Here is a 576,716-nt window from a genome sequence, read left to right as displayed (position 1 = left end):
TGGAAGAGATACCTAGCTCCGATGAAGATGAAGTCATACCTGAACCAGATGATGAATCAAGTTCTTACTTTGAAGATGATACAAGACCAAAACTGTTTTCTTGGGAGGAGATGAATGATTTGGTAAGAGACTTGAATCTTCCCAAAGATGCCGCTGAGTTACTCGGATCAAGGCTGAAAAGCATGAATTTATTGTTGCCAGGAGTGTCATCTTAACATAGTAACATAGTAGATGACGGCAGATAAAGACCCGAATGGTCCATCCAGTCTGCCCAACCTGATTCAATTTAAATTTTTTTTTTTTCCTTCTTCTTAGCTATTTCTGGGCGAGAATCCAAAGCTTTACCCGGTACTGTGCTTGGGTTCCAACTGCCGAAATCTCTGTTAAGACTTACTCCAGCCCATCTACACCCTCCCAGCCATTGAAGCCCTCCCCTGCCCATCCTCCTCCAAACGGCCATGCACAGACACAGACCGTACAAGTCTGCCCAGTAACTGGCCTAGTTCAATCTTTAATATTATTTTCTGATTCTAAATCTTCTGTGTTCATCCCACGCACAAGTTGGTTTATTGCATCGATGTCAAAGGTTTGCTGGGTCAATTTAAAAAGAAGTCTCAAAGCAGTTTTACAACACAACGGTGGTTTTTACACTTCCATACCTATAGGTTATTCTGTACACTTGAAGGAAACCTACGAGAACTTGGAATTGGTTCTTCGTAAACTTAAATATGAAGACCATGGTTGGCAAGTGTGTGGGGACTTGAAGGTCTTGTGCATGCTGCTTGGTCAACAAGCTGGGTATACCAAAAACCCTTGTTTTCTGTGTCTATGGGACAGTCGAGACCGACAAAATCAGTGGACCAAGAAGAGTTGGCAGCAGAGGGTGCTAACAGTCGGTGAAAAAAATGTCCTCCGAGAAATTTTGGTACCTTCCCATAAAGTTCTTCTACCACCTCTCCACATAAAATTGGGATTGATGAAGCAATTTGTAAAATCACTTCCAAGAGATGGAGAATGCTTCAAATACTCGGTCACCAAGTTTCCAGGCCTAGGTCGGAGGCAAAATTGAAAGAAGGTGTGTTCGTCGGACCAGACATTAGAAGGCTTATAGTTGATCAAGAATATGTCAATACCATGACGGATCCTCAAAAAGAAGGGTGGATTGCATTTAAAGAAGTCGTACAGAAATTTTTAGGCAATAACAAAGATCCAAACTACAAAAAGATCGTTGGACGAATGCTGAAAGCATTTCAAGCTTTAGGTTGCCTGATGAGTTTGAAAGTGCATTTCCTCCAGTCCCACTTTGACTACTTTCCTGAACATTTGGGAACTGTGAGTAAGGAACAAAGTGAACGATTCCATCAAGACATTAAAGAGATGGAAAGGAGATACCAGGGAAAATGGAGCATTACAATGATGGCAGACTACTGTTGGATGCTTCAGAGAGACATTCCAGATGCTACTTGCAAGCGTAAATGCACCAAGAGGAGGCTCACAGGGAAGAAGAATCGAGTTTAGTGTATGTAAGTTAGCTCATTTCAGTTCAAAAAAGGATTTTCATGAAAAAAATTGTAATAAACTTTAATTTTAGAAGTCTATTTCCATTTATTTTGAGGTATTGTCTTATTTAACATAGTTACCTAAATTGTCAGGAAACATGATGTCCTATGACAAAATACAGTAAAACCTTGGTTTGCGAGCATAATTCGTTCCAGAAGCATGCTTGTAATCCAAAGCGCTCGTATATCAAAGCAAATTTCCCCATAAGAAATAATGGAAACTCAGACGATTTGTTCCACAACCCCAAAACTTTAATACAAAATACTACATGCACTCATATTGCCTTGCTCATTTAGAGCAGTCCCTACACTCCCGTAGTGTCAGAGAGAGAACCATTGGCTCAGTTGTGATGTGACGCATGTATAGTGTATGTATTTGTATTGCAAGACCTCGCTCGTTTAGAACAGTCACTACACTCCCGCAGCGTCAGAGAGAGAAGAATCATCGGCTCAGTTGTGATGATGTGACGTGTGTATACTGTATGTATTCGTATTGCAAGACTTTGCTCATTTAGGACAGTCATAACACTCCCGCAGCGTCAAAGAGAAGAAGCATTGGCTCAGTTGTGATAATGTGATGCGTGTATACTCTAAGTACTTGTATTGCAAGACATTGCTTGTATATCAAGTTAAAATTTAATCAAATGTTTTGCTTGTCTTGCAAAACACTTGCAAACCAAGTTACTTGCAATCCAAGGTTTTACTGTAGGTCATTTTTGGATTCAGCGCACCAAAAAACATAAAGATTACATGGAATAACCAAAACAACTTTTTAAAAAAAGTTTTTTTGCAGACCTGTGTTATAGAAGGAAGGTCATTCCAAATTTTTACAAATAAAAAAGAAAATGATCGACAAATATTGGCCACAGTTTTTATTCCTTTAACAGTCTATTTATTCCTTTACTGTCTATTATTCAAAGCACTAAACGGAACAGCACCTCTCTACCTAAACAGCCGCCTAAACTGAAACCTCTCATCCAGAGTAAGGAGAACCCAGATCCCATTCACCTACCCCCCACTCAAAGGCACAAGATGCAAAAAACTATATGACAACCTACTTGCTACACAGGTCGCGAAAATTGACCCCACCATATCCAAGTTGCTGATCACAACTACTGACTATAAAGCGTTTCGAAAAGATATCAAAACCATTCTATTCAAAAAACACATCCCAACAATATAATCTACCATCAACCTCTCACCCTTCGCAACCTCCTGCAATTCCTCTCCACAGGCAACATCTAATCTAGTCGCAATGGACGATAAGTCAATTCTTATCTGGAAACACAGTTTCCTCCAAATATCTCAAAACGTCAGATATAACAACTTAAAAACAGATTCGTGCTTTTCTGTAATATAAAGTTATGCTATGTAAAATAATGTAATGTAAGTTATGCAAGTACTGGAAAGATAATGTAAAGTAATGCAAAGTAATTCCACGTAAGTTTTGTAAAGTTATGTATGATAAGTTATGTAAAGTTAATGCAAGTTATGCAAGTACCGTAAAGATAATGTAAAGTAATGCAAAGTAATTCCACGTAAAGTTTTGTAAAGTTATATACGAAAAGTTATGTAAAGTTAGCTATGCAAAGTTTGTAAAGTAATGTAAAGAATTGTATTGTCATCGCCTGGAAATGACCAGCCATCTTCTAATGTAATCCGCTTAGAACCCCAAGGCACAAGCGGAATAGAAATCACTAATGTAATGTAACAGTGGGAAAGCCAAGTTTATATCTCTGAGAGCTCCTAGAATTCGAGATTTGTTGTGAATTAAATGAAACAGGAACCAAAGGAGAAAAAATACCATATAGGATTTTGAAAATTACAGTTGCACATTTAAATTAGATCCTCCAGTAGCCAGAAAGCCAGTGAAGGGATCTCAGTAAAGGTGAGACATGATCATTTTTATGTTTACCATATATCAGTTTAGCCGCCGTATTCTGGATAAGCTGTAGCCTCCTCAAATTACATTTACTTAAACAAGCATAAAGCAAGTTGCCATAGCCCAACTGAGATATAATGGCCTGAACCAAAACAGCAAAATGTTGCTGAAAAAAAAAGATGACGTACTCTTCTAAACATCTTTAAACTGAAAAAGCATTTTTTGGTAACATGATTAATTTGATTAGATAATGAGAGTGAAGAATCCAGAATAAAACCCAGAATTTTAGATGAAAAATCAATTTTAGTGAGTCACCAGGGGCTAACAAAATTGAGCTAGGAGCTAAGAAGCCCATTTTATTCCTATGGGCTTCTTAGCAGTTAGTGCATGCTAAATCCATTAGTGTGCTTTAGTAAAAGGAGCCCTAAGATATTGGGCATCCAATTGCAGATAAATTTAATCCGGACAAGTCCATAGTAATGCTCATAGGAAAGAATAAAAAGAAATTAGGTTCGTAGAAACACAGAAACATGATGGCAAAGGCCAAATGGCCCATCTAGTCTGCCCATCCGCAATAACCATTATCTCTTTCTTTCTCTGAGAGATCCCATGTGCCTATCCCAGGCCCTTTTGAATTCAGACACAGTCTCTGTCTTTACCACTTCTTCTGGAAGACTGTTCCATACATCTACCACCCTTTCTGCAAAAAAGTATTTCCTTTCATTCCAGAGCTTCCTTTCAATTGAAAGAAACTTGACTCATGCACAATTATGCTACGTAGGTATTCAAACATCTCTATCATATCTCCTTTCTCCCGCCTTTCCTCTAAAGTGTACATATTGAGATCTTTAAGTCTGTCCCTATACACCTTATGATGAAGACCATGCATCATTTTAGTGGTCTTCCTCTGGATCGAGTCTATCCTTTTTATATCTTTTTGAAGATGCGGTCTCCAGAATTGGACATAATACTCTAAATGAGGTCTCACCAGAGTCTTATATAGGGGCATTAATACCTCCATTTTCCTATTGGCCATACCTCTCCCTATGCAACCTAGCATCCTTCCAGCTTTTGCTGTCACCTTTTCAACCTGTTTGGCCACCTTAAGTTCACCACATACAATCACACCCAAGTCCCGCTCTTCTGTCATGCACAAAAGTTCTTTATTCCCTAAACTGTACCATTCCTTTGTTTTTTTGCAGCCCAAATGCATGACCTTGCATTTCTTAGCATTAAATTTTAGCTGCCAAATTTCAGACCATTCTTCAAGCTTTGCTAGGTCTTTCTTCATGTCATTCACACCTTCCAGGGTGTCTACTCTATTGCAGATTTTGGCATCATCCACAAAGATGCAAATCTTACCTGACAGCCCTTCAGCAAGATCACTTATACAAATGTTAAAAAGAACAGGCCCAAGATCAGAACCTTGAAGCACACCACTGGTAACATCCCTGTCTTCTTCTTTATGCCTCTTTATGCGATCTTTTGTAGTTTATGAAAGCTAACCTTTTATTCCTTGCCTTCTCAGCTACTACTTTTGAGAACCAAAGCGGTCTTCTTTTCCTCTTACTTTTACTTACTTGCCTCACAAAAAGATCTGTCGCCTTTTTTATTTTATTTTTTTTTTATTTAATTCAGTTTTATATCCTGTCCTACCAGGAGCTTAGAACGGGTCACAGTAGTATAGTCACAGTGTTTGGGGTACAGGGGTAGCGGTACATTCTATATTGTAGGGTAGAAATACAATACAATCAACATTTTAGAGGTACATGGCTAATCATGCACATACAGTATACTGTTGGGAGGGGAGAGGACAGAGCGCATTTACAGTAGAGATAATGGTTACTGTGGATGGGCAGACTAGATGGGCCATTTGGCCTTTATCTGTCGTCATGTTTCTATAAGGGAAAAGCATCGGGTATATACATCAAATGTTGCGGCGGAGGGTTAGAATGAGCACACACTCTTGGCTGGGGGCATTAGGTTTGAAGCAAAGATACTCGGTCAGTAGCAGTGGTAGCCATGGTATTTAATCCTGATTGGATTTATGTCATGTCATGTACTCGGTTGATAGTATCGAGGCTAGGTCCATGAGTTTAGATCAATGGCTATAGAGCAGGGGTGTCAAACTCAATCACATAAGGAGCCGAAATCTAAAACACAGGCTAGGTTGCAGGCTGAATTTTTTATTAAGATACTTAGTCTTAGTAGAAGTATAGATCCTTCCTCACCCTCAGACACCTGTGGCGCAGTCAGGCACTTGTGTGGCATGCCCTACTCCAACCTAGCTTTTACACTGGGACTGGGACCTTCTGCCTGCGAATGGGTACTGAAGCAGCATGGTGAGAAGCTTGGAACGTCGCTGGGAGGGTGGCAGCACGTCCAAGCGCTTGGAACGCTACTGGGACTGGAGCTGCATGGTCAGGCACTTAGATGCGGCACAGTCACTGTGGGCCACAAAAAACAGCCAGGTGGGCTGGACTTGGCCCCCGGGCCTTATGTTTGACATGTGTGCTATAGAGGGAATGTCCATAATTGGACTGACGTGAGGAGGATAGAAGGTAGTGTGCAGTTAGGTTGGAGTGCCGTTAGGGTTTATTCCCTAAGGTTTCAGTGCAGGAGGAAAGGTAGTAGGTCTTCTATAGCTCGGAGCTGGTTCCATAGTTTTGCCATGGTGTAGGAAAAGGAACGTTTCTGGGCAGTTTCCAAGATTTGTCGCCCTTACAATAACTCCTTTCAGTTTTGCTCACTGCATTTCTACTCCTTCCAGATGTTCCCATCCAGACAATTCCTTGATGTAATCCCTCATCCGAACAAAGTTAGTTTTTTAAAAGTCTAGAACCTTTACTTTTGAATAAGCCCTCTCTATATACGTCTTAATATTAAACCGTACCCTGCAATGATCACTGTATGCCAGATGATCACCAATGGTAACATCAGAAACACTTTCCCCGTTTGTAAGCACTAAGTCCAGTATGACCTCATCCCGCATGGGTTCCACTACCAACTCCTGGAACAGTTCTCCTTATAGAGAGGAGAACTGGAACCCAATAGATAGGAATGGTATGCTGAACCTTAGGGTACTCTGTCCATTCTCAAGAGCATATTGCAGAGAGATGTCAATCACAGTATTTGAAACCTCCTCCTTCTCCCAGGAGTCTGCTGCCCCCTTCAGTTCGTTCGAAAGCATGCAAGAGCTCTAAAGACAGGAGGAGGGACACGGGGAACTGCCCAAAATGAAGGCTCTGATCTGCTCATATAACGTTATAAGTCAGTAATGAAACTGTAATATATACATGAATGAACATTACCACTGAATAGTAAAACACATCAAATAAAAGCAATAGCTTGAATATTAGTGGAGCTCAATTATTTCTTTAGATTCTATATACAAACTGATTTTGAACCCATAGTTTGACTGGCAAAGAAGTCTTAGCTATGGAGAGGACCGTGAAACATACAGTACATTAGAAATTATCAGGCAGGAGGTTCAGCATATCATTCCTATCTACTGGAAAAGATATTATTAAAGTAAGAACCCAATCTCTTTTTCCAATGCAATAGGAGTAGTATGCTGAACCTTAGGGACATACCTAAACAGTCCCCAAAGTCCTGCGTGGAAGAGATAAGCCTGCTTTCAGAACTGAGGATCCAAACGTGGAATTCTCTTGTGCTGCCACATCTGCCCTATAAAATTTAGTGAAAGCGTGCAGGAGACACCATGTCGCAGATCTACTTATCTCTTCCGGAGGTATTGCCCTCGATTCCGCTTAGGAGGCGGCTACTTCTCTGGTCAAATATGCTTTCAATTACACCGGCGGTTGTTTGCTGTAAACAATGTAGGTGGAGGAGATCACTGTCTGAATCCACTGGGAAATGGTGGCCTTGGGAGGCTGGTCTGCCTCGGGTTGACTGTTTGGTTAGGATAAAGAGATGGTCTGATAGACAAAATTCATTAGTCAGTTCCAGGTAATGCAAGACAACTCTATGGATGTCCAGCAGCTTTAAAGCCTTGTTTTCCTTCATAAAACCTGTAGGTTTAAAGGCTGGTAGATGTGAAATGGTGAAACAATCTTTGACAAAACTGAAGGTACTGTACACAAGGTCACTCAGGTTTCCATGATCCTCAAATACAGTTCCTTGCATGACAAAGCTTGCAATTCTGAGACACTTCTGACCAAGATAAATGCAACTAGGAACACTGCTTCAATCATAAGATCCATAAGAGAAGCTTCCTCCAAAGGCTTATAAGGAGCCCTCCGAAGACCCTCTAACATGATGTTGAGATTCCAGGAAGGGAAAGGATCTCGGATTGGTAGCCTGAGTCTCAGGGCTCTTCTGAAAAATCTAATGATGATTGGGTAAGCAGCCAAGGAGACTTGCTTTTCTTGGTTTCTAAATCAAGCCAGGCCTACCACCTGCATCTTAAGGTATGCAACTTAATGACATCCCACCTTATATACCCACAAAGTCTGCATGCAAACACGTGCATTCATTCATTGGCTGTGCTCCCTTACATCAGAAGTAGGCAGTGGTCATAATAATGTGACTTGACTGTGTATTTGGGGACAGTTGTGCTGGGAGAATACCATCTGCGCTTTAGAGTTCTTGCACTATTGTCAGTGATATCCATGTATTCCACAGAGGACATATGTGCTGAAGCTTCTGCACAGAGTTAGAGTTCAGCAAAGGCATTTGGAAAGAGGAGAGAGAGTGCTGATATGCTTCCATTTTTAAAGCTTTTTAGAAGAGATTGCAGATCATGTCTTTCTTTCAGGCCTCTGCTATGCTGTGACCTGGAAACCTCCAAGGAAATATGTGCCAGTTCCAGTATTACCTGCAGTCTTCTTGGATAACTGAACCTAAGATGTCAATGTGGTAGAGGGCGATTCTATAGACTATTTTTCAACTTGTACACATAGAACTGTACAGAGGAGACCTTCTTTTGATCTTTCTGTACATGATCTTTCTGTCCAGGCCCTCTTGAAGAAAGGCCAGTACTGCTGAAGCTATAAGCAGTGCTCAGAGTCCTGACATCCAGCTCTCCCACAGAGCTTTTTTTTCAAAATTCCTGCACAGACCTTTTTTTTTCTGTTACAATCTGCATCTGATATATTTCTGCACCTATTGCCTGCTAATACAAACACGAATTGCCTCTATGCCATCCACCGCATGTACAACCTGCTACTACATGTTACCTGTATAGCTGCATTTTACTACTTGCTACTACTTATTTTTAACCTACCACCGCATGTTATTTGTTACCACAACCTGTCACCACTTGTTATAAGTATAACCGCATGTAAAACCAGCTACTGCATATTTTAGTCTGACACTGCATATATAGCCTGTGCTACTCCTCTACTATTATCGCATGTCATCGCATGTCTAGTTCTACCACCACTTTCTTAGCCTGCCCTGCCCATCACTACTACCTCTTATACAGCCTACCCCCCCCCCCCCATCAGCCTGCATCTTACTAGCAGCACTAATCTCTCCTACCTCCTGCCTGACAAGCTCTGCCCAAACCCTCTCTATCTCTCCTTGCTCCCACCATGAAGCCACCCTCCTGGCTCCTCCTTCTACAGTGGTGCCTCACACAACGAACTTAATTCGTTCCAGGAGCAAGTTTGTTATGCGAAAAGTTCGTTATGTGAAACGCGTTTTCCCATAACAATACATGTTAAAAAAAATAATTCGTTCTGTAGCATAAAATATGCTAAGATGACATAAAAAAAGATAAATTTTTGGTTATTATTTTTATTTAGATACATCTAAAAACATAATTGTTTTTTAAAACAACACACTTTTTTAAATTTAAAGACAGACTAAGTAGAGTCTAATTTTACAGTGAGAGAGGGCAGAGTCTCAGCGGCAAAAACTGGGACTTAACTGTTCATTTTTTTTTTTTTCTACCGTGTTTCCCCGATGATAAGGCAGGGCCATCAAATAAGACAGCCCCCCCTTTTTAGAAAAAAATGTAAAATAAGGCACCCCCCCGCAAATAAGCCACCCACCGATACCTGCGCTTACCCGAATCGGGTGGTACGGTGGGTGACTCCGTGTGGTCCCTGGCACCCCCGACACGATCGGGGCAAGAGGGAGCTCAAGCCCTCTTGCCCCCCCGACTCCCCGACACGATCGGGGCAAAAGGGAGCCCAAGCCCTCTTGCCCCGCCGATTCCCCAACTCCCCGACAATATCGGGCCAGGAGGGAGCCCAAGTCCTCCTGGCCACGGCGACCCCCTAACCCCACCCTGCACTACATTACGGGCAGGAGGGATTCCAGGCCCTCCTGCCCTCGACGCAAACCCCCCCTCCCCCCAACGACCGCCCCCCCCAAGAACCTCCGACCGCCCCCCCAGCCGACCCGCGACCCCCCTGGCCGACCCCCACGACACCCCCAACCCCCTTCCCCGTACCTTTCTGTAGTTGGCCGGACAGACGGGAGCCAAACCCGCCTGTCCGGCAGGCAGCCAACGACGGAATGAGGCCGGATTGGCCCATCCGTCCCAAAGCTCCGCCTACTGGTGGGGCCTAAGGCGCCTGGGCCAATCAGAATAGGCCCGGGAGCCTTAGGTCCCTCCTGGGGGCAGGGCCTGAGGCACATGGTCGGGTTGGGCCCATGTGCCTCAGGCCCCGCCCCCAGGAGGGACCTAAGGCTCCCGGGCCTATTCTGATTGGCCCAGGCGCCTTAGGCCCCACCAGTAGGCGGAGCTTTGGGACGGATGGGCCAATCCGGCCTCATTCCGTCGTTGGCTGCCTGCCGGACAGGCGGGTTTGGCTCCCGTCTGTCCGGCCAACTACAGAAAGGTACGGGGAAGGGGGTTGGGGGTGTCGTGGGGGTCGGCCAGGGGGGTCGCGGGTCGGCTGGGGGGGCGGTCGGAGGTTCTTGGGGGGGGCGGTCGTTCGGGGGAGGGGGGGTTTGCGTCGAGGGCAGGAGGGCCTGGGATCCCTCCTGCCCGTAATGTAGTGCAGGGTGGGGTTAGGGGGTCGCCGTGGCCAGGAGGACTTGGGCTCCCTCCTGGCCCGATATTGTCGGGGAGTTGGGGAATCGGCGGGGCAAGAGGGCTTGGGCTCCTTTTTGCCCCGATCGTGTCGGGGAGTCGGGGGGGCAAGAGGGAGCCAGGCGGAGAGAGGGCAGTTAAGCGCAGTGCCTGCGCGGAAGGATGCAGCTCAGGCGACTTTGTTGTGTGAAACGAAGTTCGTTGTACGAATCAAGACATAAAGTTCGTTGTGCGCAGCGTGCGCTGTGCGAGGCGTCCGTTGTGTGAGGCACCACTGTACTTCTCTGCTCTTTCACCAATACTTCCCACTGCCAAAAATCCCTCCCCCCAACCTCCCCAACTCCACAATCTCAAACAACACCTGCCCAGGCCTCAGAATCCCCACACTAGTACACACTAGAACTCATTACTACAAAAACACTCCTCCTTAAAGCCTGTCCCTCCAGCCAACCTACCCAACCTCACCTCTGCCTCTCTCACCCCTGTCCCCACACTCTACTGTAACGCCAGATCAGTCTGCAACAAGACCCAAATAATAAAAGACCTACTCGATGACTCCGATCCGGGTTTCGTGTGCATCACAGAATCATGGATCGGAAAAGATGATACTTTCACACAAAACGAACTCTGCCCCCCCTGGCTACCATGGCCTCTTCTCACCCAGAATCAACCGGAAAGGAGGAGGCCTGGCTCTGCTTTACAAATCATTCTTCAATGTTCAGCTCCTCGAAAAGGGCAGCCATACCTCTCTAGAATTCTTACTAGCTTCAGTTAACGACGAACTCCACCCCCACCCACTAGGCATCTTGCTTCTTTACCGCCCTCCTATCCCCTGGAATAAATCCTCAGAACTTGTCCTAGAGACTACAACAAGAGCCTTCCTAAAATTCCAGAGACTACTGATCATAGGAGATATTAACCTCCACCTTGACGATAACACCAGTAAGGACACAACTGAATTCATAGACTTCCTTACCTCCCTAGGCTTCACCACTCCTTCACCCACACCTACCCATGATAAAGGACATACACTAGACATCATTAGCTTCCTCGACCTGACTGAGCAAAAAACTTCTGCCGAAGAGGCCCGCTGGGACCTTGTCCCATGGTCTGACCACCTTCTAGGCTCTTTCTGCCTCCCTTTCTTCATGTCTCATCTAGGTACTCCACCCCGGCCCACAAAATCTATCACCTACCGCAAAAAAATCACGAGCGAATTATTCTGGACCCAATTTCTTAACCAACTTCCCCCTTCTTCTAAACACGCAGACCCAGAGTCCAACTGGCATAATTGGGTTACCCTTTCCGGGACTACCTACCTCGCTCTGGCCCCTTTATCTACAAAATCTATCTCCCACTCCCACAAAGCCCCCTGGTACCTTCCATACCACAGGAAACTAAAACGGAAATGTCGAGCCCTGGAACGGAAATGGAAAAAATCGAAATCCCCCTCAGACAAACAATCCTGGCGAGACAACATCAAGTACTATAACACAATACTAAAAAAAGCAAGAAAGAACTTCTATGGAGAAAAAATCACCAGATCAAAAAATCAAAATAGTACTCTGTTCCACATCTGGCGAAACTTAACCTCAAAAAACGACTCCACCTCTCCCCTCTCCCCTCCATCCGCAAACGACTTAGCCAAATTTTTCAATGAAAAGATTTCCACCATAAGGAGCTCTTTCCCCTCAGCAGTCTCTTACAATTCTCTTCCTCCAAATGACTCAAACCCTATCCCAGCGGATAGATCCTGGACGACATTTGAACCCAGATCTGAACCCCAGATCTCTAAACTCTGTCTCAGACTGAAATCCTGCAAATGCATCTTAGATCCCTTCCCATCCCACCTCTATGAAAACATTCCTGCACAGGCCATCTCCTCCCTTACGAGACTTATTAACTCTGCTCTACTATCAGGCTTGTTCTCCACAAAAATGGGCCACATTGCCTTGTCACCTATTCTGAAAAAAGCCGATCTCGACCCCTCCTTACCATCAAACTACCGTCCCATAGCAAATATCCCTCTACTTACCAAACTTCTAAAAACCATAGTTGCTACCCAGCTCTCTTCCTATCTCGAGAGATTCTCCATTCTTCACCCCTACCAACATGGCTTCAGACCCAGCTTTAGCACTGAATCCCTCCTAGTTTCCCTAATTTCAAAGGTACAACAACTACACTCACATAACAAATTTGCTGTCCTATTACAATTCGATCTTTCTGCTGCTTTTGATGTCGTCCACCACGACATACTACTTTACCAACTTTCCGAGATTGGAATCGACTCCACCGTCCTAATGTGGTTCTCAAACTTCTTACGCTCCCGCTCCTATACCGTCAACACAAATGGCACCATGTCCACTCCTTGGACTCCATCTTGCGGTGTCCCTCAAGGATCACCCCTTTCCCCTATTCTCTTTAACATCTACATGTCTTCCCTGAAACTCTTTCAACTATCCCCCCTGGAAACAATCTACACTTACGCAGATGACATCCTTGTCCTCCTTGAGACTGACCAGAACCTCACAAACCTCCACGAAAACATTACAGCTTGCATAATGAGACTCCGTGCCTGGTCCCTCTCGGTACAGATGAAACTAAACGAATCAAAAACAAAACTACTTTGGCTCGGCCCAAAATTCGAACACTTGCCCACCCTTTTCGCACTACCCACAGGCGATACACTCCAGCTCGAATTCTCATGCAAGGCCCTTGGTATCATTATCGATTCCTCCCTCTCCCTCAATGACCACCTCAACTCCTTGGCAAAATCATGCTTTTTCAGCCTCCACATGCTGAGGAAAGCTAGATCCTACTTCAGCCAACAACACTTTGCCATCCTTGTCCAATCCATCATCCTCTCCAAACTAGATTACTGCAACGCCATCTACTTAAATCTATCAAAAAAAAGTCTTCTAAGACTCCAGCTAATCCAGAATACTGCAGCCAAACTGATCTTCTCAAAACGCAAATCTGACCATGCCTCCCCACTCCTTGCCAACCTTCACTGGCTCCCAATAATCCCCAGAATCCATTTCAAATGTTCCTGCCTGGCTTTTAAGATCATTCATGGCATCATCCCTCCTCTTATCCCACTGTCTTTCAACTCCTCCAGTCCCGACTCCTCCAGAACTGCCCAAAGGTATAAACTAGCCTTCCCCTCCCTACGCAGCATCTACTATGCAGGCAAACTGGGAAAATCCCTTCTCTTCAAAATCACAGGTCTTTGGAACGACCTCACCTCCCCGTTGCGGAACCTGAGCTCCCTTCAGTTATTCCACAAACAACTGAAAACCTGGCTTTTCAGCAAATTGTAACTCTATCCTTCACCCCCTTTCCCCCCCCCCCTTCTTCATATAAATTCATGTAATCCTTTTTTTTCTTCCTCTCTACCTACTATTTTAAGTTCTTGTAAACCGTGTCGAGCTCCATACTCATGGAGATGATGCGGTATATAAACTTAAGGTTTAGATTAGATTAGATTAGATTTAAAACAAACCGGAGAAAATACTTCTTCACACAACGTGTAATTAAACTCTGGGATTTATTATTGGAGAATGTGGTGAAATCAATTAACTTAGCGGGGTTTAATAAAGGTTTGGATAATTTCCTAAAAGAGAAGTCCATAGGCCATTATTGAGATGGCTTGGGGAAATCCATTGCTTATTCCTAGGATAAGCATCATGGAATCTGTTTTGCTACTTGGGATCTAGCTAGGTACTTGGGACCTGGGTTGGCCACTTTTAGAAACAGTATACTAGGCTTGATGGACCTTCGGTCTGTCCCAGTAAGGCAATTCTTATGTTACCCTTGAGGGTCGGTAACATGAAATCAAACTACTTTTGGTGATTCTGCCAGAATGATACTTGTGACCTAAATTGGTCACATTAAAAACAGAATGTAAGATTTGATAGACCTTTAGTTTGACCCAGTGTGGCAATTCTTAGGTTCTTATGATTTTGTTAAGCTCATTTCTAATGGCAAGTGCTCTGGCTTATAATGTACATTATTAAATGGTAAGAATGAAATATTCTACATGTGCATTGCTTGCCTGATATTGATAATACATACCTTTAGGATTGTGCCTCCAAAAAACCAATTTGTATGCTTCTAAAAGAAAATGTTTACTGTAGAGGAAATTCTGCATAATTATCTTTCCTGTGCAGAATTTTGAACAGAAAACATAGTCAGTAGTAACTGCAACTGTTGCCCTCTCTCCTCAGCACTCACATCCTCAACTCCATCTTCAGTGCTTCAACTCAAGTGAAGGAGGAGAGCAACTGAATTCAGGCCATATTCCTTTCGTCTGCTATGCTGGCTCTGACCTGAATTTTAACTGCACAGAACATCCTAGAGCCCTGTGGTTCAAATTCAGCATTCAGAGTCAGTAGGGCAGGGGTTGAAGAGGGTGCAGCACAGGACATACCCCAGCATGCAGCTGGTTTACTTCTCCTCCACATGTGCTGAAGAATGTGCAAGGAGAGGCAGTGCTGTGGATGAGGGTTGTGTGCACCAGAGGTACTGCATGGAGGGGCTTTGAGGAACGAAGATCAGCAAGCTGGGAGTACCAAAAGTGAAGGGTATGTGCACACGCCAGAGTACCACGAGGAGGGGTGGGGGAGGGAAGAGAGGTAAGTATGTGTGCCAGGAAGGAAAAGGAGAGAGACAGAATTTGGGAAGTATTTTGAGAGGAGTCACCAAAAGCTATGGGGTGAGTACATACAGAGAGGATTATGGTGCTGTGACTGCTGGGGAGGTTTGAGAGAGCTGGGGTACTCAATGGCCTTCATCTCAAATACACTATTTCACTAGTAAACAGGATAATTCACCCCATCATTAGTTTTGTGAAGTGGGTGAAAATATATGTATTTTTACATAAATTATTTTTGCAAGGATTAAGTTTGAATAAAAAAATGGATTTGGTAAAAAAAAAAAAAAAAAAAAAAAGTCATTTTATATCAGATTAAACATCCCACATCATTTCAGACAAACTGAATCAAGCACTAAAAACTTTTTTCAATTTTTAAACTAGATTTGGATTCATTATGCCAGTGAAAATAACTTGCCTTGATGTACTTTCTTTCCTTCACAATCACATTCTAGCAGATCATGTGTAATGCAGTTTGAATCTTCGTGCAACATAAAGAGATTTTTTAGTTCCTCCATTGAGAATTGAATGTGCTTTGATGTCTTTGCCAAGCCTACAACTGCATCAGAGAGACCCTGCTTACTGATCTGTCGCTGATAGATCTTCTCTTCAATGGAACCTGCATTAGTAACAAGACAGATCAAATCAGCTTAAAATATCGTCTATATCCTTTGTACTGCCGTCATAACACCTGCTGGCCATGTTTTCAGGGAGCAGGAGAAGATTCACTTTCTTGAATTTCAACAGCTTTATAATAAGCAAATAAATTATTATAGATAATTGAAATAAAGAGTGTTGTACTAATTGTGGGTGAGTACAAATGTGATGAGACTTTCTGTAGATATTTCAATGTAATATAGAGTGAAAAGAGAATGTTGCAAGAAGAATTGCAGAGAGAACCTTAGGATTCTGAGTCTAAAATGGAGATCTTTTTCTCAGGTCAGGGGGAACGACAGGTTACCAACAATGACTAGGAGGTCTCTAAAGATGACCAATAGAACATTCTGATCTAGGGCACAAGAGTAGGGAGACTTCATAGGGCCTAGAAGCAATGGGCCACATACAATATTCAGCTTACAAGAGCAAAGGTTACATATCCTTTGCAGATAACTGAGTTGTTCTAGGTAACCAGGTCACAAGCTGACAGCATAACACAGACATGTAAGCATAAGCTGCGCAGAAAGAACATCCCTCTTGTATATTTACTGCTTGGTTTAGGTCAGTGGTAGGCAAACTCATTAGTCAAAAGAGCCAAAGATCAGCAGTACAATGATTAAGATTTCTTTTGAGAGCCAAATTTCTTTTCAAGATAATATCTTATTTATTGACAAAAATATTTTTACATTAAAATAAAAATATGACAAAATACACATTTAATGACACCCCGCTCGCCCGCACATAGTTGAAATTGATTCATGGCAGAGCCTAGAGAATGACACGGGGAAAAAATTTGTCCCTGTCCCGTCTCCGTGAGCTTGGTCCCCGTCCCCACAAACCATCTGATCCCATCCACACAAGCCTCAAATAGCTTTATACTGAACTTAATAAATTATAAAAGGAAACAATATTCTGTACAATTGTCAATTTATAAATCAGCATCTTCTCCCCACTCTCTTCCTCATTTCCCTTCAGCATCTTCACCCCACTCTCCACTTCTCTTGCCCATTTCCCTTCAGCGCCTTCTCCCCATTCTCCACTTCTCTTCCACATTTCCCTTCAGTGTCCTCAGTCCACTCTCGCTCCACTTCCATTCAGCACACACGCATAAAATCAAGCAAACAATTTTATATCATTTTCATTCTATTCATTCATAGAAATTAAAGTCTAAATAATGGCAGTCACATAACAAAACATGATTTTACAAAAATAATTCCTTGCAGTCAAGCCTACAAGGATTACTAGATGTCTTTCAGCAGCTCTCCTCCCTCCCCCTTACCTTCGTGGCAATTTTCTTTTTTTTTTTTTTTTGTCTTCTAGCTGCCCGAGCCGGCTTTCATCAAGTCGCGTGTGGCTTCCAAAACTTCTCCTCTGATGCAACTTCCTGTTTCCGGTTGCTTCAGAGGAGAAGTTTCAGCAGCCACACGCGACTTGATGAAAGCCGGCTCGGGTAGCTGGAAGACAAAAATAAAGAAAATTGCCACGAAGATAAGGGGGAGGGAGGAAGATGCCCAATCAGTGACGTGTCATTCTCTAGCTCAGGGGTGCCCACATTTTTTGGGCTTGCGAGCTACTTTTAAAATGACCAGGTCAAAATGATCTACCAACAATAAAATTTTTAAAAACACAAAGCACACTGTATGCAGAGAAAATGTTAATTATCATTTATATTCCACGGGTTTTCAAAGAGGTCAAGGCATATGACTTTATGCAATGTCACCTCTGTAACAACTATATAAAAATAGACAAATATACCCATCCCTTTTTACAAAACCACAATAGCAGTTTTTAGCGCAAGAAGCTGTGAAGAATGTCCTGCGCTGCTCTTGATGCTCATAGGCTCCCTGTGCTAAAAACTGCTATTGTGGTTTAGTAAAAGGGGGCCATAGTGCAAAACATAGGCAGCAGATATAAATTCTCAAAATGGACACATTTTGATCACTAAATTGAAAATAAAATCATTTTTCCTACCTTTGTTGTCTGGTAAATTTCATGAGTCTCTAGTTGCACTTTATTCTTCTGACTGTGCATCCAATATTTCTTCCCTTCTTTCAACCTCCTATATGCTTCCTCTCCTCCAGATCTCATTCCCTCCCCTAATTTTTTTTTCTTTCTCCCTGCCCCCTTCTTTCTTTCTCCATGTCCCCATTCTTTCTGTATGTCTCTTTCTCTCTCTCGCCATGCCCCCTTTCTTTCTTTCTCTCTCCATGCCCCCTGTCTGTCTCCCTATCTTTCTTTTTCCATGCCCCCTTTCTGTCTGTCTCCCTGTCTTTCTGTCTCCCATCTCCCTTCTTTATTTCTGTCTCCCTGCCCCCCTTTCTTTCTTTCTCCCTGCCCTCCCCCAAGCAACTGCCATCGGGGAACAGGCTGCCACTGCTATCAGGGAACAGGCCACCACCAAGTTCTGAGCTCTCCCTGATTCCCTTCCCCGTAAAGAGGATGCTGAAGCGCCAGGCCGATCAACCTTCCTCACCCGACGTCAATTCTACCGTCGGAGAGGAAGTTCCGGGCCAGCCAGGCAGTGATTGGCTGGCCTGGAACTTCCTCTCCGACGTCAGAATTGAAGTCGGGTGGGGAAGATTGGTCGGCCCGGCGCTTCAGCGTCCTCTTTACAGGGAAGGGAAGCAGGTTGGGCACCTCTACTCTAGCTAGCAGAGCCCGACCTGCACTCAAGTGGCTAAAGAGCCGCATGTGGCTCGCGAGCCACGGTTTGCCGGCCACTGGTTTAGGTAAAAAAACAAAAGTATTTATGATGTGATCTTATTGTTTACTCCCTTTATTACAAACAACAAATTTATTACAAACAACAAATTAAATTTATTACAAACAACAAATTTATTACAAACAACAAATATTTATTTATTTCATTTTCTAAGTACAAGTTTTTTCCAGTACAAATATGTATGTATATAGGCATATTTTCAATTACTGAATTTATGTATATAGGCATATTTTCAATTACTGAATATAGGAATAAGTACAAACGCATTTCTTCAGGCTGTTTGTAAAGAACTTTCTAACCTGTGGTTAGGAGTCTGTAGATATGCACCATATGTTTCTGTCCATCCCTCCACACTCTAGCCATAGCCTAAAGTGAAACAAATATTATCAAAACACCTTAGTTGGCTCATAAAAATAAATCTTACTTAACTGAGGAAATGACTTAAAACATTTATCTGTTTCAGGCTCTTCTGACCTAGTATGTTTGTATTTTAAGTTCTGGACTGAACTTTAGTGATTATGTACTGAAATAGTGATTTAAAAAAAAAAAGAAGGAATCAGAGTGGATGGAAGTGGCTTATAGAACCCACAGAGAAGCAATGCTTTTTAAAAACTTCTTGCTAATCAGAAGAGGGGAATTTAATCAAATATGCTCTACATAGTTTGAAATGAACACTACTTTCTACTATAGACCTTGTTCTTTTTAGTTACTATGGGCTGAATTTAAAAGTATTTATCTAGATTTTGCATTCTAGTTCTTAATTGTTTTAATTGTAAAGTGCTTAGATCATTTGTTGGTACAGGTAGTATATCAAATCAATAAATAATAATAATAGTCATAATAGCAGCACTTGTTATCCAGATATATGCTGCTGACCTGGGTCAGTCTCAAATTTTCAGTAGCATTATTTATTTAATTTTAAAATTTATATACCGCCTAACACATAGCGGGTTTCCAATGAAACATACATAAAATAATAAAAACAAACAGTACATAATGCATATATATTAACACATATTATTATAGACTACTACACCATGGTATCCAGGGCATTTCAGGGACAGAACCCAAGTGGATTTGGTAAATATTTGGATAGTGGTGATCAATGTTCCCTCTAAGGATTGATGAGGTGTGTGCAAAAAAAAAATATGCATGAGCGACAAGTTACATATTCCACAAATTTATGAGCAGGCACGGAGGACGCATTTGTAAACAAATGTAGTTTATCCTTGTACTCCTTATGTATTTTTAATCATCTATGGATATGTTTGTATGTTTATTGTTCAAATGGTTTTATTTATTTCCCAAAATTTATTTTTGTTATACACATTGAAAATATTTGATATTGCGTTTAAATCAAAATCTCAATAAACTTGAAACTTGAAATGAGTGCCCATGAGATTGTGGGAGGGTTAAATACTCAAAACTTAGAAGAATAACAATTTACTTAAAGTTTTTGCTTCTCCAGCTTTCTGGTATCTTTACATAATGCAGTGGTGTACCTAGCATATGTAACACCCGGGGCCCATCATTTTTTGGCACCCCCCCCCCATCTGTACGAAAAACATGATTTTTAGTAACAAGCCACACGTCACACGTCACCTAGGAAAAGGCAGCATCTTACATATTGCAGTGAACAGTACATCAATACACCCATTGTAAAACTAAACAAGCCAGACCAACACAGATCAATCCTACACCGTCAATCCTAACAGAAAACTATGTCTTTCGAACACACAGAACACACCTTCGCCTAGTATGGAATATGTAATCACAAACTAACCCCTCCCATAGACAAAGGTTAAATTGAACCAGCAAGAAGCTGGACTCTGCATACAATGCTTCACAGAAACAGTGACACATGTCTCCTAAAGCAATAAATAAATAGAAATTTTTTTCTACCTTTGTCTTCTGTGGTTTCTGCTTTCCTCATCTTCTTGTAACTCTCTTCCTTCCATCCACTGTCTGCCGTCTCTTTTCCCCTATATGGCATCTTCTCTCCTTCTATGCCCCTTCCAGAAACTGTATGCCTCCCCCTTCCATCTCTCCTTTCACCCCCATTGGTCTGGCATCTCTCTCCTCTCCTTCCCTCTCCCACACCTCTCCTCTGCAATCCCTTTCCCTTTTTTCCCTCATTTCCCTTTTCAATTTATTTTCTGCATCTGTCTAGATTATGTTCTTACTACTCTCTCATCAATGTTCTTTTTTACTGTCTACCTAAAGCTTGCCACCTCTTTCCCTCACCCCTCCAGTGTTTCCCTAACTCAATCCTTTTCTCCCCATCATGTGTCCTCCTTTTATTTATCCCCTCCTTCCATCATATACCCTCTTTCTCCAACCCTTCCATCTAGTACCTTCTCCTCTCTCTGTCCACTTATCATCCAGCATCTGCTCCCCTCTTTCTCTCCTCTCATTTCCTTCTGGCATTTGCTCCCTTATCTCTCCCATCTGCACTTCCATCCAGCATAGGTTCCCCACTACCATCCAATGTCTGCCCTTTCTCCCTCCATCCACCCCTCTTCAATCAGCATCTTCCCCCTTTCTTTCCCTCCAATATCCTTCCCCCTTATGTCTCTCTCCTTTCTCTGTACATCAATTCCATCAGCACCACCCTTCCATACCACCCTGCCCCCTTTCTTTCCCTCCACCACTCTTCCATTCCAGCAGTCCTGCTCCTTTCTCTCCCTTCATGCAGCAAGGTCCCGCGATGATTGTAGCTGCCTGCTGCCAATCCACCCCACTCTGACGTACTTGCTCTAGAGCGGACTCAGCAGCTGCATGCTGGAAGGGCCCACGATGACTCGTCTGCTGGCTCTGCTCTGGAAGAAGTAAGTTACGTTGGAGGGGGTGGGCCCGGCAGACACAGGGAGTTGCGGCAAAGTCCCGCAATGATTGTGTCTGCCGGGTCCACCCCCTCCGACGTAACTTACTTCTTCCAGAGCAGAGCCAGCAGACGAGTCATCGCGGGACTTCCCCACACCTGCTCCCCCAAAATTGCCATGCTTCGGTTCCTCTTTTTTCTTCCTCCCTCCCCCCGTGGGACCCTGCAGCACCATCAACTCTTACTCCCTCTAACGCCGGCCCTGCAGCTCCGGACTTCCCCGCACCTTCCCCCCCCCCCCCCCCCCGATCGCTATTATTTTAAATGTTATAGCGGCGGCGCTGTATCCATCAGTGGAGACGTCTAACCTCGGCCTGCCCCGGAACTCTTACTGCAGCAGCTGCCCGTCTAGGCAGGAACAGGAAGTCACTGTTGCAGTAAGAGTTCCGGGGCAGGCCGAGGTTAGATGTCTCCACCGCCAGGGTCGGAAACCAAACCCCCACCCCGACGTCCGATTCCTCCCCCAGCCTCCCCTTACCTTTGCGACGCGTGTGTGCGCTGTGACGAGAAACTTGTGCGCTGCGATGTAATATTTTGTGCGCCAGCGCACGCCAGCGCAGCTTAGCGGGAACACTGGTTGGTGATATGCATGCTAATATCCAGATACTACCTGGGTACATTAGGACAGCTTTTTTGCTGTGCTAATTTACTCAGGTAGTTTTTGGAGACTGACGCTGAATATTGCCATTATCTGGATAACAGTGGTGATCATTTATATTCAGTACTAATATATGGGTTTATGCTTAAACCCTGCAGTCAGCATTTAAAAGAAATAATAAACAAATTTAAATATTGATTCATATACTGTTGAAGAATTTTGCCCCCTCCTCCACTCAGAAAAAAAATTTGCAGAATCCAATTACAAGACTTCAAACCTATTTACTGCAAATTACTATAGGTATATATATTTGACCAACTTAACCAATTATTTTTTCTTCCCTGGACAATTGCTCCAAAGTCTGTTTGTTATCATTAATACTACATTCACTGTAAGGCACACATATATAACACAGCTGTTTTATGACTTCCTTGGTGGCTTTCAAGGTATTCTGAAATCTTCTAAGGTCTAACAGTGTTATGCCGATGATATACAATTATTGCACCCCTTAAATAACAATAACATAAGTGAAATTTTGGTCATTAACGGAAAACTTGATCAAGTTCATCATTGGCTAGATAAAAACAGACTGGCCCTCAATATCAAAAAAACTAATGTTATGCTATTTCCTTGGAAGGATAGTTTTCCTCTTGTTTCTCCAATTTCAATTCATAACACTCCCCTACAATTAGTTAAAAATGCAAAAATTTTAGGAGTAATCTTTGATAATAAACTCAATTATCATGATCATATTAGTAACATTGTGAAAACTACCTTTTATAGGTTGCGTAAAATTCGTTCCATCTCTAAATTTCTCTTTCCCAAGGCACTTACTATATTGATTCACTCTTTGGTGATGTCTAAAATTGATTACTGCAATTCTTTATTCAAAGGAATTGCGCTATATGAAATCAAACGACTACAAATTATACAAAATACAGCCTTAAAATTAATAACTAAGTCTAAAAAATTTGATCATGTAACACCTCTCCTCAAAAAGGCGCATTGGCTCCCTGTTATTCATAGAATCACTTATAAGTTATGCATAATTATTTTTAAAACTCTAAACAATAAGACCCCTGCATTTTTATTTAGGTTACTTATTCCATATTCTACAAAGAGAATTCTAAGATCTAGCGAACAAAATCTGCTATCTATTCCTTCATTAAAAATTATTAATACGAGGAGACAATTTATTTTTTCATGTACAGCACCACAGACTTGGAACGCCCTCCCTATTTTTTTACGGGAGGAGAAAGAGTTTGGGAAATTTAAAACCGAATTAAAAACCTTCCTTTTTAAAGATGCATTTTCAACATAATTTTATTATTGGAGTATTATATTTTACTTTTGTTATACCTGTGTTACCTATTTCCCTTTTGTATTTTCCCTCAATGTTCCTTCTTTACTTTATGAATTGTATTTCATCCCTCCTTACCTTATGTTTAGTAATGTTAAAATTAGGAGCAATTTATCGCTATTTAAGTATTTGTATGTATTGTATTGTTTTCTAATAATTGTAAATTTTATAGTGTACATCGCTTAGAATGTTTGATTAAGCGATTAATCAAGTCACCTAATAAACTTGAAACTTCAAACTTGATAAGAAACAAAGTGTGTGCATGATATTCAGATCGCATTGGACTGCTAAACTGTATTTCAGACAGACCTGGAAATAAGCTTACCATAATTAAATTAAATTTTATAAATTATTATTTTAAAAATCAATAACCTCTTTCTAATAATCTTTGTCATCCGATTATCATGACAAAAACTAATATATTTTTATAAAACCATAGCATTATTGTGATTTTGAATGTACACCCTTTTTTACTTACCTGAATGTCATTGGCAGGATTCCAGTCAATGTCATACAAAATTAAATGAGATGCTCCAACCAAATTCAGTCCCACACCTCCAGCCTTGGAACTCAACAAAAAGATGAAATCTTTGGAGTACTTGCTATTAAAGACATCAACAATCTGTTGCCTCTGAGAAATAGGTGTTTGTCCATCTAATCTTGAGCATGAGTACCCATAACGTTGACACATTTCTTGCAACAGATTTAGAGTCTGAGTATAATTAGAGACCAGTACAACCCTGCAAATATAAAAATATTTCTGGATTTTGTAAAGTCACATTATATAAAACATACTTGTTGATTTAAGATACTATTAGTTATAAACAGAAAAAAATAAAATCATTTTTAGATCATTAACCCTGGATTTAATTAAAACTGCTTAAAAGGGGAAAAAAATCCAAGACCTATAAATTCAGTGGATCTCTTTCCAAAGATTAGTACATAACTTTTAAGAAGTGTTTATTGATGTGTAGAAGAAATTCAAGTATCCATTAAGTCTGGTTATTAAAAAAATTAAAATCACAAACAGCAACAGTTGTAATAAGCCAAATATTGAAAGAAAACTCTATTTAGGAAGCAAACCTGCTAAAACTGCCAGACAATTTCTGGAAGCTTTGGAGGCATACCATGCCACATGTTCCTGCCTATTATTGTCACATGGGATCTCCTCAATCCTTAGTGTTTTGCAGAACCAAATGGACATGTTTTGTGTCCTGCTCAGTATGCCTTGTGTGAAAAAAATTTCTGTTGCATATTTCTAAGGACTGAGGAAAACCCATGTGACAACAGCAGGTGGCAACAGGTATTCACATGTGATGTCTGCCCATAAACTTCTCCAAAAAGTCGTTGGAGTACCGTATTTTCACGCATATAACGCGCGCGTTATACGCGTTTTTACCTACCGCGCATACCCCTCGCGCGTTATATGCGTGAGCGCGGTATACCAAAGTTTTAAAACATAGTCCCCACCCCGCCCGACGCCCGATTCACCCCCCCAGCAGGACCGCTCGCACCCCCACCCCGAACGACCGCTCGCACGCGCTCCCACCCGCACCCGCATCCACGATCGGAGCAAGAGGGAGCCCAAGCCCTCTTGCCCGGCCGACTCCCCGACGTCCGATACATCCCCCCCCCCCGGCAGGACCACTCGCACCCCCACCCCGAACGACCGCTCGCACGCGCTCCCACCCACACCCGCATCCACGATCGGAGCAAGAGGGAGCCCAAGCCCTCTTGCCCGGCCGACTCCCCGACGTCCGATACATCCCCCCCCCCGGCAGGACCACTCGCACCCCCACCCCGAACGACCGCCGACTTCCCGACAATATCGGGCCAGAAGGGAGCCCAAACCCTCCTGGCCACGGCGACCCCCTAACCCCACCCCGCACTACATTACGGGCAGGAGGGATCCCAGGCCCTCCTGCCCTCGACGCAAACCCCCCTCCCCCCCAAGAACCTCCGACCGCCCCCCAGCCGACCCGCGATCCCCCTGGTGACCCCCACGACCCCCCCACCCCCCTTCCCCGTACCTTTAGTAGTTGGCCGGACAGACGGGAGCCAAACCCGCCTGTCCGGCAGGCAGCCAACGAAGGAATGAGGCCGGATTGGCCCATCCATCCTAAAGCTCCGCCTACTGGTGGGGCCTAAGGCGCGTGGGCCAATCAGAATAGGCCCTGGAGCCTTAGGTCCCACCTGGGGGCGCGGCCTGAGGCACATGGGCCCAACCCGACCATGTGCCTCAGGCCGCGCCCCCAGGTGGGACCTAAGGCTCCAGGGCCTATTCTGATTGGCCCACGCGCCTTAGGCCCCACCAGTAGGCGGAGCTTTAGGATGGATGGGCCAATCCGGCCTCATTCCTTCGTTGGCTGCCTGCCGGACAGGCGGGTTTGGCTCCCGTCTGTCCGGCCAACTACTAAAGGTACGGGGAAGGGGGGTGGGGGGGTCGTGGGGGTCGCCAGGGGGATCGCGGGTCGGCTGGGGGGCGGTCGGAGGTTCTTGGGGGGGAGGGGGGTTTGCGTCGAGGGCAGGAGGGCCTGGGATCCCTCCTGCCCGTAATGTAGTGCGGGGTGGGGTTAGGGGGTCGCCGTGGCCAGGAGGGTTTGGGCTCCCTTCTGGCCCAACTACCAAAGGTACGGGGAAGGGGGGTGGGGGGGTCGTGGGGGTCGCCAGGGGGATCGCGGGTCGGCTGGGGGGCGGTCGGAGGTTCTTGGGGGGGAGGGGGGTTTGCGTCGAGGGCAGGAGGGCCTGGGATCCCTCCTGCCCGTAATGTAGTGCGGGGTGGGGTTAGGGGGTCGCCGTGGCCAGGAGGATTTGGGCTCCCTCCTGGCCCGATATTGTTGGGGAGTCGGCGGTCCTTCGGGGGGGGGGGAGGGATGTATCGGACGTCGGGGGGGGGCATCAGGCTTTCAGGATGGGGACAGACCTTCAAGGGGGGACAGTGCACGGAAGTCAGGGGGGGTGAACGGAGAGTCGGGACAGCGCACGGAAAGTCAGGGCGGGCGAAAGGAGCGTCGGGCAGCATGCGCGGTATACCCGTGAGCGCGGTATATCAAAGTTTTTGTGCAAATCATCGTGATTTCTGCGCGCTATATTCGTGTGCGCGTTTTATACGGGTGCGTGTTATTTGCGTGAAAATACGGTAGTAATTCCTATGCTAGTCTCTGTAGGTGACATCACCTGTCAGTGAGGATTTATGTCCTGTCATTCTTGCAGAATTCCTGCTACAGGAAAGTAACTTTGTTGTCTGGACTGCAGTTCATGCAGGTCTTATATTCTGTCCCTTAAGTAGTTTTCTTGTGATAGCTGGCTCATTTCTGATGTTGCTTTTGTATTTTTTTTCAATCAGACTCTGCAGATTGATTTTTTAGGTCTGATCAAATCCAAGACAATACAAAGCTTGTCTTAGTACTTTTCTTTGTTACAAATCCATTTTTGACATCTGGGAACATAGAAAACATTGAAAGGCATCATAGTCAGATCCTAGGGACTGCAAGCACCAATTAAGGGTATGCAATAGATATGATCCTATTGGACCAGGAACACCTCTTGAGACTCGTGGGAACCATCTTAGACATGTTGTGTGGAAAAACAGGCACAATGAAATCCAAGTAGGAGTTGAAATGTTACCTGGCTGGCAACTTGAGGCCAGAAAACTGCCTGCACCAAACTATCACTGAAAAAATAAAGAAAGCTTGAACGACTTTGGAAAATCCTTGAGGCATCTAATGTGGGGGAAAAAAGAAGAGTGCAAGGTAGTGGCAGGACTTACACAATGAAAACCTTGATGGCACGCAGAGGTGTACAAGATGCAAAACACATCCATTTAGTCCCACAGAGTGAAACCTCACCAAGTCAGACAATTTGTTTTGAATACATTTTACTTTTGGAAATTATTGGATCACTTTGGGCTGCTTCCTTTTTTGTCACATGTGTCATGTGCCTGCTCAAAAACTTCTAGAAAAAGTTGTTGGAGAAGTGCTTCCACACTAGGATCTGCCTGCTTGTCCTTGAACAATTTCATTTCAGATGAAGTAGTTGTGCCCAATATGGCAGTGTGCTGAATGTGACACCATAAGAAGCATATGCATCAGCAAATGAGATAATTGGTTTGATCAAAATAATATATTTTGCTCTATTCTTGAACCTAAACTTACTTGTTATTTTGATATGTTGACTACAAGTGTGCGCAAAATTTCATATTCAGATAGAGTAGCCCAAGAGCTTGTCTTGACGGGCGTATGGTAACACGGGGCTGGGAGGCCCCTGTGTTGCCCGCGAGGCATGCTGGGGGGTGGATCGGTAGTAGGGGAGAGTTTAGAGGTAATAGGGAGGAATGGTTCGTGCCAAAAGGCGAGTATAGGATAGGGCTAATTGATGATTGACGGCGCGGGGGAGTTGTTAAAACCGGGACCTTGGAGGACTTGGTTGTTTATGGTCCTCCAGGGAGGTTTTTCCAGGTGTTCCTTACCCTTAGTGCTGTCGGTGTCCGTTGAGGTGCACGATTCAGGGTCTGTGGCAGTAGACAGTGTTCGCAGATGGCTTCCAGCAGTCGGGCTCCAGTCGGAGAGGTGGAGGAGGAGGCAGAAATTTATTTGCTTGCCGGTGATTCTTTTGCGGAGGAGCCGGTTGAACAGGTGGGTGTTGGGCGACCTGAGGAACGTGTGCTGCCTGATCAAAAGTAGCAGCGCAGTCTGCCTTAGTCATTGAGGGTTCCTATGGGCATTGGGAGAGTAGGTCAGAATCAGGGGCAGCTTCGGGGAAGGCCAAGCGTAAGTCTGCCATGTCGGGCAGCTGTAGTGGAGCTGGCCCGGCCGGTCGTAGCTCGTCGGCTGTGTGCGGGGGCTTCTTCAACAGCTGTTTCTGTTGATCAGAGCCGGGAAGCTTCTTTGAGCAGGGAGCGGTCTGGTACCACAAGTGTTTTCGAGTCTCTCCTACCGGGGGTTACAGTAGGGGCTGGGACTGGAGGGGTGAGTGTTTCTTCCTTTGAGCCGCTGGCTGACTGCAGTGGAGAGCCTTGCGGGTCTCCAGGTGTTTTTGGATTGGACCGTGGATTGAGTGGCCCCAGTTTTGTGTCTGCCCCTGCAGGGGGGTCTTTGGGGCCATTGCCTGGTATGTTTCCGGGTAGTTGGGGACCGGGATGGGGTGCATCTTCTTGGGGGACCGGGTCTTCGGTCAGTGGTCTGTGGTCTTCTGTCTCTCAATGGGGCGGGTGCGTTCCTGGAGGTTTGGCCATGGGGTTTGTTCCTGGAGGTGGCTATTGGTCGGGTCGCGGTGTCCCTGTTGGGATGCCTGGAGTTGTTTTTCCTGGTCCTGCCTCTGTTTCTTCTTGGTTTCATCCATCCGTCCAGGAGGTCGTGAGGCGGTGTCCGCTGGTTCGGGAGTCGATGGCAGTGTTGGGGTCTCGGAGAGGCCTGGGTGTTACAGATCGGAGCGCGGTTCGGCGCTGGATGCTACTGTGGTTGCTGGAGGTGGTGCCATTGGTCCTGCACAAAGTTCGTCTGCGAAGCCTGAGATTGCTGTTTGTGGCGGCTCAGCTTTGGATTCCGGTTATTCTTCAGCTGTGGGGACTGCTGCTGGTGGTGTCTCAGGAGCAACTGTTGGAATTCCAGGTTCTTCTACTCTGGGTAATAAGGCGCCTTTGCAGGTTGCTGGGGAGGGGAAGGCGTGATGTAGGAGATGTTACCGTCGGCGTCGGTGTGGCGAGTCGTTTTCCTCGTCGTCCGGGTCTTCCTTGTCGTCTTCGTCTTCTTCGTTCTCTTCATCTGGGGGGCATGCAGGAGGTGTGGGGTCCTCCACAGGGGGAGGGGGAGAGCTTCCTACCGGAAGCGTGCGGGGTGCGCCTGCATTGGTGGCTCTGGGAGAAGGTTCCGCGGGAGTTACAGTGGAAGATTCAGAGGCGGTCGTGTTTGGATATTTTCCGGCTCCTGAAGAGTAGGGCTCATAGGCGGAGTCGCAAAAAATCCAAGCATGATACAAAGGAGTCTAAACCTTTCCCGGTACCACGTTCGATCATTAATTGGATGCGGGCATTTATGCGGCTTGTGTCTGGGATCGTTCGAATCTGCAGGATTAAGGCTTATTGTTGGCGTATGCAGATTCGATATTGGATGCTTATCAGCGTTTTGGTGGCTGGGCTTGGTTAAATTACGATGAAGCGTTTTGGGATAAAATGGAAGAAAATAGATTTATGTCCTGGGGTACGCAGGATGTCAATTTATGGCTAACGCACATGGCTTCCAAGTTGGTGTCTGGTTCGCTGGCCCGTGCGTCGTTGGCGGTCGCCGGGGGTGGACGGCCCTTTCGTGGGGGGCAGTCCAGCAGTTTCCGATGTATATTGGAAATTCAATAAATCCAACTGCCCCTTCAGCGACTGTAAGCTTCGACACGCCTGCTCCATCTGTGGCCAGACGCATTCGGCTGTTAAGTATCCTAAGCAGAGTGGCGTAGCCGTTGTGGGTTCCGGAAAATGAGTTTTTGGTATCGGTGCCTACTCCAATTAGGGTGGGGGCTTTACGGCCTTGTCTGTGTTGTTATGGGCGGCATCTCTTTTAAAAGCGGGTTTTACGGTGGGTTTTGAAATTCCTTTTCAAGGCGATATGATCGGGGTGTGGGTGCAAAATGCTTCTTCCGTGTCGCTGTTGCGCAGCATTGTTCGGAGTAAATTGGCAGAAGAGATTCATTTGGGACGCATAGCGGGGCTATTTCAGGTGCACCCGTTTCCGAAGATGATGATTTCGCCTTTGGCGGTTATCCCGAAGAAGGCGCCCGGTAAGTTCCACCTGATTCATAACCTGTCGCGGCCCATGGGTCACTCGGTTAACGATGGTATTCCGCGGGACCTTTGTTCGGTGCGCTATGCGTCATTGGACAGCACGTTGCGGATTATTGTTAGTGAGGAGCGTGGTGCACTTTTGGCAAAGGTGGATGTGGAATTGGCTTTCCGCTTGTTACCGATTCATCCGCAGTCTTATCCATTGTTGGATTTTCGTTTTGAGGGTTTTTTTTTATGACCACTGTTTGCCGATGGGCTGTTCCATTTCCTGTGCGTATTTTGAAATGTTCAGTTCTTTTTTGCATTGGGTCCTAATTCAGAAGCTGGGTGTGGCCTCCGTTGTGCACTATTTGGATGATTTCTTGTTCATAGGAGCGTGTGGCAGTGGGGTTTGCACGTGGTTGAAAGCGGCTTTCGAGGAGCTAGCTGGGGAATTTGGCATCCCTTTAGCCCGTGACAAGTCGGAGGGTCCGGTTACATCCTTGGTGTTTTTGGAGATAGGGCTGGACTCTGTGGCCATGGTGACGCGTCTGCCTGATTTGAAGGTTCGGCAGTTATTAGGGCTCATCGAGCAGGTGCTTTCTGCATACGATTCAGTCCTTGTTGGGCTTTATCCTAGGACAAGCAGGCAGCATATTCTCAAATGATAATCTGCTTTCATTTCAAGCAGCATTTCATGTCAAAGACTTTTGTTCACTGTTACTTCTCACTCTTATGAACACTGTAGGAAACAATCGAAGTCTTATCTTTTCCTTAAGTACTTGTCTGAGTAGTTATCTATGGCCCTTTCTTATAGATTATATAATTTTTGTAAACTGCATTGAACTTATGGTTATGCAGTATAGTAATACGATGCTATATTATATGGGACTCCCTAGCTTACTGCAATGGGATAGAGGGAGAGTTGGCCATTAAGAGAATAAATTTTATAATACTGCTTGGATGAAGTGACCATCCAGTCTGGAATAGGATTCTATACAGTAATGAGAGGTGAATGTGAGAACTGAGGACCACGTAAGCTGCTTTGTAGATTCCATCAATAGGAGTGGAACACAATAATGCAATTGAAGTTGCCATAGCTTGGACCTTATGTGCTGTTATGCGAACCCCGAGCTGCAGCTCAGCCTGAGCATAGTGAAATGAAATACAGGCTGCCAGCTATGTGGAAATATTTCTTTTGGATACAGGGCGGCCCATTCTGTTAGGATCAAAGGAGATGAACAGTTGAGATGTTCTGTGAGACTGAGTCCTTTCTAAGTAATAAGTCGAGGCTCGTTTGCAGACCAAGGTATAAAGAGCTGTTGCACCAGGATGAGAATGAGGTTTTAGAAAAAAAACTGGAAGCACAATCTATTAATTGAAATTCTGTGAACACTTTTGGTAATAATTTAGGATGGGTGTGTAGGACTACCGCATCATGGTGGAATACTGTAAAGGGTGGATCCTACACCAACATTTGAAGCTCACTCACGCGACGTGCAGAGGTGATAGAAATTAAAAAATACAACTGTCGAAGTAAGATATTTAAGATGAGCAGAAAACATTGGTTCAAATGGAGGCTTCAACAATCCAGAGAGAACAACAGTAAGCAGCTGGAAAAGTGGGCTGAAAAGTGGCAGATGAGCTTCAACGTGGGGAAATGCAAGGTCATGCATGTGGGGAAAAAGAACCCGATGTTCACATACAAAATGGGGGGGGAACACCACTAGGGGTTAGTAACCTGGAGAGAGACCTGGGAGTGATGGTAGACGCAACACTGAAGGCATCGGCGCAATGCGCCACAGCCTCTAGGAAAGCAAACAGAATGCTGGGTATCATTAAGAAGGGTATTACGACCAGGACAAAGGAAGTCATCATGCCGCTGTATCGTGCAATGGTACGGCCGCATCTGGAGTACTGTGTCCAGTACTGGTCGCCGTACCTCAAGAAAGACATGGCGGTACTTGAGGGAGTACAAAGAAGAGCAACCAAACTGATAAAGGGAATGGAAAATCTCCCATATACCGACAGATTGAAGCAGTTGGGACTTTTCTCCCTGGAAAAGCGAAGACTTAGAGGAGACATGATAGAAACCTTCAAGATCCTGAAGGGCATAGAAAAAGTAGACAGGGATAGATTTTTCAAATTAAGGGGCACCACAAGCACAAGGGGGCATTGGGAGAAATTGAAAGGGGACAGGTTTAGAACAAACGCTAGGAAGTTCTTTTTCACTCAGAGGGTGGTGGACACATGGAACGCGCTTCCAGAGGCTGTTGTAGACAAGAAAACATTAAATGGTTTCAAAGAAGGTTTGGATAGATTCCTAGAAGAAAAAGGGATTGGGGGGTATAGATAGGTATAGACCATTGCTCAGGCAATGGGCCTGATGGGCCGCCGCGGGAGCGGACCGCTGAGCAGGATGGACCTATGGTCTGCCTCAGCGGAGGCAACTTCTTATGTTCTTATCTCTAAACACCAGAGGCGGTTTAAAAGGTGGTTTGATATTGAAAAGGCCTTTCAGAAACCTGGAAAAAAGAAGATGTGCAGCCAGAGATTTGTTGTTAACCTGAATATGGAAGCTGACTGAAGTGGTGTTAAGACCTGAGTTGGAGAAGTGAAGAAGATATTTCAACACTGAAGATATGGGGAAGGATGAAGCATTAAGATGCTGGAGATCACACCATGCTGAAAACCATGTCCACTTCTGTTGGTAGCACTGCCGCATGGAAGATTTTCTGGATGCAGCTAAAATAACTCTAACAGGATCATAGAGATCAGCATCTGTTGAGGTCAAGCTGAAAATTAGCAAGCTGTGAGGTGTAACAACTGTAGATTGGGATGCAAAAAAGACCCTTGACTCTGAGAAGAGATAGAAAGATCTGCAAAGTTACTGGATCTTTGACTGTGAGCTGAAGTAGAAAGGAGAACTACAGTTGTCTGGGCCACCGAGGAGGTACGAGGATCATGGTGGCCGACTCTTGAGTGAGCATGATCAGCGTTTTGAGTATGAGTGGAACTTGTCCACCCCATTCAGAAGAAAAGCATCTGCCTCCAGACAATTATGGAACAGAAATGAGGCAGTTTGTGATCACTGGGGGATGTAAATAGGTCTATCTGAGGAGTCCCCTCTGAGAAAATATTCTGAAATAAGACCTTGGAGTAGAGTAGCCACTCATGGAGCCGAAGATATCTGCTGGGCTTATCATTAAGTGTATTTTGTGCTCCTTGAACAATTCCAAATCGCCTCAGCTTTTTGACAGAGTCAGAGTGCAACTTGATTGTCGGTGCGAACAAGGGGGAAAGGATTGGATATACTGTTGAAAAGTCTTTAGAGCATTCTGAAGCACTCTGAGTTCCAAGTTGGTTATGTGGAGCTTCTGTTCTTGAGCAGACCAGAGACCCTGTGTTCTGAGACCATTCAGGAGAGCTCCCCAAGCACATATGGATGAGTCTATGCTCAAAACTTTCTGATGTGGAGGCATTTGAAAGAGCACCACTGAAGAGATTGAGGAAGCAATGATGTGATTGCAATCTTCTGAGTGAATGGATCAAGAGCTTGAGACCATCAAGACGCCAGGGACCACTGAGATGAACACGAAAGGGGTAATGTGCACTGTAGACGCCATGTGACCTAATAGGATCCTCACTGGACTGACTGTTTTGGATTGCAAAGGGGAACTTTGCTGAGTATAGTGGTTGAGAGGAATTTTGAAAAGCTAACTTCAAAACCGTAACTGTTGACTGTAGTGTTGTGAGCTGTTAAAGCTGCTGCCACTACTACCCGGCAATTAATAAATTCTCTTGGGAAAGAAGCCAAGCTGAAAGGAAAAAAACTCTATTGAAAATGTTGAAGGTGTGTCTCCAACTGCAGTTGTCTCAGAGGTCAGGTGGACGTAGATCGTTCATCTAGAATTCCTGATCATTTTGAGAAGGGAAAACTACCCCTATGGCATATAATTGAAGTAGAGCTAGCATTTGTCAAAGGAGAAGGGCATCTGCCGAGGGTTGACAAGGCCTCATTTTGAAATGAGATATAGTAAGCGTCATTGATAACTATAAGAACCCATCGGCATCATCAGACATCAACATTGTAGATGACCTCAGATTGATTGATGAAACGTCAGAGAAAGAGCATTGCTCTTCAGGGGCATATGAAGAATAGCTGAGCATGTTCAGAAGGAGCTGCCGTATGAGATTGCTAAGTTAGTTTTGCTGCTTTTGCGGCAGCAGCCGAGATGTAAAATTATATCGACGCTGATATGAATAGGAAGTAGATTTGAGGAAATGAGTCAAGTGGATTGTGCATTAGAGATCAGAATTTACTGGATTGGTGCACAGAAGGGGTTCAATGGGAAAAGACTACTGCCTAAGTAATGTACTGTAGAGATGACGTCGTAAGCACTTCAAATGGAGACTTCAACATGTGAAGTTTATCTGTGGTTCTGAAACAATGGGAGGAGGTTGGATTGGAGGCTTTGACATCATGAGGACCTTTATGAAGTGAGAAAGCAATGGACATATAGCCAGATAGTTGGTGCCCAACGGTAAGACTTATATAGCACTGAAGTCTTGAAATATAGTGCTGAAAGGCACTTGCAGGACACTGATAGAGGTGAGATAAGCAAGTACTGAAGTGTTTCGATTGTTGTCTCTTCATATTTTTTTTGGGGGGGGGGTTTGTTTTGTTTACTGAGACAGAAAAGGTAATGCAGCACTGACGACAATTGAAATGATGGAAGAGGAATGGGCTTCCTGACATTGAATTGAAGAAATAAAGGTAATGAGGGTTGCTTTGGTTACTGTAGAGCTACGAGATTCATGGTGGTTGGATCCTGATGAAATGTGAATAAGGATTTCCATATCATAGAGATGGGAGGGAACATATGTAAGAACTGGGTTATCCAGGCTGGAAGAAATTCAGTAGAATCCAAACAATGAGGAGAGTGCAAACTGGAACAGAAGTGCTAAAAGTTGCAATTGTTGGCAGAGAGAAGATACTTAATTGTGGAAATTCCTAAATTAAGTAGATTTAACAGAATGGAGATGAAGGAAGACACCACTTGTGAGGCTGAAGAAATCTGATGAAAATGAGTGTTAAGAGTATTCCGTTGCTCTGCTAGTTTTGAAGAAGGGACTTGTATCACTTCTTGACAAGAGAAGAAGGATCTGCACACCCTTGGCTGATTATGTAGCAGATAACTAGTAGAAGTAAGAGGAGTAGGTGCTGATGCTAGGGCACAGGGTAGCACCCTGTACTGAAGATATGTTTCTGTCTGAAAATAGAGATACTTCCTGAGAAAGGGGATATGCATAAAGTGAGATCCATAGATCAAAGACAGTTGTTCTTCTCTAATAAGAAATAGAGAGTGCCTGGGACAGGCATCCATATTTTCACACCTAACTTTTAGTGTACTTTCTTGAATCTATCCCCTGTATGTATTAGGTAAGACTAAACTATACTTTGTAATTATTTCTCACACTTGATAAAAAGTAAAGCTGCAAAAAAGAAAAAAGTAGATGTATATTTCACATATAAAAACATACCTTTCAGATGGATTGAACATTTGGATACCAGCTAACAGCTTTACCAATACTTGCAACTTTCCTGAATCAGTTTCCTTGAATGGGATAGAGTTATAATCTGGAGGAAAACTATCCATCAAACCTTCATAGAGACTGCTATTTGCAAACTCATCAAAGATAGCAGTATCTTTGTTTTCCTATTAACACAAAACAGGTTCAGGGACTTACTCTTCAACATCCAAATTTTAACAACTATATTCTCCATAAAAATACTTTTTTTTGCATATCTAATTGCAATGCATTAGTATTCATGCAAGGGAACCCAGTGTCTTCTGCAACCAATACAGTTACTAAAATTCTTTAATACAGAAAGCTATGCATCTACATTATTTCACCACTTATTGAGATAGGCTTGTGTAGCTGAATATGGGATTTTTAGCTAGTAAAATGCATTTGAACTTTATTAAATTCAGCAGGAATCCCTATAGAATATCTGTAGTTTAACTTACCAACCTTGATAAATGGGCTAATGTTTACCCTGGCATCCTTCTAACTTTCACCGTCACCATTTCAACCTGTTTAGCCACCCGATCATCACATACAATCACACCCAAGCCCCACTCTTCTGTTGTGCACTAAAGTTCTTCACTCCCTAAACTGTACCGTTCCTTTGGGTTTTTGCAGCCCAAATGCATGACCTTGCTTTTCTTAGCATTAAATTTTAGCTGCCAAATTTCAGACCATTCCATTCAGATCATCCAACAAATACAGAAAGCTAAATAATTATTTAGTCCACAACCTTTAGGGGCCAAAGAAAGAAAACTAATGAATAGAAACTACATCTTCAAAAGGGATGGCATTGGAGGTGTTTAACTGGCAGCCAGTTTGCATTAATCTATGGGAGGAGTTACAGATCTTATTACTACTCCACCCCCTTTCTTTAGCCACAGTGAGGTCCAACAATTGCTTTGGTTCAAAGAAAGAAATTTTTTTCTACCAAATGATACACAACATTTTGCAGGAAATTTTTAAATAAAAGCACGGAAACACTACTTGTAACACTACTAGACACAGCTCGACAGCAAATTAGCAAAGGCAAAAAGATGATGCTAATCCAACTTGACCTCTCCGCAGCATTTGACCTGGTCGACCATTCCATACTGCTACAGATACTTGACGCCATTAGGATCTCAGGCAAGGTAAATCTATTGGTTTCACTATTTTCGCCTATGCAGATGACATTCAACTTCTCCACCCAATCAACACCTCTAATACCTCAGACGTAACAGACATAAATCATAAACTTGACACTATACATGACTGGCTATATACTAACAAATTGTCTCTCAATATCGAAAAATCTTCAGCTCTACTTCTACCAATTAAAAACAGTGAATCTTTGCCAGATAAAATTGCTATTAAATCCACTCCTATACAAATGGAAACAAAAATAAAACTATTGGGATTCATAATCGATAAGGATCTCACCTTTCACGACCAAATCAGTTCAGTTGTAAGAATTTGTTTTTTCAAACTCCGTCTTATCCGTTCATTAACCTCGATCTTAGGAACAGAAGCAATTACAATTCTAGTACATTCCCTTGTCATCTCTCATTTAGACTATTGTAACTCACTTTATACTGGTCTCCCACAAAAAGAAACCCGCCGTTTACAATTAATACAAAATACTGCAATAAAACTCATTTATAAAATAGGCAAATATGATCATGTTACTCCACTTTTGAAAGATGCACACTGGCTACCAATCGCGCACCGCATAACCTATAAAGTCATCCTGCTTACTTTCAAAATAAATCTCACAAACCAGCCTCTATTTCTTCATAAACTACTTATCCCCCATAGCTCTCCACGAATTCTGAGGTCTACTGACCAAAAACTATTACGAATCCCTTCTATCAAAGAATTCTATAATACTCGAAAAATAAATTTTACAGTTGTTGCCCCTACATTATGGAATGCTTTACCTCAACAACTTAGAGAAGAACAACATCTAGATAAATTCAAGATCAATTTGAAGACATTTCTATTTCAAGATGCATTTTCCTTTTCTTAGTTTTTTTTTTTTTTTTCTCTCCCCTTTTCTTCCCATTTTCTTTATTCATAAACTCTTCCGATTCCAATTCATGCAACCAACCGCTTTAAAAAAGCAATCCTACCCAATATGTTTTTTTCCCATCCCCACTTCTCCCTTTCTTCTCTAAAATATGTAACTTTCCCCCTCCCTTTCCCTCCTATCCGCACGTTCATGTTAGTCAAATTATGTTTTAATGTTCACTCACTACATTTTATATTTAAAATTTTTATAAATCTTATTGTAAACCGGCCAGATACTTTGTGATGGTCGGTATATTAAAAAGTCAATAAACTTGAAACTTGAATTGGTTCCAAGATTCCTCAAATCAAGAACCTACAGGGTAAAGTCCAATAATATCAAATCAAAACCATGGTCCAACCCATGCGGAGTTCCACAAGGATCACCTCTATCACCTACGCTCTTCAACCTCTTTATTTCCTCCCTTGCAGCCACTTTAGATAACTTAAATGTTACATCCTTCAGCTACGCAGACAACATCACCATACTCCTCCCCTTCGACCCATCAGAGCCCACCACTACAGCAAAACTGGAAATAACCCTAGATGCAGTGGAAAAATGGATGGTAGACCACAAACTGAAACTAAACTCAGATAAAACAAAATTCCTTCTGCTCGAAAAGGCCAAAACTTCCACCATTACAGAACTGAAAATTAAAAACACCAAATACCCAATACAGCCCGAACTCAAACTTCTAGGAGTAACGATAGACAGATGCTGCACAATGCAGTCCCAAATCAATAAAACATCCCAGAAAGCTTTTTTAATTATGAGAAATCTACGTAAAATAAGAAAATTCTTCGACCCAGCACAATTCAGGCTTAATTGTCCAATCCCTAGTCTTAGGTCTACTGGAGTATTGCAATTCCCTCTATCTACCTTGTCCTGCCAACATGATAAAACAACTTCAGACTATACAAAACACTGCCCTCAGAATGATCTACTCCCTGAGAAAATATGATCATATTACAACAGCCTTCCTAGACTCTCACTGGCTACCTATGCAAGCACGAATTCAATTCAAATTCTACTGTCTATTATTCAAAGCATTAAACAGCTCCGCCCCCCCCTATCTAAACAACCGCCTAAACCAGATCCTCACCTCAAGACAAAGAAGAACTCCGAACCCTTTTGCCTTCCCTCCACTCAAGGGCACTCAGCGCAAAAAGATGTTTGATAACCTTCTGGCGACGCAAGCAGCAAAACTTAACCACTCCATCTCCAACCTGTTGACGGCAACGGGCGACTTCAAAACTTTTCGAAAAGAAATCAAAACTCTACTTTTCAAAAAATTTATCCAGATATCTTAACCCAACCCTTCCCACTCCTCCTAGATAAATTCTCCCCCAAAACCTCCACTTAAATAATCTCTTCCTCCCCAAAACACCAACCAAGTATTCAGATCCCTGAAATGTAATCAAGTTTCAAGTTTTCTTATTAATGTAATCTTATTTGTACTCTAACTGTAATCTATTTGTTATATCACACAGTAACGTACAGTCAATTTAATATCCAATTTGCAAGTTCTTCCGGAATTAATCCAGCTACCTCTCCTCCCTTGTAACCCAAAAAAAAACCAACAACCCAATACTGTTGTAACTTCACTGGAAATGTCCAGTTAGCTCTTTTGCAATCCGCCTTGAACTGCAAGGTATAGGCGGAATAGAAGTCCCTAATGTAATGTAATGTAAGTAGCACCCAGAGCAAGAACTCTAGGCTGATAAGCCAAGAAATCCTTCCTTCTTCTTTGTGACACTTGAGATATATCAGGAAATAGACAAATTGCTGAACCAAGAAATTGCTCATTTATATGTCTGAACTAAGTCTGAAGAACTAAGGGCTCCTTTTACTAAGGTGCCCTAGCCTTGAAAGGGCGGGACCGCCGGCAGAGGAAGCAGCAGGGCTCACTGGCATCGGAAACCAACGGTAGGCAGCTTCTCCGTGCGGGGGGGGGGGGGTGCTGGGGGATGAATCGGACGTTGGGGGGGTGCGAGCGGTCCTTCGGTGTGGGGGTGCGAACGGTCCTTTGGGGTGGTGGGGCCAGCGGTCCTTTGGGGTGGGGCATCAGGCTTTCAGGGTGGGGACAGGACTTCAATGGGGGACAGGACTTCAAAGGGGGACAGGACTTCAAGGGGTGGGGGGGGGCCAGTGTGGTTAGAAAACTGAGTGGCAAGCATGCTCAGACCATCTTCTTTGTCTGTAGATGGTCTGCGCATGCTTACAGAGCTGGGAGCAGGTCAGGGCGGCGAAAGGAGAGTCGGGATGAGAGGAGACTCGGGGCAGGGCGGCGAAAGGAGAGTCGGAACGAGAGGAGACTCGGGGCAGAAGGCAGGGCGGCGAGAGGAGAGTCGGAACGGCAGAAGGAGATTTAAATTCATGGAGCAGCATGCGCGGTATACGCGTGTGCGCGGTATATAATAATTTCTTTACATAAATTTAGGTTTCCCGCACGCTATACCCGTGTGCGCGTTTTACACGGGTGCGCGGTATATGCGTGAAAATACGGTAAGTCCATAACTTCAATAGCCTTCCACAGAGCATCCATATCAATTATAGCAGGCTTCACCATTTCTCCAAACTGCAAAGTCTCATTCCCAGATGTAATTCCATTTTTAGCTTCCATATATGGTGTCGATGTTAGGCCTCAGCTGGGTAATGCTTCATAAAGAGTCCTCTTGCTGTTCCTCCAGGGTAGGCACTACTAATCCCTCTTGGGAAAGCAAACCTGTTGCCGTTCCTGCTGGGCTCACACCTCTAGGCTGGAGAGGGGCTTAGATCCGAGCTCAATGAAGCCCGATCACTGTGAGGTCTGCCATTTGATCCAGTATCACTCCAGAAGCCAGTTGTGCCTCCTTCACAGTATGCAGAACTTCCCCCGGAATGGTAGTCTGAACAAGGTGCTTCGATACTGAGGACGCTAGAGGAATAGTCCATGGGGTCCCCTTTAGCATCGAGTTAGCTCCAGTCATGGAGCGAGTCCTGCCTATGTGTCTGTCCCCAGTGCCATCTTGGCCCCCACTCATATCCATATTATATGAATGTTCTAATACTTATGCTGACAAAGTATCAAATCTAAAACCCAAATGCAAAATAAAACCATGTTATTCTTTCAGCAGAACATGCATGTTTATCATACCACAACCTTAAACTGCAATATCAATTTATTTTTTACTCAATTATTTAGAACAGAAATAATACCTTAATGGCTTTGTATAAAAGGGAGGGATGGTTGCAGAGTTTTTTCAAAGCTCCTATGCAAACTAAGTGTGAGCTGTTTTCTATTATTCCTTGTAGACATGACTTCACAGCCCGAGAATTAAGAAGCTTCTGATAAAGCTCAAGCTGCAATGCTGTAGGTCGACAGAAGACAACATTCTCTATCTTAGAGGGCAGAAATTTGTTAATGACTTCTTGTGTTCTCCTAAGAATAAATAGCCCAGTCAAACGAGCCAGTTCAGCTGCCCTTTCTTCGCCCAGCTCTTTTTCTTCCTAATAAAAGAAATACTGTACAGGATTAAGTGCAATCAGGATTTTTTTGTTTAATACACTTTAGAAAAAAATAAAATCAAACATTTAACATATACTGCTGGAATTTTTTACTGATATATCCTAAGTATTTAGTCCCCATTATCTTTTCATTTGTAGCACAATGTACTATATAAAGTATTAGAAGTATATCCATCTTATTGAGTTCAGTTCTGGAGGCCACACATTTGTTAAAATGAAACATTAAAAAGGAAGTAGTTCAGAAATGGGCTATTAAAATGATTCAGTGTCTGCATAATAAATCTAAAAAAGAAAGAAGACTGTTACAATGTACTCACTGGAGGAAGAAAAGACAGAATGGGAGAGCTGATACCCTGGCGCCATTAAAAGAAGTGTTTCCTCGGCGTAAAAATGTGGCGCTATGGTACACAGACAATTAAAGGCGTTTGAAACAAGTACTGTATTACGACAAAAGGAACAGCAATGGTGGAAACATCCTGGACTTGAGTCTGTGTCACCTTAAAGGAGTACAGTAGTACCACTATGGACACTAAGAAGAAATATTTTGACCAGAAAATTAGTCAAGCTGTAAGTTCCTCTAAGGAACCATTTAAAGTAGTAACAAAGCTTACTAGTGTCATTGCAAAATAATGTTGGTAATTTTACAAGCAATATCTTTTTTTAATGTATTTTATAGGCAAGATCCAGAATATTTTTGCAAATTTTTGTACGGATCTACCATTGATGGTTCCAGAGATACAAGACGTAAAATGGTCAGAATTTGAAAGCGTTACAGAAACACAAGTGAACATGGTAATTCAGAGCTTAAATAAAGTCTACTTGCTCACTTGATCCATGCCCTGTAAAGCACAGTTACTTACTGTAACGGGGTGTTATCCAGGGACAGCAAGCAGATATTCTCACATGTGGGTAACATCATCCATGGAGCTCCAGTTTGGACAGTATTAAAAGTGTATTGCCACTTTTAGAAACTTCATGACTGCCTGCACTGCGCATGCACAAGTGCCTTCCTGCCCGACGTAGGCTCGCGGTTCCTCAGTTCCATAAGCAAGCTAAGAAGCCAACCAGGAGAGGAGAGTGGGTTGTGAGAATATTTGCCTGCTGTCCCTGGATAACACTTGTTATGGTAAGTAACTGTGCTTTATCCCAGGACAAGCAGGCAGCATATTCTCACATGTAGGACTTCGTAGCTTACCACAATGGGATGGAGGAGGTGTTGGTCATTAACAGATTAAATTTTGTAATACTGCTTGCCGAAGTGATCATCCCATCTGGAATAAAATTCCAGACAGTAGTGAGATGTGAATGTGTGAACTGAGGACCAAGTAGCGGCTTTACAGATCCCATCAATGGAAGTGGAATGTAAGAAAGCAACTGAAACTGCCATAGCTCGGATCTTCTGTGCTGTTACACAACCCCCGAGTTGTAGCCCAGCCTGAGCATAGCAGAAGGCAATACAAGCCACCAACCATGTGGAAATAGTTCTCTTGGTTACAGGCCAGTCCAACCTATTAGGATCAAAGGAGATGAACAGTTGAGGAGATGTTCTATGTGGCTTAGTCCGCTGTAAGTAATAAGCCAAAGCTCGTTTGCAGTCTAAAGTATGAAGAGTTGTTTCTCCAGGGTGAGAATGAGGCTTGGGAAAGAACACTAGAAGCACAATTGATTGATTCAAATGAAATTCCATGACTACTTTCGGTAGGAATTTAGGATGGGTACGGAGAACTACTTTATCATGGTGGAAAACTGTAATGGGTGGACCCGCCACCAACGCTTGAAGCTTGCTCACTCGACAAGCAGAAGTGATGAAGATTAGAAATACCACTTTCAAAGTGAGATATTTAAGATGAGCAGAAGACATTGGTTCAAATGGAGGCTTCATCAGTCTAGTGCAGTGGTTCCCAACCCTGTCCTGGAAGACCACCAGGCCAATCGGATTTTCAAGATAGTCCTAATGAATATGCATAGAGCAGATTTGCATGCCTGTCACTTTCATTATATGCAAATCTCTCTCATGCATATTCATTAGGGCTAGCCTGAAAACCCGATTGGTCTGGTGGTCCTCCAGGACAGGTTTGGGAGCCACTGGTCTAGTGAGAACAACACTGAGATCCCAACCCACTGGAGACAGTTTGAGAGGTGGTTTGATATTGAAAAGTCCTTTCATGAATCTGGAAACAAGGGGATGAGCAGTCAGAGATTTATCATTGACTGGCCCATGAAAAGCACTGATAGCGCTAAGATGAACTCTGACTGAAGTGGTTTTAAGACCTGAGTTGTATAAGTAGAGAAGGTAATCAAATACTGAAGAGGATGAAGCATTCTGCTGTGTAGATGGTTTTCTGGAAGCATGTAAGACAAGTTTGACAGGATCAGAAAGATCAGTGTCAGTTGAGGTTATCCCAAGAGGTACCAAACTGCCAGGTGCAATGACTGAAGGTTGGGATATAAGAGAGACCCTTGATTCTGCGTGAGAAGAGATGGAAAAATCTGCAGAGGGAATGGATCTTTGACATTGAGCTGAATTAGAAGGGAAAACCATGGTTGTCTGGGCCACTGAGGAGCTATGAGGATCATGGTGGCCAACTGCTGCTTGAGCTTGACCAATGTCTTGAATATAAGAGGAATCGGTAGAAACATACAGAAACTTGTGCATCCAATCCAGGAGAAAGGCATCTGCCTCTAGGCGATGAGGGGAATATTGTCTCGAACAGAATTGAGGTAGCTTGTGATTGAGAAGTGACGCAAACAAGTCTATCTGAGGAGTCCCCCAAAGAGAGATTATTTGACACAGTATTGAGGAGTGAAGTGACCACTCATGTGGTTGAAGAAACCTGCTGAGTTTGTTGGCCAGAGTATTCTTCACTCCTTGGGCATAGACTGCTTTGAGAATATGTTGTGTGAGCAATAGCCCAGTTTCAAATATTCTCGGCCTCTTGACAAAGAATGAAAGAACCTGTTCTTCCTTGGCTGTTGATGTAATACATTGCAACTTGATTATCTGTGCATATTAGTAGGACTTGATTGGATATACAATGGTACCTCGGTTTACGAGTGCACCAGTTTGCGAGTGTTTTGCAAGACGAGCAAAACATTTGCAAAATCGGTGCCTTGGAAACCGAGCATGGCTCGATTTATGAGCACCCCCCCGCAATCCGGCACCCCCCCTGCGATCCGGCACCCCCCTGCCTCAAACCAGCACCCCCCCGCCATGATCTGACCCCTCCCCGCCACGATTGGGCACCCCCCCACCACGATCTGATCCCTCCCCCGACACAATTGGGCACCCCCTCCGCCACTTCTTACCCTCATCTGGGCACTCTTGAAGATCGGCCTACTCGTCTGCTGGGCCTTGAGCATCTGAGCATGCTCAAGGCCTGCGAGTTCACGTTCAGAACGTGAACTCACAGGCCTTGAGCATGCTCAGATGTTCAAGGCCCAGCAGACGAGTAGGCCGATCTTCAAGAGTGCCCAGATGACGGTGCCCAATTGTGTCGGGGGGATGTCGGATCGTTTCGGGAAGGGGTGCCGGTTCGAGGCAGGAGGGGTGCCTGATCGCAGGGGGGGCCTTCGAGGGGAGCAATGCCAGTTCTCGGGGGAGGAGGGGAACGCATCAAAGCGAGTTTCCATTATTTCCTATGGGGAAACTTGCTTTGATAAACAAGCATTTTGGATTACGAGCATGCTCCTGGAACGGATTATGCTCGTAATCCAAGGTATCACTGTAATGTGTTGAAGTCTTGAGAGCATTGTTGCTCTTGGATGGACCAGTGACCTTGTGTGTGAAGACCGTCCAGATGAGCTCCCCAAGCATATTTGGATGAATCTGTGGTCAGAACCTTTTGATGTGGAGGGATTTGAAACAAAAGCCTTTTGGAAAGATTGGAGGAATTCATCCACCACTGCAGAGATTGACAAATTGATATGTGACTAATCTCTTGTGAGAGTGGGTGGAGAGCTTGAGACCATTGAGATGCCAAGGACCACTGAGGTGTTCTGAGATGGAGCCTCGCAAAGGGGGTAACATGGACTGTGGACACCATGTGACCTAATAGGATCATCATTTGTCTGGCTGAGATGGACGGAAGATGATAAACTTGATTGCAAAGTTGAATCAAATTGTCTTGTCTTTGCTGAGGTAGAAATGCCCTGAGTTGAATCATGTCTAGCAGGGTTCCTATGAATTGAAGAATCTGAGAGGGTTGAAGACGAGAATTGGGAAAGTTGACTTCAGACCCCAACTTCTGAAGAAACAGAATCGTTGACTGTGTTGCAGAGACCACCCTTTGAGTAGAGGTATCTTTTTTGAGCAAATCGTCAAGATAAGGAAAAACTTGGAGTCCTTGAGCCCTTAAAGCTGCTGCCACTACTACTAGGCACTTGGTGAATACTCTGGGCGAGGATGCCAAGCTGAAGGGCAGAACTTTGTACTGAAAGTGTTGATGGGATACCTGAAACCTTAGAAATTTTCTGTGGGCAGAATGAATTGGTATGTGGGTATAAGCTTCTTTTAGATCCAGAGAGCATAGCCAATTGTTTTGATCTAAGAGGGGATATAGAGTCGTTAAAAACTACATGCAAAACTTTTCTTTTACTAAGAATTTGTTCAAGTCTCTGAGGTCTAGAATTGGACAGAGGCCTCATCTTCTTTGGGATGAGAAAATACTGGGAGTAGAAGCCCTGATTCTTTTGATTCTTTATGGCATTCAGATGGAGTAGAGATTCTATTTCCTGAAGAAGAAGGGACATCTGCTGAGGGTTGAAAAAGGACTCTCTTGGAAGATGATTTGGAGGTGTAGCGATGAAATGAAGAGAGTAGCCCACTTGAATGAATTTGAGAACCCACAAATCGGTTATCATCAGCATCCAACATCGGTGGTATAATTGGAGAGAGAGGGACAGTGGCTATGCTCTCCATGAGCATGTAAAAAGCAGGTTTTTGAGGAGTTGTTGGCTGAGATTTTTGAGGCTGCTGTGGCTTTTGCTTCTTCTGCTGAGGTGGATGAGAGGCAGGTTTAGATGACTGTGATATGAGGAGACAGATTTAGATGATTGTGAAGCCGAGGGAGGCTTAGTCTTGGATCTGACCAAAGAATTCCAGTTATTTTCATGTTGAGTCAACTTTTGCATGGCTACCTCAATAGAATCCCTCAAAAGTTCTTCTCCCAAATATGGAATGTTTGCCAATCTGTCTTGGAGGTTGATATCCATATCTGAGACTCTCAACAATGGTAGGCGTTAGAGAATGACACGGTGGCGGTTTACCCGCGGCCACCGCATTTTAGCTGCGGGTCACCGCCGAAAATGGGGAAGAAAACTAGCAGTCGCTGCGGCGACGGGGACAAGGCCATTCACCGCCCGCGGGGCGGTGAACGGGTCTTGTCCCCGCAGTGAGGCATGAAGGATCGCGCGGTCCCCACAGCTCACACCCGCCTGCCCAATCGATTCTAGTGTTTAGCCAGCTCTCTCCCTTCTCCTCACCTTAGTTTGTAGATTTTCTTTTTCGGCGACCCGCACGCTATCAAAGAGCCGCTGCTGCTCAGTTTCGATCTTCTGCTCTGACGCAACCGGAAACAGGAAGTTGCAGCAGAGCAGAAGATTGAACACTGAGCAGCCGCGCGTGTGCGGCTCTTTGGGAAAGCGTGCAGGTCGCTGAAAAAGAAAGCCTGCAAATTAAGGTGAGGAGAAGGGAGAGAGCTGGCTAAACACTAGGATCGATTGGGCAGGCGGGTGGGGGCTGCGAGGACCGTGCGATCACCCGTGTTCCCGGCTCAGACACAGCAGGAAAGAAAGGGAAGGACAGGCAGGTGAGCCAGATGCTAGAAGCAGGGGGGGGGGAAGAAAGAGGGAAAAAAGCTAGATGGGGTTGAAAAGAAGAGACACACTGGTATGGAAGAGGAAGATAGGGGAAATCTGGACACAGGAAGGTAACAGAAAGAGGGGAAATTATGTGCATGGGGCATAGGGACAGAGACAAAAAGGGGACATGCCATGGGGATGGTATATGGACACAGGGGGGGGGCAATGGCAGATACATAGGGGAGATATTAGAAATGGGGAAAAGTATATAAAATCGTACCCGTTTGAGGCTTTTATGTATGCAGCGGTGACGGTGACGGGGCGGTGAATGGGGTTGCAGTGGCGGTGATGGGGCGGTGAATGGGGTGGCAGTGGCGGTGACGGGGCGGTGAAGGGAATGACGGTGACGGGGCGGTGCAGAGGATGGTGAGACGGGGACGGGGCGGTGACGGGGAACAATTTTTTCACCGTGTCATTCTCTAGTAGGCGTCTCATAACCACTGACATAGCAGATGCTCTAGATGACAATGTGAAGGCATCATAAGCTGACCTTGCTAAGTACTTTCTAGTTTGGGAAAGAGTGCAAAAGATGCTGTGTAATTCCTTAAGATGTTGTGCAGGAATATATTTGTCAAAGGTAGGTAATTTTTGTACCAGATGCTTAAGATAACAGGACATGTAGAAATTTTAATTAAGGACCCTGTTCGCCAACATAGAATTTTGGTAAATGTGACATCCAAATTTGTCCATAGTACAGCCTTCTCGCCCTGGTGGCGTTGAGGCATAGACCCTTGAAGCAAAAGACTTTTTCAAGGTTGATTCCACAAGTAATGACTGATGCTGAAGCTGTGATATATCAAATCCCAGAGAAATTATTCTGTAAATGGAATCAAATTTTCTTGGAGCTACTGTAACAGTCAGAGGCGTTTCCCAATTCTTGAGGAGAGTCTCCTTAAGAATGCCATGCAGTGGTAATTTGAGCTCTTTGGGAAGCTCATCAGAGTCCAAAGCTTCCAGGTATTCAGCACTGAAGCCACAGTCTGCTTCCAGCTTGACAGGTAAGTATTTGCCTGTCTAATATATTTGGTAAAAGACAATCTTTTCTGTAGGAGATCTTGTTTTCGGAGGAATTTTCTGTGGAGATGGTTCTGAAGGGGTGTCATAAGCCTCAGTTGTAGAACCAGTGAGGTCACCTTCTGATTCAGAATATAAATCAGAAACATATAGAAGCTTTGGAGAAGCTATGCATTGAGGAGATCGATGCTTATGTCGTATTCGGTACTGATCTGAGGAAGAAGATGAGGAGGATCAGTGAACAGCTCCTTTTGTGCTTTGAAGTAAGCGATGAAGTGCGATGTTTCCTTGACCTCGAGTGTTGAGTAGAAGAGGAACACCAATGTCTCAATGGAGAGCTGGACTTTTGATGCGATGATTGATATTGGGGAGTAGAACGTCGAGCCGAGGATTGACGATGTCTCAGTGAAGATCCATGTTGACGTTCTGAGGGAGAGCTGACAGTGGTACTGTGGGGCCTCGAGGCATTATGCTCAGACTGGGCCGGTACCGAAAGAGTCGATGTAAGCACTGGCGCTTTGTGCAGTTTGAATAGATCACTGAGTTCCCTCTGAAAGAACTCATCGAGCTTCTCCCTAAATGAAAACACTGGAACTGTTGGCTTATCTGCTGGTACCACTGGTGCAGCACTTGCCTCGGAGAGGGTGACCTTGACGAGAATGCACACCTTGAAGGATTGACAAGCCGCAATAGTGGTAAACGTTGGTGCCCCTGTTTGGTCAGGCATCAAGGGACTTGATGCTGTTGCGACCTGCAAAGCTGGTTGGAAAGTGGATGGCTTCTTAGCTGGCTTCCCCGATGGTGCAAGATCTCCCGATACTGATGTCGATGCAGGAGTCTTCGATGTCGATGGCTGCGAAGTCTTGTCAATGTTCAAGGCTGCGCCGAACAACTTCTCCTGCTGAAGATGGGATTTGATAGAGCACTTCTGTAAGGTGGAACACCAGGCGCAAGTCTCCACCTGGTGCTCAGGGCCTATAGACTGCAAACACCAACTATGAGGGTCAGTGACAGCACTTTTTAAAGGCTGTTAACGGTTTCAACATGGATGGAAAAATGGCTTCTGTGAAATTTAACTTAATTTTTGCCTGAGAGAAAATCCCGAAGGACGAAGCCAACGAGAAAAGATTAAAAATTTAGTTTTCTTTTCTACAGATTTTTTTTATTTTTAAGATAAAAGATAAGATATAAGACAAAGAAAAAAGATATACTAGAAAAACTAGTCAGTAAAAAACACAAAGTGGGAAGGACACAGATTGATGGAGTTCAGTCTAAAAAGTATTTCTTCACTCTGCGGAAAACGATGAACTGAGGAACTGAGGAAGGCACTCACGCATGCATAGTGCAGGCAGTCACAAAGTTTCTAAAAACTTACAGTGGCGATACACTTTTAATACTGTCCGTACCAGTGCTCTGTGGATGACGTCACCCACATGTGAGAATTTTCTGCCTGCTTGACCTGGGATAAGTATATTTTCTAATATTAGGGAGACAATAACACCATCTGTTCAGAAGATACATTACATTACATCAGGGATTTCTATTCCGCCTTTACCTTGCGGTTCAAGGCGGCTTACAAAAGATTTACAAAACGGGGTTACAGTGTAGGAATCGAAGATACATTAGAGTGGTAGTTAGGTAAATTCGAGGTAAGGATAATTACAGTTTACAGTAAAATTGTGTACATGGAGGTAAAATTAGGTGATGTTAGGGCTGATTTAGGAGTTTCTTAAAAAGTATTGTTTTTATTTCTTTTCTGAATGTCTTGTAGTCTGATGTGGTCATCAGTAGGTTGGAGATTCGGGTATCCATTTTTGCGGCTTGAGTGGCCAGGAGGCCATCATGAAGCTTTGATCTTTTTACTTCATTGATTGAAGGGTTGTATCCCTTTAGGATTTAAGAAAATGATTGTGCGATCATTGTAAAAAGTTAAGCAGAGTGCAAAGGAATTAGATTACCGCAGTTGGTATATTCGTCCACTCTCCCTGTCGAGGGTAAAGACCAAGGCAGAGAAGCTTGCATTCTGGAGATGAATGCGTGGCTATGTGGATGGTGTCGTTGAGAGCGTTTTGGCTTCCTGGACCATGGGATGATTTTCCAAGGGCTGCTGAGCAGGGATGGTGTACATCCACCAAAAAAGGGAAGAAGTGTCTTTGCCGGCAGGCTGGCTAATTTACTGAAGAAGACTTTAAACTAGAAGTGATGGGGCAGGGTGATCAAAGCTCTCGGGTGAATATAAGCCCTCAGATAAGTAAATCACTGAATACCTCTACACGGAGGGGAACAGGGAGCAATGTCTGGAAAGCAGTATATACTAATGCTCGAAGTATGGGATCCAAAAGCTGTGATGAAAGAACAGGGGTTGGATATAGTGGCAATCAGGGAGACGTTAAATAACATATTAAAGCCACACAATTGCAGGATCTACAGGGTAAGGAAGAGGCACTGTGGAACAATCTGGAAAGAGGGAATGGTGAATATATTTACATTGGTGTGATATACAGGCCTCCTTCACACACGGAAGAAGTAGATAGAGATTTAATAGTAGACATTCAGAATATATCTAAAAAAGGGGAAGTCTTGCTAATAGGTGATTTTAACATGCCGGATGTTGATTGGGGTATCCATATTGCAGGGTCTTCTAGAAGTAGGGAGATTATGGATTCTCTAGAAGGAGAACTGTTCTAGCAGTTGGTAATGGAATCCATGCGGGATGGGGGTCATACTGGACTTAGTGATTACAAACAGGGAAAGTGTTTCTGATGTTACTTACAGTGGGTGATCATCTGGCATCCAGTGATCACTGCATGATACGGCTTAATATTAAGATGTGTTAGAGAGGGCTCATTCAAAAGCAAAGGTACTAGATTAAAAAAAAAAACTAACTTTGTTTGGATTGGGGTTTAGGTCAAGGAATTGTTGTGCGGGTGGGACGTCTGGAAGGAGTGGAAATGCGCTGGGCAAAACTGAAAGGAGCGATTGTAAGGACGACAAACCTTTTTGTGAGGCAAGTAAGTAAAAATAAGAGGAAAAAAAGTCGGCTTTCGTTCTCAAAAGTAGTAGCTGAGAAAGTAAGGAATAAGAGGTTAGCTTTCATAAACTACAAAAGATCGCAGAAAGAGGAAGACAGGCAAAAATATCTTGAAAAGTTAAGAGACACTGGTCGTGTAATCAGGAAAGCAAAGATGCAAATGGAAAATAGCTGATATGGTAAAACAGGGAGACAAGACATTTTTTTAGATATATTAGTGATAGGAAGAAGTGCAAATGTGGCATTGTGAAACTCAAAGGTGAAGGGGAGGAATATGTAGAAGCTGATAAAGAAAAGGGCGAACTGCTTAACAAATATTTCTGTTCTGTGTTCATGGCTGAAGTGCTGGGAGCACCAGGAGCGGGACCGCAGAAGACAAACGTGAATAGGGATGGAGGAGTAATAGACCCTGATCGATTTTCAGAGGGTTGTGTTCATGAGTAGCTAGCTAAAAGAAAAGGTAGATAAAGCGATGGGGCCGGATGGTGTACATCCGAGGGTGCTGAAGGAATTTAGGGAAGTTCTGATAGCTCCGCTGACTAACCTTTCAAATGCGTCTCTGGAGTTGGGAGTGGTACCGGAGGACTGAAAAAGGGTGGATGTGGTCCCTCTGCACAAAAGTGGAACTAAGGAAGAAGTAGGGAATTACAGGCCAGTAAGTCCGACTTCTGTGGTAAGCAAATTAATGGAAATGCTTTTAAAACAGAGAATGGTCAAGTTTCTGAAATCCTGTGGATTACAGGACTGGAGGCAACATGGATTCACTAGAGGTAGGTCTTGTCAGATAAATCTGATCAATTTCTTTGACTGGGTGACCAGAGAATTGGATAGAGGATGTGAGCTAGTTGTGGTGTATTTAGATTTTAGCAAAGCCTTTGAGTGTGTTCCACACAGACGTCTAATAAATAAACCGAGTGCCATTGGGATGGGTCCCAAAGTGACGGGCTGGGTCAGAAACTGGTTGAGTGGAAGGCGACAGAGGGTAGTGATCAATGGAGATCACTCTGAGGAAAGGGATGTTACCAGTGGTGTGCCTCAAGGTTCTGTTCTTGGGCCTGTTCTTTTTAATATTTTTATAAATGATATTGCTGAAGGGTTGTCGGGTAAGATTTGCCTCTTTGCGGATGATACCAAAATTTGCAATAGAGCAGACACGTTGAATGGTCTGAAATTTGGCAGCTAAAATTTAATGCTAAAAAATGCAAGGTCATGCATTTGGGCTGAAAAAAACAGAGGGAACAATACAGTATAGGGGGTGAAGAATTTATGTGCATGATGGAAGAACGGGACTTAGGTGTGATTGTATGTGATGATGTTATGGTGGCCAAACAGGTTGAAAAGGTGACAACGAAAGCTAGAAGGATGCTAGGTTGCATAGGGAAAGGTATGGCCAGTAGGAAAAAAAGAGGTACCAATGCCTCTGTATAAGATTCTGGTGAGACCTCATTTAGAATACTGTGTACAATTCTGGAGGCCCCACCTTCAAAAAGATATAAAAAGGATGGAGTCAGTCCAGAGGAAGGCTACTAAAATGGTGTAAGGTCTTCGTGATAAGGCGTATGGGGACAGACTTAAATATCTCAATCTGTATACATTGGAGGAAAGGCAGGAGAGGGGAGATACCTACGTAATATAAATGTGCATGAGTCGAGTCTCTTTTCTTTGAAAGGAAACTCTGCAATGAGAGGTCTTAGGATGAAGTTAAGAGGTGATAGGCTCCAGAGTAATCTGAGGAAATACTTTTTTTTACGGAGAGGGTGGTAGATGCATGGAACATTCTCCCAGAAGAGGTGGTGGATACAGAGACTGTGTCTGAATTCAAGAGGGCCTTACCCGTGCTCGATACTACACTGAGCCCGGAGGAGAGACTTCCGCCCATGGTTCCAGGCAGTGATCATGAGATCTATACTCCTGGTGACATTTGTTTTTGAGTCTGATAAAGACTGGGTGATCAGGCTGTATTTTCGAAAAATTGTTTTGGGAAGGAAAAGTGTGGATATTTTCCGATGTTTGTGTAGATACACAGGAAAAAAGAAAACATTTTTGTTGTTATGCCCTCAGATGTTATCCCTGGGAGCTCATTTCTTCTTATGTTTCCACTGTAAATGTTTAATTTTATATGAATCAAATAGGTATCTTTTCTTTGATCCTAAACAATTAAAGGATTTTCTTTAAAATAAGCGCAAGATACAGGCCAGGTTAGGGATCCACGGGAAGAAATAGAAGACTAGCCTAAAGAGGAAGGATGTTTAATTTAATTTTAGTCCTATCTGAGATGCCATCAATTGCTTAGTATTATTTCTGAATTTTGTTGTGCCTCTTTTTCCTACTAATTTTCTCCCCCTCTACTTGAGGACTTATGACTATTTTTGACACGTTTTTCATGATTTTATGTTTGTATTATAATTTGTATGTAATAACTATTTTCTGTTTCCTGAGGCATGTAATGTGTTATAATTCAATTAAAATTGAATAAATAAAGAATTTTTTTAAAAAAAAAGAAGCGTGGGACTTGGGTGTAATAATATGTGATGATCTTAAGGTGGCCAAACAGGTTGAAAAGGCAATGACGAAAGCTAGAAGGATGCTTGTGTGCATAGAGACAGGAATGGACAGTAGGAAAAAAATAGTTATTGATGCCCCTGTATAAGACTCTGGTGAGACCTCATTTAGAATATTGTGTACAATTTTGGAGACTGCTCCTTCAAAAAGATATAAATAGGATGGAATCAATCCAGAGGAAAGCTACTAAAATGGTCGGTGTTCTTTGTCATAAGACAGATCTCAATATATATACTTTGGAGGAGAGGCAGGACAGGGGAGAGATTTTAAATACCTACATGGAATAAATGTGCATGAGGTGAGTCTCTTTCAATTGAAAGAAAACTTTAGAATGAGAGGTCATAGGATGAAGTTAAGAGGTGATAGGCTCAGAAGTAATTTGAAATACTTTTTTACAGAAAAAGTAGTAGATGTGTGGAATAGACTCCTGGTAGAGGAGGTGGAGACAAAGACTGGGTCTGAATTCCAAAAGTGTGGGACAGGCACATGGGATCTCTTAGGGAGAGGGAAGATAGTGGTTGCTGCAGATGGGCAGACTGGATTGGCCATTTAGCCTTTATCTGCCGTCATGTTTCTAATGTTTCTAATAAAGCAAATTTTGATTAAAATAAGCATCATAAGGAAACATTCACTGCTGTGCTTGTGAAAATAAAGAACCCAGGACACTAGTACAGGAACCCCTGCATATGCTCAAATCCTCACACCAGAACGTTCTATAGCTTATAAACATTGTTCTTGTCTTGACCTCCTTTGGATGATATTAGCCAGTTGTAAAGAAATGTATCCTACTCAGAGAAGGCATGTATTTTTTTCAGAGAAGGCAAGTTTGAAACTGATACCTTTGTTGCTGAAGGTTCTCGAGACCTAACTATGGGTTCCTCATATATTTTTTTGTATGTACTCAAAGATCCAAGAATTCCAGGGTTTACGAATTCAATTAATGAATAAAATTCTTGAAGGTCATTTTGAACTGGAGTGCCTAAATGAAAGAGAAAGATAAAAATAATTATACTTTGAGAATAAACAATTTTAAGTTTCATAAATAACTTTTTTAAAAATTAAAGTGAATAGAATTTGTAGGTATTCAGAAGGATATTGCTGTATAAGAAATTAGCCCTCAAAACTGTTAAGTTACCAACAGTGTAGGTTTAATTTTGTCTTATCCTTTGATAATAATAAACCTAAAAAGATTGGAACCTTATCTTATATCTCCCTCTGCTTCTCTAACCTGCAACTCTATTATGGTATCAAAAATGACAAAAAAGTTGGTGGCACCTTATAGACCAGGGGTAGGCAATTCCGGTCCTCAAGAACCATAGGCAGGTCAGGTTTTCAGGATATCCACAATGAATATGTATGAAATGGATTTGCATGCACTGCTTCCTTGAGAAGTAAATCTATCTCTTGCATATTTATTGTGTTTATCTTGAAAACCTGATCTTCCTGTGGCTCTCGTGGACAGGAATTGCCTACCCTGTTATAGATTAATTTATCAAGGCAAGAGCTGTCATAGTAACATAGTAAATGACAGCTGATAAAGTCCAGATGACCCATCCAGTCAGCCCAAAAAGGCTGCTAAAGTTGTATATGTGACTCCTTATATGTCCTCCCACCTTTGATTTTAGGGTTCTAATAGACACGCTGTTTATCCACCCACACTTTGCCTCTTTCCTTTTTTTTTTAATTCCCTAGAATGCATAAGTTAAAGTTTACTGTGAGTGAAAATGTTCAATATTTTCTTTTTATCGTCATGCTATATAGGGAACCTCTGCGTTTATTTCACGTCTGTTGGAATTCCAAACAGTTTTTCAACCTCACCATTTTTTGTGGAAAAGCATCTACCACTCTCTCCATGAAAAAAATATTTCCTGATGTTATTTTTCATTTTCCCTCCCTACAATTTCATTTCATGCTCCCTTGTACTATTCCCTCTCTGTTTCTGAAAAAGATTGTTTTGTTCCTTACTATCTTTCAAGAATTCAAATGTCATATCTCTCCTGTCCCCCGCAGGACCACCAGGTATGAAGATACTTGAAGGGCTGAAGTTAGGACTCAAAGTGGTGAACTGGGTCAGAAACTGGCTGTCGGACAGACGCCAGAGGGTGGTGGTTAATGGAAGTCGCTCGAAGGAAGGAAAGGTGACTAGTGGAGTCCCTCAGGGTTCGGTGCTGGGGCCAATTCTGTTCAATATGTATGTAAGTGACATTGCTGAAGGGTTAGAAGGAAAAGTGTGCCTTTTTGCAGATGATACCAAGATTTGTAACAGAGTAGACACCGAAGAGGGAGTGGAAAATATGAAAAAGGATCTGCAAAAGTTAGAGGAATGGTCTAATGCCTGGCAACTAAAATTCAATGCAAAGAAATGCAGAGTAATGCATTTGGGGATTAATAATAGGAAGGAACCGTATATGCTGGGAGGAGAGAAGCTGATATGCACGGACGGGGAGAGGGACCTTGGGGTGATAGTGTCCGAAGATCTAAAGGCGAAAAAACAGTGTGACAAGGCAGTGGCTGCTGCCAGAAGGATTCTGGGCTGTATAAAGAGAGGCGTAATCAGTAGAAGGAAGAAGGTGTTGATGCCCCTGTACAGGTCATTGGTGAGGCCCCACTTGGAGTATTGTGTTCAGTTTTGGAGACCGTATCTGGCGAAAGACGTAAGAAGACTTGAGGCGGTCCAGAGGAGGGCGACGAAAATGATAGGAGGCTTGCGCCAGAAGACGTATGAGGAGAGACTGGAAGCCCTGAATATGTATACCCTAGAGGAAAGGAGAGACAGGGGAGATATGATTCAGACGTTCAAATACTTAAAGGGTATTAACGTAGAACAAAATCTTTTCCAGAGAAAGGAAAATGGTAAAAACAGAGGACATAATTTGAGGTTGAGGGGTGGTAGATTCAGGGGCAATGTTAGGAAATTCTACTTTACGGAGAGGGTGGTGGATGCCTGGAATGCGCTCCCGAGAGAGGTGGTGGAGAGTAAAACTGTGACTGAGTTCAAAGAAGCGTGGGATGAACACAGAAGATTTAGAATCAGAAAATAATATTAAAGATTGAACTAGGCCAGTTACTGGGCAGACTTGTACGGTCTGTGTCTGTGCATGGCCGTTTGGAGGAGGATGGGCAGGGGAGGGCTTCAATGGCTGGGAGGGTGTAGATAGGCTGGAGTAAGTCTTAACAGAGATTTCGGCAGTTGGAACCCAAGCACAGTACCGGGTAAAGCTTTGGATTCTCACCCAGAAATAGCTAAGAAGAAAAAAAAAAAAAAAATTAAATTGAATCAGGTTGGGCAGAATGGATGGACCATTCGGGTCTTTATCTGCCGTCATCTACTATGTTACTATGATAGGTCCAGGGGGCCTACCTACACTTTGGGTGGGTTTGGGGTGCCTTCGGGGGGGGGGGGGAATGTTGTTGTCATTGGCGGAGTGGAGGGAAAGGGGAGTAGGGTTTTTTAATTTTAAAAAAATGTGTTATGCGAGTGCCCGCACCTGCATAGCGAAACTGCAATTTAGGATAGCTTTTGAGCTGACCTAAATCTGGCCACTTTGCTATGAAAGTGTTGGCATTGAATATGCTGGAACCCACATAACTTGGGGCTCCTCTCTTGTGCCGCCCCTGACCTGTCCACTTTTTAGTTGGCCAGTCAGAGAGGATATTCAGCAGCACTATCGAGTTAAATGCTGCTGAACATCCCCTCTTAGACATCCAGAAGTGATTTAAGTGGGCAGGAGCGCTTCTCTAAATGTTGGCCCCAATATGTCTTTCTTTATGTTTTACAGTTAATTAAATTTTTGGAAGGGAAGACTTAATACCTGTTGCCATATTTCCTTACTTTTGTTTATCAGTGTGGTGTAATAATTCATTACAGATATTGGCTGCTTTGTCACCTAATTGATTTCCTTGTTCTCATTTTTTTTTTTTTTCATTTTTAATCCCTGTAATAAGGGCTAATGTAGTTATTATTTATTTAATTCATTTTCTATCCTGTTTTCCTCAGGGAGCCCAGAATGGGCTACAGGTTAAACATACATAAAATATAGTTAACAGGTTGACAGTTATAGAACAATTTTACGGTACAAGGTTGTGTCCTAATTCTATACACTAGGTACACTAGATAGAGTTTGAGCCCACCGGGACAGATAGGGAAATATGAAAAAGTACCTGAATGTAAACCACTTAGGATATAAGTGGTATATAAATAAATAAATTGCATACATACATACTAGGGGTCTAATACCAATAAACATAAAATAGAGTTCAGAGGTTAAAGTTTGCCGTAGTTATCCTCAACAGTGGTTTTCAATACAAGTTTTTATCCTAACTAGACACACATTAGGGATCTAATACCAATATACATAATGTACAGTTACATTATGTACAAATTTGCCATAGTTACAGTAGAAGATGTTTCAATACCAGTTTTTTTCCTAACGTGATACATACTGGGATCTAGTACCAATATAAGTTTCTTTGTAATTCATTGGTCATGGGGGCAGGGGAGTTAGATGAAGAGGTATGTTTTTATTGCTTTCCTAAAGCTGAGGAGTCCTTCAAGGGATCTGATCTGCGGGGACAGTTGGTTCCAGTGGTTCGGGTAGTAGGAATGTCGTTTGACGGTTTGAAGTTGAAGGGCACAACCAGGAGATGTTTTGAGGCATATTTCATCCTGGGAGTGGAGGGATCTGTTCGACACGTATGGAGGAAGCTTTGCCATCATGTAGTCTGGCGCTATGTCGTGCAAAGATTTGAATGCTAGCATCAAGCCCTTGAAGACACAACGTTTGGCCATGGGCAGCCAGTAAGCCAACAATAGAGCCTGGGAGGCATGGTTAGGTTTTTTAGAAGTCTGATTGCCGCATTTTGTACACACTGGAGACATTGTATGTTATTTGCTGTTGAGTCCCTGGATAGTGAAGGACGGGCACGGTTGCAGTGTTCTATGCAGATCCAATGGAGTTCTGTTTTGGAGGCGTTTAATTACAATTTGTTGGCAGTCATCCAGTTTTTGATTTCCCAGAGGCATTCCCAGAGGAGTTTTACAATCTGGGCGTCACGGTTTTCTCCTAGTGGTAGGTATAGTTGGATATCATCTGCAAAGGAGTGAATCTGTATTTGATATTTGTGGGATATGTCTAGGACTAGCCTAATGAAGAGATTGAATAATAGGTTCAGGTAGGTTGGGCTGTCTCCGTTTAAGGTTTTAAATAACATACAGTAGAATTTAAATAGTATTCTTTCTTGGATTGGTAGCCAATGTGAGTTGATGTATGCTTCTGTAATATGGTCATGTTTTCTCAATAAGTAGATGAGTCTCAGAGCTGTATTTTGGATTGTTTGTAGTTGTTTAGTCATTGTAGCAGGGCAGGGGAGGTAGAGAATGTTGCAGTAATCTAATAGACTTAGGATTAGGGATTGTACTATAAGCTTGAATTGTGTTTTTTTTTGAAGAATTTTCTGACTTGTCTTAGGTTTCTCATAACTGCAAAGGATTAGTGTATTGTTTTATTTATTTGCGGTTGCATGGTGCAGCATCGGTCTATAGTCATTCCTAGTAGTTTTATGGTAGTTTGAATGGGATAGTTGATTGTGTTAAATTCTATATTGGTTATGGTTGGGACTCTGTCGTTTTCGAGGAGGGTGAATTTAGTTTTGTCTGTGTTGAGTTTCAGTTTGTGATCTTTCATCCAGGTTGCTACTGTTTCTAGTGTTCGGTGTAGTGTGTTTGTCATGGCGGTCTTTGGTTGATTAAATGGTAATGTCATCTGCATAACTGTAGGTGGTGATGCCTAGATTATCTAGGTATGTTCCGAGAGATGCAGTATTTAGGTTAAAGAGTAGGGGATAGTGGGGATCCTTGTGGTACGCCGCAGGGGTTGGACCAAGGTTCAGATTTTACTTTATCTGATTTTACTCTGTATGTTCTGGATTTTAGGAAGCCTTCAAACCAAGAGTATGGAATCCGGAGTAGATATAACAGAAGGTGGCTTTAGCAATCGTGCAATTACTGATATCTTTAGAGATGACATACACATTGCCACCATAATTCAATACAGATTTTGAAAAAGGTCATAGATAACCACTACTGAAGTGTGTATACATTTTTTGAGCCCTTCTGTATAACCACAAAAAGATGGTATACAAGTCCCATTCCCTTTCCAATTCCCCCACTAAAGTCAGAATTCACTCTTTTCTTTTCCCTTCCCCTTTTCAAACAGAATGCAATTTCATTATGCATTGTAATACTGTACACTGAAAAAAATATCAATATAGCTGCAAATATTCTTCCCATTTTAGACTGACAAAAACTATAATATGGTGGCTATGGAGCTGATGTCATATTGCATAGGCTGTACAGCTGCTTTAGCCCATGCTAAGATCCTGTTGTACTGAATAGTTATACTCACTGACCTGTGAGTATTATCCTTTTTTCACAAGGGAGACTAATTAGAGCTGAAGTTGTCTTAATGGAGCTATTCTTTAAACGATGCCCCTCATCACAAATCATAAGGCTGAATTCCACAGCCTGAATGTGATCCAATGAACGTAGCAACATTTCATAACTGATGATGAGAACTGAATAGAGGGGTGAATTACTGTAGTCTTCTACTCTGTGATCCTGATATAAACAGCAGAAAAATAAAAACAAGATACATATCAAGAACCAAACATCAGAACAATACATAGAAAATGGTAATTTTATAAAAGGTTGTATATTCTGTTCGGACACAGGTTAGTTGAAATATGTCAATTAATGGAGTTTAATCATTTTTGTTCTTTTTATATTTGGGCAATTATGATAATCAAGGAAATAGTGAAAATTTAATCTTCTAAAAAAGGATCATATATTTGATATACTATCTTTATGTAGTACAATCAAAACAATTTGCATATATTATATGCAGATGCTTTTTCTGTCATTAGTGGGCTCACAATCTGAGATTTGTAAATGTGTGAATTACTCAGGGCCAAAAGGAGCTTTGTTGGGAATTGAACCCAGTTCACCTGGTTCTTAGCTCACTCCACCCCAGCCAGATCAGATCTTTGGATCAGCACCTGGCAATTACTGTAGTATTTCACCAAATCTTCACAGCCAGTTAAAAAAAATACCTACGTTCTTCCTGGAACTCACCTAACTTAACTTCAGAAAATGCTCACTCAAGTTATTCAAGCTAGTTTTGCTAACAATATATTCCATAACAGCTATGCAGAATGGGTTCAGTCCTGGATTAAATATTATTCAATTTGCTTTTCTGTCTTCTGAATGATGAACTAAAGCATATATTATGTGAATGCTACCCAGCCAAGAGGAATTCTTAGCACCTTGGTGGGCTACCCTGGCAGTTGTCAAAACTAGATGTGAGCAATGAACTAGGTGTAGGCCATACCAGCATTTCTTTTCTCTTTGTGATACCCAAGGAGACTGGGTCCCCTCTCTCCAAGACAGATCCTCTGTTGTCCTCCTTCTCTCTGCTGCCTAGATCCTAGCCAAAATTTATTTTATTGTGTTGTTTTTTTTTCTTTTTTAAACTTTATTTAAAAAGATGAAAAAAAGAAAAGAGAAAGCAAGCAGCTGGTGATTCAGGCCAGGGCAGATGTTAGGGGTGATGTGCAAAGTCATTGCAGCCTGTGGGCTAGGAGCCTGCCAGCAAGGCTATAGGAAGTGATGCTAGCAGCAGTAACAACTAGCAGTAAGAGTCAGTGGCAGCAGTGTCTGTGCCATGAGTGACATTTGAGGAGGTCAATCCATAGATCAGAGTTTTCACCTTCCTGGACCATCTAGGGTGACAATGGGAAGTGGAGCCAGAGCCTGCAAAGTTTTATCATGTGGCTCAAGGAATTGCTATGGGTGGTTGGCTCAGAGATAGGAGTTTCTGATGTTGAGTGGAAGGTAGGTCTTAGCCATCATCTGTGGGAGACAGAGAACACTGAAGAGTCTCTTGCAGCACAGTACTCTGTTTTAGGGAGTCTTCATAGGCTTCTCATCTGTCTCCATCTCCACACATCTAGACTAGTATAATGGGATGGAAAGGAATGCCTTATTTTAGATTCCTAAGCCCTGTCTAAACTTTTCATATTTTATCCTTGAATGGATGATCCCTTGTTCTTTTCATAGTTTTAGGTACAACATGGTCTCTAGCCAGCTTGAGCAAAGCTTTGCTATATTTGCAGTATGCTTAATTTGCATCCTCCATCTCCTTACTCTGACCCAAGGAAAAGCAGTCCATTACTTTACAAAGTAAAATCTATGTGAGCAATTTTCATCCATGGCAAATATGTATATATTTATTTGTATATTCTTGTGCAGGCTGTAGTATAGGAGTGGCCTAATGGTTAAGGCAGCAGGCTAAGAACCAGGAAAGCTTAATTCAAATCCCACTGGAGATCCTTGTGATCTTAGAGAGTTATCTCTCCATTGCCTGAGATACAAACTTAAGGGTTATTTTACTAAGATGTGCTAATGATTAGCGCATGCTAAATGCCGAACAGCCTATTGTACGAGGTGCTACCCAAAAGTTCAGGGAATTCAATTGTAAAAAAATTGCTTTCCGAAACTCCTAGTTTCCACCGTCTCCTTCGAAGTAGTCCCTTTTAGAATGTAACCAGTGATCCCAGCGTTTTTACCATGAGTCCATGCATTTATGGAAGTCATCTTGGGTGAGTGCCTTGAGGACCTCCTGTGATTCTGCCTGGATCTCTTCAATTGTGTTAAAACGGCACCCTTTCAGTCATAATTTCATTTTGGAGAATAGGAAAGAATTCACAGGGTGCAAGGTCAGGTGAATAGGGAGGGTGCGTAATCACTGTTATGTTTCTGGAAGTCAGGAATTATCGAACAACGGGTGATGTGTGAGTGGGCGCGTTGTCATGGTGGAACAACCAATTTTTGTTTTTCCACTTGTCTGGGCGTTTGCCCAAATGCTCTCGCTCAACCGCTTCAAAACCTCACAGTATGACTGTCCTACTATCTCACAAACATCGTGGATAGTTTGCCTACGATCTGCAAGAATAGTCTCACAAATTTTTTCTATGGTTTCCGGTGTTGTGCTTGTTGACGGTCATCTGGACAGATGTTTGTCAGTTCTTGAAGCATTTGCACCAAAGAAAGGTTTTGCTTTGGCACATGGCATTATCTCCAAAGGCTTCCTGGAGCATACAATGGATTTCTGCAGCAGTTTTTTAAACAAAATTTGATGCAGATTCTTTGCTCAGTAAAATCCGTCATATTGAAATCCGCTGAGTTACTAAAACACAACCTTACAAAATCGCACAGAAAAAAACAACGCAACCACTCAGCTGCATGCCCGTTGGCACACTGATTCACAAAGCATTCTTCTAGACACCTCTAGCAACAGAAGGGCATACTATATCCAGTTTGTGAATGCTGTTCACATTCTCTGAACTTTTGGGTAGCACCTCATATACCTATGGCATTTAACACACACTAATTCATTGGCATGTGCTAAAGCCATTAGCACACTTTAGTAAAATAATCCTTTAGATGGTAAGCCCTCCAGAGATAGGAAATGACCTACTGTAGCTGAATGCAACTCACCTTGTTTTACAAATGTAGACAGGAACTAAATCGAAAATTCTTTCCCTTAAAGAGATATATAGATATCTTTATACTCACTATTCAGGTGACAAAGATGTGGATAGCTTTGTCCACATATTCCCTCATTCTATAACTTGGCATCTAGATTTACATGCCATGTGTGTGCATAAGTTAGAGGATACTAACACTTAAAGGGGCATTTTCAAAACACTAAAACTCCAAAAAAAACAGCATAAATTGGCACTTGGAAGTTTTTCTTGCCAAAATGTCCAAGTGCTGATTTTTGAAGCTGACTTTCTAGACATCTTGCTAGGCTTCTTAGCCCTGTGTGTCCAAAGTTCAAGAGGGCATGTTAGAGGCGTGTTATTGGTGGACTTTGGGTGTGCTTAGCACTTGGACGTTTTGTGATGATAATCAAACATTTTCCAAGACATCCAGGACATAACTTAGACGTCTGGAGCTAAACCTGTTTTAAAAACATCTAAGTGCTGAAAAGGAATCCAAACTGACCAGATTACCACTGGAGGGATTAAAGTAATGACACTCCAACACTTCCTCAGTGGTCACTGATCCCCCCTCCCACCCCCAAAGATCTGAACAGTACAAACCTGTCTCTAGAATAGCAGCACCTGATATGGGAAAGCCTAGTAGAGCAGCACACATGTGTCTGGAGTAACTTAGTGGGCGGTGTAGTGCAGTGTTTCTCAACTTCTTCAAGCCAAGTACCCCCTAAGTCTAACAAATATCAACCAAATACCCCTGCCCAGGCTCTACCCCAGACCTACCGCCATAATAATTATACTAATTGTAATGCAATTTCTTCCATCCATTTTTCATATACACACAATATAATCTTAATACATAATGGTAACCACAAAATTAAAAAAAACACAAAGCACATTGTACACAGAAAATGTTAATTATCATTTATATTCTTTTATTTTCAAAGAGGTCAAGGCATATGACTCTATGCAATGTCACCTCAGTAACAACCATACAAAAATAGACAAATTTAGTACAAAATATAGACAGCAGATATAAATTCTCAAAACTGACACATTTTGATCACTAAATTGAAAATAAAATCATTTTTTTTACCTTTGTTGCCTGGTGATTTCATGAGACTCTGGTTGCACTTCCTTTTGACTGCATCCAATATTTCTTTCTTTCTGCCTCCTGCAAGCTTCCTCTCCTCCGGACCTCATTCCCTTCCCCAACCAACATCTCTCTCTGTTCCTCCATGAATCCAACTTTTCTTCCTCTCTCCTCCACCCCTATTGACATGTCTCCCTCTCTCTCTTTCACTGCCCATCTGTCTTGAGAGATTCAGGCATCTCTCCTACCCCCTCTACTGCTACGTCCAACATTTCTCCCTCTCTCATCTCATCTCTCAACATTTTTCACCACTGCCCACCAGCGCCATGCCCATTTCTGCTTCTATCATCTCTCTTCAGCACAATGCCACATCTCTCCCTCCATCACTATGTCAAACATTCCTCCCCCTTGTATCCCCTTCAATCTGTCCCTCTGTTCCCTTTCCACCACCATATCCAACATTTCTCCCTCTCATCCTTCTATTCCCCCATGCATCTCTACCTCACTCTTCTCTCTCTCTATGCCCAATTTTCCTTTTTCTTCTTTTCCCCATGTGCACCATCTCTTTCCCTCTCACTCACACACCCATTCCCAACAATTTCTCCCTTTATATTCCCTCCCTCCTATGTCCCGTTAGTGTCCCCTTCCTTCCTTCCTCCCTTCTGTGTCCCATGTTCATACCCCCTCCCTTCCTTCTGTATCCCAAGTTCATGCCCCCTCTTCACTGCCTTCCAGCCTTGTCCCAAAATAATGTTCCTCCCATGTTCCAACGTGCTCCTTCCCCCTTCCCCTCCTTTCTTCCTTTGTCCCAGATCATGTCCCCTCTCTCCTTTACTCGCTCCTTCTGCCTTCAGCGGCACTTGTTGCAGGGATGCACAGGCAGCAATTCACACGCTGCATGTGGCCAACCCATAAGCCTTCCCTCTGACACTGGAGAGAAGGTTTCTGGGTCAGTTACCTGCAGCGTGTGAACCACTGCCTGCACGTCCCTGCAATGAGAGACGCTGAAGGAAGGAGGAGGTAACTAGGACTCCCCCCTCTCCGCTTACCTGGAAGGCTTTCCTCAGATGTCAGCTCTGACATTGGAGAGAAGCCCTCTGGGTTGGTTTCGGTGGGTTGGGGGGAAGGAGGGATTCCCTGCAGCAGCTTGACAGGAGGGTGGAGGGCAGGAAGGAGGGATCCCTAGCAGTGGCTTTGGCGGGCGGCCTCAGCAGCGGTCAGTGCCGTGTACTCCCAACAAGTGGCTTGCGTACCATGTGTTGAGAAACACTGGTGTAGCGAACCATAGAGAGGGAGACCCAGGCCCATATATCACTTACTGCTACATTTATAGTGGAAAATGTGAAGCCATCTAACCCCACCAAAATCCTACTATTCTGCCATGCTACCTGCAGCATAAGGGCTATTGGGGAGAAAGATGGGTATAGTAGGTTTTGGGAGAGTTTGGGAGGGCTCAACATAAATTAAAAAGGGGTTGTAGTGAGATGTACATCTGGCACCCTTTATGTGAAGTTCACAGCAGTACCCTCTAAGATGCTCCACTGCTCTGTTTGCATATTTGTATGACCAGTCTATTACAATGCTAGCCCCTCCAATATCCAAATGGTCTAGATCTGGATGTTTTGAACTTGGATATTTTTGTGGTTAAACAAAGTTAGGCATCCTAAGATTGGACATCCTGGCGCCCAAGACATCCAAATAGGTCATTTTCAAAAAGAAATTTGGATAACTAGCAATTTCAAAAATGGATGTTTCCCCACCTCAACTTTTGGATGTCCTGAGGGAAACATCTAAAGTTGGACTTAGACGTTTATCAAAAATGCCCCTCCATAGCATGTAACAGCAACATTTAGTTGGGCTCTAAATTGCATTCTGTAACTTTAAAACACAACCTGCTTAGCATATAAATTCAAGAGGACATGCACAGGGGAAGGTGCATGGGAAGGGCAGGGCAGAAGCATGTCCATGTCCAACATTTAAGCCCATAGCTTACAAAATGTTTGTATAAAGTAGTGTTCAACATGTATAAATCTGGTGCTTAATTTCTAGTGGCTCAGAGTGGCTGAATATTGACACAATATGGATAAAGTTAGGAACATCTATGACCTCTTATCTTTACAAACTCTAGAATTTTGAATTCAGCTTATGTGGTCAGCACCTGCTGCTGACATCATACAGTGTTTTGAAAATTGATCCCTATGTTTTTAATATTTAGTAGTTTTTGTGTAATGCATTTAATTGTATGTTTTCTTATTTGTTATTCCATTATGTATGTTATGTTGTTACTTGCTTAGAATTGGTGGATATGCGGGCTACAAATATTTTAAATAAATAAATAAAAATAATAAAGGTTACAGTATACTAATTCAGTTATTAACATAAGAATAGTCATACTGGGTCAGCCCAATGGTCCATCTATCCCTGTATCATGTTTCCACTGTGGCCACTCCAGGCTACAAGAACCTGGAAGAATATTAAATTACAGGAGAATGCTGTGTCCGATCGTTCAGTTGATTTGTAAATAAGCCTTACCTGATCTACTGCAAAAACTTTGATCCTCTCTGTCCCTAACCATTTCTCAAATTCTTTTCTCCAATTCTTCACCAGACTCCCAGGAGTGACAATGAGCACCCGTTTTATTATGGGCTTGTTTCCATATGGTCCCTGGTGCAGAAGAGTCCAAATCAGTGAAATGCACTGCAGTGTTTTCCCCAAACTCATTTCATCTGCCAGGATAGCTCCAAATCTGCCATTCATTCTACAAAAAGAGAAAATTGAATATTTTAATGTGTTTGGTTTTTTTTGCTTTCATAAACTAATATCTACAACCCTTTATCAGAAAACAACATAAAAATGATAATAGTATGATACTAATAAAACAATTCCCTAAACCTAAAGATCCTGGGCTCAATGCATAGAACTCTGGCAACCCTGTAGAAAATACCAGGTTGGGAGTGATTTTCACTTGCCAGGCAATGCTCAACACAAACAGTAAGCAAATTATAGGCATAGTGCTGAGTACTGTGGTGAGAGGGGGAGGAACTGTGCCTGGCACCTGCACATAAAAGTTGAACAGTAGACACAGCTCTTGTAGGTAGGCCCAGTAGATTGCAGGACTGTGATCGCTGGAGCTCCGAAAAGGTAAGCAGCAGCAAGGGCAAAAAAAAGAAAGAAAAAAAATTTCCAAGCAGCTGAAGCAAGTTTGGAAGTCTATTTTTTTTGTTCCACAATGATTTTAGACACAGCACACACATGCACATTCAAGAAAGTGTGGGACAAACATGTGGGCTCTCTTAAGGAGAGGATATAGTGGATGCTGCGGATGGGCAAATTGGATGGACCATTTGACCTTTACCTGCCACCATGTTTCTATCAGAATGTAAAATTCAAGCAAATTGCTCAAATTCAGAGAAGCCACCGACAGCTCCAGACCAGCTGGAAGTTTGCACGGTAAAAGGTGGGTGTTCCTTTCTATGCATTACATGGCATGTTCATTTTAATACTAATGAGCTCCTCATAATGCATTTGCAAAGGATTTTTGGTGGCTACTACCATGGTAGGTAAAAGCCACCGAGATCCTTTTTGTGCATTAGAGGCAAGCTAAACCAGTCTTACTTGCACAGTAAGCTTTTGAACATCTGCCCCTCTGACTCCAATCTCTCCTCTACCATTTAATGAGAAACCCTCAAACTATTCTATGGGAAGGTACCTATATAAGAAGTTTCAAGTTTTATTTAGAATTTGATTAATCGCTTAATCATACTTCAAAGCGATGAACATTATAAAAACTACAATTTTCAGGGGGAACAAACACATAAACAGTATTCAACGAACATGACATACATTACAAAAAGGGAAAAAAGGTAAGAAATACAATATTTAATAGAAAAGAAACAAGGGGTTAAGCATCAGGAGGGGATAAATAAAAACAACGGAGTATAAAATTCAAAAGGGCAGACTAAATTAAAAAAATAAAACTAATCAGTCAAAGGCATCTTTAAAAAGAAAGCACTAACTTGCTTTAAAATCTGTTTATAAGACATTCTTCTCTTAGATAAATGGGCAAGGAATTCCAGGTTTGTGATGCTGTAACCAATTGTCAGTCTAGCCCAATATCCTATTTCTAACAGTGGCCAATCCAGGTCAGAGGTACCTGGCAGAAACCCAAACAGTAGCAACACTCTGTAAGGTTTAGCCCCCCAAAATGTAAGGTTTGGGAGGGGTAACGTTGACGCGGCCTTACAATCCGCCAGGTCTCGGGTTCAATACCCTCGGAGAAGATTCAGTAGGAAGTAAAATCAAATGGCAAGCACAGCCAGAAGTGATTACAAAGAGAATATAATGTAGAAATAAGCTTAATATTACAGAAAAGCAAGATTCATAAAAATACATCAAGCATTACAATTAATGAGAGAAAAGACAGCTTTCCTGCCTTACAGAGTTCAGAGGAAAGAAAAAAGAGAGGGGAGGGGTGATGTTCCAGAAGGCAAGAGAAGGAGGATGATGTTTCAGGGAGAGAGGGGGTGATGTAGAGAGGGGGCTTTTATAGGTTAGAGTCTTATTCTAAAAATAGAATCTATTGAAGTTAAGTACCCTTATCTTTTTAAACTGTTTGAAACAATGTTGAATAAAGTGAGTGGGGTGCGAGAGACTGGAGAAGGAGTCAAATGTAATTTCCAGTTTCACTCTGAATGGTTTCTTGTTAACCTTAGCTACTGTGTTAGACCATGTACCTGGACTTATTGTCCATCTTAAGCTGTCTATCTTAAGCACCAGACATTAACACATCTTAGCACATCTTAGCTGTCTTTAGCACCTCTTCGCTGTACCAAGGTCCTTGTTACCTTTATTTAGGCTGTCTAAGGCTGTTTGCAATGGCATGCCCTAAGATCATTATTATTATGACGTCATAGGACATTAAAAGATTACAGAAGTAACAGCAGGATTGAAAATTTGAAATCATAACTACAGTTTGAATGTAAGGAATTGCAAGCGGGTTCTCTGAGGAAGCCTGTGTGGCGAAACGCGTCAGGACCCAGCTATTTCACCGCATTCTTTATGTTTCAGCTAAGTGATTTATTTTGGAAGTACTTTATATACACAGTTTAAAATTTGAATTATCAGTGCTTTCACTTTTTGGACTTTTGAGCATTACAAATCATTACTGATTAAGGACTTTGAAACATCTTTTACAATTAGGTGCAATGATTGATACCATATAAAGTTTCTCACGGGCTGTATGCCCCCATTGAGTACTTTAAACCTCCATCTTGGAATCTGAGCACCATTGAAAGTTAAAAGACGTTTGAAGTGTTTTTTGTTCCTTTATGTGTTAATAGTTATAACCCTTCAGGAACATTTGTTTTGAAACATACCCAGTTGTTTATATTGGGATGCCCTAAGATCAGACATGAATGATATGATCTCCCATAGGCCTTTGCTGACATTGGTTAAGCCAACCGAAAATGCTGAGGCTGACACACTCCACACTACTGATCCCAGGGCAAGCAGTTTCCCCCCATGTCTGAAACAGCTCTATTTTGAATGAAACTTGAAAGTGTATTACTGAATCATTGGGAACTGGAGTGAGAGTGGAATTTTTTCCCTCAAAACCCATGAAACTCAACTGAGGTTTTTTCTCCACTCCATTGATCCTTTGCATCACTTTTACATTTAGGTATCTTGGCATCTGCTAGGAGCACTGTTTGCATATTTTTTGATGCAGGCTTGTTTCTTTTGCTATAGTAGTTGAAATCACTGTTACCCAGTTTGTTAGCCTCCCTAATTTCTGATAACATTTCAGCATCTGTCCATTCATCCTGGTCACTCCTATCACTCTTCTTTTTCCCCCTTACACATGGAATTTCTACCCATAGGGATTCCAAGGTGTGTTTCTGCTCCTATACAATTTTGAGTCTATTTGATTGAAGACCCTCTAACATATAACGCAACGCCTCCACCAATTCGATCCACCTTCTCACTACGATATAACTTGTACCCCGGTATGACAATGTCCAATTAGTTATCTTCCTTCCACCTGGTTTCAGAGATGCCTATTATATTTATTTTTTCATTTAGTGCAATATGTTCTAACTCTCATCTTGTTTCTTAGGCTTCTAGCATTTGCATATAAACATTTCAAACATTGTTTGTCATATCTAGTTACAATTTGCTCAGCAGTAGGCATAGATAATTTGCAATCTTTAAAATTAGCCTGCAATATATATTTAAGGAAACCTGGTCTACTGTGGTCTGTATTGCAATGCTTTGTATTCCCTTTTATGATGATATCTTTTAAAGATACCTTTTCTCAAACCATGTTCTTTTGAGCGACTGTCGGCCTTCCCCCATCTTCTACTTTAAAAGCTGCTCTATCTCCTTTTTAAATGTTGATGCCTGCAGCCTGGTTCCACTCTGGCTAAGATGCAGCCCATCTTTGCAGAATAGGTTCTCCTTCCACAGTATGTTGCCCAGTTCCTAATAAATCTAAAACCTTCCTCCCTGCACAATCCGAATAGAAAACAGGGTAGGGTTAAATGGTCATTTTTTCTCAATGGAGGAGAGTAAACAGTGGAGTGCCGCAGGGATCTGTACTGGGACCAGTACTATATAACTTATTTATAAACGATCTGGAAATTGAAACGACGAGTGATGTGATTAAATTTGCAGACGACACTAAACTGTTCAAAATTGTTAAAACTCATGTGGATTGTGAAACATTGCAGGCAGACTAAATTTAATGTGGACAAATGCAAAGTTATGCATACTGGGAAGAATAACCCAAATCACAGTCACCAGATGCTAGGGTCCACCTTGGGGGTTAGCTCCCAAGAAATGGATCTGGGTGTCATTGTAGGCAATACGATGAAACCTTCCGCCCAATGTGCGGCAGCGGCCAAAAAAGCTAACAATATGCTAGGAATTATTTAAAAAGGGATGGTTAACAAGACTAAAGATATTATAATGCCTCTGTATCACTCCATGGTGCGACCTCACCTGGTGTATTATGTTCAATTCTGGTCTCCTTATCTCAAGAAATATATAGCGGCACTAGAAAATGTTCAAAGAAGAGTGAACAAGATGATAAAGGGGATGGAACTCCTCTCGTATGAGCAAAGACTAAAAAGGTTAGGGCTCTTCAGCTTGGAAAAGAGATGGCTGAGGGGAGATATGATTGAACTCTACAAAATCCTGAGTGGAGTAGAACGGGCACAAGTGGATCGATTTTTCACTCTGTCAAAAATTACAAAGACTAGGGTATACTCGATGAAACTGCAGGGAAGTACTTTTAAAACCAATAGGAGGAAATATTTTTTCACTCAGAAAATAGTTAAGATCTGGAACACGTTGCCAGAGGTTGTGGTAAAAGCAGATAGCGTAGCTGACTTTAAGAACGGTTTGGACAAATTATTGGAGGAAAAGTCCATAGTCTGTTATTAAGGTGGGATACCTCTGTTTACCCTGGATCGGTAGCATGGAATATTGCTACTCCTTGGGTTTTGGTCAGATACTAGTGACCTGGATTGGCCACCGTGAGAACGGGCTACTGGGTTTGATGGACCATTGGTCTGACTCAGTAAGGCAGTTCTTATGATTCTGGAGCTCTGCCTGTCTTTTGGGACCTGTGTGTGGAAAAAGGAGCATTTCTGAAAATGCTACCCTGAAGGTTCTGGATTTTAATTTCCTACCTAACAGCCTAAATTTGGTTTCCAGAACCTCCCTACTGCATTTCCCTATGTCATTGGTATCTACATGTCCCAAGACAGCAGGCTTCTCCCTAGCACTGTCTAAAATCTTATCTAGGTGACATGTGAGGTCTGCCAACTCTGCACCAGGCAGGCCAGTGACCAAGCGATTCTCTCGTCCACCAGCCATCTGGTTATCTATGAAATCTCCCACTATAACGGCTATCCTATAATGGTTGTCCCTCTTGGGCAGAAGACCCTGGAGCTCTTTGCACTGAGCACACACATAAGAACTCTCACCAAATGTGAGATAATCAAACATGCGACAGTTAGTGCAAAAGACTAGATAGCCCCCATCTTGCTGCTGGACTGCTGCCTGCATCTTAATATTGGCGATTTCTTTCTTAAATTGCTACGGGAGTTGGAATATGTACTCTAAGTTCCCCTAAGATTGCTAGTTATATGTTAGGTTTTGGTAAGGTTTAATTTTTATTATTAATTTGTAATGTTGTAACTGGTAGGATACCCTCCAAGGATTTCTCAGACTATTTCTTAAGATTTATGCTATTTATGTCAGACTATTTCTTAAGATTTAGCTATTTATGTTAGTAGCCTTCTAATTGGCTCAAGGAACTATAAATCAGAGATCAGGCCAGGGGTGGGTGGGTGGCGGGAGTTGGGAGTTAAACACTAAACAAGACTTTCCTCAACGGCTATCTGTGTCCTAATCTGATCTTATGCTCTGAAATGCAACCTAAAATACTAATCTAGACTAAAACACTTTTTATATAAAAACCTTAAGAGAGACTCTAAAGGCTACACTATTGCTTAAACTGACTATTGTAAAAGCAGAGTACTGAACTAAAAAAAAAAAGAGAAGGACAATGAAATAACCTACAGAAGCCCAAGTTTTATCTTTCCCAAGTTAAAATATTCCAATGGAGTTATTCTTCCCCTTAGCAGATGGTCTCTTAGCACCTCTTCATGACAAGGGCAGTTGAGGCCTGGGTTACCTATTTGTTAGTTGTGCTTCTAAAGTGAAAGTGATGTCAGCAACACCTCCTGGATGAGTCGCCCTTTAATCAGGCACTATCGTTAACTGTATTGTAGTGTAGAAACTTATATAAATTTCAATTTAAAAAAGCAGATCTTGAAAATACAGATGGACAGACAATTTCTTTTTAAATTAAAATCCTCATTATTAAAATATATTTGCGCCTGATTATCTTTGCAATGAATTTTACTTACTCATTGCTAACATACATTTAAAATACTTAGGAATCCTTTGGGACCTGCGTGTGGAACAGGGAGCACTTCTGCGGGTTTTCTCAGACCAGTAAAATGGCCGATTCCCCATTTTCCCAATTAATGGCCATGTGATAATATTGCTATTAGCAGATAGTCATTAAAAAATTAGTGCATGAACACTTACTAGTATGTGAAAATGTATTTGTGCTGTTTAACGTAAGCTAATGTATCTGTACTAACTGTTTAGCGTAGAAACATCCACTCTCCACCCCCAGACGACCCCTCTACAATAAAATTAATTTTTTGCACATGGTTTGCATGCGCAGATCACAAAATTCCTGCAAGATACTAAGTGTGTCCCAGGGTAAGCCATTTTAAGCTGTTGTAAGCATGTGCAAGCACTTATCACAGTTTAGTACAAGGACCCCTGAATGTGCAACATGTTTATAGTAAACTATTTAAGACAAATTAGCAGAATTACTTTCTTTGTCTTACCTCATTCCTATCACACATTCGTAAAGGAAAAGAATTCCTTCCCTCTGATGAGGTCGAAGATGAGTTGTGAGGTAAGGATCAACAACCACATCCACCACAGGTAGCCCAGCTTTGTTGAACATCCACTGATGATACTGATCTGGATGTGGCATAACTAGGGAATCTCAAAAAAATTCAGACAAAACCATTTTCTCTTTAAAAACATGATCACATTTTACATTCTCAACATTAATATTTCCATAAGTGACGAGAGAAGTTTTTATATATTTGATAAAAACAAAAATTGTAGCCTAGTCTAGAACAAACCTTTACTTACAAGTTTCTCAATATACAATAGGATGATGTTTGAGGTGCCACATCATGTACAAACTCAACAGATACTCCCTCATCTTATTCTTCCCAGACTGACTGCCTTAGTATCTTGGTGCCTCTTGCTGGTGAGGATTAGATTAGAAATTTCTTAGAGTGTGTTCTATCAATAGCAGGCCACAACATATGTATATCAGACGCAATAGTCATTCTAACCTATTTGCTCTTAAGCAAACAACTCTGTAACACATCTACCCCACACACTGCTGAAAGCCTAACACATAATGCTATAGGGCCAGCTACTAACTGAACATCGCAACTGTTATATATAAAAACTTTTTCCTCATTTTGCACCAACTGGAAAATCTTTTGCTAAATCAGGCTCAGTTTCAGAAATATAGTATAAAGCCTTACTTCAATAAACTTTATTGTAAGACCCAGGCGCTATTGGCTGTACCTATCAAGCTTGTTCAGCTCCCTGGCTCTCTTCTCCCAATATACAGTATACTCGTCGCCCAAGTTTCCTAAAGGTTTGCTGCTGGTGTCACTTTTTTTTTCCAACAGTACACAGCTCTCAGTGAGCCTGAAGTCCAGAGTGCTTGAATTTTCATTAGAATACAGGAGTTCAGGCCCTGTCTGGCTCAGACATCAAGTATGGCTGAAGAACCATGTGGTGCTAGAAGAAAATAGACTAGCTGATCTGGAGGAGATGCCAACATTAAACAACCAGCTAAAGGTGAAGGTAGAGACATGGAGGAGAGATCAACAAACTGAATGAAGAGCCTACTTGGAAAAAATGGAGATAGAAAGGTAATGGATAACTGATAGAAGAGGCAGGTGGAGACTGAGACAAGCTGGGATGGAACAGGTGCAAGGGTAAATGAGGAAGAAGAAAGGCTATGGGAGAAAAATATGTGTGTAGTGAAAATGGCTACTTGTGTGCGAGAAAGTAGACTTTGTTTTAGTCACACAAATAGCAAGCCAAATGTGTATGAATGGAGGGGGCCCCCAGACCTGTTGTATCATATAAGGAGGACAACCCCTCCCTCCTTGCCCTGTGGCTCTCACATTGAGTTTTTTGAACCGGATAGTTCCCTTTTGAAAAATAGTGATGATTGCTCCCTTACTTGGTGCACTTGGATCATGACGGGGTTTGGAATTCAGAGAATCCTTGAACAGGTTTTCTTCAGTGCTGGGCCTGCAGACATTCTTGAAAGGATTAGAGAACTGTTTCCTAATTTTCTGCAAATCAGCAGAAAAGATGGTGGTGGTAGCCTCTGCACCAGAATGGAAACATCTCCCACTGCTGAAGTCTTCTGGAGAAATTATTCCCATCACTTCAATCTCCTTTCCTCCAATTACTAGTGTTTGACCTTCCTCAAGGCTTTCCAGATCTTTGGATTTATATCCTGTACCTAAAAATAACGGTTCTTTTAATTTTACTTTAATAACTACCACTTATTTCTATAGCACAACTAGATGTATGACATGTTTAAATTATTGTTTCTTGTCCATTTTGTGATTATGAATGTTTTTACTGTAAGCCGCTTAGATTATTAAGCAGATAAATAAACTAATGAACATCACTAAAAACTGAAGTAAAAAATGTTTTGCTAGTTTAGTTCTTGATGTTTAAAAAAGCAAAGACCCTTATTTTAGAAGCCTTATTCATGATAAGGATGACTATAAACTGGCTGGGGATATCTAGATTTTAGAAAAGTGTACGTTCTTGGCAGTTTTCCAAAGGAGGGATTTCAAGATGTTGCTCCCTTAATCCTCCAGTGGATTTTATATCCCCCAAAATTGATTGTGCTGAACATTTGCCGGCCTTTTCCTTAACTGGCAACATATAGATGTATATATTTTCAAAATGGCATATATATATCTGTGTCAGCACATAAATGTCTAGATTCTGAAATACCTACAGTACATATATGTGGTGACACAGATGTGTATGTAGTAATGCTTCTTCCCTTTGATATTATCAATGTTCATCTTTGTAAAATGGATGCTCCCACTGCAACCATTGCATATATGTCCACTCATGCATATATTTTAGAAAAATGCTCTATGTTAAGCAGATCCTGCTCTAAAATACTATTGGAATTGTAAACATACAGATCTGAACATCTCAATTCTAATTTGTATGTTCTTTCTAAAATCTATCTTCATGTCTGCTACAGATATTTTCACAGCTGTACATGAATCTGAAAAAAATTAAGGGAAGTAATATTTTGACATTATATACTTGCAACAAGAAGAAACTGTGGGATACATACAAGTGCCCCAAAACAATTCTTGGTATTTCTGTCATATAACGAAGGCTGACAGTCTACTAAAATTAGATACCACAAAGATTAAAATAAACTGGGAATGGGTTGTAGCCTACATCAGCATAAAAATGCATTTGATAATATAAGTAAACCATTTCAGATAATTAGCACAATAGCTTATTATTAGTCAGTTGCATTAGAGACTTACTAGCAAACAAGATGTCCTTAGTAGATCAGAACATTACATAGTCATATTTGGAATTCTGCATTACCTCTCCCTATGTCTTTGCCTTCCAAATCCTTTAGTATAACCGATCTTCCTTTTACAATAAGAATAGCATCACCTTCCCATTTCTTGTGTTTTTTCTTTGAAGCCTTACACCATACAACACTGAAGTATTTTGTAAGGAGCTCAGATTCTTCCTGCTTTTCCTTATCCCCTGTTACAGGTCCATTCACTGCAACCAAAACAAAACAAAAACTTGTAATGATGCAGCAGATTGCCAAATGTCATTACTAAAATAAAATATTCTGTATAGCTTACACATAATACGGATTACAAAAGCCAGATGTTTCTGGGATATTTATGAAAAAATAACCCAAACCAAACCTGTCATTTTTTGCAGAGCCAAATTATTTTTAATTCATATATATTTTTTTCTAATATTTGAGAAATTTGCCTTCTATTTTGATAACTTTGGCAGTAATTCTATATAATATAGGCATTGATGAGTGTAAATGTTTAGGATGCTGGCATTTACATGCATATTTAACAACTTAACCCCCCCCCCTTTTACCAAACTGTGATAGCGGTTATTAGCACAGGGAGCCGCGCTGAATGCTCCATGCTGCTTCCGATGCCTATAGGAATTCTATGAGTGTCAGGAGCAGTGCAGAGCATTCAGTGTGGCTCCCTGTGCTAATAACCACTATTGCGGTTTAGTAAAAGGGGGGGGGGTTAAATTACACCTAACCACTATTCTGTAAATAAACACTCAATTTACAAGTCTGAGTGCATAAAAGATTAAGATATTTCTTAAACATTTAAGTTCATCCTATCTTAAAATCCTGAATAAATTCAGTAACAATTTAAACTGCTATCTATATATAACCATGTTTCCACTTTAGCAGGGACAAGGTAACTAGGAGTCAGAAAAAGCACTAGACTGTGAAAAAGACAGACTGACTCTATAAATTAACACAACCCAGGAGAAGGACCCGCTGTCAATTGTTGTAACTGTATAAGTCTCTTAATATGCTGCTGTGTGCTTTCAAAACTATCAAAACAGATAAACTTCTTGCATTCAGGTTAGCACTGGACACTTTACATTCATTTGGTTGATAATCAAAGGTACTTATCAGGGTCCCGGCCCCGTTTCAGTGTCTGCTTCAGGAGACCCCGTCTGATTAATTGACTACTGCTGAAGAGTAACAACCATAAGAATTTCAAAAAAAGTCGTTCAAGAAATGAAAAATCTCCGTGTTGCACAGAGATTTTTCATTTCTTGAACGACTTTTTTTTGAAATTCTTATGGTTGTTACTCTTCAGCAGTAGTCAATTAATCAGACGGGGTCTCCTGATGCAGACACTGAAACGGGGCCGCGTCGGGACCCTGATAAGTACCTTTGATTATCAACCAAATGAATGTAAAGTGTCCAGTGCTAACATGAATGCAAGAAGTTTATCTGTTTTGATAGTTTTGAAAGCACACAGCAGCATATTAAGAGACTTATACAGTTACAACAATTTACACCCTTGAGTTGGACTTGCTTTTAACATTTATGAAGCAATGATTGGAAGATAAACTCTTTCCCCAAGAGGGGGTTACCTCTCCCTCTTCAGAGTTTTATTTCTCTGAGCTAAATTTTTGTACAGCGGGTCCTTCTCCTGGGTTGTGTTAATTTATAGAGTCAGTCTGTCTTTTTCACAATCTATATATAACCGGCAATCAGTGAAGTTGTTAAAGAATAGGTGTAACGGACTAGATTCTTATCTGTTTAGATTGTAGGGACTGTCTCCTTCATGACTCTGTACAGCACTGTGTATGTCTGATAGCATTATAGAAATAATTAGTAGTAGTAGATTCAGTAAATGGGACCCAAATTTGGGTGCCAAAAAAAATCTCTCTCTCTTGTAAACATTCAGTATCCTAAATAAATCTTAGTCCTTTGTTCATTTTTTCAAGGGTTTCAGATATGCAATTGTTAGCCAAGTGTTTTCTATGGCTACAAACATGCCTGTGGCCATGGCTTCCTCACTAGCTCCATTATTTTCATTTTTCACTTAAACTTTAAAGTGCTCTGTGCTCTACTTATAAAAGCTAATGACTTTAAACATTAAAACTTATCTTTTTATCTTAGTATCTAAGACCTCTGTGGCAGCCTGCAGAGTCTGAATATCATCCCGTCAGGGTTCGGCACTTTGTGCTTCTAGCGCTGCAGTCCTGCACTCCTTAGGTCGTGGGCAGTGTGGATGAAATAAACACGCTGCCTTTGGCAGCCCCAGAAGCTTTCCCTCTGCTACAGCTTCTGGGACTGCTGAAGGCAGTGTGTTTACTTCATTTATGCTGCCTGCAGCCTGAAGAGGGCAGAGGGAGGGAGGAGATGGTGCACATGGATGGAGAGGCGGGGAAGACAAGAAATAATACACAGATTGAGAAGGAAGCAGAAAAATGGAAGAAAGTTGAATGTTAAAAATTAATGTCAAAGATGGACATAGAGCAGAAAGTGGAGAGAAAAACAGCAAATGGATAAGAAAGTCCTGGAAACAATTAAGAGCATAGACAGAAGGAAGTGCAGCCAGAGCCTGGGAAAAGATGACTAGAAAAATAAAATCATCAGACAACAAAGGTAGGAAAAATGATTTTATTCCGTGACTGAAATATGTCAGTTTTGAGAATTTATATCTGCTGTCTATATTTTGCACTGTTCAGGAAGAAATACATTGCTCTTCATTTCTCTGGTGGTGTACTGCATGCAGAGTTTGGCATCATGGATTTCAGTTGTGTATATTAGGACTTTTAGTTTGTGGTCCTGTATTTGCATTGGGTTCATTGTGTGATCAAAGCCAGTGCTCTTGTAGGAATGAATGTCGAAAAGCACGATTGGCATCATGATCCCAAGTAGGAAGATATTTGTCGGCTCTCCTTCAGACTTTTTGGACCCAAATCTGCCACTGCTTAAAAATTAACAAAGACCACTGCTCTAAGATTTAGGCAGTAAATATTTATGAGAAGTGCAGAGTGATGAACTTGGGTTGCCGAAATCCACACAAGATATACAAGAATGGAGAAACCCCCTTGGGTAGAGAGGGGGGAGGGGGGAATTGTGTCCAAAGATTGTAATGCAGCAAAACAATTTGACAAGGAGGTGACTGTAGCCAGAAGGATGCTAGGCTGATAAGAGAGAGCTATAACCAGCAGAAGAAAAGAAGTGTTGCTGCCCCTGTACGAATTGTTGGTATCCATTTGATACTGTGCTCAGTTTTGGACACATAAAAAGACGAAGTGGTTTAGAGAAATAGCAACAAAAATAATATGGGGCTTGTGCCAAAAGACTTACGAGAAGAGACTTGAGGACCTGAATATATATACCCTAGAAGAAAGGAGGGATAGGAGTGAGATGATATAGACATATTAATATGCAAACAAACCTTTTCCAGTGAAGAGTAAGCAACTTGAACTCAGGCTGTCCAACCCTCCAGCAAACTGCCTCCACCTGGAAACAGCCTGGAAGCGATCATACTCATACAGCATGCCTAAACTATGGAACCAACTCCCTCCTGCAATCAGGGAAATTGACAACTTACTGTCCGTCCGGAGGGCAGTAAAGACACCACTGTTCACGAACCAACATGCTTCTGGTCTCAAACTTTAACTGGTCAGGAACTGGCGCACCGTAACTCAGGACACCTGAATCTGCCAGCCAACACTATGCTCTCATCTATCCAGCCATGCAGATACCATTCAGAGACTCTATATAGTTTATATTCTCTTAGTCTAATTAAAGCATAGGGGTTCTCACCCTATATAGCATGTATGCCATAATGAAAATAAAAAAATAATCTCAATTCTCTAACACATGTGTACAGTTCCTATAGCTCATTATTGTTCCTGTAGCATGTAGATTCACTACAGCTTGTGTGTTATTAGTTTCTCCCTAGCATGTACAGTATAAACTCAAATATAAGATGAGAATTTTAGGCCAAACAAAAGGCCCAAAAATGGGTATCTCATCTTATATTCGGGTCAGCGCCCACCCACCCACTCCTGGACTTGTTGCAGGCCTCCCACCAGCCTGCCATATGAGGGATCCCTCCTGTCTCCTGTCCCAGCCAACTCTGACAATTTTTTTACCTCCCTCCCGCACTTTTTTGAATCCCTAGTGATCCAGTGGTGTACCGGGCAGGAGCAAGCTTTACGCGCTCCTGCCCCATGTTGAACCCCTCCCTGAATGGCAGCCTTGAGCTTTTTGCACTCCTGCCCAGCCCTGAACCGCTCCCTAAATGGCTTCTACCAGTTCTCACGAGTCTGCCAGTACATACCTGGCTCTAGAACAGCAGCACTTGATATGAAAAAGCCTAGTAGAGCATCTCACAAGTGTTTTAAGTAGTCAGGGCTAGTGAACCATAGAGACGAGAAGCCAGGTCCATAAGCCACTCTAACCACATTTATGTGGAAAGTGTGAGCCCACTAAAACCCTACAATATTGCCATATACAGTAGGTGCCACCTGTAGCCATAAAGGCTATTGGGGTGGTGAACAAGTGGGTATAATAGGTTTGGGGGGAGTTTTGGAGGCTTCACCATAAATTATAAGGGGGTTTTGGTGAGATGTACTTCTGACACTGTTTATGTGACATTCACAGCAGTGCCTTCTAATGTTCTGTTGGCATGTCTATGTAGCCAGTCCATTAGAAAGCTGGCCCCTCCCATGCCCAAATGGGCTTCATTTGGATGTTTTTAACTTGTATGGTATTGTGGTCGAAAATGGGGAATAAAGTTAGATATTTTGAGGTTGGACGTCCTCTGCCTAGGCGTGCGAGCTTGCTCCACCCTCCTTACCTCGTTGCTAGACACTGCAGACTTAAAGAGCAGAGCGGGAAGCTCTTCTCTTCTTCCATCAGCTGACAGCCTCTGCCTGGGCATACGAGTTTGCTCCGCCCTCTCTAACTTGTTGCCAGACGCTGCCAACTTAAAGAAAAGAGCCTAACAGCGCACTGTCTAAGGCACATGTCAAAGGCACGCACTTTAGGGTGGTGACCAACGTTTCCTTCGGACTCACTGCCTTTTTGGTAAGATTTTTCTACCAATATTCTCATTTCGAAATTGAAAAATTGTTTTCACTCTACTTCTACCGCCTCATTTGTTCTACTAAACTGGTTGGGCTTGAGTCTTGGCTGTTCCTTTTATTATCTAACACTCTGAAGTCCGGATGATTTGTCAGCTTTGGGCCTGCTTCAAAGTACAGCAAAGAGACCTATCATCACCTTAGTGGCCTCCCCAAGGTTTTCTGTCAGTGACTTTGACTCCTGATTATATTTTATTCTGGTAGGATTGTTCTTTCTAAGAATTGAGCTTATGACTTTCCCAGCCTGATATGAACTGAGTTTATGACTTTTCTAGCCAAATAAGTTTTTTTTACTGTTGATATCATCTGTTGGCATATTTATCCTATTCTGCCAATCTTAATTCTTGAGCTTTTTAATCTGATTAGCTTTATATTTTGTCAGCTTTTAATCTGATTAGTTTTATGATATTTTGTCAGTTTTATTGCTCAATGCTCTCTAAGTTGATTCTTTTTACTTGATATTATTGTTTTTTACTTATCTGTTGTAATATGGATTTTATATTTTGGTTTGTTGCATTCCTATTCTATTGGAATGCTGGTAACATACACTCAGTAGGTTTATCACCTTTCGATTCCATTGAATCAATCTTAGCAGATTGCTCCTGTTTGGGTCAGAAAATTCCTGTTATCTCGGGCAACAGAAAACAGTTTTCAAGTTTCAAGTTTCAAGTTTATTTAATCTTTTGATGAATCGCCTATTACAATTACTAGGCGATGTACATAATCTAAATAAAGTAAAGAAAGAAACTTAACATAGTAATAATAAATATCAATTAATACTAACATGAGGGGTAAGGATTGGCATTAAAGTTACAATGTTTGGGTATGGTAAGAAAAAAGGAAAAAACAAAAGGAAAGGGTACACAATACCAAAGCACAATCAGTTTAGAATAATTAAAACAAGTAAAAAATTTCAAGAGTTATAGGCATCTTTAAATAAATAAGTTTTTAAAAGTTTTTTAAATGTTATAATATCATGTTCTGTTCGAATGTACTGAGGAAGGGTATTCCACCATTGTAGTCCTGCAACAGTGAACATGTCTGATCTTCTGGTCCCTATGATTTTTAAGGAAGGTACAGAGAGTAAATTTTGATCTGATGAGCGCAAAGAGCGTTGAGTTTTATATGGGATCAGTGATCTAGAGATGAATTGCGGTTCATGGGTTGCTAAGGTCTTAAAAATGAGAAGCATTATTTTAAACAGAATTCTATGACCGATTGGTAACCAATGAGCATCTATTAGTAGAGGAGATACATGGTCAAATTTTTTTGCATTATAAATTAATTTTATGGCCGTATTCTGAATTATCTAGCCAATAATCTCCTTTTTTCTTTTTGTGTGATATTTATAAATAGGGCATTACAATAATCAATTTTTGATATTATAAAGGAATGGATTAATATCTTTAATGAACAAGGATTGAGAAATTTAGAAATTGACCTAATCTGACGTAATTTGAAGAAACAATTACTAACAGTGAGAGAGATATGTTCATGATAGGAAAGTTTATCGTCTATAAGTACACCAAGAATTTTAACTGAAGATACCAAATTGATCGAAATGTTATTGAGATAAAATGGTTTTGAGAGTGATATATCTTTCTTCCAGTTGAATAGGATGGATTTAGTCTTATTAATGTTTAAAGCTAATTTATTTGTGTCAAGCCAGTTTTGTATTTGTTCTAGTTTTTGGTTTATAGAGGAAATTTCTGTGTCATTTTCCGGATCCAAGGGATGTATAAGTTGGATATCATCTGCGTATGAAAATGGAGTAAAGCCTATAGCCTGACAGATCTCTAATAATGGAGAAAGGAAGATGTTAAATAATAAAGGAGACAAGATGGATCCTTGTGGGATTCCGAACGTTGAAGTATAGGAAATGGAATCTTCGTTATTAAATCTAACAGAGGAAGTTTGATTTGTAAGATATGAGTTAAACCACTCTAAGACTCTCTCGTTTATTCCTTTTTCCTCGAGTCTGTTTAAAAGCAAATCGTGGTCTATGGTATCAAAGGCAGCCGAAATATCTAACGAAAAAAGAATAACAGATTTGTGGGGATCTAGATAGTATTGGATATTCGAGGTTAAGCCTATTAAAGAATATTCAGTGTTTTATAAGAAATTGACTTCCCTTAGAAATTTAATAACTCTGAAATCTACTCTGCCAGATAAAAATGATTCAAAAGTTTTTCTAGACTCTCTTACTCCGGTTCCAGCCCTTTATTGTAATGCCAGGTCTGTTTGTAACAAATGGCAGATCATCAAAGACTGTTAACTGACTTAGACCCAGGTTTAATGTGTATCTCTGAATCCTGGATTTCTCAGGACGACACATTTACCCAAAATATTTGGTCCCAGGGCTTCAGAGGTCTACTATCTTTTAGAAATAATAAAAGGGGTGGTGGACTTGCTCTAATTTTTAAATCTTTTTTTTTTATATCTTTATTCATTTTAAAGCCAAAAATAAGTGCAACATATTCTACAGACATTTTACACTTTAACATCACTTAAATTCTATCAAATAATATTTATGACAAATATATATATCATCCCCCTTTGTACATATCCAACAATTGCACTCTAATTAAAAGTATCTCCCCACCCACCCAACCTGGGTGGGATGGCCATACAACAGGGACATTATAAAAAATTTATGGATGTTTGGGAGCCATTGACAGAATTCTGTAAGGAGTGATTGTTGATTTTGCCCTTTGATCATACACGTCCAGGGTTTAAATCATTTTTTAATGTTCAACTATTTGAAAATCATTAAAAAAAATTTTATTTACTAAACATTTTGAAAATTAATCTCCTTGCAATTTTAGCATTGTTTTTAATTATTGTTAACTGAGTCGAGCTTCCTCTGGTTGATGACCTAGTATATAAAGCTAAGTTTTAGTTTAGTTTAGTTGGACGTTCTGGTAACCAAGATGTCCAACTGGACAATTTTCAACAACAAAAAAAATTGGACAACCAGCATTTTCAAAAATGAGCCTTCTGGAAGTCCAATTTTGGACGTTTTGTAGGAAATGTCCAAGGTCAGAGATAGACGTCCTATCAAAAATATCCCTCTATATTTACAACTTCATATTAAAGTTGTGAAACCAAGTATCGCACTGAAGTACTGAATTTCAGATAAGAAAGGTATATCATAATTGCTGGAGTATGTGGTAAAAGCTGTTAGCATAGCTTGGCTTAAGAAAGGGTTGGGCAGGTTTCTGGAGGAAAAGAGCATAAACTGTTAAGGTAGCCTTAGAAAATCACTGCTTATTTCTGGAGATAGTAACAAGGAATGCAACTACATTTTTGCAATCCTGCCACCTACTTGTGAGCTAGATTGGCCACTGGGCTTGATTGATTTTTGCTCTGACCCAGAATGGCAATTCTTACATTCTTATAATTTGGAAAGTCACCATGGCTAGATGAACAAGCTACAATACTTAAAAGCATGGAACAAATAGTTTGCTTCTCTCTTTAATTGCCTTCTGCCTCATTAGGTTGCCTGATGTAAGCAAATAGTTTTCTGCATTGGTTTTCTTATACACCTTTAAAAATCTGCAGATAGAGGTTAGCTAAAGTGTATTCTTTTCATATGCTAACCTAAAAAATAAGTTTATTTTTACATTTGAAAATGGAAGTAAATCTATAAAGAGAAAATGCCATGAAATGTCATAATATTTGTTAATTTGCATAAGACAGAGTAACGTGTATTTTATGAATTATTCAGAACTACTGAATCCAGGAGTTTATGTATATGGTATACTTTCATTTTAGGAAATTATCTTTAAATGAAATTTTGGAAAAAAAATAAATCTTGTCAAATATAGATAAGCGTAACTTTCCCAAAACTAGATATTTACATCAGGGCTCAACATGTTACTCCCCTCCTTTATAAAGCTCATTGGTTGCCGGTGGAACATAGAATCACATACAAAATTATTTTACTAACCTTTAAACTAGACAAAATAGTCAACCTGAATTTATTATCTTATTCCCTATAGTCCCTCTAAGACTTTAAGATCTTCTTCTAAAAATCTTGTATCTGTCCCGTCTCTGAAGTTTATCAACATAATGAGGTCTACTATTTTCTCTGTCAGCGCTCCATCTCTTTGGAATAATATTCCAGTCCACTTACGGGAAGAATCAACTCTTCACTATTTTAAGACAAAATTAAAAACATTTCTTTTTCTTGATGATTTTGAGACCTAAATGCCTACTTTTAGACACCCTCCCTTTTGTTTATTCCCTATATGTTCTCTCTTTTTACTTGATAAATTGTAGTTCTACCCTTTCCCCCTTTTTTGTTTCTGTTTGTTTTGTTTCTAAATGTTTTTAATAATGATTATAGTTTTAAATGATGTATTGTTATTTCATATATGTTTTAAAGACAATGTTCACAGCCTAGAAGGCCGATTGGTTGGTATATAAAATTTTTAAATAAACTTGAAACCATGGGCAGCTGAAATTGCATCCTGGCACCCAGATTTCATGGTATTGCTGTCAAAAGAAAGTGTATACATTTCCACCCTCACAGCTCTAATTAGCTTAAAGCAGTGAGGTGCAGGAATAACCAGTGTAACTCTTGCTAGATTTAAGACATGAAACTTGTACTGGAGTTTCTGCACTGCGCAGCTTAATGCTAACTAGAGATGTAATAGATGCAAAGTACAGTACATGAAGACTTCTTTTTCTCTCTTTTTACATCTGTTGTATAAATTCCTGGGAGGAGAGGTTTGCAGTGACTGGTTGAGGGAGTCCCTGCAGGGTGGATCAAGTTCCGAGTAACTTGCTGAGTGACTGTCAGTGAGCAGGGGGTGAGGAATAACTGGCAGACTGAATACCTAGGAAACAGAGAGGTGGTAGTACAGGGAGGTAGGCAAGGGGTGAGGAATGACTGGCAGAGGAAATGTCAGGGAGATGGAGACTAGAAGTTAAAAGCTAAGGAAAGTAAGAAGTGGTTAACTTTTTAGGGGTAAGGGGTAGCTGTTGGGAGTTGGGAGAAAGACCGAGATTGGACGAGTACACGGGAGGGAGAGACTGGGAGTTGGATAAATACCATATATACTCGAATATAAACTGAGATTTGGGGGCCAAAAAAATGGCCCAAAAATGGGGATCTCAGTTTATATTTGAGTCTACACTTGAGCACTTCTCTAACTAAAAAAAAATAAAAATCAAATTTTAAACCTACCAGGGGTCTAGCTATGGGGAACTGAGTTGTGGGTCTGGGGCAGGTTTTTGTGCACAAAAGAGGAGTGGGACTTGGGTGTGTTAATATGTGATGATTTTAAGGTGGCCAAACAGGTTGAAAAGGCAACGGTGAAAGCTTTGGGGATATGACTGTCTAACATTTTCTTGATCAATCATTATAAAAGTAATGACATTTTCTTTTTACACTAGTCTCCTTACAAAAACAGAATGCTTACTATTTCGTTTATCTTTTGGTTTCCAGTAAGCACCTTTGGGCTCTGGTTCACTGTCTAAGAAGCTTTCACTATGTGATCTTTTTCCTGTTAGACTTTTCTGTCGGGTTCACGGTATCTGCTTGCGACTTTCTAACATTTTCCCGATCTACAATTTATAACATAGCATAACCGTTAATACACATTTTCTTCGGGGTTCTGACTGTGCTTAACATTTTCTTGATCAACCATTATAAAAGTATAGAAATTTTTCTTTTAACACTAGTCTCCTTACAAAACTAGGATATCTACTATTTCATTTATCTTTTGGCTTCCGGTAAGGAATCGATTGTTGGTTAGAACTTATTGATGTAGAAGGTGTCGGTTCTCCAGCCGTTTCTTGGTCTAATCATAATGTAAAAAGAAATGTTTTGTAGATGCTGGGTTGTTGTTTTTTTTTTTAAACCAAACAAACATATGTGCCAGATAAATCAACTGTTACTTACTTTTTAACAATCTCTTTTGTCTTTTTTCTGGTAAGAAATAGTTTATTTCTACCATCAGATTCCCACTCCTGTTTTTAAATGCAATGATAGATACAGAGAAAGAAGAAAAAAAAAATGATATCCCCTTTTCTAATCATGTTAGCGGCTGATATATCTGGGGTCCGGTGTAACATCCACAAAAACCAGAATGCTTGCTGGTCTTGTCACAGTGTATTTTTATACACTTACAACTCTCTACAGAAGTTATCCATTCACAAAGGTTTTATTGTATGTCTATGGCCTCTGCTACAGATACATATCGTTTGCCATGTTTAGTCATTTTAGATATCAAAATGACTCCGACATGCCTAGAACCTAGTTCCGTATAACCTGTCACATCTTCTATTGTTTTTTGGTTGTTTTTTTTTGTAGTTTTGCTTTAATCTTTTATTGATTTTTCAATTTAAATTTCAAGTATTACACTTGTACAGAAAGCAATAATAGAATAGGTATCAAATACAATGCACATATAACTCATAACTTAAACAAATTTACTATTTATGCTCAAGTCCTCAACTTAGGATACAAGAATCAAATAAAAATGGGGAAATAATAAAGAAAAATAATGATAATACATAAGAAACCGAGAGCTATAGCAGTGAAATGAGGTCATCAATAATCAAGTTATAGGGCTCAAAGATTATTTACATTCAGACAAGACATTGCCACAAAGTTTGTCAATTGGGATGGGTCAAAAAATACATATTTAAGAGTACGGTAACACACAATGCATTTACACGGATGTCTCAAATAAAAAGTCGCCCCCAAAGATAAAACCCCAGGTTTCAGAAGAAGAAATTCACGGCGTCACCTTTGCGTCTCCCATGCCAAGTCTGGAAACATTTGTATTTTGTGACCAAGAAAACTTTTTTGTCTATTTTTAAAGTAAAGTTTTAACAACCATGTTTTATCAATTGGCAAGGCTAAGGTAATAATCATAGTGGCTGATAATGCTAAGTCCTTCTCAGATGTCTCTAAAATTTGTGAGATATTTAAGGGTTCTTGGTCTGAAGATTTTACTTTTTGTTGTTGATTTTGTTCTTTATCAGGCAAATAATAAACCCGTGAGAAAGGTGGTAATGATTCTTCAGGTATCTCCAAAATTTCCACTAGATATCTCTTAAGCATGTCTCTAGGTGTTACCAAATCAAGTCTTGGAAAATTAATTAACCTCAAATTGTTACTACGTGAATTGTTCTCAAGCATTTCAATCTTCTTCCTTAAGTTAATATTGTCTTTAACTAAAGTCTCTTGTAATTGTTTTGATGTTATAATTTCCTTTTCATCACATCTTCTATTGTTTTAGTTTGGGTTGTTAATTCACATGGCTAACCATTCCTAAAACACACCACACATTTGTAATTTTTTTAAAAAAATCTTTATTTTACATCAATAAATGTTTTAAACTTTTATACAAACAAAACAAGCAGTTACATACTATATTTCCATCAATCCCAAGAAAAACATGTTTTAAAAAGCATTTCTTTTGAAGAATGATTTATAATCGGTGGCACAGATTAAATCACTTACAATCTCTACATATTCACCATCTCTCATGAAATTGACTAATCTATTGAATAGTCGTGGCCCATTTATAGAGATCTTAATATCTCTGATTAAATCAATGAGTATATTAATGCTTTAATTACAAAGCATCAGTATTTTCATTTTATAGCCTACAAAAGTGACTACATTTACCACACATTCCAGGCACAGCATGTCACAAGTTTTCCTGAGTTTCTGTTGTATATCCTTTTGCATCCACATCAAGCAATCGTGATGTTTTTGCCTCCCAGCTCATATTAAGCAGGCTCCACAATCTTCTTCCTTCACACCTTGCAGACATTTATTTATAATGCAGTATACAGCTACCTTTATAACTGATTTATGTTCTGGTGGTGTTTTGGAAAGTCGTATGCTAGTCCACCAACCATAATCACAAGTATCTTCAGGTCTTAATTTTAGTTTATGTTCAATCACCGCTGGTTCTCTTTGAAATGAGCAGAATAAACACAAACAGGATAGATTTATCATCGGCATGTACACCTTGTCCGCAGGTTTCTGTGATTGTGAAGAGCTGCCACTTCCCTACAAAAAAAAAAACCCAGAAATAAATTTTCCTTTTTAAAACACACATTCAGCTTCATAAACCACTCAACACCCACCCCTGTCAATGAAAAGTGTGTGTGTCTCTCTCACTTTCTCTCTCTCTCTCTTACCGTGGAAGATCCAGGCTTTTCCAACATGTCTGTCGCTTCGACGTCTGCTGCGGCTTCATAAAGGTCTATATCCGAAGTATTATACTCTGGTAGTTCATAACCTGCATCTTCATTTTCTGTTTCTGAATCATATAGCTTTTGGGCGTCTGGAAACTCTTATATTTCAGAACCTATTAATTCATGTGTATGCTCCCCGGTATCTGCCATCGTGTCAATCGGTTTTTCAGCCGGTGGGTAACCCTCTTTCTCTGCATTACAGTCTTTAAGAAAGTTACAAGACTTCTTTGTAGGCCTTTTTTCAGTTACCTGTGTGTTAAAGGGGTCCATGTTTTCTTTGTCTGATTCGTACAGTTTTTCTGTCATCGGGAAATCCTCTTTTTCTACATCACGATCTTTAAGAAAGTAACTCAATCTACGTGCCTTCATGGCAGTCATTTTGTTTGACGGTTTATGAACTTTTATTTCTGATGTTAACAGCTATTTGTTAAAGAGCTAAGGCATACTTCACTATGACAACACCAGGGGGCAGGACATGTTCAGACAGATTGTTGTTTTTTTCATGTTTAAACATCCCTGGCTTTATCAGGCCACCCCTTCGATTTCACGAGACAAATTTTGTTCTTATCCTCTCCTTTTACCTTTAGAACCTTTTTGATATGGTATATTCTGTCCTGTAGCGGCTTGACTTTTAGTAATTCTTCAGGATAAAAATAACCTTGTAAAGCATCGCTATTGTAATCCTGTATCTTGTATGTTGTTCTCTGACCCCTGTTTAAAACATCTTTTATATAAATAGCTCATCCGTCCATGTTTGCTCGTAACCTTTCTCAAATTTTCCTTTAACTTTTGATAGCCTCACATGGTCTCCTTTGTTTAAGAGATCCTTGATGTTACTGCTGTAGATTGTTTTCCAAATCTGCAGAGTTTGAGGGTGTCACATCTACAGGCCTCGCCTGTATCGTTCTGTGAAAACTATAATTATAGCTATGCACTATAACCTGCAGCATGTCTTGATAAGTAAAGGGATTGTGAGATGTCAAATAGTGCCACATTTTGGATTTTAAAGTCCTGTTAAATCTTTCCACCACAGAGCTGCTTTAATATCATTATGGGTCATAATATGGCGAACATCTTTTTGTTTTAATAAAATCTTCAGAGACTTAATTAAAATTTCTTTACACTTGTCTGTTTTGAAGTTTTTCAGGTGTAGGCCCTAAATTAAATATTGTTTCAAAGGCTTTGGTAACTTCAGACCAGTTTTTTTTTTGTTTTTAAACTCACGGCCCATGCATATTTTGACAGGATATCTATTACCGTTAAGATGTATTTGTAACCGTTGTTATAACGAGCAAAGGCCGACATGTCGACTAAATCACTTTGCCACTGGCTGTCAATTTCTCACACCATTGTTTTATTTCTTTTAAAATGGATTCTAGCAGGTCTGTGTAAAATGTATGCGTTTTGACTTTGGACTGTAATATCGCTCTTTTTAGCCTCTTGAAGAAGAGGGTTAATGCCTTCATAGCTGCTTGCTGCATTTGGATAATAAATATGCTTCAATAAAGATTCCTTCATCTATATGTACCCTGTTCCATTCTGCTCTGTTAACCTAGCTCTAAATTTAAAAAAAAAAAAAAAAAAGGTCTTAAAACTCTGCCTTTTTAACAGAGGACAATAGGAACAGTTTTTTTCAGATTGTCAAAGATCTAAGGCATTCATCACAGTGACAACACCAGGGGGCTGGGCCATGTTCAGACAGGTTTAAACACACCTCCCCCCCTCCCCTTGGTTTTATCAGGGGCGGCAAGGGATTATCAGCCGTCACTATGACAACCTGGGTGTTGCCCATCCCCATAGCCATTAACTCAGGTTTGGTACTGTCTGTTAAAAACTCGGAAAGAGAAAAAGCAGCTGTATGTCTTTTTTCTCTTCTGAGTTGGTTGTACAGTGCTGTAACCATGAGCTCTTAAAACCTGTCTTTTAACTAAAAAACTGTTAAAAATAAAGACACTCTTTTGTAGCAGTCATTTATTTGACGGTTTGAGAACCTTTATTTCTGTTGCTAACAGATAAGAACTTTTTAAATTCTGTTTGTTAAAAGAGCCAGGGCATAGTCACTATGACAACACCAGGGGGCTGGGACATGTTCACTTTAAACACACCTCCACCCTCTCCCCTTGGTTTTATTAGGGGCTGCAAGGGACTTATCAGCCATCACTATGACAACCTGGGTGTTGCCCATCCCCACAACCATTAACACAGAATTCCTACTGATAAGTGTTTGTTAAAAACTAGGAAAGAAAAAAAATACAGCCTTTTCTAAGCTGTTTCTGCACTGCTCTTAAAACCTGGCGTCTGTTTTTAAAAAAACAGGAAAGAATTTGTAAAATGTCTTTTCTTTTGTGATCTGCCTGTGCATTGCTCTAACTATGAGATCTTAAAACCAGTCTTTTAACTAAAAACTGTTAAAATACAGACACTCTTTTTTCTGGCCACATCATTTCCTGGGGCTTCGATTAAATCTATTTCCTCTAACATCATCAGAAAATGCATTTCCATCTCATCAGAAAAGCACATTTCCAGCGCTTCATTTACTCTATTTCTGCCTATGTCATCAGAATGTGCACTTCCGGTAGGGCAGGCACTCCCATTTCCGGTGATGTCATCAGAAAGCGTATTTCTGGGGTCAAACACGCCTCCATTTCCGGTGACATCATCAGAAAGTGCATTTCCGGTGACGTGGCATGGGGACGGGGGAATGGGCAGGGCTGCCAACATGCATTCCTATGGGGGTGGGGCATGGGCGGGGCTACCACCATTCATTCCTATGGGAAGGGCGGGGCTTGGGCAGAGAGTGAATGGGGCATGGGTGGGAGGGATGTGGTGTGGGTGGGGCCTGGGCGGGGCTAAGGGAAAAGTAGGTGTGGTGTGGGCAGGGTTTGGGTGAGAGTCAGCGGGGTTTTGCGGAGAGTGGACGGGGCTTAACCTGGAAGTGAACACTGATTGGTCGATCCTTATCTTTGACAGCTGTCAATCATTTTGACATGAGGTGTACCCATTATACTACTCATGTATTACTACTGAACTACACACATTAAACTATATATATTTCAACTAAGATTAAAAAAAAAAAAAAATGGTATGCACATTTTATATTATACAGTTTCACCTGTTCCTTTGTGGGTTTATAAAAGTACATAGGGAGATGCTGCAGGTCTGTCAAAGAATAATCAAGAAAAGAAATGAAAGGAAAGGAGTTGGGTTAAAAAAAAGCACTTTTTACTTATAATCTATTAGGCCATGCTCTGAAAACATTCCTAGCCAACATGAACAACTCATTTAAATTCATCTCTTCCATTCCATTTTAGAACAGCAAAATATACTCCAGGGCAGGATATATATGAGCATTACTATACTTGTTAAGAAGATTAAAACCACAAGGCTAGTATCATTAGAAATGTCTACTAACTCCAAATCAGTACACGGACATATGCATTAGAATGTACATGTAACATAACTGACAACTGCAAGCATTCAATTCCTTCTGTTCATTTAAGGCTAAATCTTCACAAAGTCTCCTTAAAATAATCACCACCAAACTATATGTGAATTCAAAACAAGGTTTTTAAAATGCATCTTAGCCTGTTTATTTTTTAGATGTGTGAAATCATCTTATAAAGAATTACTACAAAAAATTATGAATGCACAGAACATTATATTTTGGAATAGCTGAGTTCTAGTTCTAAATAGGCAAATGAAAAGCCCTGAGGGATTTTCCCTTGTGCAATCAGATCATCTGTTTCCATTTTACTCAGGTTAGGTGTAAGGGAAACAAAATGTAAACTATGAAACTTGAATTAAGCCAATCTATCATAACCTTTCAGTTTGCGCAATTTGTATTAAAAAGAAAAATGTCTTAAGCAAAATATTTTGGATGGCAACAGAATTTATAGCACTTAGGATCAGATTTAAGATGGCTTTTGAAGCCTGGTAAATTTAGGAGCAACAGGTGCATATGGTTTCATATTCACACAAACCCTGAAAGAGCCAATGGGACTAGCCAAGTTGAGGCCTACTTAAACAGAACATATTCCGTGAAGCATCTTTAGAGGCTACTGTATCCTGGCAAATCACGCCGTAGCTTCATTGCCTTCAACCTTTCCACTTTTATTTTTGCTTTCAGCAGTTCCTCTTCCAGCTGTTGTCTCCTTTTCAAACCATCCCTCTTTTCTTGAATATAAAGTCCAATTTTTCTTTGATTTTTTATCATCATCTGATGTTCTTCTTTCAACATTTGCAAAGTCTGTGGAACACCCCCACACATCTGTCGTAAGTGTTCTCCTGTCTGGTGAATACAAAATCCATCTCTTATTGGGATAGGAGACGGAGACAATGTCATTCTCATGTCAAGTGAAGAAAGTGAAGACCTCTGCAAAGTGTGGATAGATTCTTGATCCTCTCTGTCCTCTAAAACGTCTGTAGGGTGTTCAGCAATGGCCAATGGCAGGGTAGGTTTAACATCCTCATATTGTTCCAGTTCCACTGTAACAGCAGCAGTTTTTTGATCCATGGCTGCTTGATATGAACTAGTTCCAGCATCTGGTTCTGTATCATTTTCAGCACTAAAACAGACAAACAATTATATGTTAAGGTTTAAATGTTAAACAGACAATATATACAATATTCAGGAAATGACATGTGCAACTCCTGGTGGTAAACAGGGGACTAGATGGTGCTGAGATTTCACCAATACTGAAAAGCAGCAACAAAGAATATGACTGCAGATGAAGATCCATTACATCTGACCATTTTCTCTTTCTTCTGCAGTATTGCTATTAAGGATTTAAAAAGATTTGAACAAGTCCCTAAAAAGGATTTTAAAAGATGTGGACAAGTCCCTATTCCCTAATGGAAAAGTCCATAGTCTGCTATTAAGACAGACATGGAGGAAGCCACTACTTGCCCTGGGACTGGTAGCATAGAATATTGATATTATTTGGGTTTCTGCCAGGTATTTATTACCTGGATTGGCCACTGTTGGAAGAAGGATACTGGGCTAGACAGACCATTGGTCTGATCTAATATGGCTTTTCTTATGTTTTCTTGATCTACTGTATTTATACCCTACTTCATACAACTTTGGAGGAATGACTTCCAGAATTGATAGCAGTATTCTAAATGAAATATCACCAATGATATGAACAAAGACAATATCATATGCTTATTTTTCTACTGATAGCTCTTCCTATGTACACTAGCAATCATCTGGCTGTAAACCTCTATTTTGTTGCATCGTTTTGCAACCTGAAAAAATCAATCACCCTGAAAGCTCTTCCCCATTTGGTTCATATATGTACCTAAGCCCCTCCTCATCTGGTGCCTTTTTGGACCTTTGCACCCCAAATTCAATGACTCTACACTATTGCATTAAAACTTAGCAGCCAAACCCTTGACCACTCCTCATCTTTTGTACTCCATATACCATGTTCCAGATTTTGTCATCAGGAAAAAGACTGATACAGTGATGTACTGGAAAGATTACCAAGTCTCATAGAAACTATTTGATCAAGATTTGGGGTGTTTTACCGAGTAGAAAGAAGCTAGAAAGAGACCTTTGAAAAGAAACTAGAAGCACTTACTATGGAACTGATGTATAGAAGCTGAAGTTATGCATTTGAATAAGTGAACTTAAAAAGTCTGTTTTCTAACATATATTCATAGGGGATTAAAGCAGCAAAATTGAACAACTGAGCACTTCCATAAGGCGCCCCAAGGACACATGTAGAAATCTATTTCTTTTGCAGCCCCTTGGCACTGTTATACAATACTAGCACACTCTCCCCTCCATATTTGCAAGTTCAGCACTCGCGACAAGCAGCCATTTTTGATCATGGCTCTGCACGGGGCAGAAGCATAGGAAGATCACTCCTGCCCTGCTTCACCACTAGACCACCAGGATTGAAAAGTAAGGTGTGGAGAGGTCCAGGAGGTGTGGGTGGTTCATAGTCATCCCTAAAAATTACTTGTGAGATCCAAAATGACGCTATAGTGGAAGGACATGCTGAACAGTCGTACTGTAGAGTCACATTGAAAGGCTGCACGAGCAGGGCTCAGCGTATTGAAGAGTTTTGTCTGCCATATTTTACTTCTCTTTCATTTTTTGATGGGATAAAGGAGAGGAAAAGTGTGCGGGAATGAGACAGCCAACTCTTGATTTCTTCTGAGCTCCAGTGGGACCGGTGACCTCTTCTCCCTCAGTCACGCCTAGAGTTTTTGCATCAGGCAGTAGTTTGAACAGGGTGTCTTTAAGCCCTGTAGAATGAACGGCTCCGCTGTGCCCGGGTGAAAATTCATTAGAAGTTCAGCATTTGGCAGGAGAACCCGAGCAGGATGATATCCCCTGTGAGCAAGGAGGGCTGCCTTCTGAGGATTTGGAGTTCGCTCCAAAGGGAGAAGAACAACTGATGTAACCTGCTACCAAAACCTTGGGTCAGGAAACAGTGAGTAATCTAATGAAAGCTAAGAACCGGGTGACTGGTTTCAGAGGAACAGGAAAAGTTAAGACCAGCCATTGTGACACTTTAATCACTGTGGGATGCCTTTAATTGCATAGTCTTCTCTCCTAAAATAAGTTAGACAAAATACTGTAGATTTAAAGAATATTTCTGAAGCAGTCTTGGTTCAAGCACAGGCTGCTAATCAACATGGACAAGAAATGGATTCTTTAAGGGCTAGGCTCTAGGCAGTGGAGATATGTGAATCCTCTGTAGTAAAAGATATAAATTATATTGCAAAATGCTTAGAGTACCTTGAAAATCAATCGAGACAATTTACCTTACAATTTTTAAATTTTCCTAAGTCTCCACTGGTGCCAGCTGTGGATATGTTTAAGAAATTTCTGATGGAAGTTTTGAGGATGCCGTCAGAGGCACTTCCTCCTATTACACGTGCTCAATACATTCAGGGTTGGAAAAGATCTGTTAACCTGAAGGCAACAGCTGAAAAGGAAGAACCCCTGGGACTTACTGCCCTTTTGGAATTCTCTCTGGAAGTGATTACACTTGGGAATACATTGCAGGTTACCTTTGCGTTTGAACTGGACCATAACAATGTTTTGAAGCTTTCCTTTAGACATTTGGATTCCCAGTTTCTAGGATCTAAAATAAGGTGAAAAGCCTTCTTAGCCCTTTGGGCTAGGGTTCAGGCTTTATCTGCTAACTTTGTGTTAGGATTTCCTTGTAATTGTTATATTGTTTATGAAGGCAAACAATTTCAATTCTGTGACCCTATGCAGCTTGAGGAATTTTTAAGTGCTAGAGAAGAAATTAATGTCACAGTGTAAATTCCATACATTCGTTGTACACTGGCTGGGGGCAGGATCTCGGAGCGCCCTTTCAATGCTTTTGTATTCCTTTATTACTTATTGATATGTACTTTTTCCTAATTTTTGATCACAATTACCTAAATGTTGTGGGCGAAAGGTGTTAAATATTTCTTAACGTATTTTCAGCTTTATTATATTTTATTTCAAGAATTTCTATTTGTCTCCAAGTATTGGTGATGTAAAAGTGAATATGAAAGAATATTTAAAATAAAAATTATTTGTGATTTTTTTTTTCTTATTTGCGAGGGGGTTGTGAACCTACCCCCGTGAATATGGAGGGGGGCATGTACAACCCGGTACAGACATGCCTAAAATTTACACACTCACAGTTACGCCAGCCATAGTCTCAAGTGGGGGTATCTAAATGCAATATTCTCAATTTACAGATGTGACTGAGAACCCTGCCCACATTCCAATCCTTTGCATTTTCACATTTGTAAATTAGGTATACCATTAAGTACTATTAAGTACCATTACTATTAGGTATACCACTAAGTACTATTAAGAACCATTAAGTAAGCTTAAGTGCTAGTATTCTAGACATTTTTACATTCAAGAGGTGCATAAATGCAGGTACCTAGATCATAGAATTACACTTCACATGCAAACAGGAAAAGCTACAGGTGACAATTTTTATAATATGGTTCTGTTGTTTAAACATACTATTAAAATATAATGGAGAGCAAGAGAATGACTGATAGATCGTCTAGTTATCTTGTCTTGATCAGCAACTGTGTGATTTTCAAGTGACTAAGGAGTCCTTTTATAAGCTGCAGTAAAAAAATGGTTCCTACGCATTAAGGCCATTTTTACTGTAGCCCTAAAATGGCTGATTTTCCAGTTTTTTTGTATTAATGGCCATGTGCTAATGTCATTTGTGTGTGGCCATTTTTAAAAATTACTAAGTAAACACCGCCACCCATTTTGTAGGTAATAAGGACTCATGCAGTACTGTTGTGCTTTAGCACACAGTAATGTAGATGCGCTGTTAGGAAAAGATTGGAATACTAAAAGGTTTCGACAAAATAGAGCAAGAAACCTCGTTATTCACATTGTCAAAAGTGACTCGAACAAGAGGTCATGGACTGAAACTGAGGGGTGGCAGACTCAGGACTAATGTCAGGAAGTTCTGCTTCACACAGTGAGTGGTGGACGCTTGGAATGTTCTACCGGAGGAGGTTGTGACAGAGACCACCATTCTGGGATTCAAGGGCAAGTTGGATGCAAACCTTCTTGCAAATCACATTGAGGGATACGGGTGAACAAGGTGTCCATTAGGAAACACCTAGCTTAGCCTCCGCGTGTGCGGGTCGCCGGACAAGATGGACCTAAGGTCTGATCCGGTGAAGACATTTCTTATGTTCTTATGTTAACTCTCTGCCCCCTGACAGGCCCACCTTCAAAACAATATTTTTAGCACACATTTAGCACATGCACATTTGGTAGCTACCTTATGATGCCTGAGCATGTCCCACAGTATATTATTTTAAGCTATGTTAGGCACACATTAACACAGCTTAGTAAAAGGGCCCCTAAGTTAATTATATTTTTTTCCTATTACTCAATGATTTTAACTGTTTTGCTAAATTAAATTTATAGCAGAGGAAGTCACTGGAAGTGCTAACTAAATAAGCAGATGGCTGGCTCCTGACTAGACAATCTCAGTAGCTTCATAATCTGCTCTCATAGTGATTGGAGTTTTTAGTTATAGTTTTTACAAAGTAAAGGTAAATATTTTCAGTTTGCACGTTGAAGACGATGCCACACAACTGTGACAAATTTTGCCAGCATTAATGGTCTTAGATCTAGTACAGTTAATTGCTTTTCCAATTAATACAGTTGGCTACACTTTGGATATTTTATGGGGCGTTCAATTTATCTGAGTATGAAAGAAAGTAGCAAGCGTGTTGAAACAAGTCTGTGCATGTTGTGACATGTCTCAAGGGTACTCATGTACAGATGCGGCTCAGCACGAGTCTAACATTCCGAGAGACAGGATGTTAAGAGTCCTCGTGTGAATCTTACCCTTCTTTCCATTGGCACAGTAAGTCCTATATGTCTTTTGTACGTTTGACATATTGTATCCCCTGAATGTTGTAAAACTTTTAGCTATGTTCATCGCTTAGAAGTATGATTAAGCGATTTATCAAATTTTAAATAAAGCTTGAAAACTTGAATCAAGTAAGAAACTGCTACATTTGAAGCATTGTTCAGAGATAAAATTTCTCACAAAAGTAGGGAAAAAGCCAAAAGAGATCCATGAATACATGACTGCAGTTTATGATGAGTCTGCCCCATTATCATACAAAGTAAAATTTTGGAGCAAGCAGTTTAAGTAGGGTAGAGATTCCATTGAAGATGACCCTCAGACTGGATGGCCTGTGGAAGCAACTTCCCAAGAAATGTGCAAGAAAGTTGAGGATTTAATTTTGTAAAACAGACAAATTACGGTTTCTCGAATAGCTGAAGAAATGGACATTTCACCAGGTACAGTTTGGACAATAATTCATGAAAAGTTGGGCATGCCCAAGGTTAGTGCAAGACGGGTTCCAAGAATGCTGACGCCATGTCAGAAGGCCATGAGACTCCTGTGCTGTCAGGAGAACTTGGAGATGCTCTCTGAAGACCAAGTGAATTTTTTTAATTGTTTGGTGACTGGAGATGAGACTTGGGTCTATCACAAAGATCCTGAGTCCAAAATGGAGTCAATGCAGTAGAAACACAAGTCATCCCCCACCCCCAAAAAGTTCAAGACAGAAAAATCTGCAGGCAAAGTCAAGGCAACTGTCTTCTGGGATGATGAAGGACTTTTGTTTCTGGAGTTCATGCCATATAAGACAACCAGGGAGAGTTATGCCAACACAATGACTGCTTTGCAGGTGTCAGTTAAGGAGAAAAGATGAGGAAAACTTGCAGTAGGTGTGCTGCTTCTTCACAACGATGCACCGGTGTACATGTCACAACAGTCACAGGCTGCCATCCGAGAATGTGGCTTTCAGCAGCTGAACCACCCACCCTACAGTCCTGACCCGACTCTCTTGGTTATTTCTTGCTCCAAGTTTTGAAGGTCAAACAGAATTCTTTTCAAAGAGGTTAACATCATTGCAGGAAAAGTAGATGAAGTGTATGGATCTATCAGAGGATTATATTGAAAAATAAAACCCCTCATACTAATACCCAAGAATTGTCTTCCGGTTATTTGGGTAAAACAATTTCTCTTGAGGCTCATAGCTGGAAGAGAAGCCTACATTAGGTTAGACTGCCAATAAGAAGGACAATTTTTGAAAGCCATCAAGCCCTTCAGAATTTCTGAAAAGCCATCAGGCCTAAATTTCTGAACACCAATCAAGCCCTCCAGAAGAGAGTTAATTTGAGACCTTGGTGACTGCCTGGAACAGCTCTTTGACAAATGCTCTAAATCAGTAGCATCATTGTTTTGTTTTTTTGGGGGGTTTTTTGGGGGGGGGTTGTTGGGGGGAGAACAGCAGCAGCAAAATACAGTCACAATATAGTTAAGCTACACATTTCATTTAGGCCAAACATGTATATTCAGTGGCCATTCAAGGCAATTTGTTTCTATATTCTGGAGGCTGCACCTTCAAAGAGATATAAATAGGATGGAATCAGTCCAGAGGAGGCTACTAAAATGGTCAGTGGTCATTGTCATAAGGCGTATGGGGACAGATTTAAAGATCTCAATATGCATAATATGGAGGAAAGGTAGGAGAGGGGAGATATGATACGTTTGAAGCTGGTGTTTAACGTTTTGGCTGTGAAACCTGTTTGGTGAACTTCTAAAGGAGAATACTGTGGCTGTTGGAAGCTTTTTGAGAATCCCTGAAGAAACCAAATGTGTTGGTGAAACAAGTGCTTGTTCAGCAATGTTATATTTAGAACTTTATATTTCATATATTTATTCATAAAATGTCTAAAAAGTACAAAAAGTTTAAAAAATTTATACTGTGCACAGTAGTGGGGTTTTCCCTTTCAGATCTTTTTACATTGTGCTGCGGGTGTGAGTTTTTTGCCTATGATAAGAAAAGAATGCTAGCTGTGAAAAATCAATGATTGCTGCATATTTAAGACGTTTTTGAGGCTTTTTCTCCACCTGTTTTTGAATTTCAATGTTGGATCTTAGAGAGGTAGCCCACTGCTGGTGAGTGACATTTTTTGGAATTGTTTGGGTTTTACTCTCACTACTCTTTTTGATCTTGAGAGACATTTAAATACCTATGTGGCATAAATAGGCATGAGGCCAGTCTCTTTCAGTTGAAAGGAAGCTTCAGAGTAATAGGGCATGGGATGAAGTTAAGAGGTGATAGGCTCAGGAATAATCTAAGGAAATACTTTTTTACAGAGGGAGTGGCAGATGCGTGCAATATTTCCTGATAGAGATGGTGGAAACAAAACTATATGAATTTAAGAAAGTGTGGGACAGGCCCATGGGATCTCTTAGGGAGAGGAGGAGATAGTAGATGCTCTGGATGGGCAGATTGGATGAACCATTTGGCCTTTATTTGCCATCATGTTTCTATAACCCTCTGAGGTGTTGCTGCCACAATATTATTTTAGACCTTCTTGGATCGTTCAGGTCTGCTCTTTTTGTTGCCAATCTGGTGCTTGCAGATCAGCTGCCTGTTTATTTTCTTGGACTATTCCGTGTCACTGACAGCTCAAACAGCAGTGCAGGAATTAATTTAAATAATGCAGTTAATATTTCAATTAAATACCAACCATTTCCACTGAAATTTTTCTCTCCTTGAGTCAAGGAATGTAGATTTGTGCCCTGCTTCAAAGTGACAATCCCACAACTCCAATTACTTGACAACTTCTTTTCAATCTCATTTCCACAATCTCAGGACCATGCAGTGATGACAAGAGAAGACGCCAGATTATTTTATATACGTATGTCTCTCTGAACAAGAAGTTATGCCAAGTTAGATGTTTTTTAAAGGAACATTTTTAGAGGGGTTGTATTGGGGTGATCAATATTAGAGTTTAATTATCAAACTTTTGGATGAGATGAACCCTAGGGACCTGAAAGTCACCTGAGTAGAATGCAAGGCTGATGGTTCATCTAGGGCAGTGCTTCTTAACTCGGTCCTGGAGTACTCCCCCTTGCCATTCAGGTTTTCAGGATATCTATAATGAATATGCATAAACTTGATTTACATACACTGCCTCCATTATATGCAAATTTCTTTCATGCATATTCATTGTGGATATCCTGAAAACCTGACTGGCAAGGGGGTACTCCAGAACCGAGTTGAGAATCATTGATCTAGGGTGCCTAAGACCTTTCACCAGCACTGGTCAGAATTCAATGTTGAGGGCTCCTATACTACTAATCTGGGATTTGGGCCAGTTCTGTGCTCCACTTGCATCCTGCGAGCAACCATGAGCAAGGCCTCTTGGCTACCCAGAGTTGAGCAAAAATAGATACACTACCTCCCAAAGATATATCTACCACACTCTTGATTTCCAGTTGCTAAGTTGGCTAACTGAAAGGGTTAACACCAGCCTCAGATAAGACCTCCATATCTTTCCTTCTCTAAGTAAAAGATGGACAATTGATTTATCATACTGCTTGTTTGTGCCTGCTTATAGGAATTACAGTTGCAGACAGACCTCAACTCAATTTAGCTGCTATCACCTATACTAGAGCTTACCATAAGCTAGAGAACAGGGTGAGAAATACCTGCCATCCCCTCCCAGCCTGCCTGAGGATTCCCTTGCCACCACACCTATTTATGCAGGCAGCTCAGCCATTGCATGCCTAGTTTGGGCCTCGTACCTCTGCTGCTGTCACTATTTTTCTGACTTCCTTCACTATGGATGTCAACTTGCTTAGATCCACAGATGCCTTTCTCAACCCAATGTGAATTCACAGCATTCAGAGTACTGAACACTTCAGCCCTCTTTCCTCTTTTGAAGCTGGCAGGAAGAAGAGATTTTCATCTGTATGAGAAGGGAATTATGTTTCCAAGTTTATTAAAAATATTGTTATACTGCCAAATCAAGCGGTGTACATCCCCCCCCCCAAAAAAAAAGGGGTAAAATAGCATACAATTGTAAATACAGAACCTTAAATTTCAATTGACAAACAAAGGACTAACAGGACAAAATGAACTAACTAAACATTACATTAGTGATTTCTATTCCGCCATTACCTTGCCGAGGTTACAAGAATTGTAACTTTACATAAGAATTGTCAAAAGAATTGCATAGGAATTACATATGAATTTACAGGAACTTGATGTGATACATGTTGGGTAATTAGAAACATTTTAGATTTGAAAGTGGTAGAGAGTGTGGTAGGTGGAGACTGGGAAGGAACTGGTCGTATTAAATCGGTTTTATGTATTTTTTTGAAGAGTAGGGTTTTAGTTTCTTTTTTGAAAGTTTTGTAGTCTGTGGTCGAGGACAGCAGATTGGTGATTTGTCTGTCTAGTTTTGCTGCTTTGATGGCCATTAGATTGTCATATAGTTTTCTACGTTTGACATTTTTGGTTGGTGTGTGTGTGAATAGTGAGTGGGTTCTTCTGTGCCTGGTTGAGGTGGATTGAGTTAGTTGGTTATTCCAGTAGGATGGGCTTTCTCCATTAATAGCTTTGAAAAGTAGGCAGTAGAATTTGAAGTGTATTCTTGCTTGTATCGGGAGTCAATGTGAACATGAGGGAAGTGGTAGAACTACATTATTTTTAGTAAAGCACAAAAAAGGGGAGCCAATGTGAACATGAGGGAAGTGGTAGAACTACATTATTTTAGTAAAGCACAAAAAGGGTAAGAAAACATAAGGTTAGGGATCAAATGCCAGGTAAAATAGATAAGTAGTGGTTTCTTCAATGCACCTATGCATTACTAAATCTTTATCCCCACCAACCTCTGGCAAAATCCTCTTCTCATCCTATATATAGAGTCTATGAGAATACTACTTGGTGTCTGGAAAAAAGGGACCCTCAACATTTTTCCAAATAACCCAAGAAAGTCCTGCTGCAGCAGACACCTCTGCCTGAAATTCAAGACATTTCTGAGTACTGTACTTTATTTCTTAACAAAATGGAGCTCTAGCACGTCAGGTTGGCAAAACAGTTGAGATCTTAATTAATGAAATCCCAGAATGCACTGAGTCAATAGCTCAGTGACATTTAGGACAAGGTTAAAGGAAGACACTTTGAATACAAATTATGAATTAACTAAGAAAAAAATCCATTAAACTAATGTATTTTCAAAGGTCATACTAGATGTTTAAACAATTGTAAATTATTTTGAAACTATGTAAGGGGCCCCATTTTTGCCATTCTGTGTAGAAGGCCATCCCTCATCTCTCTTAACACATTACTAATTCTCCAGTGCTGAAAGCACCACCAGCTTCAAGTTGTGACTGATTCACTGGGCAGCCTAAGGACTGTTTCTGATTGTTGAGGCTGTTTTTTATGCAATAACTATATATTCTCTTTGCTGGTAATTTTTAGCTTGAATTATACATATGTTTATATCCCTGTTGCTGGTTTTTAGTCATTTGTTTAAGCTGCATAATAGAATAGAAGTTTTAAATGATTTCAATCTCCTGGGCTCTTTTGTAAACAAAGATGCAACTAGCAGGAAAGAAATACTCCACAGAATAGCACTGGGTCGTTCGTCAATGAAGGCTTTCAACAAAGTATTCAAAGGCAAGGAAATAACACTCTAAATGAAGATCAGACCCGTCCATGCACTCATTTTCTCAGTGGTCAATTACAGATGCGAAAGCTGGACACTATGGAAACAAGATAGAAAGAAGATTGACTCATTTGAGTTTTGGTATTGGAGAAGGATTTTATGCATGCCGTGGACTGCCAGAAGAACTAACAAATCGATTCTGGAAGAGATCAAATTGGCTATGTCACTAGAAGCCCAAATGGTGAAATTACAACTGGTCATACTGTCAGAAGAGTATTTTAGTCATACTGTCAGAAGAGAAAGATCATTGGAGAAGGACATCATGTTTCGGAAGATTGAAGGAACCAGGCGAAGAAGGTGACCTGCAATCAGATGACTGGACATGTTGAAAACAACCATGGGGATGATGCTAGAGGCCTTACCGGACTAGCATAAAACCATTTTTTTAAGATCTGTAACCCATCAAGTTGCTAGGACTCGAACATGAGTCGATGACACCTAAAGAAGAGTACCCCTACCACCCTGCAAAGTAGATTGTGCTTGAATCTGGAGCCATATCACATCCCTGGCAAAGGGATTCTACTTCAGACTAAGACTACTAAAATCAATCAGATTAGCTCTGACCCAGGATGGTGGAACAAGCTATCTTACTGCCCTACCTGGACTACTGCAACTCCCTCTACTACGGCATTTTGGAGAAAGAACAGAGGCGCCTGCATCTGCTCCAAAATGCAGCGGTGAGGTTGATTTTTCAGCCCAACCACTTTAAGAGGGTTAGTCCCTTACTGCTAAAACTGCATTGGTTACCTATCAAAAAATGTATTCACTTCAAATCAGCTTGTGTTATCCACAAGGCCGTCTATGGAGAAAGCTCCAGTGGACTAGTGACCTGTATTCCAGTCTCTCCCACTTTCCTCAATTCAAGACTAACACAACGATTTAAAACACCTTTCCCATCTTCTCAGTGAATATGCTTGAAAAAAAACATTTAACTCCACTTTAGAATTCCTTGGACCATACATCTGGAACAGTCTACCAGCTCACCTGCGGCTGATTCCCATACACTGTCCCTTCGGGAAAAGACTAAAAACATACCTCTTCCCTTGTAGTTATGAATGCTATCCGCGATCTAGCGCTCCCATTTATCACTCCCCTATACTCTGAACTATTTTCCCTAATTCTGCTCACTTTAATCTGGAATCACAAATTTCTTTCTTGCTGTGAGCCGCAATGATTCACTACATATAAGAAGCTGTATTATTATTATTAATGTAAGCACCAATAAGTTTAGATTGTTTGCTCTGCTTTGCAATGTGGAAAAGTTGGCGCTAAAACTCTAAACAGGTTTTTACACCTTTTTGAAACAACATTCAGTTGTTTATATGTTGCTTCAAACTGTGACTTTGATTCACTGGGCAGCTTAAGAACATAAGCATAGCCTTACTGGGTCAGACCTAACCAGGTCACTAGTACCTGGCCAAAACCCAAGGAGTAGCAATATTCCATGATATCGATCCAGGGCAAGCAGTGGCTTTCCCCATGTCTTTCTCAATAACCGACTATGGACTTAAGCTTAAGGATTGTTGAGGCTGTCTTGTTCTGCAGGAACTATATATCTTTTCTGCTTGTATATATAATTAAATTCTTGTTGCTGGCTTCCAGTCATTGTCCTTGTGAAACATCATCTTTATTTCATACACTTTTTTGAGTTTTATATAGCCACACGCAGGCATAATCAATTTTTTATTTTCACTTTCCTGCTGAAGTAACACAGAACTTTGAGACTGCTTTCTGTGTTCCCGGTTAGCCTTATTTACCCTGTAAGATTACTCATTCATTGGATTTTGAAGACCACTTTGTGCCCTAATTACTATCATAGTTTAAGATGTGTAACCCCCGTCACCCTGCAAGGTAGACGGTTTAATCTATGTTTTATAATGTGAAAATGTTTGAGCTGAACCTCTCAATTGGGTTTTACACTTTCTTGAAACATGTTTCAAGCTGTGATTTTGAGGACTGTGATTTAAAGGATTGTTTCTGTGAGCTGAGGGTGCTTCCTTTAGTAACTATGTATTTTTAGCTTGAGCCAAATATGGGGAATATATATATTTGGCTGGTAATGTTTAGGTTGAACTATCTATATGCTGCTTATGGTTATTAATATAATTGGCAGTTTTAGGACTGATTCAGATCCCCAATGTTTGGTAATTGTATTTTACTCATTGGTTGGTAAGATTCTGACAACTGATTTGGATCATCTCTCACATTCACTTCATTTCTCACTGACATTCAGGTGTCACATCTTTCATTTCTCAAATAATTTATCAACGCTTGTTGCATTAAGTAGAGAATGACATGGGGAAAAAATTTGTCCCTGTCTCAGCCCCGTTCCCATGAGCTCGGTTCATGTCCCTGCCACATCCCCGCAAGCTCGGTGCCCATCCTTGCCACATCCCTGCAAGTTCAGTCCCTGTCCTCGTAAACCATCTGATCCCATCCACACAAGCCTTGAATAGTTATTTTATATTGAACTTATTTTATTAAAGTATAAAAAGAAACAATATTCTGTACAATTGTCATTTTATAAACACAAATAATACAGAGCAAGGATCAACAAAACTCCTGTCTCTCCTCCCCATCACAAATATCCCCTCCACTATCAAGAAAACTGAATAAGCCAAATTATTACAGAATGCTACACAGAAAAATCATGCTAACAGAATACCGCAGTCACTTATGACAGGAAGTATTAGGGGAGTGCAATTAGGGCAGCTGCTTCCTAAAGGAGAGAGCCCTAAGCCAGTTGGAAGCAAAAGAAGCACTGCCTGGGCTTTGCGGTCCCCAGTTACATCTAACACCAGCTCTAGCAGGATTCATATTTCAAATCTGATATATTCTAATCACAAAATAGAAAATAAAATTATTTTTTTTTACCTTTTGTTGTCTCATCATTTTATTCTTCAAATCATGTTGGTCTCAGGTGCTGGTTTCTATTTTCTTTTGTCTTCTCTTAACTCACTTCCCAGGGTCAAATCACCATTTGACATTTCTTCTTTCTCCATGCTCACTATCCATCTTCTATCTCTGTGTATGTATTTTTCCCCATGTTCAGCATTTCCCTTCACTATGTCTCCTATACGTCCCTTTCTAGTATTGCCCCTGTGCCCATCTCCCTGCCTTCATCATCTCACCATTCTATGATCCCCTCCCCCCCTAAGTACAGGGAATGGGGAAAGTGAGAGAGATCCAGGGTGCATCTCTCCCACTCCCTCTACTGCCACATCCAACATTTCTCCCTCTTCATCCCTCGGATCATATGGAGCATTTTGCACCACTGCCCACCAGTTCCATACCCATGCCACACCTCTCCTTCCATCACTATGTCCAACATTCCTCCCCCTTGCATCCCCTTCAATCTGTCCCTCTGTTCCTTCTCCACCACCATATCCAACATTTCTCCCTCTCATCCTTCTCTTCCTCACATATCTCTACCTCACTTCTCTCTTTCTATGCCCAACAATTTTCCTCTTTCTGCCTTTCCCCATGTGCACCATCTTTTCCCTCTCACTCACAAACTCAGGCCCAACAATTCTCCCTTTCTATTCCTCCCATGTCCCAAGTTAGTGCCCCTTTCCTTCCTCCCTTGTGTTCCAAGTTCATGCCCCCTCCCTTCCTTGTGTCCTGAGTTTGTGCCTTCCCCTCCCTGCCTTCCAGCCTTTACTCTAAATGTGTGCCCCTCTCATGTCCCAACGCACTCCTTCCCCCTTCTCCTTTCTCCCTTTATCCCACATTGATATCCCCTCTCTCCCTGACTTTCTCACTCCAGGGCCCACTCGATCCCTTCAGGGCTATCCAGCTGGGCTTTTGCTTCCTGCCTTCAGCCGCACTCGTTTGCAGGGACTCGGGCAGTGGCTCTTGCACACTGCACATAATCAAGAAGCATGTGAAGAAGAGGTGACTGGCTCATGCACCAAAGGAAGGGAGACATTAAAAAATAATACACTGCCATGCAAGATGATCATCTCCACCTCTTCTTCCCTCACAAAATCCCCTGAGATTACTCCCAATCATTTGAACGCCACCCAACACCCTGATCCCTCCCAACTACCAACCCAAGAAATAACCCTAACATCTAATGGACTCCTCACTCCAATACTGCCAAGAAAAGAAATAGCCATGAACCCTACAAGCCATCCAAGACTTCAAATCCCCCATCCCACCCTGATCCTCTGATCATCTATCCAAAATTGCTTATGCTTCTCCAGTGGACCCTCCCACAAAAAGTCCTATAGGGGAGTTGCCATACTTGGACAGATCAAAGGTCCATCGAGTCCAGTATTCTGTTTCCAACAGTAGCCAAAACAGATCACAAGTAGCTGGTAAGATCCCAAAATAGATTTTATGCTGCATATCCTAGAAATAAGCAGTAGATTTCTCCATCTTAATAATAGTTTATGGACTTTTCTTTCAGAAAATTATCCAAATCATTTTTTTTACTCTTGCTAACTGCTTTCACCACATTCTCTGGTAACATATTCCAGGTTTATTTACAATTTGATTATATTGCTTATAATACTTCTAAGTGATGTACACTTTAAAACGGGGTACATTATTATAAAATAAGAATACATATCAAACCATACAAGGACCAACATAATACAACAGGGAAAGGGGTTGAACTACAATAGTTATAGCAAAGAAAGCAGTCTAGGAAAGCACATAAAGGATTGACTGGGGGAATCTCTGATGTCTCCTGAGATGTATACTTCTTTAAAAAGAAGTACCATACATTTGATACTTAAGTGTGAAAAGCATCTTTAAATAAAAAAGCTGCTCTTAAAGTGTTCGAGCTTTTGTTCTTCTCTAAAATGAGAGGGTAGAGTGTTCCATAGCTGCGGAGTATGAATTGTGAATATTTCGTTTCTTTGAGTATTAATGACTTTTAGGGAGGGAATTACAAATAAATTGTGGTCTGCAGATCATAAAGTTCTCAATGGTGTATATGGTATTAAGAGTTTATCTAGGAATGCTGGTAAGTTTGATTGTCGTATTTTAAAACAGAGCAAAATTATTTTGTAAGTAATCCGATGGGATATTGGCAACAAGTGGGCATTCTGTAGAAGGGGTGTCACATGATCAAATTTTTGGGAATTAATGATGAGCTTTATAGATGCGCTCTGGATTAACTGTAAGCATCTTAGTTGGATCTGGGTGACGTTTTTATATAGTGAGTTACAGTAGTCCAGTCTGGAGATGACAAGGGAATGGACTAGGATGTTTAATGTGGCTGGTTCTAGAACTTTTGCGATTGATCTTATCATTCACATCTTATAAAAACAGCTTCTTACCACCGAACTTATTTGATCACAGTATGATAATTTTGGATCTAGGATGATGCCGAGAATTTTGATGTTATGCACCATTTCCAGGAGTATATTATTAATCTGAATTTGTGCTGGCAAGGATATTCCTTCCTTCCAGGTAAATAACATAGTTTTGGATTTTTCTATGTTTAATTACAGGTTGAGTGAAGAAATACTTTCTTCAGTCTGTTTTAAATGTATTACTTGTACCTTCATCGCATGCTTCCTAGCCTTAGTATACCATTTGATCCAGGCCATTTGCTACTCTTCAGTTTGTTAAATTACCCCATTACAACTTCCAGGTTTACAAGGATTTGTTTCAGTTTCTCTGATTCATCAGCATTAACATCTTCCTCCGTGAAGACCGAACCAAAGAATTCATTTAATTTCTCCACTATGACCTTGCCTTCTCTGAGTGTCCCTTTTCCCCTTGGATATCTAGTAGTCCAACAGATTCTTTTACTGGCTTCTTGCTTCTAGTATACCTAAAATGCTTCAATGCTATTTATTCAAAATCTCTTTTTGTCTTCCTTACCAGTACTTTGCATTTTACTTGTCATTCCTTATGCTATTTCCTATTCATTTTCAGTCAGATCCTTCTTTCTTTTCCTGAATGATTTTCTTTTAGCTCTAACATCTTAAGAGCATAAGAACAGCTATAATGGGTCAAACCAATGGTTCATCTAACCCAGTATCCTGTTTCCACAGTGGCCAATCCAGGTAACAAGTACACAGCAGAAACCTAAACAGTAGCAACATTCTAAGCTACCGATCCCAAGGCAAACAGTGGGTTCCCCCAGGTTTCTCTCAATAGCAGACTATGTTTTCCTCCAGGAACCTGTCTAAACCTTTTTTTCTAATCCATCTATGTTAACTGTTGTTACCACATCTTCTGGCAACAAGTTCCAGAGCTTTATTTTTTGAGTGAAGAAATATGTCTTCCTATTAATTTTAAAAATATTCCCCTGTAACTTCATTGAGTGTCCCCTAGTCTTTGCAATTTTTGATGAAATAAAAAATTGATTCACTTGTACCTCTTCTACACCACTCAGGACTTTCTAGACTTCAGTCATCTCTTCTCTAAGCTGAAGAGCTCTAACCTCTTTAGTCTTTCCTCATATGAAAGGAGTTCCATTCCCTTTATCATCTCAGTCGCTCTTCTTTGAACCTTTTCTAATTCTGCTATATCTCTTTTGAGATATGGTGACCACAATTGAACGCAATAGTTGAGGTGAAGTTGCTTTTTTTGGCTGCCGCCGTACATTGGGTGGAAAGTTTCAGAATATTATCTATAATGACATCTTGATCTTTTTCTTGGGTGCGATCCCTAAAGTGGACCCTAACATCTGGTAACTATGATTTAGATTAATCTTTGCTCCAGTCCGCTGCTTTGGCTTTTCCTATTGAAGACAAATTTGTGGGGATTCTCGCTCCCTATTTGGAGGATAGGTTTACGGTGTCTGGCCTCTATAAAGACTTTCACCGTCTCACGGTGCAGGTGGGTCAAGGTGCCTTACAGGAACATTGGTGCCAAGATCTAGGGATATCGCGTGATGCTGTGGACCTCCTCTCGTTGATCCGGAGGATACCTGGAGTCTCCGTTAATGCGAATTTATGTGAATGTTAATTTCGGGTGCTTCATTGAGGATACTTTACACGCAGCCAGTTACATATCTCGAGTATACGGACACACCTCTGTGCCTCAAATGCTCCCAGAAGCCCCATTCACTTTTCCATGCCTTTTGGTCCTATATGAAAATTAAACATTTTTGGAGGTGGGTTTTGTCCTATGTGCAAGGTATTCTGGATTGCCCTCTTCCTCTATCTGCGGCTGGCCTTTTACTTGATAAATATGAGGCTTTTTGTTTGCCTTGCAGTGGTCAGCGCCAGTTTATGAGGAGGGTGGGAGTCTTGGGGATGAAAGTGATTCTTTCTGTTTGGATCAGTGATACTTTACCTTCCTTTTGGGCCTGGAGAAATCATTTGCATGATCTGTTGCTGATGAAAAGGAGGGTAGCCAGTCATAGTCTTCGACAAAAAAGGCAGTTTCTTCAGATTTGGGACCCCTATATTCAATCTTTGTCCCCATGAGTCTGGACTGACATTTTGAACTCCTTTTAACCTTGCTCCATACTGCTGCTTTGGTGAATGGTGTGCTTGGGGGAGCCTGGGGTGCGCGAGAGGAATTTTTTTTTTTCCTGTTCTGTTCTATGGTTCAGGGGATGTGTGGGGGTGGAGGTTTCCTTACCTGGCAGTGGGCTATCAGAGTCCAGGCCTACTGCATTGTAGTGTCTGCTATGCCTATGGATCTGGGGAGGTGGGGGATGGGGAGTTGGATATGTTTTGTTTATAGCCTGGTTCTATTTTGTTGTCAGTCCTTGGTTGACTGTATTTTGTAAGATGAAGTTCTTTTAGAAAATAAAATTTGATTGTGCAATAGATTAATCTTCCCAATGTGCATCATTTTGCATTTCACATTAAATTTCATTTGCCATTTAGATGCCCAGTCTTCTAATTTCATAAGGTCTTCCTGCAATTTTCACAGTCCACATGAATTTTAACAACTTAAACTGTTTAGTGTCATCTGCAAATTTAATCACCTCACCTGTCGTTTCAATTTTCAGATCATTTATTAATATGTTCCCAGTACGGATACCTGCAACACTCCAGTATTCACCCTCCTGTCCATACAGCCATTTAATCCTACCCTCTGTTTTCTGTCTAATACCCAATTCCTAATCTACAAAAGAATATTGTCTCCTATACTATGACTCTTTAATTTTCTCAGGAGTCTCTCATGAGGAACTTTGTCTAAAGCTTTCGGAAAGTCTAGATCAGGGTGTCGAACTCAATCACATAAGGGGCCGAAATCCAAAACACAGGCTAATAATAATAATAATAATAACTTTATTCTTCTATACCGCCATAATCGTGCGACTTCTAGGCAGTTTACATCGAAGAGAGCTGGACAATCAGCGAGTTACAATATGTAGATAGTCAGTGGAATTACAATATGCAGAATCTTAAAAAGTAGCAAATTACAATATACAGTTTGTTTAGAATTTCAGAGGGGCCCTTTTAGAAAGAAGTAGCGAATTACAAAATACAGTTTGTTAAGAATTTCAGAGGGGGCATATTAGGAGAAATCAGCAAGTTACAATATGCAGATAGTCAGTGGAATTACAGTATGCAGAATCTTAAAAAGTAACGAATTACAATTTACAGTTTGTTTAGGATTTCAGAGGGGCCCTTTTAGAAAGTCGCGGGCCGAATTTTTAAATAAAAATTATTTAGTATTAATAAAAGATACTTAGTACTAGTAGAAGTATAGATCCTTCCTCATCCTCAGACACCCGCGGTCAGGCACTTGTGTGGAGCGCCCTGATCCAATCTAGCTGTTACATTGGGACTGGGGCTTGCAAATTGATACTGAGGCAGCGTAGTGAGGAGCTTGGAGCGCCACTGAGACTGGGGCTGCACAGTCAGGCGCTTAGATATGGCACAGTCACCGAGGGCCACATAAAATGGTCAGGCGGGCCAGATTCGGCCCCCGGGCCTTGTGTTTGACATGTGTGGTCTAGATACACAACATCAACCAACTCTCCTTAAGAACATAACAATATCCTTACTGGATCAGACCAACAGTCCATCTAGCCCAGTATCCTGTCTTCAAGGAGGCCAATCCAAGTCACAATACCTGGCAAAAATCCAAATAGCAGCAGTATTCCATGTCACTGATCCAGGGGCAAGTATTAGCTTCCCCCATGTCTTATTTACTATACCTTTCCCAGATCATTTACAATTTCCAGATCATTTATAAATAAGTTAAATAGCACCGGTCCCAGTACAGATCCCTGTAGCACACCACTATTTACCCTCCTCCATTAAGAAAAATAGCCATTTAACCCTACCCTTTGTTTTCTGTCCGATAATCAATTCTTAATTCACAACTGAACCCTGCCTCCTATCCCATGACCCTTTAATTTTCTCAGCAGACTCTTATGAGAAACTTTATCAAACGCTTTCTGGAAATCTAGATATACTACATCAACCGGCTTGCCTTTATCCACATGTTTATTCACACCTTTAAAGAAGTCAAGCAAATTGGTGAGGCAAGACCTCCATAGGCTAAACCCATGCTGACTCTGTCTCATTAAATCATGTTTGTCTACATGTTCCACAATTTTATTTTTTATAATTGTTTCCACTATTTTGCCCAGCACCGAAGTCAGGCTTACTGGTCTGTAATTTCCTGGAACACCCCTGGAACCCTTTTTAAAAATCGGCATAAGATTGGCCACCCTCCAATCTTCAGGTTTTAGTGATAGGTTACAGATCACTAAAATCAGATCAGTAATTTCATGTTTGAGTTCTTTCAGTATCCTGTGAAATATCCTATCTGGTCCAAGTGATTTGTCACTCTTTTAACTTGTCGATTTAGCTCAGTACATCTTCCAGATTCACTGAGATTTCTTTCAGTTATTCCACATTGTTACTTTTGAAAACCATTTCTGGTTCAGGTAGGTCTCTTATATCTTCTTCTGAAAAGACTGAAGCAAAGCATTCAGTCTCTCCTTCCTGAATACCCCTTTTGCTCTTTGATGATCAAATAGTCCCACGAATTCCCTCACAGGCTTTTTGCTTCTGATGTACCTGAAAAAGTTGTTACTATGAGTTTTTGCCTCTTTGGCAAGTTTCTCTTCATATTCTTCGTAAAATTGCGAGCTACGGAATCAAGGGTGAAATACTTACATGGATTAAAAACTGGTTGGCAGATAGGAAACAGAGAGTGGGGGTAAATGGACAATACTTGGACTGGAAGAGCGTCACTAGTGGGGGTGTCGCAGGGCTCGGTGCTTGGACCCGTGCTCAACATATTTATAAACGATCTGGACATTGGTACGATGAGCAAGGTGATTAAATTTGCAGATGATACAAAGTTATTCAGAGTAGTGAAGACGCAGGGGGACTGCAAAGATCTGCAACGTGACATAACCATGCTCGAGAAATGGGCAGCGACATGGCACATGAGGTTCAACCCAATTTGCCCAATGCAGGTCGGTAACAAAAATCTCATACACGAATACAGGATGTCTGGGGTGTTACTTGGAGAGACCTCAAGGAAGGAGACCTGGGAGTGTTGGTCAACAGGTCGATGAAGCCATCCGCACAATGTGTAGTGGCAGCGGCGAAAAAGGAGAACAAAATGCTAGGAATGATTAAGAAGGGGATCCCACGAACAGATCAGAGAAGGTTATCATGCTGCTGTACAGGGCCATGGTGCGCCCTCACCTGGAGTATTGTGTCCAGCACTGGTCACCGTACATGAAGAAGGATATGGTACTATTCAAAAGGGTCCAAAGAAGAGCGACTAAAATGGTTAAGGGACTGGAGGAGTTGCCGTAGAGTGAGAGTTTAGAGAAACTGGGCCTCTTCTCCCTTGAAAAGAGGAGGCTGAGAGGGGACATGATCGAAACATTTAAGATACTGAAGGGAATAGACTTAGTAGATAAAGACAGGTTGTTCACCCTCTCCATGGTAGGGAGAACGAAAGGGCACTCTCTAAAGTTAAAAGGGGATAGATTCCGTACAAACATAAGGAAGTTCTTCTTCACCCAGAGTGGTAGAGAACTGGAATGTTCTTCCAGTGTCTGTTATAGGGGAGAACACCTTCCAGGGATCCAAGACAAAGTTGGACAGATTCCTGCTGAACTGGAACGTACACAGGTAGGGCTGGTCTCGGTTAGAGCACTGGTCTTTGACCTAGGGGACGCCGCATGAGTGGACTGCTGGGCACGATGGACCACTAGTCTGACCCAGCAATTCTTATATTCTTTTTTAGCCTTCTTTATTAATGATTTGCATCTAATTTACCCGTTCTCATGTTGCTTCTTATTTTCTTCAATAGGATCCTTTCTCCATTCTTTATAGGGTGTTCTTTTGGCTCCAACAGCCTCTTTCAACATCACCTTTAACCATGCCAGCTCTCATTTTCTCTTCTTTCCATCTTTGTTAATGTGTGGAATACATCTGGTCTGGGCTTTCATAATAGTATTTTTAACTAACATCCATGCCTGTTTTAAAGTCCTATCCTATTGTCGATCTTTTTAGCTTCTTTTTAACCATTTTCCTCATTTTATCATAGCTGCCCTTTTGAAAATTAAATGCTACTACAGTAGATTTATTTAATGTTGTCGCACTAGATATCAGCTCAAATTTGATCATGTTATGATCATTGTTTTCCAACAGATCCAACACAATTACCTCTCGTACTATTCTCTGCATTCCACTAAGGATTAAATGTAAAATAGCTTACTCTCGTCAGTTCCTGGACTAGTTGCTCCAAGAAGTAGTCATTTATTACGTCTAGGAATTTTACCTTGCTAGCACTCCCTGATGTAACATTTATGCAGTCAATATTGGGCTAATTGAAATGACCCATATTATACTGTTGCCCAATTTGCCAGCTTCCTTCACCTCACTTGGTAAGCATGCTGGCTGTGGTTTGGCCTTCCCTCCTCATTTTTTAATACATGGAATATATCTGGCCTGGGCTTGATGGTATTTTTGAATAACATCCATATCTGATGTAAATTTTTGACCTTGGCAGCTACTTCTCTAAATTTGTGTTTGTTTATGTATGTGTGTGTGTGTAGGGGGTGTTGGCTGAGGGGGATGTCTTTTTGCCATTTTACTATTCTCCTCATTTTATCATAGCTTCCTTTTTAATTTAAGTTAAATGCCAACATATTGGATTTCCTGTGTATACTTTACTCCAGAAATTAAATCTGATCATATTATGATCACTGTTATCAAGTGGCCCCAGGACCATTACCTCTAGCACCAAATCATGCACTCTACTAATCCACCAGAAGGCCAAGCAAACACTTTTTGTACCTCTTCAGACCCTGACAGTAAGTTTCTCACATTTTGTTAACCATAAAATCTTCTGAGTACTCTGCATCTGTCCACATTAAATTTCACTTGCCATTTGAATGTCCAGTCTTCCTGCAATTTTTCAGTCCACATGCAATGGGATGGCAAATCTAATAGCCTCATTACCATTCATTTTAAACGGCTGTGCACTATCATCTACAATGCAAGTTAACTGCTGCAGTAGACCCCTTTCTGTGTACATTTCACTTGTTAACTGCACACTTCTGTCTGAGGTAGCTTTCTGCACTGGCCCATGACTGACCAAGCAGAGTGAAAAGCCACATCCTCCTAGAGACATGCCTAGTACTGCAGTACACAACTGATGAAGACAAGCAAGCTCAAAAATAAGTCCTGTTACTGGTTAGCAATCTAAAACTAGGCTTATCCAGCAGAAGACAATTTGGCATGCAGAAAATTATGGAGCAACAATGATTAACCATTTCACCCAGTTATGGACATTGCTAGATGTTATAGTTCTAGGGCAGAAGCATCCAGGATTTTCATCTGCAGGCCATATGATCAGAAATATATGCATTTGGGGGGTCATGTGATGCAGCTTACCTGATCAGTTGCAGGTGAAGAAAGCTTCACTCCCGCCCCGGTAAAATCGGCTGTTTATTCTTGCAATTTCATCATTTTTGACCACTCTGTCCTCCCCTGAGAGCTGCGGCAGGCTGCCCGATCTTTTCGGCAAAGTTTGGAGAGTGACGAAGCACTGGGCATGCCCATCCATGCTGCAAAACCGGCCAGAGAAAAGCTCCAGTCACCCTTACCTAAGATGGCAGCGGAACCCGTGTCTTTTACTATCCCTGCGGGTGACTGGATCCAGGAGATCACCAGCTCTGTATCTGCTGCTCTGGCAGATTGCCTTAACAATTTACAATCGACGGTGGAGGAGGTCAATCAGAAAATCGACTCCCAGGGTCGGAGGATCACAGAGGTGGAGCAGCAAGTTTCCACCTCGGAGGACACGTGCATGGCCTTGGAGGCACAGGTGGAGGAACTGCGCAAGCAGAGTTTGAAGATGCAGGACTGGCTGGAAGAGTATGAGAACAGGAGCAGGCGCAACAATCTGCGGCTTGTGGGCCTCCCTGAAAGTGTTAAGGACTCAGAGCTGTACGACATCTTTGGTTCCTGCTACCGGAATAGCTTGGCTTGGCTGGCTCTGGTCTGCATTTTGAATGTGAATGGGCCCATCGGATTGGTGGCAGGGCTGTGGATGGGAAAAGGGCGGGCACGGCTATAGCTCGCTTCAGCTGCTGGAGAGATAGAGGCACTCCTCAAAGCATTTAGGCGCTCTGGGGCGCTGGAAAAAGAAGGGTCCCGGGTGCTCCTCTTCAATGACTACTTGGACTGGGTGGCGGCCCAGCGAAAATTGATGTCGCCCTTTTATACTGAGCTACACAATCGAGGATTGCAGTTTGCCCTGGCTTTTCTGGCATGTCTCCGGTCTGGCAGAATGGCAAGACAGAGCCTGAGCACCGTGGAGGGGGCACAAGCTTACCTAGTTAGGCTGCCAGCTTGACCCCTCTCCTCTGTTCCATGGCTAGCTGTTGTTCCCACTCCTTAGTTGTTTGGCAGTGGGGGCTGGATTTGTGCCTGGAGTGAATTCGGGACCTGCAGGTCTGGGGATCTGGCCTATGAGCTGCTGCTGCGGGGCTTTTGAGTGGACTTTGCACCTGCTGCCCGGCCCTGCTTTGGGATATTTGGACCGGTGTTTGCCCTGGCAGGCCCTCTTTCATCATGCTCCTACTGGACCTGTTTATATCTGTGCAGCCTGTTTATATCTGTGCAGCCTGTTTATATCTGTGCAGCCTTACATGTTCTTGCTATGGTTGAGTTTAGTTGTGTTTAGGTTCTCTTTTCATGATACATGTGCTCCCCTTTCTGTGGGAACCTGTGCATGGAGGGTCCAGTTGTTAATTTTTTCTCTTTTCTTCTTGCTCTGCTCTTTGGGGAACAGAGGTGGTTAGGGTGGGAGAGAGGCTGTTCTCTGGGCTTGCTGCAGGGTTGTTTTTTTGGGATGTGTGCGGGGTACATAGGGGTGGTTTGGAGAGTTGGCTGGAGTTGAGGGGAGGGGGGTAGGTTTCTCTGGGGGTATGACTGGTGGTATGTTTGTGGTAGGGATGTTGTTTGGAGTGCAGGTGGGGGTATTCTATGTTCCTGTCCTAACTGCCCATTACTTTTGCTCCAGGGTCCAGCTGGGAGACCCAGGAGTGGCTGATGTCAGTGTTTGACTGCATGATTGCTCTCTATCTAGGGGGGAGTATGGCTGATTTGAAAGTGACTACGCTTAATGTGGACGGAATCAAGTCCCCGGTCAAGAGGTCTAGAGTTTTGTCCACCTTTCGCAAACTGGGCACTGATATTGCCTACTTACAGGAAACCCATCTCTCTCAGCTGGAACATGCCAAACTTAAGCGTGGTTGAGTTGGGGAGGTGTACTCCTCAGCCTTTCGTGGCCATCAGAGAGGGGTTGCCATTCTTTTGCACAAGAGCTTACCTTTCCATTTTCATAAGCAAATTCAGGATAAAGAGGGCCGTTCTGTGATGGTGCTGGGCGAGCTGTGGGGCCTTAAGTTATTGCTGTGCAACTTGTATGCTCCAAATGTTTATTGTCACAAATTTTTCTCCTCTGTTTTTGCTCACCTTTCACAACACACTGAGTATCACTTGATCTTGGGTGGGGATCTTAATATAACTGCAAACCCAGGGGAGGATTATAAACTGCCCAGGGCACGTACCAGGGACCACGACAACTGGAGGGTGGGCTTTCTGACTCAACACCTGGACCTGGTGGATGTCTGGCGCACCCTCCACCCGTATGACAATGACTTTACCTTTTACTCCCATGCCCACAAGGTGTAAGCTAGGTTAGATTATATTCTCCTGTTCTCTATGACAGCACCATTTCTGACCACGCGCTGGTGGGACTCCGGTTGAGCATAGCTCTTACATGTAGGACTTCCTCCTGGAAATTGACTCCTCACTTATATCATGACCCAGAATTCCGTACCTTCTTGAGGGCCTGCTGGGTAGATTATACGCTTACGAATGATATGCCTGATGTGGGCCCCATCGCTTTCTGGTATGCTTCTAAGGCAGTCCTTCATGGGCATATTATCACGTACCTTGCCAGTCAACGAAAAAAGCGGGAGGGGGAGTTTCTGCGGCTGTCTGGAAAACTCCACGACCTTAGATGGTCCCACATTAACATGTTGTCAGAGGCGGATCGCCTGGAACTCCGGGAGGTTCGGGATCAGCTTAAGAAGCTACTTAATAAACGCACAGAACGTTCTTTGTACTATCAGCGATATCAGCTTTATCATTGTGGGGGGAGGGGGGGGCAAAACCGGGAAATTGCTGGCCCATCTGATTCGTCCGCATAAAAAACGACAGGTCATTCATTACCACTATTAAAGATGCTGGGAGCATACACCATGTGAGGGAGCGCCATACTGCGGCAGTTTGTCCACTACTATAAATCTCTGTATGGGCGCTAGCCTTTGGATCCAGGAACTTTGGCCACATTTTTTAATGACCTGGACTTGCCCCAGTTGACAGAAGATCAGGTGACGGTCTTGAATGCACCCATCACGGAGGAAGAGATGTCCACCACGATTGGCTCCCTAACTCTCGCCAAGGCCCCGGGCCTGGATGGTTTTGGCCAAGAATATTATAGGATGCTGCGGGACCTGGTGGCCTGCCCACTTAGCCATATGTGTAACGTTGTGGCCAAAGCTGCAGGACGACTCCCTGAGAACTTGGCGCATATTGTGCTGTTGCCAAAGCTGGGGAAGGATCCCAAATTGGTGGTCTCCTTCAGACCCATCTCCCTCTTGGACCAAGATCTTAAGTTACTAGCTATGATGATGGCATGGCGTCTAAACGGTTTCCTACCAGCTCTGATCCATTCAGATCAGGTGGGTTTCGTGCCTGGCCGTTATGCATCGATGAACCTGATGAAAGTCTTGGAGACCATCCATGAACATAGGGGTAAGGGGGGAGGGGGGCAGTCTGCGGTAGCGTGATTAGATATGGAGAAAGCTTTTGATAGTGTCTCTTGGGAGTACCTTTTTTGGGTTTTGGACGGTTTTGGTATTAAGGGGCTCTTTCTTGATTGGATCAAAGTGCTGTACACCAACCCTCGGGCTCGCATGCATATCAATGGCAGTTTGACAGACGAGTTTGGGCTGCAGTGGGGGACCAGGTAGGGTTGCCCCCTTTCACTGCTGCTGTTCCTTTTGGCTATTGAGCCCTTGGCCATTAAGATACGGCAGGCCTCAAATGTTCAGGGAATCTGGGTGGGGGGCCAGGAATGCAAAATCAGCCTGTTTGCAGATGACATCTTACTGTATTTAGATCAGGCGCCCACCCACTTGACCAAGGCGTTGGTGATTGTGAAGGATCCGGGGGCATTGTTGGGTCTACAGGTTAATTGTAGCAAGTCTGAGCTCTTGTTGCTGGCTGGGGGCCCCGTGGAGCAATGGCATGCGTTGCTTCCTATCCCGCCCTCAGCCACTCCAGTCAGGTATCTGGGTATATATTTGAATATAATCCTGTCACATTTTACTCTATGAATGTTCTTCGCCACCTTGACACTATTAGGAAACTGTGCCAGGCATGGCAGGATCTTCCACTGGGTTTGTTAAGGCGGTTGGCTTTGGTAAAAATGGTCCTGCTCCCAAAATTACTTTATCCCCTACAGACTGTACCAATCTGGCTCTGGCGCCAGGATTAAATGCGCTTTAAATCTTTAATTTCTCGGTTTATTTGGAGGTCTAAGGCTCCTCGGGTGGCTATGGCCAAGCTGACGTTGGCTAGGGGAGCAGGTGGGCTGAATGTTCCGGATATACAACTATATAATGTGGCCGCCCTTATGCGATGGATCCATGAGGACTATTCGGGGGTCTGATCATTATTTCCAGGGTGGGTTGTGGGTTGGAGCCAACCCTTTCATTTTTTCAATCTACTGCATTCTCAGCCAGATCATGCTGCTCGCTCTGGGGGCAGCTCTTGTTTTTTGTTACCGTTTCCAGGCAATGGTAGGTGGTGCCGCCAGGGTTTACCATCTGCAGTTACTCCTTATTTGTTGTTTGAGGGTAATCCGGGGTTTCTACTGGGTTGGGAGCAGTAGGTGTTTCGGGACTGGGCACAGCAGGGTTGCCGGACTATGATACAGCTGCTGGATCTCTCAGAATCTTCCTTTCCCTCCTTTCAACAGGTCCAATTAAAGTGGGCGCTACCCCATACGTTCCCGTTTTCCTTCATTCAACTTTGTCATTACTGGGCCACAACTTGCCAGGAGTACGGGGGCGGGTGGGACTTGGGCTCTTTAGATCAGATCTTTGCGGCTACTCCACCTGTGCTCAACCAGTTGTCCCACTGGTATGGTGTGTTATGGCTTTCTTCCTGGGTCCCTAGGATGAGCAAATTGTGGGAGCGCTGGGAGGAGGATTTGGGCCAGGGCATCACCGACCCACAGTTCCTGGATTGTTTCAGGACCCTTTACTTTTTCTCTAAATCCACAAACTATCAGGAAATGCAGTATAAGATCTTACACCACACCTACATCACCCGGCACAGGGGGAAGCAGCTTGGTTTGTGCGACAGTGCTCTATGTGCGAAGTGTAAATGTAAGTCTGGTGCCTATATCCATTCCTTCCTTGAGTGCTCTGAACTCGCCCTTTGGTGGGGCCTCCTGGGCCTCCTTGAATCTGTTCTTCACAGGCCAACAGAGTGGGACTATAGAATCCTTCTGTTGGGGTTCCAGGGCTCCATGTGGGGACAGGGTTTCTCCCCTCCCCAATGTAGATTTATGTACAATACCATCTTAGTAGCCAAAAAATTGATTTTGACCTACTGGGTTTCTGAGGACTCCCCTCCCACCGCTCAATGGCAGGCCAAGCTGAGAGAGATGGCTCAATTTGAGATTCGCTTCTATGAGCAGACTGGATATGAGGCATTATTGTGGATCTCTTTCCTACTTAAGAGCTCTCTGACATTATATTATATTTTCTGGAATGCCCGCATGGGGCTCCTATGGTTCCTCCTCTGTACTCCAACTAGGGGGGTGGGTTTGGTGAGACATTTAGAGGGGATTGCTTAGGTCGTGTGTATGTAATTGCTGTTGTATGTCTGTTGCGAGATCTGGGGTGTATGGGTTGTTGCTGGTTTGTCTGAGAGTTGTGGGGTTACATAATAAAACAGACTATGGCTTTTGGTCTAGCATGGAGTTGATCTAGTCATGAGTGGGATGGGCTTGGCTGGAATTGCTGTTTGTATTTTGCTGGACCTCAACTTCCAGCCCTACTGGATTTTCTATTTGAGGAGATTTGCCTTTGTTAGCTTTTCCATTGTTTCTCATGGATTGTTCTGTTGTTCTTTTGTTGATTGTGTTTCCGTGTCTGGGCCACTGCCCATTCTCAATAAACATATATTAAAAAAAATAGAAATCCATGCATTTGTGAGTCACATGAATATTTTATATTCGCAACACATTTAAAAATCCACATGTATACAGGCTGTATGGACAATGGAGGGGAAAGGGACAAGATTTAAACATCACCTGTGAATGAACCGATTCATATTGATGCCATTGGAGAGTTGGGGATCAGCTAAGATAAACTTTTTATTTTGAGGGCTTGAAATATTAGGTTCAGCTGCTTGAACATGAAGAATACTTTTCCTTTGAGGACCAGTGGTATTTTTCCTTTTGATGGTGGATTGTTCAGCTGTTAAGAGGACAGCAGGGAGCGATTAAGATAAAGGACTATACCTGTAGGAAAGCTTAGGGAAGGCCTGATTTTTTCCCTTTGGCTTCCTCTACTTTGTGTGACTTGTGTTTGAAGACAGTGTGGGTAGAAAACAACAGCCAAGTGGAAACTGTTTGGCAATTGTTATACACTGGTCTTGTTGAACCTTCTAAGAGGCCTGAGGGGTAATATTCTATCTATCTGTTTTGTGCCTGAGAGGGAGGAAAAAAGGCAGCTGGACTTCCTGGATGCAAAAGTCTACATCACATCTCTTACTCAGGAGAGCTTTGTCTAGTGATCACAATATACAGTACACCAAGTAGCTTTGCAATACAGTGGTACCTTGGTTTACGAGCATAATTTGTTCCAGAAGCATGCTTGCAATCCAAAGCACTCGTATATCAAAGCAACTTTCCCCACAGAAGATAATGGAAACTCAGACTATTCGTTCCACAACCCAAAAACGCAAAGTAACCCCTTTTGTTCCTCACTCTTGCTTTAAAGGCACATCCTAGGTTTGCCTAAATTCACCCCCCAGCCCATGGGAGCAGCGCAGATCGCCTCATGTGCTTTCTTTATTAGCCATTCTCTCATGCGCCGTCTCAGGCCTGCGTTCCCTCTTCTTCAGCGCAGGATCCATCCGCCACCAGCGACTGGGGAATGACAAGCTGGCCCCAGTTGGTCTTCTTCCTGGCTTGAAGGTAGGTTGGACCGGTGTCCCCTTCCCGGATCCCTGAGCTGATTTCTCCTTTTTTCTCCTGCTTAACTTTGAGTGCCACTTTCAACCTGCACCACCATCCAGTACACCTCGACTGCGCATGCACCCGCAGAGCCAACATCTGGGGCCGGATGCCAGATCTCGCTCTCCACCAATCAGAGGCCGCTGAAAAGAAGCGCGCGCAGCACCCCAATAGGGCATAAGAATTTGGAGATGGACTTCGAAGGGAGGGTGACGGGAATGCGCCCGTGCGACTTTTCTTTTGCAGATAAATTATCTTTCAGGGTTTCCTTGGTTATGAGTTGACCCACTTGGAGTATTGTGTTCAGTTTTGGAGACCGTATCTGGCGAAAGACGTAAGAAGACTTGAGGCGGTCCAGAGGAGGGCGACGAAAATGATAGGAGGCTTGCGCCAGAAGATGTATGAGGAGAGACTGGAAGCCCTGAATATGTATACCCTAGAGGAAAGGAGAGACAGGGGAGATATGATTCAGACGTTCAAATACTTAAAGGGTATTAATGTAGAACAAAATCTTTTCCAGAGAAAGGAAAATGGTAAAACCAGAGGACATAATTTGAGGTTGAGGGGTGGTAGATTCAGGGGCAATGTTAGGAAATTCTACTTTACGGAGAGGGTGGTGGATGCCTGGAATGCGCTCCCGAGAGAGGTGGTGGAGAGTAAAACTGTGACTGAGTTCAAAGAAGCGTGGGATGAACACAGAAGATTTAGAATCAGAAAATAATATTAAATATTGAACTAGGCCAGTTACTGGGCAGACTTGTACTGTCTGTGTCTGTGTATGGCCGTTTGGTGGAGGATGGGCAGGGGAGGGCTTCAATGGCTGAGAGGGTGTAGATGGGCTGGAGTAAGTCTTAACAGAGATTTCGGCAGTTGGAACCCAAGCATAGTACCGGGTAAAGCTTTGGATTCTAACCCAGAAGAAAAAAACCAGAAGAAAAAAAATAAAAAAAAATTTAAATTGAATCAGGTTGGGCAGACTGGATGGACCATTCGGGTCTTTATCTGCCGTCATCTACTATGTTACATTGGGAAATTCGGCGCATGCATCTTTTAACTCTTCTTTCAGAGAAGCTGTTCTGGTAGCACTTGTGATGGTGGTTTGGAGGACTTGTTTGGAGGACTTGCGCGTCAAAGTTTGCTGGAGTGTTTTTGCTCGTCTTGCAAAACATTTGCAAACAGTGTTACTCGCAAACCGAGGTTTGACTGTACTTCAAAATCATGTGTTGCAGCTAATTAGGGAAAGCATGTTCTTTGTTAAAAATCTCAAATGGGGTGCATATCAAGGTCAGATAGAACAAACAGAGTTACCATATGGCTCCAGAAAAAATGGAGAATCATTGACAGTCGGTAGTAGAAATTTGTCTTGATGCTTTAACAGTGGCCCTGAAGCAGCGGATAAAAAATAAATCCCGCGAAACGCTGGCCACGTCAGCATTTTTCAGAACAAACATTGACTAAGATAAATAACTAGCTGTCAATATTTTTCTAATCAACGGAGAAGTGCATTTCTGGTAACTTTTAAAAAGTGTTGAACGATATTTTAAGATATATATAAAATTAAAAATATTAAATTAAATCTGAAATTAAGAAAAAATAGTTAAGCAAAAATAATAAATAAAGAACTCAGGTTTTTGGCCGATGACTGGAGCATGGAGCATTGAAAACTACGCTATTTCAGTCTATGATAAGACTGTGCTTAGGCTCCAATTCTGAGGCCTTTTTCCCTGAGTAGAAAAGAGATGACACAGTAATGTAGAAATGGTATATGCACTTTCCTGATTGAGTGGATTACAGTATATTGTGTTATATTGAACATTTATGCCACTCGGGTTGGTAAAACTTTAAGCTGTCCAGAAAAAGGAGGACAGATTGAGACATTCAGATTTTACTTCCACTGAAAGCAATGGAAGTAAGGAGGACAGATTGAGACATCTGGGTTTTACTTCCATTGAAGCAATGGAAGTAATATTGGAATGTCTCAATCCATCCTCCTTTTTCTGGAGCCATATGGTAACCAGTGTTCCCGCTAAGCTGCGTTGGCCTGCGCTCGCGCACAAAATATTACATCGCAGCGAAAAGTTTCTCTTCACAGCGCACACACGCGTCGGTAAGGTAAGGGGACGCATTGGGGGGATTGCACTTCCCCACAATTGCCATGCTTCGGTTCCTCTTCTTCCTTCCTTCCTCCCCCCCCCCCCGCGGGACCCTGCGGCACCATCAACTCTTACTCCCTCTAATGTCGGCCCTGCAGCTCCAGACTTCCTCGCACCTTCTCCCCTCCCCCTTTGGATCGCTATTATTTTAAATGTTATAGCCGCGGAGCTGTATCCATCAGTGGAGATGTCTAACCTCGGCCTGCCCCGGAACTCTTACTGCAACAGTGACTTCCTGTTCCTGCCTAGACGGGCGTCTGCTGCAGTAAGAGTTCCGGGGCAGGCCGAGGTTAGACATCTCCACTGATGGATACAGCTCCGCGGCTATAACATTTAAAATAATAGCGATCCAAAGGGGGAGGGGAGAAGGTGCGAGGAAGTCTGGAGCTGCAGGGCCGACATTAGAGGGAGTAAGAGTTGATGGTGCCGCAGGGTCCCGCGGGGGGGGGGGAGGAAGGAAGGAAGAAGGGGAACCGAAGCATGGCAATTGTGGGGAAGTGCAGAGCTGCAGGGAAGAGTGTTGCGGTACCCAGCTGGAGGGAGAAGGAAGATGAGGGAGGGAATTAAAGGAGATGCCAGGGCTTGGAGCGTAGGAGGAAGGTATGCCAGTCTAAGGGAAAAGGAAGGGGGAGATGTGAGAGCATGGAGGGGGAGCGAAAGATGGAAGAAAAGGAAAGGAGAGAGATGCCAGAGAATCAGGGAAGGGGAGATACCAGACTATGAGGAGAGGTGTGGGAGAGGGAAGGCGAGGAGAGAGATGCCAGACCAATGGGGTGAAAGGAGAGATGGAAGGGGGAGGCATACAGTTTCTGGAAGGGGCATAGAAGGAGAGAAGATGCCATATAGGGGAAGAGAGACGGCAGACAGTGGATGGAAGGAAGAGAGTTACAAGAAGATGAGGAAAGGAGAAACCACAGAAGACAAAGGTAGAAAAAAATTTCTATTTATTTATTGCTTTAGGAGACATGTGTCACTGTTTCTGTGAAGCATTGTATGCAGAGTCCAGCTTCTTGCTGGTTCAATTTAACCTTTGTCTATGTATTTTTATTTTATCCCCCCTTTTACAAAACTGTGAAGCGTTTTTAGCACCAGCCTTGGTGGTAGCAGCTCTGATGCTCAGAATTTTATGAGCATCAGAGCTGTTACCTCCGTAGCTAAAATCCACACTACAGTTTTGTAAAAGAGGGAGGGGTTAGTTTGTGATTACATATTCCTTACTAGGCGAAGGTGTTTTCTGTGTTCTGTGTGTTCGAAAGACATGGTTTTCTGTTAGGATTGACGGTGTAGGATTGATCTGTGCTGGTCTGGCTTGTTTAGTTTTACAATGGGTGTATTGATGTACTGCTCACTGCAATATGTAAGATGCTGCCTTTTCCTAGGTACTCATGTGTGACGTGTGGTTTGTTACTAAAAATCATGTTTTTCTTACAGATGGGGGGGGTGCCAAAAAATGATGGGCCCCGGATGTTACATATGCTAGGTACGCCACTGTATGTAAAGATACCAGAAAGCTGGCGTAGCAAAAACTTCTAAGTTTTGAGTATTTAACCCTCCCACAATCTCACGGGCACTCGTTTCAAGTTTATTGAGATTTTGATTTAAACGCAATATCAAATATTTTCAATGCGTATAACAAAAATAAATTTGGGGAAATAAATAAAACCATTTGAACCAGTGTTCCCGCTAAGCTGCGCTGGCGTGCGCTGGCGCACAAAATATTACATCGCAGCGCACACGTTTCTCGTCACAGCGCACGATCGGAAGAGGCGTACGGCAGATGGCAGGGCGGCGAGAGGAGAATCGGGCGAGTTGGCTCATAACTTGCTGGCGCCCGATATTTTTGGCTCACGGTGAAAAAAGTTTGCTCACAACACCCGCCCGCTTAGAGGGAACACTGATGGTAACCCTAAACAAACACTTTGGAGACCTTTGTTGTAGGGCCTTTTTCATTTATTAACATCTGAATATGAACTATTTAATATGCAACAGAAAAAAAATATAGAAATACAGGTAACAAATAAAGTTGAACAAAAAGAGAGAGCTGGTGCGCCATAGCTGCCAATCTTGATATCAAAGATGGGACTTGATAACAAAAAATAAGTTGCTAATTAAAACTAGAAGAAATCTACTATACCTGGACTAATAAAAGGCAGAATACTGTTTTAATGTAGGGGTAGGAGAGATAGGGAGGTGAAGGGACCAGGAGCAGGTTCAGTCTTAATAAAGCTATGGAAACCATCATTTCTTCTTTCTTTTATTCCTAAAAACAATGGCTAGATTGTCAAAGAGTTGATATCAGAAGCCATGGTCCTTTATTACAGGCATGGCTATAATCCCCAGCAGACATAGTGATGTCCCACATGTCTGTGTTGCTGTGCAGCCAGCATCTGTCAGGCTGCAATTCAAAAACTCACCATTATTTAGTTCTACCAGCAGGTCTCCCAGTGGAGCTCCTGTGCATATCAGCTATCTCCAGTCACTATGCTGATCTTGTGCTAAGCTAACCAGAAATGCTAAAAGGTACACTTCCATTAAAATAATTGTTATAAAAGATGCAGAAAATTAACAGCATTTAAGGAAAGCAAGTGCAGAGTTCTATTTTTGAATGGTCTGTCGGTTCACCAACGTGATCAGTAATAAGGGGATAAGGGATAGGAACTTGTATACTGCCTTTTTGTAGTTACACAACCACATTCACCTGGGGCAGTTGAGAATTAAGTGACTGGCCCAGGGTCACAAGAAGCACTGCGGGGTTTGAACTCACATCTTCAGGGTGCTGTGGCTGTAAGCTCTAACCCCTGCACCACATTCTCACAATAATATCTTACTGGATGTGAGAATGATATGAAGTTCTCTTTGGTTTCTGTCTACAACTGAGGAAGCTATTAAAGAAAAGCAAAGGAAGCAGTGCATTAAAACACTCACCAAGGCTAAGAGTCATACAGTATTTTTATACTAGCTTTTCATTAAACCACCTGGAATCAAGCCTGACAGTGTTACCAATAAAATGAGTCTGGTTTTCTGAATAACTAGCCTACCTTACAAAACTGAAACTGCAGCACAATTGGCTGCGAATGCATAGGAGGGGCTCAAAACTGGAAAAGCAGGTTTGAAAGGCATCGCATCCTTAGAAATCTGAGAACCAAATATAGCACCTCCATATATTCTACTAGCTGTGGCCTCTTCTAAAAATCTCTAAGGCTCAGGAGCACTGAAATGTACTTAGCGAAGACAACAAAGAATGAGAGTCTCTTAGTATCATTTATGTATACTGATCTTTACGCTAATTCTGCAATTAGCTCTGCTAAACTTCCAAGGTATCTGAACTGGTGAAGGGGAAGTCTGAAATTCAATATCCTTATGGGACTACATTGCATTTTTGCATTTGGGTAATCATTGGCTAAACACCTCATTTCTGGTTAAAGTGTGACTAGTATTTGCACATTAAGAAAATTCTTGGTAAGGACAGCAGGCTGTTTGTAATACACAATACAATTCTTTATTGAACAGCAAAGAAAAAAAAGCACTGCAAACATTAAAGAGCAGCTGCTTTCATATAAACTGACATCTTCCTGAATCTGATCTCTTTGATGAGCTTCCACAAGCTTTGCTTAAAATGAAGAGCTTTTTGTCCTACTAGTGTCTAAATAATCTCCCACTTACTTAACAGAAACTGGAGGAGGTAAAGGTTAGATCTGTATTTTTCAAGCTATTTACACCCCTTGGCCATAAGATCAAATAAATGGGAATATCACTCTTAGCCTCTTTTTGGCTAAGTTTCAAGTGCAAGCTCAGAGCCCTTCTTGGCTTTTGGCCTGAGATTAAGAATCTGTACAATACTGGGAGGGGGTGGGATGGAAGGAGTTTAACATCTTGCCACTTGATTCTATTCCAGACCCAATAATGTAAAACCACTATCAACACAAACAAAGGCAGCAGAAATAGAACTGAACATAAAATTCAGAACTAGTCCTCACTGTAAAGCCCTTGCTGTATCATCAGGCTCTCTTTGGCATAAATTTAACAAACAATTCTGGTTTCCATCCATATATTTCCTATACTGATCTTACTTTTCAGGAACAAATACATAGAAATTATGTATTTTATGCAAAGAAAACCTTACAAATAGAAAGTTTCTTACCTTTACATATAATAAGATGTTATGATTTCTCTTACCTTGGTAAACTGTTCCCATCTCTCAAGAAGCACATGGTGGTGATCTGTGGAATCATCTCTAACACCTTCTTGGTTGGTTCAGAGACTGTGCTGTGATAATCTAACTGGGTACTCTTAAACTGCAAGAACTCCTGCTTGGCATATTCCTTGAGCCTCTTGTACAGTGTACGCAGGCCCTGCGCTGTTCGAGGAGGGCGGTCTGCACCTATTGCATTGTATTTATCTGCGATTATATCCCAGCATTTGTTTTTTTCCACTATCACCGAGTGCTTATTAGTGTGCTGTTCCAGAACATTAACATACGGCTTCACAAGCTTCAGCAGATCAAGCTTTTCAGATACTGTAAAATTAGAAGACCGAGCCTTTCCAACCATTTTTAACTCTGAATTCAGCTGGCAGTTCCTGAGCCTTCCAGCACGCCTCAGTTCTTTTCACAGACAAAAAAAAAGATCAGGCTTAACTAGGCTAGTCTCATTTAGGCCCACGCCTACAAGGGAGGGTTTATTAAAATTCCTTTAGCTTAATCTGACGCAGGCTGAGGAAAGCTGTTTAAGCCAAGCCTGACCTACATAAGGCTTCAGATTGAAGAACACTGAAAGAAACAAGAAAAATACACTTTTGTGTGAAGGCATGAACTAAACACAGCACTTAGAACACATAGGTCAAAGGATTAGTTCATTAAACAGCTAAATATTACCTAGAGCTATGAATCTGCTTTTGTGTACTATGTCTGTAGCTGAGACATTTAAACAAAGATGATTTTTTTTTATACTGTGATAAAGACAACTACTGTGTGACTCAGCAACTGAGAAACTGAAAATATAAGACCAGGAAGACAAAAAACCACCACAGAGAAAAGCGTGGCGTGTGTAGAAGGATCCCTGACCGAGCCCCGATCACTGTTGCCGAGGTACTTTCTCTTACAATATTTGCATAATGTTAGTCCTGCTGTCAATCAGGAACTGCATATCCTCTAGCTAGTTAGGTTACACCCAGACTCCAGCTTCACAGTAAAGCTAAGCTTCTCTTGCATGTCACAGCTGGCTTCAGCTGCTCATGTAGATACAGAAAATTTAGAACAGGAATGTTTAGTTTCACATTTTGTAGGGAGCAGAAGAGAGGGAGAGCATGCAAATATGAAAAACTATCTTCTGTGTTAACATTTATCTACATCAGGATTATGCCACAGGCAGCCTGTTTTATTTATAATATTACTTTTGAATGCACAGGAACTGAAGACTAGCAGGATTAAACTTGGTGAAATGCAATAAGGATTAGATTCAAGCAGGAGATAGTTGTAAGGCCATATCATGTTAAAGACTGGGATTTTTTTTAAAACAGATTTCCTGAATTCTGAAGGCAATATATAGAAATAAAGAAAAGGAAATAAGGTAATACTGTAGACCCTCAGTTAACCAGCACTCTCAATCAACCAGAAAAAATTATTGGCAAAAAGAAATTGTCCCCTGCACTCCTCAGACAATGTCCAAAGTCATGCTCCTGACCCAGAACCCCCTCCTCCCTCCCTCCAGCCCCAGAAGCATCAGCAGCAGAGAAAAGGCCCTGACGGGGCTGGCCAGAAGTTGCCTGTTTACTGATGCTTCCTCTGCTCGCAGGCTGCCACTACTGCTTCAGATAAGTGAGGGAGGGGGGGGGGGAAGTTGTCAAGACCAGCTCTGCTACTTCAGGAATGAGGGAAGGGGTTGTAAGGACTGGCTCTGAAGGAGTCTGGGACTGGTTTTCCTAAGTGTTGAACTAAGTTTTCTCTTTAATAAAATGCTGAATTATGTTTAGCTGCAGACCTAACTTATCTCATGTTCTAGCCTGCCTGCACTGGGTGTTTTAGCTTGGGCATTCTAGCTTCTTATGGCTATCTCAGCATAAACAACGTGTAACAGAAAGACTGCAGGGCTTAGATAAGTGACCTGCTAGTGTGAGCTTAGGAACAATGATTGTTAAGAAAAGTAACACGTGAAAAGTTTTTTCTAGAATTCAGTTGTATAGCCAGAAGAATGTATAAATATTTCTGTTAACTTCCTGGTTTCTGGACTTCTGAAGCCAGCTTGGGGCTCAGGGGTCTACATATGCTGAATAAACATCTGTGCTTTCTTCAAGTCTCTAAGTTTTGTGGCTGCCCAAAGTGATCTTTCAGCTCTACTGCTTCGGGAACAGAGTTGTCAGGATCGGTTCTGCTGTTTCAGGAATGGAGGGCTCCATGAATAATGTCACCCATATATGAGAATATTCTGCCTACTTGTCCTAGGATAAATCTTTCTACTTGGGGCCACGGCACCAATCAAAGTTTCTGGACTTCCATCCCCACCAGAATACTTGGCCTCAGTCACACATGCAGAAAACAGAACAAAGCCTTTTCAAATACAAACCCACAAACAAAAGTACTATTGTACACAAACGAAACCCTAATATGCCAGACTCTGTACACAGTACACCACAAAATAAATAAAAAGAAATGCATTTCCTCCTGAACAGTTCAAAATATAAAAACAACAGATGTAAATTTTCAAAATTGACACATTTCAATCACTAAATTGAAAATAAAAACATTTCCTACCTTTGTTACCTGGCAATCTTGTTCCCTATGTGCTCTTAATTCTGTTTCCAAGGCCTCCTTATGCATTTGCTGTTTCTTTACTCGCCTTCTTCATCTTCTGAACTACATCCATCTTTGGCACTGATTTTCATATTCAGGTTTTCTTCCATTTTTCTGCCTCCATCTCAAATCTAATTTTCTATCTCTGCCCCTCCATTTATATGCATCATCTCCATTCCCTCTCTTTTTTTCCTTCCTTTCCATCCATGTGCACCATCTCTTCCCTCCTCTTCCACTTCCCTCCATCAATGTGCACCATCTTCCAACATCTCTTCCCTCCTCTTTGACTTTCCTCCATCCATTTGCACCATCTCCTTTCCCTCTCTCTATGTGCCACTATCTCCTTCCCCTCCCTTCTATTCATGTGTCATCCCCCTCCCCATTCCTCTCCTTTCTGCCCCTCCCATTCAGCATCTCTCCCTTCTTCCTCCCTCCCTTTCCACCCCTGTGTTCCACCAAATAACCTCCCCACCCGGTTCCTAAGCCCCTCTCACCTTGAAAACCACAATGAGTTTCAAGTTTATTTAAAAATTTTATATACTGCCCAATCGGCCTTCTAGGTGGTGAACATTATTTTTAAAACATATATGGAATAACTTTAAAACAATAATCATTATTAAAAACATTTTTAAAAAAATACAAAAACAAACAGAAACAAAAAAGGGAAAAAGGGTAGAACCACAATTTATCAAGTAAGAAAGAGAACATATAGGGAAAAAACAAAAGGGATAGTGTCTAAAAGTAGAATAAAACTATGTAGCCCTAAAAAGGGCATTTAGGTCTTGAAAGCATCAAGATCGCCGATGTGAGAGTGATTCTCTTGCGTGACCCGCGGCATCCTCTGCACAGTTCCTTTGCCATGTCCCACTCAACCAGAAACAGGAAGTTGCTTCACAGTGGGGATGGACCGCAGCAGAAAAACAGTACAGAGAAGGACCCCAGCAGTGCTGGAGAACTGGTGCCACGCCAACACCCTCCTTACAGTTTTTGAAGTGAGGGAGGTCTTGGAACCTAGCAGGGAGATGTGAGCTGCACAAAAGGTCCTACTGCCAATTTTTTTTGGGGGGAGGCCATGGCCCCTGTGCCCTCCCCCAATTCCGACGCCTGTGGTGCCAGCTACTAATTACAATTTATACGCAACAGAAAGAAAATTTAGCAAAACACAAAAAGTTACCCATCTTACTTTAACATTTCACTGCTTTCCAAATGATCAGAGGATAATTTTTAAAATTGTGGTTTTCATCCAAGCTTACTTGTAAAACAAAGGGTTTTGGTAATAGATCCAGAAAGGAAGAGATTTTGCTGAGATTTTAAAGAAATGACACAATTTAGCTATGTTGTGAACACATATAAAGGAGACAGGAATTTAATACAAAATACGTTTTGAATATACCACCTAGGTTCATTGCTAGCTCCTACAGTAAAACAGTTTCATTTAGCATGACTTTGGGCATAAGCTTTTCACTGCAAAGACCCAGTAATTTGAAACTCTCTACTCCTAAAGGACTGAGATAGATTCACTAAACCTTCTGATCCTGTACCGATGATCACAAAACCAGTTTTACTGGTTTTGCGATCGTTCCCCGACCCAATTCATTAAACTGCTGCCCAATCAATCTCCTCTCTGATCTAATCCACCCATGCAAATTAGTAAAACCCCATGCAAAATAGCAAAGCAATTGATTCACTAACAATTGCTTGGCTATTTTGCATCAGGTTTTACTATTGTAAAACCCAACTGCTGCAGATCTGTCAGTAACTGTGTTACATTTGTGTAATCACCCGAGGAAGATCCATTTGTTGGGACTGAAACATCCAATATAAATAATAATAATAACAGCTTATATGCTGCAATACCGTGAAGTTCTATAAAGGGCGTCGGGAGTTGACATTATAGATCAACGTTGATTGTGGGATAGTCCCACTCAGATAAGAGTTGCTTTTTTATGATACTGATACAGGATGTGGACTTGAAATGGTATAGATCATATGAGGTCCTAAGATCTGATATTCATATTATGATATGCCCATCACCTTTAGTGATGAAACACTTTAGAAAGAAATAAGAAAATATCAGCAATTTTTGTAGAGGAAAATTTGAGCCATACTGTGGAAATAAGAGCCAGTGTTTAAATAGGTTATAATGACATTGAATATATGATATACTGATGATAGAATTTTTATCAATCATCTAAATGAGTTTATGTATAGGTTGGATTAGTTAATGAGGCTTGGTATTTCTAATATTTTAGTGGTAACTTGGTTACCGACAGGTCTGCCTGTTTTTTTAACATTTTCTTTTAATGGTACTGATATTTTACGTGTACTACACGCAAAAAAAAAAATAATAAAAAGCCCACCCGACAAATGCCCCTCCCCCCGAAGAAAAAGGCAGGAGCCCACTCCCTCTTGCAATCAGCCTGGCTCCCTTATAATAAAAACCCCAAAACAGCAGGAGGGATGTAAACTCCCTCCTGCTGGCAAATATCTCCCCCCTACCCCCAAAAGGAGGGATGCCCACTCCCTCCTGCTGCCGACCCCGGACTACCGCTCCCTGACCCCCTCCCCATCCCTCAAAAAGTTGGGAGCAGGACGGATGCTCAATCCCTCCTGCTCTGTAGGCCTCCTGCACCCGACTGGGCCTTAGGCCCCACCCCAGTGCATCATGTGATGCACAGGGAGGAGCTTAAGGCTCTGAATGGCTCAGGTACCTCGGGCTCCACCCTTGGGAGGTGCCTAAGGCGCCTGAGCCAATCAGGGACTTCCTTAGGGTTGCACCTAATGAAGTCCCTAATTGGCTCAGTTGCCTCAGGCCCATTCCAAGGGAGGAGCCCGAGGCGTCTGACCAATCAGGGCCTTAGGCCCCTCCCTGTACATTACATGATGCTCCGGGGTGGGGCCTAAGGCCATTGCGTCAAGGAGGCCTACAGAGCAGGAGGGACAGAGCATCTCTCCTGCTCCCAACCTTTTGAGGTACGGGGAGGGGGATCGGTGGCAGGAGGGACTGACCATCCCTCCTGGATTTTTCTTTGGGGGGGGCCGTGGGGCCCACTTAAAAAAAAAAAACAAGAAAAAAAAACGCTGATAGCAGTGACGAGGCCGCTTCTCCTGTCACTACTGTCAGGGCTGCCCCGACTCAATTGCTCACTGAGTAACTGAGTTGGGGGGTGACGGGTCAATCGCGCACAAGACAAAGACATGCCGACAATGCCACCCAGACAATCGCGCGCAGGATGTCAGCGTGCTGGATTTAAACAGGATTTTAAAGCACTCTGATAGGGGTTGGGGGAACCCCCCCCATTTTACTATTGGCGCGCCTGTAATTTTTCCCTAAAAAAAGAGGGAAAAAGGCTGTTTCCTCTATAATGGCGTATTCCTCTCCAACAACCTCCCCCAATGAGAGCGCCAACAGTTCTAAGTAAAGTGGGGGATTCCCCCCACACCCCTCAGAATGCTTTAAAATACTTTTAAATCCAGCACGCAGACGTCCTGCATGCAATTGTCTGGGCGGCATTGTCAGCACGTCTTTGTCTCGCACACTTTCGTCTATGTACCGAGTTGGGGAGTTTGCATGGAAAAAAGATAGTGAATCAATCGCTGCTTCAAAACTGGTCAGTAATCAGCCAACAGTTATTGAATTGGTACCTTTAGTGAATCTGGGCCTATTTATGCAAGAACTATTTGGTATTTCTTCTATTCATCTATATTTAAATGAATTGTGGTGGCAATTTTATTCTGTTTATCATCATAAACAGAATAAAATTGATTAATTTCCATTTTGTGTGCCTTTTAAATGTTGTCTCCCACTAAAATGATAGAGAAATAGCTTAATGATTAGCACAGTTAGCTCAGAGCAAGGGGAACTAAGCTCAGTTCTCACTGTGGCTCCTTGTGACCCTGCCAAGTCACTTAACTCTACATTGTCTCAGGTCCAAAAACGTAGATTGTGAGCCCACTAGGGACAGAGAATATATATATATATATATATATATATATATATATATATATATATATATATATATATATATATATATATATATATAAAATTATAATAAGCAAACCACTTTGCTTGTACGACAGAAAGATGCTTGTAAAAGTTAACCAACTAGAGAAAAGATGCAACAGTGCTATATATTAGATTATCTTACCTGTGTTAGGTTTAAGCCTTTGTGTTCCAGTACCCTTAAAATTTTCCCTGCAGTTTAATTCATTACTGTATTCCCCAATCTGAGAAGAATGCACACGGTCACAAGTTTGGACAAAGGCTTGTAGAGGCACAAGATAATTTTGCTGTTTCTTGTTCTGCAAGATGAGTTAAATGAAGAAAACTAAGGTTTACATTGAAGTCCTCATAATACAACTGAATTTTAAAAAATATAGGAAAGGGTGTTACTGGGGAGGGTAGTAGTTATTAAAGTGCATTAGAGCCCCTAACATGCATTATTTTCCCCCTTAATGCTAGTTAAAAAGAAATCTCACACACAGATTACCATAATGCACTTTAATATAAGGTACTGAGAGATTCATGTAAATGAACATAACAGCTTATTACTGTGTAAACTGAAAAACATAGGGTTCCTTTTACTAAGGTGTGCTAGCATTTTTAGTGCGCACTACATTGCCGTGCGCTCACCCCACACTACGCGCCAAAAACTAACGCCAGCTCAATGGTGGCGTTAGCATCTAGTGTGTGCTAAAACCGCTAGCGCAGTTTAGTAAAAGGAGCCCATAGCTTGTTGTGAACCCTGCAAGCCATGAAAAATACTGCCAACAAAAAGCTGGTGGTACTTTTCAGTCTTGGAAGCATAGACCCACAAAGCCGCTCCTGGGCACTTCTTAAAGGGGCTGGCTTACAGTACTCAGAACAAAATTCCCCCTTCCCTAGCCTCAATGGCCCCAATAGTTTCAGAGAAAGTACCTGCATATAATAAATGTAAACCACTTTGTACCTCAGAAAGGCAGTACAGTATATCCTTTACACTTTACCCTCTGATTGCCCACCCAAGCAAGACATCTTTATCAAAGACATACTTGTCCTTAAAATTCCCTGGTTCCTAGTGGAGTCAGAGCAAGATAAATTCCTAGTTGCTTCTGCCCCTTGCTAACACTGGGTTCAAAATGGTGCCAGCAGCTCCTAGCAGTAGTCTCATGAAAGTACCACTAAAGATTAAGGGCTCCTTTTATCAAGCCGCACTAGCGGTTTAATGCGCGTAATAGCGTGCATTAAACCGCCGGCCACGCTAGCCTCTACCGCCTCCTCTTGAGCAGGCAGTAGTTTTTAGGCCAGCGCAGGGGTTAGCGCGTGATGAAAAGTCATGCGCGTTAACCCCCCACTAGCGCGGCTTGATAAAAGGAGCCCTAAGCTACTGTATAAAGGCAAAAGGCTCCTTAATTTTTTGTTATGGAAGTCAGTTCTTTCACCACAATGGGAGCTAAAACAGCCCCATTGGTTGTATGTCTTTATGTCAGGAAATCTAAAGAACATATTTATACATCATCTTATTGGCCTCAGATTAAATTATTGGTCCAGTCCATCAATGATTATTTTCTTCCTTGGGAATGCACCCCGGAGTTCTTTAGATTTGTTTCCATATTGGATTAGTATATTAAATGGCCATTTATATTTCATCCCTCAAATCGGGGATGTTCTTTACATTATTTTAACGTAAACCACTGTGATCTATTTTTAGCTTCTTACAATATTATAGCAAATTTATTAAACCTTTTTTTGATATCTCGTTAAAAAAAGGAAAGGGATCAAAATGTGCTTTTCTCTTCGGGAGAAGGACTGTATAATCTGATTCTAAACAATTGTGGAATAATATTCCTGTGAATTAGTTTTCCTGACTTTTGTCAGTTATGTACTATATAGCAAATTATTTTTTTAACTTTATTTTCTTTTTAGATTTTAGTATTTTATGTAATTTGGTATATATGATTTCATTGTTGTGTCTGGTTCTGTCCTATATAAATAGAGCGTTCTTTCTATTCTATTTTTTAGGCTGTATATCACTTTGTCCTTCCCTGTAAAGATGGTATAGAAAGTCTTTTAATAAACAAGAAACGAAGAAGCAAAGTTAATGTGCTTTGTTTTCAAGAGAAAATTTATCTTGAACCTATAACTCATACCTATCAACAGGCAAAATACTGTATATGAATCGTAAAACTTTATTAAAGGACTCAAGCATATACTACCTTTTTCTTATGAAATGCTTGCCATAAAGAAGATAATTAAAAGATAATTGGCATATTTTAGGAGTTCATTCAATTTTTAGGTATCTTCAACATTTTTTGTCTCAAAACATAGAGTGATTTCTTGGTGCACTTAATAGAATGAATCTCGATGACAACTATAAGTAATAAAACCTGAGGCTATTTCAGATGTGAAAAATAGGAAAACTAGGTTCTTACCTCAATAATCTTCTTTCTAGCAGAAAGACATGCAAGTCTTGAACCAGTGGTTATTCACCTCTAATCGTGAGATGTGTAGAAGGCATCATGTAAATTTTTGTGGCTCCGCCTCCTGTATCTCTGGGCTGTGCTGCAGCTCCTCAGCTTCTATCGAAGCACTAAGAGGAGAAATAAAAAATGAGGGGCACAGGGAATTCCCCGACAAAACTGATGATCCAACCCAGGTTCTGCAGCAGTTGGACAACTTGAATTACTGCTTTCTCAGCAATGACCTTGGATGGGGCTCGGATCAACCAATTATCTAAGTATGGATGCACTTGGATCTCTGCCTTGTGCAAGTACACTGCTGCTGCAATGACCATCACCTTGGTAAAGATGTGAAGCACCATTGCCAGACCTAACAGGAGAGCTGTGAACTGGAAATATCTCTCCAGGACATGGAACCTCAGGAATGTCTTGTGAGCCAGAAATATGGGAATATGCAAATAAGCCTCTGTCAAATTCAGCAAGGCCCAAAAATTCCACTGGCACCACTGAGGCTGTGACTGAAACACCGCCTCCTCCGGAACTGGCACACTTTCAGTGCTGCATTAACTGACATCAGATCAGGGATCAGCCTCCAATCATCTGAGTCTATCTTAGGTACACTAAAGTATATAGAGTATATGCCCAAGCCTGATTCTTTGGGCAGTACGGGTTCTATGGTTAGAATATCTAAGAGCCGATTTACAGTTCACCGCCTGAAGAATCCACAAATAGGTTCTATAGAGGATGAAAGAATTCGAGCTTGTAGCCCTCTCAAATGATGTCTGTTAGTTCACTGCAAACTCAAGCGGTTGCAACAGACGAACTGTCGAGTTAATGGCATGCTGAGCTTGTTGCAATGAGGCCTTGATCAACCAATCGCCTTGATATGGAACCACGTGAAAACCCTATGAGCATAGGGTTGGAGCTACTACTACTACCAGGCATTTAATGAACACTCTCAGTGCTGAAGTTAGGCTGAAGGGCAGGACTCTGTACTGAAAGTGGTGAGAACCCACTCAAAATCGGAGATATTTTCTGTTGAGACTTAGAGAGGAAAGCCAATCATTTTTCTCCAATAGGCGCAACAGGTTTTCTAGAGACACCATGCGAAACATTTCCTTCACCAAGTATTTCTTGAGAGTATGGAAGTCTAGCATTGTTCAGAGACCTCCGATCTTTTTCGGAATCAGGAAATACTTTGATTAGAACTTTTGGCTCCTCTCCTGCAGAGGTATTTTTTTCAATTGCATTGAGCTGGAGGAGGGCTGAGAGCTCTTAGTGAAGGAGAGTCTTCTGAAGGGAGCTGAAAAGGAGACTCTCTTGGAGGTTGGTTTGGAGGTTTTCGTATGAGTTGCAAGGCATTTGCATGCATTCGGCCAATCCTTAGAGGGAGCATTGACACTGACTAGTAACTTTTCTGTTTGGTAGTTGCAGTTCTTGCTCACATAATTGAAGAAAGGATTAATGGAATTTTGCACTCTAAATTCAGACTTTTATGCTTTGCATTGAAAAAGCGTTTCCAAACCCTTCATTAATTTTTTTCAAGTAACCTTTCATTCTTGTACACCAATCTGCATCTCTGCTTGGTTAGAATTTTATATACTGTTTGCAAACAGGCATATTTTCCTCCAAATCTTGAAAAGTACCAGAACTAGCAAAGAGACCAGAGGCACATCACCTTCCTTAGAGTAGGCTCTGCTGACCATCATTCTCTTATGTTTTTACTAACCTATTAGTTCATGCTTGAGTTAATATTGTAAGAAGCTTCTAGATACCTGTACTATTTTTATAGTACTGAGAAGTACAAGGACACAGTGTATTGGACAGTATGAAAACAGACAGAAAATTGTCATGGCATCTTTATTAATAATAATAATTTATTTTTATATATCACAATACTCGAAAATTCTAGGCGGTTCACAACAATCAAGCACAGTACATACAATGCAATATATACAATGCAAATGCATACATCAGTTTAAAATCTTCTGAAGATTCAGCAAAATAAAATGCTAACTATATTACGACTTTGAATAAAGATCCCAGTGGAAACATCTCATTAACCCATCTTTATCCTATAAAGAGCAGAGGGGTTTTTTTTTTTTTGGGGGGGGGCTAACAGTTCCCTCTTGCTCCTTTAGGCTATCAGCTTAATCAGAACCATAAGCCTTCACTTACCTTTTATTTTTTTATATTTCCTATTTAAATCAACCCACCCACCACAGCTACTGCTTGAGCTCAGCTAAAGGAGACTCTGAGCCTGGCAACTAAGACTTGTGTCCTTGCAGTTGGAGCAATGGCCAAGACTCCCTTCCCTCAGAAGCTGCAAACTGCCCCTCCCCCCAGGGAGCAGAATCCTAAGCAGGAAATTTAACTCTTATTCTGTACATACCAGTATTCAACACTTCCCACTGAGCCACTTGGATGACTATGGAAACAAAGCTAAAAATAAAATCATTTCCCCCATTATGTTTTTTCCATAGACATCATAATCAAGGCCTATCTTGGAACAGACATCCTGAGCTAATATGTCATACTCCCTCTCTGGCTTAAACTTACATCCAGTTTTTAAAACTTGCATTTTTGAGGCTTCTTTCAAATCTGAAACTTGTTTATCATTATAATTAGAGACTTTTTGGTTTTAATCACTTTGTTAATAACAATTTCCCAAAGTCTCCTTTGGTTTTTATGTTTGTTCTGACCTGATCAGTGGTTCTCAAACAGTGACAGGAGGACACCCTGGTGGGTCACCAAAATCTGGCACAGACAGCAAGCCTGTGATTCCATTAACAATCATCTGTGGCTGCAAGCTACAGAGAGCAGAGATCCAGAGAGATATGTACTTGAAATCCCCAAACCAGTCCCTCTATCTGCTTCCCCACTACCCCCAATGATAACTGCTTCCACCAGCTGGAATGTTGCAGATCTGTCACATTGTTCAGCTATGAACACACACAAACACAAACATACACAAATATTGTCAGTAAGGTAAGAGAAGAAAGGTTAAGAACCACTGGACTAGAATGAGTTCTACAACACAGGCACCATCTCTTCTGTGTATTTGTATCACACTGCATCTTAGTAACACTGATGATAAGCAGAAGCTGTTTTCAAAGATATTAAGTCTAAAGCAAGGTTTCAAGCAAATATCTTTGAAAACCAGGCCTTTATGCCCAAAATATATTATTAAGCCTAAAGCAAGGTTTTAAACAGATGTTAATTTATTGTGTGCTAGATCAGTGTTTCCCAACTTCTTCAAGTTCTCCCTAATCCAGTGCTCTCAAACTCAAACCCTTTGCAGGGCCACATTTTGGATCTGTAGGTATTTGGAGGGCCGCAGAAAAAAATGGTTAATATCTTATTAAAGAAATGACAAGTTTGCACGAGATAAAACTCATTATAGTTTTTCACTTTCTGCATGTTGCACTGCTTTCAGCTGTGTATAGCTGAAATTATCAGAAGCAATTAAGGAAAGATTTATAAACTATAAAAAGTTTTACCTCTTGCAAAATTGTGATTTAGATTGTAAAGTATCAACTGCAAGAGACAAGATTTTGGTGTAATCCTCTAGGCTTTTTTGTAGCAGGGATAATCATTTTTCGATTTGTGCCAGGAAAACTTGTGCCTTAAGTGTCCAGTGGTCACATCTGCAACCGCCTTCAGCTTTCACCTCCTCCAGCACTGGACACAACCGCCATCTTACATCAAGCAGTTACTGCCAGGAGAGGTGCTGAATTTCGCGAGAGTTCACGAGATTGCGTACACACACACAAGCTGCACTGCCTGCAATGGTTACCTTATGTTCTGGAACGTTGCCCGCCTCACTGCTATATCCTCACGCAAATGCTTTCCTGCGTCTATACGCAATTGTCCTCTTCACTCCACCTCACAATCGAGTACAGATGCAGGAAAGCGCTTGCATGAGGTTACAGGAGTGAAGCAGACAACGTTCCAGAACAATGGTAACATACTGAGGGCCTCATAATAGTACCTAGCAGGCCGCATGTGGACCCAGGGCCGCAAGTTTGCGACCATTGCCCTAATCCAAACAAATTTCAACAAGGTACTCCTGAGCTTCAATCAGCTCCAGCAAATGTATATTTCAAAAACTGTCACATTTTAATCACAAAATAAAAATAAGATTACTTTTTCTACCTTTGTAGTCTGGTCATTTTATTTTTTGAATCATGTCGATCCCAGTATCTGGTCTGTACTTTCATTTGCTTTCTCTTAACTCTTTTGCCAGAGTCTCCTGACCATTTGACATCTCACTCTCCATATCTATTAGCTATCTCCCTTTTCTGAATCCCTATCATTGCCCATGTTCAACATTTCCTCTCTGTAGGTGTCTCTATCCCCACCCCGACTACACAGCATCTCCTCTCCATCTCTCCCCCAGCCATACAGCAATTCTTCTCCTGTCTCCCCTTACTGTAGCACCTCCTCTCCCCTGCCATACAACATCAGTCCTCTATCACTCTCTCTACTCGCCTTTGTCAGGCAACGTCAGCCCTGAATGTCCAGGATCTTACCTCTGTCTCCCTCGCTCCCTACCATATAGCATTGCTCCATTTTTCTCCCCATCCCCACTACCATTGTTCCCTTTCTCCTCTCCCCACATCCAGCACCCATCTCTTTTCCTCTTGTCCCCTACAATCCAGCATTACAAAAGGAAGAGATTCTGGTCATTTCTAGAAGATTACAGGGAAGCTATTGGTTGTAACATTTGGACATTGATGCTGTGTATGTTACACATGCACAATATCTGCCCCATTAAAAAAAGAAAGAAAGAAAAAAGCAACCCCCCCGCCCATTGCCAATGCCAGACCTCCTTAACGTCCCTCCTGACGAACCGGCACCGGTAACCGACTGCCCCCCCTCCCCGCAGCAGCAAAAACAGCAGGAGGGATGGCCACTCCCTCCTGCCATGCAGACCCTATCCCTCATGTGAGAAAAAATGGCAGGAGAGATGCTCACTCCCCTCCTGCCAAGGGAAGCCCCTGCCTGATGCATCCCCTTCCCCCACACACACATAAAAAAAGGCAGGAGGAATGCTCACTCCCTCCTGCAATGGATACTCCTCCCAAACCCCTTCCCCCAGTACGTTTTTCCAAAGATGGAGGCAGGAGGGAAGCACGGTCCCTCCACCTAGAAGGCCCGCCGATACAAAATGGTGGGCCTTCCCTCCTCGGTGCCATCATGTGATGCACTGTGAGGGGCCCAAGGCCCCAATTGGCTGACATGTCCCTTGGGAGAGGCCTTAGGCATCTGAGCCAATTAGGGCATTAGGCTCCTCCCTCTGTAGATGCCTCTACAGAGGGAGGCACCTAAGGCCCTAATTGGCTCAGACACCTAAGGTCCCTCCCTTAGGCCCTTGGGAGGGGCCTTAGGCATCTCAGCCAATCAGAGCCTTGGGCCCCTCCCCGTGCATCACATAATGCACCGAGGAGGGAAGGCCCGCCATTTTAGATTGACGGGCCTTCAAGGTGGAGGGGCAGTGCTTCTTGCCTGCTTCCATCTTCATAAAAAGTCACAGGGGGAGGTTCAGGGGACCATCTGGTGGCAGCAGGGAGTGGGTATCCCTCCTGCCATTTTTTGGGAGGGGGGAAGGGGATGGTTTTGGGGGGGCCTTCGTTGGCAGGAGGGAATGGGCAACCCCCTGCCAATTTTCTTTCGTCTGGGGGGGGGGGGTCAGCATAGCAGAAAGGAGTGGGGATCCCTTCTGCAGTTTTGCTGCCGTGGGAGTGGGGGGGGTCAGCATGGCAGGAAGGAGTGGGTATCCCTCCTGCCATTTTTTCTCATGCTGGGGGTGGTGTGGGAGGAGGATTGCATGACAGGAGGGAAAGGGCATCCCTCCTGCTAATTTTCGCTAGCGCGGGGATGAGGGAATTCCTAGTGCCATGTTTATCGGGGATTGTCAGGGGTGGGGGCTTTTTTTCTTTAATAGGGCAGATATTGTGTGTGTGTGACATGCAAAGAATCTGTGCCCATTAAAAAAAAAGTTTTCCTGACCTGAACAGCTGAGTGGCAGAAGGCTGCTTTCGGGGCTTTCCCTGCTGGCTCTGCAAATGTGTGAGAGTCGCTCTCACAGCGATCAATGGGATGGTTGAGACAGGAATTACGATGAACCTCTGTGTGAATCATTTGCATGCAAATCTTTTAGTGCAGCCCTGCACAACATACAGCCTGCGGGCCGCATGCGGCACAAAACGGCTCTCACTGCAGAAGAAAGACAGAGAGAGTGAGAGGCCTGGACCAAAGGGGAAAGACAGGAGGTAGATACTGGACTATGGGAAGTGCAGACAGAAGGGGAGAGACCCTGAGGAAGAACATAGAGATGCAAGATCATAACAAAGGATGGGGAGAGAGGGAGACCTGGAACAAAGGTGGTGGTAGGTACAAAGGAGAACTGACACTGGATCTGGGGGAGGGTAAGCAGAGGGAAAGGAAATAGAGACCTGGACCTAAAGGGGATAGGGCTGGATTGTGAAAGAAATGTTGGATGCACAGTCAGAAAGAAGTCCAACCAGAAACTAATTAAATCACCAGACAACAAAGGTAGGAAAAATGATTTTATTTTCAGTTTAGTGATTGAAATGTGTCAGTTTTGATAATTTATATGTGCTGTGTGTATTGTGTGCATATGAAAAATGAAAGGAAAAAAATTGCAACACAATTAGTAAAGGGGGCAGGATCTGGGGCAGAGCTTGGGAAGTCTGGTTGGAGGTACTTAGCTTGAAGTAGTTGAAAAACACTGCTGTAGGCAATCAGCTGCCACCAGTGCCTCTCCTTCTCTCTCGCCCTCTTCCCTGCTGGCACCCCCTACTGGCGTCTCAGGGTCCGTCTGGAAGGCCTCTGCACATGCGTGGATATCAACGTGATGATGTCACGCATGCGAATGATGTAATCATGGCAACGTCTGAACACTCCCAGGTGCCTCAAGCCGTGGCCACTACCTGCGGCCCTCGCTACATTTTACGATTTCGTTTCGGCCCCGGATTATTTTTGAGTTGTGTAGGCCTGTTTTAATGCATCAATAGCTCTTTTTGAATCGGCCAAAAATTGGATCAGAGCAGAGCCACACAGTCTTACTGATCCTCTTTAGAGCATCTAGCCCAGAGAGAGGAAAAGTCTTTTATGTTTATAGAAACATGATGGCAGATAAAGGCCAAATAGCCCTTCTAGTCTGCCCATCCGCAGAAACCATTATCTCTTTCTCTCTCCGAGAGATCCCACGTGCCTATCCCAGGCCCTTTTGAATTCAGACACAGTCTCTGTCTCCAACACCTCTTCTGGGAGACTGTTCCATGCATCTACCACCCTTTCTGTAAAAAAGTATTTCCTTAGATTACTCCGGAGCCTATCACCTCTTAACTTCATCCTATGCCCTCTCATTGCAGTTTTCTTTTAAATTAAAGAAACTCGACTCATGCACATTTACATTACGTAGGTATTTAAATGTCTCTATCTCCCCTCTCCCACCTTTCCTCCAAAGTGTACAGATTGAGATCTTTAAGTCTGTCTCCATAGGCCTTATGATGAAGACCACATACCATTTATAGAAACATGATGGCAGATAAAGGTCAAATGACCCATCTAATCTGCCCATCCGCAGTAAAGCACAGTTACTTACCGTAACAGTTGTTATCCAGGGACAGCAGGCAGATATTCCCACACATGGGTGACGTCACCGACGGAGCCCCGCAGCGGACAGCCTCGAAAGCAAACTTGCTTGAAGATCTCGAGCTTTCGAGTGCTGCATCGCGCATGCCTTCCCGCCCGAACTAGGGGGCGCATCTCCTGTGAGGATCCTCAGTTCAGATACCAAGCCAAGAAGCCAACCAGGGGAGGTGGGAGGGTTGTGGGAATATCTGCCTGCTGTCCCTGGATAACAACTGTTACGGTAAGTAACTGTGCTTTATCCCAGGACAAGCAGGCAGCATATTCCCACACATGGGTGACCTCCAAGCTAAGTAAAAAGGGATGGAGGGAGTTGGCAATTTACGAAAAAAGATTTTGCAAAACAGACTGGCCAAAATGGCCATCCCTCCTGGATAAAGTATCCAGACAGTAATGAGAGGTGAAAGTATGAACCGAGGACCAAGTGGCAGCCTTGCAAATTTCCTCAATAGGTGTTGATCTGAGGAAAGCGACAGATGCCGCCATAGCTCTAACTTTGTGGCCCATCACTCGACCCTGCAGAGAAAGACCAGCCTGAGCATAGCAGAAAGAAATGTAAGCAGCCATCCAGTTGGAGATGGTACGCTTCGAGACAGGACGTCCCAACCTATTTGGATCAAAAGAGATGAAAAGTTGAGGAGATGTTCTGTGAGGTTGAGTACGTTGAAGGTAAAACGTCAAAACACGTTTACAGTCCAAAGTATGCAGTGATGCCTCACCAGGGTGAGAATGCGGCTTAGGAAAAAACACCGGTAGAACAATAGATTGATTGATATGAAAATCTGACACTACTTTAGGTAAGAATTTTGGATGTGTACGAAGAACCACCTTGTCATGGTGAAAAACCGTGAAAGGTGGGTCCGAGACCAAAGCTTGCAATTCACTGACTTTACGAGCAGAAGTGAGGGCAATCAAGAATACAGCTTTCCAAGTAAGATATTTAAAATGAGCCAAGTCAATAGGTTCAAATTGAGGTTTCATCAGTTGAGCCAGAACAACATTAAGATCCCATACAACAGGAGGCGGTTTGACAGGTGGATGGAGATTAAAAAGGCCCTTCATAAAGCGAGCAACCAGAGGATGTGCAGAGAGAGGTTTCCCATCCAGAGGTTGATGAAAAGCAGCAATCGCACTAAGATGAACTCTAATAGATGTGGATTGGAGGCCTGATTGGGATAAATGAAGCAAATAGTCCAGAACGGAAGCTAAAGAGGAAGACATCGGCTGAAGACGACGACTGGAACACCAAGTCGAGAATCTAGTCCACTTCTGGCCATAACATTGACGAGTGGACGGTTTCCTGGAAGCCAGAAAGATATCGTGAACAGACTGAGAGAATTGGGAAGGATCTGTTATGTAGAAAGGAACCAAGCCGTCAAGTGGAGAGGCTGCAGATTGGGATGAAGTAATGACCCCTGACTCTGAGTGAGCAGAGAAGGAAAAACTGGCAGAAGAAGAGGTTCCCTGATGCTGAGTTGAAGAAGAAGGGAGAACCAAGGTTGTCGGGGCCACCGAGGCGCTATGAGAATCATCGTGGCATGGTCCGACTTCAGCTTGACAAGAGTTTTGAGAATAAGAGGGAATGGAGGGAAGGCATAAAGAAACTGACTCCCCCAGTCCAGAAGAAACGCATCCACCTTGAGTCGATGAGGCGAGAAAATGCGGGAACAAAACATAGGTAGTTTGAAGTTGCTGGGCGACGCAAAGAGGTCTACCCGAGGAGTCCCCCACCGAGCAAACACTTGACGAAGTGTGGGGGAATTGAGCATCCATTCGTGAGGTTGAAGCAGACAACTCAATTTGTCTGCAAGGCAGTTCTGTTGACCTTGAATATAGACGGAAGGAAGGAAGATGTTGTGAGAAATCGCCCAATGCCACAACCTCAGAGCTTCCTGACAAAGGGAGTGAGATCCCGTGCCGCCCTGTTTGTTGACATAGTACATAGCTACTTGATTGTCTGTCCGAACTAGGACTACTTGGTCGTGAAGGAGGTGAAGAAAGGCTTTGAGAGCAAGAAAAATCGCTCTGAGTTCCAACAGATTGATGTAACACCGACGATCTGCGGATGTCCACAACCCTTGCGTACGGAGACCATCTAGGTGGGCTTCCCACGCGTAGGTGGACGAATCGGTCGTGAGCACCTTTTGATGAGGAGGATGGTGAAACTTCAAACCTCTGGAAAGAGTGGAAGAGAGCATCCACCAGCGGAGAGACTTCTTCAAGAAAGGAGTCACCTGTAGATGCCGAGAAGGCGGGTCTAGAGCCTGTTGCCACTGAGACGCCAGGGTCCACTGAGGAATGCGAAGGTGTAGTCTTGCAAGGGGAGTGACATGAACCGTAGACGCCATGTGCCCGAGCAGGACCATCATTTGACGAGCAGAGAGAGTCGACCGAGAAGCCACTTGCTGGCAAAGTCAAATTAGGGTTTCTTGACGATTGAGAGGGAGAAAAGCTCTCATTTGAACGGAATCCAAAATGGCTCAAATAAATTGGATCGACTGAGTTGGAACCAACTGAGATTTGGGAAAGTTGATATGGAACCCCAGACCTTGAAGAAACGAAATAGTCTGAAGGGTCACTTGCATAACCCCTGGAAGAGAAGGAGCTTTGATAAGCCAATCGTCGAGGTAAGGAAAAACCTGAAGGCCTCGAGCACGGAGGGCTGCAGCCACCACGACCAGACACTTGGTGAAGACCCTGGGGGAAGCCAAGCCGAAAGGAAGAACCCTGTATTGAAGATGAAGGTTCCCCACCTTGAACCTGAGATATTTGCGAAAATTCAGATGAACAGGAATATGAGTATAAGCCTCTTTGAGGTCCAGTGAGCACATCCAATCTCCCTGATCCATGAGGGAGTACATGATCGGAAGGGAGAGCATGCGAAACTTCTCTTTGACTAGAAATTTGTTGAGGGCTCGAAGATCCAGAATGGGTCGCAAATCCCCCGTCTTCTTGGGAACTAGGAAGTATCTGGAGTAAAACCACAGGTTGCGCTCGGAAGGAGGAATCTCCTCCACTGCTCGAAGGCGAAGAAGTGCCTGAGCCTCCTGAAGAAGAAGGGGGAGTTGCGAGAGACTGGAAAGACACTCTCTTGGAGGGTGATCTGGAGGCACCTGAAGCAGGCGTAGAGAGTATCCCTCGCGGATGATGGTGAGAACCCAGAGGTCCGATGTAATGGTTTCCCAGACAGATGTAAAAAGGGAAAGGCGACCTCCTATGGGCAGGGAGGAGTTCGGATGCAAGAAGGTTGGAATGCTCACCACTGGACCGTCAAAAAGACGGTGCGGGTTTGGTTGGAGCAGGCGCCTGAGACTTCTGAGGACGTTGTTGTTGAGGACGCCTAGGAGGAGGTCTAGAGAAAGCCGGAGTGGATTTCATTGGGTAGCGTCGAGCAGGAGGCTTATAAGCTCTAGTCACAGAAGGTTTCGGCTTGGGCCGAAGAAGAGAGGCAAAGGAGTGCTCATGTTCAGAAAGTCTCTTCGTAGCTGCCGCGATAGAATCGTCAAAGAGTTCAGTACCCTGGCAAGGTAAGTTTGCTAAACGGTCCTGCAGGTTGGGGTCCATATCAACGATTCTGAGCCGGGCGAGACGGCGCATAGCCACCGCAAACGCCGAGACCCTAGAAGAGAGCTCAAACGCATCATAAGATGCCTGCAACATGAAAAGTCGTAATTGAGACAGAGATTGAAGAATCTGTTTAAATTCCATAAGGCGCGTTTTGGGCAAGTCTGGGCAAAAAGATGGCAACTGTTTCAAAAAATAATTGAAATAGGATGTAAAAACATAATTGTAATTCAAAATTCGGTTAGCCATCATTGAATTTTGATACAGTCTACGCCCAAACTTGTCCATAGTGCGACCTTCACGCCCCGGAGGGACTGTTGCAGACACTTTAGAAGGGTGAGCTTTCTTAAGAGATGACTCAACCACCAAGGACTGGTGGGAAAGTTGAGATTTTTCGAAGCCCTTGCATGGGACAGTACGATGCCTGGACTCCAGCTTCGATGGAATAGCTGTGACAGAGTAAGGAGTTTCCATATTTTGTAGGAAAGTCTGCTTCAGCACAGGAGTCATGGGTAGGCGTAAAGTTTCTTTAGGAGGATGTGAAAGCTCCATATCCGCCAAGTATTCAGGCGTGTACTTAGAATCAGAATGTAAGTCTAATTTAAGAGCCTGCCCCATGTCGAAGACGAATTTAGCAAACGAAGAAGACTTCGAAGTCGAGGCTTCGTCAGGCGAAGCAGAATGAGAACGAGGAGCCACGGAAAACGAGGGAGAAGCCTCGCGGGAGTATTGAGAAACCGGCTCCGATTCCAGACGCAATGTGATTGATGAAGCTCCACTCCCTGTCAGAGGCGGAGTGACCGAATGCTTCCTTTTGAGACTTCGAGACGGGGAGGTTCTCGGAGTGCGAGGCTTAGAAAGTGGGGATAAATCCCGAGGTAAAAGCCTCGAGGGAGTTCTCGACCTCGAATGCCTCGACGATAATGAGGAGGCAACTGTACTATGAGAGCGAGGCATATTCTTCGAAGAAAGATCCGAAGGCCTTGAGCTCTTCGACGGAGGAAGCTTCGATGATCTCGACCGATGCTTCGGCCGAGGCAAAGACAGTCTAGAAGCATGTTCAGGAGAGGATTCCGAAGAGGAAATCCTAGTGCGAGACCTGCCCCTAGGAGAGCACCTACGAGGCTCAGGCTGGACTGTCGAAGACAGAGTCGAGGACGGGACCAACTGAGCTACAATAGAGGATATTTGAGTTGTTAAAATCGACTTAAGCATATCCTCAAACATGGATACAGAGACCAAGGGACTCGGAGTCGGAGGTACCCTTGTGCGCTCCAAGGAGGGTGACCTCGAATGTGAGTATTCCCTAGACTTGGAGGCACGTTTAGTAGATGGTCCAGAAGACAGAGTCAAACCCGGAGCCCCGGGTTGTGTGGAAAGAGACTCCGTCGGCTTCTTGGGAATGGCACCTGAAAAGGAAGGAGACTTACCCCCAGTCATAGGTTTCGAGGACACCGCCGAGGCCTTCGAGGCCGAGGACCCAGAGGTCTTCGAGGCCAAGGCCAGTGGAGGAGGCGAAGTCGAGGGCTTAGTACTCGAGGACTGTCCCGAAGTGGAAGGCTTGGACGACGCCTCGACCGAGGTCAAAGGTTTGTCAGGCTCCATTCGTGGAAAAAGTTCGAAGAACCTGTCACAACGGCGCTTAAAAGCCCGAGGTTGAAGAGTGAGGCAGCGAAGACAATCTTCTGGGCGATGAGTAGTCCCCAAGCAGATCATACACCGACTATGAGGGTCGGTAATCGAGATTGTTCGGCCACACTGATAACACCTCTTAAACCCGGTTACAGGCCAGGACATAGAGAGAAGAAAGTCCGTGGCGCGAAGAAGGGAGAGAGGCCTAAGCCTCAAATCCCCAAAACTCGCACTACGAAACAAAAAGAAAAAAATAAAAGATTCTTTTTTTTTTTTTAATGTATAGAAAACAAAAGAAAACTGCACAAGCACAGCGACCGTGAAAAAAAGTTCTCAGCTGCGGTGAAGAGAAGGCACAACGCTGCGGAGCGAGATGAACAAGTCTTCTCGGATCCGCGGAAAACGTTGAACTGAGGATCCTCACAGGAGATGCGCCCCCTAGTTTGGGCGGGAAGGCACGCGCGCATGCGCGATGCAGCACTCGAAAGCTCGAGATCTTCAAGCAAGTTTGCTTTCGAGGCTGTCCGCTGCGGGGCTCCGTCGGTGACGTCACCCATGTGTGGGAATATGCTGCCTGCTTGTTCTGGGATAACCATTATCTTTCTCTCTCCATTTATTTTGTTTAGACCATAGCACCGGCGAGGGGTTGAAGAGGGAAAAGGGGGGTGGGGTGCGTCAAAGGCTACAAAATAAACCTGCCAGGACGTTAAAACAAACAAAAAAAGCACAATTGGGCGGAAAAATCGATTCAATAGGCTGAATTGAATTGAAAATTTTTTTCCCCTGAATCAGGCAGCACTAGGCAGGACAAGTAAGAAACACCAGTTGCATGCACAAGGCTATGGCCCTGTACCTGGTTTTGGTTTACTTACAGCCACAGAATCCATGAGACAGTGGGTGAGGTACCAGATAGGCAGAAGGGAAGGGAAAAGACACGGTTTCTAATTTCTGTTTCTGCAGCAGATCTAGGAAGGCAGAGACTTGGCAGGTGAGCAAGTGGCAGCAGGGATAGAAAGATATTGGTTGGGTACCAGTTGTCATGTATCTCCTCTGCGTACTGTGTTGGTAATCTATGTGCTACATATCTAGTGGCCAATCATGACAGATTTTGTAGCAATATCTGTGTTATAACAAGTTAAATTAACATCTAAAGACTTATAGATATTACCTTGTGTATAATGTATTTTTTTAAAATTTTATATTTTACAGCCTGTCTGCAGCAATTAAACACCAGACTTTGAAACTGGTCATTTAAGAGGTCTGGCCTTGAACTCTATAGAGCCAGGCATGACATTTTTGACCATATCAGTCCTTCTACTGTTAATACATCTTATCACCAAAGGTTGTCACAACAATAGACCATACAAGCATCAAACAGGAAAAGCTGTGCCAAAAATAAGATACAAGTATGCCTCTTTACCTCTTTTGTACTACAAGGATTCATTTGTGAACTTTCTTTATCTACATGGGATGTATAAATTTGAGCTGGAGGCATAAACTTTGGCTTTTTTGTCACATTCCCCAGCAGCTGACTTGGAGCAGTAGATCTTCTCATACTTTCATACTTTCTCTAGTGCTCTAAAAACAAGACAAAAGAAAAAAAGAGACAAGATTTTGTTGTAGGTTTTTCCGTTTTTGATGTAGTAAACTCAAGCCATAAAATAAAATTACATTCCCATAAAAGTGTCTACTAATTACAGAATGTTCCCCAATATGTTCCCAATGTTGACTACATATTTACCTAAGCAGGGATATAATTTGTCATTTGCCTATATGTGTGGTATAATAGAAAAAAGAGGAGATATTTTTTTAGTTGGCCATTCCAGCTGAGATTTGATTTTTTTTCTTTCTTCCTTTTTAAAAAGGTACTGGCGACCATGATAATGTGGACTAAGACACGGTTGATAATTGCCTATGTTTTCATGTTCTCCTTATTGAGTTTGCTATGGTCATTCATGAATATTTGTTATCAATGTATTGTAACAAATAATTAAATGAAGAATTTAAAAAAAAAGAACTGTTGAGTTCATAGGGATTATAAGTAGAAAGATTATAAATAGAAATATTTTTGAAGGGCAGCTTATGTTTGCTCCTTTCTGTCAGTCTAGCAAGAAGAAGCACAGAGTTTCTCAGCCATTGGGGGTCTGAGTACTGAATAAGATCTTGGACAGAGGAAAAAGTAGAAGGTTTTTCATCTTTTCACCTGCAGAAGGGTTGAGGGTTGGGGGCGTGGCTTGGACACGCATGAAGAAAGTCGTGTAATTGAAGAGCTCCGTTAAAAAGACCTTGAAAGATTAAATAAATTGAATGAAAACGGAAGATATATTAAAATTTCACTGGTCCTATGAATAATAAAGAAGAAAAAAGGATGGCAACTGGTAAACAGAATAAAAACGACTTCGCTGTATCAGGAAGTAGCAAAAGGGCAAAACCGGAGCAGGAGAGCAGTTTAAAACTGACAGACACAGAAGTTATGAAAGAGTTAAAAGAAATTAAAGAAATGCTTTCTATTATTACTAAAAAAGTTACCGATTTAACAGAAGAGGTTTCAAATATAAATAAGAAGATGGATGTGCTTGAATTGAAATCTAACAACTTAGAAGAAAGAATGCTGACAGTTGAAGAGGAAATCTGTTATAGCCAAGCAGACAGGAAAAAAATTGAAATACTTATTAAAGACCTGGAAGATTTTTCGAATCGTGAACGAAGAAGTAACATCCGTCTGATTGGCTTGCCGGAAGGAGCAGAAATAGGAAATCCTGTCACCTTCATTGAAAAATTACTTCCCAAGCTACTTCCTTTGCAAACGAAATTTCCCATAGAAATAGAAAGAGCACATAGAGTGCCGTTAAAAAGAGCAGTAAACCAGCAAGGACCAAGACCTTTTATTTTTAAACTATTGCGACACCAACAGGCCATAGAAATATTACAACTGGCCAAGAAAAATAAAGGTTTGAAGTATCAGGATGCTTTTATACATCTAGTGCCGGATTTCGCAAAAAATACAGCTGTAAAAAGAAAGAAGTTATTGGATTTAAGACCAAAGCTGAGAGAATTAGGAGCGAAGTTTGGATTGGTATACCCTGCTACTATGAAAGTGACAATTGGAAACAAAACTTTATCTTTCAATGATCCAGAGAAATTAGAAAAATTTATTCAAAACCAGGAAGTACCAATGTCTTCTTAAATTGTTTATCATATTTTAGTTCCTATATATAGATAACTGAATATAGTTAAATAACTAATTTGATAAAAAGGTATTATAAATTGATTTGGAAAAACTATATAGAATGTAATATATTCAAATCAATTCAAATATTCTACACTAACGATATTCAAAAATGGAATTCAAATGAAATCAAAATTCCAAAAAAAAAAAAAACTTCTATTAAGGGAATAAGTGAATGTTTTAAACATGAACTAAGTTTATTAAAGGAAGATATGAATGTATTAAAGGAAAATATAATATAATATTAAAGAATGAATTTATAAGGAAAGATGTTCAGGAACATTCAATATTAATTAATAATTTTCAGATAAATGATTTTCATTTTTAGAAAAATAGAAAATATTTGAAAGACTACTTTATAATTTTAATTAATTTAATACAATATAAAGTAAAGATCTTCCTCCATGGGGGGATGCGCAGTGGGGGTGCATCTCGAACATATATAACACTAGATACAGAGGAGAGAATAAAGACTCAGATTCCCAGATGTCAAAGCGAGGGAACTACATGTGATGGACAGAGCAGACACCGGAACTATAAAGAAAGACTTTTGTATAACCGTTGAACTTATGGACAGATCTTGTTGTTGCATCGTATTGATCATATAAAGAGAAGAACTACATACATTGGGAAAAGAAGAAAAGAAGAGAAAATGAAAATTCAAAACGGAATAGAAAACTACAATCAAGAATAAAGGTGGACTGAGATATACTTGAAGGAAATGAGTTTGTATTGAAATTATTCTCTCTTCTGGATTCAACTAACATAAAAGTAAAAGAAATATATATGTGAAATCGAGATGTGCTTTTACGGTGGGTTCCTCCATAGGAGGGGGATTTTTTGATCATAAAATACTTAATTATATATCATTGAATTCCCATATTATTTAAAATAAAACAAATAAGGGATTATTTATTGATATATATTTATTACAAAAATAACAATTTAGATAAATTAACAATATAATATGCTTTGAATATTATATATATATATATATATATATGTGTGTAACATGGCTAAATTATATTATATTTCATTTAAATAACAAATGTTTTAATTTATAGAATACAATAAGAACAGGTCTTATGGAGTGCTTTATTATCGACTTAAGATGCGTGCTACCAAGTATACACAATTTTTAATTAAAAGGGAGGGTGGGGTGGGGGATGGGAATAGGAAGAGGGGAAAATTAATAATTAAATCTAGAATAATTAAAGAAAAGTGCAGATATCTGATCAAAATTTTATATTAAGAAGATATTTAATTTTACTCAAATTATTAAATGACAATTAAAATTTTTTCCATTAACGTCAATGGTCTGAATCACCCAGTAAAAAGAAAAAAAATGTTAGGTTTCCTTCACAAGCAAAATGCGGATATTTATTTCATGCAAGAGACACATCTTACAGGGAATGAATCTAATAAACTAATTGGGGGATGGGTATCTAAATGTTTTTTTGCTCCTGCCTTAGGGAAAAAGGCAGGAGTAGCCATACTTATTAATAAGAAATGTACTGCTGATTTTAAACTTATAAAAATTGATCCATTAGGAAGATGGGTACATATCAAAATGATAATGGGAAATACAACCCTGGACTTATTTAATTTATATGCTCCTAATTCAAATCAAATGGAGTTTTTTAAAAAAATTCAACAGATATTACTACCATTGGCTACTTCAAATTTGATAGTAGCTGGAGATTTCAATGCTGTTATGGATCCTATTTTGGATAAGAAACCTAGTAAAATTATAAAATCATTAGGGCTAGAAAATTTGATACAATCTTGTGATTTGGTAGATATATGGCGTATTCTTCATTTTAATGATCAGGAATATTCTTTTTGTTCTCAGGTCCATAAATCATTTTCAAGAATTGATTATATATTTGTTTCTAGTAATTTAGCACAAAAAGTTATGAAAGCAGTTATTGATCCTATTATAATTTCTGATCATGCTGGTGTGTGGATTGATCTAAAAAATGATATAAAAACAAATTTTACATCAATTTGGAAATTTGATAATGCCTTACTTGCTGATGAAAATTTTGTAACAGACCTAAAAGTAAAGATGAAAGAGTTTTTTCAAATTAATAGCACAGACAATATGAATATTGAAATTATATGGGATGCTTGTAAAGCGACAATGAGAGGTAACATTATATCATATTCGGCTTTTATGAAAAAACAGCTTATAAAACAATTTATGGAATTAGAGGAAGAAATTAAATCATTAGAAAAAAAATTAATTATTAAATGGGAAAATGTAGTATTACAAAAACTATTAAAAGTTAAAACTAAATATAATGAACTCTCTTCACAATTTGTTAGAAAAGAAATGTTCTGTCAGCAATTTAGATATTATGGAAACTCAAATAAAGCTGGAAAAATGTTAGCAAATTTTCTTAAAGCAAAAAAAAGAAAAACTAAAATTATTGCAATAAAAGATACAAAAGGTAATACACACACCAGCACTAAAGATATTGTAAAACAATTTCTTGATTTTTATAAGAGTCTATATACTTCAGATTCTTGTGAAAATAAAGAACAAGATGGCTTAGAGTTTTTAAATTCAATTATTGGACCAAATATTCCAGAACATATAAAAGGAAGTTTAGAAGAACATATATCATTAAAAGAAATAGAACTAGCATTGAAATCTCTTAGAGTTGGATCCGCTCCAGGTGGAGATGGATATACTGTTGAATTTTATAAAACATTTCAAAATATTATATTGCCTTATTTATTAAATTTATATCAATATCAGATACATAATGAAAATATATCAGGTACTATGGCAGATTCTGTAATTATTGTCTTACCAAAACCAAACAGGGATCCTACATTGGTTTCAAACTACAGGCCCATATCATTGTTGAATGTAGATGAAAAATTGCTTGCTAAAGTATTAGCATTAAGATTGGCAAAAGCTCTTCCTTTTATTATAGATGTACACCAAACAGGATTCGTTGCTAAAAGACATTCCTCACATAATACCAGACTGGCACTTCATTCTTTAAACTTAGCGAAAACTATGAATGAACCAGCTTTCTTAATATCGTTAGATGCAGAGAAAGCATTTGATAGAGTGGAGTGGAAATTTATGTATCAAGCTTTAAAATGGTTTGGAATATGTCCCTTTTTTATTAAAATGATTCAAACATTGTATAGCTCTCCTGGAGCAAGATTAAATATAAATAATAACATTTCAGAAAGATTTAACTTGTTACGGGGGGTTAGACAAGGTTGTCCTTTATCTCCCTTACTTTTTGATATTGTTCTTGAACCCTTATTAATTGCAATAAATCAAACTAAGGGAATAAAGGGGATCACATTTTCAAATTGGGAATATAAATTATCTGCATATGCAGATGATATTCTTTTATATTTGAGGAAACCGGAAGATACCATTCCATGTTTATTAAATTTATTAGATAAATTTGGTAAATTTTCTGGATACAAAATAAATTGGGAAAAATCTGAAGTTCTTCCAATTAATGTCCATTGTACCAAAGGATTATTTGATTCATATTCATTCCAATGGAAAGAGGAAGGAATAAAATATTTAGGAATTGTTATTAAAAATACAATTGATGATACAGTAACAGAAAATGAAAAAATTTTATTAAAAAAAATAACAGAAATGTGCGAGCAATGGAATCCTTTACATCTTTCATGGTGGGGAAGAGTTCAAACAATAAAAATGATGATCTTACCTGTGGTTTGTTATCAAATGAGTATGATTCCGATATTTTTTCAGGGGTCATTTTATAAAAAATTAAATAGAATACTTACAAAATTTGTTTGGTTTGGGAAAAGGCCAAGAATCGCTTTAGCAACATTACAAAAAACAATTAGAGAGGGAGGGGTAAATTTTCCAAATTTTTATAGGTATCATCAAGCCTATATTTTAAGACAGGGTATGTATTGGATCCTCCCAGACCTCATGGAGAATGTACCAGACTGGTTATATTTAGAATGGAGACTCCTGTTTCCATTATATCCGGAACATCTTATAAGTATAACAATGCCCAAGAGATATAAAGATCACAGAATTTTATTAGATACATGGAAAACATTAAGATTTATTAGTAATATTACAACAGATCCAATAACTAAATCGTTAAATCAATCCATTTGGGTAAACTCCAGGATCAAAATTGGTGGATTCAAAATAATATGGAAGCAATGGATAATTGCAGGTATACGGTCTTTAAATGATGTTATAGTAAATGGATCCATGCTTAGTTTTTCACAATTGCAACAGAAATTTGGATTGAACATAACACAATATTTTAAATGGATGCAATTGAAGCAAGCCATCCAGGAAGGGTTCCCTGAATGGAAAAATCTTAATACTCAATATAGTTTGCAAATCCTTTGCTTTCAGGCAGATTTTTTGGGACACCAAGCCGCAAAATGGTATAAATTATTATATGGATTTTTAAATAAAAAAAAAAGAACAGGACTTAGGGACATTTGGAGTATTGAGATAGGACAGACAATTTCTGCAACTCAATGGCAAAAATTTTGGTCCTGGAGAATACATACTACAATGTCAGCATCTATGAGTCAAACATGGTTATTTTTATTACATAGAGTTTTATGGACCCCTACTCGGTTACAAAAAATAGATAGTTCTAAATCTAATAGATGCTGGCATTGTAAGGTAGAAATTGGGACATTAGATCATTTAATCTATTTTTGTCCCTGTATAAATGCCTTTTGGAAAACAATTTGGCCCCAAATTAATATATTATTAGAAAATCATGTTGGACTTACATATGACACAATTTTATTTGGAACAGCAATGAGAACACAGAGTCCAATATCAGCAAACAATAATAAACTTTTATTGATATTAACAGGGGTCGCCATACAACAAATTACTCAAAACTGGAAAGATCATACAAAATTAAATTTCACTTTTTGGTGGAATTCTATTTGCCATATATATAAGATGGAAAAAGCAATAGCGTTACAACATGGTTATATTAAAAAATTTAATAAAATCTGGGGACCATTGGCTCTTTTTTCTAAAGATCAGATATCATAGCACAAGGATAGATCATATAATAGGGGTTAGGGTGGGTACAATATTATAATAACAGATGATTTATAATTTATTGCAAAAGGGGTCTTTATATATGTTTGTATTAAAATATATATTGATGGATATTCAAGTGTATATTGAAAATTATATGTATTATATATTTATCACTTGATGTAAGAAATTTAAAATGAATAAAGAACTTAAAAAAAAAAAAAAGAAGGGTTGAGGGTTTATTTCTTATGCTTATAACCAGTGGAGGATTACATTGGGGGGAGAGGGTGGTATGGAGCACTGACAAGTCTACAGTGACATGCTGAAGTCCTATGACCAGTGTGGCATGCACTAAAGGACATAAACTTCCAATATATAAGGATATAAACCAAATACTGTATATATACACCTCCTTCACTTCCAAGTTTACAATCAACCGATCCTCAGCGAGGTCACCTCCCCACTTAATATACTCTCATGGTGGGCGGCTTTACACCTCAACTCGTCATTGGATCTTTTTTATAATTTTATTTTTTGACTTTTTGACTGTGACTTTTATTTCATCTTAAATAACCACTAAGGATAATTCACTTAGTTTTTACTTAGCTTTTTTAGCTAGACTTCTGGTCACTATTCATAGAACGGGGGATAACCGACATGTTTCACCCATGTGATTTACAACGGTTTCCTCAAGGCTATCACTTCCAGTAATTCACACTCCATTCCAAACAGACCAGTTAGCTGGAGAGCTCAGGTTTTTCCAAAACCCAAACTGCCGGGTTTTGAAAAGTCCATCGAGGCACCTGGACAGTCCTCTAAAAAGGGGATATGTCCAGGTTTTTCCAGACATCTGGTAACCCTACTCAAGCAGTAAATTCAAAGAGGAATTTTAGCTAAGACCATTGGTATGGAAAGAGTTGGTGAGCGAAACTGATTTTTTTAACACAAAAAAGCAAACAGGCCTATGTGTGGGTGCTGAGATACCAGTTCTTACATAAAACATTCTCCTTGGATAGGAAGGATGAGTGATCTGTGAAAATATATTACTAGAACCTTTTGCTTTGGTGAACTTGCTAAGTTTAGAGAGAGAGAGTGGTAAATAAAAGTAAATTGAAGACTTATCAAACGAAGAAATATAAAATCTTCACGTACCGAATTCTGATGATTTAACTTAAAGCAAGAAGGAACAGGCTGTTCTGACTGTTGTTGAAATATGAAGCTGTGGGCTATGGAAAGGGAGGATAGGTTTGAGAAAGGCAAGGGAGATGCAGGAGGGGAAGGAGACAGAGAGTGAGCAATGTTGAACTCTGAGGTGGAGGGGAGGAAGAGAGGGAACAATGTGGGACCTAGTCTTGACTTATACACAGTTCACTTTTTTGCCTGCATATGCACGAAGAGGGCGATTTGCAATCAGATGGCTGGACACGTTGAAATCAACAAAAGGGATGACGCTGGAGGACCTTACCGGACTAGCATAAAACCAATTTATTTTTAGATCTGTAATTCATCAAGTTGCTAAGACTTGAGCATGAGTTGATGGCACCTAAAGAAGATAGTACATTGCTAAATAAAGCCTAGCTAAATTAGAAGTATTTTTCCATAGGTGAAAATGCTTTTTAAACCATAAAAGACTTATGCATTTGGAAGATGGGGGTTTGAATCCGACAGGCTATACGTAGGAAACCAAGACGGGAAACTGACTGGGTTGACAGTCAGTCTAGAAGAGGTATGCAGGCAGATTGATAGGCTTAAAAACGATAAATCCCCTGGACTGGACGGCATCCATCCGAGGGTAATCAAGGAACTGAAAGGGGTTATAGCTGAACTGCTTCCTGAGAGATTTCAATTTCCCAGACTACCCGAACACCTCAGGACAAAGAGACAGCTTCCTCTCCTCCCTCACTGACCTGGGATTTCATCAAGCTATAACCACCCCTACACACTCAGCGGGCAACATTCACTGTGATCTGTGCTGTTAATAATAATAATAATAAATTTTATTCTTATATACCGCCAAAGCCATAATATTTCAAGGCGGTTTACAACAAGAAGAGGTGGACAATCAGAGAAATAGTCATAATACAAAGTCATCGAATACATGCTTACAGAATAGAAGAAGTAAAAACTATAAAATTCTTAATGTGCCATAGCCTGCCTCAGTTCCAAAAGTAGCTGGATGTGGGAGAAGAAATCACTGCCTCAATGGAACTGTTGCTCCAGAGCTGAAATCTTCAGGCTGCCAGTTGGCCTGGTATCTGACTGACTGTTGAACCCCCGCACACATAAAAGGAGAGAGGTGAAACGCAGCTGGCACCCTGTGGAAGCCTGCTGAGCCACCTACAGATGCCCGACAGCCTGCGCTCAAACCCCTGCGACACAGTAGGTGAGTAATGCTACAAGGGGAAAAGACCCCAAGCTCCAAAAGGTTTCTGCAGGCTGGACAAAAGGAACCAGAGAGGGATTGGCCTGTTGACTGCAAACCTCAGTCTGCTTCTACTTCACGCAGGTAGAATTGTACCTTCGACTAGGGGAACTCTGAGCACCAAAAAATTGCAAAAATGCCAAAATAAAACAGAAAAATAAATAAACAGAGCAGATCAGAAAGACACCTTCCAGCTCACATGCACAAGGTAAAACTGAAGGGGGAAGCAGAGCCCTTTAGTGAAGGAAGAGGGATTCAAAAACTGGAGTAGACTTCTTCTGCACGGCTCACAAACACTGGGATATTACCCATCCATCCAGAATGACACACCAATTGCACTAGAAAATATTTGCATGACATACAATTTAACTCCATTAGTAGTCTGAGTTGGAGTTGGCACATTTTCACTGAATTGCTTCCAACTCTGACTCCAACTCCACAGCCCTGTTTTCAACATATTCAACAGATCTTGATTTGACTGGTTCAAGTGTCTCCTTGCTCCTGCTGCTTATGAGCAGCAAGCCATGAAGGGCTTATAGGCTGCCACGCAAGTGTGACAGTTTCAATGGCAGGCCCTAAACAGGATGAAGTTGTCAAGACCACCCTTGTTTCGTGAATTTTTCACAGACCTACTTTGATACACTATAAATCTTATTTGTACATCTTATTGTAAATGTGGTAGAAATGAATAGCAATGACTGAAATTTACTAAGTGTTCCAACACCATATTTGAATCACCTAGTAGAAATACTACAAAATCATAAAAGTCCCATGTATTAAGCTACCATAAATGTTATTATTGAATAGCCTTATTACCTTATATAACTCAAATCCTCAAGAAAATTTTTTTTACATACTTTCATTTATGATGATCAGAAGAGCCAAAAACGTACCCTCCTTTTTATCAAGCAGCGTGAGCTAAATGCTGAGCTGCCCATAGGAACAGAATGGGCAGCTTGGCAGTGTGGCTTGATAAAAGAAGGGGTTAATTGTTAATATGCACCATCAAACAACTGCGCATTAAAAAAAATATCAGCAAATATATTTTCTAAAATTACAGTACTGAAATGTCAATTCTTGTTTTGTCAAGTAATGTGGAACTCAAATTAATAGAGAAACATTTATATCAATAAATAAATAAATACAAAAGAGAATCATCAATAAACCCTCATCAACCAGATCATAATAGCCTTACTGGATCAGACCAATGGTCCACTAGCCCAGTATCACATCTTCACAGAAGCCAATCCAAGTCACACATACCTGACAAAAACTTAAATAGTACCAGCATTCCATGCTACCGATCCAGGACAAGCAGTAGTTTCCCCCATGTCTGTTCTCAACAGCAGATCATAGACTTTTCCTTCAGGAACTTGTCCAAACCTTTTTTAAAACCAGCTAGATTAGCCACTCAACAAAAATGTGTATTATTAAACTACTATCAATAATGACCAACATATAAAATGTCTGCATCTATGAGACAAACATGGATTTTCCTGTTGCATAGAGCATTCTGGACCCGTTCGTTTACAAAAATTAGATTGCTCTAAGTCTGATAGATGTTGGTATTGTCATCTTGAAGCAGGGACTTTAGATCACCTATTATTCTATTGTCCATTTATTTTGGCTTTTTGGAAATCAATATGGGGCCAAATAAATTGTTTGTTAGAAAATCATGTGGCATTATCGTTTGATACAGTATTATTCGGCATGTCTATGAGAGCTAAGAGACAAATATCTTTTAAAAATGATAAACTTTTACTTATTTTAACAGGAGTTGCCATACAACAAATAATTTGTAATTGGAAAAATTGGAATAGATTGAACTACAGTTTTTGATGGAATTCAGTATGTCATATTTATAAAATGGAAAGATCATTAGCTATTCAGAAAGGGAGCCATACAACAAATAATTTGTAATTGGAAAAATTGGAATAGATTGAACTACAGTTTTTGATGGAATTCAGTATGTCCTTCTTCAGGTATATTAGTGACAGAAAAAGGAACACAGGCGGGATAGTACGCCTTAGAAGACTGGACGGAAGTTACGTGGAAGCAGATTCCAATAAAGCCGAACTACTGAATGAATACTTCTGCTCAGTCTTCACCTGTGAGGCACCGGGACACGGTCCGCAGTTGAAGGCAACACAAAGCACAGAAGACCTGTTTCAGAATTTTGAGTTCACACCAGGTGAAGTTTATAGTGAACTGGCAAGACTCAAGGTGAACAAAGCCATGGGACCAGACAATTTGCACCCAAGAGTGCTCAGAGAATTGAGCGATGTCCTGGCGAAACCGTTGGCTGAGCTATTCAATCTCTCCCTAAATAAGGGAAAAGTTCCCCTGGACTGGAAATTAGCTAATGCCGTTCCTCTGCATAAAAAGGGTTGCAGGGCAGAGGCTGCGAATTATAGACCGGTGAGTCTCACATCAATAGTGTGCAAACTCATGGAAACACTAATTAAAAGCAAATTGGACACGATCTTGAATGAAGGGAATCTTCGGGATCCCAGTCAGCATGGATTCACCAAGGGTAGGTCCTGCCAATCCAATCTCATCAGCTTCTTTGACTGGGTAACAAGAAAGTTGGACTTGGGAGAGTCTTTGGACGTCGCGTACCTGGACTTCAGTAAAGCTTTTGACAGTGTCCCACACCGCAGGCTGCTAAGCAAGATGGAATCGATGGGGTTAGGAGAGACACTAACTGCATGGGTCAATGATTGGCTGAGTGGCAGACTTCAGAGGGTGGTGGTTAATGGTACCCTCTCTAAAACATCGGAGGTGACCAGTGGAGTGCCGCAGGGCTCGGTCCTGGGTCCACTCCTTTTCAACATATTCATAGGGGATCTAACTCAAGGGCTTCAAGGTAAAATAACACTATTCGCCGATGACGCCAAACTATGTAATATAGTAAGTGAATGCAGTTTACAGAATTATATGGCACAGGACCTGCTTACATTGGAAAGTTGGTCCTCAACCTGGCAGCTAGGCTTCAATGCTAAGAAATGTAAGGTCATGCACCTTGGAAGTGGAAATCCATGCAGGACGTACTTTTTGAACGGAGAAACTTTAACTAGGACTTCAGCAGAACGAGATTTAGGAGTAATCATCAGTGCAGACATGAAAACTGCCAATCAAGTGGAGAAGGCTTCATCTAAGGCAAGGTAGATATTGGGTTGAATCAACAGAAGTTTTGTCAGCCAAAAGCCTGAAGTCATAATGCCGTTGTACAGGGCCATGGTGAGACCTCATCTGGAGTACTGTGTGCAATTCTGGAGGCCACATTACAGTAAAGATGTGCGCAGAATTGAATCAGTTCAACGGACGGCCACCAGGATGATCTTGGGGCTCAAGGGTCTCTCGTACGAAGAGAGACTGAACAAATTGCAGCTCTACACTCTTGAGGAACGTAGGGAGAGGGGAGACATGATCAAAACATTTAAGTACCTCACGGGACGTGTCGAAGTGGAAGATGATATTTTCTTTCTCAAGGGACCCTCAGCCACAAGAGGGCACCCGCTCAAACTCAGGGGCGGAAAATTTCATGGCGACACCAGAAAGTATTTCTTCACAGAGAGAGTGGTTGATCATTGGAACAAGCTTCCAGTGCAGGTGATCGAGGCAGACAGCGTGCCAGACTTTAAGAATAAATGGGATACCCATGTGGGATCCCTACGAGGGTCAAGATAAGGAAATTGGGTCATTAGGGCATAGACAGGGGGTGGGTAAGCAGAGTGGGCAGACTTGATGGGCTGTAGCCCTTTTCTGCCGTCATCTTCTATGTTTCTATGTTTCTATTTATAAAATGGAAAGATCATTAGCTATTCAGAAAGGGGGCCATTAACAAATTATTTTAATGAATAGGTATTATTTTCCCTGATTAGTACAAATGAAAGAATGAGGTGGGGTTTATTATATGGTATATGTATTATGAAATATTGAAGAGAAGGGAGGGAAAGGGATAAATTACATTTAATATGAAGAATTGTAGAATTTCAAGTGATGTATTTAAGTTCAAATGTGGTTACTTTTTAATGCATTTGATGTAAGTTATAAAAATGAATAAAGAATTAAAAAAAAAAAAATGACCAACAAAATATTTAACAAATGAATTTTTTCCCAAAAAACATCAATTAAAAACATCTCTCAAATCTATATGTATAAATCTCTCAAATCTAGGTGTATAAATTATCATTTTAACACTGTGACCTATATAATACTTTTTTCAATTAAAATAACTGCTGCTGCTTACAAAATTTGAAAATGATTGACTAATTCATTAGGAATGTAAAATGTATATATTCTTTATCATGTGTCCAGATAGTAAAACAAAGGTGACCAAAATTATGTCCCACATGGAAAATACAACCAAAACCCTCAAATGCAAAATAAGTGACAAGCTAAAAAAGGTACATTACATATAAATCCGTGAACTGCAAAACCAAAAATACCAAACTAACCCCTCCTTTTACAAATGCTTAGTGCCGGCAGTGGTGGTAACTGCTCTGACGCTCATAGGAATTCTGTGATCATCAGAGCAGTTACTGCTGCTGCCGGTGCTAAAACCTGTGCTTCATGTTCGTAAAAGGAGGGGTAAGGTAAAATGATGTCCTTACCTGATAATTTTCTTTCCTTTAGTCACAGCAGATGAATCCAGAAACTAGTGGGATTATATCTACCAACCAGCAGGGGGAGATAGAGAGCACTGAATTGACCTCGGGTATATCTTGGATGCACATCCTCCTGGCCAATCAGTATAGGTCTTCTCAAAGAAGTTGAAATAAATCATATAAAAGTAAATCACATTAACCGCATTAAACATATGAGACATAGGACACCTATGGAACTTCTTCTGTCACATGTGCTACCCGAATCATTGATACATCAAAACCGAGACTGCACTTCAGCCTAAAGGTAAGCCCAAACTGCTCCTGAGAGCGACAAACCCCCGCACCAGGATGGGGCTCTGGATTCATCTGCTGTGACTAAAGGAAAATTATCAGGTAAGCACATAATTTTACCTTCCTTGCCATCAACAGCAGATGAATCCAGAGACTAGTGGGATGTACAAAAGCAGTCCAAACATAGGGAGGGAAATAAACAAGTGAACTGAAAACCTGCCCTGCAGCACATGTCTAAGGAGATACAACACCCAGAAAGTACGTATCTTATGAACATACAGAGGGTAATCCCTCTAGTCCATGTGAGCAGGAGCAATCCTTGCCTAAAAGCACCATGCTGTGGAAAACCCCAGCTACAGTGTCCCTCCACGAATAGCATGAGTGCAAAACAGCCTGCTAATATGATCACCAGGCTTCAAATAACCTTCTGTGGAATGCAACCAACATGTCTGGCAACTGCCCTCAGCTGATGGCTTCTCTCAGAAGGTTCTAGGGCAGCCAGTTTGGACTCGTGACAAATGAAGATTCCCCATCTGACTGAAGCATTCTCAAGTACCAAGTCCCTAGGACACAGGAGGCCACACTGTTGACCTCAGTGAAGAATAATGCCAGAGGAGAGGCAAGGCATACCCTTGTAACTAGACACTACTCTGTACCCGGGCCATGAAATGACAAGTGCCTGTCCCAGCATCCCAAGGAGAAACAGTAACAGCCTTAGACACTGAGGTAGCTTATTCAACCGCCAGTCCATTCCTCCACATGAATGAACCCAGGAGTGGAAAGAATAACTCAGAGCAATAGCGAGAGCTATAAACTAGCCCTCAATCAGCCTAGCCATAGCTTAACTGCCATCTGGCTGGGACCAAACACGGTATACTAGGCCACAAGTGAAATGGCTCCCCAGCCAAGGCCAACCCACCACCCGTGTGGCAGAAACTAGGGTCGGCCGGTTAGCGATGGCAAATGCAATACTGCCAGAAGCGACGTCCCTACTCCAAGAGTAAAAATACTGACAGCAGCGGCGACATCAGCTGCAACTGCAGTGACCCTTTGATCCATAGCGGGAGGGAAGGGCCTCGAGCGATCGCCCTTAGGGCCTCCAATTGCCCGCTGCTGCCTGACCTGGCTGCAAGCCCGTGGACGTCTGCTACTACAGCTGAAGCAGCTTCCGCTTCCCTACGCGGGAAAGGAGTAAAAATACTCCCCAAACTGGTGCCTCCCTGAAGAGAACAGTGACCCCTGTAACTCCACGCCCATAGCCCAAGTGAGCTTATGGAACTGAAGTATCCAAGTCCATAAGGGGAGAGGGAAAAAGGGGACCTGGGAGCCCAGGTGATGCCCCCTGCCCCAAGGTAGACACCATACAGCTCATATCCCACAGCTCAACTGAGGCCTACTCCTCAGGAATCTTTCTCCACCGATGCCTGAGCCCCAGGAATCAGCCTTCCACTGCGGTCTGAGCCACAGGAGAATTTCTCAACTGAGGTCCATGTCACAGGAGTCTCTCTCATCTGAGGCCTGAGCCCCAGGAATATGTCTTGCCCTGAGGCCTGAGCCCCAGGAATATGTCTTGTCCTGAGGCCTTAGCCCCATGAATCTTCCTTCCACTGAGGCTGGAGCCCCAGGAATCTTCCTTCCACTGAAGCCGGAGCCCCCAGGAATCCTCTGTCACTGACGCCTGAGCCCCAGGAATATCTCTCAACTGAGGACCAAGCCACAGGAAGATCTCAACTCAGAGGCCTAAGCCACAGGAAGAACTCACCTCCGAGGCCTAAGCCACTGGAAGAACTCACCTCCGAGGCCTAAGGTACAGGAATATTTCTCATCAGTGGCCTCAGCCACAGGCAGATGTCACCTCTGAGGCCTAGGCCACAGGAAAAATTCTCAACTGAGGCTTCAACTGAGCCACAGGAAAAATTCTCAACTGAGGCTTCAACTGAGCCACAGGAATCTTCCTCTACTGAGATCCAAGCCAAAGGAACACATCTGATCTGAGGCCTTAAGTCACAGGAATATCTCACCACTGAGGCCAAAGCCACCAGATCTCACCACTGAGGCCTAAAGCCACAGGAAGATCTCACCTCTGAAGTCGAAAACCACAGGAAGATCGTATCTCTGAGGCCTAAAGCCACAAGAAGATCTCACCTCTGAAGTCGAAAACCACAGGAAGATCATATCTCTGAGGCCTAAAGCCACAGGAAGAGGCTCTCAACTGAGGCTCTCAACTGAGGCCAGCCCCAGAAATCGACCTCCACTGAGACCTACTCCATAGGGTCATGTCCCATCCTACGCTGAAACCACCAGAATCTCTTTTTTTTTTTTAAACTGAGGCCTAAGCCACCGAAATTTCCACATCTGAGGCCACAGAAGATTTCACATCTGAGTCTGAAGCCTCAGAACTAAAATTCATCTGAGGCCTAAGCCCCAGGAACATGTGCAAGAGCATTTCTCAACTGAGGCCTAAGCCCCAGGAACATGCGCAGGAGCATTTCTCAACTGAGGCCTAAAGCCCCAGGAACATGCGCAGCAACATTTCTCAACTGAGGCCTATGCCACAGGAACATTTCTCTCTACTGAGGCCTAAGCCAAGTACTCACCTGCTCCTGCACTACCAGAAGGCAAAGGGAAAGATGTTAGTGCTGCAGCGCACAGGAAACTGTCGGCACCCGTAGTCGGGCTTTTCTTCTTATGGGAAAGGACTCTCCGACTACATCAGCTTCTTCTTCTCTCTACCAGTTGGGAGGGTGGGGAAGGGACCTGGGTGGGCCCAGGTGTTGCCCCTAAAGTTGGCTCAATATGGCCAACACGCCTAGGCTCTACTGAAGCTGCAACAACAGGAGCAAATAGCCTTCTGTCCTCAGGAGCAGAAACCAGGAACCAGAAGGATAGCAGCCATTCTTCAGATAAAGGAAACTGGTGCTGGTAGCTGCAGCCAAGCCTGGCTGAAATCCACTGCAGAATCCAGGAGCTGTAAGAAACCCATCCTCAACCTGCTGAAGATAGAGTATACTGATTGGCCAGGAGGATGTACATCCAAAATATACCCAAGGTCAATTCAATGCTCTCTATCTCCCCCCTGCTGGTTGGTGGACGTAATCCCACTAGTCTATGGATTCATCTGCTGTTGATGATAAGGAAGTGCCCTTTAACTAAAAGACATTAACCCCAGTGTTCTCCCCAGGGCCTTTCAGCCGGGCGCTCCGCCCAGCTAATTTAGATGAGCGCCCGGCTGTAATCTCGATCGCAATCCTGCTGCTGCTGCCGCCTTCTGCTCAACATTAAAAAAAAAAAAAAACGGGCTTGGAGATTTACCGGGCTGAATCGCAGGAGCCCGACTTTTTTTTTTTTTAGTTTTTAACGCCAGCAAGCGACTTGAATCCATGCTCCGGGGCTCTAAAGTGCATGCCGCTTCCCTCCGAAACCGGAAGTCACGTCCCGAGGGGGGAAGAGAAGGGAAGTCGGCATGCACACACCCCGGAGCATGGGTTCGCTATAGGAGACAGGTTAGCTTACAACTTGCTCTTGCTTGCTTCGGGCTTTCCTCGCTGCCGGGTCCTGCCTACTTTCTGTTTCCGTAAAGGCAGGACCCAGCAATGAGGAAGGCCCGAAGCAAGCAAGAGCAGCGAGTTGTAAGTTTCCTTCCGTTGCTGACTTATGGAAGATAGGTCAGCGATGGAAGGAAGCTTACAACTTGCCTTAGTCCAGCCCTGCACAACATGCGGCCCAAAACGGATCTCACTGCCAATATGGCTCTCACTCCGCCCTCCTTTGAAGATTAGCTCAGGAGGCAAGATTTAGCCCGAGATCAGACGAACATTAAAGGGCATCTGAGCAGATTGAGGAGAACATGTCCTGTTTTTCCATGCCTAAAAATACCACCTTGCCTAATGTAATCTCTGATCAGATCCTTAAGAGTGATGCAACTATGTATGCTGGACAGTCTCCTCCAGTAAACAGAGCTTTAAAGCCTGCAGCCATACAGAACCAGATGGTCAAAGGGCTCCGAAGTGTAGTATTGCCAAGGGATCTGTCTCACAAGTTTCTGCTGCTGGCAGATGTAAACACAGCACAAGAAATAGAGACTTGTGGCATTCTGTGTGGAAAGCTGATGCATAATGAATTTACTATTACCCATGTAATAGTGCCAAAGCAGTCTGCTGGACCAGACTACAGTACAGTGATATGGGGAATATGGAAGAATTATTCAGTGTTCAAGATCAACATGATCTCCTCACAGAAGAAAGATGGAGAGAAAGAGAGAGGCAGATACTGGAGAGAGGGGGAGAGAAGGGAAGGAGATAGAGATGTCAGACCATGGGGTGGAGTGGGAAGGAAGGAAGGAAAGGAGAAGAGAGAGATGCCAGAGCATAGGGGAGGGGTGGAGACAAAAAATGGAGGGGGGTTGAAGCTGAAATAAATCATGTACAAAGGAGAGAAAGGGCACAGGATATAGAGTTTACTGAAGAGACATAGAAAGAGGGAAGATACCATATGGAACAGAGAGAGGGCAGACACTGGAGGGAAAGGCAGAAAGGGTGGACAGTGGATGCAAGGGGCAGAGATAGGGTGGACAGTAGATGGAAGGGGTAGAGAGAGGGTAGAGGCTGAAGGGGCAAAGAGAAAGGACAGATGTTGCATGGAAGGGAGCGAGGACAAATGCTGAATAGAAAGAAGAGAGTAAAGAGAAGATGACTAAAGCAGAAACGACAAAAGGTAGAAAAAAAATTTTTTTTTTTGCTTTACGTAGAATCAAGTACTGTAGTATTGTAACTGTATTGATTAAAATTTATCAATAGGAAATGGAAATAAGGCAATTTTGGGGGGGACTAAACCCCTTTCCTCAGATCAGGGCAGGATACCATAACAGCTGTATACTATACTGTCTTGAAGAAAGATTTGGCCTCTGAAAGCTAATTGAAAAATGGATTAGTCCAATAAAATGGTATTTTCATATTTCTCATTATTTGTTTTATTTCTATTTGTTAATTTGTAAAGTGGTGACTTATGTAGAAGTTTTTTTTCAAATTTACATCTACTGTCTTTATATTTTGCACAGTATTAGGGGACATGTGTCACTGTTTCTGTGGTGTTGCATTATATGAAGAATCTGGTTTCTACATATTTCTATTTTTAGTTTGTGATTATTCCATATTGGGCGAGGGTGTATCTGTGTTCTGTGTGTATGAAAAGGACATGGCTTTCTGTTAGCATCGACTACAGGATCAATTGACTGTGTAGGATCTGGTTTGTTTAGTTTTCCAATGCGTGTGTTGGTGTTCTAGTGCTCACTGCAGTGTTTAAGATGCTGCCTTTTCCTAGATGCACCCTTATTGTGTGACTCATGGATTATTACTAAAAATATCTTTTTTTATATAGAGGAGAGGGTTGTTAAAAAAATGATTAGCATTGGCTGTCATATATACTAGTTACACCACTGGATTTAATGACCCTATTCTAACTTTACTGTTGACGTAGGTGTTGTCCCCCCCCAACACACAGACACACACATTATAAAGAATTAAATTAAATTTGTATTATCATCAAGCAGCTTTCAAATGACATTATAAGCAAATAAAAATAAAATATTTTTAATACATTGCTAATTATTACCTGCATCTTTACCTATACTGTTTTGCCCTAGCTCTTACTTTGCACTATAGTAAAATAAAAAAGAAGCAGATAAAGATCAATCACACAGGTGCCCTTCAAGGCTCAGTAACACCTCTCCATAAATTATGTGGAAGAGGTCTGGAAGTGGGGATAGCATCTATTTCATATCCTCAGTGAGACCTCAAGAAGGAACCTAGTGATCAAAACATTATTAGAGGTGTTGTACAGCCATTTCTTGTATGACTGGATGAGCTATATTTATCTTTTTTTTTTTAGTTGTTTAAATTCATGCAGAAATAAATGGTTAGATTGAACCTAATGACTTCATTAACGCATTTCCCTTTTTTAAACCTCTATACCATTTGAAAAAGGGTGAATATCTAATTATTCACTTCTAGAATTGGATACTTCTTAGATTTAGTAAAAATATTCTGGCACAAGTGTCAAACCTTAAAAAAGGAAGTCATATCGAGCATTGGAAAATAATAATAATTAACTAATAAAAATAGTATACATTTAATTTTCTCCACTACCAAATTTTCCCGCCCCACCCCACCCGGCTACTTTTTCATGCCATCCGACTGGAAAAAATTTCTGGGGAGAACACTGAACCCTAACATGCGTTTATCATGCAAAAAGCAGGTTACCACAGAATTTGTTAAAGTGCACTAATTCACACATTAGGTGTTTTTATTATTATTATTTTTGGAGGAGGCATTGCATGGGCAGAGAATGGGCACAGAAATGTTAACCAGCTAGCACAATGTTCTTCAATGCAAAGCCTGGGGGCCAATGGCAGCCCCTCACTCCCAGAGATCACTGGGATGGTTTCCATTGTCTTCCTTGGTTTTTTTTTCTGCTATTCTGCCTCTCTACCCAGGATCAGGGCTGAAAGGGGAAAGTGGATGGGGGAGAAGAGCTACATACGTGAAGGACAAGGCATTTCTCTATACACAAAAGCGAATTCATTTGGAAATATTCATAAACTTGAGGATACGTACTAATGAAGTTTGAAGGTGGACTGGTGGAGATGGGATGTCACTGACACACACTGGTCAGCAGTGTCATGGTCCCTTATGGGAAGGTATAAGAATATAAGAACATAATAACATAAGAATAGCCTTACTGGGTCAGACCAATGGTCCATCAAGCCCAGTAGCCTGTTCTCACGATGGCCAATCTAGGTCACTAATATCTGGCCAACGCCCAAGGAGTAGCAATATTTCATGCTACCAATTCAGGGCAAGCAGTGGCTTCCCCCATGTCTTTCTCAATAACAGATTATGGACTGTTCCTCTAGGAACTTGTCCAAACCTTTCTTAAAACTATCTACATTATCCACTCTTACCACAACCTTTGGCAATGCTTTCCAGAGATTAACTATTCTCTGAGTGAAAAAATATTTCCTCCTATGGGTTTTAAAAGTATTTCCCTGTAACTTCATCGAGTGTCCTCTAGTCTTTGTAATTTTTGATGGAGTGAAAAATCGATCCACTTGTACCCGTTCTACTCTACTCAGGATTTTGTAGACTTCAATCATATCTCCCCTCAGCCATCGCTTTTCCAATCTGAAGAGCCCTAACCACTTTAGTCTTTCCTCATGAGAGAAGTTCCATCCTCTTAATCATCTTGATCACTCTTCTTTGAACCTTTTCTAGCACCACTATATCTTTCCTGAGATAAGGAGACCAGAATTGAACGCAATACTCCAGATGAGGTTGCACCATGGAGCGATACAGAGGCATTATATCATTCTTAGTCTTGCTAACCATCCCTTCAGTTTATTAGAATCCAAAGTGGTCTCAGCTTAAAAATTAATAAAGACCAAGTCAGTATGTTCAGAGTACTATGTTAATGCAGGAGCACTTAGCCCCTTCTAAATAGTTTACAGTTTATTAAAATTTAATATATCACCAAGCCTATGCAGGTTAGACGGCTTAAATTAAAACATAATAAAAGAATTAAGCAAAAAACATCAAAATTAATCAGTGGTCTCAAACTCTTTGCAAGGCCACATTTTGGATCTGTAGGTACTTGGAGTGCCTCAGAAAAAATAGTTGTCTTATTAAAGAAATGACAATTTTGCATGAGGTAAAACTCTTTATAGTTTATAAATCTTTCCTTTTGGCTAAGTCTTAATAATAATATTGTAATTTATAGCTAAAGAGACATATGATCAAGAAACTGTTTTATTTTACTTTTGTGATTAAGATAAACATACCGAGAGCCTCAAAATAGTAGCTGGTGGGCTTCAAGTTTGAGACCACTGGGATAGACCTAACCCACACATTCCTATAGAGTTTAAAAAAATAGGAGGCAGCAGTTAGTGCAGCAGACTGTGATCCTGAGAAACTGGGTTTACTTCTCACTGCAGCTCTTTTTGACCCTGGGCACCTTCAATTGCCACAATTGCAAAAAAAAAACCCCAAAACCCCCAAAACAAAAAACCACCCCAATTTAGATTGTGAGCCCAATAGGGAGAGAGAGAAAGTGCCTATTCTGTAAATGGTGTCTTATGTCGATGGCCACCTTAAAAGTGGTCGCTGATCGTGTGTCAATCACATGACAGCACCGGTTACAGAACCGCACCTAAAATCAGCAAAGATAGGCAGCTGAAATGCAGGCCTGGAAAACCCTGGCCTACATTTCAGCAACCTATCTATGCTGCCGCAGGATCCTAAGATTGCAGCAGGGGAAGTTATCCCCGATCAGCTGAGGCAGCAGTGCTCCCTGAAGCCATGGCTTTGAGGAATCCTGTTAGCTCAGCTAATTGGGAAAGGGGGAATACCCCTGCCATGATAAGATGTTGCAGGGAAACACCCTCCCCCCCCCCCGATATCGGCAAGAGGGATGCCAACTCCCTCCTGCCGGAACCTCCAAAGCATCCCCCAGCTATGATACGCAGGAGAGATGCTCACTCCATCCTGCTGGAACCTCCGAATCACCCACCCAACCGTGATAGGCAGGAGGGATGTTCATTCCCTCCTGCTTGCAGGACCCCCTCCTGAACCCATGACCCGTCCCAAATGCTGATACCCCACCCTGACACCCCCCAACAAATCCATGACCCAAGGTACTCCTAAACCCCCCACTCCAACATCCATCAAGCCCCAACCCCCCCATACCTTCTGAAGTAAGGCTGTCCGGCTGGCCTTCCCCTTCCTGGTGCATCCTGGGATATACTGGGAGGGGCCAATAAAGTCTTTGGCCCCTCCCAGTATATCTCAGGATGCATCGTGAAGGGGGTCTAAGGCCCTGATTGGCCCTTGGGCCTAATACCTCTCCTATGGTAGGGTGGCTTCGGGGAGCACTGCTGGCTCAGTTGATTGGGGATAACTTCCCCTACCACAATCAGCTTATGGCTGCTGCGGCCTGACTTTAGGATCCTGCAGCGGAATAGATAGGTGGCTGAAATGTAGGCCAGGGTTTACCGGGCCTACATTTCAGCTACCTATCTTGCCATGAATCGCAGTCTACTTTGGCGTTTCATCGTCTAAAGCGGCTTCCTTGCGATGCCAGCCACCTTTTATTTAGGCGTCGATAGGCGCTTCAACACTGCTGTTTTTTGCCATTTCTGATGGCGTTTTTCAATTAACTTAGGCATCCGCAGGGCACCTACCGACATCTAAATTTAGGTGCTGGTTATAGAATTTCCCTGATGTGTATAGCGCTGCATACATCTAGTAGCTCTATAGAAATGATTAGTAGTAAGTGCTCCTGCATTACTTTTTTCCCCAGCAACGTAAGCTAATGACTAAATTAGCTCACAACCACAAAATACAAAAAGAAAATAGTTTCAAATAGTGCCATATTGCATCTGGGCTTAATGTTCTGCTAAAACCCTATGTTAGCATATACATTTCTGATGGCATTTTTCAATTAACTTAGGCATCGGCAGGGCACCAAAGTTTAGATGCTGGTTATAGAATTTCCCCGATGTGATTCTTAAAATATAGGGGGAGGTTTTTCTGACCAAAGATGGCTCTAAGTTTGTGATCAGTACATGAATGCCACCTGGCTTTGCAGTTCTGTTTCACTGAGCTCTTTTCCTTCGCCCATATTTGTTACTCCTGTCTGTTTTGTTTATGGTATTGGAGCTCACAGTTTGATTATTTTTTGGTTTTTTCATTGAATTTTGAGTGGTGATTTTTTTTTTTTAGCATATACTAAGCCCAGATTCTAGTGCACTTTATTAAAGGGCCCCTAAGCAAACAATGTAACTGATGATAACCAAAAACACATTTCCTCCTATTCCGTGCAAAACAAAGATATCAGGCAAGTATATTCCCCACTGCTGACAGAAACCCCCCCAAAACAGAGGTACCTAACAAAATTAAGCAAATTAAGGGCTCCTTTTAGAAAGCCACAGTTTCTACTGCGGGCCAGCAAGGTTAATGCTCTGATGCTCAAAGGAATTCTATAAGCATCGGAGCATTTAACTCGCCAGCTTGCAGTAGAAACCTCTACCGCATCTTTGTAAAAGTCAGCGTAAGTAAATAAGTCTGTTTAATTGTATTGAGAAACAGGAACTACAGTATCAAAATAGATTTCCCGAGGCCTGACCCTATTTAAAAATCTAGGACAAAAGTACACATTTTAAAGGCTATCTCTTAACCCTTTAATACCCATGATGTTTTAATCATTCCCATAACAAATGACCCTCCTCCAATTTCTTATTTCTCCTGATTGCCTGACCTGCATAGATTTTAATCTCTATCCAACAAGGATTGACTTACATATTTCTGTACAGCACTGTACTTTCCTACTAAAATGATCAATGGTAATGATAACAGTATGCTGTCACCAGGCCAGAAGGATCTGACCAGTATCAAAGAATTACCTTATTACATTTTACATACACTGTTATTTACCATCAACGATTTTGTAAGTTTTTTTTTTATGTAGCCACTTTATGAATCATTTTGACAATGTAAATACTGTCATGTCAATCAAGTAATCCGAACAAACTGCAATTTTGACTTGGCGGGCAGCACAACCACCATATATTTCCACACATCATAGCCCAACTACGAGAGTGCTGAAAAGTTCTCAGCCCAACCAACCAACTTCCTAAATTCTGAGCATTATTTTGCTATTGTAGCTGAAAAGAGTGTTATCTTACCCCCTTTACAAAAGCGTAGCGTGTTTTATAGCGCCAGCCACGGCGGTAACAGCTCTGATACTCAAAGAAATTGCCGCAGCCAGTGCTAAAAAACTAACTATGCTTTTGTAAAAGGGAGGGGAAGGGATATTTTGTTAAGTGCTAGTTTGCAGAAACGAAATTCTGTTTTTTGACATTGATTGAACCATACCCACGTCATTCTCTTCTTGGTCGGGCTAAATACTTTTCAGCACCCCCTCGTATTTAGGAAGATCTGATCTTAGATTTGTGTTTCCAAATCCAAAGAGACTTATTGAGCCCTTTCCACAGAGAGCTTATGATATAAAGATGTGTCTCATCGCGCCAACTACATAGATACAAAGACTGCAAGTCCTCCGTCGATAAGGAAATATTTATTGTATATAAGAAGTCTTGAATCATTACTTTGAAAAACAAGCATAAGCTAAAGCCAAATTTTCAAATTTAATTATTCCCTTATATCAGTGTCATTTCCTACAGATACCTTAGATCAATTTGGCTCCTACATATATTTCTTCTTCCTCGGTTCTCTAGTTCCGGTTCTGTTCAAGGTTCCCGCCTTCCCAGCATTCCCTGGCGGGCAAAACGCATGCTCACAGGGAACACAGAATCGCAGTATTTCAGGTTCACGTAGCACGGGGAGTATGTGTAGTTTCAGGTTCCCGTGGAGGTAAGGGGGGATCCCTTGCCACCCCTTTCATGATTAAGAAACTGGAAGTCTTATAGTTCCCATACATGAACATTGTTAGTTGCTGCGATGTTTCTCCGGAGTTTAAGCAGCGCCAACCTCGTCACGATGCGGATGACGTTATACGTAGCGTTGGCCCCGCCCCTGTCCCTTTAAAATAGGAAAAGTGCTAGGTGAGTTTTTTTGGGTTGGTTTTCTTTGTCACTGGTTATACGTGCTATAGAATTAATCCGCTGCTACAGTAGGATAATAGTGGCTGTCAGTGGACCAGATCTCTCCTTCCTCCCCACAACTCCACCTCCTTTTGTGAGGTTTGAACTACAAGGTCAGTTTTTGATTATTTATTTATTTCGATTTCTATCCCGTTGTCCCCAAAGAGCTCAGAACGGGTTACATACATAGTATATCGTTAACAGGTTACAATTTACATTAGATTTGCCATAATTCCAGTACAAGTTTCCGATACAAGTTTTTTCCTAGCTAGACACATATTAAGGTTATGTGTCTAGCTAGGAAAAAACTTGAACTGAAATTGTGGCAAATTGTAACCTGTTAACAATATACTATGTATGTTTAACCTGTAACCCGTTCTGAGCTCTTTGGGGACAACGGGATAGAAATCAAAATAAATAAATAATACTAATATACATAACTAGTGTTAACCCATTACATTAACAGGGCTAGAATATATGTCTTCCTTTCTGTCTCCCTCCCTCCCGCTGTCTATTTTTCTTCCTTCCTTTATATATCTCTCCCTCCCGCTGTCTTTCTTTCTCTCTCTCTCCCTGGTCCCCTTTGTCTGTCTTTCTTTCTGTCTGTCTCTCTCCCTGCCCGCTGTCTTTCTGTGTGTTTTTCGTTCTCGTGTGCTGCCTGCCTGCCCTTCTGTCTCTCCCCCCCCCCCCCCAAAGCAAACCAAGATTGCTCCCTGGCCCCCTTTCCCTCTCCCCCCCCCCCCCCCACTTCCCAGTGCAGCAGCAGCATTCCCCTTTTCCCTGTGCAGCAGGGTAGCAACATTTTTTTCTTCCTCAAAGCTGCCGCCGTGGTTCCTCTCACGATCCGTGCCTGCATCGGAAGCCTTCTCTAGACGTGAACATACCGTAGTGCAGCCCTGCTTTAAACCTGCAGGTTAAAACCACAGGCTCACATTGTGGGGAAGAGCGGCAGGAGAGTCGGGGCTGCACTTTTGTCTCACCCTTCGGTTCAGCTGTTGTCAGCAATGGATAGTGGGAAGAACTTCTCTTTAGAGCTACAGCTTTATTAGCAAGTGCCAAATGTTCAGGCAGGGTGGGTGAAAGTGAACACCATTTTGAGTGCTGATTTCAAGCTCAGTCCCGGAGAGGTGAAACAGATGTTGGCCAGGCTGGGAGCTTGTACTGCCTCATACACCACTGCTTTTTTTCCTCTTGACTGCATGTGCACACAAAGCAGGAGGAGGAAGGGAGAAGCCACAGCACTGGGTGTTCTGTAGAGAACGAGGTGGACAGAGGGGCAGGTTTGCTGCTTGCACAAGGTAGGAGAGAGCAGTTTTTTCAGGGCTGCAGGTCCTCAGTAGTCGCTTGGTTTTGGATCAGCCAGCCCAGTCGATGTGCCTTAAATTGTTTAGTGAATCAAGGCCCTTCCTACTTTGCATGCTGTTTCCCCTCATTTGCATGTGAGAATAGGATCGAGTGCGGATCAGGAGTGAGGTTAGTGAATCGGGTTGGAGGGAAATCAGGTCGCAAAGGGCTTGCAAACCAATTGGTACATGATCGGTTTGCTTAGTGAATCTAGCCCTTGGTCCGTCCATCTGTCCGTCCGTCCATCCTGAATAACAGATCCCAAAGCGTTCTGCTCAACAATGCGCTATCGAAACCAGTCAAATATAGTGTTTGGCTGCCCCCCACCTCCTATTATTCAATCTCTACGTTAGACCTATCCTAGACATAGCTCACAAATACCAAATACAGATTCATTCCTTCGGGCATGATATCCAACTGTAACTCCCGCTAGAAATCTGTGATACCCAGATCACAAAACTCCTAAACTGCCTCTCGGAAATCAAAAACTGGAAGTCTGTCAACAAATTGCAACTAAACACTTCCAAAACAGAGCTCCTTTGGATCCGCAAAAAACACTGCAACCATGCCCATCCCTCGCTGCGCTGGGACTCAACTACCATAACTGCAAAAGACCAAGTGCACAGCCTAGGAATACTCCTTGGCAACCTATCACTTTCCAACCTTCTCTCTCAGGTGGTATCTTCCTCATTTTACTACCAGGAACAACTCTAAAAAATAAGGAACTACTTTTCTGAGTCTGATTTCACACAACTAATCTATGCCTTAATACTCTCCCACATGGTCTACTGCAATACGCTATTCAACGGTATCACAGCAAAGAACGTACGTTGCCTTCAGCATGTACAAAACACAGCAATCAGACTTATAAAAAAACTCCATGTCCATGACCCTATCTCCCAGGCTCTATCATCTTCTCATTGGCTGCCCATAGCCAAACGTTGTGTCTTCAAGGGCCTGATGCTAGCATTCAAATTCTTGCACGACATGGCACCGGGCTACGTGATGGCCAAGCTTCCTCTGTACATGCTGAATAGGTCCCTCTGCTCCCAGGATGAAATATGCCTCAAAACACCCCCAGGTCATGCCCTTCAGCTTCAAACCACCAAATAATGTTTCTACTCCCACTTCATACCTAGCCATTGGAACCAACTGCCCCCACATATCAGATCCCTTGATGGACTCCTAGGAAAGCAATAAAAAATACCTCTTCACCTAACTCCCCTGCCCATGGCCAATGGATTATAAAGAAATGTATATTGGTACTAGATCTCAGTATGTGTCATATTAGGATAAAAACTATTGAAAAATCTTGCACTGCAACTACGGCAAATTTAACCTGTAAGCAGTATATTATGTACAGTGGAACCTTGGTTTACGAGCATAATTCGTTCCAGAAGCATGCTCGTAAACCAAATTACTCGTATATCAAAGCGAGTTTCCCCACAGAAAGTAAGGGAAACTCGCTTGATTCATTCCCACCCCTTAGAGTTCCTGCTCTCTCCTAGATTCTCGAGATCTCCGAGAGAGCAGGAACTCAAAGGCCTTGAGCATGCGCAGATGCTCAAGGCCAAGCAAAAAGGATGACAGATCTTCGGGCACTGGCATGTCCTGTGCGTTGATGCCAATGCCGGGTGCCAGTTGAGGGGGTAAGCGATGAGTTCGGGTGGGTGGATGGGTGCGGGGGGGATGCCGGATCGCGGGGGGAGGCGCTCGTACACTGAGGCAAGCTCGGTTTCCGAGGCGCCGATTTTGCAAATGTTATGCTCGTCTTGCAAAACACTCGCAAACCGGTGCACTCGTAAACCGAGGTACCACTGTATATTGGTATTAGATCACTAGTGTGTGTCAAATTAGGATAAAACTTGTATTGGACAAACTTGCATTGTAAAGATAACTATGGCAAATTGTATCTTGTAACCTGTATATTATATTAGTATTAGATCTTTAGTATGTGTCAAATTAGGATAAAAACTTCTATCATAAACTACTGTAATTATGGCAAATCGTAACCTAACTGTATATTATGTATGTTGAACCTCCTGTTAACTGTATATTATGTATGTTTAACCTGTAACCCATTATGAACTCTGGTGAAAACGAGATACATAAAATCATGGAATCTATAATACTCGCCTCCCTAGAACTATGGTAGAAATAAACAGCGACTCTTCTCAACACTGCATTTTCTGAATACTATTCTACACCCCTCATGGAAAGTGGCTAGAAGCCCAACCACAGTTCTCAGACATCATATTAAGAACCATGGTACAATATGACACCACTTTCATCATAGGAGACATCAACCTCCACTTAGACTCAACCTCAAACTCTTAAACCCTGAAATTTGAGTTAGACCTCAAACCCTTGTTTCAACAACCCACACATGAAAAGGTCCATCAGTTATATCTACTCACCTCCTCCACTTCAACAAAAAGCACAAGCTACCTAGAAAAATGGCCATTTAACCCTACCTTCTGTTTTCTGTCCAATAACCAATTCCTAATCCACAACTGAACATTGCCTTCTATCCTATGACTCTAATTTTCTCAGGAGTCTCTCATGAGGAACTCTGTCAAAAGCTTTCTGACAATCTAGATACAGTATATCAGTGTCTCTCAAACTGTGTGCCATGGCACAATGGTGTACCCCAAAGAGATTCCAGGTGTGCGACGAGAAATTCCAGAACTTTATTTATTTTTAAAAATTCCCTTCATAAGTAAACAGTAGAATAGATGACATGTACATTGCTTATGCAAAAGTCTGTCAGTGTTATGAGTGTCTGTGTGAATAAGGATACAACCACCCCGGATAAGCATCACTCTTTGGCATGATAGGTCCTTGAAAATTAACAAGTAATTTTAATTTTTTTATGCAGAAGTTATCCTAACTTGAGCGACAAAGCAATCAAGGCTTTGTTACCATTTGGATCTTCTTATCTTTACGAACTTGGATTTTGAGCTCTGACAGAAATTTAAAAAAAAGAGAACGACTGAAGATGATGATGAAATGCATGTTTGTTTGTCGACTATCGAGCCATGTTTTGAGTTAATTTTCACGCAAAAACAAGCACATCCATCTCATTGATTAGCAATTCTATCTACTTTAGTTTCACCATTGTTACAATTACACATATACAGCTTAAAGAAGAAGGAAAAAAAAAATCCCAACAAATTTTTAGATTGAATCAGATTGGGCAGACTAGATGGATAATTTGGGTCTTTATCTGCTGTCATCTACTATGTTACTATAACTCTCAAATTTATTTTGTTGGTTTTGAATTTTATAATTTCAATTATAATTTGCCATGAAAAACATTTGCTTTGTTTAGTGTGCCGGAGCTAAAAAGGTTTGAGAGACACTGCACTATATCAACTGACTCGTCTTTATCCATGTGTTTATTCACACCTTCAAAGAAGTCAAGCAAATTGGTGAGGCAAGACCTCCCTTGGCTGAAACCATGCTGACTCTGTCCCATTAAATCATGTTTGTCTGTTTTCCACAATTTTTTTTTTGTTTGTTTCCACTATTTTGCCTGGCACTGAAGTCAGGGTTACTGGTCTAATTTCCCAATCTCCCCTGGAACCCTTTTTAAAGATCAGCATAACGATGGCCACCTCCAATGTTCACATATTACAGATAATTTTAGTGATAGGTTACAGATCACCAACAGCAAGCAGATCAGCAATTTCATATTTGAGTTCTTTAATAACCTGGGAGTACCCTGGGATGTATACCATGCAATCCAGGTGATTTATCATGCTTTAACTTGTCAATTTGGCTTAATACGTCTTCCGGGTTCACCAAGATTTCTTTCAGTTTCTTTGCATCATCACCCTTGAAAACCATTTCTAGTTCAGGTACATCTCTTAGTCAAGTGAAAAAATTAGGACACCCCATGAAATATTCAGCTCTTTCTTCTTTTAAAAAAAAAATCTTTATTGATTTTCAAAGCATATAAAAGTGCAACAATTATGCATTAAAAAAATATCAAAGAACAGCACTTACATACTTGCAATTAACTGAAACAACTTACCCTATCCCCACCTTTCCCTTCCTCCCTCCCTAGATGTGTGTGGAAACCAAAGTAATTCAGAAACTAAAGTATTAATCAATCCGTTGTTTAACAAATGACTCCAATGGACTTCAAAGCTCTTTTAAAATCTTACTATTCCCAGATTGTTACGCTATCATCCTTTCATATTGATAATATAAACAAAGTGTTTCCCACCAAAAATAAAACTTTAACCTATCCCAATTTTTCAACTTCCTAGAAATTAATTACATGGCCACCCCCGTCATATTAATAAGAAGTCTATTTTTATATTTGTCAATAGGACTAGTAATTATTAACAGTGTCCCTAATAAAATCACGTCATATGACAGTGGAACAGAGACACCTAAAACCAAGTTGATTTTTCCCTAAATTGACTTCCAGAAATTGAGTATCAACGGGCAATAAAATAAAAGATGATTCAGTGTCCCTACTTCAAGTTGACAGTGCCAGTATCTATTAGATTTTGAGTTATCCAATTTTTATAAATGAATAGGGGTCCAAAATATTCTATATAACAAAAAAAAAAAAAGAAAAAAGCTTGTCTCATAGATGCTGATGCTGTACATCTTATTCTCCAAGTCCAAATCCATGGCCATTGCGTAGCAGAAATACTCTTTTAGTTCTATGCTCCAAATGTCTCTCAAACTTGTTTTTGTATGATTTGCCAAATATTCAGATATCAATTTATACCACTTGGTGGCCTGATGCCCTTGAAAATCTGTCTGGAAACATAGACCAGGCAAACTATACTGACTTTTTAATTTGCGCCAGTCAGGGAACCCTATCTGAATGGCCTGTTTCAACTGCAACCATTTATAATCTTGAGATTTTGAAATACCAAATGATTGTTGTAACCGTAATAATGATACCATTTTTCCATTCAAAATTACATCATTTAGAGTACGAATGCCTGCCTGCAACCAATGTTTCCAGAGGATTTTAGACTCGCCGATTTGTATCTTGGAGTTCAACTATAGGAACTGACATTTAGGGGTCCTTTTATCAAGGCGCGGTAGGGGGGGTTTAATGCGCTAGTTGCTAACGCCTTCATTGACCAGGCGTTAGTTTTTTGCTTGCTATGGGGGTTAGCGCATGATGAAATGTCCGACGCACTAACCCCGCTAGCGCGGCTTGATAAAAGGACCCCTTAGTTTGCTGTATTGGAATAGGAGTTAAAGAATCAATAAATTTTAACGTAGTCCAAGTTGAATGAAAAATAATATTGTCCTTGTATATTCTAGGAAGTTTGATACTCAATATATGGCTAAAATGAAGTGGGAACAGCAGTTCAAAATCAACATAGTATCATATTCTTTAAGTATAGCAAGGACCTCAGAAGTGCCAGTATCAGCCAAGTGTTCTCAATAGTACTTTCGGCACCGGCCTCCTCACTGGATCTGCTGTAAATTCTTTTGTTAATTTTTAAAGTGCTTTTCTATAAAGTGCTTTATGCCACAAAGTGCTTATTTAATTAAAGTGCTGTAGTCAATAATTTAATCAAAATATTGAGCAATTTTTAGGCTCAATAAGCTACAAACTTATCTTTTTTGTTTCGTTGTTCATATCGGGAAGGGAACTGTCATTCGACATGTTTCGCCGATAGGCTGTATCAAGAACCGTCCCCCCTTCTCTCAGGAATGTGCACCATCCCAATCATTTAGTTAAGAACAAAATGAAGTGGGGCTATAAGATGGCTTTCAAGAATCAACCAATCCGGCAGATTCTCCATGAGTTCAGGAAGGATCCAATACATGCCCTAAGATAAGCCTGATGATATCTGTAATAGTTTGGAAAATGTACCCCTCCCATCAATTGAGATTTTTGCAAAGATACTAAGGCTATTCTAGGAGTTTTACCAAGCCAAAGAAATTTTGAAAAAATCCCATTTAGTTTTTTATAGAAAGATAACTGAAAATAGATTGGTAATATACTCATTTGGTAACAAACTACAGGCGAGATATCATTTTAATGGTTTGGACTCTCCCCCACCAAGAAAGATGGAATGGATCCAATGTTTCACACATTTCTTTGACAATAAGTATTTTTCATTTACTGTAATTATATCTTCCAATGTCCTTTGAATCATTATACTTAAGTATTTTATTCCCTCTTCCTTCCAAAGGAACGGAAATGGATCAAGTATTCCTTTTACACAGTGTACATTCAATGGAAGAACCTCTGATTTACTCCAATTTATCTTATATCCAGAAAATTTACCAAAACAATCAATCAAATCTAGTAAATGAGGGATAGTTGATTCAGGATTTTTCAAATGAAGCAATATATCATCTGCATAAGCTGAAACTTTATAATCTCGACCTGTATATGGAATTCCTGTATCTCCTTTGCCTGCTGGATAGATCAACAAGGGTTCCAAAACAATATAAAAAAACAAAGGAGACAAGGGACAACCTTGTCTAACTCCCCTCTTTAAACAAAAACATTCCGAGAATGTATTATTCATATATAATCTAGCTGAGGGGGAACTATACAAGGTTTGAATCATTTGAATAAATCCGGAATCTATCCCAAACCAATCCATTGCTTGGTACATAAAAGTCCATTTAACTCAATCAAAGGCTTTCTCTGCATCCAAGGAAACAGAAGGCAGGATCATCTATTGTTTTTGCTAAATTAAGCATATGAAGTGCCAATCTAGTATTATTTGCAGAGTGTCTTCGAGCAATAAAACCCGTTTGGTGCATTCCAATAACATAAGGGAGAGCCTTAGCTAACCTCAGGGGCAATAATTTAGCCAAAATTTTTCCATCCACATTAATTAAAGAAATAGGCCTATAGTTTGAAACCAACATGGGATCTCTGTTTGGCTTTGGCAAGACAATAGTAAGAGCTTCAGCCATAGCACCCGATATCTGACCTATTGCCAATTGTGATTGATATAATTGAAAAAGATAAGGTAACAGTATATTTTGAAAATATTTAAAAAAAACCTCTACTGTAAATCCATCACTACCCGGAGCGGACCCAGCTCTGAGAGACTTCAATGCGGACTTAAGCTCTGTAAAAGATATAGGCACCTCCAAATTTTCTTTTACATGCTCTGGTATTTTGGGCCCAATAATTGAATTCAAGAAGTCTCTTCCTTCATTCTCTTTATTTGAATATAGCTCATAAGAGTATAAGGCTTTATAATAATCCAAAAATTAATTTAAAACATCAGTGATATGGGTGTAAATCTTGCCCTTTTCATCTTTAATGGCCACAATCTTTACTCTTCTCTTTTTAGCTTTAAGATAATTTTCCAATACTCTTCCCGTTTTATTCGAATTTCCATATTACACTGCTTTATGAAGAAACAAATCTTTCCTAGCCAATTGTGAGCATATCTCATTATATTAGTATTTAACCTTCATAAGGGCTGAAAGTGTTTTGATCCCATTTTAAAGCCAATTTTTTTTCTAAATCAGAAACAATTTGTTCTAAATTGGAAAACTCCATTCTAAGTAATTTCCTAACATGCGTTGAATATGATATAATCTGCCCTCTTAAAGTTGCCTTGAAAGCATCCCATAAAGTTTCCAAAGAGATCTCCTCCGATGCATTGAGTTGAAAAAACTCTTTCACTTTTATTTGAATTTCCTCATGAAAGTATGAGTCTGCAAGCAGTGTATTATTAAACTTCTAAATAGGTTTCTGAGAATCCTCTTTAGTGAACTGATATTCAATCCAAATTCCCGCATGATCTGTCAAAATGACAGGATCTATGCTAGCTTTTGTAACCTGTTGAATTAGATGATCTGAAAAAAAATCAATTCTTGAAAAAGATTTATGAACTTGGGAACAAAATGCAAATTCACAAGCATTAAAATAAAAAATCCGCCATATATCTTTTAAACCACAATTATTCATTAAATTATCTAGACCTAGAGATTTAAATTATCTACTTGGTTGTTTATCCATAATTGGATCTACTACAGCATTGAAGTCTCCAGCTACAATTAAATTAGGCATAGCAAATGAAATAATTTGTTGGAGTTTTTAAAAAGAATTCCATTTGTATTAGGTGCATAAACATTGAAAAGCATCAGGGTATAATTTCCTGAAGGCATTTTAATATAGAGCCATCTGCCCATTGGATCAGCATGAAAGCTATCAAAATTAGCAGAAATCGTCTTATTTGAATCGCCACACCTGATTTTTTTCCCGACCGCTGGAGCAAAAAAACAATGTTTGATCCAGCCACCCTCAAGTTTGGCATCCTCTACTGCTGTCAAATGAGTCTCCTGGGAAAAATATATGTCAGTTGCTGTTTTTTTCAGAAAGGTAAGAATTTTTTTCCTCTTGATGATGATTGAGTCCATTTACATTCAATTAATAAAATTTTAAAGCCATTTTGCTTGATACAAAGGTACTAGAGATAGGGAACTTAATATCACTCCCACAAAATTTAAAAATAAACCTTCCACGCACATCCAGGACCCCAACCCAAAAGTACCCCATTCCCTCCCATATCCCATCCCTTAAAATAACACAAAAGCTTGGGTGCACACATTTAGACTAGCAAATTCCACCCTCTTTCAATCACCCTTAATCCTTCCCTATAAATTTACCTCCAATATTATAATGAATCAGATAAAATGTTAAATTAATCCACTAATAATTTGTAACTATATTGCAATACAATTTTAGAATAAAGTTATTAAAATTATCTGGAATCTTAGCTAAACAGTATGTAGAACATCATATCTTTAAACACCTCAATCAAGATAAACAATACCAGCAAAATAATTCTGTTAATCTCTCCAAATAAATTAAAGAAGCTAAAGACATTAAAGCATTAGGCAAGCTCATAATAAATAAAGCTGGAATAGCAATAATATAATCTCTAATGAATTGAATAAACCAGAAATATCAATCCATTAGGAAAGATTTTAAATTAAATTATTATTATCAGTAGCATAAACAAAATTAATATATAAAAGTAAGAACCTAGAATAACAATAAAATTGCCCCAATATGTTAAATAAGCAAAATAGATTAATATATTGGGTAGATCTTAAATCATAAACAATCTATTGTTTCTAATGGATTCAATAAACCAAATACTGTACATCAACCCATTAGGAAAGATTTTAAATTAAACTACTGATTATTACCAATGGCATGAAGAAATGAATGAATAAAAATAAAAACCAAGAATAACATTAAATTGCCACCAATATATTAAATAAGCGAAATAGATTAATATATTGAGTAAATCTTAAATCTATTGTCTAATGGACTGAATAAGCCAAATACATCAACCCATTAGGAAAGATTTGAAATTAAATTATTATTACCAGCAGCATAAACCAAATGAATAATCAAAGGTAAGAACTTAGAATAACAATAGATAGTACCCGCAACTTAAAGAGAGCTCAATACATTGATAACAAAATAAGAATTATTAAAAAAATACTCAAACTATATAGTTGAATAACCATAAATGATCACTCTTAAAGTCTTGAAATTAAAAAAACAAACAAACAACCCTCCCATCCTTCTTTTATAAAAGTTACTTAATATAGAGGCCAGCTACACCTCCATTTCGCTGTAGATTATTTCAGATGCTGACAATAAATTCCATCAGATGCTATATTCAACCATGTCCTGAAAAACTCTCCCGCATCATCTTCTCTCTCCCATCTTCCCACACCTATTCCACACTTGTGCATTATAATCAAATTCCAAAATAATTTCATGCCTTTATATCCAGTTATATGAAGATAATACCAGGATAAGATTGTAAAAGAAGATATTCGAAAGGCCACTAAGCTGTGGTAAACAATACCATATGATAACAATACAGCCCAGTACATGATACATGATAACAATACAGCCCAGCCCACACATTTTGATTAAGATCACGTACTGTATAATTCGTTTAGCAGAAGGGTTTCATTCATATCACATTCAAGACACAATGGACAAAAAATGATAAATACAAAAATTGAGAAAAACAAACCTCATACACAGGCAGCCGGGACTATACAAGTGCCCTAAGCCACATGTATCATCACTGGTTTGAAAAAAACTCCGTACATAAATATATAAATATCTTTTCATTTACTTCAAAAACTTATTTTTCAAAATTCATTTTGTCTCATGCATCAAAATATAGGTAGAAATCCAATCTTCTAAAACTGGTTGCAATGGCAACAGCCTGGTATAAATATAAGTAATTCTTAATATCATGAAGACCAAAGAATGTGAAACTTGAAAAACTTATCTCAAATTGCAGCAGCAATCATTCTTTCATCCAATATTCCACTTCCCGACAGAAAGCATTTCTGTTTTGCCTCAAAAGGCTACTTCAGGGGAAAAAAATTCTATAATCATCAGAAAAAAGTTTTTTCAAACACTCCCACATAGCAAACTATTGGAGCTGGCTCCTCTCAAAATGGCTGCGGGACTGAGAGACATGCCCGGCTCATTCAAAAACAGAGAAAGAGCCGGGCGTCATGACATCATCACCAACGTGATGCATGATTCGCTAAACATCAGCCTGTAAGGAGAAAGAAACTTCTTTTATTCATGCTTAAAAACTTCAAAAGGTGGAATGACAGAAAAACAACAGCACCCCTGAATTGAAAACAAATCATACAGCCTACAACGTCTTCAGAATAAATATGGTAAACACTCCCATTATAATTTAGATGAAATTTAGAAGTGTTTAATAGAACGATTGCCATTCATAGGTGGAATTCAACCCCAAAGATTCTAAGGTTTGCAAGTGATTAATCCATTGCTGCTCCTTTTGCTATAGTAATCTAGTATCTCATCTCAAAGATGGAGCCAATTTCTCAATCACCCAACATTTCAAGTTGTTAAAATTGTGTTGAAATTCTACACAATGAGCTATCATTTTTTGTCTGTTGTGTCTTGAATGTGATATGAATGAAACTGTTCTGCTAAACTAATTATACAGTATGTGTCTTTAACATATTTTGGGCTATATACGACTGTACCATATCTCCTGTCAGCATAGTGCAGCAAAATAAAAGTTTTGTGTTTGCTGTTTCCCCCCTCCCCCCTTCTAACTGCAGATAATATAATTCAGAGTAATCTACTCGGATGTGATGGTTAACTTCTGAGTCGATATATCAGTAATGCAAGTTTATCTCACTCAGTTGCACATTGATAAACTGTGGAGAAAGATGCATCGGGAAAATCCTAAAGTGGAAGAAATCAGCTGGATCCTAAGCCTGTCAGGCATATTGATTTTGAAAGAGCCCAATAATTCAAAGTAGGATAGAGTTAAATTGCATCCTTTATGCTCATTAAAGGCTGTTTTAAATAGGTGGGATTTTATTGCAAGGCTTGTCAAATTTGACAAATGAAAGATCCAGGCAGAGCACAACCACAAGTGCGTTTCAAGGACACCTTGCCCATTCCTAGTAGAGCCCAGTCTTTGCCATGAATGAATTGATCCCCTCAACCTCCTGGCCCCACTTAGCAGAGAGGTTGGCAACTTAGCAAACAGCTGTCTTACTGTCTCCACCGACATCAGAGGATCCAGCCTACCAATGCTCTGGAACAAATATTACTGTTGTCATCCAATACTCCTCTCTTACCTTAACAGCGCTACGTGCTCAGGCTGTTCTTAAAAAGCATAGTACTTTCCTTGCCATTTAGTCAAACGAACTCTAGTGGAGGGGCTGACTTAAATTTTTTTCCCTTCCTCTTCCCTCCCCCCCACTTCCTGTTGATAAAATTTCAAACCATATAATTATGCAATCCGAGGTCCTAGAACATTATTCAAGCTTCGTTCTCCTTGATTAAATTTGCCCAATAAGCCATCGGTTCTGATTGTTGATTAAGGTAGGCTTGTAAAACATCCAAATCCTCGCAATTAACAGGTTTGTTATTATGTGTGATCCTCATTACTGCTGGGTATAATAATCCGTATGAAGCTCCTATCTGCCGCAGCTGAGGACAGAGGATCAGGAACCACTTCCTTAAATTGGCTGTAGCTTTAGTGAAATCAGATAACAGTAAAAGCTTGGCTTCCTGTCATTTCAAAAATTTAATTTGCTTAGCAGTGTTTAAAATTTCCAAGGGTTGCTGAAAACGAAGCACTTTAAAAATCAAGGATCTAGGGCCGTTTTGTTTACTATTAGCTTGTGATGGAATGCAGTGTGCCCTTTCAATTTCCAATGGATATTTCAGGATAATAGAGAGCAATTTAGGAATAAATTCTTCAAGAAAGTTTATAGCATTTGAGCCATCTACTCCCTCTGAAAGACCCAATAATCTTATATTGTTTCTCCTACTTTGGTAAGGTTGTTGGAGTCTTCAAGCTCTTTAGTCAAATGAGCCAAAGTTTTATGATCCATTTTACACTGAATCAGGCAGTTTTAAGCTTCAGAGACCCAACATTTTAATTGCTCAGTCCTAGCATTACATACCTTCAATTGCTGAGACATGTTTAGCACTTCTTCTTGGACAGTATTTAATTTCACAGAGTTTTCTTAAAGCAGTTCTTTTATGGATTTCAACTCTGACATTACTTGTTCTAGTATTTCAATCGAGTCCTTTGGGAGAGGCACTTTTGATGGTGTTGGTGGATCCGGCTTAGCTGTGCCAGCCGCTGCGAAGATCTGGTTTGCCTTCCAGACGCCATAACTTATTATCCAAGATGTAAATAAGAGAATGCTTCTATATTTAGGAAGAAATTGAAAGCTAAATCGCTGATAGGTAAGCTGAATAGAGCTTCTTGAGGGAGGAGCTGACAAATCACCCGTCCTTCTTGCACTGCAGCCAAGCCATGCCCCTCTATTCAGTTCTTTCTTAAGAAATGTTCACATATCTATGCCAAATCTTTTTAATTTATCTTTGGAAAAGAAAGTGCTGTAACTGCAGTTAAACAATAAAAATTTTCCTTGATTTACTCATGAAACAAAAGATATCCACAAAAATGTGTATTCTAACTGAGGAATAAATGATGACACCCTATAGCTTGTGTTACCCCCCCCCCCCTTTGGCTGAAATAACTGCAGTGAGATGCTTCTTGCAGCCATCTACCAGTCTCTGACATCGGTCTGAGGAAAGTTTGGCCCACTCCTCAATGCAGAATTCTTTCAGCTGTGAGATGTTTGATGGGTTTCTTGCATGTACAGCCCATTTCCAATCACCCCACAGCATCTCAATGGGATTAAGATCAAGCCTTTGATTTGGACATCCCTGCATTCTCCATTTCTTAGTTTTCAGCTAGTCCTTGGTAGATTTATTGGTATATTTTGGGTCATTGTCATATTGCAGGGACCAGTTCTGCTTCAGTTTTAATTTCTTACAGATGGCCTCACATGTTCCTCAAACACCCTCTGATACATGGTAGAATTTATGGATTGTATGATGGTGATCTGGCCAGGTCCTGCTGCAGCAAAGCATCCCCAAACCATGACACTTCCACCTCTATGCTTCAGTTAGTATGAGGTTCTTTTCCTGGAATGCTATACGCTAAACATGTCCTCTTTTCTGGTGTCCAAATACTGTAATTCAATTTTAGACTCATCTGTTCATAAAACACTATTTCAGAAGTCCTGGTGTTTGTCTATGTTCTTTCTGGAAAACTTCAGTCTGGCCTTGATGTTTCTCTTAGAGATCAAAGGTTTCCTCCTTGTACACCCTCCCATGCAAGTTAAATTTGTGCACTCTTTATGATTGTAGAGGCATGCACTTTCACATCAACAGTAGCAAGAGCCTGCTGTAGGCCCCATGATATTTTAGGGTTTTTGGAGACTTCTTTTAGCATCTTGCGGTCTGCTCTGGGGGTCAACTTGCTTGGACGACCAGACCTGGACATGTTGGCTGTTGTTTGGAAAGTCCTCCATCTGTACACTATTTTCCAGACCGTGGAATGGCTAATGTCAAATTCTTTTGAGATCTTTTTAAATCCCTTACCAGACTTATAAGCTGCTACAATCTTATAAGAACATAAGAACATAAGCAGTGCCTCTGCCGGGTCAGACCATAGGTCCATCCTGCCCAGCAGTCCGCTCCCGCGGCGGCCCAAACAGATCACAACCTGTCTGAATCATCTGAAGGGGCTCCCCTGCCACCTTGGCCTCCCAATTTGGTCCTGCCTTCCCATCGAAGTCCCAGCCCTCCGGTCCTGCACATGCACGACCTGGTTGGTTTATACTCATTACCTGACAAACTTTCTATACTTTTGTTACATCCCAGCTCCTCCCTCAGTATCCCATGATCCCTTTATCCCTCAGGAATCCGTCCAATCCCTGTTTGAATCCTTGGACCGTACCCTGCCTGATCACTTCCTCCGGTAGCGCATTCCAAGTGTCCACGACCCTCTGGGTGAAAAAGAACTTCCTTGCATTTGTTCTGAACCTATCTCCCTTCAGTTTCTCAGAATGCCCCCTTGTATTTGCTGTCCCCTTCAGTCTGAAGAATCTGTCCCTATCCACCCTCTCTATGCCCCTCATGATCTTGAAGGTCTCTATCATATCTCCCCTGAGCCTCCTTTTTTCCAGAGAGAAGAGCCACAGACAGTTCTTTTGATCTCACCATGGTGTTTGCTCTCACTGCACACCAAACTATAAATGTCTGAGGTTTAAGTAGGGCAAACCTTCAAAATGCTGAGGAACGATGTTCTAATTATATGCAACTAATGTGATACACCTGTGTGTGATTTGAGCCACTTTAAGTGGGAGGATATGTGAGGGTGTCCTTATTTATTCCTCATTTAGAATACACATTTTTTGTGGATATCTTTTGTTTCATGAGTAAATTAAGGAAAATATTTCTTGTTTAGCTGCAATTACATCACCACAAAAAATGCTTGAGTACCTGATTGTAAAACCGCTTAGATAACCTTGATAGGCGGTATATAAAATCCTAATAAACTTGAAACTTGAAACTTTCTTTTCCAGAGATAAATATAAAAAAGATCTGACGTTGATATGTGAACATTTCTTAAGAAAGAACTGAATATTTCATGGGGTGTCCTAATTTTTTCACATGATTTTATATCTTCTTCCGTATAGACCGAAGCAAAGAATTGATTCACTCTCTCCACTGTGGCCTTATCCTTCCTGAGTGCCCCTTTTGCTCCTTGATCATCCAATGGTCCCACATATTCCCTCACAGTTTTTCTGCTTCTGGTATACGTAAAAAAATAATTACTATGAGTTTTTGCTTCTTTGGTAAGTTTCTCTTATTTTTTTTTAGCTTTCTTTATTAATACATCTAGCTTGCCAGTTCTTATATCTCTTCTTATTTTCTTCATTTGGATCCTTTTTCTATTTTTTTAAAGGATGTTTTTCTAGCTCTAATATTTATAACAGAAGCAGACATGCGATCTTTCATGTTTATGTTTATTAAAAACTTTATATACCGCAAATATAGCCAAAAAGGATCCAAGCGGTTTAATATACATAATACAAAACAATTTTGAAAAGAATTCCATTCAAAATAGAAAAGGAAAGAACAGGAGAAAAGAAATTTTAAAAAAAAATGCATGTGATTTATATAGATGCCAAAAGATTTTTAATGTTTTGTTGTCCTGCTGTTCGTTTGAATTTGGCGCATTCATTTAGGCTCCAAAAAACCCTGGCATGAATGCAGTGCGCCTAAGGTTTCAAAGCCTACTGGTGCTTAAGACTGCTTAAGGGCTGCTAGGCACGATTTTCTAAATAGCGCCTACTGGATGATTGACAATTGTGTTCATTGGCACCTAGAATCAGGGCCAAAATGTCCTCTCAACTACTCCAACTCATAATATAAGCTGGCAGGGATCCCAAACTGAAAACCATGCTCAGTCCTTCGAAGATATCCAGCAGCTCAAAACCAAGCTTGCCAAATTCTGCAGCTGGTTTGGAGAGTGTTTCTGAGCCCAATCCAGCAATCCTCATGTATACATGAAAACTGACAACTCCACAATCTTCTGTATAAAAAGTACCAATAAGAAACAACCAAAATCCACAAAGAGCGAAGAAGAAAAGGACTGGAGATGAAGAGGACCGGAAGGGGTATCAGACAACCCGACACTCGATAATAGAGTGCTGGGAGCGAATCCTCATTTAACCCCACGGAACCTCCACCACCTCGTAACATGAATTATATTTTTTTCAATTTCTAATTCTTTGTACTTAGCTAGAAGCTCATTAGTTTAATGTTTGTAAGGCCATTAAAGTTGCTTGTATTTCATGTCAATTAAACATAACTTAGCTTTCATTTTCAGCAAAATCCTTCCCCCGAATGCCAACGCGTTTCGATATCCTTTATCAAGGCGACATGGGGAGTAATTCATGTTACGAGGTGGTGGAGGTTCCGTGGGGTTAAATGAGGATTCGCTCCCAGCACTCTATTATCGAGTGTCGGGTTGTCTGATACCCCTTCCAGTCCTCTTCATCTCCAGTCCTTTTCTTCTTCGCTCTTTGTGGATTTTGGTTGTTTCTTACATGAAAACTGGGCATCACAAGGTGCAGGTAGTGCATTACTCCGCTTTCATGCATAGGCGAGGAATGGTGACAAGAAAATATTCTCCTCCAATCTACTATTCATTTCTTCTAGTTTCTTTGTGAAAGTCCCAGTTTAATGGAAAGTGCTGCAGCCTGCCATGCAAGAGACCTGGTTTGGATTACTAGGCTGGATTAGGATGCTGCAAAATCAACCTTCACTGCCCCTAGAGTAGGGTGGAGGAAGAAGTCTCAGGCATTGTTCAAGTACAGTAATAACTGGTTAGGTTTAAAGTCCATGTTCAGTTCCAGAAGATGTAGCCAAAAATTGTTGCTGCAGTGGTTGGTTTGAGCTGAGAATGAGATATAAAACAGCAGGAGAGGGAGAATCCCTCTCTCACACACCCCTCCCCCTCAAAAAATAAGTTTAAAAAAAATGCTGTTCAAGCAATGGTAGCCAACATCAGGCATTCTCCATTTATGAAATTCTGTAAGGCTAGAACAGAGCATTCAGTGTATTACTTTTCCAACCACTTATACAGACAGATCATTGATCTTCAGCTTGGACAGTTCAGATGTACCTTCACTGTAATCAATACCCTGTTGTCTACCTCTTCTCGTCTGCCAAAGCAAAGCTGAGAATAAGCCTTGCTGTATCTCTATTCAAAGAGGGGAGGATAAACTGGAGAGGAACAGGGCTGGTGGCCTTCTACTTGTCCCAACCTAAGCAATAAAGAATTGAAAATAAGCAGGGCTATCCACCTGTACCATTTCCATTCATGAAGTAGAACAGTTTCCCAAACCTGTCCTAAAGACCCCAACAGTCAGCTAGGTTGCCAAGAGATACAAATTAAAAAAAGCATGAGTAAATTTGCATACAGTAGATGCAAAATAATATGCATATTCAGCAATGTCTATGGGGTACTCAGTACAGGTTTGTAAAGTCCTGAATTACTCTCTGCAATTCCATGGCACAGAACAATTCCATGTTCCATTTCTTTTAAATTGTTCCCTCCAGTGTATTTGGGTTGGTTGTTTTTTGTTGTTTTTTTAAGATTTTTGATTTATCTATCTTATTATACAAGGATCTGAATAACCATATTCTCTGTATACAAAATGGATTTTGTCATTCTGTCTGTAGCAGCATAGCATTTTCACTTATGTGGTATTACATTATTTTTTATTTTATTTTATGTTTCAAATTATAACATCCAAATAAAAGGATAATGAAGAACAAATCATGTTACAATAAAAAATAAAACCTCCCAAGAATCTTAAACAGCCCACTTCTAGAGAAGCAGTAAAAATATACACCTTAGAAATGGACCCATCATTCCTAAAAACTATACTAAGTTTTATTTGTTGATGAGCACATGTCATCAAGTTGAGAACGACTCCTGGTGACATACAGATAGAGCAGATGGGAGAAAGTCAGTCAATCTTCTGTTCATCTCTGAAGGCTACTACTCAATGGCATACTCAGTCAATGTGATTGAATCAGTCTATCTTGCTTATAAACCCCCCCTCAAAAAATGCTGTGTTACTGTGCCAATGGTAAAAGCAGGAAAGGAAACTAATATCTTCACTCAGTACAGCTATTCTGCTTCTCCCTGCCAATGTAGGGTAGGCATATACTATCCAAATCTACACCCCAATATCCTCCACAGAAATAATAAGACTGAAGCAAGGCTGGTTGGTTGCAATGCCATCTATGGCATATGAATTTTGAACTTGGCCTTAGAGGTGTCCTGTATCCTCCTTAACAGTATAGTTTAGGGAACAATCGCAAGTAAGCAATTACCTTATATGGCATATAGTACAAGAAAAGCGTAGCAGGTGTTCTATGAGGAAAGCAGTCATATATTCTCAAATGGGTGACATCATCCACGGAACCAGGTATGGATACTGCCAAGTGCACTGTCACTTTAAATCTTTAGGCAGTGCTATGTACATGCTATTGCCCTTCCTGGCCGATGTTGGCTCGTGGGACCATCAGTTCAGTAAAAAAGCTAAGAAGCCAACTAGGGGAGGTGGGTGGAGTTTTTTAATAGAAGATTTTAATTGAAACCCACGTGCACTATAGTAATTCAAATAAAAGTGAATACCAATAGGAGAACAACCAACAATGGAAGTACAGTAGCTCAAAGCACCCTGAGCAAAACATAAGTCAGATAACATCCAATGAAATATTTCCAAACATTTTTAGAGGAAAATATAGAGCAATAAAATCCCCCTGAACCTCTCCTCCCACTCCCTTTCCCTTCAGCTATTCGCTACAAATGATAAGTTGTATACAGCAAGATATAGGAAAGAGACAAGAACATAAGTCCAAAATCAAGAATTTCACACTAGCAAAAAAGGCTCAAAATCAATTCCCACTTGGGATACATTCATTTACAGAGTGCAACTAATCACTCCATTTCACAGATAAATCACAGTTTTGTAATCCACGAAGTCAAAGATGATATGGCACGATGCTTCCAGTGCTTAGCGAGGTTCAATCAAGTTGCATGGCAAGCCTGTCAAACCAGTAGAGACTGTGGACAAGTTAATCCAGGTGATTTGGTCCCAAATAAGAAGATAGCAGGGTGCCACTTAAAAGGCCTCCCGATCCAACTTTGTAGGTAACTGTGAATAGATCTCCAATAGGCCTGGGCTTTACAACAAGTTCACCACAAATGTCCCATAGTCTCAATGTTCAGGCATCCCTTCCAAGGAGAGAGTTTTGGGAAGATATGATGTGGTCTAGTAGGAGTAAGATACCGATACACAACTTTAACTGCATTTTCCTTCATAGGAACAGTTACAGATGACTTTAATATAGTTTTTTTCAATCACCTTCTAATCATCCTATTCATTGACACCCCCAATTTGTTCTATGATATGTAAAAGGAGAGGAGCGAGATGCCAAGCATTTATATAAGCAAGTAATTAGGTCCTTGGTATTCCTAGAATCTTTGCATAAGTCCTCCAAGGAGGAGTCTTCTTGAAGCACAATGCTGCAAATATGAGGCTGAGTAAGAAAGTGCTTAAGCTGAGTGTAAGCATAAACATCAGAAGACAAAAGATGTTAAGTCTCTTCGTAAGGTATCAAAAGATATAAACTCATCATCATCAGAAAACATTCCACAATAATCTAATATAATAAAGAGCTAGCCGCGCATGCGCACTCCTATTTGCGTGTTCCGTGCGCATGTAGGTCTGTGGCCGAAGGAGTGCGCATGCGCGCTAATACGTCACCAGCCGATCGCCTCCACAAGCCGGACCGCAGCCAGACCACGATCTCCGTTCTTCCTGCCGCTGCCGATCTCCGTTCCTCCTTTGCCGCCCACTCCCTTCTCTTCCCGCGGGCCCGAATGGCGATTCCAGCAGCGCGTGCATCAGTCTTCACACGCTGCTTCGGGCCCTTCTACTGCCCTGATTTGCTCTGCCGCGTCTCTGATGATGTCATCAGGGACGTGCCAGACTAAATCAGGGCAGTAGAAGGACCTGAAGCAGCGTGTGGAGACTGATACAAGTGCTGCTGGAATCACCACGTTTGTAGTCCGGACCGCGGGAAGGGAAAGGGGGAGGGGGTAGAGGAAACACTAATGCTGCTGCACAGGGAACTGGTGGGGGGGAGGGAAATGGAGGGGGAGGGAATGCTGCTTTGGACAGACAAAGAGAGGAAGGGAAACACAAAGAAAATAAGAAAGACACAGGGGCAGGTGCACAGGGAACTGGTGTGGGGGGAGGGAAATGGAGGGGGATGGAATGCTGCTTTGGACAGACAGACAGAGGGAGGAAGGGAGACAGAAAGAAAAGAAGACACAGGGGCAGGGAGATACACAGAAAGACAGACAGGCAAAGGGGGGACAGAGACAGATAGAAAGGACAGCGGGAGCCGCGTCAGGAGGGGTGCGGGATGCGGCAGTGGGAACTTTTCTAATGGGTGCAACTGGGCGACTGTCAGGAACCTCTGATCAGGGGCAGAGCAAGGTAAGAGTATCATAGGGATAAGAAGGAGGAGGGGGGATAAAAAAGGAAGGGATGCCTACTGCTGGACAGGGGGAGAAGGAAAGAGATGCTGATGGACAGGGGGGTGAAGAAAAAGGAATGGAGGACTAATGTTGGACAGGGGGAGAAGGAAAGAGGCGCTGCTGGACAGGGGGGAGGTAAAACAAAGGGAGAAGGGCTGCTGCTGCATAAGGAGAGCAGTGAAGGGGTGGTGGTGGACACAGGGGAGGTAAAAGGAATGGAAAATGGACAGGGGGAGCAGGCAAGGGGTGGTGATGGACAGCCAAGGAAAAAGAAAGGCAGAAAGAAAGGAGAAAGAGAGAAAGAAATAAAGACAGACACACACACATATGTTCTAGCACCCGTTAATGTAACGGGCTTAAAGACTAGTAATAATAATAATGATAATAACTTTATTCTTCTATACCGCCACAATCTTGCGACTTCTAGGCAGTTTACAATCAAGAGAGCTGGACATTCAGCAAGTTACAATGTGCAGATAGTCAGAGGAAATACAGAGTGCAGAAACATTAAGGAAGCAAAATTATAGATATACAATTTGCTGAGCGAGAGTATACGGTATACAGATTGGAAGAAATTTCCAAGTGGGCCTGTTAGGAGAAGGCCGTGCAATTCAAAAAATACAGCGAAAATTACGATATGATAACAGTAACAGTTTATATATATCAGAGAACCATGAAGTTCTAGGCGGACTTAAGAGGGGAGAGAGGAAAAGGGTAAGAGGTCAGGAGGACCGTTATTGAGGAGAGAGAGAAGAGCAGGTCAGTTGTTTAGGTATTTCAGGAACAGGTGTGTTTTTAGGCGCTTCCTAAATTCCTCTTAGGTAGTGGGCGAAAGCAGTTGATCTAGGTCTTTACCCCATAAGGCTTCTTGGTGTGAGAGAAGGTGATCATGGTGTTTTTTCAGTTTGCAACCTCTAATTGGAGGGGAAACGAAGTTTGAATGTGTGCTTCTCTTACGTTTGTTGGTGGAAAAGGAGAAAAGGTCCGTTATGTATTTGGGGGCTAGTCCATATAGTACTTTGAAGCAGAGGCAGGAAAATTTAAATTTTACACGTGCTTCTGTCGGCAGCCAGTGCAAATGCCGGTAATAAGGTGTCACGTGATCGAATTTCTTCAGCCTGAAGTCTGACCGCAGCATTTTGCATTATTTGAAGACGTCGCATATTCTTTTGGGAGATTGCTAAATAGGCTATGTTGCAGTAGTCAAGTTGACTTAGTACGAGGGATTGCACTAGGATTCTGAATGCTGACGTATCGAAATAAGATTTAATGGATCTGAGTTTCCAGAGAGTGAAAAAACCCTTTCTAATTACGGAGTCCACCTGGTCTTTCATGGTTAGGCATTGATCCAGGGTTACCTCTAGTATCTTCATGGTGGGCTGAATAGGGTAATTGAGTTCATTGATGCATAGTGGGGTTTTGTTGTCAAGCGGGTGAGGAGAGACAACGAAGAATTTTGTTTTTTCTGGATTAAGTTTGAGCTTGAAATCTGTCATCCATTGTTCCATCTCGTTTATGGCATCGGATGCCTTGGGAATGGTTTCCGAGATAGAGTTAGTGAATGGGATGATGATCGTAAAATCATCTGCGTAACTGAATAATTTTATCCCTAGTTGGGTTAGTCGCACGCCCAATGAGGACATGTAGACATTGAAAAGCAATGGGGAAAGCGGTGACCCTTGTGGCATCCCGGATGAGTTGCTCCAGGTATCGGAGTGATCATAGTTGAAGCATACCTGGTAGGTACGGGATGTAAGGAAGCCACGAAACCAGTTCAACACCTCATCCCTGATTCCAATGGCGTCTAGGCATTGTAGCATTTTCCCATGGTCTACCAGATCGAATGCAGAGCTCATATCGAATTGCATGATCAAGGCATTGTGGCCCTTGCTAAATAATAGGCGCAAATAGTCTAAGATAGCAGCAATAACCGTCTCCGTACTGAATAAAGGTCTAAAGCCGGATTGAGTTTCATGCAGGAGAGAGAATTGATTAAGATATTCCATCAATTGGGTGTGAACCAATCCCTCCATGATTTTTACAATAAATGGGATAGATGCCATAGGTTTGTAGTTGGTATCCCGACCAACCAATGACCAACAAGAAAACAAAGATTGAAGGCTATCAGAGACTGGTGAGAGAGAGGGGACGCCTGGGAAAGGAATGAGAGAATTCCAGTAATAAAAAGTAGAATATACCGCAGGAGGCAAGGCATCAGAAAGTTGTCGATACCTCTAAGGCTGCCACAAAAGATACTTTAGTGGACAAGATCCCACCAGATCCTGCTCAAGATGAATCCACTGTTTAGAAATATCTGCCTGAAACTACTCAAAGGCTGCACGAGCCTTTGCTGCCTTATAATACCAAATCAAATTAGGCATAGCAAGTCCACCTCTCCGTTTATCTCTATTATTGGCTATTCAACAAGCAGATGAGATTCAGGGTATTCCCTATGCTGGTCAAGAATACAAAGTTTCTGCATATGCAGATGATATTTTGCTGCATTTGAGAAATCCAGAATTTACTATTCCACATTTATTGAATTTGATTGAAAGATTTGGAAAGTTTTCAGGATATAAAATAAATTGGAATAAATCAGAAGTCCTTCCACTTAATATATACATTCTCAAAAAGGATTGTTTGATCATTTCCCTTTTCTTTGGAAAGAAGAGGGTATAAAATATTTAGGAATATGAATTTACAAGTCAGTGGAAGAAACAATAAAAATAAATGAAAAATATTTATTATTAAAGGTGACAGAAATGTGTGAGCAATGGAATCCATTACATATATCTTGGTGGGGGAGAGTTTAAACGGTGAAAATGATTATTTTGCCTGTGGTATGTTATCAAATGGGAATGCTACCAATATATTTTCAAAGTTCTTTTTATAAAAAATTGAACAGTATTCTTATTAAATTTATTTGGAGGGGAAAAACTGCTAGAATAGCCTTAGTATCTTTACAAAAAACAATTGAGGAGGGAGGGGTAAATTTTCCAAATTTCTATAGGTATCATCAGGCCTATATTCTGCGTCAGGGATGTACTGGATCCTACCTGATCTCATGGAACATTATCCAGAGTGGTTAATTTTGGAATGGAAAATTATGTCCCCAATGCGTTTATCTCATATAGTAGACATTAAATTACCCAGTTATGCTAAGGATAATAACATTATTTTGGATACTTGGAAGACCCTGAGATGCATAAATAAATTAACTGAAATTCCTATAGAGAAATTTTTGTGTCAATCGCTATGGCTCAACTCCAAGATACAAATAGGCAGTTCAAAAATTGCATGGAAAGATTGGATGCAAGCAGGCATAAGAACATCAGAGGATGTTAATTTCAAATGGAAAACTGATTGATTTTTCACGGTTGCAACAATCTTTTGGGATCTCAAAATTTCAATTTTATAAATGGTTGCAACTGAAACAGGCTATTCAAAAAGGGTTCCCTGAATGGCGTAATTTAAAATTTTTTTATAGCCTGCAGTTTTCAAGTGGAAATGCTAGGGCATCAAGCCGCTAAGTGGGATAAATTAATATCTGAACTTATGAATAAGAAACCCAAAAATGCTCTTAGGGATATTTGGAGCATTGAGATTAAGCAGTATATTTCTGCATCTCGATGGCCACGTATTTGGTCTTGGAGGATGAGGTGTATGGCGTCAGCATCTATGAAACAAACTTGGCTCTATTTGTTTCATCGTTCTTTTTGGACCCCAGTTAGGTTGAATAAATTAGATAATTCTAGATCTAATAGATGCTGGCACTGTCACGTTGACATAGGAACATTAGACCATCTATTGTTTTACTGCCCTAGAATTCTGAATTTTTGGAAATCAATTTGGGAAAAAATTAATAATATTTTAAATTCTGAGATTCCTTTAACTTATGAAATAATAATTTGCGGTACTATTTTGCATATTAAAGATCCCCTAGTTAAACATAAAAGACGTCTCTTTTTAATTATGACAAGTACAGCTATACAACTGATTATACGAAACTGGAAAAATTGGGATCGCCTCAACTTTACATTTTGGTGGGCAAGTTTATGTCTGATATATAAATATGAGAAAATGAATGCTGCCATATTAGGAAATAATGAAAATTTTAAATTAATTTGGGGCCCATTGACGTCCTTTGTAGAATCTCTATAGTTTTGGTTTGTCATAAGATAATATGCACATCCGGGGGGGAGGGATGGGAGGTAAATAAGATTGGAAAATGGTTGGAAAAGTTTTGGTGGGTGAGGGGAGGGTATTAATAAGTATGAATTTTTGAGAATTTTAAGTAATGTCTATATTGTAAATTATTAATTTACTCTATATTTCACTTATTGTATATGTTTTTAAAAAAATATTACATATGTTATGGTAAGGGTGGGAGGGAAGGGGTTAAATTTTATGTATTACTGTTAAATATGAAAGAAATTCAAGTGATGTATTTAATTTCAATTGTCAATTTATTGATACACTTGTTGTAAGATGTAAAAATGAATAAAGATTATGAAAAAAAAAAAAAAGCGAAGGGAAGCCTAGGGTGCTTATTGTGACAAACAAAGCAAATTAAACAATCTTGTAAAGTAGACAAAATATCTCTAGGCAATTGAAAAGGAAGAACATGAAAGAAGTAAAGCAGTCGAGGTGGCACATTCATTTTAAAAGTTGCAATCCTGCCAAACCAGGAAAAATCGCTACTATCGCATTTTCAAGGTCCTGTCTAATTTCGTGCACCAAAGCTGGATAATTAGCTAAGAATAAATCGTCCACTCTATCAGTCAGTTGAACTCCCAAATATTTTATACTTGTAGAAGCCCAATGAATCTTAAAATCAGATGATAAAGAAGAGAGAATAAGCTGCAACAAACCAAGGGCCATATCCATCTTTGCAAGATTTACTTTGCAACCCGAGGCCCCCGCATAAGCAGAGATCTCCGCCATCAAGTTCGGGAGGGAGATCAAAGGATGAGTCAAGGACAGAATAACATCAGCAACAAATAAGGCCAATTTGTATTCCCAGTCCCCATTCCAAACTCTCATATCAGGGTTGGCTCTCACTGCTGCCGCAAAAGGTTCCAGCTAAAGCGAAAAGAAGAGGTGGACAAGGGACAACCCTGTCATGTACCCCTTGTGAAAGGAAGTAAATCCAGAGTTTCTGCCATTAACACAGACACAAACTATTGGAGATGTATGGAAGGCCTTGATCCAATTACAGAAAAAGGGCCCATCATCTAAAAAGGGCCAATGGACCCTACTGAACACCTTTTCGACGTCTAATCCAAGAAGATATACCGAAAGTCCACAGCTTCGAGAAAGGTAAATTAAATCAATCATCCTCCACATGTTATCCGATGCCTGGCGTTGGGAGAAAAATCCCATCTGGTCAGGTTGGATCAAGATAGGGAGGACAGCAGACATATGATTAGCCAAAATCTTAACATCAGTATTAAGTATGGAAATAGGCCTATAGGAAGTGCAATCCGAGTGATCCTTCTCTAGCTTTGGAATAATCGCAATCCATGCCTCCATCATAAACAGAGGCAAGTCCTCCCCCTACCAAACATAGTTAAGTATCAAGGCTAACAGGGGGGCCAAATCAGAAGCAAAAGTCCTATAAAATTTGTTGGCTAGACCATCCAATCCTGGAGCCTTACCCGTCGAAAGAGACTTATGGACCTGGTGAACCTCCTTAACCATAATACGTGCTTCTAAAAGAGAAAGATGGAAGGGAGAAAGAGACGGCAGAGAGATACCTGCCAAATAATCTGTGATGGCAGTGGGATCAATAGTGGAATCTTTTGTGTAAAAAACCTGATAAAATTCCTGAATGCGCTACCAAATCTAAGAGGATTAGTTAAGAGAAGCCCAGAGAAACTCTATTTTGAGCAAATACTTATCCACCCTTGCCTTCCTCAGCCTAACCGTCAAAAGTCAGCCAGCTTTATCACAGTGCCCATAATAAGTTTGTTTAGAATGAGAAGTAATTGACTGTAGCTGCTCAGTATAAAGGGCAGTTAATTGCAATTTCGATGCCTGAAGCTCCTGAAGGTCAGACAGACTGAGAGGCCTTATACCTAGCCTAATGCAACCGATCAGTACGTGTCCAATGACTGGCATGTTGCAAAAAGTAACCTCAGGTCACTGTTTTTAGTGTCCCACACAATGCCCAGAGGACATATTATGATCCAAATAGTCCCATAGCACTTTCAGATACGTTTTACAAATATTGGCATCTTGCAACAAAAGATAGTTAATAACCCTTCTTCTATCCCTCTCCTCCTCACAAACAGATGGGATTAGTGACCCATACAGACGCATGATCTGAGATGGTGATATGACTAATTACAGCCTCGCAGGTAACATTAGGTAGAGTTTTATCTAGAAAAACATGATCTAATCTTGAGTAAGAGCTATGAGAATGGGAGAAAAACGAGTACTGTATATACTCGAATATAAACCGAGGTAACCTTTTTTTCCCTCAAAAAAGGAGGGAAAAAGGTTGACTTGAATATAAACCAGGGGATTAATATTCAAGTGCAGTGCCATGCCCTGCCAGGCTCTGCACCCTGTTCCCCCTCCTGCATTGCTCTGCCAGCCTCTGCATCTAGACCCCTCATTCACTCCCTACCCTGCCAGTCTCTGCACCCAGCCCCCCTCACTCCCTGCCAGGTTCTGTACCCTTCCCCCCTCCCTCCCAATGCCTTGCAGGCCTCTACCAGGCCTGCCGTGAAACCTGATAGTCCAGTGGTGGCTGGGACAAGAGGGATCCCTCCCACTTTTAAGAATTTTTATCTCTCACCTCCCCGTGTACCTTTAGTATCCCTGGTGGTCCAGTGGTGAATTGTGGCAGAAGCAACCTTCCTTCATCAAATATTTGTTTAGGCCTCACAGGTCTAAAATGATACGGTGACAGAACTTGTCATCGCCTCCATCCCCCTGGATAAATGCAGGAAACCATCCCCGTGTCATTCTTTTAGAGAGGGAAGAATCAGAGTATGAATGGGTACAGTCAGCAACCCTCAAGCCTTACATTGAAAAATGCTGGTGTAGAAGGACCGAGGATGAGATAGACACTAAAGAATGACACGGGAACAGAGATAGTGACAAATTTTGTCACCTTGTCATTCTCTACTGAGAGGAACGAACTCTATTGCATTCTGCTGAATAAGGATTGAGAGTTCTTGATGGAGGGTCTTCTGGTGGATGGTTTTGAGGTTTCTTGATGCAACATAAGACATAGTCTGAGAGATGACTCAAAGCACCCATAGGTCTGTTGTGATACAAGTACAAAATTGATGGGAAAAAATTAGTCTGCCTTAAATAGGAAGATTAGGAGTTAGAGTCAGGGTAATGTTGGCAATGCTCTCTAAAAAGGAGTGAAAAAGAGAACTGCTGCTTGGAAGAGCTGGCATATTTTGTTGCTTTGTGCAAGAGTATTGATTAGCAGGCCTAAATGATGATGAAGAGGCCAACAGCAGGACCTATCCCCCACACAACAGGGAGAGCCATCCCCCCTCACCGGCACTCTGAACCCGTCCAGTCCCTCAACCCCAGACACCAAAAATGAAGCTATCCCCGAAAACACACATTCAAGCCACCCTACTGATAATTCTCCTCATTACCAGTTAGAAAGTAGTAGCAAACAACTTACCCACCACATCCACAAGCTCCATTGCAACCAATATTCAGCATCTCAACAGGAGATCCCTCACAACAAGAAACCTGAACCACCAAACCAGCACTCAACACCCTATCACCCTAACCTGGAGAAGAAGATCCACACATCCCAAAACCAAACCTCAACCTCTTCCTAAAACACTCATCTACCCTGAAACGGCTCACAATCATCAAACAAACATCGCTTCCCTAACTTGTGCCTACGTAAACATCAGAGCCTTAGGACCCAAAACAGAGCATATAAAAAATTGGATAAAAACCGAAAACCTAGACTGCCTCTTCCTCACAGAAACCTGGTTAACCTCAGACACAGACCCTAGAATAACAGAGGTATGCCCTCAGTGGTACAAAATAACAGTGACCCGCAGAGAGAAAAAAAGAAGAGGAGGACTAGCAATAATAATTAAGGACTCCCTAACCCTAAACATACTAGAAAAAACATCCACCTCGCAAATGGACTTCCTCGCCTGTCATCTCACAAGCACTACACTAAAAAACTCACTAAACTGCATGCTCTGTTATATAACACCAGGTAACTGGACCATAGTGAGACCTGAATTTGAAAACTTCATTTACCAAAACTCTTTAACAGCAGAATATAACCTTATCCTAGGAGACCTAAACCTTCACCTAGAAGACCCAACTTCCACACCAGCAAAAAACTGTCTATCTTTTCTCAATACCTTACCTTCCAAATCCTAAACCCACAAACCATACATGAAAAAGGTCATCAACTGGACATTGCAGTATTCATGACCCACCAACCATCCACCCCAGCAATTCAAACTCCCAACGAAACCTGGTCCCCATCCCTCTGGTCAGACCACTACACATACAACTTCAACATCAACTGGACCAAGACCAAAACCACACCGCAATCCAAATAATTAACATACACCTCACGCAACCATACTGAGCCAACCATTTTCTGGACAAAAGTAGATGAAACAATCCAAGACTGCGACCCAAAAGACTTCATCTCTCACTGGAAGAATCTGTCCACCAACATCCTTGATGAACTAGCCCTACTCCAAACCAAAACCAGAACCAGCAGGAGATCAGATCAATGGTTTGACAATGAATTGCTCAAACTCAAAAGACAGTGTAGAAGATTAGAAAGAAAATGGAGAAAAACAAACTTAGATCAAACAAAAATCGCTTGGAAAAAAATCAATAAACAATACAAACTTCTACTAAAGGACAAGAGAAAAACTTATTACACAAATCTTATAGGCACAGAAACCCAAGACTCCAAAAAACTATTCCAAATCTTAAAAGATCTAACAGACACCAAACCCTACACAACCACTAACAATACCCCCCCTCAGCTACCCTCCTAGCAGATCACTTCAAGAACAAAATTACTAACGCCAGAGCCACCCTCAATTTTACCCCATCCCACCTAAACGTAATCACAATTCACCCCACAGAAAAAGACTCAACTACAGCAGACAGAACATGGTCTCAATTCCCCAATATACAATGGTCCGAACTCAATAATCTCTACCAAAAAATACAGCCACGCCTCCTGTGACCTCAACCACTGCCCTTCATATCTCCTTGCTACCTCCAGTGTAAAATTCCGTACTCTACTTCTACAATGGATTCAAACCACGCTCACGGACGGCATTTTTCCTACTGTCCTCAGCAAAATCATCATCACCCCAATCCAAAAAGACCCAAAAGGACCACCAGACCAACCATCCAACTTCAGACCGATTGCCTCAATACCGCTATACGTCAAACTTACAGAAGGCCTAGTAGCCAAACTCCTCACCAATTATCTGGATGACCATAACCTACTCCACCCCATGCAATCTGGCTTCAGAACCAACTTCAAAACAGAGACACTACTAGGCTCCCTTATGGACACAATCAGACAACACCTCAGCACAGGGAAAAAAATGCTTCTCATACAACTGGACCTGACTGCAGCATTCGACCTAGTTGACCATAATATCCTTCTGCAAATCTTGGATGCAATAGGTATCTCAGATAAAGTATACTCTTGGTTTGAAGGCTTCCTAAAATCCAGAACCTACAGTGTAAAATCAAACAAAGAAAAATCAGAACCTTGATCAAGCCCCTGCGGAGTACCACAGGGACCCCCACTATCCCCTACCCTCTTTAACCTATACACCGCCTCCCTCAGAAAACAACCAGATCTCCAACCTTCTGATGACCACCCCAGACTACAAGACATTCAGAAAAGAAATAAAAACTATACTTTTCAAGAAATTCCTGAAACAGCCCTAACTTCACATATTCTTAACAACGCTAAAATTGACAAAGGATCTACTCTTTACTACTCTAGTAATGACAATTTTGCTTCCATTGTAACCCCCTTCTATAATTCTTTTGTAAGCCGCCTTAATCTTAACAACCCAAGAAATGTCAAAAGATCTACTCTTTACTACTCTAGTAAATCAATTGTTCTCCCATTGTAACCCCATTTTATAAATCTTTTGTAAGCCGCCTTGAACCGCAAGGTAATGGCGGAATAGAAATCCCTAATGTAATGTAATGTAAGATAACCAATTGTAATTTACTATTATAATAGTATGAACATCTGGATGGGGCAGAGTATCTTCTATAAGAAAATGAAAATGTAGAGTCTTGAGGTTTAAACAAAGTTGACATTGTGATGGTGTTTTTTTAAAATTCAATCCGCTACCTCCTCAATCCTATCTCCAAAGAGATCACCCCCCTTGCAAGGAACATCAGCAAGTTTCAAGATAAAGAGATTATGTACTTACCCTGGTAAGCTCTTTTCCAGTAGATAGGTGGCCCTGGAAGCTTTCCCTTTGCTACAGCTTCCTGTCCCCACAGTAGGAAGCTGTAGCAGAGGGAAAGCTTCTGGGCTGCCGAAGGCAGCATGTTTACTTCATTCATGCTGCCCATGGCCTGAAGAGTGCAGGACTACAGCACTGGGGGGAAAAAAGTGCCAGATCCTAACAGGGAGAGGGAAAGGGGAAGAAGATGCCAGACCTCTGTGGGAAGAAAGAAAGGGAGGAAAGGGGAAGGGAAAAGAGAAGGAGAAGATGGTGCACATGGATGGAGAGGAGGGGAAAGGCAGAGAGAGAGGAGATGGTGTACATGGATGAAGATGAGGGGAAGACATTGAAAAGAAGACAGATTGAGAAGGAAGCAGAAAAATGGAAGAAAGTTAAATATTAAAAGCTAATACCAAAGATGTATGTAGGGCAGAAAATGAGAGAGAAAACCTGCAAAAGAAAAAGGTCCTGGAAACAGAACAGACAGAAGGAAGTGCAGCCAGAGACTGGGCAAAGATGATTAGAAACATAAAATCACTAGACAACAAAGATAGGAAAATGATTTTATTTTCAATTCAGCGATTGAAATATGTCAGTTTGAGAATCTACATCTGCTGTCTATATTTTGCACTGTTCATGAAGAAATGCATTTCTCTCTATTTCTCTGGTGGTGTAATACATGCAGAATCTGGCATCATGGGTTTCAGTTGTGCATATTAGGACTTTTAGTTTGTGGTCCTGTATTTGCATAGGGTTCACTGTGTGACCAAGGCTAGATGTTCTGGCAGGAATGAATATCGAGAAGTGCTATTGGATCATGGCCCTAAGTAGGAAGATATTTGTCAGCTCTCCTTCAGTTCTTTTGGACCCAGAACAGTCCTTACTTAAAAATTAGCAAAGACCACTGACATAGATACTTGGCACCCTCTTTGATTTGGAGGGAAAAACCACCAACGAGAAGTCAAAAGGCTTGTTGGCCCGGGGAGTTCAAGGTAAAAATATACCAACATATGTTGACGCTCCCTGAGTTGACAAAGTGCCTCAAAGTGGCTTGAAGAACAAAAATCAAAACAATTGACAGAATTTAACCAAACTAGATAAAACACTGGAAAACAAAAAAAAAAACCAAAAAAAAAAAAAAAGAAGAAAAGAACAACAAAATAATGAGAAATCACAAAAAAGGCTTCAAAGTTTGATGTGCTGATGAAATACTAAAGACCCAGCTTCTTGGCTTTGTTTCTGTGGTTGACCTCAATAAACATGATTTACAAAAAAAAAAACAAACAAACTTAGAACTGATGGTACTGTGAGTTGAAGTTGGGCAGGAAGGCACCGGCACGCACATGCTATGGGCACTGACTAAGGATTTAAAGTGACAGTGCATTTAGTAGTCCATACCATCTTTTCCTCAGAGAATATTACTTACCATCATTTTCAAAGTGTTTTAACCAACAGTGGCCATATATTACTACTTGAAAATACAAATACAGAAAATAGGTTAAATCCAAATGAAATATGATATTTAGCTGCAACTCTAATTTTTCACCAGATACAATGGGCAAAATTTTTAACAAAGCTCTAGTTATCCCTTTTAAAACTTGTACCAGCCTCATAGGTAATTTTTTTCTTTGTTATCACTTGATCTCTAATTCTGAACAATTTTGCATTGTTTTTAAAAACCTGAAAATAAAGTCTGAAAATGATTACTGTTGCCGTCAAAAGGGAATATGCAAGAAGCTCTCGTCTGGCTTCATTTCTGCATGGCAGTGCACAAGCAAACGGTTTTGTTTGAACAGAAAGAAGTGGGGAGAGTGATGACAGCACAGAGAGAAAAGAGAGCTGTATAGAACCGACTAAGGATGTTACAAAAGCAAGGTTCACAGCCTTGGTATAAGAGTCTCCAATATCATATAATAGCAGCATCTAGTACAGACCCAGGTTCCTGGAAGGAGCTATTGATTGAAGCTCCTAGCAGGGCATCATTTTCACAATGACAGGGCTAGATAAAAGGAGAAGAGTGTTTTTAATAATGAAAGGCAAAAAGCAAGAAATGTGAAAAAAAGGCTCATGGCACCACAGTCCAATAGAGGCCTTGGCTCAATTGAGCTGAAAGTCCAAAATGAATGAGAAAAACAGCTGGACTATCTGCCTTTATAGTCTTTCAAAAAAAACAAGTAGATTTATACTTTATTTTTGTGCCACTGCTTATTCATAGGATAAGCAGCATAAAATGTTTTACTCTATGGGATCTTGCCAGGTACTTGTGACCTAGGTTGTCCACTGCTAGAAACAGGATACTGGGCTTGATAGACCTGCGGTATGTCCTAATATGACAGCTCTTATGTTCTTCAGTTGATTGGCCTAGTTTGCACCAATTTTATCTCAAAACATTTTTAAAATGTTAAGAATAACTCTGTTCAGCTATGCTTTACATTGACAATATACAGTAAGCCCTTGTATGAAATATTTAACAATAGATAAAGAACATATAGGCCTCTATTTAATTAATGCTTAGCACTAGGTAACAAACAGCATTATTACACAATCTGCCATAAAAGCCAGTGCATAAAATAGGCTTTGTGGCAGATAACATCTAATAATGTCACTATCATGCACAAAGCATTAGTAAATAAAGGCCACAGTGACATGACCAAGATCAATGCATGTCTCTTCTCAGATCAATCCAACTAGGCTTCATTTAGCAAAATTCAGAAACAAGCCTGAAATTTGTAAAGACTTGTACACAGTGATCATTCTAGATTTTCAGCTACACATTTACATAAACTATAAAATGTACCATTTAGGAATTTTTAAGTGCCCACTACAACATTTTCTGTCATATAAATCTCCATTAAATCTGAGTTAAACGTCACCCAGTTAAGTTTAATTAGGCCCCCAAACGATTAAGGCAACTAGACAAAAATGTAAAGCATAATTTATGTTGAGAAAACTCCAAACATTAACAAAAGGCTGATCTGATATACTATTTCATAATGTTTAACATTTTTTATTTTTTTAAACAAAAAACATTTAGATGTAAACAAACTATTTTGTATTTGAGCATTCCAAGTCCAAAAAAACCCTAAGCACAAAAAAATTGTCTATGAATTAAAAGACCAAAAAAGATTAAAAAATGTATAGTCTTCAGTGTTACTGACATTTCAAGTCTTGTTTCAAACAAAACCTGCTTTAATCAAATCATCTTCTAGATACGAGGAAACTAAATTGGTCCTTTAGTGCATTTACTGTTTCTTTAATGTTATCTGCATAAGTTGATATACAAAGGAGATTCCTCAATATTAAGTTCTACCGTGTGAAGGAACGCACATGACGACCCCTTCCACTGTTTCCACTAGGAAACTTTCCTCTTGAGCTACTGCTTCCTCCACTGCTGAGAGTTGCCCAAGTAGGAAGAATTCCACCACGGCCTCTTGATGCACGATCACGGGGACTCGGGCGATATCCTTTAGAAAGAGGAGAAAAACAAATTCTAAAATCTTTTGAATTTTTTTCAAAATCTGATAGTCAGTCATGCTCCTATCTTTAATCCTCAGCTGGCAATTCTTGGAAGCAATTTATTACACATGGCTTCTGTTTGTCCCTTGTTTTGGAACATTTCAAGCACTGTAATGAGGGCTCCATTGGAACAGAAATTTTTAAAAACTTGAGCCAATATAGCACAGTTACTTACCGTAACAGGTGTTATCCAGGGACAGCAGGCATATATTCTCACATGTGGGTGACGTCATCTACGGAGCCCCAGCGCGGACAGCTTTTCAAGCAAACTTGATTGAAGTTTCAAGTTTGCTACACTGCACCACGCATGTGCATGCCTTCTTGCCCACTAGAGGGCGCATCCCCACCTCGTGGTCCTCAGTTCCATAACCAGCAAAGAAGCCATCCCCGGGGAGGTGGGCGGGTTGTGAGAATATATGCCTGCTGTCCCTGGATAACACCTGTTACGGTAAGTAACTGTGCTTTATCCCAGGACAAGCAGGCATGATATTCTCACATGTGGGTGACCTCCAAGCCAACCAAAAAAGGGCAGGTGGGAGGATGGCAATTTAGGAAAACAGGTTACGTAACACCGACTGGCCAAACCGGCCGTCACTTCTGGACAAAATGTTCAGACAGTAGTGGGAGGTGAACGTATGAACCGAAGACCAAGTGGCAGCCTTGCATATGTTCTCCACAGGAGTAGACCGGAGGAAAGCAACAGAAGCTGCCATAGCCCGGACCTTATGCCCCGTGACTCGACCATGGAGCGGAAGACCAGCCTGAGCGTAGCAAAAAGAAATACAAGCAGCCAACCAGTTGGACACGGTGCGCTTGGAAACAGGATGTCCCAATCGATTAGGATCAAAGGACAAAAACAATTGAGTAACCTTCCGATGAGACTTGGTACGTTGGAGATAAAATGCCAACGCCCTCTTACAGTCAAGCGTGTGAAGTGCCACCTCACCAGGATGGGAGTGGGGCTTTGGGAAGAACACCGGAAGAACAATGGACTGATTGAGGTGGAAATCAGACACAACCTTAGGCAAAAATTTAGGATGGGTGCGAAGAACCACCTTGTCATGATGAAACACCGTAAAAGGTGGATCCGCAACCAAAGCCTGCAGCTCACTAATCCGACGAGCGGACGTGAGCGCAATCAAAAAGACCACCTTCCAAGTGAGAAACTTAAGAAGAGATTTGTCGATAGGCTCAAAAGGAGGCTTCATCAGTTGAGCTAGGACTACATTAAGATCCCAAACAACAGGAGGAGGTTTCAGAGGAGGACGAACATTCACGAGACCCTTCATGAAACGTGCAACCAGAGGATGAAGAGAAAGAGATCGACCCTCTAGAGCAGGGGTGTCAAAGTCCCTCCTCGAGGGCCGGAATCCAGTCGGGTTTTCAGGATTTCCCCAATGAATATGCATTGAAAGCAGTGCATGCAAATAGATCTCATGCAGATTCATTGGGGAAATCCTGAAAACCCGACTGGATTCTGGCCCTCGAGGACCGACTTTGACACCTGTGCTCTAGAGGGCGATGAAAGGCCGCGATGGCACTGAGATGCACCCGAATGGAAGTCGTCTTCAGTCCAGAGTTAGACAGATGCAACAAATAATCCAGCACCGAAGACACTGGGACCGAACTCGGGTCCAAACGGTTCGAGGAACACCAAGATGAAAATCTGGTCCACTTCTGGGAATAGCAAAGCCTAGTCGAGACCTTACACGAGGCTTCCAGAACCTCCCTCACAGACTGAGAAATAGGAATCGAAGTCAAAGGGAAAGGAACCAAGCGGTCAGATGTAAAGACTGAAGATTGGGATGCAACAGCGAACCCCGACTCTGAGACAGCAGAGAGGGAAAAACAGGCAGAAGCAGAGGCTCCCTGACACTGAGTTGAAGGAGTAGGGAGAACCAATGTTGACGAGGCCAACGAGGCGCAATGAGAATCATAGTGGCTCTGGTCGATTTGAGATGCACCAGCGTCCTCAAGATCAGAGGAAAAGGAGGAAACGCATAAAGGAACCTCCCTCCCCAGTCGAGAAGAAAGGCATCGGCCTCGAGATGGTCCGGGGAGTACATCCGCGAACAATAAAGAGGCAGTTTGCGGGTCTCTGGTGAGGCAAACAGATCCACCTGAGGCGTCCCCCAGCGGTCGAAGACCTCGCGCAGAACTCGGGAGTTCAACGACCACTCGTGCGGCTGGAGAAGACGACTGAGTTTGTCCGCTAGGCAATTCTTCTCTCCCTGGATGTAAACCGCACGTAGGAAGTTGTTCTGGGAAACCGCCCATTCCCAAAGGCGCAGGGCTTCCTGGCACAGGGGCCAAGAACCCGTACCCCCTTGTTTGTTCACATAATACATTGCCACCTGGTTGTCCGTTCGCACGAGGACTACCTGATCGTGGAGAAGGTGGCAGAACGCTCGAGCCGCCAGAAAAATGGCACGAAGCTCCAACACATTGATGTGACAAAGGCGGTCCTCTGCCGACCATAGACCCTGGGTCCGCAGACCGTCGAGATGAGCTCCCCACGCGTACTCCGAGGAGTCCGTGGTCAGGACCTTGCGGTGCGGAGGAACGAGAAAGAGCAAACCCCCTGAAAGATTGGAAGAGTTTGTTCACCAACGGAGCGAACGTCTCAAAGAAGGAGTCACCGTTATCGGACAAGAGACTGGATCGCAATCCTGTCGCCACTGAGAGGCCAAGGTCCACTGAGGAAGCCTCAGATGCAACCGGGCGAACGGAGTGACGTGGACCGTCGATGCCATGTGGCCCAGAAGCATCATCATGCGCTGAGCCGATACTGCGGGCAGCAGAGAAACCTGGCGACTCAACCGAAGCAGAGCCTCCAACCGAGGAGGAGGGAGGAACGAACGGAGGCGAACCGTGTCCAGCACGGCTCCGATAAACTGAAGGGATTGAGCCGGGCACAACTGAGACTTGGGGAAGTTCACTTCGAACCCCAGACGTTGAAGGAAGATGATAGTCTGTCGGGTCGCTGAGATAACCCCCTCCCTGGTCGGGGCCTTGATCAGCCAATCGTCCAGGTAGGGAAAGACCTGTAGCCCCCGAGATCGCAGGGCTGCAGCGACTACCACCATACACTTCGTGAAGACTCGAGGGGACGAAGCCAGTCCGAAGGGGAGGACCCGATATTGGAGGTGCAACTCCCCCACCTGAAACCGTAGGAATTTGCGGAAGGCGGGATGCACCGGAACATGAGTATATGCTTCCTTCAAGTCTAGGGAGCACATCCAGTCCCCTTCCTCCAACAGAGGGTACAAAACCGGAAGCGATAACATACGGAACTTCTCCCGGACCAGGAATTTGTTGAGCTTTCTGAGGTCTAAAATGGGGCGTAAGTCCCCAGTCTTCTTTGGGACCAAAAAGTAACGGGAGTAAAACCCCCGCCCCCGCTGGTCGGGGGGTACAGGTTCCACCGCCCGAAGGCTCAACAAGGCCCTGGCTTCCGCGAGGAGAAGAGGAAGCTGGGTCCGGTCACATGGGCAAGCTCCCGGCGGATGATCCGGCGGCGTAGCTGAGAAATTTAGAGAGTAGCCCTCGGAGATAATCCGGAGCACCCAAGCATCTGATGTGATCCCGGTCCAGGACGGATAAAAGGCCCGGAGCCGACCCCCGATAGGAAGGGGCCCGCCCCCAACCGCACATCACGTCAAAAAGACGGCGCCAGCTTGGACGCCCCCGGCGCCTGAGGTTTTTGTTGGGCTCCTCTCCCCTGTTGTGGCAGGCGCCTCGGCGGGGGCCTAGAGAAGGCCGGTGTGGACTTCTGCGGGTATCTTCTCGGGGGAGGCCTGAATGGTTTCTGCGGCGGGGCCCGAGGTTTAGGACGGACCAAGGAGGCAAGGGAGCGCTCCTGTTCCGACAAACATTTGGTCGCCGCCTCCAGGGACTCATCAAATAATTCTGAGCCAACACAGGGTAGATTGGCCAGACGTTCCTGCAAGTTAGGGTCCATATCAAGTGTACGGAGCCATGCCAGCCGGCGCATTGCCACTGCAAAGGCGGATACCCTCGAGGCCAATTCAAATGCGTCGTAAACTACGTGGAACAGGTACAGACGCAACTGAGAGAGGTTGGACATGAACGTGGCAAAACCCTCCTTAAGGAAATCCGGCATGACCCCTTGATAGCGAGGCAAGTCTTTGACCATGCTTTGAAGATAGGAGGAAAACGTAAAGGCATAATTGAGGACCCTGGTAGCCATCAACGAATTGGAATAGAGGCGACGACCAAACTTGTCCAGGGTCCGCCCTTCCCGTCCGGGCGGGACCGCCGCCAAGACCTTGGAGGGCTGCGACTTCTTGAGCGCCGACTCCACGAGCAACGACTGGTGAGACAGTTGTGCTTTCTCGAAGCCCTTACATGGGATGGTCCGGTACTTGTAAGAGGGGACTCCAGATTGTGACTGTAAGAGGGGAGTCCAGATTTCTCAGGAAGGTCTGGTGAAGTACCTTATTGAGAGGCAGACGAGGAGTTTCTCTCGGGGGATTGGGCAAGTCTTGCTCCTCCAAAAACTCCTTCGTATACTGAGACCCAGCAAGTAAGTCCAGGTTCAAAGCACGTGCCATATCCTGCACGAAGTTCGAGAAGGAAGAGGGCCTGGAAGGCGGGGAAGGAATACGGGAAGTCCTTCCCGCCGAGCAGAAGGGGGAAGCCTCGCGGGAATACCGAGGCTCCCTACCAGACCCCGATCCCCAAGAGGCCACACCCAGCGACCTCGAAGGGGTTGGGGACCGCCTATGCCCCGAGGAGCCCTTGGGGGAAGTCCCCGGGGGTACGAGGCACCGAGGCACGCCCCCTCCGTCTCGGCGAGGAGTCTCTCGAACCCCGTCCAACGGAGGTCCGGAAAAGCCTCGGATTGTCGAGGCGGAGCTCCGAGACACGCAACGTCTCACCTCCGCTCGGTGAGGAGCGACCGCGTCTCCGAGGAGAACCCCGAGAACGCTTGGGCTTCCTCGGCCGACGCCTCGCCCGAGGCCGACCCGAGGGCGAGGAGCCCCGGGAGGATCTCGAGGAAGAGGACGTGGACGAGATCCTCCTAACCCGACGCACCTTGTCCCGAGGCCGTACACTTCTCTCAGGCTGGTCAACCGAGGTCGAGGTCGAGGGCAAGGTCGGGGTCGAGGTTGGAAGCACCCCGGGGGCCGAAGCCGAGGGCACCGAGACCGAGGCCGCCGACGCCGGGGCAGTCGAGGCCGGAGCAGTCGAGGCCGAGGCCTGCTGCAGGTGTTCAAGGGCCCCGGACAGCTCCGAGGTAATGAGGGCTCGGAGCAAGTCCTGGAAGGCCAGAATCCCCATCATGGCCGGTAGGTCTGGGGCCGGAGGGTGCTCCCTGGAGGACGACCTCGGTCTCGAGTATTCCCTCGGGGCACCAGGCTTCGACACTCGGGGCGGGGCCGAAGACGACCCCCCCGTTGTTGAGGAGCCCGAAGATGGCTTCTTCGCTGACCCTGGAGTCGAGGACGGAAGCGAGGACTTACCCGAGGCAGGCTTGATCGAGGTGGCAGGCTTCGAGGAAGTCGAGGGTCGCGGCGAGGTCGAGGGACCCGAGGCCGAGGTCGAGGCCGGGGCCGAAGCCGACGTCGAGGCCTTCCCCGCCGCGGGGTCCACAGAGAAGAGCTCCGCCATCCGGGCATGGCGTCGGCGGAGCGCTCTGGATTGAAAAGTGGAGCACCTCTCACAGGAGTCAGTAGGGTGCTCCGGGCCTAAGCAAATCAAGCACCACCGGTGCGGATCGGTAATTGACAGCAACCGATCACACCGGGTGCATTTTTTAAAGCCCATCAAGGGACGGGACATGAAAAAGAAAAGGGGCCGGGAACGAACGACGTCCCGCGGCCGCGGCTCCCAGGAGCCCCCGGAGCCGAACGGAAGAAATAAAACTTTTTTTTTTTTTTTTTTCGACGATAAACGACGGACTAAGAAGGAAAACAACAAATAAAGCACAGCGACCGAGCTAAATAACCCAGACGCGGTGTCAGAAGGCAGAAAAATAGGAGCTCAATTTCCACAGGGCTTCTGGCTCCGCGGAAAAAACTGAACTGAGGACCACGAGGTGGGGATGCGCCCTCTAGTGGGCAAGAAGGCATGCACATGCGTGGTGCAGTGTAGCAAACTTGAAACTTCAATCAAGTTTGCTTGAAAAGCTGTCCGCGCTGGGGCTCCGTAGATGACATCACCCACATGTGAGAATATCATGCCTGCTTGTCCTGGGATAATGATCTCTTCCTAGTCACTGTGTATTTTCACGTGGCAAGCTCTCTCTTGGTGAGATAGACTATGGTTTGGGCAAAATTTTAAATGTCAACTAACAGGGCTTGAGAATGGAACCCAGATCATTGCCATGGAAGTACATTTAAATATTTTTATTAGATAACAACCTTCACAATCATGTCATACTAGAACAGATTCCAGATCCAGCAAGGTAGAGATAGTTCCCTAAATACAAGAACCGAGCTGCAAATGACTTATGAGGGCTGCCACTTGTTTGACAAGTTTCTTCGCAGACTATTAGCAAGGGGGTTTGCATTGCATTTCCCTAGTCATTTTAACCCCTGCCTTTCTAAAGGCCTCACCTCTGGATCTCACAGAAGGTACATGAATAATCTAAAAGTTACTGCAACAACCTAAGAGCCAGGGGACCCGTGCTCTTCAACATATTCATAAACGATCTTGAAATAGGTACGACGAGTGAGGTGATTAAATTTGCAGACGATACAAAGTTATTCAGAATAGTCAAGACGCAGGGGGATTGTGAAGACCTGCAATAGGACATAAACACGCTCGAGAAATGGGCAGCAAAATGGCAAATGAGGTTCAACGTGGATAAGTGTAAGGTAATACATGTTGGTATCAAAAATCCCATACACGAATTCAAGATGTCCAGGGCGGTACTTGGAGAGACCCCCCAGGAAAGAGACTTGAGAGTACTGGTCGACAAGTCGATGAAGCCATCTGCGCAATGTGTGGCGGTGGCAAAAAGAGTGAACAGAATGCTAGGAATGATTAAAAAGGGGATCACAAACAGATCGGAAAAGGTTTTCATGCTGCTGTACCGGGCCATGGTACACCCCCACCTGGAATACTGCATCCAGCACTGGTCGCCTTACATGAAGGAGGACAAGGTACTACTCAAAAGGTTCCAGAGAAGAGCGACTAAAATGGTTAACGGGTTGGAGGAGTTGCTGTACAGTGAGAGATTAGAGAAGCTGGGCCTCTTCTCCCTTGAAAAGAGGAGACTGAGAGGGGACATGATCGAAACGTTCAAGATAATGAAGGGAACAGACTTAGTAGATAGGGACAGGTTGTTCACCCTCTCCAAGGTGGAAAGAACGAGAGGGCATTCTCTAAAGTTAAAAGGGGATAGATTCCGTACAAACGTAAGGAAGTTCTTCTTCACCCAGAGAGTGGTAGAGAACTGGAATGCTCTTCCGGAGTCTGTTATAAGGGAAAACACCCTCCAGGGATTCAAGACAAGGTTGGACAAGTTCCTGCTGAATCAGAACGAACGCAAGTAGGGCTTGTCTCAGTTAGGGCACTGGTCTTTGACCTGGGGACACTGCGTGAGCGGACTGCTGGGCGTGATGGACCACTGGTATGACCCAGCAGCGGCTTTTCATATGTTCTTATTTCCACTGCAGCTCCCTGTGACTAGGCAAGTCACTTAATCCTCCATTGCCTCAAGTATAAAATGAATACCTAACCTGTATATAATATGTAAACTACTTTGATTGTAACCACAGAAAGGCAGTATATAAAAAAATCCCATCCCCTTTCCTCTTCCCTCTCTGCACCATAAATCTTTCTCTCAGTGTCCAGCAAGATGCTGTTAACAAAGCATTCCAATTGGAAAGGTGCCTTTCAGCTGGGGACACATCAGATTGCTGTAGCCTCTCAAATATTTACCCCTTGGGGTGATCCTTAACCCTTTGTTATCTGTGAAGTCACTGATAAAGGAAATAATGTGCTCTGTGTTTTTTTAAATTGTACATACTGCACTGATTACAAGATTATTTGCCTATTGATGACTTTAGAACTGTTCTACATGTCTTAGTGATCTAGACTTTAGATTACTGCAACTCACTGTTGTACCTAGGGCTACCAAAGATGGTGCAAAAAGGCCTATCGATAGTCCAGAGTATTTTGAACATATTTCCCCTCATCTCTAAACTAAACTAAACCTTGGGTTTATATACCGCACCATCTCCACGAATGCGGAGCTCGGCATGGTTTACAGGAAGAAGGATGAGAGAGGAACTACAGTGGAGAGATTAAAGAGTTAGGTGTAAAGGGGGGAAGGTGAGAGGCCTAAGAGGGGGGAAGTGTTACAGTTTTGAGAATAGCCAGGTTTTTAGGTGTTTGCGGAAGAGTTGGAGGGAGCTTGAGGTTCGGAGTGGGGAGGTGAGGTTATTCCAGATCTCAGTGATTCTAAAGGGGAGGCAAAGAATGGCCACCCGGATGGTCTCGGGACTCAAAGATCTACCATACGAAAAACGGCTTGACAAATTACAGCTATACTCGCTCGAGGAGCGCAGAGAGAGGGGGGACATGATCGAGACGTTCAAGTATCTTACGGGCCGCATCGAGGCGGAGGAAGATATCTTCTTTTTCAAGGGTCCCACGACAACAAGAGGGCATCCGTTGAAAATCAGGGGCGGGAAACTACGAGGTGACACCAGGAAATTCTTTTTCACTGAAAGAGTGGTTGATCGCTGGAATAGTCTTCCACTACAGGTGATTGAGGCCAGCAGCGTGCCTGATTTTAAGGCCAAATGGGATCGGCACATGGGATCTATTCACAGGGCAAAGGTAGGGGAGGGACATTAAGGTGGGCAGACTAGATGGGCCGTGGGCCCTTATCTGCCGTCTATTTCTATGTTTCTATATGAATGACCCAAGTTTGCCTGCATGGGAAATACCTTTTATGGAAGGGAAGGATAGTTTAAAAATTTGGGAGGATCTGGAGGAAGTAGGGGTTGGGGAGTTCCAGGATAGAGGGATAACGGCAGGAAGGATGCCATGTAAGATCTTGTAGGCCAGACACGCACATTTGAAATGGATCCTGGGGATTACTGGGAGCCAATGGAGCTTAGACAGGAGTGGTGAGACATGATCAAATTTGTTTTTCGCGAAAACAAGCTTAGCTGCGGCGTTCTGAATCCGCTGAAGTCTGTGGAGGCTTTTCTTGGTTAGGCTGAGGTAGATAGAATTGCAATAATCCAATCTGGAGAGGATGATGGATTGTACTAGGACTGCGAAGTGTTTTTGGTGAAAATAGGGTCTGACTTTCCTTAGCATGTGAAGGCTGAAGAAGCATTTCTTCACCAGGGATTGGAGATGTTCGTTGAAGGATAGAGAAGAGTCTAAGGTGACACCCAGAACTTTGCTTGAGAACTCGAGCTGTAATGGGGGGCCGGAGGACAATGGGATGGAGGAAGGTAGATGGTCTAATTTTGGGCCGAGCCAAAGGAGTTTTGTTTTGGACTCGTTTAGTTTCATATGCATTGTGAATGCCCAGAATTGGAGGTTCTTTATGCATGAGGATATGTTCGTGGAGAGGTTAGTGAGGTTCAAGTCGGTCTCAAGGAGGACGAGGATGTCATCAGCGTAAGTGTAAAGAGTTTCAAGGGGGGATAGTTGGAGTAGTTTCAGGGAGGACATGTAAATGTTAAAGAGGATTGGGGAGAGGGGTGAGCCTTGTGGGACACCACAAGTTGGGGTCCAGGGGGAGGATGAGGTGCCGCTCATGTTAACCATGTAAGAGCGGGAGCGCAAGAATTTGGAGAACCAATCAAGAACTATGGAGCTAATGCCTATCTCGGAGAGTTGGAAAATTAGAATGTCGTGGTGGACAACGTCAAAAGCTGCGGAGAGGTCGAATTGTAGAAGGACAGCAAACTTATTACGAGAATGCAGTTGCTGAACCTTAGAGATTAGAGAGGCCAATAGGGATTCAGTGCTTTACATTGGCTTCTAGTAATATGGCAGATGAAATTTAAGATTTCAGCTAAAGCTAACTATAATCCATTGAACATTAAATGGTAATACCCCAAAATAAGAAATCTGACTTTTTGAATTTATAGACCAACATATCTTGTTATGCTTTGTTGGCTCTCGCCAACTGCATATTCCCTCCATTCAACAATGTCATCTGCTTGAGATATACGCTTGTGTATTTTAACGACAGGCCCAGCAAAATGGAATTTGCTGCCTCAGGAACTGAGAAAAATTGAAAATATAATTGGTTGTTTCAGCGGGCATTTATGTTGTGATGAGAGCATGCAGTATCATAGGAGAATATGGCTTTGCAAAATAGTGTGCAGTTTTTATGACAGAATTGCAACTATGATGTGCCTGATGCACTGTGTTCAATCATGATCATTTATATTTTATGTTTAATTTTTCCATGTGAATTTGTTTCCTGCCCAATACTGTAGATGGAATAGGTTATAAATATTGGAACTTTTACTGTATTTCATCTTAGGTCTAGCAGTAAGAGCACCATTAATTATTCTTTATACAGATACGCATCTTTATGAGACTATGTTTATATGTACTAATGTTAAACTTTTCATATACAGTAGAACTATATATACCTGCAGAGCTTTGCCGTAAAGGTGGTAATGGTCCCCTGTTAAAGCTGCTTTGACCGCCTCTGCTTTCACTGTATGTTCCGCGTGGTGTAGTTTGTGCAGTCCAGCTCAAACCCCGCACCCCCTCACGCCGACTATAATTTCCTAAGCACAAAGAATAGAAAAGATTTGCACAGTTCAACATTTCAAATTCATTACTTCTGCACTTGTAAAGAAAATAAGACATGAGTCTTTGGTAGTACATAATTATGAAAATATGCTTTATTGCTAGTTGACTGGTAAAGATAGATGCACAAAAACTGAGAGAAAATATTGTTTATGCTTGCTTAAAAATAAAAAAAAAAAGAGAGGACTTTTATTTTTTTGCAAACAACCAATGACAAGACAACAATGTTAACAAGAAACTATACAAATCAACAGAGTAACATGCTTGGTATAGGCAGTAAAGGCATAGTTTCTTGTTGCCTGTTTACCTCAACCGGAATTTGCGTCAGAGAAGCTTCCGCCTGCAGACGCATGCGACTTCAGGCAGGCTCCGGCGGCTTGAACAAATTACACTGTAACGCGCCACGAAGGTAAGAGGGAGGGAGAGAGATGGTAGAAACGTGTGAGGGATGCTGAAGGGCGGTGGAAAGGAACAGACGCTGAAGGGGGTGGTGAGAGGGAAAGGTGGTGGTGGAAAAGAATGGAACAGATGCTGAAGGGAGGTGGAGAGGAACAGATGCTGAAGGGAAATGTGGAAGACAGAGTCGGGAGAAGACACTAAAGGGAAATGGGGAACAGAGACGCCAGACTATGGGGGAAGCGGAGGGAAGAAGATGGATGCAAGACCAATTGGGGGTGTGTGAGGGAGAGATGGAAGGGAGAAGCACAGTAACAGAGCAAATGAAAGACGCAGAGAGAAGGCAGACAGTGGATGGAAGGAATTGAATGAGGAGAAGATGAGGAAAGCAGAAACCAGACAACAAAGGTAGAAAAAAAAAAATTATATTTATTTTCTTTAGGATAAAGTAATATATTAGTTGATTCAAATTTATAAACAAAGCCCTGCCAGCTGAACATCTCTTTCTCTAGTTCAGCAGTCAGAACTTTGATTTATAAGGAAGGAATAAGCTAAATATTGCAGTACTGAGGCTTGTATGGATGCTGCGGGGATAGTAGTCTTGGGGACGGGGCGGGGACAGTGGTCAAGGGGATGGGGCAGGGCGGGGACAGTGGTCACGGGGATGGGGACAGGGCGGGGACAGTGGTCGTGGGGAAGGGGCGGTGACAAGGACGGTGATCACGGGGACAAATTTTTTCCCCGTGTCATTCTCTATTTTACACCCCCTAAACTGTAACATTCCCTCGGGTTTTTGCAGCCCAAATGCATGACCTTGCATTTCTTAAAATTAAATTTTAGCTGCTAAATTTCAGACCATTCTTCAAGCTTTGCCAGGTCTTTCTTCATGTTATTCACACCATTCCAGGTGTCTACTCTATTGCAGATTTTGGTACCATCCGCAAAGAGGTAAATCTTACCTGATAGCCCTTCAGTAATATTGTTTATAAAAATGTTAAAAACAACAGGCCCAAGAGCAGAACCTTGAAGCACACAATAGCAACATCCCTTTCCTCAGAGCCATCTCCATTGATCAATACCCTCTGTCGCCTTCCACTCAAACAGTTTTAGGCCCATCCCGAGGGCACTCAGTTTATTTATTTGACGTCTGTGTAGAGCATTATCGAAGGCTTTGCTAAAATCTAACTAAACCACATCTAGTGCACTCCCTCTATCCAATTCTCTGGTCACCCAGTCAAAGAAATTGATCAGATTTGTCTGAAAAGACCTAACTCTAGTGAATCCATGTTGCCTCCAGTTCTGTAATCCACAGGATTCCAGAAATTTCACCATTCTCTGTTTTAAAAGCGTTTCCATTAATTTGCTTATCACAGAAGTCAGACTTACCGGCCTGTATCTTCCTACATTTTTTCCTTACTTCCACTTTTGTGGAGAGGGACCACATCTGCTTTTGAATGAGCCCTCTTTATACCCATCTTAATATTAAACCGTACCATGCAGTGATCACTGGATGCCAGATAATCGCCCACTGTAACATCAGAAACATTTTCCTTGTTTGTAAGCATAAATCAAGTATGACCCCATTCCGTGTGTGTTCCATTACCAACTGCTGGAACAGTTCTTGTAGAGAATCCAGGATCTCCCTACTTCTAGAAGACCACACAATAGGTATACCCCAATCAACATCTGGCATGTTAAAATCACCTATTTGTAAAACTTCCCCTTTTTTAGATATTAAATCTCTGTCCACTTCTTCCATCTGTGAAGGAAGCCTGTATATCAAACCAATGTAAATATATTCACCATTTCCTCTTTCCAAATTGATCCACAGTGCCTCTTCCTTGCCTTGCAGATCCTGCAATTGTGTGGCTTTAATATGATCTTTATCATATAATGCTACTCCCCCTCCTTTTCTTCCTACCCTGTCTTTCCTGAACAGATTATAGCCTGGTATATCTACATCCCAGTCACGGTTCTCCGTGAACCAAGTCTCCGTGACTGCCACTATATCCAACTCATTTTCTTCCATCACAGCTTCTAGATCCATAATCTTGTTTCCCATACTTCGAGCATTAGTATATACTGCTTTCCAGACATTGCCCTCTTTTCCCATCCGTGTATACTCACCTGGGGACTTTGATCAACCTGCCCCATAACTTCTAGTTTTCAGCCCTCTTCAGCAGATTAGTCAGCCTGCCGCTTAAGACACTTCTTCCCTTCTTTGATAGATGTAGACCATCCCTGCTCAGCAACCCTTGTAAAATCATCTCATGGTCCAGGTAGCCAAAATGCTCTCAATGACATCATCCACATAGCCATGCATTCATTTCTAGGATGAGAGCTTCTCTGCCCTGGCCTTTACCCTCGACATGGAGGATGGATGAGAATACCACATGAAACATAGAAACATAGAAGATGACGGCAGATAAGGGCCATAGCCCATCAGGTCTGCCCACTCTACTGACCCACCCCCAAGTCTACTATCCTAGGGATCCCACTCCTGGTGACAGGTTCCCTTGGCTTAACCCTCTAAGGCAGGGGTGTCCAATGTCGGTCCTCGAGGGCCGCAGTCCAGTCGGATTTTCAGGATTTCCCCAATGAATATACATGAGGTCTATTTGTATGCACTGCTTTCATTGTATGCTAATAGATCTCATGTATATTCATTGGGGAAATCCTGAAAACCCGACTGGATTGCGGCCCTCGAGGACTGACATTGGACACCCCTGCTCTAAGGGATCCCACATGGGCATCCCATTTGCTCTTAAATTCTTGCACGCTGTTTGCCTCGATCACCTGCACCGGGAGCTCGTTCCAAGGATCAACCACTCTCTCGGTGAAGAAATATTTCCTGGTGTCGCCATGAAATTTCCCGCCCCTGAGTTTGAGCGGATGCCCTCTTGTGGCTAAAGGTCCTTTGAGAAAGAGAATCTCTTCTTCCATCTCGATACGGCCGGTAATATACTTAAACGTCTCGATCATGTCTCCTCTCTCCCTACGTTCCTCGAGTGAGTACAGCCGCAAATTTTTCAGCCTTTCCTCGTACGATAGATCCTTGAGCCCCGAGACCATCCTGGTGGTCATCCGTTGCACTGACTCTACTCTTAGCACATCTTTTCGGTAGTGTGACCTCCAGAATTGCACACAGTATTCCAAATGAGGCCTCACCATGGTTCTGTATAATGGCATTATGACTTCAGGCTTCCGGCTGACGAAACTCCTGAGGATGCAACCTAACAACTGTCTTGCCTTAGATGAAGCCTTCTCCACATGATCAGCAGTTTTCATGTCTGCGCTGATGATCACTCCCAAGTCTCGTTCTGTTGAAGTTCTAGCTAAGGTCTTACCATTCAAGGTGTAAGTTCTGCACGGATTTCTGCTGCCGAGGTGCATGATCTTGCATTTCTTAGCGTTGAAGCCCAGCTGCCAGGTCGAGAACCAAAGCTCCAACAAATGTAGGTCCTTTGTCATACTATCGGGTGAACTGCCATCTCTCACTATATTGCATAGTTTGGCGTCGTCAGCGAATAACGTTACCTTACCTTGAAGCCCTTGAGTTAGGTCACCTATGAATATGTTGAAAAGGAGCGGGCCCAAGACTGAGCCCTGCGGTACTCCACTGGTCACCTCCGATGTTTTAGAGAGGGTACCGTTAACTACTACCCTCTGAAGTCTGCCACTCAGCCAGTCATTGACCCATGTAGTTAGTGTTTCTCCCAGCCCCATTGATTTCATTTTGCTCAACAGCCTGCGATGCGGGACACACCTGACTGCTTCACCTTCTCTCCCAGAACCACAAAGTCGCTTTTGATACGTTTACAGGGTTATCTGGCAGTATCAGTGCCAACATGGATGAAGAACACTGGATAATAGTCATCATGCTTGATGAGTCTTGGCAATCTCTCCGTAACATCTTGGATTTTGGCACCAGGCAGACAGCATATTTCATGGGTTTGCAGCTGGACGCTTCTCTACCTCTTAGAAGGGAATCTCCAACCACCACTACCTTACGCCTCCTAGTGGTCATGGATCCAGCAATTTTGGCGATTTCAAGCTTTAGTCCTTCCTCTCCCTGGGATGCTTCCTCCACTTCCAGGGCAGCACACTGGTTTTTCAGTTCAAGGGCAGGTGAAGTCACAGTACGAATCTTGCAGGGTTTCGTAATCTGGGTTCAGCTGTCTTCCTTCAGCACAGCCTTGTCTTCCCACTACTGGAGATCTTTGACGCCTCTTGAACCATTTCATCAACGTACGTCTCATTCTCATAGATGCTTCTAAGTCTTGCCATCTCCTCTCTCAGTTCCTTTACTTCCTTCATAAGGGATTCAAGCAGAAGACAGCTTGCGCATGGAACCACTCCCTCTGCCTGGGTAACATTTTCTGTCTGCACAGAGACAGAAGCTGTAACCTGAGCAGCAGCTTTGCTGACCCAATGTTTCCCAGCCACACTGTGGTTGCAGTACTTACAGCTGGAAGAAAAAAGAAAGAACAGAAAAATCCTACCAAAGCAACGCCCTGTTTCTGGTTGGCTGAAGAGCTTAACTTACTTTAAATCGGCCATTAAGTTTTAGTTAAAGAGTTAAGTTCAGCATTTGAAATATGTCAAGAAAATACATGGCTACATTCTATCCCTGTGGCATAGCCAGACAGCCAATTTTGGATGGGCCTGAGCCCAAGGTGGGTGGTCACAAGATTCTCTATCACGGTCTACCCTCACCTCAAAAACATAAATAGTTAAGCTAATGAGGATCCTCAAGCTCTGTCAGCTGAAGGCTTTCTCTAAAGGTGACCAGAAATTCCTTTTACCAAGCCTGGCATGCAGCAGCAACATCCCAAACCAACCAATGCCAGCCAGCATGCTTAGTTGCAAGTGACTCAAGGATGCTATTGCTAACTAGTAGAAGGGAGTTTTAGCCATCTTTAGAGGAGGTCCTCAGCTGAGGATGCTGGAGGATTCCCAGCAGCTATACAGCAAGGGTCAAACCAGTGCTATACATATTAGGGCCCAGGTCAGAAATTAAAGGAGACCCCCCTCTTCTCTCTGTCTCCCCTCTAATTTCCCCACCTGCCATTACCATCATATTGAAGGTACCCTCATCAAATACAGAACAAGGGATCACAAATTAGAAATAAAAATATTTAAGACAAAAAAAATGAACTGGAAACCCTAAGAAGTTAAACTTAGCATGTACTGCAACACAAGAAATAAAAACAGAAATACATTTCCTTTACTACTGAACAAAATACAGACATTTGGAAGGCATATTTACCAAAGCTAACATATTCCATTTAAAATATTCAAAATATAATGCTTTTTTCTATTTTGTTGCCTGGATTTTTTTCCCATCACGTTAGTTTCTGTTCTCTTTTCTGTTTTCGTATCATTTGCTAATTCTCTTTCAAGCGGCTGCTGTCATTTGTCTTTTCTCCTCTCTATTCCTTCACTATATTTACCTCTGGCATACTGATTGCTCCTTTAGCTCTTTCCTCTTTTTCTTTCTTTTCTGCCTGTCAACTCAAATTTCACCCTTTTTACTTTTCAGCTACCTATAAAGTTTCAATCTTCTTTCCCTAATAGCTCTCTCATTCCCCATCTCTCCTTCCCCAGTCCTCTAATCCCTTTTATCTTTAATCTACTCCCCAGTACCATATTTCTACCCTCTGTAACCACTAACCTTTAATTAATTTCCTTGTCACCCCCTTCTGGCCTCGTCCACATAGTTCCACCATTCCCAGTTCTTCCTTTCTCTGCCTTTTTGGCCCAGCATCTGCTCCCTTTTTTTTCCTTTCCCTGCTCTCATAATCTCTCATCTCCCTGTCCCTTCTTTCTTCCCTTCTGTCCTCTCCCCCATGGTCCAGCATTCTCCCTCTTTTCCCTCACTCATCTCTCTCCATCAATCCCTTCTGTTTCTAGATCCAACATCTCCCTCTTTACCTCCTATGTATCTCTCCTTCCCCCCCATATCCAACATCTCTCCTTCCCTCTCTTGTGCCCTAGGTCCAACATCTCTCTTCCTACTCCCTTCATAGTAATATAGTAAATGACAGCAGATAAAGACCTAACAGTCACTTTCATGCAACATATTTCCCTTCCTCTCCTCTACTATCATGTCCAATATTACTCCCTTTCTCCCCATGCACCCTCTCTCTTTCCTCCAGCCCCATATCCAACATTTTCTTCCTCTCTTGACCCTACCCCACGCTATCCCCATCCCCCTCCCCATCTACAAAATGTATCCCTTTCTGGCCCCTCTCCACCCTTTGCTGCATCTCTCCCTTCCTCCCTAGTCCCCTCCATTCAATGCCAAGCAATTTTCCCTTTCTCACCTCCCCATCAGCATCTCCCTATCTGTCCCTCATCCTACTTCATCCATAGGTCTTCTCTTGCCAGCATGGAAGGAAAGGTCAGGGCTCCAGGAGTCCTAGCTGTATCTCTCTTCATGGGTCAGCAGCAATGATTTCCATATATTGCCCGATGCTAACCCAGAAGCCTCCCCTCTGCCATAAATTCCTGTTTCTCTGCCTAGGCGGGACACAGCAGATGAGAGGCTTCCAGGTTAGTAGCAGGCAGCTTGTGGAAATCATTGCCATTGACCCATAACGAGAGGGACACAGCCAGGACCACAGGAGCCCAGCCTGTTCCCTCCACACTGGCACTAGGTTAAGATGCACTGCTGCTGGGCAGAACTGAGCCCAAACTGGGTGGGTCCAAGCCCGCTCCAGCCTACCTGTAGCTACAAGCCCAGCTGTATCCCACTGTAGAGTCTTGAGTGTCCAAATATTCTCAGCTCATAATCCTATATTTTTCAATTATTTATTTATTACCATTTCTATCCCGACCTCTCAGCAGCTCAGAACGGGTTACAAGCCAACATTCACAATAGAAAATATTTTGGACAGTTCAAAGACTATACAGCATGCAACCATGCTGACTGACTTTGTGGATATAATAAACTGAAGTGTTCTTTATTTTTAGACAGCATCACCTCCTCTTTGGTTTAATAAGTGCCAAAAATAAGGCAAAGGGCATGTCATTTATACCAATGGATTACAAAAACAATGGATTTCAGTTACATAAATGATGGACTGTATATTACAACAATGTACATTATATACAAATTCAGAAATTGTCTGGGAAAAAAAAGGAAATTTACTCAATTTTTCTGTCTTGACACATAGAAACGAAAAAAGTATTGCAGTTACTAGGCTAGTCTAATTGAATAGCAAACAGTGATACATTATTATTGGATGGACTTAATGCAGCTGTTTCTAACATTCAAAAGCTATAATCCACTTATTGGGTCATTGAGGAAACCAATTTCTAAATTAACACTTAATAGCATTATATAAGAATCTCATCAGAAAGGTGATTAATAGTTTTATTATTTGCCTCTTTTTATTACTTGAAAACAATTTTTATTGAACAAAGAGAGAAAATAATACAAATATCATGAGGTACAGCATGTGTCCAGGAATTATACAGCAAAAGCCCTGAATATAACATCCCTCCCTACTCCCACCCCCCAACTGTAACTACAAGAATGAAAAATCAACAAGCAATATGGAATACAATGAAAGATCACATAGCCCACATCATCCAAACAGGAAAGTCCGCAACATTATCCAATCAAAAACAAGTTATTCAGGGACCTGGACTCCGATAGGCCCCGAGATACACGAGGCAGGGCCTTCTTCCCTCCCCCCCCCCTCAAAAGTCAGCAGCACAGCAAACAAAACAACAAAAAGAAAATAAAGTTTATAAATTAAAAAATTTAAGAGAGAGACAACTATTAATGAATTAACCTAGTAGCTTAGGTCTAGAGCACTATTACAGAACTGTAGTGGTCATGAAGCAAACCTTCAGGAAATAGTAAAACTACTACTCTAGCTGAGTCCACACACTGAGTCCGCTAAGAAGATCGACTGTCGGCTCTGGGCGGCTTTCCCGCAGAGGAGAGAATCCTGCATTCACCGTGGGCCTCATCTGGGGCAGCCTCCTTGGAGCAGCTGGGGCACGGGCAGTGTGTCTGGGAGGGAATGCATGGATGGGAGAACATCGCAGGGGAGGAGACATAGGCATCCTGGGACTGTCTGCCAAGTCTCTTCCCTGAAGAAGCCCTTTCTGGAAACGTCAATCGCTCCTCCTAAACTTACTTGCTCCACTTCATCACTGACGCTGAAACCGTGGATTGAAGACAAAGTTTTATTTTATTTTTCTTTCCAGCTTATGATTTATCTTTAATCTTATCTATTGTTTTGCCTTTTGTCTTTGTTTTGTTCTATTTCTATCATTTAAATTTCTCCAGAATTCTACTGTTCAACGGCTCCCCCTTCTGCTTCTATTCCTTTCTCTCCTCTCTTCTACCTTCCAAAGTATTTAGATCAATGCTGTCTTGTTAAAATGTTTATTTTATTTTTATTTTTCCTCTAACTCTACTTTTCACTTCTCTATTACCCTCCAGGTACTTTAGTTAGATTGTGAGCCTTCGGGACAGTAAGGGAATTTTTCAAGTACCTTTCTTATTTCTAATCTTAATGTATATTTTCTGTAAACCGCTTAGAACCTAACGGATGTAGCGGTATATAAGAAATAAATTACATTACATTACATTACTATTCCTACTGTCACAACAAAGGAACTTACCTTTTGGAGCAGGAGGTGTAAAGAATCGATTCTGACTGTGGAAAGTCCCTCGTCCACCTCGGTTCCCTGAGAAAGCACCTCGCACAGTAACTTTCTGTGATACTTTAGGTAGCCTCTTTGGAGGTGGTATTCCAACGGGGGGGATCACTTCTTTGCTTTCTGCAGCAACAAAGTCATCCACATGCATGGAAGGTGGTCTGCTTGTGTTCTGCTTTCTCTGACGGAAGAGGTCATGTGGCCGTAAACCCTGCCCAAATCCTCCTCGACCTCGTCCTCTAGGAGGTGGTAGGATGTGTGCTCTCTTAGCAGGTTCAATATAATCAGATTTGCCACTAAAAATGTTAAAATAAATATAGTATGAACACTTTTTTTCTACTGATCTGATCTCTCCAGATCTTTTAACTTTAATTTTTAAAATCTGAAATATAGGTTTAGTAAGAATCTAACAAATCAAACAAGTCAAAAAATTTTTTAAAACAAAATTTTTTGATTTGTTTGATGTGAATGATTATTTGAAGATGCTTGATACAATACTACTTTTCCTATACTGTTGATTCATTTTCCTCTTGAAGAAGCCATCGGGAAACATGTACTGTGTTAAAAAGCTATTAGGGAAACACATACTGTGTAGAGGAAGTCTGTGACTTTTTGGATTAATGGACATTGTTGACTCTTATATGGAATATGATTTGTATTTTTACTTTTTTGGTCTTTTGTTTTTTGACATCAACGGGGAGCACTGAGCACTTTGGACTTGAAGTATTGTGAACTTAAGACGTATCAATTTCTCCAGCTAAAGATAAGTACCCTTCATTTTTGACAATTTGCTTTTTACCTTGTTCAGAAAAAGTGAAAAATCTAGTTTACTGGTAGGCAAGGAGGGGTGCTATGATGTATTTGAGCCTGAGCCGGTAGAGTCCTGAACTCGTATACCAAAAGCTTGTTTTGGCTTTCACGAGCACATTTATATATATTTATTGTTATAGTTGATATGATATAAATTCTCTTTTTGTAAAAGTCTTTAGAAATTTTTGAGAATTTACTAAGGTGTGCTAGTGTTTTTAGCGCGTGCTGAAGATTAGCGCGCAGAAACCCCACGCTAAATGAAAAATACTAACGCAAGCTCTATGGAGGCGTTAGCGTCTAGCGCGTGGGGCATTGTAGCATGCGCTAAAACCGCTAGTGCACCTTAGTAAAAGGAGCCCTTAGTCTTGCTAATATTTTACTCCCATTTTTGAGTACAGTATTTCTGTTTTTCTGCCATAAATTATGAACATAAGATATGCAGGATTGATGGCTTTAACTCTATATAAAAAAAAGATAAATACTGAACTAACTGATACAGTAGCACAGATCTGAGTTTTCCCACACATAAAAACACCACAAAACAGTGTAAGAAACAATGTATATATCTTTCTAACACATTTCTCTACAAATCCTCTACATCCACAAACTTCTTTTATAAAATTATATAGTTAAAATCAAAATCCTCATTAATACGTCTGGTCAGTAACAACATAGGTATTTATTTCAGAAATCAATCTTGTTTGCAAAGGCAGATAATCTCTCCATGTTGAAGGATAGAAGCAACAACAGGCACAGCTGGAAAGGGGAAGAGAGTGGTAAACTGGGAGCTGCTAAAGCCCTGGCTACAGAGGCACTGTTTGCCATAGTTACACAGAAACATGATGGGAGATAAAGGCCAAATGGCCCATCTAGTCTGCCCATCCACAGTAATCATTATCTTTTCCTCTCTCTAAGAAATCCCACATGCCTATCCCATGCCTTCTTGAATTCAGACACAGTCTCTGTCTCTACCACTTCTTCCAGGAGACTGTTCCATGCATCTACCACCCTTTCTGTAAAAAATAATTTCCTTAGATTAATGAGCCTATCACCTCTTAATTTCATCATATGCCCTCTCATTCCATAGCTTCCTTTCAAAATGAAAGACTCAACTCATGCACATTTACGACACGTAGGTATTTAAACGTCTCTATCATATCTCCCCACTCCCGCCTTTCCTCTAAAGTATACATAGTAAATGACAGCAGATAAAGACCTGAATGGTCAATCCAGTCTGCCCATAAGTTATACCCATTAAAAAATACATTATTAAATTAACTTGTCTCTTCTTTGATATTTCTGGGTCATAGACTGTAAAGTCTGATATTGTCCAAGGTTTCAAATGCTGAAGTTGCCGTCCAACCTCAATCCAGCCTATCCAACCATCCTGTTGTTGCAGGATATCTACCATAAAGTCTGGCCAGTAACTTCCTCATGTTCCAAGTTAGTGGAGTTACCATTGATGCCCACCCAAGCCCATCCAACACCGAATCACCATATATGGGACACAGACCTTGCATGTCTGTCCAATAACGGCCTTCATTCTTTAATTTACATCCTTTGATTCTAATCAGAGAACCTCTATTTTTATCCCATGCTTTTTTGAATTCTGTCACCGTTTTCCTCTCCACCACTTCCCTTGGGAGGGCATTCCAGGTATCTACCACCCTCTCTGTGAAGAAGAATTTCCTAACATTGCTCCTAAGTCTTCCTCCCTGTAACCTCAAATTATGCCCTCTAGTTTTACCAGCTTCTATTTCTCTTTGGGAACCTAGGGAAAATGTTTAGCCATAGGTCTTCCAACCTCTCAACCAGCTACTGGTGAATGCCATTCAACAGAGATCAGGATTTGAATAGACTGAAGTAAGGAAAAAGATTTTGAGAGCTTCCTCATACACTTCACAACTAGAGCTACCTTAGGGACCAAGTCTTGCAACAATGTAAAGGACTTCTAAGACCTCTAAGGAGTTAACAATATTGTACCGAGATCCTCTTTTCTGAATAAATAAATCATAGCAGGATCATCTCATAACCCCCCCTACGTCACCGCTCTGAAAATCTCCTCAGGAGAGACAGATATAGCTTTGGCCCACGAAGAAGCCACACTCCTGGTAGAATGCACCATGTTGGAAATAGGAAACTGCTTCCATGAAAGAATGTAGGCTGACGAAATGGATCCATCTGATAATCCTGGCCTTGGAAGTGGGAGCGCCCCACTTAACTGAATGAGTCAGCACAGACAAATGGTCAGAGAGACGAAACTCACGGGTGACTTCCTGAGAATGCAGAACTCTGGGCACATCCAGTTTCTTCAACAGTCAGTCCTATGTCTTGGAACATGTCGGTTGAAAGGCAAGCAAACACACTTCCTGACTGACATGGAAAACTGAAACTACTTTCGGCAGGAAGGAAGGAATGAACCATTGAAGGGGAAACCCCTGCCTCCAAAATACAGAGGAAAGGGTCCCTGCAAGATAAAGCCTGCAATGTCAACACACGATGTGCTGAAGTAATGACGACCAGAAAAATGGTCTTGAGTGTCAAGTCCAAGAGGGAAACATCTTGAAGAGGCTCAAAAGGAGCCTTGAGAAGGTTAGATCATACCAAGTTAAGGTCCCAGGAAGAGAAAGGATGCTTAACTAGCAGTCGGACACAAATAGCCCCCTTAAAGAATCCAGTGACATCAGGATGAGACGCCAAGGAAAACTGACGCTCCTGGGGTATAAAACAGGAACATAAGAATTGCTGCTGCTGGGTCAGACCAGGAGAGCCCAACCACTTGGACCCTAAGAGAAGTCACAGTGAGGCTTTTATCCGACCCAGCCTGAAGAAAGGCAAAAATTAGAGAGATTGGAGCTGAATTAGAGTCCACCTGGTCCTGGACACACCAATTCTGGAAGGCCTTCCACGCCTTAGCGTAAGAAGACACCATTGATGACTTCTTAGACTTCAGAAGAGTAACAATCAGCAGGGCAGAATATGCTCCAAGATTGCACACTCAATAGCCATGACATAAGAGCAAAGTGACCCGGTTTGTCAATAGAGACCAGACCCTGCGAGAGAAGGTCCGGAGAGAAGCTCAGGCTGCAACCTCTGCGCAGACGCATCAGATCTGTGTACCAGGGTCTGCAAAGCCAATCTGGAGCCAAAAGAATGACGCAGCCTGGATGAACCGTGAACCTCCAAATGATCCGGCCGATCATCAGCCAAGGAAGAAAAACATACAGAAGAATCTCCTGAGGCCATGGCTACACCATAGCGTTGAGTCCCGCGCAGCTGGGCTTGGATCTTCGACTGAAGAAGCAATCTGCTTTCTTGTTTCTTGCCGTGCCATGAGATTGAAGCGAGGCTGTCCCCAGTGCCTGAACGTTAGAAACATAGAATATGACGACAGAAAAGGGCCATCGGCCCAACAAGTCTGCCCACTCTAATGACCCTCCCCCCTAAGTTCTTCCTTGAAGTGATCCCGCATGCTTATCCCATTTTTTCTTAAAATCTAGAACGTTGCTGGCCCCAATTACCTGCAGTGGAAGATCATTCCAACGATCAACCACCCTTTCGGTGAAGAAATACTTCCTGGTGTCGCTATGAAATCTCCCACCCCTGATTTTCAACGGATGCCCTCTTGTTGCTGTAGGTCCTTTAAGGAAAAAGATATCCTCCTTCTACCTCAATACGGCCCGTAACATATTTGAACGTCTCAATCATGTCACCCCTCTCTCTGCGTTCCTCGAGTGAGTATAGCTGCAACTTACCCAGACATTCCTCATAAGGGAGATCCTTGAGTCCTGAGATCCTGGTGGCCATTTGCTGAACTGACTCAACTCTCAGCACATCCTTTTGATAATGTGGCCTCCAGAATTGTACACAATATTCCAGATGAGGTCTCACCATGGACCTGTACAACGGTATTACAACTTCGGCTTCCAGCTGATGAAACTTCTACTGATACAACCCAGTATTTCTCTAGCCTTGGATGAAGCTTTCTCCACTTGATTGGCAGTCTTCAAATCTTCACTAATGATCACTCCTAAGTCCCATTCTGCTGCAGTTCTAGCTAAGGTCTCACCATTTAGGGTGTAAGTTCTGCATGGATTTCTTCTGCCAAGGTGCATGACCTTACACTTTTTGGCATTAAAACTTAGTTGCCAAGTTGTGGACCAATGTCCCAGTAAGAGTAGGTCCTGCACCATACTGTTGGGCACTGTGCTTTTGCCCACTATGTTGCATAGTTTAGCGTCATCGGCAAATAATGTAATTTTACCTCGAAGCCCCTGAGCCAGGTCCCTTACAAAGATATTAAATAGGATTGGACCCAAGACCGAGCCCTGCGGCACTCCACTGATCACTTCTGACATTTCGGATTGAGTACCATTTACTATCATCCTTTGAAGTCTACCTCTAAGCCAGTCTTTAACCCATGCAGTCAATGTTTCTCCTAATCCCAACGAACTCATCTTGCTCAATAACCTACGGTGTGAGACACTATCGAAAGCCTTACTGAAGTCCAAGTATACGACGTCCAGGGACTCCCCCATATCTAGCTTTTTCGTTACCCAGTCAAAGAAACTGATTAGATTGGATTGGCAGGACCTTCCCTTTGTAAATCCATGTTGGTGGGGATCTCATAGATTCTTATCGTTCAGGATCGTATCTAATTGGCGTTTGATTAGTGTTTCCATAAGTTTACTCACTATCGATGTGAGACTTACCGGTCTGTAATTTGCAGCCTCTGTCCTTTTTTGTGCAGTGGAATGACGTTAGCTGTTTTCCAGTCCAATGGGACTCTTCCTGTATTTAGGGAAAGATTGAAGAACGCAGATAACGGTTCCGCCAGGACATCTCTCAACTCCCTAAGCACTCTGGGATGTAGTTTATCCGGTCCCATGGCTTTGTTCACTTTGAGCCTTGATAGTTCATGGTAGAAGCTGCTGGTCATAAACTCAAAATTTCGAAACGGGTCTTCTGAGCTTTCCCTTGTCTACAGCTGTGGGCCGGATCCCGGCGACTTGCAGGTAAAGACTGAGTAGAAGTATTCATTTAGTAGTTCGGCTTTATTGGAGTCCGATTCTAAATAGTTCCTGTCTGGTTTCCTAAGGTGCACTATCCCATCTGTGATTCTTTTTCTGTCACTAATATACCTGAAGAAGGATTTATCCCCTTTTTTAATGTTCTTGGCTAGATTCTCTTCCATCCGGAGTTTGGCATCTCTGACTGCTGTTTTGACAGCTCTAGACTTTGCCAGATAGTCTTATTCAGCTTCTGGTCTTTCTGATTGTTTGCAGGAGACAAATGCTCTTTTCTTCTTTTTCACGAGGTCCAAGATCTCCGCAGAGAACCACTGAGGTTTATTGTTCCTCCACCGCTTACTCACTGATTTTATATAGAGGTTGGTTGCTTCGTGTAGGGTAGATTTCAGAGCTGACCACATTACCTCTACATTATCTGATGCTGCCTGGTTTTGCAGCACCCCATAGACAAAATCTCCCATTCTTTTGAAGTTAGTGCCCTTAAAGTTGAGGACTTTGTGGATGTGTTTGATCTAGTGAAACCTTTCCTAAGGTGAAACCATACCATGTTGTGGTCACTGGAGGCCAACGTATCGCCTACCGAAACCTCTGTGACACTATCTCCGTTGGTGAGTACCAGGTCCAGTATCGCCTGATCCCTAGTGGGCTCCAATACCATCTGTTTGAGTTGTGCTCCCTTTATGGAGGTTAGTAGCCTTCTGCTGCTGCTGGTCATAGCGGAAAGTTTGTTCCAGTCTGCATCAGGCATATTGAAGTCCCCCATCAGTACCGTGTCTCCATGCAGAGTGATGGTCTCAATGTCTTCGATTAATTTTATGTCTATGTCTTCCTGTTGTCTTGGAGGTCTGTATACAACATCAAGATACAGGCATTTGTCATTTCCCCTGGCCAGGATCACCCAGAGGAATTCCCCAGTGTACTTGACATCAGCGATTCTGGTAACTTTGATGTCCTCTTTAGTGTTTAGTGCAACCCCTCCTCTTGTTTTGTCCCCTCTGTCTCAACGGAGTAAGTTATATCCTGGTATAGGCATATCCCACCCATGGGAATCTGTGAACCAGGTTTCAGATATTGCCACCACATCTAGGTCGGTGTTCCTCATTTCCGTCTCTAACTCCAGAATTTTATTGCCTAAACTGTGGGCATTAACGTACATAGCCCTCCATACTTTATGCTTCCCAGGTCTCCGTAGAGATTTTCCCGTTTGAGTTAGTGTGACTCCTACAGTACTGTTTGCAATGTGTGTACTTACCTCAGACTCAAAAATGGAGTGGCAACTTACCCCGTCAGGATGGTTACTTAACCACACCAGTATGAGAGTGGGTACCCTCCTCCAACTTACCTAGTTTAAAGCCCTTCAAAGCAGGCGAATTAGTTGGTGTCCAAAGACGTTCTTACCCCTTCTGGTCAGGTGGAGCCTGTCTGGTCCTTGTAATCCTTGAAGTGTCTCTCTATGGTCCAGGAATCCAAAGTTCATCTCTTTGCACCATCCATGTAGCCACTCTTTTGCCCTCTGGATACAATCTCCCCTGGCTCTTCCCTTGCCTCTCACTGGAAGGATCGAGGAGAAGACCACCTGCGCTTCCATCCGCCTAAGCCAAAGTCTTCAGGTATTTTCTCCAGGGTGTTCCTGGCTGTGTCGTTCGTCCCAATGTGGATGAGAAGCATAGGGAAGTGGTCTTGGGGCTTGATAAGTCTTTCTAAGCAGGCGGTCACATCCTGGATCCTGGTTCCTGGCAGAGCTAGGAGATGACGCTCCGCCCAAAGAAAGACGGACTTCTTGAGCCAGAGGAGTGCTCTTGGACCTTCCCTGCCGATTGATGTAGGCTACTGTGGTTGCATTGCCAGAGAAGACCCTGACCGCTTGGCCCTCCAGAGTCTTCTGCAATCTCATCAGAGCTAGCCGAATGGCTCTGAGCTCTAACTGGTTGAAGGACCACTTTTGCTGAGAGGGCATCCAACTCCCCTGAACAGGAGAGTAATTGCAATGGGCTCCCCAGCCCCGAAGGCTGACATTGGACAGCACCATGATCCAGAGGGTAAAGTGCAGCGGTACACCCCCATGAAGCGACTGCAGGAGAAGCAACCAATCCATGCTTGTTCGGCCTTCAGAGTCCAAGGTAGATAGGATTGCAAGGCATCCCTGTGCCAAGTCCAGCAAGAGAGCAAAGCATGCAGAAGAGGATGCCTGTGCACCCTCACCTAAGGAACCACACCTAGTGGGGCAACCAAGGATCCCAGAAATTGAAGATAAACCGATGGAGTCAGCTGCTCTAGGAGAAAAACCTAGGCACACCGGTTCTGCCAGCGGGCTACTGGTAGATAGGTCCATAGCCAAGTCAAAGAGAATTCCCAGGTATTTCAGTTATTGTGTGATTGTCAGATGGCTTTTTTGTTTTGCATGCAAGTAACTCACCACAACAACCATCACCTTAGTGCAGGACCAGGATGCAGTCCAAAAGGCAGAGCTCAGAGTTGGTAATGCTGTTCCAGGACATGAACCCGCAAAAAGTTGCGGTAGGCTGGAATAAAGAAAATGTGCAAATATGCTTCCGTGAGAACCAAAGAGGCAAAAAATTCTCCTGGGGCCACTATTGCAATGACTGAAACCACAGCCTCAATTTGAAAGCATGGAACCTGAGAGCCATATTCACGAGCTGAAGATCTTCTGAGCCTTTCTAGACACGAGAAAGTATGTAGATGTAGAAAGTTTGTCAAACTGAACGGAAAGATCTCCAACCCATGGAAAGCCATCTGTGCCGTGCCACAGGGCTCCCCACTCTCCCCCATCCTATTCAATCTCTTCATGAGCTCTCTCAGTTTGAAGACGAGAGCATATTATCCTACACAGATGACATTTTTCTCCTTATTCCCATAACCAACAATCACTCGGACATCACCAACAAAGTCTCACATAATACAGAAAGAATCCAAATCTGGGCGACTACTAAGAAACTAAAATTAAACTCAACTAAAACCAAAGTTCTATACTTTCACACACCCCAACAGACGGCACCAACAAGCATCACTCTTTGATCGGGCAAGACTCTCCCTATAGAAGAATCCTCCAAAATCCTAGGTTGCATCCTGGACTCCACACTTACCATGGAACCACAAATCTCCAGTCTCCAAAAGAAATCCCTCTATACCTTGAGACAACTAAGGCTAATCAGACCATACTTTCACCAATACCACTTTGCCTCAGTTGTACAACTGATGATGCTACCACAACTGGACTACTGCAATTCCATCTACATGGGAATCAACACCACTCTGATTCACAAAATACAACTCATCCAAAACACCGCTGTCAGACTAATCTTCAACCTGAGAAAATATGACTCGATTACAGACTTCATCAGGCAACTGCACTGGCTACCTATCCCATCACGAATAACCTTCAAAACTGCATGCATCATTCACCGTATACTTTACGGAAACTCTGCGGCTCCTCTCATCCAACTCTTCTCCAAGGCATGGTCTACTTCCCACAGAACCCTCAACAGAATACTTCTAAATCTCCCTTCCACAAAAAATCTGCAACACAAATGTGTTTTCCACTCCATGCTCACATTTCTAGGCGTAAAAACTTGGAATGACCTTACTGAAATGACCAGGACTGAACCTAACTACACCATATTTCGGAAGAAACTGAAAACTCATCTATTTGACACTTAATCACCTGTATCCTCTCCTCCCCTCCACCCCTCTTCCTACCCCCTCCTACCCTTCTCTTCCCCCACCCCTCCTCTCCCTTCTCCTTCCTCGCCTCCCTCTTTAAGTTGCATTGAGCCTACTAGGTATGAGCGACACAGAAATAGAAGATTAGATTAGAGTACCTGCCTGAGCCCAAGAGTTCACACGACCCCAGCTCTAAGCTTGAATATCCTGCCTGTGCTGAAATGTGGTTGGAATCTTGAGCACTGTGATCGGGTGACCTGCAAGAGAGTCCATGAACCAATCTGGCTGAGGCCGGGCAGGGAAAATTCCAGCTTGTAGCCCGACTGAAGAAAATCCAAGACTCACTTGTCAAACATAATGCGCATCTAGGTGGAAAAACTGACTTAGAGCAGGTTCATAGACAAAACCGCGGAAGACAAAGGCGCGCGCCGACAACTGAGCGCAGCGCGGAGGCGCACGCCAAAGAAAATGACAGTTTTTAGGGGCTCCGATGAGGGGTTTTGTTGGGGAGCCCCCTCACTTTACTTAATACAGATCGCGGCGGCATTGTGGGTGGTTTGGGGGGGGGTTGTAACCCCCCTCATTATACTGTAAACTTAACTTTTTCCTTGTTTTTAGGGAAAAAGTGAAGTTTTCAGTAAAATGTGGGGGGTTACAACCCCCCAAACCCCCCACAACGCGGCGCGATCTGTATAAAGTAAAGTGTGTGGGGGGGGGGGTTCCCCCCTACACACCCCCGTTGGGGCCCCTAAAAACAGTTATTTTCTTCGGCTCGCGCCTCCGCACTGCGCTCAGTTGTCAGCGCGCGCCTTTGTCTTCTGCGGTTTTGACCTGACACCCTTAGAGCCAGCTCCCTATCTGGAGAGTGAGGAGTAGTGGTCGTGGCCAGTAGGGGGTGATGTTTAAGGGACGGTAATGGAATGGATATCAGAACATGATAGTGCACTCTTTGTTTTCTATCTGCCAACCAGTTTTTGATCCACGTGTGTATTTCACCCTCAATCCCATGGCTCGCAATTTTTTGAAGTAGTCATTCATGCGGGACCTTGTGAAACGCCTTCTGAAAATCCAGATATATAATGTCGACCGGGTCACCTTTGTCTATCTGCCTGTTAACTCCCTCGAAAAAGTGCAGCAAGTTTGTCAAGCAAGATCTTCCTTTGCTGAAGCCGTGCTGGCTGGTTCTCATCAGATTGTGTCCGTTAAGGAAAAGAATGTGCTGTGTGAAGCCCTTTTTCCTGAGGAAACAATTTGAATGTGAAACAAGACTCATTTTAAAGAAAGGTTTGTTTTGTTTTTGTTTCTTTATTTTCCATTGGCTGTGAGTACTCTCTAGGAAATCTACAAACATTGTGCTGGGTTTCCTTTGGGCGTGGCTGAAGAACTGTTTGCTTGTGGGATCAAGTGTGTGGTACAACTGAAGTTGGCTCCTGTAAGAACTCTGTGTAAGACTGTGTAGAAGCATGGCCTTTACTGGACTTGCTGTGGGCTTCCAGCTGTTGAGAGACCGGAGTGTGTGCAACTGGAGCTGAGACAGTTCCTGAACCGACCTGGAGGACCCACTACTACTTTTTTTTCCCAGCTAAGTACTTGGCATTTTTTGTTTTTTGATATTTTTGTGTTTTTGTTTTGTGCACTTTTTTGTTTAACTTTGTGGCACACCGCTGTGTGACTGTACACTGGTGATTGATTATACCATACTCTACAGTTGGGTGGGGTTCAGGTTCTTCTCGGACTATGTCTGATTTTTTTACTGAATTTCCCTAACATGTAAGAGGAGCCAATGATTAAGGACATGTTGCCTTATTGGCTAAAAGTACCTGACTTGTAATTATATATTCAGTAAGTGTGTCTGAGGCTCGTTTTGATTAAGTTGTTGTGTACAGTGACAGTTCACAGAGTAGTGACTTTTTTGTCTATTTAGTATATACCATAACAGCTAATGGTCTCACATTAAGAATTAACTTGTATTACAACTATGAATTTAAAAACTTATTTTGAAAGATCAATAGAGTTGGTAACCAGATTCTGACTATCACCAAAGCCACTATAATTTGAGATGCAAAAACGTTAGAAATCCTCGATTACCCTCGGAAAGAAATTGAATGATATTTAAAGCACGGAAGAGAGAAATATAACGGACCTACTATTTGGCCTGGCTTAATTAATGCAAGATTGGCACAAAAAGAAGTTGGAAAACGTACATTTGCAGAACAGCAAATAGTAAATTTCCCCTTCCTTTGTTTGCAGACTCAGAAACATTTGTGTTTGGATGCAATGAGGAAGAACATGGCTGACAAAGGCTTCTTACAGTGTCAAGGACTACGTATGTGGTTTGTCTCTCTCTGGGGCATCTGGAAAGAGGTATTTAGGGGTGTATATGTGGGAATTGGATTACTGAGGGGGTTCATTTCTCCCTTCCCTAGGCCCAGTTTTAAAAAGAGCTTTGGGATGGCCTCCTCTTCCTTCCTCCCTCCTGCATCCAAGTAACTTAACTGAACAAGGTATAAGAGTTCAATAATATATCTTACCTTGAAGTTATGAAGGTCTCATGTTTATGCTTGCCAAGTTTGAACCCTTTTGTGGTTTTTGTTCGTCCAGGAGAAGAAGGTTCTGACAAAAATGATCTCTCGAGTTCTGTCTTTAGGTCAAAGTCACTACAACATTTCTCCGACAGTTCAATCAAATCTACTTTTACCTACAAGAACAAGAAATAATTTTAACAGAAAGCACAACCCAAAGAAATGCCATCAATGTAAAGTTTGTAAACCAAAATTGTAAAGCATACATGATAGGTCAGCTTTAATGAAATTATTAGTTTTTATACTTGGGGTGGGATTTAGTTATTGATAACCAAAAATCTGGATGGCTGAGATTTTTGAGGGGGGCTACAGTGCAGGCTGTCAGGTGGATTCTGAAGTGGTTAATTTCAAGTTATGTTATTTTATTGTAATGTAATCTCTGCTTTGTTTTAAATTAGGGACCATGGGGGGAAAATTCAAGATGGCGTCTCAGTAGGACAGACACTGTGAAACTCCGAGTTCAGGGAACTTTTCTTTAGTAAAAATTGTGCTTTGCAATAGCGATTAGATAATTAAAAGGAAGGACTTACCCATCTGAGTCCTCTCTAATTCCCCTTTCCACCATTGAACGATTTGTGACCCGCATGACACGATCCTCCGGAATGGGTGCTGGTGAAGAGGCGGCCTTACCCGGGCTCGATACTACACTGAGCCTGAAGGAGAGACTTCCATCCATGGATCCAGGCAATGAGGTGCACACTGAGCTCTCGATGAGCCCGCAGGGAGAGGGAAACCCTGTGGATTTCTCGTCACCAGAGGGGAGTGCTCAAGGCCAGAGAGGAGACGCTGATGCATGGAGCACCAGTATGGGAGCCGAGTCTGAGTTCTACTTGGAGACCGAAGGTACTGTGGGTGGTGCACGGCCCCGAGAGGATACCAGGTCTGTGGAAGATGGTCAGGAGCAGAATACTAGTGAGCACAGTATGTCTCTTATGGTAAAACCTGCTCATGTCACTCTTGACTCCAGCTGGGATGCTATTGCGTGCTTGGAGAAGATTTTCACTGGTAACAAAGTTTTGGTAGATAATTCTTTGCAAGATATTAAAACCAGAATTACCACCCAGGAAGTGAAACACTTTTGAGTTAGAGAAAAAAATGGAGGACACCCAGCAAGAACTTAAAGAACGTTAGACTAACATACTGACTTTTAGTCAGGGGTTAGTGGGACTGAGAAACAAAGTTGAAAATATGGAGAATTATACCCGTCGGTTGAATCTACGTTTTATTAACTTTCCTCAATCCGAGAATATAGCTCTCATTGAACTGCTTAAGAAATACCTGATGGAAGTTCTGGGGGTTCCTAAGGAAGCGGTACCTCCATTCTCCAGAGTTTACTTTGTTCTGACGAAAAATCAACAACCTCAAGCCCAGAGAGATTTGTCCCTGGATAGTTTGAATGTCACTCAGTTATTGGAAACATCTTTAGCGGAAGAGAGCATGAGATCTACGCTCCTGATGACATTTGTTTTTGAGTCTGATAAAGACTGGGTGTTGAGGCTGTATTTTTGAAATAATGAAAAATTGTTTTGGGGAGAAAAAGTGTGGGTATTTCCTGATATCTGTGTAGATACACAGGAAAAAAGAAAGCAGTTCTTGTTGTTACGCCCTCAGGTATTATCCCCTGGGAACTCATTTCTTCTTACGTTTTCCATATAAATGTTTAATTTTGTATGAATCAAATAGGTATCTTTTCTTTGATCCCAAGCAATTAAAGGCTTTTCTTGAAATTAAGCGAAAGATACAGGTCCACGTTAGGGATCCATGGGAAGAAATAGGAGATTAGCCTAAAGAGGAAGGAAGTTTAATTTAATTTTTAGTCCTATCTGAGATGTCGTCAATTGTTTAGAGTACTTCTTAATTTCATTGTGTCTCTTTTTCCTTATAATTTTCTCCCCCGCTACTTCAGGACTTACAGGGGATTTAGCTATATGACTATTTATGATACATGTTTTTCATGATTTTATGTTTGTATTATAATTTGTATGTAATAGCTATTTTCTGTTTCCTGAGGCATGTAATATATTTTTAATTAAAATTGAATAAAGAAAGAAAGAAGAAAAAAAAAAAAAAGAGGAAGCGAGGCCTTAGGTATCTGAGCCAATCAGGGGCTTAGGCTCCTCCCTGTGTATCCCAGGAATTGTAACAGATTGAAATTGAGTGTCCAGAAAATGAAGGTTATATGTTTTGTTCGTTCATTGGGATATGCTCTTCCTGATAAAATTGACTTAGACACTACTGTTGCAATATACACAGAGGTAAAATATTTAGGGGTTCTACTGGATTCTTGTCTGATGTTCAGGGGGCATGTATGTGTAGTAGTAAAAAAGGTATTTTTAAAATTGCGTCTGTTGAACAGTTTGCACTTATACTTGTTTGCCTTTATGTTTAGGATGGTCTTGAAGAGTGTGGTATTATCATGCTTAAATTACTGCAATTTGATGCTTCTGGGCTTACCTGCATCAGTACTGAGAGGGCTGCAGGTAGCCCAGAGTGCGATTGTTTGAAATTTGTTTCAACTAAGAAAGAGTGATCATATGACAGAATGCTATATATCTTTGTATTGGCTAAAATTAGAACATTGAATCCTTTATAAATTACTGGTCATGGTGCATCTTTGTATATACAATAAGGCTCCAAAACATTTGATGGATATCATTCTGCCATATGAACCACGATGACCTACATATTCCGACAGTGAAACAGCTGCGGCTAACCATGTCTAGAGCTAGCATATTTTCATGTGTGGGTCCTCGTGAGTAGAATAAACGGCCGGGATATTTACGACAGCAATCTAGTTTGAGTAGTTTTAAGAAAATTTTAAAAAACATCTCTTCTGAAAGATGAAATATGGGACATGATTTATAGTTTTTTTGATGCGAAGCGCTGGTAGCCTCTTTGTAATTTTAGGAGGCTTTACATTATTATTATGTTATACTGATGTTTGATTTATTGTATTGTATGTGATTGTTTGTGTATGTACTTTACTATGACCCGCCTTGGGAAAGGCGGGGTATAAATAAAGAAATACAAATACTCTAGTCCACAGTTCTTCAGCTACTGGTCCGCAGAAAATTCCTGCCGGTCCACACAGGACCAGCGAGATCAACATCTTCAATTTCTTGCCGGTCCGCGCAGAACCGGCAAGATCGAGGAGCTGTAGTTGCACAGGGCCAGAGAGATAATGGGGAGCCTCAGACTGTGCTTTCTCCCTTCCCAGCGGCTCTCCTTACAAGCGCAGCGATTCAGGAAGGAAGCCTTGGAGCTTTTGCTGAGTCGGGCCGCCTCTGATGATGCAACTTCTGCTTTCCTCAAAGGCGGTGCGACCCAAAAAAGGACCCGAGGCTGCCTTACTGAATCGCAGCGTTAGCAAGTAAGGAGAGTTGCTGGGAGGGGAGAAAGCTGCTGGGCATGGTGAAACAAAAAGGGACAGCTGCTACTGGACCTGGAGAGGGAGAAGGAGAGATGCTGCTGGGAGGGGAGAAGGGAAAGGAGTCTGGGAAGCTGCTGGGCAAGTGGAAAAAGGGACAGCTGCTACTGGACCTGGAGAAGGAGAGATGCTGCTGGGAGGGGAGGAGGGAAAGGAGTCTGGGAAGCTGCTGGGCATGGTGAAAAATTAAAGGGACAACTGCTACTGGACCTGGAGAGGGAGAAGGAGAGATGCTGCTGGGAGGGGAGGAGGGAAAGGAGTCTGGGAAGCTGCTTGGCAAATGGAAAAAGGGACAGCTGCTACTGGACCTGGAGAGGGAGAAGGAGAGATGCTGCTGGGAGGGGAGGAGGGAAAGGTGTCTGGGAAGCTGCTGGGCAAGGGGAAAAAAGGGACAGCTGCTACTGGACCTGGAGGGATGGAGAAGGAGAGATGCTGCTGGGATGGGAGGAGGGAAAGGAAAGGGAAGAGAGTTACCTTTGGACAGGGGGAGGAGGGAAGGGAGAAGAAAAAAGGAAGGAAACGGCTTTCAGGGAGATTAGAGGAGGGAAAGGGGAGAGACAGGAATGAGATGGGAAGGGGGCTCAGCAGAGAAATTGAGAGGGACAAAGATGCTAGATTTGGTGTAGGAGAGATAAAAATGAAGAGAGCAGTGAAGCTGGAATGAATCGTGTAAAAAGGAGAGAGGGGCATAGGCTGGATGGAAAGGGGAGGGGACATAGAAAGAAGACAAATACCATATGGAAGGGGCAGATGCTGGATTGAAGAGACAGAGAGGGCAGACGCTGGAAGGAAAAGAGTGAAAAGAAGATGAAAGCAGAAACCAGAGACAACAAAAGGTAGAAACAAATAATTTTATTTCTATTTTGTGATTAGAATATATCAGATTTGAAATATATATCCTGCTAGAGCTGGTGTTAGACATAACTGGGGACTGCAAAGTCCAGGCAGTGGCTTAGGGCTCTCTCTGACCAGGGGGGTAGTTGCCCTAGTTGCACTCCCCTAACCCTATTCCTGCTATGTGTGACTGCGGTATTCTGTTAGCATGATATTTCTGTGTAGCATTCTATAATAATTTGGCTTATTCAGTTTTCTTGATAGTAGAGGGGATATATGTGAAGGGGAGGGGAGACAGGGGTTTTGTTGATCCTTGCTCTGTATTATTTGTATTTATAAAATGACAATTGTACAGAATATTGTTTCTTTTTATACTTTAATAAAATGCATTCAGTATAAAATCATAACTGAAGCTTGTGCGGATGGGATCAGATGGTTTGCGAGGACCGAGCTCGCGGAGACGGGCGGAAACGGGGTTTTAAAATTTCAGTCCTAGTAATTTGCCGGTCCACAAAATAATTTTTTTTCCCCCGCCGGTCCATAGGTGTAAAAAGATTGAAGAACACTGCTCTAGTTCAAGACAAGTGGAATGTAACATAGCAGTCCCGTAAAGTCAGAGTGGGTCTGATGAGCCTGCTGCTGAAACAGAGGAACCAAAAGCAGCATCCTGCTTGGCCGCCATATCGATTCTGTAAAACCTCGTAGAAATATGCAAGGAGGACCAGGTAGCAGCTCTGCAAATCTCAAGAGAAGTCGCCAACGACTCTGCCCACAAGGAGGAATAGCCTCTAGTAGAATGAGCCTTCACAGAAAGAGGAGGCTTCTTTCTTGCAACAATATAGGCAGATGAAATAGCCATATGGATCCATTTCGAAATGGTGGCTTTCAAAGCTGGCTTGCCCTTATGGGCATGATCCACTAGTACGAACAGGTTGTCGGAAACCCAAAACTTATTCATGACCTCCAAGTACTGCAACAAAAGTCTGGGCATGCTCTTTCAAACCCGAGGGAGAAAAGGTAGGCAGCTGGACCTCCTAGTTGATGTGGAAACTAGAGACCATCATCAGGAGAAAGAAAGAAACAGTGTGCAGAAAGACGCAGGAATCCGTAACCTGAAGAAAGGGATCTCTGCAGGATAAAGCCTGAAGCTCGGAAACCCTGTGGTCACCATAAAAACTGTCTTTTAACAGTAAGATCCATTAAGGACGCCTGCTCCAGAGGCTCATAGGGCGGATGAGACAGTGATCGGAGAACTAGATTGAGATTCCATATCGGACAAGGTAGCCACAGTGGGGGCTGAAGACTCAATGCACCTCCAAGAAACCGGACAATGTCCGGATAAGTGGCCAAAAAGTCTCTTATAGGCTTAGGACCCAAACAAGAAACACAAGCAATCTAAACCATCAGCGAGCCGATGGCCAGGCCCTATTCTAGCCTGTCTTGAAGGAACGTGAGAATCAGAGGTACCAACAACTAAGTTGGATCCTCGTGCATCTGGACACGTCATGATTGATAATATCTCCAAGCCCTTGCATAGGTTGTCACAGTTCACTTCTTTTTGCTGAGCATGAGAGTAGCTATCACGCCCAAACAATAGTCTCTGCGGACTAAAGCTGCATGCTCAAGAACCATGCCGTAAGACCATAGTGGTCTGGATCCTGGAGCATAATTGGGCCCTGCGTAAGGAGATGAAGATAGCAGAGAAGACTGAGCCGCTGATCAAGCTGCAAATTAATCAGGTCAGCATACCACTGTCGTCTCGACAAGTCGGGCGCCATAGAAGGGTATAGATAGAGGATTACTTTTCCTGTACCGGATGGGCCACCGCGTGAGCAGACTGCTGGGCATGAAGGACCTCTGGTCTGACCTAGCAGAGACACTGCTTATGTTCTTATCCAACTTCTGTGCTTCTTGTTCCATCTTAGCAGATGGCCTATCATAGGCCATAGAGGGAGGACATAAAGAATACCCTCAAGTGGCCAAAGTTGCACCAGTACATCTAAGCCTTCGCTTCCTTGCTCATGATGACAGCTGTAGAACTGATCCACTTTCTTGTTGGCTGCCAACGCTATAAGGTCAAATGTTGCATGACCCCACTGCTCTACTACGCAGCTGAAGGATCTTTGGGACAGGAACCATTCCCCCAGATTCATAGTCTGACAGCTGAGATAATCTGCCTGAACGTTGTCCACTCCTGCTACAAGTTGGTTTTCCACTCGCAGAAAGAGAAGCTGAGCTTCCTTGTGCAGAGAAGTACCCTGGCGATTGACATAGGCCACTGCTGTGGCACTGTCTGAGAAGACATGCACTACCTGATTCCAGAGAAGACACTCGAAGTGCAGGAGGGCCAGCCAAATAGCCTGAAGCTCCAGGCGATTGATTGACCACTTTCTCTGGGACGGGACAACTGGCCCTGAACCAGACTGTCCAAGCAAAGAGCACCCCAGCCGTAAAGGCTGGCATCTAATCTAATCTTCCATTTTTGAGTTGCACATACCTATACAGGCTCAAGGTGACAGATCAAAGAGGAAGGGAAAGTTGTAGGGGAAGGAAGTATGGAGAAGCAAGAGGAGGGACACAGATGTAGGGGGTGCTATACAAAAACTAAGACAGTTAATTGTCAAAGAGGCGAGTCTTCAGGTTTTTCTGAATGTGGTGTGGTTTGTATAACTTCAGGTAGGTCATTCCAGGTTTTTACACCCAAATAAGTTAGCATAGAGTAGAACATTCACTTATAGTGAAGGTATTTTGTGGATGGCAGGTTCAGTTGGATTCTGTCAAGGATTCTTTTTGATGTTGACCACACAGTAGAGATAGACTGTGAGCCCACCGGGACAGGAAGGGAAAAATGCTTGAGTACCTGATTAAGTTCATGTAAACCGTTCTGAGCTCCCCTGGGAGAACGGTATAGAAAACTGAATAAATAATTGGATGAGAAGGGCTGCTGAGCTTCCATATAGAACCTGGTGCAGGATACATGACGATTTGAGAATTATTTGGGATGATATTGGGAGCCAACACCATCCTCGACCCCTGCCCGTCCAGCCTCCTACTATCTGCCGGAGACGCCATGGCAGAATCCATCCTCCCCATTATTAACACCTCTCTAACTACTGGAACTGTCCCCCTCAGCTGGAAATCAGCTATTATCAAGCCCACTCTCAAAAAACCCTCCCTTGATCCTAACGAACCTGGCAACTATCGCCCAGTCTCCAACCTCCCAATTGTCTCCAAACTCCTTGAACGACTTGTGCTCCACCGCCTACACCCTTTCATTGAAGAACAAGCTGCCCTATCCCCAGCCCAATCCGGCTTCCGTAAAGGCCACAGCACAGAATCAGCACTCCTTGATATCATCGACGACAGCTGGTCAATACTCGACAAAGGCAATGACGCCCTACTAGTCCTACTTGACCTTAGCGCTGCCTTCGACACAGTTGACCACCACCTACTCACATCTAGACTCCACGACCTCGGAATCAGAGACACAGCCCTCCAATGGTTCACCTCCTTCCTTCACCAAAGGACCCAAACTGTCCTACTAGGGACACATAAATCTAACCCTAAACCTATCAAATATGGTGTTCCTCAAGGCGCCCTTCTATCCCCCCTTCTATTCAACCTCTACATCAAACCCGTCATCGATATAGCGCAAAAATACAAAATCAAAATCCACTCTTATGCAGATGACATCCAACTGCTCCTCCCCTTAGGCGAAAACCGGCCATCCCAAATTGCCAACCTCGAACTCTGCCTCACTGACATGAAAACTTGGATGTCAAACAACAAGCTTCAACTTAACGCCTCCAAAACCGAACTCCTATGGATCAGAAACAAAAACACCAAATACCTACGACCTACACTAACATGGGATTCCACTCTACTAACAGCAACAGATCAAGTTCGCAGCCTAGGAGTAACCCTAGACGGACACCTATCCCTATCTGCCCACATATCCCAAGTAGTCTCCACCTCCTTCTACTACCTTCGCCAACTGAAAAGGATTAAACCCTACATCTCCACACCAGACCTCGCCCAACTCCTATACGCATATGTCCTCTCCAGAATGGATTATTGTAACTCCCTATTTAATGGACTAACCAAAAATAATATCAAACGCCTCCAACGGGTCCAAAATGCAGCCATCCGCCTCCTACACAACCTCAACTACCACGATTCCATCTCCCCGGCACTCCATGCTGAACACTGGCTCCCAATTAGCCAACGCTGTACTTTCAAAGCCCTGACAATTGCCCACAAGAGAATTTATTCCACCACCCCCTCCTACATAAAATCCAAGCTACCCATCTACAACCCCACTCGCACCCTCCGCTCAAAGTCAGAGACACGCCTATGCACCCCCCCCGGAAGATCCCTGCTCACAGAAACAGCCCACAAACGATCCTACAGCCACTTCATTCCACACCTTTGGAACCAACTCCCCCCCCAACTTAGACAACAGAACTCATTATTAACTTTCAGGAAATCGGTAAAGACCCTCCTCTTCAACTAAAGATCTCCTCTGTCTTCTCCCCCCTTACGCCCCCCTCCATTCCCCTTTCTCCTCCCAAAACTCCAAGCTAACCCTCTCTTACTCTCTCCACCAACAAATTGTATCTAAACGCATATAACTTTCCTTAAACTAAACTACTGTATTTCCCCCTTCTCTCTTTCTGCTATACTCTCCCTGTACTCAATTCTCTCCAAAATCTATAAATCCAATTACTAAACCTGTTGTATTACTTATATATCTATTTACTCTCCACTATGTATGTTCATTGTAGACCGTTCTGAGCTACTGGGAGGACGGGATAGAAATCCAAATAAATAAATAAATAAATAAATAAATAAATGTAGTTGCCTGATGAAGGTTGTGATTGAATTAAATTTCTTTAATTTGTAGATAAGTCTAACGGCTGTGTTCTGGATGAGTTGCAGTTTGTGGGTAAGAATAGTGTTGATGCCAAGGTAGGTGGAGTTGCAATAGTCTAGTTGAGGCAGGACCATCATCTGGACGATCAGAGCAAAGTGGTGTGGGTGGAAGTATGAACTTGTGAGTCACAGTTGACGCATAGTGTAGATGGTCTTTTTCCGAAGGCTAGATATTTGTGGTTCCATTGAGAGAGTGTCATCTAAGATGCAGCCTAGTGCCCTGGTGGATTTTTCCATTATGAGAGTGATGCCTGATGAAAGAGTGAGGTTAGATATGACATTCTGTTGTGCGGTACGGTAACCAATGGCTTTGGTCTTAGTGGCGTTCAGTTTCAGCTTGTTGTTTGTTGCCTAGGTCTGAATTTTATCTATATTGTTTGAGATTTTTTCAGCAATAATAAGATGGTTATTGGTTATGGGGATGAGGAGGAGGATGTCGTCGGCATAAGATAGAACAGTTTCGTCTTCCATTTTGCTGTGTCCCAGCAAGCTCATGAATAAATTGAATAGGATTGGGGATAGTGAGGAGCCTTGTGGGATGTCACAGAATGCCTTCCAAGGGTTGGAGTATGATTCTTGCCTTTTGACCAAGTATTCGTGATTTTGTAGGAAGTCAGCGAACCAATTCAGTACAGTCCCTGTTATTCCGCTTTCCAAGAGTTTGGTTAGGAGTAATTGGTGGTCCACTGAGTCGAATGCTGCAGAGATATCAAATTGGAGTAAATTTGCCTGATGACCCGAGCTTAGCAACTGTTTGATTTTAGTGATTAGAGTGATGATGAGGAGTTCAGTGCTGTGCATTTTTTGGAAGCCGTATTGGGATGTATGAAGGCAGGAGTGTTACATAGAAACATATAAAATGACGGTAGAAAAGGGCTATAGCCCATCAAGTCTGCCCACTATACTGACCCATCCCCCTAATTCCACCTTGGAGAGGGTAAACAACCTGTCTTTATCTAATAAGTCTATTCCCTTCATTATCTTGAATGCTTTGATCATGTCTCCTCTTTTCAAGGGAGAAGAGGCCCAGTTTCTCTAATCTCTCACTGTATGGCAACTCCTCTAGCCCCTTAACCATTTTAGTTGCTCTTCTCTGGACCCTTTCACGTAGTACCGTGCCCTTCATGTATGACGACCAGTACTGGACGCAGTATTCCAGGTGAGGGTATACCATGGCCCGGTACAGCGGCATGATAACCTTCTCCGATCTGTTTCTGATCCCCTTCTTAATCATTCCTAGCAATCTGTTCGCCCTTTTTGCTGCCGCCGCGCATTGCATGGACGGCTTCATCGATTTGTCAACCAGTACTCCCAAGTCTCTTTCCTGGGGGGTATCTCCAAGTACTGCCCCGGACATCCTTTATTTGTGAATAAGATTTTTTGTTACTGAAATGCTTTACCTTACACTTATACACGTTGAACCTTATCTGCCATGTCACAGCCCATTTCTCGAGCGTGTTTATGCCACGTTGCAGATGTTTGCAATCCTCCCGCATCTTCACTACTCTGAATAACTTCATATCGTCTGCAAATTTAGTCATCTCACTCATCGTTCCAATTTCATGTGATGCTCCACTTGTGACGCTTTTCCAGTCCGAGTATTGTCCATTTACTCCCACTCTCTGTTTCCTATCCGCCAGCCAATTTTTAATCCATGTGAGTATTTCACCTTCAATTCCATGGCTCTCAATTTTTTGGAACCTTGTCAAAAGCCTTCTGAAAATACAGATACACAATGTCGACTGGGTCACCCTTGTCTATCCGCCTGTTTACTCCCTCGAAGAAGTGTAGCAAGTTCATCAAGCAAGATCTTCCTCTGCTGAAGCCATGCTGGCTGGTCCTAATCAGATCGTGTCCGTCAAGGTGCTCAATGATGCGGTCCTTTATCAGCACCTCTACCATCTTTCCCGGTACCGAGGTCAGACTCACCAGTCTGTAGTTTCGCGGATCACCCCTCAAACCTTTCTTGAAGATCGGTGTAACATTCGCCACCTTCTAGTCTTCTGGAACCCTTCCCGATTTGATCGACAGATTGGCTATCAGTTGAAGCAGTTCAGCTATAGTCCCTTTGAGTTCTTTGATTACCCTTGGATGGATACCATCCGGTTCTGGGGATTTATCATTTTTAAGCCTATCAATCTGCCTGCATACTTCTTCTAGACTGACCGTCAATCCTGTCAGTTTCCCGTCTTCGTTTCCCGCATATAGCCTGTCGGCTTCTGGTATGTTGCGTATATCCTCTTCGGTAAACACAGATGCAAAAAAATGTGTTCAGTTTGTCGGCAAGGCTTTGTCCTCCTTTAGACTCCCTTCGGTCATCCAATGGCCCCACCACTTCCTTCGCGGGTCATTTCCCCTTAATATATAAAAAAAACGGCTTGAAGTTTTTTGCCTCCTTGGCTATTTTTTCCTCGTAGTCTCTTTTGGCCCCTCTTACCGCCTTATGGCACCTGCTTTGACGCTGTTTGTAATTTTCCCAGTTATCCTCCGTTTTTGATCTTTTCCATTCCTTAAACAAAGTCTTCTTGTCCCTGATCACTTCCTTCACCGCTACAGTAAGCCATGATGGTTCCTTGTTCTTTTTCCTCTTGGATCCCTTGTTGATATGCAGTATAAATAGATTTTGCGCCTCGGTGACTGTGTCCTTAAAAAGGGACCATGCTTGCTCTAGCGTCTTTACAGTGCTTATCCTCTTCTTGATCTTCTTCCCCACCATGAGAAGAGATACTGAGGAGCTGTGGAGCGAATATACTTATAGGTCCAAACAACTCTTCATGCTTGTCTAACATATGTGAATGTATTTTTCAAAAACAAGAACCTAAGAAGCCAACAAAGTTCTCAATTGCTAGTAAATTAAAATTCTTTTTTTTTCTACTTTCAAAAAATAAATTATGTACCATATCAAGATCTGTGTCAATTTCTTCAGGCTGGAAGGGCGAAAATGATAAGGACTTTAACTGTTCATCCAATACATCTCCCAATACGTACACAGTCCTGGAGGATGAGGGGTGGGGAGAGAGAAAAAAACACATTACTATATGTTGTTTAGACCCATGTGATTCACATGCTTTATATAGTTTTTAAATGCATTATTTAGGTCATATTTTACATAACAGTAGTAAATGTAAAAGGGCTGGGATAATATGTCATACTGTTGAATTATTCTAGTCCGTATAAACTAAAATGTAAAAAATATAATTGTGCTGTTAATAATAACAACTTTATTTTTGTATACCGCAATACCACAAGCAGTTCAGAGCGGTTTACAGAGGAAGAGAATATATACAGACAGCGATGTTACAGAGAAAAATTTCAAATTACATTGGTAAGTCGGGAGTAGTTAGGTATATCCGGAAGTGTTTCGGAGATGTTACAAGGCAGGGAGGAGTCAGAGAAATTTATCAAAGAGATAGGTTGTAATTGATTTCCTGAAGGATTGGTAGGAAGGTGAATTAGAAATGAGGGTGGTTAGACATTTATTCAATTTGCCTGCTTGAAATGACAGTGATCTATCAAGGAATCTCTTGTAGATACAGCCCTTCGGGGAGGGGAAGGCGAACAGAGAGGCATTACGTGTGCAAGTGGTGCCTGGAAATTCAAAATGGTGCGAGAGGTAGATTGGGGATAAACCAGTTATGGTTTTGAAGCAGAGGCAGGCAAACTTGATAGTCACAGAGCTGTAATAAATATTAGTGTGGATAACTTCCAGTGAAATCCTGAAGACCCAGATATTCAATGTTGACCTGGATATTTAATGCTGGGTCTAATCCAGGCACCATTTTCTGCCAGCAGTGGTCAGCACCTTTAAGATCACTGACCTCTGCAGCTGAATATTTGGCTGTACTTGCTTTAAAGCAATATTTGGTTCGACCCCAGCTTATCTTGCTTCTCATTTTGAATTTTATAAGTCTAACAAGAATACAAGCAAAGCTTATTGGTTCGCGTTTCCAACACCAAAATCATGTCGCTATAAGAGATTCTTAGGAAAAACTTTTGCATTTCAGGCTAGTATAATGAATACCTGTCAAGCCCAGTCTTACTATTTTTTTAGAAAGCTGTTGAAAACTTATCTGTTTGATAAATTTGTGAATTGAATTCCACTGTTGTATTTTCCAAGATGTGAATGATAAGTGTATGTAAATGATTCGCTTTTCTTGCAACCTCAAATTATACCCTCTAGTTTTACCATTTTCTCTTCTCTGGAAAAGAATTGCTTCTATATTAATACCTTTCAAGTATTTAAATATCTGTATCATATTTATTTATTTATTCAATTTTCTTTACTGTTCTCCCAGGAGAGCTCAGAACGGTTTACATGCATTTATTCAGGTACTCAAGCAGTTTTCCCTATCTCCCCTGTCCCTCCTCTCCTCCAGAGTATTCGTATTTAGGTCTTCCAGTCTCTTCTCATACTTCTTTTGGTTCAACCCCATACCATTTTCATCACCTTCCTCTGGACCGTTTCAAGTCTTTCTATATCCTTCACCAGATATGGCTTCCAAAACTGAACACAATACTCCAAGTGCAGCCTCACCAATGACCTATACAGGGGCATCAACAACTCCCTTATTCTGCTGGTTATTCCTCTTTCTGTACAGCCTAGCATCCTTCTGCTACAACCACTGCCTTATCACACTGTTTAGATGCCTTTGGATCCTCAGACACAATCACCCCAAGGTCCTTCTCTCTCACTGAGTGCTTATCAGTTTATCACCTCCCAGCACATACAGTTCCCACGGATTTCTACTCCCCAAATGCATCACTTTGCACTTCTTCGCATTGAATTTTAGTTGCTAGATGTTAGACCATTCTTCTAACTTTTGCAGATCCTTTTTCATGTTTTCAATTCCCTCCGGGGTGCCCACTCTGTTACAAATCTTGGTATCATTCGCAAAAAGGCTAACCTTACCTTCTGAACCAGAACATACACAGACTAGACTCAATTAGGGCACTGGTCTTTGACCTTACCTTCAGCAATGTCACTAACAAACATATTAAACAGAATCGGTCCCAGCACCGTTCCTGAGGCACTCCACTAGTCACCTTTCCCTCCAAGCGAATACCATTAACCACCACCCTCTGGCGCCTGCCTGTCAACCAGCTTCTAATCCAGTTCTAATCCACTTTTGGCCCTAACTTCAGCCCACAAAGTTTGTTTAAGAGCCTCTTATGAGGAACTGTGTCAAAGGCTTTGCTGAAATCTAAGTAAATTACATCTAGCGCACGTCCTTGATCCAATTCTCTGATCACCCAGCCAAAGAATTCAATCAAATTCATTTGCCATGATTTACCTTTAGTAAATCCATGTTGCCTCGGATCTTGTAATCCATTAGATTCTAAGAATTTCACTATCCTTTCCTTCAGCAATTATTTTTCCAATAACTGAAATGGGGCTTACCGGTCTAATTTCCCGCTTCATCTCTGCAACCACTTTTGTGAAGAGGGACCACATCTACTCTTCTCCAATCCTGTGGAACCTCTTCATCTCTATTGAACAGATCTATTGAACAAATTTTTAAGAGGGCCCGCCAGAACCTGTCAGAGCTCCCTCAATATCCTGGGATGGATCCCGTCCGGTCCCATAGCTTTGTCCACCTTCAATTTTTCAAGTTGTTCATAAACACTTTCTTCTGTGAACGGTGCAGTATCCATTCCATTCTCAGGTGTAACTTTGCTGACCAATCGCGGTCCTTCTGTGAACACCAAAGTATTTGTTTAGAACTTTTGCTTTTTCCTCATCACTCTCCACATAGCAGTTTGTACCTTCTTTCAGTCTTGTAATTCCATTTCTTGTTTTCCTCCTTTTACTAATACACTTGAAAAATTTTTGTCTTCCTCCCTTATATTTATAGCCATTTGTTCTTCCGCTTTCGCCAGACGTATCTCTCTCTTGACTTCTTTCAGTTTCATTCGCTATTCCTTTCTGAACTCCTCTTCTTGAGATTTTTTATATTTCATGAACGCCAATTCTTTTGCCTTTATTTTTTCCCGCCACTAGTTTGGAGAACCATATCGGTTTCCTTTTTCTCTTATTTTTATTTATTTTCTTCACATAAAGGTCAGTAGCTCTTTTTATTGCACCTTTCAACTTGGACCACTGTTTTTCCACTTCGCTAATGTTTTACCATCCAATCAGCTCTTTCTTCAGGTACTCCCTCATGTTGCTAAAGTCTGCATGTTTGAAATCCAGGACGTTGAGTTTTGTGTGGCCATCTTCCAAACCGTATGATGATCGCTACTTCCCAGGTGAGCTCCCACTCGGACATTAGAGATACTTTCACCATTTGTGAGCACCAGATCCAGTATCGCTTTTTCCCTCGTGGATTCCATTATGATCTGTCTGAGCAGAGCCCATTGAAAGGCATCCATGATCTCTCTACTTCTTTCCGATTCTGCGGACGAAACTTTCCAGTCTGTATCCAGCAGGTTGAAATCGCCCAGCAACAGCACTTCCCCTTTCTTTCCCAACTTTTGTATATCTGTAATCAGATCTTTGTCAATTTGCTGCAATTGAGTAGGAGATCTGTAGACAACAACCAAGTGGATAGAAGTTCCATCTTCTCTTTTCAAAAGAATCCATAACGCCTCTTCCTTTCCACAGGTGCCCCACATTTCAGTCGCTTAGATATCTGTCTTTACATAGAAAGCTACTCCTCCACCTTTTCTACCATCTCTGTCCTCCCGAAGAGATTATAGCCTGGTATGTTGGCATCCCATCCATGGGACTCACTGAACTATGTCTAAGTGATAGAACAATATCCAAGTCTGCCTCTAACATCAGGGCTTGCAGATCCTGATTTTTGTTGCTTAGACTGCGGGTGTTTGTGCTCATTGCTTTCCAGCTACTGTTCCTCAACAATCTCATTTTTTGTATAGTTGTTCATTTTAGCTCATTTTCCTGTTGCATCGCAAGGAAGTGAATTGCTAATATTGTTGTTTTCATTGCTTTATTTATCATCATCAAATCTTGTCTTTTGCTGGGGTGGCCACCGGAAGTAACCTCCATACATGCGCCACCCCCACCTTCTAGTTTAAATGCCAAGGAACATATTGTCTGAATTTCTCAGACAGGATTCTTTATCATGCCATGGTAAGGTGCAACCCATCATTACAACACAGTCTCTTGTTTTTGCATGTGTTGCCCCATCCTCCTATGTACATAAAGCCTTCTTGATGACATCAAGCTTTGAGCCACCTATTGAAGTTCTCGGTATTTTGTACTCTTTCCTCTCCCTTTCCATAAGTAGGCAGTACTTCTGAAAAGCTACAGTCTTTACAAAAGGTTTTATCTACTCCCCAAGCTCCATAAGAACATAAGAATTGCCGCTGCTGGGTCAGACCAATGGTCCATCGTGCCCAGTAGTCCACTCACGAGGCGGCCCTTAGGTCAAAGACCAGTGCCCTAATTGAGTCTAGTCTGTGTACGTTCTGGTTCAGCAGGAACTTGTCTAACTTTGTCTTGGAGGGTGTTTTCCCCTATAACAGCCTCCGGAAGAGCGTTGCAGATTTCTACCATTCTCTGGGTGAAGAAGAACTTCCTTATGTTTGTACGGATTCTATCCCCTTTTAACTTTAGAGTGCCCTCTCGTTCTCTTTACCTTGGAGAGGGTAAACAACCTGTCTTTATCTACCAAGTCTATTCCCTTCATTATCTTGAATGTTTCGATCATGTCCCCTCTCAGTCTCCTCTTTTCAAGGGAGAAAAGGCCCAGTTGCTCTAATCTCTCACTGTATGGCAACTCCTCCAGCCCCTTAACCATTTTAGTTGCTCTTCTCTGGACCCTTTCGAGTAGTATTTTGTCCTTCTTCATGTACGGCGACCAGTGCTGGACGCAGTATTCCAAGTGAGGGTGTTCCATGGACTGGTACAGCGGCATGACAACCGCCTCCTATCTATTTGTGATCCCCTTCTTAATCATTCCTAGCATTCTGTTTGCCCTTTTTGCTGGGGATCTCTCCAAGTAATGTGCAGGATATCCTGTATTCGTGCATAAGATTTTTGTTACTGACATGCATCACCTTACAGTTATCCACGTTAAACCTCATTTGCCATGTCGATTCCATGGCTTGCAATTTTTCAAAGTAGTCGTTCATGCGGTACCTTGACGAACGCCTTCTGAAAATCCAGATATACAATGTCGACTGGGTCACCCTTGTCTATCTGCCCGTTTACTCCCTCAAAGAAGTGTGGTAAGTTCGTCAAGAAATATCTTCCTTTGCTGAAGCTGTACTGGCTGGTCCTCATCAGATTGTGTCCGTCAAGGTGATCAATGATGCGGTCCTTTATCAGCGCCTCTACCATCTTTCCCGGTACCGAGGTCAGACTCACCAGTCTGTAGTTTCCCAGATCTCCCCTAGAACCTTTCTTGAAGATAAGTGTAACATTCGCTACTTTCCAGTCTTCTGGAATCCTTCCTGATTTGATCGACAGATTGGCTATTAGTTGAAGCAGTTCAGCTATAACCCCTTTCAGTTCCTCGGATGGATGTCGTCCGGTCCCAGAGATTTATCGTTTTTAAGCCTATCAATCTGCATGCATACTTCTTCTAGATTGACCGTCAACCCTGTCAGTTTCCCATCTTCGTTTCCTGCGTATAGCTTGTCGGCTTCTGGTATATATTCTCTTCGGTAAATACAGACGCTGTGTTTGTCCAATTTTTTAAAAATAAGAAATAGAAATAAAACAAAAAAGATACTCCAATAAAAAAGGTAACTTGATGATACATTTTTGACTAGATTTTGAAGGTATTACCTTATGCACATTTTTTTTTACTTAGAAGAAGGTATTGCCTTCAAAAGCTAGTCAAAGCATATATCAAGTTAGTTAAACAAAAAGATATTTTCTTACCTTCTTTTTAAAAAAAAATTGTATTTCTATTTATTACTTGTTCTATCTAAGCACTATCCCTTATTGTAATCTAATACAATAAATGTTGGTCAGTTTGAAATAATTTAAAAATTTGTAGTATTGCTGCTTCCTTTTTACAATTAGCAAAAACAGCTACCACATGCTCACAGCAGATCAGAATATGTAAGGTAAAGGGACTGCTTAAGAATTACCTATTGTTAAACAGGTTCTGGAGGGAGTCTGGGGCAGAGAGAATTGGTTCTACATCCTGGTCACTCAGTGGAGAGGAATCTCCAGCTGATTCCAACATCTGTCTGAATCCAACCACATTATCCAATAAAGACTCCAGATTGTCATCATCTTTGAAAGATTCCTGCACAAAAAAGCACAATAATTTACTGTATGTGTATTCAGGAGATTTCAAGTGACAATTTAGAAATCTTCAAAGAATAAACTGAGAAGTGCCTACATTCCGTTTAAATGACAGAAAAGGATACTCGATTGTCATCAGCATTACACTCAAGACTACAACACAAACTGATCATATTGATGATTGTTTTGATTAAATGTGTTAGCTTGTTGTCACAAAAATGCTAATGCCACCTTTTTTCAAACTCATTAGAGTAGCAAAGTTGGATCAAGAGGTGAAAAGAGGCCATAAGCAGAGGAACTGGCCCCACCAATATTTTGCCCAACCCAGCATCAGCAACTAGAAAGCCTGGGAAAGAGCTGAAGATTGGTTTGTTTGATCCATCTAATCACAAGTCCTCAAACTTCACTATGGAAATAGCAGAACGTGAAACATAAACAATTGGTAGGAAAGAGAGGGATGCATTTTTTGCGTATCACATATGATTTAGATTTATAATCTGGGTGGTAGAGAGGGATTTTCAGAAGATAGGAATGCCAGGGTCTTTCTTATTTTGGACAATTTATTGCAAATTGACAAATTCTTTCTTTTCAAGATTTGAAAAATCAGATGCCTCCTACAATCAAGGGATTAGCAGGTGTTTGATGATAGCAGGTATATATTCTCACATAAGAATTGCCGCTTCTGGGTCAGACCAGTGGTCCATCATGCCCAGCAGTCCGCTCACGCGACGGCCCTCTGGTCAAAGACCAGCGCCCTAACTGAGACTAGCTCTATCAGCATACGTCCTTGTTCAGCAGGAACTTGTCTAACTTTGTCCTGAATCCCTGGAGCGTGTCTTCTCCTATGACAGACTCTGGAAGAGCGTTCCAGTTTTCTACCACTCTCTGGGTGAAGAAGAACTTCCTTACTTTTGTACGGAATTTATCCCCTTTCAACTTTGGAGAGTGCCCTCTCGTTCTCCCTACCTTGGAGAGGGTGAACAACCTGTCCTTATCTACTAAGTCTATCCCCTTCAGTATCTTGAATGTTTCGATCATGTCCCCTCCCAATCTCCTCTGTTCAAACCCACGGAACCCAGTATGGAAGTGAAAAGTGTACTGCCACTTTAAATTTTAAGGATCGCTTGCACTGAACACATCAGTGCCTTCCTGCCTGACATGAATTCACAGGGCCTGCATTTTCAGTAAGATAGCTAAAAAACCAACTAGGAATGGTGGGTGGGTTGTGAGAATATATACCAACTATCCACAGAGAACACCTGCAACTGGTAAGTAACTGATTTCTCCAGGGATAAGCAGTTGTTTTCTCACATGTAAGACACCCAAGCTGCAAGGATTATGCCTCTAAAAAGAGGGTTACAATAAACACGAACCTGGCAAAACCCAAAGGGATTGAGGTGTAGTTTAATTAGTGCTACAAACTAATTATCAGTAATTAGTCCTAAAGTGTGTCTAGGGAAAAGCACTAAATTACAAACCCAGGGAACAAACCTTTTGCTTGCTTAATCGCTTGGATAAGCCAGACAAAGTGATGCAGCATTTCATAGAAAAATAAAATTCAGGCATACAGCAATGCTAAAGACTAGATGTATGCATAAATACTCTTAGCAAATCTGGACCAGACACAGAATATGCATATAGAAACACAGATGTCCTACAGACAGAAAAGAACACAGCTAAGGTGTATCACTGAACTAATTACCGCGTCCCATAAATCTTTCCCTTTAGGCAAATGCTCTGAATCTATCTAACCAGTAGAATAGAGAATTCCTGCTCTCACCATTAGTTGGTACAGGGGTGTTTCCATGGGGTGCGAAGGAATTCTCTTCCCAGGCAATTAGCCAGAGGTGTGCCCATGTTCTGCTAGTTTTAGACTGATCACAGCACTGCTGATGTACCAGAACAATAGCTGTCAGTCTTTCGTTTGTCATTCAGAGAAAATGTTCACAGGTCTCTGAATTCAGACAGTCTCTCACTCTCTCCCAGAGCATCACTGCATGAGGAGACTTCTTGGTAAACTTGTTTCTTTCTGGGATAGCACAGGAAATCACACAAATCTAAGCACTGAACTATCCCTGCACCTTTTTTTGTCTGACTAAAATGTGCTCCCTTCTCCTTCCTCCTCGGCCAAGGGTCCTCCCCACGGATCAATCGGTGCCCATCCCAAAGGGGCGTTCTTCGGTCACATAGAAGAATCATGAAGCCTGCTTGCTAGTGTCAATTGGAACCACAAATCATGCCTTAAAGATAAAAGGTACCAAGCACAAATTGTCCAAATTCTGCAGATGTTGTCTCTCTCCTCCACACATTCCCCCCAGAAGTGAGGGGCTCCAGCTCTGGTAAAGATGACCTTGCCAGAGCACACACACAACTTATAAAATTCCAAGATGCTGCAAGTGGGAAGAAAATGGTTCTTGGCCTGAGTTAGGCCACCAGCCTCAAAAGGCAGTGTAGAAATAGCCCTACAGAGGGAAAGCTGGCATTTAAGAAGAGAATAAATTCTGCAAAACTTGTCAAAACAGACTATCCCTTCTAGAATGATTCCCTAAACAGTAACGGAAAGTAAAGGTATGGACTGAGGACCAAGTAGTTGTTTTACAGATGTTTTCAATGGAGTAGAACAAAGATGGGCTACTGAAGTCATCATGGCTCTCATTTTGTGAGCAGTGACATGGTCATTTAGTGTGAGTCCAGCCCGAGCAAATGCAAAGGAGATACAGACTGGTAGCCACATGGAGATGATTCTCTTGGTGATAGGAATTCCAAGTCTGTTAGGGTTAAAAGACATGAAGAATTGAGTGGTAGTTCTATGACGTTTGGTGCGAGCTAAGTAATAAGCAAGAGCATATTTACAGTTCAAGGTGCATAAAGCTAATGCAGACCTAGACATAGTAGCAATATCCGAAACATGGTTCACAGACTCTCATGGGTGGGATATAACTATACCAGGATACAACTGCTTCGAAAAGACAGAGAGGGTAAGTTAGGAGGAGGGGTAGCACTTTACATCAAAGAGAACATCAAGACAACCAGGATCACGGATGTCAAGTATACTGGGGAATCCATCTGGGTGAACCTGGCCAGAGGCAGAGAAAAATGCCTGTACCTTGGTGTGGTATACAGACCTCCAAGACAATCGGAGGACAAGGACGCAGAATTAATCGAAGACATTGAGAATATCACCTTACGGGGGGACGTCGTTCTGATGGGAGACTTCAGCATGCCTGATGTAGACTGGAACACACTCTCAGCGACAACTTGTGATAGCAGGAGGATATTAACATCCATGAAGGGAGTACGGCTCAAACAAATGGTACTAGAGCCCACTAGGGCCCAGGCCATCCTGGACCTGGTACTTACGAACGGGGAAAGCGTCTCGGAGGTCTCGGTGGGAGAAACGCTAGCCACCAGTGACCATAACATGGTATGGTTTAACCTTAAGAAAGGCTTCCCCAGGTCACAAACAAAAACAAGGGTACTCAATTTCAAAGGCACTGACTTCGCACGCATGGGAGATTTCGTCCATCAGACGCTGCAGGTTCAAGAAGTAACTGATAATGTGGAAGCTATGTGGTCAACCTTGAAATTGACCCTTTATGAGGCAACTGAACGCTACATAAAATCGGTAACCAAACAGCAAAGAAAAAAGAAACCCCAATGGTTCACTAATGAGGTCTCTTACCTCGTCAAAGAAAAGAAAAAAACATTTCTCTCATACAAACGCACGGGGAAAAAAGAAGCAAACATTGAATACAGGACAAAGTCTGCAGCGGTCAAAACAGCAGTCAAGGAGGCCAAACTTCGAATGGAAGAAACTCTAGCGAAGAACATTAAGAAAGGGGACAAATCCTTCTTCAGGTACATTAGCGACAGGAAAAAGAACACAAACGGGATAGTACGCCTTAGAACGCCAGAAGGGAACTATGTGGAAACAGATTCTGATAAGGCCAAACTACTGAATGATTACTTCTGTTCAGTCTTCACCTGCGAGGCATCAAGGCACGGGCCACGGCTGGAAGCAAAGCAAAGCATGGAAGACCCATTTCAGAATTTTGAGTTCACACCAACTGAGGTTTACAGAGAACTGTCAAGACTCAAGGTGAACAAAGCTATGGGACCGGATAATTTGCACCCAAGAGTGCTCAGAGAGCTATGCGATGTTCTGGCGAAACCGTTAGCCATGCTCTTCAATCTCTCCCTAGGTACGGGGAGAGTCCCCCTAGACTGGAAAACAGCCAACGTTGTTCCTCTGCACAAAAAGGGTTGCAGAGCAGAGGCTGCGAATTACAGGCCAGTGAGTCTCACATCAATAGTGTGTAAACTCATGGAAACTCTACTTAAAGGTAAATTAGACACGATATTGGATGAGGGAAATCTGAGGGATCCCTGTCAACATGGATTCACTAGGGGCAGGTCATGCCAATCCAATTTTATCAGCTTCTTTAACTGGGTGACAGGAAAGCTAGACTCGGAAGAGTCTCTAGACATAGTGTACTTGGATTTCAGTAAAGCTTTTGACAGTGTCCCGCACCTTAGACTATTAAACAAGATGAAATCGATGGGGTTGGGTGAGAAACTAACTGCATGGGTCAATGATTGGCTGAGTGGAAGACTTCAGAGGGTGGTGGTCAACGGCACCCTCTCTGAGACATCGGAGGTGACTAGCGGAGTGCCGCAGGGATCAGTCCTGGGACCATCCCTTTTCAACATATTCATAGGGGACTTGACCCGGGGGCTACAGGGTAAAGTAGCGCTGTTCGCTGACAACGCTAAACTGTGTAATATAGTAAGTGAAAGCAATCTCAAGGATAGTATGACGCAAGATCTGATCACGTTGGAAAACTGGTCCTCGACATGGCAGCTGGGCTTCAACGCTAAGAAGTGTAAGGTCATGCATCTCGGCAGTAGAAATCCATGCAGAACATACACCTTGAATGGAGTAGCACTAGCTAGGACTTCAGAAGAACGGGACTTGGGAGTTATCATCAGTGCAGACATGAAGGCTGCCAAACAAGTAGAGAAGGCCTCATCCAAGGCAAGGCAAATGATGGGATGTATCAAGAGAAGCTTCGTCAGCCGCAAACCTGAAGTCATAATGCCACTTTACAGATCTATGGTGAGACCTCATCTGGAATACTGTGTGCAATTCTGGAGGCCGCATTACCGTAAAGATGTGCTTCGAGCCGAGTCGGTCCGGCGAATGGCCACTAGAATGGTCTCCGGACTCAAGGGTCTCTCATACAAAGAAAGACTGGGCAAATTGCAGCTCTATACTCTAGAGGAGCGCAGGGAAAGGGGTGACATGATTGAGACATTTAAATACGTCACAGGTCGTGTCGAGGTGGAAAACGACATATTCTTTCCCATGGGACCCTTGGTCACAAGGGGGCACCCGCTTAAACTCAGAGGAGGGAAATTTAGTGGTGACACCAGGAAGTACTTCTTCACGGAAAGGGTGGTGGATCATTGGAACAAACTTCCGAGGCAGGTGATCAAGGCCACCAGCGTGCTCGACTTTAAGAATAGATGGGACATCCACGTGGGATCCCTACGAGGGTCGAGCAAAGGAACTAAGTCATCAGCACTCAGACTTAATGGGGTGGGTCAGTAGAGTGGGCAGACTTGATGGGCTGTGGCCCTTTTCTGCCGTCATCTTTCTATGTTTCTAAAGCTGCTTTACCTGGGTGAGAATGTGGCCTTAGGAAGAAAACATGTAGAACTATGGACTGGATGATATGAAATTTGGAGGCAACTTTTGGAAGGAATTTTGGATATGGCAGAATCCTTTATAGGGTGGTTACGATACTAGAGTTTTAAGTTTGCAGATTAAGAACATAAGAAGTTGCCTCCACTGGGTCAGACCAGAGGTCCATCGCACCCAGCGGTCCGCTCCCGCGGCAGCCCATCAGGTCCATGACCTGTGAAGTGGTTCCTGATCATTTCTATAACCTACCTCTACTTCTATCTGTACCCCTCAATCCCCTTATCCTTTAAGAACCTATCCAAACCTTCCTTGAACCCCTGTAATGTGCTCTGGCTTATCACAACCTCCGGAAGCGTATTCCATGTGTCCACTACCCTCTGGGTAAAAAAGAACTTCCTAGCATTTGTTCTAAACCTGTCCCCTTTCAGTTTCTCTGAGTGACCCCTGGTACTTGTGGTTCCCCACAGTCTGAAGAATCTGTCCCTGTTTACCTTCTCTATGCCCTTCAGGATTTTGAAGGTTTCTATCATGTTCCCTCTAAGTCTCCGCTTTTCCAGGGAGAACAACCCCAGCATGTTCAACCTGTCAGCGTATGAAAAGTTTTCCATACCTTTTATCAGTTTAGTCGCTCTTCTCTGGACCCCCTCAAGTACTGCCATGTCCTTCTTGAGATGCGGCGACCAGTACTGGACACAATATTCCATTGCACGATACAGCGGCATGATGACTTCCTTCGTCCTGGTTGTGATAACCTTTTTAATGATACCCAACATTCTGTTCGCTTTCTTTGAGGCTGTCGCACACTGTGCCGATGCTTTCAATGTTGAGTCTACCATCACCCCCAGGTCTCTTTCAAGGTTGCTCACTCCTAGCAATGATCCCCCCATTTTGTAGCTGAACATCGGATTTTTTCCCCTACATGCATGACCTTGCATTTCTCTATGTTAAAACTCATTTGCCACCTTTTTGCCCATTCTTCCAGTCTCGTTAGGTCCCTTTGCAGGTCTTCACAGTCTTCCGTTGTTCTAACCCTGCTGCAGAGTTTGGTGTCATCAGCAAATTTAATAACCTCACATTTCGTCCCCATCTCCAGGTCGTTAATAAATATATTGAACAGGAGCGGTCCCAGCACCGACCCCTGTGGAACTCCGCTCGTGACCCATTGCCAGTCTGAGTAATGGCCCTTTATTCCAATGAAAAAGACTACTTTCCTTTTAAGATGTTTGAGTGAAGTGGATAAAGGCTCAAAAGGAGACTTCATTAATATAGAAAGAACAACACTGAAATCTGAAGCAACAGCGAGAGGCTTGAGCAGAGGTTTGGTATGATAAAGGCTTTTAATGAATCTGGAACCAAAGGATGGTTTATGGTTAATTATTTATATTCCACATTTAACAAGACAGATTACAACAAAACATACATAATAAAATACACAACATAAAACATTAAATACATCAAAACCATCATCTTGTCCCACTAGGGTAATTAATGTCCATATTTCATCTTACACAACAGGTGATGGTTCAACATTTTCTTAAAGCTGCACAAATTTTTCTGCTGTCTAGTATATACTGGGAGCTTATTCCATTCCATGGGGCCTGCACAGAAAACACGTTAGTTCTAACAGTTTTCAAACGCAATTTCTTACGGGTAGGAATATCCAGTTCAGAAAGTACAGCAGAGCGCAATGTGTGAGAGGAAATGTAACGTATCACACAATACTGCAAATATTTAGGTGCCATCTGACAAACTCAAATAAACTAACAATAGTAACTTGTACTTCACCCTATATTCTATTGTTAGCCAATACAGAAAAACATAGTATGAGGGAGACATGGTCAAACTCCTTACCCCAAACAAAGTACGAATAATGGAATTTTGAACAACTTGCAATGCATGCATAGTGGTAGACAGTATACCTAAGAAAACAATGTTACAATTGTCCATTGTAGATAATACTACTGACTGAAGGACTTGCTTATAATCATTGCCAGATAGATTAACTGTGAAGCTTACTTAACATCCTTATTTTAAAATAGATTTTTTAAATCACATTTTGAACATGTGATTTGAATGTCAGCTGGTAATTCAAGTTTCAAGTTTATTAGGATTTTATATACCGCCTATCAAGGTTATCTAAGCGGTTTTTACAATCAGGTACTCAAGCATTTTCCCTCTCTGTCCCGGCGGGCTCACAATCTATCTAACGTACCTGGGGCTATGGAGGATTAAGTGACTTGCCCAGGGTCACAAGGAGCAGCAGCGGGGTTTGAACCCACAACCCCAGGGTGCTGAGGCTGTAGATCCAACCACTGTGCCACACACTCCTCCACATCAAGCGTTACCCCCAAGTACTGAATTTCTGTAGCGAAGTTCATGGTCATTCCTAATACATTTAAGGTACAAGAAGGAACCAGATCCGGATCTCTCTTGAGAAACATTATCTTAGTCTCAGAGATATTCAGCATCAACCAATTTGCATTCATTCAATCTTTCACCTCGGCCATTACATCATTCAGCCTTTTGTATTGCCGAAAAATTGAATATCGGCAGTATATACTCTATATGATACTCCAAGCCTTTTCAATACTCTACACAATGGGAGAAGATACAAATTAAATAGAATAGCCGATAGTGCTGATGGGTCGCAGACCAGAAAGGAGGGTGGGAAGGGAGGAATATATGAGTGAGAGAAGTGGTGGGGTGGGTTGAGGGGACATGGATGCTTCTACATCCTGGTTTTCATGCCTCTCATCGGCTGATGGGCAGAGACTGTTTTGTACCTGGACACTAATGAACTTTGGACCATGACCTTGTTCATGAAGAACTGACAAATGAATATTTTGCTGCTTTTACCTGCCTGAAATACCATCCACTGAAGCAGTGCTGGGAATTTGGATTTAACCTGCAGAAAATTTGTGAGGCTCTCGGAAGCTTGTAGCACTGAAGAGGATTCTTTTCTACAACATCCGTTGGTGACTTCAGCTGAGGGTGAGCAGTGAATTCCTTCAGTTCCAAGGGTTAGTCAGTATTTTCATTGCAAAAGGTTGGTTATAAAAGGACTGTGGAAATTAGCCTAAGATATTGGTGCCTTGGGATTTTTGACCTGTTCCTGGTGTTATTTGGGGCATAGCTCAAAAAAGATAAAGCAGAATTAGAAAAGGTACAGAGAAGGGCAACAAAAATTATAAAAGGGATGGGATAACTTCCTTATGAGGAAAGGCTAAAGAGGCTAGGGCTCTTCAGCTTGGAGAACAGATGACTTGGGGGTGATATGATAGAGGTCTATAATATGCAAGTGGAATGGGAAAAGTAAATGTATATTTTTTGTTTACTCTTTCCAAAAAAATACTAGGAGGCATGTGATGGAACTACTAAGTAGCAGATTTAAAACAAACTAGAGAAAATATTTCTTCACACAACACATAATTAAACTTAGATAATGTGGTAAAATCAGTTAGCTTAGCAGGATTTTTAAAAAAGGTTTGGATAATTTCCTAAAAGAGAAGTCCATAGGCCATATTGAGGGTAATTCACTGCTTATTCTTATTACAAAACTGCTACAATGCTTAGATGCAATTGGTATCAGAGAAGAGGTGTTAGACTGGTTTCGAGGCTTCCTTATGTCCCACACCTATCAAGTACATTTTAATCACGATCTCTCTGATACCTGGAGCAATCCATCTGGCGTACCGCAGGGGTCACCACTATCCCCATTGCTTTTCAATGTCTACATGTCTTCATTAGGTGCCCAATTGACCCAGCTGGGGATAAAATTATTTAGCTATGTAGATGACTTTATGATCATTATCCCATTCGCTAACTCTCTCTCGCAAGTTACTCCCAAAGCAACAGAAGTACTAAATTTGATGGAACAATGGATGACTGAATTCAGACTGAAACTTAATTCAGAAAAAACAAAATTTTTCGTAGCTTCGCCTCACCCGCTTAACACCAAAAAACATCACTAAGCATCAATAAACTTAGTCATCCTATTCAATCTACTATGAAGGTATGGGATGTAACACTAGACCAGAGCCTAACCATGAAAGACCAGGTAGACTCCTTAATCAGAAAGGGTTTTTTCACTCTCTGGAGGCTTTGGTCCATTAGAGCATATTTTGATATGTCAGCATTCAGAATTCTGGTAATCCCTCGTACTTGATTACTGTAATATCGCCTATTTGGCAATTTCTCAAAAGAATATGCGATGATTACAACTAGTGCAAAATGCAGCGGTCAAACTGATTTTCGGGCTGAAGAATTTCAATTATGTGACACCTTACTACCGACAGCTGCATTGGCTGCAGATGGAGGCATGTGTGAAGTTTAATTTTGGTTGTTTTTGCTTTAAGGTACTATTTGGTCTAGCCTCTAAATATATAACTGACCTTTTCTCTTTCTCAGTCAACAGACATAAGAGAAGCTCACATTTGAACTTTGTTTCCCCTCCAGTTAGAGAATGTAAACTCAAAAGACATCATCAACACCTTTTCTCACATCAGGCAGCATTATGGAGTAAAGATCTAGAACAATTGCTTACGCCTACTACTCATGAGGAATTTAGGAAACGCCTAAAAACATATCTGTTCCTGAAGTATCTAGGCAGCTGACCCGTTCAATTCTTTCTCCACAATAACTGATCCCTAGAGCTGTTAATCACTAGCTTTTAACTCTGCTAAGCTCACTCAATTTGCATCATCTTTTAATCATTGTAAACCGCATAGAACTTCACGGTCCTGTGGTATATAAACTGTTATTGTTGTTATTTTTATTATTATTATTAGGATAAGCAGCATAAAATCTGTTTTACTACTTGGGATCTAGCTAGGTACTTGGGACCAGGGTTGGCCACTTTTGAAAATAGGATACTGGGCTTGATAGAGCTTTGGTCTGTCCCAGTATAGCAAATTCTTAAGTTCTTATCTGTATCAAGGAGGAGGAGGTGAAGGATCTGAGAGTATCCCATAGGATTCATCTGCAGAAAACTCTGGATAATCATCAGAAGAGCATGATGACAAATTTGAGTCAAAGTTCTTGATGTCAGCTCTTCTGGAAGTACAGCGTCAAGAATGTGACAAAGAACATCAAGGAGAAGTTGGTGTGTTCTGCTCCCTCAAAGATGCCACATGCACCAAGAATCGTTTCCATATGGAGGCTCGATGCCAAGGCATCTGAATTCAATGCCCTAAAGGAGTTTGTAGCTGAAGCTCAGACTCAAATGGAGCTGGGAGTATAGATGCAGGTTACACAGTGTGCGTTTGAAGTAACCCAACTAATTCCTGCTACAATAATTCTCGAAGCTGATCTTGCAGTGATGGTGCCGGTACCAATAAGGACAAGAGTACATTAGGTGCTTGTTGAGTTGGGAGTTGAGGCACTGGAGACCTCAATGCTGAGGCATCCCTTTGAGGAGACACTAAATGTAAAGATGGTGATTGGTCGTTGGAGTGTCAACGCTTGGACAGCATCAATGGAGAAGACACTTACAACAATGCTGATGCATGGCTGGAGGGGGGGGAGAGACATGTTTGTGCATCTTAGCTTTATCTTATGAGGTTTCCCCAAAGCAGGTAGTGCCGATGATTAAGACAAAGAACAGTCGATGCAGCTGGTGCAGACGTTGATGCCAGAATTGATGTTTGAGAGTTGCGATCAGAGTCTCCGGCCATGCTTAATGTTCCTGAAGTTGTATCAAAAGGTTTTTCAAATTGTAATTTTCTGGCCCTAAGTGACCTCTTCTGCATAAGAAAATAGAGTTTGAATGAAATTAAGGATACAAACATTGATTTCACAATTTTATACCTTATAGCAGGGCTGCCCAAGTACGGTCCTCGAGATCTACTGGCAGGCCAGGTTTTCAGGATATCCACAATGAACATGCATGAGAGAGATTTGCCTGCACTGCCTTCTTGGTATGCAAATCTCTCTCATGCATGCTCATTGTGGATATCCTGAAAACCTGGCCAGCAGATCTCGAGGACCGGACTTGGGCAGCCCTGCTCTAAAGGATGTGAACTTTTATCTCTTTCACTATGTCTTACACCAGAGGTTAAGTTTATTGCAAAGTTAATGTCAGGAAGCTAAAACCCAAACATGGCAGCAGAAACCAGAAGTAAATTTAAATAATCAACTTAGTTTATTGAGGAAATGAATTTGATAATTATAAGGAAAAATCGAATTAATGCAATGAGTTAATGTACAACTGGAAGTTTCATAAATATATTACAGCTTGTAATTACAGTAAAACTCTTATTCTGTGTATATCAGTGCTGTCCGATTTCTGATTCAAATCGATTCACTGATTCACTTCAGGTGAAATCGATTAGATTTTTTTTTTTTTTTTAAATCGGCCTGGCCGATTCGGTAACCGACCCTTCTCCCTGTGCCTTCCTAAAGCAAGAATGACAGCACTGCCTCTTGCTGGCCTGCCGCTGCCACTCCTGCTTTAGGGGGCGAGGGTCAGTCAGGAAGAGCTGCAGAAATCCTGGTTTTACCTTGTTCCGTTCTTAGGCGCTCTTTGCTGCAACCTCCGATTTCCCCCCTGGCCTCCCTCTCTTACCGCAACCTGCAGAGAGGATCGCTGATGCTCTAGTGCAGTGTTTTTCAACCTTTTTTGGGCAAAGGCACACTTGTTTCATGAAAAAAATCACGAGGCACACCACCATTAGAAAATGTTAAAAAATTTAACTCTGTGCCTATATTGACTATATATAAAGTAATTCTCTTGAATAGGAATCAAATAAACACAAAGAAAGTATTTTATAATTACTTTATTATGAAATATTAAGTAAACAGAATAGTGAAAAATTATAAAATACTTTATTCAGTGCGAAACCTGGGCCTGTTTGGCTGAACACAAAGCTGATATTCTGGCTGGAATCGAAGAAAGACACACACGTAGCTCTTCGTCAACAGCTCTCAGTCTCTCTCTGTATTTGGTTTTTATAGCATACAAAAATAGACAAATATACCCTCCATCCTTTTTATTAAACCACAATAGCAGTTTTTAGTGCAGGGAGCTGTGCTGAATGCCCAGCGCTGCTCTTGACGCTCATAGGCTCCCTGCGCTAAAAAACACTATTGCGGTTTAGTAAAAGGTGACCATATTGTAAAATATAGACAGCAGATATAAATTCAGAACTGTGCATAGTAAGTGAAGGGAAGTTTTCATCTCTGGGAATTTACCCAGTTAACTATTAAGTTATTTGGGCAAATTCCTTTGAAAACTGTGGTAATACTGCCTCCACTTTGCTAAATTTAAAATAAAATCATTTTTCCTACATTGTCTGGTGATTTCTGGTTGCACTTTCTTCTTCTGACTGTGCATCCAATCTTTCTTCCCTTCTATCAGCCTGTATGCTTTCTCTCCTCCACACCTCATTCCCTCCTCCAACTTTTTCTTTCTCTCTCCCTGACCTTTCTTTCTTTTTTTTCTTCTTTCCTTCTGTTTCCCTGCCTGCCCCCTTTCTTTCTTTCTCCCTGCCGTTCCCCAAGCCACTGCCACTGCCATCGGGGAACAGGACCCACCAATGGATAACAGGCCCCAAAGCCGACGCCGACGCATGCTCTCCCTGACGTCAATTCTGCAATCGGAGAGGAAGTTCCACCCAGCCAGGCAGCGATTGGCTGGCCCGAACTTCCTCTCCAACTGCAGAATTGACGTCGGGGAGAAGAAGACTTATCGGCTCGATAGATTAGATCGCCAAGACAAAGTGAGTCCTGGGTGATCGACTCACTTTGCCTTGGCGAGCTACTGGCTCCCCTGCCTTGGGGCCCCTGTCAGCTCCGGGCCCCTGAATGCAGGACTGGTAGTACTGCCCTGATGGCGGCCCTGCGGCACACCAGGCAATATCTCGCGGCACACTAGTGTGCTGCGTAACAGCGGTTGAAAAACACTGCTCTAGTGATCCTTGCAGGTTGCCGTCATCCTCAGAAGCACGTTCCCTCTGACGTCAGGAGCAGGATTGCGTCAAAGGGAACATGTTTCTGAGGATGACGGCAGCCTGTAAGGATCACTAGAACACTGGTGAACCTCTCTGCAGGCTGCAGTAAGAGTAGGAGGCCCAGGAGTAGTCGGAGGATCTGCAAAGAAGTGGGGAATATGCAGGCCCTGGTCTAGAAGTAGAAGGAGGGAAGGGAGAAGGGGTACTGCTGGACAGGGGGAGCAGGGAAAAGAGAAGGGGTACTGCTGAACAGGGAGGAGCAGGGAAGGGAGAAGGGGTACTGCTGGACAGGGGGGAGTAGGGAAGGGAGAAGGGGTACTGCTGGACAGGGGGGAGGTAAAAGGAAGGGAGAAGAGGTGCTTCTGGACCTGGAAGAAATTGAAGGAAAGGAAAGATGCTACACACTGGAGGGGAAGGTGAGATGGTGCATTGGGAGAGAGCATGTTGGGCTGGGGGTGGAAAGGAGGGATGTCACTCGAGGGAAGAGGCAAGGACAGAGAGAGAAAGCGTGTTGGAGGCAGAAAGCGTTGGACTCATGGAGAGAGTGAGATGGTTGGAGAGGAAAGAAAGGAGGGAAGGAGAAATGTTATACTGGGGAAGGAAGGAAAGATGCTGGATGAAAGAGTATTTGAGAAAAGGAGAGATGGTGGATCTGGGGATGGTGGGGGTCTATCGCTGCAGCTGCAGGGACGGAGATGAAAAAAGGGAAAATGCTAGATCTCTGGGGAAGGGAACAGAATCGGAAGGGGAGGACAGAGATGGAAGATGGATGTTTAGCATGGAGAAAGAAGGAGACCCTGGTAAGTGAGTTATCAGAAGACACCCAGAGCCTGGGACCAACAAGATTTGAATAATGACCAGACAACAAAAGGTAGAAAAAATAATTTTACTTTCTGTTTTGTGATTACAATATGTCAGATTTGAAATGTGTATCCTGCCAGAGCTGGTGTTAGACCGCAAACGTGAGCTAGGATTTAACAGAGAGAGGAAAAGTCTTTTTTGTTTATTTTGTTTACACCACAGCGCCAGTGTGGATAGGAAAGGGCAAAGGGGGAGAAGAGGCTATAAAAGGGGTGAAGAGGCTATAAAATAAACCTTCCAGGCTGTTTGGAAAAAAACACTCACTTAGGCAGGAAAATCAAATTGAATCAAATTGAAAAATCAATTTAATAGGCTGAATCGAATCAAAATTTTTTTTTTCCTGAATCGGGCAGCACTAGTGTATATCTAACCTACAACTAAACTAGTTTCTCTATGACAACAATTAGAATCTCTAAATTATATCAAAGGAAACTATTATCCATTACCCAATTCTTGATTCTCTCTCTATGAAACAGCTCACACACCCTATAGAGGAAGGGGACCAACACAGGAATCGGCCCTTTTGAGCAGTCTTTCCCTTCCTCTATGAATAAATGTGTGGATAAAGGCGAGCCAGTTGATGCAGTGTCTCTAGATTTTCAGAAAGCTTTTGACAAAGTTCCTTGTGAGAAAATTAAAGAGTCATGGGATAGGAGCTAATATTCAGTTGTGGATTAGGAACTGGTTATCAGATAGAAAACAGGTGGTAGGGTTCAATGGCCATTTTTCTCAATGAAGGAAGGTAAATAGTGGAGTGCCACAGAAAACTGTACTGGGACCGGTACTATTTAACTTATTTATAAATGATCTGGAAATTGGGACAAAATTTACAGATGACACTAAACTGTTCAAAGTTATTAAAATGCATGCAGACTGTGAAAAACTGCAGGCAGACCTTAGCAAATTGGAAGACTGAGCATTCAAATGGCAGATGAAATTTAATATGAACAGATCATACGAAGCGATGCTTATGAAAAAGCATTGGAAAATAAAAAAAGTTTTGAGATCTTTCTTAATAATACAATAAAAGCACATTCATCTTTCTCACGTTCATAATCATCCATTTTCCCCCACCCACCCACCCAAGCAATCATCATTCAATATAACACAAATATATATTATCATAAATATCCTACCTTATTCTAAATAATGATATCTTCTCACCCATCCCAAGTATGAATATTCAAAAATCAATTTATGACATAAAGAATCCCCCTCCCACCCTGCCCTGGATATGTACCAAAGTAAAGAACAAACTGACTCACAGTCAACAAACAATTACAAAGAGGTAACATAAGATGCCAATGGGCCCTATATTAATTTAAATATATTACCATGTACAAAATTTCCAGCATTTATTCTTTCAAATCTATAACTAGAGCAAAGACTTGCCCACCAGAACGAAAAATTTAGACAATCACAGTTCTTCCAATTTTGAGTGATCATCTGGATGGCTATATGATGGCCTCCTGGCCACTCAAGCAGCCAAACTAGACAACCAAATCGCCAATCTACTGATGGCATCCCTCAACTACAAGACTTTTAGAAAAGAAATAAAGACCATACTCTTCAAGAAAACTCTGAAAAAAGAAATAATACTGCAAGTCTCAAACTCCACCTCTCACTAAAGCCAACTACCCCAAACAAATAACCTTACCCATTTCTTACTCTTTTTGAAAATGATCAATTTTTTTTTTTTGTAAGTTCTTGTTGTAATACATCTTGGATAATTCTTTTGTAATCCGCCTTGAACTGCAAGGTAAAGGCGGAATAGAAATCCCTAATGTAATGTAATGTAATGTAATACCGTATTTTCTCGCATATAACGCGCGCGTTATACGTGGTTTTTACAAACCATGCATACCCTTGAGCGTTATACGCGTGAGCGTGTTGTACAAAATTTTTTTTACATAGTTTCCCCCCTCCCCCGATGCCCGATTCATCACCCGGAAGGAGCGCTCGCACTCCCACCCCGAAGGACCCGCTCGCACCCCCACCCAAAGGACCGCTCGCACCCCCACAGCCTCCCCCCCTCCCCCATGGAGAAGCTGTCTACCTTGTTTCCGGATGCCAGCCCAGCTGCTTCCTCTGCCGGCGGTCCTGCCCCTTCTCAGAGCCCTGTGCTGCGCTGCTTCCTCTTCAGGCGGTCCCACCCTTTCTCTGATGTCAGAGAAAGGGCGGGACCGCCGGAAGAAAAAGCAGTGCAGCAGGGCTCAGAGAAGGGGCGGGACCGCCGGCAGAGGAAACAGCTGGGCTCGCTGGCATCCGGAAACAAGGTAGACAGCTTCTCCATGGGGGAGGGAGGCTGTGAGGGTGCGAGCGGTCCTTCGGGAGGCCGGATGGATAGGAATGTGTGTGTAGGCCTCCTTGAGATCCAGAGAGCATAACCAGTCGTTCTGCTTGAGGAGGGGATACAGGGATGCTAGGGTCAACATGCGAAACTTTTCTCCGACTAGAAATTTGTTGAGCACCCTGAGATCCAAAATAAGACGCAGATCGCCCGTCTTCTTTGGAACAAGGAAGTACCGGGAGTAAAAACCCTTGTTCTGTTGAGCCAAAGGAACTGGCTCGATAGCTCGGAGCTGAAGCAAAGCTCTCGCTTCCTGAAGAAGGGCGGTCTGGGTCGAGTTGGAAGGATATTCTCTTGGAGGATATTCCGGAGGAACTTGATGGAACTGAAGAGAGTATCCCTCCCTGATGATGGAAAGGACCCAGAGGTCGGTGGTAATAGTTGTCCATCGGTGGTAAAAATGATGGAGACGACCTCCGATAGGGGGGAAAATGGAAAAAGGCAGAACGACTGAGGTTATGCTTTGGATCAGACAGTCAAAAAGGCTGAGGAGCCTTGGGTACAGCAGGTGTCTGAGGCTGCTGCTGCTTCTGAGGATGTTGCCTCTTGACAGGCTGACGGATTGCAGGAGCCTGTTTTGGTGGAAAACGCCGTTGGTAAATCAGAGGAGGGCATGAAGGGTGAGGAGCCGCTGGCTTTGGCTTTGGACGAAGAATAGATTGAAAAGACTTCTCGTGGTCCGAGAGCTTCTTGGTGGCTGCCTCAATGGACTCATCAAAGAGGTCAATGCCAACATAGGGTACATTAGCCAGCCGGTCCTGCAGGTTAGGGTCCATGTCGATGGTACGGAGCCACGCCAGACGCCGCATGGCTACCGAGCAAGCAATAGCTCGAGCAGACAGCTCAAAAACATCATAGGAGGACTGAAGAAGCTGCAGCCGAAGTTGAGACAAGGATGCAAGAACTTCTTGGTACTCAAACTGCGCACGAAATCCAAATAAGGCATGAACTTCTGAAGGATGGAGAGAAAAAACTCAAAATAGGTGATGGAATGAATATTATAATTGAGGACTCTGGAGGTCATCATAGAATTTTGGAAGATGCGATGACCATATCTGTCCATCGTTTTGCCCTCCCTGCCAGGAGGAACAGTGGCATAGACCTGAGAAGGGTGAGATCTTTTCAAAGAAGATTCAACCAGAAGTGAGATAATTGAGCAATGTCAAACCCCTTGTGATGAATAGTTTTGTATCTGGAATCCAATTTGCCTTGAACCGCCGGAATGGAATAAGGAGTTTCCAGACAGCGGACAAGGTTTGATCCAAAAGCTTGTGAAGAGGAAGCTTGAGGGATTCAGAAGGAGGTTGAGGGAGATGCATGGTCTCGAGATACTCCTTGGAAAATTTAGATCCAGTATCAAGTTGAATATCCAAATCAGCAGCCATCTGACGTAGGAAAGACGAAAAAGACAGCTGATCTGCTAAAGCCTGGCCTCGAGAGGTCGAAGCAGATGGTGGGTAATATTGAAGAAAAGGCAGCTTCCGATGAGGCGAGGCATGCCTGGATGAATGCTTCGAAGAATGCCTCGATCGATGATACGAGCTGTACCTCAAAGCAGGCCTCGATGACCGAGGCGTGCGTGTCCCCGCTGAAGCCCCCAGAGAATGGATAGGGCTGGAGGCCATGGAACGAAGCAGAGTAGGCTGAGTGGAAGAACCTCGAGGCACTCGCAAAGACACTGCTCCTTGCATCGAGTGTACGGGTTCCAATGGAGGCATGGGCAAAGACTCTGCTTCTTGCGATGCATGCCGAGATGCCAGACCAGACACTCACAGAGACTCTGCTCCCTGTAGAGAGTGTGCGTACGACTGAGGCACATGAGGTGGCTCGACCTCACGGGAGACCTCCGTATGCCCAGGCTGGATTTGTGAGAGAAGCTTCGGCCCCATGGTTGTAAAGAGCTGGATGAATTGCTTCTCAAATAAGGTCTGGAACGAAGCCGGCAAGGATGGATCCGCGTCTCCAACGGAACCACCTGCATGGGCTTCGATTTCCCTCGAGGCAGTGTGAGAGTGCTTGGACTTAGAAGCCTTGGGCACTTTAAGCACCACCGGGGAAATGGGCTGCTGTGCTACCTGACCAGAAGAGACAGAGGAAGGCACTACAGCAGGCGTTGAAGACATAGCCGGTACAAACGAAGCAGGTTTGATAAGGCTTGGAGCAGAAGATGTGGAAGCCAGGGGAGCCTCGGACGATGTCAAGGACGAAAGATCCCATAGGATGCAACGACGCTTGAAGGCCCGGGATTTAAGTGTTGAGCAAGGCCGGCATGATTTCGGTAGATGTTGAGGCCCGAGACACCGAAGACATAGAAACATAGACAGCGTCAATGAGGGTCCGTCAAGGAAATCGCGCGCTGGCACTTGGAACACTTCTTAAAACCGGTTGCAGGCTGGGACATAGGCCGAAAAAGCTCCACCGCAAGATCGAAGCCGTGGGGCTGCGGCCACGTGGCCTGCTCGGTCGAACGGACGGAAGAATTTTTTTTTTTTTTTTTAAAACAAGAAACACGACGAAAATCTGCGATTCTGAGAAAAAGAACCCAAAACCGCAGACTAAAGAAGGCACAAGTGAAAACCACTTCACGCAGAGAGTCGAAGACGGACTTCTCGGCTCTGCAGAAAAGTAAGAACTGAGGAGACATGCCCTGTGCTGGGCGGGAAGGCACTCGCGCATGTGTGGTGCGGGCGACTCAAAACTTCGAGTTTCTTCAAGCAAGTCTGCTTGTGAGGCGTCCGCATCGGGGCTCCATTGGATCACTTCACCCATTAGTGAGAATACCTGCCTGCTTGTCCTGGGATAATAATTTATACCAACTGGCAGCCTGATATCCTAACGTATCTGCCTGGAAGGAAAGGATCTGCAGACTATAGAAATTTTTAAGATTTTTCCAATCAGGGAACCCTTTCTGAATGGCCCGCTTCAACTGCAACCATTTATAGTTTTGAGAGTTAACTATATCATATTTTTGTTGCAACTGTGAAAACTTAAGCATTTTCTCATCTGATGTATCATCATCTAATGTTCAAATCCCTGCTTGCATCCACTACTTCCAGAAGGTCCCTGACTTGCCAATTTAAATCTTGGAGTTTAACCAAGGGCCCAGGCGATCCTCGACCTGGTACTCACCAACAAGGAAAGCGTCTCAGAGGTCTCAGTAGGAGATACGCTAGCCTCCAGCGACCACAACATAGTATGGTTCAACCTTAGGAAAGGCTTCCCTAGATCAAACACGAAAACAAAGGTACTCAATTTCCAGGGCACAGACTTTGCACGCATGGGAGATTTCGTCCATCAGACGCTGCAGGACCAAGCGGAGACCGATGATGTAGAAGCTAAGTGGTTAACACAGAAATCAACCATAAATGAAGCAACTAGCCGCTTCATAAAATCAGTAAATAAACGACAAAGAAACAATAAACTCCAATGGTTCACCGCGGAGATCTCGCACCTCATTAAGGAGAAGAAAAAAGCGTTTCTCTCCTACAAGCGCACGGAGAAAAGAGAGGCAAAGGTAGAATATAGGACCAGGTCTACAGCGGTCAAAATGGCAGTTAGGGAGGCAAAACTTCGAGTGGAAGAAATTCTGGCAAAAAACATTAAAAAGGGGGACAAATCCTTCTTCAGGTATATTAGTGACAGAAAAAGGAACACAGGCGGGATAGTACGCCTTAGAAGATCGGACGGAAGTTACGTGGAAGCAGATTCCGATAAAGCCGAACTACTGAATGAATACTTCTGCTCAGTCTTCACCTGTGAGGCACCGGGACACGGTCCGCAGTTGAAGGCAAAACGAAGCACAGAAGACCCGTTTCAGAATTTTGAGTTCACACCAGGTGAAGTTTACAGTGAACTGGCAAGACTCAAGGCGAACAAAGCTATGGGACCAGACAATTTGCACCCAAGAGTGCTCAGAGAATTGAGCGATGTCCTGGCGAAACCGTTGGCTGAGCTATTCAATCTCTCCCTAAGTAAGGGGAAAGTTCCCCTGGACTGGAAATTAGCTAATGTCGTTCCTCTGCATAAAAAGGGTTGCAGGGCAGAGGCTGCGAATTATAGACCGGTGAGTCTCACATCAATAGTGTGCAAACTCATGGAAACACTAATTAAAAGCAAATCGGACACGATCTTGAATGAAGGGAATCTTCGGGATCCCAGTCAGCATGGATTCACCAAGGGTAGGTCCTGCCAATCCAATCTCATCAGCTTCTTTGACTGGGTAACAAGAAAGTTGGACTTGGGAGAGTCTTTGGACGTCGTGTACCTGGACTTCAGTAAAGCTTTTGACAGTGTCCCACACCGCAGGCTGCTAAGCAAGATGGAATCGATGGGATTAGGAGAGACACTAACTGCATGGGTCAATGATTGGCTGAGTGGCAGACTTCAGAGGGTGGTGGTTAATGGTACCCTCTCTAAAACATCGGAGGTGACCAGTGGAGTGCCGCAGGGCTCGGTCCTGGGTCCACTCCTTTACAACATATTCATAGAGGATCTGACTCAAGGGCTTTAAGGTAAAATAAAACTATTCGCCGATGACGCCAAACTATGTAATATAGTAAGTGAATGCAGTTTACAGAATTATATGGCGCAGGACCTGCTTACATTGGAAAGTTGGTCCTCAACCTGGCAGCTAGGCTTCAATGCTAAGAAATGTAAGGTCATGCACCTCGGAAGCGGAAATCCATGCAGGACGTACTTCTTCAACGGAGAAACTTTAACTAGGACTTCAGCAGAATGAAATTTAGGAGTAATCATCAGTGCAGACATGAAAACTGCCAATCAAATGGAGAAGGCTTCATCTAATGCAAGGCAGATATTGGGTTGTATCAATAGAAGTTTCGTCAGCCGAAAGCCTGAAGTCATAATGCCGTTGTTCAGGGTCATGGTGAGATCTCATCTGGAGTACTGTGTGCAATTCTGGAGGCCACATTACAGTAAAGATGTGCGCAGATTTGAATCGGTTCAGCGGACGGCCACCAGGATGATCTCGGGGCTCAAGGGTCTCTCGTATGAAGAGAGACTGAACAAATTGCAGCTCTACACTCTCGAGGAAAGTAGGGAGAGGAGAGACATGATCGAAACATTTAAGTACCTCACGGGACATGTCGAAGTGGAAGATGATATTTTCTTTCTCAAGGGACCCTCGGCACAAGAGGGCACCCGCTCAAACTCAGGGGCGGAAAATTTAATGGCGACACCAGAAAGTATTTCTTCACAGAGAGAGTGGTTGATCATTGGAACAAGCTTCCAGTGCAGGTGATCGAGGCAGACAGCATGCCAGACTTTAAGAATAAATGGGATACCCATGTGGAATCCCTACGAGGGTCAAGATAAGAAAATTGGGTCATTAGGGCATAGACAGGGGGTGGGTAAGCAGAGTGGGCAGACTTGATGGGCTGTAGCCCTTTTCTGCCGTCATCTTCTATGTTTCTATGGATTGATAAGTAGATTTTTCTACTGGAACCTCTGTCAATTTATTAATAAAATTCAAAGTTTTCTAGGTGTCTAATAAAATACTATTGTCCTTAATCCATCTGGGCAACTTGATACTCAACAGATGAAACAGTCGCAATGGGGACATCAATTTCCATTCTAAGTATAACCAATCCGGGAGATTTTCCATGAGCTCGGGGAGGATCCAATACATACCCTGACGCATTATATAGGCTTGATGATACCTATAAAAGTTGGGAAAATTTACTCCACCCGCCACAATTGGTTTTTGTAATGATACTAAAGCAATTCGAACATTTTACCCAGCCAAACAAATTTAGTGAGAATACTATTTAATTTTTTATAAAATGACCCCTGAAAAAAAATTGGCAACATACCCATTTGGTAGCAAACCACAAGCAAAATCATCATTTTAACCATCTGGACTCTCCCCCACCAAGACAGATGTAATGGGTTCCACTGCTCACACATTTCTGTGACCTTCAGCAATAAGGATCTTTCATTTACCTTCATCGTATCTTCCAACGTTTTCTGAATCCAAATGCCTAAATATTTTATACCCTCTTCTTTCCAAAGAAAAGGGAATGTTTAAAATAATCCTTTTGGACAGCAAACGTTTAGCGGAAGAACCTCTGATTTACTCCAATTTATTATATAACCAGAAAATTTTCAGAATTTTTCAATTAATTCTAGTAAACGTGGAATGGTAGTTTCAGGATTCCTCAAATAAAGCAAAATATCATCTGCATACGCACACTTTGTATTCCCGACCTGCATAAAGAATACCCTGGATCTCCTTTGTCTGTTGAATAGCCAATAACAAGGGTTCCAATGCCATGTCAAAAAACAAAGGAGATAATGGACACCCTTGTCTAACTCCTCTCTCCAGACAAAATCTTTCTGAAAAAGTATTATCTAATATAATAAAATGATAGGCCACGCATGCGCACTAAAAAAATCTTGTTCCCTGATCCGTCACGAAAACACGAGTGCGCATGCGCGGGTTTTATGTCACAACCTGCTCGCTTAGTACGTCACAGCCTCCCTGCTCTACACAAGCCCGACCGCAGCCAGACGACGATCTCCGTTCCTCCTGCCACCACCAATCTCCGTTCCTCCTTTGCCACCCACCCCCTTCTCTTCCCCATAACCTCCCTGCTCTCCACAAGCCGGACAGCAGCCAGACGACGATCTCCGTTCCTCCTGCCGCCGTTGATCTGCGTTCCTCCTTTGACACCCACCCCCTTCTCTTCCTGCGGGCCCGAATGGCGATTCCATGGCCTTTGTTTTAACATATGGAAAGCCAGTCGTGTTTTTTGAAGAATGTCTATGAGCAACGAACCCCATTTGGTGCATGCCAATGATATAAGGGAGAGCTTTAACCAAACGTAAAGCCAATAATTTAGCTAGCAATTTTCCATCTACAATAATATAGTAACATAGTAGATGACGGCAGATAAAGACCCGAATGGTCCATCCAGTCTGCCCAACCTGATTTAATTTTAAATTTTTTTTTTTTTTCTTCTTAGCTATTTCTGGGCAAGAATCCAAAGCTTTACCCGGTACTGTGCTTGGGTTCCAACTACCGAAATCTCTGTTAAGACTTACTCCAGCCCATCTACACCCTCCCAGCCATTGAAGCCCTCCCCTGCCCATCCTCCACCAAACGGCCATACACAGACACAGACCGTGCAAGTTTGCCCAGTAACTGGCCTAGTTCAATATTTAATATTATTTTCTGATTCTAAATCTTCTGTGTTCATCCCATGCTTTTTTGAACTCAGTCACAGTTTTACTCTCCACCACCTCTCTCGGGAGCGCATTCCAGACATCCACTACCCTCTCCGTAAAGTAGAATTTCCTAACATTGCCCCTGAATCTACCACCCCTCAACCTCAAATTATGTCCTCTGGTTTTACCATTTTCCTTTCTCTGGAAAAGATTTTGTTCTACGTTAATACCCTTCAAGTATTTGAACGTCTGAATCATATCTCCCCTGTCTCTCCTTTCCTCTAGGGTATACATATTCAGGGCTTCCAGTCTCTCCTCATACGTCTTCTGGCGCAAGCCTCCTATCATTTTTGTCGCCCTCCTCTGGACCGCCTCAAGTCTTCTTATGTCTTTCGCCAGATACGGTCTCCAAAACTGAACACAATACTCCAAGTGGGGCCTCACCAATGACCTGTACAGGGGCATCAACACCTTCTTCCTTCTACTGGCTACGCCTCTCTTTATACAGCTCTGCATCCTTCTGGCAGCAGCCACTGCCTTGTCACACTGTTTTTTCGCCTTTAGATCTTCGGACACTATAACCCCAAGGTCCCTCTCCCCGTCCGTGCATATCAGCTTCTCTCCTCCCAGCATATACGGTTCCTTCCTATTATTAATCCCCAAATGCATTACTCTGCATTTCTTTGCATTGAATTTTAGTTGCCAGGCATTAGACCATTCCTCTAACTTTTGCAGATCCTTTTTCATATTTTCCACTCCCTCTTCGGTGTCTACTCTGTTACAAATCTTGGTATCATCTGCAAAAAGGCACACTTTTCCTTCTAACCCTTCAGCAATGTCACTTACAAACATATTGAACAGGATTGGCCCCAGCACCGAACCCTGAGGGATTCCACTAGTCACCTTTCCTTCCTTCGAGCGACTTCCATTAACCACCACCCTCTGGCGTCTGTCCGACAGCCAGTTTCTGACCCAATTCATCACTTTGGGTCCTAACTTCAGTCCTTCAAGTTTGTTCAACAGCCTCCTATGAGGAACTGTATCAAAGGCTTTGCTGAAATCCAAGTAAATTACATCTAGCATATGTCCTCGATCCAGCTCTCTGGTCACCCAATCAAAAAATTCAATCAGGTTCGTTTGGCACGATTTACCTTTTGTAAAGCCTTGCCTCGGATCCTGTAACCCATTAGATTCAAGGAAGTACACTATCCTTTCTTTCAGCAACACTTCCATTATTTTTCCAACAACTGAAGTGAGGCTCACCGGCCTGTAGTTTCCTGCTTCATCCCTGTGACCACTTTTATGAATAGGGACCACATCCGCTCTCCTCCAATCCCCAGGAATCACTCCCATCTCCAGAGATTTGTTGAACAAGTCTTTAATAGGACTCGCCAGAACCTCTCTGAGCTCCCTTAGTATCCTGGGATGGATACTGTCTGGTCCCATCGCTTTAACCACCTTCAGTTTTTCAAGTTGCTCATAAACACCCTCCTCCGTGAACGGCGCAGAATCTACTCCATTTTCTCGTGTAACTTTGCCAGATAATCTCGGTCCTTCTCCAGAATTTTCTTCTGTGAACACAGAACAGAAATATTTGTTTAGCACATTTGCTTTCTCCTCATCACTCTCCACATATTTGTTCCCAGCATCTTTTAGCCTAGCAATTCCATTTTTTATCTTCCTCCTTTCACTAATATATCTGAAAAAATTTTTATCTCCCTTTTTAACATTTTTAACCATTTGTTCTTCCGCCTGTGCCTTCGCCAAACGTATCTCTCTCTTGGCTTCTTTCAGTTTCACCCTGTAGTCCTTTCTGCTCTCCTCTTCTTGTTTTTTTTTAATATTTCATGAACGCCAACTCTTTCGCCTTTATTTTCTCAGCCACTAGGTTGGAGAACCATATCAGCTTCATTTTTCTCTTGTTTTTATTGATTTTCTTCACATAAAGGTTCGTAGCCATTTTTATCGCTCCTTTCAGCTTAGACCACTGTCTTTCCACTTCTCTTATGTCCTCCCATCCTAACAGCTCTTTCTTCAGGTACTTTCCCATTACATTAAAGTCCGTACATTTGAAATCTAGGACTTTAAGTATCGTGTGGCCGCTCTCCACTTTAGCCGTTATATCAAACCAAACCGTTTGATGATCGCTACTTCCCAGGTGAGCACCTACTCGAACATTAGAGATACTCTCTCCATTTGTGAGGACCAGATCCAATATCGCTTTTTCCCTTGTGGGTTCCGTCACCATTTGTCTGAGCAGAGCCTCTTGAAAGGCATCCACAATCTCCCTATTTCTTTCCGATTCCGCAGACGGAAATGGGTCTGTAATTTGAAACCAAAGATCTTTATTTGGCTTCGGCAAGACAATTGTTAAAGATTCTGCCATAGTACCTGTAATGCAACCTTTAGTCAGTTGAGCCTGATATAAATTTAATAGATGAGGTAATAGGGTAATTTGGAATGATTTATAAAACTCTACAGTGAAACCATCACCACCTGGAGCGGATCCAACTCTAGGGGACTTTAACGCTGCTTGTAATTCTTTTAGTGATATAGGTGCCTCTAGACTTCCTTTTATATGCTTGGGAATTTTTGGTCCCTTAATCAACTTTAAAACTCTAATCCATCAAGTTCTTTATTTGAATATGACTCAGAAGAATATAAAGCTTTATAGAAGTTCAGAAACTGCTTTAAAATGTTTCCAATTTGAGAATGAGTTTCACCCTTCTCATCTTTAATCGCAACAATTTTTTCTTTTCTTTTTTTTGCTAATAATCTTCCCGCCTTATTTGAGTTTCCATAATATAAAGCTTGTTGAGAAAACAATTCTTTCCTAGCCAATTGAGAGGAAATCTCATATTTATACTTTGCTTTTAAGACGGCCTGTAAAGTACTATGTTCCCATTTCATTGCCAAGTTGGACTCTAAATCCTTAATGCTACATTCCAAATTAGTAAATTCCCATTTAAGTTGTTTTCTAATATGTGTCGAATAGGAAATAATTTGCCCTCTCATAGTAGCTTTAAAGACATCCCACAATGTTTCTAACAAAATTTCCTCTGAAGCATTGAATTGGAAATATTCATTCATTTTTAATTGAAAGTCTTCCAGAAAGTTTGAGTCTGCCAGCAATGTATTATTGAATCTCCACACAGGTCTACTACTATCTTGTTCAGCAAATGTAAATTCAATCCTACACCACCATGATCTGACAAAATAATTGGATCTATGATGGCTTTTGTTACTTGTTGAACTAATTGAGCTGAAACAAAAATATAATCAATTCATGAAAATGATTTATGAACGTGAGAGTGAAAAGAAAATTCCCGAGCATCAAAATGAACGTTAAACGATTTTGATTTAGGGACTTAGAGGGGGTATAGGGTGTTAAAATTTACTGAGAAATAATGGGGTGTCTGTGGAACGGATTTTGAATACTAATAATAGAATTTTGTAAGTGTGATATTGGTAGCCAATTTAAGCTGATTTGAGTAAAGATGTATCATGATTGTATTTTTTTATGACCAGTACTTTTTAGGGCTCTGTAAAGTACTTATGACCTGGCTTGGACACTGTTGGAAGCAGGATACTGGGCTAGGTGAACTTTTGATTTGACTCAGTATAACAATTCTTATGTTCTTAAACACATTTTACATTAAAGACCGATGATTACATCCTATAGTGAAGATATACTCATGGAGTGGATTGCTTATAGTGATCTTCCATATATGATGACTCTAAATAAAATATGAACTTTAGTTGCTGGTTACAGATTTAATATCAGTGACATGAGGAAAGGGTAAAATATTTGATATTTAGTACTGTATTTAGATTGAATATAGACATGCCAGCTTAGATATGTTCTAACAGTCCATAAAAGAAGATGTATGAATTCTAGGCACCCCATGTTAAGACAATTTATATTCTTACCAAAAGCTGTTTCTCCAAGTTAAGCAACAGTTTTTCAGGGGTGTCTTCTTTGCTCTGCAGCAGGTGTTTTAGCTCTGCAGTACTTAGTCCTAATGTCCTTGAAGGGTGGGATCCATCTACTTCCATGAGACTGCCTTCATCTCCACAACAGCCCTAAATATATAAACACAAATTAAAGATATGGTATGGCTTCTTGCCAAAGCTTAAGATGCATCAAAGGGGAAAAAGAACATACTGATAGATGGCATCAATATTCCCTCTAAGCTGCATGGCCACGCACATCTTTTGAAGACCCCACGCATCAATTTATGACAGCCATTCACCAGAAGTAGCACTTCCCCACCTCCCTTTCACTGCCATCCTTGCCACTTCTGCTGCTTCTCTACATGAGCAGCAACAAAATAGGCTGCCTCACTTTTCCACCGGCTGCTCTCGCAGTCTCAGTATGATCAGGTGTTGGATCTGCCCTGGACCCAGAAGTCAGAGGGGTGTGACCGGAAGCTGAGCAGACTGAGGCTGCAATTGCGGTCCTGCAGGAGAGTGAAGTAGGCTGTTTTGCCTCTGTTGCTGCTTGTTTAGAGAAACAGCAGTGGCTGGGGTGGCCATGGGAAGTAGGAGGGCACAAGAAGCAGCAGCAGAAGCTGGGGTGTCAGATGGGGAAGAGACAGGAGGGAGATCTGATGAAAGGGGGAGGTGAAAGAGAAGAAGACAATGAATGGCAGGAGAGAGGGGGCTGATGGTGTACGGAAGGGGGGGGAGATACTAGGAGATACTAATGAAAAGGGGGAGAGGGGGCAGATGCTATATAAAAGGGGATGGGGAGACAGGGGGCAGATACTAGATGGAAGAGGGGAGAGGAAGAGGGCAGATAGTGTGGGGAAGAAACAAAGATGGGAGATGGAAGAGGGAAGTGAAAGGGGAGATGCTGGATGGAAGGGGCGAAGAGAGACAAGAGAGATGGCCAACACTGGATGGAAAGGGAGACAGACAGGAGGAAGATATGGATGGAAAGGAGAGAGGGGGGGAAGAAGCCGTATAGATGGAGGAAGACAGAGGTCTGGATGAAAGAGGAGGACACAGAAGGGAGATGTGATGAAAGGGGGAGGAGGTGAGAGAGAAGACAACACTGGATGGAAAGCGAAGAGATGCAAGAGAGGTGGTAGGGTAGGGTGAGAGGACATGGATGCTGGACCTACAAGTGGGTGTGTGGGGAATGATAGAGAGAGTGACTCAGTCCAGACAGTGGTGATGGGAAGGGAGGTAGAGATCACTGGCCATGGAGAGAGGGAGACAAGGGGGTGAGGGGATGGTAAAGAGAGGAAGAGTGTGACCTAGACCAGATAGGGATGGGATGGGAGAAAGAGATTCGTAGCCAGTGATGAGAGGAGAGTTGCCACACCATGGGGGCTAGGGAGGGGATTCAGGATGTGAATGAGAGAGAGATGGTATTTAGAGGGAGACAAAACTGCAGTTGAAGTGAGAGAAGGAACAGAGGAGACAAGAGACTGATAAAGGAAAAGGTAGGAAGGGATTTCAGGCCTCATGATAGGGGAATTATATGTAAAATACTACAAATAAACTTTGCAGAATTTTCAAAAATTGTGTGCAGAATTTTCAAAAACTGAATACAGAATTTTCAATTATTTTGCGCAGAATCTACCTGGAGAAAACTTTAGAGACTGAAACTACTTTCTCAGGTTAGGACAGGATACCATAATAGCAGTATACTGTCCTGACCTGAGAAAGGAGATTTTGGCTTCTGAAAGCTAATTGAAAAATACATTTAATCCAATAAAATGGTATCATTTTTTGTTTTATTTGCATTTCTTAATTTGTAATGTAGTGGTTGGAATATGTCAGTCTTTCTCTGGTGTTACACTGGATGAAGAGTCTAGCTTCTTGAGGGTTAAGTTTAAATTTTATTTCTATCTTTATATTATGGTTACTTATTCTAAACTGGAAGATCTGTGTTCTGCATGTTTGAAAAAGACATGGTTTTCTGTTAGCATTGATTGCATGATTGATCTGTTTTAATCTGGTATGTTTAGTTTCCCAATAGGTTTATTGATGTTCTAATGGTCACTGGAGTGTTTTTTGTACTGTGTTTTACTAGGTAGGTGTTTCTGTGACTTGTAGAAGTTACTGCTATTATGGTATGTCGAAATTGCTCTGTAGGTCCTGAATGGCATTTGTAGTGTTTTGTATTACATAAGTTCACACTATACCTGGTATTGGATTTTAGATTTGGATTTAGATCATATCTTTCTTAGTAATGGCTCAAGGCAAGATACATTCAAATACAGTAGGTATTTTTCATGTCCCTAGAGGGATAATAATTTAAAGTTTTGTATCTGAGGAAATAGAGGGTTAAGTGACTTGTCCAAGATCTCAAGCAACATTAGTGAGATTTGAGTTCCAGCTTCCCTGGTTCTCAGTTGGCTGCTCTAACCATATTTGGTAATCAGCCAAACTAAAGGCTAATGAAGTTGAAGCCTGGTGGCTCTTTGGCAATCTACCAAAAAGATTGCTAGGTGAATTATTTTATGGTTGTAGTGCAGTGTGATATATTGCAATGATAGGGGAAATCAGAATGAAGGGGGGTTAAAACTTTTTCACATCACTGTATATATATATATATATATATACACAGCTTTACATTTTATTTTTCCAGTTCAAAAGAAATAATTCAACTTCAATTTTTAAATATAATTTGGCATAATTTTCAAAAATTGTTTGTCTTTGCGCCCCATCATCACACACCTGCCCTGCCCAAACCAACTACTGCTCAGAAAACATCATGACTTGCACCTCTGCTTTCCAGGCTTAGAGGGAACAATGGATGGCATTATACCCAAAGTAAGTTTTTAGTATTTTGACAAAGATGGAAGCAGAAAAAAATGAAGGCAGATAAAAGCCATATGGTCTATCTAGTCTACATAACCATGCCATCTACTATCTCATCCTCTCCCTTAGAGATCTAATGTGCTTGTTCAAGCTTTCTTGAATTCAGATACACATATTTTGTTTTTTAGCTCTACCAGCTCCACCAAGAGGCCATTTCAGGTATTCACCACCCTTTCTGTGAAAAAGTATTTTCTCAGGTTACTTCTTACTAAGAAGTTAAGTAATCTTCATCCTATGCCCCCTCATTCTAGTTTCTTTTCAATTGAAAGAGACTTGCCTCATAGGTATTTAAGTTTAAATCATATTTATTGAAAAAAGTAAAGCAAATATTAACAATCACAATTTGAATATACAAATTCTCCCCATTACCTCCCTCCCTCACTACTGGACAGAACCATGTCAAGACAAAAACTACAAGCACAGCACGTTAAATGTTCTTGAGTCTACTTTTGACCGCTGGAGAAAAAATGTGTTCCAAAATTTCCCCCATATTCTGTAAAATTGATGGCCTTGAGAAGAAGAAAAGTTCTTAATATGTACTTGGTAGCATGGAACATTGCTGTTCCTTGGGTTTTGGCCAGGTACTAGTTACCTGGATTGGCCACCGTGAGAACGGGCTACTGGGCTTGATGGACCATTGGTCTGACCCAGTAAGGCTATTCTTATGTTCTTAACTGCATTTTCCAGAGCTAACATGTAGGAGGCCTTGTGTCTAATCAACAAAGAAGAATAGATTTCTTCCCTAATAAAACCACTTGCTGAAGAAATTGCGTCATTCCTTTGGGCACTGGAGTCTTAATGTTATATAGTCTAAATAGAATGAGTGGGTTCAACTCTACCTCACATGTCCACAACACTGAGACACAGCAAACTACTCTCTTCTAGAAACTGTAAATCCAAGGACAAGCCCAGAACTTATGGCCCAATGAGGCCTGTGGGGCCTGACATTTCACACATCATCCAGAAGTAGGCAGTCCCATCTTATGGGCTCCAGTGAGAGAAATATACAAACATAATACAAACTTATACTGCATCTCCCAATGGATCACATTTTCTGTACTAGATCTCATCCATAGTATATGCTTTTTAAATTGTTCCTCGGTAATAACGGTATTCAAATCTCTAACCTACTCCCAATGATATTGCCCATAATCAAGCCCTGGGATTGCATCTTGTAAATATTGATGGTGGCATAGTAAAGGAACCTTGTTTTGGGTCCCAACATAAACTCTTCCTGAGTGTCCTCTTAAGTTCTCCCAGGGAAGGCTAGCTATATAATGTTTCCATTGCATATATGGAAAGACATCATGTACTGTAAGGGAGTAATCCTTTCTAAGATCATCAAATGGTTTCATCTTGCCTTCCTCATTGATCATATGCAAGAGATACTTAATGCCTTTCTCCTCCCAATGTTGAAAAGCAAGAAAAGTTTGGCCAGGAGGGAAGAGCAAAATGCTGCAAATGGCCAGATATGGGATCACCTTAGTTGAAAATTGTAATCGTTTGCATACCCATTGCCATACTGCCACAGCTACTGGCATCAACTGAGAATCTCTGAGGGACCTAGGAAAGGAAAGACCCATAGCATTTAAGTAACAACTAAAATGTGCTGCTCGCAATGGTTTTAACTCCCAAGGAAGGAACTGAAAAATCATGCATTTGCCTATACCATAGCAGCAACCACTGTTAAATTTCATTAAGTAGGCCTAGACCACTACACTGTTTTAGGATCTAAGAAATGGAGTAGGGAAGCCTCGCATTCTTACCTTGCCAAAGGTATATTTGTATTACTTTTAAATGAGGTTTTTCTCAAAACTCATTTTTTGAGGAACAAGGGAAACATCTAAAACAAATTTAACTAGTGAGGAACTAGTAATCTAATCTAATCTAATCTTCTATTTGTGCGTCACACATACCTATTCGGGCTCTAGGTGACATTCAGAGAGGAGTTGAAAGGGGATCAGGAAGAGGGAATAAAAGAAGCTTTGAAAGGGGGAGATTAAGGGGGGGGGGCAAGAAATCATTATTGTCTAAGAGATTGGGGCTCTTCAGCTTGGAAAAGAAAGAGACAGTTAAGAGGGCATATGACTGAGTTCTACAAAATCCTGCGTGATGTATAATGGGAAGAGTGAATTGATTTTTCACTCTTTCCAAAAGTACAAAAACCAGGGGACACTCACTACTACTACTACTACTACTACTATATATTTCTAGAGTGCAGCGCTGTATAGAGTCAAGGAGACAGTCCCTGCTCAAAAGAGCTTACAAGGATACACAAACAGAATCCCTGGTTGGGGGATATACTTAGGGGGGATGGTTAATCTGCTGGCTAGGGTGGTGAGCAGTGGGGAATAAGGTTATGGATTGAAGGCTGTATCAAAAAGGTGATTTTTCAGTCTGCTTTTAAACAAGATAAATAAGGGAAGGGGCATGGCAGAGGAACTCAAGTAGTTTATTCCAGGCATATAGAGCAGCTAGATTAAAGGAACAAAGTCTGGAAATGGAGGAGAAAAGTACAAATAAAAGCAGCTTATCTATGGAACATAGTTCTCGGGAATGTGTATAAAGAAAGATAAGAGAGAGATACTGAGGGGCTGCGGCATGAACACACTTGTAGGTTAGTAATAGAAGTTTGAACTGTGTGTGGAGGTGGATAGGGAGCCAATGAAATGATTTGAGGAGAGGGGTAACGTGAGTGTAACATAGAAACATAGAAATAGACGGCAGATAAGGGCCCACGGCCCATCTAGTCTGCCCACCTTAATGTCCCTCCCCTACCTTTGCCCTGTGAATAGATCCCATGTGCCGATCCCATTTGGCCTTAAAATCAGGCACGCTGCTGGCCTCAATCACCTGTAGTGGAAGACTATTCCAGCGATCAACCACTCTTTCAGTGAAAAAGAATTTCCTGGTGTCACCTCGTAGTTTCCCGCCCCTGATTTTCAACGGATGCCTTCTTGTTGTCGTGGGACCCTTGAAAAAGAAGATATCTTCCTCCGCCTCGATGCGGCCCGTAAGATACTTGAACGTCTCGATCATGTCCCCCCTCTCTCTGCGCTCCTCGAGCGAGTATAGCTGTAATTTGTCAAGCCGTTTTTCGTATGGTAGATCCTTGAGTCCCGAGACCATCCGGGTGGCCATTCTTTGCACTGACTCCAGTCTCAGCACATCCTTGCGATAATGCGGCCTCCAGAATTGCACACAGTATTCCAGGTGGGGCCTCACCATGGATCTATACAATGGCATAATGACTTCCGCCTTACGACTGACGAAACCCCTTCGTATGCAGCCCATGATTTGTCTTGCCTTGGACGAAGCCTGCTCCACTTGATTGGCAGACTTCATGTCCTCACTGACGATTACCCCCAAGTCTCGTTCTGCTACCGTTTTTGCTAGGATCTCGCCATTAAGGGTATAAGACTTGCATGGATTCTGGCTGCCCAGGTGCATAACTTTGCATTTTTTGGCATTGAAGTTGAGTTGCCATGTCCTAGACCATCGCTCCAGTAGGAGTAGGTCGTGCATCATGTTGTTGGGCACTGAATCTTCGTCTGTTGTGCATTTGCCCACTACATTACTCAGTTTGGCGTCATCGGCGAATAATGTTATTTTACCTCGAAGCCCTTCTGCCAAGTCTCTTATAAAGATGTTGAATAGGATTGGGCCCAAGACTGAGCCCTGTGGTACTCCACTAATCACCTCCGTCATTTCGGAGGGGGTGCCGTTCACCACCACCCTTTGGAGCCTACCTCCAAGCCAGCTCCCAACCCATTTCGTCAATGTGTTACCTAATCCTATAGAACTCATCTTGCTCAGTTCTATAGGATTAGGTAACACAGTGTAGAGAGGTTGGCAACTGATAAGTCGTGTGGCTGAGTTTTGCACCAATTGCAGTGAGGATAGGTGGCTCAGCAGGAGACCTGTTAGAAATAAACTGCTGTAATCTAAGTATGAGGTTACAAGAATGTAGACAAGGGTCCAGGTAGTGTGCTCAGAAAGGAAGGGGCAAATTTTGGTGATGTTGTACAGATAGAAGCGACAGGCTTTAACAGTCTGTTGGATGTTTGTAGAAAATGAGATGACAGAGTCTGTACAGCACTGCATATGCCTTTCAGTGATAAGTAGTAGTAGTAGAGTCGAAGATGACATTGTGAGCAGAAACTTTCGTTTCCTTTGTCCCAGGCCTCGAGAAATTTAAAAAAAAATTTTTAATTTCCCTTTTATTAATTTTTTTATTACACTTTTAAAATTCTTACCCTCCCATTGTATTTACCTTTCTTGTTTATTTTACTATGCTTATTGTAGTTCTCCCCACTTCTCCTATGTATAAGTCCATAATGTTCGTGTGTTTGTTGTAGTTAATAACTGAGTCCCCATTTTTAATTGTAAATCGCTTTGAATTTGTAATATTGCGATACATCAAAATTTTAATAAAACTTGAGACTGGAACAACAATAGTATTATTTATAGAGATGGAGAATAGAAGGAAAGGAGCAGAAGGTTTAGGACGAAGGAGAAGCAGCTCAGTCTTTCGGTATCTGTACCTTTGTCAAGAGTCTCAATGGCTGGTAGTTCTATCAGACAAATAGATCATTCATTGCCGGTCAGATGTTGGCATGATATACAGGACAGCTATGTCAGCCAAACAGGCGGAGACATTTTCTTGGACTTTAGGTGAAATTTCAGGTGCAGAGAGGTAGATCTGGGAGTCATCAGCATATAGGTGATACTGGAAACCATGAGAGGAGATCAGGGCACCAAGAGAAGAAGTGTAGAGAGAGAAAAAAAGAGGTCCTAAGACAGAAGGTAAGAGTGGTTAATGTAGCTGGTTTTAAAAAAGGTTTGGACAAGTTCCTGTTGAGACAGACATGGGAGAAGCCACTGCTTACCCTGGATTTGTGGCATGGAATGCTGCTACTATTTGGGTTTTTGCCAGGTACTTGTGACTTGGATTAGTCTCTGTGAAGACGGCATACTGGGCTAGATGGACCATTGGTCTGATCCAGTAAGGCTATTCTTATGTTCTTAACTCTGGTGTATGTTGACCGCTAGAAGCAGCAGAGGTGGACTCATTAATTTATACACTAAAGTGCGATAAAACAGGTAGGAGGCAAACCAGATGATAGATTCACAGCATTCAAGCAAGAATAAAGTATCAAAGAATAAGAAGTGATTAATAGTATCAAAGGCAGCAGATAGGTCAAGAAGGATGATGATCGAGTAAAGGTCCTTAGATGTGGCCCAGAACAGATCACTGCAGACTTTGGTGAAGGCAGTCTCTGTGGAATATAGGGAGGGAATGAAAACCTGATTGTAGAAGATCAAGTGTCTGTCGAGATGAAAGGAAATTGATAGGTTGAGGATATGGTAGATGGGAGGGATAACAGTATGTGAGACAGGGTCAAGTAGATGGGTGAGGATAGGGTTTGAAGGGCATGTAGTAGGCTTGGGAGGAAATATTTTACTCAAAGAATAGTTAAACTTTGGAACTCATTGCCAGAGGAGGTGGTTACAGCGATTAGCATAGCCAGGTTTAAGAAAGGTTTGGACAAGTTCCTGGGGGAAAAGTCCATAATCTGCTATTCAGATAGACATGGGGGAAGCCATTGCTTGCCCTGGATCAGTAGCATGAACTGTTGCTACTAATTTGGGTTTCTGCCAGGAACTGTGTCCTGAAATGGTGCTGTTGGAAACAGGAGACTGGGTTCAATAGACCATTGATCTGACCCTTTTAAGGCTGTTCTTATGTTATCTGTTTGGTGCTCAAGAAATGGGCCATGACATAGCAAATGAGGTTCTATGTGGATAAGTGTTGTGATGCATGTCGGTACCAAAAATCTTATACAGAATACAGGATGTTCGGGGCGGTACTTGGAGAGACCTCCCAGGAAAGAGACTTGGGAGTACTGGTCGACAAGTCGATGAAGCCGTTCGCGCAATGTGTGGTGCTGGCAAAAAGGGCGAACAGAATTCTAGGAATGATTAAGAAGCAGATCACGAACAGATCGGAGAAGGTTATCGTGCTGCTGTACCGGGCCATGGTACACCCTCACCTGGAATACTGCTTCCAGCACTGGTCACCGAATATGAAGGAGGACACAGTACTACTCAAAAGGGACCAGAGAAAAGTGACTAAAATGGTTAAGGGGCTGGAGGAGTTGCCATACAGCGAGAGATTAGAGAAACAGGGCTTCTTCTCCCTTGAAAAAAGGGGACATGATAAAAAACATTCAAGACACTGAAGGGAATAGAATTAGTAGATAAAGACAGGTTGTTCACCCTTTCCAAGGTAGGGAGAATGAGAGGGCACTCTCTAAAGTTAAAAGGAGATAGATTCCATACAAATGTAAGGAAGTTCTTCTTCACCCAGAGAGTGGTGGAAAACTGGAATGCTCTTCTGGAGGTTGTTATAGGGGAAAACACCCTCCAGGGATTCAAGACAAAGTTAGACAAGTTCCTGCTGAACCGGAACGTACACAGGTAGGGCTGGTCTCAGTTAGGGCACTGGTCTTTGACCTAGGGGCCGCCACAGGAGCGGACTGCTGGGCACGATGGATCACTGGTCTGACCCAGCAGCGGCAATTCTTATGTTCTTATAATCACAACCAAGTCACACTTCTCTTTTGAACACAGAAGTTCTTCACCCCCTAAACTGTACCGTTCCCTGGGGTTTTTGCATTAAATTATAGCTGCCAAATTCTAGACTATTCTTCAACTTCACTAGGTCCTTCCTCCTCCACAACATGGAGGGGGGATAACCTATTGCAGATTTTGGTATCATATGCAAAGAGGCAAACCTTACTAGACAGCACTTCAGTAGTATCGCTTACAAAAATGTTAAAAAGAAAAGGCCTAAGAATCAAACCTTGAGGCATACCGCTGGTAATATTCCTTTACTCAGAGAGAGCTCCATTTACCATTACCCTCTGTCACCTTCCTCTCAACTAGTTCCTAACCCAGTCCACCACTTGAGGTCCCTACTAAAGACACTCAGTTTATTTATTAGACACTTATATAGAACACTGTCAAAGACTTTGCTAAAATCTAAATACACCACATCTAGCACTCTCCCCTCTATCTCTCTGGTCACCCAGGCAAATAAATTGATCAGGTTTGTCTGACAAGACCAGCTTCTACTGCAGGGGTGCTCAATGTCAGTTTTCGAGGCTACAACCCAGTCAGTCTTCAGGAGTGCCACAATGAATTTGAATGAGATCTATTTGCATACAATGGAGGCAGTACATGCAAATAGATTGCATGCATATTCATTGGAGAAATCTTGAAAACCCAACTGGGTTGCAATCCTCAAGGACCACCCCTGTTCTAATGAAATCATGTTGCCTTGGGTCCTGTAATCCACTAGATTCCAGAAACTTCACTATTCTCTGTTATAAAATTAATTTACTTACCACAGAAGTCACACTTACCGGCCTGTAGTACCCTACCTCTTCCTTACTTCTGCTTTTGTTGAGAGGAACCACGTCCACCCTTCTGCAGTCCTCCGGTGCCTCTCCTAACTCTAGAGAAGCACTGAAAAGATCAGCCAGCAGAGCTGCTAGAACTTTCCTAAGTTCCTTCAGTACCCTCGGATATATGCCATCCGGCCCCATCGCTTTGTCCACATTTAGTTTAGCTAGCTCAACACAAACATAGTCCTCTGAAAATCATTCAGGATCTACCACACCTCCATTCCTATTTGTGTTTGTCTTCTGCGATCCTGCTCTCGGCCCTTCAGCTGTGAATACAGAACAGAAATATTTGTTAAGCAATTTAGCCTTATTTTTATCAGTAACATATTCCTCCCCTTTATCTTTGAGTTTCACAATGCCACTTTTTCACTTCCTCCTATCACTAACATATCTAAAATATGTCTTGTCCCTCATTTAACTATGCTGGATTTTTTTTTTCTTTCATTTGTATCTTTGGTTTCCTGACTACTCTACCAGCTTCTCTTAACTTTTCCACATATTTTTGCCTGTCTTCTTCTTTCTGCGATCTTTTGTAGCTCTTGAAGGCTAACCTCATTTTCCTTACCTTTTCAGGTACTATTTTTGAGACACCAAAGCAGTTTTCTTTTCCTCTTACTTTCCTTACAAAATGGCCTGTTGCTCTTAGCTCCTTCAGTTTTGCCCACTCCTTTCCTGTTTCTTCAAGATGCTCCCATCCAGACACCTGAACAAAGTCTTTTCTGAAGTCTAGAACCTTTCCTTTGGAAAAAACCCTCTTTACATCTTTCTTAATATTAAACCACACCATCCGGTGATCATTTTATATCAGGATGATCACCTACTATAACAGAGGTCTATAACTATAAAATAGAACTGTTGTCTGGTTAACTTAGATAGTTTTGCTGAATATTGGCATTTTACTACATAATGTTGACTCCATCCCTGTCAGCTTCATATTTGACAGTTAGTGCTGATATTCAGCAGCACTACCTCATTAAGTGCTGGTGAATATCAGCAGATAGCCTAGCACAAGCAATTTAACCAGGTAGAACCTCTACTGCCTAGCTAAATCACTTTAAATAGTGACACAAATATTTTTATACTGTTTATAACAAAGCTGCTAGATGCAATATACTTATATTTCTGCAAAGGCTCTCAAAGGTAATGAACATACCTAATGTCCTTAGTATGGGTCTTGAAGTGATCAACTCAGTTAGAAATTGATAGAGTGGAAGGTGACAAAAGGGTGGCTGTAAATGGAATTCACTCTGAGGAAAAGGTGTTATCTGTAGTGTACACCTCAAGGACTGGTTCTTCTGAACTTTTTTTTTTAAGAAAAGATACTGTGAAAGGACTGTCTAACAAAGGTTTGTCTCAGCAGATGGTACCAAAATCTGCAATAGGGTAAGTATCTCTCTTTCTGTTCATCTGAATGGTGTGGATTACACAAGGAGGGAACTAGCAAAGTTTAAAAAATAGTCTAGAATTTGGTATCTAAAATTTAATGCTAAAATTCAGTCATACATTTGGGCTGCAGAAACCCAAAGGAGCAGTACAATATAGGGTGTGAAGCACTTCTGTGTATGAAAGAACAATAGGTGGAGGTGATTTTATTTGATGAGCTTAAAGTTGCTGAACAGGTAGAAGAGAAGACAGCAAAAGCTAGAAGCATACTCAGATGCAAAGGAGGAATGGTCAGTAGGAAAAAGACGACACTTAAAAACCTCCCTGCTCTACCTCTCAATCAGAACACTATGAAAATCAGTTCTAGGATAACATAGCCTATCTATGGGGAAAAAAGAAAAGTTCATCTTCCCTCCTACTGGGAAGCTCAACCAGAACGGCTACCGGAATAATGTGGCTATGCTCTCCAGGAGCCAGTGAAAAACTGCCCCTTCCTTGTGTCCTCCCAACTGGAGAGCTGGTTGGTACTTCTTGGTTCTCTGCTGCTTGGGCAAGTGTTTTTCAGCTGTTTTTAGAGTAACTCGTACTGGCCTCGAGGAGCCCAGTAACAGCAACCTTTATGCCTTAAGTGTCTTTAAGATGTGTTGCATGATAAATGATTGTGTGCGCCCCCAATTCAGACAGTTTGTTGGCAAAGCATGTTGGGCTTTTCTCCATGGATAGGGGATATTTCAGCCACACAGTTGCTTTCGTCGTGGTGTAACAAAACTGACAGGAGAGAGATTCCAGCATGGAAGTTTCTGGAAAAGACTTTAGAGCATGCATAAAATTTCCTGTTACTGTATAGTATACAAATTCCTCTACAGTAACCCATATTCCTCAGGGGGTATTTTCTTCCATGATTTGGATAAGACCACAGGAAGGATTCCTCTTCCTCTGTTTACCTCAGCTACACTATTGGGGTGTTTTTTTCTCTAAGAATTTGACTTTGCTTCTCTAATTTTCCCCATGCCATCCCAAAAAAACGGATTTAAGTGCTGCACTAAGTGTAATAAGAAAATGTCCTCAGTGGACACTTACAAAGCCTACTTCAATTGTATAATATATGTTTATAATCTGTTTTTAATTATAAAACATCTTATGTTTGAGATCAAATGTTAAATAATTTTACTCCAGCTATATCATATATATGGTAAATGCCTTATTGCAAGAGGATTAGTCTTTCAAAGAAATCAAAACTCATCTCTTCAAAAAACACTTTCCATCATCATAACCCCTCAACAACAATAGAAAATACTCTCATGACCACCACCATCACCACCATAGCAATACATCAGAACCCTGACTTTCATTATTTCTGTTCATCACAACAACCTACCAGAATCCTGACTTTATTATATCTACTCATCACAACTACTTATCACAATCTACTATTAGCTTTCAAGATCTTCCGAAAAACCCAGATTAACAATTGTATCTTGACACATTCTTGAATCTATGTACTGCACCGCTACTGGAAATGTCCAGTCTCATAAATTGTAATCCGCTTAGAACCGCAAGGCACAAGCGGAATATAAATCACTAATGTAATGTAATGTAATTTGTGCACCAGGACTTATCATACCAGTGGTAGCACCAGAAAACCAGAGCATACATCAACAGGGGGTGATCCTGCCCAAAAACGAAATCATAATCTACGACCTGCATTATCACAATAAGAGGAGTGCAGCACTTGCAGTGTGTGACTGCAAAAAATGGGTGGACAGCAATTCTTCCTCACAAGATATGCTGGAGATCTCCCTTAGTCCTATGATCCACCTGCTGTTCCAAATTCCAGGAAGTAGCCCGACCCAGATCTCTATCTCTCACTTATCTAAGGTGATTCAAGATGGTGCTGGTAGCAGAATTCAATAGGGGTTGACAGTTAATAACAATATGGCAAACATGTCCCTCAGATTTGAGTACATATGTATCGGAAGTGGCTTTGAATAAGAACATAAAAATAGCCTTACTGAGTCAGACCAATGGTCCATCAAGTCCAGTAGCCCGTTCTCAAGATAGCCAATCCAGGTCACTAGTACCTGGCCAAAACCCAAGGAGTAGCAATATTCCATGCTACCGATCCAGGCTTCCCCTATGTCTTTCTCAATAACGAACTATGAACTTTTCCTCTAGGAAATTGTCCAAACCTTTCTTAAAACCAGCTACGCTATCCGCTCTTACCACAACCTCTGGCAATGCGTTCCAGAGCTTAACTATTCTCTCACTGGAAAAAAATTTCCTCCTATTAGTTTTAAAAGTATTTCCCTGTAACTTCATCGAGTGTCCTGTAGTCTTTGTAATTTTTGACGGGGAAAAAAATTGATCCATTCTACTCCACTCAGGATTTTGTAGACTTCAACCATATCTCCCCTCAGCCGTCTCTTTTCCAAGCTGAGAAGCACTAACCATTTTAGTCTTTCTTCATATGAGAGGAGTTCCATCCCCTTTATCATCTTGGTTGCTCTTCGTTGAACCTTTTCTAGTTCCACTATATTTTTCTTGAGATAAGGAGACCAGAATTGAACGCAATATGAAGTTAACAGGTTAAAATTTGCCATAGTTACAGTACAAGTTTTGTGATACAAGTTTTTATCCCAACTTGACACATACTGTTAGAACCAGAGAGGCAAGGTATTCCTCCAGTGCAACCGAGGAAAAGACCAACTGCAATGTTTCCATGCAGAAGTGGGGAATCTTGAGGGCTGTGTTGACAGACTTTAGATCCAAAATCGGTCTCCAGGCTTCTGAGTGTCTTTTGGGTATGTACCCAAGCCCCATTCTCCTTATGGTATGGGTTTTATGCCTCCTAGAACAATGAGTCCCATCTTCACCCACACTCGGGCTGTCTTTTCCAGCTTTCATGCAAGAAAAGTGAGAAAGAGGTCCAGGAGGGGCTTGTAGAACTCTAACTTGTACCCCTCCCGAATGACCTCCAACACCTACTGATCTAAAGAGATCTGTGGCCAAGCTTGCTAGTACTCTGCCAGTCTGCTGCCCACCCTCGGGGGAACGGCTGTAATTCTCGCTTCACTGTCGTTTCTTGGAAGCCACAGAGGAATGGGGTCCGCATCCTTGGGAATGCCTGGGAATCCCGAACCTTTGTCTCTGGAACTGGAATGTCCTCTGATTTCCAGGGAAAGAGCATGGTCTTAGTCTTTGGAATGTTTAATGCTAACATATTGTCCTTTAACCGGTAACTGATTTGCTCATGTTTTTGGTTAATAATTGCTATTGCTTTTTGATCTATGGAATCTAATAGATGTAAGAGCTGAATATCATCCACATATGCAAAAGCTGTAAAACTGATTGATATTTTTTTTGTGTGTCCTTGTGTCCTACTTATTTTTAGCTTATTTATTGTCGCCTGAAGGTGACATTTGTTCCCAAAACCTGAATCCCGGTTGGGACTTTCCTGGATTTGGGACCTTAGATGATCTTTTCAGATCAAGAACATTTGTTAAACAATCATTGATGTACTAATAAAAGTAGCTGGTGGTTGGTATAGACATCTCTCTTGCCTCTCTGTGTTACTTATATAGACCTAATAGAATTGAAAAAAAGGAAACTCATCGAGGCTGCGCATTATCCCACTTATTATTTGCACTTTCCATTGAGCCGCTAGCCTGCCATGTTTGCTCTCATACTGAAATCACAGGGATTAGACTAAATGATGCACACACAAGCTTTTATTATTTGCTGATGTGTTGCTGTTGATTCAGAAACCTCTCTACTTGCTATAACCAAGGTTTTTATTTGTTTTATATCCTGTTCTCCCAAACGAGCTCAGAACAGGTTACAGGATAATAGACAATAGGCAAGGGATTAGACGAATTGCTTGGTAAGAAATGGGAGTAGGATCATCGTTTGGCATTCTGTAGTCAAAGGGCACAACTAGGGAGTGTCTGGAGGCATGTTTCCTCCTGGGAATGGAGTTGTCTGTTTGGCACATATGGAGGAAGCTTAGCTGACACCTATCTGGTACCATGTTATGCGAGAATTTGTACACTAGCATCAAGCCCTTAAATCTGTTTTGCAGGAGTATGACAGACTGGTAGGATTTAAAGTCAACATATCAAAATCTGAAATCCTCAATGTAAACTTAGCACAATTGGTTGTATTATCACTGCAATTCCCCTTCACAATATATTAGATACCTAGGGATTAATCTTACAGCTGACCCAGCACAATTATATACAGCCAGCTATCCTGGTCTTTTGACCAAACTATTTGGTGAACTAGATAAATGGGAAGGTGTAACTTGCAGAATTGGTCACATTTTAGCCATTAAAATGATAGTTCTTCCACAACTGTTATATATGTTTATGGTCCTTCCAATTTTGATATCCATAATTCTTTTTTTTTTTTTTTTATTACAAGAAAAATATTTGCATATATAAGGGAAAAAACCTCCCAGGGTTCACTGCTCCCTGCTTTATCAGACCAAATTGCAATGGAGTATGGGGGTGCTTCATTTTCAACTTTACTACAAAGCAGCCTTATTACAAGAGATTGCCTCTTGGATAACTTATAAATATAAACATTGGATTCACCTTGAACAGAAATTCATTAAAGATATTTCCTTGTGGAAGTTACCTTGGGCCCCCCTGAAGGAACTCCATATCCAATTGTGCCAGGTAAATCCATATTTGAAAGTAATTCTGACTATTTGGCATGCATTAAGGAAAACAGTATTTCCTGATCATTACTATTTTCAACAGACTCTCCTCCCAAGTAATTGTGACCTGGATTGACCACTGTAGAAACAAGATACATTGGGTGGTGAGGGGTTTACAAACTCTTGGGCAAATCTGGGATGAGGATCATGTAATATCATTCAAAACCCTCCTGGAAGAATATGGACTCCCCTCCTAAAACTCATACTATACTCAGCTTGCACCTTTGTATATAGAAAGGATGATTGGGATCTCTGTCTTGGAAAGACAGTATTGGAATTGGCATTGCAAACAGGAGTGGGAAGTAGAAGAATCTCTCACATATATTGAGTACTAGTACTACAAGAAACTCCACAAGACCCTTACAAATCCACCTAGGATAAACCGCCAAGGAAGGCTTTTACTTCACAAAAATAGACAAACATTTATAAATGTTTATTTAAGCTATCAGTATCCAGCAATCTTATTGAGAATGGATATAAAATATATTACAGATGGTATTAAATACCTCAAACTCAAAATAATTCTATGAAACAGGATCAGATCAGTGCTGGAGACAGTGTGGATTGCAAGGTGATTTTCAAGATATCTGGTGGTCGTGCCAATTATTAAAATTTTCTGACAAAGAAGTGGGGACATTCTTGGTGCATAAAACGCCATAAGCGTTGTCTGCTTTTAATAGAATGCTGTTTGCTAAATACTCCAGTCTTGTGGGATGCTCTTCCAATTCAATTGCGGGAGTGAGCATTCCTTGACTCATTTTAAGCAGCAGCAGCTTAAAATGAATCAAGGAATTATTTTAGCAGGCCTTTCCTGGTTCACTTCTGGGGCTTGATTATTTTAGCAGGCCTTTCCTGATTCACTTCTGGGGCTTGATATAGAGGAGACATGGATATCTTAGTTGTAGGAAGGTCTTTTTAAGCAGGATATACACTCTGAGGTCTCTATGTGTGGAATTAGCAGATTGGGGAATGGGGTGGGACTTCGCTATCAATTTTAATCATAAATTGGCAGTACATGTTTTCACAGCAGCTCATATTGTAATAGCTGCAGCCTGGTGACAAATTAAAGTTTAAGAGATGACCTCAGTACATACTAAACTGTATTTTCTACAAATCATGTCTAGATTAATGGCCATCTGACATAATGATTGAAAAGCGACAAATCACCAAGCCCGGACGGAATCCACCCTAGGGTACTAAAAGAACTAAGAAATGAGATAGTGGGAATACTCCAACGAGTTTGCAACCTATCCTTGAAAACTGGCGAGATCCCGGAGGACTGGAAGATAGCAAATGTTACACCTATCTTTAAAAAGGGGGTCAAGAGGGATCCAAGATGGCTGCCGCTATCTGATTGCTGGTAGGACGTTGGAGAGTGTCTTTCTTACCGCTTAGAAATGCCGAAAAGAAGGGGTAAGAGCGTTGGTGGAGCCTCCCAGCACTCGGGACCCGTGGTTCTTACAGTCGATGACATCTTCCGACATCTTCCGACATCTCCAAAGTGAGCAGGTTTGTTTGGGGATTCGCCCGTTGGGAGCGCCGGCAGAGAGGAGTGCTTCGACGGATACCCCCGGGCTAGACGTCACACTGAGCCCCGACGTCAGGACACCTCCCCTTCAACCGCTGCCGCTGGGAGCCAGCTCTCCGCGAGAGGAGAGTATGTCCGAAGAGGCAGTATTCTCCTCCTGAGAGGCCAGTGAACTGGAGGGCTCGCTACAGGGAACAACACAAAAGGAATCTTTTCTTTTGGAAGGACCAGTGACCGGGATAACTGTGTCTAAGGGGCAACAAGGCACAGGGGAGGTAAACCATTCAACTGAACAAATTAGTACTGCACAAATATCTTCTTTTGCTCCTGTTAAGCCCCCAGAGGTTACACTGGATTTGCTTTGGGACTTAGTTTCTATTTTGGGAAATTCCCTCAATCCTCAAATAAAGAATTTAGAAAAGGAATTAGAAATCCAGAAAGAAGAAATTAAAATCTTGAAACAAGACATTGTAGTAATAAAGACTGAAATTCAGGAAGAAAAGAAGTACTTAAAAACGGTTAAGAGTAATCAAGACTTAATTGTGAAAGATAATTTGACTATGAGAAGAAAATTGGAAGCACTTGAAAATAATAGTCGGTTTAACAATTTGCGTTTGATTAATTTTCCAAAGGTCTTGTCAATTTCTCCAGGAGATATGATAAAACGTTACTTTCTGGAAATCCTTAAAATTCCTGAGAATTCTTTGCCACCATTGTCAAGAGTGTATTATCTGCCTAAAAAGAATCAGGACGCTCAAAAAAAAGATGGGGATGGAAAACCACAGGAAAATTCTTTGGATGTTACAGCTTTATTGGAACAATCTGATAGAGAGGTGGCTAGTCCAACCACTCTCTTATTGACTGTGGCTTTGGCTCCAGACAGAGATTGGATCCTTAAACTTTTCTTTAAAAATAGATCTAGAGATTTCCTCGGCTTCCATATTCAAATTTTCCCTGATGTTTCGAGAGAAACCCAAAAGAGAAGGAGGGAATTTTTATTATTAAAACCAGGTGTGATTCAGATAGGGGATTTATTTTTTCTTAGATATCCTTGTAAATGTGTAATCAGATATAATACCTTTAAATATATTTTCTTTGAACCGGCTCATTTGACGGCTTTCCTCTCTATGAAGCGCCTTGAAAAAAGAGAAATATCTGTGTCTTAATGATGATAATTTAAGCTGTCTTTCAGCAACAGATAAGGTTATTTGGTTTAACTGTTATTGCATTGTATCCACTCCTAATTCTTATCTTGGATCTAATTTTGAGGACTAGTGTGGGATTAAGTTGAAGATTTTATTATCTTTTTCATGTAGTTTTGGTTTATTTTCAAGTTTGGAAATAATTAATGTTATGTTTTCTTGATCACACTTTTCTGTACAAGATTATATGCTTGTTAAATAATTTGAAAATTTATAAATAAATAAATAAATAAATAAAAAGGGGTCAAGAGGAGACCCGGGAAACTACAGGCCGGTTAGTTTGACATCGATTCCGGGCAAGATAGTAGAAGCACTGATAAAGGACAGCATCTGTGAGCACATCGAAAAAATGGGCTGATGAAAGCGAGCCAACATGGCTTCTGCAAGGGAAGATCGTGCCAAACAAACTTACTGCACTTCTTTGAGGGGGTAAACAGCCAGTTGGACAAAGGGGAACCCTTGCACATCATTTACCTCGACTTCCAAAAGGCCTTTGACAAGGTACCCCATGAGCGGCTACTTATGAAGCTGTGGAACCACAGGGTGGAAGGGGACGTACACAGATGGGTCAAACACTAGTTGGCAGGCAGAAGGCAGAGGGTTGGAGTGAAGGGTCACTACTCGGGCTGGAGGAGGGTCACGAGCGGAGTTCCGCAGGGGTCGGTACTCGGACCACTGCTGTTCAATGTATTTATTAATGACCTGGAAACATGGAACAAAGTGTGAAGTTATAAAATTTGCGGATGACACTAAACTCTGTAGAAGGGTTAAAACTGCGGAAGAGTGTGAGGATCTACAAAGGGACCTGAACAAACTGGAGGAGTGGGCAAATAAATGGCAGATGAACTTCAATGTAGGGAAATGCAAAGTCATGCATATAGGGAGAAAGAACCCGATGTTCAGCTACCAAATGGGGGGATTAGTATTAGAGGGAAGTAACCTTGAAAGAGATTTGGGTGGACACAACAATGAAGTCAACGGCATAATGCGCAGCAGCCGCGAAAAAGGCAAACAGAATGTTGGGTATTATTAAGAAGGGTATTACGACCAGAACAAAAGAAGTCATCCTGCCGTTGTATCGCGCAATGGTGCGCCCGCACCTGGAGTACTGTGTTCAGTATTGGTCACCGTACCTTAAGAAGGATATGGCAATACTTGAGAGGGTCCAAAGGAGAGCGACACGAATGATTAAGGGCATGGAAAACCTTTCATACACTGAAAGATTGGAGCTCTTCTCCCTGGAAAAGCGGAAACTCAAGAGGAGACATAATAGAGACCTACAAGATCATGAAGGGCATAGAGAGGGACAGATTCTTCAAACTTTCAAAATATAAAAGAACAAGAGGGCATTCGGAAAAGTTGGAAGGGGACAGATTCAAAACGAATGTTAGGAAGTTTTTCTTTACTCAGCGTGTGGTGGACAACTGGAATGCGCTTTCAGAGGGCGTAATAGGACAGAATACGGTACTGGAGTTCAAGAAAGGATTGGACAATTTCCTGCTGGAAAAAGGGATAGAGGGGTATAGATAGAGGGCTACTGCACAGGTCCTGGACCTTTTGGGCCGCCGCGTGAGCGGACTGCTGGGCACGATAGACCTCAGGTCTGACCCAGTGGAGGCATTACTTATGTTCTTATGTCCTACTACAAAATATGAGAAGTTTAAACCACATAGCAAGAACAGCAGCTTGTGGAACCCTAAAGACTGATGTAACTTGGATCTCTAACAATACTTCCAATTACAGAATTTAACATCTTTTAAGACATGCCAGGGGTAGAGGAGGGCTTTGAGGGAAAGAGGTGAATGAGGATATGCTATGAATCTTTTTTTTGTATCCATGGGACTCATATTATGTGGAAAGATCTGTATTGGCATTTTGTATTTATAATCTCTTTCAAATCTTTAATAAAATACTTTGCAGGGGAAATAAAAGCTGTGCTTTGTATTTTTTTTAATTCAAGAAAATGATATCAATGGAATGGTATTCTCCACGGATGTATTATAATATATTGGGCCCAATATGCCTTGCTAAATCTCCATATGCTATTGCCCCAGTTAAGTATTTCCTGTTATGACAGCACCACATCACTTATTTCAAGAATGTTGAATATTCAAAATGTAAAGATTATCTTGCATATTAATCCTTGGTATTCGTATTCAATAAACCTAATATTAGAATGGAACACTAGATTGTTCATCTCATTATCAGTGGCAGACCAGTACCAGTTAAAAAGTCAATCTGGTACATACTCAGTCCTGTACCTTTTACTACAACTGCTAGAACCTCAAATGCATCATGCCTTTGGAATAGCAAGTGTGTAAGGTGTTGAACTTCAGCTCACATAAGCCAATGGAATTCAGTGAAAGAAGAAATCATAGCAACCATGCATCTAAAGATATTTGGATTTCAGTTACTCTCTCTAAAATACAGAAGGTGCTAAAAGAAAAGACTATACTGCTAGCTGCCCTCACTAAAAATTACCTTTCAAACATAAACATAGAAAGAAAGAAAGAGAGAGAGAGAGAGACCTTTACATAGAAACAGGTAGAAATAGATGTGTTTGTGTATATCTATACATCTATGTATTAGAGAATGACACAGGGACAAATTTTCCCCATCCCTATAGGGATTCATTTTCCCGTCCTGTCCCGGCAAGTTCTTTTCCTGTCCCTGCCCCATTCCTGGAAAAGGCTCAAACACTTTAAAATCATAAGTGTTCGAGGCTTAAGCATATGAGGATAGAGTGTTCAGAAAAGGGGCAGGGACAGGGACAAAACTCACAGGGACGGGACGGGGAAATTGAGTTCCTGTGGAGATGGGGAAAAATTTGTCCCCATGTTATTCTCTACTATATACATTATTCCAATGAGAGATTTTCATAGGCTGACCTAATTGCCTTGAGTAATTAAAACTGTGATAAAGATTCACTAATGTTTACTATATAAAAATAATCATGCCAAGAGTAGACATGGGATCAAGTAGTATGGGTTATATATTACATTAAAAGATGGTGTACATATTATAGATTCATGATAATTTGATTCATTGTGAACCACTCTGATGTGTTTTAGGGAAGGGTGGCATATTAGGTTAATGAAAGATTTGGTTCTTACCTTTGCAAATCATTTCTGTTAATCCACGCTCTATTCCTGGACAGGTGAATTATGCATTTATGGTTGTCAGACAGCTTGTAGAAGTCTCATTTACATAATGTTTTTAGTCCCTCCCCTCTTACCTCAGTTTGTGCAAAAGCAGATAATGACACCTGTAGAGGATATAGACAAAGGTATATAGAGTATCCACCTAAGCCTGAGTAGTGCTCCAGAACGGGCTCCATGGCTGCAATGTCTAGCAATCTTTGGACCGTGGTCTCCACCTGGGCTGTCTTTTCCGGCCTCCCTGCAGGGAAGTCCAGAAAAAACCCCAACTCTGCCGGGGGTGATAACACTGGAGTTTGTAGCTGTCTTGAAGAACGTCCAGGACCCAATGGTCTAAGGTGATGGCTGTCCACTCTGCCAGAAAGGTCGAGAGCCACCCCCCGATCTACAGAGGAGCAGCCAGAGGCCTGGTGTCAGAACTGTTTTTAGAGGCTGCAGCCGGATAGCTCCCCGTCGATGGCTGGCATTAGGAACCACTGAACCTCTGTTTGAAAAACGCTGCCCTGAGGAGCCCCCATAGTACTGACAGGAACATCTAAGGCAGGGGAGCCCAATATGTCGATCGCGATCGACAGGTCACTCGCTCAGGCGACCCCAGTCGATCGCAAAGCGGGTTACCTTCTTCCCTTCTCTTTTATCCCCTCCTGACTGGCCCGCCTCTTGAAGAATGCCAGTCAGAGTGCTGGCAGGGCGGGGTGAAGGTCAGTGGCGTACCAAGGGGGGGGGGGGGCGGTCCGCCCCGGGTGCACAACCGGTAAGGTCCGGGTCCTCCTGCCCTTCCTTTCCCCCAGTCCGCGCTCGGGGCTCGCGCCTGCCTGGTCCTGTACTGCCACCCAAATGGTGCTGTTGGTTCTCACGAGACTCGCGGGAGTTGACTGCACCATTCAAGCGGCAGTGCGGGACCAGGCAGACGCACTCGGGGCTCGCGTCTGGATTTCACTTCCGGCGCAGATGGGGAGCCTGCCGAGCTGACACCATTCGGGTGGCACGAGACCAGGCAGGCGCGCTTGGGTCTCACACCTGTCTATTACTGCCGCGACAGATGGGGACTTGGGCGGCTGTCCAGCAGGGAAGGCTGCCGATGCAGCGCTGGACCGCCAGGATTGCATCAAGGTACCGGGGGTGCGAGGGGATGTTTAAAATACCAGGATAGCCATCTAGGGAGGGAGGGAGGGATTTTAAAAGGTACTGAGGGTGGGGAGATGTTTAATATACCAGGTTAGCCGTCTAGGGAGGGAAGGAGGGATTTTAAAAAGTACAGGGGGTATGATTAAAAAAGGTACTGGGGGTATGGGGGATGGTTTAGGGTACGAGGGGGGTATGGGGCCTGCCTGTCACTAGGCCTGCCTGCCTGCCTGCCTTGTGCCCTGTCCCTGCCTAGCGGTAGTGGTTTGGGGGAGGGCAGGGAGACAGAAGGAAAGAAGGGAAACAGAAAAAAGAAAGGGGGTATGAAGAGAGAAAAAAAAGAAAGGGAGGCAGGGAGAAAGAAAGGGAAGGGAGAGAGGAAGAAAAAGTTGGGGGAGGGAATTAGGTCTGGAGGAGAGGAAGCATACAGGCTGAAAGAAGGATGGGATGCGCAGTCAGAAGAAGAAAGTGCAACCAGAGACTCATGAAATCACCAGACAACAAGGTAGGAAAAATTATTTTATTTTAAATTTAGTGATCAAAATGTGTCTGAATTTATATCTGCTGTCTATATTTTGCACTATGGCCCCCTTTTACTAAACCGCAATAGCGTTTTTTAGCGCAGGGAGCCTATAAGTGTCGAGAGCAGCGCTGGGCATTCAGTGCAGCTCCCTGCGCTAAAAACTGCTATTGTGGTTTAGTAAAAAGAGAGGGGGGTATATTTGTCTATTTTTATATGGTTATTACTGAGGTGACAGTGCATAGAGTCATCTGCCTTGACCTCTTTGAAAAACCCCCGGAATAGGAATGATAATTAACATTTTCTCAGCGTACAGTGTGCTTTGTGGTTTTTTTTTTAAATTTAATTGTTGGTAGATCATTTTGATTTGGTCTTTTTAAAAGTAGCTCACAAGCCCAAAAAGTGTGGGCAGTGCCAGTGTTCCCGCTAAGCTGCGCTGGGGTGTGCTGGCGCACAAAATATTACCTCGCAGCGCACAAGTTTCTCGTCACAGCGCACACAGTGTAGAGCACAGTTCTTCAACCGCCGGTCCGCAAACAAAATCTTGCCGGTCCGCGAAGGATTCGGTCCCCGCCGCAACGAAAGGCCGGCGTCAGCTGACTTGCAACTTCCTGTTGTAGTCGCTGTGCCGGGACTCCTGCCTTCGCCGGGACTCCTGCCTTCCACCGCGTTTGCCTCCTGCCTTGTCTCCGCACCTCCAGACCAGCAGCGGCAGCTGTGTATGCTTTTAACTTCGGCACAGAGCTGCCCCTAATCAATAGTTTAGCGCGGTTTCATAAGGCAGCCTCGGGGCCTTTGCTAGGCCGGCCCACATCGCATCATCGAAGCGGGCCGGCTATCAAAGGCCCCGAGGCTGCCTCATGAAACCGCGCTAAACTATTGATTAGGGGCAGCTCTGTGCCGAAGTTAAAAGCATACAGAGCTGCCGCTGCTGGTCTGAATTCTTGGGCCGCTGAAGGAGGGCAAAAAGCAGCTGTCCTGGAGGTTTCCCTTCCTCTCGCCTTTACAGGTTCCTTTTTTCCACCTTTTTTTTTTTCCTTCAAACGGCAACGGGCCCCAGCATCGACATCAATCAAGTAAGTTCCACTGTCAATCAAGCGGTTCTGCTCGGCCAAAGCTTCCCCTGTGACATGAGCCACCCTCAGGGGAAAGAAAGTGACCCACAAAGGTGAGGGGAAGGGGGGCAGATGATGGAAGTTGGGGGGGGGGGGAGAGAGAGAGAGAGAGAGAAGGGGCAGATGATGGAATGGAGGAGATGAGAGAGAGAGAGAAGGGGACAGATGATGGAAGTGAGAAGAAGGGAGAGAGAGCAGAAGGCAGATGGATGTCAGTTGAGAAGGGAGAGCAGATGCTGAATGGAAGTGGGGAAAGAACACATACTGGATGGAAGGAGGAGATAAATAAAGGGGGAAGAAAATAGTAAGATAATGGAGGGGTGAGGGAAAGGGGTGACAAGCTGTGTGTAGACACAGTGAAAAGAGGGAAACGGGACTAAATAGTAAGAAAGAATTTAATTTAGATGGAGGCAGAAAATAGAGAAGGAAGACCAGAGAAGAAAAGGGAAGAGAGAGCAGAGAATGATCAGATCTGAGTGGAGGAAATGAGAAGAGAGATATGCTAAAAACCACAGGGGGGAGGGAAGGATAGAGATGCAGTTATTTTGAAGCTACACTGTTAAGTTAATATGCTGTTGGTAGAGTTGCAGTGGCATCCTAAACATATTTCTGGCAAGCCAACTGTATATGGTGACATTATTAGAAGATGACTGTGTGAAACTTTAGGGAACTTGGATGCCAATCAGTTTTTGGAAGCCAAAGGAAAACATACATTTTTTGTATGCTATACTGTATGTTTGGCTCGTTTCTACTTCAGTTTTGTTCTTGCCTTTTCGTTTTGTCTTCCTTCCACCATCTCTTATCTGCCTTCCTTATCATCCTTTTCAATGTGATTTGGCAGCTCCTGTCAATCATAGGCTGGCTGTGCAAGATTGCTAATTCTAGATGCCTGGGTGACCTAATGCCTGTGCATGTGATTTTCTGTTTTTGTGTTTAAAACATTTTGCTGAAAGCACAACAGTGCAAAAGAGTAAAACAGATTTTATGCTGTTTATTCTAGGAATAAGCAGTGGGCTTTCCTAAGTCCATCTTAATAATGTCATGCAGATTTTTTAAGGAAATTATCCAAATCTTTTTTTAATTACATGTTGAATGAAAAATATTTTCCCAGGTTTGTTTTAAATCTACTACTTAAAAGCTTTATTGCATGCCCCTTTACTCCTAGTATATATTTATTTTTATTTTTTATTTTTTAGTATATATATATTTATCTTTTGGCATGGCCCATCAGTTATAGCATTTGCTACATGATGGGCCATGCCAAAAGATAAATGTAGCATTTGCTACATGAATTGATTTTTTGTCACGTATGGTTAAGGGGCTGGAGGAGTTGCCGTACAGCGAAAGATTAGAGAAACTGGGCCTCTTCTCCCTTGAGCAGAGGAGATTGAGAGGGGACATGATAGAAACATTCAAGGTACCGAAGGGAATAGACTTAGTAGCTAAGGCAGGGAGAACGAGAGGGCACTCTCTAAAGTTGAAAGGGGATAGATTCCATACAAACGTAAGGAAGTTCTGTGGTAGAAAGCAACATATTTATTTGGCTCATAACTTGCTGGCGCCCGATATTTTTAGCTCACAGTGAAAAAAGTTTGCTCACAACACCCGCCCGCTTAGAGGGAACACCCCTGATCTAAGGGGACGAAAGCTAGGGCACCCCAATCCCCTGGTGGGTCAGGGCACATTATCTGGCATGGACTTGGGTTTACAGACCTGCAGTCTAGCCATAAGGGCATCCAAACTTTTGCCAAACAGCAATTTCCCTCTGAAAGGCAATCTGCTCAGGGTCGTCTTAAGAGGACAAGTCACAGGACCACTGACGGATCCACAACATTCTATGCGCCGAAAAGAATAGGCCAACAGTTTGCAAAACACTTTGACAATGTTGTACAAGGCATCCACCATGTAATCCACCCTGGAGATCAGAAAGATGAGATCATGGATCACACTAGTGTCAGTATCATGGTGGAGCTTCAAATGACAAGCTCTGGCCACAAAAGAAGAAGTTGTCATCACCTGCAGCCCAGCAGCCACCGAGGCAAAGAGGTGCTTGAGGACAAAATCCACTCTGCGGCCTTGATTGTTGTTCAGCACTACCCCACCACTACCTGACGAATATGGGGAAAAAGATGGAGTGCAGCAGTTTTTAGACAAGGTAGATCTGCCAGTGCTGTCACTTGATGAACAAAAGTTACTTAACGAACCAGTTACTCTGGGGGAATTAATGGGGGTTATTCGGAATATAAAAGTTGGTAAACCCCAGGATTAGATGGCTATACAGGCTTCTTCTATAAAAAATTCGGACCACAAGTGGCACCATTGTTAATGCGTATAATTAATGGGATCCCAGAAGAGGGTCATCTACCTGATTCCATGAGGGAAGCAAGTATAGCGATCCTTTTGAAACCTGGGAGAGATTCGTTAATTTGCAGTTCGTACAAACCTATTTCTTTGCTGAATGTAGATGTTAAAATTATAGCAAAAGTTTGGGCTGAACGATTAGGTAAATTACTCCCTAACCTGATTCACATAGATCAATCGGGTTTTATACAACAGAGACAAGTGGGTGATAATATACGACGTACTTTACATTTGATGTGGCATGTAAAGAAAAAATGGGATCAGGCTGTGTTGATGGCGATCGATGCCGAGAAAGCTTTCGATCGGGTATCTTGGGATTTTCTGTGGGCTGTAATGGATAAGATGGGACTGCGGGGACCCTTTAATACATGGGTTCAAGCGTTATATCGGAAGCCCCGAGCACGTCTTCGGATTAATCAGACTAATACAGAATTTTCTATTGCAAGGGGCACTCACAAGGGTTGTCCGCTCTCCCCACTGCTTTTTGCCTTATCCATTGAACCATTAGCAATACTTATTCGAAATCATCCCCGATTAAAGGGGATTCAGATTGTTGGTATTGAGCATCGTATAGCCTTATTTGCTGACAATATTCTTTTATACATGGGAGAGCCAGACCATACAGTGAGACCCTTATTACAGATTTTGGAGGAATATGGAGAAGTATCTGGTTTTAGATTAATTTAGACAAGACTGAAATTATGAATCTTACTTTAGAACCATCAAAGATAGAGGATTTTCAGCGCCTATTCCCATTTAAATGGACAACTAAGGGTATAAAGTATCTAGGTATTCATTTATCAATGGATCCGGATACTTTATATGAGGCTAACTATGGACCGATTCTTCGGAAAATTCGGATAGATTTACAACGTTGGTTATGGCTTTCGTGGGGGGGGACGTATTGCTGTCCTCCAGATGAATGTACTACCCCGGTTATTATTTCTGTTTCAGACTCTCCCGATACCCCTGTCCACTCGATTGTTTAAGATCTTACAGGCAGAATTTAGAAAATTTATTTGGGCTAATAAAACACCTAGGATCTCTCAGAGGGTGATGTGGATGGATAGAGCTCGAGGGGGAAAAGGGGTCCCTAATCTTAGATGGTATTACCAAGCAGCACAAATACGGATGATATTGGATTGGGAATTGAATATGCATAAATGGGGAGTTTTGATAGAACAATCCCTAATCCCTCAACATAGATTATCTATTGGGCTTTGGTCCTCACAGACAATTCGACAATTGAAATTAGAAACTGATAATCCCTATATATTACATTTACTTACATTGTGGGGTAAACTGAGAAAAGAATGTAATTATGGGGTAAAATCTTCTACTTTGGCTTCGTTGAGGGATGAACCCCAATTTAAGGTGGGTAAAACTAATCCAGTATTTGAAAGATGGGGACAGAATGGGTTGACTATTTTTCGAGATTTTTTATGTACAGGGACTTTGATTCCGTTTGAAGCTTTATTATGCAACCCAGGGGTAAAGCTGGGGGACTACTTGGCATATTTACAGGTAAAACATTATGTGGTGGCTCAGGGTTGGGATAAGATATTGTTTTCTGAAACTGAACATCTAGAACAATTATGGGACCATTTCAGTCATATATAAATATTTACAAGGGAGAGAAATTCCTAAATTGAATTATCGACAACGCTGGGAAAGGGATTTACAATGTGTATTTACAGTTAAAGAATGGGAAACCATTTGCAGTGAGGTATGTAGAATATCTGCTTGTGCACTAATTCAAGAAAATGCTTATAAAGTGATGAGTCGCTGGTATTAAACTCCAGAAAGAATCTATAAGATGTACCCTCAGATCTCAGCTTGTTGTTGGCGTTGCCACAATACTGAAGGGAATTTTTTTCATATATGGTGGGAATGCCCTGTATTAACACCTTGTTGGACTATAGTAGTGAATTTTTTGTCCCAAATATTAGGGGTCTTGGTCCCCAAAACTCCCCAATGTTGTTTATTAGGGCTGTCTACTAATTGTGGGACCAAATGGCAAACATGCTTATTACGTATGGGGTTAGCAGCGATTAGATGTCTTATAGCTGCTTATTGGAAACAGCCCTTAATACCAGATGAATACGAATGGAGAGTGAAATTTTTAATGATAGGGAAGATGGAAATTTATGTAGCTAAGCGCCGAGGGTATTATCAACAATCATTACAAACTTGGACTGTTATCACTAAGAAACTGAATTTATTAAATGTATAATATTATGAAGAGATCTAAATTCTAATATATATCTGAAATTAGGGTGGGGGTGGGATTGATTTGAAATAATATATGGATGTATTTATTGTTATTATTACTAAGGAAGCTTATATATTGCAAAAGTGGATTTGTATGTTGTATGTTTTAATCATGTTTAAATTTCAATTAAAAACTTTTTAATTAAAAAAAAAAAATAAAAAAAAAGTAGCCCACGCCACTGAGGAATCAACTTGGGGACACAAAGCGCTGGTTAAAAATGTCCACTATTTAGCAAAGCCAGGACATAGCTCTGGAGCATTTCAAGGGACCCTCAGGCACCTCCTAAGCTGACCGTGAGCATCTTGACTATGTCTCAATGATCAGAGAAGGTGGCAGACTGCGGGTTTTGCTTCTCATAAGAGAGCAGTCTGCAGAAGCAGACTGACCAACTTCAACTCCAGGAGGGACTCAGAGATCAAATCAACCAGGTTTACGGGTTTGAAAAATCTCCACACTGTGGTATCCACACCAAGATCCAGATCCTGGAGATCCAGAAGCGCTGCAACATATCCCCGTGGTAGTTGTGTCAACCTGCTTAAGAAAAGGCATGGTCAGGGCATCCAGGTCGCCTATGTTATCCGCCGGTGCAACACCTTGGGACACCTCAAGGAGAATGTTCTCAATACCCGTATCCTGGGAAAAGAGGATCCCTGTAGATAGTAAGGACGCTTGAGAAGACGCAGAAGGCACCTTTTCTATTGCCAAATAAATCAGAGACATCATGATAATAAATTCTGGGGGAAAACCCATCATCCGAGGCGAAAGCCAGCTTCTGGGGATTCTTTCTTTAGAACTTTTGGTGGACCAGTGAGCTTTGGACAATGAATTGTGGCCACGTTTCATCAGGGCCACAAGGACACTGTCTGAAGGGATCCACTATCGACTTTTTAGGATGCCCTTGGCTGGGAACAGTAGCAGGACCCCCTTCAGGAGTCGAAGGAACTTGGGCCAATGAGATTTCACCCCTCTCCCACGCCACAGCACACATGGAACACGGCCGCTCACTGTACAGCCATTTACCACAAATAGGGCATGAATTCAAAGAATCCTACCTTGGGGAGTCCATCTGAGATTCTTGCAAAAACGAAGCTTGTAGAGGCAAAAAATAACTTTAAATTGAGATCAGGAAAATCCAAGATAGCTGCTAAGGATGTAATTTTCAGAAATAAAACAGCCTGGGAAAGGAACAAGAACCCCCAGAACACAGCGATTTTTGGATTTTAGGGGGACGGGCTAGGGCTAACTCCCAAACTGCCCTAAATCCACTTTTGAAGCCCCACCAAAATCGCTAAACAGGCCGTCAGCCCTGTACTCACTGTGTCATGAGATGCTGGAAACTGCAGGAAAAGAAACGGAAACAGTTTACAGGGAGATCCTCTACCTCAACAAGCATGCAAACTGGACTGCTAGTCTTCTGACTGCCCTCCTGGCCTGATACCAACAACTGGAGACCTCCGCCACCACCGGACACCCCTGTGGACGGGATCTGCATTCAGCTCCGATCCCGGACACACCTCCTGCCACACGGCCTGCGCTCAAACCCACTAGTGGATGAACCTGGGGTAAGCAAGCTCCCAAGGGAACAGTCCCTGAGCCCCAATCCGAAAGTGCAGGCTGCCCAGAGGGTGCACTGCCAGGCAGCTAACAGACTTTCCACAAAGTCTGTGATCTCCTGCAGTTAGAGTTGTCCACGCGGGGAACCTCTGCAGCACAAAGACATGAATCGCGAACAAAAAGTCTGAATTTAAAGAAAAATAAACATGAGCAGGAAAGACTAGCTCCTACTGTCTAGCTCAAGGATCTCAAAGTCCCTCCTTGAGGGCTGCAATCCAGTTGGGTTTTCAGGATTTCTCCAATGAATATGCATTGAAGGCAGTGCATGCACATAGATCTCATGCATATTCATTGAGGAAATCCTGAAAACCCGACTGGATTGCGGCCCTCAAGGAGGGACTTTGAGACCCCCTGGTCTAGCTTGTAGGAGTGCAACTGAATTCCTGAGGGCAGTCCTGAGGTAAGAGGGGAGGGACTGAAAACATTATGTAAATGAGGCTTCCTACAATCTGTCTGGTGATCATAGATGCTTAACCCACTTGTCCAGGAATAGAGTGGGATTGTATAAGGATAAACTATATATCACTTTTATGTGGTACAACCAGAGGTATACATTTTATATACAGGTACTTTCTCTGTCCATAGTGGGAATGAAAAGTTAAGAGACTTGCCCAGGGTCACAAAAAGCAACAGTGGGAATCAAACCCAGTTCCCCCAGTCTTTACCCATTGCCTAGCCATTAGGCTGCGCCTCCACTCCAAGTAGGAGGCAATGTCAGACTGAAACAAACTCTGGAATGTACAATCAGAGCAGGCAACGGTACAACAGGAGATGGCATATGGTCCAATCCAACAGCCTGGGCTTAATGGTGGGAACAAAAAAAACAAAAGATAGATGGAGAAGTGCATAGAACTAAGGGTGGCTTGATCTTGAACACATGAAATAAAAATAAAGGACAGTGGCATGGAGGGAGGAAGGGAGAGAAGAAAATAAACACATCTGTTGCAATGCTGTGAACCTTACTGCTTTAAGTGAATTAATTTAATGAAGAAAATATTAGTTTATTGTTAACATAGGCATGCCAATATGGAATGGGAATGCACAAGTATTATAGCTCACAAAAGTCTTTCTTTCTAAGCATGTTAAACTACTCATTATTTCTAACACACAGTTCACTTACCACTGATTCGGGGTTCAGAATTTGTCTCATAAAGTCCAGAAAAGAAGAGGTTAATTCCCCTGTGTCTTTAGTGAAGCTACGCACCACTCGTTTCAATAAAACATACAGAACACTCTCATGTTTTCTCAAAGAACTGTTTGAAAAAGGAAAAAAAATATTAGATGCCAACAATGAGAAATGTCTTTCATTAAACTAAGTAGCAGCTAATGAAAACAGAAGTGCAAAGTAGCCTAGCAGTTGCCTGAGAACCAGGGATGTCAGAGTTCAAATTCCTTGTGGAATTCAGCAAGTCAGTTAATTCTCCAGTACCTCAGGTACAAACTTAGGCCCCAATGCTCTAAATTTACTGTGCCTTTAATGATCGACATTAATTAGCATCAAAGTATTTTAGCTTCCAACGCACATAATGGCTCCACACAGTCTTTTTCGTGCTTCATATCATCTCTTGATAATACTATGTAAATGTACTATGACGAAGTCATTAATATTAAAATGAGCACTCCTGGCGATGCTTAGGCATTGCCTGGTGATGCACAAAAATTACCAGCAGGCTTGGAGGTGCTGCAGCTTTGAACAGTGTGTGTTAAAAGCACGTCTCATGTGCGTGCATCAAAAGTGTACACTGGTAGGTCTGGGCTACCAACTGCATGAGAGATGAAGATACATTTATCATGCTTGATGGGGGGTGCCATATACGCGTGTGTTAAAAGCACATCTCATGTGTGTTCATTAAAAGCATATGTCAGCAGGTCTGGGGCTGTCGACTGCATGAGAGGTGGAAGTTAAAAAAAAATGTGGGGGTAGTATATATGTCCCACAGAATCAGTGTAGAAAAAAGCATATGCATGGTTTGCTGGACCCTCCCCTCCACATATAGCATCAACGGACACTTATGACATGCACCCATGATACACAACAATAAGGTACACCTATGATTGATACTCATGTGTGCCTACAACGAAGCATTTCCTGGTGCATGCGCACATTTATGCCTCTTTCCATGGACTATTCTGTGCATGTGTCAGTAACTTTCTCCAACGACTGATCTGATGGAATTTCTGTCGACCTCCATGGAGCTCATTTGCTTGTCTTTTTGCAATCAGAAAATTTACCGGCACTACAACAACCAACAGGATTTTAACGGTAAGTTTAGAACATTGGGGCCTTAGACTGTAAGTGCTCTAAAGACAGGGAAATACCTACTGTACCTAAATGTAACTTGTTTTGAATTATGGCTGAAAAGCTAGAGAGCAGGTGAACCAATCAGCGAGGAAGCCATCCAGCGAAGCAGGAGCATGGAAAATGCACTGGACTGCTGGGTTAAAAAAAAAGGTACAGGGGTTTGTTTTTTTTAATATTTGCTCCTTAAGACTCACCCTTATTTCCACCCACTTTTCTGGAGGGAAAAAGTGCATCTTATAGAGCAAAAACTACAGTAACTACCAAATAGAGAATGACATGGGGAAAAAATTTGTCCCCGACCCCACGACCACCGTCCCTGTCACTGCCCCGTCCTCACGACCACTGTCCCCGCGACATCCATACAAGCCTCAGTACCTTATAAATCCATACAAGCATCCTTCCATATAAATCAAAGTTCTGGCTGCTAAAGAGATGTTCAGCTGGCAGGGCTTTGTTTATAAATTTTTATCAACACAACTAATATACTACTTTATCCTAAAGCACAAAAAAAAGCAAAATAAATAGAAATTTTTTTTTCCTACCTTTGTTGTCTGGTTTCTGCTTTCATCTTTTCCTCATTCAATTCCTTCCATCCACTGTCTGCCTTCTCTCTGCATCTTCCATTTGCTCTGTTACTGTGCCTCTCTCTACCATTTCTCCCTCCACCCCCCCCCAATTGGTCTGGCACCCATCTTCTTCCCTCCTCTCCCCCCATAGTCTGGCATCTCTGTCTTCTTCCCTTCCAGCGTCTTGTCCCCACTCTCTGTTCCCCATTTCCCTTCAGCATCTTCTCCCCACCCTCTCTTCCACACTTCCCTTCAGCATCTTCTCCCCACTCTCTCTTCCACATTTCCCTTCAGCGTCTGTTCCTCTCCACCCCCCTTCAGTGTCTGTTCCATTCCTTTCCATCACCACCCTTCCCTCTCGCCACCCCCTTTTGTTCCTTTCGCCTCGCGTCTGTTCCTTTCCACCACCCTTCAGCACCCCTCGCATGGTTCGACCATGGTCACCGATCGCGCATGGTCCCCTCTCTCTTTCCTACCTACTGCATCTGTCTCCCTCTCTCCTCCTTACCTTTGTAGCATGTTACAGCGTAATTTGTTCAAGCCGCCGGAGCTTGCCTGAAGTCGTATGTGTCTGCGGGAGGAAGCTTCTCCTCTGACGCAACTTCCGGTTGTGTCAGAGGAGAATCTTCCGCCCGTAGACACACGCAACTTCAGGCAGGCTCCGGTGGCTTGAACAAATTACACTGTAACATGCTACAAAGGTAAGGAGGAGAGAGGGAGACAGATGCAGTAGGTAGGAAAGAGAGAGGGGACCATGCGCGATCGGTGACCACGCACATTCCCTCCCTTAACTGCGGAGACAAGGGCATTCACCGCTCCACAGGGCGGTGGATGGCTTTGTCCCCGTACCTGAAGTGAGCACTTTTTTCCCCCCACCATTTCGGCTAGCCGTAGCTAACAGCCACCGCGTCATTCTCTACTACCAAATAGCAAAAGTATGGAACTCACTACCCATCTAAGTCTGTACAACCAATGTATAAGCACTTTTTTGCAAAAATCTAAAAATATGTTTTTTCAAGATATCCCTGCCAGGGGGCCCAAAGAAACTCAGACTAAGAAAGAGTTACTCTATAACTGACAATATGAACGGGTATCTACTATTCTAGATGTCTTATCTCAGACTGGATGTACAAATTTGATAATTTTATGTATTATGTATAACATTATGTAACATGTCTGACTCTATACAGAATTCTATGTAGCTTTGCTGCTAGTAACTGAACCGTGAGAATTTGACGGGATATAAGACTGTACATAACATAACTTCATCTATTTGATATTTAGCCCCTCTTTTCAAATACACTTAAGATAGATTACATCAAAACACCCATAACACAAGATATACAATCAAAGTTGGAAGTGAGACCATACCTTTTCAGGTAGAAGAATCCATAGTCATGCTCAGAGAGAAACATCATTGTCCTGACACATGTGAGTAAAGAAGCATAGCTGCTCTCACTGTTCGACAGACTCTCCATGAGTGCATCACAGATGGATGGCAGAAGATCCTTATTTGGTAAAGAATTGGACAGTTGTTCTAGGTCAGAAACAGAGCTTTCTGAAGAGCCTGGCAAAATCAGTGCAATATCCTAGAAGCAGAAAAGAAGTTGTCAAGTATTCTTGTTTTTTTCAATGAAACAAGACATGTTCATTTTTTCCTAAAAGTCAAAACTTCAAGAGGAGTTACTAGTGCCTAGAACACAATTTTGGCAGCATATAACTTTGAAAAGGTAACTTATAAACAAATATAAAGTTTACTTTTTGGCAGCAATAATCTAAATACCCAGAAGCAGCCAATAATGAACTCACAAGATTGTTCGCTCTCTCCAAGGTCTAGAGAACGAGAGGGCACTCTCTAAAGTTAAAAGGGGATAGGTTCCATACAAACATAAATAAGTTCTTCTTCACCCAGAGTGGTAGAAATCTGGAACGCTCTTCCGGAGGCTGTTATAGGGGGAAAGCACCCTCCAGGGATTCAAGAAAGGGTTAGATAAGTTCCTGCTGAACCAGAATGTACACAGGTAAGGCTCTACTCAAATAGGGCACTTGTCTTTGACCTAAGGGCTGCCACGTGAGCAGACTGCTAGGCACGATTGACCACTGATCTGACCCAGCAGCGGCAACTCTTATGTTCTTACGGCTAACAGGTACCCATTGGATTGGCCTGTCAATTATAGACATAAGTCTGTTTATTCTCAATGCAGGCAAAGCAATAGAAATGCTCTGAGCACAAGAATCCCGAAGAAATAAGAACTAAAAACACTGAATAAAATAAAATGTGGAGAGCATAACAAACACACTCCTGCAGGCAAGTGTGCAAAAGGGATAAACTGTAGCTGGAGCTAAGGAGCTCAGTGAAGTACAGAAGAGGCACAGAGAAAAATCCAAACTGGATTCATTCTGCAGATGGCACGTGCCATGGGGACATTACCCGCTTGTCTAGAATGTCTCACCTATTGCACTGGAAATACTATTATGCATACAAAGGAGACTTATCTGCTGTCTCTCTCAACGGAGCCATCCATCTTGTAAATGAAAGGTGAAGTGAAAGATGCTATTAGAACCAAAAGAACAAACCTTAAAGAATGGAAAAAAGGATCCAAATAAAGAAAAGAAAAAGCAACATAAGAATTAGCAAGTTAAATGCAAAAGCATTGATAAAGAAGGCTAAATAAGAATATGAAGAGAAACTTGCCACAGAGGCAAACACTGATAGTAAAAACTTTTTCAGAGACATTAGAAGCAGAAAGCTTTGAGAGAATCTGTGGGAACGTATAATCATGAAGGAGCAAAAGGAGCACTAAGGGAGGATAAGGCCATAGCAAAGAGACTGAATAAATTCTTTGTTTCAGTCTTCATGGATGAAGATGTAAGAGATCTACCTGAATCAAAAATGGGTTTCATAAGAACATGAGAATAGCCTTACTGAGTCAGACCAGTAGCCCATTCTCAGGGTGGCTAATCTAGGTCAATAGTACCTGGCCAAAACCCAAGGAGTAGCAATATTCCATGCTACCAATCCAGGGCAAGCAGAGGTTTCCCCCCTTAACAACAGACTTTGGACTTTTCCTCCAGGAATTTGTCCAAACCTTTCTCAAAGCCAGCTACACTATCTGCTTTTACCATCTCTGGCAACGTGTTCCAGATCTTAACTATTCTCTGAGTGAAAAAATATTTCCTCCTATTGGTTTTAAAAGTACTTCCCTACAGTTTTATTGAGTGTCCCCTAATCTTTGTAATTTTTGATGGAGTGAAAAATCGATCCACTTGTACCCTTTCTACTCCACTCAGGATTTTGTAGACTGTAATCATATCTCCCCTCAGCCGTCTCTTTTCCAAGCTGAAGAGCCCTAACCGTTTTAGTCTTTCTTCATACGAGAAGAATTCCATCCCCTTTATCATCTTGGTCACTCTTTTTTGAACCTTTCTAGTGCCGCTATATCTTTCTTGAGATAAGGAGACCAGAATTGAATGCAATACTCCAGATCAAGTCACACCATGGATACTGGGGCATTATAACATTCTTAGTCTTGTTAACCATCCCTTTTTTAATAATTCCTAGCATCCAGTTTCTTTTTTGGCCGCCGCCACACATTGGGCGGAAGGTTTCATCGTATTGTCTACAATGACACCCAGATCCCTTTCTTGGGTGCTAACCCCCAAGGTGCCCTAGCATCCAGTAACTATGATTTGGGTTATTCTTCCCAATATGTATCACTTTGCATTTGTCCACATTAAATTTCATCTGCCACTTGGTGCCCAGTCTTCCAATTTCCCACAATCCAATGAGTTTTAACAACTTTCAAGTGTGATGACACAGGAACTGAAAGAAATCTCAGTGCACCTAGAAGATGTACTGAGCCAAATTGACAAATTAAAGAGTGATAAATTACCTAGATTGGATGGTATATATCCCACAGTACTGAAAGAACTCAAACATGAAGTTGCTGATCTGCTATTAGTGATCTGTAACCTTTCAATAAAACTCTCCATAGTGCCTGAAGGTTAGAGAGTGGCCAATGTTATGCCGATTTTTAAAAAGGGTTCCAGGCATGATCCAAGAAATTACAGAACAGTGAACCTGACTTCAGTGCCAGGAAAAATAGTGGAAACTATTATAAAAAAAAATAAAATTACAGAAACATATAGACAAACATGGTTTAATAGGACAGTCAGCATGCGTTCAGCTCCCTCACCAATTTACTGCAAATCTTTGAAGATGTGAATAAATATGTGGATAAAGGTGAGCCAGTTGTCATTATGTATCAAAATTAAAATGTTACAGGATAGGTGGCGATGCTCTGTTCTGGATTTAGAATTGGTTATTGGACAGAAAACAGAAGGTAGGGTTAAATGTCAATTTTTCTCAGAAGAGGAAGATGAACAGTGGAGTGCTGCAGGGATCTGTACTGGGATCTGTGCTATTAATCTTTATAAATAATCTAGAAATTGGAAAGACAAGTGATTAAATTTGCAGATGGCATGAAAATTATTCAAAGTTAACACCATACCATTTCAACTCTTGTATCCCGCAAATGTCAGCTAGGAATCATTACGGCTTACACAATACAGTCAAACCTCGGTTTGCAAGTGTTTTGCAAGACAAGCAAAACATTTTCGCAAATCATGACTCGCAAACTGAGCATTGACTCGATTTGCAAGTCCCCCCACCTGCGAACCGGCATCACCCCCCCCCCCCCACTAACCAGCATCGCCTCCCCCCCTTGCGAACGCCCGCCCGCCCAAACTGAAGCCTTACCCCCATCTGGCACCAGCACGCAGCACCAACCCACAGGAGGTGCCGGTGCCCAAAGATCGTGCTGCTTGCCGGATGCTCAAGGCCTTCTGCGTATGCTCAAGGCCTTCTGGCTCTCGTTCTCTCCGATCCAGTAAGTTTCCCTTACTTCCTATGGGGAAACTCGCTTTGATATACAAGTAATTTGGTTTACGAGCATGCTACTGGAACGAATTATGCTCGTAAACCAAGGTTCCACTGTATTAGAATTGCTACAGACATCATGCAGAAAATTGCTTGGAAGATATCATGCAGGTAACTACATGGGAATGGGTTAGTGCACTGAGGAGAGGTTGTTTTCAGTGCTTTCCTGAATTGAAAGTATGTGGGGGTTTGTCGAAGGCTGCCCGGGAGGTTGTTCCAGATTCTGGCCCCTGGAACTCAAAGGTGATCTCAAAAAGAATCTTCCTATGAACATGGCGGGCAGAGGGGTGTGGTAGTTTCCATCAGGGCTGTGGAGTCGGTAGATAAATGTTCTGACTCCGACTCCTCAGTTTTTTGTACTTCAGACTCCAACTCCGACTCCAGTACCCGAAATTTCCTCCGACTCCTCGACTCCGACTCCAACTCCACAGCACTGGTTAATTTTCAGATCGTTAAAATGGAATGTCAAGTTGAGAGAAATGAGCATTTTTCGACACCACCTTCTTTTTGCTTTTAATCAAGGTTCTAAGGCCGCAGAAGCTGCTCGCAACATTTGTGCTGTGTATATAGTGGGTGCTATAGCTGAAAGAATCGCTCGTGATTGGTATGCCAAGTTCAAAAATGGAGTCGGTAGATAAATGTTCCGACTCCGACTCCTCAGTTTTTTGTACTTCTGACTCCGACTCCGACTCCAGGTCCCCAAAATTTCCTCCGACTCCTCGACTCCGACTCCACAGCCCTGGTTTCCATCACTGGATTGTCCTCAAGTTATGGAAGGATTGTGTGATTTGGATGGTGGACATGAATCCATACAAGACTATGAAAATAGAGCGTCGCTACGATCCAAGATGGCCGCCGCTATCTGTTGCTGATAAGACGCTGGAGAGTGTCTTTCTTACTTATTGAAATAATGCCGAAGAGAAGGGGTAGGAGCGTTGGTGGAGCCTCCCAGCGTTCGAGCCCCGCAGTTCTTACAGTCGACGACATTTTCCAGCGTCTTCAAAGTGAGTCGAGCCGGTTGGGGAATCGCCCGTTGGGAGCGCCGGTTGATAGGAGTGTCTCGGCGGATACCCCCGGGCTGGACGTCACGCTGAGCCCCAACGTCAGGACGCCTCCCTTACAGCCACTGCCACTGGGAGCCAGCTCTCCGAGGGAAGAGAGCATGTCCGAAGAGGCAGAGTTTTCATCTCGAGAGGCCAGTGAAGTGGAGGGCTCGCTGCAGGGAACAGCACAAGGGGAATTTCTCCTTGTAAGAGAACCAGCGACCGGGACAACTGTGCCTGAGGGTCAACAAGGCACAGGGGAGGTAAAGCACTCGGATGAACTAATTAACATTGCACAAGTACTTTCCTTTGCCCCTATCCGACCCCCAGAGGTTACACTGGAATCGTTATGGGACTTGGTTTCTAGTCTGGGTAATTCTCTCAGTCCTCAGATAAAGAATTTGGATAAAGAATTAGAAGTTCAGAAAGAAGAAATTAAAATTGTGAAACAGGACATTGTAGTTATAAAAACTGAGATTCAAGAAGAGAAGAAGGACTTAAAAATGTTAAAGAGCAACCAAGATCTGATTGTGAAAGATAATCTTAATATGAGAAGAAAATTAGAAGTACTTGAAAACAATAGTCGGTTTAATAATTTGCGTTTGATTAATTTTCCAAAGGTTGCGTCAATTCCTCCAGGAGAAATGATAAAACGTTACTTTCTGGAAAATTTAAAAATTCCTGAGAGTTCATTTCCACCATTGTCAAGAGTGTACTATTTGCCCAATAGAAAAAATCAGGACTCTCAAAAAAAAGATGGGGATGGCAGACCACAGGAAAATCCTTTGGATGTTACTGCTTTATTAGAACAATCTGATAGAGAGGTGGCTAGTCCAGCCACTCTCTTACTGACTGTAGCTTTGGCTCCAGACAGAGATTGGATTCTTAAACTTTTCTTTAAAAATAGATCCAAGGATTTCCTTGGCTTCCATATTCAAGTTTTCCCTGATGTTTCGAGAGAAACTCAGAAAAGAAGGAGGGAATTTTTATTGTTAAAACCTGGTGTGACCCAGATGGGGGGATTATTTTTTCTTAGATACCCTTGTAAGTGTGTAATTAGGTATAATTCCCTTAAATATATTTTTTCTGAACCGTCTCATTTGACTGCTTTCCTCTCCATGAAGCGCCTTGAAAAAAGAGAAACATCTATGTCTTAATTAATTAAGCTCTCTTTCAGCACCAGATGACGTGTTTTGGTTAAATTTGTTATTGTACTATATTCACTCCTAATTCCTTAATCTTGGATCCATTGTTGAGGACTAGTGTGCGATTAAGTTGGATTTATTACCTTTTATGTAATTTTGGTTTATTTTCAAGTTTGAGAATAATCAATGATATGTTTTCTTGATTGCACTTTTCTGTACAAGATTGTAATGCTTGTTAAAATTTTCAAAATTTATAAATAAATAAATAAAAAATAAAAAAAATAGCAGGAAGACCTTAGAAAATTGGAAGATGGGCATCCAAATGGCAGATGAAATTCAATATGGACAAATGCAAAGTGATGCACATTGGGAAGAATAATCCAAATCATAGTTACCAGATGCAAGGGTCCACCTTAGGGGTCAGCAGCCAAGAAAAAGATCTAGGTGTTATCATAGACAATACACTGAAATCTTCCGCCTAAAGTGTGGTGGCGGCCAAAAAAGCAAACAGGAGCTAGGAATTATTAAGAAAGGGATGGTAAATAAGACCAAGAATATTATAATGCATTTGTATTGCTCCATGGTGTGACCTCTCCCTGTGTATTATGTTCAAACCTGGTCTCTGTTATCTTGAAAAAAAAGTTATAGTGGAATTAGAAAAGGTTCAAAGAACAGTGACCAAAATGATAAAGGAGAAGGAACTCCTCTCATATGTTTAAAAGCTGTCTATCTCCTTTTTAAATGTTGATGCCAGCAGCCTGGTTCCACTCTGGTTAAGGAGGAGTCCAGCTTTGCGGAATAGGTTCCCTCTTCCCCTAACAAATCTAAAACCTTGTACCATCGCCTCATCCACGCATTGAGACTCTGGAGCTCTGCCTGTCTCATGGGTCCTGCACATGGAACAGGAAGCACTTCTGAAAATGCTAACCTAGAGGTTCTGGGTTTTAACTTCCTACCTAAGAATCTAAATTTAGCTTCCAATACCTTCTTACCACATTTCCCTATGTCATTGGTACCCACTAAGGAAATGTTTGGCGCGGAAGAAGGATTGAGAATTAGTGTATGGTAATGAGGTGTGGTTCTAAGATAGGGGAATTGGGTGGTGGATGTGGGAAAGAAGTAGATAATCCTGGGGAGGTCAAATTAAGAGAAAATTGGGGGAGTTATGGCTTCACCATCTGATGGGGGGAGGGCAGGGGGAGGAAGAAAATAGCTCTTCAGACTATGCTAAATGTTCAAGGTCTCTATTCACAGAAACATCAACTATTATTCAAAAAGCTGGGAAGTCTCGTGACAGAAAATGGGTCAATTCAGGAGAGAAACTTTATCTGGAAGGATGAGGGATTGGTGAAACACTAACAATATGAGCAGGTCATTCTAATCTCCAACCAAATAGAGAACAAGGAGGAAGGGTGAGAGTAGGCATTTGTATAACTGCAGGTGTAAGGAGGGATTCTGAGCGTTAGTACCTATTCTAGTACCTAACTATTTTATTCTATTTTACCAGCTTATGCCAGGCAGCTCTATACAACAGTTAATGTACATGCCCCAAACATGAATCAAGGTGTTTTTTAAGGGCTTACAACAAATTGCTTCAGTTTGAAGGAATGTTAATAGGGGGGGGTGGAGAGGGGGATGAAAATTTCAATCCGATGCTAGACCCCAGGAAGTATAACTCTAGGGGGAAGAGATGGGACAGAAGGCTCATTAGGACAGACTGAAGAGCTTTTTGATGGAGTTTTTGCTGGATGTATGGAGGAAGTTATACATATCTGAAATACCTAGACAACTGACCCACTTCTCTCTTTCCCCTCTCTAACGGTGTTCCTGCCCTTTCTCCCTATTGTTCCCACATCCCTTAAGTTAACTCAACTTGTACGTCAACTCAACTTCTCTAATCTTTTGTAAACCGCATAGAACTTAAAGGTATATAAACTGTTATTATTATTATTATTATTTCTCATAGATTCATAAACCCTACTCTCACAATCACCTGAAATCTACAGAGGTGATTCTACTACTAATTTCTATAGCACTGCCAGATGTATTCAGTGCTAATTCAGAGGATTGCTAGGATAAAATTGAGAGTATATCTTGGTCAGATCATGCCCCATTGTGGATGAAGGTGGAGCTGGGGGGGAGGTGGAGCATGGAGGGGTGGAGGGAGTGACTGAACAAATATTAAAGACTTAGGACACTCTGTTACATAATGAGGATGATCAAGATTACATTAAGAAAGGCACTGAGGAATAGTTGCAGTTTAATGATACAGGGAAGCTTTCCCCAGGGGCATTATGGGAGTGCTTAAAAGCAGTGCTTAAGGAGAAATTATTTGTGCTAAGGATGGGGAGCTGAAGAAAAAGTCTTTGTAGCATAAGACTTAGTTGCAGACATAAAAGGGACTTAGGGGAGAAGGGAGGATCTTATTTTGCTGCAGGTGGAAGAGGTTAGCTAAGAATTTATGAAGATTAAGTAATATTTGAACAGGAAAATAAAGCAAGCCAGATGATGACTCAATTACTAATGTTCCAGCTTAGGAATTTTAAAAGAAGTGTACAGAAAGTACCAGATGAAACTGAAAGACCCAAGAGAGAGATAAGTCTGTCAAAAGTGGAAGAGGAAATAGCTAAAAATGTAAAAATGGAGACAAAATTTTTTTCATATACAATATATTAGTGAAAGCAGGAAAACAAAAAATGGTATTACGAGACTAAATGATGCTATGAACTGATATGTGACAAAAATCATTGAGATCCACGTGTGCCTCCACCCATCCCAATTCGGATTCCGGAACCGCACAGCACTTCTCCTCCTCGCCTTGATCACAAAAACCAAACAATTACTCAGTACAGAAAGTCAAGTAATACTTCTCCAATTTGACATCTCAGCAGTCTTTGATTCAGTAGACAACCACCTACTAATAACAAAACTGTCAGAAACTGGCATAACAGGCACAGTGCTAAGATGGTTCTCTGATTTCCTGAGAAACAGGGAATATATTGTCAAACTGAATGGAGAGATCTCCAACCCCTGGAAAGCCTTCTGTGGCATGCCACAGGGCTCCCCACTCTCCCCCCCCATCCTATTTAATCTCTTAATGAGCTCTCTCGGTAACATCAAGTTTGAAGACAAGAGCATATTATCCTACGCAGATGACATCTTTCTCCTTATTCCCATAACCAACAATCACTCGGACATCACTAACAAAATCTCACATAATATCGAAAGAATTCAAATCTGGGCGACTACCAACAAACTAAAATTAAACACAACTAAAACCAAAGTCCTATACTTCCACACACCCCAACAGACGGCACCAACAAGCATCACTCTTTGATCGGGCAAGACTCTCCCTATAGAAGAATCCTCCAAAATCCTAGGTTGCATCCTGGACTCCACACTTACCATGGAACCACAAATCTCCAGTCTCCAAAAGAAATCCCTCTATACCTTGAGACAACTAAGACTAATCAGACCATACTTTCACCAACACCACTTTGCTTTAGTTGTACAGCTGATGATACTTCCACAACTTGACTACTGCAACTCCATCTACATGGGAATCAACACCACTCTGATTCACAAAATACAACTCATCTAAAACACTGCTGTCGGACCAATCTTCAACCTGAGAAAATGAGACTCGATTACAGCCTTCATCAGACAACTGCCCTGGCTACCCATCCCGTCAAGAATAACCTTCAAAACTTCATGCATCATTCACCGTATACTTTACGGAAACTCTGCAGCTCCTCTCATCCAGCTCTTCTCCAAGGCATGGTCTACTTCCCGCAGAGCCCTCAACAGAATACTTCTAAATCTCCCTTCCACAAAAAATCTGCAATACAAACATGTTTTCCACTCCATGCTTACCTTTCTAGGTGTAAAAACTTGGAATGACCTTGCTGAAATGACCAGGATGGAACCTAACCACACCAAATTCCGGAAGAAACTGAACATTCATCTATTTGACACCTAATCACTTGTATCCTCTTCTCCTCCTATATATTCCTGCCCTCCACTGTCCTCCCTACCCTCTTCTAACCCCTTCCTCAGTAATGTCGCCAAGAGCTTGTATAGGTATATGCGACGCACAAATGGAAGAAATAAATAAATAATTATTTGTTGAATGATGAGGAAAAAACAAACATGCTAAATGAATACTTCTGTTCTATATTCACAGAAGAAAATCCTGTGAAGGACCGAGATTACCTGGCAAAGTTACACAAGAAAATGGAGTAGATACCGCACTGTTCACAGAAGAAAGTGTTTATGAACAACTTGAAAAATTGAAGGTAGACAAAGCAATGGGACCGGATGGGATCCATCCCAGGATATTGAGGGAGCACAGAGAGGTTCTGGCGAGTCCTATTTAAGATTTGTTCAACAAATCTTTGGAGACAAGAGTGGTTCCTGGGGACTATAGAAGAGCAGAAGTGGTGCCAATTCACAAAAGTGGTCGTAGAGATGAAGCGAGAAACTATAGGCCGGTAAGCCTCACTTTGGTTATTTAAAAAATAATGGAAGTGTTGCTGAAAGAAAAGATAGTGAAATTCCTAGAATCTAATGGGTTACAGGATCTGAGGCAACATGGTTTTACTAAAGGTAAATTGTGCCAAACGAATCTGATTGAATTTTTTGATTGGGTAACCAGAAAATTGGACCAAGGACAAATGCACAGTGTGACAAGGAGGTGGCTGTTGCCAAAAGGATGCTAGGCTATATAGAGAGGGGCGTAACCAGTAGAAGAAATAATAATAATAATAATTTATTTCTTGTATACCGCCCTGCCAGTAGTTCTAGGCGGTTCACAACAGTGTAATTAAAAAAACATTTCAGTTAATCAATCACATAAATTTCAGTTAATAAATACAATCTATAAATGTAATTTGGGAGTTGAATATGGAAACCATTGCAACTCCAGGTGGTATACAAAGTTTTTAAAATAAATAAATAGTTATTATTATTAGACTAGTTTAATAAATGATAAATTTTTTAAAAAGAAAGAATGCAACTAAGGTGGCCTTGATATTGTGACATCTCTTGATAGTCTTGAACTGTCAACTTTTTTGGAGTCATCCCATAATAAGATCCCAACTTAGTACCACCCTGTTAATCTCTTTTCCCACATAATTTAATAAAATTATTATGAAAGTAGATTTTTTGGTGGGCTGAAGGTACAAGGGGCCACTGAAAAGTTCTCAGCCCAATCACCAAAGTTGGGGCAGTCTCCATTGAGGACTATACACTTAGACCAGTAATTTTCTACTTTTTTCATTCCATATTTTTCCAGCAGAATGAAAAAAGTGGAAAATCGCTGGACTAAGGGCTCCTTTTATTAAGCCGCATTAGCGGTTTAACGTGTGTAATAGCACGCGTTAAACTGCTGGCCGCACTAGCTGCTACCGCCTCCTCTTGAGCAGGCGGTAGTTTTTAGCCAGTGCGGGGGTTAGCGCGTGATGAAAAATCACGTGCATTAACCCCGCTAGCGCAGCTTGATAAAAGGAGCCCTAAGTGGAGACTGCCCCAGCATAGCTGGCTGGGCTAAGAACTTTTCAGCTGCCCATCGTATATAAGGAGTTGCCTCCTGTAAAGATCTAAGATACATTTAATAGACAGTACTGTACACTCTATAAATGTGTGGTGGTCTATTGGGGGAATGAAAATATCTTCACTGACTTAGCTCATTTGGAGAATTTAATTTGACACAAAAGTAAATGAATAAAAGGTGTTTTGGTACAATGATATGCTCTTAGCAAGTCAGGGTTGTTTCTTTTTTCTTTTGGTAGGGGCTGAAATTAGTATTAGTGCTGATTTGTATTCAGGATTGACCTATATATAATATCTCTAAACTCTTACTCTCCCTGTAAAGTGGACTACTGAGGGGAAAAATTTATAAGTTATAATGTACCTTTTCTATCCTGTGGTAAGTACAAAAAAGAAAGGTCTAGAAATAATAAGATTACTAAGAGAAGCAAAACCAGAAACAAAACCTCGAGCATTTTTAATTTTCTAACCAAGTGGGTCAGACTAGATCAGATACTGGTTTTCAGCTGTGCTCATGGTGATATAGAAAAGATTAGTAGCCGAAGTCACATGAATGACCTTAAGATTACAGGTAAGATTCAAGTTTCTGAACTTGCCCAAAATAGTCAATTGTTCAAACCACTAGATCACTTGCCTTCTCTCAATCTGTGCACCATAAGTTTATATAGATGTTCTAGCAATATATCTGAATGAAAGTGAGCTATATTATTATGGCTTATTTACTGCTAGCCATACTGGTAGGTACGTGCCAGATATGTGTTACTGCACCTGGTCGCAGAGGGACTGGATAATAGAAGTGACGTATTCAGCACATTGTTGGTGAGCAACATTGTCGCCAGCAGAACGCATCAGAGTCAACAGCTCATGGAAAACCTCCACATACTTCTCATCACCTTTACATATGCCACTAATTAGATATAAAATAGCCACTTTGCAAGCTCGGTTTGAAGCCAATGCATCAAGAAGACCAAGGAGTCGGGCAGTCTGGCCAGTGTACTGCTTCTCTTTATCTTCTGAAGTGCTGGAAAAAAAAACAAAAAAAACAACAACAACGGACTGATTTAAAAATGGTTTAGGACAATCCAAGACTTAAGCATCCCCATGGTTTACTGTTTTGTTCCACTTAATCATTGTTTCTCAAATTTCAGTGAGTTTCCTTAGTATGCAAAGTCTTAAAGGCCACTGATCGCAAGACCAGTACTATTTCTTTACAAATAGAAAATATGTTAATAAATGAAACCAAAATTAAATCAAATCAGATATACTCGTCTATAGGAAAAGCTGTGATTATTTTGGTTGTTTCTAGTGAATAAGCCTATCTCTCTGCTGTCAGTTTCTGGTGACTGACCTCTGTTTGCTATTTTACTCGTTAATATATCTTCAGCCTTATCACCATCCCAAAGGATGTAGCTACACTTAAGCAGGGAAACTACTGACAGGAAAGGTAGAAAAGATGGCTCGCATAAGGCCATCCTCTATAATACAACCCTAAGCACGCATGCGCACTTACAACGCCGTGTTCCCTGATAGCGTGATGTGTGCCTCCATGCCGAATTCGATTTCAGGCGCATGGGGCAGCTTGCGATGGCTTGCGGCGCGTGCAGTGATTTGAGCGGCGGTGGCGGTTTGACTCCTGCGCTGCCGCTGCCGGGACGCCTCTTCTCACCCCTGGATCAGCAAACGCAGCAGCCACGGGGCATTTGCTAGGCCAGCCCACTTCGATAATGCGAGGTGGGCCAGCTTAGTGGATGCTGGACAGGGAAAGTAGGGAAAGGAGAAGGCATACTGCTGGACAGGGGGATCAGGTAAGAGGTGCTGCTGGACAGGGGGGAGGTAAAACGAAGGGAGAAGGGCTGCTGCTGGACAGGGGGAGCAGGGAAGGGGTGCTGCTGGACAGGGGGGAGGTTAAACAAAGGGAGAAGGCCTACTGCTGGACTAGGGGGAACAGGGAAGAGGTGCTGCTGGACAGGGGAGAGGTTAAACAAAGGGTGAAGGGGTGCTGCTGGACAGGAGGGAGGTTAAACAAAGGGACAAGGGCTGCTGCTGGACAGGGGGAGCAGGGAAGGGGTGCTGGACACGGGGGAGGTAAAAGGAAGGGAGCAGGGCTACTGCTGGATAGGGAGAGCAGGCAAGTGGTGGTGGTGGTGGTGGACAGCCGAGGAAAGAGAGAGAAAGACAGACAGCAGCCAAGGAGAGAGAGAGACAGAAAGAAAGACAGACAGAAAGAGGCCGAGAGAAAGAAAGAAAGACAGACACACACACACATCTATTCTAGCATCCGTTAATGTAAAGAGCTTAAAGACTAGTACCACAGATTTTCATCAACATACAACTAGCAGCAACAAGGAAAACTACATATCACATCATGTCAACATAGGTTCCTTCTTTTTATTCCCCCGTTTCCCAAATATCTCTCAACGCAAATGCTATACCCGAGTGATGCAGACACTCCTAAATGAACAGCAGCAAAAAAGGAAGTCTGTCTCCATGCTGTTTTATGACCATCAGGACTCACCACAGTACCAGTAACCCCCTTTCTTCTGTCCTCAAGATTGTATCTCCAAAGGTCACTATTATGTTTAACAGAACCCCAATCACTAAGGTCATTCTAAAACATTTCTATTCATATGCTTTTTAAAGTTTTTTTATTTTTTTATTTTTAAGGTAATATGTAGAAATAAAACAAAAAACAAAGGAAAAAAATTATACCTTTTTTATTGGACTAACTTAATGTAGTTTATGATTTGCTTTCAAAGGTAACCCCTTCTTCCTCAGATCAAAAATACATCTGTCATATTTCTGATCTGAGGAAGAAAGGGTTACCTTTGAAAGCAAATCATAAACTACATTAAGTTAGTCCAATAAAAAAGGTATTATATTTTTTTCCTTTATGTTTTTATTCCTACATATTACCTTGAAGAGTGAACACACACAGACGCAACACCTTTTCAATTTAAATTTTTATTAAATATGTATCATAAAAAGCCTTGCACTTACACATCAGGAATACAATAACATACTCATAACACAGTCTAACCATAAAACACACTCCACTGCCAAAATAAACACTACTCCCATCACATGCCTCTATCTCAATGTTCGATCTGTATGCAATAAGGCACATATCCTGAGAGACCCAATGATCAGTCAACAGCCAGGATTGGTATATGTATCACAGAATTATGGATCCCAGATACAGACCCTCCCAATCTAGAAGATCTCTGCCCATCAGACTACAAGCTAATCCATTGCCCCAGAATGCAGAAGAAAGGAGGCGCACTTATCATTCTATTAAAATCCCCCCTCTCCCTTAGACTTAGACAACAAATCAAACCAATACCTAGAATACATGCTCTGCAGCATCCAAAATCACAAGAGTGGAAAAGATCTTGGTATATTATTGATTTACAGACCACCAGGCAACTGGACCGAAGGAAGAAAATTTATGCAATTTGATCACACATGCCTCAACCTCATTCTATACGTGGTGCTACTTAGAGACATAAGCCTACAACTAGAGGACCAGGCAGACCCCAAAGCCCGCTCCTTCTGAGACCTACAACTCCAGCTGAACTTATCGACCTTCCCTTATGAAAAGATCCACATAGGCGGACACTATCTGGACTTTATTGCGTTCAGCTCGGAAGATCCAACTCACCCCTTACAAAACCAGGCAGAAGGGAGACGGCAATCTGGTCTGACCATTACTTGCTCACCTATCTACATCCTTTAAAGCCAACCCTGCGAGTACAACTAGGCAAAATACCACTGGCAAAATCTAGCCTCTTCTATCCTCGAAGACATTGCACCAGAAAGACCTGCTAAGTCAAAAATAAGACTAACTCATGGTTCTCGATATCTCTGCTATTAGTGAGAACAGAAGTACAGAAACTGGAACAAATTTGGAGGAAATCCCAGACTCAAGAAAAAAGGGATGAACTCCTCATAAGAAGAAAGACTAAAAAAGTTAGGGCTCTTCAGCTTGGAAAAGAGATGGCTGAGGGGAGATATGATTGACATCTACAAAATCCTGAGTGGAGTAGAAGTGGTTCGATTGTTCACTCTGTCAAAAATTACAAAGACTAGGGGACAAGCAATGAAATTGCAGGGAAATACTTTTAAAACCAATAGGAGGAAATATTTTTTCACTCAGAGAATAGTTAAGCTCTGGAACACATTGCCAGAGGTTGTGGTAAAAGTGGATAGCATAGCTGGTTTTAAGGAAGGTTTGGACAAATTCCTGAGGAAAAGTCCATAGTCTGTTATTAAGACATGGGGGAAGCCTCTGCTTGCCCTGGATCGGTAGCATGGAATGTTGCTACTCTTTGGGTTTTGGCCAGGTACTAGTGACCTGGTTGGGCACCGTGAGAACGGGCTACTGGGCATGATTGGCTATGGGTCTTACCCAGTAAGGCCATTCTTATGTTCTTACATCCACTAGAGGAGGAAAGTAAATCAGTACAGCTATAGCTGAAGCCAAAAAACTTTACTATGAAAAACTATTAACCCAATCAGAGAACTCCTCCAAACACCTCTAAGATTTTCACCTCACTCATATCCATAAAATAGTTAACAACCGACCCTAATGCACAGCAACCTGATGTGAATAGCCTAGCTACTTATTTCCAACACAAAATAAAGAGAATCAAGAACAATGCATTGAACTAAGATCATCCAATAGAAAACAGTAAAGCTAGCATACCAGCAGATAGAGGCTATGACAAATTCCATCCAAACAGTCATTATTTCAGACCTACTAAACAGGCTTACAAAGAAACAATGTTGCCTAGATATCTGCCCATCTCATCTGCTAGCGCATGCACCCAATGCTTTTATAGTGGCTAACCAACCTCATCAACCTAAGCTTGGAACAAGGTCAATACCCAAAATCTCTATCTTCCATTGCCCTGATCCATCCCCAAGGCAGTAGGAAAGGATTCAACCAAACCAGAACACACTATGCCAGTAGCAGGAATCCCATGGCCTGCAAAGCTGAGTTTTGCATCAACCTCCAGATTACCTATACAACGTAGAAGCGCTTCACAACATGCAACATGGCTTCAGTCCCTACTACTGGAATTGGCCTCAAAGGCTTAAACATACCTCAGCAAGGGCCTGCAATCAATCCTCTTACAATTCGACATCTCGGCAGCATCTGACACCACAGACCATTCAGTCCTAATATTCAATCTTAGCGAGCTGGGCATATAAACCACTATTATGGAATGGTTCATAGGATTCCTCTCTATCAGAACCTATGAATTGAGAAAAGGTGATGGCATATCTCAGACATGGAAGGCCTTCTGTGGAGTACCGCCAAAGCTCACCTCTGTCCCCTGCCCTGCTCTATACGTACCTCAGTGCCCTCAAAAGCTCTCAAACCCTCATGTTCACATGTTTTCCTACACAGATGATATTTTCCTACTGTGCCTAGCTAAAGACACCTTTGATGACACCACAGCACACATAGGAAGATTGATCAATGACCTCAGTGTATGGGCCACAGCGAACTTTCTCAAACTTAAACTGAAGACTAAGATCCTATAATTTGGAAACTTTGACGCACTACCTTACACAGACCTGGTGCTGACAACCGAAGAAATACTTTTTTTGAAACTTCTTTCAACTCTTAACTCCCCCTCTCTGCTGTCAAGATACCTATACCCACTAAAACCTCCCCAACCCTAAAATGGCCTAAATTAGATTGTAAGCTCTTCTGAGCAGGGACTATTATAAGTTTAAAATGTACAGCGCTGCGTATGCCTTTCAGTGCTATAGAAATAATAAATAGTAGTAATAGTAGTAAAAAGTGAGGTGCTCAAAAGTATTGGGGGTAACCCTAAACTCAGATCTCACCTACACAGACCACATTAACAAACTAGTCAAGAAATTCTTCTTCCTGGGTCCTCCCTGGCAATTGATGTAAGCAATGCCATGGCGTTGTCCAAGAAGACATGGTCGGCCTGATGTCAGAGACGACCCTCAAAGTGGAGGAGAGTCAATCGAATCATCCAAAGCTCCAGGCAATTAATCGACCACTTTCTTTCGGAGAGGGCCCACCGGCACTGAACAGGAATGCCCATGCAGACAGCACCCCACCCCAGCCTCTGACATCCATCATCAAGATAATCCACTTGGAAATTTGGAGGGGAAGATCTCTGGACAGACAGAGAGGGTTTACAGTACTCCCCCGAAGTTCACGGGGTTTCCATTCCAGGAACAACCGCAAATGCGGTTTTGAGTCTGTAAAAAGGCGGGAGAGGGCAGCTGGGGTGCTGGCGGGGGCAGTAAATCATACCCGGTATGCTCTGGGGAGGAGAGGAGGAGGAATCAGCTGTGCAGAAGGCTGATTGGCTGACCGGGAGGGGGAGGGGAGGGGGAGGAAACAGCTGTGCAGAAGGCTGATTGGCTGACTAGGGGGGGAGAGGAGGAGGAGGAATCGGCTGTGCAGAAGGCTGGTTCGCGGTCTCATTCCCTGTATTTTATGACCGGAAGAGGCAGTCAGAAAATACCGCGAATAACTGAGTCCACGAATTGCGAATTCACGAGGGAACGCTGTAGCCATCAGGCTAAACTGCTCTGAGCCACCATCGTCCACGGTAGCAGGGCATGCAGAATATCCCTTTGTGGACTCCAGCATGAAATCAGGGCATCCTGTAGCGGGTGCAAATGGGCCCTGGTCTAAGGAACCACATCGATTGTTACCACCATGGTCTCCAGAACCTGGAGATACTGCCAGGCCATCAGAACAGGAGTGGCCAGGAAATTCTTGATCACCTGGCACAACTTCTCCTGACACAACACGGGCAGGAACACCTTATTTTAACTCGTGTGGCAGTGAACCCCCAGGTATTCCAAGTTGATCACCCAGCTCAGGCGCTGAAGAAACTGAATGACTTGATGAACCACCTGACGCCCTTCGGACTCCGATCGGGCCCTGATAGCCAGTCATCCAGAAACAGGTGAACCAGAACTCCCATGATGTGTAGATAGGCTGCCACTAATACCATCACCTTGGTAAAGGTCCTGGGTGCCATCACCAACCCAAAGGGCAGCACCGCAAACTGATAATGCTGCTGCAGAACGTGGAACCTCAGGTACTTCCTGTGGTCCAGAAAGATAAGAATATGGAGATGTGCCTCCGTCAGATCCAGCGAGGCAAGAAACTCTCCCAGAACCCTCAAAGTGATCACTGAACATACTGTCTCCTTTCAGATGTGAGACACTCTCAGCACCACATTAACTGCCTTGAGGTCCAGGATCGGCCTCCAATCTTCAAAGCCTCTCTTTGGAATGTTAAAGTATATTGAATGTCTAACTCTTCTTCAGGGCAGCTCCACAGCCACTGGAAACTCCCCAGCGATACAGCTGCCATCGGCCGCCGAGGGAGATCAAGCTGGCATGGGAGATGGGATCTGCCCCTGACATCCTTTGCAGCACGGTGGGGAAATTAAAACTTTCTAACTCCACTTCAGGGCAGCTTCACAGCCACTGGGAGCTGCCCCAGTGATATAGCCGTCATCATCTGCTGAAGGAGGGAGATCAGGACAGCAAGGGAAATGGGAAACGGGAAGCAGAGCAACACCATTTAAGGCGATGCACCTAGCAGTGCATTGCCGCTCGGCTTGATGCCTAAGGCGCAAGCCAAAGGTATGCTCCTTTGTGCAGCAACTGAGCACAGTGAGTTCCTCCAGTTGGACAAGACCAAGACGAGTGCTCCCAATTGTGCAGGACAGAATAAATTGCCATCAACCCTTTCCCCCATGAGTAGACCCTCCTAGTGTCACTGTCGACAAACACCAAGACTGCAAAACAATCTAGACTTCACTTAACCTAAAAGGCCATCCTGCAGCTAGGTCCTTCTTCTTTCTACAAGAGATCCAGCAAAATAGGATGAAGAAGCCACCATCTACCCCCCGTTCTACAACAGACCTCCAAAGCGACGCTATCGGATCCAGCATGGAACTGGCCACAACATCCCCCTTTGTAGTGGTGCCTGCCTGTGTAATTAAAGGCAGGGCATCAGGGTCAACCACAAATACAGCCAACAAACTAATGTTGTAGAGGAGCAGAAAAAAATCCCCGTGCCCTGGGAAGGAGGGATCCCCACAGCCGGCGAAGATACTTGCAGAGAGGCGGCTGACTTAAATTTCTTAGCCAAATAAGCCCGATACATCATGTTAATAAACTCGGGAGAAAACCCAACATCTGAGGCAGAAGCCTCCTCCTGCAGACTCTTCATGGAACTCTTGGAGTACAGATATGGCCACTGAATCGCAACTGCATACTCCTTGGGGCCACTTTCAAATTTTCCTGTGCCCAGAGGCAGAACAGCGGCAGGACCCTCTTCAAAGGCCGAGGGTGCTTGAGCCAATGAAATGAAATTTTGACCCCCTCCTGCACCGCAGAACATGTGGAACTTTGCATCTGAGTGTTTCAATGCCAAAAGACAATTCCAGGAAAATATTTTTAGCAAATAAGGCAATGAATCATACATAAATTTTATTTCATAGGAATACAGTAGATGATTATTGATACAGATCAAACTGTCCCACCTAGTCTTTCTAGTAAGGTGGTTAAGGTTTTAATTATCACTCTATGCAGTTTAATCCCCTTCCCTTAATAAGTGCAGAGCTATTTCTTTATTTTGAGGTGAAGCTTTCTAATGACTGGTGTCTATCCCCTTTTTTTTTTTTTTCTGGTTATTGCACTATTTATTTTTTCAAATTTCTATACAGTTCTCCCAGGGGAGCTCAAAACAGTTTAAATGAATTTATTCAGGTACTCAAGCATTTTCCCCTGTCCTGGTGGGCTCACAATCTATCTAATGCACCTGGGGCAATGGGGGGGATTAAGTGATTTGCCCAGAGTCGCAAAGAGCAGTGTGGGTTTGAACCCACAACCTCAGAGTGCTGAGGCTATAGCTTTAACCACTGCGCCACACTCGCCAAGCACTCTTTAATCTCCCAAGGCACTCATTCTCTATCAGAAATGCTACTTCCACCCCACTCTTACATTTTTTCACCAAAGGTAGTGTGATGTCTCTGGCGCAGTACATGCTTGCGTTGATGATTGGCCTTGGCCAATGACCTGCTATGAAATGAGACCCCCCCCTGCATGCTCCACCTACACATTTGACAGATTTCTCCCTGCAAGCCCCAGACTTGATTCTTAATGATGTGTGTTAGATATTTCTGCATCCTTTCTGATCATCCCATACATTGATTGGATAGTGAGAAGACACAGTCAGGAATCGGGTACTGTAAGTGCAACCATAATTAGTTTTATGACCCAGTGTTTCCAAAGTTTTGGGCCTGGGAGATAAAGGTCACTTTGGAAACTCTGAGATCTTTTAGATTCAAACAGTTTTTATTGATGCAAATATCATCAAATACAATAAATACAGCATCAAAAGACATCAATAATGCATCAATTATTAATAAACATAAGCATCCTGTGCATATCCCCATATTTTGTTCCCTAGATCTATAGCTTTTTTGCCTTTTGATAATATATTTTCTTGTATTTAAATGTCTGTAACATATCTCCCCTATCTCTCCTCTCCTTTCCTCTCCTCAAAGGTATATACATTCCAGTCCTACTTAATAACTAATATATGTTTTCTTCCTTTTTATTGGATGATTTAAACCATTAACATTAAGGGAAAGTGGGGAGGGGGATATTTTTTTTTTTTTGTATAAATATTTTTTATTCTTTTTTTTTAAATTCTTACATCAAGTGAAATACATGTAATACATTCAATTATACAAAAAAACACTTGAAATTATCATTAAATTTTCTTACAATGTGAATTAAATAAACCCTTTTTCAGAATTTATATCATATTAATATTACAATAGTTTTCCCTCCCTACCCCTTCTATATGTTCTATACATGTGTTATTATATCTGATCAGTGGAATAAATTGTCAATGGTCTCCATATTTTATTAAATTTGTTAATATAACCTTGTTGTAATGCCAGTACTTTTTCCATTTTATATATATGACAAATTGAATTCCACCAAAAAGTGTAATTCAATTTAGTGTAATCCTTCCAGTTCTGAGTAATTTGCTGTATGGCTACCCCTGTTAAAATTAATAAAAGTTTATTATTATCAGCAGAAATCGGACTTTGTGTTCTCATTGCTGTTCCAAATAATATTGTATCATATGATAGTCCAACATGATTTTCTAATAAATTATTAATTTGGGGCCAAATTAATTTCCAAAAGGAATTAATGCAGGGACAAAAGAATAGTAAATGGTCTAATGTCCCCACTTCTATCTTACAATGCCAGCATCTATTAGATCTACTACTATCTAATTTTTGTAATCTCGTAGGGGTCCATAAAACTCTATGTAATAAAAACAACCATGTTTGACTCATAGATGCTGATCTTGTAGTATGTATTCTCCAGGACCAAAATTTTTGCCATTGAGATGGAGAAATTATCTGTCCTATCTCAGTACTCCAAATATCCCTAAGTCCTGATCTCTTTTTTTTGTTTAAAAATTCGTTTATTTTCTTATACCATTTTGCGGCTTGGTGTCCTAGAAAATCCGCTTGAAAACAAAGGATTGGTAAACTATATTGAGTGTTAAGATTCTTCCATTCAGGGAACCCTTCCTGAATGGCCTGCTTCAATTGCATCCATTTAAAATATTGTGTTTTATCTAATCCAAATTTTTGTTGCAATTGTGAAAAACTAAGCAGTGATCCATTTACTATTACATCTTTTAAAGTTCGTATACCTGCTTTTATCCATTGTTTCCATACTATTTTAAATCCACCAATTTTGATCCTGGAGTTTACCCAAATAGATTGATTTAAAGATTTAGTCAAAGGATCTGGTGTTAAATTGCTTATAAATCTTAGTGTTTTCCATGTATCTATTAGAATTCTGTTGTCCTTATATCTCCTAGGCATTGTTATACTGATAAAATGTTCTGGATGTAAAGGAAACATGAGGCGCCATTCTAAATATAACCAGTCGGGTACATTTTCCATGAGATCTGGGAGGATCCAATACATTCCCTGTCTTAAAATATAGGCTTGATGGTACCTATAGAAATTTGGAAAATTTACCCCTCCTTCCTTAATTGTTTTTTGTAATGATGCTAAAGCGATTCTTGGTCTTTTCCCAAACCAAACAAATTTTGTTAGAATATTGTTTAATTTTTTATAAAATGACCCCTGAAAAAATATTGGAATCATACTCATTTGATAACAAACCACAGGTAAAATCATCATTTTAACTGTTTGGACTCTTCCCCACCAAGAAAGATGTAAAGGATTCCATTGCTCGCACATTTCTGTTATTTTTTTTAATAAAAGTTTTTCATTCTCTTTTACTGTGTCATCAATTGTATTTTTTATAAGAATACCTAAATATTTTAGTCCTTCCTCTTTCCATTTAAATGAATATGAATCAAATAGTCCTTTGGTGCAATGGATATTAATTGGAAGAACTTCAGATTTTTCCCAATTGATTTTATATCCAGAAAACTTTCCCAAACTTTTCTATTAAATTAAGTAGATGTGGAATGGTGTCTTCTGGTTCTCTTAAATATAATAATATATCATCTGCATATGCAGATAATTTAAATTCCCAATTAGAAAATGTGATTCCCTTTATTCCCTTAGTTTGATTTATTGCAATTAATAAGGGTTCTAGAACGATATCAAATAGTAAGGGAGATAAAGGACAACCCTGTCTAACTCCCCTTAGCAAGTTAAATTTATCAGATAAATTATTGTTTATATTTAATCTTGCTCCAGGGGAGCTATATAATGTTTGAATCATTTTAATAAAACCAGGTCCTATACCAAACCATTCTAGAGTTTGATACATAAACTTCCATTCTACTCTATCAAATGCTTTTTCTGCATCTAATGATATTAGAAAAGCTGGATCATTCAAATTTTTTGCTAAATTTAGAGAATGAAATGCTAATCTAGTGTTATGTGAAGAATGTCTTTTAGCAACAAATCCAGTTTGGTGTATATCAATAATAAAAGGAAGAGCTTTTGCTAATCTTATAGCTAGCACTTTAGCAATTAATTTAGCATCTACATTCATCAAAGATATAGGCCTATAATTTGTTATCAATGTCGGATCCCTGTTTGGTTTTGGTAAGACAATTATAACAGAATCAGCCATAGTTCCTGTTATATTTCCATTATTTATTTGATATTGATATAAATTTAATAGATAAGGTAATAAAATATTTTGAAATGTTTTGTAAAATTCAACAGTATATCCATCTCCACCTGGAGCGGATCCAACTCTAAGAGCTTTCAATGCTGATTCTACTTCTTTTAAAGATATATGTTCTTCTAAACTTCCTTTTATATGATCCGGAATATTTGGTCCAATAAATGCCTTTAAAAATTCTATACCATCTTGTTCTTTATTTTCATAAGTATCAGAAGTGTATAAATCCTTATAAAAATCAAGAAATTGTTTTATAATATCTTCATTACTAGTGTGTGTATTGCCCTGTTTATCCTTAATTGCAATAATCTTAGATTTTCTTTTTTTTGCTTTAATAAAATTTGCTAATAATCTTCCATTTTTATTTGAATTTCCATAATACTGTACTTGCCGACAGAACATATCTTTCCTTACAAATTGAGAAGAAATCTCATTATATTTAACTTTTGTTTTTAATAATTTCTGCAATGTATCGTGTTCCCATTTAGTAATTAATTTTTGTTCTAATAATTTAATTTCTTGTTCCAATTGTATAAATTGTTTTTTAAGTTGTTTTTCCATATATGCAGAATATGATATGATATTTCCTCTCATTGTTGCTTTATAAGCGTCCCATAAAATTTCAATGTTTATGTTATCCAAATCATTAAATTGAAAGAATTCATGCATTTTTTCTTTAATATTTTCTATAAATTTTATGTCTGCAAGTAAAGCATTGTTAAATCTCCAAATTGGTTTAGAATAAACAGATATATCATTTTGTAGATCAATCCACACACCAGCATGATCTGATATAATAATAGGATCAATAATTGCTTTCATCACTTTTTGTGCTATGTTATTAGAAACAAATATATAATCAATTCTTGAAAAGGATTTATGGACCTGAGAACAAAAAGAATATTCTTGATCATTAAAATGAAGGATACGCCATATATCTACTAAATCACAAGTTTGTATCAAATTATCTAATCCTAATGATTTCATTATTTTACTTGGTTTTTTATCCAAAATAGGATCCATTACAGCATTGAAATCTCCAGCTACTATTAAATTAGAAGCAGCCAGTGGTAGTAATATCTGTTGAATATTTTTGAAAAACTCCATTTGATTTGAATTAGGAGCATATAAATTGAATAAATCCAGGGTTGTATTCCTCAGATTCATTTTAATATGTACCCATCTTCCTAATGGATCAAATTTTATTAACTTAAAATCTGCTATACATTTTTTATTTATGAGAATAGCTACTCCTGCTTTTTTTCCAACAGCAGGTGCATAAAAACATTTGGACACCCAACCCTCTTTTAGTTTATTAGATTCAATACCTGACAAGTGTGTCTCTTGTATGAAATAAATATCAGCTTTTTGTTTATGAAGAAAATTTAGTACTTTCTTTCGTTTGATTGGATGGTTAAGACCATTGACGTTAAGAGAATAAATTTTAAGAGCCATTTAAATTAAAAAGTAATATTTTAATTAAAATTTTATAAATATATTTTTGATCAGATATCCACACATGTTTAATATTTATTCTTCTAGTTATTATTAAACCCTTAATTTTAAGATTTTCTTTAATTAATTTCATCTCCCTTTTCCCATCCCCCTCCCTTCCCTCCCCATTTAGCAAAAATAGTGTATACTTGGTAACACGCATATCAAGGTCAGCCATAACACACTCCAAGAAGACCCTTTAGCTTTCCAAATACAGTTTAAGTCATTAAATATTTAAATAAAATTAAAATATAAATAATTCATATATTATATATCTGTGAATTCAATCAGTTACATAAAAATTTCTTAGGATATTTTAAAAGTCTATATTTATTACCATCAATTCATTAATAATTAAATAAATATAGTATTTTTCATTCTATCTCAAAAAACTTTTTCCTCTTATCTTATATTTTATTATAGTAATATCATTAATATGGGAACATAATGATATAGGAACAATAGTTTCACAAGTAAAGAATCTCCACCCCCATGAGAGAACACCGCTAAAATCACACACCAGGCATATACATCGTTTTTCCACTTATCTGATTCTTTCTCTCTCTCTTCTCATTTTTATTTTCTTCTTTTTCCTTGTCTTCTTTCTTCTTCTTTTCTTAAGGAGATTATATTGAATAGTTCTTTACGATCTTCCAAAGTTATTGTAATCCATTTTCTGATTTCTTCTTCTTCTTTTTTCTTCTTATATTTTATATTATATGTTCATGTTGTGTTTCCGGTATGAAAAAAATCCATTTCCTGCGTTCCTTACGCATAGACCTTCCGGATTGTAAGTTTTTAGATTTTTTAAGTCATTTTAAAGAGAGAAGAGGAAACACAATTTAAACAAGCATATATATGCGTCCGGTGTGCGACCCCGCAGCAGTCTCACCACAGGAAAAGAAAAACTTCACCCGAAAAACCATTCCCCTCAATTTTTTATTTATTTTTTTTTTAATCTCTGATGTTCCCATCAATATATTCTGTCTGTAATCAATTTCAAAGCAGGCTTTTAGTTATATTATCCTTTCTATATTACATTCATTTAAATTTATGTTAACTTTCTTTTTCATATTTTATATTATAATTATTTCCTGTTAAACTTACAAACATATAATTGCATTAAGCCTTTGAAATTTTTTTTTTTTTTTTTTTTAGAATGTCTGTTACATTCTAATTCTATTGTAAGAGAGACGTTGAAAAGAATATATTTGAAGCTAAATAAAAACATTCTAAATCGTTGCATTTTGAAATATAGTAAATTCTTTAAAGTTATTTTCTCTATATAATTAATATATGATGATATATATAGTATAATATTTCCCCAAATTTATATTAATAAATTAAAGACATATTATTCAAAATTAGGATAACATAGGTATTTCTTGAGTTTGAATAAATTTCTCTAGTTTCTCAGCATCATCAAATGTAAAAGTTTTATTTCCGATGGTAACCTTCATGTTTGCAGGATACATTAATCCAAACTTTGCACCTAATTCTCTTAGTTTTGGCCTCAATTCCAACAACTTTTTCCTTTTTATAGCTGTGTTTTTAGCAAAATCAGGAACAAAGTGGATATAAGCATCTTGATATTTAAGACCTTTATTTTGCTTTGCTAGTTGAAGTATTTGTAAGACCTGTTGGTGGCGCAATAGTTTGAATATAAATGGTCTTGGTCCGTGTTGATTTTCTCCTCTCTTCATAGGCACTCTATGTGCTCTTTCTGCCTCTATGGGATATTTTGTTTTTATAGGAAGTAGTTTGGGTAACAGATTTTCAATAAAGAGTACCGGATTTCCCTTTTCTGCTCCTTCTGGTAATCCAATCAAACGGACATTACTTCTTCTTTCTCGATTAGAATAATCTTCAATTTCTTTAGTAAGTATTTCTATTTTTTTTCTATCTGTTCGACTGTAACTTGCTTCTTCTTCTACAAACATCATTCTTTCTTCTAGATTATTTGACTTTAATTCCAGGAGATCCATTTTTTTGTTTAGTGCTGAAACGTCCTCTGATATATTCGTAACTTTTTTCGTTAATACTGATAGCATTTCTTTTATTTCCTTTAGTTCTTTTACTACTTCTATATCTGTCATTTTTGAACCTGTCTCCTGTTCCGGTTTTGATCTTTTGCTGCTACCAGCCACCGCAAAGTCGTTTTTGTTCTGTTTTCCTGTTGCCATTCTTTTATCTTGTCTTCATTATTAATCCAAGCTTTTTTTTTCCTTATTTTTAAAGTTTTTTTTAGACTTTTTGCAGACTTTCAAGGTCTTTTTCTTGGAGCTCACTTATTAGCCAACCTTCCTCATGCGCTTCCAAGCCATTTTATTTTATTTTATTATTTTATTATTGCTTATTTTATATGATAATGGAATATAAGGTTGGGAGGGATGGGAAAGGGGAAGGGATAAAATTTATGTAATGTACCAATGATTGTTTTTAAGTGATGTATTTATTGTTAATGTGTATGATTATATTTAACACTTAATGTAATTTTGAAAATGAATAAAGAATTAAAAAAAAAACAACTAATATATGAATCATTACCTTATTACTAAACATGTAAACTTTCTATAAATGATTTTTGTCTTTTTTCTCTTATTACTATCGTCCTGTGACTACAATTCTGTGATTAATATTCTTTAAGAGTTTCAACTGATATGTACCCTTTTCATCACATACTACCTTCTGTCATTTTACATTTCATTGAACTGAGGAGGGATACTAGAGAATGACATGGGAACAAATTTGTCCCTGTCCTCACAGGAACTCAATTTCCACACCCAGTCCTGTCCCCATGAGTTTTGTCGCTGTCCCTGTCCCATTCCTGTAATCTCTGCCTTAACCACACAAACCTCGAACACTTATGATTTTAAAGTGTTTGAGGCTTGTGCAGATGAGGATGGAGCTTGCAGGAATGGGGCAGCGATAGAAAAATAACTCACGTGGACGGGATGGAAAAATGAGTTCCCGGGGGATGGGGAAAAATTTGACCCTGTATCATTCTCTAATGGATACCATTCTGTGGTCTTCCAAACCATTTTGTACATTAATGATTTTACATTGATATAAGACATAAAGATACCTCTGTAAATCTTCTATGACCAAATCCAACACGGTTCTAGTGATGAGGAGAGCAGTTGGTGAAGCCAAGTCACACAACTGGATGCAAATACGCCTCACCATATGCTGTAGTGGCTGGCAAGAAGAACCAGAGAAAGCACGAACAATTTCTTGCAGAAGTTTAGCCTGTACATGAAGGTGCATACTCCACAGCTTTCTGGTATTCAGTGCCACTGAAATATCCTGAGTTTCAATAGCCTACCAAATAAAGAAATGTTGATCAATATTCGATGATTCATTTTTTATCCATGTAGAGCTGGCTTTAAAAATTCATGTATAATAAAAATTAGCTGAATGATTTTTAAGTTAAACCTCCTATTTGCTTATCAGCCCCTTTCCACAAATAATTTAAATGTTAAATATCTGAATTTTGCTGCCTTCTCCTACCCCAAACAATACCCTTTTCCAGACAGATGAAATTTGGCTATTCTATGTACAAAATGGTCAAATTTATCTGTAAAGCTACAGGAGATTTCTGAAAAAGAGATTATGTTCTTACCCTGGTAAGCTCTTTTCTAGTAGATAGGAGAGACATTCTAGACAAATGGGTTTTTCCACATACTCTGAATTTTTCACTCTGCTTCTGTAGTACTTTACTGATCGGTTTAGCGCCCTCTACAGTCAGTACCCAAGTACTGAGAAGTTGAGGCACATATGTGAAGTAGAGGCACCTGTAATAACAGGCTAAACAAAGTGTTCTGCTGAAGGAATGAAACAATACCATTAACCACCAACACAGGACAGCAGGATCACCACCAGGATCCGGAGCCCCCTTAGGATCCGTGGATCCAATACAAGCCCAAATCCCCAATGGGCTGCACTGTCAAACAAGAAATCAGAGAGATCAGGATCAGCAGCCGAATCCCCCAAATCAGGAACTGGCATTACAGCCAGAGGCGAGGACAAGCCCAAAGGCACCACACCATGCAAAAACGCTCTTGGAGGGAAAGGAGACTGCTCAGGAGAAGAACACGCTTTTTATTTCTTTTTTAACTATGAGTACAAAACCTCTTGATTTTAGAGAAGGTATCTGGCTCCTGGGGCATGGAGTCACCTTTAGATGACTTAAATTCATGTCTTAAACTGTGAAAAGTCCGCAGTCAGGCAAAGAGCCAGCCGTGCTGAGCCCTAAAAGTAATGGAGGCCACCCCACTGGGCTGGCTGAGCATCTGATCACCTGCTTCTGGGGGGGGGAGAAGCTAAGCCGGTAGCTACAGCCCCCCCCCCCCCAAGCTGCTCCATACAGCACAGGGCACAAGGATGCTCTAAAAACACTAAATTTGCACAATCCTGGCATAAATTCACAGGAGGAGACCCCCAAAGACTCCATCCTAGCAGTTTTCCATGCAAAAATCACAGTTTTGAAGAATTCAAGATGGCCACCGGCACCAAATTTGCACCAAAATCACGATATTACTCACACTTCCCAAAAATTGAGATTTTATGATTTTTCAGGAGGGGGAACATGCAGAAACTGAGAAAACCCCCACTTTTTAAACTTTCCCCGACATCTCTCACAAGCTGTCAGCTCCTTGTACTCACTGTGACTTGATACACTGGAATCCACTTGCTCACAGTTCTTAGTAGCTGTATAAGAATTCACTGCCACAATGGTAGGAATACTCTCACAAAGCTGATCTTCGGGCTGTTGATCAGACTCCACCTCAGCGGATCACCGGATGTGCACCAGGATGGGCAGAGGCGCAAAAATGTAGCCAGCATGCTGAGCCCCCTAAGCATGCCTAACAGCCTGCACTTGACCACTGCTTAACAGAAGGTGAGACTACTTCAGGGAGGCCCTGAGTTCCAAGGAAAACTATGCAGACTGGCTAACAGGAACCCAAAAGAGATTGACCTGTCAACTACAGACCGAAGTCTGTGAATTCTCAAGCAGGCAGAGCTCCAAATTTGCTTCAAACGTGAAAATACCCGCAAAGGGGACAAAACTATATTGAATTTAAAAACAGTAAAATGGGGAGAGCAGAACACACACAGCTGCAGATATGCATGCAGAAGGAAAGATTGTAGAGGGTGCTACTGATCAGTGAAGTACTACATAGGCAGAGTGAACAATCTGGAGTGGACTCCTTCTGCAGAGCATGCAAGTATGAGTTTGTCCGTCAAGCCCCTTCCCTTCCCTTGTTTAAAAGCAGACTGAAAACCCACCTTTTTGATATAGTTTTCAATCCTTAACCCTACTCCCTCTGCCCTCCAACCCAGTCAGCTGATTAACCATTCCCCTTAACTATATCCATGACATCTTGTTTGTCTGTCTTGCCTGTTTAGATTGTAAGCTCTTTTGAGAAGGGACTGTTTTCTTACTCTTTGTGACTCTGCACAGCGCTGCGTGCATCTGGTAGTGCTATAGAAATAATTAATAGTAGTAGTAGCAGCAGTAGTAGTATTGTCTAGAATGTCTCATCTATTGCACTGGAAAGAACCATTTACACAGTTAGCACTGCAGTTGAAACTGCCTACCACATAATGCTTTGGGATATCAGCCTCAAAAGATTTATCAAAATCTTAGGCATCTGAGCCAATCAGGGCCTTAGGCCCATCCCCGTGCGTCCCAGGATGCACCAAGAAGGTGAAGGCCTGCCATGAGATTTGAAGCTGCGACACCAGCTCAGGAGTTTCCATACCTCACAGCAAGAAGCAAAAGAAAACCCAGATGGACAGAAAAAAATTAGAGGAAGAAAGGAACAAACAGGATTAGAAGCTTTAAAATAAAGTGGGGGGGAAAAGAAAAAATTAGGAAGTAATAGGCAAATATAAGAGAAAAATAAGTCCTACTCTTTCTGGCACCTACCCAAAGTTGGAGGAGGGGAGGGGCAGAAAATGAGAAGGTTGAGGCCTGAGGTTATAAAAACAGGAATGATAGAGGGATATGAAAGAGGTGACTGATGAACGGCAGAGTAATGGGACCAATGAGAGTGAGTGCAACAGGGGCAATGAAAAAAAGGAGACTGATGAAGACCAGTGCTTCAACTGATAAACTGCATCAAAGAGATAAATCACTTTTGATAGTTAGTTACAGGTATGAGTGGGCAGAGGGATGAACTAGCATGCTGTTGACAAGCATGGTCTGGGAAAGGGGGCTGCTGTCTTATTCAGTGGCAAATTAAGAGCTTAATTTACTAAGCTTTCTTTTCCAATGGGAAAGTAGCCCCAGTAAATTAGACTCCAAAGAATTTGCAACAGGTATTTTAGGGGATGTCCCTCCCCTCCTATCAGCACAAAAATTAAAAATTTGATTGGGGCAATTAGAGGGAAGATCAGCCACCAGCTCCTGAGTTTGAGCTGACTCCTGGATTAAAATAAAATTTGTTATGGCCTCTAGACCAACATCAGTACTGAAATACATTTGCTCCCTATGTTGGGCCCAATTTTGCAGGGTCTTGTGGTAAATGGAAAATCTTGTTTTAGATATTTTAGTTGTTTTTTTCAACACTGTTGACCTTTAATTTTGCTTGTCCAGCAGGATGAATTGGGAATTGATCTGAATATCCTGAACTGGTTTACTTCTTTCCTGACACATCACTTGGGTCGGAAATCAATCCTCTGACTAGATATCAGGTGTGCCACAGGGTTTTGCCTTGCAAGTGATTTTATATCTATGGCCATTTTGTTCAGTTTTACCTGCTCATGACATAGCTTACCAGCTGCATGCAGATAGGATGAAACTATTTTTTTATACCTGTTCAGACCCAGCAGTTATAACATGGGGGTCATGATATCTAGATGGATGGCTAAGAATAAACTGCATTTAAGAACATAAGCAATGCCTCTGCTGGGTCAGACCTGAGGTCCATCGTGCCCAGCAGTCCGCTCAAACGGTGGCCCAACAGGTCCAGGACCTGTGCAGTAATCCTCTATCTATACCCCTCTATCCCCTTTTCCAGCAGGAAATTGTCCTGATAAAATTAGTCTTGATAAAAACCAAGGTTTCATTATTTTCGAGATCTCATTATTATTCTTCAGTCAGACGTTGGGGCTGTATTTTGATTTTCATCTTACAATGCAGTCAAATTCAGAGTGTGATGATAATATTTAAGTTGAGGTTATTGCTGAAAATGGATGATTGATTTTAGGTTAAAGCTGAATAAAGAAAAGACAAAGTTCTTTCTGGCTTCACCGGCCTACCTAGGAGAAGAAAATTTGGTCTTGAATGGGATTATTTATCTTATTGCTTCAACTATTAAGATCCTGTGTATGCGGCTTGATAGGAACTTGTCTATGGCAACCCATGTGGATGCACTTTCCAGAAAGGGCGATTTCTTGCTTTGGAAGCTTAGATCCATAAGATCATATTTTGATAGTCTTCTTTTTCAACTATTGGACTACTGCAATATTGTATATCTGGCAGGTCAGCAAAACATTTTTGTAAATGGTGCAAAATTCTGAATACAGTAATGTAATGTGCTTAATTTTTAATTTGAAAAAATCAGATCACGTGACACCATACTATCAAGATTGCATTGACTCCTTGTAGAGGCCAGAGTGCTAAAGTTTGGTTGTATTTTTTTTAAATAAAGTTTTGCATGGTTTAGTACCAAGTTATTTGATTAACCAGTTTTTATTCACTACATTTATTTAAAAATTTATATCCTGCCTATCACTAGGCAGGTTAAAAATTAAAACAGAGGCTGTTATAAGAGCTGGTTTTAAGAAAGGTTTGGACAAGTTCCTGGAGGAAAAGTCCATAGTCTGTTATTGAGAAAGATTCGGGAACAAAGCAGGGGAAAACAAAACCACAAGCACTAATATATAAAAGACAGAAACAGATTTGTACCAGAAGAGCAATAATGCTTCTGGGCTGCTTGGATATTACCATTGCTGGTGAAAAAAGGCTTCCAATACCGGCAATTCAGCCCAAATATGTCAGTGTTGAAGTACTGAAGAAGCTCTTGATAGAGTGAAACGGGGACGCTCCGTTGAGCACATTAACACATCGCCATATAACACAGGAGGAAGCTGAAACTTATCAGTTGTATGTAAAGCCTGGAGAAGATTACACTCTCAATCCATGGGGGGGGGGGGGGACAAAGCTAAGTACAGTACTTAAGTTAAAGACAAAAGGCTTTGCTGCCCCTGGAAAACTATTATAGAAGAAACAGTAAATTAAGACACATTGTTGAGTTCAAAATATTTTTAAGCAAACATAAATGAAAATATATAAAAAGTAAAAATAAAAGGGAAAATATAAGGGACTAATGATAGCTTGCATTAGGCCATTATGACAAGCACTTAAGATCACCTTTTTCCCTATAAAATGCTTATAGGACAATAAGCATTAATATACATTATGTCAAAGAAGTTTCGTAAGTTAATTTTTTTAGAAGAAGATCACATCATCCCATAGTGTCTATCAGTTAGGTTAAGGGTGATTAGTTAATGACATTACTTTTGAAGGAATAGGTATGATCTTAGGGTGGCTAAACAGGTTGAAAAGATGATGGCAAAAGCTAGAAGGATGCTAGGGTGCTTAGAGAGATATTGATGCTCCTGTATAAGACTGGTGAAACCTCATTTACGTAGAATACTGTGTACAATTCTGTGTATAATACATCAAAAAGATATAAACAGGATGGAGTCAGTCCAGAAGAAGGCTACTAAAATGTTTGGTGGTTTACATCATAAGGCGTATGGGGATAGACTTAAAGATCTCAATATGTACTGTATACTTTGGAGGAAAAGTCGAAGAGGGGATATATGGGAAGATTAGATCCTTATCTTGATAATCTTCTTTCTAATAGATAGACACATCATTCTGGATATGGTGGGTAGTCAATCCCTCGTTGTGAGAATCTGTGTAGAGAGCTTCATTTACATTTTTTCTCTCCATCCTCCTGGGCTGACCTGCAAGTGTTCAGTTCGTATCAAAGCAGATGGTCAGCCTTAGAGAGAAAACATAACAGGGAGAAGTATGGGGACATTTCCCCAAAAAACAAGTCTGTTCTGTTCCTATCAAAAACATTGGACTCTGATTAAACAAACCACTGAAAACATCTAACAAGGTGGAACAAACAAGCTACCTACCTGAGTGTAACCTGCACCAACAGTCTTGGAGCTCTGAACAATAGTTCTTGGCCTCTTCGCAATAGGTCTTCTCTATCCTTACACTTGCTGGCTAGAAACAAGATATTTTGCAATCAGACATGTCTGAGACAGGAAAAACTGGCTAATGAACAACTGACAGGGCAAGCTTCCAGAATGATGCGTCTACCTACTAGAAAGAAGATTATCAAGGTAAGGACCTAATATTTCCTTATAGTGTAATAGACACATCATTCTGGAACTGGTGGGACATATCAAAGTAGTTCCCTACAATCTAGGATGGGACAGATGAGCTTGCAGAAGATACTGAGGACCCAAACACGGATTCCAATTTGGCCGCTATGTCCACCCTATAAAACTTTGTGAAAGTAAAGAGGGAGGCCCCGGCGGGCAGATCCTTCTAGATCAAAAAGAGATAATCCAACAGCCAGAACTCATTTGTGACTTACAGATACCAAAGCAACATTCTGCAGACATCCAGCAACGTCAGGACTTTGTCACTCCTCTTGATTTCCGAGGGTGCAAAGGCAGGTAGTTGTACCTCCTTGTTGACATAGAAGCTCAAGACCACCTTGGGCAAGGAGAAGAGGACTGTATGAAGTACAGTACTATCCCATTTTCCACAATCCTGAGGAAAGGTTCTCTGTATGATAACGCCTATAGTTCTGACACTCATCAAGCTGATGTGACCTCTACCAGAAATGCCATCTTGACTATCATCCCCTCCAGAGGCTCATATGGGGCCCTAGCGAAGAATCACAGGACGAGATTAAGACTCCACATTGAAAATGGTTGATGTACTGGAGGATGTAGGCATAATGCTCCCTTCAAAAATCCTGAAATATGAAGGCGAGAGGCCAATGTCCTTTTGTTAGCATGAGTTCTGAAGCACGAAAGACCTGCTATCTGTATCTTGAGAGAGCCAACTGCTAGGTCTTTTGCAAGCCCCTATAGAAGGAATGCTAAAACCAAATAAATCTGGGCCGTGACAGGGTCCGCATTCCTCTTTGCATACAAGTCTTAGAAGCACTTCCAGGCCTTCACATAAGCAGCCAATGGAGGAAGGAGTGGTCTAGTATCACCCCTTCTTTACAAAGCTCATTGGCTCCCTGTTGAGCACAGAATAAATTACAAAATTATTTTATTGACATTTAAAACCCGTTTAATAACCAACCTGAATTTATTAACATTTTAATCATACCTCACAGTCCATCTAAAGCAGGGGTCTCAAAGTCCCTCCTTGAGGGCCACAATCCAGTCGGGTTTTCAGGATTTCCCCAATGAATATGCATGAGATCTATGTGCATGCACTGCTTCCAATGCATATTCATTGGGGAAATCCTGAAAACCCGACTGGATTGCAGCACTCAAGGAGGGACTTTGAGATCCCTGATCTAAAGCCCTTTGCTCTACATCTCAAAATCTCTTAATGATTCCTTCTTTAAAGCACATCAATACCATTAGATCTAATAATTTTGTGGTGACCGCCCTTTCCCTTTGGAATTCCACCCCTAATCATCTCTGTTTAGAAGAATCTCATCCTCATTTTAAAAATAAGTTAAAAACATTCTTATTTCAAGACACTTTTGACACCTAACTGCCCTTATTAGGGCTAAAATTTATTTTATTCTCAGATCCCCCTCCTACAGTACTTTACCTTTTATGTTCTCTTCACTTTGACTATTGTAGTTCCTCCCTGCTTCACCTTTTGTTTCTGTTCATTTAAAGTTTGTGTATTACTTGTTTGCAAATTCCTTATGAGGTCTATTCATGTAAGTTTGTATAAACTGCTCCTCATTAGTTTTTATTTGTACACCGCTTAGAAGTTTGATTAAGCGGTATAAAATTTTTTTAATAAACTTGAAACTTGGTTACAGCTACAGCCTCAGTACTCTGAGGTTGTGGATTCAAACACAATGCTGCTACTTGTGACGCTGAGCAAGTCATTCAATCCTCCATTGCCTCAGGTACATTAGATAGATTGTGAGTCCACCAGGACAAATAGGGAAAATGCATGAACCTGATTGTAAATCACTTAGATATCCTTGATAGACGGTATATAAATGCATAATAAAATTAAAAAAGCAAGACATATATGTTGGCTGTTTCTTGGACCTCAGAAGAGTGTTGATGACTACCTCTGAATAGCCTTTGCATGCTAGGGCTGCTCACTTAAGAGATATGCTGTAAGCCCAAAGCATTTTGAATCCTCCAGGGCAATTGGACCCTGTGTGAATAACCTTGGAAGATAGGGTAGTCCGAGGCCCTGGGTCCTCTGTAAACAGACCAGATCTGAATGCCACGGTTGTCTTGGGCATAATGGAACCAATAGAACTACCAGCCCCGGATGCAACTTTATTCTCCTCAGAACTCTTCCCATCATGGGTCATGAAGGGAACATGTACAGAAGCTCTACCTGTGGCTATACCAGGGCATCTAAGCCAGCACTTCCGGGCTCATATCTTTGGCTGAAGAACCAAGCCGCTTTCTTGTTGTTCGCTGACACCACCAGATCGAACATCAGATGTCCTCACAACTTACAATGCATTTCAACTCTTCCATTCTCCGGGATCTAGGGTCTGTCGGCAGAGAAAATCTGCTTGCACATTGTCTACTCTCATGACATGTGCCATAGAGAGAGCCAACAGGTGGATCTTTGCCCACTGAAACAACAGTTTGAGACTCCTGGTGTAGCGGAACACTCTTGGTGCCTCCTTGATGACTGACCTAAGTCACTGCCATAGCATTGTCAGAGAAGACTCTCACTGTTCGGTTCTGTAAATAATTCCTGAGCACCTTCAGGGCTAGACAAATGGCCATCAGCTCCAACCGGATGATCAACCACTTCCCCAGCAATGGCATCTGTCAACAGTATGACCCAAGTGGAGATGCAAAGTAACACTCTCCAGCCACTGAGGCTCCAGCCACTAGCTCAGACTACAATGCGCTTCTTCAATGCATCAGTTTGCGGAGACCAACGGGATAGGAGTGCATCCTGCAGTGAGCGTGTGCTCTCTCTCAAGGAACCACATCTATGGTTGCTATCATTGATCCCACCACCTGCAAGTAATTCCAAGCTGTTGGCGTCAGCCTCTCTCGAAAGTCTTGGATCTGACGCATGAATTTTGCTCTGCGGGCTTCCGGTAGAAAACGTTGTTCTCCTTTGAGTTGAACCGCATGCCCAGGTACTCCAGTAACTGCGTGGGTCGCAGAAGGCTCTTTCGGAAATTTATCATCCAGCCCAGACTCTACAGAAATTTGATCACACTCTCCACTGCTATCATTCCATCAGCTTCAGACAAAGTATGGATTAGCCAATCATCCAGTTAAGTAAGCACCTGTGTTCTGTCTCTCCAAAGATATGCTGCTATCACAACCATCTGGCCCAAATGACAGGGCAGATATCCTCAAGAATTTCCTGAGATCCAGAAAGATGGGGATGTGTAGATAGGCCTCTGTCAAATTCAGAGAGGCAATAAATTTCTCTGGCATCATCGAGGCAATGACCAAATCTCACCATTTCCATATGGAAGCGCAGTATCATGAGGGCTACATTGACTGCTTTCAGATCTAGGATCGGTTCCCAGTCTTCAGAGTCTCTTTTGGGCATGATAAAGTACACGGAGTATCTGCCGTTAGGTCTAGTAGCCTCTGTAGAGTAGCTCAAACCCTGACCTCTTTCTCTGGTCTTCCTTCTGGAGAATCCACAAAGAGGTCTGGGAGGGGATGAAAGAACTCAAGCTTGTACTCCTCTTGAATGATGTCCAGTACCAAAGGGTCTGAGGTAATCTCAACTCACATCTTCCAACAGGCCGTCAACCTCCCACCTATCTATGGAAGTATGGCTGTTATCTTGGTGTCATAACTGCTTCTTGGGGCCACTGTGGAGCAGGATCCTGATGATTTGGGTCACTTGGCTCCTGCAAATCTTTGCCTCGAGCCTTGATAAGCCTCTGGCAGGAAAGACCTCCCATATACTGGCAAAATCGCCTGGGGTCACAAAAATTAACTTGCTTTGACCCCCTTGGGGCCCCACTGATCCGATGAAACCTGAGTCCACTCCTGATAAAACTGATAAATCGGCCTCTGATATGAGGAAGCCCGCATGACCCTGGGGCTTTTTTTGGAGCAGTCATAGCACGGGAACCTGAGACCTGAGGACACCTGGAATCAGAACTGTTGTAACAAGGGCGGTAGTCCGGGGAATCTCTCTGGGAGGAAGAACCTGCAGATCCCTGACTACACCTGCGGGAGGAACAAAAATTACTACAATCCCCTCCTGACATCCAGCAAAACTTATTCTGAAGAGGAAAGACCCTCAGGAGGACCATTATGTTACTGAAATACGACTTACAATGGGATCTATGAACTGTGCAGAGCATGCATTTTTTCAGCATAAATTATACTTTTGCAAGAAAACTTCATCTTTGCCCTAGAAGCTGACAATTAATTACTGATGCTTAATAGTTGTTCTATTAAGAGAATTTCCAAGAAATGCTAAGGTCACAAGAAAAGCCACAATAACGGGTCAAAATGATATGAACTGCAAGTGAAACTGCTGACAACTACAATCAAGCTTAGAAGGGAGGGGGCTCACCCTCAGGGATCAATGACCTTAGTATTAAGAATGCACTGTCAGGGAAAATAGAGAAGTCGTATTTGACACCAAGTGACACCAAGCTTCATTATGACAACTGCAATCATCCAATCATTAAATATGATAAAGTGTCAAAATCCAATAGAAATGAAACATGTAATTACCGTATTTTCGCGGATATAACGCGCACCATTGTAAAACGCGCACAGGGGTATAGCGCGCAGAAATCACGATGATATGTACAAAAACTTTTCTATACCGCGCTCAGGCATATAACGCGCATGCTGCCCGACTCTCCTCTGGCCACCCCGACTCTCCTTTCGCTCTCCCCGACTCTCCTCTGGCCACCCCGACTCTCCTTTCGCCCTCCCCGACTCTCATCTGGTTGCCCCGACTCACCCTGACTTTCGGTGCACTGCCCCGACTCTCCTCTGGTTGCCCCGACTCACCCTGACTTTCGGTGCACTGCCCCGACTCTCCTCTGGTTGCCCCGACTCACCGTTCACCCGCCCTGACTTTCGGTGCACTGCCCCGCCTCTCCGTGCCTGTCCCCCTTGAAGTCCTGTCCCCCCTTGAAGGTCTGCCTGTCCCCCCTTGAAGTCCTGTCCCCCTTGAAGGTCTGCCTGTCCCCCTTGAAGATCTGCCTGTCCCCCCTTGAAGTCCTGTCCCCATTCTGAAAGCCTGATGCCCCCCCTCGACGTCCGATTCTTCTCCCCCCTCGGCAGGACCACTCGCACCCCCACCCCGAAGGACCGCCGACTCCCCGACAATATTGGGCCAGGAGGGAGCCCAAATCCTCCTGGCCACGGCAACCCCCTAACCCCACCCCGCACTACATTACGGGCAGGAGGGATCCCAGGCCCTCCTGCCCTCGACGCAAACCCCCTCCCCCCAATGACCGCCCCCCCCCAAGAACCTCCGCCCGTCCCCCAGCCGACCCGCGACCCCCCTGGCCGACCCCCACGACACCCCCACCCGCCTTCCCCGTACTTTGTGTAGTTGGGCCAGAAGGGAGCCCAAACCCTCCTGGCCACGGCGACCCCCTAACCCCACCCCGCACTACATTACGGGCAGGAGGGATCCCAGGCCCTCCTGCCCTCGACGCAAACCCCCCTCCCTCCAACGACCGCCCCCCCCCAAGAACCTCCGACCGACCCGCGACCCCCCTGGCCGACCCCCCCACCCCCCTTCCCCGTACCTTTGGAAGTTGGCCGGACAGACGGGAGCCAAACCCGCCTGTCCGGCAGGCAGCCAACGAAGGAATGAGGCCGGATTGGCCCATCCGTCCTAAAGCTCCGCCTACTGGTGGGGCCTAAGGCGCGTGGGCCAATCAGAATAGGCCCTGGAGCCTTAGGTCCCACCTGGGGGCGCGGCCTGAGACACATGGTCGGGTTTGGCCCATGTGCCTCAGGCCGCGCCCCCAGGTGGGACCTAAGGCTCCAGGGCCTATTCTGATTGGCCCACGCGCCTTAGGCCCCACCAGTAGGCGGAGCTTTAGGACGGATGGGCCAATCCGGCCTCATTCCTTCGTTGGCTGCCTGCCGGACAGGCGGGTTTGGCTCCCGTCTGTCCGGCCAACTTCCAAAGGTACGGGGAAGGGGGGTGGGGGGGTCGGCCAGGGGGGTCGCGGGTCGGTCGGAGGTTCTTGGGGGGGGGCGGTCGTTGGAGGGAGGGGGGTTTGCGTCGAGGGCAGGAGGGCCTGGGATCCCTCCTGCCCGTAATGTAGTGCGGGGTGGGGTTAGGGGGTCGCCGTGGCCAGGAGGGTTTGGGCTCCCTTCTGGCCCAACTACACAAAGTACGGGGAAGGCGGGTGGGGGTGTCGTGGGGGTCGGCCAGGGGGGTCGCGGGTCGGCTGGGGGACGGGCGGAGGTTCTTGGGGGGGGCGGTCGTTGGGGGGAGGGGGTTTGCGTCGAGGGCAGGAGGGCCTGGGATCCCTCCTGCCCGTAATGTAGTGCGGGGTGGGGTTAGGGGGTCGCCGTGGCCAGGAGGGTTTGGGCTCCCTCCTGGCCCGATATTTTTGGGGAGTCGGCGGTCCTTCGGGGTGAGGGTGCGAGTGGTCCTGCCGGGGGGGGGATGTATCGGACGTCGGGGAGTCGGCCGGGCAAGAGGGCTTGGGCTCCCTCTTGCTCCGATCGTGGATGCGGGTGCGGGTGGGAGCGCGTGCGAGCGGTCGTTCGGGGTGGGGGTGCGAGCGGTCCTGCTGGGGGGGTGAATCGGGCGTCGGGCGGGGTGGGAACTATGTTTAAAAACTTTTGTATACCGCGCTCAGGCATATAACGCGCGAGGGGTATGCGCGGTACGTAAAATCACGTATAACGCGCGCGTTATATCCGCGAAAATACGGTAGTAGCTATGCAGTACTCTGTACCCCAGGCTCCTAAGTTTGGACATAAAAAGGCCATCATAATTTCTGATTAGCCTTAAGACGGGCATCCCAGATGTACTGGCACTCTGTTACTCCTCCGTTTGCCCAACTGCTATTATTCTATCCTATTGGATGCTATTTCCATGTAAGCTGTCCTTTGATTATTATTATTAAACACACATTTTATACAGCAATTGGGTTGTCGGTGTGAGGTCATTTAAATACACTGAAGGTTTCGCAGCACCTTCAGTTCACAGGAAGAGTTAGGGTGATGTTCGGTCACACTGGTGATAAGGACATCTAGATCTTGGCCAAAAAGAAGCTGGCCCTTGAACGGAAGTCTGCTGAAAGTGGACTTTGAAACAGTGTTCCCAGTCCCAATGACAGATCCAAAGAGTCTGGCACACAGTACTAAGAATTCAAAGAGAGAAGAAAAGGCGGCAGCCACATAATCCACACCATCCATCCCAGAGGAGGACAGGGATGCACCTCCACAGAGGATGCACTGCACAGTTTGGCATGACAGGCTCGCACCATAAAAGAAGCAGCTGCTACCGCTTTGATACCTAAAGACGCTGCTTCAAAAGGCTTTTCAAAATAATGTCCACCCTATGATCCTGAGAGTCCTGAAGCAGCACTCCCCCATCCCTTGGGAGGGCTGTGCGCCAGATAACCTGCACCACAGCAGAATCTACCTTAGGCTGTTCAAAAACCTCCTGAAAATCAGGATACAGGGGATATACCTTAGACATAGCATTAGAAGGTCAGAAAGACCTTTCTGAGGTATCCCATTGTTCTATAGCCAGACCAATGAGCTGTGGATGGGGATGGAAAAAAGCTCTTTTAGAGCATCAGCAATAAAAAGGTAGACAGAACCACGCTTAAAAGATCTGCAGATCTGCACCTAAATCTGGACTCTCAGGGCAGCCGAAGTGACTAGTCCTGTCAAGGGTATCAGCCGGATCCAATATAGAAGAAGTGTCAAGATACAAAAAAGGCATAATATCTGAAGGGCCACTACTGCAATCTAGGTCTGCCACCACTGAGCGACAGGGATCCTGAACAGGAAGCTCTGCTACCAGCACCACAGGCTGAGAAAGACCTGACTTGTCCACTGGCTGTGTCAAACTAACAAGGTCTGAAGAATATACTTTCCAGAGAAGCCGAATAAAATCTGGTGAAAAGTCACACCCGACAACCATGGCAGAGCATTGTTGAGGCACATGAGCCATGCCAAAAAAGTCCTCAGATTTAGAACGCAAACTCCAGTTTTACGCCAGACTCCAGAATGGCCTCTGGCCGAGATTTTTTCCGAAGACACAGACCCAAGCCGGCTCCTCATCCCTACAGTACCTGGAGGAGGTGAAGTCCAAAGCTCGCACCCCCTCTCCCAGAGCACTACAGCATGATCTGGCATCAATCTGGCGCAATCAATGCACACATTCAATATATTAGGGGCTGAATTTTAAGCAAATTGATGGGTATTGAGGAAGAAATAAAACATGGAAAAAAAAGACTGCTGAAAATTCAAGATGGCCACCGCCAGCGAATAAAATCTGAAAATAAAAAAATAGCGATTTAGGGTCTGGGGAGCTGGGGGACCTGAACCCTACCCTCAGAAACTGTGAAAAATGACTTTTAAATTGATAAACAAGCCATCCCTGAAGTTCCCATAGGAAATAATGGGGGTTTACTCACAGTTCTTCAGTGCCTTGCTCGTCAGCAGTTTTTACCAGCAGCTGAATAGAGGGAAAGGATTTTTTGCCTCAGAAACTTCTCCAAATGACCAGAGTTGAAGATCTTTGGACTGCTGGTCAGCTGGACACAGACTATGACCTCCACCCATACGGATCCTCACCACGTGGTCGGGGGTGGGAAAGGCAGCCTGCACCTTGAAACCCGGGTGGGTTTCACTCCAGACACATACAGCCTGTGCTTAAAACCCATGACAAGGTCAGCGGGAAGCAAAATCTCAGGGGAATGGACCCCAAGTTTAGGAAGAGTGGCACACAGCAGGCTGGCTCCACAGATCCACCAGAGTTTCTCTGTGAAGCAGCAGTCTGGTACCGCGGGACTGTATCCTTTCTTCCGGTAGGGGTCCACCGGAAAGGGGTCTCAAGGCACTGAAGCCTCTGAAAAGCAAACTTTAAGCGAAATAAACAAGAAAAAGAAGCAAAGCAACTGCAAAAGAATTCTGTATATATTGCTTGCAGAAATTGTAACTGGATATGTTTCTAGCTCTCAGTCTAAGGGGGAGGAGCATATGCTCAGAAAAGTGTTGAATTTCTGCAACTCCTAGATTGCGGTTTGGGATTGAACACCTAGCATATGAAATCTGGAAGGGACGTAACAGAAACAGTGTATTCAGATTTTAGCAAAACCTTTGTCTGTGTTCCACACATGTGTCAAAATAAATAAACTGTATGGGTCCCAAAATGACAGACTAGGTCAGGAACTGGTTGAGTGGAAGGCAACAGTGGGTAGGGTCAATGGAGATCGCTCTGAGGAAAGGGATTTACCAGTGGTGTGCCTTAAGGTTCGGTTTTTGGGCCTAGTTCTTTTTAACATTTTTGTAAGTGATATAGATGAAGGGCTGACTGGTAAGATTTGCCTCTTTGCAGATGATACCAGAATCCGTAATAGAGTAGACACCCCTGATGGTGTGAAAACCATGAGGAAGATCTAATGAAGATTGAGGAATGGTCTGAAATTTAGCAGCTAAGATTTAATGCTAAGAAAGGAAAGATTAGGTTCTTACCTTGATAATCTTCTTTCTAGTAAACCCACACTTTTCCTGAACACACGTGTAGTCAAACCAATCTGACGAGATCTCTTGTAGGAAGCTTTATTTGCATAATTTTGCTCCTCTTCTCTTACCTCTGGACTGCCCTCCAAATCTATATATTGTTGGGACTTGCCATTTCTGTAGTGGGGAACTGAGTTCAATTCCCACTGCAACCTGATGGTTAGTGCACCTTAGAAAAGAATCTCTGAAAAAGTCTTTAGTTTCTGCAACTTCTGTACTTTTTACTATGTAAAGCTGGTGAACTGCCATTCTCAAGAAGCCCCGCAAAAACCTTCCCATAAGATCCAATGGTTTAGGATTTTCCCAAATAGAGTGCGCATAAGAGGTCTTTTGATCATTTTTGCCTTTTCCAAAACAGAATCTTCCACCATTGAATAGTATCATATTGTATTTGGATTATATCAAAATTCAGATAGGGTCAGAATCCATTTCAAGTCATTCTTGCCTCCGATATACATGAGGAGTTCTGTCATATTCTTAATTAGGTATTGAGGAAACCTGTTTACAGGTAGCACCACAGATTTTTTCAATGTAGTGCAGCAACTCATACATATCTACCCTAACTTGCCTTTCCTTCTGGAGTGTCAAAGTACTTTTTCTTCCATCTTTTGTGTAAATTTGGGCAAAGTTAAATCAAGGCCTGATAAATCCCAGGTGTCAAGTTGCCACAGGGAATATAAATTTTACCTTGCACCTGAGGGTTTTGTGCCATCACAAGCGGTCTTTCTGTCTGCACTGTAGCTTTCAGTGAATTTCAGCCAGTCTTAGGAGACTTTATACCTCAAGACTAGTATTAGAGGTCTTGCACGGCATGTCTCAAAATGACTGAGAACCATAGATTGCAGGGGAAAAGCAGCAGCCTGCAAGGTGAGAAAGGAATGGAAGATGGAGCTGGGGGTTCCAGGTGGCTGACAAAGTAGAGTGAAGTAGGGTAGTGGTTGAGACTATTAAGAATAAGTGGGAGGGGGCTAAACTGGTGATTAAGAGGAAGGATAAAACATATTATTGGAACAAGATAAAGGGACAATGTTGGTAACAGAAGAGGATTTGCGAGACTGCACTGTGGAGAGGGTGGGAAGCTGAAAGCCTGGCGACAGAGTGGGTAGAGAGAACAGAAGGATTTTTGCCAGTGTGGTATAATCATATATCAAGAGCCTGATTTGCTAATTTTCCTTCCCCGAGGCACAGAATGGGAAAACAGTCTTAGTAAAATCAGGTCCTAGAACTATAGTGATACTTTTTCACCCCATCTCCATTCTACAACTTTACTACTACTACTAATTTCTATAGCGCTGATAGACTGTTTGAGTGGGGAGAAAAGGGTGAGGCTGGTGAAAACAGGTCTTAGTTGCTGGCTCCTAGATTTTTGGTCTGGTTTCAAGATTCAGAGAAAATCTGCAGGACCCAAGTTGAATCCTCACCAGTGTGATACTTCTGGCAGTGTAGGCAAAGGATCAGAAGTCAGTACCACTTGTCTGACCACTGAAAAAACTCCTCCCAGGAGTGTTCTAAGTACTATAAGCTTGAAATGGAAAATGGCTCTTGCCGCTCACTTGCATAGTATACTGAAAGGTCTGAAGTCAATTGCTATGCATATTTTAGCAGACTTATAGCAGGTGGTGGAAAAAATATGGATTTTAGAATTTCAATATTGAATTAGTAGTGACCAACCTGGTACACCTCCACCAAATGTCTCAAGTTCCTTAATCAGAGATTATACCAGCAAGTCACAAAAGCAATCCTTCACAAGGTATTAAAATTGTTCCTTGGATGCTGCTGAAAAATACCCAAGTGACAAGTAATCTGTCTCTAGAATGGGATAGCTCACTCAAACATTTTAAGCACTTAACTTTCAGACTGCATCAGGAAAGATATTTGTACAGTCTGCATTTTCAGGGCCAAACAAAACCATCCATGTTATGGCTTCTAACCTTGAGGAAAACAAAGTTTATTCTGTGCTGGCAGTTTCTCAAGCCTGTGCTTAATGGGATTCAGTTACTTTTGCTTGGAGATTTATATAGCATGATACCTTCTTTGAGCAGGATTCAATCAGCAGGCTGGAGTGGTCTCTACTCATCTGTGGCCCAGAGGAATCACTTCTCTTACACTCTCTCCTGACTGAAGCATGACCCAAAAAAATAAATGTAAGGTTTCCATTTAATAGGCCTTGATGATCTAGGTGGCATCCTAGTGCAATGGAAGCTATTTGGAACACTGATATCTACTTTCAGAGTCGTGTATTTTGTGTGTAATGGCATATTTTGAAGCCACCAACTTTTCAACCAAGTTAAATTCAACTTTTAAAGAAGAAAAGGTTGAGAATTTTTTGGCCCCAGGGGTAACAGAAGAGACTTAGAGAAAGGACAACAATAAAACACTCTCTAAGAAGTTACAATTTAAAAAATACATAGCAAAACTATAGCTCACACATAAAAAAAGACGAAGAGGTGAAAGGAAGAAGAAGAAAAATGGAATTGTGAGACTAAAAGATTATATGTATCAATATGTGGAGAGTGATGAGGAAAAAGCAAGCATGTTAAACAAATACTTCTGTTCTGTGTTCACGGAAGAAGATCCTAGAGAAGGACCGAGATTGTCTGGCAAAGTTACACACAAGAATGGAGTAGATACCATGTTGTTCATGGAAGAAAGTGTTTATAAACAACTTGAAAAATTGAAGGTGTACAAAGCGATAGGACCGGACGGGATCCATCCCAGGATATTGAGGGAGCTCAGAAAGGTTGTGTTGACTTCTATTAAAGATTTGTTCAACAAATCTTTGGAGACGGGAGTGGTTCCTGGGGATTGGAGAAGAGCAGATGTGGTCCCTATTCACAAAAGTAGTCGCAGAGATGAAGCAGGAAACTACAGGCCGGGAAGCCTCACTTTTGTTATTGGAAAAATAATGGAAACGTTGCTGAAAGAAAGGATTGTGAAATTCCTAGAATCAAATGGGTTACAGGATCCGAGGCAACATGGTTTTACAAAAGGTAAATCGTGCCAGATGAATCTGATTGAATTCTTTGATTAGGTGACTGGAGAATTGGATCAAGGGCATATGCTAAACATAATTTACTTGGATTTCAGCAAAGCCTTTGACATGGTTCCTCATAGAAGGATCTTGAACAAACTTGACGGGCTGAAGTTAGGACCCAAAGTGGTGAACTGTATTAGAAACTGGTTGACGGACAGACACCAGAGGGTGGTAGTTAATGGAATTCGCTTGGAGGAGGCAAAGGTGAGCAGTGGAGTCCCTCAGGGATCGGTGCTGGGGCCGATCCTGTTCAATATGTTTGTGAGCAACATTGCCAAAGGGTTAGAAGGAAAAGTTTGCCTTTTTGCGGATGATATCAAGATTTGTTAGAGTAGACTCCGAGGAGGGAGTGGAAAAGGATCTGCAAAAGTTAGAAGGATGGTCTAATATCTGGCGACTAAAATTCAATGCAAAGAAGTGCAGAGTAATGCATTTGGGGGATTAGAAATCGGAAAGAACCGTATGTGCTGGGAGGTGAGAGGCTGATATGCAGGAAAGGGGAAAGGGACCTTGTAGTAATAATGTCTGAAGACCTAAAGGTGAAGAAACAGTGTGACAAGGCAGTGGCTGTTGCCAGAAGGATGCTAGGCTGTATAGAAAGAGGCGTGACCAGAAGAAAGAAGGTGTTGATGCCCCTGTACAGGTCAATGGTGAGGCCTCACTTGGAGTACTGTGTTCAATTTTGGAGACCTTATCTGGCGAAGGACATTAAAAAAAACTTGAAGCGGTTCAGAGGAAGGCGACAAAAATGGTAGGAGGTTTGTGCCAGAAGACATTTGAGGAGAGACTGGAAGCCCTGAAAATGTATACCCTAGAGGAAAGAAGGGACAGAGGAGATATGATTCAGACATTCAAATACTTGAAAGGTATTAACGTAGAACAAAATCTATTCCAGAGAAAAGAAAATGGTAAAACCAGAGGGCATAATTTGAGGTTGAGGGGTGGTAGATTCAAGATCAATGTTAGGAAATTTTTCTTTACGGAGAGAGTGGTTGATGCGTAGAATGTGCTCCTGAGGGAGGTGGTGGAGAAGAAAATGGTGACAGAGTTCAAATAAGCGTGGGATGAACACAGAGGATCTCTAATCAGAAAATAATGGGTAAACACTGAAGGAACTAAGGCCAGTACTGGGCAAGCATGCACAGCCTGTGTCCTGTATATGGACATTCATTTGAGGAAGGGTTGGCGAGGGTTTTGATGGCTGGGATGGAGTGAGCATTGATGGAGACTCCAGTAGACAGAACCTAAGCACACTACTGGGTTTCTGGTCCAGAAATATCTAAGAAAAAGACCATTTAAACTAATTTATGGAGCATGTATGGTTGGGCAGACTGGATGGACCACTCGGGTCTTTATCTGCCGTCATTTACTATGTTACTATGACTCACGAGGCAGTAGCTCCTGGGAATTCTTGCACATGTTCAGAGGTTTGGGGGGGTGGGGAAGACTTCCAGGTTTTTCTTAGCTCAGAAGAAGCCAGTCCATCTTGTGGTTGATTCATCATGACTCTGTTAACATTCTGATTTCATGTAAGTATAAGGATACAAGTCTTAAAATAAGGCATAAGTGACTAACAGGGCTATGCATCCATGCCATAGTGACAAGATATTTCATATAGTATGCATGCTCCCCAATTTATTTTACATGGAAATCCTACCTGAGTTGTTTGCATGGGCAGTGGGAGAGGCAGCAACTCAGATAGTAACACAAGTCCAGAAAAAAATCCTTCAGGGATTTTTAAAACAGAAGTAAGAACTTCTTTCAGCATTAAAGACCAAGTGTTGTTGGCTAAAGTCTCCTCAGAAATGGTTGCCTGCTCATTAACTCCTTGGGTAAATGTTAACAGAATATCAACAATGTCACTCTGAAGCTTTTGCTCATCACTGTCCAGGCGGCCTGAGAGGGGAATGGAACATAGCAACATGTGCAGAGCCACAAGTGCAGTAGGGATGCGTCTATCCTTGAACTCAAAGGAGCCACCCCGCAGAAGCTCAGTTAACATAGTTTTCAGAAGGGTAAGCGTGCAGCAGGCCACTGAGATAGTAGTTGCTCTATATAGCATAGTTCCCATGTTGACATGGAGTCTCCATGGCTGGATGAGAATGCTGTTTAGCTTCTGTAAAATACGTATGAATGTATCCATTCCTTCAGCAGAGAAAAGTTGAATTATTGCTAGATTCCACTTCAAATCTTTCTGCTGGCCTGTGAAAAGATGGGGGGGGAAAAAAAAGAAGCAATGAACCAGAAATGCATCTTTACACAGAAACACAGAACATGTTTTGACACACACACAAGATATAGGGCCCATCCAGACTTTCCATCTTCCATTCCACTTACTATATACCAGTGTATCGCAAATTGTGTGCTGCGACGAGATTCCGGGTGTACCAAGAGACACCGGCAAGGAAGAGAGGAGTCAGCTGACTGCCTACAGGGATGTGCCTCTCACGGTAAAAGGCACATCATGTAGGCAGTCAGCCAACGCAAGCAGCTCTCCTCCTCTCCACTCCCCACTGGCTTACTCATTTTACAGTAAGCGAGCTCAGGGCCCCGACTGGAGGGCCTCCGCACATGCACAGACGTCAAGATGTCAACATTATATATGCGCTTGACGTCATAGCATCAACATCCGAACATGCCCGGAGGCCCTCCAGATGCAGCACCGAGTTTAGTGTGCCATGTCTTGAAAAAGTTTGCGAGACACTGCCATACACTTTACCACATCCATAACATTTCAATTTTTGCTCCACCCCTGGAGATCCTGGACTAGTCCCACACTTTCTTGAAATCTGATATTTTGGCGCCACCACCTTTAAGACAGTTTCATGGATCCACAAATCTTTCCATGAAAAAATAAATGTCAGATTGCTTTTGAGTCTGTCCCTTTTCATTCTCATTTACTTGTTCTCAAACTTTCCTTCTGTTCAATAAGGTTTGCTTCAGGAGTACAGCTGCATACAAATGTTTAGGTACTAGTGGTCAGACTATTTCAATAAATGCCTAAAAGCATATAAGCTCTACAATTAAACACACCACCTTTCGTCAAATGTTAATGCATAATTACTATTTGTTGTTTTAATAGATTCAAAATAAGAAATCCGTGAATAGGACAGATGCAAAAGTGTGATTAATTTTTGTCACTATACTTTTTAACAGCCTTTTGACAAAAATTCAGCCTCTAAATATTTCCTGTAGTCCACTAAAAATTTTGTTCTTGCTTTTGAATCTTTTCCCACTCTTCCAAGAAGAATTGTTCTAGTTCTGAAATTTATTTTAAAATTTTGTATACCACCTAAACTCTAAGTGAGAACTCAAAGCAGTGAATTAGCTAGTGGCTTTGCATGGGCAGAAGCGAAGGAAGGTCATTCCTGCCACGGTTCACCGCTGGACCACCAGGGACTTTAACAAGTACGTGGAGGGGGCGGGAGGGAGATAAAAGTTGTTTAAAGTTGGCAGGCAGTTAAACAGATAAAATATTTATTGGTATGCATTTAACAAATAATTAAAGGGAGGTTTTGGCATAAGGAGATTTTTCAGCTGATTAGGTTGGTTCCCTTTCTAGTCTGCATGCAAGATTTGCTCTGGCAGCAGATGGGGATCTGAGACTTTTTCCTCCTTTGGAGTTTGCCTTCCTTCCATCTTTAATCATTCTTTTCCCCAAGAGAGTCGGGACTTGAATGACTTTGGTTTACTGTTTTTTGAATGTTATCCAAGATAGGTCATATTGGTTTGTAAATAGTGGGATTCCCCAGGGGTCTGTGCTGGGATCACTGCTTTTTAACATATTTATCAATGATCTAGAGATGGGAATAACTAGTGAGATAATCAAATTTGCTGATGACACAAAGTTGTTAAATCTCAAGAGAATTGTGAAAAATTGCAAGAGGACCTTGTGAGACTGGAAAACTGGACATCAAAATGGCAGATGACGTTTAATGTGAGCAAGTGCAAAGTGATGCATGTGGGAAAGAGGAACCTGAACTATAGCTACGTGATGCTGGGTTGCATGTTAGGAGTCACTGTCTAGGAAAAGGATCTAGGTATCATTGTTGGGGATACATTGAAACCTTCAGCTCAATATGCGGCGGCGGTGGCTAAGAAAGCAAATAAAATGTTAGGAATTATCAGGAAAGGAATGGAAAACAAAGATGAAAATGTCGTAATGCCCTTGTATCACTCTATGGTATGGCCACAACTTGAATATGTGCAGTTCTGGTTGCCATATCTCAAAAAAGATATAGCAGAATTAGAAAAAGTACAGAGAAGGGTGACAAAAATGATAAAAGGGTTGGTACGACTTCCCTATGAGGAAAGGCTAAAGTGGCTAGGGCTCTTCAGCTTGCACAAGAGACAGTTCTGGGGTGATATGATAGAGATCTATAAAATACTGAGAAGCGTAGAAAGGGTAGATGTAAATCGCTTGTTCACTCTTTCCAAAACTACTAGGACTAGGGGACATATGATGAAGCTACTAAGTAGTAGATTTAAAACAAACCCAAGAAAATATTTCATCACACATCGTATAATTAAACTCTGGAATTCATTGCCAGACAATGTGGTGAAAATAGATTGGCGGGGTTTAAAAAAGGCCTGGATAATTTCCTAAATGAGAAGTTCATAGGCCATTATAGGGAAGGCTTAGGGAAATCCACTGCTTATTCTTAGGATAAGCAGCATAAAATCTGTTTTACTGATTGGGATTTGCTAGGTACTTGGGACCTGGGTTGGCCACTGTTGGAAACAGGATACTTAGCTTGATGGACCTTTGGTCTGTTCCAGTATGACAATTCTTATGTTCTGATGTTCTTAAGGACCTGCAGTAGGCATAATCTACTTTTTCAGCTCTGCCTCCTTGTGTCACTGAGCAGTGCCCTCTCTCTTCAGTTTGTAGCAAAGTAATGGCAAGCCCCTAAAAGAGGAGAAATAACAAGGAGGGGCATGGGGAATTCTCTGCTCACTGGCTTTTGATCTGCTCTGTAAGAAAATTCACAATTAACAAACACACCAAAGCATTAACAAGGTGGAATGAAAAAAACAAAACCATTTACCTGAGAGCAACCAACACTAACACTTATTCTGCTCTGCCACTACTGGCCAGAGTTTTCAGTCAATATAATGTAATCCCACCAGCAGTTATCTGGATAGCTGCCATAAGACAAGCCTGTAGAGAGGTTCTCACCTGTAGAGGGGCTCTCACCGTTCAAATGAAACTAAATAAGACCAAAAAAAAAACTACTTTGGCTCGGCCCAAAATTAGATCAGCTACCCACCCTCATCCCACTATCCTCTGGCACCAATCTGCAGCTTGAGCACTCAAGCAAAGTTCTGGGAATCATCATTGACTCTACACTGTCCTTCCAACGACCACATCAACTCCCTAGTAAAAAAATGCTTTTTCAATCTTCACATGCTAAGAAAAGTCAGATCCTGCTTCAACCAATAACATTTCGCTGTCCTCGTTCAATCCATTATTCTATCCAGACTAGATTACTGCAACTCCATCTACTTAAGCCTAACAAAGAAAAGTCTTCTCAGACTTCAGCGGATTCAGAACACCGTAGCTAAACTAATCTTCGCAAAAAGCAAATTCGACCATGTCTCCCCGCTTCTGTCTAAGCTTCACTGGCTCCCAGTCATCCTCAGGGTTCACTACAAATGCGCCTGTCTAGCCTTCAAATCTCTTCACGGCATCCTTCCTCCCCTCTTTCCACTATCTTGGCTCTCCTCGAATCCTAACTCCACCAGATCCACTCAAAAATTCAAACTATCCTTCCCCTCTTTAAAAGGCATATCCCATACAGGAAAACTTGGAACATCCCTCCTCTTCAGGATCACCGAGCTGTGGAACAGCTTTACTGCCCATCTTCGGAGTTCGACCTCCCTTCAACGCTTCAGAAAACATTTGAAAACTTGGCTTTTCTCAAAAATGTAACTACTCCCTCCCTCTCCATTATACTAAGTCCCCTCTTTCCTTCCTTTTTACCAAGCCCTTCTTCTTTCCATTGGAGTTCCTTTCTTTATTAATTCCTGTAAACTGTGTAAATGTTTAAGCTCCACTTCTGTGGAGATAATGCGGTATATAAACTTAAGGTTTAGTTTAGTTTAGTTAGTTGACAAGTCTGAGGCTGAAAGCAGGCTGCACTGAAAACTGATAGGGCAGGGTGTCCAAATTCATATGCTGTTCTTAGGTAATCTTCTCTTCCAGTGCAAACAGCATATAAGTCCAGACAAGTGAGACATGCCAGAGCAGTCTCTTTAGTCTAGGGCGGGACAGATAAGCTTAAGGACCTGAAGGCTAAGACCCCTTGTGCCTCAATGCCCACTCTATAGAATTTTGTAAAAGTGTGAAGAGTGGACCATGTAGCTGCCCTACAATTTCAATGGGCAAAATAGCCCTGATTCCACCCAAAAGCAGCCACCTCTCTGGTAGAATCAGCTTTCACCGACACTAGGGATTTCTTATCACAACTGATGTAAGTTGAGTCAATCGCTGCCACAATCCATCTTGAAATCGGGGCCTTGGAGGCTGCCCTACCCTTTTGGCTATCACTAAACATGAAAAGGTGATTTGACAAATAAAAATCATTCGTAACTTCTAGGTAATGGAGAAGCACTCTAACACCCAGAGACATCAGCATCTTATCCTGAGTCTGCAAACCGAAGCCTTGAACTGCAGGCACTGAAACAATCATAGCCTCCCTTCTTGACCACCTCCACAAACTCTTTAGCCAGGGTTCAAGTGCCCTGATTATACAACTAGACCTGAGCAGTGCTTTCGACCTGGTCGACCACTCCATTCTCCTTGAATGCCTGGCCCACATCGGCATCTCCGATCAGGTCCTCAGCTGGTTCCAGGGGTTCCTAAGAAATAGATCCTACAAGGTGCTCAAGAACAACTCGTTCTCATATAGCTGGGACAACACCTGCGGGGTCCCTCAGGGCTCCCCCCTGTCACCCACTCTTTTCAATATCTACCTGGCCTCCCTAGGTAACCTCCTACACAACCTCAAGCTCAAATCTTTCATCTATGCAGACAACATCACAATAGCCATCCCACTAACCAATTTCTCACAAGAACTACTCAACTACATCACAAACATTCTCAACCAGATCGAACTCTGGATGCTTTCTTTCAGACTGAAACTCAATCCCGACAAAACAAAATTCTTCCTAGCCACCCCCAAGGACAAAATTAAGGACACTACAATTCAACTAAAAGGACTAACTTTCCCCCTCGAACCCACCCTAAAAATTCTGGGAGTCACCCTGGACAAAAATTTATCCTTAGAAAATCACACAGACCTCATGGTCAGGAAAAGCTTCTCCGTACTGTGGAAACTTCGCACCATAAAAAAATACTTCGACGACACTTCTTTTCGCCTACTTGTACAATCCTCCATCCTCAGCATCCTTGATTACTGCAACATCATTTACCTTAACGCCACGAAGAAAACCACCAGGAGACTAAAAATGATCCAAAACACTACTGTGCGTCTCATCTTCGGCCTAAAGAAATGGGAACACGTCACCCCCTTCTACCACCAATTTCACTGGCTGCCATTTGAATCTAGAGTCCTCTTTAAATTTGCATGCTTCTGCTACAAATCGGTAAATGGTTCTGCGCCAAGTTACATTAATCCTCACTTCAACCTCTACAACACAAACAAGAAATCCCGTAGAATTCAGCTGTTCTCCTTCCCATCGCTAAAACTCTGCCATCTTAAAAGATTCTTAGACAAAACCTTCACCTTCCAAGCAGCTAAGCTCAACCCGTGGCTTGCACAAATGATTCTCGAGGCCCCCACTTATCTCGGATTCAGAAAATCACTCAAAACCTACCTATTCAGCAAACAAGACCCTTAACGACCCCCCTCCCCCCGCATATCCTACCACTTCGCCCCCCGTTCTTCTCCTCCCACATAATAGCTGCTCTCTTCCTGAGCTTCCATTACCTCCCGTCATCCTCTGTCAAGCTTGGTTAAAACTTGTTTATATCTGATAAAATTGTGGTAACTTGTTTATATCTGTAAAATCGTTTATATCTGTAAAATTGTTAAAACTTGTTCACACATGATAAAATTGCTTGTAAATCTGCGTGTCCACGCAGATACTACCTTAATTGATGTAAACTGCCTAGAACTTACCGGGTATGGCGGTATATAAGAATAAAATTATTATTATTATTATTTATTATTATGATATCCTGATTCACATGGAATGATATCACCACCTTCGGAAGAAACAAAAAGTACTGTGTGCAGAGACACTCTCACTTCAATGAATCTGAGGAATGGTTTTCTGCATGACAAAGCTTGGAGTTCTGAGACTCTTCTCACTGAAGTAATGGCCACCAGGAATACAGTCTTATTGGTGAGATCCATAGGCGACGCTTCCTGCAGCTCATACAGTGCCCTCAACACTAGGTTAAGGTTCCACAAAGTAAAAGGCTGCCTTATTGATGGATGCAGACATAACACCCCTTTCAGAAAATGTGAAACATCCAGATGGAAAGCCAAGGATTGTCTTCAATCGTGCTCAGAAACACAAGAGACTTGATCAGATGGGGAGCCTGGCATCATTGAGACATCTTAAAGGTGGCTGCAGAGCGGCTACCTGAGCTAGGGTCAGCTAGTGGCTCCAAATGTCTGCCTAAACCCTTGAAAGGATTTCTGAGCCGAGAAACTCAATGAGGACTGCCAAGGTCACCTGTAGCTGTGAAAGGAGCTAAGATCTGGTCCCTACTAGGTATGAGGTCTACTATCTGGCAGGGACTTAGGACACTGGTCATGAGGTCATCCAATCCCTTGTCAAAAAGCATTTTACCTTTAAAGGAAAGCTTGCTCAAAGGGGCCTTTGAAACCAAATCTCCCGTCCACTGCCGGATCCAAAGCATCCTACGGGCAGAAACAGATTATGCAGACATCTTACTCATGACTCTGAAGACATCATACATTGTGTCTGCAACATAATCCACCCCAAAATCACCGCTGGTAGAATCACACCCTCCTCCGAAACCAAAGCCCAACATAACATTTTATGGTAAGTGCATACCACAAAACAGGCTGCTGCTGTCACCTTGAGCCCCAAGGCCAAGGCTTCAAACTGTTTTTTCTTTTCTTATTATTTATTCAACTTTTCAAATTTTTAAACAAGCAAATCAATACTTGAATACAGATTTGTAATATTAAAACATGAAATTATATGCCCAGCCTTCATTTAAATCAGTAGTGCATGGAAAGAAAATAATTATTATTTAGTCCACACAATAAAGTAAGATAAAGATCCAAGTATTAGAATTAAATTATGGAAATACATTCCATCTTAAGAACAGCTCAGGGGACACTGATTAAAAAAAAACCCAATAGCCTGGTCTTAAACTATAGGAGGGTCTATCAGCCCTATCAACACTTCACCCCATTCTTTGGTCACAATAAAGTCCAACAGTTACTTTGGTTCAAAAAACAAAAAATGTTTTTCCTGTAGCCGGAAACTTCAAAATAAAGGATGCACCCAGGGCCAAACCCCCGGATTTATAAAGTAGAAATTCCTTTCTCCTTTTCTGCGTCACTTGAGCAACATCTGGAAAAATTAGAATTGTCGAACCAAAGAACTTATCATTTATATATCTAAAATATAGTCTAAAAAGTAAATCTCTGTCATGCTCCAAGGCGAATGTCACCAGGAGAGTAGATCTGTTCGTGACTACTTCCAGAGAACTTTCCAAAAATTCTGTTAAATTCATTCCTCCCTTTTCTATTACTCCAATTTCAATAGGGGTTGAGCTACCTTGCTTCTTTCCTGAAGATAAATATTGAGCCCCAGTTATAGGTGGTAAATTTTCTTGCGGAATCATTAAAATTTTCCTAAAATATTTACGCACCATCTCAATCGGAGATAGTACTGGAGATTTAAGAACATTCAGCAGTCTTAAGTTGTTTCTTCTCTGCTTATTTTCCATATAATCAAGTTTTTATTTTTAATAGATCTCTTTAATAATCTCCGTCTCTATATTTTTAATTTGAATGATCTGTTTTTCATGCTTTTTTATATCATCTCCCTTTTGTTTTAACAATTTCTCATGGGCCTCTACCTGAGAGCTGACAGAGACATAATCATGCTTAACAATAGTCATTGCCTTCTGGAGGTTAGAGTCCATGATTTCAATAGCTCTCCAGAGTTCTTCTAAATTTACCACTGCGGGCTTAATCAACTGTCCAAACTGTATCTCACTCACAGAAGTTGGATTTTCCCCTGTCTCTACATGGAGAGCCGATGTCTGGGCTTCAGTGGAAAGTTCTTCTCATCTCACTGCTCCTCCAGGGCTATTCAATGAACTGCCTTCCTGGGTAGATTGTATAGCCACACTCCCTGCAGGGCTTCTTCTTCCAGATTGGTCAGAACTTCGCCTCTGGATCGAGCTAAGGGAAACCCAATCGTCACTTAGGTTCACCGATGTACTAGGTGTTCCTGCCAGAATCGGGGCTGTCTCCCTTGGCTGGCGAGTGATCCCTCCGTCTAACATTGTCTGAATTAAGGTCTTAGAAGTTCTGGACACCGGAGGACTCGGCTGGGTCACTCTCTTCCACTTCCCCATTATCAGGTCCCGTCTATCACCTGGTCCCACAGCGTCTTACAGGGCTCGCTAAGGTAATCACTAATGCTGATTAAAAACTCAATAACTGGCAATTTCAGAGCGTCCTGCGGCAAACCACAATTCAAAAGGTAAAGGGGAAGAGGGTATTTGAGAACGCTAGCGAGGAGCTCCTCGCCTAGTGTCTGGTCTAAACGCCATCTTGGATCCAAACTGCCTTTTCATAAGAAGATCCAATCTGCAGTCTTGAAAATCTTTCAGGACCACTCTGCCCTCGCTCAGGAGTGAAATACCACCTGCACAACCAGGGTATCCACTTTTGGCGAGATGAAATGGAATCCCTGAGTTATGGGAAAAAGATGCATCATAGCTCTAGCCCCTCTTAAATGACCCTCAGGCATGTCCCAGTGCTCTGACAGCATCCTAGTCATCTCCAGATGCACAGGAAAACAGGTGCACTGAGACTTGGAACTGCGGGACCTCCAAATCAAGCTACTGCAGAGACTGCAATGATCTCATTTAAGTCTGTAGGCTTAAAAGATCTGCACTCCGCAGGGTCTTCACCCTGGTCTTACTGCACCTGGGACTCCTGGATGGACACGTCCATTTGAGGCCTGTGCTCCTTAGAGAGGAGTTATTTCTAGAACACAGAGGGATGGACTTTCACTGACTGAACTTTGGGGACCTATCGCTCCTCTGGCTGCGCAGGGAATGAGCTTCTCAGAAGCGAATCCCTCTGCTCATTTAATGGCCCAGATTTAGGGGGCATTGCAGACTTTTTATGCTTTAAATAAGCATCATACATTAAGGTCACAAAATCAGAATCAAAAACCTGGCTAGGGTCCTCTGGGGACCACTATCATGTTCCTTTAAGTCCCTTCCCTGTGGCCATGATGTCTGTGCATTTTTGTTTCGCTGGCACCACCTCACTCACTGAAGGCTCCAGGAGGGCTTTATGACCCACCTCTTGCACACTTGGGGACTCTAGGCCTCTGAAGGGACCAGGGGAGGCTAAGCACATGGCTCCCGACCCCCCTCTCATTTGACCCACGGCACATGGGCGCTATTCAGGCAAACATCTAGTGCATATCAGGCATGATACAGAAGTAGAAAGGCCTGCACTGGTTACCAATGGAGGCATAAATAATGTTTAAGTTCTCTTGCATCTGCTTTAAATTGGTTTGGGGAATAGCCACTACCTATCTTGTACCTCATTTTGTGCTATATAACCCTACTAGGATAACCAGAAATTGTAATTTATTTGCCTACCCAAGGATCATTGGTTGTAAATACAGGTACTTTTTGGATAGAACATTCATGTTTCAAGCAAGTAAACAGCAGTCTTGGTTAGGCAATTACATCAATGGAGCCAGGTTGACCTATGGCGCATTTTGGAAAGAAATTAAGACTGCATTGTTTGACAGATTTATTTCCTAAACAGAAGTCATACTAAATGTAATAATTCTATACTGACTATCCTTGAAAAATATGTTGTACTTTCACTATTTATAATTTGTAAATCACTGATTGTCCAGCTCTCTTTAGTGTAAACCGCCTAGAAGTCGTATGATTGTGGCAATATAGAAGAGTTGAGTTGTGTTGTGTTGTGTCCATCCTTATCAATTACACTGGACAACAATTTTTCCAAAGGTTTTGCTTCCTTAAAACAAACTGCTGATTATGATAGACCCCTTCAAAATAAATACAAATATAATCTCCCACTGAATGTATCATGTAGGAATTTTGACAAACACGATGGTATCTTGAATTGACTATAACATGTTTTAATGCACAAAGTTTTTGATACGCTATGATAGTTCGCCATGGCTAAAAGTGTTTTCCTGATGTTTTTCATTTATACTCGGTGCCCAGTGCATCTCAATGCAGTGTCCAACAATAATGAACCAGCATTGATGGATTCCAGTTGCTTTGATATATTTTTCCATTGTTAAAACGATACATGATACGTAATTTTAAATGTGATTTTCGTGATCAGCAGCCAAAAATCTGTAAGATACACCTAAAAGAGTTGAAAAAGCAAAAACTTTGTTGTCCAGTGTTATTAGGCAAATCAAAGGGTCTTGAGGTAGATGGAAGCTTTGAAAATAAAATCGGGAAAGAATTAAAATGATCACCATGGTAGCGAATGCTCATCAAAAACAGCCTGGGAATATACACCAATTGACAAAATATTCCCTATAATAGGATTTTAGGGGTAAGGGACTCTCAAACCCCAGGAATGCTTAAAACCATACTTTAACCTCACTCTGGTGTTTCTCAGACAATAACGGTCTGTACTCAAAGTGCTGCCATGTTCCATGCCTGCATCAGCTTTCACTCCAGCCGGCTCAAAGGGAAGCTATCTGCCTCAAACAAGCAGAGATTCTCTTCAGACTTGTCTCTGGGCTTTTACCCAGTTTACAACCCATTTCCCCACTGAATCTCATGATTCCTTGGGGGGGGGGGGGGACGACACACAGCCATGAGCACCCAATATCTCCCAGACCAACAAGGGGGCCAAATGCAGCCTGCACACAAGCTCCCTTTAATACTGGAGCAAGCTGCACTCCTAGGGGCTGAACCACGAGCCAAATCAAGTGTTAAGGCAGGTGCCTTGAAAAAAGGGTAGCACACCCAGCAACAGACTTCTGAATACAGAGTCTGAAACTTCCCATAGGCAGAGATGTCTTTTGCACTTAAAGCCTCAAACTTCGGACTAAAAAAAAAAAAAAAAAAAAATCAGATGCAGAGCAGATGAAAAGACACCTTCAAACCTTGTTTTTAGAAGGAAAAACTGAGGAGTGACATAGGGTAGTGTCAGCCTAGCATGGCTAGCAACCAGCATTTTCAGTTGGCTTAACCAATATCAGCAAAGGCCTATGGGACATTATATCAATCTGACTCTGGAATGTTGATGCAGATATACCCTAACACAGAATTCACATGCAGATATACTCCTGCACAGAATTCACATGCATTAAGCATCCAGCCAGACTGGATTGTTTATGAAGAAGATAGGCTGCTTGAATGGGACAAAGAAGCCAGAGACTAATCCCATCTATCATGCCTGCAAGTATCACACATTCCTTAACAATTAAACTAACCATTGTTTCAAACAGTTTACAAATTATAAACAGAAAGATACTGGGAAATACAATAGTTTCTATATTCAGAATAAGATTCCAAGCTATAAAAGCCTCCTCTCTGCAACACACCTCTCTCTCTCTGGAACCCAAAGCTTTGACCATCACCCTCCCCACCCCCCTTTTTCTCTCTACCTCTCTTTCTTTGTCCTCTCAACACCTATTCAGAAAGCTGTTTTGCTCTCTCATTCACAAGAGCACAGAAGCAGTCTCTGTATTTGTAAAACTTATTTTCTACCATTGTAATGCTTGATGTATCTTTATGAAGCTGGCTTTTCTGTATTTCTATAATATATTCTTTATGCAAGCACTCTTAGTTTGTCTTTGTCATTTGATTCTACTTCCTAATGAATCTTCTGTGAAGGTATTGAACTCGGGACCTGGCATTTGTAAGGGCGCCTCACCTAACCCCACCAAACCTTAGAAGTAGCAGAGCCAAAAAAGTAGACAATGCCTTCTGCAGGTCCTTGCGGGTGAGGGTACATAAACTCACTTGTCCATTTGCACTGGAAATTTCAATAACTCGTATACAGTGATCCATGTGTTGTCTTCTAGATCTGACCTATTTTCAGGCAGTTCTATCAGAAACACTTCTTGATTTTACACATCTTGCCTTGACTTCAACAGAACTCATTTCTTAATGTTCCTGACAGTATAAATTGCTAACCAGATAAATCAAGTGTTTTTTATATAGCCTTCCTCTGATTTATGAGTGAACTGTCTTCATTTTCAAATACCTGGAGAAGTCCAAAGTTGTTGAAAGACAGAACAATCACAAGCTGAGGTTAGATATGTCAGTGTATTTTTTTAAACATGGAATTCTTTACTGCCTAATTGAAGGTTTAACAAGACACCTTAGTTTTTGGACTTTATTAAAAACTTTTGAAAAAAGTAACAATAAATCTACTGAAAGATGTCCAAACTTTTACTTCTGTCATGTTCACTTTTTAATATTTTCAATATGTTAACATCAGCAAAAAAAATAGCAATTAACCATTCAAATTTACCATAAGATGCTGTGTTTAACTTTGTACCAAGTAGAGACTAACGTCATTCATTGAAATATGTTGTTTGAATGGGAATGCCTAAACTTTTGTATACAACTGTTTGCGCTCCTTCAAGAATTTGAATATTCCTATCATATACTCCCTTGTCTTCCTAAACTCTACAGTAAAGAAAGTCCACTATAGTTATCAAAGAGCTAAACTGTCAACAGAACTCTTAGGGATCAATATTTAAAGCAATCTAACTGACCAGAAATGGCTCCTGGCAAGTTGAATCACCTGTTCAGGGCTAACCACTAATTTTCAGAAGCACTTAGAGCCCCTTTTATCAATTTGCATTAGAGGGTTTTAGCACGAGTTGGTGTGGTAAATGCTCCAACACTCATAGAATTCCTATGAACATCAGAGTATCGCTGGCCTGTGCGAAAAACCTCTATCATAGTTTGATAAAAGGGGAAGGTGGAGTGGTTAATCAGTTAGTGTAACTGAAAATAGCTGTTTAGTGCCAAACTGAAAATCTGCTACTTTGGGAATGTTCCTGGAGCAGTCGGCACGTAGCCAGTTAAGTGCCAATATTCAGTACTTAACCGTCCAGGTTAACCATATAAAAAGGACCACATTAAAATCAGACCTGTCTTTACATGGTATCCCATGGCTGGTTAAAAGCTGAATATTGCACTTAACCAACCAAGAATTAGCTGGCTCCAGAAACTGAGAAATTCAATGCTGATGCTCAGACATGGCCCAGCATTGAACATCTGGGTTTAATGCAGTTAGCGGTCAGAAAAAAAGCTGATTATCTCTAGCTGAATATCAGGCCTTTAGCTTTTTGGCAAATGCCTGTCTGAAGTGTAATGAAAGATTAGCTTCTTACCTGGATAATCTGTTAATCTACTACGGATTCCGTACATGTGATGATCAATCCATTCCCGCAAACTGGACTTGCACAAGTGAGAATACTTACAGCTTTGAGCATCTCCCATATGGAGACAGAGCCCAGTGCACCCTCTAGATGAAGTCCTTAAGTAATCGATCTCCACTGGAACAGAAGACAAAGAAGGAGGGGAACAGGGAATCTCCCCAATTGTAACTCAGAAAACAAGAATTAGAACAATACAACATAATAATTGGAAAAGAACCATAGAGAAATAAACTTGCTGTGTGCAACAGACACAAATATCTAGAGAGCCAGAGACTGAGGAAAAACAGTTACTCATACCGGATTTCTTGGCATTTAGCCGTCTGGCTGACAGGAGAACTCCAGAGCTGGAAAATAGAAACACCTGAGGCAGAAACGCAAGAGAGAGGGCAAGCCATACGGAATCCATAGTAGATTAACAGAAAGAAGATTATCTAGGTAAGAAACTAATCTTTCACTCTGTATGTGTGGTGACAAACCAAAGCAGTGGCTGATGTCTAGGTTGAGACAGAAGAGCTTGCTCGCAAGAGCAAAGACCCAAAAGCGTCATCCTCCCAAGCCACCACATCCACTCAGAGTAGACCAAGTAGCTGCCCAACAAATCTCTGTAGGAGTAACTGCCTGAGATTCCGCCCAGAAAGAGGCGTTACTCCTTGTCGAGTGTGCCTTAAGAGAGACTGGTGGCTGCTTCCCGCAGGCAATGTACACTGAAAAGATGGCCATGCAAATCCATCTAGCAATAGAGGCCTTAGATGCCAGCTTGCCAAGCCGGGAATGGCTGGTAAACACGAACACATAGTCAGAAAGACACAAGTCACTGGTCCTTTCCAAGGCCTGGAGCAAATCCCAGTATATGCCCAGCTTCTTCCAAACTCTGTCCTGTTTGGCAGACCCTGTGGATCGAAAAGCAGGCAGATGAACCTCCTGGTTGATATCCACATAGGAGTGAACTTGAATCCCCATGCCCTGGAGGTGAGCTGCAACCACCAACATAACCTTGGTGAACATGTGGGATGCTGTTTCCAGGCCAAACAGGAGAGCTGTAAAATGGAAATACTGCTGAAGCAGGTGGAACAGCAGATATCGACTGTGGTCCAGAAAGATGGGAATGTGCAGATATGCTTTTATGAGGTCCAGCGAGGCCAAATATTCTCCTGGGCCATCTCCATGTGGAAATGAGAGACCTTAAAAAATGCATTCACTGTCTTCAGATCCAAAATTAGCCTCCAGTTTTCTGTGCCTTTCTTTGGTATGATGAAGTATCTGGAGTATCTGCCTGAACCTGCCGCCCAGCTTGAGCATCAAGGAACAAATCCACGGGAGAGCAATAAAACTCAATTTTGTGACCCTCTCAGATGAAATCCAGCACCCACAGAGGAAATCTCTCACTCTCCCAGAAACGCTGACAACCGCCCCCCAATATGCAGGAGCGGGGCTAGTAGCCTGGCGTCACTGGGTCTTTTTGGAAGGTGGGTTGAGGTGAAACCCAGCAGCCTGGAAGGAGCTCTGAGTAGAAGGACCTGAGTAGTACTTTCTAGAGCAGCAGGAGGGATGAAAAGTATTTCTGCTCCCGCCAGGAGGCCAGCAAGGCCTATTCTCCGGCAGGGACTTAGGACAGTGATCCACCACACTGGCCATAAGGTCATCAAGACCCTTACCAAAAAGCATCTGCCCCTTAAAAGGCAGTCTACTCAAAGTCACCTTAGACACCTACAATGTTCCCTCTAATTTTTCATAGGCTGTGTGCGCAAAAAATTTCATCTGTGTGCATTTTAAAGAAAAACTAAATTTGTGTGCGCTATAAAAATGATTGCCAGAGGGCCCGAAATTCAGTTATGGGCATTTATGGGCAGGTCTTTGAGTTTAGTCTGAATTAACAAAAACACAATGTAATTTTAGTTACACTTTATGTAACATAAAGTCTCATTTCAATAAACATAAATTATGTTTCATTGAAATGTTTCATTGAAAGCTACCTATAAATAAGGTATCATTGTACTTTATACTTAAAATTTAGAAAATAACAGCAATTTAGTTTTCAATGTTTTCCCTGCGATCTTTCATATTTATCCAGTCCGAATAAATTGTCAAGATCTGTTGAGCCTCCATCTTGAAGGTGACTCTTAACATGCATCAGTATTTCCAAATGCTCTAAATGTAAACGATTCCTTTGTTTAGTCTTCAAATTATTCTTTAGACTAAAACCACGCTCACAATCTGAACTAGATGCTAAGAATGTGGCACCAATGTCCATCAATTTTGCTAAATCTGCAAATTGATCATTCTGAAATGCAAATTTCATCATATCTGGAAAGCTGTTTATCAGATTGCTTTTGATTTTTTCTGCAATAAGGAATTTAAAGTCATTGTATTGCTGAATAACAACACTTTCCTCCGGAAGAAATTGTTTATACTTTAAACAAAGAGATCTGATATGTCCATTTCCGAAGTCAAAGTCGCATTGCTGTACAGTTAAAAGCAGACCATTCCTAAACTTCATTTTCAGGAAATCTTTCACCCAGATGCAAACATAGGATGTTGATGAAGGTTAATGTGGAATTAGTATCCACTGAAACTTTTTCTCCAGACCTCATCCTGTTGTCAAGAAGATTGTTCTTCTCCACTTAACCTTGTCGCCTAAGTATTGCATTCGAAGTTTGTTCAATTTACTCTGTGCAAGATGATAAGCTTCCAATGGTGTCAAACCACGTTTTTGAAATGCCATGGTTAAGGAAGCCAGTTCTTATAAGACATCATTCAAAACTTCAAGTGTAATATGAAATTTTTCACTGTTCAGCTTCTTATAGCAGTACTTTGCAATAGGATCATTATCTTTGTCTTCTTCAAAATATTTTAACAGGGGATCATAATTTTGAATAATTGCTTTAAGTGCAAAGAGTCTAGATAACCAGTGCACTTCATTCAGAGGTCTGAAAGCAATTGATTCACATTCAGATGCATTTGCTATTTCTTGAAATTTGCATCGTTTAGTGGAAGACCAACAGAACACCGTGTACACAATTCTCATTACAGTTTCTACTTCTTTCATCAATTTTACTTCTTTCCATGAATCAGAAAGTCCCAAATCTTCCCGATGTGCAACACAATGTTGCTGCACTAAATGTGGAATGTCTTTTCTCAGCTGTGCTGCAACACCATCTATTTTGCCCAACATAACAGAGGCACCATCAAAGGTGAACATAACCATTTTATTCAGGTCAAGTTCATGTTTCCTACAGAATTCCCTAATTGCTGTTACTATTGACGTAGCATCACATGCTTCCAACTGTAGCATCCCACCAAATGATGTCCTATACACATTTGAATTGACTGGCTGATACTTTTTTTTTTTTTTGTAAATCTTTATTGACATTTCAAACTTTTATAATATATACAATTGAAAGAATCAGAAAAACTATATGAAAATACATTATTATCATTACAATTATTACCTTAAACAATTTTTCCACCCCTTCTTATCCTTGTTATAAACAATAATATGATATTATATATTATATGCTATCTATATAATTATACTCTTCCAATAAATATTTTAAAACCACAGGAATTTATCAAATTTTCTAATCCTAAAGATTTTAATATTTTACTAGGCTTTTTATCTAATACAGGATCTAATACTGCATTAAAGTCCCCTGCCAAAATTAAATTGGAGGAGGATGATGGTAATATTAATTGTTGAAGGTTTAAAAAAAAACTCAGTCTGATTCAAATTAGGTGCATATTTATTAAACAGTATCAAGGCATCTTTCCCTGAGCTCATTTTTACTTGAATCCACCTTCCCAAAGGATCCATAGACACCGTATTAAAGGTAGCCATACATTTTTTATGTACCAAAATAGCAACTCCAGCTTTCTTGCCTACAGCAGGGGCATATAAACACTGTTTAACCCAATCCCCTTCCAACTTACTTGATTCTAATGCAGATAAATGAGTTTCTTGCAGAAAATAAATATCCGCCCCCTGTCTTTTAAGAAAAGATAGTGTTTTCTTTTTCTTTATAGGATGATTGAACCATTAACATTCAATGAATACATTTTCAAGTGCATTTCTTTTCTTTTCTTTTTTTTTTTTAAGGAACCCAATAAAATGAAATGAAATATTTTTATCCTTATACATATACTATCCCTAATACACATCCATTTTCCCTCCCATAAACCCCTTATATACCCACCCCCACCCTTACCCCATAAAAAATACGAACACTTGACAGCACACATAAAGACCAGTAAATTGAAAAAACCCCTCCTCAGCAATCTATCAACTCATACTATAAGTAAATCTTAAAAATCATATTATTTTGTGAAATTATATTATCATTCCCAATTACTCATAATATAATCAATAAAAGATCAAAATAAATTGAATTTTAGTCACTACTTTAAAAATTATGAAATACTACTTCTAATAATTAAAATTATCTCCTTAATAAAAATGTATTAATCTAGAACTAAATTATATATCTTCTAATATAATTTTATATAATTTTAGTTTAAAAATAATTCATTGAAATATAAATCTTATACATTATCATATTATTTTTAATTTCATACATTAAAACTAATATGTAAAATAACTATCTTAATCCAATCAAAAAATAAAGCAGAAATTCCAGAAAATCCCAATTTAGTCTTTATGGTTACCCAATATATAATTGAATATTATAATAATGAAAATTCAATATCACTAACCCTACCATGACTCTATAAATAATTAAACCTTCAAACTCAACTCCTAATCCCTGATGTTAATAATTAGAATAAAACAGAATTCATTAAAATATAAATAAATTATCCAATTAATACCATCCCAATCTTTTCCTTTTTTTATATATACTTTATTCTTTAACTATATATCTGAAATCCCCAATTTATAAAATACTCAACTATATATAACTATATATATATATATATATCAACTTTAGCAGCCGCGAGGAGAGGAGCAGAAGCAGCGGAGGCAGGGGAGAAACAGCCGGTGAGAGAAGCCGGAAGAGTTTTTTCTTTTCTTTCTTTTTGTAGGAGGCAGCAGAGAGGAGCGGGTAGCGGCGAGAGGAAGCTCCGCCCACCCCCTCCACGTCAGCAGCGTCATCGCCCCGACTCCCCCTTAACAGGAAGGGAGCCAGGGCGCGAAGACCACTTTAGCAGCTGCGAGGAGAGGAGCAGAAGCAGCGGAGGCAGGGGAGAAACAGCCGGTGAGAGAAGCCGGAAGAGTTTTTTCTTTTCTTTCTTTTTGTAGGAGGCAGCAGAGAGGAGCGGGTAGCGGCGAGAGGAAGCTCCGCCCACCCCCTCCACGTCAGCAGCGTCATCGCCCCGACTCCCCCTTAACAGGAAGGGAGCCAGGGCGCGAAGACCACTTTAGCAGCCGCGAGGAGAGGAGCAGAAGCAGCAGAGGCAGGGGAGAAACAGCCGGTGAGAGAAGCCGGAAGAGTTTTTTCTTTTCTTTCTTTTTGTAGGAGGCAGCAGAGAGGAGCGGGTAGCGGCGAGAGGAAGCTCCGCCCACCCCCTCCACGTCAGCAGCGTCATCGCCCCGACTCCCCCTTAACAGGAAGGGAGCCAACGGCGCGCGGCGAAGGCAAGCGGCAAAGGCGCTCGCCTTAGCAAGAGCGCCTTTGCGAAGGGCCTTGAGAAGGATCGAGAAAAGACAGCCAAGGACTTCAGAACACCAGGTAAGGAAGAAGCGTGCACGCATGTAGGGAGAGCACACGCACAAGAAGAAAACACACACAATAAGACACACACAAGACAGCAAAGGATAAAGAAGCAGGCTTCGGGGACAAGAAAGAGGCCCAAGGGAGGCTAACAGACCCACCAATACAAAAAGCGGCAGAAGAAGTAGACAGGAAAGAGCCAAACACAGGAGAGAGCACAGAGCCCGCACACATAAGAACATAAGACAAGGGAGAGGACATCTAGTGGACTCCGAAGAAAGAGAAATGGAAGCAGCAGGAACCCGGAGGAGCTTCCCAGTGTACTGCACAGAGTGTCATATGTATGACTACCTTCCCTCGGGAAGGCAGGCATACATATGCAGTCGGTGTCAGGAACTGGAAAGCCTGAAGAAGGAAGTTGGTAGACTGCAGTGCAGGGTTCAAGAACTGGAGGGACTCCACATCTCAGAAGCACCTTTCAAGACAACTGAGGACCCCGCAGGAGAAAGCCACATCGAGGAGCAAGTAAGGGAGCTCGAAAGATTCATCGAGGAGGCCTACAGGCAGGCAAAAGAGCAGGATCATCAGCAGCACTGGAGCGAGGAAGCTACAGCTACACAAGATGGAGGACATGGGCCAACAGATGGAAGACAGGGGCCAACAGACGCCGAGGATGAAGGATCGCATGGAAGAGTCGTGCAAGCAGAGACTGAGACGAAGACTGGAGGGTGCCCCGAAAGAGAAGAGCTAAACCACACCGAGGATACAGACTTGAGACCTGTGAGGAAGCTGAAGAAGGGGAAATCTGCAGTCGTCGTGGGAGACTCAATCATGAGAGAAGTGGACAGTCACGTAGCAGGAGGGAGAGAGGATCGGCTAGTGACCTGTCTCCCAGGAGCAAGAACGAAGGACATCACCGACAGAGTCAAGAGGATCCTAGACGGAGCAGAAACAGAAGAGACAGCAGTGATAATCCACGTGGGAACAAATGATGTCAACAGGAGAAATTACAGCAGGACTACGCTAATTGAACAGTTCAAGATCCTGGGAAGGAAACTGAAGCTGAGAACACAGAAGATAGCATTCTCAGAGATTTTGCCAGTACCGAGGGCAGACGTGAAGAGGCAGTCCGAGCTACAAGCAATAAACGCATGGTTGAGGAGATGGTGCGAAGAAGAAGGATTCCTTTTTATAAGGAACTGGACAACTTTTTTGGGGAAGAACAAGCTCTTCAGGAGGGACGGACTACACCTGAGCAAGGCAGGAACGAGACTGCTAGCAAACAACGTCAAGAGAGGAATTGAGCAGGCTTTAAACTGAGAAAAAGGGGAAAGCCGATAGTTGACCTGACGTCGACGGTTCGGACAAGAGTATCCAAAGAAGATACTGAGAGAGAAAAATGCTGGGAACAGGCAAGAGACGAACAACAGAAGCTGTTGACCAACAAAAAGGACAATCAGATAAAATTAGAGGAACAGGAGAGATCAGGAAATCAGGATGCAGACGAAAAAGATACACCAAAAAATAAGGAACAAAGGAACAGAAAAGATACACCAAAAAATAAGGAAGAAGGGAACAGAAATGAGGGACCGGCAGCCCAAATAGGGGATGGTATGGGGAGCAAAACACATGTAAAACCAGCAGAGAAAAGAAAAGACCAGGACTTAAATTGCTTGTACGCTAATGCAAGGAGCCTAAAGTCCAAAATGGGAGAATTAGAAGCCATAGCCATAAAAGAAAACCTAGACATCATTGGAATCACGGAAACATGGTGGAACGAGGATAACCAATGGGACGTAGTGCTGCCAGGGTACAAACTCTATAGAAGAGACAGGACCAACAAGAAGGGTGGAGGAATAGCACTATACATAAAAGACACCATTCCCTCGTCCGGAGTGGATATAGAACCAAAGGCGGAAGGACTGGAGTCATTATGGGTCAAATTACCAGGAAAAGGTGGCCTTGACATAAGATTGGGTCTATACTATCGTCCACCTGGACAAACGGAAGCAAACGACAAAGATCTGGCGGCAGAATTGAGGCGGGAAGGCAACAACAGGAATGTGACAGTAATGGGAGATTTCAACTACCCCGGGATAAACTGGAGTATTGGAAACTCAAACTGTGCGAGGGAAACAGAATTCTTAGAGGCTGTGAGGGACTGCTTTATGGATCAGCTTGTCAAGGAACCAACAAGAGGAGATGCCACTCTTGACCTAATCTTCAACGGATTAGGGGGACCTGCAAAAGAAGTGGAAGTAGTAGGGCCACTAGGAAACAGTGATCACAACATGATCCAGTACAAATTAGGAATAAGTACAACAAAAGGGAAAAGAACCACAGTGACAACGCTCAACTTCAAGAAAGGGAACTATGATGCTATGAGAGCAATGGTAAGAAAAAAACTTAGAAACAGCTCAAGGAAAACAGAAACTGTAGAGCAAGCCTGGTCTCTATTCAAGGGCACAGTGCAAGAAGCACAACATATGTACATCCCCATATTTAGAAAAGGGTGCAAAAAAAACCGAACAAAAGACCCCGCATGGATAAACAATGAGGTGAAGAAAGCGATAGGAGACAAAAAAAAATCATTCCGGAAATGGAAAAAGGACCAGACTGGGGAAAACTGGGATGAACACAGGAAAGGCCAAAGAGAATGTCACCAAGTGGTTAGGAGAGCGAAAAGAGAATACGAAGAGAGACTGGCCAGGGAGGCAAAAAACTTCAAATCATTCTTCAGATATGTTAAGGGGAAGAAACCGGAGAGGGAGGAAGTAGGACCGTTGGATGATGGAGATAAAAAGGGAGTGATAAAGGAGCAAAAAGAGGTAGCTGACAGGTTAAACAAATTCTTCTCGTCAGTCTTCACAAGCGAGGACACATCCAATGTACCGGAACCCGACGTGATCTTCCATGGTGATCAAGAAGAAAAACTGTCGGCAATAGAGGTGAGCCATGAGGATGTCCTCCAACAGATAGATAGATTGAAAAGCGACAAATCACCAGGCCCAGACGGAATCCACCCTAGGGTACTAAAAGAACTAAGAAATGAGATAGCGGAAATACTCCAACGAGTTTGCAACCTATCCTTGAAAACTGGAGAGATACCGGAGGACTGGAAGATAGCAAATGTTACACCTATCTTTAAAAAGGGGTCAAGAGGAGACCCGGGAAACTATAGACCGGTAAGTTTGACATTGGTTCCAGGCAAGATGGTAGAAGCACTGATAAAGGACAGCATCTGTGAGCACATCGAAAAAAATGGGCTGATGAAAGCGAGCCAACATGGCTTCTGCAAGGGAAGATCGTGCCAAACAAACTTACTACACTTCTTCGAGGGGGTAAACAGCCATTTGGACAAAGGGGAACCTGTAGACATCATCTACCTTGACTTCCAAAAGGCCTTTGACAAGGTACCCCATGAGCGGTTACTTAGAAAGCTGTGGAACCACGGGGTGGAAGGGGACGTACACAGATGGGTCAAACACTGGTTGGCAGGCAGGAGACAGAGGGTTGGAGTGAAGGGTCACTACTCGGGCTGGAGGAAAGTCACGAGTGGAGTCCCGCAGGGGTCTGTACTTGGACCGCTGCTGTTCAATGTATTTATTAATGACCTGGAAACGGGGACGAAATGTGAAGTTATAAAATTTGCGGATGATACTAAACTCTGTAGAAGGGTCAGAACTACGGAAGAGTGTGAGGGCCTACAAAGGGACCTAAGCAAACTGGAAGAGTGGGCGAATAAATGGCAGATGAAATTCAATGTAGGGAAATGCAAGGTCATGCATATAGGGAGAAAGAACCCGATGTTCAGCTACCAAATGGGGGGACTAGTATTAGAGGGAAGTAACCTTGAAAGAGATTTGGGTGTACTGGTGGATACAACAATGAAGTCAACGACGCAATGCGCAGCAGCCGCGAAGAAGGCGAACAGAATGTTGGGTATTATTAAAAATGGTATTACGACCAGAACAAAAGAAGTCATCCTGCCGTTGTATCGGGCAATGGTGCGCCCGCACCTGGAGTACTGTGTTCAGTATTGGTCACCGCACCTTAAGAAGGATATGGCAATACTTGAGAGGGTCCAGAGGAGAGCGACACGAATGATTAAGGGCATGGAAAACCTTTCATACACTGAAAGATTGGAGAAGCTGGAGCTCTTCTCCCTGGAAAAGCGGAGACTCAGAGGAGACATGATGGAGACCTACAAGATCATGAAGGGCATAGAGAAAGTGGAGAGAGACAGATTCTTCAAACTTTCAAAACATAAAAGAACAAGAGGGCACTCGGAAAAATTAGAAGGGGATAGATTCAAAACAAATGCTAGGAAGTTTTTCTTTACTCAGCGGGTGGTGGACACCTGGAATGCGCTTCCAGAGGATGTAATAGGGCAGAGTACGGTACTGGGGTTTAAGAAAGGATTGGACAATTTCCTGTTGGAAAAGGGGATAGAGGGGTATAGATAGAGGATTATTACGCAGGTTCTAGACCTGTTGGGCCGCCGCGTGAGCGGACTGCTGGGCACGATGGACCTCAGGTCTGACCCGGCAGAGGCATTGCTTATGTGCTTATATATATATATATACACAAACATACAATAACACTCAAATCATACTTATCAATCTTTGTTCATTCCAAATTCATCTAAAGAAACTCCATGAAATCATAACTTAGATCTAGTACTCCATCTATCTCCTTACACATAAACATCATAGCATACTTATCATTCTCAACATTCTGATATGTCATATAACTAGTACTCCAACTAACTTCTTATACATAAAAATCATAGCATACTTAACATTCAAACCCCATCCATCTATTAACCAAAACTCATGACCTTAGCTATTTAACTAAACTAAAATTTCATTCTGCCGATTTCATCCTACCAAAAAGTACCTTCAATATTAATTGCATTTAAAATAATGAAGCCTACTGTGTTATTTTACAAAACTCATAAGTTGCTTTCTTAACCAGAAATCTTAAATAAAAAGTATCATCGATAACTTTAATCACTTTGTATAACAGATTAATCACATTCTTCAGTCAGATGTTCAGCCTGACCCAGCAATGTAAAGATAGTCTATATAACATCTTGACAACCGCATCAGAATTTCATAAGGCACAAGCCTTACTGACAGTTAAGCTTTAACTGCACAGTGGAATTCCATCTTGAAGATAGAAATACAAATTTTTTCCAAAATAAATGTGTCTTCATAAATCTTTTTATCTCAAAATATAATTAATATAACCTTATGATGAAATAATATAAGTGAAACACACTAAATCCTTATAAACATGGCTACCATACAAGACCAAATGTCCAAACTGGAACTATTGGAGAATTATCATAAGGATCTCAAGCGCTCACAGCTAAAAGCTTGATTTATTTTTCAAGCTAATAACCAAAAGGTGAGTTATCATTGGTCCCATAAATTCTCCTATTTTAAATTCTTCTTTTTTATCAAACTTTTTATATATAAATATATTTTTTTATAAAGTGTAATATAAATCCTATTTTGCTTCATACATGTTGCGTTACAATACTTCTTCTGTATACTGGTTTTAATTGATAACTAGCACTCTCTCACTCAAAATTGTACTTAAAGAGTACTTAGCTTCAGACGACGGAAGATCTCCGTTTCGCTCATTATTTTTTATATAAGAGCTTCATCAGGAAAAACCAGCATTTCCTGATGAAGCTCTTATATAAAAAATAATGAGCGAAACGGAGATCTTCCGTCGTCTGAAGCTAAGTACTCTTTAAGTACAATTTTGAGTGAGAGAGTGCTAGTTATCAATTAAAACCAGTATACAGAAGAAGTATTGTAACGCAACATGTATGAAGCAAAATAGGATTTATATTACACTTTATAAAAAATATATTTATATATAAAAAGTTTGATAAAAAAGAAGAATTTAAAATAGGAGAATTTATGGGACCAATGATAGCTCACCTTTTGGTTATTAGCTTGAAAAATAAATCGAGCTTTTAGCTGTGAGCGCTTGAGATCCTTATGATAATTCTCCAATAGTTCCAGTTTGGACATTTGGTCTTGTATGGTAGCCAAGTTTATAAGGATTTAGTGTGTTTCACATATTTTTGAGGTTTTTTAAGAAATAATATAAGTGACATATTATTATTATTATTATATAGTATTATTCTTTCATATCCTTGTTCTTCATTAACTCCTATTCCATAGAATTCTCACATCCTACAATATACAGCTGTAATTTAACAGGATCTTCATACTTTACAATATGATTATCGTGAGTCACTCTCATATAAGCTGGATAAAACTGCTGTAATTGGGGCCGCAATAGTAAAAACTGCTTTCTTTTCTCTGCCGTTTTTGGGGCAAAATCAGGCACAAACATAAGAATAGAGTCTTTATATTCCACGTTCTTCTTTTCTTTAGCAAACCGCAATATTTCTAATGCATATAATAGGTCTTGGTCTGGGCTGTCCATTAAACTGCCTCACAGGAATCCTGTGTGCTCCTTCTATTTCAAATATATACTTTGTTGAAATAGGAAATTATTTTTTAGCAGATTTTCTAAAAAGGTAACACAATCTTTCCCTTCCGATCCTTCAGCCATCTCAAGGATCCTAACATTACATCTACAAGAATGATTTTCATAAGCTTCCATACGTTTTTGCAGGTCCTTAAGCTCAGCGTGATCTTTCTTACACTGCCTCTGATCCACTTCCGTTTTCTCAATGCGGGACTCTAATTGATCCACATGCCGATTAGACATTTCCAACTGCTTGGTAAGGCTAGAGATTTCTTCTCTCATAGCTGCTATATTTTCTGTGTTATCTTTTAACATCGATCTGATAACCCGAAGCTCCTCTAGAATATCCACAGACACAGAATCTGTACCTTCTTTCGGTAAGGGAATCTGAGCAGCTGTCACCGATTCTGCCTTTAATCTCTTTGCTTTTACTCCAGTAGAAAACACATTTTCTAGTTTCATTTGCTTTAAAGAAGCCATTTCAACACTTTTCCTTTATATATTTTAAAAATATATTGCTTAATTATTCAAAAATAACTGCCGAGTATGAGGAGCTCTTCATTCAGTCAGCCATTCTATTGCGCTGCCAAGCGATACTTAAAGTAGAGTATTAAGTACTTGTTGACAGAAATGTCTGTGCTTTCATCAACAGTTAACGTATGATACGTTGCTAATTTAATGTCTGCCATATGATCATCTTGCACGATGCCATTGATAATTCCAAGAAATTCAAAAGCATAGTTTTTGCTTCTCCAACTATTAGGTATACTAACATACTTTGCCATGTGCTCATTGATATCTTGAACAGAGAGCATTGAGATATTCATCTTAATGGCCAGCACAACACTGTCGACAAGAACCTTAATTTCATCAGGACTGGAACGCTTCCATTCATTACTAATTTGCCTGTTTTCTTTTTTGGTTGGGCTTTCAAGCAACATGTTAACCAGTCCCCCTCTTAAATTCGGATTTTTACTTCTGAGTTTCCTAATATTGTCGGTATGAGATTTACTTGATAGATGGCATTTCAGAAAGTCCAGTCTCCAAACATCATCCCATATTTTTCCAGTAGAGAATTTTCCAGTTGCTTTGGCATCTTGACAATAATAAACACACAACTCCTTCGTCTTCGTCACAGGTAAATATTTCACACAGTTGAACACGCATTGTATTTCAAGATTCCGGTGTCTTCGTTTCAACAATTTCTTCAAGCCATTCAGACCTAAAAGCTGTTGCAGCTCTCTTGCGTTTTACACTTTTCACCATTCGCGGTTTAGCCATTTTAAGAGTTATTTAATAAACGAATATAGTTATACAACCGCAGTACCACACTGCACACTACGATTCCACGAAATAAACAATATGGCGGAACTTCAGGAAGTCAAAGAATTGGAAGTGTTTCATATCCTATTGGCCATAGGCTATGGCCCTATGGGGCACGTGACGTGTCAAGTTCAACTGCCAAAGATAACGGAATCATGTGAATGACTTAAAATTTATAAATGGGAAATTGGAACAGCTGGTCTTCTGCAACATTTCATTTTAGAAGTGAAAATCATTTTAGGCAAAAATTTATTTTTTTGTGCGAGCTATTTTAATTTGTGTGCGCGGGTTCGGCAAGTTGTGTGCGCGCGCACAAGCGCACAGCTTAGAGGGAACATTGGGCACCAAGTCACCTGCCCACTGCCAGATCCAGAGCATTCTGTGAGCCGAGATTGCATAAGTCAACACCTTGCTCTTGACCCTAAGGTCATAGAGAACATTCACCACATAATCCATCCCTTCCTTAACAAGATGTGGGCAGGCATCCTCCTCCGCTGATGGAGTCTGGCATAGTCTGGTGTGGTAGGCCCTCATAACAAATGAAGCAGCAGCAGAAGCCTTGTTCCCCAGAGCAAGAGCTTCAAACTGCCTCTTAAGAATCATATCCACCTTGCGGACCTGAGCATCCTTCAGGATAACACTGCCTTCACTCAGGAGAGCAGTATGCTTGCTAACCTGAGTGACAGCCAAATCCACCTTTGGTTTGTCAAAGAGCTGCTGGAACTCAGGTGCCATGGGATAAAGCTTAGCCATGGTCTTAGCAACTCTCAAGGACCTCTGTGGGGTCTCTCACTCTTCCGTGACCAAGGCAGTAATGGCCTGATACATCAGAAAGAAAGAAGTCTGGTCTTTAAAACTACTCATGATCATGCATTGAGGGCTGTGCTTCCAGCTTCAACTGACACCGCATCAGAAATAAAATGGCGGAAAGACAGACTTGAATGGTGGAAAGAGACTGACTTGAAAAGGCGTTGGATATAAGGATCATCCCCCCTGGGTCAGGAGCCACACAGAAGTCAGAATCCTGGGACAAAAGTGGCATGTAATTTGTCATGCAGTGTACCACCAAAAAGTATTCACTATAACTATCCACTTATTGGAGACTACTTAGAGCAGGTTCCAAATATGGAGAAAAGACCTCAGTGTTCCCTGAGAATAAACTCGGAAAACTACTATGACAAATACTAAATTGTCATAGGAAACGCATCCTTGGTCATAGAAAAACTCCGTTAAAGTGCAGTGCATATATAAATATATTATTAAATTCTTATGATCAAAAAAAACTTATAATCAAAAAGAAGGAATCTGCGCTTATCTCAAAATTGTCCTCAGATATGGAAAAGATCACCGCTGCTCGATAATATGCAATATCCCAGTGCAGGGACTCAATTCAGCTTTTTGCAAATCTTATAACTTCCATCTCATAACTCCTGACAGGTCCTGTTTCGCAAAAACTGCTGCATCAGGGGAATTAATTTAGAAACCAGCTACTGCTTCAAAAATCTTCAAGAGGAAAATTTTGAGATAAGTGCAGATTCCTTCTTTTTGATTATAAGTTTTTTTTGATCATAAGAATTTAATAATATATTTATATATGCACTGCACTTTAACGGAGTTTTTCTATGACCAAGGATGTGCTTCCTATGACAATATAGCATTTGTCATAGTAGTTTCCCGAGTTTATTCTCAGAGAACACTGAGGTCTTTTCTCCGTATTTGGAATCTGCTCTAAGTAATCTCAGATAAATGGATAGTTATATAGTGAATACTTTTTGGTGGTATACTTCATTTGTTTGGTATTTTTTGTTTTATGTAATTTGTCATTCCATCCAACCTATCAAGATCCAAAAGGTCACTAGAGCCAGGGGCCAGCTGGTTTACCTGAGCAGCAGACACCAGAGGAGAAGATGCTCCCTCAGTCGATGGCACCTGTAGACTGCACCACCTGTCCTGGACAAGTCAGGAAAGCTCTCCACATGAGATTCACAAATTCCACCTTGTTGCAACAACCACTCTATAAAATTTGGCAAATATATGTAGAGTGGACCAAGTCGCCACTCTACAAATCTCCTCAGGGGAAATTGCTCTAGCTTTGGCGCACAATAAAACTACACTCCAGATCGAATGTGCCTTGATGGAAACAGGAGACTGTTTTCCACAGATAAGGTAGGCTGACAAAATGGCCATACAGCTCAATCTGGAAATTGTGGCCTTGGAGGCTGGCATGCCTTGCTTAGTCAAATGAGTCAGCACAGTCAGATGATCAAAGAGCCAAAACTCATTGGTGACCTCACGATACTGAATAAGTACTCTTCTCACATCTAACTTCTTTGAAATCCAATCCTGTTTCTTAGAACCAGTGGACTGGAAAGCAGGTAAGTGGACCTCTTGATTGACATGAAATACCAAAACTAAGAGACAGTGTGTAGAGAAACTCCAATGTCCAAGATTTTCAGGAAAGGTTCTCTACATGAGAGAGCCTGGAGCTCCAAGACTCATCTCACCGAAGTCACAGCCACTAGGAAAAAAAACAGCTTTTACTGTTAAATTCAGTAGAAACACAAAAGCGAGAGTGAACAAGATGGCAGTCAAACTCTGATGGCATTTACCTGTGGAGAACTGTTGTCAATGTTTTTCTTATTTTGCTGATATCCCTCATATTAAAAACAAAGGAAATGTGAAAGTGCTGCTACTGCCTGGACAAACTTTTTCCCCACTACAACAGACTCTTAACAGATTTGCAGTCAGACCTCCATCTCAGCAATCTGGACGGCAAAGCCCTGCGTTGTGCGATGAGGAAGGAGTAACGTCGCTCTTAGGGCAAGACACATCATTGTCTCCCCGGGAGTCATACCTCCTCTGTGTCTGGCAATAATTCGAGTTGGAGCTGAGTGTTCCCTGATGGCATTTATCGTTGAAAAGGAAGCTACTGGCAGTGGAGTTAGGCCTGATGAATCAATTGTCGAGCAAAAGATTGAAAGGTCCTCTGATGTTTCTGGCTCTACAGTAATAACATTGGAAAGTATTTGGAAGGCTATTCAGAGGCTCAGTGAGATGCTGGCAAAATCTGTTCAAGAAACATCCTTATTAGTGAGTAAAGTTGATCTTCCTACTCAATCTTTGGAGAATTTAAAACCAGATTATTCCTCTAATAATTTTAAACAGACAAAAATGATATCAAAGAGCTTAAAGGAAATGTGGTAACATTAATTAAGAACAATTTAGTACTACATCAGAAAATTGATCGAATTAAGAGTTACAATAGAAGATTTAACCTGCGTGTCTTGAATTTTCCTAAGCCTGTAGGGATGTCTACCTTGGACCTCTTAAAAAAAATCTTACTGAAATATTAACATTTTCCCTCAGCTATTCTTCCTGTGAATAAGATTTATTTTTTTACCAATTTCCTCTAGATTGGAGGACCCCCCCCCCCCCCCCCCCCCGACTATTGGAACTTGAGCTCAGGAAGAGGATGAAAATTTACAGGATGATATGGAATGATATCCTTCAATAATATTGGAAGATTCTTTATCTGAAGTAACTGTTTGGGTAACACTATTAGTGTCTTTTGTCTTTAAACAGGACCTTAATGCAGTAATGAAGTTATACACTTCTCCCTCCGTATTCGTGGTTTCAGCAATCACGGTTTTGATTATTTGCATTTTTTAGCTTGCTGGCTCCTCCCCTCAAATTAAGTCAGCTTGCATAGAGAAAATCGCTGATTCCCAGCACTTTCTTCACTGTGTTTTGCCTTTCCTTCAGAAACAGGCCAGGTCTCCTACCATGTTATTCACGGTTTCACCATATTCCCATCGGTTTTTAATAGAAAACAGCAAATAACATGAAAGTTATTCATAGTTTTTCTGTATTTGCGGGTCTGTTAATCCCCTATCACAGCGAATACGGAGGGAGAAGTGTATTTTTGGAATAATCATGTGCTATTCTGTGGACAAAAAATATAGATTTATCCAGATGTGACAAATTATGCAAGAAAGAAGAAAGAAGTTTTTGGTTTTGAGGAAAGAAACAAAGGCCTTGGGAGCCTCATTTTTGTTGGCCTATCGTTGTAAATGTATAAGATATTTGAGGCTAAGATTTTTTTTTTGATCCTGTACATCTGAGGGCCTTCATTGATATTAAGATCTCCAGTAGAATAATCCATCAGAAAAAGTATGACTTTATAGATGAAAATTCGGTCTAATGCCTTTTCTTAGTATGATTTCTTCTTAGGTTGCTCCTTTTGTTTTCTTTTCACTCTCCCTCTTTATTCTTATATATTGTGGTCTAAGGAAGAGAATATTTTTTTCTTTGAAGATAATGATTTTCTAAATATACCTAACTAAGCTCTCTGTATTTCCTAAGCAAGTTTAATGCTTGTATATAATTTCAACTATAATTTTTTTTTTTAATCCAGTACAGATGCTTGTTCCAGTGGCTCAAACAGAGCTTTTGTAAGACATCATAGAACCACTTTAAGATTCTAGGAAGGGAATGGTGGCTTGACTGGTGGTCCGATGCAGAGATCACCCCTCAGAAATCTGGCAATGTTTATATGAGACGCCAGAGCAGATCTGTGGTGTCGGGCCCTGAAACAAGACAGCCCTGTAACTTGAACCTGAAGGAAAGCCACAGCAAGCCCTTTGTCAAGGTCAGCTTGAAGGAAAGCTAACACAACAGAGATGGAGGTAGAGACTATAGTCGACTTGTTAGACTTGAGAAGGGTGGCAAAGACCACCTCTGAATACCCTTTGCACTCTAACGCTTCACGCTCAAGAGCCATGCCATAAGAGTAAAGTGATCTGGATCCTCCCAGCATAATGGACCCTGCAAAAGGAAGTCTGGATGCACCAGTTACCAGAGGCCGTAACTTATGTGAAGACACATCAGATCTGTGTACCATGGTCTGCGTGGCCAATCTGGAGCCACCAGAATGACTATTCCCAGATGACTTGCAATCCGTTGAAGGACTCTACCCATCATGGGAAAGAGAGGAAATACGTACAACCATAGGTTGAGTCCACAGCAGGACTACAGCATCTAGACCCTCACTTCTGAACTCGTATCTTCAACTGAAGAACCTGTCCATCTTCTTGTTCTTCACCGTTGCCATGAGATCAATTCGTAGTCAACCCCAGTACTGAACAATAGCTTGAAAAACTGTCAACAGAGACCACTGTCTGCTGAGGAAGTCGGCTTGAACATTGTCCACCCTCATGACATGTGCTGCCGATAGCGTTTGTAGGTGATGTTCCACCCAACTGAAGAGCATGCAGGCATCCAAACATAAAGGTGCACTCTTGGTTCCACCCTGGTGATCAACATATGACACTGCTATTAGATTGTCAAAGAAGACACTGACTGCTTGACCTTCCAAAGTTTTCTGCAATTTCATCAGAGCTAGCCAAATGTCATGCAGTTCCAATCTATTGATTGACCACTTCTCTGAGAGGGCAATAAACGCCCTTGAATTGGTCGACGTTTGCAATGAGCTCCCCAGCCAAGACTGGTATCTATCATTACAACCACCCAGCAAGGTATCCAAAGTCCTTGAACAGGGACTGAGAGCAGAGTCACCAATCCATGCTGGCCTGAACCCCCAGGGACCAAGGTAGAGACTTCTGCTGTGGAGATCAGCACAAGAGCAATGCATGCTGGAGAGGATCATTGCCCAAGGAACCATATCGATTGTGGCCACCATGGAATCCAGGACTTGAAGATAGTCCCATGCCAACGGAGATGGCTTGACCAGAAGACACAAAATCTGAGAGCAAAACTCTGGAAAATAGATGCAGCCGGCAGACATTTCAAACAAGACTCCTAGGTTCTCCAGGGATTTAATAGGCGTCAAATGGCTCTTTCAGCAATTCACAATCCAACCCAGGTCCTCCAAGACTCAGATCACCTGATCCACTGTGCGCTGACCATTGAACAATGAGGAAGCCCTGATCTGCCAGTCGTCCAGGTAGGGATGCACTTGCAGCCCCATCTTGCGCAGGTCAGCTTCTACTACTACCACTACAACCATCACTTTGGTGAAAATGTGAGGAGCCGTCATCAGGCTGAAAGACAGAGCTGAGAATTGATAATGATTCTCCAGGATGTGAAACCTGAGAAACTTTTTGTGGTCTAGGAAAATGGGAATATGTAAGTAGGCCTCCGTCAGATCCAGTGAGGCTAGGAACTCTTCCGGAGTCACCGCTGCTATGACAGATCGAACCATCTCCATATGAAAATGTGGAACTCTGAGCACTGCATTTAAGTGTGTAAGATCCAGAATGGGTCTCCAATTTTGGGAGCCTTTCTTTGGCATGATGAAGTATATGGAGTATACTGTATGCCTGATTCTCAGGCGGTACAGGTTCTATTGCCTGAATATCTAGCAACCTTCTCACAGTGACTTGTACTTTGACTGCCTCTTCCTGGCGCTCCACAGGAGAGTCCACAAACCAAATTCATTAGAAGCCGGGCAAATTCTGAATTGTAGCCAGACTGAATGATGTCCAGAACTCAACAGTCAGATGAAATCTGAACCCAAACCTGCAGAAAAGCCAAGATGCAGCCCCCAATTCAGAGAGGGATATCTCTCAACCTGGCATCATTATGATTTCTTGGTGGAAGGAGCAGCACGGGGAGCTGAGGTCTGGTTACGCCTGGCTCCAGAAAACCTCTGCCTGTAGCCCCGGGAGAACCTCTGAAATGTGGAATTGGACTACTGTTGAGACTGCCTGGAGCCTCGAAAATTAGAGTGCCCAGAGCCTCTAAAGGCTCTATATGCCTGTCGTCAGAGTCTTGGGGGCAACGGTCCACCACACCATTCATGAGATCGTTCAGACCCTTACCAAATAACAACTGTCCCTTGAAAGGGAGTCTGCTGAGAGTAGCTTTAGAAGTGGAATCTCCATCCCATTGTCCAGAGCATTCTATGGGCAGAAATTGGATAAGCTGACGTTTTACCCGTGACATGAATAATGTCATAGAGAGCGTCCACTATATAATTCACTCCAGATAAAAGGAGCTGAGGGAGTGGTTCATCGCCTTCATGCTCCAAAGTATGCAGCCTGGAAAGACAGGCATGTGTGGCAAATGACGCTGCTGAGGCCACTTTGACTCCTAAAGCCCTTCAACAAGTCTCTTTAAAACTACATCTACTCGGCAGTTCTGCATGTCCTTAAGCACCACACAGCTTTCACTCAAAAGGGAAGTGTGCTTAGTAACCTGTGCAACCAAGGAATCTAAAAAGGCTAACTAAAAAGCTGTTGGCACTCCTATGTCATAGGATACAGCCGAGACATGGCTCTCACCAGCTTGAAAGAACCTTCTGGGGAATTCTACTGCTCAGAGACCAAGATACTAATGCCCAGATGGCAGGGAAATGTAGAGGACTGAATCCTCACTCCACACATGAGGAAGGAGAAAGTAGAAGGAACTGGCTGAGAGGTTAAATTTAACTCATGCATGAACCACCATTACCTACAGAGGTCCAACAGAATTTAAATGTTTCATTGATATTAGAACAGTCGGACAAGGAAATTGCGACACCTGCAACTTTACTTCTTACTGTTGCCTTAGCACCGGATAAAAACTGGTTGCTGAGACTTTACTTCAAAAATAAGTCAAAAGAATTTTTGGGATTTAAAATACAAATATTTCCGGATCTGGCTCGAGATACCCAGAGGCGTCGTCGTGAATTTTTGATTTTGAAGCCGGGAGTTATCGCTCTTGGAGCCTCCTTCTTCTTAAGACACCCATGTAAATGTGTGATAATATATCAAAAGCAAAAATATGTTTTCTTTGACCCTATACAACTGACAACCTTTCTGTCAACTGCACACCTGAAAGCTGGGATAAATACAACATGAGTGTTCATTGTTTGATTTGGTCACTTCCTTCAGCTAACTGTGTCCCTGTTTTCTTTTTTCGATATATTACTAAGATTTTTTGTTAGGCTCACTGTTTTACATCTTGGATCCATTAATTTGAGGACTTGAGGAGGAGATTATGATTATTTTTGCTATGATTATAATTATTGTTTTGCTTGGAATGTGTTTTTTCTTTCTTTAATGCCTCTCCTTTCTGTACAAGTGTATACTTGATTGTTTATTTGAAAATTGATAAATAAATATTTAAAAAAAAAAAAAAAAAAATTTAACTCATGCAAAGACTATGAAATGAGATCCAGCAGGGCAGTGGGCTTAAATAAGCACAAAACCGTGGGGTCATCTCCAGGGTCTAAAGCCAAAACAGGATCAAAGGCGCCAGCCTGCATCCCAGCCTCCCCCTCTACAGGAGGTGCATCCTTGGACAATAAAGGAATAGTGAGAGTATCATCATCTGTATCCCCTGCAAATAGGTCTCCCAAGTCCTTGACAGTGGCAGACTGTGAAGCAGATGTCCCTTGGGGAGTTATGCCCTGACTTGTTGAATCTGATGCGCAGTTGGTCTGTGCAGTCTGAGTACAGCTCTCCTGAAAGGCTTTCCACATTAGACTGATGAATTCTGAAGAAAAAAACCATACCAGAGAGCGAGGAGCCACCCTGAGATGACTATTTGCATTTTTTAGGCTGTGGGGCGTCCACGTCCTTTCATGATAAACGGTCAGTTTCCAGGCCCTGAAAAAATAAAAGACTACCCCAGCAGGCTAGCTGCCCTTTCAGCTAGTTGAGAGCACATAGGAGAGGTTAAGCTGGTCACTCCCACCTCTCTGATTTGTGCTGTGTGGCACGTGGTATATGTACACTCCTGAGGCGCAGAATTTGCTCAATCCTGGCATGGAATTGGGGTAAAAGAGCCCAAGGATTCCACTCCAACAAGTTTTGAGGCAAATGAAGATTGCAGGGGCTGCAGGAAACTTTTGGGAAAACCTCCCCCCTAAAAATCCAAGATGGCTGCCACCAGGATTTTGGCACCTAATATCGCTTTAAAAAACCCCCACAATCAACCAAAGTCAAAAACCGGTGAATTTAGGATTTTTGAGGGGAAACATAGTGGAACATGCAGAAACCCCTCAAAAGCAGTATTTTCAGACCCTCCCTGATTCACCTCACATGCCGACTCTAATTAGTCACTGTGACCTGTGCTGGCAATGTGCTGCAGACTGCTTCAGTTCTTTACAATAGCTGGAAAGAAGAAATTACTGCTTCTTCAATGCTGATCTTCAGGCTGTCAGACAAGGCATTTGAACAAACCTCCACCCCTGTGGACCGACAAATGCACTATAGAACGGATGTGGAAAAAAATGCAGCCATCACCCTGCAAGACACCACTGAGCCTCCTATGGAAGCCTGACAGCCTGCACTCAAACACCTGCTAAGCTGTAGGTGAGAAAAGGTAAGTGGGGATGGCCCCAAGCTCCAAAAATACTTGTGTAGGCTGTCTAACAGGTACCACAAGGGATTGACCTGTCAGCTGCTGACCACAGTTTGCTTCTTCTCTACACAGGCAGAGCCGACACTGAAACTGGTAAGCTCTGGGCACCAAATACACTGAATATTAACTGAAAAACACAGAGTAAAATAAAGAAAAAGGGAAAGCAGAACAGAAACACTCCTTCTGGCTCATGTGCAGAAGGGAAAAATTGTAGATGACAGTATAGCTCCCAGTGAAGAGGATCAAAGAAAAAAAATCCAGAGTGGATTCCTTCTGCAGATGGTTCGCAGCCATGGGGAGATAACCCACTTGTCCAGAATGACACACCTATTGCACTGGACAAAGGGATTTTGGAGATGGGAAACTTGAACCCTAACCCCAGAAACCCTCAAATTTGGGATTTTTTGACCAACCCCGATTCTCCCATAGGAATCAATGATGTTCCACTCAGTTCTCTGATGGCCTATCTGCAGCTGCTTCAATACAGCTTAAAAGGTGGAAAGGATTTTTCAGCCTCAGATACTTCTTGCGACTCTCCAAAACCAAGGAATCCAGGCTCTAAGTCGGTCCAACACCGACCTCCCCACACCTAGGGACCTCGAAGCACAATGGGGGTGACCCAGATACCCTGATGATTCTTACTCAGGGTGCCCACAGCCTGTGCTCAAACCAGTGAGAAACTCAGAAGGCAAGCTGGCTCTCTGGGGGAATGAACCCCGAGCCCAGAAGAAACACCGAAGGCTTGCCCTGCAAAGCTGCAGTCCAGTTCAGCGAACCCTGCATCCTTTCCCAGACAGAGAATCCCTCAGAAGGGGGTCTCGGGGTACCGAAGCCTTAATAAAATGAACTTTGGACAAGAAAAAGAAAACAGACTAGGCAGAGCATATCAGAAACACCTATGCACAGTTCACTTGCAGAGGAAAAACTGGAGGCTCCGCCTCCCTATGGGAGGTGCTCAAAGCTGTAAATTTTCTCACTTCTGGAAGTCCAATTCGTGGGAATGGATTGATCACCACATGTTCAGAATCCAGAGTAGATGTAACAGATTGACATTTACTTTATATAAACTAATCAAATAACTTTTCACATCAGCAAAGAACCTTAAAATTAAACATAATACTATGCAACTATCAGCCAAAAAATAGATTAGCAGGAAGCCAAAACAAACTAATGCTTTGTTTTGTTTTTTCATAGTTTGTTATACCTGAAAACAGTTTATATTTCTAATCTATGGCAATTGTTTCCATGCTGTAGAACCATACCTTCTACAGTAGGTGGTGGACAAGCCACATGGCAGAGAAGTCGCAGTGCAGTAAGAAGACCAACTCCTTCCTGGGTCATCAGGTTATCCATATTCTAAACAAGAGAGAAATAAATATTTCATCTAGGTTAGAGAAACAGATTGCAAATCAGGCAGTTCAAATCCCACTGCTCTCAAGGACACTGTCTGCAACCATGGACAAGTCACTTCACCTACCTATGCCTCAGGTACAACCTAGACTACAACCACAAAACCAGGGCAATAATTTGTGTGCCTGAATTAAGTTGGCTATAACTTGGATTTGGAAAAAGCAAGCAAGAAATCTAAAACTGTAATCCATTAACTTTCACTATAAGATGTCATTTCTTAATGAATTAGCTTCTGCTCTTAGAAAATGACATCCTTTCTGTGTGTGCTCTTACTTTTGATATTTTCAAAATTTACCATGAGAGCACCTGCATCAACCTAGTTTGCCAAACTATAAATTCAACTTTTTCATTCTGCTTCTTATTGCTTTATTCCCAGTTCTCATATTTCTGGGCAAGGGAGAGAATTTTTGGACTATCCAACAAGTCTGAAAAGTGCTAATGGAATGGTACAGTCCACCTATTTGCCCTTTTACCTAGTGGCACAGTAATAGCAGCCTTGATTTTTGAAAATGGCTAAAAGGTCCTTTTCCAGTGGTACTACACCCCTCAAGCCTTGGCTAAGTGGCGAGGGGGGTGGGCCTGGTCTGTGCTGGAGGGGCTATGGGGAGGTGAGTACCTGTCACCATATGTGGTGGTCTTGTGGGCAGGTACGGGGCTTTTGGACTGAGGTATTCACTCATATCTCCCAGATTATCCATAAGCCGGTCCCTGTTGACTGGCACCATGCCCTTCTATTTTGGCATCAGCTAGATCTAGAATGGGGTGAATCCCTGTTTTATTTTTTTTTATTTATAAATTTATTCATTTGTTACAACTTATAACAATTCCATGAAAACAATAATCAAGGAAATACTTCAACATAAAAGAAAATCTTTTCAAGTCCACATTATATGAGGGCTGCTTATTCTGTTGGTATCACCAAATCATAAGAAAAAGATTAACAGGAAATAAATTATTCAATAATCTTCAGATCAGGCAAAGAAGAAGAACTTCTATATTCACTCAACCTCAATCTCTGTATTAGTTTCAGGTAAAATATTTACTTTACTTTTATCTTGAAGAAAATTCTCTAAATGAGCTGGATCTACAAAAACATATCTAACATTTTGATAAGTCACCAAACTTTTGCATGGGAATTTAAGGAAGAAAGAAGCCCCCACACCCAAGACTTGAGTCTTGAGTTGTAGGAATTGTTTCCTCCTGTATTGTGTTTGTTTAGAGACATCTGGAAAGATGTTTATCTGTTGACCACAAAACAGGGCATTCTTATTTATAAAATATAATTTAAGAATGTCTTGTTTTTCTATGTCAGTTTTAAAAGTGACCAATAATGTTGCTCTTTTGGCTATAAAATCCTTTGATGATTCCAGAAATTGAGAAATGTTTAAACTGTCAGGAGACACTAACTGATCCTTTTCCCCCTCTTCCGAAACCACTTTTACTCCACTAGGAATATAATAAAGATTATCTGGTATAAAAAATTCTATCTTAGTATAGGAGAGTATATCCTTTAAATACATTTTTAATAACTTCAAATGAGAAAGATAATGAGATATTGGAAAATTCAGAAATCTGAGGTTCCTAGATCTCATAGCGTTTTCCATTTTTTCCATCTGTAAATGTAATAAAGTATTATCCTTTACATTAGAAACTGCACAAGATTGCATTACAGAGACAGATGCTTCCACTTTATCAATTTTCTTCTCAATTAAGGCCAATTGAGCATCATGGTCAGTCACTTTACTTGTTATCTCAGAGGAAAATTGACATAATTTTACTACTGTGCCTTGTAATGAGTTCTCAATTCTGTTCACAACTGTCCAGACATCTTGAAGAGTAACCACTTTATTGCCCAACTCGGGCCTATTAACAGGTCCAGTAGGCATAGAAACAGGAGATACAGAAAACGATTGTTTCCCCTTTATTATGCTTTTGGGATCCAGTTCAAGTTCAAATGAGTGTAGAGGAGATGAATCCGAATCTATTATGGAATCACAGTCATCTTTCTCTGAAGAAAATTGAACAGGTTGAGGTGGAGGCGTGGGTTCCCCAGATGAGAGAGAGACAGATTGGGTCTGTAAATCAGGCTTACCTTCCAACACTGTTACAGGAATATGGCATAAGTGACGATCCATTGGACCTAAATTTGTAGTAGAAATAATCTTTGCCTTCCGTTTGCCCATAACTTCTCGAATCTGCTCCATGCTCCTCCTGGGCTCCGAAGGGGCTCAAAATGGGCGTGTCCTGCCCCTTCAGCCACGCGGCCGCGGAGTTGCGTCCGCGGACCGCATTCCGCGGCTCACAGCTGACTTTAATCCTGGGAGCGAGGACCTCTCCTCCCGATGGCAAGTGCCGAGTGGTGGCTGCAGGGGTGCCTGACTGAAGGGAGATGTCTGCAACAGCTTCGGTCAGCCCTCTTTTCTCCGCGGCTCACAGCTGACTTTAATCCTGGGAGCGAGGACCTTTCCTCCCGATGGCAAGTGCCGGGTGGTGGCTGCAGGGGTGCCTGACTGAAGGGAGATGTTGGCAACAGCTTCGGTCAGCCCTGAATCCCTGTTTTATAAGCTGGCTTTCACTGCAGCCCAGTTAGTATTGGCTTCTACCTGGAACTGTTTGGTGCCCCTTACTTGGCAATCAGTGGAGCAGCGTTTGCAACACTGGCAGCTTATGTACCACCTTATGGCTTTGCAGCATGGTAAACAGCATGGGTATGCGTACATTTAGCAGAACTTCCGGGTGAGCTCTTTGTAGGGTTCAGTAGTAGGGTGGAAGGCAGGCATAATGTGTGGGACCGGCTGGTTTGTGAGAGTGATTGGGGGTGATTTTTTGTTTTGTTTTGTTTCTTTGGTTTTTATTCTTGTTGGAGGGGACCATTTGCTTGTATGGGGTATGAGCTATGGGATCTGTCCTGGGGGGGGGGTGATACTATGGAGGGGCTATTGTGGGGTTTTGTTTGCATTTGCCTGTTTTACTGAGCATGTTGTTGGTTGCAGTGTTTGTTCTTCACTGGCTGTACTCTTTATCGGTCTTGTTTATATTTGATTCTGTTTTCTATTTTTTCAATAAAAAAACTTTTATTAAAAAAAAAAGAGAGAACAATGACAAGTACAGCTATCTACATGGTGCTCAGGGCCCAAACACTGTAAACACTAACTGTGCGGGTCAGTGACTGAGATAGGGCACTGGCACAGGCAGCACTTTCTGAATCTGCTCAAAGGTTTCAACATGGATGGGAAAATCACAGTGGCTAAATCAAACAATGATGAGAGAAAAGGGAAAAAAAAGCACCTAGGTCAGAAAAAAGAGGGCCTATAAGCCCAACTGAGGTATGCCATAAAAAAGGGCAAAATTTTTAATCACAGACCGAATAAATAAAACAAAGTCGAAAGGCTGAAAAGAAAAAACGCTGACGGAAGGCAACACACAATGGACAGAGTAAAGAAAAAAAGCACTTCATTCCACAAGAACTGAGGTACTGCGAGCAGCATCAGGCCAGAAGGCACTCGGACATTTGCACTGTGGGCATTCGCAAAGTTTCCGAAAACTTAAAGTGCAAGAATACTTTTACCACTGTCCATACTGGGCTCCGTGGATGACGTCACCCACATGTGAAAATATGCTGCCTATTTGATATCTTCCTGCTTGAATTGATATCGTCCCTTCAAAAAAACTGCAATCTTTCATAAATATGCAGCAAAGAGTCTCCAACTTGAAAAAAGAAAGCATATTAAGAGTGTTGTTCTGATAATTACACTGGCCAACACTCATTTTGGTGCCTTAAATGTTAAACCTATTTTTGGGTATATTTGACCTGCTGATTCCAGGTGCCCAATGTTGAGCTGATTTTTAAAAAGGGGTCCAATGGAGATCTGGGAAATTACAGACCGGTAAGCCTGCCTTCAGTGCTGGGCAAAATGGTGGAAACAATTATAAAAAATAAATTTGTGGAACACGTAGACCGACATGATTTAATAAGACAGAGTCAGCATGAGTTTTAGCCAAAGGAGATCTCTGCCTCACCAATTTGCTTGACTTCTTTGAAGGTGTGAATAAACATGTGGATAAAGGTGAGCCAGTTGATTTTCAGAAAGGTTTTGATAAAGTTTCTCACCAGACGCTTCTGAGAAAATTAAAGTCATGGGATAGGTGGCAAAGATCAGTTGTGGATTAGGAATTGGTTATTGAATAGAAATCAGAGGGTAGAGTTAAATGGTCATTTTTCTCAATGAAGGAGAGTAAACAGTGGAGTGACGCATGGATCTGTACTGGGACTGGTGCTATTTAACTTATTTATAAATGATTTGGAAATTGGAATGATGAGTGAGGTGATTACATTTGCAGATGACACTAAACTGTTCAAAGTTGTCCAAACGCATGCAGATTGTGAAACATTGAAGGCAGACCTTAGGAAATTGGAAGACTGGCCATCTAAGTGGCAGATGAAATTTAGTAATTCATATTAAGAATAACAACTAGAATCACAGTTACTGGATGCTAGGGTCCACCTTGGGGGTTAGCACCCAAGAAAAGGATCTGGATGTCATTGTAGGCAATACGATGAAACCTTCCGCCCAATGTTTGGCAGCGGCGGCCAAAAAAGCAAACAGATGCTAAGAATTATTGAGAGGGATGGTTAACAAGACTAAGAATGTTATAATGCCCCTGTATTGCTCCATGGTGCGACCTCAGCTAGAGTATTGCGTTCAATTCTGGTCTCCTTATCTCAAGAAAGATATAGCAGCACTAGAAAAGGTTCAAAGAAGAGCGACCAAGATGATAAAGGGGACTGAACATCTCTTGTATGAGGAAAGACTAAAAAGGTTAGGACTCTTTAGCATGGAAAAGAGATAGCTGAGGGGATATATGATTGAAGTCTACAAAATTCTGAGTGGAGTAGAACAAGTACAAGTGGATCGATTTTTCACTCCGTCAAAAATTACAAAGACTAGGGGACACTCAAAGTTACAGGGAAATAATTTTAAAACCAATAGGAGGAAATACTTTTTCACTCAAAAGAATAGTTAAGCTATTGGAATACATTGCTAGAGGTTGTGGTAAGATCTAGTGCTGCCCGATTCAGGAAAAAAATTTTGATTCGATTCAGCCTATTGAATCGATTTTTTGATTTGATTTTCTTGCCCAATTGGGTGGGGTTTTTTTGTTTTGTTTTTCAAACATACTGGTAGGTTTATTTTATAGCCTCTTTACCCTTTTTATAGCCTCTTTACCCCCTTTGCCCTCTCCCACCCATACTGACGCTGTGGTGTAAACAAAATAAACAAAAAAGACTTTTCCTAGCTCACGTTCGTGGTCTAATACCAGCTCTGGCAGGATACACATTTCAAATCTGACACATTGTAATCACAAAACAGAAAACAAAATTATTTTTTCTACCTTTTGTTGTCTGGTCATTATTCAAATCATTTTGGTCCCAGTTTCTGCGACAAACGTCTTCTGATAACTCGCTTGACAGGGTCTCTTGCCCATTTGTCGTTTTCTTCTTTCTCCGTGCTAACCATCCATCTTCCATCTGTCCTCCCCTTCTGTTTCCCTTCCCTCCCCCAGAGGTCTGGCATCTTTTCTTTTTTTTGTCTCTATTCCCGTAGCTGCAGCGATTGACCCCACCATCCCCAGATCCACCATCTCTCCTTTCCTTAACTACCCTTTCATCCAGCATCTTTTCCTCCTTCCCCACCAGCTCTCCCTTTCTCTTTCTAACTACCCTCCTATCCAGTATTTCTATCCCTCCACACCATCCCTTGTGTCCAACTTTTCTCCCTTTCTGTTCCTTCCCTCCTTAAATCCCATTGTCCATCTCTCTCCTCTCCTGTTTTTAAATCCATTATTTCTTCTATTACTTCTCCATCTCCCCTCTCCATGATCTCCCCAAAGTCCATCTCCCCTCTCCATGATCTCCCCAAAGTCCATCTCCCCCCATCATCCACCTTCCCCCCTCCACAAAGTTCATCTCTCCCATCCTTCTCCCCATCTCTCCCTCTCCAGTCCACCAATTTCCCCGAGTCCATCTCCCCTTTCCATGATCTCCCCCAAGTCCATCTCCCCTCTCCATGATCTCCCTCAAGTCCATCTCCCCCCTCCACCAAGTTCATCTCTCCCATCCATCATCTCCCCATCTCTCCTTCTCCAGTCCACCAACTCCCTCAAGTCCATCTCCCCTCTCCCCCATCTACCTTTATTTTGACGTTACATGTTGCCAGTGGTGGTAGTGATTTAGCAATCCACTCCTGCTGCCACTCCTTGCATCTTCTCTCCACTGTGGTCCGCCCTCAGTGAAAACTTCCTGTTTCCGCTTGGGTGGCCGAATGGAGAGAAGACGCCCAGAGTAGCGGCAGGGTAGTGAATTGCATTCGCTACCGCCACTTTTGCCTGGCCAGGGAGGAGAGGAGAAATACTACCAGGGAGCCAGGGAGGAGAACGCTTTGCTGCCGCCGATCTGCACGCAGAGGTCTGTTCGGGCTTTCCTTCTGCCACCAGAGTCCTTGCTTCTGATGTAACTTCTGGGCACTGTTCTCCTCCAGGCTCTAGAAGTCATACTTAAATTGCATGACTGCTTGACCACTGTAATGTGTACTCCTCTCCTCTCATGTGTTCTCTAACTTCTCCTCTTCCCTCCTGTGATAACCTTCCTGACATGAGCACCCCTTTCTCACTATCCTTTTCTTTTTCTCTTCCCTCCTATGCACTTATCTGCCTTCTTCCCTCCCTTCCACAAGCACTCTCTACCTCCCTCACAGAGGTTCTCTAGTTCTCTCTCTGCCTTCCCCTATACTTTCCAAGTTCTCCCTACTCTCCTCCCTCTGTGTTTTCTCTCAAACCTCTTTCTTCCTCCTATGCACTCTCTGTATCCTTCTCACACATGCAATATTCCCCTCCAGTAGGTTCTCTGTCCCATTCCCCCCCCCCATCCCACCCATGAGCTCCCTATATTCTTCCCTTTTTTTCTCCTTCCTGTTCCTCCCATTCCCATACTTCCACCTTCTTTCCAGACCCTTCTACACTTTCTCCTTCATATAGTCTTGTTTCCTTTCCCTGTTACAACCTTGGTTTAGTTATTCACTCACCATCAGAAAATCACAACAAATGTAACAAAATTTACAAGATACATTGTGGTACCCTGTCTCTAGCCAGGAAATATTTATGTCCCTATTTAATCTGATCTAGGGTTTAATATTAATGAAAAATCTTACTAACCTGTTTAATATATTCAATTAAACTTGGGATACAGCTGATATCAAGTCGAGGAGTTTTCAATGGTTCCAGCCACTTGCAAAGCTCTAAAAAACAGCAACAGACAATTTTCACACACAAAACCTGCAAACGAAGATTTCAACCATGAGAGCATTAAGTTGTGGCTTGGTGAGTTTGATCAATGGTCCACTGAGCTCAATATCCTGTCGCTAAGTCATGTAGCTTGAAAGTACTCAGCAGATGTTAAAGGAGAAGTGGTAATCCCCATGTCTATTTGGCTACCTAGGCTAAACTCACCCTTGGCTACCTCCTTTAGTAACATATTTCACAGCTTAACTGTGCACTAAATGAAGAAATGCATATATTGCTCATTATTCATTTTTAATTAGGAAGCATAACCTCAATACTAAGAAGCGTAGACTAAATCCTGTGCCTGCAAAGCAATGTGTGAGGTTTCCTTAAACAAGAGAAGCAAAAGAGAGAGATGGTAAAAGATGCATGTTATGGACAGTCAAGGCGTTGTAAAGCATCAAACCAGAACACGAGCAGTATGGTAAAGCATAATTTACTGAAAAATGACTCAAAGTGGCCATGTTTCAGAAGAAGCCTGCATCAGGGTTCTTCTCAGAACTATAGACAACAGCAGAATTATACGTATGCTCTTATGGCAAAGAACACAATAAATCAAAAATACAGCCTGTCAAACTGTAAATTTAAAAGGCTCAGTCTCACAAAAGCAGTAGGTAATGTGAATGAAAAAAATAAAAACTACACTCCTCAGTTTTCCTGAGTACTTTGTTGAATTTTGCCTCTATTTTCAACTATGGTTATAAATCAGAACCACCCCCTTTCCCCACCACACACAGAACTACTTGGAACACTTAAAATAGCCTAAAGAGAAAACAGAATGGCACATGAAAATAGAAGGATAAAATATTATTTTCCAAAGACAAATGATAAGAGCAGACAGCACTACAAAAGGAATAATTTAAAACAGTTAATTTTATTTGGGAACTCACTGGCTCATCAATACGATTTGCTCTTATTCTCGACTTTGTGAAATTGTACTATTTTTGAAAGTAAAATATAAAAGCAGACTTAAAAACAGAAGGTGAAATGTAATCTAATTTGCTGACTGAGCTGAAAGTTCTTTTGAGCAAATTCCAGCCTAGTTAAACAGCATGGTCCTTTGTCAACCAATCATAATGGAACAAATGCCAAATGATGTGTTATGACAGCTAGTCCTCACTGTTTAAAACATCCATTACTTGACTGGCTTCAATGTCATCTCTTTATTACCTGATGGAAGTAAGGAAGAAGTAAGGAATTACAGGATGGTAAGTCTGACTTCTGTGGTAATTAATAGAAATGCTTTTAACAAAGAGAATAGTAATTTTTCTGGAATACAGTAAATCACAGGACCCAAAGCAACATGGATTCACTACAAGCAGGTCTGGTTAGACATTTCTGACCAATTTCTTTGACTGGGTGACCAGAGAACTGGATAGAGGGATGGAGCTAGATTTGGTGTAAAGTGTTCCCCCGTTCGTTCGCGGTCCTAGTCATTCGCGGTATTTTCCAACTGCGAACCACTGACAAGGAGAGGACAGCAGGAGAGGCAGGAGAGAGCAGCCGAAGCGCCAGCGAGTGCAGGAAATCACTCGCTGTATGCTCCGACCACCTCTTCCTGCACTAAGTTGAGCCTTATCCAATCAGGAGCTGCTTTGACACGCAGCCTGTGGCAATCAATACAGAAGAAGCTGGATTCAAGAGCTCTACCAGGTTGAAGAAAAGACTAGAGAGAATAACATTGGAGGAGGTATTCCAACTTCCTGAGGTGGTTCAATCTCATATTAAATAAACAGGGGACTTTACTGCAAAGATGGACTCGCAAGTAAAGGAATTTGGAAAAATTATAGAAGGGGGTTAAAACTGTTCAAACAACTTTGATTAAGGACAATTTTAATATTCACCAGAGAATGGAAAGACTGGAAAATTATGAAAGGCGGTTGAATTTAAGATTTTTGAATTTTCCTCAATCTGCTTTATTACAATCAATTGAGATGTTGAAAAAATTTCTGAGAGACGTCTTGCAAATTCCTGCTGAATCTATGCCCCCGATAACAAAAGCCTATTATATTTCTATGGGTAGTTCACTGAAAAAAACAATTTCAGTTAAGAACCAGGAGGCCAGTCTCGATGTTACTGGCTTGTTGGAGAATTCTAATACAGCTTTGAATAATGCTACCCTTATTGCTACATTTGCATCAGAATACGATAGGAATTGCATACTTCGAATGTATTTCAGATTTAAGGATGTAAAATTCATGGGTAATTCCATTTTTATATTTCCTGACCTTTGTAGCTTCACTCAATAGAGGAGAAAGGCCTTCTTGGCTCTTAAACTCCTGGTATTTGACCTCAAAGGGATTTTTTTCTTGCCATTTCCATGCAAATGTATTATTAAAGTAGATGAAAAATTCTTTGCATTCTTTAATCCTGAGCATTTGAGAAACTTCTTGGAAGAAAGGAAGCCTCTAGTTACAATAACAGTCTCCACACCCTCTAATGTGAATCATGTAGAAATTAATGATACTTAACATGTAAATCCGCCAGTTATAAATCTAGTATCTCTTGATATTTTTCCTTTATTCCCTGTTTTTCCAAACATCTTGCCTCAGTTCTTCTAAATAATTTTTTTTTAATTAGGTTTAAATAGAGCTACGTATTGTAAAATTTGCTGGAATTTGATTTCTGTATACTTTGTTTCAATTGTAACTATTTTTCTTGTCAAGATTTATGCTTGTAAAATTGAAAATTTGAATAAATAAAATTATTTTTTTTTTAAAGAATTGCAAAGTCATGCATTTGGGCTGCAAAACCCTGCAGGAATGGTACAGTTTAGGGAGTGAAGAACTTTTGTGCACGAAAGAGGAGTAGGACTTGGGTGTGATAGTAAGTGGTAATCTTAAGGTGGCCAAACAGATTGAAAAGTTAGAAGGATGCTAGGGAGCATAAGGACCTGACAACAAATCCAAGACCGATAGTATGGCACACGACCTCCTCCTACTGGAGAATTGGTCCAGAACCTGGCAACTAAACTTCAATGCCAAAAAATGCAAGGTCATGCACCTTGGCAACAAAAATCCATGTAAGACTTACACTCTTAATTGTGAGATCCTAGAGAGAACTGTAGCGGAACGAGATTTAGGGGTAATCATCAGTGAGGACATGAAGACTGCAACTCAGGTGGAGAAAGCTTCGTCTAAAGCCAGATAAATCATGGGTTGCATACGAAGGAGTTTCGTTAGCCGTAAGCCCGAAGTCATAATGCCATTATATAGGTCCATGGTGAGACCCCATCTGGAATACTGTGTACGATTCTGGAGACCACATTACCGCAAAGATGTGCTGAGACTTGAATCGGTCCAGCGAATGGCCACACGGATGGTCACGGGGCTCAGGGATCTCCCGTATGAGGAACGGCTGAATAAATTGCAGCTCTACTCCCTAGAGGAACGCAGGGAGAGGGGGGACATGATCGAGACATTCAAGTACCTCACGCGCCGTATCGAGGTGGGGGAAGATATCTTCTTCTTCAAGGAACCCACGTCAACACGAGGGCATCCATGGAAAATCAGGGGAGGGACATTGCATGGCGACACCAGGAAATACTTCTTCACCGAGAGGGTGGTGGATCGATGGAATGGTCTTCCGATGCAGGTGATTGAGGCCAGCAGTGTGCCTGATTTTAAAGCTAAATGGGATCGAAAGGTGGGATCTCTTCGCAAAGGGAGGTAGGGGAGGGTCATTGGTGTGGGCAGACTTGATGGGCCTTGGCCCTTATCTGCCGTCACTTTCTATGTTTCTATGTTTCTAAGGAGAGGTGAGAATAGCCTTACTGGGTTGGACCATTGGTCCATCTATCCCAGTATCCTGTCTTCGGAGGCCAATCCAAGTCACAAGTACCTAGTATAAACCCATGTTACAGTTCCATGTCTGTCTCAACAGCATGACTGCAGACTTTTCCTCCAGGAATTTGTCCAAACCTTTTTTTTAAACCAGCTCTTACCACATCCTCTGGCAACACATTCCAGAGCTTAACTATTCTCTGAGTAAAAAAAATATTTCCTCCTATTACTATCTAACTTCATCGAGTGTTCCCTAGTCTTTGTAAATCTTGATGCAGTAAAAAATTGATCCACTTGTACCCATTCTACACCACTCAAGATTTTGTAGACTTTAATCATTATCTCCCATGTCTACTTCTGTTGGTAGAACTGCTATGTAGGTTTTCTGGATGCATCCAAAATGACCCGGACAGGATCAGAAAGATCCGTGTCAGCTGAGGTCATCCCGAGAGGTACCAAGCTGTCAAGTGCAAGGACTGTAGAATGGGATGGAAAAAAGATCCTTGACTGTGTAAGAAGAGATGGAAAGATCTGCAGGGGTATTGGTTCCTTGACATTGAACGGAAGTAGAAGGGAGAATCACGGATGTCTGGGCCACCAAGGGGCTATCAGGACCATGGTGGCCGATTCTTGTTTAAACTTGACTAGTGTCTTGAGAATGAAAGGAATTGGTGGAAATGCATAATGGAATTTGTGCACCCAATCCAGGAGAAAAGCATCCGCCTCTAGATGTGGAGTTGAGCGTCCATTCATGTGGTTGGAGAAATCTGTTGAGTTTGTTGGCAAGAGAATTCTTCTCTACTTGAATATAGACTGCTTTGAGAAATATCCCAGTTCCAAATCTTCTTGGCCTCGACAAAAAATGAGAGAAGCTGTTCCTCCTTGTTTGTTTATGTAATACATTGCCACTTGATTGTCTATGCATATTAGTAGGACTTGATTGGATATAATGTGCTGAAAGGTTTTGAGAGCATTGCGAATGGCCCTGAGTTCCAAGAGATTGATGTGGCATTGCTGCTCTTGGGTGGACCAGGATGCCTTTGGACAATAACTGTCCTCTTAAGGACAAAAACAAACAAATTTTATCACTTTTTACCCTAACCTATTGTTCTTTCCTTTTTTGTTATGCTATTTCTCTCACGATTGTAGTTCTTCCCTTTCTTTCTTACTGTTTGAAGTAAGTCCATATGTCTTATTATGTGTTTTACTAAGCTACTTTGGTATTGTTTAGTATCCCTAACTTTTAATCTGGTTTTATGTATGTAATTTTTATATTGTACACCGCTTAGAAACCTGATTAAGCAGTTTAAAATTTTTTTAAATAAAATTGAAACCAGTGACCCTGTGTGTGAAGACCGCCTAGATGAGCTCCCCAAGCATATTTGGATGGGTCTGTGGTCAGAAATTTCTAATGTGGAGGAATTTGAAACAACAGCCTTTTGGAAAGATTTGAGGAATTCATCCACCACTGCAGAGATTGACGAAGTAAAGATGTAACTGTAATCTTTTGTGAGAGTGGATTGAGAGCTTGAGACTATTGGGATTCTAGTGACCACTGAGGTATCTTGATGGCGTCTCGCAAAATGGGTAACATGGACTGTGGATGCCAAGTGACCCAATAGTATCATCATCCGTCTGGCTGAGATAGACAGAAGGTGAGAAGCCTGGTTGCAAAGCTGAATCAAATGTCTTGTCTTTGCTGAGGTAGGAACACCCTAAATTGAATGGTGTCAAGCAGGGCCCCTATGAATTGTAGAGTTTGAGAGGGTTGATTTCAGAAATTTGACTTCAAACCCCAACTGCTGAAGAAAGAGGATTGCCGGCTGTGTTGCTGAGGTCACCCCTTGAGGAGAGGCATCTTTTATTAGCCAATCGTCCACAAACTTGGAGTCCTTGATCTCTTAACACTACTGCCACTACTACCAGGCACTTGGTACATACTCTGGGCGAGGATGCCAGGCCGAAGGGCAGAACCTTGTACTGAGAGTATTGATGGGCTACTTGAAATCTCAAAAAATTTCCTATGGGCAGGATGAATTGGTATGTGGGTATAAGCTTCTTTTAGATCCAGAGAACATAGCCAATCATTTTGATCTAAGAGGGGATACAGAGTTGCCAAGGACAACATTCAAAACTATTTTTTTTTTACAAAGTATTTGTTCAATTCCCTGAGGTTTAAAATTGGACATAGACCTCCCGTCTTCTTTGGTATGAGAAAATACCAGGAGTAGAAACCCTGATTCTTTTGAGCAGGAGGTACTATCTGTATGGCATTCAGATGGAGTAGAGATTCTATCTCCCAAAGAAGAAGGGACGTCTGCTGAGGGTTTAAAGAAGACTCTCTTGGAGGATGATTTGGAGGTGTAGTGATGAAATGAAGAGTAACCCACTTGAATGATTTTGAGTACCCACTGCAATGTTATCAGCATCCAGCGTGGATGGTATAGCTGAAGCCAACCTCCAATTGGCTGAGGAAGAGGTTGAGAGAATGCTCTCCATGAGCATGTCATAAAGACAGATTTTTGAAGAGCTGCTGGTTGAGATTTTTGAGGCCGCTGTTGCTTTTGCTTCTTCTGCTGAGGTGGACAGAAGGTTTGGCAGAAAATTGCCTCTGATATGAAGAGGGAGGTTTAGATGACTGTGAAGCCGAAGGAAGCTTAGACTTTGTTCTGACTAAAGAATTTCAATTCTTTTCATGTTGGAGTTAACTTTTGTGTGGCTACCTCAATGCAATCACCAAAAAGTTCTTCTTCCAAACAGGGAATATTAGCCAATCTGTCTTGGAGGTTAATGTCCATATCCGAGACCCTCAACCACACTAGGCGTCTCATAGCCACTGATATAGAATATGCTCTAGATGAAAACTCGAAGGCATCATAAGCAGATCTCACCAAATACTTTCTGGTTTGGTAGAGAGTTCAAAAGATGTGAAATTTCTGTTGTGCAGGAATATATTTGTCAAAGGAAGGTAATTTTCTTACTAGATGTTTAAGATAACAGAACATGCAGAAATTGTAATTAAGAACTCTGTTTGCCAACAAAGAATTTCATCCAAATTTGTTCATAGTCCAACTTTTTTGCCCTGGGACACTGAGGCATAAACCCTCGAAGCAAAAAACTTTTCAAGGTTGATTCCACAAGTAATGACTGATGTTGAAATTGTGGGTTATCAAACCCTGGAGAAGAAATGATTCTATAAATATAATCAAGCTTTCTTGGAGCTACTGTGACAGTCATAGGTGTTTCCCAATTCTTATGAAGAGTGGTAATTTGAGGAGCTCTTTGGGAGGTTCATCATAGTCCAAGGCTTCCAAGTATTCAGCATGGAAGCCAAAGTTTGCATCCAGTTTGACAGGCAGGTCTTTGCCTAGCTACCTAATATATTTAATAAAAGGCTGTCTTTCTATAGGAGATCTTGTCTTTGGAGGAGATTTCTGAGGAGATGGTTCCAAGGGGGTATCTTAAGCCTCAGTTGCAGAACCAGAGAGGCCACCTTCTGATTCTGACTGTAAATCTAAATGGTAGAGAAGCTTTGGAGAAGCTGTGCATCAAGGGGATCGGTGTTTTCGATGACTTTGGTACCGATCAAAGGAAAACGAGGAGGAGGATCAGTGAGAAGCTCTTTTGCGCTTTTTGTGTATGTGATGAAGATAGATTCTTCCTTGACTTTGAACATCGAGTAGAAGAACGTTGATGTATCGAAGTACAGATTGATGCACTGATGAAGAACTGGACCAGTGATGCGATGATCAATGTCGGGAAGTAGAACGTCAAGTCAAGGATCGATGATGATTCAATGAAGATCCATGTCGACGTTCCGAAGGATAGCTGACTGCGGTACCATGGGGCCTCGTGGAAGTATGTTCAGACTGGGCCAAAACTGAGGGAGTTGATGTAAACACTAGTGCATGGAGTTTGAAAAGATCACCAAGCTCCCTCTGAAAGAATTCATCGAGCTTCTCCCAAAATGAAAGCACCAGTACCGTTTGCTTATCTGCTGCTTGTTTCAGAGAGGGTAACCTCAAAGAGGATTCACACCTCGAAGGAGAGACAAGCCGCAATAGCGGAGAACATGGGTGTTGCTGCTTGGTCTGCATCAAAGGACAAAATAGTGCAGGAAAAAAAAATTATTTACAATGTCCAATGTGACACAGACAAGAGGACATGGACTGAAGCTAAGGGGGGACAAGTCCAGGACAAATATCAGGAAGTTTTGCTTCACGCAATGAGTGGTGGACACCTGGAATGCTCTCCCAGAGGATGTTATTGCAGAATCCACCGTTCTAGGATTTAAAAGCAAACTACATGCACATCTCCTTACGAGAGGCATAGAAGGATATGGGTGACTAAAATTATACCAGGTGTACACCTGGCTGGGCCTCCGCGTATGCGGATCGCCGGACTTGATGAACCAAAGGTCTGATCCAGAGATGGCAATTCTTATGTTCTTATGTCAACCTGTGACATGGGGGAAGCCACTGCTTGCCCTGTATCAGTAGCATGGAATATTGATACTCCTTGGGTTTTGGCCAGGTACTAGTGAGAACAGGCTACTGGGCTTGATTGACCATTGGTCTGACCCAGTAAGGCTATTCTTATGTTCTTATGTTTTTAGCTGACTTCCCTGATGGTGCAAGCTCACCCGATACCAATGTCGATGCAGGAGTCTCTGATGTTAATGGTTGTGAAGTCTTTTCAATGTCCTTGGCTGCGCCAAACAACTTCTCCTGCTGCAGTCAACGGGCTTTAATAGAGCGCTTCTTTAGGGTGGAACACTGGGCGCAAGTCTCCACTCGGTGTTCAAGGCCTAGACACTGTAGACACCAACTATGAGGGTTGGTGAGGGAAATAGGCCTCTTGATACCTACAGCAATTTTTATAGCCCGTTAACTGTTTCGACATGGACGGAAATATGGCTTCAGCAAAATTAAACTCAATTTTGGCAAGGACAAAAAAACCCCGAAGGCCAACTCCAAAACCTTGAAAGCCGAAGTTGATGAGAAAAGAAAAAAGTGTGATGTGCAACAATCACTGAGTATGATGTGCAACAATCACTGAGTTAATTTGGTGTAATACACTGTTCACTTAGCTTTTAAATGTAGTTTGAGGGGACCCTAAAAGCTAAGTGAACAGTGTATTACACCAAATTAACTCAGTGATTGTTGCACATCATACTTTGAAATATGAAGAGAAGATATTACTCTCAGCATTTTTGAATGACTAAAGAACTACAAGATAAATATAATTTTTCACCAAATCTCAGAGAGTGATCAGCAATATAAGAGGTTGCAATGACTGGAAGGTGAACTCCTATTGCAGGGTGGCTTTTTAGCCTTCCCTTCGGAGTTTCATATTTCTGAGCACTTTATATACACAACTGATCACTCTCTATAGACAGTTTTCCATTGAAGACAGTTTGTTTTGTTGTATTTAAACTTCTTTCCGACATATTACATTACATTAGTGATTTCTATTACCTTGCGGTTCAAAGCGGATTATAAAAAGAATCTATCTGGCCATTTCCAGAGGAATTATAGAATAGTTAGGGAGTAGTCAACTTGGTTCATAGGGATGAAGTAGTTCTTGTGGCGTTAGGTTGTTTTAGAGAGTGGGGAGGCGTTAGGTTGGTTTTGATTGTTGGGTATCAGGGATTTTTTTAAATAGTATGGTTTTTATTTCTTATCCCTCACTTTTCTAAAGGCTAAGAAAGTCTGCCTGAACGTTGTCGACTCCGGCCACATGGGCCGCTGAGAGAGACAGAAGATGAGCTTCTGTCCAGCAAAACAGCATGCGAGCCTCCTGGCTCAAAGAAGCGCTTCTTGTGCCCCCTTGACAATTTACATACGCCACCGTAGTGGCATTGGAGAAGATCCATAACGCTTTTCCTTCCAGAAGGAGCTGGATAGCGAGTAACGCCAGCAGAATTCCCCTGAGCTCCAGTCGATTGATCAACCAATGTTTCTGACAGGGAGTCCACTGCCCCTGAATGTAATGGTCCCTGCAGTGAGCACCCCAATCCAACAGGCTGGCATCTGTCAAAAGAGTCATCCATTCTGAGAACTGAAGAAGCCTGCCCTGTTGGAGAGCCTCCTCCTGAAAATATCAGCTCAGGGTGCTTTGACAGTGTTCCACACAGGTGTCTAAGTGCCCTCGGTATGCGCCCCAAAGTGATGGACTGAGTCAGGAACTGGTTGAATGGAAGGCACAAGAGTGTAGTAGTCAATGGAGATCGCTCTGAGGAAAGGGATGTTACCAGTGGTGTGCTTCAAGATTCGGTTCTTGGGCCTGTTTTTTAAAAACATTTTTGTAAGCGTTATTGCTGACAATAGACACTCCTGATGATGTGGAAAACATGAGGAAGGACCTAATAAAGCTTGAGGAAAAGTCTGATATATTTGGCAGCTAAAATTTGATGCTAAGAAATGCAAGGTCATTCATTTGGGCTGCAGAAACTTGAGGGAATGGTACAATTTAGAGATGAAGAACTTTTGTGTACGAAAGAGCAGGATTTGGGTGTGATAGCATGTGATGCTTTTAAGGTAGGCAAACAGGTTGAAAAGACAACGGCAAAAACTAGAAGAATGCTTGGTGAATAGGGAGAGGAATGGCCAGTAGGAAAAAGAGGTATTGATGCCCCTTTATAAGACTCTAGTAAGACCTAATTTAAAGAATATTATATACAATTCTGGGGCCACACTTTCAAAAAGATATAAAAAGATGGAGTCAGTCCAGAAGGCAACTAAAATGGTTGATGGTTATGTTATAAGTCGTATGGTGACAGACTTAAAGATCTCAATATGTATACTTTGAAAGAAAGGCAGAAGGGAGATATGATAGAGACATTTAAATAACTATATGGCATAAATACTTTGAAGCGAGTCTCTTTCAACTGAAACCCCAGAGATGGCAAGGGATTAAGTTAAGAGGTGATAGGCTAAGGAGTAACCTAAGGAAATATTTATTTACAGAAAAGGTGGTAGATGCATGGAAGTGTCTTCCAATAGAAGTGGTAGAGACAAAGACTGTGTCTGAATGCAAGAAATCATGGGAAAGGCACATGGGATCTCTTAGGGAGTGGAGGGGATAGTGGATACTGTGGATGGGCAGACTGGAAGGGCCATTTGGCCTTTATCTGCTGTCATGTTTCTCTGTTTCTACTTTGTATTAATGGTAAATGGACAAGGGGGTTCTTTGCATTCAAAAGCATATGTAATCCCAGCCTCCTATGTACCCTATGGCTGGTTTATGTGCACAGGAAGCAGGCCAAAAGAACATTATCAGGTAAAAAGAGGGTAAACAGGATAAACTGAAATTCCCCCTTTACCAGTATATTCAGGGATCTTGAACTCCTCCCCTTCTGCAGTGGAGAACAGCTTCCTATTCAGTTGGTGCAAAAGCAACAGAATTCTACTGAAACAGAAGAAAAGAGGAGGGGCAGGGGAAACTTCCCCGGCAACAAATATTCTGCTCTGAAACTTAGGAAATAGAGCAACAAGCAATAAACAAGCAAACAGAGAACAATAAATCACACACATGAGTAGCCAGGAGCCAACCTGCTAAGTACAACTAGTAGGGGCCAGGAACCCTCCAAAGGGAAAGATAATAGAACCCCCCCCCCCCTGTTCCTATAACAATGCCTCTGCTTAATCTTAGGAACTGTAGAAGAGGCCCTGAGATGGATACTGGCAATGTCAGAGGCAGAAATCAGGTGAATAAGAAGTCCACAGAGTGGGCAGTACAGCCTCCAGTGTATCTTAACAGAACCCAGATTATCAAGGTAAGAACCTAACCTGTCATTCTGTTACATATACACAGGAGTTCGTACTTAGCTGACATACCAAAGCAGTGCCAAACATCTAGGGAGGGACAGATGAGCCTGCCTGTAGAACTGAGGACCTAAAAACGGCATCCTCTTGAACCTTTTGTAAAAGTGTGAAAAGTAGCCCTAGTAGTAGCTGCCTTACAGATTTCATCAGGCAAGACACCAGGAAGCTACTACATCTCTTTTGTTGAATGTGCCACGATAAGAGATAGGGGGCTGTTTCCCGCAGGCAATATAGGAAGATGAAATCACAATGCGGATCCATGACATCCTGCTTGTCTGTCTTGTGTGTTTAGATTGTAAGCTCTTTCGATGAAGGACTGTCTTCTTTGCAACTCTGTACACTGCTGCGTATGTCTGGTAGCGCTATAGAAATAATTAATAGTAGTAATCTGGCAATAGAAGCTTTGGAAGCTGGTTTGCCCTATCTCGAGTGACTGGTCAGCACAAAAAAAGATGATCAGAAAGTCTGGAACCATTAGTCTTCTCCAGATAGATAAGCAGGGCTCTGCACACATCTGACTTGTGCAAAAGTTTGTCCTGTTTGGTGGAAACCATAGGATAAAAGGCTTTCAAACAAAGCTCCTGATTGACATGGAAGGCAGACACTACATTTAGAAGAAAGGAAGGAATTGTGAGCAGAGAAACTCCTGATTCCATGAAATACAGAAAAGGCATGAGAGGGCCTGCGATTCTGAGATCCTTCTCACTGAGACTATGGTATTCAAAAACATTGTCTTAACTATAAGAACCAGCTAGGAAGCTTCCATAAGAGGCTCATATAGAGCACGGGCCAGACCCTTCAGCACCACATTGAGATCCCAAGATGGGAACTGTCTGCGCAACAGGGGTCCCAATCTGAGAACCTCCCTCAAAAATTGAGTGACATCTGGGTGAGATACCAGAGACTGTAGGCCACTCCGAGCCAAAAAGCATGAGATACCAGCTATCTGTACTTTGAGAGATAAAACCACAGGGCCCTTTTCAAGCCTGGCTTACAGGAATGCAAGGATCACTGGAATAGGAGCCCTCTCCAGCTCCAACAGCTCCTTGGCACACCAAAACTGGAAGGTGTGTCCAAGGGTGACAGGGGTGTCCAAGTCCCTCCTCGAGGGCCGCAATCCAGTCGGGATTTCCCCAGTGAATATGCATGAGATCTATTTGCATACACTGATTTCATTGTATGCTAATAGATCTCATGCATATTCATTGGGGAAATCCTGAAAACCCTACTGGATTGCGGCCCTCAAGGAGGGACTCTGACACCCCTGTCTTAGTGTAAGCCACAACCATCACAATCTTCTTTGCTCTAAGGAGAGTCGTAATCACAACCTCTGAATAGTTCTTTCAAATAAGGGCCATGCACACAAGAGCCAAAGAAACCTCAAAAAATTAAATTTACAGACGCCCCCCCCCCCCTCAATGTTCCCCATAGGAAATAATGGGAGTACTCACTGTGACTTCTGGTGCCTGTTTGCTTGAATCAGCCTGTCTGCAGGGAAAGGATTTCTGCCTCAAAAATTATCAGACTTCAACTGTTGAAGGAATTCTTCTGGCTGCTGATCGGATAGATCATGACCATGGACTCCCACCCCTGAGATTCCTCGCACAGCAACAGGGGGGGGAGAAACAATGCAGCCTGATACCCAGAGGGTTATTACACAGGGGCCCCACAACCTGAACTCAAGCCTTTGATTAAATCAGCAGGTAAGCCTCTCCCAGGGGGATGGACCCAGAGCTCCTGAAGGGACATAAAGCAGGCTGGCTCCACAGGTACTTGATGAGATTGGCCTGGGAGCAGCAGTCCACCCACACAGTATTGTGTCCTTTTCCTGGATGAGTAAGGCTAAGCAGGGGACCTCTGAGCACCGAAACTGTGAATAATCTCAAAATTCCAACAGAAAAATACCACAAAATAACAAAAAGAAGCAGAGCAGATCAGAAACACCTTCTGAGCTTGCTTGCACAAGGAAAAACTGAAGAAGCAGCTGTTCTCCACTTCAGAAGGGGAAGAGTTCAAGATCTTAAAGTGATAATCTTCAGCAGTTTTGCAGGAAGTGGTAATCAACAGCTAAAGTACGGACTCCTGTGTATATGTAACAAAAACTTTATTGTTAATTTTGGTCTCAGAAATTAGAAAAATTATGAGTATTGGCAAACAAGCACTGTTGCTTCAATTTGATATTTCTCCAGTGTTCGATTTGACAGATAACAATTGAATGTTAAATAGTTTGAGTGCTATTGGAGTGGGCAGTAAGGCATTTAGTTGTTGTTTGTTTGTTTTTTATTCCTTGGTTATTATACTGGATTGAAAAACAAAGTCAATGAATTGAGTGAGAGGTTATTTTTCAATTATGTTAACTTTCTAATAATAGTTTTCAAACAACAGTTAGGGCAATTATTTTACTTCAGTTAGATTACCGACATTTGTTGTACTGTAGTATTACACTGAAGTTAAAATATAGGTTGCAATTGCTTCAGAACACAGGGGCGCATCTGATATTCATAGCTAAGAAATATTATTAGGTGACTCCATTTTTAAATCAATTGAACTGGTTGATGGTTGAGAAGAGAATACATTTTAAAGTAGTTACACTGAAATATAAAATGTTATCTGGTATGGGACCTAAAGGTTTATTAAGATATTTATTCTTTACTTTAAGCAGGATTGCTTCTCGTTTCCAGCATTCTTTGAAGCTCAGTTATTCAACAAGTAGATATATTTGTTTGAAGTACTGTATTTGAATATGTAGGAACCAAAATCTGGAATGATCTTCCTAATGAATTAAGGCAAGTTTCTTCATATAATATATCTTTCAAATTTTTATTTAAAAAATCATTATTTTAATTGATTTAATGTAAATTTGCTGAGAATTTTTATGTATTATTTTTAAATATTGTTACCCACCTAGATGTATCTTTTTTAAATATTGTTATCCACCTGAATACGATTGGAATTTAGAGCGGGCTATAAATGTTCTATACAATAGAATAGATGCTCTCTGCTTTTGCCAGTGGGAGCAGTCTATATAATGTACAGAGTTTCCCTGTTCCTATGACATCAGAGACCTTTTATACATTGAAAGATTCTGTGAACACAGGAATTCCCCTCACTGCACTTTGAAAGATTCAGTGAACACGGGAATCCTCCTCCTCCTGAGTCATACATGCAACTACCATTCCAGAAGTATACACCAGTAAGCAAATATAAAACTAAACTAAAAACTTTATCGTTTCCAACAAGTTGAACAGAAAGAAACAGACTTGGACCTCCATTATATTAAGACCTGAAAAATAAGGATGAAGAGGGTGGTTGGTGGAAGCACAATGGAAAAAGTAGGATTGCCCAGGGACCCCTGCCTTTGTAATATACAGAAAAGCAGTTAATAAGTTTGTAAACTAAGAGTTTCCAAAATCATCAGGGATGACCAAAACATATGGGATTAAAATGTCTTTGAACATCCAAACTAAAGCCAATAAAAAAATCTCTTGCTAATGATTTATGTTAAATGATTCAGAGTAGGTATATGGAGCAAGTCCTGAAAAGGAAAGATAGAACAGTTACTTACCTGTAACAGGTGTTATTCCAGGGATAGCAGGCATATATTCTCACAGATAGGTGATGTCATCCACGAAGCCCAGTACAGACAGTGCTTAAAAGTGTACTGTCACTTTAAGCACCTTGCATGTGCGAGTGCCTTCCCCCCCAATGCCAGCTCGTGAGGTAGTCAGTTCCATGCTCAAGTGAAGAAGTCAACAGGGGAAGTGGACGGGCTGTGAGAATATCTGCCTCCTCTCCCTGGATAAAGGAGGACAAAGCAATCGCAAACAAACTAAACACATTTTTTGCTTCCGTATTTACCGAAGAAGATGTACACAGCATATCGGAACCTATCAGGCTATATGCTGGAAATGAACACGAAAAGCTAATAGGATTGACGGTCAGTAGGCAGAGGAGGTGTGTAGGCAGATTGATAGGCTTAAGAGCGATAAATCCCTGGGACCGGATGGCATCCATCTGAGGGTCATCAAGGAACTGAAAGGGACCATAGCTGAACTGCTTCAACTAATAGCCAATCTGTCGATCAAATCGGGAAAGATTCCAGAAGACTGGAAGGTGGCAAATGTTACGCCGATCTTCAAGAAAGATTCAAGGGGAGATATGGGAAACTACAGACCAGTAAGTCTGACCTCAGTACCGGGAAAGATGGTAGAGTCGCTGATAAAGGACCGCATCACTGATCATCTTGACAGACACGGACTGATGAGGACCAGTCAGTACGGTTTTAGCAAAGGCAGATCGTGTTTGATGAACTTGCTGCACTTCTTTGAGGGAGTAAACAGACAGATAGACAAGGGCGACTCGGTCGACATTGTATATCTGGATTTTCAGAAGGCATTTAACAAGGTTCCGCATGAACGACTACTTTAGAAAATTGCCATGAAATCGAGGGTGGAATACTCACGTGGATTAAAAACTGGCTGGAGCATAGTAAACAGAGAGTGGGGGTAAATGGACAATACTCGGACTGGAAGAGCATCACCAGTGGGGTGCCGCAGGGTTCGGTGCTGGGACCTGTGCTCTTCAACATCTTTATAAATGATCTAGACATTGGTATGAGTTAGGTGATTAAATTTGCGGACGATATGAAGTTATTCAGAGTAGTGAAGACACAGGGGGATTGTGAAGATCTGCAACGTGACATAATCAGGCTCGAGGAATGGGCATCAACATGGCAGATGAAGTTCAATGTAGATAAGTATAAAGTGATGCATGTAGGTAACAAAAATCTCATGCATGAATACAGGATGTCCGGGGCGGTACTTGGAAAGAACTCCCAGGAAAGAGACTTGGGAGTTATGATCGACAAGTCGATGAAGCCATCCACGCAATGTGCGGCAGCGGCAGCGAAAAGGGTGAACAGAATGCTAGGAATGATAAAGAAGGGGATCACGAACAGATCAGAGAAAGTTATCATGCCGCTGTACCGGGCCATGTTGCGCCCTCACCTGGAGTACTGCGTCCAGCACTGGTCGCCGTACATGAAGAAGGACATGGTACTATTCGAAAGGGTCCAGAGAAGAGCGACTAAGATGGTTAAGGGGTTGGAGAAGTTCCGTACAGTGAAAGATTAGAGAAATGAGCCTTTTCTCCCTCGAACAGAGGAGATTGAGAGGGGACATGATTGAAACATTCAAGGTACTGAAGGGAATAGACTTAGTAGATAAGGACAGGTTGTTCACCCTCTCCAAGGTAGGGAGAATGAGAGGGCACTCTCTAAAATTAAAAGGGGATAGATTCCGTACGAACGTAAGGAAATTCTTCCTCACTCAGAGAGTGGTAGAAAACTGGAACGCTCTTCAGGAGTCTGTCGTAGGGGAAAACACCCTCCAGGGATTCAAGACAAAGTTAGACAAATTCCTACTGAACCAGAACATACGCAGGTAGGGCTAGTCTCAGTTAGGGCGTTGTTTTTTGACCAAAGGGCCGCCGCGTGAGCGGACTGCTGGGCACGATGGACCACTGGTCTGACCCAACAGCGGCAATTCTTATGTTCAATGTATTGGTCTGGAACACTGGATCCGCACAATCTGCACTTTGAATACTGAACTCCTTTCTGGTTGTTCCCTGTTGCACACACTCGCATTGATAGCACTATTGAGAAGAATCAGAGGGATCCACTAAGGTTGTAGAGCCTTTTAAAGTTGGATCGCCTCTTATGCTTATCATGAATGTAGCTGTAAATCAGAGGGTTTCATCATGGGTGAAGAGCCTATTAAGGATGGAACGCCTCTTCTATTTCTCACTGCCAGAGCTATTCTATAGAGGAATCCATCATGGTCGTAGAACCTGTTAAAGATGGTTTCACCTCTTTGACCCATCACCAACAACTCTATTTATCACAACACCAAGATAACTGAATAGAGGGATCCACTTTGGGTGTAGAGCCTATTAAGTTTGAATCGCCTCATCTGCTTCTCATAATCTCGTGGGACATTTGCCTCCTACTTCTGCCATCAACACTTCTTTTAACCAAAGGGATCCACTATGGGTGTAAAGCTTTTAAAGTAGGATCACCTTTTCTTCTGTTGTTCTGCTTGTTCTATACTCCTCCTCTAGAGAATGTCTCCATGGTCCAGGGACAACGTCACAGCACCTTTAAAGACCCTGGAGAAAAGTGCAAACTCCCACAGGGAGGGAGATGGGAGGGGGCAGGGTGCATGAACTTCCCCTGAGTCTAGATTCTTATCTCCTAGAATCTTCATACCTCCATCTGATTCATCTCCTCATCTACCTATGACCTTGACACTAATGTCCACAATAAAGTTCTACAAACATACAACATGTATTTCCTTTGCCATAGCCAAGTTTGCCCAGATTATTTGCAGGATCAATCAGGTTCTTCAACTACAGAACATCTACCACTTTGTCATCAATGCTGATAACCTTGTCAAGTAGACCCAGAGGGTATTCACTATACTTTATTGAGGCCTTCCAAACTTCCTTCAGAATATCTCATCCTTCGAAGGAGAAGAGGTCCTGTTTCTCTAATCTTTCGCTATACAGCAGTTTCTCCAACCCCTTAACCCAGGGGTGCCCACACTTTTTGGGCTTGCAAGCTACTTTTAAAATGACTAAGTCAAAATGATCTACCAACAATAAAATTTTTAAAAAACACAAAGCACACTTTACGCATAGAAAATGTTAATTATCATTCCTATTCCAGGGTTTTTCAAAGAGGTCAAAGCAGATGACTCTATGCACCAACAACCATACAAAAATAGTCAAATATACCCCCTCCCTTTTTACTAAACCACGATAGCAGTTTTTACCACAGGGAGCTGCGCTGAATGCCCAGCGCTGCTCTCGACGCTCATAGGCTCCCTGTGCTAAAAACCGATATTGCGGTTTAGTAAAAGGGGACCACAGTGTAAAATATAGACAGCAGATATAAATTCAGACACATTTTGATCACTAAATTTAAAATCAAATCATATTTCCTACCTTGTTGACTGGTGATTTCATGAGTCTTTGGTTGCACTTTCTTCTTATGATTGTGCATCCAATCTTTCTTCCCTTCTTTCAGCCTGTATGCTTCCTCTCCTCCAGACCTCATTCCCTCCCCCAACTTTTTCTTCCTCTGTCCCTGCCCTTTCTTTCTCTCTGCCTCCCTTTCTTTTTTTTCTGTTTATCTTCTTTGCTTCTGTCTCCCTGCCTGCCCTTTTTCTTTCTTTCTCCCTGCCCTCCCCCAAGCCACTGCCACTGCCATCGGGGACCAGGACCCAAACTGCCATTGGGGACCAGGACCCAAACCGCCACCAATAACAGGCCCGAAAACCAACGCCAATAACAGCCCCGAAAGCCGACACCGCCCCAACCTCTCCCTGCTTCGGCCGACCAGCATCGCGATCGAGCTGTTGGGAGAAATGCTGACGGGTCCTGCCTTCGCGGAAACAGAAAGTAGGCAGGACCCAGCAGCAAGAAGAGGAAATGCTTCACTAACATGTCTCCCGCCTTAGCCCGTAGCGAATGCTTGCTTCAGGGCTCTCAACATGTGCGTGCCGGCTTCCCTTCTCCCCCCCCCCCCAGACATAACTTCCGGTTTCGGAGGGAAGAGAAGAGAAGCTGGTACGCACACTTTAGAGCCCGGAGCATAAGTTCGCTACGGGCTGAAATCTCCAAGCCGGTTTTTTTTTAATGTTCAGCGGCGGCGGCAGCAGCTAAAAGGCCCTAGGGAGAACACCGAGGAAGGCTGATCGGCCCGGTAGATCAGGACGGCAACACTAGTCTATCACGGAGCCCGAGATGGGCTCTGCGATCGACTCACGTTGCCTTCCTGAGCTACAGGTCGATCGCGATCGACGTATTGGGCACCCCTGCCTTAACCCCTTCTTTATCATTCCTAGCATTCTGTTCGCCCTTTTCGCCACCGTCACACATTGCGCAAATGGCTTCATCGACTTGTCGATCACAACTCCCAAGCTCCTTTCCTGGGAGGTCTCTCCAAGTACTACCCCGGACATCCTGTATTCGTGCATGAGATTTTTGTTACCGACATGCATCACTTTACACTTACCCACGTTGAATCTCATCTGCCATATTGATGCCCATTCCTCGAGCCTGATTAAGTCACGTTGCAGATCTTCGCAATCCCCCTATGTCTTCACTACTCTGAATAACTTCATATCGTCCACAAATTTAATCACTTCACTCGTCACACCAATGTTCAGATCGTTTATAAAGATGTTGAAGAACACGGGTCCAAGCACCAAGCCCTGCGGTACCTCACATGTTCATGCAGAACCTTGTCGAACACCTTCTGAAAGTCCAGATACACAATGTCGCCCTTGTCTATCTTCCTGTTTACTCCCTCAAAGAAATGCAGCAAGTTTGTCAGACTAGATCTGCCTTTGTGAAACCGTGCTGGCTGGTCCTCATCAGACCGTGTCTGTCAAGGTGATCAATGATGCAGTCCTTTACAATGCCTCTACCATCTTTCCCGGTACCGAGGTCAGACTCACTGGTCTGTAGTTTCCTGGATCTCCCCTTGAACCTTTTTTGAAGATCAGCGTAACATTCGCCACCTTCCAGTCCTCTGGAATCTTTCCTGATTTGATCGACAGATTGGCTATTAGTTGAAGCAGTTCAGCTATGGTCCCTTTCAGTTCCTTAATGACCCTCGGATGGATGCTATCCAGTCTTGGGGATTTATCGCTCTTAAGCCTATCAATCTGCCTGCATACCTCTTCTAGACTGACCATTAACCCTGTCAACTTCCCGTTTTCACTTCCAGCATATAGACTGATAGGTTCCGGTATGCTGTGTATGTCCTCTTTGGTAAAAACAGATGCAAAAAATGTGTTCAGTCTGTCGGTTATTGCTTTGTCCTCCTTTAGCGCTCCCTTTATTCCTTGGTCATCCAACGGTCCCACCGCTTCTATCGCGGGTCATTTCCCTTTAATATATCGAAAGAACGGCTTGAAGTTTTTTGCTTCCTTGGCAATTTTTCCTCGTAGTCTCTTTTGGCCCCTTTTACTGCTTTATGGCACCTGCGTTGATGTTGTTTGTGCTTGTTCTAGTTTTCGTCTGTTTTTGATCTTTTCCATTCCTTAAATGAGGCTTTTTTGTCTCTGATCGCTTCCTTCACCTCTACAGTGAGCCACGCTGGTTCTTTTTTCTTTTTCCACTTTGATCCCTTGTTGATACACGGTATATATAGATTTTGTGCCTCGGTGACCGTATCCTTAAAAAGAGACCAAGCTTGCTCTAGCATCTTTACAGTGTTAATCCTCTTCCCCAACATGTGTCTCATCCCTTCGTAATTCCCTTTTCAGAAGTTTAGCGCTGTGGCCGTTGTTCTGGACCGATGTTTCGCCCCTATTTCCAGGTTGAAGCGGATCGTACTGTGATTGTTGTTTCCCAGCGTCCCTTCTACTTCTACATCTTGTGCCGGTCCTCGCAGTCCATTTAGAATTAGGTCCAGAATTGCATTTCCTCTTATATTTTCCTTGACAAGTTGTTCCAGGTGTTCGTCAAATCCATATGCATTGAGAACTAGGGGGTCTTGGTACCAGAAGTGCTCAGATGAATGACCTGTTAGTCATGATCTGTCAGTACTGGTAGTTAGAATTGCTGCCCGATTTCCGATTCAAATCAGGTAAATTGATTCGAATCGATTTGATTTAAAAAAAAAAAAAAACGGCTTCCCAATTCGGTGACCAACCCTCCTCCCTGTGCCTTCATAAAGCAGGAACGGCAGAGCTGCCTCTTGCTGGCTGTCCACTGCCGCTTTAGGGGGCGAGGGGGGAGGATCAGTCGGGAAGGCCTGTCCCCTTCCTCCGAAGGCCTGCATCCCCCCTCCTTCCCTCCTCCGAAGGCCTGCATGTTCGACCAGCTTCCCCTCTCTTACCTTAACATAATACTGTAGCCTGCAGGATCGCCGGTGCTATAGCGATTCTTGCAGCTGCCGTTATCAGCGGCACGTTCCCTCTGCCGCAATCCTGCCCCTGACGGCAGCTGCAAGGTTTGCTACAGCACCGGCAATCCTACAGGCTGCCGTATTATATTAAGGTAAGAGCGGGGAAGCTGAACGAAAATGCAGGCCTTCAGAGCAGGGGGCAGGCTGGGGGACTGGGCAGGCCTGGGGGAAGCATGCAGGCCTTCGGAGGGGCTGGCCTTCAGGGGAAGCTGGGGTAACATGCAGGCCTTCGGGGGGTACATGGCCTTCAGGGGAAGCTGGGGGAACATGCAAGCCTTCTGGGGAGGGTGGACCTGGTGTAGAAGTACACGGAGGGAGGGAATAGGGAGTTCAAAGAGATGTGCATATAACGGGGGGAGAAATAATGGGTCTAAAAACAGAGGAGAGGGAGAGAGGAGGTGGACAATTGGATTTAGGGAAGGAAGGAACAGAAAGAGAGAGAAGTTGGACACAAGGGATGGTGTGGAGGGGGGGGGGACAGAGATACTGGATAGGAGGGTAGTTGGGAAGAGAAAGAGAAAGACCCTGGGGTGGTGGGAAGGAGAGAGAGATGCTGGATGAAGGGTAGTTGAGAAGGAGAGATGGTGGATCTGGTGGGGGTCAATCGCTGCAGCTGCAGGGGGATGGAGATGAAAAAAAGGAAAGATGTCAGACCTCCAGGGGAGGGAAGAGAAACGGAAGGGGAGGACAGAGATGGAAGATGGATGGTTAGAACAGAGAAAGAAGAAAGAAGGAGACCCTGATCAGAAGACAACCAGAGCCTGGGATCAACATTATTTGAATAATGACCAGACAACAAAAGGTAGAAAAAGTAATTTTATTTTCTGTTTTGTGAATACAATATATCGGATTTGAAATGTGTATCCTGCCAGAGCTGGTGTTAGACCGCGAACATGAGCTAGGATTTAACAGAATGAGGGAAAGTCTTTTTTGTTTGTTTATTTTGTTTACACCACAATGCCAGTGTGGATAGGAGAGGGAAAAGGGGGTGAAGAGGCTATAAAATAAACCTACCAGAATGTTTGAAAACATAAACCCATCAGAATGTTTGAAAAAAAAAAAAACCAAAAACCCAAAAACACCCAATTGGGCAGGAAAATCGAATCAAATAATCGAGTCAGTAGGCTGAATCGAATCAAATTTTTTTTCCTGAATCGGGCAGGACTAGTAGTTAGATCATCCAAGGGAGACAGTGGAATTACAGATGCCAGTTGTTCACAGGAATAGCAACGGTAAAAGTTAGAATCAGTACCAAGCCTCGATAAGTTAAAATAGCAGAGCGAGGATAGAACAGTACCGTATGGCCTCTGAAGCTATTTAAGCTAGGTAAGTACCAAGTAGAGAGAGGGGGCATTAAGGCCAATTTCATTGCAATCGCATGGCCAGTCCTATACCATACAGTTATGACTGCATATGGTGAAGTGGATGCACCAGTACCATGTGCTATGAAGCCGATACCATAGGTGCAGCAGGGTGTCAAAGCATTGGTAACCCCAAGAAGAGGCACGCTTCAGAAATGACATCTTTCATTGATGAACAATGGTGTTGATGAGAGGCATCATGTTGTGGCTTGATGCTGGAAATGGCTGAGATGCTGATGATATCATTAATAATGATATCGATGTCCACTGGTACTGCATAAAAGTCCAATTTGCTGGGTACCCAACATTAGGCCTAATATCTTTTTATAAAGATAAATATGAGCATAAAGGGATTTATGGGGCGGATTTGGGGGTGGAAATGTTGAAATTTGGGGTGGAAATGTTGAAATTTGATACCAAGGTTATACCTATTTGTATTGCCTTGATTTGCTTTTTGATGTTATGATCAGCCATATTGTGTTCTTTACAACTACTGTACTGTGTTTTTTGTTCATCATTTCCAATAAATATGATTTAAACAAAGATAAATATGAAGGAACAGAAACAAAACATTTTGTTGTTTGATGATGTGTTGGGGGGGTTTTAGCCCTTGAAGATCAGAAACAGTTCCAGCAGAAAAGGAAAAAACTACAGAGCACCACGGGTCGTGTAAAAAATAGGCCAAAAAGCCATCAACATTGTCGGTAAGGGCAAAGGTTTTAAAATTGCCAACAGGCCCCAATGGTGAACATAAAGAAATTTTGTTTAGAAAATAAAAGGATTAAAAGAAAAAACAACCAAGAAGAAAATAGTGAAAATAGTGAAAAATAACATAACATGTTATTTGTATACCGCAAAACCATGTGGATCCTTGTGGTTTACAAAAAGCAAGAGGAACTGAACATCAAACAACGAGCTATAATTAAACAAATCAAAAATTACCAATTCTAAAAATTTATCATTTAGATAAGCCTTGAGCAGTTTTCTAAAATTCGCATAAGAAGTGGAAAATATTAGGCAAAAAACAGAACCCCAAATAGCTGCTTGATATGAAAGCTATCTGTTGTGAAAATGAAGCAGGAATGCAAACTTGACTGGACGAAGTTCACTCTGCGAAAAATGAAAAACAAATGACCTCACAAGCTGGAATCGGGTGGGAAAACACTCGCACATGCGCAGTGCAGGCAGTTTCAAAGCAATCTAAAGCTTAAAGTGACAGTATATTTTAGAAACTGTCCGTACTAGGCTTCGTGGATGACGTCACCCATCTGTGAGAATATGCTGCCTGCTTGTCCTGGGATAACAGATTATCTCGGTAATCTTCTTTCTAGTAGACATACAATTTATTCCTGAATCAGTGGGTAGTCAACTCCCTCTCATGAGAATTCTTGTACAGAGCCTCATTAGCATTCTTTTGCGCTGCCTCCCATTCTTCTGGGCTGTCCACCAATTCCTCAGTTCATACCAAAGCAGATGGTCAGCCTTGGAGAGGAAACAAATAGGTAGGGGTACAGGGATTCTCCCTGAGAAACATGTCTGTTCTGCTCATATCATTAACATATCAAGTTTTCATTAAAATGTATCGCAAAATCATGAATTCAAAGCGGTTTACAATTAAAAACAGGGTCTTAGTTATTAACTACAATAAACACACGAACATTATGAACTGATACATAAGGGAAGTAGGGAGAACTACAGTAAACATAATAAAGAAAACATGAAAGGTAAGTACAAAGGGAGAGTAAAAAATTTTAAAAGTATAATAAAAATTAAAAAGGAAATTAAGAGGTGTTTTTTATTTTTTTTATTTCTCGGAACCTAAGACAGAGGAAACGCAAGTTTCTGCAGTGAACAGGGTTAAAAGAAAATCCGACGATTAAGTCTCAAAGGAATCCTTGTACAACCAGCATTTTAACAGTTCTTTAAATTTACTTGGTGCGTCATGATCCTACGCAGAAGTCTTCCTATCATGGATCACAGAGGAAAGATGTAAATAAGACCCACCTTTGGCTATGGTTGCATCAGGGCATCCAGGCCTTTGCTTCCTGGCTTCTATCTTCAACTGAAAAACCAAGCCACCTTCTTGCTGGCCACCAATGCCATCATATAGCATGTCAGGCGCCCCCACCAACTCACAATGCAGTTTAATACCTGTCCAGAAATGCCAATAGAATCAAGGCATCTAAGCAGAATGTCATGGTCAACAAGGTCAAAGGCACTGGGAGTCGTGTAGAACGCTGAACTTCTCTAAATATTTCATAAGATCAATTTTAACCAGTTCTTCCATTAGTTTAAGAAAAAAATGATATGTTGGCAATAGGTCTGTAGTTGGCAGCCGAGGAAACTGACTCCTTAAAGTTTTTAATAATAGGAGTCACAAGAATATGTCCAAGTTCCACCAGAAAATTGCCAGTACATATACATAAAGAAACCCAATTAAAACATTCAGCCTTGAAGGGGAAGGGAACTGATTTCATAATAATCGGTGGACAGTTGTCCAATAGGCAATTGGATTTTGCATATTTTGAGTAAAGCTTGAGAAATTGGTTCCAATCTGGGTTTTCGAAATGATTCCAGATCATATCAGCAGTTGAACCTTCATTTTCTTAAAACAAATTGGGTGATTGGTAAATCTATGCTTGAACCTACAGGAGATGATCTCAAATTATGAATTTTTGTGGCAAAAGTCAGCTAAGTTTGCAGCAGAAGATGGGAGATCTGTATTAGAACATTTATGTAGATCAATATCAAACAAATAATTGACTATTCTGAAAAGTTCTTTGCTATTTAACGTAGAAGAATTAATTGTTTGAGAGTAATGTTTACAACGCATTTCTTCATTGCACTGTCCGAGAAAACTTGTACCACTTTGTTCTGCAGCACACTTCCAAATGCCTGAAGCACTGGCAGATGGTTCAAAGATCCAAGCAGTTGATCGACCACTTCCTCTAAGAAGGGGACCAGTATCCTTGTACCAGTCACCCTTCACTATGTGCACCCCAGACATATAGGCTGGCATCTGTCGTCAGGATGCATAGATGTGAAGGGGAATGCCTCTGGTTAAAGACTGAGGCTCCAACCACCAGGCTAGACTGCGACATGTTTCTGGTGTCCAAGGCAGCTGTTACTGAAGCGAGCACTAGCGGGAGAGGAACACATTCTGGAGCAGATGCAAGTGCGCCCTTCCCCAGGGGACCACGTCCATGGTTGCAACCACTGATCCAAGCACCTGCAAATAATGCCAGGCAGTCAGAGCTGTCTCATACTGAAACTTCTGTATTAGACGCATAAGTTTCTCTCTACAAACTTCTAGAGCACCTTGCTTTCCCTTGTGTCAAACCGGCCTCCCAGATACTCCAAGATCTGCATCAACTCCAGGTGGTTTTTCCAAAAGTTGACCACCCAGTCCAGCTTCTGCAGCAGTTAAATCATTCTTTGAACTACTGGCCTGTCTTTGAATTTAGACTGGGCTCTTATCAGCCAGTCGTCCAGATATGGATGCATTTGTATACTCACTCTGTGCAAGTGTGCAGCAACTATAACCCAGTGTTCTCCCTAGAGCAGGGGTGTCCAACCCCCTATGCGACTCCATGAAGAATTTTGTGCGGCCCCACTGGCGCTAGGTGTTTTCCTCTGCCGCCCCCAGCTGTTTAACGTCTTGCCGGCTCCCTCCTCTGTCTTGCTGCAGCTGTCACTCAAAGCCACGGGCAGAAGCTCCTACGTGCCTCCTGTGGATGACCTGGAAGCGTTCCCTCTAATGTCATGACGTCAGAGGGAACGCTTCCAGATCAGCCATAGGAGGCACGTAGGAGCGTGAAAGCTGCAAGATGGAGGGAGCAGGAAAAAGGTAAACAACCGCAGCCCAAAGGGAGAAAGGGAGACAGGAGTGTTGAGGGAATGCTTCCAGATCAGCCACGGGAGGCGCATGAGAGCCTCTGCCCGCGGCTTTGAGTGAACGCTGCAAGACGGAGGAGGGAGCAGGAAAAAGGTAAGCAGCCGCGGCCCAAAGGGAGAAAGAGAGACAGGCGTGTTGAGGGAACACTTACAGATCAGCCGCGGGAGGTGCGTGGGAGCCGCTGCCTGCGGCAAGACAGAGGAGGGAGCAGGAAAAAGGTAAACACCCGCGGCCCAGAAGGGAGAAGGGCATGAGACTTGAGAAGACTTGAGAGAGAGGGAGCACAAACTTAGGAAAAATGATGGAAGGAAGGAGGGAGGGGCATGAACTTAGGACACAGAATGAAGGGAAAGATAGAGGGAAACATGAGCCATAAGATGGAATGGCGGGAGTGAGGGAAAGAGATGCAGAGGTGAGGGAGATAATAGAAAGGTGTCAGAGAGGGAAAGAAATGGTGCAATTGGGGAGATAAAGAAAGAGGAGAACTGTTGGGCAGAAAAGGGAGGGACGGAAACAGAGAGAGAATTATTGGACATGGTGGTGGGAGAGAAGTGAGGTAGAGATGCATGGGTGCAAAGAGAAGGGGGAGAACATGCTGGGCCGAGGAAGCCTCCTGGATATTGGGGTTTTATGGGGGGATATTAAAATAAGTGCCAGATTGGGCCTGGGGGAGAGCTTATGGGGCAAGAAACAGAGGACAGAGAGAGAGATGGTGGGCAATGGTCTGAAGGGAGAGAAGTTGGACCTGGGGTGGTGTGGAGGAAGAGGGAAAGAGATACTTGAAGGGAGAACTGTTGGCAAGAGAAAGGAAGAAATAGTGGACCTGAGGAAGGGAGGCAGGCAGACAGGGGGGAGAGATGGGATGGAGGGCAGTTGGGAAGAGAAAGGGAGAGAAGTTGGATCTAGGGATGGCAGGGAGGGAGAAATGTTAGGCCTGTGGATGGAAGGTAGAGGATGGAAGGCAGAGAGAGCACAGTTACTTACCGTAACAGGTGTTATCCAGGAACAGCAGGCAGATATTCTCTACATGTGGGTGACGTCGGGGCTCCGTGGATGACGTCACCCACATGTAGCGAATATGCTGCCTGCTTGCCCTTGGATAAATGCAGCATCTCTCTTTTTTTTCTCCATTTCATTGTTCAGCATCAAGGGGGGGGAAGAAGAAAAAAAACAGAAAAGAGAGGGAACAAAATGTTGGACCATGGAGATAGAGGAGGAGAGATGGAACTATGGAAGGGCAGGAGGGAAGAGATCTGGGATAAGATGATGCTAGGGGATGGAAAGAAAGGGACAGGGAATTATAGCCTGACCAGTGGAGAGAGGGACAGGGAGTTATAGCCTGACCAGTGGACAGAGGGAGGGGAATTCTGAAAGTGGTGAGCCATGTGGATGAGGTCAAAAGGGAGATGACGAGTGAGAGAGCAGTGAGTACAGTGGTAGAAATGTGGTAATGGAGAGTAGATAGAAGGGAATAGGAGGCTGGGAAAGGAGTGAGATGGGAAATGGGAGAGTTAGGGACTGAGAGAAGATGGAGAATTGAGAGGTAGCTGAACATTTAAAAAGAAGAAGGGTGAGAAAGAAGGCAAGATTTGAGTGGACAGAGGCAGAAAAGTTAAGAAAGTTAAGAAAGCTGAAAGGAAAAAATCAATACTTTGGAGATAGGCATAAGAAGGAAATGGAACGACAGGAGAAAAAAAATGGACAGACACTGGAAAGAGAATAAGTTGAAGATAGAGAAAAATCAGAAAGAGAAACTGGGACCAAGATGATGGAAAAACAAAACATCCAGACAACAGGGTAGAAAAAATTGTTTTATTTTGAATTTATTAACTGGAATATGTTAGCTTTGGGATATGTGCATCACAATTATTTTTATATTCAGTGGTATAGTCATATACAGCTGATTTGGGGGAGGGACTGGAGCCCAAAATTAGTGGAAGGGCACCAAAGTTTCTCCCCGCCTGAGTGCAATTTATAAATACTTGAGTTAGTGGGGATTCCCAAGCCCTGCCACCTGAAGACATCTTCCTCTAGTCTGGCAACTCAAACTCTCCAAGCTTTGCAGCCAAAGGCAATATCCTCAAGCTGCCACTGCTTTCATGCATGCATGAAAGCCAAGGGAGGGGGAAGGGAGGAGGGAAGGCAGCAGCTCTGCAATATTGCTGCCAGCTGCAGAACTTGGGAAGTTGGAAGAGGAGGAGGTGGCTGTCAGTTGGTGAGGCTTGGGGATTCCTACTAGCTACAGCAGGGGAGATATTCATTTTGAGGGAGTCTAAGCTCAAAGTGGGAATTCCAAAAAAGCAGTAATATTTACTCTGATTAAACGATCCTCCACGTGCGCTGCTGACAGCTGATTCAGCATCCCCGCTCTGATGAGGCTCACCTCTGAAGAGGCTCACCATAGCTGTAATACAAGTGAATGGAAGAACCAGGAGCGCTCATCCCTGCTCATCAGAGTGGGGATGTGGAAGCCTGTGGCTGCTCCCACTGTCAGCGGTGCACATGGAGGGATCACTCAGTCAGGGTAAGTATTACTGCTTTTTTGGGTTCCTCTCAACAGTGTCCCTTTAATGAAGGTTTATTATTAGATATATACATCTTCTATATATTAGTGATTGCAGATTTGGGACGTGCTCAACCTTTTTTTTGTTCATCGGCTAGTGTTAGTGTTTGTAATAGAAGTGAATGGGAGAACCAGGAGCGCTCATCCCTGCTCATCAGAGTGTGGCTGCATTTACCACTTTAAGATCCAGAATCGGCCTCCAGTCTTCTGAGTCTCTTTTGAGCACTATGAAGTATAGAGTATCTGCCCGAGCCCAAGTTTTCTTCTGGTATGGGCTCTATGGCTTCCAGATCCAGCAGCCTTTGAACCATTGCTCTGACTTTGGCTGCTTTTTCCGGCTTCCCAGCTGGAGAGTACAGAGAAAAGTCCAGGAGGGGACGAAAGAACTAAAGCCTTTATAATGTCCAGCACCCAGTAGTCTGTAGTGATCTCTGCTCATGCTCCTCAATAGATTGATAACCTCTCTCCGATGCATGGATATTCAGCTGACAGCTTGGTGCCATAACTACTTCTTGGGAGTTGTGGCGGAGTGGTATCCTGAAGATTGAGGGTGCCTGGCCTGAGGAGTCCACCACACTTGTTTTTAAGCAAAAATGATATGTTTTGAAGCAGATAGTCTTTTATTTTTAAATCAGGAAATCCAAGATGGCTCAAGGAAGCTAAACTGGGTCCAAAAAACTAGCAATTTGGGGATTTTAGAGGTAGAGGAACCTGACTAATCCCAGAAACAAAAACAAACAAAAACACCCCCAAATATTTTAAATACCCCCACCCCTGATTTTCAAGCTGTCAGCCTATTACTGCAGACAGTTTACAGGAAGAACTTCTACCTCAATAAGCCTGTAATCTGAACTACTCATCTCTTCAGACTGCCTCTCAAGCCCAATGAACTGGCCAGAGACCTCAACTGGACCTCACGTATGCAAACAAGGGGAGGAAAGCAGTCAGCACCAATCCTGGAAAAATCATCACGTAGCCACTCTACTTGTGCTTAAACCCACTGAGGATGAACCTGGGTCAGGTTCTGCTCCAAAGAACTTTTAGTACAGGCTGTCCAAGTGGGTGCACTACAAAGCACTCTGCCCCTTAGAAGCAGACCCTCAACTTCAGAGTCTGCACTCTCCCACAGCCAGAGATGTCCCAAGATTGGGATCCTCTGCAGCACCGAAAAACCTCACAAACACTCAGCAAAAAAAAAACAAATTTAACTGAAAATAAAACATGAGCAGAAAAGACAGGCTCCTACCAACTCACTTGTAGAGAGACAACTGAGGAATTGGAGGACAGCCCAGAGGGATAGAAGGTGAAGCAAAATGTGTTAATGTGGCTCTCTACAAGAGGGGAGTTGACTATCCACAGGTTCAGGAATAAAGTGTCTTGTCGTACTAGACGTGATAGTTACAAGATTAAATATTTCACACCATGCCATGAACCCTCAAGGGGTTTAATAGATTATAAAATATATAGCATAATATAAAATCTTATGATATTCATCCAGCAAATAGAAAAAAATAGTTTAAAACCCCCCAAAAAACTATACATGTTCAAATTTAGAACTGCACAATAATTCATAAAGCTCTCCCCAATTGTCTAAAACAACCCAATACACCTAACACTTTTGTTCAAACCCACATTTCTAAAGTCCTTTCTCTACACCAGCATCTATCTATTTAGAACTAGATTTAGAATTCTTCCTTTAAGGTCTCACTAAAAAGTCATGTTTTATAAGATTTTTCACAAAACAGTGTCAGCAATCTTAACAGGTTCGATAATGTATTTCAGACAGTAATATGCTTAAGCCTTCTGACTACATCTAGTTCACTATGTCTCTAACTGATGGCACAAATAAAGTAGCATTCAAACTTGATCTTAGGGCCTGGAAGATGTGTTATCAAAGAACACTCAGTCAACTTGGATCTTGATCATGCAGAATTTTAAACATCACTCAGCAAAAAAAGGAGGGTGAACCAACAGTCTAACAATGTATCAAAGAATAGACTCCAGAGGATAAAAATGGCAATTTATTGATATAAATAAAAAAGGGCACCCTAAAATAGGCATTGACAATAAAATTTCATACAGCAAACTACTTATAGTAGACTTGTAAACTATATGGGACTTGATACGGAGCCGTGTTCAGAATAAAACGCCTACATCAGGAGTCACAAAGTCTAATTATAGTTACATACAGTTAAAAATAATGTCATTGTTTCATTTACACACAAGGCAAAAGAAATGCATACGCCTTGCCAGTGAAACAAGGTACATTAGCAGCACTTTGGGCTCCTTTTACTAAGGTGTGCTAGCGTTTTTAGCGCGTTCCAACCATGTGCTAAATGAAAAATACTAGCGCAAGCTCTATGGAGGCGTTAGCGTTTAGCACATACGGTATTGTAGCACATGTTAAGTGCGCACTAAAACCGTTAACGCACCTTAGTAAAAGCAGCCCTTTATTTTCAAACATCATTGGTTTGAATATTATTCTCCAGTAGACTGGCCTAATATGAGCACGATAGTCAACATTAATATGAAAACGTGTGATTTTCCCTCACTTTCTCAACTGCTCCAGTCGTTATTTTTATTTCATTTATAGCCCTATTAAGTAGGCAGGCTACAAGAAAAACACTTGAAATCCCATCTCACTCCAGCAACAGCACTTCCCACCAATCCTGCTTTTATCTCTTTCACCTTGCACCAACTAAGTCTGCAGGTGGAGAGTAGTACTGCACTGATGCTTCTTCCTCCTCTTCCTGCTGAGCTTAGATTTGCAGTTTGAACCATAGTTAACACTATTACTGGAAAAGTTCAAAAACGAGACAGATCCCAGCAGCAGGACATCAAAAAGTGTATATATGGCTTAGGCATTGTAAGTCCCTTCTAGTTTACTCAAATAATAGAGTTTTTAACAGTTATGTTTTTTAAGCAATTAGTCTTTTAAGTAATAAGGCACAAATTTTCATATGCAGCTTTTTGCACTTTCATGGCCCGCTGATTTCAAGTTTTCTTTTGCTCCATACTGCATTCTGCCTATGGGGTGTGACACAAACATGTTTTTAATCACGCTACATTTATTCTTTTTAAATGATTAATCCATGGAGCTTTCAAATCACTCATCACTTTCTAATAGTTCTTGACACACTTTTTTGCACGATATTCACCATTAAAGTAACATTCATACACCTCAGTGACACATTACTTGCTCCGTTCTATAGGACCCCTGATGAAGACGTGTTGTTTGAAACACGGACCGTGTTGGGTCCTTTTATCTTTCTAAGGTGGTTTATTTGTGCGCAACAAATTGTTTATTGGAATAAACATTGCCTGCATCTTCTACTGTGTTCTGCAGTCTTTTCTTGTTTTGTTTACAGCAGAAAGTGTCATTGTACCACTATTCTTCTCTTCCATTGCAGGCCCAACTGGTCAAAAGCAAATGAACAAGAAGGGCAGGGAAGGACCCATGAGGAGATGCAGCAGACCAGATCAGTTAGCTTAGCGGGGTTTAAATAAAGGTTTGGATAATTTCCTAAAAGAGAAGTCCATAGGCCATTATTGAGGTGGCTTGGGAAAATCTATTGCTTATTCCTAGGATAAAATTAGCTGTTAAAATTAGATTAATTGCTATTCTGACAAAAACACCTATAAAAGCAGTGTACAATAAAACAATAAAAAGCCCATCATAAATACCATACAATATATAATACTAATTCCATGGGTGACCCCCATCAATTCTATGGCAATGAGTCAATTTTGTAGGCCTTATGGCAGTCGTGGAATCACAAGAGATCAAGGGCCCTGATATTAGCTCGCTTTTAAGGGAAACAAAAACTGCTTTCATGCAACGGGCACTCCTGAAGCCCAATTGCATACTGTCCAGGCCACTTTTTTTTTCCCCAATAAAAACAACTTTCTGTCCAAAAGACAATCGTTTTACCATCTTAGAAAAAAAAAAAAAAAAGAGAAGATGGATAAAGAATAAAAGCTATCAAAATAACTAGAGTAAAATATTTTTGAGCAGTGGTTTTTCTGCATCAGACTTTCATTATTGTATTTGAATAGTCAGCAGAGAACAATTAATTCTGTTTTAGGACTGACCTCTTTGAGAACATGCCTGAAAATTAGTTGAAATCTGAAGCATTACCCTGTGCTGTGGAGCGTCTGGTTAATCTTGAAGAAAATTCCAACCCAGCTTACTCAAAATCTTTGGCTAAAATTAAAGTTTCCTTGATCATATAGTCACTATTACATATTAACCCCAAAAAAAGAGAATTACTTTCAAAATTCAGAATTACTTTATCTGACATTATAGTCTTTTTTGTTGTTTGTTTGTTTTTTGTTGCTTTTGGTTTGGTGTTTTGCTTTGTTTGGGGTTTTTTTTGGGGGGGGGGTTTGATCAGAAAAGTTCTGCAAGAGCCCCCCCTAACTTCCCTGCAAGCTAGGCAAGAAATCAAAACTCAGAATTCAAAAGGTGTCACAAGGTCCCAACTTTTACAATTTAATATTAGTTCAAAAGTTTTTCTTCCATTAAGATGGTACAAAACACTATGTTTAAATAGTGTAAATCCAGAGACAGCATATTTCTAAGTAAATTAAGCTTGAAGCGCTCCTTCAAAAAGTAAGCTTTCAGAAGAGTTACTAAAAACCAATTATTCACTGGATTGTTTCAGCTTCTTCACATCAATACGTTTTTTTTCCCTTATGTGCCAATGAACTGCTTAACAAGGCAAAATCCACTTTGGAGACCAAGAGCCATGTTCCAATGCTCATTTCTAAAAAGCACAGGGAGAGAGTTTTGATGCATCAGAACAATGTAGTCAGTACCTAGTTCTCCCATCTGAAGCAGAAAGGTAAACACTGTCATTATGTAAAAGCTCCAAATAATGCCTTTGTAAGAATCAGACAATGTAGACAAAGATGTCAGGCGTATCCTTCAGAGCTGAAAAGAATCTCAAAATCTTCTCAGTGGCTTAACTTGATTGCATGTATACAAAAGTAGAGCGTCATTATTTACCTCACTGGAATGCAACAAAATACAAGTGTTTCAAGAGTCTAACAGAAGGGAAGGCCCTTATCTTTTCTTTATGCACATTAGCTACCTTGCAATTTGGCGTTATTTTCATCAGCTTTACAAAGTTTCAGCAAGGGTGCAGCATACTGTTCCAGCATCTGAATATCACTAGAAGACTGAACCACCAGCAATACAAGCATGCAGGCATAGTTATATGCCACCGACTTCTTTGACTTTGAGTCCCTAAAAAAGAAACAAAACCATATTTTCTTAAGATGGATTCTCTAGACTCTTGATGGATCAAACAACTTTCTCAATGCTGAATTACTCATTTTGGTTCAGTAATAAAAACTTTTATTGCGTCTTACTTATGGTCTGTACTCTACCTTAAATATCAGTGGACAACAAATAAAAACAAATGTGTGAAATTTTCATGCACTATAACATGGTGACAGGTCAAAAGCGCGCAAGGACAAAGGCGCGCCGACAACCGAGCACGGACAACTGAGTGCAGGACTTAATTGCGCCGAAGAAAACTCGTATTTTAAAGGGCTCTGACGGGGTGTGGGGGAGGGAACCCCCCCACTCTACTTAATAGGGATCGCGCTGCCTCACGCTGCCATGGGAGGTGGGGGGGGGTGTAACCTCCCACATTATACTGAAAACTTAACTTTTTCCCTAAAAAACAGGGAAAAAGTTACGTTTCCAGTTACAACCCCCCAAACCCCCCACAATGCCAGCGCGATCTCTATTAAGTAAAGTGGGGGGGGGGGTTCCCCACCAACACCCACCGTCAGAGCCCTTTAAAATACGGTTTTTCTTCAGCGCGATGAAGTCCTGCACTCAGTTGTCTGCGCTCGGTTGTCGGCGTGCCTTTGTCCTCGCGCGCTTTAGACTATGAACCCTATAACATAAAGGAGTAACAAGGCAGACAAACTTGCCCACTACTTATAAGTTGGCAGTATATCTGAGCTCTAGCTTACTAAGGCTGGGGCAGTGGGGGGGGCGATCTGACCCAGGTGCATGGTGTTGGGAAGTAGTAGAACAGTTACAGGACTGTTGGTCCATGTGCGTGCAGCCATCGGCTCTGCTAGTCCCTGCACCCTCTGACTTCAATTTCTTGTTCCAGGGTAGGTGAATAGCAGAGTCAACGGCTGCGTGGACCATGGCCCCACAACCTCCCCTATTGTCTGGAGGAAGGGGTGCTCTGACCGGAGAAGGAGGTACTCCACCCTGGTTAGCCAGCAAGCAGGTTATGCCACTGTATTTGAGGAAAGAACAAAGTTGATAATTTGAGCAAAAAACTTGAGGAAAGAAATGAAGGTGGCAGGGTCATAAGAACATAAGAACATAAGCAGTGCCTCTGCCGGGTCAGACCACAAGTCCATCCTGCCCAGCAGTCCGCTCCCGCGGCGGCCCAAACAGGTCACGACCTGTCTGTATCACCAGAAGGGGCTCCTTTGCCACCTTGGTTTCTCATTTAAGTCCTGTCTTCCTATCGAAGTCCTAACCCTCCGGTCTTGCACATGCACGACCTGGTTTGGTTTCTATACTCATTACCTGATTAGCTTTCTATACTTGTGTTACATCCCAGCTCCTCCCTCAGTATCCCATGATCCCTTTATCCTTCAGGAATCCGTCCAATCCCTGTTTGAATCCCTGTACCGTACTCTGCCTGATCACTTCCTCTGGTAGCGCATTCCAAGTGTCCACGACCCTTTGGGTGAAAAAAAACTTCCTTGCGTTTGTTTTGAACCTATCTCCCTTCAGTTTAAATATGGGAATCAGTATGCTCATTTACCTAGATTGGCATTGAACCAAGTAAAAAAGAAATCAAAAGTGATATGGATAAGGAGTGACTTCCTGCAGGCAGGGGTGTGATATATCTTAAAATAGAGCAGTATAGACCAGGACATGGAGTTAAAAAAAAAAAAAAAAGCACCCTAGAGGCTAAAAAGAAGTACTACTATGGATAACTATTAAGGACCCCCAATAGATTAAAAAAAACCTTTTCAAACTACAGTAACAAGGAGACAACCAATGCCTTAACACCGAACTCAACAGCGAAACACTCTCAGACTACTTTGTTAACAAAGTAGACAAAATACAGTCTCACCTTGACTCTGCCATGCTACAGACATCATCCCTCCATGACTCAAGACAAAATAATTAAAACTACAACTGGGAACCTAACTCACTTCAAAACTGTCTCTCACAATGACATCGCCAAGATACTTGACACTATTCACCTCTCCGGCTCCAACCTGAACCTCTGTCCACCTCAACTCCTGGTGGCGGTGAAAGACACTTTTGTAAACTCCATCCTTCCTCTCATCAACACCTCTCTACAAACAGGCTTAGTGCTCGCAAACTGGAAGTCAGTGGTCATCAGACCGATCATAAAAAATACCACACTCGACCCCATCTTGCCTGGCAACTTTAGACCCACCTCTAACCTACCCTTCATCTCCAAGATTCTGGAAAAAAAACAGTATTAAACCAATTGTACTCCTTCATTAACAAACAAGGAGCTCTATCCGCCTTCAGAAAATTCCACAGTACTGAAGCCATCCTTCTCGACATTATCGGCAACTGCTGGAAACTCAAGGATAAAGGTAATGATGTCCTTCTGATGCTGCTGGATCTCAGCGCAGTGTTCGACACTATTGACCATCTTCGCCTCATTGAATGGCTCTCCAAAATTGGAATCAGAAACTTTGCACCATGATAGTTCACCTCTTTCCTGAATAACAGATCCCAAAGTGTTCTGCTCAATAACGTGCTATCGAAACAAAAACCAATCAAATACAGTGTTCTGCAGGGGGCTCTACCATCCCCCCTATTATTCAATCTCTACATTAGACCTGCCTTAGACATTGCCCGCAAATATCAAATATAGATTCACTCTTTCATGGATGACATCTAATTGTACCTACCGCTAGGAGAAGCCCGTGACACCCAGATTGCGAAACTCCTAAACTGCCTCTGGATGTCTGTCAACAAATTACAACTAAATGCTTGCAAGACAGAAATCCTTTGGATCCCCAAAGAACACTGCGATCGCACCTGTCCCTCACTGTGCTGGGACTCAACTACTATAACTGCAAAAGACCAAGTGTGCAGCCTAGGAATACACCTTGATGGCAACCTGTCATTTTCCGAGCATATCTCTCATAAAAACAAAAGAATAGCCTTACTGGGTCAGACCAATGGTTTATCAAGCCCAGTAGATTGTTCTCATGGTGGCCAATCCAGGTCACTAGTACCCAGGGCAGGATTAATTCGTCGAGGGCCCCTAGGCACCCAAGTATACTGGGGCCCCCTGCCCCGCCCCACCATGCGTCCAGGCAGAAACAGGAAGCTGCGTCAGAGGGAAGCTTTGGGCAAGCAGCACTGCTTGCACAATTACAATTCCTGTTGCCTTTCTTACCCGCGTTTCTTGCTTGTCTTACTTTCCGTTGATGGGGGGGCCACATTGCCGATTGGGGTGGGGCCCGCATTGCCGATCGATGCTGGAGGGGCCCATCACCGTTTGGAAAAAACAATGTTGATGCCCTCCTTCATCGGGTCCTCCTGACCATTTCGGGACCTAGGCACATGCCTACTTGGCCTATTGGTTAATCCTGCCCTGCTAGTACCTAGTCATAACCCAAGGAGTAGCAATATTCCATGCTACCGATCTAGGGCAAGCAGTGGCTTCTCCCATGTCTTTCTCAATAACAGACTATGGACTTTTTCTCCAGGAAACTGTCCAAACCTTTTTTAAAACTACCTATGACAACTTTGAAAAATAAGGAACTACTTTTCAGAGTCCGACTTCGCCCAACTACTCTATGCCTTAGTACTCTCCTGCATGGATTACTGCAATGCGCTATTCAATGGTCTCACGGCGAAGAACGTATATTTTTTCCAGTGTATTCAAAACAATGATCAGGATTCTAAAAAAAACTTCCATACCTGTGACCCTATCTCCCAGGCTCTAACATTAGCTCACTGGCTGCTCACAGCCAAGTGTTGTGTTTTCAAGGGCCTGATGCTAGCATTCAAATCCTTGCATGATATGGCACCGGGTTACATGATGGCTAAGCTTCCTCCAAACATGCCGAACTGGTCCCTCGTTCCCAGGATGAAATATGCCTCAAAACGCCCCCTGGTCATGCCCTGCAACTGCAAACCGCCAAATGACATCCCTACTCCCACTTCATACCGAGACACTGGAGTCAACTGCCCCCGCAAATGAGATCCCTTGAAGGACTCCTCAACTGTAGGAAAGCACTAAAAACATACCTCTCCACCTAACCCCCCTGCGCTTGACTGATGGATTACAAAGAAATGCATATTGATACCAGAACCCAGTATGTGTCACGTAAGGAAAATCCTGCACTGTAACTATGGCAAATTCAACCTGTAAACTGTCTGTGTGTGTCTATCAGGATAAAACTTGTACTGTAAAACTTGCACTGTAAGGATAACTAGGGTAAATTGTAACGGTACTATATATTATGTATATTAGTATTACCCCTAGTATAGAAACATAGAAGATGACGGCAGATAAGGGCCATAGCCCATCAGGTCTGCCCACTCTACTGACCCACCCCCATGTCTACTATCCTAGGGATCCCACTCCTGGTGACAGGTTCCCTTGGCTTAACCCTCTCATTAGGATAAAAACTTGTATCGCAAACTTGTACTGGTATTATGGCAAATCCTGTGTACTGTATACTATGTTTGTTTAACCTGTAACATATTCTGAGTTCTTTGGGAACACGGAGCGGTGGATGGCCTTGTCCCCGTACCCGCAGTGAGCACTTTTTCCCCCACTATTTCAGCGGGTTACCCGCGGCTACCCGCAGGTAACAACCACCTTGTCATTCTCCATTTCCTATATCCCAACTGACGATAATGTAACAGTTGGTGTTTGTCTACGTATTCTTGCAATTGATCTAGCATTGATCTACCATTTCAATGACCTTGCTTAAAAAAGATAAGTTAGAAACTGGTCTAGAAACAGAGTATCTATAAACTAAAATTTAATTGTATAGACCAGGTCTTCAACCAAAAGGTGCTCGACTCAGTTTACAATAATGTAAATATAGTACATAAATATAGAAGAAGATTGTAATCTAGAATGGCTTAGTTTCCAAAGTGTTTAGTAAACAAGAAAGTTTTCAGAGATTTCCAAAATAAAACAAAGAGGCCTAGAATTCTAAGTGAAAGCGGTACTCATTCCAGAGCTCAGTTAGTTTGAAAATGAAAGAATGGCTGAATCTCTTGAAAATTCTGTTTTTACCCTAAGGGAAAGAAATGTAAGTTTTAATTTATTTGAACTCCTAGCGAGATGAGATCTGTGTACATTCCAATCTAAAGGAACCAAAGTAATAAAGATGCCAAAGAGAATTTTAAATGCAATACAAACACACTTAAATTGAATTCTAGACCATTGACATATAGTAATTCAGAATATATTGCTCAATACATATATTGATCACTTTTGTTGGGTTAACGTGATGCTCGTTGAGTGTACTCCTCCATGTTCACAAGTATTTCTCCTGCTGTTAATGTGTGTACTGACTCTACTATGTACTACTTCATAAATGTTATTATAAATCATATGTATATATTACCATGATTTGTACAGTTAATTTGTAAGTTTGTTAATCTAACTTATAATATCAATAAAATCTTTTTTTTTTTTAAATTGAATTCTAAGATACACTGGAAGCCAATGTAATTTCTTGAGCAATGGGGTTATGTGATTGAATTTACTCTTACCAAAAATAAGCATGGCAGCAGTGCTCTGTATCAATTGAAGTCTCTGCAGACTGACCTTTGAGATACCCAGGTACATTGAGTTACAATAATCCAACCTTGACAAGATAATTGACTGAACCAATACAGAGAAATGTTGCTGATAAAAGAGTGCTCTCACTCTTCTCAGAATACGCAGGCTAAACAAACATTTTTTTAACAAGGGACTTTAGCTGATCCTTAAATGTGAGAGATGAATCAATAACAATACCTAATATTAGCGAGGAAAACTCAATTTTCAGAGATTCTCCTGAGTCTAAGGTCACAGCTGAGGGAAGAGAATCTAACTTTGGACCGATCCTTAAGAGTTTGGTCTTAGCAGCATTCAATTTCATCTGGACCATCATCACCCAGGACCGAAGCTTAGCAATGTAATGGATAATATTAGATGTTAGATTAACAAGATCTGGATCAACCTCAAGTAATATGAAAATGTCATCAGCGTACATCAATATCTATCTATTTCTAGTTTTCCTTTTTTCAAATATGGTATCACCACTGCTGTATCTCCTTTCCGAGACCCCCCTATCAATACAAGTGATCTGTGCAGCAAAATTCACAAGTTACAGACAAGTAGTGGTGGAGGATTCTCCAGACATCGAGGCAATAAAGACGTTTATGTTCCTCCGACCTCAAAATATCACCCAGGACCAGAAGGGTAATGGTTTGATTCACATGACAAACCAACACCATTTTAGGAAGAAAGGAAGGTACCATCCAAAGTGCCACTTTCTCCTTTATAAAACTCCAAAAAAGGTTCCCGGCAATATAGAGCCTGCATTTCTGAAATGTAGCAAACCAAAGCTAAAGTCACAAGGTCCTTCAGTGTATAATTAGGTAAGGGCTCAAAGAGTTGAAACCAGCTCTGATAGCACTAGATTTAAGTTTCTGAAGTGGAATAGTTGGATGGACCGGAGGATAAATAAAGCGCATTCCCCAAAAGAAATGGACATCCAGAAGGAATGCCAGAGACCGACTCTGAAGGAACCCCCAAAAGCATACCAAAACTGCCACTTGAACCTTTAGAGAAGACAGAGTCAAACTTCTGTCCAAACCATCCTGCAAAAAGTCCAGAATGTTCAACAGAGAAACTGATAGAGGAACAATCTGACAATCAGCACACCAACTCTCAAAAATATGTCAAACTCAGACATACGCCAGCGAAGTGGACTGTTTCTTGGAATGCAAGAGAATTGCAATAACTTGACTGGAATATCCCTTTTTACTCAAACACACCCTTCTCAAGAGCCATGCCATAAGCAAGCTGAATCTTCCATTCGTACTAGCCCCTGAACAACAGATCTTCCTAGATTGGGAGACAGAGGATTTTCTACCAGGAGCCGCATGAGATCTCCCTATCACGGTCTGCACTGCCAATCTAGAACCCACCAACACTACTCAATTCTTTGGATGACACAGCCCACCGGGGGTAACGGCCAAGTCTGAATCAATGCATCCAGGCCTATCACCTGATCATCCTTCCTCTTTCTGAAAAACTGGATCCAGAAGATGCTTGCCAAGATAATCTGCCTGAACATTGTCTACTCACACGACATCCACTGCAGACAAGGCCTCAGCTCACAACCTCAGGGTCTTCTTTGACTGCTCTCTCTTTCTCCTTCTCTGCTTAGATCCAACAAACTGCTATAGCCTGTTGCTTCTTCTTGTATAATACTGTATTACCAAAATCTGACCTCTCCTTTCTGAGCACACTACCAAAACCCTTATCTATACTCTAATCATCTCGCTTAGATTACTGCAACTTGCTTCTCTTAGGTCTTCCACTCAATTATCTTTCTCCCCCTTCAATCCGTTCAACATTCAACAGAATGTATGACTTACATTCCGCCAGAACCGCCATACTCCCATTACCCCTCTTCTCAAGTCATTTCATTGGCTCCCCCATCCATTTCTGAATACAATTCAAACTCCCTGCAGCTCCACAATATCTCTCCTTATCTCCCACATGCTCCCTTCCCCGCTCCCCCCCCCCATGAACTACGTTCATCGTGTAAAGTCCTTCTTATCAGCCTCAGCACCCTGGGGTTGTGGATTCAAACCCCGCACTGCTCCTTGTGACCCTGGGCAAGTCACTTAATCCTCCATAGCTCCAGGTATGTTAGAAAGATCGTGAGCCCACCGGGACAGATAGGGAAAATGCTTGCGTACCTGATTTGTAAAACCGCTTAGAAAACCTTGATAGGCGGTATATAAAATCCTAATAAACTTATCAATACCTTTCTTTTCCATGGCCAACTCCAGACTCCATCCCTTCTATGTTGCTGCACTGTATGCCTGCAACAGACTGCCTGAGTCAATATGTCAAGCTCTGTCCCTAGCCGTATTCAAATAAAAGCTAAAAGCCTACTTTTTTGAGGCTGTTTTCGACTCCTAACTCCCACTCACTGTATAGTATCTATCATTCTCTCTACAAGAAACTTCTATCTGTCCCATTTGTTCTGTCTGTCCTAATTAGATTGTAAGCTTTTCTGAGCAGGGACCATCTATTCCATGTTGAATGTACAGCACTGAGTATGCCTTTCAGTGTTATAGAAACAATATATAGTAGTAGTAACATAGAAACATAGTAAATGTCAGTAGATAAAGACATGAACGGTCCATCCAGTCTGCCCTTAAGTTATACTCATTAAAAAAATACATGATTAGATTAACTTGTCTCTTCTTTGATATTTCTGGGCCATAAACTGTAAAGTCTGGTATTGTCCTAGGTTTCAAATGCTGAAGTTTCCGTCCAAGCTCACTCCAGCCTATCCAGCCATCCCGTTGTTTGCAGGACATCTACCATAAAACCTGGCCAGTAACATCCTCCTGTGCCATATTAGTGGAGTTCACATTGATCCCCATCCCAGCCCATCCTACACTGAATCACCATATATGGAACACAGACCGTGCAGGTCTGTCCAATACCTTCCAAGATATTGATCAATCAACACACCTCCTCGGCTGACTAGTGACCCTGCACCAACTGGCCCGCGCAATGAACTCCCCAACCAGAGAGACTTGCGTCTGTGGTGACGATCATCCACTGAAGGGAATCCAGACTCATACTACCCAACAAATGACTCTCCTGCAGCCACCATTGCAGACTGAGATGAGCCAGGCTCCTCCAACTCGTGTGAATGCTGGGACTATCTGGAAAGAACAGAGGACTGTAGAAGCCACATGTGGGCTCTAGCCCACTTCACCACCTCCAGAGACATAGCAAGGAACAAAGTAAAGACCTCACCTGCAACTTCTGGGTTCTGGCTGGTTTCGAGAAAGGAGTTCACATAAGATTGCAGAGCTATATTTCAGAGGACTGCATAGAGGTGTTCCATTTTTGTCAAAAGATTGATGAAGGTATAAATATGTTGAAAAAACGTTCAGACTCCTGAGGCAGGCCCAATTGGGGCCGAAACACGATCGTGTCGAGTCTTGACATACAATAAAGGTGATTGGATACCAGAGTCTCCTTCGATGTTTGTTCTTTCTTTTAATGCCAGAAATACTCTGCCTATCCTGGTATCAAAGTGCACTCCCAGATATTTCAGTGTCTGAGATGGCTGGAGCTGACTTTTGGCTAGATTGAATATTCAGCTCAGCAACTGTAGGACTTGCACCACTCTGTGAACCTGATGTTTTCTTAGTACGACTTCACCCAAATGAGCCAGACATCCAGATAAGGTTGTACCAAAATGCCTTCCTTCCTCAGAGCTGCCACCACCACAACCACCTTGGAAAAGGTGCAGAGAACAGTAGCGAGGCCAAAAGGAAGTCCCCAAAACTAATAATACCGTCTTAAAACAGCAAAGCAAAGGGATCTCTGATGAGCCTGACTAATGGGAATATGAAGGTACTTCTCCGTCATATCTAGGGATGTGAGTAATTCCCAGGGTTGAAACGCCAAGGTAACAGACCGTACTGTCTCTATTTGGAAGGATGGAACCTGAAGCACTCGATTTACCCCTTTCAAGTCTAGAACATAATGGAAGAAGCCTTCCTTTTTGGGGAATAGATGGAATATCTTCCCAATTCTCGCTCCTCTTGAGAAACCTGGACCACCACTCTCAAAGCTATTAGCCTCCTGACCACTCTGGCCTTCCAGCAAGCCCAACAGGGAGACTCCACAAATGCATCTGCCAAGGGAGAAGCAAACTCCAAAGCACAGCCATCCCAAACCACTTCGAGGACCCACAGGTCTGTGGTAGTCTCTTAATCTGGCACCTATGGGAGGGCAAATCCCGACATCTTCATTGGGCAGTCCGATGTGAGGCAGTCATGGAAAGTCCAAATCTCAGCCTCTTCAGCAAACCACCATCCCCTACCTGAAAGGATTGAACCCTCTGAAAGAATCTACTGTGCTGTGGGCTGCCCCCTTTACCTGGTCTATATACTTTATAGCCTCACAAAACCTACCTCTACCAGAAGAGCACATCCTATCTTCTGGGAGATGGGGGACCTTCATTTTCTAGCACACAGAAAAATATATGTTGAAGTAAGAGTAGGCAATTTATTATACAAAACCACCCCCACAATACTCTACTCCAGAGATGCCCAAATGGTCGATCGCGATCGACCAGTAGATCGCAAAGGCAACACGAGTCAATCGCATTGCCTTTGCAATCTTTTTCTTCCTGCCTCCCCGAGCCAGGCCAGGCGCATACAAGCACCGGACCCACAAGACTTCACCTTCGACGTCAATTCTGACGTCGGAGAGGAAGTTCTGGGCCAGCCTGAATTGACATCAGAGGTGAAGGCTTGTGGGCCCGGCGCTTGTATGCACCAGGCCTGGCTAAGGGAAGCAGGGAGAAATCGGCGTGATGGCTTGGGGGGCAGGGGGAGAGAAAGAAAGACAGGCAGGCAGGGGGGAGAGAGAAACAAAGACAGAAATAAAGGGGGGACAGGGGGAGAAAGACAGTCAGGCAGAGGGAGAGAGAAAGACAGACAGAAATAAAGGGGGGCAGGGGGAGAAAGAAAGCATAGTTACTTACCGTAACAGGTGCTATCCAGGAACAGCAGGTAGATATTCTCTACATGTGGGCGACGTCACCTACGGAGCCCCCCAGCAGACGTTTTCGCAAGCAGACTTGCTTGAAGACCTTCAAGCTTGCGATTGGCCCACGCATGCGCACATGCCCCTCCCGCCCAGTCTAGGGCATGTGTCTCCTCAGCGTGGCCTCAGTTCAGATAGCTAGCAAAGAAGCCACCCACGGTTGCGAGAATATCTGTCTGCTGTCCCTGGATAACACCTGTTACAGTAAGTAACTGTGCTTTATCACAGGACAAGCAGGCAGCATATTCTCTATATGTAGGAGACCTCCAAGCTAACCAGAATGGGATGGAGGGAGAGTTGGCAATTTAGGAGAACAGATTTTGCAAAATGGACTGGCCAAAATGGCCGTGTGTGCCTGGAGAAAGTATCCAAACAGTAGTGCGAGGTAAACGTATGATCCAAGGACCAAGTGGCAGCCTTACAGATTTCCTCAAGTGGAGTAGACTGGAGGAAAGCAACAGACGCCGCAATCGCTCTGACCTTGTGGCCCGTGATTCGACCAAGCAGGGAGAGACCAGCCTGAGCATAACAGAAAGAGATTCAAGCGGCCAACCAGTTAGAAATGGTCCGCTTAGAAACAGAGCGACCCAAGCAATTTGTATCGAAAGAGAGGAACAGTTGGGGAGCAGAACGATGAGGAGCAGTGCGCTTCAAGTAGAAGGCCAGCGCACGCTTACAATCAAGAGAATGCAGAGCCACTTCTCCAGGGTGAGAATGGGGCTTCGGAAAAAACACAGGAAGAACAATGGATTGGTTGATGTGAAACTCAGAAACAACCTTAGGCAAGAATTTAGGATGGGTACAGAGAACCACCTTATCATGATGGAAGACAGTGAAAGGTGGGTCTGATACCAAGGCTTGAAGCTCACTGACCCGACAGGCAGAAGTGAGAGCAATAAGATACACAACCTTCCAAGTAAGAAACTTCAAGTGAGCCCGTGCTAGCGTGGCCCGTGCTAGGGGGTTTAATCAAGCAAGCAAGGACCACATTAAGATCCCAAACCCAGAGGAGGAGGTTTAAGGGGCAGATGAACGTGGAAAAGGCTTTTCATGAAGCGGGAAACCACAGGATGAACAGAGATAGGTTTCCCGTCAATTGGCTGATGAAAAGCAGCAATGGCACTAAGGTGGACTAGAACCGAAGAGGACTTGAGTCCAGCGCCAGAAAAGTGTAACAGATAATACAGGACAGCAGATAAGGAGGCAGACAGTGGCTCCTGCTGTCGATTAGCACACCAGGAAGAAAAGCGGGTCCACTTCTGATGGTAACAAAGGCGAGTGAACTCCTTCCGAGACGCCTCCAGGATGTCCAGCACAGGCTGTGAGAACTGGAAAGAGGGCATTAAGTCTCGAGGAACCAAGCCGTTAAGTGCAGAGATTGAAGGTTGGGATGAAGTAGAGAACCTCGACTCTGCGTAAGCAGAGAAGGAAAAACAGGCAGAAGAAGAGGCTCCCTGGAACTGAGTTGCAAAAGAAGGGAGAACCACGGCTGTCAGGGCCACCGAGGAGCTATCAGAATCATGGTGGCACTCTTGGACTTGAGCCTGACGAGTCTTCAGAATCAGAGGGAATGGAGGGAACGCATACAGAAACAGGTTCGTCCAGTTCAGCAGAAAAGCATCCGCCTCAAGCCTGAGAGGGTGTAAACCCTGGAGCAGAAGCGGGGCAACTTGTGATTGAGGGGGGACGCGAAGAGATTGACGTCCGGAGCCCCCCAATGAGCAAACTCTTGACGAATGGGTCAAGGAATGGATGGACCACTCGTGAGGCTGCAGAAGACGACTCAACCTGTCCGCCAGACAATTGTGCTGGCCCTGAATGTAGACCGCTCGAAGGAATATGTTGCAGCGGATGGCTCAATCCCAGAGTCGTATCGCCTCTTGGCACAGGGACAGTGACCCCGTGACCCCTTGTTTGTTGATATAATACATGGTGACCTGGTTGTCCATACGGATCAGCACCACTCGGTCGCGAAGCAGGTAACAAAAAGCCTTCAGGGTGAGGAAAATCGCTCGAAGCCCCAGCAGATTGAAGCGACAAAGGCGGTCAGCACTGGACCAAAGACCCTGAGTGCGAAGGCCGTCCAGACGAGCCACCCAAGCATTAGGTCGACGAGTCCGTCGTGAGGACCTTCTGCGAAGGGGGGGCATGAAACAAAAAACCTCTGGAAAGATTGGAAGAGAGCATCCACCAACAGAGAGACTTCTTCAACAAAGAAGTCACAACAATGAGTCGAGAGACATGATCTCAATCCTGGTTCCGTTGGGATGCAAGAGTCCATTGTGGAATACGGAGGTGAAGTCCGGCAAAAGAAGTCACGTGAACCGTAGAGGCCATGTGACCTAGGAGGATCATCAGGAGCTGAGCCGGTGCCGAGGACAGGTGGGCCACCCTCTAGCATAAACGAACAAGGGCCTCTTGAAGAGGCCAAGGCAAGAAGGAGCGGACACACGAATCGTGTCCAGGACCGCTCCGATGAATTCCAGAGACTGGGAGGAACAACTCGAAGGCGTCTTAGGCTGCCTGACACATATAGAGGCAGAGCTGGGAGAGGGTCTCCTTGAGACGAAACTCCTGACGCCGAGACTCCGGCACATCCTCCCGGAACGAGCGGAGGGCGTCCACACAGAACCGGAGGTAGGACGTGAAGATAAAGTCATAGTTGAGGACACGATTCGCCATCACTGAGTTTTGACCAAATTTGTCCATCATATGGCCCTCCCTGCCCGGAGGGACGGCAGCGTAAACCTTCGAGGGGTTGGACTTCTTCAAGGAAGACTCAACCACCAAGAATTGGTGAGAAAGCTGAGAACTTTCAAATCCCTTAACCAGGATCGTCCGGTAATGGGACTCCAACTTGGAGGGAATGGCCATGACCGCATAGGGGATCTCCAGGTTCCGGAGAAATGTTTGCCGGAGAACCTGGTGCAAAGGCAAGCGCATCGCCTCACAGAGCTGATGATCAACACCCATTTCCACCAGGAATTCCTGGGTATAACGGGACTCAGACTGGAGGTCCAGGTTCAAGGCCCTACCCATGTCAGAGATGAAACGAGTAAAGGAGGAGTTTCAAGAAGAAGACTCACCCTCCTGAGGAGATCCCGAGCGAGATCTGGGGGCAGACGAGAAAGAGGGAGAAATTTCCCTCGAATAGTAAGCCAGAGCCTGGGAGACCGAAGAGGCTCAACTAAAGTGTCTGGGGGGCGTCGAGGAACGACCCAGAGCAAGATGGACCAGGGAAGACCCCGGGGTCCGAGGAAGCAGCTGGTGAAGCCTCGGACAAGACGGGGCAAAGGAAAATTCCTCCACCGGTTTCAAAGAAGACTCCTTAGAGGCTGGCAGCCGCCTCGATGGGAAACATACACTAGAATCCAACTCGAGGACAAGCGTGTGCCTGGAAGGTTTCGCCCCCGAAGGGGCGGAGAAGACCGGGGCTTTTTAGGATGGGCAAGCCACGACATAGCAGCGGGGGAAAACCGGCCCCCATGCCTGGACCCCAAAAAAGTCACAGGTGACTCGGGGAAGAGTCACTCGAGGGAACCCGGCGAATCTTGCGGGTAAGGCCTCGAGATACAAGGGGATGCTCAGGCTGGTCAGACCGAGGCAAGGTCAAGACCGAGGTCAGAGGCGTTGAAGTCGGGACCAGTTGGTTCACCACCAAGGAAAGCTGCGTGGTAAGTATAGCCTTAAGCATGTCCTCGAACATAGGCACCGAGACCAAAGGTGGCTGGGTCTTAGGTACAGCAGTGCGCTCCTTCGGGGGCGACCTCAAGGAAGAGTATTCCCTATGTGAGGAGGCAAGCTTAGAGTGATGTCTTGAAGATGCCAACGAGGAAGCACTGACATGAGACTCCGAGGTAGGCTTCTTTGCCGGCACACCTGAGGAGGAAAGAGGAGACTTACCCGAGGCTGGAGTAGCAGGAGGAGCCGAGGCCGGAGCCTTCAAGGCCAACGGGGACTTTGAGGCCGAGGACTTCAAGGCCGAGGCACCCAACGAGGGCGCCGAGGCCGAGCTCGAGGCCTGTCCCACAGAATCCATGAGGCCAAAGAGTTGGAGAATCTTGGCCATCCTCCTACGAAGAGCCCATGGTTGCAAAGTCGCACAACGGGGACACAACTCAGTGCGGGGCTCTGCACCCAGGCACTCCACACACCAACGATGAGGGTCGGTGATGGAGATAACCCGGTTGCAATTAGTAGAGTTTTTAAACCCTGAACGAGGCCAGGACATAAGAAGGAAATACGGCCGTGGCCCCGCGAGGCCAGGCGGCCAGAGTAAGACTGGGAACCCGGTCAAAAATACACAAACCTAAAAAACGAAAAAGAAAGGAAAACAAAGACGCTGGCACAGCGACTCGACTGAAACTAACCAAACAGCCACAGTGCAAGAGGGACAACGATATCGCGCGAAGCAAGGGAGCAGTGCTTCTGGCTCCGTGGAAAACAGAGAACTGAGGCCACGCTGAGAAGACACATGCCCTAGACTGGGCGGAAGGGGCATGCGCGGGCCAATCACAAGCTTGAAGGTCTTCAAGCAAGTCTGCTTGCGAAAACGTATGCTAAGGAGTTCCGTCGGTGACGTCACCCACATGTAGAGAATATGCTGCCTGCTTGTCCTGGGATAAAGACAGGCAGGCAGGGGGAGAGAGAAAAAAAAAAGAGAGACAGAAAGAAAAGGGGCAGAAAGAAAGAAAAACAGAAAGAAAGAAATATTGGATTTACAGAAGAAGGAAATGCAACTAGAGACTCATGAAATCACCAGACAAAAAGGTAGGAAAATGATTTTATTTTCAATTTAGTGATCAAAATGTGTCCGTTTTGAGAATTTATATCTGCTGTCTATATTTTGCACTATGGCCCCCTTTTAATAAACTGCGATAGTGTTTTATAGTGTCGGGAGCTGCAAGGGGCATTCAGCGCAGCTCCCTGCACTAAAATCTGCTATCACGGTTTAGTAAAAGGGGAGGGGGTATACTTGTCTATTTTTCTATAATTGTTACTGAGATGACATTGCATATTTTAAAGTCATCTGCTTTGACCTCTGGAAAAAAAAAACCCAAATACAAATGATAATTAACATTTTCTCTGCATACAGTGTGCTTTGTGTTTTTTTAAATTTTATTGTTGGTAGATCATTTTGACTTAGTCATTTTAAAAGTAGCTCGCAAGCCAAAAAAGTGTGGGCACCCCTTCTCTACTCTCATCTGAGAGAGTAATAAGACTGTTATAAAAGAACAAATACTTATAAAGTAGGGGAAAAAAAGCTTCAGTATATTCTGCACCACACCAATATAACATACACTAAAAAATAGCAAATGCAGCTTAATCATCAGCCAAAAAAACTGTCTAAAAAAATGCATTATACTGGCACAGTCTCATACTACCGACGGGCAGTTCAGAATTCCATACTCTCTTAGCAATACAAAACAAGCAGGAAAAAACAAAAAATATACTTCGCTCAATAGCTTGGCAAGGCCATTATCTTCTTATCAAAAGTCCTGCATCACAGTAATCAGTTATCGACAGGAATACCCTGTTTCATAAGTTGCATCCTCAGGAGAAATCCAAAAGAGAGTAATAAACATCCAACGCAGTAACTGCAAAATGGCGATTACCAGAAGCTCTTTACCAGCTTATCAAGTTCCTCCCTAAAGAGGAAGGAACCTTCAAACATAAACTTACTAAGCTTAGCTTTAGAGATCACATCCGCTGACCAACCCTGAAGCTACAGCACCTAACAGACAGCCACACTGAGAGCCATGGTCTTGGAAGAGGCATGGAGCAGGTCATATAGGAATCCAAAAGGAGGAACCCATCTCAATCTTAGCAGCTTCCTGTTCAACCAGACTCCAATCATCTGAGTCTCTCTCAAGCACACACTCTGCCCAGTGGAAACAGGCCCTAGCAACTAAACCTCCATAAATGGCCACCTGTACCGCAACATCACACTCTGTTTCAATAACACCTCCATCTGATGATCTTGAGGATCTCTCAGAGCCATGCCACCATCTAGTATTCTTCTTAATGATGGTAAAAACAACCACATTTGCTACAGGCGGCTTCAGGGCTGTGGAGTCGGTAGATAAATCCTTCAACTTGGCCTCCTCAGTTTCTGGTACCCATGACTCCGACTCCAAGTTCCAAAAATTGACTCCGACTCCAAAGCCCTGGAAGTGGAGTCAGTAATAAATCTTTCGACCCTGACTCCGGGTACCCGAAATTGTCTCCGACTCCACAGCCCTGAGCGGCTTCAAGGTCTCCCTGTCCTGGTCAGGAATAGGGGTACAGGTGGACCATGGACAAGGCAATTCGGAACAGATTATCTAGAGCCTTCCATTGCACCTGAATGATGTCCCAAATGTCCTGGTGCATAGGAACAAGAGGACTTCTAGATTCCTTTCAAATGGGAGTCAGCCGTACAGTGAGCCTCTTTGGGTGCCTCTTCAAACTTCAAGACAGAAGAAACTTGTTCAATAATCCCCTGTAACTCCTCCCGATCAAAACATCCTCACCACTGAAGAATCTTCCCCAGAAGGCAAATCTTCCATGTCTTCATCTTCCTGAGTGGGACAATCATGGCTCAGAGGATCAAGATCCTCCACCATCCAATCACTATCTGTCTCAGCCTCCACATCAAGGAGCTCTTCCTCTTCCCAGTCCACACATTTCTGTTTCCGATATAAAAGGGGAGAAGCCTCCTGCAGCCCCCCTTTGGAGGACTGGGGAACAGACCCACCAGACTGCCTCAGGCAAAAAGCTTTATACATAGCAAGAACAAATTCAGGAGGAAAACCCACCCCTGAAGTGTCTGGCCATGCCAGCTGCTCTGAGGAAGAGAGGAGGAATTCATCGGGGCCAAATGCAATGGAACATCAGTCACTAATGTGGACTTCAAAATGGCAGTAGATCCAGCTGAAATCAGAGCCACCACCGAAACATGCACTCCAACACACCCGAGCACCAAATCGCCACCTGAGAAAGTCAATGGGAGCACTAGCCCCGACCCCGAAGACACTGCTTATAGAGTTGGAGGGTCCTGGCTGGCAAAGAAGGAGCAAAGTCCAGCGGCATCTACAGCCCGACGCGGACACATAACATAGCACTTCCGACTCTGAACATTCATCCTTCCCGGCAGGGAGGCAGAAATCCTGCAGAGACAAAGCCCGCCCCAGCCAAAGACACCAGCACAATGTGAGGAATAAGTTGCATATCATATCTCACTCACAGGCTTGGCTGTAAATAGTGTAAGTTTTTGCAATTAACTGATTTAAATTTTCTTTCCTCTTTTTTTTTTTAACTGTGCTTGAATTAGGCAGACCCCTCTGGCACTCAAGGCTGACTGTCTGCTATCAGGCAGAAAAATGCAGCCAAGGTATTCAAATTTTCAATTCAATTTTTTAAGCCCCAAGACAGACCAGAAGGGGTGGGATCTGACCACCCGAGTGTGACACCCCCAAGGCAAGAGACCCCCATGGGCCTCAACCCTAATCCAGCAGCCAGGACCACATTAAATTAGTAGAGAAGTTTTCTTTACCTTTTCTCCTGTGGTATAATGGTTAGAGCTACAGTTTCAGCACCTTGAGATTGTGTGTTCAAACACTGTGCTGCTTCTTGTGACCCTGGGCAAGTCACTTAAACCTCCACTGCCCCAGATACATTAGATAGATTGTGAGCCTACTGGGACAGGTAGGGAAAATGCTTGAAGTACTGGCATGTAAACTGCTTTGAGTGAGGTTGTAAAACTAGAAAAAGGCGGTATACAAGTCCTAATCCTCCCCCCCCGCCCCAATCCATCACCAGAAAGAAACTAAACATAAGGCTCACAGGGAAAGACTGCACAGGCTTACCATTGCTACCATCTGTTGAGACTGAGAACAGACTTACTTCCAGGGCACTGCACAGCCCACTTATAACTTAAGTTGAAGCTCAGAAGTTCTCAGTCTCCATCTGCTGGTAGGAGTGTGTAATATCCATCTGTGCCAGTCTAGAGGGCCACTATGGAAACTGATATTGATTTCTCTGTTAAAATAGCTGAGATACACAATCACATAAATCAGCAATGTAAAGATTTTCAGTTGGTCCTGAAAGGAGAATACATTTTACCAGAAAAGAAGTAATTAAAAAGGACATAATGTACTGGATTTAGCAACATACTATAGATGAGGTGTAATATAATCTGTAATGAAAACACTGAATTGACTGTTCCTACAATGAATTCTAAACCATGATATCTATAAAAGTTAAGTGTCAACAAAGAATGTGATACCTTTTTATTGGACTAATGCAATGCATCTGTGACTAGCTTCAATGTACTGAGTTGGTCCAGTACAAAGATATCACCTGTACATCTTTGTTTGACAATCCTTAATTCTACAAACTTTATGTGAACATAGCATAACAACATATCATTTGGCTCTAATAATGATGGCAAAAGCAAGGGATGCGCTGCTATGATGACAGAAAAGGAAAAGAAAACTATTACCCAAGAGCTTCTTTGGAACAAAATTCCATTAACGTAATTAGGCTTTGGAGATTCTTGTCAAGGCTGAATACATGGGCCACAGCAGAGCGTCCAACTGAATTAAAACTGATCAGATAGAGGTTATGAAGAATTCCCAAAAGATCAGCCTGGTCTGTTTCATCTGTGGCTGTGGAGCACTGAAAGTGTTGGAACAGTTCTGAGATGTACTGTAAAGCCTGAGTTGCATGCAAGAGCCATGAAGCAAAGGAGTCATCAGTGGTACTGTCCACCTGAAGATTTTCTTCCTGATCCTGTTCAGAAGCCTGACAGAGAGCTCTGACCAGCAGATTTGTTGCCTCATATTCAGAAAGTAGAAAAAGGAGACCCTTCTGTGACTGTGCCAGAAACTTCAAGATGTCTCTTGTAGCCTGTGTCACACCAGGATGAACATTAGTGCCAGGGATTGAGAGCAGTAAGGTGGCAGACTCCAGAAAACTGTGACTGTGAAGATACCTGCAGAAATAAGGGGAAAATGGAGATTCATAAATGACCGCATTCAAAATAAAAAAGTTTTCTAAAATTAATAAAATGCAAAACCAGATTGCCCAATTCAATTACATACAGAAAAACACACTGCCAGATTTGACTCAGATCTACTTTTCAGGAGTCACAATATCTAAAAACACATGCATGAAACATATGTCCTATCTGCAGGAATTTAGAAAAAGTATCATGATTTTTTTTGGTCTGTTAATAAACACTTTATATATGTTTATTCATCTCTGTAGTTCACTGGAATGTAAATGGTCCTCCTCTACTCTTTTCCCTGAAACCTGTATACGTTCTTAGGTGTTTTTCTCCTCTTTTTGCTTTTTCCCCCAATTCAAAGTAAAACATTAAGCATCATACTGTTTTACATTGTGACAAAGCTTGAATGGCTTCTACTAAATGAGGCTCTAAAAATAAGCCCTAGTGTATTTTTTGGACTCCAAATTAATATGAGACAGTGTCTTATTTTTGAGGCAACACGGTAGGTAATAAACCATAAAGTGCTTTATAACAAAAACAACCAAAATTTAAAAATCGTCCTGGCTTTCATAAGAAAGCAGGGCAATTTTATAAGGTGCGACATGATCAGGTTTTTTTTTCCAGTTTAAAAATTAATGAACAGTTGCATTCTGGATTAATTGCAATCTTTGAAAGTGCTTTTGATAACCAGTAAAATAAACCATGTTACAGTAGTCTAACACTTTGTTGAACATGAGCATTTTTCCGCTCATATCATTTTTAGACTCAATGATCAAGCTCTTTTTAGAGGCCTTTTAACTTCTTCTTTTTTTTTTTTTAATTATTATTATTTTCCTCTCAAAACTGCCCTGTTGTGCTTATCCTTATTTGTTCATTCTTTACTATAACATTTGTAGTTCCTCCCCTCCTCCTTTTGTATCAGTCCTGTTATTTATGTTTGTTCAAATTTCATCCATGTATATTACTGTTCCCCCAATTTTAGATTTGTAATACGCTTTTTAAATTATGACAATGGGTGTATATCAAATTTTAAATAAAACTTGAAACTTGAAAACCAAAGATTGCACTAACAACTGAAAAACATAATCATGGAACCAAGCCCTTAATAAACATAATATCCAAAGTACAAAAAAACTCTTCTTGACCACCACATTAACCTGTGTTCTCACAGTCAAATTTCTGTCCAAATGGACTCCTAGTATTTTTTTATAGTTGAAAGAATAGGATAATGTAAACCTAACAATAAATTTTTCTCTTCAAGTTTAGTTGGAGTAGCAAAAACAAAACAAAACTTTTTTTTGCTTTATTTAGCTTCAAATTGAATTCTTTCATCCATTCTTCAACTTCCAAAATCACACTGGATTTCTTAAACAACCTGCCTGCAAGCAGTCAGTGAGCTTGGCTCTCCTCCCTCACCTCCTGACACAAAGCCAGTGTGCTTCCCCCCCCCTCCCGAAACAGTTTCCAGGATTTCAGCTACCGAAATCAGAATGTAAAAGCATCAGGGTTCCTCACTAGTTCATATTTTCCTCTGCAGCATGTTCATTTTAGTGCTCAGAATGGCTCACATTCAGGCACCAAGCAGTGAACATAACAAGAACAAGTTTGAAGAATATAATTGGAGGGAGAATATTAGGGAAAACCACTGTGCTAGTACCGGTATTGCACTTTCAAAATAAAAACTATAATAAAATGAGGAAAATGTTTAATTGAGAACTAAAAGGAGCAGCTGGAACATACTATCCTAGAAGGCTAGAGCAAAACCATTTGGTGTTAGGATGTCTACAAATATCAAGGAATACATCACATACTGAAGTTCTATGCAGTTTTACAGGATAAAAGGGGACTGATAATCACAGTGAAAAACAAAGCATCAAACTTCTAAAAATTTTACAAATAAATAGGTTTTTAACAATTTCCTGAAGTCCTGATAAGAAGCAGAACTTGTTATCAAACAACTAAAATCTTTATCCCAAGTAGCAGACTGAAATGACAATTGTCATTGAAAAGATCTTTTATATAAACAACCTTTAGCAGACAGAAAGACAAATAAAGCAAGAGTATGCTATAAGCGTTTAGAGTTCATAAATATAAAATGGCCCTCAAGATAACTAGGTGCTAGACCAGTGGTCTCAAACTCAAACCCTTTGCGGGGCCACATTTTGGATTTGTAGGTACTTGGAGGGCCGCAGAAAAAATAGTTAATGCCTTATTAAAGAAATGACAATTTTGCATGAGGTTAAACTCTTTATAGTTTATAAAACTTTCCTTTAACAGTTAAAAGGAAAGATATATAAATTATAAAGAGTTTTACCTCATGCAAAATTGTCATTTCTTTAATAAGACATTAACTATTTTTTCTGCGGCCCTCCAAGTATTCTATTTTTTTTCTGCAGCACTCACATTTAAAGTTCAATATCTTTTCTTTCTCAAAACTGGCACATTTCAATCACTACATTGAAAATAAAATCATTTTCCTATTTTTGTTTGGTAATTTCATCAGTCTCTGGTTGCACTTTATTCTTCTGACTGTGCATCTAATACTTCTTCCCTTCTTTCAGCCTCCTGTATGCTTCCTCTCCTCCAGACCTCATTCCCTCCCCCAACTTTTTCTTTCTTTCTCTGTCTGTCTTTCTCTGATTCCGTGCCCCATTTTTTGCTTTTTTTTCTGGCTCCCTGTCCCCACCCCACCTTCTTTCTTCCTTCCTTCCTGCCCTCCCCCATGCCACCGCCGCCGCGGAATAGGCTGCTGCCGCTATCGGGAACAGGCCATCTCCCTGCTTCTCTTCTGCACGGGGCCAACCAACTCTCGCTGCCCGATGTCAATTCTAACGTCGGAAAGGATGTTCCGGGCAGCCAGGCAGCGATTGGCTAGCCAGAACGTCCTCTCGACGTCAGAATTGACATCGGGCCGCCAGGGTTGGTCGGCCCTGCAGGGAAGAGAACAGTGGACCGCCCCCCCTTGGTACGCCACTGAAGCAGCAGCGTGTCTGGCGGCTCGTTCGTTCAAAGCCACGGGTGGCGGCTCCTTGCGAGATCCGCGCCTGTGTCTGAAGCCTCTCTGATGTTGTGACATCAGAGAGGCTTCCGATGCAGGAGTGGATAGCGCAAGGAGCCGCTAACCCGTGGCTTTGAGCGAACGAGCCGGCTGCTGCTCCAAAAGGAAGAGACTGATGGCCTCCAGACCGCGGGCCGCAAATAAAACCTGGAGTGCCACATGCGGCCCGCGCGCCGCGTGTTTGAGACCGCTGTGCTAGACCATGCAACACCTTATAACACAGTGTTTCTCAACTTCTTCAAGCCAAGTACCCCCTAAGCCTAACAAATAACATTCAAGTATCCCCGTCCAAGCTCCGCATCAGACTCGCTCAAGCTCTGCCCCTGACTCCATCCCCATAATAGTACTAATTGTAATGCAATTTCTTCCATCCATTTTTCATATGCACACAATATAATCTTATTAATACATAACGGTAACCACAAAATTAAATAAACACAAAGCACACTATACGTAGAGAAAATGTTAATTATCATTTATATTAGTTTTTTTCTCAAAGAGGTCAAGGCAGATGACTTTAAAATATGCAATGTTACCTCAGTAACAACTATAGAAAAATAGACAAATATAGTGCAAAATATAGATAGCAGATATAAATTCTCAAAATTGACATTTTGATCACTATATTGAAAATAAAATCATTTTTCCTACCTTTGTTGTAATTACCTTGTGGTAATTTCATGAGTCTCTGGTTGCACTTCCTTCTGACTGTGCATCCAATATTTCTTTCTTTCTGCCTCCTGCACGCTCTTGCTCTCCTCTGGACCTCATTCCCTTCCCCAACCAACATCTCTCTCTGTCACTCCATGAGTCCAACTTTTCTTCCTTTCATTCCCTCCCTTGCTTCAAAGGGAGTGGGAGAGAGGGAGAAAGAGAGAGAGATGCAGGGTGCATCTCTCCCACTCCCTCTACTCAATCCCTCCCACAGTCTCAAACTCAAACCTTTGCAGGGCCACATTTTGTATTTGTAGGTACTTGGAGGGCAGCAGAAAAAATAGTTAATGTCTTATTAAAGAAATGACAACTTTTACTTCATGCAAAATTATGATTTAGATTCTAAAGTATCAACTGCAAGAGACAAGATTTTGGTGTAGTCCTCTAGGCTTTTTTGTGGAGGGGAGAATCAATATCTGACTTGTGCCTGGAAAACCTGTCCCTTAAGTGTCTGGTGGTCGCGTCCACAACCGCCTTCAGCTCTCACCTCCTCCAGCATCGGACACAACCGCCATCTTACATCAAGCAGTCACCGCCAAGAGAGGTGTCGAATTTCGCAAGAGTTCACAAGATTACGTACACACACAAGCTGCACTGCCTCCAATGGTTAATTGATCGATGGAATGGTCTTCCACGTCAGGTAGTTGAGGCCAGTACCATACTCGACTTCAAGGGACGATGGGACTGTCTAGTGAGGTCGCTCCAGAGGAATGCTTAAAAGATGGATTCTCGAGGAGAAAGAGTTCTTGAGTGGGCAGACTTGATGGCCGTTGGCCCTTTTCTGCCGTCATACTCTATGTTTCTTACATTCTGGAACGTTGCCCGCCTCACTTCTGTAACCTCACGAAAGCGCTTTGCTGCATCTGTACATGATTGTCCTCTCCACTCCACCTTACAATCGTGTATAGATGCAGGAAAGCGCTTGTGTGAGGTTACAGCAGTGAGACGGACAACGTTCCAGAACAATGGTAACATACCGAGGGCCTCAAAATAGTACCTGGCGGGTTGCATGTGACCCGTGGGCAGCGAGTTTGAGACCACTGCTCTACTGCCACATCCAACATTTCTTCTTCCTTTCCACCAGTCCAACATCTCTTTCTGCCTACCTCCTGAATGCTTCCTCTCCTCCAGTCCTCATTCTCTCCCCCAACCAACATTTCTCTCTCTCCCTCCACAACTTCAACTTTTTACTCTGCCCTCTCCTCTTTCCCCTGAATGTGAAATTTCTCCTTCCCTCCTTTCTGCCCTCACCATCCATCTCTCACTCTTTCTTTCTCCATGAGTCTAACTCTTTCTGCCTCCTGCACACTTCCTCTCTTCCGGACCTCATTCTCTTCCCCAACCAACATCTCTCTCTGTCCCTCCAAGAGTCCAACTTCTCTTCCTCTCTCCTCCACCCAAATTGGCAACAAGTCTCCCTCTCTCTCTCTCACTGTCCATCTGTCTTGAGATATCCAGGCATCTCTCCCACCCCCTCTACTGCCACATCCAATATTTCTCCCTCTCTCATCCCCCAGATCATGTGCAGCATTTTTAACCACTGCCCACCAGCTCTATGCCCATTTCTTCTTCTATCACACCTCTGCAGCACTATGCCACATCTCTCCCTCCATCACTATGTTCAACATTCCTCCCCCTTGCATTCCCTTCAATATGTCCCTCTGTTCCCTCTCCACAACCATAGCCAACATTTCTCCTCTCATCCTTCTTTCCCCATGCATCTCTACCTCTCTCCTCTTTCTCTCTATGCTCAATTTTCCTCTTTCTTCCTTTCCCTCTCACTCACACACTAATGCCCAACAATTCTCTTTTTCTATTCCCTCCCTCCTGTCCCAAGTTTGTGCCCCCTTCCTCCCTCCCTTCTGTGTTCCATTTTCATGCCCCCCTTCCTTCTGTGTCGAGTTCATGCCCCCTCCCCTTCCCTGCCTTCCAGCTGTTGTCCAAGAATCTTACCCCTCCAATGTCCCAAAGTGCTCCTTTTCCCTTCCCCCCGATCCTTTATCCCTTTGTTCTCTTACTTGTTCGAACTGCACTGCTGGTAGCATTCACGTACTGCACGTGGCTAACTCACAAGCCTTACTTCGGACATCAGCCCTGACGTCGGAGAGAAGGTTTCCGGGTCAGCTACGTTAAGCGTGTGAACCGCTGCATGCTGCACTTCCCCCCAACAAGCCGCTTAAGGCAGAATGAGTGAGGAAGTAACTAGGATACCTCCCCCCCCCCCCCGACCCGGAAGGTTTTCCTAACACATCAGCTCTGACATCGGAGGGAAGCCCTGTGGGTCAGCTTCGGCAGGGAGGGACAAGCAGGGATCCCTGGCAGTAGGCGGGGTGGGCAGCAAGGAGGGATCCCCAGTGGCTTCGATGGATGGGCGGGCAGGGAGGGAGTGCGGACAGGGTTCTCCGGCAGCAGCTTCAGCGGCTGGGGCGGGAAGCAAGGAGGGATGCCTGGCTGTGGGTGTGGCTTCCACAGGTGGGCAGGGTCTATCCTCTGTGGCGGCCAGGCCACTTACCCCCAACAAGTGGCCCACGTACTCCTAAGAGTATGCATACCGCATGTTGAAAAACACTGTTATAAACATATATGCGTATATCCAAATTCAAATATCACTCTTGCCTCAACTGGTAGCCAATATAGTTTATGATAAGGTATTACATGGTCTGTTTCAGATTGAACAACAGTTGTATTTTCAATAATAAATAATCTATGAAGATTTTTTTGATAACATGCAAGATGAATTATATTGCTATAATCCAAGATGTTCAAAACTACATCAGCTGGCTCCTCTGCTGCAGGCCCAGCTTTAGGACCCTCCTGAGCTCAAACAGTTTTCTACACTTGCATAGGGATTTGGTGCCCTGCTTCACTTTGGGCTTGGTGATATTGACCCTCTGAGTTCTGTGGTTGGGTATGCTTTTGGCTGTGTCAGGGTGGTGATGGCTCCCTACTGGAGAGAGTTGTGTGATTGTAGGGGGATGTGAAATTAATTTATAATGCAAAAAAGTTCGACCATGTTTCCCCTCTCTTGAAGGACGCACACTGGTTACCTATAGGTCATAGGATCATGTTTAAAATAATGTTTCTTATTTTTAAAACATTAGCATCTAACGAACCCCAATTCATATCCAAACTATTAATTCCTTATAAGCCAAAACGCTCACTGCGATCATCAGAACAAAATTTACTCTCCGTACCCTCATTAAAAATTATTGGGACCAGAAGACTGGATATTTTTACAGTAATGGGCCCTCAATGGTGGAATACCTTACCACAGTACATTCGATCCGAACCAGATATTGTTAAATTCAAATCACATTTAAAGACCTATTTATTTAAAGATGCCTACGATTTTTCTTAATTATTTTGAAATTTTTTTTTTTTTTCTTACATGGTGCACTGGTTTTATTATACCCTTCCCATTGTTCTTTCCTTTTTTTTAACAATACCCAATTATTGTAACTTTTACCCCCATTCCTTAAACCTCATGTGATTGTTCTTTTAATTTTGTAAATTGTAATTTGAATTATTTTTGTAAGTTTCTTCTATTTAAATAGTAATATGTACATCGCCTAGAATCTGTAATAGGCGATTCATCAAAAACTTAATAAACTTGAAACTTGAACTTGAAACTTGATGTATGTGGGAGTCCTATGGTAGGGTTAAATATAGATGGATTGAATGCATGTGGGGGAAAAGGGAAGGAGAGTTAGAGTGGTTGTATGTGTGGAAAGAAGGTGCTTGGGGTGGTGCTTGGGGTCAGTGAGAGTGCTTTTGGGATAGGAGTTGGGGGGTGTCTGACTGTGTAAGGGCAGTGTTTTCCCTAGGGCCTTTTAGGTGGGCACTCCACCCGGCTAATTTAGATGATCACCCGGCTGCCATCTATTGCGAATTCTGCCACTGCCACTCATAGTGAACTCATGCTTCGGGGTTCTAAGGTGTGCGTGCCAGCTTCCCTTCTCTTCCCTCCGAAACCGGAAGCTACGTCCCGGGGAGAAGGAGAAGAGAAGGGAAGCCGGCACGCACACGTTAGAGCCCCGAAGCATGAGTTCGCTATGGGCTAAGGCAGGAGACAGGTCAACGACAGGAAGCTTACAACTTACTGCTTTTACTTGCTTCAGGCCTTTCTCGCTGCCGGGTCCTGCCTACTTTCTGTTTCCGTGAAGGCAGGACCCGGCAACGAGGAAGGCCCGAAGCAAGGAAGAGCAGCAAGTTGTAATCTTCCCTCCGTCGCTGACCTATGGAAGATAGGTCAACAATGGAGGGAAGCTTCTGACTCTGCCGATGGGAGGGATTGGAAGAGAAATGCTGCTGCTGCACCCAAGGAGGAAGGAGGGGGGAAGAGAAATGCTGCTGCACCCAATGGGGGAGGGGAGGGGTGAAGAGAAATGTTCTGCTGATGCACCCATTTTTTGGGAGGAGGGGGATAAGAAATGTTGCTGCTGCTGCACCCAATTTTTGGAGGGGAGGGGGGAAGAGAAATGCTGCTGCTGCACCCAATTAGGGAGGGGAAGAGAAGTGCTGCTGTTGCAGCAGGACCCAATTGGGGAGAGAGAAGGGAGAAGGAAGACCAGGGAAGGAAGAGGAGAGGAAAGAGATGCCAAGACCATGGGAGTGAGGGAAAGGAAAGGAGCTACCTGACCATGGAGGGGGGAAGAGAGATGTCAGGGCATATCGGGGGGAGGCAGATGCAAGACCAGGTGAAAGGAAGGAAGGAGAGAAAGTAAGAAGAGATGCCAGATATTGGAGTGGGAGGGGGAGATGAAAGGAGAGAGATGCCAGGGAATGGGGGGAAGGAAGGGAAACTAAAGGAGACAAAATGCCAGACTAGAGGGAAAGAAAGGAGAGGAGGTGCCAGAGAAGGAGGGAGAGATAGGAGGTAGATGCCAGAGCATAGGGGAGGGGGTGAAGCTGAAATGAATCATGTACAAAGGAGAGAAAGGGCACAGGATATACAGTTTATTGAAGAGACACAGAAAGAGGAAAGATGCCATATGGAACAGAGAGGGCGGACACTGGATGGAAAGGGCACAGCGGGTGAACAGTGGATGCAAGGGGCAGAGAGAGGGTAGACAGTAGATGGAAGGAGTAGAGCAGGGCTGCCCAAATCTGGTCCTCGAGATCTACTGGCAGGCCAGGTTTTCTGGATATCCGCAATGAATATGCATGAGAGAGATTTGCCTGCACTACCTTCTTGGTATGCAAGTCTCTCTCATGCATGTTCATTGTAGATATCCAGAAAACCTGGCCTGTCAGTAGATCTTGAGGACTGGACTTGGGCAGCCCTGGAGTAGAGAGAGAGCAGGGGCTGGGTGGAAGGGGCAAAGAGAGAGGACAGATGTTGCATGGAAGGGAGCAAGGATAAACGCTGAATAGAAAGAAGAGAGCAAAGAGAAAATGATTAAAGCAGAAACGACAAAAGGTAGAAAAAATTTTTTTTTACTGCTTTACACAGAATCAAGTAGTATTGTAACTGTATTGATTAAAGTTTATAAATAGGAAATGGAAATAAGGCAATTTTTTGGGGACTAAACCCCTTTCCTCAGGTCAGGACAAGATACCAAAACAGCAGTATACTGTACTGCAGGGGTGCCCAAATGGTCGATCACGATCGACCAGTAGATCACAATGGCAATGTGAGTCGATTGTGTTGCCTTTGCAATATTTTTCTTCCTGACTCCCTGAGCCAGGCCAGGCACGTACAAGCGCCAGACTCACAAGACTTCACCTCTGACGTCGGAGAGGAAGTTCTGGGCCAGCCAATCGCTGCCTGGCTGGCCTGGAACTTCCTCTCTGACGTTAGAATTGACATGGGAGGTGAAGTCTTGTGAGTCCGGTGCTTGTACGTGCCTGGCCTGGCTCGGGGAATCAGCAGGGAGAAATTGGCGTGGTAGGGGGGTAGGGAAAGAATCGGGGAAGCGGAGAAATCGGCACGATGGCTTGGAGGGGCAGGGGAGAGAGAAAGAAAGACAGGCAGGCAGGGGGAGAGAGAGAGAAAAAAAAAGCAGAAATAAAGAGGGGGCACGGGGAAAGAGAAAGAAAGACAGGCAGGCAGGGGGGAGAGAGAAAGAAAGAGAGACAGAAAGAAAAGGGGAGGGGCAGAAAAAAAGATATATTGGATTTACAGTCAGAAGAAGGAAGTGCAACCAGAGACTCATGAAATCACCAGAAAAAAAGGTAGGAAAAATGATTTTATTTTCAATCAAAATGTGTCCGTTTTGAGAATTTATATCTGCTGTCTATATTTTGCACTATGGCCCCCTTTTACTAAACCGCGATAGTGGTTTTTAGCGCAGGGAGCCTATGAGCATTGAGAGCAGCACGGAGCATTCAGCGCAGCTCCCTGCATAAAAAACACTATCGCGGTTTAGTAAAAGGGGAGAGGGTATATTTGTCTATTTTTGTATAGTTGTTACTGAGGTGACATTGCATATTTTAAAGTCATTTGCCTTGACTTCTGAAAAAAAACCCGAATACAAATGATAAACTAACATTTTCTCTGCATACAGTGTGCTTTGTATTTAAAAAAAATTTTATTGTTGGCAGATCATTAAAAAGGGGGATAAATCCTTCTTCAGGTATATTAGTGACAGAAAAAGAAACACAGATGGGATAGTACGCCTTAGGAAACCAGACAGGAATTATGTAGAATCGGATTCCGATAAAGCCAAACTACTAAATGAATACTTCTGCTCAGTACCTGCGAGGCGCCGGGGTCCGGTCCACAGTTGCAGACAAGGGAAAGCTCGGAAGACCCGTTTCAGAATTTTGAGTTTACACCCAGCAGCGTCTACTGTGAACTATCAAGACTCAAAGTGAACAAAGCCATGGGACCAGACAATCTACACCCCAGGGTGCTTAGAGAGTTGAGTGATGTCCTGGCGGAACCGTTATCCACGTTCTTCAATCTTTCCCTAAGTACAGGAAGAGTCCCGTTGGACTGGAAAACAGCTAACGTCATTCCACTCCACAAAAAGGGATGCAGGACGGAGGCTGCGAATTATAGACCGGTGAGTCTCACATCAATAGTGAGTAAACTTATGGAAACACTGATTAAACATAAATTAGATACGATCCTGAACAAGGAGAATGTTATTTTACCTTGAAGCCCCTGAGCCAGGTCTCTTAAAAAAATGTTAAATAGGATCGGGCCCAAGACTGAGCCCTGCGGCACTCCACTGATCACCTCCGACATTTTGGAGAGGGTACCGTTAACCACCACCCTCCACCCTCTGAAGTCTACCGCTTAGCCAGTCTTTGATCCATGCAGTTAATGTTTCACGTAATCCCATCAAACTCATCTTGCTCAATAACCTGCAGTGTGGGACGCTATCAAAAGCTTTACTGAAGTCCAAGTACACGATGTCCAGGGACTCCCCCATATCCAGCTTTCTTGTTACCCAGTCAAAGAAGCTGATTAGATTGGATTGGCAGGACCTTCCCTTTGTAAATCTATGTTGATGGGGATAACGTAGATTATTAGCCGATGACACCAAACTATGCAACATAGGAGGCAAAAGCACATTGCCCGACAGGATGACGCGGGACCTACTCTTACTGGAACATTGGTCCTCGACTTGGCAACTAAGCTTCAATACCAAAAAGTGTAAGGTCATGCACCTTGGCAGCAGAAATCCGTGCAGAACTTACACCCTAAATGGTGAGACCTTAGCTAGGACTGCAGCAGAACGAGACTTAGGAGTGATTATTAGTAAAGACATGAAAACTGCCAATCAAGTGGAGAAAGCTTCATCCAAGGCTAGACAAATGATGGGTTGTATCCGTAGAAGTTTTGTCAGCCGGAAGCCCGAAGTCATAATGCCGTTGTACATATCTATGGTGAGACCTCATCTGGAATATTGTGTACAGTTCTGGAGGCCACATTACCAAAAAGATGTGCTGAGAGCTGAATCGGTTCAGCGAATGGCCACCAGAATGGTCTCAGGACTCAAGGATCTCCCGTATGAGGAAAGGCTGAGTAAATTGCAGCTATACTCACTCGAGGAACGTAGAGAGGGGAGACATGATTGAGACGTTCAAATATATCACGGGCCGTATCGAGGTGGAAGATGATATCTTTTTTCTCAAAGGACCCATGGCCACAAGAGGGCATCCGCTGAAACTCAAGGGTGGAAATTTCATGGCGACACCAGGAAGTATTTCTTCTCCGAAAGGGTGGTTGATCATTGGAATGATCTTCCACTGCAGGTAATTGAGGCCAGCAGCATGCCAGATTTTAAGAAAAAATGGAATAGGCATGTGGGATCTCTTAGGGGAAGAAGTTAGGGGGGTGGGTTATTAGAGTGAGCAGACTTGATGGGCCATGGCCCTTTTCACCATCATTTTCTATGTTTCTATCATTTTGACTTGGTCATTTTAAAAAGTAGCTTGCAAGTCAGAAAAGTGTGGGCACCCCTGCTGTACTGTCTTGAAGAAAGATTTGGCCTCTGAAAAATGGGTTCGTCCAATAAAATGGTATTTTCTTATTTCTCATTATTTGAGTTATTTCTATTTGTTAATTTGTAAAGTGGTGATTGTTATGTAGCAGTTTTTTTCAAATTTACATCTACTGTCTTTATATTTTGCACAGTATTACAGGACGTGTCACTGTTTCTGTGGTGTTGCATTATATGCAGAGTCTGGTTTCTTGGTTCAGTTTAACTTTTGTCTACATAGTTCTATTTTTAGTTTGTGATTAATCCATATTGGGCGAGGGTATATCTGTGTTCTGTGTGTATGAAAAAGACATGGCTTTCCGTTAGCATCAACTGTACAGGATCAATTGACTGTGCAGGATCTGGCTTGTTTAGTTTTACAATGCATGTGTTGGTGTTCTAGTGCCTTTTCCTAGGTGCACCCTTGTTGTGTGACTCATGGATTATTACTAAAAATATATTTTTTATATAGAGGAGGGGGTTGTTAAAAAATGATCAGCACTGGCTCTCATATATACTAGGTGCCCCACTGGATTTAATGACCCTATTCTAACTTTACTGTTGATGAAGATGTTGTCCCACCCTCCCGTGCGCACACACACACACACACACACACACACTATAAAGAATTAAATTAAAGTTGTATTAACATCAAGCAGCTTTCAAATGACATTATAAGCAAATAAAAATAAAATATTTTTAATACATTGCTAATTATTACCTGCATCTTTACCTAAACTGTTTTGCCCTAGCTCTCACTTTGCACTACAGCAAAATTAAAAAGTAGCAGATAAAGATCAATCACACAGGTCTCCTTCAAGGCTCAGTAACACCTCTCCATAAATTATGTGGAAGAGGTCTGGAAGTGGGGATCGCATCTATTTCATATCCTCAGTGAGACCTCAAGAAGGAACCTAGTGCTCAAAACCTTATTAGAGGTGCTGTAGAGCCATTTCTTGTATGACTGGATGAGCTGTATTTATCTTTTTTTTTTTTTAGTTGTTTAAATTCATGCAGAAATAAATGGCTAGATTGAACCTAATGACTTCATTAACAAATTTCTCTTTTTAAACCTCTATACCAGGGGTGCCCACACTTTTTGGGCTTGCGAGCTACTTTTTAAATGACCAAGTCACAATGATCTACCAATAATAAAATTTTAAAAAAACACAACGCACACTGTACGCATAGAAAATGTTAATCATCATTCCTATTCCAGGGTTTTCAAAGAGGTCAAAGCAGATGACTCTATGCACTATCACTTCAGTAACAACCATACAAAAATAGACAAATATACTCCCTCCCTTTTTACTAAACCACGTTAGCAGTTTTTAGTGCAGGGAGCTGCGCTGAATGCCCAGCGCTGCTCTCGACACTCCTAGGCTCCCTGCGCTAAAAACCTCTATTGCGGTTTAGTAAAAGGGGACCTTAGTGTAAAATATAGACAGCAGATATAAATTCAGACACATTTTGATCACAAAATTTAAAATAAAATCATTTTCCCTACCTTGTCTGGTGATTTCATGAGTCTCTGGTTGCACTTTCTTCTTCTGACTGTGCATACAATCTTTCTTCCCTTCTTTTAGCCTGTATGCTTCCTCTCCTCCAGACCTCATTCCTTCCCCCAACTTTTCCTTCCTCTTCCCTGCCCTTTCTTTCTCTCTGCCTCCCTTTCATTTTTTTCTGTTTCTCTTCTTTCCTTCTGTCCCCCTGCCTGCCCTTTTTCTTTCTTTCTCCCTGCCCTCCCCCAAGTCACTGCCACTGCCATTGCCATTGCCATCGGGGACTAGGACCCAAACGCCACCAATAACAGGCCCCAAGCTCTCCCTGCTTCGGCCAACCAGCATTCCTCTCCCCGACGTCAATTCTGCCATCGGGAAGAGGAAGGCTGATCAGCCCAAGATCGCGATCGACCTATTAGGGGAAATGCTGCCGGGTCCTGCCTTCGCGGAAACAGAAAGTAGGCAGGACCCGGCAGGAAGAAGAACAAATGCTTGTCTCCCGCATTAGCCCATAGCAAACGCTTGCTTCAGGGCTCTCAACATGTGCGCGCCGGCTTCCCTTCTCCCCTCCCCCCCCCGGACATAACTTCCGGTTTCGGAGGGAAGAGAAGAGAAGCCGGCACGCACACGTTAGAGCCCGGAGCATAAGTTCGCTACGGGCTGAAATCTCCAAGCCGGTTTTTTGTTCAGCAGCGGCAGATGACAGCTGGGCGGATCGCCCAGCTAAAAGGCCCTAGGGAGAAAGAACACTGGAGAGGAAGGCTGATCGGCCCGTAGATCAGGACGGCAACACGAGTCTATCACAGAGCCCGGGATAGGCTCCGCGATCGACTCGCGTTGCCTTCCTGAGCTACTGGTCGATCGCGATCGACGCGTTGGGCACCCCTGCTCTATACCATTTGAAAGAGGGCGAATATCTAATTATTCACTTCTAGAATTGGATACTTAAATTTAGTAAAAATATTCTGACACAAGTTATCAAACCTTAAAAAAGGAAGTCATATTGAGCACTGGAAAATAATAATAATTAATTAATAAAAATAATACACATTTAGGGCTCCTTTTACTAAGCTGTGATAGCGGTTTTAAGCATGCACTTAGCAGGTGCAGAATTCCCCTGCGCGGTAGACGCTAACGCCAACATTGAGCTGGCGTTAGTTTTCCCACGTAGCGTTTGGGTTTGCGCACACTAGCGCACCTTAGTAAAAGAGGGGGTTAATTTTCCCCACCATCAAATTTCCCCATCCCACCCCACCCGGCTACTTTTTCATGCCACCCGGCTGGAAAAAATTTCTGGGGAGAACACTGAAGAAGAGACTGAAGCGGAGAGCCCAGGTGATACGGAAGGAGACACCGTTACATCAGCTGAAGAGACTGAAGCAGAGGTAAAAGATGAACACACATTTAGAGGAAATGAGAGCCCATCTGGGAATCCACTACAGAAGAGAGAAGACAGGTCCTACACCTTGGATACAGACTTGCGTCCTCCTAAGAACCCCCGAATAAAGAAGATAGGCATCATCGTTGGAGATTCCATCATACACAATGTGGATAGCCACATTGCAGGAGGAAGGGAAGACAGACTGGTCACCTGCCTGCCTGGCGCTAGGGTGAAGGATGTGGCCAGCAGGATCACCAGGATCATAGACAGCGCGGGAGGAGAGGACACTGCTGTGATTATCCACGTGGGAACCAATGATGTGAGCGGACGGAAGTACAACAGGGAAGAAATGATGGGACAACTCCGCTCACTCAGAAGAAAGCTGAAGGTCAGGGAGGTGAAAGCGGCCTTTTCAGAAATCCTCCCAGTACCGAGAGCAGATGGAAAGAGGCAGGAGGAGATACGAGCAATCAATGCCTGGATGAGACGATGGTGCGATGAAGAAGGATTCGTGTTCGTGTGCAACTGGACAACATTCTGGGGAAGCAGATACTACAGAAACGACAGCCTACACCTCACCAAGCAAGGAGCAAGAGTCTTGGCTGAAAACATGAAGAAGACCTTTGAGAAGGCTTTAAACTAAGGAACAGGGGAGAGCCGACAGTCGACATCCAGTCGATGGCCCGGACATCAGGTGATCCCAAGGATGGATCTACAAACAACGGCTCAAATAAACGGGAAGATCAAGCAGAAATTGAAAGTGACAGAGAAAGAACGCAAAAAGAAACAAAAAGAGTTATAAAGACTGGAAAGTCCAAGAAGACAACACAAAGGGATCTCAAATGTATGTACACGAATGCCAGAAGCTTATCAAACAAAATGGGGGAACTAGAAGCACTAGCAAGACAAGAAGAACTAGATATCATTGGAATAATCGAAACTTGGTGGAATGAAGAAAATGAATGGGACAAAGTACTTCAGGGATACAAATTATACAGAAGAGACAGAATGGGGCAAAAAGGGGGTGGTATTGCCCTGTATGTCCATGAAGGAGTCGAGTCCATTAGAGAAGGGAAGACGGAAGGAAAAGAAAAACTAGAGTCCCTCTGGATAAAGATTCCAGGACAGAGCGGAGCGGACGCAAAAATTGGCCTCTACTATCGACCCCCAGCACAAACGGAAGAAGCAGACACAGCAATGATGGAGGAAATTAACCATGAATGTAGAACAGGAAACGTAACGATCATTAGAGACTTCAACTTTCCGGGGATAAACTGGAACATAGGAACCTCAAATTGCGGCAGGGAAACAAAGTTCCTGGAAACAATAGGAGACTGCTTCCTGGAACAACTGGTGGGAGAACCGACAAGAGGAACCGCAACCTTGGACTTAGTCCTAAATGGCATAACTGGAAGGGCAACTGATGTGGAAGTCTTGGTCCCGCTGGGGACGAGTGATCACAACATGATCAAATTTAAAATTGGCATCGGGAAGGGGAAGCGAACCAGGACCCAAACCACAACTTTTAACTTCAAAAAAGGGAACTATGATAGCATGAGAGCCATGGTAAAAAAACGAATCAAGAAAATGACAGCCAAAATCAAAACGGTCGACCAAGTATGGTCCCTACTAAAGAATACCATCACTGAAGCGCAGATTCTCTACATTCCGCAGATATCCAAAGGAAGGAAAAATAAGAATAAAAGAGAACCAGCTTGGCTAAATAAAGCGGTGAAGGAAGCGGTAAGGGAAAAGAGGAACTCGTTTAAAAAATGGAAATGAGAAGGAACAACGGAGGCCTGGAACAGTCACAAGGTTGATCAGAAGAAGTGTCACAAGGTGGTAAGAGACGCAAAAAAGGCCTATGAGGAAAAAATAGTACAAGACGCCAAAAACTTCAAGCCCTTTTTTAGATACATAAAAGGGAAAAAACCAGCAAAGGAGGCAGTGGGCCCTCTCGATGACCAAGGAATAAAAGGGTGCATCAAGGAAGACAAACAAATTGCAGATAGGTTAAATTCATTCTTCGTATGTCTTTACCGAGGAGGACACTACAACAATGCCCGAACCAGGGAAAGCATTCAGGGGAGAAATTGAGGATAGCCTCATTACAGTGGATGTGGACTTGGACATGATATACTATCAAATCGATAGGCTAAAAAGTGACAAGTCCCCTGAACCGGATGGAATTCACCCGAGAGTACTAAAGGAACTTAAGATGGAAATCGGAGAGCTTTTACAAACCCTAGCCATCTTGTCAATTAGAACCGGAAAAATACCAGACGACTGGAAGATAGCAAATGTCATTCCAATCTTCAAAAAAGGATCGAGAGGGGAACCGGGCAACTAAAGACCTGTGAGTCTTACGTCGGTTCCTGGGAAGATGGTTGAAGCAATAATCAAGGATAGCATAGTGCAACACCTAGAGAATCATGACCTGATGAGAGCTAGTCAACACGGCTTCAGGAAGGGGAAGTCATGCCTGACGAATTTACTTCAATTTTTTGAGAAGGTGAACAAACAAATTGATAGCGGAGACCCGGTGGATATAATATATTTGGATTTCCAGAAGGCGTTCGACAAGGTTCCACACGCTAGGCTTCTGAGGAAACTACAAAGCCATTGGATTGAAGGGGATATACTACGATGGATAGCAAATTGGCTGGAGAACAGATTGCAGAGGGTAAGCATTAATGGAAAGTTCTCGGACTGGGAAAATGTGACAAGCGGTGTGCCCCAAGGCTCTGTTCTTGGACCCATATTATTCAATATATTCATAAATGACCTGGAAGAGGAAACCACGAGTAATATAATCAAGTTCGCAGATGACACGAAACTATGTCGACCAGTTGGATCACATAAGGACATTGAAAAACTCCAGAGAGATCTGAACCAGCTAGAAAAATGGGCAGAAAAGTGGCAGATGAAGTTTAATATAGACAAATGCAAAGTGATGCATCTGGGAACGAAAAACAAGGAACATGATTATATAATGTAAGGTGTGACATTGGGCAAAAGCGAACAAGAAAAGGACCTGGGGGTACTGATAGACAGGATCCTGAAGCCATCGGCACAATGCGCAGCGGCGGCAAAGAAAGCAAACAGGATGTTGGGCATGATAAAAAAGGGTATTACAAGTAGATCGCCGGAAGTCATCATGCCTCTTTACAGAGCAATGGTCAGACCACACCTGGAGTACTGTGTCCAACATTAGTCTCCTTACCTAAAGAAGGATATAACTCTGCTGGAGAGGGTGCAGAGGCGAGCCACGAAGCTAGTAAAAGGTATTGAGAATTTGAGCTACAAAGAACGCCTCGTAAAACTAGGATTATTCACCCTCGAGAAGAGAAGGCTGTGAGGGGATATGATAGAGACTTTCAAAATACTAAAAGGTTTTGACATAATAGAACAAGAAGCATCATTATTGACGTTGTCAAATGTGACTCGGACGAGAGGCCATAGACTAAAATTGAGGGGCGACAAGCCCAGGACTAATGTCAGAAAGTTCTGTTTTACACAGCGAGTGGTGGACGCTTGGAATGCTCTCCCGGAGGAGGTGGTGACGGAAATCTCCATTATGGGATTCAAGTGCAAGTTGGACGCACACCTGCTTGCAAATCACATTGAGGGATACGGGAAAACAGGGTCTTCATCAGGGAACACCTAGGACGTAAACAGGGAACACCTGATTGGCCTCCGCGTGTGCGGGTCACCGAACTGGATGGACCAGTGGTCTGATTCGGTGGAGGCATTTCTTATGTTCTTATGAAGGGGATATGTTGGATTTGCAACATGAGGGTAGGAGGGGGGAGTTGGGAATGTTGGCTAATAACTCCCTAGAGATGGGGATAGAAATAGAGATGACATTTCGGGAAGGTGTTATGGGCGCTGGGCACAAAATGATGTGATTCCTTCTTTCCTTCCAGGTTGGTGGGATATGGTTGGATTCCCACTATTTGACATGGGGGAGGGTGATGTTGGGGGGGCAGAAGGAGGGGTTTGGGTGGGTAGGATGTCTTGGGATTCTTATAGACTTTTTGTTGTTTGGGGATGGCAAGGGACGAGTTGAAAATTGTACCTTATAACGTTCGTGGGCTCATTTCTCCAGGTAAGTGCACTGCTCTATATAAGGAGCTGGGATGCCTTAGAGCAGGGGTGGGCAATCACAGTCCTTGAGGGCCACAACCCAGTCAGGTTTTCAAGATTTCCACAATGAATGTGCACAAGATTAATTTGCATAGACTGCTTCCATTGTATGTAAATCAATCTCATGCATATTCATTGTGGAAATCTTGAAAACCTGGCTGGGTTGTGGCCCTCAAGGACCGCGATTACCCACCCCTGCGCCTTAGAGCATCTATGTGTCCGATTCAGGAAACCCACCATCCTGCGCAATAGGGAAGGGCTCATGAAGGATTCTAAGTTTCCAGTTTCATGGATCACCCCTTTCCCCTATTCTCTTTAACATCTACATGTCCTCCCTGAAACTCTTTCAACTATCCCCCCTGGAAACAATCTACACTTATGCAGATGACATCCTTGTCCTCCTTGAGACTGACCAGAACCTCACCAACCTCCACGAAAACATTACAGCTTGCATAATGAGACTCCGTGCCTGGTCCCTCTCGGTACAGATGAAACTAAACGAATCTAAAACAAAACTACTCTGGCTCGGCCCAAAATTCGAACACCTGCCCACACTTTTCGCACTACCCACAGGCGATACACTACAGCTCGAGTTCTCATGCAAGGTCCTTGGTATCACTATCGATTCCTCTCTCTCCCTCAATGACCACCTCAACTCCTTGGCAAAATCATGCTTTTTCAGCCTTCACATGCTGAGGAAAGCTAGATCCTACTTCAGCCAACAACACTTTGCCATCCTTGTCCAATCCATCATCCTCTCCAAACTAGATTACTGCAACGCCATCTACTTAAATCTATCAAAAAAAGTATTCTAAGACTCCAGCTAATCCAGAATACTGCAGCCAAACTGATCTTCTCAAAACGCAAGTCTGACCATGCCTCCCCACTCCTTGCCAAACTTCACTGGCTTCCAATAATCTCCAGAATCCATTTCAAATGTTCCTGCCTGGCTTTCAAGATCATTCACGGAATCCTGCCTCCTCTTATCCCACTGTCTTTCAACTCATCCAGTCCCGACTCCTCCAGAACTGCCCAAAGGCTTAAACTAGCCTTCCCCTCTCCACGCGGCATCCACTATTCAGGCAAACTGGGAAAATCCCTTCTCTTCAAAATCACAGGTCTTTGGAACGACCTCACCACCCCGCTGCGGAACCTGAGCTCCCTTCAGTTATTCTGCAAACAACTGAAAACCTGGCTTTTCAGCAAATTGTAGCTCTATCCTTCCCCCCTTTCTCTCCCCCCTTCTACACATAAGTTCATGTAATCCTTTTTCTTCTTCTCTACTCACTATTTTAAGTTCTTGTAAACCGTGTCGAGCTCCATTCTCATGGAGATGATGCAGTATATAAACTTAAGGTTTAGATTAGATTAGATTACTGGGTGTCTAGGGTGGGTGGGAATTCTTTTTGCTAGGGGATTGCAAGTAGAGGTGAATCATGTGGTGCGGGACCCACAGGGGAGATATCTTAGACTAGTGGTTCACATTAATGGCCCATTTGTACTCCCTGATTAATGTAAACATTCTGAATGAGGGCCAGGGTTTTTTTCCAATAGCTCTTAACCATTATTCTTCATCACTGGGAGAGATCTTTAATAGTGGGGGAAGATTTCAATCTGACTGTGACCCCCCCTCTTTGGACAATTCAGGGAGGGCAGGGAGTTATGGACATAGGGATTAAAAAAAATCTTAAGGGGCTTCCTGCGCATTCTACAGGAGGAAGATGGGTGGAGATGGATGCATCCCAGGGTACAGGATTACATCCACTTCTCATCTCATACTCCCAGATTGACTTCCTGTTTGTTGACCGTAGTATATTACAGCGGGTAAAGGAGGGACGTATCGAACTGGCCACTTGGTGTGATCATGCCCCCGTGTGGCTTTGGCTGTCAGAACCTTTGCATACACAGGATAGGAAATCTGGAGGCTTACTGATTGCCTGTTACACAACCCGGGGGTGCTACAACAGATGGGAGGGGTGGTTGAGGGATTACCTGCAGTTGAACATTGGGGTGGAGGCCTCCCCTGAGGTAGTTTGGAAGGGTCTGAAGGCAACTATGCAAGGACCGCCAGAAGAGGAAGCAGGCAGACGCAGGGCTCACAGAAGGGCCGGGACCGCCGGAAGAGGAAGCATTTCAGAGCAGGGCTCACAAAAGGCCCGGGACCGCCGGCAGAGGAAGCAGCAGGAGAACGGTAGGAGCTTCTTCATGATGGGGGGGAGGCTGTGGGGGTGCGAGCAGTCCTTCGGGGTGGGGGTGCGAGCGGTCCTGCGGGGGGGGGGGGTGAATCGGATGTCGGGGGGGTGCGAGCAGTCCTGCGGGGTGAATCGGACGTCGGGGGGGGGGCATCAGGCTTTCAGGGTGGGGACAGGACTTCAAGGGGGAGAGGAGAGTCGGGGCGGGCGAAAGGAGAGTCGGGCGGCGACGGGAGAGTCGGGGCGGCATGCGCGGTATACGGGTGTGCGCGGTATATAAAAATTTATTTACATAAATTGCAGTTTCCCGCGCGCTATATCCGTGTGCGCGTTTTACACGGGTGTGCGGTATATGAGTGAAAATACGGTACTACAAGATATTCAGAAAAGAAATAAAAACTATATACTCTGCAAGAAATTCCTGAAACATTCCTAACTTCACTTACTCCGTCATTCCTCCCTCCCTCCTCCCGCCACACTGAAACTACCTGACCTTCTCTGTACAACCTGAGAAATGACAAATAAGAACATAAGAAGTGCCTCTGCTGGGTCAGACCAGAGGTCCATCATGCCCAGCAGTCCGCTCACGCGGGGGCCCACCAGGTCCAGGACCTGTATAGTAACCCTCTATCTATACCCTTCTATCCCATTTTCCTTCAGAAAATTGTCCAAACCCTTCTTGAACTCCAATACCGTACCTTGTCCTATCACACCCTTTGTTATCCTCCATTCATAAATATCTACCTACTCTTCACCACTTTTTACCACTTGAGAACTGACAAATGACATTACTCTTTACAACTCTAGAAATGACAAATGATCTACTCTTCACAATTCTAGAAATGACAGTTGTTCTTCCACTGTAACCCCCATTCATAAATCTTTTGTAATCCGCCTTGAACCGCAAGGTAATGGCGGAATAGAAATCTCTAATGTAATGTAATATATAATGGACAAAATTCCGATTGAAAAACATGCAATAGTGAAAATTGCTCCAGATAATCCAAGTGACTACGTATTCTAGGATGACAATGCCCTATGCCATAGAGAAAAAGCATGTGCTGACTACAAGAAATTCAATATTATCTCTACCCTCGATTGGCCAATCCAGTCACCAGACTTGAACCTAATTGAGAACATGTGGCATGAAAGAGGACTGGAAATATTCAAATAGCATTCTTCATCAAATGACAGCTAACATGGGTACACACCAGTGTTCCCGCTAAGCTGCGCTGGCCTGCGCTCGCGCACAAAATAATACATCGCAGCGCACAAGTTTCTCTTCACAGCGCACACACGCGTCGCAAAGGTAAGGGGAGGTAAGGTAAGGGGACGCATTGGGGGGATTGCACTTCCCCACAATTGCCATGCTTCGGTTCCTCTTCTTCCTTCCTTCCTCCCCCCCCGCGGGACCCTGCGGCACCATCAACTCTTACTCCCTCTAATGTCGGCCCTGCAGCTCCAGACTTCCTCGCACCTTCTCCCCTCCCCCTTTGGATCGCTATTATTTTAAATGTTATAGCCGCGGAGCTGTATCCATCAGTGGAGATGTCTAACCTCGGCCTGCCCCGGAACTCTTACTGCAACAGTGACTTCCTGTTCCTGCCTAGACGGGCGGCTGCTGCAGTAAGAGTTCCGGGGCAGGCCGAGGTTAGACATCTCCACTGATGGATACAGCTCCGCGGCTATAACAGCTCCTGCAGCTCTGCACTTCCCCACAATTGCCATGCTTCGGTTCCTCTTCTTCCTTCCTTCCCCCCCCCCCCCCCCCGCGGGACCCTGCGGCACCATCAACTCTTACTCCCTCTAATGTCGGCCCTGCAGCTCCAGACTTCCTCGCACCTTCTCCCCTCCCCCTTTGGATCGCTATTATTTTAAATGTTATAGCCGCGGAGCTGTATCCATCAGTGGAGATGTCTAACCTCGGCCTGCCCCGGAACTCTTACTGCAGCAGCCGCCCGTCTAGGCAGGAACAGGAAGTCACTGTTGCAGTAAGAGTTCCGGGGCAGGCCGAGGTTAGACATCTCCACTGATGGATACAGCTCCGCGGCTATAACATTTAAAATAATAGCGATCCAAAGGGGGAGGGGAGAAGGTGCGAGGAAGTCTGGAGCTGCAGGGCCGACATTAGAGGGAGTAAGAGTTGATGGTGCCGCAGGGTCCCGCGGGGGGGTGGGGGGAGGAAGGAAGGAAGAAGAGGAACCGAAGCATGGCAATTGTGGGGAAGTGCAGAGCTGCAGGGAAGAGTGTTGCGGTACCCAGCTGGAGGGAGAAGGAAGATGAGGGAGGGAATTAAAGGAGATGCCAGGGCTTGGAGCGTAGGAGGAAGGTATGCCAGTCTAAGGGAAAAGGAAGGGGGAGATGTGAGAGCATGGAGGGGGAGCGAAAGATGGAAGAAAAGGAAAGGAGAGAGATGCCAGAGAATCAGGGAAGGGGAGATACCAGACTATGAGGAGAGGTGTGGGAGAGGGAAGGCGAGGAGAGAGATGCCAGACCAATGGGGTGAAAGGAGAGATGGAAGGGGGAGGCATACAGTTTCTGGAAGGGGCATAGAAGGAGAGAAGATGCCATATAGGGGAAGAGAGACGGCAGACAGTGGATGGAAGGAAGAGAGTTACAAGAAGATGAGGAAAGGAGAAACCACAGAAGACAAAGGTAGAAAAAAATTTCTATTTATTTATTGCTTTAGGAGACATGTGTCACTGTTTCTGTGAAGCATTGTATGCAGAGTCCAGCTTCTTGCTGGTTCAATTTAACCTTTGTCTATGTATTTTTATTTTATCCCCCCTTTTACAAAACTGTGAAGCGTTTTTAGCACCAGCCTTGGTGGTAGCAGCTCTGATGCTCAGAATTTTATGAGCATCAGAGCTGTTACCTCCGTAGCTAAAATCCACACTACAGTTTTGTAAAAGAGGGAGGGGTTAGTTTGTGATTACATATTCCTTACTAGGCGAAGGTGTTTTCTGTGTTCTGTGTGTTTTCTGTTAGGATTGACGGTGTAGGATTGATCTGTGCTGGTCTGGCTTGTTTAGTTTTACAATGGGTGTATTGATGTACTGCTCACTGCAATATGTAAGATGCTGCCTTTTCCTAGGTACTCATGTGTGACGTGTGGTTTGTTACTAAAAATCATGTTTTTCTTACAGATGGGGGGGTGCCAAAAAATGATGGGCCCCGGATGTTACATATGCTAGGTACGCCACTGTATGTAAAGATACCAGAAAGCTGGCGTAGCAAAAACTTCTAAGTTTTGAGTATTTAACCCTCCCACAATCTCACGGGCACTCGTTTCAAGTTTATTGAGATTTTGATTTAAACGCAATATCAAATATTTTCAATGCGTATAACAAAAATAAATTTGGGGAAATAAATAAAACCATTTGAACCAGTGTTCCCGCTAAGCTGCGCTGGCGCACAAAATATTACATCGCACCGCACACGTTTCTCGTCACAGCGCACAATCGGAAGAGGCGTACGGCAGATGGCAGGGCGGCGAGAGGAGAATCGGGCGAGTTGGCTCATAACTTGCTTGCGCCCGATATTTTTGGCTCACGGTGAAAAAAGTTTGCTCACAACACCCGCCCGCTTAGAGGGAACACTGGTACACACTACAGCCTGGAATGAAATGATCACTAGCCACCATTTCCTAAAGTTGGTACATTCAAAGCCAGGATAGTGTAAAGCCATCTTCAAGAGTAAAAATTTGCATAACAAATATTAACAATCACTAACACCCCTAAATGACCATTTCCTTGCCACATTAATACCTTTATTTTAATTGTATAATGATATGGACATAATATCCAAATTACAACTGAACCACACTGAAATTGCAATATATAGATCAATAAAAGTGTATTATGCCATTTCACATATGAAAACAAGAAAAATTCTTTCACATGCCACAGGAGGGTCCACAAACAACAATTAAATTGAAAAATTGAAAAGATAGGAAGACTGCATATCAGCACATCAAATTAACAGTTTATATGGTCCTCAGTAATATACAGCTCAGCATAAGATTTTTGTTAGGTGAGTTGTAAGCTTGGAAACCCAACAGGGTAAATTAAGCATAATACATCCCTGGACCTAATTAAATGAAGTACTGTAAATCCCAAAGTTGAGCTTAACTCTGTGGTATAACAGTACACTATTTCGCACCCTACTCTTGCAAAGGATACAAACCCTACTAACTAATGGCCTTTTCCCACAAGGTCTCAGCAAAATCATCATCACTCCAATCCTGAAAGACCCCAGAGGAGAAACTGAGCAACCATCCAACTACAGACCAATAGCCTCAATACCATTCTATGTCAAACTAATGGAAGGCCTCGTAGCCAAAGTCCTAAACTCATACCTAGAGAACTACAACCTACTCCACCCAACAGGCTTCAGAATCAACCACAGCACTGAGACCCTACTTGGCTCACTCATGGACACCGCCAGACAACACCTCAGCACAGGCAAAAAAATGCTAATTATCCAACTGGATCTCTCCACAGCCTTTGACCTGGTAGACCAGAACATCCTTCTACAGATACTGGACTCAATAGGAATCAGTGGTAAGGTACAATCATGGTTTAAAGCAGGGGTGTCCAACCTGTGGCCCGAGGGCCGCATGCGGCCCCGGATGAGGGCGATGCAGTGTTTTCCTCTGCTGCCCCCGGGTGTTTACCATCTTGCCAGCTCCCTCCTCTGTCTTGCTGCAGCGTTTGCGTGTTTATGCGGACCCAGAAACATTTTTTCGGCCAATGCAGCCCAGGGAAGCCAAAAGGTTGGACACCCCTGGTTTAAAGGATTCCTATAATCCAGAACATACAGAAAATAAAAATCTGAGCCATGGTCTAACCCCTGAGGAGTACCCCAAGGATCACCTCTTTTTCCCACACTCTTCAACCTATTCATTGCCTCCCTCAGCTCCTACCTAGACAAACAAGGTCTAACCTCCTACAGCTATGCAGATGACATCACTATTCTCCTTCCGTTCGACCAACCAGCACCATCCATGACAGACAAAATACACAGAACACTTGAAACAATAGCAACTTGGATGAAAGCCCACAAACTAAAACTAAATCCAGACAAAACAAATTTCATCCTACTCAAAACTAACAAAACCCCAACCGTAACAAGCCTTGTCATAAACTCTACAACATGCCACATCCAACCCACTTTAAAACTCATGGGAGTGCTAATAGACAGAGGCTGTACAATGCAGCCACAAATCAATACAATAAAAAAATCATTCACAGTCATGAGAAACCTGAGGCAAATCAGAAAATTCTTCGACAGAAAACAATTCCAACTCTTGGTACAATCCCTAATCCTTGGTCTAATAGCCTACTGCAACATATTATATCTCCCATGCATAGCAACCATGATAAAACAATTACAAACAACACAAAACACAGCCCTAAGACTGGTCTACTCACTGAAGAAATATGATCACATCACAGAGGCATACCATGACTCACACTGGCTCCCAATACAAGCGAGACTACACTTCAAATTTTACTGCCTACTATTTAAAGCAATAAATGGAGACAGCCCAGCCTATTGGAACAATCAACTAGTTCAATCCACCTCAATCAGACATAGGAGAACCATGCACCATTCACACACCCTCCAACCAAAAACGTCAAAAGAAAAAAACTGTACGACAACCTCCTAGCCACTCAAGCATTAAAACTCAACCCACAACTCTACAACCCAATGACCATGACCACAGACTACAAAACCTTCAAAAAAGAACTAAAACCCTTCTATTCATAAAACCGAACTAACACCTGCATCACCTGCAACTACTACATATGAACTTCTAATATCATGTCAACTCAGATGTAATCCTTAACAACTCTAAGAAATGTTCAAACTACTCCCTAAATACTTCTAGTCTCCGGACAAACCATTTGTAATCCACCTTAAATTGCAAGGTAATGGCGGAATAGAAATCCGTAATGTAATAATGCAAAAATAAATGAACTGGATCAAGTTATGTTGACTTCATTTACAGCACTTCATTTAATTAGGTCCAGGGATATATTATGCTTAATTTACCCTGTTGGGTTTCCAAGCTTACAACTCACCTAACAAAAAACTTATGCTGAGCTGTATATTACTGAGGACCATATAAATTGTTAATCTGATGTGCTGATATGCAGTCTTCCTATCTTTTTAATTTTTCAATTTAATTGTTGTTTGTGGACCCCCCTGTGGCATGTGAAAGAATTTTTCTTCTTTTCTGTATTTCTTTATTCTTTCATTTTTGGGTTTCTATATATTTGAAAGTTTCACATATGAAACATGTATTTATAACAAACAGTACAACTACTGCTATTTATAATTTCTATAGTGCTGAAAGGCATACTTAGCGTTGTACGTGTAATAGACAGTCCCTGTTCAGAAGAGCTTACAATCTAATCAGGACAGAACAAATGGGACAGCTATCTGAATTTGTCCGCCACATCCCTCCCCTTACATTGTTTAAAAACAGATTGAAAACCCACCTTTTTTATAAAGCCTTCAATCCATAACCCTATTCCCCACTGCCCACCAACCCACCCAGCAGATTATCCATTCCCCTAACTGTAACCCCACCCTGATATCCTGTTTGTCTGTCTTGTCAGTTTAGATTATAAGCTCCTTCGAGCAGGGATTGTCTTCTTTGTGTCTCTGTACAATGCTGTGTACGTCTGGTAGCACTTTAGAAATAATAGTAGTTGTAGTAGTAGTAGAAGATAGATAGGGGTTAAGGAGTTTCTTGCAAAGAGAATGATAGGTACCCTATGGTGATCAGGGATTAGGAGTTAAAAGCAGCTTCAAAAAAAGTGGGCTTTCAGCTTGGATTTGAATACTGCTAGAGATGGAGCTTGACGTATTGACTCAGGCAGTCTATTCCAGACATACAGTGCAGCAAAGCATTCCATGTGAGAGCCCATAGACATGAGAGGAATGCTCTGAAAGGGATCTCTGAAATGGATAGCAAACCCAGCCTGGAAGTTTGCATCGAGGGGGGGGGAGCGGAGAGAGAGGAATAAGGGAAAACAGGTACTCATTGTTGTTTTCTTTTTTAAAATTGCAGAAGAAACATGCAGTACTCACTATCGGTTTGAAGCCATTTGCCCTCAACACATATATGACAGAACTTGACTTTATGCTCTCTATCTCCGCCTGCTGGTAAGTGAACTTAACCCACTTGTCTAGATTCATCTGCTGATTATGACAAGGAAGGGTACAGATAAGAGGGACGTACGTGATGAATAGAATTCATACGGAGAAGGCATGGGGGAGATAAGTGAAGAGAGATATTGCGGTGCTGCAGTGAATGCACTTGCAAGTCAGTAAGAGGAGGTTGAATTGGATTTGGATGGGGAGCCAATGAAGTGACTTGAAGAGAGGGGCAATGTGAGAATGGCAACTCTGGTGGAATATAAGTCATGCAGCAGAATTCTGAATAGATTGAAAGGGAGGGAGAGATGGTTGAGTGGAAGACCTAAAAGAAGCAAGTTGCAGTAATCTAAGAGAGAGGTGATGAGAGTGTAGATAAGGGTTTTGGTAGTGTGCTCGGAAAGGAGAGGTCAGATTATGGTAATATTATACAGGAAGAAGTGACAGGCTTTAGTGGTTTGTTGGATCTAAGCAGAGAAGGAGAGAGACAGAGGAGTCAAAGATGACCCCGAGTTTGCAAGCTGACAAGACAGGAAGGAGGAGTGTTGTGCACAGAAATAGAAAATGGAGTAAGAAGGGAAAAGATTAGGAGTTCGGTCTTAGCCATTTTCAGTTTTAGATAGCGGTGGGACATCCAGGCAGTAATGGCGGACAGGCAGGCTGAAACTTGGACCTGGATTTCTGTAGAGATATTTGGTGTGGAAACAGATAAAAGCCAAATGGCCCATCCAGTCTGCCCATCTTAGCATTAAATCTTAGCTGCCAAATTTCTGACCATTCTTCAAGCTTTACTAGGTCCTTCCTCATGTTATTCACACCATCAGGGGTATCTACTCTACTGGAGAAGTAGATCTGGGAGTCGTAGGCTTAGAGGTGATACTGAAAAACATGGGAGAAGATCAATGCACCGAGGGAATGGGTATAGATGGAGAAAAGGAGAGGATCCAAGGCAAAGTCTTGAGGTGCACTGATTGATAGTGAGATGGCAGGAAGATTCACCATTGCATACACTGAACGTGCAATGGGAGAGGTAAGAAGAAAACTATCATTACAGAATCATTATGCAAAAAGCCACACCACCACCACTGTTAAATAACCACAAATTTTAAAAATGGAAGTGAAATGAATACCAATGACACTGAAATATCACATTGCAAACAACCTATGCCAGATTTTGAATATAACTGTAAATCAGTAAGAAAATTTGAAAATGGATAGGGAGCCAATGAAGCAACTTGAGAAGAGAGGTTATGTGAGCGCAGCCTTATGCCTGGTGGAAACTTGCTGATCACATTCACTCCCCCTTTAAAAAAAGAGGAATCTCTGGCAGATAATCACTCTACTGTCCGTCCCAACCTGGGATGATACACCAAGAAGTCTCTTGCCTGGTATGGCGAATATTGGGAGGGGAGAATTAAAGAGATAAATTTAACTAGCAGCTAATACTCCAGTGTAAAAGGTTACAGGAAATGTTTATCATCAGAACACTTTATATACCATCTTTCAAATAAGATATATTGAAATGGTTTACAAAAACCAAAATTAGGGGAAGACTGTCATCTCAGGAGTTCAGGCCTTTCTAGTCCTAATCATCTCGCTTATACAACCTAACTCTGAAACCATATAGATGTATGTATGTCTACCATCTGCTGCAGACAGAACACTGGAATATTGAGAATGCACAGAACCTTACATAGGGCGATATTAGCCAACTAGTTGTCTCTTGTTTTCAAGGTACAGAAGCATAAACCTATGTTTCTGGACTGGTCTGGCTAAGGATGAAAAAGAAAATTAGACTTAAGAACGTAAATATGTATATCCTACAGAAGAGGGTGGGATACGACAGAAAAAAAATTCAAAAAATTAATCTAGAAGCAATACAAAATAAGTACCAATAATAGTAATACAGAAAGAGCAAACATGTTTCTGTCAATAGGAAATTCTAGAGCATGACATGAAATTCAAAGAGGTACCAACAACGTTAGAATATAATTCTTTATAGAAAGGATTGCTTACTTTAGAACAAATTTGAAGTTATATATAAAACTGCATTTTGTTTATTTTTTCTGTCACTGTCACTTTCATAAAGCCAGTTTCTGAAAATAGCAAAGATCTGCAAGGTAAAGCTTTCCTTTTTTAATTTACCATCAGTCATTGCAAGATTCAAGTTTTTAATCCAGTGATGAGACACACTATAGGCTATAAAATCTACTATGTCTTATTTTCTAAGCAACATTTCACAAATCACTGCCATCTTACCTAAAAAGAACAGGATAAGGATCATCTCTTTCTGGGGGTCCCGTAATGCGAGCCAGTGTTGGAAAGGACTTGACTGGTGGCTGAATCATTGTGTGGGGTGCAGTCTCCATCAGATGCAAGATCTCATCCAAAAGGCTTACAAGTTTATCCACTTCTCCTTCACTAACATTTGAGGACTCCAATAAATGGTCTATATCCATAGAAGCTTCCATATCATTCTCATACTCTTGGTTTACTCGCTCAAGTCTAGAATTACGGTCCTGTTCAGTCTCTCCATGGCTAGAAGCATGGAAGGTGCTCTCCGCCAGCTGGTCACCTATCCTTTTCACTTCTGATAAAATTTCATAAAAGTGGCATTTCTGCAGGATAGCAGAGCCAGCAGTGACCACTCTCACAGTTTGCTCCAACAAAATAAGGTCAAGCAGTTTTTGATAACCACTCTTCCCATAAGCTTCCAGTCTACTTTTTAAGAACACTACCATTCCTTCAGTCATGCTGATGATGCCATCTAAAGCCCTCAGAGCATTAAGCTTCAGAGATGACGATACATGGTCTGCAAAAAGCAATTCATATAATTTATCAATGACACCAGCATGCAAGAGAGCCAATACTCCTTGAGCTCCACATTCTGCTAAGACAGACACCAGTTTTGTTCCAGCCTTGAGCTGCCGGACATTCAAGGCAATAGGCTGCTTAAGAGCCACCTGCAAGCTTAGAGCTTGCATAGTCCAGTCTACTAGCTGGCTCAGATAGTCTTGCTTTGAGTTCTTTAGCTGCAAAAAGTTTAATCCTTTAATAATCAAGCCTGGAATTTCCTCTAAGGCTGTAACCCACTTGGATCCCCTATCATCTTGATACATCTCCAGAAGTTCAGTCAATTTACTTGAAATTTCTGTTGCCCCAATATTTTCCTTTTCTGTATCTTGGTCCCTTATCTTACAGTCTTCATTTTCAAATGCAGTTTTGTATGGACAACTAAAGTATAACAGAGGTCCAAGATCTCGGTCGTAAGGATCATAAGACATGGTAGGTACTGAGGCCAGATCCTCAGCAGAGTATTCCATGTCAAGACTTGGATATTTAAATGCTTCACGGTCCAAATCAGCAATTCCATCTTCATCACTTGAAATCTGTTCATAGCCATCGTCTCCTGTAAAGGAATTTTGTAAACATAATTAATACTGCATTTCTGATGCACTAGGAAACTTCCCTAGGTTATAAAGAATGGACTCTTGCTTTCTTTCAGGTCAGGAATTTGTTTTTGCTATATAATTGTCCTAGCTCATTAAGCTGTAAAAGACTGGTCATAAACCCACATGAGGGTACAAGTTGACTTATGGACAATAATGTTTACAAATAAACAATTCTATGTCATTCTTCATGCTTTTGAAGAAGAGTATGTAAAGTTTTAAAGGATAAACAGTAATTGTGAGGAAAGAAGTCTACTGATACTGAATATCCACAGAAAAAAGGAATCAAGGAGTTCAAAATGCAAAATAAAGGTAAGGCTTAACCACTGCACACACAATGAGAAACAGCAGCAGATCAAAGACATCCAAATAGCAATAAAATATATCAGGAAATTAAAAAATCCAAATAACTGCAATGATTACTCCCTCCCCCTTTCATCAAACCACACTGCCAAGCAGTGCAAGCTAAATGCCGAGCCGCCTATTCTATTCTTATGGGCAGCTCGGCATTTAGCTCGCACTGCTTGGCTGTGTGGCTTGATAAAAGGTGGGGGGGGGGGTTAAGTTAGAACATAAAAAGAGTTCCAACTAGACAAAATATTTATTAAAATTGGCTAAATAAAAAAAGAAATATAAATTAAAACCTACACATAAAAATCATCAAACATATATAATATATTACAAAGTCTATAGCTGAATCAATTGCCAAACATGTATTGTCATATAGCCTGCATTAGGGTACATAGGGCTAGATGCAATGTCTCCGACTGTCAAACACCCCCCCCCCCACACACACACACACTTCTCTCAGCAGCAAGAGAGATGCCCAACGTCTCCTGCTGCCAAACAGCACCCAACTCCTCTCGGCAGCGGAAGAGATGTCCAATCTCTCCCACCCAACTGACACCCTCTCCCCCCCACAGTGGGAGAGATGCTAAATCACTCGACAACCCCCAGCAACAAGAGAGTTGCCTACGCTCTCCCGCCACCATGCAACCCCCTTCTCTGTGCCTCTGAAGACACCCCCCCTACCTTATTTTCAGATGATTGGCCGGAGGGATGCCTACTCCCACCAGCTAGCTGGCCCACCTCTTCAAAATGGCGGGCCTTCCCCTCCTGAGGTTCTGATTGGCCCATCCTATGGGTGGAGCTTTCTTGAGTTTTTAGGGTTTTTTTTTTTCACAAATGCCAACTCTTTTACCTTTATTTCTTTTCTCTCTTGCTTTTGTTTATTGTCCTCACATAAAGGTCTGTGGCCAATTTTATTGCTCTTTTCAACTTGGACCACTGCCTCTAACATCAGGGCCTGCAGATCATGAACTTTGTTGCTTAGACTGTGAGTATTTGGGGTCACTGCTTTCCAGCTACCTTTCAATGATACTCTCATTTTTTGCATAGTGATTTTGTCTAGTCTCACTTCCTACTGCATCATTAATGTACAATGCAAAACTTTCATATACATGTTCATTGAGGATAGCCATAAAACCTAGCTTCTTTGTGGCTCTTGAAGACTAAACTTGGACATGCCAGAATTAAAAAATATAGTGATCGAACAAAACTTTTCACTGAAATTTAAAGAATAAGTGTTCAGAATTTCATATTCTTCTTCCCGCTACAGTGGAAAGCTTAAAACTAGAACCAAATATAACCCAAAATTTGGAATAACCCTAAGCTGCTCTTATAAGAGAACAAAAGTTATCAGATTAACAGCACATTTGTTGCACTGATAAAGCTTCCATTGCACCTCTGTCATTACCATAACATACCATTACCTTCACCATCATCATCTTCATCACCTTCTTCGTCTTCATCTTCAGGAACGCTTTCTGCAGCTTGGCCATCCTCCTCCTCCTCATCCTCTTCCAGGTCCACATCATCCTCCTCTTCCTCCACTTCCTCCTGTTGGTCTTCTTCTGCCTCCCCTTCATCGGAGTACTGCCTTTCTTGATGAATTGAGGCCCGTTCAGGAGAAATAGGCTCAAAATAATCCTCCCTGCGATCGCCTTCATCTTCCTTGTCTTCACTGACTACAAAAAGTACAAAATATTAACAAATTTAGAAACACAGTACATAAACCTTTGGTATAGTTGACAGTTATGCAGTACAATTTGCACAAAGATATCATGCTTAATTACTATTTGCTGATTTTAACAGACAAACAAATTTTTAAAAGTGAATACAGAAAGTTTGGACCCCATTCCAGTTGAATCATTATTACTGTTTTTTTAAGTTGTTAATATGGCCCAAAAGTTCAAAATACATTAGGACAAAACAGAAAATGGCTATAAAAAAATCTGTAAATGCTTCTAGCTAGTAATTTTAATTATCAAAAGAAATGGAATTATATAAGACTGTTGGAACTCAAGACAACAATTGGAAAACCAAGAAAATTTTCCAATACTGCCCAAAAACTGGCCACATTAATAAAAAGAACTCACCAATTACTGTGCATGATTACTATAAAATTTAGTGGACAGGTTCTGGTACAGTATATACCAGTGATCTGAATAGGAGACATTTAAAAAGGAGACCTTTTGAAATTGGTTTGCGACTGTCTTCTTTCTGCCTGGCGTTCCACTTCCTGGGGGGGGGCGGGGGTTTTGGTGGGGGTAGGGTTGGGGGTGGAAGGACCTGGGGGTGGTTGGGATTTTTTTTTTTTTTTGGGTAGGTCTATTTGACATGTTTGTGTTTGGTTGTCTTTGTTTATGCAGCCATTGCATCTTTTTTCTGTGCTGGCATTTGTTGTTGCTGTATTCACTTCTGCGTGTTTTTCTTTTCATGTCAATAAAAATTGTTTACAACCTAAAAGGAGACCTTTTAATGGCTTCATCATACAAGTAATTTTCTAAAGCAGTGTCTCTCAAACTTTCTCGAGCCGGGGCACACTAAAGGTAGTGGCCACGGCTCAAGGCACCCAGAAGTACGCAGGTGTCACCATGATGACATCATCACATTGACATCCACGCATACATAAAAGCCCTCCAGAAGGGCCCTGAGACACCAGTACGGGGTGCCAGCAGGGAAGAGGGCCGGAGAGAAGGAGAGGCGCTGGCTGATCATCAACAGCAGTGTTTCTCAACTACTTCAAGATAAGTATCCCCTATGTCTAACAAATATCAACAGAAGTGTTTCTCAACTACTTCAAGCTAAGTACCCCCTAAGTCTAACAAATATCAACTGAGTACCCCAACCACAGATCTCCCAAGCTCTGCCCTAGGCCCACCCAAGCTCTGCCCCAAATCCCATCCCCCTTTACTAATTGTAATGCAATTTTTTTCTTTCATTTTTCATATATACACAATATACACAGCAGATATAAATTCTCAAAACTGACACATTTCAATCACTATATTGAAAACAAAATCATTTTCCCTACCTTAGTTGTCTGGTGACTATTTTTCTGTGCACTTTTAACTATGTTTCCAGTGCTTTCTTATCCACTGACTGTTTTTCTCTCCTTCTTCACTTTCTGCTTTGCATCCATTTTTGGCATTAACTTAGCATTCAATTTTTCCGCTTTCTTCTCAAATTCTACTTTTCCATGTCTTACCTTCCCTTCCTATCTCTCTCTCACCTCCCCTCCCCGTTTCCATGGTCTGACATCTGTCTCCTTCCCCCCTCCCAGTAGTCCAACATCTCTCTCCTTCCCTCCCTCCTCCCTGTAGTACAACATCTCTCTCCTTCCCTCCCTCCTCCCAGTAGTTCAACATCTTTCTCCTTCATTTCCCCCCCTTCCCAGTCTGGCATCTCTCTCCTCTCCTTCCCATAATCTGGCATCTCTCTACTACTACTACTACTACTACTACTACTACTATTATTTCTATAGCACTACCAGATTCCCCTCCTTCCCTTCCATTCCCTGGTCTGGTATCTCTCCCTTCCTTTTGTCATCTCTCCCTCCCCCCATGTAACATTTCTCTCCCCCTTCTCTCCCTTCCCTTCCTCCTTTCTGGCCCCCCTCCTAATCCAACATTTCTTTTTCTCTTCCTTCTGCACACTGCTTCTTCTCCAGTCCTCCTTCCCTCCCCCAAGCAACTTCTCTCCATGAGTCCAATTTTTCACTCTCTGCCCTCTCCCCCTTCCCCCTAGTGTGACGTGTCCTTCCCTCCTTTCTATCCTTCCTATCCATCTCATTCTCTCCATGTCCAACACTTTCTGCCTCCTGCACTTTCCTCTCTCTCTCTCCTTGCCTCTTCCCTTGAGTGACATCCCTCCTTCCCACCCCCAACCCAACATGCTCTCTCCCCATGCACAATTTCTCCCTCTCCTCCACCTCATGTCCATTTCTCCCTGTCTCATCACTATCACTCCTTCTGCAACAATTTTCTTTCCTTCCCTCCCCCAACCCCACTCACAACTAATATGATCTCTCCCCATTCACCATCTCACCCTCCCCTCCAGTGTACTGCACCATTCCTTTCCCTCTCCTTCTACCAGATCCAGCAGCACCTTTTCTCCCTTCCCTTTCCCTCCCCCATGTCCAGCAGTATCTCTCCTCCCTTCCCTTTCCCTCCTCCCCTGTCCAGCAGTACCCCTTCTCCCTTCTCTTGCCCTCTTCCCCCATCCAGCAGTACTTCTCCTCTCTCTAGCGGCAGCTCACTATGCTTTTAACTTCCCCACACAGCTGCCACTAGCATTAGTTTAGACACGGTTCCATCAGGCAGCCTCGGGGCCTTTGCTATGCCGGCCCACCTCTGACAAAAGAGGAAGTTGCATCACTGAAGCGTACCAGCCTTGCAAAGGCCCCGAGGTTGCTTGATGGAATCACGTCTAAACTAATGCTATTGGTAGCTGTTTGGCGAAGTTAAATGCACACTGAATTGTCGCTGCTGGTCTGGGGTTGAGGAGAGAAGACGAGGAAGACAAGAGTCCCAGGAGATACGCGACAGCAGCAGGAAGTCGCTAGACATGCAGCACTGACACTGTACCGCGTGTTGAAAACCTCTAGTTCTCTAATGGCGAGAAGCATATCCTGTAGGCAAGTCAGCTGGCCAGCGTCTCTTTTCCTCCTCAGTGTGCCACAGCACACTTGAAATCTCAGGAGGCACACTAGTGTGCCGCAGCACACAGTTTGCGATACACTGGTCTAGATCCACAAAATGATCTCTGAGCAGAGGGGTCTGCTGATGACTGGCGAAACTGTCTGTAGCCAAGAAAGAAACCACGACTTAACCCCCCAGGGGCATGTGGTCTACCGTCCAATTCTTTGTCAAAAGAATATTTGTCCACTGATAGGAAGCCTGCTCCAACTAGCTTTAGAGGCAGAATCTCCAGCCCATTGTCTGATCCAGAGCATTCTGTAGGCAGAGAAATAACACTTTGCTCATGACCCTGAACACATCATATAGAGTATCTGCCTCATCAACCCCCAAAAATACCACCTGGGTAAATGCACTCTCTTCCGAAGCTGGAGCCTGACACTGCATTTTATGTCAGGCATGTACCACAAAGGAAGCCTCCGTCACTCTCAGACCCAAAGCTAATGCTTTCTGTCATTTGAAGATTAAGCCCACCCTGCAATCCTGTGTTATCCTTTAGAATTACTTTACCTTCACTAGGAAGTAACATATGCTTCATAACAGGTACTGCCAGTGAATCCACCCTAGGTGATACAAATAACTGCTGGAACTCAGGAGGCATCAGGTACAATTTTGTCATGGTTCTGGCATACCTCAAGGGAGTCCTCTGGTGGCTCCCACTTCTCCATTAGCATCATGATAATCTCTGGATGTGAAGGAAAAAATGTGGACTGATCTTAGAACTGCTCATGAGAGATTCGAGCTGTGGAAACCTGAGGCGATTCCAAACTTAATTCCTTCAGAGATACTGTAATGGAGCATGTGTTCAGAAAAGATGTGGATTTCTGCAACACTCAGACTGCGGGTTGGGATTAAACAGCTAGAATCCAGAAGGGATGTAACAGAATATCTTATTTTTCACTTACAGAAAATAAAGAAAAATTTAATGAGACTTTTGTCACTGTATTTCCGCAGAGTTGTCTAATGTCCATTTCTCCCTCTCTCTCCCCATACAACATCTTTCCCTCCCATCCATCCACCCCTACGTCTATATCTCTCTCCCCTCCACCCCTATATCTATATCTCCCTCTCTTCCCATGCACCATATCTCCTTTCCCTCCACCCTTATGTTCATTTCTTCCTCTCTCCCCATGCACCATCTCTCCCTCCCCCCACCCTTATGTTCATTTTTCACTCTCACAACTCTCATCCCTCCTGCAACATATTTCCTTCCCCCCCAATCCCAACCCCACTCACAAATATTATGTTCTTTCTTGCTTCAACGGGTTAGCGGCAATTCCTACAACTGCCTGCCGCTAACCTGCAAGCCTCTCCTCTGTCATGCCCCATCGGGCAGCATAGGAAGTTCTGACAGAGAGCGGGACATGGCAGAGGAGAGGCTTCTGGGTTAGCTGCATGCAGCTGTAAGAATCGCTGCCACTAACCCGTTGAATCAAGAGAAGAGCCGCAGCAGTGAAAAGAGCTGTGGGTTGCTGACCCCTGCACTAGATCAAGGCATAATCAAGAACAATTACAGATTCGAGGTCATTTCCATTCCGGTTTCATCAGAAAATCCTAACTTTCAACTATTTCAAAAATTAAGGCATGGGATGATGTAAAACCCAATCAAGAACTGCTGGATGTGCAGCTTAGGTGAAGCCTTTGCTCACTTCTAGGAGCTAGTATGCCCTTGAAAATTTCATTGAAGCATGTATCATTAATACTTTTAATCAAATGAACAAATAGCTGTCTATACCCATATGTTAAAAGACTTTGATAAAGAAACTTCTACTGAAATAAGTGACTGGTTATTTTTGGACATAATGGTGCAGGTATTCCTAATTCAAAATATCTGTATTAGGAGGACATTATACAGGCTGTTCAACCACAGCTTGATATCCAAGAAAACACCACCAGTGACAACAAAGGGCCTCTTTTATCAAGCTGAATAGGGTGGGCCTACGCAGTAAATGCACCGAGGCCCATAGGGATTGAATGCACTTTGGTGCATGTTACATGGCTCTTGCTACCACATCTTGATAAAAGAGGGCCAAAGACATCCATAATTATGAGTCAACTTCAAACATTTCACCTATTGAAGCAAATCACTGCTCTTGATAAAGTCAGCAGATTTAAAGAGGAAAATGGGGCAGAATCTTTAAAAACCATGCACCTTAGGTAAATTACAGATTTTGCAAGAAAATGTGTTTCACAAACCAAAAACAGCTTAAAAGAAATGACTTTAAAAAATAAACTATGACCAATTAAGTTTAGAAATCAGACTTTTTATTAATACTTTTGGGGGTCCTTTTTATTAAGATGTGCTAACGATTACAGCATGCTAAATGTCACACAGTCTATTGTATACCTATGGTCTGCATAGCACTTAGCACACACTAATTCATTAGCACACCCTTTAGACTTTTTATTTATAAATTTTGTGCAGCACAAAAATATACAATAGGAAAATATAAATAGTAAAAACTACCTGGCAAAAAAACATTTCAATATTTTGAAGGTAATATACAGAAATAAAATAAAACAAGGTACCTTTTTTATTGGACTAACAATGCACTTTTTTGATTAGCTTTCAAAGGTAACCCTTCTTCAGATCAGAAATAAGCAAATGTTGACAAATATTTATTTAGCAGAGGTGGGTCTATGGAGCACTGTGCATTTCCAGTTCCAACATTACCTACTGTTGCAGCCCACCAGGGTAGTACTGACCTTCAGTAACCCACTGTACATAAAGGCTGATCACCCTTGGGTACTGAATTAATATGGTGTGCATTGATAAGGACTCGCTAATGATAAGAAAAGCAAAAGGTAGGAAAAGTATAAATTTCAAGCTGAAACCGATAAAGTTCATCTGTATTCAGCAGTGGCACATCAAACTGTGCAAGAAGCAGAATTCCTAGAGAAAGCCTGTCTACGTGTGTGGTTTCTACAATTTTCTAGGAAGGACTACAAGACGAAGATCAGCCCTCAATAAGTTTTAACTACATGACATAAAAACCACTGTACAAACCAGAGGAGCTCAGCTCATAACAGGAACAAGAGAAGCCTGAAGGAAACCAACAGGAGAAGACCCAATAAAAAACTGAAAGAGGAGGAGCTTGAGAGATCCCAAAAGAAGAATTTCATAGTCCATCAGAGGAACCAATTAAGTCTCAGTCAGGAAAACACCCAGACTTTCACCCTCAGTACATGGGCTATTTTTCTCTGAACTTAGCAAGGCTGGCTGTAACATCTCACATAAACTTCTCTAAACTTTTATTAATTCTTCACAGAAATCTCTCATCTCCTCCAGGCAATAGCAAAACCTCAGAGACAAAAAATGTGCAGGTCTTACCCGACACTGGCATGGGCTCATCTTCATCATCATCAGGTGGGGGAGGGCCTGGAGGAGTTCTGGGTCCTCGAGGCTGTGGTCTTGGTGGACTGCCATTGTACTGATCTTCATTCTCTCCATCAACTATGTTTTTGAGTGTACAAACAAGTTTTAGCAAAAGTTAGCAAAGTTAACTTTTTACAAGTTTAAAAAGCAGGTTATGCTACATGAACAATGTTAACTATGTCAAGATGCTCTTATAAAATCTAGTCCTTCAAAGTGTTGTTTTATTCAATGTCTACTATAACCAAACAAGTCCCTTAAATCAGGGTTTCTCAACCTGCAGTACATGCACCCTCGGGGGTATGCGGACCGCCTGTTGGGGGTACGCGGGCTGATCCAATTCCTCATTCCCTGGTCAGCCGTGCCCCCCCACCCCCCACCCCCCGCATTTAATTACCCACACACACATTTCATTATCCCCTTCCCGGCCAGGCGCATGCAGCGACTGCGCGCCACTGGCCCACAAGCCTTCCCCCGATGTCAATTCTGATGTCAGAGAGAAGGTCTGGGCCCGCCAAGGATGATGTCAGGAAAAGAACCGGGATAAATTGCAAAGACTTCCACTCAATCTCTAAATTCAACCTGCTAGGGTGAACCGTGTTTAAAATCAAAAATCCATCTTTGATCTTTATAATTGAGCCGATATTCAATATCCCACCTTTTATATCTATAATAATAAAATGCTAAGCGCACATGCGCACTCTTACCCCGTGTTCCCTGACTCCTGATCTGTCGGGCTGTGGCCACAAGAGTGTGCATGCGCGCTTACCATGCATCTGGTGATAAGACAGAGTACAATTCTGGGGTTCAAAAAGGGACTGGATGACTTCCTGGAAGCGAAGGGGATAACAGGGTACAGATAGAGGTTTACCTTACAGGACATTGAGCAAATAGGGTATGGACATTTTAGGTTAGGTAGGGAACACTTTCAGGTCATGGACCTGGAGGGCCGCCGCGGGAGCGGACTGCCGGGCACGATGGACCCCTGGTCTGACCCGGCAGAGGCCATGCTTATGTTCTTATCTCTCTTTCTCTCGCAGCAGGCTACCAGGCTCCGGCCTGACTCACAGCAGGAAACACGCCGCGACTCCACCCACCCCCACTCCCCCCGGTGCCGACCCTACCCAGCACACCCGAAACCCCCAATGACCCTCCCAGCCGCACCTCACACCGCGAGACGAACACAAACCTCCCAGCTCCAGCAGCGTCCAGGCACAGTAAACACGCTGCTTCGCGTCCTTCTACTGGCCTGATTTCCTCTGCCGCGTCCCTGATGACATCATCAGAGACACGGCAGAGGAAATTAGAGCAGTAGAAGGCTCGAAGCAGCGTGTTTACTGTGCCTGGACGCTGCTGGAGCCAGGAGGTTTGTCGGCCGTCTAGCGGTGAGAGAGTTGGCTGGGAGAGTCAACGGGGGTTTTGGGGGAGAGGGGTTAAATGGAAACATGGGAAGGAGGCAGGCAGGCTGGCTTCAGGGTGGGGGGGGGTTAAATTTAAACATGCTGCTCTGATGGGAAGGAGGCAGGCAGGCTAGCTTCAAGGGGTGTGGGGGGGGGGGGTTAAATGGAAATATGATGCTCAGAGGGAGCTCAGAGGGATGGGAAGGAGACAGGCAGGCTGGCTTTAGGGGGGTGGGTTTTTTTAATGGAAATATGCTCCTCAGGGGGATGGGAGGCAGGCAGACAGGCTGGCATGGGGGGACGACGACAAAGTCTGGAAGATAGTGATGGGGACACGGGAAGGAGGCACTAGGGGCACTAATGATATAGAAAGGAGGCACTGGGGGCACTAAGGACACAGTGCGCAGGCACTGGGGCACTAAGGACACAGTACGGAGGCATTGGGGGCACTAAGGACATGGGAAGGAGGTACTGGGGGCACTAAGGACATAGGAAGGGGTACTAAAGACATGGGAAGGAGGCACTAAAGACATGGGAAGGAGGCACTAAAGACATAGGAAGGAGGCACTGAGGGCAAGGACATAGGGAGAGTAACAGACAGAAAAAATGACAGACAGACAGGCAGCATCCAAGGAGAGAGAGACAAAAAAAAAACAAAAACCCCAGACAGACAGATATCTACTCTAGCACCCGTTAATTTAACGGGCTTAAAGACTAATCTTTCATAAGGTACGTTATCGGTCAGGTGCTTTTAGTTTGCTATTTAGCATCATAAGTTGCCAGCGCCATTTTTTTGAATGATGTGAAGAATGAAAAGATGCTGTTGCGTCTTCAATGTGAGTGATTCTAACAGCTCTTTGATAAGTATTATAATAATTTTTTTTTTTTTTTTTGTAGAGAGCTTGGCTCAGTTTTGATTTGTAAATTTTGTTTTTGCAGCGTACCTAAACACTGGCTGTGTCAGCATAAATTTCATGAGGATGCTGTTGAAGTTTTTGAGCGTATAGATTAAAAAAAAATACGGAAGATTTCAAATTGTTGGAGACCAATGAAGATATAGCACAGTTACTTACCATAACAGTTGTTATCCAGGGACAGCAGGCAGCTCTTCTCACATATGGGTGATGTCACCGACGGAGCCCGGATGAAAAGCCTCGCAAGCAGACTTGCTTGTAGAAACTTAGAAGTTTCGAGTGCCTTCCCGCCCAGCACAAGGCGAGTCTCCTCAGTTCAGATAGCTACCAGAGAAAGCCAACCAAGGGAGGTGGATGGGTTGTGAGAATGGCTGCCTGCTGTCCCTGGATAACAACTGTTACGGTAAGTAACTGTGCTTTATCCCAGGACAAGCAGGCAGCCTATTCTCACATATGGGTGACCTCCAAGCTAACCAGAATGGGATGGTGGGAGTGTTAGCAACTTAGGAGAATAAATCTTGTAATATTCTCTGGCCAAATTGGCCATCCCATCTGGAGAAAATATCCAGACAATAGTGAGAGGAAAAAGTATGAACCAAGGACCAGGTAGCAGTTTTGCAAATTTCCTCAATAGGAGTGGATCTGAGGAAAGCTACTGAAGCCGCCATGGCTCTGACTTTGTGGGCTGTGACTCGACTGTGTAGTTGTAATCCAGCCTGGGCATAGCAGAAAGAGATACAAGCAGCCATCCAGTTGGAGATGGTACGCTTAGAGATTGGATGTCCCAACTTGTTCGGATCGAAGGAGACAAAAAGTTGAGGAGCAGTTCTGTGCGGTTTGGTACGTTCCAAATAGAAGGCCAAAGCACGTTTACAGTCCAGATTATGAAGAGCTGATTCACCAGGGTGAGAATGAGGCTTTGGAAAGAACACTGGAAGAACAAGGGATTGGTTGAGATGAAATTCTGAAACCACTTTGGGTAGTAATTTAGGATGAGTACGGAGGACCACCTTGTCATGATGGAACACAGTGAAAGGTGGATCAGCAATTAAAGCTTGCAGCTCACTGACTCTTCGAGCAGAAGTGAGGGCAATGAGAAACACCACTTTCCAAGTGAGATACTTCAGATGAGCCGTAGACATTGATTCAAATGGAGGCTTCATCAATTGAGTAAGAACAACGTTGAGGTCCCAAATCACTGGAGACGGTTTGAGAGGAGATTTGACACTGAAAAGTCCTTTCATGAATCTGGAAACCACCGGATGAGCAGAGAGGGGTTTCCCTTCAACAGGCTGATGGAAAGCAGCAATTGCACTGAGATGGACTCGGATCGATGTAGACTTGAGGCCAGAGGTGGATAAGTGCAAGAGATAATCTAACACAGAAAATAAAGAGAAATGTTGAGGCTCCTTATTGCGAGAGATGCACCACGTAGAAAATCTAGTCCATTTTGGTGGGAACATTGTCTAGTGGTAGGCTTCCTAGAAGCCTCTAAAATGTCTCTTACAGGTTGAGAAAACTGAAGAGAAGTTATGTTAAGAGGTCAAGCTGTCAGTTTCAAGCTGTCAGGCGTAGAAACTTCAGGTTGGGATGAAGCAGAGATCCTTGACTTGGTGTAAGCAGAGACGAAAAAAACTGGTAGAAGATATGGCTCCCTGCTGCTGAGTTGAAGTAGAAGGGCGTACCAAGGTTGTCTTGGCCACCGAGGAGCAATCAGAATCATAGTGGCATGAGCGTTCTTCAACTTGACAAGAGTTTTGAGAAAGAGAGAGAACAGAGGGAATGCATACAGGAAGAGATTTGTCCATTCCAGTAGGAAAGCATCTGCCTCGAGGCGATGAGGAGAATATATCCTGGAGCAGAACTCAGGCAGTTTGTGGTTGTGGGGAGCTTCAAAGAGATCTATCTGAGGTGTTCCCCACTGTGAAAAAATGTGATGAAGATGCGAGGAATAGAGTGTCCATTCGTGAGGTTGCAGAAGATGACTCAAGTTGTCCGCTAAGCAATTGTTCGCCCCTTGGATGTAGACAACTTTGAGGAAGATGTTGTGGCGGATTGCCCAGTCCCAAACCTTCAGAGCTTCTCGACAAAGGGAGGAAGATCCCGTTCCCCCCCACCCCCCCGTTTGTTGACATAGTACATGGCAACTTGATTGCCCGTCCAAATGAGGACTACCTGGTCATGAAGAAGATGTTAAAAAGCTTTGAGAGCGTTGAAAATCGCTCTGAGTTCCAACAGATTGATGTGAGACTGACGATCCGTACTGGTCCAGTGGCCTTGAGTACGGAGACCATCGAGATGAGCACCCCAAGCATAGGTCGAGGAATCTGTTGTGAGGACCTTCTGATGGGGGGGCGTTTGAAACAGCAAGCCTCTGGAGAGATTGGAAGAGAGCATCCACCAGCGGAGAGACTGTCTCAAGGAAGGAGTGACTGCAATGTGTCGAGAAAGTGGGTTGCAAGCCTGCGTCCACTGAGATGCCAGGGTCCACTGAGGAATTCTTAGGTGAAGTGTGGCAAAAGGAGTCACGTGTACTGTGGAGACCATGTGACCTAATAGTATCATCATGTGTCTCGCTGAGTTTGAAGAGAGGGAAGACATTACATGACAGAGTTGAAGGAGAGCTTCCAGACGTTATTGTTGAAGGAATGCTGAGTTGGGTAGTGTCCAGAACAGCTCCGATGAATTGTAGATTCTGAGAGGGCTGAAGTTGGGATTTGGGAAAGTTGATTTCGAATCCCAAACTTTGTAGGAACCATGTAGTCCATTGGGTCGCTACAATAACCCCTGAGATGTGGAATCCTTGATGAGCCAGTCACCTAGGTAGGGAAAAACCTGAAGACCATGGTTCCTTAGAGCTGCTGTAACCACTACCAGACACTTGGTGAACACTATGGGAGATGAAGTCAGGCCAAAGGGTAGAACTCTGTATTGATAATGCAGATTCCCCACCTGAAAACAGATATTGACGGGAGGCCGGATGAATGGGAATATGAATATAAGCCTCCTTGAGATCCAGAGAGCATAACCAGTCATTCTGATCTAGAAGGGGATACAGGGACAACATGCAAAATTTTTCTTTGACTAAAAATTTGTTGAGAGCCCTGAGATCTAGAATGGGTCGCAGATTGCCCGTCTTCTTCGGAACAAGCAAGTAACAGGAGTAAAAACCCCTATTCTGCTGGTCCAAAGGAACTGGTTTGATGGCACGGAAACGAAGCAGAGCTTGAGCTTCCTGAAGAAGGGCGGTCTGGGATGGACTTGGAGGAAGCTCTGTGGAACCTGAATGAAATGAAGAGAGTATCCTTCCCTGATGATTGACAGCATCCAGAGGTCAGATGTAATTGACTCCCATCGGTGATAAAAATGATGGAGACGACCTCCAATGGGGGGAAGAGAGGACAGAGACAGAACGATGGAGGTTATGCTCTGTTTTAAACAGTCAAAAAGGCTGCACAGCCTTAGGTGCAGCAGAAGGTTGAGATTTCTGTTACTTCTGATTCTTTTTTTTAATTATTATTTTATTTATTTGCCTTTATTTAACATCAAAAGAAAATATCTTTGATAAAGAAAAATAACAATATCCAATGAGGAAATAGTAACGCTCATTTCATAAACAATACTATGATAACAGAACACAATTAGAGAGAGAGAATCAAGCACTGTCAAGGGTAGTTGGCGTTGAGGAAAAAGGAAACATATCAAATATACTCATATATACAGAGCAAATCGGTTGCATCATTACTATACTGTCTGGACGGTGATATCAGTAGGCATCTGTGAGGTTACGGAAACTGCTTTACCCTCCAGGAAAAATTGTAATTGATCAGGTTCATAAAAAACATATCTATTTGCTTGATAGTTGATACAACATGACATGGAAAGCGCAGCTGAAAGGTAGCTCCTAAACCCAATACTGATTGATGTAACATTAGAAATTTTTTACAACACAATTGCATCCATTTGGAAACATCTGGAAATAAAGCTATTTTTGAACCATAAAATTCAACATTCTCAGTCCTACAGAATAGACAAAGAACTGCTTCTTTGTCTTGTAAGAAAACAAAGGTCACAAGAAGTGTAGCCCTTACAGAAGTTTCAGATTGTGAGGACTCAAGAATGTCTAATTCAGCCAATTGGTTTTCCAAATCTTGCTTTGCTACCTTAGGAATATTTTAAGTAATATATTTTCTGTAAAGGAGGAATTAATGTCTCTGGATACTTTAGAACAGTGTTCTTCAACCTTTTTACACCCGTGGACCGGTAGAAATAAAAGAATTATTTTGTGGACCGGCAAACTACTAGGACTAAAATTTAAAAACTCCGTTTACACCCCATCTCCGCGAGCTCGGTCCCCGCAAACCATCTGATCCCATCTGCACAAGCCGCAATTATGATTTTATATTGAACGTATTTTATTAAAGTATAAAAAGAAACAATATTCTGAACAATTGTGATTTTATAAATACAAATATACAGAGCACAGACCAACAAAACCCCTGTCTCCCCTCCACTATCAAGAAAACTGAACAAGCCAAGTTATTATGGAATGCTACATAGAAATATCATGCTAACAGAATACTGCAGTCCCCAGTTATGTCTCTAGCAGGATATATAATTCAAATCTGATATATTCTAATGACAAAATAGAAATAAAATTATTTTTTTCTACCTTTTGTTGTTTCTGGTTTCTGCTTTCATCTTCTTTTCACTCTTTTCCTTCCAGCATCTGCCCGTTCCATCCAATGTCTGCCCTCTCCCCCTTCCATGTGTATCTGACTTCTTTCTATGCCCCTCTTCCTTGTCCATCCTCCTCTCTCCTTTTTACATCATTCATTCCAGCTTCACTGCCTTCTTCATTTTTATCTCTCCTACACCAGATCTAGCATCTTTATCCCTCTCTCATTTCTCTGCTGACCCCCTTTCCAGCATCAATGTCTCTCTACTTTCTCATTCCTCTCTCTCCCCTTTCTCTCATCTGATCTCTCCATTCCACCCTGACTCCTTCCCCTCCTGTAATCTCCCTGCCAGGTGTTTCCTTCCTTTTTTCTTTCTCCCTACCCTCCTTCCTTTTTTTCCTTCTCCCTTCCCTCCTCCCTCTATCCAACATTAACTCTCTTCCCATCCCTTTCCCTCCTCCCTCCCAGCAGCATCTCTCCTTCTTCTCCCTTCCCTCCTCCCTCTATCCAACAGTAACTCTCTTCCCATCCCTTTCCCTCCTCCCCTCCCAGCAGCATCTCTCCTTCTTCTCCCTTCCCTCCTCCCTCTATCCAACAGTAACTCTCTTCCCATCCCTTTCCCTCCTCCCCTCCCAGCAGCATCTCTCCTTCTTCTCCCTTCCCTCCTCCCTCTATCCAACATTAACTCTCTTCCCATACCTTTCCCTCCTCCCCTCCCAGCAGCATCTCTCCTTCTAACTCCCTTCAAGTCCAGTAACAGCTCTCCCTTTTCCAGACCTTCCCAGCCTCCTACAGTGGCTTCCTCCCCTTCCAGCAGCTCTCGGTACTTGCCTGCAGGAAGTTGCCAGTAAATCACTTCCCTGGCAAATTGGAGAGCTGGTGGGAGGGGAGACAGCCACTGTGAAGGCTCCCCAGGATCTTGTTCGCACACGCTGACCATCTCCCTCCACCTGCACCTGAATCTGCAGCTCTCTCCGGTCTAATCGCAACTTCCCCGCGGCCCTCTTCAGCAACTCGGCAGGGGTGGCGATCAAGACACGCTGCCGACGTCGGGACCTTCACTCTCTGAGTCCCGCCTATTTTGTTTCAACTTCCTGTTTCCGAACAGGCAAGACTCACAGAGGGAAGGCCCCAACGTTGGCAGCCTATCTTGATCGCCTGAGGCTGGGAGGAACATTAATCAGCAGGAACCGCAGTCGGCAGGAAATTTAACTGCCGACTTGATCTCGCCGGCCCTATGTGGACCGGCAGAAATTTTCTGCGGACTGGCGTCGGTCCACGGACCGGCGGTTGAAGAACTGTGCTTTAGAACTGAAGTTAGAAACTGTTGAAAAAGTTCCTCGGGTGATTGTAGTCTGGAAATAGGAACTTAAACTTAAGACTGATTAATTTTCCAATTTGCATTTTCCAAATTCCTAACCAACATTGCTTTGTCCTTAAGATGAAGATTAGAAGAGTTTTGTAAATCAGAGACCTGTTTTTCAATTTTATCTAATCTCTGGTCTTGATGTTGAATTTTTCCTTCTAAGTTTTTCAACTGTAATGAGGAAGTTTGTGAAGCAGAAATAGAATAGGCACATACCTTATGAAGGCTTTCGATAGCCTCCCAGAGTGCCTCCAAGTCTATCACCGGTGGTTTTTTCAGCGGGCTCAGGAGGGAAGTAGGAATCGTTAAAGAAACTCCAGATGCTAAATTTGTATTTAAAGTTCAACCTCCCGAATCACCCTGAATTCCAGATCCCCCAGTCGCTGGCAATTGATGTTGGGAAACCAATCTCGGAGAGAGCGAGACCAGAAGGCTTTGAGCAAGCGCAAATGCTCAAAGCCAGTCCTGCCCAGCCCAGACCAGAAGAGGGAGGATCTCCGACGCACCGCCCAGCCCAGGCCGCGTCAGAAGAGGGAGGCTCTTCGGGCACCGGCACTGGTGCCAAGTCGGGTAAAGGAAGTGTCATTGACGTGCTCGGTGGGGGGGGGGGAGTAGGATCGCGGTGGAGGGGGGGCAACGTGAGTGGGGGGAGGATGCCGGTTCGCAGGGGGGGGAAGCCGGATCGCGGGGAGGGGTTTGGAACAGCGTCGGATTCCTCAAGGGGGGGGAGAATGGAGCAGCGCCGGTAGCCTCGGAGGGGGGAGGAGGTGGAACCAATCAAAGCAGTTCCCTTACTTCCTATGGGGAAACTTGCTTTGATATACGAGCAATTTGGTTTACGAGCATGCTTCTGGAACGAATTATGCTCGTAAACCAAGGTTCCACTGTACCAGAAAAAACTTGTACTGTAACTATAGCAAACAGTAATGTTAACTATATATTGTGCATGTCGACCTATAAACTATTCTGGGCTCTTTGGGGAGGATCGGACAGAACACAAATTTAATTAATTAATTATATTTACGTGATGCTGGGTTCTATGTTAGGAGTCACTGCCCAAGAAAAAGATCTATGAGTCATTGTTGAAGATACGTTGAAACCCTTAGCTCAAAGTATGGTGGCGACTAAGAAAGCAAATGGAATGTTTGGAATTATCAGGAAAGGAATGGAAAACAAAGATGACATAATGCCTTATATTGCTCTATGGTACAGCCACTACTTGAATACTGCATGCAGTTCTGGTTGCCATATTTCAAAAGATAAAACGGTTTAGAAAAGATACAGATAAAATGTTTGGACTTCCCCAGGAGGAAAGTCTAAAGCAGCTAGGGCTCTTCAACTTGGAGAAGAGACGGCTCAAGGGTAATATGACAGAGGTCTATAAAATAATGAGTGGAATGGAAAGAGTAGATGTGAATCACTTGTTCACTCTTTCAAAAAAATTGGACTAGGTTGCATGTGACATATTTTCTTTGGTTTGTTTTAAATCAGAATGGTCAAACTAGCCACAGTAGCAAAGAGGGTCTATTAATAAGGAAAAAAATCTCCTTGATAGCTTTGAAAGAAGGCACCAAACTTCCTAGCCCAGTAGTTAGAGCGACAGCCTCAGTACCCTGAGGTTGTGGGTTTAAGCCCTACACTGCTTCTTGTGCCCCTTGGCAAGTCATGCAATCCTCTATTGCCCCAGGTATGTTAGACAGATTGTGAGCCCACCAGGACAGAGAGGGAGAAATGAAGGTGTACCTGAATGTAAACTGCTTAGACAATTAATAGGTGGTATATAAATAAACAACAAAACAAGGCTCATGGCATCAAACTTCCAGGACTGGTTACAAATTAACTGGAAATAGAAAGGATAAACTAACAGTGTATCTACAGTATATTTTAAAGGGATAATATTCCATTTAAGAGTCAAATGTGATGTACTCACCATGTTTCTGGCTTCTCTTCAAACCAGCTTGCTGCTGGGGTGGAGGTGGGGGTGGGGGTGGGGGTGGCGGTGGGGGAGAGTCTCTTTCTTGACTAACCATACGGTCCACTGACCCATAGATAGCCAGTGTCAGAGAACTGTACCAGCCTTTCAGAACTAGCCCATCTGTATTCACCTGCATTTTCCGGAAGAAAAATACAGTCTGAGTATAATATAAAACACACCTTATCAACAAAGTGTTTTTCATTATCTTTACATATGTGTGATGAATAAGCATAAAAATAAAAAATAAAATAAAATAATATTTAATATAGTAATTTTGGTGAGTAACAGGAGCTTGAAGTGTATGTAAAAGTAGAAAGGGTATCAATGCAGAAAAAAATGCACGTGTTGATATTCAAAAGGGTTTAACCAGGAAGGAGAGTCTCTAACAGGGAAATCAGCCCTAAAACTATTACCCTGGGAGTCTGATCAGGATCCCACTCCACAGGGAAGGGTAGATTGGACACCACTGCCCTGCAGGACAATCCTGCTGTTCCAATCCACATATCTGTACATAGTTGAAAACAGAACCCTAGAGATGAGTGGAATGCAGCATCAGTTCCATCTCCATCTACTTCTGGGGAACAAAACCCATTGTCTGAACTAGCCTAGCATGGATGATAAAGAGAGCACAAATAATTTAACTGTCAATTTGAAAATGCACACACGAAAATTGCCTTTTTTTTCCCATTCTCAAATGTACTTCATTCCTGAGGAAATACTAATGATCAGAGTGAGCCTCTCTACACTCTTACCAATTTAGGTAAAACAGCTTTGCTGCACCGATAGTCATGCAAGCATCAGAGATACAAGTTAAGAATGGCAGCAGCATATATAACTGAAGTATGGATATAACGAAAGAAAACATTAATAAGTGGGAACAAGAAAGCACAGTTACTTACCGTAACAGGTGTTATCCAGGGACAGCAGGCAGATATTCTTAACGCATGGGTGACGTCACCGACGGAGCCCCGGTACGGACCTTTTTAACTAGAAAGTTCTAGTTGGCCGCACCGCGCATGCGCGAGTGCCTTCCCGCCCGACGGAGGAGTGCGTGGTCCCCAGTTAAGATAAGCCAGCTAAGAAGCCAACCCGGGGAAGAGGGTGGGACGTAAGAATATCTGCCTGCTGTCCCTGGATAACACCTGTTACGGTAAGTAACTGTGCTTTATCCCAGGACAAGCAGGCAGCATATTCTTAACGCATGGGTGACCTCCAAGCTAACAGAGAGGGAGGAGGGATGGTTGGTCATTAGGAAAATAAATTTTGTAACACAGATTGGCCGAAGTGTCCATCCCGTCTGGAGAAGGCATCCAGACAGTAGTGAGTAGTGAACGTGTGAACTGAGGACCAAGTGGCAGCCTTGCAGATTTCCTCGATGGGCGTGGAACGGAGGAAAGCCACAGAAGCAGCCATAGCTCTGACCCTGTGGGCCGTGACAGCACCTTCCAGTGAGAGACCAGCCCGAGCATAACAGAACGCAATGCAGGCAGCAAGCCAGTTGGAAAGCGTCCGTTTAGAGACAGGACGACCTAGACGGTTAGGATCGAAGGTCAAAAAGAGCTGAGGAGACGAGCGGTGAGCCCTGGTACGGTCAAGGTAGTATGCAAGGGCACGCTTACAATCCAGCGTGTGCAACGCCTGTTCCCCAGGATGAGAATGGGATTTAGGGAAAAAGACCGGCAACACAATGGACTGGTTGAGGTGAAAAGCCGAGACCACCTTGGGGAGGAATTTAGGGTGGGTATGCAGAACCACCTTGTCATGGTGAAAAACAGTGAACGGTGGATCGGCGACCAGTGCATGCAGCTCACTAACCCTCCTGGCAGAGGTGATGGCAATGAGGAAAAGCACCTTCCAAGTTAGAAGTTTGAGCGAAGTCGTGGCAAGAGGCTCAAAAGGAGGTTTCATGAAGGCTGATAAAACCACATTTAGGTCCCAGACGACAGGAGGAGGCTTCAGAGGTGGTTTGACATGGAAGAGGCCTCTCATGAACCGGGAAACCAGGGGATGAGCCGTGAGAGGTTTTCCGAGGATAGGCTCATGAAACGCAGTGATGGCACTGAGGTGGACTCTGATTGAGGTAGACTTGAGGCCAGCATCGGACAGAGAGAGCAAATAGTCCAGTACAGTTTCCACCGCCAATGAGGTGGGATCGTGGTGATGCAGGAGACACCAAGAGGAAAACCAGGTCCACTTCTGATGGTAACATTGAAGAGTGGCCGGTTTCCTGGAGGCATCCAAAATGCGACGGACAGGCTGAGACAGATTCTCTGGAGAGGTCAGCCCGAGAGAAACCAGGCTATCAGGTGGAGCGAAGACAGATTGGGATGTAATAGAGACTGATGCTGCTGTGTAAGTAGAGTAGGAAACACAGGAAGAGGAATGGGCTCCCTGGAGCTGAGCTGAAGCAGAAGGGAGAACCAGTGTTGCGAGGCCACCGAGGGGCGATGAGAATCATGGTGGCCTTGTCCCTGCGGAATTTGTATAGCGTCCGCAACATCAGAGGGAGTGGAGGAAAGGCATAGAGGAACCGATCCGTCCAGTCGAGCAGGAATGCATCCGGGGCCAGACGGTGAGGAGAGAAGAGTCTGGAACAGAACTGGGGCAGCTGATGGTTGTGAGGAGCTGCAAAGAGGTCCACCTGTGGAGTGCCCCAGCGAGCAAAGATGGAGCGGAGTGTTGGAGGGTCCAGAGTCCACTCGTGAGGTTGAAGGATGCGGCTGAGATTGTCGGCCAGGGAGTTCTGTTTGCCCTGGATGTAGACAGCCTTGAGGAAGAGACTGTGGTCCGTGGCCCAGGTCCAGATGCGGAGAGCCTCCTGACAGAGGAGGCGAGATCCGGTGCCGCTTTGCTTATTTATGTAGTACATGGCGACTTGATTGTCTGTGCACAGGAGAGGGCAGAGAAGGTGCTGGAAGGCCTTGAGAGCATAGAACATGGCTCTGAGTTCCAGGAAATTGATGTGATGTTGACGCTCCTGAGGGGTCCAGAGTCCCTGGGTGCGTAGATCTCCTAGGTGAGCTCCCCACGCATAGGGGGAGGCATCCGTGGTTATGATCATGGAGTGAGGGGGTAGATGAAGGAGTAGACCCCTGGAAAGATTGGAGGAGTTCAACCACCATTGAAGAGATTGAAGAGACGATGTCACAGAGATGGGATGAGAAAGAGGATCCGTGGTCTGTGACCATTGGTTGGCTAGAGTCCACTGAGGTGTCCTGAGGTGGAGTCGCGCCAGAGGAAGTACATGGACCGTCGAGGCCATGTGGCCCAAGAGGACCATCATCTGTCGAGCTGGGATGGTGTGATGAAGGAGCACCTGACGACAGAGGTGGAGTAGGGTCCGGTGTCGGTCGGAGGGGAGAAACGCCCTCATCAGAGTGGTGTCGAGAACTGCTCCGATGAACTGAAGTCGCTGTGTGGGAAGCAGATGCGACTTGGGGTAGTTGATCTCGAACCCCAAGAGATGGAGGAAAGAGATGGTGTGATGAGTGGCTTGCAGCACAAGTGGAGACGTAGTTGCTTTCACCAACCAATCGTCCAAGTAGGGGAACACCTGGAGGTTGTGAGACCTGAGGAAGGCCGCTACCACAATAAGGCACTTGGTGAACACCCTGGGCGATGATGCGAGGCCAAAAGGTAGTACCTTGTACTGATAGTGGCGGTGCTGAATCTGAAAGCGAAGGTAGCGACGTGAATTCAGATTGATGGGGATGTGAGTGTAGGCCTCTTTGAGGTCCAGGGAACATAGCCAGTCGTGATGAGAGAGAAGAGGGTAAAGCGTGGCCAGGGAGAGCATTCTGAACTTCTCTTTGACCAGACACTTGTTGAGGTCCCAGAGATCGAGGATGGGGCGGAGGTCTCCTGTCTTCTTGGGAACCAGGAAGTAGCGGGAGTAGAATCCCTGACCCCTTTGGTCCGGAGGCACCTCTTCGATGGCATTGAGAAGAAGGAGGGATTGGACCTCCCTCAGGAGGAGGGGGGTTTGGGAGGAGTGAGAAGCAGACTCTACGGGAGGATTGTCTGGTGGAAGAGTCTGGAAGTTGAGAGAGTAGCCGTGGCGAATGATGTTGAGGACCCATTGGTCTGATGTGATGACCTCCCAACGGCTGAGGAAATGCTGGAGGCGACCTCCGATAGGCTGAGGAAGAGGTAATGATGTTGGGAGACTGGCTATGCCCTGGAGAAAAGAGTCAAAAGGGCTGAGATGGTTTTGACGGAGGTAGAGGCTTGGCAGGTTGGTGAGACTGAGAGCGAGCCTGGGTTTGATGTTGTTGCCGAGGTCGGCGTGGCTGCTGTTGAGGCGGGTTGAGAGGTCTGGCCGAGAACCTGCGTTGGTAAGAAGACTGTTGCCTGTAGGGGCGAGCAGGTGGAGTCTTCTTTTTAGGTTTGATCAGAGTGTCCCACCTGGTCTCGTGTGCCGAGAGCTTCTGGGTGGTCGAGTCCAGGGATTCTCCGAAGAGTTCATCACCCAGACAAGGTGCGTTAGCCAGGCGGTCCTGGTGGTTAATGTCTAGGTCAGAGACTCTCAGCCATGCCAAACGGCGCATGGCCACCGCCATGGCGGATGCGCGAGAGGTCAGCTCAAATGAGTCGTAGATGGAGCGAACCATGAATTTCCTGAGTTGGAGGAGGCTAGAAATATGTTGCTGGAAAAGAGGGACCTTACGTTCAGGAAGATATTTCTGTAAGGAGGAGAGCTGTTGCACCAGATGCTTCATGTAGAAGGAGAAGTGGAAGGTGTAGTTGTTGGCTCTATTGGCTAACATGGCATTTTGGAAAAGGCGCTTACCAAATTTATCCATGGTTTTTCCCTCTCTGCCAGGAGGGGTGGAGGCATATACACTGGAACCCTGAGATTTTTTCAAGGTAGATTCCACCAGGAGGGACTCGTGGGGCAATTGAGGTTTATCAAACCCTGGGATTGGGATAACCCGGTATAAGCTATCCAATTTACGAGGGGCTCCAGGAACCGTGAGGGGAGCTTCCCAGTTTTTATAGAAAGTTTCCCGTAAGATGTCGTGGACGGGCAACTTCAGAAATTCTTTGGGAGGTTGCTCAAAGTCTAGGGCATCGAGGAAAGCCTGAGACTTTTTAGAGTCGGACTCCAAGGGAATGGAAAGAGCTGCTGACATCTCCCTAAGGAATTTGGAGAAAGAGGATTGCTCTGGTTTGGAGACGGTGTCGGTCATGGAGGGTTCTTCATCGGTTGATGAAGCGTCCTCCTCGGTACCGTGAGGGGAGTCTTCCCACAAATCTGGGTCCCTAACGTCGGGGTGCGTACGTTTGGACATCGGTGTGGAGGGCTCGGCATGGCGGGTCTTTGAAAGAGATTTGCCTGAGCGCACCGAGGCGGTACCGGGTGAAGAAGACCGATGTCATTCCTGGGACCGGACAGGGTCGGCAGCATCACGGGTACGTACTGTAGGTGTTTCTGCCAAGAGCACCGGCATGGAAGTATTAATCGGTACCGAGGGGGTCGACACCGATGGGACAGTGTGAGGCTCGGACCGGTCCTGTACCGGAAGGTGCGGTGCCAGCAACGCCGGCAACAGTTGTTGGAGCTGTTGTTGCAGCTGCTCCTGTAACTGTGTTTGGAGTATGGCCGCGATGCGGTCGTCCAGGGGAGGCACCGGTACCGCTTTTTTCTTCTTCGGTACCATAGGTGCCGCTCTACGCTCCGGCGATGAGGAGGCCGATGATGAGGCACTCACCGAGATCGGAGCGGAGCGTTTGCGGGACCGGTGCGGCGCCGGGAGGGCCGGTGTCGCAACCGTGGCAGGAGGGCGCTCAAGGGAAGTGGGAGGCTTCTTAGCTGGCTTACCTGGGCCCAACAACCCCGAGGAAGGGTCCGGTGGTGTCGATGTCGTCGGTGCCGACTTTTGTGGTGCCGTCGACATCGCAGCCGGTTCCATGGCAGATCCGGTACCAAACAAAATATTTTGCTGGATCTGCCGATTTTTCAAAGTACGCTTTTTAAGCGTAGCACAGCGGATGCAGGTGTCAGCCCGATGCTCTGGACCCAAGCACTGGAGGCACCAATTGTGTGGGTCGGTGAGGGAGATCGGGCGTGCACACCGCTGGCACTTCTTAAAACCTGGTTGAGGGGGCATGAAGGGAAACATGGCCTCTGCAAAATTGAATCCGGAGGCCTGTATGGTGGCAACAGGCCCCGCCGGGGCCGGCCTGAAAAAATAAAGAAAACTCGACGAGTTTTTTTTTTAAACAAAAATAAAGGGAATCCGATAAGAAAAAAGGAAAAAAGAGAGAAAATACGCGAGCGGAAGGCAAAAATTAGTTTTTCAACGGCCGTTGAAACACATGCGTCTTCTTCGCTCCGCGGAAACGAAGAAACTGGGGACCACGCACTCCTCCTTCGGGCGGGAAGGCACTCGCGCATGCGCGGTGCGGCCAACTAGAACTTTCTAGTTAAAAAGGTCCGTACCGGGGCTCCGTCGGTGACGTCACCCATGCGTTAAGAATATGCTGCTTGCTTGTCCTGGGATAAATGAAAACCAAAATAGTTAATCATCAAGGAAATTAACACACAGTGGTGATACAGGCAATCTATCAAGATTTTGAGCCTGTGTCACTATTTTGGTTTTAGTGAGTGAATTGTGTTAGGTATTTTAGACATGTTGATCTTTTTTATACAGCAAAACAAAAAAGAACCAACAAAATCTGCAGTTAAAAAACATACAAGGCAAACAAAAACAATACTGCAGGAAAATGTACAGGGTACAGGAATTTATTAAGATGACAAAAACAAAAATCTTAAAAACAAGTTCATAAACTATGTAAAAAATATCCAAAACAGCTGGTCCTAATATTCATGTGGACCAGACCCAACACGGTCCATGTTTCGAGGAAACACTCCTTCTTCAGGGGTCCCTAGTGTTGGTACACTGAATCAGAAAACCAGAATGGATAAAGTAAACAAAATTCTGTCTTTGTCATCAGCTAGATCACAAAGAACATCATCGAGGTCTAGGATTCCTCCATCCCCCATGCTCCAACCAATGCATTTGTACCCAATAATCAGGATCCTCCAATTACATAAGCGCGCTATCAAAATGTTTTGATAGCGCGTGGGGATGGAGGAATCCTAGACTTCGATGATGTTCTTTGTGATGTAGCTGATGACAAGGACAGAATTTTGTTTATTTTATCCATTCTGGTTTTCTGATTCTGTGTACCAACATTAGGGACCCCTGAGGAAGGAGTGTTTCCTCGAAACACGGACCGTGTTAGGTCTGGTCCACCTGAATATTAGGACCAGCTGTTTTGGATATTTTTTACATAGTTTATGCACTTGTTTTTAAGATTTTTGTTTTTGTCATCTTAATAAATTCCTGTAGCTTGTACATTTTCCTGTAGTATTGTTTTTGTTGATCTTTTTTATACATACAATGAACTTTACTGGAATTATAAAACCTATTATATAAGATAATACTTAAAGATATTTTGATAGGTTGCATATACATCATTTTTCTGTACATAAAAGATTACTCACATTTCATTTAAGTGCAAACAGTTTTATTGACAAAACATATCATACAGAGAAAAAACATTAAAATGCAGAATACATACAAAGGACAATGGCAAAACGAAGAAGGACCTGTACTCACATTTCACTTTTAAAAAAAACTAAAATTGAATGAAAGCTTAGGTTCTTACCTGGATAATCTTCTGTTAATACACATAGGAGTCTATACATTAGGTAATTATCAATGGCATTCTTTTTCTACTTATTTTATTGTAAACCGCCTTGAATTGTGCTGCAACTAAATTTTAAGAAACGATACATGACTTGTCCACATTAAATTTCATCTGCCACTTGGATGCCCAGTCTTCCAATTTCCTGCGGTCTGCCCGCAATTTTTCACAATCTGCATGCATTTTAACAACTTTGAATAGTTTAGTGTCATCTGCAAATTTAATCACCTCACTCAGCATTCCAATTTCCAGATCATTTATAAATAAGTTAAATAGCATCGGTCCCAGTACAGACCCCTGCAGCACTCAACTGTTTACTGATACTGGGCTAGATGTTCTTATGTTCTTACCCATTAACTACAGTTCTTTTCGCTGGAGACTCTTCTACTCTTTGGTCAGCATGGCCTGGGAGACACTGCTAGTAATTTGGCCATGGCTTCTCTAGTCTTCAGCTATTAAATGTCTGGAGTAGAGCCTAAGCATTATCTGCATTCATCACTTCTCTGTGGGTTTAATTAGCACTTAGAGTTTTGTTTTGCCTTCCCATCACTACCTATTTAAACCATCAGTGCCATAAATGGATAAATCAAACCAACATTAAGGGCTCCTTTTACTAAGCTGCGCTAGCGGGGTTAACGCGCATGACTTTTCTTCACGCGCTAACCCCAACGCTGGCCAAAAACTACCACCTGCTCAAGAGGAGGCGGTAGCGGCTAGTGCATCCCGCGGTTTAGCACGCATTATTACACGCGTTAAACCGCTAGCATGCCTTTGTAAAAGGAGCCCTAAAAATGTTTTTATTTTATAAAGTGTGCTTAAAAGGGGAAAAGATTAAAAAAATCCCTAAATGAAGACAAAATAGAAACTGTAGAAAGAAGAGAAAACAATAATGGAAGTTGATATGGATGCTACCCTTCTATCGATGTGTCAGGGAACAGAGAAATGTGTTTTGAAACATTCAATAATAAAACCAAGGACTGAATAAGCCACAAATTACCATGCAGTGTGATAAGGAAGAGAAAATATCAATAGCAAGAATATTTTGTACTAGAATTAAGTCAATGAAAATTATGCCCAGCAATCACCATAAAAAGTGTGCCAAAAGCCATAGTTGTTCTTACCTTTGCACTGGGTCTAAAAATGATTGATTTGCTCTCATCATATTCAAGGCTGCAAAAGTGAAAAAACAAACATTTTTATGGTCAAAATGGTCTGAGTCAGGATGTGCTTTATTATTCATCTTAACAGCTTTTAGAAATCCAGCAAGCACAGACTAGATGGGCCATTTGGTCTTTATCTGCCGTCAAGTTTCTATGTTTCTATCAAGCTGCAACAATGGTAGTTCACTGCTGCCAAGGACTGTATACTCCCAACTATACTCTTACAAACATGATTATTATTATTGAAGGTTCAGACTTTCACAGGAACCTGGGGTACAATCTGTAATACTGTAGTTTAAACCAGTGGTTCTTAATCCTGTTCTGGCGGACCCCCAGTCAGTTGGTTTTTCAAGATATCTCTAATGAAAATGCATGACCACCAATACACAAAGACCAACAGGATTTATCAATTATCTTCAATAGCTCTGGTTAATTTTACAATAATTCAATACAAAAAGAGCTATACCCTTAAACCATTATATATTCTAAATATTTATAATTTATTAAATCATTTTTTATTGCACCATATATTTTAAAATTCAATTAAACAACATCATTCATTCACACAATAATAATACATATGAAGCCCTCCCAATCTACCCTATTTATCCCACAGGTTAAAAGTCCATTCACTATATGAAATACTGCAAGTCTTAAGAGCTTGTCATCACTGTGCCAACTTTCACTTTTCTTGTCTTTTCATTCCCTTGTTAACTCTTCACCATATTATATCCAACTTGATCAAAATGAACAGTTAAGCCCAACACAGTTCTGTGTTTCACCTTTCAGCGTCATCAGGGGCTTTAGATTACTGATGACTTCATTTCTTCACAATCTCTATAATATATAATACAGTGGTGCCTCGCATAAAGAACGCCTCGCACAGCGAACGCTGCACACAACGAACTTCATGTCATGATTCATACAACGAACTTCGTTTCACACAACGAAGTCGCCCGAGCTTCCACGATCGCTGCCGATGTATTGCATCCTTCCGCGCAGGCACTGCAGGCAGTCGTTAGTCACTGCGCTTAACTTAAGCACGTATCGCGGCAATCGTTCTTCATTACGAATTAAATCACGCACGCACGCACGTATCACGGCAGTCGTCCTTTTAAGATAAACTCAATATTTTTTATATATCATGGCTTCTAAAAAAAGCAGGAAGGTGATTTCTGTTGAAATGAAACGGGAAATAATTAGAAGGAGTGAATGTGGGGTAAAACAGTGTGACCTCGTCAAAGAGTTTGGCCTCAGCAAGACCACCATTTTCACCATTTTGACAAATTTATCTTTTTTTATGTCATCTTAGCATATTTTATGCTGCAGAACGAATCATTTTTTTTAACATGTATTGTTATGGGAAAACGCGTTTCACATAACGAACTTTTCGCATAACAAACTTGCTCCTGGAACGAATTAGGTTCGTTGTGTGAGGCACCACTGTATTATCATTCATTTGCTACTAAACCAAATAAACTTTACAATATAATCAAATGGTCAATTCTAAACACACATAAATAACACATTCATAGCTGATTATTCATAATACTTTGTATCTTGGCCACACACAAGTACGAGAGCTCAAACCCAGAACCTTTCCACAGCTCAAACAAAGATGAGACTGAGATTCTGTTTAGTATCCCATTAACTAATTCTTATTTAAACTTCATCTACACCTGCCGCTAATTATAGCAGGTGCCATTCAACTTCCTTGTTCAAACCACATGGCTCAACTGTTCCCCAGGAATGGATTAATTTCTGCTCTTTTCTTTATAGTACAGTGGAACCTCGGTTTGCGAGTAACCCGGTTTGCGAGTTTTTGCAAGACGAGCAAAACACTCAGCAAACTTTTGACTCGCAAACCAAGCACTGCCCCGATAAATGAGAACTTACAGCCCAGGAAGTGCCACTTCGGGGGATTCCTCTTCCGTCTTCCAGCCAGCCTTCCACGTCGGGTGCCTTCCGCAGGTTGGATGGCCTCTGTCTGGGCCTGCGTGGCTGGGAGCCGTCCCACCTGCGCATTGCGTGTGACGCGCACAGCATCAATCATCGGCGTTGTGCGTGTCGTGCGCAGTGTGCGGGTGGGGTGGCGCTCGGCTGTGTGGGCTCAGGTGGGGGTTCTCCAGCATGCAGGGGGCATCCGACGTGGAGAGCTGGCCGGCGGATGAAGGAGGCATCTCTCTGAAGTGGCACTGTGGGGTTCTCCGGCGGCTGGTGGACATTAGATGCATCCCCCCCGAAGCGGCACTGTGGGGTTCTTCTTCGGATGACGGACAGAGGAGGCGGACGGAGGAGGCGGCGCTGCAGCACCCGGCAGGTAGAGACCCCGGGTTCTGGAACAAATCTTCGGTGTTGCCACTATTTTCAATGGGGAACTTTACTTTGATAAACGAGCGTTTTGGATTACAAGCATGCTCCTGGAACGGATTATGCTCGTAATCCAAGGTACCACTGTATATCCGAGATGAAACAGACTGAAAAATGAAAATCTGTGCACAAGAACTAGACAATAGACCAGGTGGGGTCCTATACCGGTCCAGAGAAGCTAAAAGAAAGTAAATTAGCAGGTAAGAACCTAATTTCTCCTTCTTTAACACTCTCCAGATCAGTATAGGCAGTACAAGCGAGATGTACCAAAGCAGTCCCCATCATGGGTGGGACCCCCGAAGGACCGACACCAGAACACGCGCACTGAACACTACGTCCCGATGCGCCTGAATGTCCACACGGTAGTGTCTGACAAAGGAATGTAGAGAAGACCAGACTGCCGCCATACAAATAACCACAGGAACACCAGCGAAGACTCAGTCCAAGAAGCTGCCTGACCACTAGTAGAATGAGCCTTGAGAAATTCTGGAACAGACTTTTTCTGAAGAAGATAAGCGGAAGCAACAGTCTCCTTGATGCAGCGCACAATGGTAGCCTTGGAAGCGCCATCCCCCCTATGAGGTTTCGCTAGAAGGACAAAAAGATGATCCGATTTCCTGATCTCCTGGGTCCTCTGCAAGTAGGTGCGAAGGACCCGACCAACATCCAATTTGCGCAACTGTTTCTGCTCAGAAGAAACCTCCTGACTACCCAGGGCAGGGAGGACCACAGACTGATTGATATGAAAAGGAGAGACTACCTTTGGCAGAAAGGAAGGAACAGGCCTCAACACTACCCGCTCCCTAGAAAATTCAAGGAAGGGAGACCTACAAGAGAGAGCCTGCATCTCTGAAACATGTCTAGCAAAAGTAATAGCCACCAAGAAGACCTCCTTAAGAGTAAGGTCCTTCAAGGTGCAGACACTCAAAGACTCAAACTGGGGGCGCACAAGCCCGGATAGGACCAGATTCAAATCCCAAGAGGGAACAGACGGTCGCACGGGAGGCTTGAACAACTTGGCCGCCCGCAAGATGCAAACGACATCAGGAATGGCAGTCAGACGCTGACCCCTTAATAACCCATGAAAGGCTGAAAGGGCCACAAGTTGAACCCAAAGAGAAGACCAAGCCAGGCCCCTGTCCAGGCCATCCTGCAAGAACTCTAAGATGTTAGGCAGGGAAACGCGAAAAGCAACCACTCATCGCACAGTACACCACTCCTCAAATATATGCCAAACTCGCACATAAACCTGAGAAGTGGAAAGTCTGTGGGACCCCAAGAGAGTGGAGATCACTTTGTCTGAATACCCCTTCTTACCTAGGCAATTCCTTTCAAGAGCCAAGCCATAAGACAAAAGGGACTCGGATCGAACATGGGAATGGGGCCCCGAGTCAGAAAATTGTGCAAAATAGGAAGAGGATCCGACACCAGATGCCTCACCAGATCTGCGTACCACAGTTGCCTGGGCCAATTCGGAGCCACCAGAACCACAAGGCCCGGATGTCGAACTATGCGGAGAAGAACTCTGCCCACTAATGGCCACAGAGGGAACATATACAACAGCCCCTCCGTTGGTCATGGTTGAACCAGAGCATCCAGACCCTCGGCCTGACCATCTCTGCGACGACTGAAGAAGCGGGGAGTTTTGGTGTTGACTCCTCTGGCCATCAGGTCCATTAGGGGCTGATCTCAAGACTGCACTATCAACTGAAAGGCCACGTGACTTAGACACCATTCTACGGGATCTAACATGTGATGACTGAGGAAGTCCGTTTAAACATTCTCCACTCCGGCTATGCGGGAGGCCGAGATTTCCTGAAGATGCGACTCTGCCCAGAGCATGAGCAGAGCCGCCTCCTGCGCCACTTGAGCGCTCTTGATGCTCCCCCTCCTGACGATTGACATAGGCCACCGCCGTGACACTGTCTAACAAAACCTGAACCGATTTGCCCGTCAAGGAGTGGAAGGATAACAGCGCCAGACAGATAGCTCTGGTCTCCAGAACATTGATTGACCAGGACGCCTCCTCCGTGGACCAGGTGCCCTGAGCTGAGTGACCTAGACACTGAGCTCCCCAACCAAGAAGACTGGCATCGGTCCACTGTGGCTGATCCAGACTTGTCCCTTGAACAATATGGGAGTTCTGGAGCCACCAACAAGGACTGCAGTGAGCCAAGCCCCGCAGAGGAATAGGGTGAACTAGACTGTGCCTCTGGGGCGACCACCTCCGAAGCAGAGTATACTGAAGTGCCAGATTTACTAAAATGCCTTCCTGCAGCAAAAGCATAAGAGAAAAACCTAGTAAATCAGGTCTAGTTTTACATTTTAAGGTACAACACTTTACCACTGAACAGCAGGATATCTTCTACAATAAACAAATCATTCTGTACTTGGAGCAAAGCCCTGCACCCATCAATACATACAAATGCCTACTAAACAGAACCTTCACATTTCTGTCACTCAACAGACAGCTCTTACCTTCCCAACCTATCAAACACAGTAGCACTCGGCTTGCTGACATTGTTGAAAAACAGGTCCAACTGAAATGAATGTGGTGATGTTTCCCTGAAGGAAAAATAAATTAAGAAGATTAACCATTTACCCAACAAAAAGATCTTGGCATTCTGAGAATCTTACTACTTATATAAACAAAACCCTCATATAAATTCCCACCTCCCCAAATTCCACTATTAACCAGTCCTCTAATATTTGGAAATGCTGAGTTATTTATTTTTCCTTCAAATGAAATCAATTTCAAGGAAAACAAACCCTTGACAAAATTGCTCTCAAAGCTGCCGGGTGCTTAAATTCAAGAATGTTTGAGATATAACACCACAGCAAAAACCAAAGAAAAGTAAAAACCCTGGAAGGCTTCCAAAAACCTATGCACTGCTGGAGGAAACAGAAGGATAGTGTCTTCTTAAAACTATTAAGAAACAAACACATTTTAGTTCCTTTAAAATAGTGTTCTTCAACCTTTTTGATACCTATAGCCTGGCGGAAATAAAAGAATTATTTTGTGGACTGGCATCGGTCCACGGACCGGCGGTGGAAGAACACTGGGCTAAGTTGTGGGCCAGACCTTGCCCATCTCCGGCCCCAGACCCCGCCCACATAATAGTACTAATTGTAACACAATTTTTTCCATTCATTTTTCATATATACACACACAATATAATCTTATTAACACATAATGGTTAACCACAAAATTAAACTACACAAAACACACTGTATGCTTCTCAACATTCATTCCTACCAGAAAACAGATAACCCCATGCAAATAAATACAGGACCAAAAACTAAAAATACTAATACATACAAATGAAACCCTAAGATTCAAGACTCTGGATGCTGTACAACCCCAGAGAAAAAGAAAAAAATGCATTTCTTCCTGAACAGTTCAAAATACAGACAGCAGATGTAAATTCTCAAAATTGACACAATTCAATCACTAAATTTAAAACTAAAATAATTCCCTCTATCTTTGTTGTCTCCCTCCCTCCATGCTGTGCCTTACCTTCTGGCCTGCACCCGCCTGCCCATTTTATGCTGCCCCCAGTGTTATCTTCGGGCCAGCTCCCTCTTCCTCACTGACACAGTGCACAAAGACGTGGGCAGCGGCTCCTCACGTGTCCCGCACCTCATATGGAAGCCTTCCCTCTGACGCTGCGACGTTAGAAAGAAGGCTTCCGGTTCAGGCACAGGATGCGCGTAGGAGCCACTGCCTGCGGCTTTGTGCACTGCAGCACCAAGGAAGAGGGAGCTGGCCCGAAGATAACGCTGCATCGATGACCGGCGGCTGAAGAACACTGTCTCGGGCCCAATGCAAGGGCCAGCCCTGTGGACCAGCAGGAAATTTCTGCAGACCGGCATCGGTCCGTGGACTGGCGGTTGAAGAACACTGCTTTAAAATATAGGTAAAAAATGTCTACTTGTGATTAGCTAGAAGCCAGAAAGAATAAATGAAGGGTCTGACAATAATGTAACTGTATGTACGACTCAGTGGTTCTCAGTCATTCAATTGTAACACACCTGACAATGGGCTAGATGCACAAAAGGTAGTGACTCGATCGCAGTTGGCCGATTCGCTGACCAATTCACCAACAGCGATCCTGTGCACTATCAAATTTGCAGGCAAACCTACCGATTCAAATCGCTCAGTGAGCAATTGACACATGCGCACAGCCCTAACGGCAGTGACAGTGGAAGCAGCCTCCTGTCATTACTGTTAGGGTTTCTGTTGTTTTTTTAATGGCAGAGATGCGTGTGTGTTAAACATGCTATGACAAACCCAGCACCTGCACAGGCTCTGTCCCGAGATCTAGCAGTAAGATCCTGTGCAGAACAGCTGACCAAGCAAGCTCTATAGAGCAGCTTGAGGCTGACCTCCCTTGCACCTGCTGTGAGAATGGAAATGGAGGTGGTCAGGTTGTCTGTGAGCAGACAAGCAGGTAGTATTTTAAACCTATCAGCAAACTAGCAAGGACAGTAAGTTCTAAAGTGCCTGTCCCTTTAAGGCTAAGGCAGAGCAGAGAAGGGAAGCTGGAACTTACACAGCCTGCTGCTGAACCAAAGCCCATCCCCCCTCTACAGACTGAAGGAGAGTGGCTTTGGTCTGGTTAAAGGGAGGCTGAAAAGAGCAGCAAGGGGAGTGGAGAGAGGAGGTAGGTGTGCTGAACGAGTCTCAGAGAAGGAAGGAGCTTTCTTCAAACCTGCCAGATTCTGGAGTGCTGGACTGGTCTATGGAGGACGTGGGAGAGACTTTGCCCACTTCAGACTTATGTGAACCAGAAGAGTTTGAGAGTATGGAATACCAGGAAGCTTGGGCAGGAACAGAAGCAGTGCCAGAGCAGATGGAAATCAACTGAACTGAGTGAGTGCTTGTAGTGGGTTTTCCTTTATATCAAGGCACATTTGTCTGTGTGCAAGAATTGGATGCGAATTTTGCATTTTTGCCAGGAACTTTTCTTACCTAAGACTGTGTAATCTTTTGAATTTGAAACTGCTCCTGTTTATGAGTCTGAAAGTAGTTGGCACTGCTAAGGAAAAGAAACGTTTTGAATTCCTGAAATGCTTCCTGTGTGCTATTACTGTATGCGATTGCAGAGCTCCATTCAGCTGAGCTGGCTGCAAGCAGTTGCTACAGCAACCTAAGGGAGTACAAGTAGCCTGCCCGATTCAGTTAACCCTTGGGGCTCTTAGAAGGCTGCATAAGCTCTCTCTGCTCTTGAAACACTTCTGTGCAAGGATTTTTCTGAACTGTTCTTCTGTTGAGTAGAGGTTTAAGGAAACCAGGCAAAGAGGGATTTCTCTCTACCATAAAGATTATGTTATTACAGTGCTGGACGGGAACTGCACTGTTCAGCTGAGCTAAGTGTTTATCAAGCCTTATATCAGAGAATGGGTTGTTTTTTCTTGCTGTTCTTTGCTACTCTGCAGTTGGGACTCAGGGCTTTGCCCTTTGACAAAAGAACTAATAAACTTTTGATATCAACTAAGAACATAAGAACATAAGAAGTTGCCTCCACTGGGTCAGACCAGAGGTCCATCGCGCCCAGCGGTCCGCTCCCGCAGCGGCCCATCAGGTCTATGACCTGTGAAGTGGTTCCTGACCATTTCTATAACCTAACTCTGCTTCTATCTGTATCCCTCAATCCCCTCAATAAACTTTTTTGAGCCGGGGCACACTAAAGGTAGTAGCCGCACACTTCTGGGTGCCTTGAAATGTGGACGTCGCCGTGATGACATCACGCACATGTGTGACATCATCACGCTGACATCCACACTTGCGCAGAGGCCCTCCAGACAGGTCCTGAAATGCCAGTAGGGCGTGCCAGCATGGAAGTCTAACAAATATCAACTAAGTACCCCCAACCACAGACCTCCCAAACTCCATACTAGACCCACCTAAGTTCTTTCCCAGATCCCACCCCCTTTACTAATTATAATGTAATTTTTTTCCATTCATTTTTCATATACACACAATATACAGAGCAGATATAAATTCTCAAAACTAACACATTTCAATCACTATTTATAAAATCATTTTCCCTACCTTTGTTGTCTGGTGACTTTATTTTTCTGTGCTTTTAACTGTTTCCAGGGCCTTCTTATCCATTGACTGTTTTTCTCTCCGTCTTCACTTTTTACCTTGCATCCATCTTTGGAATTAACTTAACATTCAATATTTCCATTTTTCTGCTTTCTTCTCAAAATTTACTCTCTCTCTCTCCTTCCCTCCCTATTTCCATGATCTGACATCTCTTTCCTTCCCTCCTTCCCCCTCAGTGGTCCAACAACTCTCTCCTTCCTTTTCCCTCTTTCCAGTCTGGCATCTCTCTACTCTCCTTCCCATAATCTGGCATCTCTCTTTACTACTACTATTATTGTTATTTCTATAGCACTACCAGACTCCCCTCCTTCCCTTCTATTCCTTGGTCTGATATCTCTCCCTTCCTTTAGCCATCTCTCCTCCCCCCCCAGTGTAACATTTCTCTTTCCCTTCCTCCTTTCTGCCCCCTGCAGTCCATCTCCCTTCCTTTCCTCCTTTCTGGCCCCCCTCCCAATCCAACATTTCTCCCTCTTTTCCACCAGTCCAACATTTTTTCTCTCTGCCTCCTGAATGCTTCTCCTCTGATCCTCCTTCCCTCCCCCAACCAACCTCTCTCTCTCTCCCTCCATGAACCAAATTTTCACTCTCTGCTCCTTCCCATCCATCTTGCCTTCTCCATGAGTCAATCAAAATGATAATCTCCCCCACCCCAAAAGTGATAGAATGAGAGGGAGAGACAGCTCAGGACAACACAGCACAAATAAATAAACCAAGAATATAGTGAAGGAAAAGCCCTCAGTCACACAGCTAGCCCGGGGAAAAGATCCCTAAGGCACCAGCTGTCACAGAGATAAACCCAGAAAGGGTATTAACTGTGAAACATCCCTGGGCTAACCTTATGTGAATTAAATGTGATAAACCAATGTACAAACCTGTGGACTAAAAGTAAACCTTCAATACCAATAAATATACTGTGATTGTAAAAGCTGTCTCTACCCCTCATTCGGGGAAAGTGAGCGACCAGAATCAACTGAGCAGGTACAGGTGTAGTCAAAATCAACTAAGGAGTACTTAGCTTCTCCAGTATGTCAAAACAGGTAGCCAGACAAGATGGAATTCGTCCAACGGGACTCCGTTTCAGGGATAAAAAAAACCCTTCTTCAGAAACCAGCCAGGCAATGACTGTAAAGTTTTCAACACTGGCCCTAGTTAGTAATGCATAGTGGAAAATGTGTGGAGTTTTCGGTAAATTCCCGCCGCGAAAATAAGCAGCTGCCATTCTTTCGGGAAGAATGAAATTAAGTGAAGACTTTTGGAAAGTCTCTATTGTGGAGAAACGTCTGCGCATTCTGTCATCTGTGCCATTCTTTGCATGCGCTTTTCTCTTCTATCGCTTAGATAAGATTTTATAGAGTATAAGATTATATTGTATATTATTAATGTACCTCGCTTATAAGGTAAGGTAAGCGAAAATTTCTGCATTGTTATATTGTTTTTTTTATTGAAAAAATTCCTGCGTTGTGATATTGTTTTTCTAATGGGTCATAAAGGCACTTAGGATTCTCCACCTCCTAGACAGATGAGACTTTGTTCGCTTCAGTAATAATAATAATAATGGTAATAACTTTATTCTTCTATACCGCCACAATCTTGCGACTTCTAGGCGGTTTACATTTAAGAGAGCTGAACATTCAGCGATTTACAATATGTGGAGGGAGTACAGAGTACAGAGACTATTAGGAATCAAAATTACAAAATATATGTTTGCTAAGAATTTCGGAGCGGACCTGTAAAGAAAAATCGCAGCTTTCCTGAAAAAAGGGAAAAAATTACAATGTACAGTTTGTTTAGAGATTCAGAAACAACAAGAATTAGGATTTCAGAGAGCATTGTGAAAAGAAAGAGTACTTGGTGAGGTTCTGTTTAGGTGATGTATCTGTCGAATAGGGTAGTTTTTATGAGTTTTCTAAAGGCATTGTAGGTCAGTTCGGCTTTATTAATGTGACTGTCTAGCCAATGTTGTTGTTTATTTGCTTGGAGCATGAAGGTTCTGTCCAGAAAGGTTTTGTATTTACAATTGGTTATGCTTGGGTATGCAAAAAAGATAGCTGTTTCTGGTTTGTCTTGTTGGGTTGTGGAGTGCAAAGTGGGTTTGTAGATACATAGGTGCTAGTCCCCAAACTAGCTTGAAACATATGCAGGAGAACTTGAATAATATTCTTGCCTCGACTGACAGCCAGTGCAGTGATTTGTGGTGGGGATGACATGGTCATTCTTTTTTAATCCATATATCAAGCGGACAACTGAGTTCTGAATGATACCCAAATAAACGATATTACAATAGTCCAGGGTAGAAAGCACTAGTGATTGCACTAGTAATCTAAACGATAGTGGGTCGAAGTATTTTTTGATGGTCTTTAATCTCTATAACATCGTGAAATATTTTGTTGCCACTATATTCGTGTGTTCAATCATAGTGAGGTGTGTGTGTCCAATGTGACTCCCAATATTTTTATTGTGTTGGTAATTGGGTAATCATGGTCTTTTATATGTAGCATTGAATTGGCAATTTTATCCGTTGGGCTTGCAAGGAAGATTTTTGTTTTTTTTCTGTGTTAAGTTTCAGTTTGAAGTTGCTTGTCCAATATTCTATTTCGGTCATTATATGAGTAATGTATTTTGAGGTTTCATTTGTTATGCTATTCACTGGGATTAGGATGGAGATGTCGTCTGCATATATGTACTAGATCAGGTTTGGTTTTGCAGTGGGTGTCCTAGAGAGAATATGTAAATGTTGAATAGGGTAGGTGAAAGTGGTGAACCCTGTAGGGCTTAATATGAATTGAATGTGAGTGAACCAGGTTGTGGATGTGTGGTATGGGTGAAGTGGTTGAGTTGGAGTCGGAGATCTGATTCTGATTCTGTGGCAGTCTTTGGCGGGAAGAGGGGGAGGGCAGCCCCTCCTTCTCCTTTGTTGTAGTGACAAGCAGGCTGACTAGTTTTCAGCACTGTTTGTAGGCCGGCTGAGAACTTTTCAGCAGCTTGTTTGATACATAGATAAATTGTCTGAAATAAGTTTTTAAGAATGATAAAATAATATTGGAAATGTTATAAAATGTTAATGTATATTCAGTGAACAGAACAAATATGGTTTCTAAAACTTTTAAACGTAGAAGAGCTCCCTGTAAGTAGGTTTCAGGTTTGTTTGGGGAACTTACTGAAACAAAATGAAAAAGGGTAGAAATACATTTGTGTAATTATTAAAACAGACAGTCAGAAAGGCATATATTTAAAAACAAAACTAATTATAATGAAAAAGAAAGAGAGAAGGATCAAAACAAAAGGGAGGAAACAAAAAAAAAAAAATAATCTAGCACTTTGTAGAAAAGATTAAAATGAATAAGAAAAGCATGGAGCAAAGTCCCATTACAGTCCTTAAAAGGACTATTATACTTCAAATGTGTCTTTAAAAAGAAAGGCCTTCAAGCTAGTTTTAAATTTATCAAGTGATGAACTTTCTCTTATATAGTTTGGTGCTGAGTTCCAGAAGGTATCACAGAAAAGATATTAGTATGCATGGTGCCAATGTGTCTTAAAGAGGGAATGGATAACAGGTTTTTGATAAGAAGAACGTAATGTGCGATGGAGGTTGTGGGGGACTAATAACCTGTTGATGAAATCAGGTAGACCGGAAGCTATGGTTTTATGTATCAGTAACATTATTTTATAAGTAAATCGATGATCTATGGGAAGCCAATGGGAGTTAATCAAAAGTGGTGTGACATGATCAAATTTTCGAGCTTTTAAGTTGAAATGATTTTAGTGGCAGTATTTTGAATAATTTGGAGGCATTATCTTTCTTTCTTACTGATGCCTTTATATAATGCATTGCAACAGGATCGAGATACAATGCAGATAGAATTGGAAAGAGTAAAAAGTGATTTGACAGCCAGGAAAAAAAACAGTGTTAGTGCATAGGGATGTCCTGACTTTCTGTATCTAAATACCAAGGTCACTCAAACCTTCACAGCCCTGCCGGACTCCTATCACTTTCCTGTGGACTCATTTTTGGAGACGCAGGATAAGGGAAAGAAGTCAGACTCTGAATTCAGCTTGAGGTATGTGGCACCTTTGATTTTGGGCACTTGCGGCCGCCCCAATGTTAATACTACCAAAGAAGGTCAGGATAAATTAACTTTAATTAATACAGGGGCCAGAATCAGTTTTACAGATAGAGCAAAAAAAAAAAATGGAAATTTGTGAGATTCAAGTTTCAAGTTTATTTTTAACTTATTGAATAGCTTAATTTAATTTGCTAAGCGATTTACAAATAAAAAACAAGGTGTACACATAAGCTTATTTATAGTAAATTACATGAGTTTGACATATTGACATACAAACTAACAGATACATAAGGAAAAAAGGGCAGAACTACAATTGTATTAATAAAGCACAAAAGAAGACATGAATGGTGAAAACAATAGGAATGGAGAATAAATAAATTAAAGGCGTCTTTAAAAAGGAAGCTCTTCAGATTGCTTTTAAAATGGTTTAGGTCATTTTCTTCTCTTAAATGCTGAGGTAAGGTGTTCCATAATTGTGGGGCCATTACAGAGAAGATATCATGATGACGAGTTCCGATAACTTTCAGTGATGGAATTGTTAAGAGTTTTTGATTAATGGATCTTAAGGAACGTGATATACTATGGGGAATAAGTAGTTATTACTGAATTGGGGTTCGTTCAAAGACAGTGTTTTAAAAAAACTAAAAGCAGGATTTTAAAGGTAATGCGATGAGCAACAGGAATCCAATGTGACTCGATCAGGATTGCAGACAGAGCTTGATAGGTGTGGAAGAGGTTTAATGAAACCTGGACCCAAGAGGCAGGTCTTAGTGCCCATGCAAATATGGATTCCCTACTTATTCAGACTTTCCTTTCTAACCTCCATTCTCCTTTGCAGATTGTGGTCAAACAAATGATTTCAGAATGGCCCACTAGTTCTTGTGCAGAATTTCAGATTGGAAAAAGGAGCAGTGCGGGGTTTGAACCCCCAAGCCTCAGGTTCCTTAGGCTGTAGCGCTAACCACTACGCAACACTTTCCTACGCTTTGAGATCTCTAAGCCTTGGGAAATCCTGCATTATCAGGGCCAGCTACCTACCTGGGGACTGCGCCTGTCCGCTCCTCGCGGAAGAGGGGGTCACGGGTTTCGTAGCGGGCGGGCCCCTGTCTCCGATTGAGATGGTAATAATCCATCTAGAAGTACTGGATGTTTTAATTGCGGAGACCCTGGTCACTGGCTTAATCAATGCCCATCTGGCCGGTGCCCAAAGCCGCCTTTCGGACGGACTTTGGTGCAAAGAGGGGAAACCCTGTATACCAGCTGCCCTTGTTATTGTTGACATGTTCTTCCAATAACCTGAAATTTTTTCCCACTACAAATGAAACTGCTCAGACTATGGTGAACATTTTACTTCGCGAAAATCATCCCTAGGTGGGGATGTCCCACACACATCAACTCAGATAATGGTCCTGCTTTCACTGCCAGAGTACGCAAAGATTTAGCTATCGCACTCCACACTGAGTGGAAATTTCATCTCCCATATCACCCACAGAGTTCCGGTATTGTCGAACGCATGAACAGGACTATTAAAGATAAAATCTGGAAAGCCACAGCTGGCACATTTGTGAATGGTAAAAAATTCCTTCCAATTGTTTTAGCTGAAATTAGGATGTTGCAAAATTAAAATGTGTTTTTCTTTTCTTTTCTTTTTCTTAGCAGCGGTTCGGATATATACATGCCCATCCCAGTTTTGGCACTAGGATATTTCTGGTGTTTTCCAGGGATCCTCTTTGTCACTGCAGAGATAAAGACGATCCAAAGAGACATTAGCTTTTCTAAATATGAGATGGTTTTGCTATGCATTATTTGTCCATATACTTTACTCTTGTGTTCATCTCTGTTTTGTTTTTCTATAACAATGTGTTTATTTCCAGAGATAAGTTCAGCTCTGAACACTTGACCGATGGAAGAATAGTTTGAAGCCTAGAGCTATGTGTTTTGTCTGTGCCATGTGGTCTGTGTTTTGTCTACTTGTTTTGGTTTGAGGGGTACCCCAGGATACATAATATTGGCCATTTCTAGAGCTAGCTCTTTTCCCACTTTTTACTAGCCCAAATGCGCAATGTTCTTTTTTCCCTATAACTTGCATATGTTAAATGTAGCTTAGTTAGGGGTTATATATTTTAAGAAAAGGTTTTATTCTATATCTATACAGTGTTTATTCTATGGTGCTCACTAGATATGAACCATTCAGTACACATTTCTGACATAATTTTTAAAATACATTCAGTACAGAATTATGGTCTCTCTGAATTGCCATAATAGTTATATGCAGCACACAAAAACATATTTTTTTGGAATGTCTGATTAAGAACCTTAAGTACTTGAATATTGTCTCTCTTTTGCCATAACTATAACAAGTAAATGCATTAATATTGTCACATGTTGCCACATTCAGTACAGGCAACCTGGTCTCTCTCTCTCTCTCTCTCTCTACATTCAGTACAGGCAACATGGTTTCTCTCCCGTTTTCTATCTCTTATTTGGATCACACTGAAGTACAGCTGCTGAATGATATCGGGACTCTTTTCAAATCCCTCCCTGTATGCACAGACATCATTTCATCTCAAGGGTGAACACAGATCCTATGCACATTTCATCCCAAGCGTGCATCTCACCAGTTTAAAGAGACTGTAATTCATCTTCCTGTACCCTGACTGCAAAGACTTTTACACAATGTTTCCTGTTCATCGGATATAGCCACCTTTCTAAGAACGCTTTGCTGTACAATTCCACCTATTTAACCTATTCTACGGACATTCCAGACTTTATTTCATATGCTATACATCTACTACCTCTTGGTATGGGCAATGAGACATTTCATAAGCTGCTGAACTTTATTGAACAACTTAAGAAAACCTCCAAAGAAGTGATCACTTTTGAAAATGAACAGATTGCACAAAATTTGCTCCGAGATGCTCATGTCTCAAGTTTGGGAACTTTTCTTTGAGTATTCGCCCACTGCAGACCATGTATTTAATGTTTTAATTCACCCTATCTTAACTATTCTACAAATTTTGCTATGATTCTCCTTTGCTGTAGAGAGAAACACGTGTACATTTCTTTTCTCACAAGGTTCCTTCTAGCTTTTAAGGCAGTTATACATGAATTTCCAGTATCTTCTCTGACACTTGCTAATTTGGTTCTAATTTGGTTTCAATTTGGCATGGCCTATTGCATTACCATTACCAGGGTCAGAGATAATATTATCCCATATCCCATACTTACATACTCTCTTATGACATCTTTGTGCCTTTTTGCCTGGGCCTCCTGAGAAAGTTTCCTGCATCCCTTATGCACCGTTCATTCGCTCAACGACGGGTAAGATATAGATACGACCTATGCAACCTAAGACAGAGGTTTGAACTCATAATGGGAACTGTTCATCTTCATAGCTTGGAGGACAGCTATGATATACTGTTAGAGATTGGCAAGGCATAAGCGAGGCAAGCTGGCTAAGGGTACCACAAGTTGCTTTCATTTCAAAGAATATGGAAGCATAGCTGTTGCAGGCGTTCAGCATTTTGGTTGGCATAGCTGGTGTCACTCAAGGCCTAGGGGAAATTGTATCAATCTGACTCTGGCATGGGGATGCAGATAGACCCTGAGGGCAGGAAGACGGTTTCAAGTAGTCCTGATTAAATCATGATTAGCTAAAATGTGTTAATGTATTAATCAGAAACTATTGTCCGAGGCATACTGGAAATTTAACTACAGCCTAGTATTCCTTTTTGGAAATTATAGGTATGCTTCACTGTTGCCGCATTAGATTTTGCTTTAGGTGATATTTACTGGCTCTGTGGAGACCTCCGGCTCCGTGTTAAACTACTCAGCCAGTAGATAGGCCAGTGCGCTTTAGCTATACATAGATGAGATAGGGGTCCCAAGAGGGGTCCCAGATGAATTCAAGGCCCGAGACCAGGTTAAGGCTAGGTTTGAGTCCCTTATTATTATCAATAAGAATGTTGATTGGATTAATTACATTTATTATAATCAGCAACGCTTTGTTGGGTGTCAAAAATACTTTATCCTGTTGCACCTTTATTCCTGACAATGCAGGTCCCACGGGTAAGGTTACTATGGCCATTAAAAAATTAGAAGACCTCTCTGCTGAACTTAAACGTAATTCTGGTTTATCTAATCCTTGGGATCTGTATTTTATTTGGATGCAGGGGTGGGTGAAAGACCTTCTTATTGTTATAATCTTTATTATTATCTGCACTCTTGTTGCTTATGTAATTTTAGACTGTTCCTGCGCTGTTTGACTCATATTACAGCCCCTAAAACCCCTCCTCAAGAGACATATCTAGAATATCTCTCCCTCCACGCTCATGCTGTGCATTTATGACGTCATTTTCATGACGTAAGAGGGGATTGAAAGGAAAGGATAGGTTTTCTGTCTCTGTCTATGAAAGGACACATTTAAAAAGGACACACATATTTTATGTCTTTTGTTCCTGCCTGTGCTGGAGGTAATCAAAAGCAGAATGCTCGTGTTTACTTTCTTGATGGTTTGGGAAGAGGTCATTTAATCATGTTAATGAAGTTTCGTCTTTAAGACAATAAAGACTCAAACCCCCCTGCCATGTACATATCCTGCTCACACACCCCCTCCCCTCTCTTGTCCATCCCCCTTTTCCTGTGATGGTTACCACTGACCCATGTTCAAGGATATATAAATGAATGCAGACTAATAATAAAACAGGCTATCCCTTTAGAACTCTGTCTATCTTTCTTTCTAAGGGGAATTGCCTCCAGACGTCTGTAATAGATGATAGAATGTTTGCAGGACGATTTCGGGACCAAGAAATGGATCCTGTTCGTTTCAGGAATGCCTCCTGAAATTTAAGTGCAGCAAAGTTGAGCGTCTGATGTCCTAGTATCACATGACGCTCAACCCGGGAAAATCAAAGATTTTCCGCCACAAAACTCCAAAACGTAGAAACGTAAGAAAGATACAAAAATATGAATTCAGAAAAAATTCAAAAACAAAATAAAATGTAAAAATAATACACTGTTGAACAGCTTTGATACAGGGCAAACTCCAAAACACGTGAACTGCTTGCCAAATCGGATGAAAAAATGATTTGAGTTAAAAGGCACACTGCCATTCAATGTATTCATTGAGCCCCAACAGATGTAACGATTGGAGCTCAAAAATCCAATACTGTTTCCTCCTTGAAAGAAAAATCAATTTATCTCCTTCAAAATCTTCAGGGACTTGCTCAATGATGTTCCAGCGAAGATCAGAAAATGAATGTTGAAATTGAACACAGTGAGGCACAATAGGCGAACTCATGGACTGGATGTGAATCCTACTTCTGTGTTCAATAAGGCGAGTTCTGATAGATCTCCGAGTACGCCCCACATGTAACAATTGGCACAGGCAAATTATGACATAAATAGCCCATGTAGATCTACAATGAGTAATGGATTTGAGAGAATACATTTTATGAGTGCGAGGATGGATCCATTCCTCGCACTCAATGGTGATTTTACATATGTTACAATTAGTGTTACAGCTGTTGTGTTTGCCCTTACTAGTCCGAATCCTGGAATCAGAAACGAATTTAGAATGAACTGCATAATCTGCCAAATTTTTGGTACGGGAATATGCTATACAAGGTTGATCCTGAAGGGAAGGGCGAAGTTGTAGAACATGCCAGTGTCGTCTGATGATCTGAGCTATACTGGCTGCCAGATCGGAAAAAGTCAATACACAAACCGTCTTAATGTCCTTAGAAGCAGTTGTGTTCTGTAATAATAATTCTCTGTTAGCATAAAGCACTCTGGTGAAAGCGCGTTGTAAGACCTGGTGAGGATAACCTCGTTCTTTGAATCGGTCAAATAGTATCTGGGCTTGGACTCAAAATTCTCCATCAGTGGATGGAAACCTATGGATTCGAAGAAACTGGCTGATAGGGACCGATTGTTTCAGCCGTGTAGGGTGACAACTGGTATAATTGAGATAGTTGTTAACTTCCACAGGTTTTCTGAATACAGTAGTGGTTAAACGAGAAGTGTGTTTCTGGATTAAAACATCCAAAAAAAGTATCTGTTCCATGTTAGTAGTCATAGAAAATCGTAAATTCGAATCTTGAGAGTTTAACCAATCCAGAAAAAATGGGAGCAATTTATTAGGTCCAGTCCAGATACAAAATACATCATCAATAAACCTCAGCCAGACTCCATGAGTCCAACATTGACTCCCTCCTGCATGCTTTCTCTCTCTGTCCTTGCCTCTTCCCTCAGTGGCATCCCTCCTTCTCACCCCCAACCCAACGTGTTCTCTCCCCATGCACCATCTCACACTCCCCTCCAGTGTGTTGCACCTTTCCTTTCCCTCCCTTTCTGCCAGGTCCAGCAGCACCTCTTCTCCCTTCCTTTTACCTCTGCCCTGTTAAGCAGTACCCCTACTCCCTTCCCTGCTTCCCCTGTCCAGAATTCCCACTTCTCCCTTCCCTCCTTCCCCCCCTGTCCAGCAGTACTAATTCCCCTTTCCCTGCTCCCCATGTTCAGCAGTACCCCTCCCCCTTCCGTCCAGCAATACCTCTCCTGTCACCGCTAGCGGCAGCTCACTGTGTGCTTTTAACTTCAACACACAGATGCCTCTAGTAGTAGTTTAGGCCGGTTTCATCAGGCAGCCTTAGGGGCCTTTGCTATGATGCGATGCGGGCCGGCCTAGCAAAGGCCCTGAGGCTGCCTGATGAAACTGGGCTAAACAACTGCTAGTGGCAGCTGTGCCAAAATTAAAAGCACACAGAGCTGCCGCTGCTGGTCCGGGAGCACAGAGACGAGGAAGACAGGAGTCCCGGAGGCGTAGAGACAAGGAAGGCAGGAGCCTTGGCAGATACGCGAACGATGGTAGAAGTCAGCTGGCACAGGCACCGGAGCCTCTCTTCCTGCCCTGTGAGCTGTGGCACACTTAAAATCTCAAAAGGCACACAGTTTGCAATACAATGAGCTAATGCATTGGTTTTGGCTGGTGTTACTTTTGAAAGCCTCATGATTTCCTTTGTGCTGTTTCATATATTTTTTGTTTGAAATACTGGCCAAAGTTTATTAAGAATATTTGCTGATGAGAATGTCTCTTGTATGAGACATCTATGTTGTACTGCATTCACCGAGGTCTGGTGGCTACAAGAAATTAAGTATTATGTCAAACATTTGACCATTGGTCCAAAAATAAAGCCACTGACTGACCTAATTTCTGAGAGGAAAAAGATTTCAACTTCTTACCTATATTTCCTAATGTTCTCATTCAATTCCTTCCATCCACTGTCTCTCTTCTCTCTGCATCTTCCTTTTGCTCTGCTACTGTGCCTCTCCCTTTCTCCCCACTTCCAAATTGATCTGGCGCCCATCTTCTTCCCTCCGCTCCCCCCATAGTCTGGCATCTCTGTCTTCTTCCCTGCCAGCGTCTTCTCCCTACTCTCTCTTCTCCATTTCCTTTCAGCGTCCTTCTCCCCCCATCTTCCCCATGTTCTGTCAGCATCCTTCTCCCCCCTCTGTCTTCCCCATGTCCTTTCAGCGTCCTTCTCCCCCCTGTCTTTCCCATGTCCTTTCAGCGTCCTTCTTCACCCCTTTGTCTTCCCCATGTGCTTTCAGCGTCCTTCTCCACCCCTTTGTCTTCCCCAGTGCTTTCAGCTTCTTCTCCCCCCTCAGTTTTACCTTAAGCGCCTTTTCCTCTCCACGCCACCTTTCTTCCCTTTCTCCCTCCCTGCCCCTTACCTTTGTGGCGCTTACCGGCCCGACTGACAACAGAACAGGCCCGGTCCAACAAACCTCCCTGCCTTGTAGCCGCGAATCTAAATTACCTTCTTACAGCAGCTGGAGTATTGAAGCTGCTGTAAGAAAGTAATTTAGATTCGCGGCTACAGGGCAGGGAGGTTTGACGGACCGGGCCTATTGTCGGTCGGTCGGGAGATCTGGCTGGCTGTGCTGCACCCGCCCCGGGACCGCCCCCCGCCTTGTACCAATGCCTTTTCCCTGCCTGCCCTGCCGCAGCACACGAACAGAAGTCTTCACGATGTCAGCGCTGACGTCGGAGGGAGGGAGGGCTTTGCTTAAGCCCTCCCTCCGACGTCAGCGCTGACATCAGGAAGACTTCCGTTCGGCTGTGTGCGGCAGGGCTGAGGGCAGGTAGGGAGACGAGCCTCGCGGCTGAATACATCCAGCCCCGCAGGAACCCCGCGACCCTCGGAGTCGTCCCCACGGGATCCCCGCGACCCGAAGGGGGAACCCGCGGGTCCTGCGGGATTCCCGTCGGCCCCGTTCAGCTCTCTACTGTGGAGGCCATGTGACCCAGAAGCATCATCATGTGTCTCGCTGAGATGGAAGAACGGGAAGACACTGTATGACAGAGTTGAAGAAGATCTTCCAGACGTTGTTGTGGAAGGAATGCTCTGAGTTGGACAGTGTCCAGAACAGCTCCAATGAATTGTAGAGTCTGTGAGGGCTGAAGTTGAGATTTGGGAAAAGTTGATTTCCAATCCCAAACTTTGTAGGAACCAGGTAAGTCCGTTGGGTCGCTAGAATAACCCCTTGAGATGTGAATATTTCATCAAGGTAGGGAAATACCTGAAGACCACGATTCCTTAAAGCTGCTGCTATCACTACCAGGCACTTGGTCAACAATTTGGGAGATGAGGCCAGGCCGAAGGGTAGTACTCTGTATTGACAATGCAGATTCCCCACCCGAAATCTGAGGTATTGACGGGAGGCCGGATGAATGGGGACTTGAGATCCAGAGAGCATAACCAGTCGTTCTGCTCGAGAAGGGGATAAAGAGATGCCAGGGACAACATTCAAACTTTTCTTTGACTAGAAATTTGTTGAGAGCCCTGAGATCCAGAATGGGCCGCAGATCGCCCGTCTTCTTCAGAACAAGGAAGTAACGGGAGTAAAACCCCCCTGTTCTGCTGTTCCAAGGGAACTGGTTCGATGGCATGGAGAGAAAGCAGAGCTTGAGCTTCCTGAAGAAGAAGGGCGGTCTGGGATACTCTCTTGGAGGAAGCTCTGGTGGAACCTCAGTGAAATGAAGAGAGTATCCTTCCCTGATGATGGTAAGCACCCAGAGGTCGGATGTAATTATCGTCCATCAGTTGTAAAAATGATAGCGACGACCTCCTATAGGGGGAAAAGGAGACAGAGACAGAACGGTGGAGGTTATGCTATGTTGTAAACAGTCAAAAAGGCTGAGAAGCCTTAGGTGCAGCAGAAGGTTGGGGTTTCTGTTGCTTCTGAGGTTGCTGTTTTTTCAGAGGAGGGCAAGTATAAGGAGCCAGCTTTGGAGCAAAACACCTTTGATAGATAAGAGCAAGGTGTGCAGGCTTGGCAGGAGCTGGCTTTGGCTTAGGTCTGACTATAGAAGCAAATGATTTCTCATGGTCAGGTAATTTATTGGTGGCTGCCTCGATGGATTCATCAAAGAGGTCATTACCCTCACAAGGAATGTTAGCCAAGCAGTCTTGAAGGTTAGAGTCCATGTCAATGGTACGAAGCCAGGCAAGGCGACGCATAGCTACAGAGCTAGCAGCCGCTCGGGCAGATAACTCGAAGGCATCATAAGATGATTGGAGGAGATGCAGATGTAACTGAGAGAAAGAAGCAATGACTTCCTGAAACTCAAAATGCATTTGGTTATCCAAAAAAGCCAAAAACTTTGGTAGAAGAGAAAGAAGAAATTCAAAGTAAGTGATGAAATAAAAATTATAACTGAGGTCTTTAGAGGACATCATAGCATTCTGGTAGATGCGACGTCTGAATTTGTCCATAGTTTTCCCCTCCCTTCCAGGAGGAACTGTGGCATAAACCTTGGAAGAATGGGACCTCTTTAAGGAGGATTCAACAAGCAGGGATTGATGAGATAACTGTGAGTTGTCAAACCCTTTGCGATGTACAATTTTATACCTAGAGTCCAATTTTCCTGGAACAGCTGGTATGGAAAAAGGTGTTTCCATGCATCGACCAAAAGTTTGATTCAAAAGCTTATGAAGTGGAAGCTTAAGACACTCTGCTGGAGGTTGAGGAAGATGCATGACTTCTAGATACTCCTTAGAATACTTGGAGCCAGTATCCAATTGAATATCCAAGTCTACAGCCATCTGTCGCAGGAAAGACGAGAAAGATAGCTAATCTGTCAATGCTTTGCCTCGAGAAGGACTCGAGGACATCGAGGCAGCCTGTGTCGAAGAAGAAGCTTCAGGAGGGAAAAAGGCATCAAAGGAACCTGGTGACTTGGATGAGGCAATCGAGACCGGAACATCCTCGAGGTCCGGCATCGGAGACCTCGAACGAGGAGTCGGTGGTCTGGTCGAGGTTGGACTAGATCGAGGCTTCGAGGAAGATGGTCTGTCATGAGAAGAAGAATGATGCCTGGAAGGATGCCTCGATGAAGGCCTCGAATGTCGGTGAGAACTGTGTCTGGAACCAGATCTCGAGGATCGAGGAGATTTTGTCTCGGAGATGTAGGCAGCCAATGCCGATGTATGAATAGGACTAGAGGCTGTAGATCAAAGCTCCAGAGGCTTGGTGGAGGAACCTCGATGCACTCTCAAAGACTCTGCTCCTTGTTTAGAGTGAGGATTCTCGTCGAGACACTCGCAAAGAATCTGCTCCTTGCTTTTCGTGCTTGGATGGCAGACCAGACACTCGCAGAGACTCTGCTCCCTGCAAAGAGTGTGTAAGTTCAGACTGAGGTAAAGGAAGCGGCTCGACCTCGCGGGAGTCTGCTGAATGCCCAGGCTGGATAAGAAGAAGCAGTTTGGGTCCCATGTTAGTAAAGAACTGAATAAACTGCTTCTCTAACATGGTCTGGAAAGAAGCCGGCAAGGATGGATCCGCGTCTGAAACTGGGCCACCTGCTTTGGTTGGAGGTTCCTTCGAGGTAGTGTGAGTGTGTTTCGACTTAGGAGTCTTGGACACTTTAATCACCACTGGTGGAACCGACTGCTGAGCTATCTGACCTGAGGAAACAGGGGAAGATACAGCAGATGACGTCAAAGCAAGAGCTGCTGCAAATGACGAAGGTCTGATGAGGCTCGAGGTGGAAGCAGTAGGCACAGAAGGAGCCTCGGTGGAAGTCGAGGCCGAAGACGCCTTCGAAGTTGAGAGATCAGTAGGAGACTCCATCTCAAAAAGCTTGCCATCAGAATGCAACGACGCTTAAAAGCACGAGGCTGAAGTGTTTGGCAAGGTAGGCACAATCTAGGATGATGTTTTGGCCCAAGGCACTTGAGGCAGCGTCCGTGAGGGTCCGTAAGAGAGATTGTGCGCTGACATTTGCTACACCTCTTGAAGCCCGTAGCAGGCCAGGACATAGACGGAAAATTAGCCGCCGCAAAGTCAAAGTCCTCAGGCTGCGGCCGAGCGGCCTGTCCCGGAAAACGAACGGAAGAAGAAAAATTTTTTTTTTTTTTTAACTAAAATAAAAGAAATAAAATAAAACAGCAATTCGTGAAGGAAAAAAAAACACAAACCGCGGTTGTAGAGAAGGCACAAAGTTAACAAAGTTAAACGCAGAGAGTCAAAGACGGACTTCTCGGCTCTGCGGAAAACTGAGAACTAAGGAGACGCGCCCTGTGCTGGGTGGGCAGGCACTCGCACATGCGCAGTGCGGGTGACTTGAAACTTTGAGTTTCTTCAAGCAAGTCTGCTTGTGAGGCATCCGCATCCAGGCTCCGTCGATGACATCACCCATATGTGAGAATACCTGCCTGCTTGTCCTGGATAATAAGCCTTACACAAGGCAAAAACAAAATCAGAGGGAAAACCCCCCTGGCAGCCCAATTTGACTCCCTGCCACAGCAGACCTAAGAGAAACCTGCCCCGTCTCTCCAATACAGGGGGAAGGTCACCTGAGGCAACAGACAAGATGGAGGTGCTTCCCGCCAAAATCAGAGTAGAGCCGGTCAAAAACAGAACCCGAGGCCTGCAGTGGTTGAGAGGCCTGAATCGCCCCAGCCACTAAAGCAGGCAAGCCAGCAGCAGCGGTAAGGGAGTTCCCAGCGCCATCGGCGGTAGGGGAAACCTTATTTCCCTGACAGTCGGTGGCTGGGGGAATCTCTGCGTGGGCAGCGAGGGAAACCCAGGCTTTCCCGCTGTCAGATGCCAGCGAACGAGGCACTCGATGGACGTCAGTACCCGATGCCGACGAGGATTCCCCTTCGCGGCGGCCTGCACACCACGTGCATAGGCCAGCCACAGCTGCCTCACATCTAGAGCACAATGAGCACTTTTTTCTCTTTAAAAGTGCTCATTGCACAATACACAACCTAGCTGTAAGAAAAGTGCCGGTTAACAAAGAAAAATCAGTTACAAAGCACTGAAGGATCCCTTCAGACTGGCATTGCCTCAGGATTTTTTTTCTCAGAACAGACTCCACTGGCTCTCTAAGCTATATGCCTTGCCGGTATCGGTGGCAAGGCTTACAGTTGAGGCACCTCTACAAAAATATGGGGAGGTGGAGGAAAGGGGGGGAGGGACTCAACTCGTGACCCATCGAGTGTGACATCCTGAGGTCGGGTGGACCCCCAAACAGGGACCCCCCAAGCTCAGTCTGGCACAAGAATGGGAACAAGGAGAGCTAAATAAATTCTAACAGGCCTAATTAAGGGGAGACTAGCACAGCTCACCTTCACCTGCTGAGAGACTGAGCAAAGAATGGTTTGATAAAGGGAGCTACAGCTATTAATACTACAACCAAAGTTTGATCTCAGTCTCCACCTGCTGGTCAAAGTGAGCCATTACCCATCAGTGAAGCTATACCACTCTGGAGAGGTGCTAAAGATTATGTTAAAATTTATAAATAAAGAAAAAAAAAAAAAAGAAAGCGTGGGATAGGCATGTGGGACCTCTTAGAGAGAGAAAGAGATAATGGTTACTGCGGATGCGCAGACTGGATGGGCCATTTGGCCTTTATCTGCCATCATGTTTCTATGCTATTGAGAGACACATGGATCATTGCTTGCCCTGGGATAGGTAGCATAGAATATTGCTATTTGTTTTTTTGCCAGATACCTGTGATCTGGAATGGCCACTGTGGAAATAGGAAACTGGGCTAGATGGACCATTGATCTGGCCCAGTATATCTTACGTTTATTCTCTGCTAGTGTTCTTTTTACTTCTTGCACTGTACCAATGAAAACCATATCCTCCTTTTCTTCACTTCTTTTCTTTTTGAACATCTTTAATTTAAAATTTAGATTGTGGTATAAAAATAGCAGTATATAAGCTCCTTTTGAGTGTCCACATAATTGTATGTAGCAGTCAATGGTTTCTTTAGATTTTCTGATCCCTTTCCCACTGTACTGAGTCCATGAATAAGTTCATCATGGACTACAGCTACTGTTACTGCAGACCCTTCTAGTGACACCTCCTTGCTGCAGCAAAAGATGAGTACATTTTCCTCCTCTTTGGAAAGGAGAGGTCCATCACTGTTTTAAGTTGCTTACTCAAGCATGTCTGTCAGATATGTCTTTCCTTACTTACCCAAAGGCACGATTCTCAGGTAAGCTGCTATGCACTCTCACTCCAGGGGGGATGACACGAACTTCATTAATGTAAACCACACAAGGAAAACGAACAACATCCACGTTGCTGCTTTGCTAAAATAAGAAACCAGTGGACAAAAAAACCCACACACACAAAATTAGCTTTGGAAATACTGACTTTCTCTGGTTTAATATAGGACTGTAGCCTTTTTCACTCCCCTAGAGAATGACAAATTTTCCCCATCCCATTCCTGCAAGCTCTGTCTTCATCAGCACAAGCCTCAAACACTTTAAAATCATAAGCATTCGAGGCTTGTGCGATTAAGGCAGAGCTTGCAGGAATGGAACAGGGACAGGAACAGAAATCACAGGGAGAGTGTGATGTAGTAGTTAGAGCTACAGCCTCAGTACCCCAAGATTGTGGGTTCAAACACCGTGCTGCTTCCTGTGACCCTGGGCAAGTCACTTAATCCTCCACTTCAGAATACAGTTGAAGACTTATCTTTTATCTAAATACTTGACTAATTAACTCATTCTATTCCATGGATCATGTTTACTATTAATAATCTTTTGTAAACCACATTGAACTTATAGTTACGCAGTTAATAAGTACAATGTTATGTTATGTTATGTTATCCCAGATACATTAGAAAGATGAGTCCTCCAGGACAGATAGGGAAAATGCTTCAAGTACCTGCTTGTAAACTGCTTTGAGAGTGGTACTACAGAAATACAGTATACAAGTTCCTTTCCCTAATGATCCCTTAGTCTTCCCAAGAGAAGTCTTCCCAGCTCTCCATATGCCCTGTCTGTCAGGCTTACAGTATATTCTCCTAGATACACACGCCTAGATAAATCATTTACTGACAGACAGCACATTAGGATCACCATCTTATTAAGTATATTCAGGGTGAATTATACAAAGCTCAAACTATAGTATGCTGCAACACGAAAGAGGCTAAAAAAACAAAACACGCTGATAGATATATAATACAGTAATTTTCAAAGCATTATACAACATTGCAGGAATATATTATATGCAACATATTAACTTCTCACAATGGATGTGAACGGCAAAAGAAACAGGTGTGCGTACAATACAACACTTTTTGTTTATCTAAAAACGTATACTCTCTAACAGATGCTCAAGATGGCCTGCACATATCTAATAAAATTTTGTTGCAGCTGTTGACCGGATGAGAGCTGTCAGCACATACCAATAGTGCCTCCCTGCTATGTTGTGCAGAGCTAAAGAAGTTAAATGCAGCAAAAGCACTCCATAAACAGTGATATTTCTATTAAAGATTTAGTTTCCCCATCAATGCTTACAGCATCATTTTCTTAGCACCACCAAGCCATAATGTACATTTCACCAAATCAGATTTCAGTTTGAAAGACTGGCATCTTCCCTATATAATCATGTCAATCCAAGTATCATCACTGCAGTAGAGCAGAAGAGCAATAAGAGAGAAGAAGTATATGGAACCATAGACCAGTTAATGCTGAGAAAAGCAGAATCGCAGTATAACTTCCTATTGTTCTTACCATTCATGTCTTCTTTTCTAATAAATACTATTGTAGTTCTGCCCTCCTTTCCTTATGTAGCTGTTAGTTTGTATGTAAATTTGTCAATCTATGTAACTTATTGTGAAAATTAGTATATGTGTATATCTTTTTTTTATTATGTAAATCGCTTAGTAAATTAAATAAGCGATTCAATAAGTTAAGAAATAAACTTGAAACTTGACTATAAGAAAGCCTTTGATAACATTCCACATGCTAGAATAATAATGCACTAGCATAAAATAAAATCTAAATTGATCGATCATCATGAAAATGTGGCAAATTACTCTCCATTTGATGAACAAATAAAGAATATGTTATACCAACAAGCTCCAACAAGACTCCCTGTTGCCATTTTTGTTTTATAATAGCGCTTAATCAACTGAGAATTCTTACTAACTTTTTGAACTATGGATTTAGCCTTAACACCAAGGATGGTTTCAATTCAAACAAGGAGGAGTCTCTACAGATACAAAGACATAAAACAAGCAGTAACGGCCAATGGGAAAGATGATGAATGACTTAGGAGTCTGCCAGGATAACAGGTCTATGACAATTGGTAGGACGAAAACTGGCAGGAAGTCAATTGGTAAGACACAAAAATTGGTAGGAAGTCAATTGGTAGAACAAACTGCATACTTCAAAACACCTAAAAAACACTATTTTTGCTCAAAGATTGCAAGACCTAGTTTTTTAAACAGTGAATTTAACAATGTATTGAAATAATTTAAGACAAACTGTAAACAATACCACAAAAAAATGAACAGGTTGTTTTTGTGCAAAATTTTCAACAATACAATACATTTCATGTACTTATCAAGGTCAACATATTTATGTCTCCTTTGTTCCTGCTAGCCAACTAACATTGTTCAATGCTGCATCAAAAAAATACCTGTGTGCTTTTGAGAGCAGCAATCAGACGCCATGTTGGTTGATCACAACAAATTAGAGAATGAATGTGTTTACATAATTTATAATTCAAGACAAATTGTAAGCAATACCACAAAGAAAATGAACAGGTTGTTTTAGTGTACATTTTTCAATACATTTGGAGCTCTTTTTACACAGCCAAGCATTTGCTGAGCGGCAGCCACTACTGCGACTTTATAAAAGGGAGGGCTAATGTGCTTATCAAGGTCAACATTTCTTTTTCCTTTGTTCCTGCTGGCCAGCTAACAATTGTTCAATTCTGCGTTCAAAAAATGCCTGTTTGCTTTTGAGAGCAGCAACCAAACGCCAAATACCAAGGCAATCACAACAAACTAGGGAATGAAAGCGGCGATGCCATGCCTCAACTGAATTATTTGATCTAGATAGATTGTTCAAAACTCTTTCATAGTTGTTCCAAACTCATAATGCAAAACTTCCTTTCCTGGGTCGATTTTGTCATAGTCTGCCTAGGTATGTGTCTCAAAATAATAAACGTATTAAGTGTTATTAAATTCAATTTTTTAAAAACTAGATCTTACAATCAACTTTTGAGCAAAAATAGTGTTTTTTGGTGTTTTGAAGCATGCGGTTTGTTCTACCAATTCTCATCCTAAAATTGTCTGTCTCCCAGGATAATGGATTTTATTGAAGACTCAAGCAAATCACAAACAGGTTCAAGGTATTCTTGATGACTGACATACCATGTTTCAACACAAATTACCCACATCGGAGTCCGAAAACTGTAATATGCAAAATTATATTCTGAAGAGTAGAAATTATTGAGTATTCTTTGTTCATAATGTTTCCCATTGCAAAACTGGGGGTTTCTCAAAGATAATTGCAAGCAAAAAAAGATGCCTGCAAACAAATTTGTTTGGCAGCAGTTTGCAATGTGAAACAGATTTTAAGCAATGAATACTTAAAGAATGTCTACTGTTCAGAATATAATTTTGCATATAACAGTTTATGGACCCCCACACAAGCAATCTGTGCTGAAACACAGGCATGCCAGGTCACCTATTTCTGCATTGCTTAGGATTTACATAAGATAGACATACCTGGTGAAACCTAGTGTATTCCCCGGTGCACAAGCTAAGCAAGCAACCCTGGAATTTTATAATATCAAGACTAAATTATGGTAATGCCCCTGACCTACGCATGCCCCTCCCATGGCCACACCATTTTGAGCTGCACATAAATCTCAGCATGCTACTTTATAGAATCACATTAAATCCAAATTGCCAATTAAGAGGGAGGAGTCTAAGGTCTGAGCCAATCAGACCTTAGGACATAGTTATTGTGCATGGGTAACATGCACAATAACCATGTTCATTAAAAAATAAATAAATTTTTTAAAAGGTTTCCTGCCCTGAACAGCCGAGTGGCAGGAGGCTGCTTTGGGGCTTCCCTTGTCTCTCAGCTGTTCGGGCTTCCTCGGCCGGCTCTGCACATATGTGAGAGTCACCCTCACAGTGATTCATTGGCAGGATCGTACGGGATTACAATGAACCTCCACTCAAATCATTTGCATGCAAACTTGAGCATCATTCGCTCTTTTGAAATCGGTCAAAAATCAGACCGCAGCAGACCCACACAGTCTTATCGACCCTGATTAGAGCATCTCAGGGGTGCAAAAAAGTTGGCAACCTTTATAGCATCCAGGGTTAGTTTCTATAGATAACCTGACGCTCTACAGTTCCAGCAATCAACAATTAATGGAACACTGCTTCTCAGATGATATCCAAGATGACTTTTAGCTGGACAAATATTCTAAAGCAGCGATTCTCAACTAGTGTTTCACGGAGCCAGTACACACACAACCTTTTTTAGGGGGGAAAGTGTTGTAGCATGGTTTTGCTCTGCCTTTCCCTCCCCCCCCTCCACAGACCCAGCATCTCATGCTATTCTTCCTCCAGCCTGTCCCCCATTCCTCCCCCACCCCAGTCCAAGAAAACTCATTCCTTTGCCAACAGCGGCAGCCATCCTACGCTGCCTGAGCTGACCCAGAGCTTTTCCTTTGCCACGCACTGTACTTCTATGCAAGGGAAGGATGTGACAGCTTTGGGTCAGCCTGGGCAGTATGTGATGGCTTCACTGAAGGCAAAGAAATATGGCTTTTTGGACCAGATGGGAGGCAGATAATGGAGAAGTGCTGCACATATGGGTGGGCAGGTGCTGGCTGAGAGAAGAATAAAAAAAATTATTCCCCCCTCCCTCCTTGAGTCCAGCAAGGGGTCTGGGAGAGAACAAGACATGCTGGACTCATGTAGGAGGTGGCTGAGGGGAGAAGAGAGAAAATACTAGATTCATGGGAAGGGCTAAGGCAAAAAGAACAATGAAACCAGGCTGGAGCTGAAGATGAATTAGTTACTCAAATTCATAAGCAAACCCTTAAGAAGCTGTTATACAGGGGTTTAAAAACATCAGGAAAAGGAAGAAATGAAGAACAGAACAAGGAAGAGGTCTGGTGAATTGGCCAAACACAGAAAGGGAAAAAAATGTGATTTTAATGTACTCCTTTGCTCAATAGTTCAAAGCAACTTACATCAAGGTAGAGTAGGCATTTTCCTATCCATAGAGAGGTTACAATCTAAGGGGGCCTTTTACTAAGCTGCGCTAAGAAAAGAGATATTAAAACGTAGAAAACTAATAAGTGAAATAAGAGACTGTTATGGGAAAACAAAGAATGGGTAGAAAAATTCCTAAAATTATTACATATTCAATGAGACGAAGTAAAATGGAGAAACACAAATAAAAAAAAAAGATCTATAAGAAATAAAGATGTTCCCCATGTACAGCTTATAAAACTAAACCTTTCGCCTATGTATTTCCTAACCTTATGAGCTTATGATACCTTTACCCAAAACCGCTATGAAAAAAAGGATGAAACTAAGAAAAGTGAAAACCAATGACGGCTTCAAACCAACAATAAACAGAACGAGGAAAAAACCGCATAAAAAGCAATAATAATAAAAAGATTTTTCCTTGTCCCCAGCATTCCACTAACACTCTCACCTCTGAGCTCTGATGCTTAAACGTCTCTAAAAACAGCAACTCCGTAGCAGCCTCTGCCGCCATTTTTGCGGCCAGAGGGAGGGTAAGAGGGAACGGAACCACAACAGTATTTCCGATCATTAGAGAATCACTTCCGGAGGTGGCCAAACTCTGTCTACCCTACCCAGAGGCTCAGGGGGGGAGGAAACCCATATTTTTGGCGATACTGAGCATGCGCTCACTAGTCCCCACCAGACTTGTGCACGTAATGGACGGCGAGTGAGAGCTGGGCTATGACGTCATGACAGTGCGCTATGCGAGAATGCGATTATGGTCTTCATTTATACGCTACTGCTGTGTGCGGAAGGGTCTGAAAACGGCTTGAAGAGACGTGTGTGGGAAGGAACAAACAGGGTCTAATTAGTTCAGCTTTGGGCACAACGGACTGTGCTCTGTCTACTTCCTTTGTGTGTTACTGTGAGCACAGCGGCAGGTCATGGTTGAAGACCAGAGGATTCTCTAATCTTGTCGCAATAGCCGACAACTCGGGTGTTGCCTTTTTATTGAGAATGGCAGATCCCAGTAATGAATATCCGGCTTTTCTACAACTATTTTTCTTGGATGGCTAGTTAGACATACCTGGCAATAATGTTTAACAGGGATTTCTGCAAATTATATTGCGACTAAGAGGGCATTATATGGGGTGGGGAAGGTGTGTGCATACTGTATTTCAGCCCGTTAATTTAACGGGTGCTAGAATATATGTCTCTCTGTCTGTCTTTATTTCTGTCTCTCTCTCTGTCCCGCTGTCTTTATTTCTGTCTGTCTCACTCCCTGGCCCCCTTTGTCTGTCTGTCTTTCTGTGTCTCTCCCTGTCCCTGTGTCTGTCTTCTTTTCTTTCTGTCTCCCTTCCTCCCGCTGGTGCTAGAATATATGTCTGTCTTTTTTTCTGTTTCTCTCCCTACCCCTGTCTTTTTCTTTCTGTCTCTCTTCCTCCCGCTGTCTTTCTTTCTGTCTCTCTCCCTCCCTGGCCCCCTTTGTCTGTCTGTCTTTCTGTCTCTCTCCCTGCCCCTGTCCCTTTCTTCCTGTCTCCTTCCTACTTTTACTGACTGGCCAGCCATTAAAACTCCCCATAGATGTCTTTTAAGTTAAAAAGAAACTTTGGCCCGGCCTGTAGGTCAGGGGTTTCTCGGGCTGACCGCCAACAGCCACCGCGGCCGATATTCGCCTCGGGGGAAGAGAGAAACAGAGAGAGATTCACACGCATGTGCACTCCTACCTGTGGTGCCCTACAGCGCATGGAAAACAAGAGCACGCAGGTGGGAGTGCGTATGCGCGGCTTAGGGTTTTATTATATTATATATATATATATTTTTTTTTTTATTTTTTTTTTTTAAACCCTCTAATCCAGCACTGTACTGTAAACATCTTTACAGGAGCTCCTGCATGGAAACAATCGCAGAAACAGCCAAACCCTAAATTGTAACACCATTGTAACTATAAACCGTTCTGAAGTGACTCTAGTCATTAGTTGCAGTATAGAAGTTTTCAATAAACAGTAAGAGGGGCGTAATCAAAAGTGTGTCTAAGTCTGAGGTTGGACGTTTTGTGCAAGACGTCCTCAAATCCATTCGGAAAAATGTCCATTTTCAAAGCTGCCAAACGTGTATCTTTTATTTTTGAAAATGAGCTAGGTATAACTTTTGGTCCTTTGGATGTCTACCTTTTTTGCTCATTTTCAAAAATAAAAATGCCCACATGAAAAACGTACAAACCCACCAACTACCTTGTCTGATCCTAGCAGAAGGAATCCCCATCAGCTGAGCCGGTTTTGAGGATTCTTGGCAGCTCAGCTGATGGGGATTCTCCCTGCCAGGATCAGCTGAGCCATGGAACCCTGTACCCCTCCCCCTGACATCTGCAACATCACCTGACATCGCCCCCCTCCCACATCCCCCCCCACATTCCTGAGCCCACATTGCTAGACCCCTTGAACCTTCAAATGAAAAAATGGCAGGAGGGAAGCCCACTCCCTCCTGCTGCAAATGATGGGGCTTCCTTCTCCCAATACATCTTGGGATGCAGTGGGAGGGGCCAAAGACCCTGATTGGTTCAAAACGAGGGAGGTCCACAGATGTCAGGGGAAGGGGTGTAGGGTTCCGCAGCTCAGCTGATCCTGGCAGGGGGAACCCCCATCAGCTGAGCCGCCAGGAATCCCTGAAACCAGCTGGGCGGAAGGTTTCATCGTATGGTCTACAATGATACCCAGATCCTTTTCTTGGGCGCTAACCCCCAAAGTGGACGCTAGCATCCGGTAACTGTGATTCAGGTTATTCTTCCCAATGTGCATCACTTTGCATTTGTTCACATTAAATTTCATCTGCCACTTGGACGCCCAGTCTTCCAATTTCCTAAGGTCCGCCTGCAATTTTTCACAATCCGCATCAGTTTTGAACAGTTTAGTGTCATCTGCAAATTTAATCACCTCACTCATCATTCCAATTTCCAGATCATTTATAAATAAGTTAAATAGCACTGGTCCCAGTACAGACCCTTGCGGCACTCCACTGTTTACTCTCCTCCATTGAGAAAAATGACCATTTAACCCTACCCTCTGTTGTCTATCTGATAATCAATTCCTTATCCACAACTGAACTTTGCCACCTATCCCATGACTCTAATTTTCTCAGGAGCTTTTCGTGAGGAACTTTATCAAAAGTTTTCTGAAAATCTAGATACACTATATCAACCGGCTCACCTTTATCCACATGTTTATTCTAGAGGTCTGCACGGGAATGGGGATCACGGGAATCCTGCGGGAATCCCCCCAACCCACGGGACTCCCACGGGGACCCCCCTCTAGCCAACGGGACTCCCACGGGGATGGAAGGCTTTGGAAGCAGGGTTCGTCCATATAATATAATGGACACGTCAGCCTTAGTAAAAGAGGGGTTTATAAGTTAATTACCTGAACAGAAAACAAAAAAAGGGTTCCACCAAAGAGATTCCACAAGGAAAACAGCAGCGCAAACACAAAAGAAACTGGAATTGATGATCCTGTCAGAAGTAATTGCTGCTTTTTATGGGGACGGGCGGGGATTGAGGTAATTCCTTGCGGGGATGGGTGGGGACGGAGAGGATCCTGACAGGGACAGGTGGGGACGGAGAGGATCCTGGCGGGGAGGGGGGGGGGGCGGAGAGGATCCTAGCAGGGATGGGTGGGGGCGGAGAGGATCCTGGCAGGGATGGGTGGGATTTCTGTCCCCGTGCAAATCTCTAGTTTATTCACACCTTCAAAGAAGTCAAGCAAATTTATGAGGTAAGATCTCCCTCGGCTAAACCCATGCTGACTCTGTCTCATTAAATCATGTTTGTCTACGTCTTCCACAATTTTATTTTTTATAATCGTTTCTACTATTTTGCCCGGCACCAAAGTGAGACTTAACAGTCTGTAATTTCCCAGCTCAAATATCTTTTTTTTTAAAGTATGATAGAGCATAATGGATCATGGTGTTATTGGAATCAGAGCGCCCCATACCTTCGCTTCTAGGCTCAGATCTTCGACTGAAGCATCGGTCCACCTTTTTGTTTCTTGCTATCGCCATCAGATCGAACGTTGAGTGACACCAAAATAATGGACCATGGTCTTATCGGGAGGAAGTTAAGGATTGGGTTTTGAGACTACTTGTAGCTCAGAGTTTAACATTTTTGTACACTGTGGGGCGCATAATCAAAAAATATAGACGTCCAAAAAGCATCCTAAATCAGCACTTGGGCGTCCTAATCGCCAAGATGTTCATCTTTCTGTACATCTAGCGAGGTGTTCCAGCCTCTGGACATTCAGAGCACAAGATGGGCATGGTGGAAGCATGTTGTGGGCGGGCTTTGGGCAGTCTCAGACATGAACATCTTGCAGAGATAAGCAAACATTTTGCAAGACATCCTGGACAGAACATTTGGAACTAGCCCTGTTTTAGAAGTATTTCCCTATAAAGACTGAACAAAAAGATTTAAACATAAATGTTTGAAAATGCAAATGAATTGAAAACCAACACATACACTTTTATGTTTGCCAGTATTAACAAAGGTAGAAAAAAGAGAAAATGAGTCTTCATGGTTAAAAGATGAAGTGAAAGAGGCTACTAGAGCCAATAAAAACATCCTTTAAAGAATGGAAAAAGGATCCAAATGAAGAAAATAATAAGAGACATAAGCATTGGCAAGTTAAATGCAAAGCATTGCTAAAGAAAGCTAAAAAAGAATATGAAGTGAAACTTGCCAAAGAGGCAAAAACTCATAGTAACAATTTTTTTAGGTACATCAGAAGCAGAAAATCTGTGAGGGAATCCATGGGACTGTTGGATGATCAAGGAGCAAAAGGGACCTGTTGCTAAAATCATCTGCAGTACCTGAAGATTGGAAGGTGGCCAATGTTACGCAAGTTTTTAAAAAGGATTCCAGGGAAGATCCAGGAAATTTCAGACTTCAGTGCTGGCAAAGTAGTGGAAATAATTATAAAAATAATAAAATTGTGGAACACGTAGACAAACATGATTTAATGGGACAGTCAGCATGGGCTCAGCCAAGGGAGGTCTTGCTTCACCAATTTGCTTGACTTCTTTGAAGGTGTGAATAACCATGTGGATAAAGGTGAGCCGATTGATGTGGTGTATCTAGATTATCAGAAAGCTTTTGACATGAGAGGCTCCTGAGAAAATTTAAGTCATGAAATAGGAGGCAATGTTCAGTTGTAGATTAGGAATTGGTTATTGGACAAAAAACAGGGTAGGGTTAAATTACCATTTTTCTCAATGAAGGAGGGTAAATAGTGCTATTTAACTTATTTATAAATGGTCTAGAAAATGGAATGATGAGTGAGGTGATTAAATTTGTAGATGATACTAAACTGTTCAAAAATGGTTAAAACACATGCAGACTGTGAAAAATTGCAGGCAGACCTTAGGAAATTGGGAGACTGGGTGTCCATATGGCAGATGAAATTTAGGGCTCCTTTTATCAAGCCGCGCTAGCAGTTTAACGCGCGTAATAGCGCGCATTAAACAGCCGGCCGCGCTAGCCGCTACCGCCTCCTCTTGAGCAGGCGGTAGTTTTTGGCCAGTGCAAGGGTTAGCGCGTGATGAAACATCGCGCGCAATGACCCCGCTAGCGCAGCTTGATAAAAGGAGCCCTTAATGTGAACAAATGCAAAGTGATGCACATTGGGAATAATAATCCAAATCATAGTTGCTAGATCTGGGTGACATAGACAATACACTGAACCTTCCACCAAATGTGTGGCGTCGGCCAAAAAAGCAAACAAGATGCCAGAAATGATTAGAAAAGGGATGGTAAAAAGACTAATGCCTCAATCTCTTCATGGTGCAACCTGACCTTGTGTATTGTGCAAAACGATAAAGGGGATGGAACTCCTCTTATATGAGGAAAGACTAAAAAGGTTAGGGCTCTTCAGCTTGGAAAAGAGATATGACTGAAATCTACAAAATCCTGAATGGTGTAGATCGAGTACAAGTGGATCAATATTTTATTTCATTAAAAATTATAAAGGCTAGAGGACACTATAGAAGGAAATATTTTTTTTTCACTTAGAGAATAGTTAAGCTCTGGAATGTGTTGCCAAAGGATGTGGTAAGAGCGGTTAACTTATGTGGCTTTAAAAAAAGGTTTGGACAAGTTCCTGGAGGAGAAGTCCATAATCTGCTATTGAGACATGGAGGAAGCTACTGCTTGCCCTGGATCGGTAGCATGCAAAGTTGCTACTATTTGCATTTTTGCCAGGTACTTTTGACCTAGATTGACCACCGTGAAAATGGGATACTAGGCTAGATGGACCATTGATCTGATCCAGTAAGGCTACTCATATAGTTTAGAAATATAAACGTTTATTCTCCTGACGCTGTCACAGAGACCAGTATCCCAGGTCAGTTTGGCTTTTTGGGGGAACAAAAACTACTGGGGGATTAAAGGGGCAATCTCCGCTAATCCCTCCAGTGTAGTGCTGCTCAATCAAATCAGTTTGCCAAATCTTAAATGTTCTTTGTAGCAGATGTAAATCCTGACATTAGTCTGTTAGGACATTGACATTTACTCCCTTTATGAAATGGGGATTAAAAATATATCTTTTAGGTACACCCTAGTCAAGCCCAAAACATAGTCACACCACACCCTCTTTACATTTGCAAGCACTTAGGTTTTTTATGTGCATATCCTGGCATTGTAACATGAGAACTTAAGACATGTATGCAAGATAAATGTTTAAATGCCAAAGACCACAATAGTGTGCATTAGTTCCAGGAACGTAGCAGGTTTATAAAATAGTAATAAGATCAGCCCAATTCTATGGAGCAGCAAGAGAGACAAAACTTGGGTGTGACAAAGGTAAGGATACTGGATGCTTATTTATTTATCAAATTTGAAATCCTGTCTCATGGAAGCAGCTGGAGATGACATGCAAAACTTGAAAATACAATTAAAAAAACATACAGAAGTAGATGTGTATTGTGAAATTGGATGCTTAATAAAATAAAATATTTATGAAAAAAAATATTGAAAACTGCACCCAGGTTAGATCTTATGAACACAAATGGGAAGCCCTGTTGGGTAGGTCCCTGGACTTCTAGCAGTGGGAGCAACTTTATGGTGCATTGCTTCAGGTCTCCTTGGCCACACCATTGATCGAACAGGGATATAAGTTGCTATTCCAGTGGTATTACACACCTGAGAGGTTGTACCGTATCTACGCTTATAGTGATGGCCACTGCTGGCGTAACTCTGGGAGGCTGGGATCTTTTGGGCATGTATGGTGGGACTGTCGCCAGGTTGTGCCATTTTGGGAGATGGTTTGCCAGTTGGTGTCTAATGTTTTACGCTTCCCTGTATTGTTCCAAATGGAAGTGTTTTTACTTAATCATCCTGTATTAGGCCTAGATCGTGAACAAGCTAAATTTGTGGCCCTGGTCGCTACGGCGGCCAGTCTTTGTGTGGCCACTTTTTGGAAACAAGCTACTTTGACCACCCGTTCTGAGCTTTTGCTTAAAGTAGATCATATTTATTT

The 576,716-nt window shown here is 42.6% G+C and overlaps 3 protein-coding genes across 8 annotated transcripts in view; all 3 read right to left on the bottom strand.

The window, feature by feature from the left end:
* RAD54B (RAD54 homolog B) overlaps positions 1 to 180,086 on the bottom strand; it is a 184,633-nt gene extending 4,547 nt beyond the window's left edge. The window contains exons 1-14 of one of the 2 annotated variants that reach the window (XM_033933705.1): positions 179,770 to 180,086; positions 154,363 to 154,520; positions 137,777 to 137,930; positions 76,607 to 76,792; positions 75,189 to 75,476; positions 73,753 to 73,915; positions 66,857 to 67,082; positions 60,085 to 60,292; positions 54,516 to 54,655; positions 40,902 to 41,192; positions 35,612 to 35,787; positions 23,795 to 24,056; positions 18,777 to 18,843; positions 15,517 to 15,717 (exon numbers count right to left, since the gene is read on the bottom strand). In XM_033933705.1, the coding sequence (XP_033789596.1) occupies positions 15,517 to 15,717; positions 18,777 to 18,843; positions 23,795 to 24,056; positions 35,612 to 35,787; positions 40,902 to 41,192; positions 54,516 to 54,655; positions 60,085 to 60,292; positions 66,857 to 67,082; positions 73,753 to 73,915; positions 75,189 to 75,476; positions 76,607 to 76,792; positions 137,777 to 137,930; positions 154,363 to 154,497 (2,497 nt within the window). In that variant the 5' untranslated portion in view covers positions 154,498 to 154,520; positions 179,770 to 180,086. Of the gene's footprint in view, positions 1 to 15,516; positions 15,718 to 18,776; positions 18,844 to 23,794; positions 24,057 to 35,611; positions 35,788 to 40,901; positions 41,193 to 54,515; positions 54,656 to 60,084; positions 60,293 to 66,856; positions 67,083 to 73,752; positions 73,916 to 75,188; positions 75,477 to 76,606; positions 76,793 to 131,017; positions 131,147 to 137,776; positions 137,931 to 154,362; positions 154,521 to 179,769 lie in introns of those variants that run through there. The other variant, XM_033933706.1, reaches the window with a different exon arrangement.
* FSBP (fibrinogen silencer binding protein) lies at positions 93,106 to 137,914 on the bottom strand. Its single transcript, XM_033933708.1, has 3 exons — positions 137,777 to 137,914; positions 131,018 to 131,609; positions 93,106 to 94,470 (listed from the first exon to the last, which is right to left on the bottom strand). The coding sequence occupies exons 2-3, from the start codon at positions 131,389 to 131,391 to the stop codon at positions 93,954 to 93,956; spliced, it is 891 nt and encodes a 296-aa protein (XP_033789599.1). The 5' UTR covers positions 131,392 to 131,609; positions 137,777 to 137,914; the 3' UTR covers positions 93,106 to 93,953.
* Positions 180,087 to 215,394: 35,308 nt separating the features above from the next.
* Positions 215,395 to 569,836, bottom strand: VIRMA (vir like m6A methyltransferase associated). 5 transcript variants are annotated; one of them, XM_033933183.1, is made up of 25 exons: positions 569,666 to 569,836; positions 564,156 to 564,271; positions 542,967 to 543,053; positions 538,080 to 538,128; positions 529,201 to 529,375; positions 518,870 to 518,992; positions 512,266 to 512,526; positions 509,310 to 510,459; positions 477,952 to 478,443; positions 458,697 to 458,851; positions 424,075 to 424,157; positions 416,715 to 416,808; positions 378,582 to 379,126; positions 358,028 to 358,263; positions 342,001 to 342,253; positions 329,930 to 330,147; positions 326,811 to 326,943; positions 304,911 to 304,961; positions 294,323 to 294,475; positions 266,187 to 266,347; positions 260,024 to 260,120; positions 247,883 to 248,049; positions 235,795 to 236,126; positions 226,593 to 226,733; positions 215,395 to 215,939 (listed from the first exon to the last, which is right to left on the bottom strand). In XM_033933183.1, exons 1-25 carry the CDS (start codon positions 569,783 to 569,785, stop codon positions 215,782 to 215,784), a joined length of 5,550 nt encoding a protein of 1,849 aa, XP_033789074.1. In that variant the 5' UTR covers positions 569,786 to 569,836; the 3' UTR covers positions 215,395 to 215,781. The 5 variants fall into 5 exon arrangements, with proteins under 5 accessions (XP_033789074.1, XP_033789075.1, XP_033789076.1 ...); XM_033933184.1 differs by having other exon boundaries at positions 512,272 to 512,526; XM_033933185.1 differs by having other exon boundaries at positions 512,296 to 512,526.
* Between the last annotated feature and the right edge of the window lie 6,880 nt (positions 569,837 to 576,716).

The sequence above is a fragment of the Geotrypetes seraphini genome, chromosome 2 (genome assembly GCF_902459505.1).
Source record: "Geotrypetes seraphini chromosome 2, aGeoSer1.1, whole genome shotgun sequence".
NCBI lineage: Eukaryota > Metazoa > Chordata > Amphibia > Gymnophiona > Dermophiidae > Geotrypetes > Geotrypetes seraphini.
The sequence above is the reverse complement of the archived record's forward strand: the minus strand, read 5'-3'. Positions and strand labels throughout refer to the sequence as shown.

Bases quoted from the DNA above. Each gene is read 5' to 3' on its own strand.
- FSBP (XM_033933708.1), bottom strand. From the start codon at position 131,391: ATGGTTGGAAAGGCTCGGTCTTCTAATTTTACAGTATCTGAAAAGCTT. The intron at 94,471-131,017 runs GTAAGAGAAATC...TGTCTGTTTTAG, and splicing joins GATGGGAACAGTTTACCAAG to TGCTGAAAATGATACAGAAC.
- VIRMA (XM_033933183.1), bottom strand. From the start codon at position 569,785: ATGATCGGAAATACTGTTGTGGTTCCGTTCCCTCTTACCCTCCCTCTG. The intron at 326,944-329,929 runs GTATGGTCTCAC...TTTTTCAAACAG, and splicing joins GGATTCTTCTACCTGAAAAG to TTCTTTGAGAAAACATGAGA. The intron at 294,476-304,910 runs GTGTGGTAGATC...TTATATATTTAG, and splicing joins AAACACAAATAGGAATGGAG to GGCTGTTGTGGAGATGAAGG.